Source organism: Triturus cristatus, chromosome 1_1 (genome assembly GCF_964204655.1).
Source record: "Triturus cristatus chromosome 1_1, aTriCri1.1, whole genome shotgun sequence".
Lineage (NCBI taxonomy): Eukaryota > Metazoa > Chordata > Amphibia > Caudata > Salamandridae > Triturus > Triturus cristatus.
This window is the reverse complement of record NC_140579.1, coordinates 26,740,963-27,317,678: the sequence shown is the minus strand read 5'-3', so window position 1 is coordinate 27,317,678 and position 576,716 is coordinate 26,740,963. Positions and strand designations below refer to the sequence as shown.

At 47.6% G+C, this 576,716-nt stretch overlaps 3 protein-coding genes and 1 pseudogene across 6 annotated transcripts in view; all 4 read left to right on the top strand.

The window, feature by feature from the left end:
• Positions 1-226,044, top strand: part of LOC146869214 (uncharacterized) — a 231,573-nt gene extending 5,529 nt beyond the window's left edge. Inside the window, exons 1-10 of one of the 2 annotated variants that reach the window (XM_085643637.1) lie at positions 1-301; positions 52,625-52,764; positions 69,318-69,483; positions 95,578-95,725; positions 129,831-129,963; positions 144,513-144,633; positions 144,735-144,822; positions 163,588-163,675; positions 187,714-187,816; positions 223,714-226,044. The exon at positions 1-301 is cut by the window's left edge and continues 9 nt beyond it. In XM_085643637.1, coding sequence (XP_085499763.1) covers positions 190-301; positions 52,625-52,764; positions 69,318-69,483; positions 95,578-95,725; positions 129,831-129,963; positions 144,513-144,633; positions 144,735-144,822; positions 163,588-163,675; positions 187,714-187,816; positions 223,714-223,778 — 1,164 coding nt within the window. In that variant the 5' untranslated portion in view covers positions 1-189 and the 3' untranslated portion in view covers positions 223,779-226,044. The remainder of the gene's footprint in view (positions 302-52,624; positions 52,765-69,317; positions 69,484-95,577; positions 95,726-129,830; positions 129,964-144,512; positions 144,634-144,734; positions 144,823-163,587; positions 163,676-187,713; positions 187,817-223,713) is intronic. The other variant, XM_085643563.1, reaches the window with a different exon arrangement.
• Positions 226,045-236,291: 10,247 nt separating this feature from the next.
• On the top strand, positions 236,292-237,316 carry LOC146869213 (uncharacterized). Its single transcript, XM_085632579.1, has 2 exons — positions 236,292-236,418; positions 236,802-237,316. Exons 1-2 carry the CDS (start codon positions 236,292-236,294, stop codon positions 237,314-237,316), a joined length of 642 nt encoding a protein of 213 aa, XP_085488705.1.
• Positions 237,317-282,728: 45,412 nt separating this feature from the next.
• On the top strand, positions 282,729-446,790 carry LOC146869212 (flotillin-1-like). Of its 2 annotated transcripts, none has more exons than XM_085643412.1 (13): positions 282,729-283,011; positions 327,914-327,975; positions 328,619-328,694; positions 335,431-335,521; positions 336,623-336,766; positions 340,225-340,344; positions 342,244-342,339; positions 346,709-346,861; positions 371,483-371,664; positions 410,629-410,674; positions 415,805-415,942; positions 417,008-417,172; positions 444,576-446,790. In XM_085643412.1, exons 2-13 carry the CDS (start codon positions 327,930-327,932, stop codon positions 444,606-444,608), a joined length of 1,290 nt encoding a protein of 429 aa, XP_085499538.1. In that variant the 5' UTR covers positions 282,729-283,011; positions 327,914-327,929; the 3' UTR covers positions 444,609-446,790. The 2 variants fall into 2 exon arrangements, with proteins under 2 accessions (XP_085499538.1, XP_085499567.1); XM_085643441.1 differs by having other exon boundaries at positions 282,956-283,098; positions 327,792-327,975.
• A 3,050-nt stretch (positions 446,791-449,840) lies between these two features.
• On the top strand, positions 449,841-547,580 carry LOC146869211 (flotillin-1-like; annotated as a pseudogene). Its single transcript, XR_014970332.1, has 7 exons — positions 449,841-449,983; positions 526,128-526,218; positions 541,252-541,395; positions 542,414-542,533; positions 544,835-544,930; positions 546,340-546,491; positions 547,374-547,580. The product of XR_014970332.1 is annotated as a flotillin-1-like (transcript).
• Positions 547,581-576,716: the final 29,136 nt, after the last annotated feature.

Sequence of the window (576,716 nt, the reverse complement as noted above, 5' to 3'; positions counted from 1 at the left end):
GCAGAGGAGCACCGATGAGGCAGGCGCAGAGGAGCACCGATGAGGCAGGCGCAGAGGAGCACCGATGGGGCAGGCGCAGAGGAGCACCGATGGGGCAGGCGCAGTGGAGCACCTATGAGGCAGGCGCAGAGGAGCACCGATGAGGCAGGCGCAGAGGAGCACCGATGAGGCAGGCGCAGAGGAGCACCGATGAGGCAGGCGCAGAGGAGCACCGATGAGGCAGGCGCAGAGGAGCACCGATGGGGCAGGCGCAGAGGAGCACCGATGGGGCAGGCGCAGAGGAGCACCGAGGCGGCGGCAGGTAAGTCGTTTTGATTTATTATTCCCCACTCTCCATCAAGTTTCATTGCCAGCAGCCGCCACTGCTATGTTTCAAAGTAGGAGTGGTGGTTTATAAAATAGGATGTTGCCACTTTGCAGAACCACCATAAAGAGATTAAAGCAGATGGGAATGCGACTAAGACATGGCTTTACTCCAAGAGGGTAGGCATGCAGAACATGTAAGTTAAGAAGAGGGTCTTTACAAAGAAATAAAGATGAAGAAGCAATCTACTTTTTAAGTCAAGGTCAGTTTTTTCACGCAGGTTTAAAGTAATATAATGGAGAGAGTGTTTTGGAGCTAACACACAGTCTCAGAGTGTAAAACAACATAAAAAAGCTCGGGACTGAATGAGACTTCTGTCTCATAAAGTATTTGATGCAGAAGATTATTTCAACTTGAGCTATCCTACTTCTGCAATTTATAAACGTTTTGTTGCAGAAGTTGCAGTAACACCTGTAAATGAGCGATAGATCTCTGCCAAAGTACCATTATCCTGCTGTGCTTTCCTACAGAGTCAGCTCTCTACACTCACCTGCAGCTCCTGGATTAAGTTGCTTTACCCCCCCTGCTGGGTGGGGACACTGGGCTGTCATATCAGTTCTGTCTGTCACCCCCTCCTCTTGGCAACCACAGCTATATATGCCAGAGAGAATATGGTGTGCAAGTGATAACGCAGGCATATCAGCTGCGGGCTTGGAAATAGCTGGTCCAACACTTGCCCTCACACTTATTTGAGCACAGCAAAGGTCAGTCAAAAGTTCTCTGAAACAAAACTTAGTCAAAAGGCTGTAAACCACTCTAAGAAGTAACACTAACATAACAACGCCTCAGATGAAATTGGAGGAACCCAAAACTGTCGTAACACTATATTTGGGATGTGCCTGTAGACACGGTCACACATCCCCTTTCACTGCTGGGGTGTTTGTTGCCACATCTATGGTGCAACCTTTGTTCAAAATGTATTACGCGTCATTGCATACAATCATGCAATATTTGGTTCATAAGTGAACTGGGATAGTTCTAACATTTGTAAATGTTTCGTATAGTAGATTAAATCACTCTATTGAGTGACTTTTATTAAAATGAATCATTAGTAAACGTAAACTAAAGACTGCGGAAAGAGCAGCATCTCACGCTCAGAATATGCTGATAACACGGCCACGAGTGGGCAAAACACAACTCATTGTTATTCACACTTTAAATTGCATACTTCCTATGGAGGGACTTTATTGTAGTTGAAACAGTGCATAGGTGAGGGTTTGTGTATAGTTCACACTCTGATCTCAAGTTTTTCCAGGTGCTCTCAAATGTGGCAGTCAGGAGAAGCACAAGGATTTGCCTAGAATTTCATGATTTAGGGGCATATTTACAAAGATGTGGCTTAGGGCAGTGGCGCAAGTCATTTTGCGGCGCTGCCCTACGCCAAGTCCAAAAGATAGAACTGCACCATATTTAAAAGATACAGTGACTTGCTGTCCTTTTAGCCAGCGCCGGCGCAGCCATGCGCCAACGCATGCACACTTGCACCATGGTGAAAGTGATAGAGATCAGGGTGTGTATAATATTCCCACTACCACGGACAGAGTAATCTCACAGTTACACGCACATGCATACATCATACGCTAGGGCCCATTTCACTACACTAACATACGTTCAAATACTCTACCAGCAATAAACCTGTGGAAGGAAAACTCCTAATCACCCTGCATCTATATCGAGGTCGATAAGACCTGGTTTTTGTGACTGTCCTTGAACATAATCTATACAACATATACAGCATAGATCAAAAATGTAAACCCAATAATTGACAAGAAAGAATATCCAACACCATGTTTAAAATTATATTGCTTTATCTAAAATTAGTCAAAGAAAATCAATCAGAGTAAATCATTTCTCATAGTTACCTATTCTAGCTAAATGTCAGAACGGGTCAGGACAAGTCTCTCGGTAAATGTCTCTCAAGACGAAGTCCCTTCAGCATCAATCCTCAGCAACGCAGATTCGGTACGCGGCAAAGGCAAAATGGCAAGTGGCAAAAAACCCTCTCTAGGCTAACATTTCTTATAGTTTCTAAACAATGGAAAGATACATTGGAAACATAGAAAAAAACTGTAATGTCCGCCGGACCTGCTGAGCAGAGCGAGAAGGAAAGGATGTAACATCGCTACATTTGAAAATCTCCGCTCAGGAAAAGTTCACATAATAAAGACAACGGAACAGGAACCAAGAAATAAAACATGTATCTTATTAGTTCTACTTCTCCTCGGCAATCGAGCCACAGTTCAGAGTTTTTCTCTAAGGCTCCTTTGTTTCCCAAGGCTGCCAAGGACATTTTCATTTCACTTGGAGATCTCCCAAAACTGCTGCTGTCCTCATGGAAAGTTTTCAAACAAGCAAGCAAGGACCATGGTCAGTTAGCTTCAGGACCATTTCCAGCAGGGGTCTCCCTCGTCACAGTTTTCATATTATAAATCACAGCCAGGCTCACAAATCGGCCATCTTTTCTAGGCCATCATAGGCCTCAATAGACCATCTTAATTAAAAGAAACAAAAACAACGTTACCACAGCATAGTGATTAAACAGTGTTAACCCCACTAATACCCTTATGTGTATGCATCTAACTAGCACTTGCAACATAGAAAAGCATTAATTCGGAAAGCATTTTGTGCTCAAAAATAAACAGCACATAGCAACGTTTAAACATGAAAACACGCACGTTATTTTTTAAAACAGCACATTTATGCACACCCACGTGTAACTCTTGTTAGGACAAACGGATTGATTAATATAAACGCACTTGCACAAGACAAATAATTAATTATTAATTATTAATAAATTAGTACAACGAATAGACATGCCAGAGCTCCAAAAGCCACTGAATTTTCAAACTGAAAACTCTGCTCCAGCAATCCCCCCTTTGGTGATTTTATCACCAAATAAACCCTAAAAAAAAAAAGTGAAAATTTAGTCCCATTTTAGGAGAAATCGGAAATGTCTTTTCCCCTTTACACAACATTACACACCAGTCACTCTTTCATCATCCCTTTTTGTCTCTAAGTAAACACTCTCCCTCAATTCTTCTAATTCAATTTCTTGGGGTTCTCTTTTCAACCTCTTGTTTTTCTTTTCTTTATTCAATTTCTTCCTCCCTCCCCTGTTTTTACAACACACACACACCAATCTTATTATCAATAGAGCAACAATTATTCAAGTTAAGGGAAACAATATTCTACCTATAATAGTACTACCTATTTTTGCAATAAAATCCTTAACAGCTATCATTTTATTAGCTATTTTAGTCCATAAATTCTCAGCTTCAAGTGGTACTAATTCTTCATGCAAATCAGTAATATTTTTGATATAGACCTTCAAGTCTTTGCTTTCGTCTGGAATGTAAGTGCAACAATGTTGAACTTTCAGCATTCCACAGACTCCACCCTCCTTGGCCAATAGAATATCAAGGGCAAGTCGATTTTGCATAGACATGGCACGTACGGCACTTAATTCCGTATTCACCAAAAGAAACCCTCCAGCGGTATTTGTCGATAAGCGATCAACCACTGTGGACAGTTTCCGAATTCCATAAGCATTCAAAGAAATTCCCACTGCTGGAATCAAAACCCCAAAAATATCACCCACTATTTCAGACCAAGTTTCTCTCTTAAAACGCATTAGTAAATTAATATGTTCTACATCTGTTATTTTATCTATATGAAAAATCTTTGGAAAAACCAGGCCCACATAACACGTGCCATACCAATGGTCAGGCAACTTGTAATAAGCCTTATTCCCACAAACATAATATACTCCTGGAAAAATTGTATCTTCTCCACCTCTGAAACCCCAACCTGTTGCAATGAAGTATGTATCATGGCACTCACTAGTCCCGACAAAATATGTATCATATTGGGATTTCCTTCTTGTAATACAAAGTTTACCCTTCTGTGGTGCATCTAGAGCTAAAGTTGGACTAGCCCCATTCTTCAACTCTTTTCCCATCTCAATGTCCCAAATTGTCTCACTCACTTTATATTTTCCTGCTTTCTCATGCATGTTCAATCTCCTTTCTTCTACCATATCCAGGAAAGCTTTCTCCTCTCCTTTCAAACTGCAAGTTAAATTATTCTTAAAAATGTAATCTAATGTTAATCCTTTTTCTTCAATAACAATCTCACCAAAAGTGTTAGCTTCTTTAGCTGGATTCAGCTCTTTGTTCATTGGCAAATGTCCAAAAATACTATCTCTGTTAGACATCTTATAATCTACTTTCCCTAACAAATAAAAAACACTACTTAAAATACTACAGGAAATACCATATGTAGCTGGTAAATGATGATAAGTAACACCCTCTGAAACGGATCCAGGTAATTGCATACAGACGTAGCAATCCCTTACTTCCATTGTTTTCACATATTCATATAACAGTTTTGAAAAAACATTACTAGAAAAGTTATTAATTGACCTATCTTTGTGTATGTAAGTATTACTAATTCTAATTGGAACTACTTTTTGCGAATTCTTCTCTTCATTTGTCACATTCTCTGTATGCATTTCAAACTCTACTTTAAAAGTAACTAATAAAACTAAAACACCCCATAGAAGCATTAATAATCCAGTACAGCAGCAGCACATCCTACACCACCTTTTAAAGAAGGCACATCTATTTCTATTATCCTCTATGTTAGCCATTTTACTACTTTAGTTTAGCCTCTACTACTCCACTACTGTTGGAACTTTTTCAATTCTTCAGCAATTCTTCAGCTTTCAGTTTTTCCAAATGATCTTTTCGTTCACTTAATCCAAGTGAATCCTTCCTTTATTCAGTTTGGATACTTGTCATTCTTCACTTCAATTTCTTCAACATCAAATTGTATTAGATCTCCAACATCAAAATCCTCAGTACTCGACTCTTCTCCAATGTCAGTCAAGAGTACTTTCAGAATTTCACCAGTATCTTCCTCAACCACTTCTCTCAAGATCTCTTCCGGGTTATCTCAGGTCACTGTTTCTTCTTTTCCTCCTTCAGACAGTGCCACATAAGACCATTCCGGTGATCTGTACTTTTGGTTGGGTCTTCTTACTCTTTTTATTTCTACTGGTTCGTTTGACTCCTTTGATTCTTCTCCTTCAGCTTTTGAACTTTGACTCGAAACTTCATTCACTTGTTCAGCTTTCGATGTACTTGCTCTTATTATTTTGTATCTCAGCCTCTTAACTCTGTTGTTAGGCCAACGATCTCCTCTTAACACCTTTTTCGGCTTTATTTCTTTATTACTTCTTTCTCCAATCCAAGTTCTCTTTCTCAGAACTCGACCCTCTGTTTGTTCATCCTCATCATCTGTTTCAAGTGCCTCTTGTTTCCGTTTTCCAGCAGCTTTCTTTTTTCCCACAGATTTTTTCACCACTGTTTGAGACTTCCCTACTCCTGTCCCTCCTCGGGTCTCCGACACGCAATCTTCTTGCTGTCTACTTGTCCCTTCACCTGGCTCATCAAGAATGTTCCCTACACCTCCGCGGGGGTCTTCCGCAATCTGTCCCTCTCTATCTTCTTCTGACCCTACTTCTTCAAGTATAATCTCAAGTGGTTCTTCAATCTCCTCCTCTTCTGATTCAGGAGTAGTCTCTGTGTGATTTCTTTTTTCTTTTCTTTTTCCTTCACTGCTGTTTGAAACTTCAGGCTCTCTTACAGAATCTGATCTCTTCTCTGATACTCGCAGTGGTTAATTCGAAGCTTTTCCTACTTCTTTCCCCACTGATTCTGTATCTTCATCATCACTGGAATCTGACTCTTCAAAATACTCTTTACCAGTCCCTTCTTTTGGGTTTGGAACTCTCAGAGTATGACTTGCATGTACCCAGTGCTTCACTCCAGCACACTTTACTGCAGTCGTCGTAGTCAGAATAACTTGTCTTGGCCTTCCCCACCTTGGAATCAAGCAATTTCTTCTTCTGTGAACTTTTATCCTCACCCAGTCTCCTGGACTCAGATCATGGGCTTGCTTCTTCTCAAGTGTGGTAGCTTCTTCTCCAACCTGGTGAAACACAGAATGAACTGCGTCAGCCAGGCCTTTACAGGAATCCAAAATCATGTAATCAGTTATTGTCACCAACTTATTGACAGGCACGAATGCATGGCGCATTGCACGTCCCATTATTATTTCGTGCGGACTCAAACCAGTAGTTCTATCTGGAGTAGATCTCATAGTCATCAGAACTAGAGGTAAAACATCTGGCCATTTCATGCCAGTGGCTAAGCACATTTTTCCAATCCTATTCTTGATTGTGCCATTAATCTGCTCAACCACACCAGAAGCCTCTGGCCGGTATGCACAATGTAGCTTCTGCTGTATTTTCAATGCTTCACAAATCAAACCCATAAGCTCATTTTGAAAGTGTCCACCTCTATCAGACTCAACTGTTACTGGAAACTCGTACCTAGGAATCAACTCCCTTAACAGTAACTTTGCCACTGTTAATCCATCATTTCTTCTAGTCGGGTAAGCTTCCACCCACCTTGAAAACAAACAGACTACCACTAAGACATACCTCAGTCTGTTTACTTGGGGCATTTCAATGAAATCAATCTGCATTCTTGTAAAAGGACCTCCTTCTCTGCCTATTGTCCCCAGACTCACCACTGTCTTTTTCCCAGTGTTAAATTGCTGACAAACTAAACACCTCTGACAGATGCTTTCTGCAATTGTCCTGAACTTTGCATTGTACCAGGTCTGCTTGAACGACCTAACCATCGCGTCACTCCCCAAATGTCCCTGGCCATGATACATCCTTGCCATTGACGACAAGATGGAGTTGGGCATTACTGGTCTGCCATCTCTGTAGACCCAAACATGGTCTGTCTCTCTTGGAGCACATCCTGCCTTAATCCAATCTTTTTTCTCTTCCTCTCCTGCCTCATCTTGCAACTGTTTCACTTCATCCCAGGTTTCTAAGACATTAGTAAACATCACAGAGAGTAAAGACATTTCCCCTTCTCTGTCCCTGTTGATGGACTGATTTGTTTTGGCACAGTATTGCGCAACATCGTTTGCATAACGGTTTCCGACCGTTATAAAATCCTCCCCTAGTCCATGGGCAGCACATTTTACAACTGCTAACTCCTTAGGCAGCTGTATCGCCTCAAGCAATTTACCAATCATTTCAGCATTCTTTATCGGAGTTCCACTCGATGTCAAGAAACCTCTTTGTAGCCAAAGCTGGCCAAAATCATGCACCACTCCAAATCCATACTGACTATCAGTCATTACAGTTGTCCTCAAATCTTTCCCAATTTCACAAGCTTTTGTCAATGCCACCAATTCAGCAACTTGCGCAGATTTCACTCCTTTCAATGGTGATGCTTCCATGACCTCTGAAACTTTGCATACCGCATATGCTGCACATAGCACACCATCATCATTTCTCAGGCATGATCCATCCACAAACAACACATGATCACTCTCATTCAAGGGTAGATCCCTTATGTCTGGTCTCGGTTTTGTACAGTACTCAAGCACATCCAAACAATCATGATCATCTTCCATCTTCACACCCACATTTTCAATATCTGGCAAAAGTGTCGCTGGATTCACATTTACACATCTCTCGAGAGTCACATTTGATGCTCCCAGAATCACTTTTTCATATTTAGTCAACCGACTATGTGACATGTACTGAGTTCTGCTTCTTGTCAAAAGAATTGCCACATTGTGAGGTACGAATACCCTTACAGGATATCCCATTATGATTCCCTCACTCTGTTCCAGACTTCTGCATGTTGCAGCCACAGATTTCAGACAACCTGGTAAACCCACAGCTACAGGGTCAAGTGTCGATGAGAAGTACGCAATAGGCCTTCTCAGTAATCCATGTTTCTGAATTAACACTGAAAGTGCACATCCATTTCTTTCACTGCAGTACAGCTCAAATTCTTTTTCGTAGTCAGGCATACCCAAAGCTGGAGCCTCACACATTTTATTTTTGAGCTCTTCAAATGCTGCCATTTGTTCTGCATCTAGATCCAATGGATCTGTCATTTCACTTTTTGTCAGTTTAATCAGTGGCTTTGCTATCAAGGAAAAATTAATTATCCACTGACGACAATAACCCACCATACCCAGGAACATTCTCACTTCTCTCTGGGTTTTTGGAGCTTTCATTTCTCTGATTATTCTGATCCTGTCATTAGTCACTTTTCTCAGACCCTTTTCAATATTGTGTCCAAGATAATGCACCTCTTTCTTGCAAAATTGCAATTTGGCTGGAGATACCTTTAACCCTCCATCTGCCAAATGATTCAGTAAAGCTATGGTATCTACTTCACAAGCTTCACGTGTCTTTGATGCCACCAGTAGGTCATCAATATACTGCACTAGCACTGAACTCTCGGGCATGATCAAACTTTCCAACGATTTCTTCAATAACTGATTGAATATCGAAGGACTCTCCGTATACCCCTGTGGGATTCGACACCATGCTAAAATACGCTGGCCAAACCTAAATGCAAAAATCGGCTGGCTATCATGATGCAATGGAATTGAAAAGAACGCATGACACAAATCAATCACTGTATACCACTCAGCATCATGTGGAATTTGATACAGAATCACTGATGGATTTGGCACAATAGGACAACATGCCACCACAATTTGATTAACTTTTCTCAAATCCTGTACGATCCTAAATTTCCCATTGGGCTTTTTTAGTCCCATTATCGGTGAATTACACGGACTACTCAGTAGTTCTCTCAGGACTCCTTGCTGAATCATTTTCTCAATTATAGGAGTTATCCCTTCAATTATTTCTGGTGTCATTTTGTATTGAGGAATGTTAGGATATGTGATTCCCTCTTTTACTGCAATTTTCACTGGATCTACATTATTCATCAATCCCACATCCTCTCCATTAAAATCCCAAACTGTCCTTTTCACTGTGTCTCTCAGCTCTCGAGGCAAATCCTCCGGATTAAACACAGCAAATGCACCAATTAACTCACTTTCTCTATTCTCTAGAGTCACTCGGTACAAAACATCTTCATCTGGTGTCTCAAAGGCTATTCCATCCGGTGTACAAAAAATTGTGCAGTTCATCTTGCACAACAAGTCCCTACCCAACAGGTTCACTGGACTCGTGTCACAGACAATGAATCTGTGCATGTCTGAAAATTTCCCTATCTGTACTCTTACAGGTTCAGTAAGACGTGTTCTGATTTGCGTATTGGCTACACCAACTACTTGGATTGCTTCATCCGAGAGAGGAAGATTTCTAACATCTGTTGACCTGACAGTTGATCTTGTCGCACCTGTGTCTACCAAAAAAGTAACACTCTCCTCATTTATTTTCCCATCCACAAATGGTCCTGCCTGGTCTATTTCTAGAGTTGCACCAAGTATGCACTCTTCTTCCTCTCCTCGGCACCGTCAATAATCACCCTCAGACTCACTCCCTTCACTCTTTAACAAGTACTGTTGTACTTTGTTAGAACGTCTTGGTTTGTTTACCTGCTCATCATTGTAGAATCCTGAATCCTGATTATACTTTTGTAACCCTCTATTCTGCGGCAAGGGCGGTTTTGGCTCTTGACTCTGCTGTCTCACAACTTTCTGTTGTTGATTATTTCCTTCGTTCTGCACCTGTTGATTTAAGGATTTATTCTCATTACTCACTAATGGTGGATTAGGACACTCCGATCTCCAATGCCCCAATTGGCCACAGTTGTGACAAGGAAACTTTTTCTTCGCTTCCTCAAGACTTCCTTTTCCTTTCCCTGCATATCTAGGTCTATTCCCTGCATTATTTCCTGGATTATTTGCCTGTTCCACTAACTGTGCTTCCTGTCTTTCCGCAACTTTCACTTGTGCCCACATTGCTTTCTCTTTCAGCTTTCTTTGTTTTGCTTCAATTTCATCACTGAAGTATTTTGCATGCCTCAGGATCTCATCTACTTTCTTACTCTGCCAATCCACTGTGTGCTCACGAATTCTCTCATCAATTTCAGGTCTAAGGCCATATACAAATCTGTATACAAAATGACTCAAATCTTTGTCACCCAGGTGTTCATCTCCACTGAATTGTTTAAATGCCAGTATCAGCCTCTCGTAAAAAGCATGAACTGATTCTTTCGCTTCCTGTTGTGTTCGATCTATCTTTACCCAGTCTGTCTCTTTTGCAGGTACTTTACTCTTCAGGTATACCATCACCTGATCATACTTTCTCATTACTTCTGGATCTGGTGCCCCTGTTCTTGGGTCTCTTGGATATTCCTCAGTTGGCCAACTCACAACTATTTTACACTCAGTCCACAAGTCTGCTGGAACAATTATATCAAACAGACTATTCAGGTCAACCCACAGCACTTTTGACAATTTCACAAACCTATCTACCTGCCTATACCACTCGACGGGCTTTTCTCTCAATCGAGGGAAATCATTCGTGAATGATAAAATATCCTGTCTGGTCCATGGAACATGTACATATCCTCCTCTAGGTATTTCTCTCATAGGATAATTATCCACTGGTTTCTCCTTTTCTCTCACTGGAAATGCTGAATAAGTTGTTCTATCTTCAGCCTCATCTCTTTTCTTGTACCACCTATCCTTCCACTTTTCTACATCACCCCATCTTCGCAATAATGCTACCATTTCCTTAATCTGTCCTGTTCTACCAGTAGCATTCAAATTTTCAATATCCTTCTCTGTAAAATCCATCCTGTAAGTTCTTTTTAAAGCTTTCACTTTATCAATGCCAACTCCCTGTTCATTTGCTATTGCTCTTAGCCTGTCATGTGTATTTCTTGCTCTCCAGGTAACACTTTTGCACATAAACATTAGTTCACCATCATGATGACTCTTCAGAATCTCTGTTGGAACTGTTCCTGTAACAAGCTCTTCTAGTTCTACACGTAACCTAGCTACATCAATTACTTGTGAATCTTTATCCTTTTTCTGTAGAACCTTCATCCAATCATTCAAATCATCAACTGTTATTTCAGCAGTTTTTCTCACTGGAACCACTCTCTTTTGCGGTTCTAAAATTGGCATCCCTGAACAACTAGCTTCACTAGCATCCAATATTTCACTACATGTGTCATGTCTTGATTGTCTCAGGTCACTTCTTTCTGCTCTTTTGCCTGAATCTCCTGAAGGACCAACTGAATTTGTCAGATTATTTCCAACATATGGAATCACCAGTCCATTCTCACCTGTCCTCTGTTTGTCAAACACAGGCATAACCAGACCTATTGTTACAGGCACCGTAACAGCTTCTAGATTCTTCGTTAACTCCCTAATTTTCTCTGTCAACTCTGTTGTAGTTCTGGCTAATTGTCTGGCATTCTCATCAAGGTAATGATCACTTCTTACCTCAGGTGTCTCATTTTCCGTCTCACTAACACAAACTGTATCCCTTATCGGAGAAACAACTGGTGTACTTTTATCCGGTTCTGGTCTATATGGAGGTGGTCTCTTGTAAATCATGTCATTCAAGACCTCATCCTCATACTCATTAACTCCATATTTTCTCATTTCTGACTCAGGAACCCTTTCTGCTCCTCCTTCAACTGTTCTCATCGGATATAATCCCTCTGACATACTAACATCTCGCCACCTTTTCATTCGATCATGATGAGTCTCACGATCATGTCTCCTCCCAAACATATACCTATAGTACCCTCCAGATCTCTGTTTTTCTCTCTCATGTACTTCCTCTTCCCATTCCACTAAAGCCTCGAACTGTGTAGGTCTCGGTTTCGGGTCAAGACATAGCATCTTTTCCCGTAAATTTCTCAACACGGCCAGATTAAATGAACCATGTTCTGGAAATGCTAGAACACCATCTTCTTTAGTATACCTAACCCAATTCTCCAACCATATACAGGTATGAAACCCATGTCTTGCAGCCATGAAGGATGCAGGTGTTTTCGGTGGAGGTAACAACTCGCCCTCTCTTGTTTTAACATCTTTATCCTTGCTAAACCACTTTTTAATTTTACCAAAAAATGTCTTCTTCTTTTTCTCTTCTTGGTAATACATTTTAGCGTTTACCAAAACTTTCTACTCTTTCCGTATTATAAATATACAATACGAATTTTTCAACCAATTGCAGCGCGATTCACACTAACGCACCAATCCTGGAACGTCTACGTCACTAAATAGCCCTTCCAATCCTTGCGCGGCTCACACTAACGCACCAATCCTAGCGCGAGCACTATTCTGATCTACCATCCAATCAGAGCGCGGTCTTTCTGACGTCAACAGTCGCTGCAGTCGCTTGTCTCCTGTCTTCTGTCACTCGTCTACCCCTCCTTTACAAAATCTTTTCAGTAGACTTCGTGTCAAAATTTCTACAAAATCTATTAGTTACAACATAAAAACATCTCCATTGTCTGCTTCGCTAACCACAGAATAGTAAAAGAGAGTCTATTTCATAAGAGACCTTTCATTGACACAGTAGCACTTCCTCTACTCTGCCCTACTAACATACATTCATTAACTGTTTCCTCTAGGACTTGTCCAAAGAGTCTTACAATCAACTAAATGTACAAACATTCACTCACATTCATACAAGGAAATATAGTACATACGCACAGAATCCTGCTTCCCGAGAACAGACAATCTGCTCCACTACAGAATTATAACATACACCAACTAAGCAAGCTTTCTTTGCCCAGTTCTTCAAACAAGCTCAGAGAATACCTATTACTCCTCCCGCGATAAGCTTTAACGGAAATCCTTACGGATCCCTGGGACTTAAGACCAGAGTTTCACAGATAACCTTCACTATCATACACACTCCATATATACCAGAAATATCTAATAGTAACATACGACGATGTCACTGATTCCGAACCCAGACAATGTGACGCGCAACTTCAATTGTCACACGTTATTCCTCACAATTCCGTCTTTCCCGAGAGCAGCATATACTTCCCTCTGCCCCACTACGGAACTGCTACAGCTTCCAAGTTCCAGAAGCACTACATATAACTCAACATACAACTCCAACATATAGTATTAGTACATATACCAACATGAACCAATAATCAATAATCAATAAACTAATGTACAAGCAATCTTATCAGATCAAGACAATCATCAAAAACCATCCTCTGCTACCAGGAAATTGATAGAGATCAGGGTGTGTATAATATTCCCACTACCACGGACAGAGTAATCTCACAGTTACACGCACATGCATACATCATACGCTAGGGCCCATTTCACTACACTAACATACGTTCAAATACTCTACCAGCAATAAACCTGTGGAAGGAAAACTCCTAATCACCCTGCATCTATATCGAGGTCGATAAGACCTGGTTTTTGTGACTGTCCTTAAACATAATCTATACAACATATACAGCAATAATCAAAAATGTAAACCCAATAATTGACAAGAAAGAATATCCAACACCATGTTTAAAATTATATTGCTTTATCTAAAATTAGTCAAAGAAAATCAATCAGAGTAAATCATTTCTCATAGTTACCTATTCTAGCTAAATGTCAGAACGGGTCAGGACAAGTCTCTCGGTAAATGTCTCTCAAGACGAAGTCCCTTCAGCATCAATCCTCAGCAACGCAGATTCGGTACGCGGCAAAGGCAAAATGGCAAGTGGCAAAAACCCTCTCTAGGCTAACATTTCTTATAGTTTCTAAACAATGGAAAGATACATTGGAAACAGAAAAAACTGTAATGTCCGCCGGACCTGCTGAGCAGAGCGAGAAGGAAAGGATGTAACATCGCTACATTTGAAAATCTCCGCTCAGGAAAAGTTCACATAATAAAGACTACGGAACAGGAACCAAGAAATAAAACATGTATCATATTAGTTCTACTTCTCCTCGGCAATCGAGCCACAGTTCAGAGTTTTTCTCTAAGGCTCCTTTGTTTCCCAAGGCTGCCAAGGACATTTTCATTTCACTTGGAGATCTCCCAAAACTGCTGCTGTCCTCATGGAAAGTTTTCAAACAAGCAAGCAAGGACCATGGTCAGTTAGCTTCAGGACCATTTCCAGCAGGGGTCTCCCTCGTCACAGTTTTCATATTATAAATCACAGCCAGGCTTACAAATCGGCCATCTTTTCTAGGCCATCATAGGCCTCAATAGACCATCTTAATTAAAAGAAACAAAAACAACGTTACCACAGCATAGTGATTAAACAGTGTTAACCCCACTAATACCCTTATGTGTATGCATCTAACTAGCACTTGCAACATAGAAAAGCATTAATTCGGAAAGCATTTTGTGCTAAAAAATAAACAGCACATAGCAACGTTTAAACATGAAAACACGCACGTTATTTTTTAAAACAGCACATTTATGCACACCCACGTGTAACTCTCTCTTGTTAGGACAAACGGATTGATTAATATAAACGCACTTGCACAAGACAAATAATTAATTATTAATTATTAATAAATTAGTACAACGAATAGACATGCCAGAGCTCCAAAAGCCACTGAATTTTCAAACTGAAAACTCTGCTCCAGCAAAAGGGTATCTGTGTTGTTGGAATGCTTGTGTTTGTGAAGGAAGGGGTACCTTCTTGTACAAAAATCAATCACAAGAGGCGTTTTCTTCGTTCTATGTGGAAAGAGGAAAAACAAGGAGAATTGTAAACATTTCTCCCCGCTACGCCTGCTCTGGGGAGACGTACGTTTTTGGTGCTGTCCTAGTTTCACGCTATTTTGTAAACCTGGGTCAGTTTCAAAATTCATAGGCGTTGCTTTTTTTAACACCCACAGCAACACCCATGGCACACCTCCCTGCCCCAATGTAAGTCAACATAGTGACTTGTGCTGCATAGCCCTACACCTTATATGCAAGGCCATGAAAAGCCACGCAGGGTGGTTTTCAGTGGCCTTGCAGATATGGGCCTGCTCTGTCCACCATCGGGGCATCAAAAAAGTGATGCTCTGGTGACACAAGGGGCTTATAAATATGCCCCCGGTCCAGTGGGAGCGGCAAAATGTGGCCTCATAAACTGTAATTCAGCCTCATCTCTCAAAGCGACATTAAGCATTTGAAACAGTGGGTAAAATGGATTTGCCTTATCAGACGTTTGCAATTAAACTTTAGATGTGGCTCTTTAGAACGAATGCCGCCCAAGCACAAAAGGTATCTCTACACAAAAAAGAAAAAGCAGAAGAATCTTAATTATCTTTTGCTAGTGCCAGATCCAGACCTTTCTTCTCCGCTGTATCATACAGAACAGACCGGCCCTGGGAAAAAGACGAAGAACTTGAACAGTCAGCTGTGACTAAAGCTGAGCGAAGCAAGTCGAATATGCCAAGAAGATGTCTGCTACTGGACAAATCCTATGTGTAATTGTCCCAGAAGCGAGACCTATTGGCTGTGCCAATGCTTGCTAGGGTTCTACTGTGGATCTTGTCCATTTCAAAGGGTACAAGAACAGAAAATTGGACATGAGTGAGATCTGTAGTCCTTCACACCCTCTACCCTGGACAGAGGGCACCACTTGCTTTGAGCGCTACAGGAAAGTAAGTGTCATTGAATAAAGGCCATTATATAAAAGGTTGTTGGTTGAAGGCCAGTCTGGGAGACAAGCTCCACCAAAAGAATTACAAATAGAGGTTAGCACTGAATAATGAAGGAAGTAGTCAAAGATTCTAATTGGTGTGCACATTTTCCATAGGAGATGGGTGGAGCCCATATTTCCCTATCTGCAGATTACAGACTTGGTTCACGTTTCTTCCATTTCTAGTATCCACACCTTTGGCAGTAAATGGCAGACAAATAGCGGGCAGAGTTATGCAAGAGGGCCACAACAGGGTGCCTGGAGCCCCTCTGCACTGAATATACCACTTATTTTTCTGGATTGCAAAGTGACAAGGAACGCACTCTACGCAGGAGCCCCGGCCAAACTCCTGAAACGGCTCCAACGCATCCAGAACGCCTCCGCACGCCTGATCCTCGACATCCCTCGCCGCAGCCACATCACGCCCCACTTGAGAGCCCTGCACTGACTCCCCATCAACAAGAGCATAACCTTCAAACTCCTCACCCACGCACACAAGGCACTCCACAACACCGGACCAGCGTACCTCAACAGCCGACTCAGCCTCTAGACCCCCACCTGCCAGCTCCGCTCCGCAGATCACACCCTCGCCACCCTCCCCCACATCCGAAGAGTGACCGCCGGCGGCGGATCATTCTCTTGCCACGCCGCCAAGACATGGAACACCCTCCCCATCCGCCTGCGGCAGACCGAAGACCTCCTAACCTTCAGGAGACTTCTCAAGACCAGGCTCTTCGAACAGTAGCAGCCTCCCCGCCCCCCCCCCCCCCCCAGTGCCTTGAGACCCTCACGGGTATGTAGTGTGCTTTATAAATGCTATGATTGATTGATTGATTGAGGAAACTCTGACTGCCCCACTTGTCTGGTCCGGTGACAGATCGCCTTTCAGTTGTCGAAATGTGGCAAACCAGAACTGTTGAAATAACCTAATATTTCTCAAACTGATCATCCTACCTGAAACCAACCAGAAATTATGCGTTCGTACAATTGTGAGTTTGACTTAGTAAAATAGGAAAACCTATACATTTCAAACTTGCTATGTAGTCTTGTAAAGCGTAGGAGGCATGAGGCAAAGAGTACCGTGCAGAGGTGGCTAGGTAGACAAACTCAGTAGCATGGAATTGCAATGCAGATTGAACTTGAATGTGGTTCTGCCTGCTGAGTGTTCAATTGAGTGGGTTCCTCCACTTCAAACCCCTGGAATAGTGTTTTTTCCGCCCGTACTCATTATTCATGAAAGAAAACTAGACACCTAAATGCGTGAGCTACACATTTTCAAATTTAATCACAATGACAGGAACTTGAATTATTCCGACATTTCATTATGGTATGTGACCAGCAGCAATCGCATTCAGGTATAGTAACAGAATTTAGTAACCAATATATCACCTCAAGCAAAATTGGGTTCTAAATTTTGTTTGCAAAAATACTTCCCCATTAGATTAATTATTCAATAAATCCACGCCCTGGGACTATTAAACAATATTTACAAATTTGTGTCAGATGATATTTTTTCTGGCAATAGTCTCACATTTCAGTGTATGCGACAGCCGGGCTGCTGAACTGGTGTAGGGCTTGTCTGCCACATAGACGCTTGCATCACAGGCCCCAAAGAACATCACCAAGGAAGAATGGCGTGGTTGGAAATTCTGCTTTGTTAATTACCTCCCGGCCTGGGAATGGCGCCCTCATTGGTGCATGCAGGTTGCAGGGCCGGGAACAGGCGCCATTTAGAAGTCCTCTACGCCCCTACCAGATGCACAGCTGTAAGCACCATTATGGCACTTATATTTTGTGGTCCTTTTTCATCACTTAGTCATCATAATTTATTTTCTCAACAATCTTTTTAAATTAAACTGTAAAGGTTCCATTTGTATGTCGAACCACACGCGGAATTATTTGCCATTTTTCCAAACTTCTTATGCTCCAAACGTGACCATCCGGACCTCAAAAAGGAACACAACCAATGCAACAATTCATCCAAGGCAGTGCTTTTATTAAAAAACCCAATGCATTTCGGGCAATCAAGTGCCCTTCTTCGGGGGTCACTGTAAATGACAATGGAAACAATGAATAACAATTACCATTTTAAATCCATAATTATAAAACTTGTTTCAATATAACATTAACATGTTCTTATGTTCTATATACCAATTACAGACCAGCCCTTGCCTGTGCACCCAGAGTGACTTCTCCATGTTTAGTAATTGAAAAATACCACCCTGACAATGCTCTATACTGAAAAGAGACATACCCTACTATTTTTCCCATAAACAACCCGACCTGCTGAACAGTCAACTTTCCCATCCTTTCCCACAAATTCCATGCGATATATCATCAATCTCCCTTCCTCCACGTCCCCCTCAAGCTCACTTTCTCCTTTATTTTATCTCACTTTCAACCTAACCCAAACACACTTTTTCCTTGAGGTTCCCCCCTCAACCCAATCCTTCGTTTCTACACTATTCCAGCCACCCTTCTCCCTTTCACTCGTTTTTTTAGAAAACACTTCAGTTCCTCCTCAACTTCCCTATTTCTACTGCATAGATCTTATCCACCTAATCTCCGTTCGTCCCACCATACCTCTGTCACTATTCACGCCTTCATCCCTCAGTTGAACTATACGACCCTTCTCTACCCGTACCTGCCGTGAGCTTTTAAAATTCATCCAGCCTCTGCTCCGTCCCAAACTGTCAGTACTCCCTGTGCCCCTCCCTTATTTAATCACGTGTGCACCTCTTTCCAACTTCCTAATAGGCTAATTACATTCATTTTCCCGCCGACAGCGCTCCATGCAAATAGGCCTGAGCACTGTCAACAACTACATCACCCATAATGCAGTGAACAAGCATAAACTCAGACTGAACTGTCATAATTGTATTTGCAATAACACATGAAAACTGAACATGGAATGAAAATCCTCGCCATCAAATAATGTTCATACTTGTCTTAACACAAGCATTTCTCTATAAATATCAACACCGGCTTGTAAGATGAATGAAGATGTTTCGCCGCGTATGGTATCCAATGTTCTGTCTCTACTTCTTATTCATTTTTAATCATTTTTGAACTGGTGGGTGCTACCCCGATGCAGGGCAATGGTTTATACAACTTCAGTTATGGATGCACACCTGTCTTTTTATATTCATCCAAACATTATCCTGTAATCCAAGAATGCGTGCAAACTGGCATGAGTGCCTATTGCCCAAACGGCACTAAAGTGAACACGGTCATGAAAGTGGGGCGTTCTCTACGCCCCTACCAGATGCACAGCTGTAAGCGCCATTATGGCAGTTATATTTTGTGGTCGTTTTTCATCACTTAGTCATCATAATTCATTTTCTCAATGTCGAACCACACGCGGAATTATTTGCCATTTTTCCAAACTTCTTATGCTCCAAACGTGACCATCCGGACCTCAAAAAGGAACACGACCAATGCAACAATTCATCCAAGGCTGTGCTTTTATGGAGCATAAGAAGTTTGGAAAAATGGCAAATAATTCTGCGTGTGGTTCGACATACAAATGGAACCTTTACAGTTTAATTTAAAAAGATTGTTGAGAAAATGAATTATGATGACTAAGTGATGAAAAAGGACCACAAAATATAACTGCCATAATGGCGCTTACAGCTGTGCATCTGGTAGGGGCGTAGAGAACGCCCCATGTTCACTTTGGTGCCGTTTGGGCAATAGGCACTCATGCCAGTTTGCACGCATTCTTGGATTACAGGATAATGTTTGGATGAATATAAAAAGACAGGTGTGCATCCCGAACTCCATAACTGAAGCCATTTAGAAGTCACCATAGTCTGAAAATATCATTAGAGACCCACACTTTGCTCGTGTTCCTGTGAGCAGCGAGCGCCTGCAGCCTTTCTGTGGTGGCGAGAAGGATGGCAGAGCCGAGATACCTCATGGGCTCTGTCCATACTTGCCCACAGGCCGCGACACATTGTTTCCCTCTCAGCTGCTGGAGGAAAGAGGCAATCTGCATAACATGAGGATGGGACGGCAGAAGCGTGAACGCATTTTCTTTCGTCCCACCTAGGGCGGGTGGGGGTCATTTTCCGTGCCACTCCAGAGAAAGATTGTCTAGGTCGCCACAAAATGGGGTTGATTTCAATTCGCAGATGCATCACTGCTGTCGTGGAATGCTAGAAAGCCGGAAATAAATATATGAAGGCATAGAGTGAGAAGAGGAGTGAATGAAGAAGGGGAACGTGCCAAGTTTGAAGGGAGAACTGATAAATGAGGGAGGAAAGAAGTGAGGAACGAAGCAAAAAAGACTGATGAAGAAGAAAGAAGGGGAGAGGAGAAAGGTAGTGGGAAGAAAGAGAAGGAAGGAAGTGGAAAGGAAGAGTGGAAGAAAGTATGCAAAGGAAGAGAGATGAGTGAGGAGGAAAGAAAGAAAGGATGTGATGAAGAAAGGAAGAAGGAAGGAGGAGAGTAATAACGAGGGGGTGGATGGAGGGAGTAAAGGAGGAAGATGAACAGAAGAAGAAGGGAAAAGGGGAGAGAAGTGTGAATGAAAGGGTGAAGAAGAGAAAAAGAGGCAGGAGAGACCGAAAAAAGCGTAATAAAAGCAACCTTGTGTTGGTTGGACGAGGAAGTGCTTCCTTTATTCTGCTCCAGGAGGATTTGAGTGACGCCCACTCAATGCATTGCGTTCTGAGTGAAAGACCCATATGAAACTGCTGACAGAGGGCTCAGTTGGGCCCAGAGGTGAACGTAGTTAGGGGATGTCTAAGAAGCTGCAGCACCTCGGGGGAGGTGGACGCCGCCACATGCACGAGTGTTAGAAAAGTGCAGACCGATTCCAAAAGGTCATCTCCTAGAGCAGCGCTAGGCTCGACCTAACAAAAAGGGGTCAATGAAAGATCCACACACTCTAAGCAGTAAGTAGTATGGGTGTGAGAAGTTGGCCTGATGTATGATGTCACTAGTTCTAGTGTACACCTTATATCAGTCCAAACAACCCTTATGGTGATTGTTTGTAAAGTCAACCTTATAGACCAGCTATCCTAGTGGTAGCATGGACAAGAGCAGTCTTAGGCTAAACTCTGAATGGCATGTGAAGCCAGCTGTGATACCATATATAATCCCTTGAATACCAAATGAAAGGACACCACAACAGATATATATCAAAATAAAGTGTATTTATTCTAGACAACCCTCAGCACTCTTTATGAGATTAGAGGTAAGTACAACACAGTCTTATTTAAGCATACATTAAGTCACACAGGTAAGTAATACAGTTAGGCCCTAGGGGCCACGCAAACCATATACTAAGTAAGTGGTATAAGGACCACTGTCACGAAAATAGGATAGGCCTAGGCCTCGGGAATCGCTGGGGCTACACTATACTACCAAAGGTTAGGAAGTGGGAGGCCCACGGGATTCAGGTGCAGAGTGGAAACACTCACGCGTAATGCATATAATCGATAGAAATAGTACAGTTTTGAATTAAATAGATTTAGGACACTTCCGGAGTAGCTAGGAAGACGAGACTGGAAAACTAGACACTAGGATAGTCACTACCCTGATGAGCACCGGAGTACCCAAGTTACCTAGCCCACAGGCTGCGGGTGCATAGGTGTGAAGTTGCGTCGGGTTTCGTCGTCGACTCCTATGGATGCCTGAAGAAAGATGCTGACAGGCAGTCAGTGAAGAGTGTCTGGTGGATCCCAAGGCTGGGATCAGGAAGAAAGGATACCTGCAAGCAGAGGGGACAGAGTCTAGGTCACTAGCCAGTGACCACGTGGAACCAGGAAGGAACCAGGCGATGTCGTGAAGATTGCAGGTGAAGGTGAAGCTTGTCGCTGCAGCCACGAGGACCAGGGAACGTCGAGGACGACCAGGACCAGGAGGCGAGCTGTCCCACGAAGGCTCTTGCTGTCGGCGGCGTCGAAGTTGGACTAGGACTCACCAAGCCTTGGCAAGCGGAACCCACGAAGAACGGAGGACTTGCTTCTGGTGCAGACCAGGAAGGCCTGGGGTGCTTCTCTTTTTCAAAGAAGCGGGAGCCAGTCTGGAGGAGCCAAACCAGCGCTGAAGATTGCAGGGTGCGTCGTCTCAAAGGCCACTAGCCAGCGGGCAAGCAACCGGACAGACGCGGCAAGCAGGAAAATGCAGAAGGGCCCCACGCAGGACTCGTGGAGTGTGGGGGGCTGATCTTCGGTGCAGATGGTGCTTGGGGTTGGGGCTTCTCAATCCCCGGTGCACAACTTCGAGGGTGCCTCAGAAGCTGCGCTTGAAGATACTAGCCACTTTTCCCAGGTAGCCGGTCCCACGTCTCTCGTCGCGTCCATGGATCTCAGCACGGCTGTGGATGTGGATCAGGGTCGGAGAAGTCTGGAAGTCAAGGCTCTGCAGTCGGTCCCTCGTAGAACTTTAGCAAAGCAAAGGGTAGTCTCTTGATGGTGCCTGTTTGCACAGGGTAGCCACTCCTTGGCCACAAGGGAGATTCTTCAGTCTTCTTCTTTCGTCGAATGTCGAAGGTCCAGAGTTTCTGTTCAAGTTGCAGGTTCAGGATAATCTGAAGTCTTGAGGCCCAACTCCCACTCTTATACTAATCTGGGGGGCTGGGATACCTGCTAGGTCACGCCTTATGGGTGGGACCTGGGAGGGGGGTGGTTACACCCCCTTCCCTTTGTCCAGTTTCGCGCCAGGACTGGGGCTGGAGTGCCCCAGCACCGGTTTGAACTGGACTATGCACGGGACACCTTGTGTGCCCCAGGCATGTCTGATTCTATTCATCCCTCCCTGCCCCAATACACTGAGGCCTGTCTGGGGTGGTGCTAGCACCTCCCAAGGCAGGAAACCTATTGTCCAAGCCTCCCTTGCCGAGATCACTCCCAGCAGCAGGAGGTCAGACTCGTGTCTGTGGCAGCAGCATCCATTTTGTGATGCTGGGGCTCTGGTTAACTTTACCGGGTAAGTAGGTTACAACATGTCTTCTCCCTCTAGCAGGGAGGGATAATATCCTCATCCCCAGAAATGGGATGGGGGTATTATTCCAAAGTGTTAGACACCTTACACGACATGTTTTGATAAAGCCAAACCATAGTTACCATAACCGTTTAAGATTATAAGGCACTTTAAGAGTATATGGTAGGCTATATCATAGAACAGCTATAAGGACATGGTTCCGAAAGCTGCAGACAGGCTCAGCTCATGCTAGAGCACCATCTCACATGTCACCAAGCACTCTGCCTCCAGGATTGTTAAGGCCTGCCATAGGAGTGGTTGATAGGTACACATGTGTCTATATGTAAGTTAGGTATAGGAATACTACACCTAAGCAAGGGGTGATTACACGACCTTGCCCCAGCTGAGTGATCAGCCAGTTGTGTCATAATGGAAGGCCAGGCCAGGGGTGGCATAATACATGCTGCAGCCCCTGGTAGGCCTAGGGTACACCTATGCCCTGGGTACCTAAGGTACACTGTACAGGGGCCAATAAGGTGATCCTATCCAATTGGGTTATGCACCTAAAGTACATAGTATTAATTTAGAGAGAGAACAGCAGGGCTGTGGGTCTGATTAGCAGGCCCACAGCCACATCTAAGTCGAAAACCAGAAAAGCAAAAGCAAAAAGTGGGGGTGAACATAGAAAGCAGACCCTACTCTCCTACACAGGGTAAAGGAGGTGAAAAGCATTAGTGTGGTAATTAGTGTGTCATCCATTGCAAGGATAAGTGGGGGGGGGGAAGGTAGGACAAAGGTGAAGGTTGCATTGGTAATTTGATGCTATGGGTAAGAGGTGTAAATTGGGGGCCACCGAGGATCGTGTCCTAGAGGAAGGAGCACACGGGATGACACCTGTGCAATTGGTGTGGTGCAATCTTCACAATGTAAGTAGAATAGTTACATAGAAGAACATAGTCCGTGGAAGGAAAAGTAGAGGAATTGGGAGTCAGGAGGAAGGCCTGTTATGACTGTGGCCTATGCTCACATGTGTCTGCTGGAAATGCGCAAAGATGTTTTCCGAAAAACTGTAAAATTCTCCAGCCTGATGCAGAGGAGGCCAATGGTACTCCCAAAGTGCAGGAACTGTTTGATGTGAAGATTTGTGGCTGCAGCACCTACACTATGCAAAACACGCAAGATAGATCCAGCAGACGCCAGAGGACTCTCTCGAGACGTTTGATGGTAGTAGCCATTTCAGATAATTTCTGGGTAGGCAGTCATAATAGTTAGCTGCTGTAGTCAGAAACCTGTTGCCAACAAATTGGAGTTCATCACAATTTCATCAAGAGTTGTTCAGGACCTTGTTCTCTGAGAGGGTTTTTGAAGAAACATTTGAAGCCAAAGATTTCAACTTTGATTTGCCCTGTAGTATTGAAGCCATCGTTTCAAGGACTACAAACTCTGTTGCACCACTTCATGGAGGAGCTAGTGAATCCTGTATAAAGGACTGACATTTTTTTTATATCACTTGAATTACATGTGGTTTTAAGGTATTGCCTGTGACGGGAAAGTGAATGTATATTGCTGGGAGGGAACGCACAATGCCCAAAAATATTAATTATTTTGCAGATGGTGAACCATGTGTATTGAGAATGATTCTAATCACAGATTTGAACTCATTAAAGACAGTTATTGATATAAGAACATGTATTACAATACAATTCAGGTTATTCTATGCAGTTATTGCAAAGCTTACTTATTATATCTTTCAGCTCTAGGGAGTCAAAAATATCAGCAATCACAGGGAATGGGTTATACATAGTTTGTCACAAGGTAAATCAGATGTCATAGTAGAAATAGTGAGCTGTAATATCCTTACCAAGGACTTAAAGAATTATTTCTTGTAGCTATCAACACTTCAGCTGTCCAGGGTGAGTGCAACAGTAAAAACAGACAAGGTTACGGTACACATTTTCTTTATTTCTCTTTACATGGTCGTCAGTAGGTTCACAGAATTGTGGATATTAGCACTGCTCTAAACTGATATCTTGATATGGAATGTGAATGTACGTGGGGGCAGATATTATATAGAGTATAATTAAACTGTGCTTAAAAAGAATAGGATCAGATTCTACTACAGCAAAACTAACTGCCTGGGACAAATTGCACCTTTATGGAGCGTTAGAAATATAAATGACCTGCACACTATGGATTCACACTAGGCTCCTAAGAAGTTGCTATTCTCATCCAAAAACTGTTCCATTCAAAGTCTTTAAAAATTGGGTAGATCAAAATGTGTTTGTGCAGGGCCGGTCGCGCCTGGGGCAACAATCTTTTTTGGCGCCCCCCAATAGCCTCCTTCTCCGCAGACTCCCTCCCTCCAGCAGAGCCCCTCATCTCTCCAAAGCCCCTCTCTCACATGCGTTTCATTTGATTTATGGTCTTACTCATACCAGTGTAGGGTGTCCTAGCACTTTACATCATACATACATTATGCAGAGACAATTAATCATATGTGTGTAAATCAGTCTATAGAAAATGCTGCCTAAGACAATGTATATTACAAGGTTTAGGAATCATATGCCATCCATACTAATAGCAGTATATATTTGGAGTGTTGGTGTGGAGAAGCAAAAAATCAGGATTTAAAACATACATTAGTGGTTTGGGTTGGCCTTACTAATAAGCTTATCTTTCAATCAAAATGAACCCTATTTAACAACTATATGATAAGGAAAGACTGGGAGGAAAATATAACGTTCTAACCTATACCATGCAGTTTGCATGCAGCTCCTTGATGACAGTTTATCGGTTTCTGTGCCACATTAGTATTGTAACTTATGAACTGCAAGTAACAAGAGAATTTCTGTGACAAAAGCAGTAACCCACCGAGCTATCCACATAAAATACAGTTCTATGATCTGCATGCCGCACGTCCTTTGCAGCAGCCAGATTAACCCGCTGCTCTACTTTATGATGAGTCAAAACTCCCACTAGACAAAACTCCGATCTCTCTCTAGCACGAACGTTAATCACCAGCATTATCTTAACATTTTTCTTGTTGCCCGAAAACTGGTGCACATACAAGAATCTCTGCAGCTTATATTTTCAAACCCATGTTATTTCTATACACAGCATCGCTCGGGGTCAGCGCCAGGTGCTGCTGCACCATTTACACTGTCCTAAAGCCGGCCCTGTGTGTGTGTGTGTGTGTGTAAATGGACTGTGGGCCAAAACCAATACAAAATATCAACTTTGTGTGTGCTTCGCAGGTCATAGAGGGGTGCATTGGGGAAGTTAGGAGAACTACTCCTCAAGACCTGGCAGAGCTCCACGTTATAGGGGGCAAACTTAATGACATCATGGGTAAAACTATAGACAGACCTTCCAATTTAAAGGCCTCTAGGACTTACAGAAATATGGCACAGCAAACATCCAATGGACAAACAATATTTCTTCTTGTGGGTTCATGGTACATTCTCTGGCTGGATTATGTCTTTGTTCCAAACTCACGTAGATGACACTGAGTATCTGGCTAGAGTTATGTTAGACCACTCTGCCCTATTGGTGATGCTGGGGACTAAACATATGGGATCTGAAGACAGGGAAACGGTGGCAGAAATACTTGAGGTCACAAGCAACACTTACATCAAGTTAGGCAAAGTGTGGGGGAAGGCAAATAGAAGGCAGTTCTGGGAGGAAAAGCTCGGTGAATAATAAGGTGGGTCGCCTCTTGCTAAGCTCAGCAAAAGTGAATAAGGTGGGTTGGTAACATTAAAACTAGAACAGGGTAACAGTTTACCACAAATAGACACATTGCACAGACATTTATAGGTTTCTATCAAGAGCTGAACATTAGAAAGAGAACATTAGAAAGAGAAGTAAAACCATTCCTGGAAAGCCCTGAATTAATACAAAGTTGATTCCTGGCTAACATAGAAGAGGATATTAAACTAGAGGAAATCATTAAAGTGATTGGCTTTGCCAACATCCAAAGTACCTGCCAGCGAAGTCGTTTAAATTGCTAACTTTACAGGTGAATCCACGCCTCCGACACCTGTACTAGGTGGCTAAGGAGGAGGGAAGACTGCCCCCAGACCTCCACCATGCCACCGGAGTAACTGCCCCACAGAAACTGAAATGTTCCAGCTTTACCTAAATTCCAGTATAAGTCTATTGCCAAAATTAGATCCAATGAGAAGGGAAGTGATACAATATATGCTAACATTAAGAATGAAAATAATACTGTTGAAGCTAAAACTGGACTGTACAGAATGTAATCAAAGGAAAACATTGTAAGGAAAGAGTAAAGGAGAGAGTAGAGTAAAAAGAGAGAGGAGAATATAGAAAAGAAGAGAGAGAAGAAAAGGAGAAATAATCTAAGTAATACATAATAAAAGAACTTCCCAAAAAAATATATAAATACATTATATAATAGAAGGATTCAGTGGTGAATTAATCATGGCAATAGCCTATGTAATATGTATTGGAGAAGATAGATAATTGAACCATATTACATGCCTGTAAAGTCAAATATCAAGTCAATGGTTCCCACGATGCTTCATGTTTGACTGATAACGATGCAGAAGGCAAATTGTAGCGATCCAATCAATGATTGTGACCTGTTAAATTCCACCACTGTTAAAGGGTGATATTGTCTGAAGATATCTAAATAGATGTAATTACCTAGTAACCAAACCCATCTACAGATCAACTAGTTTGTGAAGCATTTTATTCTGAGGCCATGCATTACTCACCCCCCAAGAAACAGACCTACAATGGAGAATGGAGTATGAACCTTCATGATGTCCCCTATTCTTGCCCATACCTTTTCCCAAACTTGAAACAGCTTAGGACATAAAAGCGAACATGTGAAGGTAGGTACTGGGATTGGTGTTGCAGCGCCAACAGGTATCCTGTTTGAGTAATTTGAGTTTAAATTAATGTGCTGGTGCTCTGATAGAGTGTGTTATAGAAGTAATGTAGCGTTTGAGGAAGATTGGCGGGACATGCAATAGAATGAATCTTTCCCCATATTTTCTGCCAAAGTGATATAGGTCAACTGTAAAGCAAAGCAAATTCCCATAAAACTTCTAGTCTGGATTTAGGTCAGTTAGATGGGAGTGTTATCAGTATTTTATAAATTAATACCGCTTTGGAAGAGGGGATGAAAGAGCCATGAAAAGTTGCAGACTTTGTCCAAGAATGGAAGTAGTAGGGCGCGAGACTAGAATGGGAAGAAACAGCGATTCCGAAAGCTGATATTGTTTGAGATGTTTCAGAGAAACTTTGAATGAAGAGAGGGTATCAACTGGAAATAGGGCATTGTTAGGGAGCAGTAATTGAGAGATTGTACACAAACCTTTGTTTAGCCAATTTATCCTCAAGAAAGATTTGCCATTTACTGCCATCTGTTTATTATACCAAATAGGACTTTTTAACACATTGCTCATATGATCCCCACCGAAACCAGAAGGACGGTCACCCAGGCCCTCGTCACCAGCCGACTGGACTACGGGAACGCCCTATACGCAGGAACCACAGCCAAACTTCAGAAACGTCTTCAGCGCATACAGAACGCCTCCGCACGACTCATCCTCGATATCCCTCGCCACTGCCACATATCCGTCCACCTGAGAAACCTGCACTGGCTCCACAACATGGGCCCCGAATACCTTAACCGTCTCTCGTTCTACACCCCCACCCGCCAGCTCCGCTCCACCAGCCTCGCCCTCGCCACCGTCCCACGGATTCGCAGAACCACCACCGGAGGAAGATCGTTCTCCTACCTGGCAGCCAAGACATGGAATTCCCTCCCCACACACCTACGACTGACGCAGGACCATCTCACCTTCAGGAAACACCTCAAGACCTGGTTATTTGAGCAATAGTGGCACCCCCCCCCCCCCTCCCTTCAGCGCCTTGAGACCCTCACGGGTGAGTAGCGCGCTCTACAAATTTATTGATTGATTCATTCATAAAGAAACACAAGCTACTAAGTAAGGCTTAAAAAGAGAACAGGAGTGTGAAACAACTACAGGAATGCAATACTATATGTGTATGAGAGAATTGAGAGATAAGGGCTAACTCCAACTTATGCCACAGTTTGGAATTTGAGTCTGTAGGGTCAAAATAACAACCTTGCTGTGTTTAATACCAAATGCTTAGTGATAAAAAAGGAAGTTGGGAAAATGTACCCCTCCTGAATATTTGTATAATTTTAGGCGCTGTAAGGAGATGCGAGATGGTTTCCCATTACACAAGATTCCAGATAAGAGCCTGTCAATCGTATCGCTATGAAATATTTCTGAGGCATTTTTATTGGTAACATCATGAGATAAAAATTGACAATAGGAAGTATCATCATTTTAATTGTATTAAGGTGGCCCCACCTTGACAAGAAGAGAGGTGACCAGCCTGCCTTAGTTTTGCAATTCTTTCAAGGAGAACAAGGAGAACATCCATAGAATGAAGTGTTTCTCTGAGATTGTTACAATACAAGATTCCTCGGCACTTGATCTTATCAGGATTCCATAAGAAGCCTGTTGCAGCAAATATGTTTTTTTATACAGAACTTATTCAAAGGCATCACTTCCGAGTTTTCTATATTAATTTTGTAACCAGACTTTTTGGAATATGTACTTAACTCTTCAAAGAAGTGAGGAAGAGAGGATTCTGGTTTGGAGATATAAAGGAGAATGTCATCCGCATATGCTGTAAATTTAATGTGTACGTTATTTAGCTGTAAACCAGAAAAGTCGTTAGAATGCTTCAATTTATATAGGAAAGGCTCAAGGGCTAGGATAAACAGTAAGGGTGATAAAGGACATCCCTACCTCTTACTTTTAAGAGGAAAGTATGCTGATTGTAAGCCATTGGCCAATACTGACGAGCAAGGGTAAGAATATAATAAAGAAATGAGTTGAAGAAATTGCGGGCCAAATCCATGCCAACGAAGCGCATTCATAAGAGATTGCCAATCCACCCGATCAAATGCCTTTTCAGCATCTAAAGCGACCGTCGCAAGGAAGTCTAAGTTTAGGTGCTTTACTGAGAATATTCAAAAAGACCTGCAAATTATTCACAATATACCTATTTTTAACCAAGTCTGATTGTTCACCATAAACTATGTCAGTCATATAGTCATTCAGTCTGAGGGCTAATGCTTCAGTGAAGATTTAGCAATCTGTATTTATTAGTGATATGGGATGGTAATTTTTGCTTTCGGATAAGTACCTATACTTTTTCAGAATAAGGCACATCATAGCTTCCGTTAAACAGTTGGAAGATTTTTTGAGAGAGAAAATGAGTAATTAGTTTAGCTAAGTTAGGGAAAAGCAATTTAGAGAATTGAAGATAAAATTTGACTGTGAACCCATGAGGGAAGTGGTGTGGCGCTGCGGCCAGGGCAACTGACTCCAGAATCTGGGGATCACGGTTCGATTCCCGGCGCCGGCGGCAGATTAGTCCAGCAACATGTGACTCTGGGCAATAGCTTGCTTAATCTTCCCGACAGGCCCCAGCGCCTAGAGACCCTTACGGGTGATTGTTCGCGCTTTACAAATGTGGATTATTATTATTATTATCCGGTCCGGGCACTTTACCCATTGAAAGATCTTTAACTGCTGAATATAGTTCTTCCACTTGCAATGGGTTCTAAAGAGGATCAAGATCAATTTGTGAGGACTTGTGTGTTGAAGTTTCTTCAGAAGGTAAAGATTCAGGGGTATGAAGGGTCTTATAGTACTTGGCAAAACAGCCAACAATGTCCAAACTGCGAGTGAAGTTGGTGCTGGATTGATTGATAATTGTTTTAATGGAAGATTTCTCCTTTCTGCGTTTTAGGTAATTAGTTATCAGGGAGCCAGTTTTATTTCTGCCCCCATAGTATCTGGCATTAATCTTAAGGAGAGTACTTTCTCCGTAGTTGATTTATTAAATTGAATCTTGGCTGCTATTAACATGTCTAAATCAGGTTTATTGTTCTTAGATGTATAATACTTGTGTTCTAGTTGCTTTATTTTGTTCAGAATGGAAGCAGATTCTTTCTTCAGAACTTTTCATTTGTTACAGACAAATCAAATGATAAAACCTCTGAAAGCAGCTTTAAAGGCATCCCAAACGAAATAAAGAGGTCCCTCCTTTATCACTAATCTCATAAGTAATGATGAAAGTTTTATCAGAAAGTAGATGATTATTAAACTTTCAGCTGGATATTGGTGAGATATCGCAAAGAATCAGTACAAACTGGGGGATGATCAGAGATCCAAATTGAGCCTATCTCTGAAAATACTAGATGCTGGGTAAGGTTTTTGCTAAGGAAGAATTCATCAGTTCTAGTCTGGGATCTATGGGGAGCTGAATAGAAGGAGAATTGTCGAATGTCCATAAAAACCGAAAGGGCATTTTGCATGATAGCATGCTTGAAAGCTTTGTAAGATTTATGCAAAAGAAACCTCGTAGGAGAGCGACGATCTAGGAAGAGATCAAGAATTTGTTTGCAATCACCACCAAGGATAAAGTTTTCAGTAAAATGTTGAGTGACCTTCTGGCAAAAACCCTTCACAAATTGTGATCAGGGTTAGAAGGACCTTAAACAATGAGAATCGTAAACAGGATACCGTTGATTTGAGTTGTACCACAACCCATCTACCCTCTTCATCATGCTCTCGGGTGACAAGTGAAATATCTAGACTCTTATGACAAAGAATAGCCACCCCCTTCTTATGTTGCACCAAGGGGTAAAAATATAATTCTCTCACCCATTGTGTTTTATGCTTGGCATTATCCATGTTGTTTAGGTGCATTTCCTGCAGTAATGCCAGTTAGCAATATAATCTAGATAAGTGAGACAGTACATGTTGGCATTTAACATTCCAAGCTGTTATTCTAATTGGCATTTGAGAAGAAGTCCTTAATTAACGTTGGGGAAATATATGAACTTCAAGATAGTGTTTAAAGGAAGTTTCAGCAGTGAAATTAGAGAGGAGAAAGGGGGACAGAGGAAAAGAGGAAGAGGAAATAAAAGTGGGAGAGATACCCCTGAAATATAAGGAAAATGTAGAGGCAACACAGGAGGAAATAGCCTTAGTTGCAATAATGACATAAAAAAAAAAAAGATACATCCCGATGGATGAAAATTGGTCGGAATACCTACAGAAAAGATGGAACCAGACTTGGCTCCAGCACTCTCGAAGGGTAACACAGCGAACATTTAAAACGCATAATAAAAAGCTGTTGGAGAGAAGACGCAGGTTTGCAAGGGCTTTAACACTTTAGACAATGTATTGAAAGGTGAAGTACAAGAGGATAAATAATGTGACAATAAACTTACCATGGAATAGGAGGGGTAGGGTGCTTTGGGGACAGCACAAACATTGATGTGAGAATCGCACTAGGACAGGAAACAGACGCCATATAATACTCTGGGCTGAAAAACAATGGAACAAAAGCTGATTAAACAGAGTAAAAAGTCCAAGTAAACACAATACCTAAATAAAAGAGAACATTATGTTAAACAAGGAGTGAAGCCAGCGGGTAAAATAACCGTGGTTTTGCTGCGCCACCAATTTCCATGTTCTCAAGACGATGCTGTTGAAGAAAGTCCTGCGGTTTAGCTGGGCCTACGAAGTTGTAAGAGAGTTTACTTATATGTGATTTTTTAAAAACAAGGATGAGCAGTTCCATATCTGATAATTATGGATTTTAATTGTGTATGAAGTTTAAGAAAACGTTTCGTCCTTGCATGAAAAAGATCCTGCGGCCAGACCATTCGTTAGGTCCGGCTTCCTTAGTCGCTGAGAGGATATTCATTAAATCGGTTTGCTGCAAGAAAAGGATAATGATGCCTCAAGGTCTTTGATGAGAAGCTGTGGCAGAAGGTTGGGAACGAGGTGGTGTGCACACTGAATGTTAAGCTCACTGTGGTCGGGTAGTTGAACAATGGCAGGGATGATCCTTTGCTAAAAGGAGATCATATTGGAGCCTTCTGAATTGTCTCGAATACCGTAAAGACATATGTTATTTCTGTGATTCCTATTGTCTAGGTCTTCGGTGGACCGATTAAGAAGCTCTGTTTTCTTTGTCTGCTGAAAAATCACAGTGAGCGAGTCTTCCACATCACTAATCCTCTGCTTGACAACTGTGATGCGTTGGTCATGAGAGGACCATTTCTCCTTAGTGCAAAGCAGGGAGGCGTAGGTTTCCACATAGAAGGGTTTTAAAGCTCTTAATTCTTCCATTACATCATTCAAGTTAAACAATGGGGGTGACTTAAAAGAAGAATTTGAGCCTTTCTTAAGTCGCTTAACTGGAATGGAAGATTTCTTAGGCAGTGCTCCAGATGCAGTGTTAGATCACCCCATCCCTAGGTGGCTGGAGCTCTCCATGAGAAAATGATAAGGTCTTAGGAACAAGATCCGGTTGGCAGCTTTTATTTTGTGAGATGCTCTTGATGGGATACGTGTGAGGTGTAACTCTTTCCTTCTGCCTCAAGGACCTACCTATAAAGAAAAAAGAAGATTCAAACTGCTAATGGATTAATTCCCATGGTGCAGCGAAGGCGGATGGTTAAACACATGTACATTGCTCCTATCAAAAAGTCAATGAGCCAAGAAATCAATTGCGACCTGAGTCCTTTAAGAAACCAACACACCTAAAGCCATCGTGGTGTAGCCCAATCCACTCAGACACACATGAGAGGGTATCCATCACTGTGCAGTGATCTCATGTAAAAGAAATCCAAGGAAAAACATACCACCCGTTGAAGAAATATATTGAGTCTTCTAATGTGTTATGAAACATTTTCGCTTTAGTCAGCAGGGGTGAAGAAATGATAAGCTCTAGCCGCAATGATGCATCTTGCAAATTCTCACTGGACTGCAGAATGGCACTGGCCCCTGAGGAGAGCTGCTCTGCAGAAGGAGTTTGGATTCAACATGGCGCATTAGTGGCTATAAAAAGGTTGTAAAAGGAGGTGCCTACCTTCTGAAACCAAATTCCAGCCCTCTGGACGAAGAACGTTGTCCTGATTGTTGTCTGGAGACGAACCGAGAGGGTTAAGGTCTGGCAGCCTTCTTGTGCGGTGCTCGCGACGCACCTCCAAATTGCTCTTTCATATTTAAATAAAACGCCTAGCAAGAATCCTAGCTAATGGGTCATTTCCAGAATAATACACCGAGGCCTCTCAGGCTTCATGCCCACCACATATGTAGTGCACAGGGAATCTCCCCACATGGTTCTCACTGCTGCACCCACGTCTGTAATACATCGAAGGGGGTAAAGGCATTTGTTATTGTGCATGTGCACTCTATGCACCAGTGCAATATGTATTACAAAAGGGTCACACAAGCATCTGTGGCCCCTTTCTGTAATACAAGAGTGCTCGCTGGGTTAGTGCAAAAAGCAGGTACAATCACCTATTGTACCCGGACCACTTTGTATAGCATGATCCCTGGACTGTGCTAGAGTGATTGTGGCATTTTTACAATGGTTTTATATCCGTGATGGGGCACCCAAGTGCTTTATGATTGGTCTAGCAAGGAGTTACTGTGTTGATTCTGGTTCAGAGATGGTTGAGGCGGTAACTAAGTGTGGGGCCTTTGAGGTGCCTGAGAACCAGAGATGCAGTTCCAGACATCATAACAGCAGACTGTAGGATCATAATATGTGGGTGGTATGTGAAAGGAGTGAGAGGAATGGATTTGCATGAAGCATACAAAAATCACAGTGTCCGGTAGTCATCAGGTTGTTGAAAGGTCTTCGGGAACAGTGAGATCTTTGTATGAGTTATTTGTATGATGCCATCCTCTCCAAGGTGAACGGAGAGCTGCACAAGGTCAAAGGGAAAGATACAGTCAACAAGTGTTTAGAGGTATCTTATTTGTGGACTTTTACTGCATCACGAAAGAGTGTGCCTTTAACATGTGCGTTGAAACCAATCGATGGCCTGGAGGGCAGTGCAGTGCATTTTGTAACAGATTCTTCTTTTGTTTTTAGGGCAGGGGTGATGTGGTCTCCTCTACTCAAATGTAGGACTTGTCTGGCACCTATGTTATAGGCTCATTGAAGCTTCCATGCAAGTTTTTTCGTAGTCTGATGTAGAGGTCTTTCAATTAGTCAAGGTGTGGGGACACGTTGTAGTATTCTCAGCATAAAAAAGAAACTCTTGTCATTTTGTTAACTAGGTTTTTGTCAGGAAGGTTAGGCTGGAGACCAGGCTGATGGTGAATGTATTGCTCATACTTCTCCAAGTGGGAATTGGTGTTTATACTGAGTTTAGTTTAGGTTGGTTCTTCAGCCACCATTGATCTTTTATTAATGTCACTAAGTCGGCCCTGCCAAGTATCACGCATCAGGCAATAGACTAACGCATTTCAGTGTTGTGGTCCGCATCACCGCACTGAAATGCAAAGTTACGCATAATAAGCATGGTGGTCTCATCAGCTGTCAAGCCGTACAGCCCTGCTAATCATGCACCCAATGGAATGCTAAACTTAACTAAAACTGGAGCAGTGCCAGCGCACTGTGCATGCTTCTCCCTGCAGGCTTTGGGGGCTCCGGCTGAGTTGCTCTGCAGCTCTACCTCAGCTGCTACAATGTAACAATCTATTGCAGGCAAAGCACATGATTAATTATACACATGGCTAACCGTGGCGTCAGAAGAGGCAGTCAGTGCCCAATGGCTACTACTGAGAGACATCAGCCAAGTAGTGACTGGTCAGGATCATGCGTTCTTTTGTGACAGAGACACTTTAATAGGCAGGTGACCCACAGAATGTCCTGTTGCCGCCTACGGCGGTGCGGTAGGTGGCTCAGTTACTGAGATAAATTTGTTGTGGGAGGCTGCAGTGGCAATTGGTGCTGCTCGCACCACCGTGGTAATTATTGTTTTAAAAATGTGATCTCCGTGGCAATGCTGGAGCCCAGAGCACACCACTGTGAGCCCTGAATCGTCATGCCTTGGCGGCCGGTTTGCGGCGGTCCAGGACCCAGCCACGGCGACAGCCGGCCCGTAACTGAATTGCAGCTTTTTGGACTTTGCCCTTTTAGCAGGGTCATCCCTGAACTTTTTGCCTTCCTCCTGTATTTTTCTCTGATCTGTGTTTGTTGGTTTTATGACTTTAGGCACTTTTTACCACTGCTGATCAGTGCTTAAGTGCATATGCTCTCCCTATTGTAAATTGATGTATCGATTAGTGACTCCATGATTGGGTTATTTGATTTACTTGTCAGACCCTGGTACAGTGCACCATGTGTGCCCTGGGCTTTGTAAATCAAATGCTGCTGGTGGGCTTGCAGCACTGGTTGTGCCACCCACAGAAGCAGCTTGTAAAGTGTGTCTCAGGCCTGCCATTGCAAAGTCTGTGTGTAGTCTAGTACTGCCATGCTGACTGGGTAAGTACACCCACTTTCCAGACCCTAAACCTTCCCTTTACTACATCTTAGCCACCCCTAAGGTAGACCCAAGGGCAGGGTGCATTGTAAGTATAAGGTAGGACTTGCCCTGGTGTGTGTGGCATGTCCTAATAGTGAATTACAGCCATTTTCGTTGTTCACTATTGCAAGGCTACCAGTTCTCATTGGCCAGTATGGGCTGTTTGATTATAACACCTTATAATCCTAACTGACCCAGGGAACACGGTAGGAATTCGAGTTTAGTATGCCTGAACTTAGAATGATAAAATACATCTTTTAGTGAAGTTGGTTTTAACATTCTTCGTTTGAAAATTCCACTTTTAGAAAGTAGGTCTTTTTCTTACCTAACCATCCAGCCTGCCTCTGCTAGCTTGTGTATTGTGTGTCTGGTTTTGTGAGTGACAGGGGCTGGTGGATTCCAGGAGACAGGGTGAGTCAGCACATGGCTGAATAGACCTATGCATGTAGAGTGGTGGGAGGAGTAGCACCTGGGTCTGAATAGGGCTGTGCCTGCCTTCCATAATGCTGGCTCTACCTCCTGTGGTGCGTCTGATTTCCCTGGCCCACCCTGCCAAAGGAAATAAGGAGTCCTGTAAACAAAGTGCTCCAGGACTGCACAAAACTGGTTTGGACTAGGTACAGGCCCCTCTGCCTTCAGAGGACAAAAGGATTTAGTAGTATAAATATGGGGACCCAGACCCCAAGACTTTAGATCACTTCTGGAACAACAAGACAAACCTCTGCCAAGAAGAAGAACCAAGGAAACTGTAGGAGTTAGACTGCCCCCCTGCCAGTGTGCTGTGTTGTTGGGTTGGCCTGCAGTGGGGTCTTCATTGCTAAGGAGAGGAGAAGGAACTTTTAAAGAACTTTCATCATCTTGCAGAATATTACTCCAAGGGCTTAAACTTCTGCTTGCCTCCTGCTGAAGTCTCAGGAACAAAAGACTTCACCACCAGCTCCCCTCTGAATCTCCTTGCTGGGAATTCTGTCTGCAGAAGCCTGCGTGTCGCTGGGAGCTGGAAGCGTGACTCAACGAGAAGAAGCGTGTCGCAGCTGTTGCCGTCGCATCGCCGGAGAAGCGAGTCACCGCCGCAGAGGTCGCCACCACATCACCAGAGAAGCGTGCCATCGTCAAAGCTGTTATCCAACGCATCACCGGAGAAGCGTGTCGCCGTCGCAGAGGTCGCGGTCGCATCACTAGAGAACGTGTCGCAAGGCCTGTCGCGGCTCCAAAGATACAGAGTTTGCCGCACGGCCGCCGGGCGTGCACGCACCGTCTTCACATCGTCACATCAAGGGTGCCATATTATCGCATCGAATTGTCGCATCGCATTGAGGCACCATCTTGTCGCATCGTAAGCGGAACGCATTACGAGAATCAACGTATCGCCTCGTCTCTGGTAAGGACCAGGACGCATCCCCTACTCTGCTCAAGCAATGAGGCGCGATGCATCGTCTCCCCCGAAGCAAGGAACCGACGCATCTCCATCCCTGCAAACCTTTTGTTTATTTTGCATTATGCATCCAGGTACTTTTGTGAGAAACATGTTGCATTTAACACCAACTTGGAGTAAGTTACTTCTACCATCTTTAAGTCTATTTTGAGTACAGTACTGTGGATTATTTTCGTTCATGGTCTTGTGTTAAGTCTATATAAAGAATACTTATTTTTATAAAACCTGTGTGGTGACCATCTATAGTGTTTTCACTGTATTACTGTATGTTTTCACAAATGCTTAACACACTCTGTTGGACTTGGCCCTTCTGGCAGGTTCACCCCTGAACTTTTTTGCTTTTTACTGGTGACTTGGTGTGGTGAGTTTTTGGTTTCTGCGCACTTTCCCTGTGTCCCAGGGTAAAGTGCGTGCGTGCTCTGAGTGCATGTGGTGAGATAGGCCTGCCCTCCCATAGGAATGCATGGGGAATGTATGTGTCCCTAGTAGATGCGTGGGGTGTGCAGGCCCGAGTTTGGTATGTGCGGACTCGTGGGAGTGAATGCTGCGCGATGATGTGTGCGGCGTGCGTGTACCTAGTGTGGAAGTGCCACTTCTAGAAGTGGGCACTTCTGTGTGCAGTGTGTCTGTCGCGTGATTGGCTGGTCATGTCATGTGACGGGCTAGGGATTCCCCAGAGTCAGGATGAGTCACCCAGTGGTGAATGGGGAGATCAGCAGCTAGATGGGTGGGAGGAGTACACCTGGGTCCTGAATAGGACAGGGTTTTCCACACACAATGCTGGCCCCGCCCCCTGTGGTGCGACTGACGACCCTAGCCCTGCCAGTGAATAGAGTGAGGGGCTGAGCACATCAAGGGTGCTCCCCAACCAGCTGCGACTGGTTTTCCCCCTCACCCTGAACCAAGAACAAAGACTTTTGCTGTATAAAAATGGGGCTGTGTCCCCACAGAAACTGTTCTTTGCCAGGATCCTGCCTGAGGGGGGCTGCTGCTGCTGCTGGACCAGAGGACCGCCACCTGGACTACCTCCCTGCCTGGAGGCCCAGTGAGCTGGCTCTGGGTCCAGCCTTGCCCCCCACCCCTGCCCTGCTGCATGCAGGGGAAAACTCTGCTGGACTTTGCTACTGGCACCCTTAACGCGCTGGGAGCGCTTTATTTGGATCTCTAAGCGCCTGGAAGCGCTGAACTGGCCTTGAGCGCTGGGAGCGCCCTCCCTTGCTTTCCTTAGCGCTTGGAGCGCGCTATTTCGAAAAGCCGGTGCCCACCCGGCGTGTGCCCCGTTCTCTGCAAATCCTAAAGTCCCCTGGCAGGTGCCCACCCTGCCAGGGACATTGCCGCAATATTGAGTGCCCACCTCGATTTATTGGACTATAATAGCGCCGGTGCACACCCGGCATTTGCCCCGTGAATCGCCCTCCGGCGCCCGACCAGGAAGTCAGGCGGGCCGGGGGCGGGCCTCCGGGACAACCGGAAAAGGAAGTAGGAGGGCGGGAGCCTACCCCGCCTCCCTCCGAAAGTCCGCGCTGGTCTATGCCCTCAAGACCCAGGCGGGAGCCTACCCCGCGCTGGGCCGGTCCGGAGCGAAGACGTGACCCCCGCGACCCAGGCTGGTCCGAACGCCGGAGAAGAAGGAAGGCCCCGAGGAGGATCCTCCCCACGCTCCCCTGAAGGAAGAAGGGACCGGGTGAAGAGGAATCCTTCCCCCAGAGGCCCGGTAAGTCCTGGCTCCAAGGAGAGGGGGGGCAGCGAGAGAGAGGCACCAGTGCCGGTGCCGACTTCCTGGGCGGCCCCGTCTAGCAGCGGGCCGCCCCAACGTCTGGGCACAGTGTTTTATGAGCCTGCGAGGCTCGCGAGTCCCTGAGAGGGACTCCAACGAAGGGGGCAGAGAGGTTAAAGAGCCTAGAGGGCTCCAACGTCCCCCAGATCGTTTGTTTGGAGCCTATTGTTTTCAGAGCCCACGAGGCTCCACCGAAGTCCGGGGCATCTCCTTGGCGACCACGAGCCCCGTGAGGCTCCAACGAAGGAGCGCATTATCGATCAGAGCCTGCGAGGCTCAGGGGCATTTCTTGTGTAGAGCCTGTGAGGCTCAGGGGGCCACAAGTGTTTTCTTAGAGCCCAGAGGGGCCCCACGTGACTGTGATCTGTGTTCAGAGGGCACAGTGGTGCCCACGTTCCTTTTCCCAGCTGCCCAGCACTTAGTGGGCAGCTGCAACGTTTAGGTTGTGACCTCTGCGTTTGGTTGTGCGCTTGGCTGGCGCAGCTGGCGCAGCCGTGCCCTAACTTCTCTGGACATAGGGCGTCCTAGCCCCGACCAGGCCAGTTGGCCCAGGGACTGCCACAGATAGTGGCTAATGTGAGTTTTGCGCCATTGTTCCTTTCCTGCACCTCTGAATGTGTTTATGCGTCATGTGCTTTGCTCTACACCTCTGAATGTGTTATTTTATGCATCATGTGTTTCCCTTGTTCTACACCTCTGAATGTGATGCATCATGTGTAATGTGCGTTTACCCCTACAGGTATTGTGATACTTAGGTGGTTGTTTTCTCCCTAGTACAGGTGGTACTAGTGAGGTCCTAGTTCCCTGCGTGATATATTCCTAAAGGTGGTTAGGGTTGCGTAGGTGGTACTTTCTGGTTATCAGGAGTTACTGATTGTGTGTTATATATGTTATTGTGTGCTATGTTCTAAAATATTATTCCTACGTTCTAAGTGCTATTTCTAAAGAGTGCTAATTCCTGACAGTGGTCCATGTGGCCCTGTCCCCTGTATATATAATCCCTTGTAAATTCTGCCCGTGCCTGTTGGCACATTGTGAAGTGTGTGTTTTTATCTAATGTGTTGTGTATAATACAAAGGTTATTTTTATATAATACCTTGTGTGGAGTTTCCTTTGTGGTGGGCCTTGGGTGTTGTTGCTGGGTGCGTGCGCAAACGCTTTACACATCGCCTCAGGGATAAGCCTGTCTGCTTGTGCCAAGCTACCAAGGGGGTGAGCAGGGGTTATCTTTGGCGTGTAACTTCCTTGCCCTGACTAGAGTGGTGGTTTCTGCCTGACTTTGGCGCAAGCCTTAGCCAACCAGAAATCCCATTTCTAACACACTCCCTCTGAGATAAGCCTGTCTGCTCGTGCCAAGCTACCAAGGAGGTGAGCAGGGATTATCCAGTAGTGTAATCCCCTTTCCCTGGCTTAAAAGCAAGGGTGCCTATTTGGTCAAAGGTACCTACCTCTGCCAAATAGAGACCCCTAGTTCTAACACAGCAGCTCCAAAAGTAAGTAGTCAGTGCCTGGACGAGTGAGGTATAAGTTCTCACCCTGCTTCTAATAAGAATGTGGTTTTCATTTAATTAAAATAGTAGCTAGTTAAGCGCTTAGCACGTGGGCTATCTTCAGGTGCCTGCCCTGCTGTCACTGAAGTTCTGCAGTCTTAAATGATCCTTGGCCTGTCAGTCTGGTGAGTCACTGACTGTATTTTAGCTGCCTGTGATGGCTCCAAGCCACACGACGGTCCAATTACTGAGTTCCAGCGCCAGGCTGGCAGCGGCATCACTAAATCATCAGCAGAGCCTGGTGTAGCTCTGTGACACACACCCTGCTGGTGGTGTGATCCGTGTTGCTGGCTGCAGGCTGGGCAGCAGCTGCAGTATCCGCCCGCCCTCCGTTACTGAGACCTGCAGCTATGCAGTCTGTCTTCAGTTAGTGCTCTTCCATTTCTGATAAGAGGGTAATTAAACCCAGATCCTTGTGACTGGGGGTTAATGTTTGCATTGTACAGCATTGTGAGAAAGTGCCATCTTTCTTGCATGGTATGCCCCCACTTTTTGCTGAATTGCTGAATGTACTTTGACTGAGTGCGCCCTGGACCCCTGCCAATCAGGTGCCCAGGGCCTATGTTCCTTCCCTAAAAACCTAAAACCCAAATTTGTAAACCCTGGCCACATTTCAGCCCCTCGTAAATGGTACCATAGATACCCAGGGCCTTGTGACCAGGGAAGGCCTCTAAGCGCTGCAGCACTCATTGTGCCACCCTTAGAGGCCCTGTACCCTAACACACACACACTGCCCTTGCAGGCTGAGTGTCTGGGTACAAGACAAAACAAAGAGTCGACATGGCACACATCCCTGTGTGCCATGCCCACCACCTACACTGCCCTGGCATACATCAGCCACCCCTCTAGCTGGGTGCCCTATGCCAGTGGTGTGGGCACAGGACCAGGAGCCCTGTGCCCCTACAGTACCCAGGTCCATTCCTGGGCACTGTAAGGGCAGTGCTGCCATTTAAGAGTACATGGTGCTGAGAGCTCGTCAAACACGAACTCCACAGCACCAGAATGGCAACACTGAAGACTGAGAAGTTTGGTATCAAACTTCTCAGCACATTAAACCCGCACTGATGCCAGTGTGGGATTTAATGTACCAAGCACCCCAGAGGGCATCTTAGCGATGCCCCCTGAAACCTAACCTACAATCCACGTCTGGTCTGAGAGGCTGCCTAGGCTGCCACACAGCAGACATGTTGCTGGACCCCTAGGTAGGAGAGCCCCTGCTCTCCTGGGCCTGCAACAATGCACATCCTGGGCGAGGTGCTAGATCTCCTCCCCCAGGATGGGCAGGGGGAAGCTTCAAAGGCATTCCGCCTCTGTGAGCTTCCCCAGGCCACTGCAACCCCCCACTCTGGCAGGAAGCTTGGCCGGAAACCCCAAATAAGGACAGGGGATGTGCCAGCCTGCCAACTCCACCCCTCAGGTGGGGGAGGTGAGGTGAAGCACATCTCTGGGCGCTCGCCATCTTGAAGATGGGAGGCCCTTCCCAATCAGGACTAGGCTACTGCCCCCCTCCCACAGGAGAGTGGAAGAATAGGGGGTGTGCCCACCCCAGGACAGGGACCCATTGGTCCCTGCCCTTTACCTACCTGTAACACCCCTAAATCTAGTATTTAGGGGCACCCTGAACCTTCCTTCCCCAGATTCCGAAATACAAAGAAGAGCAAGAAGAAAGAAGACCTGCCCTGCAGCTGCTAAGAAGAGGAAGACACCAACTGCTTTGGCCCCAGCCCTATTGGCATGTCGACCCTCGAACCTGCTCCTGCTACAACCCGGCACCTCTTGTGGCCAGCAACCTCACAAACCCCGGAGCACCTGGCTACCTTTTGGCTCTAAGCACCTGGGACTCCCATGAGTAGAGGCTCTACTCAAAATCTACTTCTAATTCCTGGCATCAGCCCGAAACCGCGAACCCTTCACACTCTGCACCCGCTAAGCCTGGCCTGTGCATTGAGTGAACAAAGACCACGAGGATGACCCCACGGTGACCGTGACCCCGAGTCCGGCACCCAAGGACTTCCCTCGACGCTCCTGATGACGCCTACAGCCTCAGATCCAGGTGCCCCCCCAACCGCGATCAACAGAGGGTAAGATTTCCCGACACCAAAAGGCACCCCGGCGCCCCGCGGCCCCCTGTGCCCAACTCCGGGGTACTTTCCTATCCTCCAACTACCCAACTTACCTCTCGAAGTGGTGGTGGCACCTGAAGAATCTTCGTCCCCAAGTTTGCAGTCTTTGTCTAAACCGGAGCTTTCCCATTGAAATCAATTGAGCGCCCGAAGGCTCAAAAGCACCCTGCACCCAGCCGCCCAAGTGACCCTGGCAGTGCAACCTCTACACCTATCTACTTCCCCATTTGCCCTGAGCAAGTGACCAGGAGCCCAGCTCCCACAGCCGCGTGGCCTGCTAGTCAGCAGTCACCAACCAAGGCCCCCCTGCCTCCCATAGGATAACATTTGGCCTAACTCTCTCTGCACCTGGTTGCCCCTGTGCCGCTGAGGGTGTAACAACTGTACCTACCTGACCCTGGGAGACCCCTGAGTCTATGCCCAGAACCTTAACTCTGCCAGTCGAGTACTTACCTTAAAGCCGATAACTCAATTTTCTCCATAGGGTAACGTTGACTAGTTTTTCCTGAAATTTCTTGTGAGGACTTTTCAAAACTTAAAATATTCACCAAAAATCAGCCGAGTAACGAAAACGAAAATACTCACCTGCTATTAGGTGAGCTCCCAGTGCTGGATCTTGGTACCCAGCACTGACTCTGAAAAATATTCACAACCGTACTTACCAGTAACCCAATTTTCTCCCATAGGAAACCATTGACTGTTTTTCCGTGAAATTTCTTCCAAGTGTCGATTTCTGCAAACTTAAAATATTCTTTAAAAATCGTATAAATTCTGAAAACGTAATTACTTACCTGTTTTGGATAAAGGTCCCAGTACTGAGTCTAGGCACCCAGTAATGGATTACAAAAGTAACGAGAACATACTATACCTGCAACTTGAATTTTCTTCCATAGGGAATCATTGACTGTTTTCTATGAAATATTTTCTGTCAACTTTTAAAATAGCAAAATATTGTCTAAAAATCATAACAGTAACTAAGTCGACTTTTATCACTTGATTCTAAGTACTGACCCAGGACTGAATCTAGGATCCAGTCCTGGAATCCCAAAAGTAATCCTAAAAGTAATCTGTTGCAGATAACTTGAAACTTCCATTGAACTCAATGCATGATTGTGTTTAAAATTGTGTTGCCTGTTGCAACCACTTGTAACTTTCTACAAAAGTCAATTGCATATTGCAAAACTATTTATATAAAGCATCTCATTCTGAGAAAGTATATTTTAATACCTATTGTTGGTTCTAAAATAAAACAAGCATATCTTTTTTATAAATAAACCATTGGCCTAGAGTTCAGTTATTGAGTATGTGAGACCATTTGCTGACTGAGTGTGTGCAACAAATGCTTTACACTGTCCTCTGATACTGCCTTACTGCTCGACCAAGCTACCACTTTAGAGAGTAAGGTTATATCTAACTTTAGCCTCTGCCAAACCTCTAGGGACTGTGGACTCTGTACACCCTGTACCTATTTGGGAACAGTATATACAGAGCCACTTTCTCACAAGCATTCCGTCCATCAATTGTTTCTTTTGCATTTCTCGCCCTAAGTGGGAAGGGTATGCCCAGACGTGGGTCTCGTGCTCACTACACCACTGGATTCAAGCTAGCCTGGCTGATGAGGGGTGATGCCCCGAAACCGGTCCCAGGATGCTTGTTTCCGGTCCAGCGAGGACCTGGCTTGGCAGTTAGGGCTGGACTGTTCCCATAAGAAACAGGGTGAAGACTGATTTGCACATGGCTGGGTCCAAACTGGGGTGGCATGGTGAGCAAAAGAATGATGTATTAAACCCAGATCCTTATTACTGGGGGTGAATGCTTGCATTGTTCAGCATTCCGTCCATCAATTGTTTCTTTTGCAGCTGGCTGCATGCTGGGCAGCAGCTGCAGTTCTCGCCTGCCCTCTGTCACTGAGACCTTCAGTCACGCAGTCTTTCTACTGTTCTTGCCCTTCCATTTCTCATGCTTTGCATCCGCTTTAAGCAGGGGAGGCTCCTCTGTTGGAACCGAGGAGCGTCGCCCCACTTAAATGCCCCTGAGATGAAAAATAAAATGGCAATGAAACTGCAGTACCTACCTGCCCTCTGTTACTGAGACCTACATTCCAATAAAGTTTGCCAACACGTGTTGTGTATTGTTTCTTGTGGTCAATGTTGGCCGCAATTTATTTTGTAGAACATGTATGAAATTTTTCTACCTTACTATGCCACGGTCATAACTAAATATGACCTGGCCATAAATCACATCACATGATGTCATAAATCATTTTTGACGAGCTCATAAATCCTAAACCTGGCAGTTCATTAATCCATCCATTTAGCAGTCATAAATCATTTTGGCAGGATCGTAAATCATGAGCAGGTCATAACTCACAACAGCTGACAGGTCATAAATCATTTTTTGCATATCACAATCACGTTCTGTTATCTGCTTGCCATACTTGTGACACCTGTTAGTTTGTTCAGGCCATCATACATAGCGTTTCCTGGGGGTCATAAAGTTCCCTGTTGGTTTTCACGCTGGTTGCGTGTGGTGGGGTAGCCGCTCCCTGGATTCAGGCCCCAACTCGCTACCTTTTTTTGTATAGTAAGTGCCCTGCCATTCGGCGGGCCTGGGCTGCGAGTGCTGTCTCTGCTTGCTCCCCACTTCCGGACTACTCACACTGACGTAAATCCCCAGGTCAGTGGACTTCCTCATGCCACCTTGACCACCTTGCCGCCGTGCTTCTTCAACCAAGAAATGTACACCTTCTTACCCTCTGCGCATGCCGCACAGCACTGCAACAAAGCTGTTGTTCAGTGTGGGTGGGTCTTGAAAGCTGCCCTGTGCACCGCCCCTCCAGCTTCCAAAGTGAGATGCGGTGGGGGAAGCGCTGCTTCCGGTGGTGTCCCCCTATTGGGTGGAGGTTCAAATCCTCACCATGCCACCTATTGGCCAGGTATTTTCGCGCCAGATTGGGCATAAACTCTTGACCGGGCAGGGGTAGTGGGGAGTCTTCCCCCACCCTCCATGTTGGGCATGCTGAGGTGGCCAAAATTTGCTTTTCCGTGTCCCCCGGCAGTAGATATGGCACCGGCCAGCGAGGCCACCTTTGGGGGTGGCCTCTGCTAAAACGTTTGCTGGAGGAAGAGAATTTTCTAGAGCAGCTGGGCCTGAACTTGCTGCTTCCATTTTGAAAGACACAGCAAGAACACCATGATGACCCATAGCCTGCTGAAGGTCAGTAGGCCAGCCAATCTCTATCCTCGATGATGGTGAGTGCTGCCGAACTGGCCTGTGTCCAGGGGCTGACTATTTTGGCAGGGACCACGTACTGAGGGCATACACCCCAACCCATGGCATCTATGTGCGACAAAGTTCCCCCGCACCCCTGTCTAATAGGTTCATTAAGGAGATAGGAGAGAGGAGAAGTGGGCATGGCGAAAAGAGCGATAATAGTAAAGCCCTAGCGAGGCCTCCTATTACCAGCTGGAAAATAGAGCAGCGCCTCCTTGATAACTGCGGAAGAGAGAGACGTTTGCGACTGGAACAAACCATGCAACTAGGCGTGTGGTGAGGGAATGTCCAACCACCCTTGAAAGCAGATGAGTTTTGGGAGAAGCAACCCCATCAATCTTGTATTCCAGCAGGGCAAGAACAGGCAAAATAGATTCCTAGACTCCTTTTGTCAACGGTCAAAGCCACTTCACTGCGGAGGAGACAGCAGTGGGCAAGTGAAGATGTATATGTCACAGCCACAGGCCACCCACTCCACAGCAGAGAGGTAGCGAGGATCAGGTTGGTCAGCATAGATAGACACTTCAGGAAAGCCGTTCCAGCACAGCCGTATCAATGCTCTGAGGGAGGGAGACAAAACAGATGCGAACACAGTCAACAGCAAGTCATCTGTTGAAAGGCAGCAGAATCCTTGCTGTCTATCACCGAAGAACACCTGCAGCCCATCATGAGTGTGCATGATCTATGCTGTCCTGAAGACCTGCAGCCCATCAGAAGTGTGCATGATCGATGCTGTCCTGAAGACCTGCCAAACACACATCACCGAAGAACACCTGCAACCCATCTGAAGTGTGCATGATTTATGCCTACAAGACCTGCAGCCCATCCGAAGTGTGCACGATCTATGCCTACCAGACCTGCAGCCCATCAGAAGTGTGCATGATCTATGCTGTCCTGAAGACCTGCAAACACACATCGCAGAAGAACACCTGCAGCCCATCTGAAGTGTGCATGATCTATGCCTACAAGACCTGCAGCCCATCCGAAGTGTGCACGATCTATGCCTACCAGACCTGCAGCCCATCAGAAGTGTGCATGATCTATGCTGGCCTGAAGACCTGCAAATGCATGATCTAGGCTGGCCTGAAGACCTGCAAACACACATCGCAGAAGAACACCTGCAGCCCATCAGAAGTGTGCATGATCTATGCTGTCCTGAAGACCTGCAAACACACATCGCAGAAGAACACCTGCAGTCCATCAGAAGTGTGCATGATCTATGCTGTCCTGAAGACCTGCAAACACACATCGCAGAAGAACACCTGCAGTCCATCAGAAGTGTGCAGGATCTATGCTGTCCTGAAGACCTGCAAACACACATCGCAGAAGAACACCTGCAGTCCATCAGAAGTGTGCATGATCTATGCTGTCCTGAAGACCTGCCAAACACACATCACCGAAGAACACCTGCAACCCATCTGAAGTGTGCATGATTTATGCCTACAAGACCTGCAGCCCATCCGAAGTGTGCACGATCTATGCCTACCAGACCTGCAGCCCATCAGAAGTGTGCATGATCTATGCTGTCCTGAAGACCTGCAAACACACATCGCAGAAGAACACCTGCAGCCCATCTGAAGTGTGCATGATCTATGCCTACAAGACCTGCAGCCCATCCGAAGTGTGCACGATCTATGCCTACCAGACCTGCAGCCCATCAGAAGTGTGCATGATCTATGCTGGCCTGAAGACCTGCAAATGCATGATCTAGGCTGGCCTGAAGACCTGCAAACACACATCGCAGAAGATCACCTGCAGCCCATCAGAAGTGTGCATGATCTATGCTGTCCTGAAGACCTGCAAACACACATCGCAGAAGAACACCTGCAGTCCATCAGAAGTGTGCATGATCTATGCTGTCCTGAAGACCTGCAAACACACATCGCAGAAGAACACCTGCAGTCCATCAGAAGTGTGCATGATCTATGCTGTCCTGAAGACCTGCAAACACACATCGCAGAAGAACACCTGCAGTCCATCAGAAGTGTGCATGATCTATGCTGTCCTGAAGACCTACCAAACACACATCACAGAAGAACACCTGCAGCCCATCAGAAGTGCGCATGATCTATGCTGTCCTGAAGACCTGCAAACACACATCGCAGAAGAAAACCTGCAACCCATCAGAAGTGTGCATGATCTATGCTGTCCTGAAGACCTGCAAACACACATCGCAGAAGAAAACCTGCAACCCATCAGAAGTGTGCATGATCTATGCTGTCCTGAAGACCTGCAAACACACATTGCAGAAGAACACCTGCAGCCCATCAGAAGTGTGCATGATCTATGATGTCCTGAAGACCTGCAAACACACATCACAGAAGAACACCTGCAGCCCATCAGAAGTGTGCATGATCTATGCTGTCCTGAAGACCTGCAGCCCATCAGAAGTGTGCATGATCGATGCTGTCCTGAAGACCTGCCAAACACACATCACTGAAGAACACCTGCAACCCATCAGAAGTGTGCATGATCTATGCCTACCAGACCTGCAGCCCATCAGAAGTGTGCACGATCTATGCCTACCAGACCTGCAGCCCATCAGAAGTGTGCATGATCTGTGCTGGCCTGAAGACCTGCAAACACACATCGCAGAAGAACACCTGCAGCCCATCAGAAGTGTGCATGATCTATGCTGTCCTGAAGACCTGCAAACACACATCGCAGAAGAACACCTGCAGTACATCAGAAGTGTGCATGATCTATGCTGTCCTGAAGACCTGCAAACACACATCGCAGAAGAACACCTGCAGCCCATCAGAATTGTGCATGATCTATGCTGTCCTGAAGACCTGCCAAACGCACATCACAGAAGAACACCTGCAGCCCATCAGAAGTGTGCATGATCTATGCTGTCCTGAAGACCTGCAAACACACATCGCAGAAGAAAACCTGCAACCCATCAGAAGTGTGCATGATCTATGATGTCCTGAAGACCTGAAAACACACATCACAGAAGAACACCTGCAGCCCATCAGAAGTGTGCATGATCTATGCTGTCCTGAAGACCTGCAGCCCATCAGAAGTGTGCATGATCGATGCTGTCCTGAAGACCTGCCAAACACACATCACTGAAGAACACCTGCAACCCATCAGAAGTGTGCATGATCTATGCCTACCAGACCTGCAGCCCATCAGAAGTGTGCACGATCTATGCCTACCAGACCTGCAGCCCATCAGAAGTGTGCATGATCTATGCTGGCATGAAGACCTGCAAATGCATGATCTAGGCTGGCCTGAAGACCTGCAAACACACATCGCAGAAGAACACCTGCAGCCCATCAGAAGTGTGCATGATCTATGCTGTCCTGAAGACCTGCAAACACACATCGCAGAAGAACACCTGCAGCCCATCAGAAGTGTGCATGATCTATGCTGTCCTGAAGACCTGCAAACACACATCGCAGAAGAACACCTGCAGTCCATCAGAAGTGTGCATGATCTATGCTGTCCTGAAGACCTGCAAACACACATCGCAGAAGAACACCTGCAGCCCATTAGAAGTGTGCATGATCTATGCTGTCCTGAAGACCTGCAAACACACATCGCAGAAGAACACCTGCACCCCATCAGAAGGGTGCATGATCTATGCTGTCCTGAAGACCTGCAAACACACATCGCAGAACACCTGCAGCCCATCAGAAGTGTGCATGGTCTATGCTGTCCTGAAGACCTGCCAAACACATCACAGAAGAACACCTGCAGCCCATCAGAAGTGTGCATGATCTATGCTGTCCTGAACACCTGCAAAACACACTGGTCAGATGGAGAGACATCTTTCACAGACTTCTGCAACCTGAAGTTCCCAGGCTGACACTAACATGCACACAATGCACTCAGGAACATAAGACATGGACTTTACTAGACACACCTCTCGAGCGATCACCTGTCCCATCGAAACCCCAGAGCTTGACTGGGTTATGCAAGTAAATGGAACAGTAGGTCAGTAATCAGCACCGCAGACCCATTGCCCCTAGCCTGAAGCTGTAGGAAAGGTTGAGTTAGGAACCAATGGATATGTTGAAATATTTGACAAATTCATGAGCTTCTCCTCACAGCGATTTCTTATGACTGTCTCTATTTTGCCAAGGACGTGTTGAGGTTTTTGCCTAGTACGTGTTGAGGTTTTTGCCTAGTACGTGTTGAGGTTTTTGCCTAGTGTGCGTTGAGGTTTTCCTTAGTACGTGTTGAGTTTTTTGCCTAGTGTGCATTGAGGTTTTCCTTAGTACGTGTTGAGGTTTTTGCCTAGTGTGCGTTGAGGTTTTCCTTAGTACGTGTTGAGGTTTTTGTGCCTAGTGTGCGTTGAGGTTTTCCTTAGTACGTGTTGAGGTTTTTGCCTAGTACGTGTTGAGGTTTTTGCCTAGTGTGCGTTGAGGTTTTCCTTAGTACGTGTTGAGGTTTTTGCCTAGTACGTTTTGAGGTTTTTGCCTAGTACGTGTTGAGGTTTTTGCCTAGTGTGCGTTGAGGTTTTCCTTAGTACGTGTTGAGGTTTTTGCCTAGTGTGCGTTGAGGTTTTCCTTAGTACGTGTTGAGGTTTTTGCCTAGTGTGCGTTGAGGTTTTCCTTAGTACGTGTTGAGGTTTTTGCCTAGTACGTGTTGAGGTTTTTGCCTAGTGTGCGTTGAGGTTTTCCTTAGTACGTGTTGAGGTTTTTGCCTAGTGTGCGTTGAGGTTTTCCTTAGTACGTGTTGAGGTTTTTGCCTAGTACGTGTTGAGGTTTTTGCCTAGTAAGTGTGCGTTGAGGTTTTCCTTAGTACGTGTTGAGGTTTTTGCCTAGTGTGCGTTGAGGTTTTCCTTAGTACGTGTTGAGGTTTTTGCCTAGTGTGCGTTGAGGTTTTCCTTAGTACGTGTTGAGGTTTTTGCCTAGTACGTGTTGAGGTTTTTGCCTAGTGTGCGTTGAGGTTTTCCTTAGTACGTGTTGAGGTTTTTGCCTAGTGTGCGTTGAGGTTTTCCTTAGTACGTGTTGAGGTTTTTGCCTAGTACGTGTTGAGGTTTTTGCCTAGTGTGCGTTGAGGTTTTCCTTAGTACATGTTGAGGTTTTTGCCTAGTGTGCGTTGAGGTTTTCCTTAGTACGTGTTGAGGTTTTTGCCTAGTACGTGTTGAGGTTTTTGCCTAGTAAGTGTGCGTTGAGGTTTTCCTTAGTACGTGTTGAGGTTTTTGCCTAGTGTGCGTTGAGGTTTTCCTTAGTACGTGTTGAGGTTTTTGCCTAGTGTGCGTTGAGGTTTTCCTTAGTACGTGTTGAGGTTTTTGCCTAGTACGTGTTGAGGTTTTTGCCTAGTGTGCGTTGAGGTTTTCCTTAGTACGTGTTGAGGTTTTTGCCTAGTGTGCGTTGAGGTTTTCCTTAGTACGTGTTGAGGTTTTTGCCTAGTACGTGTTGAGGTTTTTGCCTAGTGTGCGTTGAGGTTTTCCTTAGTACGTGTTGAGGTTTTTGCCTAGTGTGCGTTGAGGTTTTCCTTAGTACATGTTGAGGTTTTTGCCTGGTACGTGTTGAGGTTTTTGCCTAGTACGTGTTGAGGTTTTTGCCTAGTGTGCGTTGAGGTTTTCCTTAGTACGTGTTGAGGTTTTTGCCTAGTGTGCGTTGAGGTTTTCCTTAGTACGTGTTGAGGTTTTTGCCTAGTGTGCGTTGAGGTTTTCCTTAGTAGGTGTTGAGATTTTTGTCAAGTTGTGCTTGTTCTTAAGCCAGCGAGGCAGGATCTTTACAGATCGTCGCTATTTTAAGGATGGTGCTCATCGAGCAGTTCAAGTTTTTTAAAGTGTTTCAAGAATATCTCAAATGTCAAAGGAATTCATTACTAACAGGATGTGTGCAAACAGCATTGTTTTTCAACATGTGTAAATCAACTCTGGAGAACTCTAAGTATAGTGTGCACTGTTTTTACACAATTGTTATGATTAGATTCTTCTAAATAAGCACATTTACGGAAAGATTGTGTTCTGGGCATGCGCCACGAAAGCCAGACTAACATTTTGGAGTTGGTAAAATGTATAACTCCACTTGTTTTCAATTGATAAGCTGTATTAAAAGTTACCAGAAAGCCTATTGGTTCGTCACACAAACTGAACATGTTTTCGCCTTCTAAATGGTGTAGTTTGAATCTATATTGCAGAATTGACTATGCTTGTTTTGAGATCTTGTTCAAATGCCTTTTGTGTCAGTTCTGTGAGTCCCATCCTTAAATAGCGGATGTATTCTTCTCATCATTGATGTTATCTGCCTTTCACAATGCATGATAGTGATGTGGTATTGATGTCTGCTCCTCCAGGTGATGACGCCCTTGGTTTTTCTGAGGACGAAGAAGTGGACAGCAGCAATGGACAAAGGCAAGAATCCACTTCAGAAGATGAAGATGAAAGTGATAGTGATAGCGGTGAAAGACCCACAAACCAGGGAAGAAAACAGACGGTATGTGTTTGAGGTCTGCTGTGGTGACCCAATATCCTTCTGCCACTTCAGTGTCAAGGTAACAGAAAAGTCCAAGGTTAGCTCAGGGACTTGTGCTGACTAGAAACCTGGGAACTTAGCAGAGACAAAGCATTCCGTAACACTACTACTCCAGCCAGTGATTTCACTTTAAAAATATGGTACTTCATTCAGCGCACAGGTATATGCTATGCATGAAAGCATAAATTAACATATTAATAGGTTTTTTCAATAAACCATCCCTTCCTACTTTGATGAAGGCGTTTCACAAGTAAAATGTTAGGGGTATATTCACAAGAATGTGTCATAACTACTGCAAGAGTAGCGTAACACACCTTTCAATATCGCAGCCTATTGCGGGAAAATATCCCTGTGTCAATGTGGAATTCAGAACAAGGTGGTAGCATGAGATAGTCACCAGATAACGTGTCAAATGTCAGCGTGAAAATCAACGCCACGCCGCAAAAATGTGAAACGCGAATGCGAAAAATCATGCGATGAGGCCAATCGCGGTACAAAAAGTAGCGAAAACCAGCCACAATCCTGCTAATGTCTGGTGGGAAAATGCATCATAAATACCACAAAAACAACACACCAGAAACAAGCCAAAGCACGTTGCAACATGGATGCACCCGCAGGGGTCAACGCGAACCCCACAACCCCCACAGACCACCAGCAAGGAACAACGGGTCGGGGAAGGCCTAGTAGAAAAGGGAGAGGAAGAAAGGGTGCAGACCGCAAGAAAACAAGACCAGCGTCACGGAGGTGACAGAACACTACCAGCAACTGATCCACAACCAGACCACCTGGAATGCAGTCGGAGTGCCGAGGAGGCCAATCCCGGAGGCCAAGAGGTGCCGGCAGAACGTGACAACCTAAACCAGGTACAAACCCACTGCTAACAGGAAGGCAGCAACGGCGACAGGAGGAGGCAGTCCTGCGATACAGGAGGAGCTGGAGGAAATGGAGGCCACGCATCAGTGTGGAGACGGTGCAAGGAGGTGGGAGTACGGACACAGCTCGACAGGACCTGACACAACAACAACAGGGTGAGGATACAACAGAGACTGGGCACAATGGCACACATGCACACCATTGTGTAGCACACTGCACAACCACAATTACCCAGGGACATGTCCCCATCCCTGTGGCACTCTGCAGCACACACACATAGCAATCACAGCACATCCCATGACAATGTGGCACAAAGTGCAACACCCACACTGCAGAACAGGGGACACAACTGAGTCCGCCCATGCGCAGAAACAGAACAACCACATTGGACAGAGCAGGGAACTGTAAGATGCATATCTACGGCGACAACCTCACATCAGCCATGTAGGCCAAATGTCCACTGTCCAAACTCAAATGCCAGCACCACCCAAACAGTCACAATGTACATTGTCACACAGTCTTCCTGTCGACAAGAGCAAGTAGCCAACACATTGCCAACATGCATCTCCCCTTCACATTGCAGAGGGACAAACAACAGCTCCAGCAGAGACAACCCATCAGTGATGCCGGAGGCGAACACCACACCTTGGACACCGACGCACTACAACAGACCATGGACATCCCATACAACCCATCACCAGGACCAAGGTAGACACAGCCCCTGAAACAGACCACACAGCATGAAGCACCCACAATCACGGCTGGCTCAAAGCACTTCGCCGACCCACACATGCCACCCCAATGCCAGGTGTCAGAACGGCAAAAGGAGGTGCCCCAACAGGTGTGGGTGTGGCCGAACCCATGGAAGGCGAACTAGAACACATACGTGGGTGTCCAATACCCTTAAGGGACCACATACACCCCACAAAGGTGACCAACACTGCAATAGAGACACATGCAGATGCACATACCCAATACAGAACCACGCCCACGGGCAAGCACATATCAGTCACACACTTACGTTGGCTCTGCATACGACGGCACAGTCCAGTCCCCTTACGAACTGAGTGGGTGACGACAAAGCTACATTTTCAGGTTCTAGCCCGCTGCCTGCGGTGACATATCTGCATCCGCTGCACACAGCACAATGTAATGTCGTAGGGCCCCCATGCATACAACAAGAACACAGGGACACATGCAAATATCATGTTGAACTGGCTACGGGCACGTGCGCCCGGCCCCTTTATTGGCAGGGCCACATGTACAGTGACGCCTGTGCCTGGATGTGAGACTCCTCCGACTGTGGAGGTTGTTGGTTACCAGGGGCCAAAAGGTGCAGCCATGCCAGCAGCTTTGTGTGGGGTGGGATGTTGGTTGTCCGCTGTGTTGGTGACGTAGGCCTGTTAGGCGATGATGGTCAGGATGCGTAGGATGGTTGTCCCTTTCAGCCTATAGTGGACGGTGACGCTGCGTCTGTGGTGGTCTGGGGGGAGGGGTGATTCGGGTGTGGGTTGGGGTCCTGGGGTGGTGTCTGTGGGTGTTGTGGCCCTCTTGGGTGTCCGTGCTGCATGTTCAGTTGCTCATGGGCATCTGTTGTTCTTCATGTGTGGCTCTGGGCTGTGCTCCCTTTTGGGGTGCAGGCTGTGGTCGGACTTTACACCAGTTCAGGGCAGGTGTAGATTTCCTGGTGCTAACGCGCCTTATCGCCCGATTTGTGTTCTTATCGCCGATCTGGCTCGTCGTTGAGAATGTTGAGGTGTGATGTTGTCGCAGCTTTTGGCACGGGAACGCCCACTCTGCATCTCATTAGCGATAGTTGCGGGGGTCCTCTGTGGCGATGTTTTTTGCACCTGCTATCGCGGGTAAAGTGGTGCTGTGGGCTGTTACCACCAGCTTGTGAATGGGGAGGTAAATTTATCATGACTTTGGCTGCGATAAAGTGCCGTTAATTCGGCGATAGCTCCTTGTGAATATGCCCCTTAGTTTCTTCCTTCCTGAAATGCTGCTCACAAGCAGGCACAAAAAGACAAACACGAAACGGGGCTTTAAATCCAAATGCCTAAACAACTGCATGCAACATTACTGGCAACCCCACCAGACACTACCAGGCCAGGGAGGTTAACCAAGCAAACTCCAGGTCTTGTTGTGGGCAGCAGGGGCACACACTGAGATTTTCAGTGATGAGAGGGTCTCAACCGGGGTTCCTTTAGGACTTACCTTTTCACTGGGTCTTGTAGTGATGGTGTACAGATGGTTCCTTGGCTCCTCAGCACTTTGCTGAGCTGGCATGATCTTTTCTGGACCACTTTTCCTTCCTAGGCGTACAAGGCTGGGACCCCAATCCAGCACAGGTTTGCTTTCTCCTTGAAAGAAGGGTTGGGTAGCATTTCTAGTATAGTTCAGGACCCCAGATTCCAGGCACCGCCCCTAGTCACTAGGCAGCTGGCCCGAAGACTCTACACTGTTTGCAGTCTTATTTAGACATTTTATGAAGAGTGGGCTCAATAAGAGTTTCCCTCCTGCCCCATTCGTTCAGTAACAATTACTTTGTAACACATCGCTTTGCTACTTTGTTTCATGTCACGTGTATGAACTGTTTACAGACTTTTCTTTTAACAATGTTTCAAGTTGCGGTTCCCCATTACCCCCTCATGGGTCCTCCTCCTCCCAGTCCTTACTATGTGATGCAACCCTGCCTCACGACAGTCAATTAGCACGTTAGTGTCTCTCTTATTTCTATTATAAAAGCCCCTCCCACCCACCCACCGCCATGCCTGTTCTTTTACTGTCTGAGATGGCAGCCGGAGCATTGGTGTTTACTGTGTGGGTTTTCTTTCCTGCTGCTGCCGATCTGTTGGGGGTTCTACGGTGCGGTACATTTTTTTTTTCTTTCTATTTGCATACATCGCCTATGGCCATGCTGCTCTGTTGCACCTGATTGGCTCTGATCTCTGAGGTAGCGCAGGTTCAGGTTGGTTTGAACTTGGATTTCCGAGGGACTGAGTGCGCCGGCACCCCTCGCGGGCTGAATCCTGGGATATACTTGGTGCTGTAGGCTTAATGTGTGCACGCTGACCTTACACCATTCTGGTCAGTTGCGTACCTGCTCCGTTGCCCGAACGAGTTCCCTGTGCATGTGCATGGCTGGGGTGGGGAGCTTTCATTTGTGTTCTGGCTTTGGGTCAATCCGATGCTGGGTTTTTCTAGCAACATCTGGCTCCCGGGGCCGTTGTTTAGTGGGAGTTGCTGGACACTTTCTGGTTTCTGTGGCTTCCTGTGTGGTATTTGCTCTTCCTAATGCTTCTGCCATGGGGGTTGAGGATTCTTCTCCGGTGCCTGTGAAGTATTTGTCCAAACAGAATAATGTACAGGAGCTGCTGGAGGATGACCTGTTGCGGTTTTCCAGGTCTGATTTGCAGGATTTAATTAATTCTGATGTACAGACTCCTCAGCTTGTGCCTTCTGAGGATGATGAGGACATGGACAATTCCCTTAAGGGGAAGTAGATCCAGTGGAAGTCATTGACTGAAAAGGGGTTTTATTCCCAGTATAGTACCCCTGTGGTGGATGACCTGCCCTTTCATGATGTCATCAAAGACATTCTGGCTAAGAATGGCTTGAGGTCGACAAGCAGGGCATTCCTTGCTTTTTGGGAAAACGTTATCACCTGGCGGAAGTTGATACCCAGTTTCCTCAAGTTCCCAAAGTTAATTCTATTTTGTCCTCCATGGCGTCTTCTTCGTCTTTGTCCTTGGAGGATGTTTCCCTTGCTGATCCAGTTGAAAGGAAGGTGCAGTGTGCGCTGAAGTGTTCTGCTTCTCCTTTTGGGATTCGGTCTAGCACTTACTCGGCCTATGTCTCGCAGGTCCATAGCAAGGATTTCAAGGCTTTGTTTGACTGTCTTCAGGATCAGGGGGATCCCACTCCTGTCGTGGCGCAGATGGAGGTCTTGGCTCAGTTTCTGTCTGATGTGACTTTTAATTCCCTGTGGACCTTCTCCTCAGCTGCCGGGGCGGCGGTTGCTAGTCGGAGGTCTCTTTGGACCAAGCCTTGGTGTCTTGACGCTGCTTAGAAGTCCTTGATCCATAAACTGCCTTTTGTTGGTCTCCGGATTTTTGGGGACAATTTGAAAACAATGGTGCAGCCGTCTGCTGAAGAGAAGAAGTTGTTGAAGCACTTTCAGTCTGTGCCGGAGAAGAAATCCTTTTTCCAGAAGCAGGTGTTTCAGGGTGCTCTGTCTTCTTCTCAGCCCTGTCGTGGTCAGACCCGTGGTTGGGGGGGATGCGTTCCGTTATAAATCCCGGCCTTAGCAGCAGCAGCAGCCCCAGGGTGCTAGGCAAGAGTGGGCTTTCCTCCATTTGTTCCTGGATCGTTGGTCCAGTCTGATTTTCGACCAGTGGGTCCTGTTGGTCATCAATCTGGGTTACCGGATTCCATTCCAGGGGCCGCCCCCATTGGACTATTTTCGGGATACCCCATTGTCAAGAGACCTTGTGAAATGGTCTGCCATATTGTTGGCGTGGATCTCTTGCTGTTAAAGGGCGCTGTTGTCCTGGTTCTAGAGGCAGAGCGGGCCTGGGATTCTATTCGACTCTGTTCCTGGTCCCAAAATCCGACGGTTCCTTCTGCCCGATTCTGAATCTCAAGTCTTTAAACAAGTTGGCACGGTTGGATCATTTTTGGACGGTCACCTTGCAGTCTGTTATTCCTCTTATCCAGGAGAGCAAATTTTTGGCTTCTCTGGACTTAAAAGATGCCTATTTTCACGTTCCTGTCCATCCGGGAAGTCCGCGGTTCCTGAGGTTTGTAGGGGACGTGGTCCATTACCAGTTTTGGGTGTTGCCTTTCGGCCTCTCTACTGCTCCTCAGACTTTTACCAAAGTATTGGCTCCTGCTGTGGGGCTTTTGCGGATTCAGGGTTCCTCTGTGTTTCCCTATATTGATGATTGTCTGGTCTCTGCTTACTCCCTTTCTAAGGCTCTTCTGGCAGTGGAGGCAAAGATGGCCATGTTCCAGGATCGGGTTCAAGTTGAATTTGGCGAAGTCTCATCTAGTCCCTGTGCAAAGACTTAAGTTTATGGGGAACTTTTCGACACCATGTTGGGGGCGGTGTTTCTCCCTCCTGCCCTTCAGCTTCTTCTGAGGGACCTGCTGAGACTCCCATCTTGGCTTTGGTTGTGGGTCCAGGGTTGATGGCTGCAACACGGCTGCGGTTCCTTGGGCTCGCCTGCACCTCAAGCCCTTGGTGAATCATCTTTTGGCTCATTGGGTCCCCTCCCGTGCAGATTACGATGCTCTGGTTCCTCTTTCTCCTGTTCTGGTTCAGGATTTGGACTGTTTTCAGCTTCCTCCTCTTATCTTGTTGATGACGGACGCCAGTCTTTGGGGAATGGGGGGCCATGTTGGGGTCCTTGGAGGCCAAGGGTCAGTGGCTTTGGGCAGACAGTGCCTGCTCCTCGAATTGGCAGGAGTTGGTGGCCGTTTGGCAGGCGATGCTGTTCTTTCAGAGCTCTCTCCAAGGGGCGAATCTGTTGGTTCATACCAACAATCAGGTGGCTCATTGTTACTTGAGCCGCCGGGGGGTGGACCCAGTGCGCGTCTCTGAATCTGCTGGCTTACTTGATTTGTGCCTGGGTCGGAGTTTCACCTGTTTTGAGAGCTGTTTACATTCAGGGGCTCCTGAACCTTTATGCGGACAGCTTGTGCCACAACCTTCCATCCTCGGTTCTTTTCAATCTGTCTGTTCCTCTGTTCCGGGACCTTTGTCTTCAGATCGCGACTCCCTGGATTGATCTTTTTGCTTCTCCTCACAACTCTCATCTCCCATCGGTTCTGTTCCAAGGTGATTTGTCCTCACGCTTGGGTGGTGGATGCACTCTCAATTCCTTGGCCCTCTGGCCTTCTGTTTGCCCTCCCTCCAATTCCCCTCCTCCCAAGGGTTTTGCAGAAGAATCGAGGGAAGAGTGTGTCTGTGCTCTTGATTGCACCCTTTTGCTCCCGCCGCCTTAGGTTTTCACTGCTGATATAGCTGGCAGGAAGCAGGTTTGTTTGGCTTCCCTTGGTTCGGTCTCCTCTTCAGTTTACTCTCCTGTCTTTCCCCCGTCTTCGTTGCTTTAATCTGATGGCTTGGCTCTTGAACAGTTGACGTTGGAATCTCCGGGCTGATCTTCTTTGGTGACCCAGGACATTCAGCTTTCGTGTCGGCCTTCAACCATTAAGAACTATGGTAAGCATTGGGGCTGCTTTGTCTCCTGGTGCTCCTCTCATGGTGTGGATCCTGTGGTTGGGGCTCCGGCTTCTTGAGTTTCTTTGTGATGGGTTTTTGAAAGGCATTTCCCCATCTACTTTGTCCACTCAGTGGGCTGCGGTTCGGGCATGTATGGGTTCGGGGGCCTTCTTGAAGTGTGTTGCTCCTTTGGTGAGTCTGCTTCTGTGGAGTTTTTGGCTTCGTCATCCGGTCACTCCTGTGATTGCCCCTTTGTGGGATTTGTCGACTGTTTTGAGGGGTCTGCAGTTGCCCCCTTTTGAACCCTAGTTGGATGCAGGTTTGTTGTGGTTGTCTGCTAAGGTGGCTTTTCTGTTGGCCATCACCTCCGCTAGGTGGTTGGTTGAGTTGGGGGCTATGCTTGTTTCCTTTCATTATTTCAGCACGAGAGGGTTGTTTTGCGGTGTGACCTGGCCTTTCTCCCTAAGGTCTCTACCAAATTCTACTTGCAGCAGGAGGTGGTTCTTCCTGATTTGCCTAGTGTTGGTGATACGATTGTTCCTTCTACCTTGGATGTTCACAGGGCCCTTCAGGTTTACATCCAGCGTACTCTGGGTTTTCGTCTTTCTTCTGCCCTGATTGTCTCCTGTAGGGGTGTAGCCAAGGAGAAAAAGATTTCTACTTCCACCATCAGTTGGTGGGTGCGTTTGGCTGTCTGCCAGTCCTATAAGTCTGTGGGTCTGCCTCCTCCTTCTCTGGTGCAGGGTCGTTCAACAAGTTCTGTGTCTGCTTCCTTGGCTGAGGCAGCAGGGGTTTCTATCCAGGAAATGTGTAGTGCGACCACTTGGCAGTCCCATCATACGTTTGTCCGGCATTATCGCCTTGATGTTTTGCATGCCTCTTTGGACAATTTTGCTGTTGGTGTCTTGAACACTGCTGTACCTAGATCATTTGTTTGATTAAACGATTCGTATTTTTGTATGGATCCCTGGTGTCCTGCATTTTTTCTTCTTGGTTGTTCTGCTTGTGAGGTCCTCACATAGTAAGCACTGGGACGAGAAGGACCCATGAGGGGGTAATGTCTCGTTACTTACCTGTAATCTTCATTACCCCTATCAGGGTCCTCCTCGTCCCAGTCCTCTTCCCTCCCTCCTGCTGTGTTTGTGTCCGGACTTATTGATAACAGGCATGCCGGTGGGTGGGAGTGGCTTTTATAATACAAATAAAAGAAATACTAACGTGCTAATTGACTATCGTGAGGCAGGATTGCCTCACATAGTAAGGACTGGGACAAGGAGGACCCTGATTGGGGTAATGATGATTAGTGGTAAGTAACAAGACATTTCGTGCACTGCTGGTTCAGAAAAGGTTAAATAATTTTGTGCTTAACAATTAGCTCTATCTGTTATGCAATGTTAGAGATACTTTTCTTATGCCGCGTTACTGCTGGCTTTTTAGTCGCTTCTTGTGAACGGAGCTTGTTTGTCTCTGATTGCTCTCTGCCGTGGCTCTTGCTTTTTAGGCTAATTTTATTGATTGCCTAACTAGGTCTAGTAGCATGCTGGTAAATGCATTTGAATCACTTTCACTTACCGATTTCATAGTGCATTTTGGCTCTGTTTGTTATCCTGGGGACCATTTAATATATATATATATATTCACTGAAAATACCATAGGTTTTAGGGAAAGTTATAGTTAGTTGGACATTTCACTCGTACAAAACCAGGGAAATTCCCCCCGTTATAGTTAGTTCAGCTAACTATAACTCATGCTCCCGCAATGCGCTGCTGATGACGTCACATATTACATCACTCATGACATGGTCAGTGACATCACTGATGACATCTCAAATAGATTTGTGAACATCCTTCAAGGGGTTTCATGTTCCATTGAGCTCTCAAAGTTGTTTTCATCAATTTTGAAGGGCTGCAGGCCCTTACCAAGTGTTTGCCTAAAGTCACATTTTTCTTCATGGCAAATAACGGACTATCAAACCCACATTGGGAATTGGAGTTGAAATGGCAATTTTTGGTGATGTTATTTTTTTAATTGCTTGTCTGAGGACAATATGTGGATACATAGATCAGCGGTCAAGTGTTCTCTTCTCTATTTAGGATTTGCCGGCACAGCGCTTGCTCTGTGCTTGAGAAATCAATTGTTTTTAATATAAGCTTAAAAGGGAGTTACACCCCCCCCCCTCAATTTCCTAGCTTTTCATTGGTTCTTGTGCTTGCCACGTATTATTCCTCCATTTCTTTTGGCTGTAGCATATTTTCCGGGATTTATCAATGTTTGCTCCTCATCTGCTTATATTATCAGCTTCCCGTTGAAAAAATACTGTAAATATTTGCTTTGGTGGAAGAGAGGGGATGTTTAGTTAGACACCTTAAGTAAATATTGTCCGAGAAGTCCCTTCGGCATCTTTTCTTCGTATGGGTGCCCTTGTCTGCTACAACATACCCATTGTTCCCTTTCGTAAAAGGAAAAATATTTTCACATATGTAGCATTCTAGTACGAGTAGCACTTGTTAAGACTAGATGTGAGGGTTGGTACAGTTTTGTTTATATTTATGGAACACCGACTCAAATTAAACTGAGGTTGGGGGGAATGGGATAGGGCGCTTGTTTATTAACTCTTCCTGCAGCAGATGACAGTTTATGGGTTGCCTGACTTCTGGAGCTACGCGCCACCATGGATAAAAGCCCAGGTTGGAGGTTTACCTCAAATTGTAATTTCCGCTCAGTCTGCTGATTTTAGCAAATATTTTGATTTCTTGTTTAGACAAGAATGGCTTCTATTAGGAGCTTGACCTTGTTCTGCCCAAATGAGCCTTTTAGCTCTTGTTCTGCAGAAGATTGGATTTAACACCTTGAAGGTTGTGGAATGCTGTTAACAATCCAGTAAACCGAACAAGCAGGATTCCAAAGTAGCTGGCAGTAAATGGGACCCCTTAAAAGAAGGGTGGCTGACAATTTACAGCACCAAAACCGGAATTAAGTGTCAATGGAGGAATCAACTTTATCAAAGAAAAGGCAAAATATCCAGCACGTTCTGTGGCGATGTTATTTTTTCATTTTAGCACACATTAGTATAGTCTGGGTGAAGGTTTCACCAGGGGCGGCTGGTGACATTTGAAAGTGTGGGGGGGGGGCATAAAAGCTGTTGAGTGTTGCATCGCGTGCGAAGCGCGCGAGCATGACTGTCATAAAGAGGGCTCGGGGGAGGGAGTGCCCCCCCCCCCCCGTCGCTCCCATTAGAACATGTCCCTGTGTCTGGTATTTCAGGGGCTCTTATATTTCATCTCCCTGATTTATGGTGCGCCACTAGGCACCGGGATGTGATTGGAACAGGTGCGATTCTCTGACTTAACAGGTTCCAGAAATAGCTTTGAAAATATGAATAACAGTATAGATTGGTTATCAGATCAGACATGCCCTCCGCCCATTATTCCTCTTGAGGCCCCGCTGCAGCTTCAAGCTTGCCGTGTCTGACTGAATGTGTGTTTGTTTGTGGAGTGGCCTGCGCTGGCCGCTCAGATCTAGGCACGGCCCTTAACAAAGTACAGCATCTGAAATAATCCATTCATGATTTAACATAGAACATGCACGAACTATAAATATGCAACATAATATGAGCAGCTAGCTTTGTAGCTCTAAGTAAAATTAATCAGTGCTTCTAATTACATTTGCAGCTCAACAAACAGGCAAAAACATAATCTCAAAATTGGGAAGCCTTTCTGAAAAGTGCGCACTCTGGATAAAGTTACTCTGGTGGAAGCATGGGAGGCAGGGCATGTTCCTTCCACTATTTAAATATCCAGCTACATTTTAAAGAAAGTCCTTAGTTCTAATGAATGGACTTTATTAAAATTACTCATTCATTCAGACAGATTCTAGAAAAGAACATGGGCATATTGTTATAGCGATTTGTTCAAGATCACACAGTTAGGTTAGAGAAGCTGGGATCAGAACTGACTCCCCAGTCAGCAATTTAGCCACCCAGACAATCTCAAGCCCGGTTTAGTCCTCCCACTCAACGGGTCCTCTGCTGCAGGGAGGGCTGGGCAAAGAGACTCTGCAGGCATTAGCTGCGAACGAATCCAAAACCAGCTAATCGCATCATGGAATTAGCAAATAAATATCGCGTCAAACTGGCTATAGCTAGTTCCAAGTCATTATTTTACACGACCTTGTTAATTTAAGAAATGTTTTCCTATTGCCCGAGCCTTCCGCTGTGACTGCACACTGCACTGCAGTTATACTTTGCGCGCCAGTGCTTTCCCTCCTGAAGGACAAACATGAGCCAACACGAACCACGAGCAATAGCCCTCGCCCCCGGCCAACACATGCGCAGGAGGACTCGTCTCACTCTGACCTCGTCCTCACCCCATCCTTTACATTAAAAACCTAGAATTTTCACGAAGCAGTGAGCGCTGAGCAGAGCGCTTTAAAGCTGCTGCTCCACATGGTGTGCATTTCTCTCTCTTCTTCTCCTGGCCACTGGTAGGGCAACGCCCCTTTCGCCCATTAAAACCAGCCGCCACTGGGTTTCACCTTCCTAATACCAGTCCAACGCTTATATATAGCAGCCAGCAACTAATAGTTGACCTATTTACTTTTGCAAAGATTAAAAACAGCACAGTTCCACATCCATTGCTGTTTTTTCAATTAACTTTTTATCTCTTTGCACTAAACTTTTCACTGATAAAATTGCAAATTATGTAGCAGATGTCCAATCATGCGAAACGTGTGGTGACAATTGTTAGACCTGGTACCATTGGCGTGAGTCTCCCTTCCATTTTTTTACTGATTTCCTCCTCTGTTTTTGATATGTTTTACTGGTTTAGATACTTTGGGCACTGGGCCACTGCTATTCAGTGCCACAATGCAAGTGCTCCCTATGTTAAATTAATGTATTGATTAGTGACTCCATGATTGGATTATTTGATTTACTTGTCAACCCTTAGTATAGTGCACCATGGGTGCCTAGGGCCTGTAAATCAAATGCTGCTGGTGGGCTTGCAGCACTGATTGTGCCACCCACAGAAGCCACGTGTAAAGTATATCTCAGGCCTGCCATTGCAGAGCCTGAATGCAGTCTAGTACTGCCATGTCGACTTGGCAAGTGCACCCACTTGCCAGTCCCTAAACCTTCCCTTTTCTGCATATCATACACCCCTAAGGAAGGCACTAGGGCAGGGTGCATTGTATGTAAAAGGTAGGTCATGAACTGATGTGTTTGGCATGACCTGATAGTGAATGACAGCCTATTTCGTTTTTCACTATTGCAAGGCTACCTCTCCCCATAGGCCAGAATGGGCAGTTTGGTTATAACATCTTATAATCCTAACTGACCCAGGGAACATGGTAGAAATTCGAGTTTAGTATGCCTGAACTCAGAATGATAAAATACATCTTTCAGTGAAGTTAGTTTTAACATTCTGTGTTTGAAAATACCACTTTTAGAAAGTAGGTATTTTCTTTCCTAACCATCCAGCCTGCCTCTGCTAGCTTGTGTATTATATGTCTGGTTTTGTGAGTGGCAGGGACTGGGGGGCTTCAGGACACAGGGTGAGTAAGCACAGCACTGAATAGACCTATCTGCATGTAGAGTGGTGGGAGGAGTAGCACCTAGGCCTGAATAGGGCTGTGCCTGCCTTCCACAATGCTGGCTCCACCTCCAGGGGTGCGTCTGATGACCCTGGCCCACACTGACAAAGGAAGAAGGTGTGCTCTGGCAGAATGCACCCAGAACTGGTTTGGACTAGGTACAGGACCCTCTGCCTTCAGAGAACAAAGAGAATAGTAGTATAAATATGGGCCCCAGACCCCAGGACTTTAGATCACTTCTGGGAAATCAAGACAAACCTTGCCAAGGAGAAGAACCAAGGATGCTGCCGGAGTTTGAACTGCCCCTCTGCCAGTGTGCTGTATGCTGGGTTGGCCTGCAGTGGTTTCTTCATTGCCAAGGAAAGGAGAAGGAACTTTTAAGGAACTTTCATCATCTTGCAGAATATTTCTCCAAGGGCTTGAATTTGAGCTTGCCTCCTGCCTGAAGTCTCAGGGATACAAGACTTCACCCCTTCTGCTTGCCTGCATCTGGAACTCGCTGTTCTAGTTGCTACAGAAGGAATTTGCAACACGTCGCCGGCGAACGACGCCGTAATGTGCATCGGAGCTGTGAGCGCTGCTCCGACTTGCAACGTAGACCCGACGCCAGTCGCTGTGCCACATCGACGCCAGTGAGCGACATCGTAACCTGCCATAAGATTTGAGCGCTGTTCCGACTTGCGATGTAGGCCCGACTCCTGCTGCTGTGCCGCATCGACTCCGAAGCCGACATCCTCGCAGAGCTGATTGTCAACGTGGGTGGTCAAGAATTCATCGACATTGTGACATCGTATGGAACCATGGTTTCGGCGCCATCTTGACGTCATCCCCCTTTCCGGTAAGGAACAGACGCATCCCCTGCTTTGCGCAAGCATCGAGGATCCGATGCATCGCCTCCCCCGAAGCAAGGAACCGACGCCGCACCGTGCTAACGACGCCGCATCTCCGCGACGCCTTGAGCTGTCTTTGTTTTCGCTTTTCCAAGGTACTGTTCTGTGTGGGTCTGTTTTGACTCCGGGCCCAATGCCGCGCACCTCGCGGTCGGCACTGTACTTTGTGGTTTCTTTGACCTCGACGTCGTGATAACTCCCGTTGGGGATACCTGTTGCTAAAGACTGCTTTTAAGTGAATAGCCTATTTTTGAACTGCTTCTACCATCTTTAAGTCTATTTTGAGTACAGTATTGTGGATTTGTGTCGTTTGTGGTCTTGTGTTAAGTCTATATAAAGAATACTTATTTTTATGCAACCTGTATGGTGTCCATCTGTAGTGTTTTCACTGTATTACTGTATGTTTTCACAAATGCTTAACACACTGCCTCTGAGATAAGCCTGTCAGCTCGTGCCAAGCTACCGAGGGGGTGAGCAGGGGTTATCCAGGAGTGTAATCCCCCACCCCTGACTAGAAGCAAGGGTCACTATTTGGTCAAACCTTATGGCAGGTTACCTCTGCCAACTAGAGACCCCCATTTCTAACAACAAAAATGCGAGAAACCTTGCGGCCGTGGACTAGCGTAATACCATTGATTTTGACTAAATAGCAACCAACAAACTGTTCGCTCCTCAGCTATGGGGCTAAAAACCCAGATACAAAACACAATCTGTTGAATAAATTGGTGTAAATTAATCCAATAGATGTGTACTCAACCTTTGAATTGGAATGTCTGCCTTTAACACTGGAGAAGAAATGGATCTGCACACAGACGCTTCTCTTTTAATTGTAATCGTGTTGCTAGCCCAGTCTTCTTCAATCTGGGGCTACCCTGCAGTCATTCTAAGGTAACCCCTAGACTCAAGTATGGAGCCAACAGTAGTGATCTGTTCTGCTCTCTGTCACCCGCTGTTTTGTCTCTCCGAATGTACCTCAATTGGACTCATTCTTTACGTCATAGATTTGAGGTGCTAAAGCCTTATTAGGTTTCGCCTGCAGATTGCTTTCGCTGTGCTTGTGAAATCTATTGTTTTAAATGTAAACTTAAAAGGGGCCTACATCCCGCCCCCTCTCTTTCCTGGCTTTTCATTGGTTCCTGTGCTTGCAACTTTTTTCCTCCATTTCTTTAGCATGCATTTACCAATGCTCGTCCGCTTCTCTTATCAGTTTCCTGTAGCCGAAATACTGTGAACATTCGCTTTGGTGGAACTATTTTTTTAATTTAAATGTTGCCTCTTTCTGCTTTCTTTCGTCTTACAGCAGATTTATAAAGCGCAACTTATCACCGGGAGATATTAAGTGATTCTTCCAGGATCACAGAATGTTGCGCCGCTGCGACTCCACTCCTGTGGTACTCCCGAGCTCTTTCCTTCGTCCCGGATGGGAAAAACCGATGCATTACCAATGCTTGTTTTACAAGGAGGCACTCTCTTGATGTGTACCATGCTCTCTTGAGTGAGTGTTTAAGGAGTTTATGCGGCTACCCCTACACTTTTAATTGTTCTTGAATGATACAAAGCCGTCTTCTGTTGTTGCACAGTTCCTTCTTATCTTAAAAATAGGCCGTAGGGCAAGATTTCTTTTAAATTGCAGAGATTTTGAAGTTTAACACTTTATTTTTGTCTGTTGGCTTTCAGTGAAGTGTTTTAATTAGCTGCCCTTCTTCAGCCTTGATTTTTACATCTAAAAGCTTTTTTGATGTTTTGACATATTGAATTTGATGTCTGAACTCCTATCATTGAGCCACATATTCAATAGACCCAGAGTATCTTCATCTCCATTCCATACACACCAGATGTCACCAATATATAGGAGCCACTCTTTTATGCGTCCTGAGTAAGGATTGTTGTCATATACACATTTGTCTTCAAAAAGTGCCATATACAATAGTGCCATTTCAGGCACAAACGAACAACCCATGGCAGTCCCTTTTACCTGGAAGAAAAAAATCTTCTTCAAATTTAAAGTAGTTCCTTTTTAGTGCAAAGCCTGCCAACTTCAAAATGAATTTTGTGGGGACTCTATGCGTCCTTGGTCTTGTCTCCAAGGAAACTGAATAGCTTCTAGACCTTCATCCTGAGGGATATGTGTATACAAAGAGACCACATCCCAAATTATCTTCCACTGTGTAGCTGTATTAAATTGGTAACCTTTGACTTTGTTAATAAAATCCATAGTTTCTCTTAAGTATGATGGCACTTTGATGATACGTTGTTTTAAAAATCTGTCTACATATTGTGAGATTGGTTCCAACATTGAATCACACCCGAGACGATTGGTCGTCTTGGGGGATTGTATTAATCTTTGTGTATCTTTGGTAAGAAATAAATCACTGGGGTTCTCAGGTTTACCTTCTTCAGAAATTCAAATTCTTTAGGGCTAAAGTACTCATTATCAAATGCATCCTGTAAAATGTCACATTTCTTCCTGAATCATCTTAGTTGGATCTGTTGGTTTTCAACTGTAGAATTCCTGGTTTTGAATCGCTACTTCTCTTAGCTAGTAGCCACTAACAGTGTCTTCCACTTTGAAGATTCCTACTACATGAACAATAATCCACTATCAGTTGCTCCCCACTTAGCCAGGGTCACTCACACATCAATAATCCACTACCACTTTGGCCCTCTGCCTGGATATGATTTACCATCTAGCGCATTCATTTACAGTGGCTCCCAACTGTAATGTTCCCCACTAATACACCAATAACAGTAGTCCTCCCACACGCTTTAGCAAATCAATTGCTGTGACCCTCAGCATGTACATGTTCTATCAACTCGTTGATACTCCCATTCTAGTAACTTTCAACTTGGATATGTACTAATTATCCATCGATCACTGATAACTGTGGCTGTTAGCATCAGTATATTCCACTAATTTGAGTTTTTTGTTTTCACAGCCTTGCAAATACTACAACAAAGGATCTTGCTCGAAAGGGCAGAAGTGTGAATATCTGCATATTTGTCAGCACCATTTGCAAGGATACTGCAAATATGACTCAAGGTGTAAATATAACCATGGCCAGGTGGCTGCGCCTGCCAGCTCAGAGAGCGACGAGGATGAAGGTAAGACTTCCACCATAGTATCTTACTTTACACTGTACTTTTAGGCTGTGACGTCTGCATTTATAAATACATTTTGTTACAGACCACCACAGACAATGACAAAATAAATAATATATATTTTAAAAAAAATAACATTCAAATTTTCTGCTCTACATATTCACAAATATAGTAAAATAATAGAATTACATCTGAATGGAAGACACTTAATATGTCATTGTTGGCTATCCCAAATTGTGACTTTGTAGGACAGTGGTATTTATTTATCTTTTGCACTTTGTATGTAGTGCAACATTGGCACAGACCGTGTATTAGACTGCTGTACAGCATGTGCCTTTAGAGAGCACAAGGTGTTATAAAGAAACATAACTTTTTATATATATTAACCCTCTGTGTTGCAGCATAACCAGACAGGGAAACCCTCATGGCCTTGCCGTGATCACTGGTCAATTGTATCAAAATCTTCTAATGGATACTTCTAACCACAGATTCCCCACCTGTAGAGATTTTCGAGCAAGAGCTCCTGTCTGCTTTCAGATGACAGCCTATAGCCCTGCAGTGGCCTCCCAAAGCTCCAGAAGTGGAGAATTGGAGCTTCCTAAAGGCGCCACCCCTATGTGCTGCAGTCAGTTCCTTTTTTTCTTTCTGTACCCTTTGATGCAGATCCAGAGCTCCAGAGATCCAGTGTGTCGGTCTTCCAATGCCTTTAAATTGTTCTCGTCAGTATGCCAGGGAAAACGTGTTGCTCAAAAAAGACGGGATGCAAGCCATGTCATGACTGCAGGATACGAATGTCAGTTACAGGCTCCTTCAATATTTGTGGTGCCTTCGTCCAGTCTCAAGTCACATGAATAGTGCACCTTGATGCACTTAAGGCTATCAGAAAGCAAATAAAGCTACAGGTTGGAAAACATAAAAATATGTCTCTTATGAAACAGTGGTTCTGCTCCCAATCCAAGTCGGGAGCTGCTATTGCGAGACTGGCCACATTCTAAATCCCAGTCCCAGTGGAAGACCTGAGGTAAGTTGGAATCCAAAGCAAGTTACAAGCGCAAGAAGACCAAGCTGGATTCGACCCCGTGTAGTCAATCAAAATCTGGCGAGGAGACAGGGGCCACTCGCCTCCAAGGATTACTAACTCTGAGCCTGTTGGTTGCAGCACTGAGTTCCCCAGGCTGTCCTCGACCCAACAACAAATAGAGACTGTTAGAGATGGGGGTCTCTAGTGGGCAATGGCTGGCGCCAATGACCAAATAGGGACCCTTGCTTCTAAGTCCGAGTAAGGGGGATACAGCCTTTGATAACCCCTGCTCAACCCTGTGGTAAAGTAGCATGAGCAGACAGGCTTATCTCAGAGGCAGTGTGTGAAGCATTTATGACCAGACACAGTAACACAGTGAAAACACTACAAAGGGACACCACACAGGAATTAGAAAAATACGTTTTTTATATATAGTTAGCAAAAGACCCAAAACGACAAAAATCCACAATACAAGTGAATAGGAATATTGCTGCAAAGTCACTCAAAACGTGCAAAACGAGTTCCGCTCAAGGCAGGGGTCTATGTGACCCAATATGCACAATGTACCTGAGTTTAAAGGGGCAATGAAGCACAACCTCGCGAAGAAGCTGAAGAGATGAAATGCGGGCACTCAGCGGCAACAGCTCTCAGCTGCAGCGGTCCACACCACTGTGTGACGGAGACGACACTCAGGCGTGATGAAAAGGGCGGGCACTCAGCGGCACAGTGTGGAGCTTCGGAATGTCGCTCCCGACTGCAGCGGCCCACAGCGTGCGATTACGATGACTCTCGGATGGGGTGAAATTCGGGCACTCATCGGTAACAGCTCCCAGCTGCAGCGGCCCCCACGCGTTATGGCGATGATTCCTCGATGCGCTGTGGATGCGGCCACTCAGCGGCACAACGCGGAGCTTCGGGATGTTGCTCTCAGTGGCGGCGGCCCACAAGCAAGTGATAGCGATGAGTTATTGATGCGAAGGTGATGCGGGCAGTCAGCGGCACAACGCGGAGCTTCGGGATGTTGCTCTCAGCGGCGGCAGCCCACAAACGAGGGATAGCGATGGTTTCTTGATGCGAGAACAGGCTGGCGCTCAGCGGCAAAAGCTATCAGTTGCAGCGGCCCGCAAATGCGATCAAGACGATGCTCAGCCTGTGTTCTCTGGCAGTAACACAAAAGCCCAGGGATACTCAACAGAAGGCTCACCTGCAGATAGAATTCCTCCCAGAGGAATTCAGAAGGCTGGTGGGTGAAGTCTTGTGGTCCCGAGACTTCAGCAGGAGGCAAGCCCAATTCAAGCCCTTGGGTAATTGCTTCAGCAAGATTGATGAAAGCGCAAAGTCCTTTCCCCTCTCTTCAAGTCCAATGGAAACCATTGCAGGCCACCCCCAGAAAACAGCACACTGGCTCAGGGGCAGTAACAAACTCCTTCAGCTTCCCTGGTTACACGGACAGAGGTTCGTCTTGACATCCAGAAGTAATACAAATTGTAGGGGTTTCAGCACAGATATTTATACCCAAAAAGTCTTTGTTCTCAAAAGTCACAAGTCACTGAACCCAGCCAGAACCAGTTCTGTGCAGTCCTGGAGCACTCTGTTTACAAGGCTGCAGCCTTCCTTTCAGAAAGAGGGGGTCTGCCATCAGACGCACAGTAGGAGGTGGAGCCAGCATTCACCTTGCCAGGCACAGCCTTATTCAAGTCAAGGAGCTACCCCTCCCCATACTTCAAATGCAGATCCCTCTATTCAACCCAGGTCTGACTCACCCTGCCCTGTCCCTTCAAAACCAGGCAGCCAATACACATAGCAGCAGAGCACACTGGAAGGCTTGGGCAAGAAAATGCCTAATTTCTAAAAGTGTTATTTTCAAACACTGACTATAAAAATAATCTTCACTAAAAGATGTACTTTAATATTCTGAGTTCAGGCATACTAAATTCGACTTTCCTATCATGTTCCTTGGGTCTGTTAGGATTATAGGATGAAGTAATCAAACTGCCCATTCTGGCCTTTGGGAACAGATAGCCTTGCAATAGTGAAAAACGAAATTGGGTGTAATTCACTATCAGGACATGCTACACATACCACGGCTTGTCCTACCTTTCACATACAATGCACCCTACCATAGTGGTGACTTACATGATGCCAAGGGAAGGTTTAGGATCTGGGCAGTGGGTTCACTTCGCAGTCAAGATGGCAGTTCTGGACTGCGCACAGACTCTGCAATGGCAGGTCTGAGACATTTTACAAGCTGCGTCTGTGGGTGGCGCAATCAGAGAAGCAGGCCCACCAGCAGCATTTGGTCTACCAGCCCTGGTCACACACGGTGCCCTATACTAGGGACTAACAGGTAAATCAAATGAGCTAATTATGGGAATACCAATTCATACAGTCAATTCACAATAGGGAGCATTCACGCTGTGGCACTGAATGGGAGTGGCACAGCGCGCAGAGCATCTAACACCAACAAAAACAGAGGAGATACAATTGAAAAATGGAAGGGAGACCCACGCCAATGGTGCTAAGTCTAACAGAGACCTTCGAAGGTGCTCTGGTGCAGATGCTTAAGATGCTCCCAGCTCCCTCAGGAGTGCCTTTGGGCTCGATGTAGCAACAGGAGCCCCCAGTTACACTTCTGCCAACAGGCCCTTCTCCGGCACCGACTGCCCTCATGGGTACACAAAAGCATGAGTGGTGGATGCTCGAATTAATCTCGAGGCCACATCCCAGTCCATTCATTTTTTGTCAACAATGCCACCTCAGACCCATCCATATTCAAATTTTCATTGGTCCTGCTTCAGTAGGAACACTCCAGCCCGAACGGCCAGACCTGGTCCCCTCTGAAATAGAACACATGCAGATCCAGCCAGGTATCAGCCTATTTAAGCCTCTTCAATTGGGTACATCTTTCGTCCAGCGGCATGGGGAGCTTGAGACCTGCATCTGAGCATACCACATGTAAGATGTCGCACTGAGGAATATAAGAAAGTGATGGGTGGAATGCTTGAACCAGTCACCAACACAATGTTGATGCCGGTCCAGAAATCCATTCCCACCTGAGGGACCATTCAATTTCCTTCTGGGCCAGGGCTACTGCCAACTCAGCCAGCATCCATACCGGATCTGGTGCATATGCTGGTCTCTGATGCCGACCAATGTCGCTCTGCACCAGATCTATATCATGCTATGAAATCACTAAGGTGCGGCCAACTAGGACCGAACCTGACTCCCATGCTTTTTCATACCATCAATATTAACAGAGACTAGAACCCCTGCTCAGCTTTCATTTGGATGCTCTACAAGCCTTACAACGTGTTCCCCATGGTGGCGACAATGGCGAGTACAAACTGCTCCCTCCCCACTACACTGATGATGGGCTTTGTTTTAAATATGCAGAATCAAATGCAAGTGGGTTGGACACCTCTCCAGAGACTGAGCTTGACTGCACCTGGAAAGTACTTGCTTCGCATTTGTGGTGAACATAGCAGTGGAAGTCCTCGACTGCATCTGCCTGCTGCCAAATCGAAATCAAATTTACTGACAGGAATTATCTCACCAGGGCTGTTCTCCAGTAAGCCCCTATTGTACTTGAATGAGGCTCTCGTGGACACTTTTGATGTTCAATTTGGGAATTCAATTCTCGGGCCCTCCAATCAGTCGGCCTGTCACCGGACGAAAGAGAGTGGCCCCTTATAACGCAACTTTCCTCACGCATCACATCATGACAGAAAGTCTGGTGGTCAGGTGGCTACCAGTAAGGTGAAGCCTAAGGTCTTTCCTACTACCCTTGTCGCCAGAGAATCTAAGTGCATTGATGCCAGCCTAGCCTTGTGCTCACTAAATGCAGGTTGTCTGCTGGGCAGGTTTGCCCATTCTTTGTGTGATATGGTCATTCTTGCGGCTGCCCAGAGGACCTCATGGTGAATTTTGACCAGACCATTGAGGTTGAATAGGACACAGCAAAGTGCATTCTGGACTTGATTCCGCTCACTGTGTGAGTCGTGCTATGGGTCAGCGGCCCACCTGAATGCATGCAAATAGATTATCAGGGTATGTCCTGGCAGCCCTGCCATATGTGAGATTCATAAGCTGCTCATCAGGACTGTCGTAGACGTAGCAATAACCTGCCCATCCAGCACAGCCACGAACCCAGACTTTTCCCTGGTCCAAAACCCACATTGGTGGTCAAGGCTATACACAGCAGGGACAGCAGTCATCTACCTCCACTGCAGCAACAACCATGCTGCTCTGATTTGCCCTTCTAGAGAATTGACTAGTCTGTGGGGGACTGAATTACATTTTTCCTCCCCAGCTGGAAATCAATCAAGTTGGATCGATGAGTATTACAATTCATTAAAAAGGCCTATATCCTATGTTTTCTTTTGTCTCGCCATGTATCCCTTCTATATCCGGGCACGTCATACCAGGGCAATTCTCACCAGACAATGCCACAGTTTTAGTCTTCTGAGGTTGGGTATACATGTATTCCTGTAGTTCGATAACTGGCTGCTCAAGGCGGGCGTGATTCGTCCATTGGCGACCACCTCAGGATGATTGTCACCCTCTTGACATCATTGTATTGTATGTCTGCGAACCGATGCCTACATAGAGGATTCACTTTATAGATGGTCTCATGTACAGGGTAGCATTCAAGGCCTTTCCACCGCTATAACAAATCCAGGACAGTCAGAATATGTTCTCTATGTGTTGGACTCCATATTGGGCCTCAAGTGATGATGGATTTGAGGATTCTTGGACTTCCAGTCTTCTGCATTTTTCTAGTAACTTCTTGTCCCATGCGCCAGATGGCACATGCATGCCCTGCAGTTGTTTCTGTTGGCTCAGCTTCGGGGCTGTCTGTCTGACACTTTCTGCATCTTGGAGGAGACAGCCCAGCACCTTCAGCAGCAGGAAGTGTACACCAGCCTGACTTGTGGAAGGCCACTCTACATACCCTACCCAGAGCTCACAATTGTGGAGGATGTGAGTGGACTTCCTACAAAAGTGCAAGTTAGTACCTAGGTGCAGTTTATGAATACCGAAAAGTAATATACTCACTCAAAATTGGAAACTTACTCAAAAGGGTCAATCATCTTATTTAATGAGGCACAAAATAAGTGCATGTGACAAATTATAGAAAAAATTATATTGACTTTAATGTCCAATCATAATATCTGCAGCTGAACCCAGTTTTAATATCTTCAGTTGCTAGACTCAGGCTGCATATAGCTTATTGTTATCCTACCCAAATAAACTGTCATGGCTTTAAATCTACATATCGTGCAATTTTCTGTAAATTATTTAAATAATTTATTTTTCTGATTTTCTGATTAGATTTGGGAAAACCCAATATATTTATTGAGAGATACACTACTCAGAAAATCTCAATATTTAGTAACAGTTGTTAAATGAATACAAAGTCAATAAAGAATTATGGTCAAAAATATGAATTGGGATGTCTCACTTCTTAGAGTTTTACAATGGTCTGTGCACAAACATTTGTATCTGGGTCCAAGGTCCAGTCAGAGATGCATTACCAGACGCTTTGCAGACCTCTAAACCTTTGTAGTGTCAGAGCTGGCTACTCAGAGAAACAGGATGGCAACATATCAATTAATCACACTGCGGTTGGAGCTACCTTATTTTTGACGAAGGTTAAGATAAATATTCTTTGGTACACTGCCCCTAAGCCAGCAGGCACAGTAAGCCCCCTGCTAATAATTTTCCTTAACACCAGAAGCCCATGGTAGACCCGATGCAGCCCCCCTCGGATCTACTCACTCTCATGTGGAATAATGCCTTTTTTTAAACCAACCAAGCTGAAGCCCTCGTTTGTCGTCACTTCCCCCACAGTAGGTCTATAGTAGTTGTTTTCTGATAGTGTCTGTAAAGCAGCATGCATATGTGCGTTCTACATGCAAAGGATGTTGCATTACAACACACATGTTGATATTTTAACCACATTTCACATCATTTATCGCTGCATACTACTATTCGAGGAGGCGTGCCATATACAGACAATAGCCAATTGTCAATAGGGTACAGCTGAATCAAACAATAGTAAATGCAACTTTATAGCTATTGGCAGCCTTGGCGGGCCAGTGGCCCCAGTGAGGAAGGGGCTATGGTGTGTGTCGTCCTTATTGTGACAGGGGTGTAGGGTTGTACAGGAGCAGTGTTAGTGCGATGTAAACGTACCTAGAGCATGTGTGGGGAACCCCAGCACAACCCTGTGTGTATGTCACCCCAGATGTAGTTCAAAGCAGCGTTTATCCATGTTGGCCTCCACCGCGGACAGGGTCATTCATCCTAGGTCACTGATGGGGAAGACCCTGTAGCAGCTGGCAATGTTTGTGCAGTTATCGGTTTTATCAGGCATTCCAGCTTTTAGGACTCTCAGCAGAGGCCCAACGGAGCAGCAAGGGTGATGTCCAGGACGTGGCTGTGCATCACTTGGCAAGTATAAGGCCCAAGTTGATAAACGTGTTCATGTTTTTAGCTTTCCTCGTATGCACAGTGAGTCCCAATAGGCAGTGTGTAGCCTTCTTGGGTATCTGTCTACTCACTGTATCAGATATGTTTGTCAACATCCCGTCCCAGTATTGGCTAATAATCAATTAGCGCCACACCATGTGGCTTCCGAGCATCGTGGGCAGATGTGATTTGTCCCTTGGAAGATGCGGCCTATCCATTTCGGGATCAAATATGTGTGGTGCAAGTAATTCAATGTTTGAGGCATATGAGCTGCAGGTTGTACACTATGCATAGATCGCCACGTGGTGTTGGGCTCGGATGTTTGCATTTTGTTTTTGTGTTCGAAGAAGTCTTTGTAGTCACAAGGTTGGTGAATCCTCCTTCGGTCGACAATACGCATGGGCATCGGCTCCATCCTTAGATTGTTTTTTCTGCCATCGGGTTTGGATGTGACTTGCTGCACTCCGGTGTCGTTATCGAACCCCTTTTTCGACGCGCAATCACAAGCTAACCGACGGTATTGTCTCGATCGCGTTACTACGACGCACACTGGACAGAAAACCTCAAAAATCATAGACATCGGTGAACTTCGATGCGGGCCGTTGGTCCTACCCGCGCTGGCAGCGACAGATGTCGATGGAACGGACTCCCTTTAAAAAATTTCCCCAGTGTGGTGCTAAATTCTCACTCTCGGACCTCCATCCCGTCTGCAATCTGTGCCTCTCTCCAGAACATCGAGAGGACAACTGTGAAGCTTGCCTTTCCTTCAAATCCAAGAAGACTATCCAGGATCGACGAGCTCGGCGCCACAAGATGTCCCAAGGCACAGGTTCCATCCCAGACATCTTCCATCCAGGTCCCGACAGCCTTCCGGAACCAGAAGAAGAAGAGCATGTCTCGGTCTCCGAAGCAGATGACTCCGACGTTGAAGATGACATCACACCGGCGCAGCGGGACGTGAGTACCGAGACCCCGCCCCACCCAAGCCCATACCAAAGCCTCCGGTGACACCTTCGCCCCCAGGCTCAGGTCCACACCGACCAAAATCTTCGAGTGCCCCGCCTCCGGGCTTGGCGCCGATGGACAGAGAAAAGCCTTCCGGCTCGAGCCAACCACCCGGTCCCGAAAAACCACCTTCGGCACCGAAGGCTAAGTCACCTGAGATGCCGCGCCCTCCGTCGTTGGCACCGGAGAAACATTAGACGCCGAAACCGGCAAAAGACCCCTTGGCACTGAAACAGCCGGAAAAGAGCTCGGCACCAAAGCACACGGAAAAAGACTCGGCATCGAAAGAGCCTGTCAAGACCTTGGCAACAAAACAACCTGGTAAATTTTCGGCACCGAAGCATACATATAAGCCTTCGACACCGAAGCCGTCGGAGCCGAAAACATCCAAGGAAAAGCCTCCCAAATAAACACCTCCGGAGCCAAAACAACCCGCTCCAAAGGTCTCGGAACCGTGAAAGACTTCTATACAGGACATTGCCCCTAAGGAGTCAAAGCCAGTGTCTAAGGGAAAATCTTCAACGCCGAAGAAAACCTTCGATACCGAAGAACTTTTTCTCCCCGATCCAAAGCAGGCCACCATTTTAATTCATCCAAAGACTGGTCATATAGTTACTAAGCTACCTACAAAGAGGAAACCAGAGCAGTTACCACATGCACCAGTTCCTCTCAAAAAGATGCACATTGCTACTAACACTTCCCTACCACCTTCACCCCCCACCAGTCAACCCTATTTAAATTATCTCTCCACCACATTCGCCACAACCAGAGGATACTGATGAGGACCAGGGGGATGGGCAAGAAGACGAAGATGTAGTGCCACTGGACACTGATGATCCCCCACAGGAACCAGACCCATGGCATGATTATGATGCTGAGCCTGATCTTAACAATGATCCAGACTACTACCCCTCAAAACCATCTCCACCAGATTGCAATGTGGGTTTTGCCCAGCTAGTTAATAGGGCCGCAACATACCATGGAGTCAAACTACATTCTGACCCTGTAGAGGAGGACTTTCTGTTAGAGACCTTTGATCAACCACAAAAGTCTACACAGGTACTGCCAATGCTTAAAGATCTTAGACACGCTCCTGAGGTGTTCAAAGACCCAATTAGAGCAAGGGTTCTTAACCCCAGGGTAGACAAGAAATACAAGGCAGCTCCTTCCGACCCCATTTACATCAAGGGTCAACTCCCCTTAGATTCCCTCATCGTAGCCAATGCGCGCAAACAAGCAAACTCTCCGGGATCAGGTGACATACCACCTCCTGACAAGGAATATAAGTTATTGGACGCATCAGGCAAGAGCATGGCGTCTCAAGTTGCCAACTCATGGAAGATAGCAAATACACAAGCCCTTCTAGCAAGGTATGATAGGGCTCATTATGATGAGCTGGAAAAGCTCATTCAACACCTCCCATAGCAATACAAGGACAAAGCCAACAACCTTATACAGGAAGGCAAGTTAATAACGAATACTTCCATAAAGTGAGCCCTTGACGCAGCAGACACCGCGACCCGCGCAATAAACACCAGTGTTTTGCTGCGCAGACATGCCTGGCTAAGGGTGTCTGGCTTTAAACAGGAGGTACAAAACACCATCCTAAACCAGCCCTTTGATCAGCAACACCTTTTTGGTCTTGCAATGTACACATCTTTGGAAAAGATAAAGAAGGACATGGAGACTGCCAAGTCTATAGGAGCATTGCAATTACCCTCTAACAGAGGCTCCTTTCGGCGTTCCTTCTATAGAGCAGGATCCAAAATGAATACACCAGAGCACCCGTCCTCATCCTACCCAAGTCCCAACTAGGGTTCCTTTTCTAGAGGATACTACAGGGGAGGTTACAGGGGAAAAAACAACAAGGGCAGAGGCAGGGGTAATAACACCCGCAGCTCCCCTAGCACCAAACAGTGACTTTCCGGCGCTTCCCCCGATCATTCCACTCCTGTCGGGGGACGCTTCTCACAGTTCCTACTTGTCTGGGATTCCATCACAACAGACAGGTGGGTAAGACAAATTATCCAGTATGGTTATTGCCTGGAACTCACTTCTACCCCTCCCAACATTCCTCCCAAACAGCGTCCAACGTCATCAGAGCATCTAACGCTTCTCATACAAGAGGTTCTTGCACTGTTACAAAAACATGCAATAGAACCAGTTCCCTTGCCCCATCAAGGCACAGGGGTGTATTCCCTCTACTTTCTTTTTCCAAAAAAGGACAGCTCTCTCAGGCCAATATTGGACCTCCGAGCGCTATTTTTTTACATCCAATCAAACCACTTCCATATGGTCACCTTGCAACAGGTGCTTCCTCTACTTCAACAAGGCGACTTTCTCTCCACCCTAGATCTAAAGGACGCCTACTTTCACATTCCCATTCATCCCGCTCACAGGAAATATCTCAGGTTTGTGGTAGATGGCCAACACTACCAATTCAAAGTCCTACCATTCGGAGTTACCACGGCACCCAGAGTCTTAACCAAGTGCCTCACAGTGGTTGCAGCTCAATTAAAAAGACAACACATTCATGTCTTTCCTTATCTGGACGACTGGCTCATAAAAGCAAAGTCTCACAGCGGATGTGTTCAACACACACTCCGTACCATACAACTGCTTTACAGTCTGGGATTCACACTAAATCAGGGCAAATCCTATCAAAACACAATATCTGGGGGCTACAATAAATACCTCCCGAGCACTAGCATATCCCAACCCAGTTAGGATAACTGCTATGCAAATGTTAATTATAAAATTTCAGCCACAACACTCACTTCCAGCAAGAGTGTTCATGCCTCTTGCATTTTTCTCGTTCCTCATGCAAGATTACAAATGCGTCCATTACAGGAATGCATAGCATCTCAGTGGAACCAGGCTCAAGGTCAGCTAACAGATCTGGTGTTAGTGGACGACCGTACCCATCGTGTTTCTGCAATGGTGGAACACACAAAACCTTTCCAAAGGGCGTCCGTTCCTCGAGCCAGTTCCACAGATAGTGCTAACAGACGCATCGCTCACCGGCTGGGGATTGCACCTTCAAACCCATAACATTCAAGTTATCTGGACCCCCCAACAAAAACAATTCCACATCAACTACCTGGAATTGTTAGCAATATTCCTAGCACTGAAATCTTTTCAGCTGCACCTTCTAGGCAAAGCTGTCCTGATACGCACAGACAACACAACAGCAATGTATTACATACAGAAGCAAGGGGGACACACTGCCTACAGCTATTGCGCTTAGCGCAAAGCATATGGAGATGGGCCATTCCGCAAAACATATACCTCCTGGCAGAACACTTACCAGGGATACACAATCAGATTACGGATCTGCTCAGCCATCAAGCACAACAGATCCGCAAATGGTAACTTCATCCTCAAGCACTTCTCCCATTCTTTCAACAGTGGGGACACCCAGAGATAGATCTGTTTGCCACACACCAAAACGCAAAATGCCCAAACTTCGCATCCAGGTATCCACACCCATTGTCCAAAGACAATGCGCTATGGATGAATTGGTCAAACAAATTTGCTTACGCTTTTCCGCCTCTCCCACTCATTCCATTAGTGGTACGGAAACTCAAATAACATTCTCTCACAATGATCCTAGTTGCGCCAACATGGGCAAGGCAACCATGGTTCACAACTCTGCTAGAACTATCAGTAGCACCGCATCAAAAGCTACGTCTCTCACCCAAGCTTCTCACTCAGAACCATGGAGAGATAAGACAACCAGTTCCCAATCAACTCAACCTTGCGATCTGGCTCCTGAGGTCTTGGAGTCTGGCTACCTCAACCTCCCGCCAGACTGTATATGAATATTATCAAAGAGGCCGGATGCCCTACAACACGGGTATGCTATGCGGCCAAATGGAAAAGATTTGTCATTTACTGCACGCACAACAAGATCAATCCACTAGATGCTTCTATTCAGAACATTATCTGCTATCTATTGCATCTACAACAATGTAACCTAGCGTATACATCTATTAGGTTACATTTAGCCGCTATAGCAGCATACCTACAAAACAGACAACATTTGTCTTTGTTTAGAGTTCTGCCATCAAAGCTTTCATGGAAGGACTTAAAAGAATAATTCCACCAAGAGCCCCACCCTCTACAGTGTGGAACCTTAATATAGTCCTTACCCGACTCATGTGTCCTCCCTTTGAACCCCTCCACAAATGTGAGCTGCAATTTCTCACTTGGAAAGTAGCCTTTCTGATTGCTATCACATCTCTTAGAAGAGTAAGGGCCAGATGTAGGTAGTGAATTAGCGATCGCAAACCCCGAAATTCGCAGAATTTCCACTTTTGCGATCTCTAAAACCCCATGTGAAATGTTGAGGCAGAAACACCGAATCGCAAAATAAAGAATCGCTAAAACTAATGGAGAAAACTTAGCGATTCCTTGTTTAGCGAATATGCCACACCAACTCCCTATTTAGTGAATCGCTAAATAAGGAATCGCTAAATAAAGCCGCAGAACAATGTACATGAAATCGCTAATACCGATTCCATGAAAAATCACTAAATAAGAGTCGCAAATTACCACTAACTCAAAGCAGGTGGTAACCAGGTGCACCGCATATAAACAGCCCCAGAATGCATCTGTGTGGACACAATGGCGGCCCTCTATGTCATTGCAAGGCGGAAACGAATACAAGCTACAGCTCAAAGGATCTGGAGACGACAGGAACGCGTATACAGACTGCGCATCTCACTATTCCAACTCACTGAGGCAGAAATCCATGAGAGGTATAGGCTTCACCCAACCACCATCCTGGACATGATACGTGACCTGCACCCACTCCTGGAGCACCAGACACCAAGAGCGCACGCAATACCGCCACATGTAAAAGTCCTCTGTTGCATGCACCTACTAGCATCTGGCAGTTACCAGGGGGTAATAGCTTGGCTGGTGGGGTCTCACAGAGTTACCTGTTGTGCTTTTTCAACCAATTCCTGGATGCCATGATGCAAAGGATGCACCACTATATCCAGTTCCCCAGCACACAGGCAGAACTGCACATGACAAAGATGGACTTTCATCAGAAGGCCCAGTTCCCACATGTAATAGGGTGCATTGACGGGACACATATACCAATCTGCCCCCCCCTCTGCTACTGTGTTAATTATAAACAAGGGAACCCGTAAGGTAAGAAGGACCTTGGGTATTTGCTACTTCGAAAAACAATTGGTCCTTCAAACATACATTAGCGTAAGAGCAATGAATATAGACCAGAATCAGTACTATATTAAGTGAAAATGTCCAGCCGGACATATAGATTTAATATTTAACCGTGATAAATTGGAATTACACAGAGCATAATAGAGTGGAACACAGTCCTGTATCCTTCGACAGACAAAACATTAAGAGACAATCACAAATATTTAGACATTTTTCAGGCGAAACAACCAAGCTTAACGCCGATCCAGATAATAGGGGCAAGCTTTTTAGAAAGTAAACAGTGATGCACAACTTATAACACATGTGTTTAACGTGCATGCTGTTCAACAAGTCGACGACGTTTCGATCTATCACAAGATACATAGATCATCATCAGGACTAAACAATGACAAGCCTGAGAGCACACTGCCGGAATTATAAGTGCGTGTCGGAGACGAAGGGCTCTCCGGGGTTTGGGACTGCTAGTTGTGCATCCGAGAATAGGGGCACATTAGCGCGTCGGGTCCGTTAAAAGTGAAGTGGCGGCGCCGATAGTTAGTTGATCTAGGCGTCCGCGTAGGTATTGGGCCTCTTGCCGATCACAAGGGTAACCGATTAGTCAAAGGATCAGGATGAGCTGAATCGCTGGTCCTCTGCTACTGAGTACATCTACTGTAACCGCAAATCAACACATTCAATCAACGTACAGGTCATATGTGATGTGTCTCACATCATTACCGACATCATTGCGAAATTTCCAGGGAGCACGCATGATTCCTACATCTTCAGGAACAGTGGGATCTATACCCGTCTTGCTGGGGGTGAATGTGGAGAAGGATACCAGCTAGGTAAATCAATGGAACACACCCTGATGTATACCGTTGATGCATCTATTGCTGACGGCGAATAATCCTTCATTTTACACCTAGGTGATAGCGCATATGCGGTGCGAGCATTTATCCTGACTCCATACCTCAACCCATCTACCCCAAGTGAAAGGAGATTTAATGTTGCACATAAATCTATGCAGAATGTGGTGGAGCGTACATTTGGACTCCTGAAAAGCAGTTTCCGCTGCCTCCACAAAAGTGGAGGTGCATGGCCTCTGACCTGTTGGCCGCACAGTGCCTCAGCAACCCCAGCATGGCATAGATACTCCCCATGCAATGTTCACAATCCCATCATTATGTCAAATGGGTTACTTCACCCATCTCCCAATGTCAGGGGATGCCTGGTTTTATTTTCTGCACCCACGCGCAGCACTGCTGCGTTCACTAGGCATACTCTCCTTTCTAGAGGTCTGTCCTGCGGCTGGTCCATGCCTTCCACTGCGCCTCCTGGACTCCTGTAATGGAGGAGTGATACTGCTGTGGCTTGTTACCTCCTCACTTTCACCCCATCCCACGATCCTGTGGCAGCGATATGCGTGGTCTGCAGCACCTCCAAGGCACTGGTGACTGTGACCAATCCACTTGTGACGTCACAGCTGCACTTGGCCATCTCTAACTGCATGGCCACCGAGCGCCTGCGGAGGACATGGGTGGCATTGCATAGCCGCTCCACTGCCTTCATGTACCCATCCATTCTCTGTCTGTCCCTGCGCCTTGCCCCACGTTTGTTTTCCACCATGCTGCATAACAGTCTAACAGCCTCTGACATGTCACGCATGCCCTCAGCCACGGTGTTGTTGAGGCAGTATATGGCCTCCTTCATGTCACGCTTGTTTTTGTTGTTGGCCACCATCTGACGTTGCATTGCCCTCATTGTTTTGCCCTGCAGATGCTGCACCTTCAGCATCTTCCCCTCCAGACCTGCAAAGACACTGGACTCCTCTACCTGTGCATCAGGACTGTGTGCCTGTGGTCGGCGTCTTCAGGCATCTGGGTTGCCAAGTTCCATGGGGGACTGTGTTCCTGCTGTGTGTCCATCCTCTTCCTGCAGGGTCTGTTGGGCTCCCATGCTCTCCTCCTCTGAGCCCTCCATCTCCTGGAGGCTACCCACTGTATACCTCCTGGCTCTTGGTGGTGGTGGTGATGGTGATGGTGGTGTGACCTCAGCAGGTGACGGGACATCCTCATCCAGTGTTTTGGGCCCCCTGGGTGTCTCTTCTGTCTCCCCTTTTGCAGCCTGGCGCGATGGTTCGCCTGTGGCTACAGAATGTCCATTTACTCACTTGTCTAGCAGCACTCAGTGGCAGAACGAGCTCTTCACACGTTAGACGTTAAAAGAGCAATACTCTACTACATTGAAAGAACAAAATCTTTTAGGAAAACCAAACAACCTTTTGTGGCTTTCTCCCCACCGCATAAAGGCAATCCTATATCTAAAGCAGGAATTGCAAGGTGGATTGTAAAATGTATACAAATATGCTACATGAAAGCCAAACGCACTTTAACCATTCTCCCTAGAGCTCATTCTACACGCAAACTAGGGGCTTCTATGGCATTCTTAGGGAACATTCCCCTAGATGACATATGCAAAGCAGCAACTTGGGTTACACCACACACCTTCACAAAACACTATTGTGTAGATGTGCAGGCAAAACAACAAGCTAGTGTGGGATAGGCTGTATTAAGAACACTATTTCAAACTACTGCAACAGATACAGGTAGCCACTGCTAAGGAGGTAACTGCTGTATAGTCTATGCATAGTGTAGAATCTGCAGCTCATATGCCTCGAACGGAAAATGCTACTTACCAGTATGCATCTGTTCTTGGCATGTAGAGCTGCAGAGTTGTACACACCCACCCCCCTCCCCGGATACCTTTATCTGTTCCAGTGTTATCTTACTTAGATACATTACACATGGAAATCTTTCTATTTCTCACTACTCCATCTAACCCTGAGTGGCAAAAACAATCTAAGGATGGAGCAGATGCCCATGCGTATTGTCGACCGAAGGAGGAGTCACCAACCTCGTGACTACAAAGACTTCTTCGAAGACAAAAACAACATGCAAACATCTGAGCCCAACACCAGATGGCGATCTATGCATAGTGTACAACTCTGCAGCTCTACAGATGCATACTGGTAAGTAGCATTTTCCTTCACATATTTCAGTCATGAATCAATAGAAATGTGTGTTCGAGGCATATGAGCTGCAGATTATACACTGTGCATATATCGCCATCTGGTGTTGGGCCCGGATGTTTGCAGTTTGTTTTTGTTCTTGGACAGTCTTTGGAAGTCACGAGTTCGGTGACTCCTTCTGTCCGTACTGCGCATGGGCTTCGGCTCCATCCTCAGATTGTTTTTTTCCGCCATCAGGCTCGGATGTAATACTTCGTGCTCCGGTTCCGAACCTTTCCAGTTCGACCTTCGACTAAAAATCCTCGTTAATCGAGATTCTTCAGACCAAAATTATCTTCTTCATCTCTCTCGCCGGCACTACTTCGATTCCAGGCATCGGCGGCGGCCTTCTCGACTATCTCGACTCCGGTCTCGGCCGATGGAAAGGACTCCCTTTAAGAAGTGCCCTAAATGTGGGTCTAAGTTTCCCCACACCGATTTACATCTGGTGTGCAACCTCTGCCTCTCTCCCGAACACGAAGCTCGAGACTGTCCCACCTGCAAGTCTTTTCGATCGAAAAAGACCATTAGAGACCGAAGAGCTCGACGCAGCATGGCGCACTCCTCGACCTCGGCTCCACCTGACATCTTGGGGGACGACGTCGAAGCTCCGGGGCAGCAGCACACCAAACAGGAAGACGACCTCGTCAGTGCTTCCGAGGCCGACGACTCCGACGTCGAGGAGATCACACCGGCGCAGAGGGTCGTGAGTACTCTACCCCCTCCCACTCCCGCGCCCACACCCAAAAAGGCTTCGGTTACGCCTTCGCCTCCGAGCCTAGGCAAAACCAAACAAACCGCTTCCATCACCCCACCTTCGGGCCCGGTGAAAAAGCATCATAAGCCTTCCGGCGGCTCGGGCTCGAGCCAGCCTACCAGCAGTGCCGAAAAACACCCTTCGGCAACGAAGAAGACATTGACCACCACACCAAGCTCCGTTCCGAAGCCATCGGTGTCGAAACCTGGCCTCTCGGTGCCGACCAAACATAAATCCCTCGGCGCCGATACTCCCGTGCCGAAACTTGTCTCGGCACCGAACAAAAAATCGGAGGCCCCAAAGAAGCATTGCACTGATAAACCCAAAAAGCCGTCGGCCCCGAAAACATCGACGCCAACAGATCAATCGGTGCTGGAGGAACTATTCAGACCAGATCATTTACAAAAGACCTTAACAAAGGATGCAAAGACTGGACACTTGATTTTGTCTTCAAAGAAAAGACATTTGGACAAACCAGCTCCACCTCCACCTCCAAAAAGGAAGGACTGTGCTACATCCCCTTTCAGAGTACCTTCCCCACCTCCTCCACCTCCTCCACCCTCTCCACCTCCGCCCCCTCCACCTTCTCCACCCTTGCCTCATCGCTCTCCAACCCCGTCTCCAGACCATGATGAGCAAGGGGACTCATACTACTATCCAACAGATGCCCCACAAGACCCTACCCCTCCTGGAACCCCAGACCCATGGGATGATTACCACAACCCAGATGTCCCAGATGTACCTCAGGATGATCTTTATCCATCCAGGCCATCCCCACCAGAGGACTCCTTGGGGTTCCACCACTTGTTACAACGGGCGGCACATTATCATGGGGTGGAGTTACACGCTGATCCAGTTGAGGAAGACTTCCTACTTGATACCTTTGACATAGCAGATACATCTACTGCCATACTACCCATGCTTAAAGGGGTCATGCAACATGCAACAGAGGTTTTTAAAGACCCAGTCAGGGCTAGGGTTTTAAACCCCCGAATAGAAAAGAAATATAAGGCCGCCCCTACAGATCCTGCCTATATTAAAGGACCTGCACCCTTGGATTCACTAGTGATATCCACAGCTAGGAAGCGATCCAATTCTCAGTCATCAGGGGAGGCTCCACCACCTGATAAGGAGTCCAAGCTCCTAGATGCGTCAGGGAAACGCACTGCCTCACAAGCTGCCAATATATGGCGTATAGCCAACACACAAGCGCTGTTGGCAAGGTACGACAGAGCGCACTATGATGAGCTGAAGACTATCATGCAACATCTCCCAGAAAAATATAAAAATAGGGCTCATGAACTAATCAAAGAGGGAAAAACCATCACCAACACCTCTATAAAATGTGCACTGGACGCAGCAGACACAGCTTCCAGGGCCATAAACACCAGTGTTATGCTTCACCGCCACGCCTGGCTCAGAATTTCAGGTTTTAAGCCAGAGGTACAGGCCTCTATATTAAACCACCCTTTTGACCAGCAACATTTATTTGGCCCAAAAGTAGACGAAGCCCTCGAAACAATGAAAAAAGATACAGATACGGTGAAGTCTATGGGAGCACTGCAGTCCCACACTCCTAGACGCTCTTTTCGCCGCTCCTCCTTTCGAGGCACTGGTAGGGACTACTGATCCGATAGAGCCTCCACATCCTACAAGTCCCCTCCTCAGTCTACCTTTACCAAGGGTTATCAAAGAGGCGGATATAGAGGAAACAATAATAAGGGCAGAGGCAAAACCAACACCGCCCGCTCTGCCACACCGCCCACCCAATGACTTTCCCCCGCTCCCCCCAGACCATTCCACTCCGGTCGGGGGCAGACTACAAAACTTCTTTCACGTCTGGGAGACCATCACATCAGACAAGTGGGTGAACCAAATTATTCGTTCAGGGTATTGTCTCGAATTAACATCCACCCCCCCCAAACATTCCACCCAGGCACCGCACAATGTCGCAAGAACATGCCACATTGCTCAAACAAGAGGTAATCTCCCTCCTGCACAAACAGGCTATAGAGCAAGTCCCCATCAATCAACAAAATTTAGGGGTCTACTCCCTCTACTTTCTAATACCAAAAAGAGACGAGACTCTACGACCCATTCTAGATCTCCGTCCTCCAAATACATACATACATTCAGACCATTTTCACATGGTAACTCTCCAACAAGTTCTTCCACTCCTCTGTCAGAACGACCTTCTCACCATACTGGATTTGAAAGACGCATACTTTCATATTCCAATACACCCTTCTCACAGAAGGTACCTCAGATTTGTAGTGGACAACCAACATTATCAGTTCAAGGTTCTCCCCTTCGGGGTCACGACAGCTCCAAGGGTATTCACTAAATGCCTAGCAGTAGTGGCGGCACACCTCAGAAGAGAGCATATTCATGTCTTCCCCTATCTGGACGACTGGCTAATAAAAGCCACGTCCTACAACCAATGTGTGCAACATACCGCCACTACAATCCAGCTGCTTCACCAGCTAGGTTTCACGGTGAACCACCAAAAGTCCCAGCTGATATCGTCTCACACAAAGCAATACCTCGGTGCTACTATAGACACCTCAAAAGCCATAGCCTATCCCAACTCAGCCAGAATCGCAAGCATACAAGCCTTGCGTCAAAGATTCATTCCTCAGCACTCTCTCCCAGCAAGAGTGTTTATTAAGCTAATAGGGATGATGGCATCTTGCATTTTCATAGTGCCTCATGCAAGACTCCACATGCGTCCACTCCAAGAGTTCCTAGCACGCCAGTGGAACCAGGCCCAGGGTCAGCTGACGGATCTGGTGTTGGTAGACGGTTGCACCCATCGCTCTCTGCAATGGTGGAACACCACAAACCTTTCCAAAGGTCGACCGTTCCTGGACCCGGTTCCTCAGGTGATTCTAACAACGGACGCATCGCTCTCCGGTTGGGGAGCGCACCTCTTACACCTCACAGTGCAAGGTCTATGGACGCCACAACAAAAGTTACTCCACATCAACCATCTGGAGCTATTGGCGATCTTTCTAGCCCTGAAATCCTTTCAGAAACAAATCTCAGCCAAAGCAGTCCTCATTCGCACAGACAATATGACTGCAATGTACTGCATTCAAACACAGGGGGGGGACACACTCTCCACGGCTCTCCCGCTTAGCACAGAGTATATGGAGATGGGCAATTCCACAAAAAATCTTTCTCCTGGCACAGCACGTCCCAGGGATACAAAACACCATGGCAGATCTGCTCAGCAGACAAACGCAGCAAATGCACGAATGGGAACTTCATCCACACGTTCTTCACCCATTCTTTCACAAGTGGGTGCATCCTCAAATAGACCTCTTCGCCACCCACGAAAACAAAAAATGCCCAAGCTTCGCCGCCAGATACCCACACCCATTGTCCAAAGGCAATGCGATATGGATAAACTGGTCAGGCAAATTTGCATACGCCTTTCCGCCTCTCCCGCTAATTCCATTAGTGGTAAGGAAGCAACAACAGCACTCCCTCACACTCATTCTAGTAGCTCCAACATGGGCCAGGCAGCCGTGGTACACCACACTACTACAACTCTCAGTGGCACCACACCAAAAATTACACCTGTCTCCATCCCTCCTAACTCAGAACCATGGAGAGATCAGGCACCCGGACCCAGCTCAGCTCAACCTTGCGATCTGGCTCCTGAAGTCTTAGAATTTGGATACCTTAACCTTCCTCCTGATTGCATGAACATTATCAGGGAGGCCAGACGCCCTACCACTCGGGCATGTTATGCTGCAAAGTGGAAAAGATTTGTGATCTACTGCCGTAACAACACAATCAACCCTTTAGATGTATCCATACAGCACATCATATGTTACCTGCTCCATCTACAAAGGTGTAACCTAGCATACACATCCATCCGGTTACACCTCGCAGCAATTGCGGCTTACCTGCAAAACAGGCAGCATTTATCACTTTTCAGAGTACCTGCCATTAAAGCTTTCATGGAAGGCCTTAAAAGGGTAATCCCACACAGAGTACCACCCTCACCGGTATGGAATCTAAATGTAGTTCTTACAAGGCTGATGGGACCGCCTTTCGAACCACTGCATAAATGTGAGCTACAGTTCCTTACATGGAAAACAGCCTTTCTGGTAGCTATCACTTCCCTTAGAAGGTACAGTATGGTTAAGCCACTCCCTATGTACAACGCTAAGTTAGCATAACCGCGTCAGCTGATAGAAAGCCAGCTTACCGCTTCTGCTGCCTTTGCACGCGACACTGTTGTTACATGTTATTCATTTGAGAACTGCTGACTCGACTTTGCTTCACATTAGAACCGTCTGTTGTTTAACATCCTTAACAGTGAGCAGTGACCTTGGTCTGTACACCGTGTAAGAACAAGTCTGGGTCACTAGACGGTGCAGGTTGTTGTGTTCAGGTTGATCGTACCACTTCTTAGCCATAACATGCATGCAGCTGCCAATACCTGAAAGACGAGTCCTTTAATATTACAGAGCAGCATGTTTTTACATTTATTCGAAACGAAGAGCTGTTGCAGGAGAGAGCCTAGCTGATCCTGTGATGTGATTCCACTAAGTGGATCCATAAGGTATGGGGTCCCCCATGCAAGCCTAAGAGACCTTCTATTAGTCTAATAATAACCTATTAGTTGCTAGGGAAAGGAGGGTGGTTGTTTTCCACTGTCATTTGTATTATGATTGCTCCTTTCATTTTCTATGGTATTGTAACAATGCTGATGGTTCTGATCTTGACCATTTGTCTGCTTGTGTTAGCCAAAGTACTACATCTTAGGATGCGAGGTTTATAAAATAAACTCTTTAAACTTTACCGTGTCTTTGTTATTCTGTTGTGGACTGATATATAGATACAAACAGGTATTTCGGATTCCCACCACTCCTGAGAATATCTAAGTCGTTTGTTCTGGGTTGTCTATACATTGGGACCGCCGAGCTAAATCTCGGATAACGAATGGGACACTAAGCTAGTCGGATAAGGGGTTCTTGGTTCTGAGGGGAGTTTCTGGTACACCACAATTCTCTGAGGTCCTGGTTTCCTGCGCATAGTTCTGTGCATAAGCAGAATCCCCGCAACAAAGGGTTAGTGAAATACAAGCGTTCACTATACAAGAACCTTTTCTACAGATGCATCAGAACAAGGTTATACTTCGCACAAATCCAAAATTTCTGCCCAAAGTCATTTCCCCCTTTCATCTTAATCAATCGGTGGAATTACCGTTTTTTTTCTCGCAACATCAATCTTTTGCAGAAAGAGCTCTACATACACTTGATGTAAAAAGGGCCTTGCTTTATTATATACAAAGAACGCAATCTTTCAGAAAGACTAAACAGCTGTTTGTCTCGTTCTCTCCACCTCATAAAGGCAACCCCATCACAAAATCAGGGATAGCTAGGTGGATTGTAAAATGCATACAAATTTGCTACCACAAAGCAAAAAGAACATTATCTGTTCCACCTAAAGCCCACTCTACAAGATAGATAGGGGCTTCCATGGCTTTTCTAGGGAACATACCCTTAGATGACATCTGCAAAGCAGCCACATGGTCAACACCGCACACTTTCACAAAACATTACTGTGTAGATGTGCAAACCAGACAACAAGCTAGTGTGGGCCAGGCTGTACTAAAAACATTGTTTCAAACCACTGCAACGGATACCGGTGGTCGCCGCTAGGGTCGGGTACTGCTATATAATCTATGCACAGTGTATAATCTGCAGCTCATATGCCTCGAACGGAATATGCTACTTACCAGAATGCATCTGTTCTTGGCATGTAGAGCTGCAGATCTATACACGCCCACCCGCCTCCCCGGCTACCTGTGTCCGTTCCAGTCTATCTTATTTAGATATAACACACATGGGTTTCTTTACTGTTATCACTACGCTCCATCTTTCCCTGCTGGCGAAAAACAATCTGAGGATGGAGCCGAAGCCCATGCGCAGTACGGACCGAAGGAGGAGTCACCGAACTTGTGACTTCCAAAGACTGTCCAAGAACAAAAACAAACTGCAAACATCCGGGCCCAACACCAGATGGCGATATATATGCACAGTGTATAGATCTGCAGCTCTACATGCCAAGAACAGGTGCATACTGGTAAGTAGCATATTCCTTACCCGAGGTCAGGCCCTGCGGCTGTTGAGTATCTGAGGAGTTCTGCCGAGCATAGCCTTCCACCCAGGCCACAAGTCCTAAAAAATGAAGTGGGGGAACTAACCTAGTTAGACATTACAGCACGCAGCATCACAGCGTGTGCCATCACGGCGTGCGACATCACAGCGCACGACATCACGGCGCATGACATCACACATGGCATCACGGGAATTGACATCATAGAAAGTGACATCACAAGCCACGACTTTACAGGAAGTGGCATCACAAGTAATGACATCAGATCTAAAGCCCTCATATATTTTTTGCAGGTCTATCGTGTACGTTTGAGCGCATTTCAAGGATAATAGCACAGTGAGGTATGGAAGATGATATGTGACTTCTACACCTTGCGATTCCCCCAGCTTTGTGTAACACATCCAGTAGATTAATTCACAAACTTATATAATGTATGGTACATCTAATTTCCACTTGTTGATGTAAAGCGCTCTGACACCCTGCATTGGGATGAGAAGGGCTATACAAGACAAAATAGTGGTAGTTTAATTATTTCAATGCCTCCTCAGGTTTAGTAAGCTCTATATAAATGCAATTTGCTGTGTGTAAAAACTGGGAAACACATCTGACATTCTTACAGTGCATGCATGTCTCCTAAACAGGGACTGAACAAAGTGAAAAGCGGCCTCTCTTAAGTATGTGTGAAGAGCTAACAAGGTGTGAGCCTTTATTTCCCCTCTGTTTCATTTGCATCAGGTGTGAGGCTCCTGATTGCTCCCAGCCCAGAGACTGGAACAAAAAGAGGCCTGATGAACCCTCAAATTCGGTCTTTTTTATGGGCCCAGCCGGAGTATGAAATAAGAAAGCCCCGTCCCCGCCTGAACATTGTTGCTTGTTGCCAATGGAAAGCAGACAACTGAAAGTGTTCCGGTGTTTGGAAATTACACCGGGACGAGTTCAGCACATTATTCATTGGGACCCAAATACTTGGCAGGGTGGACGGCATTCACCCTGTATAAATAGTGGGTCTACCCTCGTCCTGGTGTAGGGAACCATGGAGGCTTGTCTCTGCCCACCTGGCCTGTCTGTGCCAGAGCAGGGCCTGCCATCCGAGGAGGTTTCAGCTGCATGGTGTGTTCTAGTCCAAGTTTGTTAGAGTCGCCGGGTAAGGGCAGTGCAGAAGAGAAAGTTACCCGGTGCCAAACCATTGGCTTCCACCAGATTTTTCGAATGGGCATAGCATGTTTTCTGTAAATAAATCTCCATGCGTGGATGCCTGCCTCCATCCAGGTGCGCATGCTATGCAGTGACCGTGGTTACTCCAGCCCCGTAGCGTCCCGCGCGGGAGTGTGGGTGCCTGTGGGGTGAAGCAGAAGCCCACGTTCTCCGTGCGCCACTACTTTTGGGAAATGTTCACTCTTTTCAAACATGTAATTCCCAGTCGTTGTTTCTCTGCTATCCAACCCATTTTCTGCCAATCCTTATGAGCTCCTAGACTGCAACAATGAGGCAGTAAAATAGCATTAAAGTTCTGAAAAAATAAGGGGCATATTTACAAAGTGGCGATAGAAAATTATCGCCGCTTTTGCGGCCGTTTTCGGCCGAAAAGCGGCGATAATTTTATCGCCTAATTAGCAAGGTCACGCTAACGCGTGAAACCTTGCATTAGCGCACGAAATCATAACGCCCAGCTTTGCATCTCTAATGAGATGCAAAGTGGGCGTTCCTGACCTGACATGACAGGAGAAATGTCGCTATGAAGCATAGTGGCAAGAAAAGTAGCGATAACCCCCGTTATCGCTACTTTCCTTACGCCTGCTTCAGGACTGACTTAGCCATGATATCCTATGGAAGGTGAATATCATGGCTAAGTTTGTGGGGCCCTATCAACAAGCTAACGCCACATTGTGTGAGATTATCGCTGGGTTTCCAGCGATAATCTCACGTTAGGCAGTTAGCGCTAGGAATTTTATCGCTTTTGAGATAAGCGTTGCTAATAGCACGCTATCTCAGCGATAAAAATCCACGATAGCCGGCGATAATTATCCTAGCGCTAAGTGCGCTTAGCGATAATTATCGCCGGTTGATGCTGACATGCCCCTAAATGCTTTCTCAAGGAAGTTGACAGTTAGGCATTCTCCTACTGTTGGTACACAGGCGATCAATCATCTGGAAAAGCAACAGACCAACAGCCCCGTTTTAAGAGGGCTATGGGGTGCCACCCCCTACCCTAAAGACAAAATAAAAATAGGACTAACCTACTGTGCATTTCTGACTGATGTCCAGCACTGCAGTTCACGAATTGCCCCTTACTGCAGGCTTTCAAGCATTCTGCATTGGAGCTCCCCTAATTAAGTGCCAAATTAAGTGTACCTTTCCCATTCTAATCACACAGTACAAGGGCCTAAGAGGAAAGAAAACATTTTAGGTCTTACAACTTTTCATTTTCACAAGTGACACTATGTTGCTCCTCTTTTTTATTGAAAGATCCCAGCGATGGACCCCAGGACGCAGACTACCATTGGCAGGTCCGCAGCGGCATGAGATGGCTGAACATTAACCACGACTGGGTCATTGAAGCGCAGTATTCCCAACCTGGCGTGATAGGAATGAAAATTTACAACACCAAGTTTGGGTAAGTGTTTATTTTATATCTAACATTTTATTTTAATGTACATTTCTGATGGCTGCATCTTTCTACCGATTTCTAATCTCATGAAAATCTCTGCAGATGTCAGACTTGTCTGGAAAACGTTTCCTCAGCAGTTGCCCTCCAGCACCTCCAGGTGGCGCCATGCAGCTCTGAGCTTGGGTCTTACTTGCGGATGTGACGACATTGGAGCATATTAGGCAGTACCCGGGGCACAGCAGTCAGTTTATGTACTATAGTGCCTCATTGACATGGGCCCGGAGATCTGTGAATGTTTCACCAACTAAAATCCTCTGTATTTTGACTGTGACTAGGTCAGATGGGTTCTCGAAAGATTTCAAGGTTTAAACCCTATTGCAGAAACCACAAAAAAAGTCCTTGTTGGACTCGCATGATATGTGTATGTGGCGTTTGGTCTTGGAACGCAATGCCGTGGTCCCCAATTCCTGTTCTTCTATTTCGCTGATAACCATAGCAAGAGATCCAGTAATTTTTGGCCACAACCCGTAAGTTAAGTCTCCTTAGATGGAACGATCTCCAAATACATCTTTCCAGAATAAAATAAAAAAGGGCCATAGGAAGGAGAAACCATCTGTTGGGACGGAAAAGTCCCCTGTATGGCAATGGACGTGTATCCCTGCCTCCTGCATGCTTGTGCACCATGATATAGGCCTGCCTCACAAATTGTAGTGTTGTTGGACCGGAAGGGGTGCCCAAAGCGCTACCCTCATAGTGGTGGAAGGCTACTGCCTTTACCAGGAGATAAGCAGCACGAGCACGGTAGTGGCAGCCTACCGTGTAGTGGTCAGTGGGAGTGAACAGGTCCTTTTTAGGTCGAGGCTAGAGAGCGCGTGCATTGTCAGGTGATCTGTTGTATGTACTTTGTAGGATCTGACTCCTCCCATGCTTTGGATTGACTTTTGTGTGTGTCCTTTAACAATCATAGCCTTCCAATGGCTAATGGTGTGTGTATGGCTCACCTTTTTTCAAAAGTTTACTCCCATGGAGTATTGCCACAGGAGAAAGCAGCGGGGCGCACAGTGGAGGCAGCTGCGGCAGCACACCCGCTTTGCTCTGACAGCTCTCTTCTCCAGGGGTATGTATTTGTGTGGTCGGAACACCAGTGCTCATTTGGGATTTGTGCCCTGTATTTACTTGTTACTGTGGCAATCACGCATTCAGTCTTTTCACAGTTTTAAAGCAGATGCCATTACCAGGCAGTGTTTGGTGTGCACACCTCGCTGCGAGATGCGTGAAACAGACTCTGCCTGTTATGACACTCCTCTCTCGCCGGTCCCCTGCGGGTGATATATTTATAACCGGAATGGTGCTGCCTGGGTCTTCCATGCTTTACAAATTCTCATCCATCTATCTGGCCCATAAAGTGCTCTCATTAGACACACTAACAAGCATGTTTTGCCCATGCAGACTGTCAGACCACCCTTCCCTTGCTGGGGGTTATTCATCTGTTATCCAACTCCTAGTAGATTGTGTATGAAACAATAACCTAAGAGGGTCAATGGGAGCATGCACTATGTACTCATTCACCCTTCCTTTAAGGACATGTATACCAGTGATTTACTCAGTGCAGGCACTCACTCACTCTGTGCAGACAAACTCCTACAAAATAGTTACAAAGAGTGGGTAAACTGGTCATGAGTTGATCAGCATGGCCATGAGGGTAATCAGACAGAGTATAAACCCGACTTAGGTGATTGAGCCTATCAAATTTGTTTTTCTTCTGAATAAGTGGACTGGCCTCTAATTATTAATGGAGAAAATCAGCATGGTGAATGTACACCGTTTTTTTAGGTCTTGCCTAGGCAGCACTTGCGCTGTCTCTTCGAGACATGATGTATGCAGGATATGAGCATGAAGCTACGCCCATGTTTTTATTTGGCTTCTGTCACTGTCCTTTGTAAGTGGTGGCTTTTCATTGGTCAATAGGCTTCCAGATTTGAGATGGAGATTAGAGATGAGTTGGTAGTTTCCTGAGTCCTCTGTGTCAGCATTTAGCTTTTTCAGCAGAGTCATCACAGGTGACCTTTTTTAATCTTTCACTAACTATGCCATGTGTTAAGCAAGCATTTATACAATTATTGCAGGCAATAATGTGTTTAAGTGATGTTTTGTGAAGCTAGGTGTGCAGGGGTCGACCGTGGTGGATGAGACTGAATGTGTTGAACAGCATCTCCTCAGATATTGTGGAAAAGGATTGCAATAGTGGAGTATCTATGAGTTAGTTATTCATCTTAGTTATTCATCTTATCAAGATATTATTGTGGTTGGTTGGCAGTCTTCTTTTTACTTACGTCTACTTTGTTGATATGAACTGTGATAGTTTATTGGCAAATTCTTGGGATGTGGAAATTGTACTTTCCATTTAAGTGGGAGCTGTGACTTCCCTATATATGTTTTAGACTACCCTGCATTTGCTATAACATGTTTTCTTTTAGCACTCCACTTCATTTTAATAGCACCTTGCATGTATTTTCCAAATGTTTTTGCCCTTGTGAAGACCTAATTTGTCTGACTTTTTTTCTTGTTAGTTTTTTGTATGGTGCCAGGATGTCAACCAATATAGTTAGCTCCCCTTTTTAGAATATTGTTATCTGGATCAGAGGTGCAGTATTGGAAACCCTTCACAAATGTGTGTGGTAAATATGATAACCTTCAAGGTTGCGGTACTGGACACAAATCACATAAACACTTTTCCTGCTTCTCAGAGGATTGCAGATGTTCTGGAGATGATTCAAATATTTTTATCTCAAGACACAGCTTGCATTAATACATGCCCTGCATCTGCTGTGTCTCAGGGCATCATGCATCTTGTTATTTCCACACACCTGATGGTGCATGAGGGTTCTTCTGTGGTGCCTCGGAAAACATGGACTCCAACATCAGGGGAGCCTTTCATGTCAGGTTCAGGAGTCAGTTAATCTCGACTTCTACTGGTATATGGACCCTTCCAACCTTGGTGGATTATCAGCTCAGCACTCTGCAGTGCGGGCTATCTTGTGCAAGTATGCGTTCTTGCTAGGCTCAGGTGCCTATCTGGACAACATGATGGCATTGGGTGCTATGTGTGTGTCAGAAATGTTCCTGCACACAGTTGAGGTGCGGGTTGTCTGTCTTGCCATGAAGACATTTCTGCCTACCATCTCATGGAGAACAAATCAACACCACCATTATCGACTCTATCAATTTTCCTGGTAGTGGTGAATCTTGCAGGTTTCCTCGGTGCGGAAAGGGTTGCTCCCAGTCACTTCTAACTGGAGGATCATAGGTCAGAACTACACCCCAAGCTGATGGTGGTGATAGCCTCTAGTTTGAGGTGTCCACACATGGATTTCATACCTGCATCCATTACAGGACGTGTCCTCAGTTTTGTACTATACAATTACACTTGAATGATTCCCTGTGGGATGCCTGCATGATCAATTAGTCTCAGAGCCTGCAGTATGGGTTCTCACAGATTTTGTTTCTTCCGGAGATTTTGTGGAAGGTGCAAGGGGATTTAATGTAGCTCATTCTGCTCCAAGTTGATCAACGAGAATCTCGTTTGACAATCTGTATGCACTCAACATTCAACCACCTCTTCCTCTCCCGCACACGGGGGGCTTTCTCTTGCACCAGGATGGTGAGGTGCTCTACCAAAATAACCAGGCGCTGTGGCTGCATGCTTGGAGATTGAGCGGTGCCAGCTACAGGCCTTTTGTCTCCCTGCTGAAGTTGTGGATGTCTTCTTGGCCGCTAGGAAACTATCCGTAATATCCATATAAGCAAGTTGCTGGAAAAATGTGTTCACTGGTGCTAGTCAGAAGATCTACATCATTTTCAATCCCATTTTTCTGACATTATGCTCTTTGATCTGTTTCTTGTCTAGCAGGATCCGGCAGTGTTGACAGTTAAATACTATTTGGCTGTTCGATCTGCCTTCATGTGTCTTCTAGACCAGCTGCCATTGGAAACATCACCACTAGTGCCTAATTTTCTGCAAGGTTTAATTTACTTGCTTCCTCCATTGTTTCTCAGTGGGATTTTAATATTGTGTAGACTTTTTTCATAGCATTGTCATTCGACTGATGCACTGTTGCTTAATTTAACCAGCCATTCTGAACACTGTGCCCTAAGTGCCTATAACTTCAGCCCGTAAGGTCAGAGAACTTCAAACCATCACAGTTTGTCAACCCTTGATGGTTTTCTTCCAAGATAAGTTGGTCTTTCGGATCTACGCAGCTTTCCTTCCCTAGGTGGTATCTGCCTTTCACATGGTGGAGTCGTGCAATCCTTCTTCCTAGCCCATCAAAAGAGGAGGAGGAGCTACATAGACTGGACCCAAGGTGAGCTGCGTCATTTTACATTGTCAGTGCTCAATAGGACAGGGTCTAAAGTGGATGATAAACTCTTGCTGGGATTTAAGGATTTGCTGGAGCTAAAAAGGTTCAAGTGAAAATTTCTTGTTGGGGCATTCTACATAAGTGACAATTTCCTGTTTGGACATCCTACATATCAAAATCTGCTATGTCTTACCTTGTCAAAAAAGATCTGTCCCAGAGCATTCATTCATGCCTATTCCACTAGCACCGTGGATGCTTTCTTGGTTCACACCAGAGGTTTTCTGATGGCTGACACCTGCCAGGCTCCCACGTTCTCATTCATGCATTACATCCTTGGGCAATCAGAAATTCTCCATTCCACCTCCTAATGAGGTACTGCTTTGTGGTTCTTTCATTACATGAGGAATCCATGGGAAGATGTAGTCAATCTGAAGAAAGAATTTCCTCCAGTTATGGTATTTCTAGTGGCTACATAATCTTCCTGTAGAATCGTTACCACCTGCCCGCCACACCTGAGGGGTAATACCTTCACTAGCAATGTAGACAAACATGTTATGTGCCCTCATTTGTGCTGGGTCTGATGCTGTTTCGGTTCCTTATCGCACACCTCCATGGGGTGGGATGACACCAGCATGAGGGTTAGGAACTTATATGTCACAGTCGGCAGGCTGACTCACGACGGAAGTGCTGCTACTGCTAGCGAAATGTGTTGGGAGAGTGAGGCACCTGGAAGGATATTCATAAAGTGAGGAATCTGCTTAAAAGCACTAGGAAGGAAAATAGTCTTACCAAAAGCAATGAACTGTTTCTTTAGATGCCTGAATTAACTTTGCAGCCTGCCCTACATTGTCTGATCGGTTTCTCCTTAATGTGGTATGCATTCTTGAAGCTATATCTTTGATTGGAGTGCAATTCAATTTAGAAAAACAGATCTATTCATGGTTTATCACTGCTCATGCCAATGAGAATATTGACCAGCATGAGCTTTTGGATTCAAGCAGGCTCACCTAGAACTAGAATAGAGCAGTCAGAGGAAGCGTACGCCTCATTAGGATATCCTCATAGAGAACAGGCGCTAAAAACATTTTGTAGCAAAGTCGGATAAGCACCTCCTCTACTTTGTTTTGAGTTCCGCATTTTTTGAATATTTTATACCTTGCAGTAAGCATGGAATTGAGCAGACTTATAGATACAATGTGCAGTTCTCTTCCTCCTTCCATAATCTTAGGGATTGTCTTCAAGGTGCACTGTCCAGTGGAGTACACGTGACAGAATTGTGCATGTGCACATTCATTTTTGGTTTATTTTTTTCTATTCATGGGAAAATATGCTTTCATGTGATCAAGCTATTTCCTCAAGACTCCCATGTAATATTGAGGGTTTTCCTGCATATCTCTGTCTTTTTCAAGAGTAGTTTTGTGGGATTTTCAAGGGTGAGAACCTTTGTTACTTTATGAGTGTTGACTGTGTTGGCTACCTCTCTATTACTTCTAATTTTCAGTAGACCAAATATCTGGGCCCCCTTCTTATGGTTGCCAGGAGTTGTGAATTTACATGCACAGTTTGATTCCAAATGCCTACGTCAGATTAAATTGTGCAAAATAATTGCGTATAAGGTCAATAATAAAAAACAAGCATTTGCAATGCAATAGGTCTCGCGTGTGCCAGAGTTAGAGCTATTGGTATTGTAAATGACAATGTGTTTTATCTATGTGTTTTGTAGTGGATTAGATGTATATGGTTTGGAGTGGAATTAAGTGGGTTGAATTGGAACGGTTAGTTGCGAAATAGTGTGTGGTAGAATTGTGTGATGTATTTGTGTTTTGGAATTATGCAATATGGTGAATAGATAGGTGTGAGCTGCATAGAATAGTTGGAAATAAAGATAGAGAGGAATAGGATGTTTGTGCACAAAGTGGGGAATGAAGTCTAGATAGAGGAGCAGAATTTGTGTGAGAAAAAGAGAACTAAGGGGAGAGCAGGCCAGAGATGCATAAATAGGGAGCGCCTGTGTAAGTCGAAGAGAGCTTAAGAAGGAGGAGAGTGTGGGTTTGAGGGATGGAAATGTTGATAGGGCACCGGAAGGAAATTGTGCTTGAAGACCTGAATTGAACTAATAGAGTGGCGGAAAGAGTGCGGGCGAGAGAGGTGTGAGAGTGTATGAGAGAGAGATGAGTACGTGGGGCACCCTGGGGAGGTGGGGGGCAAGAGATGGAATTTTGCACAGCATGAGGTGATAGAGGAAGGTAATTTGTTTGACTAGGTAGTATAAAGAGGAGGCTAGGAGTGTGAGGAAGGGATGAGAGGGGGTAGGGAAATTGTTAGATGAGAGGGGGTAGTTGCAGAGTGAGGTAGAGATGGGGCAGTGGGTGTGTGGTGGAGAGATGATCGGGTTGGTGGAAGTGCAAGTTTGAGATGTGTTTTGGAATTGTGTGGTGTGGGATTGTGTGGTATGATGTAGTTTTGAATTATGTGGAAAGTAAATAAATGGTATGAACTTCAGTGGAACTATGTAGAGTGTGAATTTGTGTGGGTGCATACACAAACATTACAGGGATGGGAGTCGGCTAGGGTTAAACCTTCAAAGTTTGAAAGTGCTTTGATACACAGCTGTCTGGGCAGAAATGGCCCTTGGCTCAACCTAGATTATTTCTACTACCACTTAACCCTCTGTTTGAGGAATATGAGCTGCAGAATTCACACTTTTGTATAGATCGCCATCTGGTGTTGGGCTCGGATGCTTGCACCTTGTTGTTGTCTTGGAAAAAGACTTTTGTAGTCACGACATAGGTGACTCCTCCCTTGGACGATAGTGCACATGGGCATCGATTTTATATGCCATTGCATTCAGATGTAACTTCATCGCTCCGGTTCGGTACCGTGTTTTCCAAACCTTTTCAACGTGCAAACCATCGCTAACTTGACGGTATTGTTTTCGTTTGCGTGCCTTTCGACGCGCTAACTCAAATACTCGATTCCGATCGTCGACGCGGGGCCTATCGACACCATTTGGGTCTTCAGCCAATAGAAGGGACTCCAGTCAAAAAATGCCCCCAGTGTGGAGCTAAATTCCCACACAGTGACCAACACAAGGTCTGCAACCTTTGTCTCTCGCCGGAACACGAAGAAAAAGATTGCCTAGTCTGGGCCTCCTACCGGTCCAAGAAGATTATCCGTGATCCGCCGGGCTCGACGACACGTTATGGCGCAACAGGCTGCAACAGTGTCAGAAGACATCTTCGATGAAGGCCCGACGTTTCAGAGGCAGAGGATTCGGAGGATCTCAACATTTTGTCCGAAGCAGATGACTCCGACTCCGATGACCAGATCACTCCAGGTCAACGAGTGAGTACAACTACCCCTGCCCCAACCCCACCCGAAAAGCAAAAGGCTCCAGTCAAGACTTCGCCTGAAGGCCTTAGTCGCGACCGAAAGAAAGCTTCAGGAGTCCTGCCTCTGGGCCCGGCTCCGAAGACAAAGACGAAGCCTTCCGGCGGCTCAGTACCAAGCAAGCCGCACGCCGGTGTCCCAAAAACACAGTCTGCGCTGAAATCAGGAACGCATCCTACTCCTGCTGTCTCCAAAAAGGCCTCGGCACCGAGCACTTCGGCACTGAAAGACCAAAAGGCTTCGGATCCGAACAAACCTCGAAAACCTTCGGATCAGAAAAAGATTTCCGACTCAACACCGAAGCCGAAGGACCCAAAAACCCCTTCTAAGGCTCCAGAGCAGAAATCCAAGCCGCGTTCGGAACCGAAAAAATCAGCACCGAAAGCAGACACCAATGAGGAAGAACAGTTTCTACCAGATCCTATCGGTCCGAAACAAAAGACATTGCTTGTGGACCCTATAACAGGCCATATTGTCAGTCTCCCAGCCAAGAGGAAATTGGACACCCCACACACTCCTGAGGTGCCTGTGAAGAAAAGGAACTTTGCAACTTCACCACTAAGACCCTCTTCTCCTGTTCTTCCTGTTTTCCTACTAGGCCTTCTTCTCCTATAAAGTCTCCCATACTTCCTCCATACTCACCACCACCACAGGATGATGATGACCTAGGGCATGGGGACCCACATAATGACCCTTTCAATGAGCCTGGTGATGACACTAGCATACCACAGGACACATGGGACGACTACGATACCCCTTGTAGATCCTCCAGACCTTCCTGATCCAGATGCATACCCCACAAGGCCATCTCCCCCAGATGGCACCTTTAGGTTTTGTCAGCTCATTGATAGGGCTGCCCAATATCATGGTGTCCAAATGCATTCAGACCCCACCGAGGAAGACTTCCTAGTAGATACTTTTGCACAGGCACAAAAGACAGTACAAACACTACCCAGGCTTAAAGGTGTCATTAAACATGCACCGGACGTCTTCAAAGACCCTGTCAGGACCAGGGTTTGCAATCCTCGGATTGATAAAAAATATAAACCGCCCCCAATGATCCCACCTACATTAGAGGTCAACTCTCTTTAGATTCACTGGTGGTGACCAATGCACGGAAGCGTGCCAACTCTCAAACCGTCTGGGGTGCTCCACCTCCAGACAAAGAGTCTAAGCTACAACACGCCTCAGGCAAACGGGTTGCTTCTCAGGCAGCTAATCACTGGAGAATAGCTAATGCACAAGCATTGCTTGCCAGGCATGATAGGGCTCACTATTACGAGCTTGAGGGCCTAATGCAGCATTTGCCTGACCAATACAAGGCCAAAGCCAATGATTTGATTCAGGAGGGCAAGTTAATCACCAACGCATCCATTAAATGTGCCCTCGATGCCGCAGACACTGCATCTAGATCAATTAACACTAGTTTGTTATTGCGAAGACACGCATGGTTACGCATTTCTGGTTTCATACAGGAAGTGTAGACTACTATCCTGAATCAGCCGTTCAATCAGGAACAACTTTTTGGCCCAGCTGTAGACGCAGCCTTAGACAAAATGAAGAAAGACACTGAGACTGCAAAATCTATTGGAGCATTACAGTCTCCATCAACACGAGGCTCCTTTCGTCGCTCCTTTTATAGGGGCGCATCCAAAAACATCAGCACAGACACTGCTTCCTCCTCCTATAAAAGTCCCACACAAACATCCCCAAAAAGGGATATTTCAGAGGTGGGTACAGGGGAAATAACAACAAAGGGAGAGGCTGAGTTAACAACACTCGCACATCTCCCACTAACAAACAGTGACTTCCCTCCACTCCCTCCAGACCATTCCACTCCGGTCGGAGTGAGACTCTCACAGTTCCTACCTGTCTGGAATTCCATCACTACAGACAGGTGGGTAAGACAAATTGTACAGTATGGTTACTGCCTGGAACTTTCTGCAACTCCCCCCAACATACCGCCCAAACAGCGTCTGATGTCCACGGAATATCTAACGCTTCTCAAACAGGAAGTTTTCTCACTGCTTCAAAAGCACGCAATAGAACCAGATCCCCTAGAGCATCAAGGGACGGGGGTTTACTCCCTGTACTTTCTAATCCCCAAGAAGGACGGTACCCTCAGACCAATACTGGACGTCAGACCTCTTAATTTCTACATACACTCGGATCACTTTCACATGATCACTCTCCAACAGGTCCTTCCACTGTTGCAACAAGGCGACTTCCTTGCCACATTAGATCTCAAAGATGCCTACTTCCATATTCCCACACACCCTGCTCACAGGAAATATCCAAGGTTCACAGTGGACGGCCAACACTATCAGTTCAAAGTTCTCCCATTCGGAGTGACCACAGGCCCCAGGGTCTTCACAAAGTGTCTTCCGGTAGTAGCTGCACACTTGCGAAGACAGCAGATTCATGTGTTTCCATATCTGGACGACTGGCTCATAAAAGCCAAGTCACACAGTCAGTGTGTTCACCACACTCACCAAACAACTCAGCTGCTACATGACTTGGGGTTCACAATAAACCACACCAAGTCACATCTACAGCCCTCCTACATACATCAATATCTAGGGGCCATGATAGACACTTCCAGAGCTCTAGCATACCCCAATTCAGTCAGGATAGCCAGTATGCAAACCCTCATCACAAAATTTTTATGCAGCTCCTAGGCATGATGGCATTTTGTATTTTTATAGTACCTCATGCAAGACTACAGATACGCCCCTTACAAGAATGCTTAGCACGTCAGTGGAACAAGGCTCAAGGTCAACTTACAGATCTGGTGTTGGTGGATAGCCGCACACATCGTTCTCTGCAGTGGTGGAACACACAAAGTCTTTCCAGAGGACGGCCGTTCCTAGAGCTTGTTCCACAGATAGTGCTAACAGCGGACACATCACTCACCAACTGGGGAGCCCATCTCCTAAACCACACAATCCAGAGCAGGTGGACCACTCAACAAAACGTGCTCCACATCAATCACCTAGAATTACTGGCAATATTTCTAGCGTTAAAGGGATTCCAAGCTCATCTCCTCAACAAGACTGTCCTAGCCCGCACAGACAATATGACAGCATAAGGAGGAACACATTATTTGCAGCTGTCTCATCTAGCGCAAAGCATATGGAGATGGGCCGTTCCGCAAAACATATATCTTCTGCCAAAACAGAATCAGATTGCGGATCTGCTAAGTCGTCAGACACTGCAGATACACAAATGGGAACTTCATCTTCAAGTTCTTCAACCATTTTTCCAAATGTGGGGCCAACCAGACATAGATCTGTTCGCAAAACACACGCAAACGCAAAATGTCCAACCTTCGCTGCCCGGTTTCCACACCAGTTGTCCAAAGGCAATGCAATATGAATGAACTGGTCAGGCAGATTTGCATACGTTTTTCCGCCACTCCCACTCATTCCACTAGTAGTACGCAAGCTCAAGCAACAGTATCTCAAGATGATCCTAGTTGCTCCCACATGGGCACGGCAACCATGGTTCACAACACTCCTCGAACTCTCGGTAGTTCCACACCAAAAGCTACGTCTCTCCCCAAAACTGCTGACGCAGAACCATGGAGAGATAAAGCACCTAGATCCAGCACAATTGAATCTAGCAATCTGGCTCCTGAAGTCCTAGAATTCGGTTACCTTAACCTCCCACCCCACTGTATGAACATTAGCAATGAGGCCAGACGTCCTACTACTAGAGCTTGCAATGCAGCCAAATGGAAGCGATTCGTCATTTACTTGAATAACAACAAAATTGACCCACTAGATGCTTCCATTCAAAACAACATCTGCTATTTACTGCATTTACAAAGATGTAATCTTGCATACTCATCCATAAGATTACATATGGCTGCCCTTGCCGCCCAACTACAAAACAGACAACTTTTGTCATTGTTTAGAGTACCCACCATCAAAGCCTTTCTGGAAGGCCTTAAGAGGATAATTCCACCCAGACTGCCACCCTCTCCGGTGTGGAACCTAAGCATTGTCCTTACTAGACTCATGGGTCCCCCATTTGAGCCATTACACAAATGCAAATTACCATTCCTCACATAGAAAGTAGCTTTCCTTGTCGCAATCACCTCTCTCAGGAGAGTAAGTGAGATCCAGGCTTTAACCATACAAGAACCATTCTTACAAATACATTGTAACAAGGTGGTTCTTAGAATAAATCCAAAATTCCTCCCCAAAGTAATTTCTGCTCTCCATCTTAATCATCTGTAGAGTTACCAGTGTTTTTCCAAAACCCAGATTCCGTAGCAGAGAGAGCTCTTCACAAACTTGACGTCAAAAGAGCTTTACTTTATTACATTGACAGGACTAAACCTTTTAGAAAGACAAACCAACTGTTTGTAGCTTTCTCTCCACCTCATAAAGGAAACCTCATCTCCAAAGCTGGGATCGCCAGGTGGATAGTAAAATGCATTCAAATATGCTATCAGAAGGCAAAACGCACTACCAATTCCCCCTAGAGCGCACTCAACACACAAACTAGTGGCTTCCATAGCATTCTTAGAGAACATTCCCTTAGATGCCATTTGTAAGGCAGCAGCATGGTCTACACCACACACCTTCACCAAACTCTATTGTGTTAACGTGCAGGCTAAGCAACAAGCTTCTGTAGGCCAGGCTGTTCTTAAAACACTGTTTCAAACGACTGCAATAGATACAGGTGACCCCCGCTAGGGAAGACACTGCTGTACAGTCTATGCATAGTGTACAATCTGCAGCTCATATGCCTCGAACGGAAAATGCTACTTAACAGTATGCATATGTTCTTGGCATGTAGAACTGCCGACTTGTACACGCCCACCCGCCTCCCCGGAACCTGTATCTGTTCCAGTATTATATTAATTAGATACATTCACATGGACATCTCTTACTTCTTACTGACTCCATCATTTCCCATCATGGCGAAAAACAATCTGAGGATGGAGTCGATGCCCATGCGCATTATCGTTCAAGGGAGGAGTCACCTATCTCGTGACTACAAAGACTCTTCCAAGACAACAACAAAGTGCAAGCATCCGAGCCCAACACCAGATGGCGATCTATGCATAGTGTACAACTCTGCAGCTCTACATGCCAAGGACAGATGCATACTGATAAGTAGAATTTTCCTTTTAAATCCGCATTAAAACAGGAACAGGACCAACATGTAGAAGGAGTATTAGGTGAGAAAGATGCAAATGTAGCAGGGGAAAGTAATAGGCATTGATCAACAAAATAAAGGGTCTGAGTGGTATTAGCAGCTCTTGATGTCTTGTGCATTTTAAGCCATAATTTATCCCAAATGGAATTTGGCCAGCATTGTACTTTTCCCCATGCCAATTCAGTCTATGACTTGAGTCTATCTGAGGGTAACAATAAACACTTATATATAGTAGATGCAGAGGGGGAAGTATCTAATATAGGAAAAAGAGTAGTGCATGCTATATGATGATTGGAGGTGTTTGGTAGCGTTAGGAGATATTGATTAATAGAAGGAAGCAGAAGGTTGTATTGTGAGTTGAAAGTAGTAGGCAATGAAAATTTTGTTTGAAGATCATAAAAGATAGGGGATAATCATTAGTCAAAAGTTGAGATATTCAAAGCAAGCCTTTAGATCTATAAGAGCTCCAATAAATGGCATGATTATTGATACGTAATGATTTATTGTGCCAAATGGGCTGTTGATGATGATAGGTAACAGAAGGATAAAAAGATGGTAAAAGAGGAGCTAAAAGCTTACGAGTATGGGAAATAATGGCAGAACGTAATAAAGAAATATTATTAGTGAAGGCAAGGATTTCCCGAAAGTCAAAAGAGGAGATGAAATGTCTCTATTTATCCATATTGGGGGATGTTGGCAAGGCTCAGAAAAGAGCCAACGGGTAGCTTGTTTTAGAGAAAAAGCAGAGTGATAAGTTTTGAAGTCAGGGAATTTAAGGCCACCATTAGTTTTGTCTTTTTTTAAGGAGGACAAGGCTATTCGAGAAGAAATTTGCTTAAAAGTGAATAAATTTTCTTCAAATAATATCCAGGAATGTGTATAGGGATCATGGAAATAATATATAAAATCAGAGGGCTGAGCATCATTTTAATCGAATCCATTCGTCCCCACCAAGAGAGGAAAACAGGATGCCAACGTTTAATAGTATCATTTAACATTTTGATAATATAATCAAAATTGCATTTTAAAATCTCCGGGATAGTCGGGGAGAACCACAAGCGCTAGTTTTTTAGTTTTGAGGGTTGCCAGGAATAAACAGTGTGATTAAAATAATGCCTGAGACATAGATCATTTAGAGGCAAGACTTCACATTTATCTGAATTAAGTCGACAACCCGATAGTTGAGAAAAGTATCAACTTGCCGGAGGAATGGAGGGAGAGATGTAGCTGGATTGGAACAATATAAAAGGATATCATCAGCGTAAACAGACATTTTAACCTGATATGAACCACATTGGAAACCAGAGATATGAGCATCCTGTCTAATTTTCGTTAGAAACGGTTCCAACGCTATTACAAACAATAAAGGTGATAAAGGACACCCTTGTCGTACTCCCCTAAGAAGAGAAAAATAATCCAAAACTTTACCATTAACGAAGATGGAGGCTCTAGGACCTGAATATAATAAGGAGATTAAAGTGATCAGTTTGGGAGGAAGACCTACCTATTTTAAAGCATGCATGAAACATAAAATCCCATCCAATCCTATCAAAAACGTTCTGTGCATCTAAAGCAATAGCAGCAATAGGATAATCTAAGGAAGAAACCTTGCCAAGGATATTGAAAAAAGACTCTAGAATTATCAGAGGCTAACCGACCATTTACAAAGCCGATTGCCCAGGTCCAATAAAGTCAGGTAGGATAGAGTCAATGCGTAGTGCCCGAATTTCGGCAACAATCTTGTAGTCTGTATTGACTAAGGAAAGGGGAAGGTAATTTTTACAGAAGGAAGGGTCCTTATTATCTTTTGGAAATAAACATATTTTGGCTTCTTGAAAAGTGCCTTGAGATGAACCGTTTGTAGTGAAAGAATTGAATACAAGTAAAAGATTTGGAAGAAGGAGATTAGCAAAGTGTTTATAGAACTCTACAGTGAACCCATCAGGTCCAGGTGCCTTCCCTCGCCGTAGAACCGAGACTGCATGGGTAATTTCCGCTAAGATTATATTGATTCTCAGCAAATCAAAATCAATATGGTGAGAGGAAGGGGAAATAATGGATTGAAAATAAGAGGATAAATCTGATTGAACTGGATGTGCTTCTGGAGTATACAAATTTCTATAAAAATAAACAAATTCATTTAAAATATCATTATCTTTAAAAAGTGGATTCCCAGCAGTGCTCTGCAAAGATTCTATTTTAGTTCTTTCTATCCGTATTTTTAAATAATTAGCTAGTAATTTCCCCCATCCTATTTTGACCTCCATAATAGCGAGTGCTGCTTTTCAAAAAGTAGGAAGAAGCGGCTTCTGTGGATTATCTGTTTAAAGAGAGTTTGACATCAATAAGGTTTTTCAACGAAGATTCATTGATGGAATGATGATAAGTGTATTCTAGCTGTTTAATTTTATTAAGTAATTGAGTAGTTTTTATATCAAAAGATGTTTTCTTTTGTGAAACAAAATTTATTATGAAACCTCTAGCGGCAGCCTTAAAAGAATCCCAAATCATTACAGGAGAGAAATCTAATGTTGAATTAATAGCAAAAAAATCAGAAGCAAAGAACTGAATTTGCCAGAGAATTTACGGTCTAAGAGTAGGGAATTGTTAAATCGCCACCTACATGCAGGTGGATCAAAGGGTATCAGATGAAAATCAACAAAGACGGGGGTGTATTCTAATATAAAAATAGACTGAAGGACATGTTGAGCTAAGGATTTACTTAAAAAGAGGTTATCAAAAAAAGAGGTTATCAATGGGATTGTGAATGGTGTGGGGCTGAATAAAAACTATACTCCCTAAGGTCCGGGTGATTTACAGCATATTATGAAGGTGAATGCATTTTAGTATGTACAAATTTAACTGATGAATGTGTATCTAATAAGGAGTCAGGAATTTAATTGCAGTCACCACCAACTACAATATAATCATCATCGTATTAAAGAAACTTTGACAGACATTTTTGTCCAAAATACATTATCAACAGAGACTGGGCCATATACATTAAAAATAACTAAGGGTATTTTATCAATAAGGAGTTTAACAATAACACAACGGCCCTCAGAGTCAGATTCTTGATGAATAACTGATACATGAAATTTTTTATGACAGAGTCAGAAAACCATGTTGGAGGCATATGAGCTGAAGGTAACACCTTCGCCTTCCAGCTCAGGTTGACACTGTAACAAAACTTCTGATGCACCGCCTTCGGGCTTGGCTCCGAAGTCCAAAGACAAGCCTTCAGGCAACTTGGGACTGAGTCAGCCATGCATCGGCATCGAACTACCATCCTCGGTACCGAAACCCAAACATTCGGCACTGAAACACCATCCGGATAAACTCTCGGAGCCGAAACCAGATCACAAATCTTCGGAGCTGAAAAAGAACAAATCTTCGGAGCCCAAAAAAGACAAATCCTCGGAGCCCAAAAAATCCTTGGAATCCACAGTTCCTCCGAAGCAAAAGGACACTAAGATCCCTCCTAAAGCTTCGGAATCAAGGCCAAAACAACCAAAATCATCAGTACCAATCAAGGATACTGGATTAGAAGACCTATTTCGACCAGATCCAGTGGACCCTAAACAAAAAACCCTTCATATTGACCGTAAAACTGGTAAAATCGAAACAATTCCATCAAAAAAGAGACCTTTGGACTCCCCAGAAGAACCCAAAGTACCCTTAAAGAAGAGAGACATGGGAACCTCTTCAGTCAGGCCTTTATCTCCAAATATCCCCACTTCACTACTTTCTCCAGCACACTCTCCAGTGCTTTTATATGCACCTACACCACAAGATGATGATGATGATCACCTTGGGGGTGGGGATGAAAACCCACAATAGGATAATGCAGATGACACTCCACCTGATCCTTGGGAGGATTGTGACAAGCCACCAGATGTACCAGATCTCCTCGATCCAGGATCCTACCTATCTAGGCCATCCACCCAGATGACAACATAGGCTTTGCACAGCTCATAAATAGAGCTGCACAATATCATGGGGGAGAATTACATTCAGACCCACAGGAAGAAGGTTTTTGGTAGAGGCTTTCACACAGTCACAAAATCAACAAGCATTCTATCTATGTTAAAGGGTATCATCAAACATGCACCTGACATTTTTAAAGATCACGTCAGGGCTAGAGTTCTAAACCCCAGAATCGAGAAAAAATATAAGCCAGCTCCCAACAACCCAGCTTATATTAAATTACAGCTCCCTCTAGATTCATTTGTTGTGTCAAATGCACGTAAACGTGCAAATTCCCAATTCAGGGGATGCCCCACCTCCAGATAAGAAGTCTAAATTACTGGACGCATCTGGCAAACGCATTGCCTCACAAGCAGCAAACCACTGGCGCATTGCCAGTACCCAAGCTTTACTGGCCAGGTATGATAGGGCTCATTACGATGACTTTGAAAAGCTTGTACAACAACTTCCCGATCAGTATAGGCTAATGACCTCATACAAGAGGGAAAATTAATCACAAACACTTCTATAAAGTGTGCTCTTGATGCAGCCGACACAGCATCACGTGTAGTTAACACAAGCATTCTAATATGCAGACACGCATGGCTACGCATATCTGGGTTTAAACAAGATGTGCAGCCCACAATTCTTGATCAACCCTTTGATCAAGAACACCTATTTGGACCCACTGTAAACACATCTTTGGAAAAAATGAAGAGGGACTCAGAAACAGCTAAGTCCATGGGAGCCCTACAAGTAACAACCAGTAGAGGTTCCTTTCATCGCTCCTTTTATAGGGGTGCCTCTAAATCTATTGGGACGGACAATACCTCATCCTCTTACAAAAATACTACTCAAACCTCTCCTAGCAGAGGCTATTTCAGAGGAGGTTATAGAGGCAACAACAACAAGGGTAGAGGCCGCGGAAATAATATCAGTGTGTGGGAATTTGGCACCACACAGGGGGCATTTTTGGAATGGAGTTCTTTCCCTTAGCTGTAGGGCCTTATGGCGCGGATAGGCCCAATGGCCCGCGTTGACGACCGGAATCGAAGGTGTTGAGATGTTGGATGTGGGTCGAGGAGAGTGATCGAAAACAATACTGTTGAGCGGTGAAGGATTTTGCGTCGAATGGTAATGGAATACGATGCCGACCCAGAGCGCAGCTGTTTACATTCGAACACGATGGTGGAAAAAAACAATCTGAAGATGGAGTTGATGCCCATGCGCACTATCACCATAAGGAGGAGTCACCTATCCCATGACTACAAAGACTTCTTTGACAAAAACAAGGTGCAACCATCCGAGCCCAACACCAGATAGCGATCTATGCTAAAGTATACAACTTTACAGCTCTACATGCTAAGAGAAGATGCATACTGATAAGTAGCATTTTCCTTTTCTTACCTAAAGCCGGAGAAGAAAACACATTGCCTACCCAGCATTTCTTTAATTTGGAAGCTTCAGCTTGAGAAAGTACCTTAGGGGCGGCTTATATGTAAGAAAAGGGAAGATTAAGGCCTGGCGAGTGGGTGCACTTGCCAAGTTGAGATGGCAGTTACAAACTGCGTTCAGACTTTGCAGTGGCAGGTCTGAGTTACCTTTACAGGGCTACTTCTGTGGGTAGCACAATCAGTGCTGCAGACCTACTAGTAGCATTTTATTTACAGGCCCTGGCACTCTCAGTGCACTGTACTAGGGACTTAATAGTAAATCAAGTATGCCAATCATGGAAACACCAATCCACAATAACAATTTACAACAGGAGAACTTGCACTTCAACACTGAACAGCAGTGCGAAAGTGTGCAGGAACACTAAACCCGCCAAAACAGAGTAAAACCCGGGAGGTCAAAAAGCAAAAAGACCGGGGAAACCTGCTAAAAGATGCCAAGTCTAACACATCTCCCCTCCAGCTACAAGTAGGGAGAACTCCCCAACCTCCTGAGAGTTCTCTTCACTAAGGTGGAAGAACCTGGACAGACCATCAGCATTGGTGTATTCTGTGCCACGGCGGTGTTCCATCGTAAAGTCCATTCCCTGTAGGGAGATGGACCACCTCAACAGATATGGGGGTTTGCTCCTCATTTGCATCAACCATTTGAGGGACCTGTGGTCTGTCTGAACTCGAAAGTGAGTCCCAAACAGGTAGGGTTTTACCTTCTTCAGTGCCCAGACCACAGCAAAAGCTTCTCTTTCTTTGGCACTCCATCCCTGTTCCCTGGGGAGTAGTCTTCTGCTAAGGAAGACTACAGGCTGGTCTAGTCCCTCTTTGTTCACTTGTGAGAGCACCGCTCCCACACCATGCTCTGAAGCGTCAGTCTGCACTACGAATTCCTTGGAGAAGTCGGGTGCCTTGAGCATGAGCGCTGTGCACATGGCTGCCTTTAGGGCATCAAAAGCTTTCTGCCTGGACTCAGTCCAGATCACCTTCTTGGGCTGCTTCCTGGAAGGCAGCTCTGTTAAGGGGGCAACAATGGTGCCATATCCCTTAACCTCTTAACCTCCTGTAGTAATCAGTGATACCTAAAAAGGCATGTCTGGGTCTTAGGGGGGGCTCCCAAGCCAGAATGGTGTCAATCTTGGGCTGTAGCGGCGCCACCTGGCCGCTTTCTACCTGGTGTCCCAAGTGCACCACCAGGCCCTGCCCGATCTGGCACTTACTGGCCTTGACCCTGAGGCCTGCTCTCTGCAGAGCCTTCAACACTTCCCAGAGGTACTGCAGGTGTTCTTCCCAGCTGGAACTGAACACTGTAATGTAATCCAGGTAGGCTGCACTGAAATCCTCCAGTCCAGCCAACACCTGGTTGACCAACCTCTGAAAGGTGGCAGGGGCATTCATCAATTCAAAGGGCATCTCCCGGAATTGGTAATGCCCCTCTGGGGTTGAGAATACAGACCTCTCCTTGGCTCCATCGGTTAAGGCAATCTGCCAGTACCCAGACGTCAAATCAAACGTGCTGAGGAACTTGGCAGCTCCTAACCGAGTAATGAGCTCTTGGGATGGGGTGTGCATCAGTCCTGTGATGGCATTGAGCCCACAGTAGGTCCACACGGAACCGCAGTTCTGGAGTGGCACCGAGTGCAGAAGCCTTTGGGACCAAGACCACTGGGCTGTCCCAAGGACTGTTGGAGGGCCCCATCATCCCTAATGCCAACATCTTAGAGACCTCGTTGATACTGGCCCTGACCCGGTCAGTCAACCTGTAAATCTTGTGGCAGGGAGCGGTTCACTCTCCTCTTCCACCCCATCATCTATCGCCAAGAGCATGCTCACTTCGGACTTCTCAAGGTGAGGCTTGAGGCTGTTCACATGGAGGACCCTCAAAGAGTTCCTGGGAGTCTGCAAATTCACCAGGTAGGTAATGTCACTTTTGCACTCCACCACCTCAAAAGGCCCAGTCCACTAGTCCTACAAGGTTCCACTGGGGCCATGACCCACACTTCCTGGCCAGTCAAACTCTAAAAGAGTGGCATTCTGGTCGTACAAGCGTTTCATCTCCTCCTGGCTTGCTTCCAGGTTCACCTGAGCGAGTTTCCTGAAGCGGACAGTTTGGTTCCTGAAGGCCAGCATGTTGCTAAATACATCCTGGGGAGATATCCTGGGAGCTGCCTCCCAGTCTTCCTTGACCAAACTAAGATTTCCTCTCACAGAGTGCCCTTACAGTAGCTCAAAGGGACTGAACCCTAGGATTTGCTCTTCAATTCCAGCTCCTAGAACCCACGCTCATGGTCTAATACCATCCTCTATGATTCCATCTTAATGCCTCTCATGCTCTATCTCATGCCTCCTAGCTCCCGTTCTGTCCTCCAGCTCTTCTGAGGACAAACCACAGCTACCTGGCCTGGAGGTACCCCCTCCAAACAGCACATCAACCCTAGGAGTAGGCTCCTCCGCCTCCCCACTAAGATCTCCAGACTGCCCACTGGCCTGTCTTGCTGCTACCCAGGCCCTCAGCAGCTTTTGTAGCTCCTCCTTCCTGGTGAGGCATCTGATTTGGACCTCTCGTTTTTACAAATAGCCTTCAACTCCTTGACATTGTAGGTATCCAACCTTTCCACCTCAAAGGAGGGATACAATTGATGATGCTGCTGTACCAGGTATGATGCAGTAGGAAGTTTAAGTTCCAAAACGATAGGATCACAAAACAGTATGTGGTACGTAATGGCCTGTGATATGGTAGTAGTGCACACCAGTCACTGTAAGTCAAGTGCAAACACAAGTCCTATCCCTGCGCTGACAACCAATGTTAGAAATGGGGGTCTCTAGTTGGCAGAGGTAGGTACCTTCATCCAAGTAGGAATCCTTCTTCCTGGTCACGATAGTGGAGATATACTTTTCAAATAACCACTGCTCACCCCCTTTGTAGCATGGCATGAACAGTCAGGCTTATTTCGAAGCAGTGTGTAAAGCATTTTCACATAACCAACAGTAATACAGTGAAGGCACTACAAAAGGAAACCACACCAGTTTAGAAAAATATCCAATATTTTTATATATCCAAAAATATATACTTTGCCAGATAACCTTCGAAATTTTCAGAAGTATCCCAAAAACACAGTTCTTGCGAGTTCATAGCTCCGTCCGGGGCTTCCACAATGCTGAAAACAACAGAGTCTTAACAGTTTCCGCCGACCGCATTGGTACGTGCCAGCAAAAGCGTGGACAGACTCGTGAAAAGTATCTTTCACGTTGGAGCTGGCACATTGGCACAAGCCGGTCGTGGCAATCGCGGTTGTGTTTCAAAATGGAAGCAGTGCAGGGTGCGGTGCCCTCATGATGTGGTGCAGGCTAGGCCTGGGCGGTAAATTCCGTCCCGTTCGCGGAATTTGCAGAATTTGGGTAATTTCGCGTTCCGCGGAGAACGCGAAATTGCCCAAAAAACTGCGTTCCGCGACTTCGCGAAATTTTTTGCTTGTTCGCGTTCTCAATATGCGTGTTCCTCGAGATATTTCACCCCGAGCACGCAAACAGCGATCGCGAACAGGAAAAAAGTATCGCGAACAAGCAATTCCGCGTGTTCGCGGAATTTCTGCGTGTTCGCGGAGATTTTTTATTGTTTCGCGGAGATTTGCGTAACGCGATTACGCAAATTCCGCCCACCCCTAGTGCAGGCAGCGGCTCGGTGACGATCATCCAGGCGGCGTCAGTGAGACCAAGGCTTATGATGCAGGGCGAGGTGCTGCTGGAAGGTTACGGTGCGACAAAGCTGGTTAGCAGGAGCTGGCATTGGTCAGCCAAGACTGCTTTGTGGGACAAGGCGGTGTACCGTGAAATTTACAAGCAGTGCCCCAGCCACGATGCGGTCAAGGGTGTCAAAGTGAGCAGCATCAATGACGTTGGTGAGACCAGGATGGCAAAGTGAAGCGAGGCGCTGCGGAGTGCGGTGCCCACAGGTCACAGTTCAAGCAGCGGCGCAGTGGCGCCGGTCTTTGTCACCCCCCACCTCCCCTGTGGATGTCTGAAGAGAATGCACATCCCAAGCCCCTATCACTCTAGAGTCAGACAGTCAATCCACAAGACCAGCAGGGGCACACAGAATGGTTAAGCAAGAAAATACCTAATTTATAAAAGTGGGATTTTCAAACACCGAACATAAAAATCATCTTTACTAAAAGATGCATTTGTACATTCTGAGGCCAGGCATACTAAACTCCATTTCCCTATCTGTCCCAATTGGAAGTTATGTTTATCAGATGTTATAAGCAAAACTCCCATTCTACCCTTAGGGACAGATATCCTTCCATGGTGAAAAAGGAACTGCACTGTAATTCACTACCAGGTCGTGCCAAAATCCACCAGTATATGTCCTACCGTTAACAGACACAGCACTTTGCCCATGCAACTGGAATCAAGCTATCCTGGCTGAAGAGGGGTGAAACCCCGAAACCGGTCCTAGGATGCATGTTTCCAGTCTAGGGAGGACCTGGCTTGTCAGTTCGGGCTGGACAGTTACTATGAGGCACAGGGTCAAGACTGATTTGCATATGGCTGGTTTCAAACTGGAATGGCATGGTGAGCAAAAAAACTATGGATTCAGGCCCAGATCCCTGTACTGTATTTATAAGATGTTATAAGCAAAACTCCCATTCTACCCTATGGAACAGATAACTTTCCATATTGAAAAACGAAATGCACTGTAATTCACTACCAGGACATGCCACACACACCAGTACATGTCCTACCTTCAACATACACATCACCCTGACCACCTTCTGTGCGGCTTACATGTAAGAAAAGGGAATATTTGGAATACCTTTAACTAAGATGCCCATGGCAAAATGTGCTAATCTTCATTTGCCAAATACTTTTGCTGCCCCAGAACCTGTGCCTGCTAGGATATGTCCTGTAGTTTGAAGAAAATAAAAACTTTTAAGGTGCACTCAGTGCACCTGAAATACCATGGTGGCGTGGTTATATTTCTGTGAACCATAAATGAAGATAGGATGCAAAATGTAAAGCTGCTTTCTGCACTAGACGGGGGAACGCAGCCAGTGTCGACGTAATATCATTACCACTGTTCAACCATTACAAAATGAGAGCTTGCATGGTAGCGTAAAAGTTAATTGGCTCGAGAATGGATTTGATTTACTCTCTAAGTAAAACCGGAAGCCTGCAAGATCAGGATTGTTTGCTAATTTGTGCTTGCAAATTGAGAAAGGTATACATTGTGAAACCCAGATATATCACTACAGTGAAAAGAAAATTACATTTGAAGATAGAAGAATAAGCCTTTGCTGCACAAGAAGCTAAGGATGTGAGCAGTTGCATCATTTTCTGCAGGGTTGAGTTTTAGGCAGCAGCAAGACATCCGATTGTAACAGTGAGACAGCCCTCAGTCACTGAACCTTCACAAGCGATGACGTCTGAAGATATATTTGAGGGTTGTGGCAGTATCAGTAAATGGAGATGACCATGGCCAACAACAGAGCCAGCAGTATTTCCATGTAGATAATCAATCCCATTGGAGCCAGAATGGAACTGTGAGGCACCGCACAAGGCATGCGCAGAGAGTTGAATGTGTCATACCCATGTGAACGACATGCCTCCATCAGCAGATGGATATAGACAACAGCCATGAGGGCCCCAAGGTGGAATGATGAAGGATCAAGAAATATAGGCAAATCCGCACCAACATAATCCCGAATGTACACTTCCCCACCCACCCCTGAAGCAGAGCGGTCTCAGTGTCCCACTAAGAGCCTATGGCCAGAGATTGATTGGACATGAGACAGTGCTTCAATGGAAGGGCTGTCCACTGCTCAAAGAGGCTGCTTTAGAACTATATCAAGGGTACCAGCCCGTAGAGTTAGAACTGAAGCTTTCAGAAGAGTCAGAACTTGTGCTTCCTGAAGGCAAGGAAAGGCAGGTGTCTTGGGTTGGAACCTAATGGTGATGTTAAATTACTACAAAATGAAGGAAGTTTCCCTTTTTTCAACATAAGGGTGCCGATTACGATCCGGTAAAAACCGGGTACGAACCGTCGGTCGGAGCGTTTTCTCCGTCCGACTCGTACCCGGTTGTACAACTTTACAAACATGGAATTACGATTCGCACGGAAACACTATTTCCGTACGAATCGTAAAAAACACCGACCGACGAAAATATACATACCAATGTGATCCGGGAATGCTGCGACGTGACGTCGGGACGCTTTCAGGCAGCGTTTCACGACCCAGGAAGTACGATTCGAACCGACAGCAGTCCGGACGGCAATATTTTCACGGCACCCAAAAAGTGCCGGAAAAGCGAAGTACGCCGCGAAACGACCAAAGTAGGTGGCCCGGTACGCGCCGTACCCCCCCCCCAGCCCCCGCATGTACACGCCGACCCCCCCAGCCCCCGTACGTTCGAGTCGTACCCCCGTGTATGTACACCCGTGTACGTGTCGAACCCCCCGTGTATGTACACCTGTGTACGTGTCAAACCCCCCCGTGTATGTACACCCGTGTACGTGTCGAACCCCCCGTGTATGTACACCTGTGTACGTGTAGAACCCCCCGTGTATGTACACCCGTTTACGTGTCAAACCCCTGTGTATATACACCCGTGTACGTGTCGAACCCCCGTGTATGTACACCCGTGTACGTTCGAGTCGTACCCCCACCCGTGTATGTACGGTGCGTACCCCCAGCGCGCCGTACATACACGGGTGGGGGTACGACTCGAACGTACACGGGTGTACATACACGGGTGTACATACACGGGGGGTTCGACACGTACACGGGTGTACATACACGGGGGGTACGACACGTACACGGCTGTACATACACGGGGGGGTTCGACACGTACACGGGTGTACATACACGGGGGTTCGACACGTACATGGGTGTACATACACGGGGGGTTCGACACGTACACGGGTGTACATACACGGGTGGGTTCGACACGTACACGGGTGTACATACACGGGGGGTTCGACACGTACACGGGTGTACATACACGGGGGGTTTGACACGTACACGGGTGTACATACACGGGGGTACGACACGTACACGGGTGTACATACACGGGGGGTTCGACACGTACACGGGTGTACATACACGGGGGGGTTCGACACGTACACGGGTGTACATACACGGGGGTACGACACGTACACGGGTGTACATACACAGGGGTTCGACACGTACACGGGTGTACATACACGGGGGGGTTCGACACGTACACGGGTGTACATACACGGGTGGGGGTACGACTCGAACGTATGGGGGCTGGGGGGGTACGACTCGAACGTACGGGGGCTGGGGGGGTACAACTCGAACGTGCGGGGGCTGGGGGGGTCGGCACGTACATGCGGGGGCTGGGGGGGTCGGCGCGTACATGCGGGGGCTGGGGCTGAGGGGGGCGGCGTGTACATGCGGGGGCTGGGGGGAGTGTCGGGCGCGTATGCGGGCACATGTCTCCATGGTTGCTATGGGAGTTCGGTGCGGACGGTGTTTTTACCATACGGTTGTAACATCGGACGCACGGGATGGATCGTAATTCCGCGGTCGGACTTCACTTTTCACATTTGTACGGTAAATCGTCCGAGGACGTGTCGGACACATTTTCCGACCCGAGGACGTGTGAGGAATTATTCCCAATGCGATTCGTATGGACTTTTTCCCATGCGAATCGTACTTGGCAGTTTGTACGGCACTTGTACGATTCGTACGGTAAAAAGACCGGATACGAGTCGTACAGGGAATTTTTTTACCGGATCGTGATCGGCACCATAGTGCGTGCCCTAAGTACAGCGCTGAAAATCCATGCGTCCAGTGCTAAATTTGTAAAAAAAACATAAGTGCCAGGACTCTTGTCAGGAATCCACTGCAGATTACACCAAACATTGTCACTGGAAAGTGCTGCCAATGATAGTAACAACACAACTACTAACCATCACACTCCTACAAGTAAGACTATTCCAGGCCCCCAAAGCTGTAAGAATGTCTTCTGCACAGGAAATAGTATTTTTTTTTTAAGTATGTTGAATCAATAATTAACTGTTGTCGTGGTCACCTCTAAATTAGTCAAACAGCGCCACCTTGTGGCAGACTGTCACAAGTGCCAGTGTTGACAATGAAGTGCCGGGGCTGAGCATCGGAAACCACCGGCTAAAATTAAGCACTGCATGCATGTTTGCTGCCTAGAGTGGGCTTTTACAACAAAGCGAGCTCTTACTGGACGTTGCAGTCAGAAGGATTAGCTCCCTGACAAAAAATGTGCATTCTCCAAGGGCATCAACAGCTGAACAATAAACAAGAGGACTGTGCATTACAGAGAATGATCCTTCTCTCACATAGAAACAGGAAAAGTAGGGGACTCTTTAGGCAGACATGATGTGGAGCACTCAGTGGATGCGGAGGATTTTTCCTCCTTCTTTTCCCTGCTAGCCAACTGGGCATGTCCTCTGTGATAGCAGAACTGCCTAGAATATAAAGTGACTGTCTGCTGTATTTTCACACCGAATGTCTACAGATCATTAACGTAGAATCCAAATGAGTGTCAGGAATCTCACGAAGACAGTAAAGTAAACGCACACCAAACAATGTCTCACTGTTTGACTAAAACCCTGCCCTGCGAAAAGGACCCAGGGAGAAATATACCGAAGCCTAGAGGACAGTCCATCGTGCACAGAGGAACTAAGTTAGACAAAATCCTAGGCGCCATTGAGGCTTCCTGAGGGGCCCTTCAGGCAAAAATAAATGCTGTGGTGGATAACTTGGGTCTCCTGTGCAAAGGCAAAAATCAGATGTCGGAGAAAGTGCCCATAAATGAACCAAGAATGGATGAACTGTCCCAAATTGTCGATTGTCTAGATTCACTGACAGACTGCACATGGTTTAGGATTAGGGATTTATAGAGCGCATGGCTCCCGCGGGCATCCCAGCACATATTAGCAATTAGAGCTGAAAGGCAGAACCTGAAGAATATTATTCGCATTAATGGGATACCTGAAAGGAAAGAAGTGAAGCTACTGATATGTTAGTATATTTAGAGACCTGGTTGAGTGGAGAAGAGGCTTTGCAGGCGTTGACTAAGTTCTTTGCTCTAAATAGAGATCACCGGATGTCTGCAACGATGCCCCCCATGGGCAACCTTCAGATCGGTGGCGGCGGGGCTCTTGCCTTATAAGGATCACAACATTGCTCTCCAGAAAGTCGAACTATCCAGTAACTATGTGATTAGGAAACAAAAGGAGGCTATCTTCCTGGGTTACATATTGGTAGTAGAGCGAAATGGAGTCACCATTGTCAAAGGGAAAAGGGTCTTCCATGACAATGAGGTTCAGTACAAGCTTCTATAGCAGGTGAAACTGAAAATGACACAATGAAGGGTATATTCCTAGGCAATCACATTAGATATAAATATCAGCCACTAGGTCAAGTGATATAAAACTGAAAACGTTAGAAAAACTGTTAATGAAAACCAGTGTACCATACAATAATGAAGGTTAAAACATTTTTTATTTATTATTGACAGTGTAAAATCATATTTTATGTTTAAATCAACGAAAAACTAAAACACAATTCAATTTCTAAAAATGTACATGAATTTTATAAAAGAACAAAACTTTAACCAAATATCAATAGGAGTACAGACACAATGACATAAAAAACCTATTCAATAAACACAATGTAAAATAATGAGAGTGAATCAGAATATGGACATTCAAAATATATGAAGTTGCGGCAATGGATTATCTTCGACGCGCGTTTCGGCGCAATGGCGCCTTCGTCAGGAAAGCCACACAATGTTTCCTGAAAATCAAAGGTACACTGGCTTAACATATAAAACAATATAATTTTATTGATGTCTGGATGACATAGTTGCCAAAGAGATTGGCTGTGGGGTTAAAATTAGCTCTTCCGGGTACAACAACTACGTACTGAAGTAGATGTGAAAAAATGAACCACATAGTAAAGAATAGATGATAGTGGTGACTGAATATAGAAGTGAAAAGTAAAAAATACTTTGAATAGAATGTCTAAGGTGAATAAAGTGGATTAACCATAATAGTGATGATAGGATTCCTATAAGACTTGCGACAGATTGACCTGTTTAGCAAAAAATAGTTTGAAGATCCCAAGAGTGAGTGGTGAGCACCATTGGTGCAAGAAGTGATAACCACAGACTGACCATCAAGGAAAAGAAGGAAAACTTACTCAAAAACACAGTGAGAATGAGAAGGTCGAAAGAGGTTGGGATTTAATACTTGCTGATAAAGTAGTCACTGAAAAATAATCTAGAGAATGGAAAACAGAGTTATTCAAGTTAGAGACTAATGAGATAGTAATTATGTTTTTAGGTCTGAGTCTAGAAATGTCGATGAATTACCTTTTAGATGATGCCAGACTGATGTTTTTTCCGAAGTCCCAGAAGCCTGGGACTGGTTGGAAGCTTATAACAAAGGCAGGACCCGGGGAATGGGGGAGCAGCGACAACAAACATTCATCAAAACACAAGGGGGTCTCACAAAACCTTTGCAGGGGCCCGAAGAACCTACAAGATCACAAGAAAGGGAAGGCAAAGCAGCTGCATGGCCTGCAGCTGTGGACTTGTGTGAGGTGGACACAATATTGGAAGGAGCAAACACAATGCCAGAGGACTCTGGAGAGGAAGAGGGAGTTGCCCTTCCTGTCATCACTCCTGGAGCAGCAGACGTTTGATAGAATCTGGTGCTTGGGGAATGTATGCCCTGCACGGCTAGACCATAACTGAGAAATTTATGAGAATGCCTGGGGTCTGGTTGGACAACGCGTGTAGAAAGGCACAGGGATTACGAATAGGAGTTTGAGAACATGGTTAGTGCATGATTGGAGTAGGCCTCTGCCACTGACAGAGCAAGGAAGGAATTTAACTAGGGTCTGGCGGGTGGGAGATCCTGTCAGGCCCCCCTTACTATTGTAATAGTGAAGAGTAGCAGAGTGCAATGAGTTTTGAGTTGGTGTTTATAAGGATGAAGGGCTGTTTGACCCTAACCTTGGAGACAGGGAGATGAAGAAAGTTGCAATTTATATATGCTTTGGTCACTGGCTCCACATAACTATATTTACCCGGTCCTCACACAGAAGGCAAAACCCAACCCTCTTGGAAGTACAGGAGCACCTGTTTTCCATATAGCAAAAAGGGGCAATAAGGCTGTGAAATTAGATATGGGCACCAAAAATATGCTCCTCTCAAATGGAATGTGAAAGGAATGGGTTTTGCTGTTAAATATTGTAAAGTGCATGCATATCTTCGAAGAAAGGGTATACAAATGGGAAACTTATTTCAATAATATAGAGGTTACTAAGTTGCAAAGAAGGTGGAGGGGACACATTCATGCAAGGGGATATTCCTCCCATGCCAGGAGGTGCTTCCAGGTGCTTCCAGGTGCTCTTTGTGGCCGCCTGTGTAAAAATACACAGAGAAGCCAGATATGTCTCAGATTAGGACAGAATAGATGGAAGGGCCATTACATGGGGTTGTATATATGCACATAATGTAGATCAGATGCTATCTTTTGTCACACGTGTTAAAATGTGCCCCTATAAACACATATGCATTTGGTATTGTGGGGGGTGAGGAGACACTAACAGCGTATTGGACATTGCGCTGGATCAATACTATCCACCACTCGTGAGTACTGGATCAATACTATCCACCACTCGTGAGTACTCGATCAATACTATCCCCCACTCGTGTGTACTCGATTGATACTATCCACCACTCGAGTACTCGATCAATACTATCCACCACTCGTGAGTACTAGATCAATACTATCCACCACTCGTGAGTACTCGATCAATACTATCTACCACCCGTGAGTCCTCTAGCAGCCAGTGGGGCTCAGACATTCTCACAATTACTGCAGCATTGGCAGCTAATTGATATATGGTAGAATGGTCATAGAGAGGATAGTCTATTTCTTTTACTCAGTACCATATCATTTGCATGTTCACCACACCAGGTTTTTGGCGTCTTGAGATATTTCCCCCAAACCTTAATGAAAATATCTGGGACGCACTATATCTGTTCAGAATTGATTACTGATGTACATGCGATGAAGGTCAGCTCGGCCACCAATACTCACATGGAGGCTGCAGGGAATGATGTTGGAAAAATGGGTGTTTTGAGATGAGCTGGGAAAGATAAGAAGCCATTATTTGAAGGATACCAAAGGCTCTTCTACATCTCTGTTAGTTGAGTGGAAGGCCTTTAAAAGAGCTGTATGGAGGCATTGCATCGGGGAGACAGCTGGGATTTGCAGAACATTGGAGAAGGAACTAGAGAGGTTGGACAAATCTCTGAGGGATCTTGAAAAGGCAGGCATTAACAACTTGAGCCTGAGAGATACATTGACAGTACAAAGGCAGTAATATGCTTCCCTGGTTGACAGAAGGAAACATCTAAATTATACAGACTACATCGCAAGACAGCAAAATGAGGGAAAGACTCTAAGCTTGGCTCATTAAATCAGAGAGCAGGGGCATTAGCATTACACATGATAGAGACATGGTTCCATCTGGAGTGCAGATAAACAAGGTGATCTTTGACAATTATAGTTTTTTATATGTGCAGCTTTCAGAAGCCCTGGAACCAGAAATGGACACCTACCTACGCAGATGCAAACTGAAAAGGGTGTCAAAAGAGATCAACCAACTGGGGGTACCAATCACAGAGATGGAAATTAAAGTAGCCGTAAAGGAAATGAAAGTAGGGAAAACCTCAGCCCCATATGGCCTTCCAATTGAGTTTTACCTCACTTATTTGCATTTACTTGTACCACACCTCGCTAAATCGTACACATCAGCGTGAGAACTGGGCTCATTGCTACCCACAAAGTGATAGGCTCTGATTGTATCCCTGCCGAACCCCATGGAGATTTGTTGGATAAATCATGTTCTTGGCCACTACTGGTGCTCAGTTCGGTATATAAGGTGTTGAGTAAGGTATTTGATGACCATCTATTGCCCTTGACGACCATATGATACACCCAACTCAGATTCAGGAGCACTTCAGTAACCATCAGGATGCTAATTTGTAAACTTGAGGACATATCAATTGAGGATCGATCTGGGGCAATACTCCTGTAAATCAACCTTGAGAATGCTTTTGACACTCTCAGTTGGAGGTTTTAGCAATCAGTTCTTAAACACATGAATATGGGCCCTGGCTGCACACAGTAGATTGAACTGTTTTACACAAAGTCAGCCGCACGAGTGGGAACTGGCAAACTGATATCAGCAGCCTGTGAAGTATTTCGAGGGACAATACAGGGTTGTCCACTTTGCCCAATGCTTTTTGCACTGGTTGTGGAACCATTTGTGTAGATGAGCTGGATGGAGCATGTCAGTAGGGGTATACCATTGACAGATGGATTATACCATTGACAATATACTGATAATTGTTTAGGAACTGCCATGTGCATCTTGAGAGGATGCTGCCCTTGTTGGAAGAAGTTGGGTAGCCCTCTGATCTGCACCAACTGGGGGAAGACGCTCATTTCTAGTAGACTCTGATCCAACAACTGAACCTAATGCACAGAAGGAATGGAGCACAGCGTGCGGTACGCATACTTTCCGGTACCTAGCAGTGATGGTATACCACATAGACATAGATTTGATGGATGATATTTTGGGTGCAGATCTATGTTCCTTGAACAGTAATATTGAATTCTCAAAAACATTCCTGATCTCAGTCATAGGCTGCATGGTTTTGTCAAAAATGATAAGGCTGCCCAGATTGTTATATTATTTTATTAATTTACCAATCTAGATTGCCCTCAAATTGTTTAGAGAACTGGAAACAATCCTGTATTCATTTATATGTAGGGTAGGAGACAAAGATCTGGCTATCCTGAAGGCGCCCAGTTCAGAGGGCGGGTTGGGCGCACCTGATCATGAAGCGTATTATTTGTCTTCTCAATTTCAGAGGTTGTACAATAGTTGCAGGGGCGTAATCTTCCAGAAATAACCACAAAGACCAGCAATAATCATCCCTGAGATCTCCTACCCTTCTTAGTGAGATGCAACTTAAAGCACCCGCTTTGGCTCACATTGGTAAGATTGTCAATCAGATGTTGGCAAAGATGTGCATCCAGAACCAAGACTATTCCTATGTATGCTCCCAGCATCCTCATGAGTGGACTGAAACAGGCTTGGACCTCGACACAGGTGGATTATCTCCAAAACTGGGATGAAGCAGGCCTAATGTCTATAGAGGACTGTTACAAAGATCAAAAACGTTTCACAGTGGAAGAGATGGTGAAGAACTAGGACTAATAACTGAAAAAAGTGATCAAGTGCCCACCTGTTTTTTTCTTCCGAATATTTCACCGTAGAATATTGTCTATAATTTGATCTGCCCTGGTACCACGCTCTTGTGAACGCATCAGAACTGGAGCGGGGTAACACTCCATTGCCAGACGCACAGCATAATCTGGGGCATCAAGCATACATACATCATCCTCAGTAGTTGGTCTTCTATACCCAATGCATTTCGGGCTTTCCATAGCCCTTCTTCAGGGGTTCACTACAAATGTAAAACAGTACCATTAGATCTGATATTCAGACCTCTGTGCATTCAAATTACCAAAATACTTCAAGAAATTCATGCCGTGTTTTACTGCTGACCCCATAGAGGGAAAACACTGGCTGAAGTACTGGAGTCAAAAGACCAAGGACCAAAATATCAAGAAGATAAGTGCATATAGGGAAGCATAGATTTAGTATTCTTTACACCACCGCACGAACAACGCGGTTCGAACCACAAATGTGTCTTTATAGCGCATTCCTTCACCACGCAAGCCGCTACAATGACTTGCCTTAAGGAAAGCGTTGATGGACGGATGTTGGACTTTAAGTCTAACACTTTCCCTACTGTTGCACAGACAGGAGTAGGAATAGTAAATTATACTATTCCAAAGTCCAGGACTTTCCCTAGGGTAAGTCGTTGTAACGACTTGCGTGGTAAGGGAATTCATTGTAATGACGCATATGTGGTTCAGACCACATTGTTAAGACATGCGTGATAAATGCCGGAATATGTCTCTTCACCCCGCATACTATTACCCCGCATGCTGTCACAACGCGGTCGTTTCAACGACCGTGTTGCGACAACGCATACCATTACCCCGGGGGGCGCTGGATGTTGGAATAGTAAAATTTACTATTCCACCTTCAGTCTGTGCGGACTGTAGGGAAGGTGTTGGATTTTAAATCCAACACCTTCTCCCCCCTCCGCAAGTCGTTGTAACGACTTGCGGGGTAATGGTATGCATTGTCACAACGCGGTCATTGTTACGACCGTGTCGTGACAGCATGCGGGGTTACGGATGCAGGGTGAAGGTCGTTCACCATATGCCTCCGTGGTTCTGACATACAACCATATATGGCGAGATATATATATATATATATATATATATATATATATATATATATATATCTCATCAAGGTACATATATACAGAGATAAATATAGATAGCCTATGCTACCTATATAAACTTGCCTTCATAATAGTTTATTCCTCAATATTTGTGCCACAATAATTTGGCCTTAACATATTCCAGTAGATATTTCCGTGGAATACCACTCCTAAAAAGACCCATAGTGTGGTGATAAAGGCAGGAGTTCCAGAAAAATACCTTCCTTCAAATGGGCTTTTTATACATATTAAAATGCATTTTTATTTCCTTGCTGCAGTGTTGATGTCCAGCAAAGCAAATGTCTTCCTGTGGCTCATTTCTTCCTGGAACTGTTTCAGAGCGCTGTCCATAGACTTCAAAAGGATGAGAGTTCGAGGGAAGGATGTGAAGGTGAGACGCTGGAGAGGAAGAAGTGACCGCTGGGTGTGGTACTGCCGGCTTGATGGCCACTGGTGTGCCTATGGAGAAAAGGTAAGTTAAGGCTGGTGTCTGCTATTGCAAATGCTTGCAAGGCCTAAAGGGAAAGCAGAAGATGTTGGACAATAATGCTTTGTTGGCCCTACCAGCTACATCTCCTCAAGAATCTGGCAATGATTATATATGGGATAAAGTACACCCTCTGTACTTGATAAGAATATTGCAACTCACTGAGGAGTTCCTTTATACTGTCATGTAACTCAGAGGTGATTTGCAATATCCTGATTATATACAGCAGGGGGAGGTTTATTTCATATAAAATGTAGTCGTTCCATCATCCTTTCCGCAAACCATCTAAGTCCTTGGTGTGTTGCTGTTTAATATGAAGGAGATACAATGTTTGCAGACATTATGAAGAATAAATGTGCATAATGAAATACACCCAGGAGATATTAGAATCAGTTTAATGAAAGTTAGACTTAAAAACGCTGTAGCTCAGAATCTGTAGAAACACGCTGATAGATTGTCTTTCTTAGAATAGCTTAAAGATGTGAGAATAAATATGTCCTTTCTAAAAATCACTGTTCATTTAGAAAAAAAAACAGAAGAAGGAAAAGCCAGGTTTCCTTTTCCGTATTTAAACTTGAAGTTTAATTATGCTCTGGAAACGGGGGTCTTTCACCCGTCCTGGTAGTTCTGGCAGTAGCTTTATGACGTCAGACCTCAAGTGTAATAACTTACTATATTTGAGCTGTTCCTTCATTACTTTATTGCAGGCGCCTAGAGACTTCATAGGTTGCCTATAATAAGTAATTTAGAGGCAGGCTTTCATACAGGTATTTCAGGCTTCCATGTATTATGCAATAATTATGACTAATATTTTAGCCACATATAAACATTTGCGTTACTGTTGCTTGAATAATAGGGCGTTATTTATTTTTTATTATCTATTGAGCTTCTTTATAAAGTGCAAACAATCTTAAATTGGCGTGATAATGCTGTTTCATAGAAAAGTCAAAAAAACTTATAGAAAAACAAAAATCTGAAGTACAATGGATATGTGCAGTGAAATATGAACACATTTATTTTGATGCAGAGGATGATTAATATTGTTAAATTCGAGCAAAGCAGAGCATTTCAGAGCAAAAATTAACGAGGTCATAAGCTTATAGGATCTATAGGCAAATACAGTATAAGGCAATTGAGATGAGGGCACCAAGGGAAGAAAAGGAGAATCAGACGAATGAACTATAGAAGCAGAGAGGAAAGGAGAAATTATACTAAGAGTTGGTGAAAAATAGAGGTTGCATAAGGTTTTGTTATCATAAAAGTAAAGTTATGTTATGTTAATGGCTCTTATATAGTGCACACTCACCATTGGCTTCTTGAGGCTCGGGGGACTTTCAACCAAATCAAGCAGACTTAAAAGAAGGCTTTTTGAAAAGCCACGTCTTTAGATTCTTTCTGAAGAGCATAAAGTTTTGTTCCATGAATAAATGTACAGAAAGGGATTTCCAGTTAGCCAGTGCTAAACGTGAGAGGCTGCATATTCTAAGTCGTTTTATCAGAAATCTTGGAATTTTCAAAAAATTGGCAGATAAGGAGCGAAACTCGCAGTCGGGGGACTACCTCTTAGTCGTTTAAGCTATAGTCTGGGGACCCACGGCCATTAATGTGCTTAAAAGTGAGACACCAAACTTTAAATTTGGCTTGATGCTCTACAGGAAGCCAGTGTAAGGATTTCAAGGCTAGATGGCACAGGAGCTTTCTGTGAAATTAAAGATGATGCAAGCTGATTGATTTTGAATTGCCTCTAGCCTGTGTATACGCGTACTGAGCACGCCAAGGTGGTATGATTTCGCATGTAATCCGTAATAGCCAAACATCTGTGCCTTGAGGTCAGGGGTAAGGCCCATCTCAGATGGCCTCTTCAGTGCTCTTCAGTATCACAATTTCAGTTTTATATGTGCTTAATTTTAAGAAATTTTTACCCACCCGCTGCCATATATATTGCATATTGTTCTAAACATTCTTCTTGTATGTGGTAGTGCCTTCTAATCTAAAGAAGACTTGGGAGTCATCTGCATAGTTGCTGAATCTGCAATCTTTCTTTCCCAACTCCTTGAGGAGGTCGGCAATCAAGGTGAACTGATTTAGCCTTAAAAGGGGCTAGATGGACTTGCGGAGGACTTTCCCAAGAAATTACTTTATCCTTCTAAGAGCTCAGCCCCTGCAGGCCGGCAGCCTCCTTACGGTTGACCAAGATGTTAGGGACAACCATGTCAAAGGGTCTAATAGGATCAACTCTGATCTACGCACGTCATCTAGTACAGAAAGCATGCGCAATTTGGTACTTTGCGCTGGCTGAAACCTGGCTTGAAGGGGATTAAGAGAGACAGTCTCCTATGGATGACATCACACTTCTTGGGCTAAAAAGGCTTTCAAAATTGTAGATGGATATCAGATAATAATTGTTCAAGATTGTGATCTCTTCCCCTTGTTTTATTTAGGAGCAGGATTACTACTACATTCTTTAAAGCTCTCGGAATGATCCCTGGAGAAATATTGATTCAAAAGTGTTAACATAGGACTCTGGATTTCCAGTAATAATGATTTGGAGACATGTGGGGGCAGAGGTCTTGAGGTGACCCCAATTTTACTTTAGATATCAGAGTACATCATCACTCTTTATTGATGAAAGTATATGTTTGAAAAACAGTGGGTGCTCATAGATGAAACAAGAACAGAGAACCCCCTGTTTTAAGAATCGAAGTGGATATTAGGAAGGCTTTCCTACACCTTCGTTATCTTGTTCATCTCCATAAGTTCTGAGAAAAGAGACATTTACCCAGGAAAGTCCTGATGAAGGTGGTGCATTATTTGGCAGTACACCGAAACGCGTCTACGCCTTTGTTGTTTTAAATTCGATGAACTATTAAGTCTGGAATATCCTATATGTTCATGACTTTATTGTAAATAGATTCAATCAAATTAATGTTTTTATGATTTTTTTAAAGATTTCACTTGTCGTTGGCTCTTGTTCTTTATATCTGTGACTTATTGTATATATATTTTATGAATTTGCATTTTTTAGCTTTCTGTGTCATTAATGAATTTTCAAACCAATGGGAAACAAATAAAAAAAAACATTTTAATGTTTTCATATGGTTTATTGTAAGTTTATAATTGTGATGGGTTCCCCTCTTGTTGATATATATTTGTGTGAATAATGTTCATTTTGGATAAATGACTGTGGTTTATATGGTAGTTGACTCCAAGGGAAAAATTCCTTTTTGCACTCAAGTTTGTATTTAGACATCCCTTTCTTAAAGATACTTTTCTTTGTCATTCAGTTGGTGCCATTTAATAAGATTATACCAACTAAAACCTGAGATTGCCACATCATGATTTGAATCTTGGACTAAAACATCCTTGCAGTAGGCAGTCAAACTACTACATTATGTTACCAAGTAGGCGGAATTAGATATACAGAGCTTATGACTGTGGTCTCTATAATCATCCTTCATTGATACTGTATTTACCAGCACCTGCGCTTTGTTTTCATGATAGCACAGATACTGCAGCACCAATCTCTTTATCAGCATGGAGCCAGCTACGAAAGAGGGCAAATAGCTTTGTGCACGCTTATGGAACCAGCTTGAATATGGAGAACTTTCTCTCTTAATTTACACTGTGGAAGCTTTCTATTGGACTGCTATGGTTCTCGATGTTGGGTGCCTAAGTTCCAATGAGACTACCATGCTAGAATCTTAGCTTGATGTCATCTCCAGGGCTTATAGAATTAAAGGGTGGCCCAACATATGTTACCCTGTCTTCATCTTCCCGGACAGCTCCTTTCCCAAATGACACAACTCATCCTTGCTTCTTTGAATATTTCTTCTTTTGGAGAATCCACCAGCCTTGAAACTTCCAAGTGTCCTTCTCCAGAGTCCCAGAATGCTCAGTGCACACCCATTCTCTCTCCAATGCCCCCTGGAAGTCCACTTCTAATCTGCATTGCACACTCTTATCAAGTCACCTTGCACCTCATCTCTGAGCTACCATTTGCTGCTTATCACCTCCTTTCAGAGCCTTCATCTTCCCACTGCATAAGGCAGAGTCTAAACTCCCCAGGCAGACTCGTGTGGTCGACCGGCCAACAGTCAGCGGAGCTTCATGTTGCCCCTAGTGGAACACACACAATGCCAGGGACCTGCAACAACAGGCAATGTGTTTGTTAATATTGGAAAATACAATATCAATGTACGTCATGATATATATACGCACAATAAACTTACATCGCTATTGTTGAATCCACTCGATAATACCTCATGAACCCCAAGTTAGAAATACGCCTTTCAACCTAAGCCTGAAGCAACTGCTGGACAGAACACAGGTGGGGTGGCACATAAACCGTAGACAAGCGCAGGAACAGGAAAAAATCAGAATGATCTCACAGATAGGCAGCGACACCACAATGGTCCGAGCAGATTGGCCCCAATAAAACACGTTTAGCCCGAGGGGCACGCATTCCCAAAACACCATAATGTCCAATGCTACACGAAGGCACCATTCAGAACACAGCATGCGCACTACACGTAGTGATTATGCGCTTCCCATGCCCGACATCTGGACATGTACCCACTGACCCACATAGTGGCCACGCAAGGTCAAGACCCACCTGTGCATCTTATCAGGTGGTCAATGTTATGGTTCTGTGACTAGGACTAGATTTCTTTCACCAAAGGAATGTGCAAATTGTTTTATGACAATTGATGTAATGTATAAAATGACAGCCGAAACCGATGTGTGTTGAGACAGTCTTTAGATCCCGACTCTGTTCCCTGCTCTCCTGGCCACTTCGTGTAATTAAACTAACTGCTCCTGTTTTGCCAAACGCCTCTTGTCTTTCATTTTCTCAAGGTAAATTCATATTCAAGCAACATGTTGTAGCTAGAGTAATTGTAGATCCCATGTCTGTAGGCAGTACCTTACACTCAAATGTTTCCCTGAGAAGCAGTGGTTTCCTCTAGTGTTACATCCTGGTGCAGTGTGTACAGCGCCCACAGTGCTCAGGTAGCAAATGGGCAGATTTAATGATATGTCAATGTCAAAGATTGTTTATTGTCTTCTGTAAAGTCATCAAAAATAGATGGTTACACAATTTACAGATATATGCCAAATAGATGACTATCTACCTCAGTAATATATTTGCTTCAGTTTCAATACATAAAATGCTACTTAAGAAATATAAAAAAAATACTACGGTACAAAACTTAATATAAGAGGACCTTAGGAGTGGACTGGATGGCCTCTTTGTGAAGCCGTTTGCGACAATTTTGCAGTGAATGTGACTGAGATGCGCTTGGTGAACTCACCAGAAGGTCTAAACATTTCTAGGTTGGGTTGTAAGAGCAGTCACAAATGAACATGGAGCTCATTAGAGGATCACTGATGTTCTTCTAGTGATGCACACCCACCTCTCCGTTGTGTCCAAGGCCTGGAGGTACAATCTTATTAGTCACCATTGACTTCTTCTTCAGCCACGGAAGGGTAGATTATTGCAGAGGGGAAACAGCTTCACAATGTAGAAACGAGGATAGTAACTCTTGCATTGAATGGAATACATGTCTAATAACTGTGTTTACTTGAGACGTCCTATACAGCACATACTTATTAATCTTCAGGGACTTCATGCAGATTGTTGCTATTTTGATGTGCATGGTCACGTTTCTGCTAAAGATACTCCGCTTTAATAGAGACCCGCACCTATGCGAGTGTTTCACTCATCTTGTATTGTGTTTCCTTAATTACGTTGTTCTTCGTATGCTCATGCTCATTACTTGTAACATGGAGATATATCAGTTGCTCAGTCTCACCTCCATGTAATGTGCGGCCTTATCGTCCATCAAGTGAGTCTGTGTCAATTTTTGGGCCTGTGTTGGTGTCCTGCTCGTTGTTTGCATCTTGTTGTCTGGATATTCCTCCAGAGACCCCCCACCTCTGTTATGATTTGCACTGCTGGTATTAATGTGCACTGTGGAATCTTCTCCATGTCATGGAATGGTGTGATGCATGAGATGATGCATCACTCATTCCAAGGGGAAGAGACAACGATTGAACAGTTGGTGCTGCTTCTCTGATCTCGCTGTGCCTGCCAATATACTACCACTTTATCTTCTAAGCGGATCAAGACTATTATTACACTGGCGACGAGTAGACTGTGCCTGATTGGGGACGGGTAACACGGCTAAGCATCAATTCCCCTATGACGATAACGTTCTTTCGAGATTTGGACTCCCAACATTTCTCCTTTAAATCTTGTCGGAAAAACAACGATCGAAGATCAACAGCGGACGATCACATTACTTCATGTGAGTGTACAAGACGAATTTATGAGTATTTCAAGCAATGTTAAATTGTACCGTTAGTCACGAGCTGGTCTTCGCGTCACGAGCTGGTCTTCGCGTGCTGCTGGTCTGCCTCGTTCACATTGTTCACGTCCTGAAACGCACGTTCCTGCGCGTCTCGTCACCATCCCGTAGCGTTACCCTGACAACGCTATAAACAAAGACACAAACGAAGCGGTTTTTTTTGTGAACAAAACTTTAAGCTGGAATGGCTACGGTAACAATACATAAGTAAATAAAGAATTGGAGGAGAATGCTTACATTGGCATTTTGGGCATTTTTAAGGCAAACAGATGCACAATAAATTTTGAGATAAATCTACAACAAGCCTTGGTATGGTTTGAAGTGTTTCTCTTCTGTTTTTGATCCAATAAGAATGGCATTAGCTTCGTCCTCTAAGATGTCACAGCCACCGCCTTTTTTGTCAGAAGAGGGTGATCCTATTCTTCCCTGGAAAAGGTGGAAAAACCTTTTTGACTCTTATATAGTGGCCATTGGTGGAGAAAAGTTTTCGGCTGTCAGGAAGCAAGCTATCCTTCTTCATAACTTGGGCGTGGAAGTAAGGAATGCCTATGACAGCATGGATATCATTCCTGTTGGTGAAGGTGATGGATCTCCCGGTGATGTATATGAGATGTCCTTGATTATGCTGGAGAAGTATTTTGGTCCCCGTATCAACGTGGTTCTGGAAAGACATAAGTTTTTTCACTAGGTTCCAGGGTCCTGTAGAGCGTGTAGGCAGCTATGTGGCAGCCTAAAAACTCTCGCGCGTACGTGTGAGTTTGGTGACCTTTCAGATTCGTTAGTGAGAGACCAATTAGTGAGGTGCACTAACAGTGTTCGTGTCCAAGAGAAGCTTCTATCGAAGAATCCTTCTTTAGTTGAAGCTGTGGCCATTGTGGAGGGTATGGAGAACACTTCCAAGTGGGTTAAAGAAATCAGGAAGAACAAAGAAGAAAAAGGTCAGAAACCTAGTGAAGTACATGTCATAGAAGAAGGTGAAAACTTCGAGACTTGCAATAGTTTGGCGAAGATTTCTGTCTCTAATAATAGCAAGACTGTTGAGAAGGACACACGTATGTGTGCTTCCCTGAAGGGTGTTCAAAGCAGGGTGGAACGTGACAGTCATCCCGCTGATGGGAGTAGTAATTCTTCTGACAAGGCCGCATCTACTGGTCTTAAACCTAAATGTATGAGGTGTAGAAGTTTTTCGCACTTCTCTAATTACCCGCACTGTTTTGCTAGGGAGGCGGTGTGTAATAAGAGTGGTGTTAAGGGGCATTGTGCTAGAGCCTGTAAAGCTTCTGACAAAGCTCGTATCCCACAGAAAAATGTGGAAATAGTACGCACCATCCTTTTGAGTGTTAGGGCTGATGATGGGAAGATATATGCTGACAGTATAACAATGCCTGAGTGTAAGTTTACGGTTGATGGGTTTTATTTTTCTGTTTTGGCTGATTCAGGTTCGCCTTTTACCATGATTGGTAATAAGCAGTGGGATGAGTGTGTGGGCCTCGACAATGTAATCTTGTCGAGACCAGATATCAATCCTGTCAGCTATGGGGGTTCCAAGATCAACGTCCTTGGTTATGTTCAAGCCTCCATCCAATTTAAGGATAGATGTACAATGGGTAAAGTCTATGTGGCTGAAAGAGGGAACAATTTGCTTGGATGGAGATATCAACATGACCTTGGCATCATGCTTAACCCTTGTGCTAAGGATCCCAAAGATCAAGTTATGTTGGTGGACTCTTGGGATTCAAGCTGTGAGTGTTTTGATAAGTTCCCAGAAGTCTTTTCGGATGCCTTAGGCTGTCTTAAGGGGTTTGAGCATCGCATTGTCCTTAAGGAGAGAGCCATCCCTTGTGTACACAAGGTAAGAAAGGTACCCAATATGATGGTTTAACCACTCAGGGTTGAGTTACAGAGATTGCTTAATTTGGGAGTTATTGAGGAGATCAAAGCTTCGGAGTGGCTTGCCCCCATTGTTCTTGCCCCTAAGGATGGGGGGGCAAGTGTCAGAATGTGTGTTGACTTGAGGGGTCTGGATGAGTGGATTTGGGTGGATCGTCAACCCTTACCCAATATATCTGAGTCTCTCAGTGTTCTTTCAGGAGCCAGGATTTTTAGCGTGTTGGATTTATCCTCGGCCTACCACCAAGTCATGTTGCACAAGGACTCAAGACACCTTACGTCTTTTGTGACGCCTTTGGGGGCTTACCGGTTTTTGCGAATGCCCTTTGGGTTGGCGTCTGCTGCAGCATGGTTCCAGAGGGTCATGAAAATGGTGTTAGGGAAAATACCTAATGTCATGTTCTTTCAAGATGATATCTTGGTATATGGGAAAGATGAAAGAGAACATTGTACAACCCTCTATACAGTGTTGGGAAAACTGAGGGATGCGGGACTCACAGTCAAGAGACAAAAGTGCCGTGTGGGGTTGAGTTCGGTAACATATTTAGGTCATGTGATCTCTGGAGAGGGCATACAACCCAAGTTGGAGCTAGCGGAGAGTGTAGTGAAAGCTCCTATTCCTCAAGATAAGGACCAGGTGAGGTCGTTTTTGGGACTCGCTGAGTTCTATTCTAAATTTATACATGGGTTTGCGAGTGTAGCTGAGCCTATCAGGGCTCTGCTTAAAAAGGGAACACAGTTTGCCTGGTCTGATGAGTGTCAGAAAGCTTTTGATTGTATAAAGGCTGGAATTGGTAAAATGCCCACTCTAGGACATTTTGATGTTAATCGCAAGACTATTCTGACAACAGATGCCAGTCTTAAAGGTTTTTACGGACTGTGCTCTCTCAGGTTGTGGATGGTGAAGACAGGGCAATTGCTTTTGCCTCTAGAGCTCTTAAGGATGCAGAAGCTAATTACTCATGTATTGAGAGAGAAGCCTTGAGTGTGTCCTGGGCTGTACAACATTTCAGATTTTACCTCTGGGGAATTCCTTTTGTGGTCCGAACAGATCATCGTCCTTTGGTGCAAGTTTTCTCATGCCGGCATAATGAAAACATTACACCCAGGCTCAAACGCTGGAGTGAGGGTCTCCAGGAGTTTAATTTTGTTGTTCGGTATATACCTGGTTTGAACAACAAATCTGCGGATTGCCTTTCTCGCTTGCCAGTCGGTTAAACTTCAGACTGCAGTGAGTTTGAGTGTGTGTCTTGGATTGCTGAGCCGGACTTTTCATCTGAGGAGTGGTTGGAGGGTGTAAGTAGTGACAAGGATTTTGTTCTTCTTAAAGAGTGGGTGAGTCATGGTTGGCCTGATTACAAGGACCTAGATCAAGATATGAAATCTTATGGGGCTGTGAAGGAGGAGTTGTCGTTTTGCTGTAATAATCTCTTGAGAGGGGATAGAGTGATTCCTCCTAGTATGTTCAGGGACAGGATAATCAACCTTGCTCATGAGGGACATTTGGGCAGGAGTCTGACGAAAGCCCGGGTGAGGGAAAAGTACTGGTGGCCTGGCATGGATCGGATGATTGAGGGTGTGGTTAAAGATTATTTGTCTTGTGCTTCCAACGACAAATCTCACATTCCCAGCAATGCTCCTTTGTCCCCTGTCGAAGTTCCTGACAGAGTGTGGTCGAAGTTGGGTCTGGACATTGTTGGGCCGTTTGAACTCTTACCCTCTTATGAAAGGTTTGTTCTGGTGCTTGTGGACTATACCTCTAAGTGGGTGGTCACTAAATGTGTGTCAGTGGCGAGCACAAGGACAGTAATAGATTTTCTTAAAGATGTCTTTGTTTCTGAAGGGGTTCCTATGTTTTTAGTCACTGATAATGGAGTCCAGTTTGTTTCCCAGGAAATGTGCAGTTTTCTTAAAGACTTTAACATTGTCCATCAGAAGACAGCCTTCTATTCACCTCAGGCCAATGGGTTAGCTGAAAGGATGAACAGGGTGGTCAAGGGTTGTGCTCAACGGGCTCTTGAATTGAAAATACCTTTTAGCACTGTTTTGAGAGATACTTGGTGGGCTCATCGCACCACACCGAATGCTGTTACTTTAAGGTCTTCTTTTGAAGTTTTAAGAGGGGGGAAAGCTTCTTCCAAACTGAATCCTAGTTGGCTGCCTTCTAGTTTTGGGAGGGGTATGTCTGCTGATACAGACGAGCTAGAATTTCTAATTATCAGGACAAGTACAAGTCAAGTTATGATTCCAGGATGAATGTTAAATACAGGAAATGGTGTGTTGGCAACCGAGTGCTGGTGAAGAATCCTAGACATACTTTCAAAGGTAGAACTGGTTTTCTGGGTCCCTTTACCATTGTAGCCATCAAGAAGAATGTGGTGAAGGTTAACACGGGCTGCTGGTGGAGTATGTCTAGATTAGTCAGACACACAAGTGATTTCCAGAATGTGGAGAGTTCTGGACCTTCTTTGCCGAGTGGAAATCATTCAAATGGGGAGGATATTGTTGACGGAAGAGAATCCAATCATTATCCTCCTAGGTGTAGGAGGGTGCCTGTTAAAATGAAGGACTATGTATTGTACTAGTGCTTGTATTTAATCTGTTATGTACTATGCTAGTGCTTTCATTTAGTGTGTATGAGTGTTCGATGCTGTATTTTATTTTTCTTACAAGTTGTCCTTTTGTGAGGGTGTTTTTATGCTTTCATGGGTATGAGTTTTTGTTAACATTTTATGCATTCTTTTCTTTGGTTGGGAAGGGGATGTGTTATGATTTGCACTGCTGGTATTAATGTGCACTGTGGAATCTTCTCCCTGTCATGGAATGGTGTGATGCATGAGATGATGCATCACTCATTCCAAGGGGAAGAGACAACGATTGAACGGTTGGTGCTGCTTCGCTGATCTCGCTGTGCCTGCCAATAAACTACCACTTTATCTTCTAAGCGGATCAAGACTATTATTACAACCACCCAGGTAGGTTGTGTAATGTGCAGCACACAAGGCTGTGAAGGAGAGCCTTGGAAGAAACGATAGGGTCACAAGTAAGGTTGGGTGGAACTCATGTGGTTTCACTCTGTGGAATTCCACGGCGTTACATAAAAACTCCACGAGATACCGCAGAGTTCCATGAATGGGTGGAATTTGGCACGTCACGCTGCTAACACCGATTTTTAGAAGCAGACGCTTGTTCTGTGCTGCAAAATTAGCGCAAACGGCACCACATGGTGCATTTTTGCTGCCAATCAAGTAAATTGTGTACTTGAGATGCAGCTTTATCATGCCAAGTGGTCGCGGCCCGCATTGAGAAAACCTCCGCAGGTGCCTTTCTAGCTCCAGAAAATCATTCTAGGGGATGCAAATTCTCACTCACCAACTTAACACTGACAGCCGCAAGAGAGAGAAAAATTCTGCAGATGTCAAAGTATTGCCAAAACTCTGCGTTACAAGTGAAGGGGCAAAGTTTGCAAACCCAGCCAGCGGAGCAGAATTTATTGCCCACCCCTAGTCACAAGAGCTAGAGAGGAACGAAAGCCATGCTTGAAGGAGCAATCCATACACAAACTCAGGAGGCACCGACCCGACCTCATGCTCACAAATTCTGGTAACCGGGTGCATCTTCATGGTAGTCGTTGCTCCAAACATTGTCATATGCATGATATAATAGAGGATCACAGGGAGTCACCGTGCTGGTCATATTTTATGTTTGTAAAGCACGAACGTATCACCCCCTTAACGTTTCAAGGCCCTAGGGTCCATTGTGGAGATTAACTGAGCTATTGCCCAGAGTCCCATGATGCTGAGCTGCTGTCAGTGCCATGGCTTGAACCGGGAATCCCGCGCTCCGGAGTCAGTCGCTCTGGCTACTGCACCACACCTCTTACCGCTGGTAAGGAAGACGCTCCTATTCTGAGTTAATAAAGAATGTTCATATCTAAAAGACTGATAGGTAGAATGGAGCCTTTGGATTCAATTCTTGTCCCTACATTTTCTACCCTTTTCTCATCACTGCCCAAGGTAACCTTCAAATGGGTCTGCTTCATCTACCCCAGTGACAACAAGCATTGGCAAAGGCAATAGGTCTCATCTATGTTAGAGCTATTGGCTTTGCCAAGGTCTTTTAGCTCTGTTGTATCGCATTGAGGCTGCTGTGCAGCATTTTTAAATGTTAGTGGCAAAGACTAAGGTGGTGTGGAGGACAGTGAACTAGAGTAGCGCAGGGCGGAGTAGAATAGTGTAGAATGGAGTTGAGTGATGTAGAGTGGTGGAGGGTGGAGTGGCATAGGGTGGATTGGCGTAGGGTAGACTGGCATAGATTGCAGTGGTGTACAGTAGAATAGAGTGGAGTGGCATGGAGTAGAGTGGTGTAGAGTAGAGCAGCATAGAGTGGCATGGACTGGAGTGGCACTGCGTAGAGTGGCATAGAGTGGAGTATTGTAGAGTGGCGTAGAGTGATGTAGAATGGAATGTAGTGGCATATAGTAGAGTGGCATAGAGTAAAGTGGCGTAGAGTAGAGCAGTGTAGAGTAGAATGGCATAGAATAGAGTGCAGTAGAGTTGCATTGTGTGGAGTGGTGTTGAATGACGTAGGGTGAAGTGGCGTAGAGTGTAGCGGCATAGACTGGAGTTGAGATGCATATAGAGGCATAGATTAGATTGGTATAGAGTGGAGTAGCATAGAGTGCCTTAAAGTTGAATGGTGTAGAGTGGCGTAGATGGGGTTGGTGTTGTGTGCAATAGTGTAGAGTGGCATTGAGAGGCATAGAGTAGAGTACCATAGAGTGGAGTGGTGTAGATTAGAGTACAGTGGTGTAGAGTGGCATAGAGTGGTGTGAAGCGCCCTCCCTGGCAGACTTCAGAAAGGAACTCAACACCTGGCTTTTCAACGGAGAGATGGCACCCACAGCCCATAGGGCTAACGGTTCTGCGGTATGCAAATGCTGATTGATTGGAGTAGCTTAGAGTGGCATTGTGTGGAGTGGAGTGGAATAAAGTAGACTGGTGTGGAGCAGGGCGGAGTGCTGTAGAGTGCCGTGGCATTGAGTGGCATAGAGTTGATTGGTGTACAGTAGAATGACGTGGCGTAGAGTGACATTGAATGGAGTGGAATGGCATGGAGTGGCGTAGAGTATAGTAGCAGAGGGTAGAGTGGCATTGAGCAGATTGTCGTGGTGTATATTGGCAGAAAGTGAAAAGGAGTGGCAAAGAGTAGAGTTACATAGAGTGGCGTGAATCGGTGAAGAGTAGAGTGGAGTGGCTTAGAGTTGAATGATGTGGAGTTGCATAGAGTGGTGTAGCGTTGAGTGCTGTAGTGTGGCATTGTGTGGAGTGGCATAGAGTGCCATAGAGCAAAGTGGCATGGAATGGAGTAGCGTAGAGTGTAGTTGCATAGAGTGGAGTGAGTGGCGTAGAGTGGAGTGGAGTGGAGTGGTGTGCAGTGGCATATATAGTGTAGCGGAGAGTGGCATAGTGTAGTACAGTTGTGGTTACAAGTAAATAAAGCATTGATAGAAATGGAAAATAGGGTGAAAGCAACATAAATGAGAAGTTGTAGGTATGCCTGTGTTAAAAAGTAGGAAAACACATTACACATCCAGGAATAATATTGAAACTCTTACAAATTAGAAAATAATTGTGTGTTTTAAAAAATGAGGAAGAACACGTACTTGGTGCATGCTCCCGGGAGGAGGTAACACAAGAAAGAAAGGGAATCCTACGGGAGTTAAGCAATTGAAAGACTGCAAATGAGAGTGACAGCGAAAACAATGGTATTCTGTTGGAGGGTTGTGAGCCCCTTGAATTGTAAACAATATGTTACACAGCAAATGTGCTGTGTAGGTGAGACCTACAAATGAGTTCCGCACACCCAGCCACTTCTTGCCGTCATCTTACAAAAACATTCAGCTGGATCCACCACGCCATCCCAGTCGAGTGCTACAGTGACAAAGTAGATGGATCACGCTCTCTAGGATCACCACACAAAACCAACCACCATGCCTGTAAAAAAAACAAAATAAAATCCTCTGTGAAGTCTTAAACAGGGAGCTTCAGGAGGTGTAGGTTGTAAACATGAGCTATATTGGACAAATATGTCCCCAAAAACTTGGTAAATGCCTGCAGAGTTTGCAGGTGGAGGGTTGGGTGTGCGTGTGAGTTTTAATGTAGAATGTTTCCGTGCAACGGCTGGTGCATGGACTTTTTCACAGTTTCGTTTATTTGCTATGTTCTTGTGGTTGGTGGGATCTGTTCCTTTTCCTGAGTATGTTTGTTTTTCCTGAAGGATTCCAAAGGAAAGTGTTCCAGCGTGGACAGCACTGCGCTCGAGAGGCAGTACCAGCACGACCCGAAGAGCTCATTCAAGTTCACTCTGGACGGGACGTCTTACCAGATCAACTTCAAAGGCAAGTGTGTTATGTTAGCCAATCTGCTTTTGTTGGAGCAGTATGTGTTTTATTTTCAAGGCCTATTTACCAAATCTGCCCATTAACCACCCTCCTTGCAGAAATGAAGCAGACTAACCTCACAAATTGTACTCACCGCAAGGTCCGTCGCCGACCCCTATTTGTGGGAGTGAAGCCTGACTCAGCCAGGTAGGTCTCTACATTGCTTGTAAAAGGTTTTGTTATGTTATGTAAATTGGTTTTATACAGCAAATTTTCACCAGCTGTTTTTTGGCGCTCTCCAATCTCAGACAAAAAAGCAGCTTCAATTAAAGGCTTTTTTAAGAGCCAGCTCATTTGGTTTTTCCTAAAAAGCGCAAAATTAAAATCTATGCGTAGATGTGAGGGCAGGGCGTTCCATAGGCTAGATGCTTGTATTGAGAAACTCCATCCTCCAACGTGTTTTTTCCTGATTCTAGGAATTCTCAGAAGATTGGCAGATAAGGAGCGAAATAACACATATTTCCCACTTTTGAGCCAATAACTGGGGTCTATGTTTTCTTTTCCAGTGGCCAGTTGAAATATAAATAACAAAACTGTCCATATTCTTTGATATTATCAGAATATGTGGGAAACAACAAAGGATACAGCCCAAACTTTTTTTCCAGAGAAAAAAGTGAAAAATTCCTATTTCGTGAGGGCATTGAAGCTTTTAGGGTGTTTTTGTTTCTTCACAGATCCATGTGGATGTTTTATTGGGTTTGTTGCTCAGGTGCTCGTTGTATCCGAGAGACAAAGGAGCAAGTTATCTGTGGGTCTTGTTCTGACCACCTGCCAAAAATGCTTAGGGTGACTTTTTCTCGTGAGTGAAACAAAGCAATGAAGTGCATGGAAGGAGACAAATATTGGAAGTTACACCCTTTTGATCAATAAGACAAAAAATATCATGAAACTGCTTCCAACCCGCTGAAGTAGAAAGTTAAGATAGTGATATGATTTATGTGCCCAGAGGCTCTATACGCAGAGACATCATCCTAAAACGTCTCAGCCCCATGCCATTGCATGTTATTGTGCTACAATACAGTTAAGCACATGCTGATGAGATCAAATGAACACAGAGCAGACATTTTGATGTTGCGGATGATACAAAAAGAAGTAAAATCACTGAAAGCTGGTATTTTTGTATTTTATCTGTACATACCGCTAAAAACAAATATAATTAGAAAGCACTTTTTAAGGTGTTCTAGAGGTGATCCATGACTAATACGTAAAGTAAACATATACAGAAATGGCATGTTACAAATAAATAAATCTATTTTTGTTTCCAGTCTGTTTAGTATTAGGTCCAGGCCTTTTCAGACTCTTTGAACAACAACTGTTGGACAGGCCTCACAGGCGGCTTGCTCCCTCCCCGCTCGACAGGGCCCGAACTCCGGCCCACCTGGCATATCCCCGCGGCAAGCACCTGTACTCCGTCTCCCGACGGACCCTCTGCCCTCGGACCCCTACTCATCACGGGGTCCAGCCCCACCGGCTTCCCCGGCCGGGTCAAGCCGCCATCTTGGGCCCTGCACCACGCGGCCGCATGGCCTCCCCTCGACCCTAACCCCGGGCCTGGCCGGCCCCGACATCCCGGCACCACCCTCCACCCAGGACGTGAGCGGACCACTTGGCAGGTCAATGGGAGAACGAAGTGTCAAGGGCTCTTCCCCCCGCCAGGTGCCGATCGCCTCCAGCTCCCCCAGGCGCTGGCTCCACCCCCTGCTGGGTGTCTGGACACCTTCATCCCGGACCCTCCGACCTCCAAGTGCGAGGGCCCGGACATCAAAGGGCACCAGCCCTATAACTGAGGCAGCTCCGGAGCAGGAAGGCAGTTGTATCCTGGAGTCGAGAGACACCGAGTGAACTCAACCCTGACGGTCTACTGGCGCTGCCGTAGCCCGCTCTTGTGAACCATCGTCCTGCCTACTGGCGCTGCCGCGGCCTTCTGCAACCTTCATCTTCCTGGGACCTGCTGGCGCTGCCGCGGCCCGTTGTAACGACCATCCTCACCGGGACCTGCTGGCGCTGCCGCGGACCGTTCATCTTCCTGGGACCTGCTGGCGCTGCCGCGGCCCGTTGTAACGACCATCCTCACCGGGACCTGCTGGCGCTGCCGCGGACCGTACATCTTCCGGGGACCTGCTGGCGCTGCCGCGGCCCGTTGTATCGACCATCCTTACCGGGACCTGCTGGCGCTGCCGCGGACCGTACCACCTCACCACCAAGCTCGAGGATTGTGAGCTCAGCATCATCTCATCCGAACTACCTGATTGGTAAATAGACTGACCCGCTACCCCCTTCCCTACCTTACGAGACTCTAATCGAGGGGACCCCTGAGTCCAGACCTCCTTGTACCATTCTACCGTATCGTAACTAAGTACCTATAAAGAACAGTGAACCTTATCCGTGTGTGATATCTGTCTGTGGGGGGGAAGTTACTTGTCTGTACGATCGCTGGAGACGGCTCTCCCCGGAGACCTCTCCCCCTGACCCCGGCCGGCCCTCCCGGTCCGTCTACCTTTTCTAACATTGGTGGCCAGCGGCGCGATCCGAATCACCGCGTAATCGTACAGAAAGTAGCTCACCCCACGACATAAGCACGATGTCGACCAAAGATAGCAGCTCCACCGAGAAATTCCAAATGGAGAAATTAGAAGAATACAACCACCGCGAACTGAGACAATTTTGCATAGAACTTGGCATTGCTGCCACCGCCCTGAGTACCAAGGATGATCTAAAGCGCGCTCTGGAGTCATGGACAGAAACGGGGGTCACAGGACCCTCCGACCAAACCAGCGTCACACCAGAGGGGAACGCCACGGCTCCCGAGGAGCGGGGAACGGGCCTCCCGCAAGAGGAGATCCGAGAAAGAGACAGAGTCAGATTACACGAGTTGGAGATGGCACGACTCAAGATGGATGGGGAACTCAAGTTAGCTGAACAGAAACTCAACCTCGAGCATATGCGGCTTCGAGAGGAACGAGAAGAAAAGCAGAGACAGAGAGAGCTGGAAGAGAAAAAAATAACGCTCGAGCACGAGCGCCGACTAGCGGAAATAGAACTGCGCAAACAGAATAAGGAACTGGGGGTGCCTGAGCGACCACACACCCCGGGGCCAAGTGAGAAAAAAGTTCACATCCCCAAGGATGTTGTCCGCGAATATGTCCGAGAAGACGACATACAACAGTGGTTTAAAGCCTATGAGATCGCAATGACCTCCCACCGGATCGACCGGAGTGATTGGGGAGCCGGACTTTGGGGGAGATTTATCAACGAGGGTCGCGATGCCCTGCTGCAGCTCCCCGATCACCAAATGTCGTCCTACGACCACATGAAGGCTGCCCTCCTCACCCGCTACGGCCTCACGCCCGAGATGTACCGCCAGAGGTTCAGAGATTGCACCAGGATCCCAGGTACAACTTGGGTAGAATACGTGAACTATTTCAGCCGGGCATTCGAAGGTTGGATCAAGGGAAGTCAGGTCACCACCTACGAACAACTCTTCAACCTTATGGTATGGGAGCACCTGTCAAACAACTGTTTCGTCGAGCTCAGGCAGCACCTACTCGACAGTAAGCTGACTGACCCCCGGCAGCTCGCCGCCGAAGCTGACCGGTGGGAAAGCACCCGAGTGGGCCGGAGAGGGCCCCACGACCAGAACAGAGGCAACCAAGGCCAGCACCGTCCTCGGGGAGGAGGAGGGGGCCAGGGGCGAGGGAGAGACGCCTTACCAGCAACACCCGTGGCCAGCACCCCGCCTCCGGCCGGCCGGGGCAACCCCCCCGTTGCGGCCTGGGTACCGAGCCAACGTCACGTGCCACCGGTGCCAGCGACTAGGCCACTACGCCAATGACCCGAACTGCCCGCTAAATCAAACACCCAAGCCCCGCCAGGTAGCGGCCTCTGCCCTAGGGGAAGAGCAATCATCGGAGGGACCCGAAGAGTACGAGCCGGCCCAGCAAGGGTGGGAACCGGCCGCCATGGTCCTGGCATGCCTAGGGGGAAGAGACATGGTTCCGCGGGCTCCCCTACCCGCCAACACCAGAAAATACGGTCAGTGGGTGACCATTAATGGACAGAGAGCCGAGGCCTTGCGTGACACCGGCGCCAGCGTGACGGCCGTCCGCTGTCATCTGGTGAAGCCCGAGCAGATCCTGCCGAACATTCTCTGCCCCGTCCGCTCGGCAGATAACTCTGAGAGTATGTGTAAGATGGCCTGCGTCCCGTTTGAATGGGGAGGGGTCTCCGGCCTACTGAAGGTGACGGTCCGGGACGATGCCCCCGTGGACTGCCTCCTGGGGAATGACCTCGAGAGTTCCCCGTGGGCCACCGTCGAGAAAAGAGAGCACCTGGGGATGCTGGGCCTCCCGGACTGGGCCTGCATAACCACCCGATCCATGGCCGCCCGTGCCACCCCCCGATCAGAAGAAACCGAATGGCCAGCACCTCCGCCCCCGGTTGCCCCCGTCGAGGACAACGGCGAGTCCGACCTCCCGGACCCGACTATCGAAGCAGACGCGCAACACCAGGACCTTCCGGATCTGGCTCAGTGGCGTCAAGAGGGGGGGCCCACCCAAGAACAGTTCCGCCAGGAACAAAAGACCTGTCCCTCCCTCGAGGGACTCCGCCAACAAGCCGATACCCAAAACGCCGGGGACACCACCGGAACCCACTGGGTCTACTGGGACAACGACCTGCTCTACAGCGAGCAAAGAATCGCCGAGCTGGGGGCCGGTCGAGTTCTGGTGGTACCGCTCCGCTTCCGAGACTTTCTGCTCAACCTGGCCCACGATGTCCCCCTGGCTGGACACCTGGGCCAGGACAAAACATACAGTCGCCTGGTGACCCACTTTTTCTGGCAGAAAATGAGGAATGACGTCGTGAACCACTGCCGATCTTGCCCCACGTGCCAAGCCAGCGGGAAGAGTGGTCGGAAGCTGAAGGCCCCTCTGCAACCCTTCCCTGTGGTCACCACCCCGTTCGAGAGGGTGGGGATAGACATTGTGGGGCCTCTGGACCCCCGCACGGCACAAGGACACAGGTTCATCTTGGTACTAGTGGACCATGCCACCCGCTACCCCGAGGCGGTGCCCCTACGGACAGTGACAGCTCCGGTGGTTGGCCGGGCCCTGATGGGGATCTTCTCCCGGGTAGGCTTCCCCCGAGAAGTCGTCAGCGACCGAGGTACGAATTTCATATCTAAATACATGAAGTCCCTCTGGCAACAATGCGGGGTCACCTACAGATTCACGACTCCCTATAACCCCCAAGGGAACGGACTAGTGGAGCGTTTTAACCGCACTCTCAAGGGGATGATTGGGGGATTGGAAGAGCCTCTCCGTCGCCAGTGGGATGTACTACTCCCGTGCCTCCTCTTCGCCTACCGAGAAGTCCCCCAGAAGTCCCTCGGCTTTAGCCCTTTCGAACTCCTGTACGGGCACCCTGTGCGAGGGCCCCTCAGCCTAGTCAAGGAAGGTTGGGAGATGGCCCCCTTAACGACCCCTCCCGACGTCTTCAAATACATCCTGGCCCTACGAAACCAGACCCGGCGCTTCAGGGAGATGGCCAAGGCGAACCTCGAGGCCAGCCAGGAGGACATGAAGAGGTGGTATGATCACAATGCCTCCTCCGTTGAATTCGAGCCTGGGCAGCAAGTATGGGTGATGTCCCCCACCGAACCATGTGCCCTGCAAGACAAGTGGACGGGGCCCTTCAAAGTGGTCGAGCGAAAAAGCCCCGTCACTTACCTCATCGACATGGGGTCCCCCCGGAACCCCCTGCGGGTCCTCCACACCAACCGGCTCAAACCACACTTTGTGCGCTCCGAACTAAGCCTCTTGATGGCGACAGACAGTGGTACAGAAGAAGACTCCGAGCCCCTCCCGGATCTCCTAAAGACTCAGGAGAAGGACGGCTCCGTGGATGGGGTCCGGCTCTCTGACGCCCTCACTTCGGAGCAACGCCAGGACTGCCGGGACCTCCTGCTGCAGTTCGCTGCCCTGTTCTCCCTCACCCCCGGGGTCACCCCTTGGTGTTTGCACGACGTAGACACCGGGGACAGTCCCCCTGTCCGGCACCGGGCCTACCGCGTACCAGATCGGGTACGGGCCTGCATACAGGAGGAAGTGGCCAAGATGCTCACGATCGGGGTCATCGAGCCCTCGGACAGTCCCTGGGCCAGTCCGGTTGTATTAGTTCCCAAGGCCGCTGCCCCCGGCACCGCCCCTGAACTGAGATTCTGCGTCGACTACCGGGGCTTGAACGCTGTCACCCGGACCGACGCTCATCCCATCCCCCGAGCAGACGAGCTGATCGACCGGCTGGGGGCCGCCCGCTACCTTAGTATCTTCGACCTAACGGCGGGCTACTGGCAGATCGGCCTCACACCCAGGGCTCAGGAACGGTCAGCCTTCTCCACCCCCGATGGCCACTATCAATTTAAGGTCATGCCCTTTGGCATGAAGAATGCCCCCGCCACGTTCCAACGTCTTGTGAACCAGGTCTTGGCGGGGCTCGAAGAATTCAGCGCTGCCTACCTGGACGATATCGCTGTATACAGCCGCCACTGGTCCGACCACCGCCGTCACCTCCAAGAGGTCCTCCAAGCCCTCCAGCGGGCCGGCCTCACCATTAAGGCCGGCAAGTGCCAAATTGGCCAAGGGTCTGTGACCTACCTTGGGCACCAAGTGGGAAGCGGGCTGGTGGCCCCACTACAACTTAAGATTGCCGCCATCCAGTCCTGGCAGCCCCCCGTCACCCAGACCGAGGTCCGAGCCTTCTTGGGGCTCACCGGCTACTACCGGCGGTTCGTGAAGGACTACGGCAGCATCGTGGGGCCCCTCACGGGTCTCACATCCAAGAATCAACCGAAGCGGGTCAACTGGACTCCTGATTGTCAAGCGGCCTTCGAGGAGCTGAAGGCCGCCCTGTGCACCGCCCCGGTGCTCCAGGCCCCCGATTACAGTCGGGAATTTGTGGTGCAGACCGACGCCTCCGACCACGGCATCGGAGCCGTCCTCTCTCAGTTGAACCCCGAAGGTCATGACCAGCCGGTGGCCTTCATCAGTCGACGTCTCCTGGCCCGAGAACAGCGTTGGAGCACCATCGAGAGGGAGGCATTTGCAGTAGTGTGGGCCCTCAAAAAGCTCCGACCCTATCTCTTCGGTACCCACTTCCGGGTACAAACCGACCATCGACCCCTGCAATGGCTGATGCAGATGCGGGGGGAGAACCCAAAACTCTTGCGCTGGTCCATTTCCCTGCAGGGAATAGACTTCACTGTGGAGCACCGACCAGGCCAAGACCACGCCAACGCGGATGGCCTGTCCCGCTTTTTCCGCCTCGACGAAGAGAGTCCCCAAGGAGATGGGTGACTCTCCCCGCCTTCAGCTGGGGGGGACGCATGTTGGACAGGCCTCACAGGCGGCTTGCTCCCTCCCCGCTCGACAGGGCCCGAACTCCGGCCCACCTGGCATATCCCCGCGGCAAGCACCTGTACTCCGTCTCCCGACGGACCCTCTGCCCTCGGACCCCTACTCATCACGGGGTCCAGCCCCACCGGCTTCCCCGGCCGGGTCAAGCCGCCATCTTGGGCCCTGCACCACGCGGCCGCATGGCCTCCCCTTGACCCTAACCCCGGGCCTGGCCGGCCCCGACATCCCGGCACCACCCTCCACCCAGGACGTGAGCGGACCACTTGGCAGGTCAATGGGAGAACGAAGTGTCAAGGGCTCTTCCCCCCGCCAGGTGCCGATCGCCTCCAGCTCCCCCAGGCGCTGGCTCCACCCCCTGCTGGGTGTCTGGACACCTTCATCCCGGACCCTCCGACCTCCAAGTGCGAGGGCCCGGACATCAAAGGGCACCAGCCCTATAACTGAGGCAGCTCCGGAGCAGGAAGGCAGTTGTATCCTGGAGTCGAGAGACACCGAGTGAACTCAACCCTGACGGTCTACTGGCGCTGCCGTAGCCCGCTCTTGTGAACCATCGTCCTGCCTGCTGGCGCTGCCGCGGCCTTCTGCAACCTTCATCTTCCTGGGACCTGCTGGCGCTGCCGCGGCCCGTTGTAACGACCATCCTCACTGGGACCTGCTGGCGCTGCCGCGGACCGTTCATCTTCCTGGGACCTGCTGGCGCTGCCGCGGCCCGTTGTAACGACCATCCTCACCGGGACCTGCTGGCGCTGCCGCGGACCGTACATCTTCCGGGGACCTGCTGGCGCTGCCGCGGCCCGTTGTATCGACCATCCTTACCGGGACCTGCTGGCGCTGCCGCGGACCGTACCACCTCACCACCAAGCTCGAGGATTGTGAGCTCAGCATCATCTCATCCGAACTACCTGATTGGTAAATAGACTGACCCGCTACCCCCTTCCCTACCTTACGAGACTCTAATCGAGGGGACCCCTGAGTCCAGACCTCCTTGTACCATTCTACCGTATCGTAACTAAGTACCTATAAAGAACAGTGAACCTTATCCGTGTGTGATATCTGTCTGTGGGGGGGAAGTTACTTGTCTGTACGATCGCTGGAGACGGCTCTCCCCGGAGACCTCTCCCCCTGACCCCGGCCGGCCCTCCCGGTCCGTCTACCTTTTCTAACAACAACTAATGGCCAGTAAATTTTCTCTTGAAAAGGGATCAACCCTAAGGTGACTCACCTGACAGCTGCACTCCACCAGTGCCTGAGGGTGTGTCTCCAAGCTGAGAGCTTCTCCGGCTAGCTTTGTGTACACAGCCTTGAGCTTCAACGTGCCTTGGTGCTTCGTAGGGGTGGAAGAGCTGCAATTTAAAGATGTGCTCGTTGCATGAAGAGCCACATGCAATTCTCCTCAGAGTTTCCCTTTCTGATTGGCCGCAGTTTGTGCTTCTTACAGGAGCCCCTGCATGCTGTTTTACGGGGGTCCATGTGAGCAGCAGTAATGCCTTCTTCAGGACAACCGGGCAGCAAAGCTGGTAAAATTAACAACATGGTGCCAGCCGCGCACGCCGACAACACTGTGAAGGCTGGTCGTCACACAGAGAGTGCACTGCATTGGAGGCCCCACTGTAGGATGCCAGGCCACACTCTCTGTGTGCCTGCGGCCAGTACCACAATAAGAACAAGCATTGGCATAGCTAATAGATCTCACCTTTGAGACCTTAAAAGTATTTAGTTATGCAGCACAGTATCCTTGGTGCAACCACAACAACTGTTGCGTGGCTAAACACTTTTAAGGTCCCAAAGGTGAGATCTATTGGCTATGCCAATGCTTGGTGTGGTTGTATGTGTGGTTGTGTGGGTGTGTGGTTGTGGGTGTGTGTGTCGATGTGTGGTTGTGTGTGTGGTTGTGTTTGTGTGTGGTTATGTGTGTGTGTGGTTGGGTGTGGGTGCAGTTGTGGGTGTGTGGTTGTGTGTGTGTGGGGGTGTGGGTGCGGTTGTGGGTGTGTGTGTGGATGTGTGGGTGTGGTTGGTTGTGTGGGTGGTTGTGTGTGTGGTTGTGTGTGTGGTTGTGTGCATGTGTGGTTGTGTGTGTGGTTGTCAGTGTGGTTGTATGTGTGGGTGTGTGTGTGGATGTGTGGGTGTGTGTGGTTGTGTGTGTGGTTGTGTGTGTGTGTGGTTATGTGTGTATGGTTGGGTATGGGAGCTGTTGTGGGTGTTTGGCTGTGTGTGGTTGTGTGTGTGTGGTTGTATGTGTGGATGGGTGTGCGTTGTGTGTGTGGTTGTGTGTGTTGTATGTGTGGCTGTGTGTGTGGTTGTATGTGTGTGGTTCTGTGGGTGTGTGGTTGTGGTTGTGTGTGTGGTTGTGTGTGGGTAGGGTGTGTGTGGTTGTGTGTGTGTGGTTGTGTGTGTGGTTGTGGTGTGTGGGTGTGGTTGTGTGTGTGTTTGTGTTTGTGATTGTGGGTGTGGTTGTGTGTGGGTGTGGTTGGGTGTGTGGCTGTGTGTGGTTGTGTGTGTTGTGTGTGTGGTTGTGGTTGTGTGTGTGGTTGTACATTTGGTTGTGCATGTGGTTGTGCATGTGGCTGTGTGTGTGTGGTTGTGTGTGGTTGTGGCTGTGTGGTTGTGTGTGGTTGTGGATGTGCGGTTGGGTGTGGTTGTGTGTATGGTTGTGGTTGTGTGTGGTTTTGTGTGTGTGTTTGTGTGTGGTTGTGGGTGTGGTTGTGTGTGTGGTTGTGTGTGTGTCATTGTGTGTGTGTGTGTGTGGTTGTGTGTGGGTGTGGTTGTGTGTGTGTGTGTGTGTGGTTGTGTGTGTGGCTGTGTGTGTGTGTGTGTGGTTGGGTGTGTGTGGTTGTGTGTGTGGTTGTGTGTGGGTGTGTGGGTGTGGATGTGTGGTTGGGTGTGCTTGGGTGTGGTTGTGTGTGGTTGTGGTTGTGTGTGTGTGGGTGTGGTTGTGTGTGGTTGGTTGTGGTTGTGTATGGGTGTGGTTGTGTGTGTGGTTAGGTGTGTGGTTGTCGGTGTGGTTGTGTGTGTGGGTGTGGTTGTGGGTGCGGTTGTGGATGTGTGGTTGGGTGTGGGTGCAGTTGTGGGTGTGTGGTTGGATGTGGGTGCGGTTGTGTGTGTGGTTGTGTGTGTGGTTGTGTGCGTGTGGTTGTATGTGTGGATGGGTGTGTGGTTGTGTGTGTTTTTGTGTGTTTGTGATTGTGGGTGTGGTGGTGTGTGGTTGTGTGTGGGTGTGTGGTTGTGTGTGTGTTGTGTGTGTGGTTGTGGTTGTGTGTGGTTATGTGTGTGTGGTTGTGTGTGTGGTTGTGCGTGTGGTTGTGTGTGTGGTTGTGTGTGGTTGTGGTTGTGTGGTTGTGGCTGTGTGTGTGTGTGTGTGCTTGTGTGGTTGGGTGTGGTTGTGTGTGTGGTTGTGCGTATGGTTGTGTGTGTGTTTGTGTGTGTGTTTGTGTGTGTGCTTGTGTGTGGTTGTGTGTGTGGTTGTGTGTGTCATTGTGTGTGTGTGGTTGTGTGTGTGGTTGTGGGTTTGGTTGGGAGTGTGGTTGTGTGTGGTTGTGTGTGTGTGTGGTTGTGTGTGTGCGGTTGTGTGTGGTTGTGTGTGTGTGTGGTTGTGTGTATGGTTGTGGTTGTGTGTGGTTGTGTGTGGGTGTGGTTGTGTGTGTGTGGTTGTGGGTGTGGTTGTGTGGTTGGGTATGGTTGTTGTGTGTGTGTGGTTGTGTGTGTGGTTGTGTGTGTGGTTGTGGGTGTGGTTGTGTGTATGTGGTTGTGGGTGTGGTTGTGTGTGTGGTTGTGTGTGTGTGGTTGTATGTGTGTGGTTGTGTGTGTGGTTGTATGTGTGGCTGTGTGTGTGTGTGGTTGTGTGTGTGTGTGTGGTTGTGTGTGGTGTGTGGTTGGGTGTGTGTGTGTGGTTGTGGTTGTGTGTGGTTGTAGGTGTGTGGGTGTGGATGTGTGGTTGGGTGTGCTTGGGTGTGGTTGTGTGTATGTGGTTGTGGTTGTGTGTGGGTGTGGTTGTGTGTGTGGTTGTGGGTGTGGTTGTGGGTGTGGGTATGGATGTGTGGATGTGTCGTTCGGTGTGGGTGCGGTTGTGGGTGTGTAGTTGGGTGTGGGTGCAGTTGTGTGTGTGGTTGTGTGTGTGGTTGTGTGTGTGTGGTTGTGTGTGTGTGGTTGTGTGTGTTATTGTGTGTTTGTGATTGTGGGTGTGGTTGTGTGTGGGTGTGGTTGGGTGTGTGGTTGTGTGTGGGTGTGGTTGGGTGTGTGGTTGTGTGTGTGTGGTTGTGTGTGTGGTTGTGGTTGTGTGCGTTGTGTGTGGTTGTGGTTGTGTGTGTGGTTGTGGGTGTGGTTGTGGTTGTGCGTGTGGTTGTGTGTGTGGTTGTGCGTGTGGTTGTGGTTGTGTGTGTGTGGTTTTGTGTGGTTGTGGCTGTGGCTGTGTGTGTGTGTGGTTGTGTGTATGGTTGTGGTTGTGTGTGGTTTTGTGTGTGTGTGTGCTTTTGTGTGGTTTTGGGTGTGGTTGTGTGTGTGGTTGTGTGTGTGTGGTTGTGTGTGTGTCATTGTGTGTGTGTGGTTGTGTGTTTGGTTGGGTGTGTGGTTGGGTGTGGTTGTGTGTGTACGGTTGGGTGTGGTTGTGTGTGTGGTTGTGTGTATGGTTGTGGTTGTGTGTGGTTGTGTGTATGGGTGTGGTTGTGTGTGTGTGTGGTTGTGTGTGTGTATGTGTGGTTGTGTGTGGTTGTGGGTGTGGTTGTGTGTGTGGGTTTGGTTGGGTGTGTGGTTGGGTGTGGTGTGTGTGTGTGGATGTGGTTATGTGTGCGGTTGAGTGTGGTTGTGTGTGTGTGTGGTTGTGTGTGTGGGTGTGGTTGTGTGTGGGGTTGTGTGTGTGGTTGTGTGTGGTTGTGGGTGTGTGTGGTTGTGTGTGTGTGGTTGTGGGTTTGGTTGTGTGGGTGTGGTTGTGTGTGTGTGGTTGTGTGTGTGTGTGTGTGTGGTTGTTTGTGTGGTTGTGTGTGTGTAGTTGTGTGTGTGTGGCTGTGTGTGTGTGGCTGTGTGTGTGGTTGTGTGTGTGGGTGTGGTTGTGTGTGTGTGTGGTTGTGGGTGGTTGGGTATGTGTGTGGTTGTGTGTGTGGTTGTGTGTGTGTGGTTGTGTGTGTGTGGTTGTTGTGTGTGGTTGTGGGTGTGGTTGTGTGTGTGCGTGTGGTTGTGTGTGTGGGTGGTTGTGTGTGTGGTTGTGTGCATGTGTGGTTGTATGTGTGTGTGTGTGGATGTGTGTGTGTGTGTGTGTGGTTGTGTGTGTGTGGTTATGTGTGTATGGTTGGGTGTGGGAGCGGTTGTGGGTGTGTGGTTGTGTGTGTGGTTGTGTGTATGGTTGTGTGTGTGTGGTTGTGTGGGGGTGTGTGTGTGGTTGTATGTGTGGCTGTGTGTGGTTGTGTGTGGTTGTGGTTGTGTGTGTGGTTGTGTGTGTCTGTGTGGTTGTGGGTGTGTGGATGTGTGCTTGGGTGTGGTTTGTGTGTGGGTGTGGTTGTGAGTGTGGTTGTGTGTTGTGTGTGGGTGTGGTTAGGTATGTGGTTGTGTGTGGTTGTGTGTGTGGTTGTGGGTGCAGTTGTGGGTGTGGGTGTGGTTGTGTGTGTGGTTGTGTGGTTGTATGTGTGGATGGGTGTGTGGTTGTGTGTGTTGTATGTGTGGCTGTGTGTGTGGTTGTATGTGTGTGGTTGTGTGGATGTGTGGTTGTGGATGTGTGGTTGTGGTTGTGTGTGGGTGTGGTGTGTGTGGTTGTGGTGTGTGGGTGTGGTTGTGGGTGTGTGTGTGTGTGTGTGGTTGGGTGTGTTTGTGATTGTGGGCGTGGTTATGTGTGGGCGTGGTTGGGTGTGTGGTTGTGTGTGTGTGGTTGTGGTTGTGTGTGTGTGGTTGTGTGTGTGGTTGTGTTTGTGTGTGTGTGGATGTGGTTGTGTGTGTGGTTGTGTGTTTGTGTGTATGGTTGTGGTTGTATGTGGTTGTGTGTGGGTGTGGTTGTGTGTGTGGTTGTGTGTGGTTATGTGTGGTTGTGGGTGTGGTTATGTGGTTGAGTATGGTTGTGTTTGCGTGTGTGTGGGTGTGGTTGTGTGTTATTGTGTGGTTGTGGATCTGATTGTGTGTGTGTGGTTGTGTGTGGTTGTTTGTGTGGTTGTGGGTGTGTGTGTGTGTGTGTGGTTGGGTGTGTTTGTGATTGTGGGTGTGGTTATGTGTGGGTGTGGTTGGGTGTGTGGTTGTGTGTGTGTGTGTGTGGTTGTGTATGTGTGGTTGTGTGTGTGGTTGTGGTTGTGTGTGTGTGGTTGTGGTTGTGTGTGTGGTTGTGTTTGTGTGGTTGTGGGTGTGGTTGTGTGTGTGGTTGTGCGTTTGGTTGTGCGTGTGGTTGTGTGTGTGGTTGTGTGTGGCTGTGGCTGTGTGGTTGTGTGTATGTGTGTGGTTGTGTATGTGTGGTTGGGTGTGGTTGTGTGTGTGGTTGTGTGTATGGTTGTGGGTGGTTTTGCGTTTGTGGTTTTGTGTGTGTGTGTGTGTGGTTGTATGTGTGGCTGTGTGTGGTTGTGTGTGGTTGTGTGTGGTTGTGGTTGTGTGTGTGGTTGTGTGTGTCTGTGTGGTTGTGGGTGTGTGGATGTGTGCTTGGGTGTGGTTTGTGTGTGGGTGTGTGGGTGTGGTTGTGGGTGTGGTTGTGTGTTGTGTGTGGGTGGGGTTGTGGGTGTGGTTAGGTGTGTGGTTGTGTGTGGTTGTGTGTGTGGTTGTGGGTGCAGTTGTGGGTGTGGGTGTAGTTGTGTGTGGTTGTGTGTGTGGTTGTGTGGTTGTATGTGTGGATGGGTGTGTGGTTGTGCTTGTGGTTGTGTGTGTTGTATGTGTGGCTGTGTGTGTGGTTGTGTGTGTGTGGTTGTGTGGATGTGTGGTTGTGTGGTTGTGGTTGTGTGTGGGTGTGGTGTGTGTGTGGTTGTGGTGTGTGGGTGTGGTGGTGTGTGTGTGTGTGTGGTTGGGTGTGTTTGTGATTGTGGGTGTGGTTATGTGTGGCTGTGGTTGGGTGTGTGTGGTTGTGTGTGTGGTTGTGTGTGTGGTTGTGGTTGTGTGTGTGTGGTTGTGGTTGTGTGTGTTGTTGTGTTTGTGTGTGTGTGGATGTGGTTGTGTGTGTGTGGTTGTGTGTTTGTGTGTATGGTTGTGGTTGTATGTGGTTGTGTGTGGGTGTGGTTGTGTGTGTGGTTGTGTGTGGTTATGTGGTTGTGTGTTATTGTGTGGTTGTGGGTGTGGTCGTGTGTGTGGTTGTGGGTCTGATTGTGTGTGTGTGGTTGTGTGTGGTTGTTTGTGTGGTTGTGTGTGGTTGTGTGTGTGTGGTTGTGTGTGGTTGTGTGTGTGAGTGTGGTTGTGTGTATGTATGGTTGTACGTGTGGTTGTGTGTGTGTGGTTGTGTGTGTGGTTGTGTGTGTGACAGTAATGCTAAAAGCATTTCAAAATTAAAGGAACACAAACATCGAGTTTGCGGAAAGAGAAAGCACATTGTAAGTCAAACGGGCCCAGCAAAGCATTAACACAACAACATCTTTGATGTTTGATGTTCTTTCAACGGGAACATCAAAGGGGTGTCACGAAAGTGATCGCGGGCGCTTAATGAGCATGATGAGGTTTGTCATATGGTGCCTCTGCCCCTAAGCGCGTGCCCGCGCACATGCACTGTAGCTCTAGGCTGGCCATGGTAGCATGTTTAGGTCTCGCGAGCCAAAGGCTCGAAGAGACATTTTATAACTGGGCTTTTCAAAGTGCTGCCGTGGCCTAAAGCTACAGTGCACGTGAACGTGCACGCGCGCAGCGCCATGTGTCTTTCCTCTGTAGCGATCGTAATCACGATCACTTTCACTTTCGCGGGCTCCTCTGTTGCTGGCATTCCCCCCTCCCTTCTCGCCCAGCCCTTCTTGTTTTAATTATACACCGTCCCATCCTTTTGCTTTTATCACATGGCGCTGTTATTTATTTTCTGTCTCTTGCGCAATACATGTTTTCTGTGCCCATCAGGCCTCGTTTTCTTTTATTATATATTGCACTTTTCATCATTATTTGCTCATACCCCGTAATCGCACATCGCCTACTGGTTTTATAATATTGCCGCCTCTTCTCTCACCTGCAAACGCCACAGCAACAACCAGTGTTGGACGATCGTTGCTGCTGCCGAGGACGCAGAGCGAGGGCGGGATGTTCATAATGGAAAGAGGACTAAGGAAGCCTCCTTTACATGGCGGCCATATTTGAGAGGGACTTCGTCCAACTAACAAGCACAGAGCTTCCACGTTTTTCCACATTCTGAACTCAATGGTTAGCCAGTCTACTAGAGTCTGGTTAACTTTAACACAGTACAGACATTTACTTAAGTATGCCATTTCCAAGAATATACTACATGCAAGGTAAAACGTTCAGTATTGCCGCATTCTCGTACATAAAATTACCACGTCTATTTTTCTGCTGTTTTACATGACTCATGGTCACATTCCTGTTTAGGCACGGGGTGGGGAGGTAAAGCGATTTTTTTCAGAACCACTGGATTTGGAGCCAATCCTAGTACTCCACTTCCAAAGTGGGCAGCTGTTATGTTCAAATTCGCACCTTCTGCTTTCTTCTTCCCTCCCTCCTTCTCTCTAAAGCCCACTCAATTTTCAATCCCTACCTTCTCCTTGCTCCCAGTCCCTGGCACAGCCATTATCAAGCTGTCTCATGCCGCAAACTTTGGATTTCGACTTATTTTTTTTATTTCTTAGTTTTGATTCTCTGTTTCATGGTTGCGTTTTTTCACTTAGTAAGCATGTTTATCTACAAAGATGCACGAGTATATTTTTCACGTTTTAAGCACGTGTTACTTTGAAGGGGTACTAGATTGACACCCCGATTTCGTATCATGGTTGATTGGCTTCTTTGTTTTGTGTAAAATAAGGTGGTTGTCATCTTTCAATAAAGTTGCATAGGCTTGTATGATCACTTTCCTTCCTTATAAAAGAAAATTCCCACACGTCTTGACGTGCACACGCCTTCCAGCGGTCACGTGGCTTTCTCGCGTACGGAACGTTTGAAGGCAAGAGCGGGGAGTTGTTTAGGAATTAAGCACTGCATTTCAGTTCCTCCGTTACGGCCTAGAGTTACACAGATTATTTACATAGACTTTCTCTTTGATAGAATCGGGACGTTAAATGACGATCTTCTGGTAAGCAGACGCTCGTTTAATTCCTGGTGTTCGGGGCCACGTATACATGCGCTCTCATGATACTCATTCCCATCTTTTACCTTCCGTAGATCGTGCTCTTTACTGATATAGTGGCAAGACTTCGGCATTAGAGAGATGCTGTTTTTGTTGTTTACGTTACTAATCACTTGGTAATCCGAGTTAGACTGCAAATTTACGCAGAGTGTTTTACTTGCAGAATTACAGTGCTTTAACCGCATTGGAGGTACTTCCTGGTCTAACCTTACCAAGGTTTTACACACACGGGTTGATATACCATTAGTTCGTCATTCAGTCTAACACCACACTTTCACCGGGTTTTAGCTATAGGGTGATCAAGTGGTAACACTTAAACAAGCATTTGCAAAGCAATAGATCTCGCTTTTATACGAGTTTGTGCTATTGGCATTGTAAATGACAGTGCCTTTTATTTATGTTGCCAAACTTAAATAAAAAGCATTGTCATTTACAATGCCAATAACTCAAACTCGTATAAATGCGAGACCTATTGCATTGCAAATGCTTGTTTTTAGCCCTCACTAAAAGTCTCGCCAGGTCAGCGCATGCGCTGGGTCAGGCGAGACCTAAAAAGGATGTTTAATTTGCCCAACGCTCAGTTAATAATTGTAGTTCACAGTTAAGTTCCTGCTGTGGGGCGCATTGTTAAAGTAATTCTGTCAAGTGCAGATGCATTCTGCATAAACCTTAGTATTTGCTGCCTAAAGACACCAGTGAAGGTAACAGAAAGGAAATGCTCGAAGACTGGAAGACGCACTGAACATGTGCGGCCCGTAACCTGCTTTCGAGAACAAGCACAAGTGTCTGTCAACATTTCTTCCATAGCCCTGAATCATGGAAAAAATAGCTAAAACAAGCCGTGGACACAAAATGACAATGACCTTGTTAAAAATGTCAGTAAAGAAGCAATAACTCAGCACACCTGGCTAGCGCTGCTTGTCTAATGGAGCGATGCTGCTCCTAATGTCTCGACTTTTGCCACACAGCACCAGTGGGGTGTCAGGAGGTGCTATAAATGCATGACTTATGCATTTCAGTGCGGTGATGTGGAGCACCGAACTGATTTGCATTAGTCTAACCCCTGATCCGTGGTACTTGGCAAGGCTGGAATAGCTAACCCTTCTACAGTGAAAATCCCCCTTTGGACCTTTTCACTGCAGGGACATGCTTAACATTAAACTATCATGCAAACTCCCTTTATAATATTCAAGAGGATGATTTAGACCTGTCAGAATGCATTTATCTTTTTATGTTCAAAATAGTTTATTAAATCTTTATTATAAACAAACAACAATACAAAAAATAGTAAGACTAGATATAAAACGTGAGGAAAAGGCTACAGTTTCCACAGGAGCAGGGAACGGGAAATCAGAGGATGAATAAGTAAACAAGCTTTGGCATAACCAGCAATACATTTAACAGTCTCTCGCTATCTGCGACACACAACGACTCTGAAGCAAACAAGCAAAAAATCTTAAAATTAGGGCAATACAAATTGCGGTGAAGATTCATTTTAAATGACCTCAGTAGTTCATCTCTTTTGAAGGTTCCCGATACATCCTTAGATGAAACCTAGGTAATAAACATGGAAACATTCCCTTTAGCGCTATAAAATTGTGGCGAGGTCATTTGGCTCAGGTGAAATCTTATGCATTTTGGTTTCCTTGGAATCGAGCTTTTGGGTGAAAACAAGAGGATTTGGATTCATGTGGTTGAAATGAAAACAAAATACCCTAAAAACATAAACCTCCCTTTGCTAGCAATGGCGAAAGGAAACATCAGCATGATACTTTTTTTAATCTAAATTTATGTTACTGTTCTCTAGCAGCTGCCCGGCCCTTCATTAATGTTCCTTCCAATGAGATAATATAGCATTTTGCTCTGTCTGTGTTGGGGGGAGTAAGGACGGTGTGGTGGTGGGTAGAGATAGGAGGACACAGGCCACATTGTGAATGTTTAGGAAATACTCTGCTCGTACAAGGGGGTTGTGGGTGAAACTCTGGTAGTAATAATGGTGTTGCGGGAGGGATGTATGTGATACTCTTGTGGGAGGAGGAGGGAGGTGTGGGTTTCCTTGCTTGCGTGTTCATATATCATTATGCGCAGAGAGAATTCAGTTTGTGGTCTACATTTTAGAGTCTCAAAAGCATAAAAGATTATTAGCCCCACTGGCATTAAAGCCGGTGCTGTACACAGAACATATTGATCCTTTTTATCAAAACAGCAAGGGTTCATGTTCATCCTGCTTAGAAACATATATATTTTCTACGCCTTTCTGTTTTTTCTTTCTTTTTGAAGTGTTCCGCTGCACAACCTGAATATTTCTGGAAAACCTGTTTGGCAGTTCTTGGGGGACACCGGGCAATGGCACAGTTTCGGGCAGCAGGTAATAATTCACTATCTACTGATAAAGTATATTGATTGTTAAAAATGGTTATAAAATAAACTTTCAATTGTGTATTCGTCTGGGAAGAAATATACTGTGGGCCATATTTACAAGGAAGTAACGCAGTGTGGTGCTGCGAGCCATTTGGCTGCACCGCACTGCGTTACTTCTGAAGCAAAGGAGTGCGTCATATTCAGAACAATATGACGTATCCCTGAGGTCTCACCAGCGCTGACACACAATTAGATGCTGTGCGCCAACACAGACACCACGGTGCAAGGGTGCCTGCATTGTGGGGATGATTGTTTTGTGCAGGAAGGGACACCTTCCTGCACAAAAACAATCACAAGAGGTGTTTTCCTCTTTTTATGCATGCTACAGAATGCAGCACGCATAGAAAGAGGAAAAAATGAGGAGAAATACAAGTATTTCTCCTCGTTGCGCCTCCTTACTCCTCCTCTGGAGAGGTGTAAGATTCTGACACATTCCCAGGTTTCCGAAACCTTGTAAATCTGGGAATGCTGTAGAATCCATGGGTGTTACGTGGGAACACCTAAAAGCCACTTAGGGTGGCTTTACGTGTCCCTGTATATATGGAGCACCACACAAAACGTGACTCACCAGCAGCACAAGGGGCTTGTAAATATGCTCGTATATGAGTAATTTGGGCCTCTGAATGTAACGGATATCTTGTCTGCCTTTTTACAAGTGCCCTTGAACAAATGCACTTGTAACAAGGCAGGCGGGATGTCCATCACGTAACCTGTCCGCTAACCTCTTGTTCATTTCACGCTGTTTGGGGGCGGGGACAACTTCTCTCCTCCCTAAGGCATTGTCACCCTTCTTTTGGAAAGCAACAAGACCATCGGAGCAAATTTGGCTAAATACCCACTTCCCATTTTTCTGTTTTGTACTGGAATCAGAACCATAAGGCACATGGTCTTAGAAACCTGTACATTCCTGAACCCTTTTCTAAACAAAGAAAACCTGTACAATGCTGCACCTCCCTTGCCTGTGGAAAGAGCCATCTATCAGTACTTTGCCTTTCCGAAATGTATCTGGCATAGAGAACTTTATTTTGTGTTGCACCAGCTTAAAAGGGTATTTCAGTTTTCAATATTTATCTTTACATTTCTGATTGCAATTGCACTATTGTAACAAAGACTGCCCATTGGCCATCAGGGGTGCGGAATTTAATAAAATATCTACTTGTCCGTGGGGCAGGTTGCTTCATAATTCTACTTGTCCTGTAACAAAATCCACTTGTCCCTTTGGTGCCAAGTGGTGCGGCGACAAATTATGGCAGCAATCTCATTATATAAGAGCTCCGGAATAGCCTCTCTGATCATGCCATAGTAGTGTTTGAATACCTGCAATCCCCTTATGTTGCCATGTTTCACAGATCTACATACTCCTTCATTTCCATTCCTTGTCACCCACCCATTATATCTTTCATTTGGCTACAGTCATCAAAGGAGGAATCTCATATTGGCCTGTATGTGCTTGAAACTCTTCTACCACCCCGGTTAACCTGCAGTATTGCAAACAAGACTATTCCGCTGCGGCGTTACAGTGATACATTCCCACGGTACTTCCTCCCACATCCCAACCTGATCTCCTAAAAGATCGTCAGTCTGTTACTCCCAACTAATGAACTCAACCTGGAGGCTACCCTAGCCATGGAGTATTCTACGTGATGCCTTATCAACAATGATATTAGTCTCCACCCCACATAGTCATTTCCTTTCTGTGCTGACCACTGACGTGACCTGTAAAGAAATGATCACTGCTGACATTTGGGGGGTACATGTTAATCAGGGACACCTGCGCCCTCCAGCTTGCCCTTCAGAATAGTAATTCTTTGATCAAATGCTGCTTTTGGGCTATTTACATTGCTACCCCATGTGTGTAGATGGTGAAGAATGCTGCACATTTGCTCTCCCTCCATCTCTTCAGCAATGTCTTCTGAATTTTTTCACTCCAGTGTATATCTCTTAGTACATTTGGTCTTCCGAGTTAACTAGATTTTTGATACCCTTCATGTTTCATAGAATTATATCATAGTGCTGCATAGCTCTGGTGAAGCATGAAGCTGCTACCTTCAGCTGTAGTCAGTAAATAAGTGTCTCAGACTTACTTCCAGTATGGCCAGGGACCCCCCTGTTCATCCTGAACTCCCCTTTCAACTTCCTCCTTTTATCCCTTTTTAGGTCTCGGGACCATCCGGTCGGCAGACCGGAAGTCCGGAGATTTAATGACTTGGGAGAAGAGGGGCTTGAACCCGCCCCTCTTCTGCCCTGTTCTCCATTGGCTGGCCTCGTAAATGCTGGCCAGCCATTGGAGAAGAGGTCCCGTCACTCCAATCATGCCGCGTCCTTTTCGGATCGGGGGGCGTGTTTTTTGCGAAAAGTCTCAGGGAGGAGACAACAGCAAAACACGCCCCCGAATCCGTAAAGGAGGCTGCCTTTCTCCGAGGCATTTCTGCTCTGCTCTGCCTCGGAGAAAGGCAGTGGTGTGCCTTTTGCTCTGCCTTGTTATATTTAACCCGGCAAAATGTTAAACACATGGTTCTCTTAGAAGAAGGAAAAACATTGCAACGCTCTCTATTTTTAACCACATGTGTTAAACAGTTTAATTTACTGGACGCGCTGCATTCTGGCGAGTTTTTGTTGCTGCTAATGTCACTTCGGAACATAGTGTAAACGTCTATATCACATGCGCGGAAGAACAGCCAAACAAGCCGTAACTAGATTAATGGAAAACACCGACGCATTGATTTAATCCAATTTTAAAATGGGAAAAATCACGCCGACGCGGTGTGGGAAACATCTGCTTTTTACACGGACAGTCTGGGTGAACTCTTTTAACACTGATGTTTTTATGTACACCATTTATGGAAGAGGTGCCAAATTCGAAAATAATTGATTTAAATGAATAGCAGGCGTTCATTGTGGGGGTTCCAACTGCACGGATGGGTTAGCAATTCTTTCGTGCCTTGCAAAGTCCTGGCGCCACCACACACCCAGCCCCCCACTCTTCGACACTTTCCTTGATCCGCGCCCCCCACCGCAGAGATGGTCCGCTCCCCGCTCCAGCAGGCACCTCCCCCACCCCGGCTCCCACCCGTTCAGCCGTTTCTGATCCAATTCACAACGCTCTCGCAGAGATGTTTAATCTTATTTAAACGCAGCCACGTTTTTCGAAGCGTAGAAATTTAAAATGAAGGTCTGCGATCCCGGGCGCGCAATTAAAGTTAACATTTCGCAGAGCGTGGTAAAGGAGCGAGTCAGACTGAGGGGGGAGGGGGGTTAGAGAAGGCCAAGTGTAAAATAAACATTATAATCTGCAAGGAGAAATGTTTGTTTTCTGGGACAATATGGGTTGCGAGAGGCAGAGCTGAGAGCCAGGCATGCGCTTGGAAGCATCAGAAATTCGCACGCGCTTTGACCTGCAGGGAAAGCCCTGCCAGGCTGGTGCGCCTACATGACACCCTGTTTTCATATAGCGCTTCATAGACGAGTGGATAATTACTACAGACGTGGTAAATCCTGTTCTCGCACATGCCGGAGCACCCGTTACATACTCGCTGCTTCCATAAATGTTTCATCCACTTAACATGTTGTTGCAGAAAGAGTCACCGACATTCTGTTACATTTCGGGGCAAAACTCGTAACGGGCGTTAGTCCTGGCATCCAATAAATCGAAAAAAACTTGATATTGGAATTTATGGATACAGTTATTAATGTCTCAAACACCGGACCACTCGTAGCGAGGACATTCGTGATTTAAATAGAAGAGGTTTCTATTTTCCAGTATCATGAGCCTCAATTTACAGGACATCGGGATGAAGAAAAGTTTAGTTGGCATTTTTGAGGCGCAAAATCACAAGTTAAGCTCACTGAAGATGTCAGCAGCGAGCGTTTAACTCGCATCGCCCTCTTGCAGACTGTAAGCACTGGTGCGGTGCTTGGCAAGGCCTGGCCAGCCACATATCAGGGCCTCGGCGTCCAGCAAGAGCAGAGTCCCTACTCGGAGGGGCCCCTCTGACGCCTGGCACGCCAGCCCTTTACCCAGGCAGGAGCCTGTCCGCACCCTGCCCATGCCAGAGCTCCCAGCGCGGCTCCAAAAACAGCAGCAGCCCGGCCAACAAGCATTTACAATGCAACGGTCTCGGCATTGTTAAAAAGTTAGAGCTGTTGCCATTGCTCATGACAATGCCGTTTCTTTAAATGTTTTAAAAACAAAAACATAAACAAAAATAATGTCATGAGCAATGCCAATAGCTCTAACTTTACCAATGCCGAGACCATTGCATTGTAAATGCTTGTTATTGAAACTGTTGGTCCTGGCCCTTTTAGTGGGGTAACCTCCCTATATTTTGTGCTTTTTGTTCCTGAACCCGTTTTTATTGGCACTAGGACTTAATTCACGTTACCACTGCTAACCAGTGTTAAATTGCTTGTGTTCTCTCCTTCAAGCATGGTAATAATTTACTGCACATAGGGGTATATTCACAAGAACGTGTGATAACTACCGCAAGAGTAGCGTAACGCAAGTTTCAATATCGCAGCCTATCGCGGGAAAATAACCCAGTGTCAACGTGGAATTCACAACACGGCGGTACCATGCAATAGTCATCAGATAACGCGTCAAATGTCAGCATGAAAATCAACACCACGCCGCAAAAGTGCGAAACGTGAATGCGAAAAAACATGCGATGGGGCCAATCGCAGTAAAGTAATCAGTGAACACCAGCCACAGGCCTGCAAATTTCACGCCTCTGGCGGGAAAATGCACCATAAAAGAAAGAAAAAAAACACACAAAAAACAATTCAAACTGCATCTCAACATGGGTGCACCCGGACCGAGTGCAGAGGACAAGCCAAACTCAACAAGCCCCACGGAGGACCAGCCAGGAACCCCGGGGAAGGGCAAGGACGAGAGGAAGAGGAAGACGGGGTTCAGTCCTCAGGAAGCCCGGATCATCGTCACGGTGGTGACGGAACACCATCAACAACTGTTCGGCACCTCCACTGCGACATTGGCAACCCAAACGGAAATATGGCAGGCCATCGTTCCCAACGTCAATGCAGTCGGAGTGTCGAAGAGGTCACTGGAGGAGGTCAACAGGCACTGGCATGAAGTGCACGGCCAAACCAAGGCGAAGCTCTCCGCCAACAGGAAGGCAGCAACGGCGACTGGAGGTGGGAGTCCTGCGACACAAGAGGAGGTGGATGAGCTGGAGCAAATGGTGGCCACAGTCAGCAGTGTGGAGACGGTGGCAGGATTGGGAGGCCTGGACACAGCACGATACAACATGACCCAACAGCAACAGGGTGAGTAACCACCAGGGACGGGGGGAGATGGGCACAATGGCACACATGCACAAATATGTGTAGCACACTGCACACCCACAATGATCTTGGAACATGTCCCTGATTGCTGTGGCACACTGCAACACACACAGAAACGCCAAGTAGGCCCCCATCCACAATGTGCACAGAGGGCCCCCCATATCACTAATTTCACAACCGACCCATGCACATGTGCTGAACCCAGCAAAGCAGCGGCTCTTTGACCCACACTGACTATGCAAGTAACACTGTATGCCTGATAGCATGGCAGCAGCAGAAAAAATGACATGGCGCACAACATGGAGGTAGCCCAGTGCGGATCACATCCGTAAAGGAGCAGGTCACACTCTGACATGTCCACGTGCACCCTCAACCCATGCCCTACGAAACACGCAGCAGACAAACAATGCACCAGGCCACAAAATCTGTCCGAGAGCACATATGACCCAAGTCATAAGCAAATCAGACCCGAAAAGCGCACAATTCAAAGGCATCCCGCCTCAAAGGGAGAAGGCTACACGAAATTAGAGCTGCAGGGGCAACTCCACCACAATGCAGCACACACACATAGCAATCACAGAACATCAGCAATGACGCCAATGTAGCACAAAGTGCAACACCAGCACCACCGGGCATAGCTCACAACAGGTTCCGCTCGTGCGTAGTAACTGTCCACTCACATCTGGCATTGCCTGACACTTTGTGATGATAATGTACGGGTACTACCACACATCCGTCATGTAGTCTAAAAACACACTGACTGCCATCAAATAGCCAGCTCCCCCAAAACAGTTACAATGTACATTGGCATGCAGTCTGAATGTAAACATCTGCAAATCATCAAAATACATGTGAAACTCTGTTAACCTGCATCTCCCCTTTACATTGCAGAGGGACAAACAACACCTCCTGCAGAGCACACCACACTTCCCATCATAGATGAGGAGGAGGACAAGGGTAACACTCTCTCTCACTCTTGCAACACCCTGTCTCATAAGCATAAGACAGAACAGGGTGTCCTTCTCCTCTGTATGGTGGAGCGTTGCCCGACTCATAAGCTAAAGACAGAACGGGACGCCTGCATGCACCAATGCAAATGACTATACTCGGCTCTTAAACTGAAGACGGAGCGGAGTAAGCATCTAGCCAAGATAGAGGAGGTAGGTGAAATACGTGTAATCCAACTCCTAAACTGAAGACAGAGTGGAACTACACCACCTAACCCTTGAGGAGAGAAAGAGAGGGCAAATACACCCCCTCCGGTATCTACAAGAAGATACGGAGCGGGGTAAACACACACACAATCACGTTCGTACCTGGTAACAAGAATGAAGGGGGAAGGGAGTCTAAACACACTCGCACTGAAAGGCTGGGTCGGAATACAGGGAAGACGAGAGGCGAGACCAGTCAGAAAGTTAGGGAAACCCGAAAAGCTGGCCAATCAGAGATGCCGGGGAACGGGACCGCGGGGGGTGTAAAGGATATAGGATAGCAGGATCACGGGGTAAAGGTAAGAAAATTCCCACCGGGAAGTTGTCTCAGGGAAACAAACAGGAATCCAGGAATCACAGCGGCTACATCCGTGCCGCTAAGCGAGGAACAAACACGGAATTGACCAAAGGGGCGTGGTTACATCAGGAATCAGTAAGCCAAGCAACGGCTTACGCGTCAGACGTTCCTTTTAAGATCGTAGGGATCGTCTGCAAATTCCGTCCTGTGAAGGGAGCGCAATGCTGAACACACACACACATGGAAACCCCACCTCATCTCCGTCTGCCCCTAACAATCTTGCCATTGCTGCCACTGAGCCTTTCCCAGATGACTGCAGCGGGAACATCGACACACACAGCTCCGACCCCTGTCCGTGGCACAGAGTGATGCTGCCCCATCACCTTCGCAGTCTGATGTGTCAGTGGCACACAGTGATGCAGCCATCACCCTGCCACACACACCGGCCACACCGGACATAGACCCCATATCAGGGGAGTGAGAAGGGAACGGGAACTACTGTGTGAGGAAGGAGGTAGTAGCATCCATCACCGCCATATGGCCTGTCCCTGCCTGGTTATGACCTATGCATCATGCCCTGGGAAATACCTCCTACTGACTCCCGGAACACTGCGACATTCACCCGGACCCCGACACAGACTGCCATTTCTTCACCGCTGTCCAATTACACGGCAATCCTGCTGCGAACTGCATTCTCCCTCTTTCTAATCACTGTGCAATCCCCAAAGGACTCTGGTTGGCCCACTACTGGGCTTCCATGTGATGTGGGCTTGGATGGCCATGTACAGCTCCAGCTCCGTCAATCACCTGAATGTGAATAAAACATTCTAAATCACACATATGTGTCATCACTATGTTCACTCACATATGTAAGTATGACTGGATGTAGGGACAATGATTGCACATGAAGGAACACCCTGGTAACTGACATCTATGCGCATGTCTATCCCTGAGACACATGGCCAATTGGATGACTGGGAAGGTGAGTACTAGCTGTGTCCCCATTGCACATCAACAACAATCTCACAACCCCCCCACGTAGGCACACGCCCATGTGTTGAATAGGGCTGTGTGTAGGAGTGACCAAAACAGTAGCAAGCCAGGAGTGGTGTCCTATACCATGTATGACAACAGAACTTTACGTCGCATACCTACTTACACACATCTGTGTGGACACATTCTGTTGTGATATATGACATGGCTCCACATGGTCAGAGGTAGGACACCATACTGACATTGCTGAAGTAATGTAAGTGCACATGTCGTCCAGCACCTATCCAAAAACAATGTCTGGCCCACAGAGGGGGAGCTTGCCAAAGGGACTCCCCCTCATTGCACATGCGTCAGTCAGTTCCTACCTGTGTAGTGACGATGCTCAATGTGCCACACAAGTGGACAATCTACACAACACACCTCACAGTCAGACACCAGTGGAGTGGCATAGACTTTATTGACATGTGCTTGTCAGTATGGATGAGGCAACTGCCACAACAGGCAGGGACATGCTTAAGGCACTTAAAAGCAGCATGGGTACATGTCAAGGTTCAAGAAATGTTGGGGCTGAAATGGAGAACATTCATTATGGTTGGCAACTCTCTCAGCCCACCTTGCCTTGCTGGATGAGTTATGTGTTGTTTTGCATCTGCCCATTGCCACGTGTGAGGGGTCACGACTCACTGCACATGGGATCTGCACAGTGCTCTGCCTCCGGTGTGCCCCGATTGTCTGCTCTGCTGACAGTGATCAGGTGTGGGGGGCCGCAAGGTTCACATGTCGTGCTACATGGCCATGTGTGTGCTCTCCCCCAGCAGTGTGTCTGAATTGGCAACATTAACAAACGACACTGTGTTGCTCCCACCATGGACCTGCATCACCTTGCACATGTGTGTGTACACACGCGTTGTTCCACGCACATGCATCCAGAGCCCGGACGAAGGCAGACATGTCCTCTGTTATGGTGGGATATGTGAGCAATCCCCATGATGCAACAGGTTGTTGGGACATGTGCTATGGGTGACAATTGGATGTGGCTGCAGGAACGTAGTTACTCGTCCATGAATGCCCGTGCAGCTTCATGTGCAATGTGTTCCAACAGTACATCGTTGTCGTGTTCAAGGAACACCAGGGTGAGCCAATCCATTAAGTGGTTCAGGCAGGTGTGCTCAGCCCACACCAATTCACCAATCCGCAACATAGCCCAATAGGGGAGCGCCTCGATGTGGTCACTACACACAAGGAATTGTGCAATCTCCCATGCACAACTACCAATACATACGCAGTATGTCAAGGCATCCCATGGCCGGCTGTCTCGGTTACACTCCTGTTTGTGATCCAACAGGGGGCGCAGACACAAGTCATAGTCCAATTCATCAACAGTTGTGTTGGATAGGCAGACATCCATGGGACACTTGAATGTGCATGTTCGGCAGTTGAACCAGGACTGGATGCAGGTGACGCAGGCAATGCGGAAGCTGTGCCGGTAACTGATCCGCAGCACTGCCATTGGCAGTGCACCCAGTAAATGCAGCATATGTGCGCGGCACTGTTCCACGTGACGGGGGTTGTGCATGTGCCCGGTATGGCTTTGCATTGCGTTGGTGCGTCTCGTGGAACCGGCACTCATCTGAACTGCGGAAGTTGCGGGGAGGATATGCCACAACTCTGAGCAATGATTTGTATGTGTGTACAACGTTGGGGAGAATGGGTTGCTGTTTCCATGAGTGTCAAGGGCATCCCATGCTGGGGCACCACAGGCAGGGGCTTCTATGTGTGTGGTGTGGATGAGTCGGATAGTTCATTTGCGGAATGCGTGGTGTGGGAGTTGTCCCCATCTGCCATGGCATCTCTCTCAGGGTGTTCCAGGCGCGTTCTGGACCAAGGTCAGAGGTGCAGGTGTCCTCCCGCCTTCTTCATTGGGACAATGGGGCTTTCATCCCTGATGTTTGTCTGACTACTACTTACTTACGTTTTTGGAATGTGATGTTGCTTTAGCGCTGAGATTGGGACACGGCCTTGGGCTCATGGTGCATGGATGGCGGTACACACACACATGTTGGAATGTGTAGCAAGGTGCCCGAGAGGCATTGCGCTGCTTGTGCAATCTCACTCTGTCTCTCTCCTTCGCTCTCTCCCTCTCTTTCCTTTTTTGGGCGCATGACACACCTTCTTCTCTTGGATTTGGTCTTCCAGGCTGTGTGCTACGGATTGTCTAGTGAGGACCCGCTAGGACTCATCTGAATGGTTGTTTTGGATTTTGTTGGTATGGTGTTTTGTGTTGGTGATTGCATTGCTGTATGACTGATTCTCCATTTTCTGGCCACGCATGTATGTTGATTTTCCTGCTTGTGCGACATTAGGCAAAATGTTTGTTTTGGGATTCGTGGTGTTGGTGTGCAGTTTCTTAGTCTGGGGTTGGGGGTGGGCTTGGGGGGGGGGGGAGTTGCAGGCATGGGTGTGTTTTAGCCCTCTTGGGTGTCCGTGCTGCATGTTTAGTTGCTGGTGGGCTTCTGTTGCCCTTCCAAGGTGGCCCTGGGCTGGTCTCCCTTTTGTGGTGCAGGCTGCCGTTCGACTTTACACCAGTTCAGAGCAGGTGTAAATATCCTGGTGCTAACGCGCCTTATCACGTGTTTTGTGTTCTTAGCGCCGATGTGGCTGGTCGTTGAGAATGTTGAGGTGTGATGTTGTCACTGCCTTTGGCACGGGAACTCCCACTCTGCATCTCATTAGCGATAGTTGCGGGGCTCCTCTGTGGCGATGTTTTTTGCGGCTGCTATCGCAGATAATCTGCTGCTGTGGGCTGTTACCACTAGCTTGTGAGGTAAACTTATCACGACTGCGGCTGCGATAAAGTGTCGTTAATTCGGCGATTGCTCCTTGTGAATATGCCCCTAAGTTGGCGCATTTAATTTACTTTTACCTAGTAAATGGTACTATCTGTACCTATGGCCTATAAATTGCATACTACAAGTGGGCGTGCAGCACTCTTAGTGCCACCCACTAAGTAGCACTGTAAAACATGTCTCAGGCCTGCTACTAAACCTTTTGCCAGTCCTAAACCTTCCTATTTAATACTTCTAAGTCACCCTTAATGTAGGCCCTATAGACTTTTAGGGCAGGGCACAAGGAGTCTCCCCAACACAAAGGCTGGCACCAGGTAAAAATATTAGACCTCCAGAGCCACTCATCAGAACACTACTGGACCTTTGGAAGTTGAAGAAGAGGGATTGCCCTGGTGCCAGAGGACTGACCTGTTTTTTAAAGTGTTCCGCTGCACAACCTGAATATTTCTGGAAAACTTGTTTGGCAGTTTTTGGGGGATACAAGGCAATGGCACAGTTTCAAGCAGCAGGTAATAATTCACTATCTACTGATAAAGTATATTGATTGTTAAAAATTGTTACAAAATAAACTTTCAATTGTGTATTCATCTGGGAAGAAATACACTATGGGACAAATTTACAAGAAAGTAACGCAGCATGGTGCTGCAAGCCATTTGGCTGTGCCGCACTGCTTTACTTCTGAAGCAAAGGAGTGCGTCATATTTACAACAATATGATGTATCCCTGAGGTCTCTCCAGTGCTGGCACACAATTGGATCCCGTGCTCCAACGCAGGCACCCTTGCACCGTGCAAGGTTGCCTGCATTGTGGAGATTATTGTTTTCTGGTGCCAGAGGACTGTCCTGCTACTTGCATGACTGCTTTGCAATCTCAGAAGGAAGATTGTACCTGCTTGCCTTCATCCTGGGCTACACAGTGACTCCAAGAGTCAGTTCAGCTATAGGGGCATACGCTTTAGAGGCCTCCCTGCAAGTGCCTAGCTGACCTAAGGCAACTGGACTTACCTGTGCCCTGTTGCTTGCCTCTGCTAAAAAGAGCCATGACCCCAACAGGTGCTCCCAGGTCCTGGAACCTTGGCAGGCATCTGAGAGTAGTCCTCCTTGCCTAATGGAGGGTTCTGTCAAATGTGGTGCAAAGCCTCACGAAATCCCGCAAAGCCTCACGAAATCCCGCAAAGCCTTGCTGCACAGTTGATAGCCTCATTGGAACCACCACCGAGTGACACGAAGCCTCTCAAAGCCTCACCTCAGAGCTGTCTCACCACCCGGCTGAAAGCTTCATCAGAACTGATGCCGTGTGACACGAAGCCCAGAAAAGCATCGCCACCCAGGGGAAATGATAATTGGAACCAAGGGTGAGCATCGCGAAGCCCCACACAGCTGAGTACTCGATTGGAAACCGTGGCGAGCAATGCAAATCCCAGTCGCAGTGCTGAAAACTCCATCGAACTTCCTCTGAGGGGCGCGAAGCCCCACAAAGTCTCGCCATACATCAAGTACATGAGGCATAACTCCCAGCGGCCAAACGCGGTCTTGTGCCTGGCCTATACTCCCATTGTGGTCGGTCTGAACTTATGACTTTGTGCCGGTCCTGCACGGCCAGATATCCACAGTTGGCGCTTTCTGCTTCTTAGCGCTATTTTTACTAAAAACTTAAAAATTCCATACCTCCATTTTTACTGATTTGAGTTTTGTCTTTCTGGTATCATTTTACTTATTAATGTATACTCTGTTTATCTAAATTGATTTGAGATTTTTCTTGTGTAGTATTTTCACTTTATTACTTTTTGTGTAAAGTATACATACCTCATATATTCCGTCTAAGTTAAGCCTGATTGCTTATGTGCCAATATATTAAAGTGTCGAGCACAGGTTATTTTAGTGACTTGTGGTGTTTACTCTGACAGTAACCAATTGCACCATCCACTTTATCTAATAATGCACTCCCGCCAACTTGGTGGAATAAAGCAACTCAACTACAACAATTTTTTTAAGAATATACTATAACTGCCATGTCCACACCTACCTCTCCTGACTTTCCCCATGAATTTGCTTACTGGTCTGCTCATTAAAATGTCTTGTGGGTGCAGGTGAGTAGCACCAGCTGGTACCATGCATTCAAGATATGCAGGTCTGCCATCCTACACCTCAGTCTTCAAACACTCTTATCAGTAGCAGCTCTGAGACACTCTCTGTATCCGCTTGTAATTGCCTTTTGCTACCCCATCGACACTGGCACTCCGATCCAGGGCCGCCTGCTGTGTTCCTCTTCCCCACCCCCACTATCACTATCTTTTTTTTTTTTTTTTTTTTTTTTTTTTAAAACCTTTATTTGTGCATAGTAAAAGAACAAATACGGGCCTACAACCATCCGGCCTATCACTATCTTTTTAATACCATTCTTAGGACCACCCACATTTTCTCTCTGGTCCTGTGTGTAACGCGCAGGCCCCACGATTTGGGTATGTTACGAGGAGAACATATGGAGATGAAGGGTATGCATGGATGAGTGTGTATACATGTGCATGGTTTTTAATAGTCCACACGATATTGCGAGGGGGTGCGCCATGTTCTGCAATGTGAGACTCTTTTCATTGGTGTAGGTAAACTGCAGATAGCCAGACTAACACGTAGATAGTGTTAGTATGCGAGTAAAATCACCACTTCACAATGTCTGTCACATATAAATAGTATGTCACAGAATAGCTAAGATGAGTGGCACAATGAGGGGATGATTCCTCCAACTAAAGCATGCACATAAATGTTGGCATGCAACTCATAATGTAACCACCATACACCTATTGGGTATTAAGCACTGAGTGTTTTTACTGAACCTTTTTATCTTATGTCTGTCCCTGATTTAATCTTTCAGATGGAAATTGGCAGAAAACAGACACTCTAAAATTTCACACACTGCGAGGAGAATCTACTCTGCCCTCGTATCACGGAGAGAATAGGGACCTCCCATCTTATATTACTCCTCACATAGGGGGTACTCCTTTTGCCCTGAAGAAAGTCCAGGACCTTTATGGCCATACAGGACTGAAACATGTCGGCACTAGGGTCTTAGGACCATAATACTCCAACGAGACCCGTTTTTTAGATTTTTATTGACCCAGACAGACCCAAGAATAAAGGGAAACCAGGGGTCTGAGGAGGTATTTTAATCTTTAACCCCCCCCTGGCCTTTATCTATCGAAAGAGCTCCCATCTGCCCCATCACCATCATCGTCATCCGGTACCTCTGGAACTGGGATCTATGGGGCCCTGGTGCGAACACAGATGTTGTGCAACACATAACATGCAACTATCATCTTGCACGCGACGTCCGGGCTGTACAGGAGCTTCCCACCTGTGCCCTCCAGGCATCTGAAACGTGACTTCGACACGCCAAATGTGCGTTCAACGATGCCCCTGGTGCTTATGTGGGCCACATTGTACTGCCTCTGGGCGGGTGTGTTCGGGTCCCGGATGGATGTCATCATCCAAGGGCAGAGTGCATATCCTTGATCACCTGTGACAGTGCAGGGAGAAAAGAGTCAATACTTTGTTCGGCAGAATGTGATGGCAGGCCCACCAATTCAGTGACGTGTGTGTGGGGTGAGTGTAAGCCAGCCCTCAGGGAGTAGCTGGTGCTGGCAACTACACCAACAGGAATCAGGCACACAGACATGCAATGTCAGAACTACAAGGGGGGATGACTCGAGTCGCACAGGGCTAGTGCCCCCGGATGCACAGCGGCAGACACGGGCTCCCCGCCATGGGACACTGACCTGTGGGAGACTGAGTTAGGGTCATGAGTGCAGACCAGTGCCTCACATGTGTCATGGCTGCATTTCGCATCTCCACACGTTCAGCTGTTGTGTGGCTGTGGTGCCATGAAATGTCTGTTTTGGGTGCAGGGGTAGCCTAGGATGACCATGGAGTGGTGTAGTCGTGTCTGGTAGGTGGTCTTGTAGTTTGACATGTCGAATGTGGTTTGGTCACTTGTGCATCCCCACAGTTGTGCTTTGTGCGTTGGTGGCTGTGGGATGTGTGGTGTGTTGATTTGGTACTTACAAACGAGCAGTCCCGTTCCATATGTTCCATCCTGGCTTGCGAAGGTTGATGATGGACTGTCGGAAGATGAAGGAATCATGCACACTGCCTGGGTAGTTGGCGATGACATTGGTGAAGAGTCCCCGGTTGTCCTCTATTGCCTGCACATTGATGGAATGCGTGTTCCTTCTGTTGCGGTAGTGGTGTGCAGTATCCGCAGGGGGCACAATTGGGACATGTGTGCAGTCGATTGCACCCAACACGACCGGGAATCCGGCTATGGCGTAGAAGCCTTGCTTAGTCTCCAGCTGTGCCTGCGCAGTGTTGGGGAAGTGAAGGTACTGGGGTATGAAGCTAATGATGGCATCCAGGACAGGTGTGATGAACTTTGATAGGGCTGGCTGTGAGACCCCTCTGACTCTGGCAGTTGTTGGTTGGAAGGTACCAGAGGCCAACAGGTGCAGCACAGCCAGCAGCTTTGTCTGCAGAGGGATCTTGGTTCTCCGCTGTGTTGGGACCGTCAGCCTGTGGGGGATGTGTGTCATGATGTGAAGAATGGTTGTCCTTTTGAGCCTGTAGTGGGCAATCATTTCCACGGGCGTTAGGTCTGTGAGAGTGGTGCGTTTTTGGTAGGTGCGCTGTCTTACTCTACGCTGCCTCTGTGGTGGTCTGGGGGGGCGGGTCTGGGTCCTGAGGGTGGTGGCGGTCCTGGGGGGTGGCGGTGGGTGTTGTGGCCCTGTTTGGGCTCCGAGCTGCATGAAGAGTAGCTCCATAGCGTTGTTTGTTCTTTGGGTGTGGCTGTGTGCAGGGCTCCGTTGCCTACTGCAGGTAGATGTCCGTCTTTACACCTGCTTGATGCAGGTGTTAAATACCTGCGGCTACCGCTGCTTATCACCTGTTTTTGGTTCGCTTCGCAGTTCTGTCAGTCCGTTGTGAAAGTGGTGTTGTTGTTTTTTCATGTGTTTTTGCTCGGGAACACCTAGTCTGCATCTCCTTAGGGTTAGTTGGTGGTGTCCGCTATGGTGTTAGATTTTGGGGCAGTTATCGCGGGTATACTGGCGTTGTCTGCAGTTTGCACCAGCTTGTGAACGAGGTTTTAATCTTTCTCCACTTTTGTTGCGTTAAGGTGGAGATAAATCGGAGTTGATTCCTTGTGAATATGCCCCTTTGTGTACTTAGAACTGGCCCACAGTTTTTGATTCGTTTGGTTGAGTGCCATTTAAAAATCCTTGCTTCTAAGTGGCTGTTTCCCTAATTGTGCTTCCTTTTTTCATTCCTTATTATCTCCCATGGAGCTTGCCCCCATTATTTGTAGGCTTTCTCAAAGAGCATTTCTTCCGAGTGGTCGTGTTTTGACAAACTACCAAGCTTTCTTGAAAACAGGGCTATAAATTGTTGTCTCATCTTGTCACATTTGCTGTTCTTTTATTTAAAGCTTGTTTTTAATGGTTTTCTGTTTAAGATGTCAGGCTGTTTACCAAATCAGATTCATTTCTCTAGTGATAAATGGAACTGTCAGAGTAGGGTGGCCAGATTTTCAGATCGAAAAACTGCGATGGGCACATACATAGAAATAGGACTAAATGCCCTATTGGGTCTCAGGGCATCATATTTAGATATATATATGAAAATTCACAGAGCGCCTCTTAAAATGGCAGCATCCCTTCCAATAATTGTTGTGAAAGGGAGGATCTCCAAGCAGTCTGAAGCAGAGACGTACACCGTGCAAAGGTTTACCGGGGCTTGAAGGGTGTGGGAGGCATGTTGGAGGGTCCTGTTGATTGATACATCTGTGTAGTATGCACTGTTGTGGTTGCCCGGCTCCGTAGCTGTCGCCCACCCTCCTTTTCAGTATATCATACATTGGGACATATTTGCAAGGAGCTATCGCCGAATTAACGGCACTTTATCGCAGCCAAAGTCGTGATAAATTTCCCTCCCCATTCACAAGCTGATGTTAACAGCTCACAGCACCAGTTTAACCGCGATAGCAGCCGCAAAAAATATCGCCACAGAGGCCCCTTGCAACTATCACTAATGATATGCAGAGTAGGCGTTCCCGTGCCAAAAGTCGCGATAACATAACACCTCAACATTCTCAACGACCAGCCACATCGGCGATAAGAACACAAAACAGGCGATAAGGCGCGTTAGCACCAGGAAATTTACACCTGCTCTGACCTGGTGTAAAGTCGGATGGCAGCCTGCACCACAAAAGGGAGCACAGCCCAGGGCTACATCAGAAGGGCAACAGATGCCATGGAGCTACTCATCATTTGGCCCGGACACCGAAGAGGGCCACAACACCCACCGCCACCACCCCCAGGACCACCCCTCCCTGGCACCCCCCTCTGACCAAAGACATGCCACATCAGCGACACCTGAACATGTACAAAATAATCCGCTTGATGTCGCACAATCACAACTGGTGACATGCATGTGTCGTCACAGAAATGAGCAGCACACATGCACTTACGAAACAACAAATGAAACTTTATTAAAATGAACACTGAAATGAAATGAAGACACATGGTGGCTCCCCTTAGGACAATCCGTAGGTCACAGTCTGCAAGACAAAAAACATGATGAGAAGGTGTGTCCTGCGCACATCAAAGGACAGAGAGAGAGCGAAGGAGAGAAAGAGAGAGGGAGAGAGAGAGAGGGAGAGAGAGAGAGAAGAAGAGGGAGAGAGAGAGAGAAGAAGAGAGAGAGTGAGGGAGAGAGAGAGAGAAGAGGGGGAGGGGGAGAGAGAGAGAGAGAGAGAGAGAGAAAAAGGGAGGGAGAGAGAGAAGAAGAGGGAGAGAGAGAGAGAGATAAGAAAAGAGAGAGTGAGGGAGAGAGAGAGAGAGAAGAGGGGGAGAGAGAGAAGAAGAGAGAGAGAGAGTGCCACCCCTGCGCACCCAGGCCACATTGCTCACCTGCTGCCATTGATGTGTCTCCAACCACTTGCCGGTATGTATAGCAGTACACCAGGTCACACATCTGAGTCAAAGCCGTCAACTGAAACAGAGTCTAGATACATGACTGGCACAGTACACACACTTGCACAAGACAACATCGCCTGCCCACCCATGCATACCCAGGCAGAGGCACCCCAATCCCTCCCACCGCCCATCGGAGCATGCCCGCACATGCACACCCAGGCCTCGCTGCTCACCTTCACCCACCGACTTGTAGACAGGAGGTCTCACCACGTGCTGCTGCAAGCCACAAGCCCGGGGCCCGCGGACATGGCACCCTCCACACCATGCAGCCACGCTCCGCAGGCCACTAGGTCTCACGTTTGGAGCTGAGTCTTGATTACTCCATGGCATAGGACATACCAGTGCACCCGGCACCATCGCAGGCTGCACACCCGTCCAGCCCAATGGGTGCCACTAACTCTTGGATCCCGGAAGCGATGCCACGTGGTGGTAGGACCGCGCTGCCCGCTGGCTCTGGCCTACACTGCGGTCCAGCAGGGCACACAAAACCTGAGCTGTCCGGACCGCCGCAACGGGGCATCATCGCAGGCTGCACACCCGCTCAGCAGCTTAAGGTGCCACTGACTCAGTGCACCCTAAGTCACCGTCCTGTGGTGGGGGAGGCCTGTGCTGTCCGCAAGGCCTTGTGTGCCACTAACCCTGTGCAACCCCAGTCGGCGCCACGTGGTGGTAGGCCCATGCCGTCCGCATGGCCTCAGGTGCCACTAACCCTGTGCGCAAAAACTCATGGGCCATTTATGATTGAGAACCGTGGAGCTTCAGTCATCCAGTCTCCACCGGAAGAGGGGAATGTGTCGTCGTCGGCCCCTTATATTGGCGGAGTCACATGGCCTGTGACGCCTGTGCTGGATGGATGTGGTGTGCGTGCAAACCTGCCCTCAGGGAGTGGCTGTGACATGCTGACAACTAGACCAGTGACCTGCACACCACCAGTGAGTACTCCTGCGACGAGTAGCAATGAGGGACCCCCCTCGGAGTATTAATAGAGTGGCCTGGCCTGCCGTACGCAGGGCTTGCAACAATGACTTGTGGGCTCTGGACGTGGTTCAGTCCATGTCCGGACAAGGAAGCGACTGATGCGTGTGTCCCTGTTGTAGTGTTCACAGGACCCGGTACACAAAATGCAATGTAGCACCCTCTGACGGGCATCCCACAGGATGAACATCATTGACGCAAGGGAAGTCACTGTCCCTCCATTCATCCACACATTCACACATGAATGATGAAAGACATGACACTGCAGTGCGTCACTGGATGCAGCTGGAGCGGTACAGGGCAATGCCGAGCACACTACACAGTGACATGCACAGTGGCCCTATCAGCACACCTTTGCTGTGAGGTAAAATGCCACAAAAATTGTTGTTTTTTGTTACTACCAGGGGGCTAATGACACTTGGCAGACAATGGGCTGGAGGAGGGTCACATAGCTTCCAAGGTTTAGATTGGTATGTGTGACATTTCAACGACTATGAGTGACAAAATCAAGCAATGAAGACGAGGGAAACATAAATACCATAAATTACACCCCTCCCTTCTCCTTTGGAATTCATGAGGGACTATTTTAAAACACTGACAAGTTTGCTGTCATTACACATTCAAATTGGTATCTCATCAATGCTTAATACAGGCAATGTATTTTAATCGCACTGCTGCCAGCATGCTTTTTAAAAACATTGTCAGAGTTGGAGTTAGAGATTCAAAAATATTTAGTTACTAAAGCTTGCTTTTATTTCCTCTGGAACTGTTAAGAGAGGTTTTAGCCTTTCCTAGACCCGCTCAATCACTAACCCTATTCACCAAGCAGAAAACCTAGTAAAACAGGTAATCTCATCCCTTTTGTGCCCGAACTATTATTGTTGTAAATGAACATCATGTCGGAAGGCATTAATTATCCGACCTGAGCAGCCGATGTGATGAGTGGTCTCTGTTTTTCAGCCGATGTGATGAGTGGTCTCTGTTTTTCAGCCGATGTGATGAGTGGTCTCTTTTTTTCAGCCGATGTGATGAGTGGTCTCTGTTTTTCAGCCGATGTGATGAGTGGTCTCTGTTTTCCAGCCGATGTGATGAGTGGTCTCTTTTTTTCAGCCGATGTGACGAGTGGTCTCTGTTTTTCAGCCGATGTGATGAGTGGTCTCTGTTTTTCAGCCGATGTGATGAGTGGTCTCTTTTTTTCAGCCGATGTGACGAGTGGTCTCTGTTTTTCAGCCGATGTGATGAGTGGTCTCTGTTTTTCAGCCGATGTGATGAGTGGTCTCTTTTTTTCAGCCGATGTCATGAGTGGTCTCTTTCTTTCAGCCGATGTGATGAGTGGTCTTTTTCTTTCAGCCGATGTGATGAGTGGTCTCTTTTTTTCAGCCGATGTGACGAGTGGTCTCTTTTTTTCAGCACGGCACTGGTGGCAGTCAGATCTTTGGAGACCCTGCCTCCTCAGCGATGACTGTGCACCTCGGCTCCTCTCCCAATGGTCACGCATGAGGACAGGTAGCAAACGAGAGGTATACACGCAGGGCTGCGGCAAACATGACTGCCAATCATCGCCTCACTAGTGACTTAAGTTCCTATCGGCAAATGGACACATTCACATGACACCAATGTCACGAGTCAGCCTCAGCACAGTTATGATCAACATGCAGCCATAGTACTGCAGCTGAGCCCCCCGGCCTGCGTGACCCATTGATCTGATTGAAAAGTTTCCAAGTGTATGACAGCCGGCAGCACTGCACGATCAGTGTGCAGTCACCCAGTGCACTCTGGCAGACCGGTGCGGTCCAGCTGCTCAGCGTGCCTCGGCGGTGCTATCATGTTTCTACTCTGCCTCAGCGCCGCCGGTGTCAAGAAGCACTATAAATGCTTGACAACGCATTTTAGTGTGGTGAGGCGGACCACCGCACTAAAAAAAACATTAGTTCACCCCTGATGTGTGGCACTTGTCAGAGCTCGGGTCAAGCAGTAGCTTTTGACACACCTCCCCACGCTCCTCCTCATCCTTGTTGCCTTTCTATGTTCATTTGCATAACTTTAGCCATAACTGTTTTTCCATTGCCATGGTTTATTTTAGGGTTGTAAATGTATCTTTACGGCTTTTAAAGCCTCCTTCTTGAGTGCACGTTCACAACTCTTTCTCGGCCCCTCATTGTCTTGTTTACCTTGTCTGCATTCTTGCCTTCTAATGGTGTATTTATGCGGCCCGGGTCAAGTCGTCTAATCTTTGTAGCCGTTGTCAAGGGAAATCCAAGTATGGCCGGACCGGGGTCCGATTTTGCCGCTCGCTACCTTGACTGGATGGACTAGAGGCGTACCACAGCTCATGCTTGCCAGCATCATACAAACGAAGGGCACTTCATAGCCAAAAACGAAATAATGCCCTACAAATTAAAGGGATATTTAATGGCCCTATGTTAGAGCACTATATTACATGTTTGCAATAGAGGTGCTTTTTCAACACAGAATGTTTTTTGTTTTTTATTATATTAGAGAACTTTTCTACTGAATGGATATTTAACACGCCTTTCCCTGAACCTGGTCCGCCTAGACTGATTCCTTAATGGATATCCAATCTGGATACTACTAATTACAAGGATCTTCAGAATTTCTTTGACACCCTTTTTTAGATTTGAATTTCGGGCAAGCTACGCTACTTTGAGAACTCGTGTTTCTACAGATTTAAGCCTTGAAGAAGTTACGGTTGTAACGAAACACGTGTCGGCTGCCATTTTCCTTCATCATCAATGATGTTACAAGAATGGGATCTTCATATACCAATTGTAGAATATAGAAATGTTTAAATGTGGACAATAGATGCATGTCTATACCAAGAACCAAACTGATTACATTCTACAAAGTGTAACATTGTCACAAACTATTAATTGGAATTAAAACTTCAACATCATTTCCTAAGACTGGTGGTTCCTGTGAGCTGTGTCACAATAAATGTATATGGGATTTATGAACCAAATATTGCTTAAGAATAGAGACAGAAACATTGAGAGTGCCTAGGTATAATTGTTGTATATGGCTGGTATGTGTTTGTTCTGTGTGCGCCTCCCCACTTCTGCTGTTGCTTCAAGTAGTTTGTGTGTGTGAGAGAGATTATTCTTGTTTTAAACAGTGTTCCATTTATTACCTTCTCGTCCATGTTTTGTTTGTAAATTTCCCTGAGCTCAATCTCTATGTTGTATTGTTTTCCTCCTCCTGTTAATTTAACCTCTAACTATATGCATAATAGCTCTCTTTCCTGTGTGGTTCTGTAGTTGTCCTTTTCTATACAAGCCGAAACATTTGCAGTCGTGTTTAGTTTTAACCGCGGTCTGACTTCGTTACATACTAGGTCCTCCTCCATAGAATCCAAAAGCCATATGCCCGTTGTTTACTGCTACAAAACATTCATGTTTTATGTAAAAGTCACAGACCTTCTCGTCCAATTCAAATGTTTCCTTCTCCAAACCATTCAATAATGCAGCTGATTGTTTCAAGTTCCTGTATTTATAAGTTCAAAACTGCCCCGATCTGCAAAGGTGAGCCACTTTGTCAGCTATTGGGGTCTCTAATAGGGGACACTTTTACTTTGGTGCCCATGCATATTTTTGATCCCCGTGCAAACCTCACAGTAGGCAGCCCGTTAGCTATGCCTTTGATAGCTACTGAACAGCAGGGCAGGTGGAGTATATCTGCTACTTGCTTCCGAATGGATGTTTGGACACATAACGAACTGTACAAGGGACATTCGATGTGTTCGCACTAGCATATTTAAGCTGGTTGTTGGTGTTTCATCGTTTCGATTGGGCCACGGAGGTACTGGTAAACAATGCGTGGCAGCAATCTCAAACAGCTCCCCTCTTGAGTTTTCCAGCAGGGAAAGGAACTCCTAATTTTCTCGCGCACATCTTCAATGTAACTTTACAGTATTTCTCCATTTTTGTGCATTTTAAATAGGTTTTTTGAGGCATTTTATTTCCTTGTTTTTTAAAAGAGCTTAATCAATGTTGTTGTTTAGTTTTTAATGCTTTAGGGCTTTGGGAATTTAATTTATCATGGTTAAATGTACCTCTGTCACAAAAACTTTTTTTCTTCATTATTGCGATAAAAGAATTTCCAGATATATAAGTTAAGACTACTGGTTGTATAAAAAAAACTTTATATAATTACTAAAGACTCTTTGTAAAATTTTGAAGAGACTTTATCACATTTTCATTAAATAGCATGGAAGCCATCCTTGGGTGTGTGTGGTTGTTCATCAGTGGCACGTGAAGTAACAGTAGATGTTGTAGCACCCAGGAAAATGTGCTGCATAGCTAAATACTTGTAAGGTCCCAAAGGCGAGACCTATTGGCTATGCCAATGGTCGTCATTATTAGAGTCCAGGTGCTGCCTGCTCAGCCCCTCCTACACGGAGTACAACTGGGCTGCGATTTCAGCTGGCACCTGGCCCAAGTGCAGAGCGTGGAAGAGGGGCTAGTTTTCTTGTCTGCTTGCAGTATTGAAAAACGATGTTAAGGGTTTTCACTACCACGGCAGGTAAGACTTAAAAGTACATGTCCAACATTTGAAATACACTGCACCCTGCCCACTGAGATGTTTAGAGCTTACCCTTGGGTGACTAGTATGTATTAAAAAGGCTGGGTTGGATCGGCCAAAAGGTTTATTTTGCCAGGTTGAAATGTTAGTGTAAAACTGCACTCACAGGCTGCAATGGCAGGCCTGAGACATGTTTAAAATGCTACGTAAGTGTGTGGCACAATCAGTGTAGCAGGCCCACTGGTAGCATTTAATTTAAAGACCCGTGGTACATGTAGTACCACTTTACTAGGAACTTACAAGTAAATGAAATGTGCCAATTAGGTGTAAGCCCATTTTACCATGTTTAAAGGAGAGAGGACAAGCACTTTAGCAGTGGTGCAGGGCATAGAGACCTGCGTAGAGTCCTAAAAGCCAATGAAAACGAGAAGGGCGAAGGCAAAATGTTTGGGGATGACCCTGTAGAAAGGGCCAAGTCCAACGATAGTCAAAGACAAATACACCACCAGAGCTTGAATCTGGGTGTGGGCGGAGGGTGGACTATTTACTGTGTAGTGATCTAGTGTTCACCAGTATGTTTGCAGTCTACTAGGCGCCGCTGTTTCCCGTTAAACTCATTTGAAGTAAGGACATGCTATACATTTGTATATTTGAAGGATGTCTCAAGTGCTAAAAGCTGTGCTCAAATGATGTCTCAAGTGCTAAAGGCTGTCCTCATAAACATAGGCAATGAACGGAAATACATCTGAAATGTTGCTGAAATGCCTGCATGAATAAACATTGTTTTATTTCTAAACACAGGGGCCAGCGTCCAGCAATTATCTTGAATCTGAGTATCTGAAGGCACCTCAGGGATCGATTACATATGCAATTGGCAAGCAGAACTACCAACTGGACTTTTCAGGTGACTTAGCCCCGCCTTTATTCATTTCATTTAAGCTAGGTGTGAGCAAACCTTTTTAAAGGGGCTTGCAAATCCCATTGGGCTCAACCACCAGATTCGGTGGAAGTTGTAAAGCCGAGTTTAATCTGGCTCTCCAAGCCTCTTGACGGGGTGATCTGGGAACATAGAGATTAACACAAGTGCTTTACTGCTGCAAGGTTTGGGTGGAGTTGAAAGCACAGGAATGGGACACATGCCTATAAGTAATCCCGCTGCTGCATTCTTCCCAGGTGGCTTTGGATTGGCTATCAGAAAATGAGGCAGAGATGGTCCGAAAGTGGATGCGGCTTTCAGAGAGTTGGGAGAAAGACTTTTGTTTTCGATCTTTGTTTTTGTAAAGGGATCATACGTTGTGCTGCTCTTCAGCGAGGCCCTTTGTTCTGATCTGTGTTTTCTGCGGGGTTTCTCGTGTTTGTTGGTGGAACGCCAGGCGGAGACGGGTGCTGTGATGCGCATCTCCAGGGAGCGCAGAGATCTTGGTGAGAGTGGAGCTGGGGCGCTGCCGCTCTCCTGCCTTGAATATGAACCATGCGCAGATCTTATGAACCTGTTCAAGCAGAACGAGAAGAGGCATCGGGGGCAGATTTGGGGGGAGCCGGCGCTGCTGGGGTTAATGACAGGGGTGCTGTTGTGGGGCTGGTGATGATGTGGTGGAACAGTTCGGGAAGGGTGGGAGACCATCTGCAGATGCAGCCAATACTGCATTGAGCAGAAAGCGCTGAACCTATGCAGGACACATTGGCTGCTTATGCTTAGGAACCCATGCAGGCAGGTAAGAGGAAGGGAAAATAACTAGTAGCAATACTACTGATAGGCTGTCCGTCCGAGAAGCGGCAATAGTTGTCCGACAGCGACAAGCCGTCCGATACCTATGGCTGGCTGCCTCGTTTTTGGCAAATCGACCAGCCAGGGAGCGGCGGAAGAGCTTGGCCACTGCTATGCAGTATGGTTTAGAGTGCCACCACCAGCTGTTTAAAGTGCTGTGAAAGCAATTGAAATTGTCACTAGTTTGCCAAGTAGGGTGTTGATTTTGTGTTTCTTATCTCCTTTTCTTGATAGAACCAACATTAAGCAAACAGAATCAAAATACAAAACAGCTTAAAAAAATAAGAAAAGTATCCTCAAAAACGATGGTACACTTTGTTCAATATTTTTTTTTTCCAGTCTAGGGGGTCTATTAGCATGGCGAACGGACTTTGTATGCCAGCCATTGCCCTGGGAAATGGGACCGCCCGCTATGTTTGCGGCGGTCCTGGATGTGCAATTTGGATGCGCCCGCCACACTGGCGGGCGCATTCCGCATTTTTTGCATTGAGGCAGGCGGTGCTGTCAGCAGCACCCGTCGCAATCCAAAAAAAGCACTTGTGCATTTGCATGCACAACGTGGCAGGCACCGCACGATACCTGCCACGTTGTGCATGCAAATGCAGGGGGGTACCATAGGTACCCCCCATATGCACGCCCCACCCCACCAACATTCTGGGGGCCCGCAATGGGCCCCCAACTGAGAAATCTGCATGCCTTTCTGAAAGGCTGATTCCTGCCTGCATTTTAATATGGATGGCGGTGTCTAGCAGACACCGCCACCATATTTAACCCTTTTCCGCCCGGTCGACTCGTCGACCGGGCGGAAAAGCGGCGGACGGTCTTCCCGTCCGCTGCCGTACCTCCAGCCATACAGATATGGTGGGTGGTAATTGGCATGCGGGCGGTGTTGTATGGCGGGCAGATCTCCACCGCCATTCGGGTGGTGGCGATCCGCCCGCCATACTAATAGACCCCTAAGTGTTTATGCAAGGAGGAGTTTAAAATAGATTAAAAAAACAAGTTATTTCCCCTCCATTTTCACTCTGTCCCGTGCAACAGTGTTCACCAGTCCTGTTGTGCATGGCACCACAGAGTTAGCTATATTCTTTCTGACAGCACTGAAGTCCACGCGGAGCCCCAGCTGTTCCCTCTTTGCAAAGGTTCCCTCAGCTGAAATGCTTCTCAGAGCAGACTCTTTCCACTCAAACCTGACTCCAGTCCACCTGGGCGCCCCCACCCCTAACAAGCAAACACGCCATAGAGAAACACCCTGACAGAAACAGCTCCACTCTGAGGGTATTGATCCAGATGTATCGATGAGCATAATCAAAATCACATTATACAATTATGTGAATTCTTCCCAGCACAATTATTTCTGAATACGAGGTAGCTAAGAGAGTTGGCAAGCCAGCATATTTATGTTTCAAAATAGCTCCTTCAAAATAATAATCTATCGTAATGTAGCACATTAACATAAACATCTTCCAGAATAACCACCTTTATAGCCTCATTTAGGGTGGATGGTTACTCCATCACAAACATGAGGGATATCCTGTCCAATATAATGCACTTCTAATAAGGCGGAATGGATATCTGTCATAAATCAGGCTACTAGTGTGTTCAGTGTTCTTTGATTTGGGTTTAGCACATGCAGATCCCTCTCTAAGCCCTTCAAAAGGTCTTCTACTGATTACAAAATAGCACCAATTCTGTATTAGTGCCAGAGGAGGAAGGAACAAGTTTGCCCTACATTTGTTCCCACCCCCAGCCCTGCTATAGATCTTTTGCTCACATTTCGCACAGTTGGTGACATTGAAGACCATGGACTGACTATTAGAGCCCATTGCCAGCAACTCGAGGCAGAGTGAGAATGTATTGAGTCATGGAGTGGTCCAGGCAAACACAAGGCTCCTCCAAAAGTATCGAATGGGCGATAGAAACTCTCCCCATCCCATCATTCTTGTGGTTGTGGGATTATTTATAGGTAACAGTAGAGACGTCTTAACCCTCATGGGCTGAAATTGCGACATTCACTGAGCCCCTCATGTCATTGAGCAGGATTCATTTTCTGCCAATCCTTTGTTCGATACCACAGCATTCCTGATCCCTCTTTACAGAAACAATGAAACATGCATGCAGGCACCCATAAACACATGCACACACACACACTCTTGCGCTTACACATATTTTTGATTCTGTCAGTGATCCTGTATTGTGGCAGATGCAGCAGCATCCCCACATAGCCTCCATCCACAGCATCAGTAAGAGACAGATGTAGACAGTTTGGTGCAAGTGTAACCCTTTTTTTAAATGTTTTATTTTTTATTACATTTTTATTAATTATTCAAACCAGAAATGACATAAGAACAAATAATGTTCCTTATATGGCGATACAGTGCAAAAGTGCAAGTGTAACCCTTGTGCATCAAAAACAGTGAACCGTGCATCTCTCGTTACATTTAAACCCCATGGTTCTTGCTGTGAAAACCCTGCCACTAAAAACTGTTTCTCAGCAACGCACTGCACGAAAGGCCAATATTAATATAGCAATAAAACATTTCCGCCACCTAGGAATTACTTCCATGGCACAACAGTCTGATGAAGCTTGGCCGTAGTCTGTGAAAGTCCCTGGCCCCTGTAGTGTCATGTGATCATGTGCAGTAGGACCCTTGAGGTAATCGGTGGACTCCTTACAAAGTTATGGAATCAGTTGGGACGTATCTGGGTGTCAATAAAGTTTATGATATAGTATATTCAGTTAACGGTTACTCGCTGTGTGGCGTGGTCATTGGCATACTCCATGAGTCATCTGGCGACGAGTGGCAGATACTTGCCCCGAAGGAACAATACTGCTCTCCCTGAGAGTGTACCAAGGTCCAGCAAACTGCTTGTGCATGCCATGTGTGCCCCAAGAAGTAGTGGACTCAAAGCTCCACTCTATCTCTTACAAGGCCCTCGAAGAAGGTGAAGGCCCTACAGAGGAGCACAATCAGAAAGCTCACCTGAAGCCCACTGGCAAGGCTGAAAGGAGAGATACTGTGTCGCAGCATAACACTGAGCCATTGTCCACACAAAGCAGAAACGCTAAAGGCAGCGACAACCAGGTACAAAGAGTACAAGTGCACTTACCAGTGCGATCGAATGAAGTGCCACCCGATCTTGGATCAGGCCTGGTTAGAGGCCGGTGCGTCCACCGTAGCCAGTGGTATCCAATCTGACCCAGTCGCAATCGTGAGATTTTACAATGGCTGCACAAAGGAGCGCTAAATACGGCACAGCTGCATTCCTGAAATTGCCACTTCCCTTCGATACCGCCAAAGCAGAATTCTGGCGCCAGATGGACTGCATGGACCGAACTGTATGATTACTTCATAGATGCTCTAGAAGAAGTAGATGACAGAAAGATCATCAAATACTTTAAATACCTTGCAGGTGATGGAGTGAAAGAAGTGAAAATGAAAGTATCGTATCATCAAATCAAAGAAATGCTGGAACCCAAGTTCAATCCAATGTCGATGTCAACTGATAAAGGTAAATTTTCAAACAGGGAAGACAGCAAGCTGATGATGCAATGGAATAGTTTTGCGAATGAATCGATACTCCCATCCAGCACTGCAAGTTAAGTGAATTAAATGACGAAGAAGCCATCCATCTCAGAGTCATCGATGTTTGCCTCTCCGATTCGTTCAGACGATGCATGCTGAGAGAGACAGTCTAGAAACATGGCTGTGAGAGCTGAGGATTGAGCAGATCAACAAGCTGCTGATATGGAAGCTTGAACAGCCCAGAATTAATCAGTGTTGATCATGAAAAGTAAGCAGAAACACAAAGTTGAGGCCCATAAGACGATGTCTCAGAAGAAAAAGAAATTGTGTTTCTAATGTGGATTCTCATTTAAACACAAAGATACGTGTTCTGCCATAGGACAGATATGCAAAGGCTGTGGGAAAGAAAACTATTTTCTAACGTTGTGCAAAGCAAAAGAGATACTAAGTGTGTCATGACGAGAAGAGAAAATGAGTACAGAAAGTTCAAAAGGCAACATCAATTGAGGCAAGTAGGGGCTGATAAAAGTCGATAGTCATCAAATTAATTTCTCAAAAGCTCTTCAACATCATTACTAAGTGACAGTGAAGAAGATGGATGTGCTATGGTGATGTTGACCGCAGAACGACGTGCCAATGTAGAATTGGCTGCTTGCAAAGAAGAACATAAGTCAAAGAGAGACCACCACGTAAAGCGACGAAACTCATTTGGGCAGTACCCCAAGATCATGCTAAAGGTGAATGGCTGCCCTACAACTTTTATTATTGAGAGTGGTGCATTGATCAATATCATGCTGGCCGAAAAATACAGCAAACTGTCTCCGACACCATGTCTAACGCAATCAAAAACAAAGTCGTGCACATGGGCTGCTTCGACGCCATTGCAGAGTTAAGGCTCATTCGCAGCGACCATGAGGCATAAGAAAACAACAGTACAGGCACCAATTAATGTCCTCCAAGGTGCTTCGTCAAGTGCATATCTATCTACTCAGGTTCAGCACTGCTTCTGACATGGGATTGATATCCATCAACTACAACCTCAATGCACATTCTGAAATAGTGCGTCAATTCCCATTGTAGTTTTATGGACTAGGGAAACTCAAGACAATGAAGGCGCAACTTCACATTAATGAGAACATTCATCCTGTTGCTCAGCGACTGTCAAATTGCTTTTCATTTACAGGAGGCCGTTAACAATTAATTAGAAACATTATTAAAGCATGACATCATTGCATTGAGTGCTCAACTGTTCCAACACCATGGGTTTCACCCATAGTGGTAGTGCCAAAAAAGGACAGTGGAGGTGCAGTGCACATTAGTGTTGGTATGCGCCAGGCCAACAAAGCAATTGAGAGAGAAGGGCATCCCGGTCCACACATAGCGAACATGGTTACACAGCTGAATGATGCCAAACTCTTCTCCCGTCTTGATTTGAACAACGGATACAATCAGCTTGAGCTGGAAGAGAACTGAAGGGATACATTACTCCTTTTCCAACTCATGTTGATTTGTTCAAATACAAAAGACTCGGCTTTCGTGTGTCGTCAGCTGCAGAATTCTTTCAGGATGTCATTCGCTGAATAATTCAACCTGTCACACATGTTTTTAAGTACAGTGATGATATACTAATGTTTGGGGCCACACGAAAGGAGCATGACAAAGCTCTTGCACAAGTATGCTGTCGGCTCTATGCTGTCGGCTCTATGCTGTCGGCTCTATGCTGTCGGCTCGCTGATGCAGGTCTCACTTTAAATGCAGAAAAGTGAGTTTCACAAAACCAAACTCAAATTCATTGGGCATATTTTCTCAAAAGGGGGAATGACTCCTGATCCTAAAAAAGTACAAGCATTCTCATCCACATGTCCCCCGCAAGATGTAACAATGCTGCAATCCTTCAGAGGCATGGTCAGCTACTGCTCCAGATACATTCATGACTTTGCCATGGTGAGTGTCCCATTAAGAGATTTGACAAAGAAGAATATGCGCTTCCGGGGTCTTCTGAACGTGGACAAAGTCTCAGGAGAATCAAACACGCAATTGAAATTTCAGCTGAAATGGTTTATTTTGATCCACAGTTACATTCTGAGATCATAGTAGACTCAAGCCCGGTGGGGTTGGGTTTGATCCTTGCTCAACACAATGGACATCAAATGCTCAGAGGCAAATTGTGACCTATGCTAGCAGAAGTCTATCTCACACTGAACATGCCTATCCTTAGCCAGAAAACAGGAGCCTGGTTGTACTATGGGCTTGTGAACATTTCCATGTGTTTCTGTTCGGAAAGCATTTCACCCTTGTCACTGACCATCAAGCACTGCACACAATATTCTAAAATTAAAAAGCCAAGATGCCCATTGCATCGAGAGTTGGGGGTTGCAATTGTTAGAGCATGATTACCCTATTGTGCATAAGCCGGGGAAACATCAAAACCCCACAGATTAATTCTCAAAAGTGTCATTACGGCACCAAAGTGCAATATCTAAAGAGGCTGAAGAGTTTATCAATTTCATAGTAAAGTCCACCACCCCTGCAGCTCTGTCCATTGAGCAGATCATTGCTGCTACCAACACAGACAGAGACAGGCTCACACTTAAGGATATCATTGCAGCGCAATCATGGAGAAAGGATACTTGACTTCTCACAGGAGACGTTGAACATCAAAGATCCAAAAATACACAGGAAGAACTTTCTGTCACTCAAGAAGGTATTGTACTAGGAGGTTAAAGAATTCTCATACCTGAGAGCTTGACGCAACAATTCTTTGAGCTGGGAGACGAAGGACATCGTGCCATTGTAGCCACCAAGAGAGCACTCAGAGACCAAGTGTGGTTTCCTCGCCTTGATGAACGAGTCAACACGTCTCACCTAACGAGTCCCACACACAACTTAGGCTCGACCCTAGATCTAATCATCTCCAGCCGCAACTTCATTTATCTCGAATCTATTCTCCCCTGTGACTGGTCGGACCACCACTATATCAACTTCCTTATTCTTGAAAGATGGAGTTCCAAAAGCTCTCAACCACTAAAACTTAAACAGTGGAAAAGATCGCTCCATAACTCAAACGTAAATGAGCTCATATCTCGTTGTAATCTCTCCCTACCGCCGCCTACAAACATGACCGACGTTCACGACCTCACTGTGCAATTAAACAACGCCATGTTGTCGGCCCTGAATGCAACGGTCAGTCAGAGAATGGAGAAGTGCTGTGCATTCATGGACTGAGCCTCTCTTGGCTCTTCCAGTTAAAAACCTCTGTCCTTGTGGCCTGCCTGCCAAAGAGCTGCAGCAACAAAATGACAGTTCTCCCCTCATACTGACAGTGGGAAAGTCGTCACTCATTTCCAATGCTTGTGTCCGCCATGTGAGGCAGGGCGGTCAGAATACAGAAAAAATGTAGAATGACCAAAGCATGCATGGAGAAAACTCTCGGCATGTTGGCCTGACCTAGCAGCACCTCTCTTCACGGCACCAATACCCATAGATCTTTCGCGAGAGAATGAATAACCCCCTGGATCTCTATGCATGCACGGCTCAATAAGACGAAAGACAGACAAACATATCTGAAGGTACATTGGGGACTCTGAGCCACCTGCCAAAGAGGCAACTGGAAGCTCACACCGTCACCGCCCACCACACTAGGCTATCTTTGCCCGAAAAATGAGCAATCATGCTGCGGGATGTCTGATGAATCTGTGTAAATATGTCCTTTTCTTCAAAACTTCACTCCTCATGGTGCTGGGTACATGTCTTAGTACAGAGTGACGGTCACATGCCAAGATTAGATTCAGGGTGCAGAGAGCACGGACAGGTATAGCATTGCACATCAGCTGAGGAACATTTACCTATCATGGCGACGGGTACAGTGTCACATAAAAGATGCTGTTCTTGTGATTCTTTCCTGAAATCTTTAGTGCATTCATACACTACACCAATTTTGTACCAGCATAAACGATAAAACCCAAACATCCTCATTAATTTTCAGCCCACAGACAACTATGTTAGAAGAGCACAAAGACTATAATATATACCCCTAATAAAGAATCACAAATATTGAATTCAATCAATTGCATCATAAACTTGATTAGTCTGGCGTACGCTGTGTAGTTTTAGCTTATATAACAAGCATTGGCATAGCCAATAGGTCTCGCCTTTGGGACCTTATAATGTTTATCCAGACCTATTGACTTTGCCAAAGATTTTAAGCTATGTTGTAGAGCAGTGTAGCTGCTGTGCAGCATGTTGAAAAGTTATAATAAAAAAGTGTTGTAAGCATTTTTGTTACCTTAAATATAACTAAAAAGACATTATGTACTACTGAACGACCCTATTAAAGAAATTAATAATATAAAATATCCTTACAATGCTGGCAACTTCTTCCTGCCTGTTCTGTTGCTTGTTTGTTTTAGCTTTTTTTGTTATTGGGGGTGTGGGGGATGTTGGGAAACAGTACCTGAATTACAACACGAGCAGCGGATGGACAATAGGGGAGAATCAACAGATGCCATGCTCCGAGGGCTGACTGAGGTGGTGCTCAATGATGCTGAGCTGGTGGTGTGCTGGTGCGGAGGAGATGCACTGGAGTAGAGTCGTTTGTCATAGGGGGAGTTGTTTAGAGTGGAGTAGTGTCGTAGAGGGCATAGCCAGGAGTGGAGTGTTGTGGCATGGAGTAGAGCATCATAAAATGGAGTGTCATAGAAAAGAGTGGACTAGAGTGAAGTGGCGTAAAGTGCACTGGTGCCGAATAGATTGGCGTAGAGGGCAGTGGTTTTGAGTGCAGTGGTGTAGAGTCATTGGCATATGGTGCAGTGACGTTGTGTAGCGAGTGCAGAATAGATTGCAGTGGTGTAGATTGCTGTGACAGAGTGGGGTGCCGCAAAGTGGAGTAGAGTGGTGTATAGTGCAGTAGCAAAGAGTAGATTGTTTCAGAGTAGAGTGAAGTTGCGTACAGTAGAGTGGAGTGGTGCAGGGTAGAGTGCAAATGTGTAGAGTGGCGTAGATTTGTGTAGAGGCAGTGGTGAGAATTGAAGTTGTGCAGAATAGATTAGAGTGGCATAGAGTGGAGTGATGTAGAGTTGAGGGGCATTGAGTGCAGTGGCGTTGAGCGCATTGGTGCAGAGTTGAGCAGTGCAGAGTAGAGTACAGTGCCATAGAGTGCAGTGGCATTGAGTAGATTGGCGTCGGGGAAGGCAGCATGTGTGAGCAGGCAGTACAGAGACAAGACAGGGAGTGTGAGGAATGGATGAGAGGGGTCAGTGGGAGATGAGAAGGCAGTGGTAATGGGAGGGAGAAATGAGAGGCACAGTGGGGACATGAGGGAGAAATGAGAGAGTTGGAAATGCAAGTTAGATAGACTTTTCTGGAAAACTGTGAGAGCATCATAAAAAGACATTAAACAGCACTTAAAAGGATCCTAAGTAGGAACAAGGCTTGGCGAGTTAAATGCCCACTGCTATCGTCTGCTATAGTCAGCTATGTCACAGTGCAAGAGCAAAACGAACCCAATGTTTCATCCTTCCCAGGTCAGTGAAAGTACCGTTAAATTGGGTAACAGAGACTGCTGTTCTTTAAAGTTTTTGGGAATAGCAAATCTCTGGTATAGGTGGTCTATAAAAAAGGTTGCTGTCATTAGGCACTCGGATAGGTGATGTAGCATCGGGCACCTTTTCGAATCATCCATCAGACCCCCTGGATCATCTCAGTGTGGTAATAAACCCCTGGTGATGAAGAGACATCTGCATCAATTGCAAGCCTGCTGCCAGGCTGGAGTTCTATAGGGCCCTTCAATGCAACAGCTATAAATGTAGATACAGAAGAACATGGGCGCATAATCCATGAATCTTCACTCTCACAAGAACTGAAGCAAATCAAGAGTGTGATGTTTGTGCATTTGTATAAGGAATGGAGGAAAGAGAGAGTTGAAGGAGAAAGGTGACGGGCAGACTTAAAAAGACTTGCACATTTCTGTACAGGGCAGATTGGCAACGTTCAACTGATACAGAACACAGAAGTCTCAAAGGTTACACAGGGGCAGATAATAAAAATCACCAATAAATATCGCATGTCACATCTGTTAATGATAGTCACTTGTGCCCTATTTATATAATTGCGGCCACTGAGGTTTTAACATTTTACGGCCTAGCAATGCTGAATCCATTTTGCTTATGGGGAAGTGTTGACAAATGCACAATTACAGAATATTTCTTCACTTCGCACATTTTGTTTCTTGTGTTACACAATGGGGTAAGACGGGGAAAAAAACAGTGAGAATACTGAGATCGAAGAGATGAGGATGGTTGACTTTTAATGGCAAAAGGGAAGTACAAAATAACTCTAATTACAGATTATTTGGTCAATCAAATTTATGTTTTTACGATAGTCCCACCCAGTTAGTATCTTATTTGGTGAAATGGAAGACAACATGCTATTAAACCACTTAGGGGTATATTCACAAGAATGTGTGATAACTACCACAAGAGTAGCGTAACGCAACTTTCAATATCGCAGCCCATCGCAGGAAAATAACCCAGTGTCAACGTGGAATTCACAACAAGGCGGTAGCATGTGATAGTCTGCTGAAAACGCGGCCAATGTCCGCAATACAATCACCCCAACGGAGATAAAAACACAAACCACAACACCAGAAAATCTGCGATGAGCCCTTCCGCGATGAGGAAAGCAGGGATAAGCAGCGCGAGGGCAGCAATACTCACACACAATGCGAGAACAAGCACAAGAACAGCATACGGAAAATGCCACTGAACAAAATACATCAATAGCGGAGTACCTTGGATGCACCCTGGCCAACTGCAGAGGACAACATGCACACCATAACATCCAAGCGCCGTGGAAGAACAGAACGGACAGGCACACCGCATGAAAGAGACCAGTGGCACACAAATCGGAGCCGCGGGAGCGACACACCCACCGTGCAGCATACGCACATAAGCAGAAGTGCACCTCGACAATGGTAACATCCCTGTACAAACAGCAACCCCTCCACAACTGAACACAGGACACAACTGGATCGGCAAATCACAACTGAAACCCCAGGGATAGGTAATATGATAATGCACAATCCCAACCTGTAACCTACAGATGTTTTATTCACACATGCAGTGCAATTGGACATCTGCTACTGTCCCATGATTGCCACGGACGGTCACAATGTGACGTGCTCATGAGAAGTAAGTGTCAATGATGGTGTTCCTAAGGGCCATTCCTGCCGCAGCTGCAGTGGGATGTGGGCCACCTGCCCCATCACCACCATCATCGTCCGGTACCTCTGGAACTGGGATCCATGGGGCACTGGTGGGAACGCAGATGTTGTGCAACACACAACATGCAACAATCATCTTGCACACGACATCCAGGTTGTACAGGAGCTTCCCACCTGTGCTGTCCAGGCACCTGAAACGTGACTTTGACACGCCAAACTATGCCCCTGGTGCATATGTGGGCCGCATTGTACTGCCTCTAGGCGGGTGTGTTCGGGTCCGGAGGGGTGTCATCATCCAAGGGCAGAGTGCATATCCTTGATCACCTGTGACAGTGCAGGGAGAAAAGAGTCAATACTTGGTTAAGGCAGGATGTGATGGCAGGCACACCAATACAGTGATGCCTGTGCTGGCTGTGTGTGGGGTGAGTGTAAGCCAGCCCTCAGGGAGTAGCTGGTGCTGGCAACTACATCAACAGTCATCAGGCACTCGGACATGCAATGTCAGAACCACAAGGGCTCAAGTCGCACAAGGCCAGTGACCCCGGATGCACAGCGGCGGACACGGGTCCACCACCACGGGAGGCTGACCTCCAGGAGAATGCGGTAGGGTCATGAGGGCAGAGCAGGGCCTCACGTGTGTCATGGCTGCATTCCGCGTCCCCACACGTCCAGCCGTTGTGTGGCTGTGATGCCATGAAATGTCTGTATTGGGTGCAGGGGTAGCCCAGGATGACCATGGAGTGGTGTAGTCGTGTCTGGTAGGTGGTCGTGTAGTCTGACTTGTCGAATGTGGCTTGGTCACGTGTGCATCCCCACAGATGTTATATGTGCGTTGGTGGCTTTGGGATGTGTGGTGTGTTGCTTTGGTACTTACCAACGAGCAGTCCCATTCCATATGTGCCATCCTGGAAGCGCTGGTTGATGATGGACTGTCTGAAGATGAAGGAATCGTGCACACTGCTGGGATAGTTGGCGACGACATTGGTGAAGAGTCCCCGGTGGCGCACTATTGCCTGCACATAGATGGAATGCGTGTGCTTTCTGTTGCTGTAGTTTTGTGCAGTATCCGCAGGGGGCACAAATGGGACATGTGTGCAGTTGATTGCCCCCAACACGGCCGGGAATCCGGCTATGGCGTAGAAGCCTTGCTTTGTCTCCAACTGTTCCTGCGCAGTGTTGGGGAAGTGTAGGTACTGGGGTATGATGTTGAGGATGACATCTAGGACAGGTGTGATGAACTTTGATAGGGCTGGCTCTGAGACCCCTCCGACTCTGGCAGTTGTTGGTTGGAATGTCCCAGAGGCCAACAGGTGCAGCACAGCCAGCAGCTCTGTGTGCGGAGGGATGTTGGTTGTCCGCTGTTTTGGGACCGTCAGCCTGTGGGCGATGTGGGTCATGATGCGGAGAATGGTTGTCCTTTCGAGCCTGTAGTGGGCAATGACTTCCGCCGGCGGTAGGTCTGTGAGAGTGGTGCATTTTCGGTAGGTCTGCTGTCACACTCTACGCTGACTCTGTGGTGGTCTGGGGGGGGGGTGCGGGTGCGGGCCATGGGGTGGTGGCGGTTCTGGAGGTGGTGGCGGTGGGTGTTGTGGCCCTGTTGGGGCTCCGAGCTTCATGATGAGTAGCTCCATGGTGTTGTTTGTTCTTAGGGTATGGCTGTGTGCGGGGCTCTGTTGCCTACTGCAGATAGGCATCTGTCTTTGCACCTGCTTGAGGCAGGTGTTAAATACCTTCAGCCAATGCGGCTTATCGCCTGTTTTCAGTTTGCTTCGCTGTTCTGTCAGTTCGTTGTGAAAGTGGTGTTGTGGTTTTTTCTTGTGTTTTTGCACGGTAACGCCTACTCTTCATCTCATTAGATTTAGTTGGTGGTGTCGGCCATGGTGTTAGATTTTGGGCCAGTTATCGCAGGAATACTGGCGTTGTCTGCAGTTTGCACCTGCTTGTGAATGGGGTGTTAAATCTATCTCCACTTTTGTTGCGTTAAGGTGGTGATAAATCGGAGTTCAGTACTTGTGAATATGGCCCTTAGTTTTATAGCGCCTCACTCTGCTTGATGTTGGCTGTCTGGTACGCTATTACACCAGGAACCGAGCTTTGTGCAAATCAATCAATGCTGCAGCAGCATGCTCTTCGCAGTGCAGTCAGCCAAGCAGCAATACAAAAATAATTTAAAAATATGTACATACATAATAAAGCTTCTAGAGCATGCTGCTGAGAGGCGTGCCTACCTTGTAGGTGTGCTCTCTCCTCATAGCTCCCTACGCGTACTTCCCCACCCTTCCTGCCGGGGTGTAATTCAGTCAGCAACCACATACTGTGTATGTAGTGGTGATGTCACTCAATTAGCATAAGGTGTTGTTGAGGAAACCCAGAAGGTACCAAACTGAATTACGAGCAGGGGGAAGAGGTGGCAAAAAGAAATAGGAATCCACCCTGACAGCTGCAGGCATATGTTTTACAAGGTCAGTCTCACACAGAGTTCTGTTATTAAACCGTTCGCTGCTAGGCCCCCCCCCCCCCCACCGTGCTAAGCCTTTTTTGGGCTATTTGGGGTAGTTCGTGCTTAGGCCCCTGTAACTTTTTGACCACATAAGGTATCCACACCAAATTTGCGTCCTTTTCTTCCAACATCATGGGGATTCTAAAGGTACCCAAGGTTTGGGGATTCCCCTGGAGGGGACCCAGAAATTAGCCAAAATACAGTTAAATTTAGTTTTTGGGGGAAAAATGGGGTAAAAAGGGCTACAAATGAAAGTGTCTGGGTTTTTCCCTGCAGATGGTATCAAAACAGGGTTTGTGGGGCTGAAATCACCATTTTCCCAGCTTTTAGGGAATGACAGACTTTTGTCAGAAAACACAGTTTTGGCATTTTTCTGGGACATAGCCTATTTTTGCAATTTTTTGTGCTTTCAACCTCCTTCCAGTTAATGGGAGAAATGGGTATGAAAGCAATAATGGATCCTGGAAAGCTATACATTTTAGAAAAGTAAACAAAATTCTGAATTTAGCAAGGGGTCATTTGTGTAGATCCATCAAGGTTTCTTTATAGAAACTAACAGTTAAATATAGGAAAAATTGAAAATTAGTTGAAAAAAAACAGCCTTTTGTGTCAACGTTTTCAATTATAACTTCTTCTAATTATGACAGCTCTTTGAAAGCAATATACCGTTACATCCGCTGGACATTACTGGTTGTGGGGATATATAGGACTTGTAGGTTCACCAAGAACCCGACGAACCCAGAGTCAAAAACTGAGCAGCAATGTGCAATTGCTTTTTATTATGTACCGGGTATATATCAATTATTCTGGAAAAATGTATACATGGAAAAATCGGTATGAAAGACACCTATGTATTTCTGAAATGGGAACAAATTATAGAGTTTAGAAACAGTAGATATTTGCACATTTTCGAAATTCGGAATACTCATATTAGCATGAGAATTATCGGTCATTTTTCAAAATGACTTCTTTTTAACACAATGTCTTTCATTTGGAAGGCAGAAATGCATCGAAAGTCAAAAGGTAATAACAGTTGCTTTAGAAATCTGAATTACCCTAAGTCTCCTGATAAAAATGGTACCTCACTTGTGTGGGTCGGCCTAGTGCCCGCGACAGGAAACGGTGCAAAACGCAACATGGAGACACCTCAATTTCGCAGTGAAAAATGACCCTTTTTTGGCAAAGTGTCTAGCTGTAGTTTTTTAACCATAGCTCTGCCGGCACCTAGGGAAACCTAGCAAACCTATACAGTTTTTAAAACTACACCCCCAGGGGAATCCAGTATGGGGTGACTTGACTGCCTCCCACCAGGTTCTGTTACCCAGAATCCCTTGCAAAGCAAAGAAAGTGTAAAAAAAAAAAAAACATTTTCCCCATTTTTCTGTGGTGGAAAGTTCTGGAATCTGCGTGGATCCACAAATTTCCACCCACCCCGCGTTCCCCAAAGTCTTCCGGGAAAAATGGTACCTCACTTGTGTGGGTCGGCCTTGTGCCCAGGACAGGAAACGGCGCAAAACGCAACGTGGACGCACCTCAGTTTCGCAGTGAAAAATTACCCTTTTTGGGCAAAGTGCCTAGCTGTAGTTTTTGAACCATAGCTCTGCCGGCACCTAGGGAAACCTAGCAAACATATACAGTTTTGAAAACTAGACACCCAGGGGAATCCAGGATGGGGTGAATTGACTGCCTCCCACCAGGTTCTGTTACCCAGAATCCCTTGCAAACCTAATAAATTGGAAAAAAACCAAAACTTTTCCCACATTTCTGTGGTGGAAAGTTCTGAAATCTGCGTGGATCCACAAATTTCCACCCACCCGCGTTCCCCAAAGGCTTCTGAGGAAAATGGTACCTCACTTGTGTGGGTCGGCCTAGTGCCCGCGACAGGAAACGTCACAAAACACCTCGATTTCACAGTGAAAAATGACCCTTTTTTGTTAAAGTGCCTAGCTGGAGTTTTTGAACCCTAGCTCTGCCGGCAACTAGGGAAACCTACCAAACACACACATTTCTGAAAACTAGACACCCAGGGGATTCCAGGGAGGTATGTCTTGGGTGGATCCTCCAAGGTTTCCTTACCCAGAATCCCCTGCAAACCTCACTTTTAGCTGAAAAAAACACATTTTTCACACATTTTTGTGTGGGAAAGTTGTGGCATCACCAGGCTGACACAAATTTCCTACCACCCAGCATTCCCCCGGGTCTCCCGATAAAAACAGTGCTTCACTCGTGTGGGAGGCCCAAGTACTCGCGACAGGCAAGGGCACAAACCGTAGTGAGACAACATCAAAATTGCCCATCACAAAATGACCTGGTTTTGCAAGGGGGGTACCCTGGGTTTTTGGCCCGGTGCTCGGCGGCCACCTAGGGAAACCTACCAAACCCACACTGTTCTGAAAACTAGACACCCGGGGGATTCCAGGGAGGTATGGCTTGCATGGATCCCCCAACGTTTCCTTACCCAGAATCCCCTGCAAACCTCGATTTTAGCTGAAAGAAAATCACGTTTTCACACATTTCTGTGTGGGAAAGTTGTGGCATCACTGGGCTGTCACAAATTTCCTACCACACAGCGTTCCCCCGGGTCTACCAATATAAACGGTGCCTCACTCGTGTGGGAAGCGTTACAACAAACAAATGATGGACGGAATGCTGACAATGCAGACATTCTCCCCCAGTTAAGAGATCTGGGTTAAATCCATCGTTCTTTTGCCCACTACGCCACCCCAGTTTAGACATGGCCATATGCAAATCAGTCTTGACCCTGTGCCTCATGGGAACAGTCCAGCCCCAACTTCCAAGTCATGTCTTCCCTGGACCGGAATCAAGGATCCTAGGACCGGTTTCTGGCTATCAGCCGTCATCAGCCAGGATAGCTTGACTCCAGTGGCGTAGTGAGCACGGGTCCCACGTCTGGGAATACCCATCCCACTTAGGGCGAAAAGCGTTACAACAAACAAATGATGGACGGAATGCTGACAATGCAGACATTCTCCCCCAGTCAAGAGATCTGGGTTAAATCCATCGTTCTTTTGCCCACTACGCCACCCCAGTTTAGACATGGCCGTATGCAAATCAGTCTTGACCCTGTGCCTCATGGGAACAGTCCAGCCCGAACTGCCAAGCCATGCCTTCCCTGGACCGGAATCAAGCATCCTAGGACCGGTTTCTGGCTATCAGCCGTCATCAGCCAGGATAGCTTGACTCCAGTGGCGCAGTGAGCACGGGTCCCACGTCTGGGAATACCCATCCCACTTAGGGCGAAAAGCGTTACAACAAACAAATGATGGACGGAATGCTGACAATGCAGACATTCTCCCCCAGTCAAGAGATCTGGGTTAAATCCATCGTTCTTTTGCCCACTACGCCACCCCAGTTTTGACATGGCCATATGCAAATCAGTCTCAACCCTGTGCCTCATGGGAACAGTCCAGCCCGAACTGCCAAGCCATGTCTTCCCTGGACCGGAATCAAGCATCCTAGGACCGGTTTCTGGCTATCAGCCAGGATAGCTTGACTCCAGTGGCATAGTGAGCACGGGTCCCACGTCTGGGAATACCCATCTCACTTAGGGCGAAAAGCGTTACAACAAACAAATGATGGACGGAATGCTGACAATGCAGACATTCTCCCCCAGTCAAGAGATCTGGGTTAAATCCATCTTTCTTTTGCCCACTACGCCACCCCAGTTTAGACATGGCCATATGCAAATCAGTCTTGACCCTGTGCCTCATGGGAACAGTCCAGCCCGAACTGCCAAGCCATGTCTTCCCTGGACCGGAATCAAGCATCCTAGGACCGGTTTCTGGCTATCAGCCGTCATCAGCCAGGAAAGCTTGACTCCAGTGGCATAGTGAGCACGGGTCCCACGTCTGGGAAAACCCATCCCACTTAGGGCGAAAAGCGTCTTGACCCTGTGGGGAACAGTCCAGCCCAAACTGCCAAGCCATGTCTTCCCAGGCTTGGCAGTTCGGTCTGGACTGTTCCCATGAGGCACAGGGTCAAGACTGATTTGCATATGGCTGGGTTCAAACTGGAATGGCATGGTGAGCAAAAAAACGATGGATTTAGGCCCAGATCTCTGTACTGGGGTGAATGTATGACATTGTTCTGCATTCTGTCCATCAATTGTTGTTTTTGCATTTGTCACCCCGAGTGGGACGGGTATGCTCAGACGTGAGTCCCGTGCTCTCCATGCCACTGGAATCAAGCTATCCTGGCTGGAGAGGGGTGAAACTCCGAAACCGGTCCTAGGATGCTTGTTTCCAGTCCAGGGTAGACCAGGCTTGGCAGTTCGGTCTGGACTGTTCCCATGAGGCACAGGGTCAAGACTGATTTGCATATGGCTGGGTTCAAACTGGAATGGCATGTTGAGCAAAAAAACGATGGATTTAGGCCCAGATCTCTGTACTGGGATGAATGTATGACATTGTTCTGCATTCTGTCCATCAATTGTTGTTTTTGCATTTGTCACCCCGAGTGGGACGGGTATGCTCAGACGTGAGTCCCGTGCTCTCCATGCTACTGGAATCAAGCTATCCTGGCTTAAGAGGGGTGAAACCCCGAAACCGGTCCTAGGATGCTTGTTTCCAGTCCAGGGAGGACCAGGCTTGGCAGTTCGGTCTGGACTGTTCCCATGAGGCACAGGGTCAAGACCGATTTGCATATGGCTGGGTTCAAACTGGAATGGCATGGTGAGCAAAAAAACTATGGATTTAGGCCCATATCTCTGTACTGGGGTGAATATATGACATTGTTCTGCATTCTGTCCATCAATTGTTGTTTTTGCATTTGTCACCCCGAGTGGGACGGGTATGCTCAGACGTGAGTCCCGTGCTCTCCATGCCACTGGAATCAAGCTATCCTGCTGAAGAGGGGTGAAACCCCGAAACCGGTCCTAGGATGCTTGTTTCCAGTCCAGAGAGGACCAGGCTTGGCAGTTCGGTCTGGACTGTTCCCATGAGGCACAGGGTCAAGACTGATTTGCATATGGCTGGGTTCAAACTGGAATGGCATGGTGAGCAAAAAAACGATGGATTTAGGCCCAGATCTCTGTACTGGGGTGAATGTATGACATTGTTCTGCATTCTGTCCATCAATTGTTGTTTTTGCATTTGTCACCCCGAGTGGGACGGGAATGCTCAGACGTGAGTCCCGTGCTCTCCATGCTACTGGAATCAAGCTATCCTGGCTGAAGAGGGGTGAAACCCCGAAACCGGTCCCAGGATGCTTGTTTCCAGTCCAGGGAGGACCAGGCTTGGCAGTTCGGTCTGGACTGTTCCCATGAGGCACAGGGTCAAGACTGATTTGCATATGGCTGGGTTCAAACTGGAATGGCATGGTGAGCAAAAAAACGATGGATTTAGGCCCAGATCTCTATACTGGGGTGAATGTATGACATTGTTCTGCATTCTGTCCATCAATTGTTGTTTTTGCATTTGTCACCCCGAGTGGGACGGGTATGCTCAGACGTGAGTCCCGTGCTCTCCATGCCACTGGAATCAAGCTATCCTGGCTGAAGAGGGGTGAAACCCCGAAACCGGTCCCAGGATGCTTGTTTCCAGTCCAGGGAGGACCAGGCTTGGAAGTTCGGTCTGGACTGTTCCCATGAGGCACAGGGTCAAGACTGATTTGCATACGGCTGGGTTCAAACTGGAATGGCATGGTGAGCAAAAAAACGATGGATTTAGGCCCAGATCTCTGTACTGGGGTGAATGTATGACATTGTTCTGCATTCTGTCCATCAATTGTTGTTTTTGCATTTGTCACCCCGAGTGGGACGGGTATGCTCAGTTGTGAGTCCCGTGCTCTCCATGCCACTGGAATCAAGCTATCCTGGCTGAAGAGGGGTGAAACCCCGAAACCGGTCCTAGGATGCTTGTTTCCAGTCCAGGGAGGACCAGGCTTGGCAGTTCGGTCTGGACTGTTACCATGAGGCACAGGGTCAAGACTGATTTGCATATGGCTGGGTTCAAACTGGAATGGCATGGTGAGAAAAAAAACGATGGATTTAGGCCCAGATCTCTGTACTGGGGTGAATGTATGACATTGTTCTGCATTCTGTCCATCAATTGTTGTTTTTGCATTTGTCACCCCGAGTGGGACGGGTATGCTCAGACGTGAGTCCCGTGCTCTCCATGCCACTGGAATCAAGCTATCCTGGCTGAAGAGGGGTGAAACCCCGAAACCGGTCCTAGGATGCGTGTTTCCAGTCCAGGGAGGACCAGGCTTGGCAGTTCGGTCTGGACTGTTCCCATGAGGCACAGGGTCAAGACTGATTTGCATATGGCTGGGTTCAAACTGGAATGGCATGGTGAGCAAAAAAACGATGGATTTAGGCCCAGATCTCTGTACTGGGGTGAATGTATGACATTGTTCTGCATTCTGTCCATCAATTGTTGTTTTTGCATTTGTCACCCCGAGTGGGACGGGTATGCTCAGACGTGAGTCCCGTGCTCTCCATGCCACTGGAATCAAGCTATCCTGGCTGAAGAGGGGTGAAACCCCGAAACCGGTCCCAGGATGCTTGTTTCCAGTCCAGGGAGGACCAGGCTTGGCAGTTCGGTCTGGACTGTTCCCATGAGGCACAGGGTCAAGACTGATTTGCATATGGCTGGGTTCAAACTGGAATGGCATGGTGAGCAAAAAAACGATGGATTTAGGCCCAGATCTCTGTACTGGGGTGAATGTATGACATTGTTCTGCATTCTGTCCATCAATTGTTGTTTTTGCATTTGTCACCCCGAGTGGGACGGGTATGCTCAGACGTGAGTCCCGTGCTCTCCATGCTACTGGAATCAAGCTATCCTGGCTGAAGAGGGGTGAAACCCCGAAACCGGTCCTAGGATGCTTGTTTCCAGTCCAGGGAGGACCAGGCTTGGCAGTTCGGTCTGGACTGTTCCCATGAGGCACAGGGTCAAGACTGATTTGCATATGGCTGGGTTCAAACTGGAATGGCATGGTGAGCAAAAAAACGATGGATTTAGGCACAGATCTCTGGACTGGGGTGAATGTATGACATTGTTCTGCATTCTGTCCATCAATTGTTGTTTTTGCATTTGTCACCCTGAGTGGGACGGGTATGCTCAGACGTGAGTCCCGTGCTCTCCATGCCACTGGAATCAAGCTATCCTGGCTGAAGAGGGGTGAAACCCCGAAACCGGTCCTAGGATGCTTGTTTCCAGTCCAGGGAGGACCAGGCTTGGCAGTTCGGTCTGGACTGTTCCCATGAGGCACAGGGTCAAGACTGATTTGCATATGGCTGGGTACAAACTGGAATGGCATGGTGAGCAAAAAAACGATGGATTTAGGCCCAGATCTCTGTACTGGGGTGAATGTATGACATTGTTCTGCATTCTGTCCATCAATTGTTGTTTTTGCATTTGTCACCCCGAGTGGGACGGGTATGCTCAGACGTGAGTCCCGTGCTCTCCATGCCACTGGAATCAAGCTATCCTGGCTGAAGAGGGGTGAAACCCCGAAACCGGTCCTAGGATGCTTGTTTCCAGTCGAGGGAGGACCAGGCTTGGCAGTTCGGTCTGGACTGTTCCCATGAGGCACAGGGTCAAGACTGATTTGCATATGGCTGGGTTCAAACTAAAATGGCATGGTGAACAAAAAAACGATGGATTTAGGCCCAGATCTCTGTACTGGGGTGAATGTATGACATTGTTCTGCATTCTGTCCATCAATTGTTGTTTTTGCATTTGTCACTCGTGTGGGAGGCACAAGTACCCGCGACAGGCAAGGGCCCAATGCGTATTGAGGCGACATCAAAATTGCCTATCACAAAACAACCTGGTTTTGCAAGGGGGGTCACCTGGGTTTTTGGCCTGGTGCTCGGCGGCCACCTAGGGAAACCTACCAAACCCACACATTTATGAAAACTAGACACCCAGGGGATTCCAGGGAGGTATGGCTTGCATGGATCCTCCAACGTTTCCTTACCCAGAATCCCCTGCAAACCTCAATTTTAGCTGAAAAAATCACTTTTTTCGCACATTTTTTATGTGGGAAAGTTGTGGTCACGTCAGAAAGGCTGTAATGGGGGCGGGGGCATTGGCGTGCCCGTTTCGGGCAGCCACCACCCTAAATAAAATTCCGTCCCCCCGAAGATTAGGGGCCAATGTCCCATTTGCACCCCGGGGGAGGGGGGGGGCAGAAAGGCTGTAATGGTGGCAGGTGGGTGGGGACATTGGCCCCCACCCTAAAAAAAACTTCAAAAACAAATCCCTGGTGTTTAGTGGGCTTTCTGCCCCCCTGAAGGGGCAGATTAGGGGCCAATGCCCCATCTGCAGAAAGACTGTAGTGGGGCCCCACCCTAAAAAAAACTGTAGTGATTGCGGGAGGGGATGGGGGCATGAGCATGCCCGTTTTGGGCAGCCCCCACCTTTATTTTTATTTCTAAAAAAAATCCCTGGTGTCTAGTGGGCTACTGCCCCCATCTGCCCCCCAGGGGGGCAAAAACACTGAATTATGCTAAAATGAATTGGGGGGAGCAAAGGCCCTTGCCCAAGGGGCCGCTCCCCACTCCCTGGTGTCTAATGGGTGGATCCCTGCTTGGGGATCGCCCTCCTGTGGTGATCCCCAAGCAGGGATCCACTGGAGAGGGGTATCATTGGAAAGGGGAGATTCTCCCCTTTCCAACGATACCTCTCCCATCTTTCTACGTGCTCAGGGTCTGAGATAACCCCCTGAGCACGTAGAAAGGGAAACTGAAATGAGCCTCTAGGCTCATTTCAGTTTCGGTTTCACTGAAATGACGTCAGCGCGACATGCGCGCCGATCGTCATTTCAGGGAAACCATGGGGGGTGGGGGGGCGGGGCCTCGGGAGCTGGTGAAGCTCTTCCCCCAGCTCCCGAGGGTCTTTTGGCAAAAAGGGAATCCCTCTGGTGGCCGGATTTCCAGTGCGATGTTCCATGACGAGCTGAACTCGTCATGAGCACATGAACACTGTGTGCCATGACGAGTCCAGCTCGTCATGAGCATGCAAGGGGTTAAAGGTACCTAGGACTTCCCCCACTCAAAGGGAACTTGGGCCGCCTGCAGTGGCTCTCTGAGTTGTCAGCGGCAACTACAGGGTAAAATGCATTGGGGATCACCTGCTCTTCAGATACCAGCCGACAACTGACAGCTGTCACACTGGCTCCGGTGTCTCTCAGAGCCTCCACCCTTTGACCATTGATGGTCACCCACTGCCTGTATTTCTTAGTGTTATCAGGCAGCTGGGTCCTGGGGACCACCTCACAGTCTCCTAAAGAGACTAGGGACATCTCTGCGGGATCCCACCCACATTGGACACCCATCTCCTCTCCCAGGGCTACACTAGCCATCTGCCGGGGCGGTGCACCAGTGGGTGCTGTTTTACCTTTGTTGGGGCACTGAGGCTCCCAGTAGAAGTGGCCCACCTGACCACAACTAAAACATCTCTTGGGACCCCTCTGAACAGGATTATCTGTCAGGGCCCCTGGCTTCTTTTAAGGGGGAGGCTGGGAACCCTTTCCTTGGTTCCCTTAGTGTTACTTTGGGGACCTTTCTGGAACTCCCTCTGTTTACCCTTGTCCTCCCCACTCTTCTGCTGGGGACCCTGCCCACCGTTGGAGAAGTCTCCCACATGACCCTTGTGGACCTGGGTACAAACCCAGCGGTCTGCCTCCTCAGCAAGCTTCCGAGAGATAGTCAGCCTACTATCAATCAGGTGCTGGCATAGCTCTGGAAAACAATTACTGGACAAGTGCTCCCATGCAATCAAATCATAGAGCGCTTCAAAGTCATTCACTTTGCTACCCTTCACCCAACCATCCAATGCTCTGCAAAAAAAAGACACATATTCCACCCAAGTACTTGACTCCTGTTTCTTACAATTTCTAAACCTTTGTCTATACGGCTCTGGGGTCAACCCATACCTGGTCCTTAAGGCTTCCTTCATGTGGACATAGGAATAGTGATCAGAGGGCAAGTGTAGCAAGGTGTCCCGCCCATCACTGAGGAACCGCCCCCACAAACCTGCTCCCCAATCCTTCTCAGGGACCCTGTGGGAGGTCATGTCTACCTCATAGGCCTTAAAACATTGCCCAATATCTTCATGCTTGTGGAACTCCTTAATTACACCTTTGGGGATGAATACTCTTGTTTCTACAGGCATGGATGGTGTGCTGCCACCAGAGGGAGTAATTTCTAAACTCTTGGCTTTCAACTCCAACTCCCACAACATCCTTTCATGCTCTAAATGCATTCTCTTCTCTTCCAAGGCTAACTTCTTATTCTCTAATTCTATCTGAGCACCCAGCTTGAACTTTGCTAGCTCCAACTTATGCATTCCATCTCTCTCCCTGTCCTCCAGCTCTTCTGGGGACAGGCCCTTCGAAGAAACATTGCTGCCTGCCCTGGAAGGTACTTTCTCCCCGGTCAGACCCAAGGGCCCATCCAGCTGCCCATCTGTATTCTCTGCCTAATCCCTAGGCTCTTCAGGATGCTCAGTATATTTCTAGATTCCAATCAGGCCCTCAGCGCCTTTTGGAACTCTTCCTTCTTAGTGATGCCTTTCACAGGGATTTTAAATCTTTTACAGAAGGTTTTGAGCTGTGGCACAGTGTAGGTATCAACCCTCTCTTCTTCAAATTGTAGATCCATAGATGCGTTGGATGCTGCTTTGGTCATGGTAACAAGAATTGGCAGTTCTTAGCAAAAATAGAAGTCCCAAGGAAAAAACAATCTACCACAATGTATGTGGTCACGTTGTGGTCTGCACTCACTGGTAGTGTACACCAATCACTGTATGTGAGTCACAAATGCAAGTCCAAACCCACTGCTGCCACCAATGTTAGAAATGGGGGTCTCTAGTTGGCAATGGCTTGCACCTTTGTCCAAATAGGGACCCTTGCTTCTATTCAGAAAAAGGGGGATACACTCCTAAAATAACCCCTGCCCACCCTCTTGGTAGCAGACAGGCTTATCTTAGAGGCAGTGAGTAAAGCATTTGTGAACACATACAGTAATACAGTGAAGACACTACAAATGGACACCACACCAGTTTAGAACAAGCATTTGCAATGCAATAGGTCTCGCATTTACAAGATTTTGACCTATTGACATAGTAAATGACAATGCCTTTTATTTATGTTTTGTTTTTACAAACCATACATAAAAGGCATTGTCATTTACAATGCCAATAACTTAAACTCGCGTAAATGCGAGACCTATAGGATTGCAAAGGCTTGTTAAGTCTCGGAAGCAAGAAAATACATCTTTCAGCCTTTAACTTGCAGGATACAAGGACACGTTAGCAGCAGGCACAGACTGCAACCCAATGAGCTATCGTACTCCGATGTATCAAATTAGACCACTTCCTCAAGCTGTCCTATGTGTAGAATTAAGTCAGTGATTGCTGTTCTGCCTGTGCTTAGGTAAACGCAAGTCTGCTTTTGAGCTACAGCGAGAACCAGAATGTGAATTTTAAAGAAAATAGAAAAGACACGGGTGAGGAATGCAGGATATGAGCTAACTCTGAACCATGCAGCAGTACGCAGCGCAGCCTCTCTCAAGGTTTAACAATCATCGTTAAATGTGATCTGCATTAGCAACACTGACGGTATGACATCATTGTCAGATAGAGCTTCAGCAGTGCTTAATTTGTTATAAAAATAAGTGTCAGGGCCCTTGTCAGGAGGCCACTACAGCTTTGACCACCCTTTGCTCCTGCCAGCGCAGCCAATAATAGTACCAACACAAATACTAGCTGTCACACTCCTGAACGTGTGACAAGTCAGACTTTTGATAAACATAAAACAAGAATAATAACTGCTGCCTAAGCTATTCGTATAGCTTTGGTGGCAGGTATTAATAATTGTATTGTATATTGAATCCTTAAACAACTGCTGTTGTGCTCATCAATAAATTAGACAAACAGTCCCACCATGTTCCAGGCTGTCATAAGTGCCGGTGTTGACAATAAAGTGCCAGTGCCAGCACTGGAAATCACTGGCTCAAATTAGGCTCCCTGCTGCAATAGATGTATACACAGGTGATCAAAGTTTGTGTCCATGTCCTTTCCCAGAGGTGTTTTACCAGGTATGTACCTAAAACATTACAAGAGGTAACTTCCAAAGCCAATTTCCAAGAACTAGGGTGATGGGAATGGCTTGTAAGCCGAATGCAAGCTTTGATGGAGAAAGATGCTTTACTAGTTAACCTGCAGACAGAATTCCAACAAGCATTTGCAATGCAATAGGTCTTGCATTTGCAAGAGTTGGACCTATTGGCGTTGTGAATGACAATGTCTTTTACCAATGCAGTTTAGCACTGAAGCACTTATAAAAACAGCCATTTTTGGTGCAAGATAGCAGGGCTAAGCACCAATGGAAGTTGTGAGTGGGAGCTTCAGAAACTCCAATACCTGCATTTTGAAAGTGGTATGAGGGGGGCAGAGCGCCGAAAATTTCGGGACCTATGCACTGTGCCTAGGAGAATGAATGTGGGTGCGTGCCCTGCTGACCTCATTGACATCACTCATGAGCAGGCACCATAAACAGAGACCCATGAGGATGGGCATACATCAAGAAGGGATGGTGATAATCCCAGGCACCTGGGCAATGTGTGCTATAAGTATATAGGTGCTACTAACAGTAACACTTTTTTGTTATTACAGAACATTTTAACATTTTCAAAGCAAACACTTCCGCATTTGATTAGAGGAGACATTAATGTGCTACCCGAAGGTGCTCTGTTATTTCTGCCAGTATAAAGGGAATCATATTTGCGATGGAGTGGTGCTACCAGCAGGGAGTGTTTTCTATGGCCATGAAATCTGCAGATCAAACAAAATAGTTTTTTTTTTTTAAATATAGTGCCGAATGTCTTCAGTTGCACATCGCACTGCCTTCTGCCTGAGTATAGGACTGCCGTCTAAACTTGGCTTTGATGGGCAGTCTGTACCTCCTGTATTTTGTTGAACGGATAGGCTGGATAGTAAGCGCTATAATTACTGTGCGCTTGCTTTTGACTGAGAGGAAATGACACCTCATCCCCCTGCAGCGGAGTTAGAAGAAGCACTGTACAAATCATTTCCAACCATTTCCTGGTGCCCGCTAGATGGCAGTACGCCACAGTTTATGAGGCGTGCGTTCTGCCCTCCCATTCAGCAAAGCTGATCTGGTAGAGGCATTCTGAAAGGCGATCGCGCTTTGCATCCCTATGAGAGAGTGTGTATGTACACGTGGGATTTTACGGCTGCAAACATGCTTTGGCAGGGGAACCCTAACTAAATGTGAAGCTCACAGTCCAATTGCTCACAAAACTCAAAACAGTTCTTTTTTTAACGTGAGGCATGCATGCATACATTCAATCATCATGGCATCCTTTCTTGTGTTTTGCCATGAAACGAAGCATGGCGCTTCAGACGCTATCATGGAGACAGGCACTCCTGTAGGAAAGGGAATGCTGCTTCTACTCCGCCCGCTACGGACGCCCCGTTAGTGGAAGTGCATCTTTTTATCAAACGTGAAGCACTCGGCTTTAGATGGAAAAACAACACATATTTTATTGCTGAAAAACCATAATTTAGAAACAAAGAACCGTGTTCGTATCAATCAGCGCAAAAATCCAATTCTACTCAGTGCTAATAAACCATCAGTTAGTTGGCGAAAACAGAGCGTCTGCGTTATGCAAGCAGGCGATGCCACCCAGGCACGATAGATGTCAGTACGCTTCTTTATGCATGAATTCATTACCAAAACCAAACAAACAACAAGGAGCGAGGGGCAAGAACCAGGTGCCATGGAAAAACAAAAACAAAGTAGTGCTTACATTAGAAGATGGCGCCCTGCAGCGCAAGTTAACAGTAGTAGAGCGATGCTGCTTCCGCCAGAAACTGAAGAAAACGGAAATGACGCGACGGACCACCAGCCAACAAAGAGCGCGTTAAGAAGAGGGATGACAGATTTCACCAATGGTAAGTGACTAAGCAAAGAGAAATGCAATGGGTGGAGTTAAACTAGCAATGCTTATTACTTAATGCCTCGTAGAGGCAGCGCATGCGCTGCCCTCTGCGAGACCTAAAAATAAGTAATCTTTACTAGACTTAGCACAAGATCAAACGACAAAAATCCACAATACACTATCCAGAATATGACTTTAGGATGGTAGAAATACTTAGTTCAATGTAGATGGTAAATGCAACACTTTACTCTCAAAGTACCATGGATGCCTCACGCAAAACAAACAAAAGGGTCGCAGGTAAAGTGATGCGTCGGGTCCTTGCTTCGGGGGAGGTGATGCATCCGTTCCTTACTGCAGCAAAGGGAAGGTGATGCGTCGGTTCCTACCGGAGTGGAGGTGATGCGTCGGTTTCTTACTGCGTTCCGGGTTACGATGCGACAAGATGGCGCCTCGATGCGACGGGACAATCCGGTGCGATGCGAAAAAATGGCATCTTTGATGCGATGCGACAACTTGGATGCGATGCGTGCACGCCCGACGGCCGTGTGGTGAAATCAATGAACTTTGGAGCCGCGACAGGCCCTGCGATATGCTTCTCCGGTGATGCGACGGCAGCCTCGGCGGCGGCACGCTTCTCCGCTGATGCAACACGCTTCCTCTGCGATGTGATGGCTAACAGCTGCGGCGGCAATACGCTTTTACAGATATGCGATGGCACGCTTCTTCCTCGTTATGTCGCGCTTTCAGCTCCCAGCGACACGCAGTCTCCAGAGGGCTCAAAACAACAGCAGGCACCTCACTGCAAGTAGGATTCCCAGCAAGGGAAATCAGGGAGAGCTGGTGGTGAAGTCTTTGTGTCCCTGAGACTTCAGACCAGGAGGGAAGCTCAGCTTCAAGCCCTTGGAGATCTTCCTCAAGATAGTAAAAGTACACACAAAAGTTCCTTTTCTCCTTTCCTTGGCAATAAGTAACCACTGCAGGCCAACTCCAAACAGCAAACAGCACAGGGGCAGTCTCCTCCTTCAGCTTCCTTGGTTTCTCTCCTTGGCAAAGGGTTCGTCTTGATTCCCAGAAGTGACTAAAGTTCTGGGGTCTGGTCTCCAATATTTATACTGCAAAATCCTTTGTTCTCTGAAGGCAGAGAGTGTCTGTGCCCAGCCAAAACCAGTACTGTCCTCCCTGGTGCAGCTTCCTGGCAGGAGGTGGAGACAGCATTGTTGAAAGCAGACCTGGCCCAGGTAGCTGAAAGGAAGTCTCCTCCCCATACTGTCTATTCTATGAAGGCTCAGGCAAGTGAAAGGAAATCTCTTCCTTCTACTCTCTATTCAATGCAGGTCCTATTCAGCCCAGCCGTGACCCTTCAGACTGCTGGAGCTAACGCCCTCTCCAGCCTCCTATCACTCACAGACCAGACATGGAATACACAAACCTAGCAGAGGCATACTGGATGGTTAGGCAAGAAAATACCTACTTTCTAAAAGTGGTATTTTCAAACACAGAATGTAAAAAAGATGTATTTTAATATACTGAGTTCAAGCATACTAAATTTGTGTTTGTACCTTGTTCTCTGGGTCAGTTAGGATTATAAGATGTTATAATCAAACTGCCCATTCTGGCCTATGGGTACAGGTAGCCTTGCAATAGTGAAAAACGAAATTGGCTGTAGTTCACTATCAGGACATGCCGCTCACTTCAGGGCATGTCCTACCTTTTACATACAACGCACCCTGCCCTTGGGCCCACCTTAGGGGTGACTGACATGTAAAAAAGGGAAGGTTTTGGGACTGGCAAGTGGGTGCACTTGCAAGTCGACATGGCAGTCCCAGACTGCACACAGGGTCTGCAATGGCAGGCCTGAGCTACATTTTACAAGCAGCTTCTGTGGGTGGCACAACCAGTGCTGCAAGGACGTGAATATAGGCCCAACCCCCTATTTATATAAAAATTAGCAAGCCGACTAGCAGCATTTGATTTACAGGCCCTGGGCACACATGGAAAAACAACAGTTGATGGACAGAATGCAGAACAATGTCATACATTCACCCCAGTACAGAGATCTGGGCCTAAATCCATTTTTTTTGCTCACCATGCCATTCCAGTTTGAACCCAGGCATATGCAAATCAGTCTTGACCCTGTGCCTCATGGGAACAGTCCAGCCCGAACTGCCAAGCCAGGTCCTCCCTGGACTGGAACCAAGCATCCTAGGACCGGTTTCGGGGTTTCACCCCTCTTCAGTCAGGATAGCTTGATTCCAGTGGCATGGAGAGCACAGAACTCACGTCTGAGCATGCCTGTCCCACTTGGGGTGACAAATGCAAAAACAACAGTTGATGGACAGAATGCAGAACAATGTCATACATTCACCCCAGTACAGAGATCTGGGCCTAAATCCATCGTTTTTTGCTCACCATGCCATTCCAGTTTGAACCCAGCCATATGCAAATCAGTCTTGACCCTGTGCCTCATGGGAACAGTCCAGCCCGAACTGCCAAGCCTGGTCCTCCCTGGACTGGAACCAAGCATCCTAGGACCGGTTTCGGGGTTTCACCCCTCTTCAGCCAGGATAGCTTGATTACAGGGTCAAGACTGATTTTCATATGGCCAGGTCTAAACTGGGGAGGCATGGTGAGCAAAAGAATGATGGATTTAACCTAGATCTCTTGACTGGGGGTAAATGTTTTGATTTGTCCTGCATTCCGTCCATCAATTGTGTGTCTTTTGCTTCCTCGCCCTAAGTGTGCCGGGTATGCCCAGACGTGGGTCCCGGGCTCACTGTGCCACTGGAATCAAGCTATCCTGGCTAAAGAGGGGTGAAACCCCGAAACTGGTCCTAGGATGCTTGTTTCCGGTCCAGGGTGGACCTGGCTTGGCAGTTCGGGCTGGACTGTTCCCATGAGGCACAGGGCAAGACTGATTTGAATATGGCCAGGTCTAAACTGGGGTGGCATGGTAAGCAAAAGAATGATGGATTTAACCAAGATCTCTTGACTGGGGGTGAATGTTTTGATTTGTTTTGCATTCCGTCCATCAATTGTGTGTCTTTTGCTTCTGGGCACACATGGTGCACTGTACTAGTGTCTGACAAGTAAATCAAATAGCCAATCATGGAGTCACTAATCCCTTACAACAATTACAATAGGGAGCACTTGCACGTTGGCACTGAATAGCAGTGGCAAAGTGCCCACAGCATCTAGACCAGCAAAAACATAGCAAAAACACAGGACGCAACAGAAAAAAATGGAAGGGAGACACACACCAATGGTGCCAGGTCTAACATTTGTGCTATCAAGAGATCTTTATATGTTGGACTAGGATTGAATTACATGGCAAATTCAAACTTTCTAATTTCTTTTTTAATTTTTGTGAGGAAATTAAAGAGCTTTATGAAAACCCATGTGGGTTTCTGCACTCCACGAGAACTTTATTCAAAAGCTAACATGCTAAAAAGAACTGAGAATCTTCATGCAACGGTATTGACAAGAACTCTTAGCTCAAGTCGATGACTGTGTACCATACTGCTTCTGATGAAATCTGTACCAATATTACTGCTGGATTCAGTACCATTGGACTACAAGGAACCACTATCTTGTGTTTCTTTCGGATATCTTGAAAAGTTCTCCATTTGCCAGTCAGCGTTTTAATTCCCATCACCCGAGAATTGCAAGAACTACCAAGCTCTTCTCAAAGAATGCCCTGTTCAATCATTTCCTCAATTAATGGTTTCATTACCTCTCCAGCCTCTTTAGTTGGTCTGTATTGTCTAGTGCTGGAACATATTGCATCTGATTTCATCTTAATATTGGTTGTCCAGTTGCTATTTTGATTGTTATTTCCGGTAAAATCTCATTCCTCTTCCCTGACATTATGTCTTAAATCCAGAGATAGGTCTTCCTTTGTCAAAACTGGGCACACCTCTACTCTTGTGTCTTCTGAACCTAACTTAAAAAAAAAAGAATCTTCATTGTGCATTTCTACTGCAACACCATCTGGTGTGCAATAAATAACACAATTCATTTTGCAAAGAAGATCCCTTCAAACACGTTCACTGGACTTGAATCAGACAAAATAAACTGTTTATTTTCCATTTGTCCTAATTTGACTGGAACATTTGCTGAAACCTTATTAACCTGTTTATTAGTAATTCCTACAAGTTGGACTTCTCTTCCAGAAAGGGGGAGATTTGGGAGCCAAAGAATGAACTGAAGAATGGGTAGCCCCAGTATCAATCAGTAATGAAATGGAATGGACATTGAGTTCTCGGTCAACATGTGGGCCACTTTGGTCCACCTACAGGACTGCTCCAAGTAAGCAATCCTCCTACCCCACAGGCACCATCATTGTGAACTGTTTCCGGCTGTTTGATCAGTAAGAATTGTAGCATTTTTGCTGATAACCCGTATAAATGACTCGGGGTGAGTGTCTGAAAAGTTTCAGCACTCCGTCCATCATCTCCTTGTGTTTGCCTTGTTCGCCCTTAGTTGGCAGGATATGCCCAGACGTGGGTCCCTTGCTCACTTTACCACTGGATTTAAGCTAGCCTGGCTGATGAAGAGTGTTACCCAGAAACCGGTCCCAGGATGCTTGATTCCGGTTCAGGGAAGATCTGGCTTGGCAGTTCGGGCTGGACTGTTGCCATGAGGCACAGGGTCAAGACTGATTTGCATATAGCTCGGTCTGAACTGAGGTGGCAAAGTGAGCTAAAGAATGATGATGGATTCAACCCAGATCTGTGACTGGGGGTGAGCGTCTGAAAATTATCAGCAGTCTGTCCATCATCTCCTTGTATTTGCTTTGTTCGCCCTTAGTTGGCAGGGTATGCCCAGACGTGGGTCCCTTACTTACTTTGCCACTGGATTCAAGCTAGCCTGGCTGATGAAGAGTGTTACCCAGAAACCGGTCCCAGGATGCTTGTTTCCGGTTCAGGGAAGACCTGGCTTGGCAGTTCGGGCTGGACTGTTCTCATGAGGCACAGGGTCAAGACTGATTTGCATATAGCTGGGTCTGAACTGAGCTGACAAAGTGAGCTTAAGAATGATGATGGATTCAACCCAGATCTGTGACTGGGGGTGAGTGTCTGAAAATTTTCAGCATTCCGTCCATCATGTCCTTGTGTTTGCTTAGCCCGTATAATTTGGCATTTTATTTTTAAAGTTTTGTTGCTTTACTGGGGCTGTTGGAGTTGACAATTTTTTTCTGATTCTGCATGTTCTGCATATTCAACATTACATTATTTCTGTGCACAAATTGATTTTGTCCCAATGTTTCTTAAACCCTGTCTGGATTCTGTCTGTAATTCCTCTTCCAATGCTCAATTTGCCTGCAATAATAACCGGCTGTACGTTTCAACATTTCCAATCGTGTCACTTGCTGTACTGCCTTGTACCAATTGATTCATCCCATTCCACAAAAAAATCATATTTGAGCCCATTTGATTCTATTTCAACTTGTTTCGTTTGGGCAATCATCAGCTTTTCTTGCAATTTCTTTTATTTCTTTTCAAGGTTATCACTACTATTCTTTGCCAATTTCAAAATCTCATCAATGCCCTTTGTCACTCTGTTACATTTGTTTGCTAATTTCTGACCGCAGCCCATTCATAAAAGCAGGTACAAAACCTCCAACAGCATCTCGCTCTGGATTTTTGACTCTGCCATGTTTTTCAAATACTAGCATCAGTTTCTCATAATAAAAATGCACTGACTTTAGGCTCTTGTGTTGTTCTCAGAAACTTTTCCCAATTTATATCCCTCTCCGGAATTCAATTTTCAAACGTACAATCACTGCCTTGTATTACTTCAGCTACGTCTGCAGATTGTTCATTATTTGGACCAAATCTAGCTGGTTCTTGTGCTAGCCATCCAGTAGCCACCTTGCACTCCAACCACAAATGTCCAGGAATAACAATCTCTAATAACTTGCTGTACACTCTCATTCTAGAACAGCAGCTCTAGATCACCAGCCCACACCTGTCTGAGACGGATGAAGAGAGTCTGGAGCTGAAGGATTAAAACACTGAATTAGGTATCATCAGCATATATTGCTGCAGTGCTTAGACATCCAACAGTAAAGCACAGCAATGAAGCAAGTCTTTACAACAATTAAGCGAGTGCTAATGATCATTCCAGAGCATGACTATGTGATATGTTGCTATGTAATCTTATGTGTATTTTTAGACTTCACATTCACCCACGAGGTCTGGCGCTGAATGTGTGTGCCTAGCCCTACGTATGGTAGGTTGGTTATTAGAAAAGCCAGGTCTTCAGCTTCTTGCAAAATTCAAGAAGAGAAGAGGAGGCTCTGATGTGAAGGAGAGGCCGATCCACGCTTTAGGAACGATGTTTGAGAGTGCTTGTCCCCCGGATCTGGTTCTGTGTGTACGTGGGATGTTGGCGAGTAGGACTCCTGTGATACTGAGATGTCTGAATTGCTAGTGGAAGGAGATACGACTTCGGGTGGGTGGGGCCTGAGTTGTGAATTGTCTTCAATGCGTGTGTAAGGAGTTTGAATTGCACACAATTGTGTATTGGAAGCCAGCATAGTTCCCTGCGGTGTGGTTCAATATGAGCTCTGTGTGGGAGGTTGAGGATGAGTCTGGCTGCTGAGTTCTGGATGGTCTAAGGTCTTCTAGTGAGTTGCTTGCCGATACCGGTGTAGAGGGTGTTCCTATAGTCCAACTTGCTGGTGATTAAGGCTAGAGTTACAGTTATTCATGTGTTGCTTGGTAACCGTTTGAAGATCTTCGTCAGCATCTTCAGGGCGTGGAAGCAGGATGCAGTAATGGCATTGACTTGTGCAGTCAAGTCCAGTTTGCTCTTGGTGGTCCAGGTATGCTGGTCCTGCGCTGTGGAGGGCTTACAAGATGCCATTGTACCCTGAATGAGGCAGTGCAGGCAGGCTGCACTGCACAGATGATAGGGTGTGAAGCCAGGCTGACGTCTGAAGTGGGTTGAGGGGTACTGCTAAATGGCTGCAGAGTAACAGAGATGTGTTGTACGAGAAGTGGTATTATACAGCAAGGTTCTAGTGCCTAGTGGATGAGAGGTTGCTGTTTCCTGTCTGTATACATAAAATGTGGGAGAGGATACCAAAAATTGGTATGTCTGGTCCACTGACTGCCTGATTAGAAGTGTAAATCGATATGGGGACTCTCTAAATAACCTCTGTTTACATTTTGTGTTTGAAACTATGGCATGTTTGTATGGTGCTCCAGTATCCAGAGGTTACTTCAGAGGATAGATACGGTGCCCTTAAGGTCACAGAATATAACTGTCGCACGGCAGGGGAGGGAATGCTGCTGCCACTTTCATCCGCCCAGAGTTTTGGTGAAGTTCACCAGTCTGTGCAACCAGACTGCAGAAGTGTGCAGAGTATGGGGCAGCCCAGGTGGGATGTGGGTGACAGGAAGTGTGGGAATGTTGCAGGATCATGAGGGTCTGTGTATCCGGGTTTCAAGTCAGCCGATGGCCACTCATTTTACTGCAGCATGCCAGCAGTGGGGGTTTTCACCATGTGCCCATTAGTATCCCAAATCTCAGAAGTCTTCACCATCTTGTTTCCTTAAGATATTGCTAGCAAGCACCCCATTATCTTTGCAAGTCAGCCAGCTTCACTGTGGCCCAACCCTCTGCAGGACCGGAAGGCAAAGAGCCTTTCATCCTGTGCAAATGGCTTCACATGTGCTCCTGTTGAAGTGGCAAACGCCCTACCTGGGCAGTGACGACTGATCAAGTACAGCTTGACCACGTACTCGGGTGGCTTGATGTCTACACTAATTTTGTGTGTGTCTCGTGCATCCTTTTTCTACCTCACTGAATGTAAATAACAATAATCCTTTCATTGATTTCTCGTTTCAGCCATGACCCAAACTAACCTCACGACTCAGAAAGTCCGCCGGGTTCAACGAACAACAGCCCCTTAGAAGAGCAACAAAGCCAAAGGAACCCGGCCATGCTATCAAGCCAAGAGTTCACTGGATGAAATACATTCAACGCACCTCCATTGCTGCTGCATGTTTACACGCTATGCGGCTTGTGGCTCAGCCTGCACTCCTCCTGTACCGCACTGCCAAAGGTTCACCCTGACTCACATCCATCAGACTCGGCTTGTGGCTCAGCCTGCACTCCTCCTGTACCGCACTGCCAAGGGTTTACCCTGACTCACATTCATCAGACTCGGCTTGTGGCTCAGCCTGCCCTCCTGTACCGCACTGCCACGGGTTTACCCTGACTCACATTCATCAGACTCGGCTTGTGGCTCCGCCTGCACTCCTCCTGTACCGCACTGCCGAGGGTTTACCCTGACTCACATTCATCAGACTCGGCTTGTGGCTCAGCCTGCACTCCTCCTGTACCGCACTGCCACGGGTTTACCCTGACTCACATTCATCAGACTCAGCTTGTGGCTCCGCCTGCACTCCTCCTGTACCGCACTGCCGAGGGTTTACCCTGACTCACATTCATCAGACTCGGCTTGTGGCTCAGCCTGCACTCCTCCTGTGCCGCACTGCCAGGGGTTTACCCTGACTCACATTCATCAGACTCGGCTTGTGGCTCAGCCTGCACGCCTCCTGTACCGCACTGCCGAGGGTTTACCCTGACTCACATTCATCAGACTCGGCTTGTGGCTCAGCCTGCACTCCTCCTGTACCGCACTGCCAAGGGTTCACCCTGACTCACATTTATCAGACTCGGCTTGCCATCTGCCATTGGTTTGGAGTCTAAAGCAGATTCTAAGGAAAGGCGAGTTGGGATCACCTCTTATATATTCTATAGCCTAATGCAAGAAAAATTCCATTCTCACCAGGCCAACTCTGCAATAACACAGAGGCCATGCCATCTTTCCACTGCCAATCCATACCACTCTACCAAACCTATCCTTGAACGTGCGTGCCGCATACTGATGACCATAGCTTTACAAGGCATGCTGTATGCTACTAACAACAGCATTTCAGCAGTGCCAAATCGACACCTCTGCTGCCAGCTGACCACTGCATGACTTTTAATGTACATTTATACTGCCATGGGTGGCAACCTCCAAGGCATTGCTTCCTCCCAGGCATGCTCATGTAGGGTTTAAATGTTACATTCTAACTGTTTATGAAATTATGTTCATCCTTGAATTAGGACATAATAAAGTAAACAGTAGCACGATTGTCTACAACAAAAATGTAACGTGAATATCCCGCTTAGTCGATAACTCTGGTTCTTCTTTAAGTCACAATATGAAGTATTGTAAAACCTCACTGACAGTGCTCGGCACCTTAAACCGACGGCCTTCCGTAGCAGCATGAAGGCCCAGCCAGTATACTCCCTTTTCCACTTGTGTATTGTATTTACTCAGACTCCAGAGCAGACAATCAGTGTGCTTGAATGCGGTGATGTGAATGATTTCCTAATCTTTGATTTTTGATGAAATTCTTGTGTTTGTTGCATTTTCTGTGAACTAGTGGACCCGCATGCAGTCTGCTGTGGACCCTCTTACAGTCTGCTGCGGACCCTCATACAGTCTGCTGCGGACCCTCATACAGTCTACTGCGGACCCTCCCACAGTATTCTGCAGACCCTCATGCAGTCTGCTGCGGACCCTCATGCAGTATGCCGCAGATCCCCAAAGAGGGCTTTCCCACACTTTTGTAAAATTCCCTTTGCCCCCTAGGCATAGAAGGCTAGACATTGTTTGCCTGCAGTTCCTGAGGCACTTTAGCAATGAGATCTACTCAGTGCAAGAGGAGTGACCAACTGAGTGCATACCTCCTGCAGCTGCAGAGTGCACCGGTGCTTCCCTTCAGAGTCTAAACTGCCAGTGTCTTCTTAAATGAAAGGGCTTTCCTCTGGATTTGAGCTGACTGCCAAACAATTACTCCTTAATTTACCAGAAGAAAGATAATGCAATTCTATGTTTCTGTTGCGAATAAATGTGCTAATCTGTACCTATGGAAATGGAAACTTCATGGAAAGTTTGAGTTGTTATATGAGCAGCACAAATGCTGTAATTGTTTCTATGTCTGCATCATGGAAAGACATGGAGAGAAGTTGTCAGACTGCCTCAGGTCCCACATGTGTCTTCCAGTAGAGTACAAACGTTGTGTTAACACACTTGCACTATAATGATTTTTGCTTAATGCCTACTGTTTACAGGGAGATTATTAAAAGCTTGGGCATACATGCCCTCAATTATACTAATAATATATGTTTGCCTGTTTTTATTCTGCGAGTACCAGTGTTTTCTAAATATGTTATTTACAGCAGTGACATGCCCGTAAATTATGGAAAAGCATAAACTCTAATACCACCATGTCTCTGAATGAAATCAGTAATGTGAAATGGCAATGTTCTGTCCACCTTTCCTCCGACTGACGCGATGTCTTTAGACATGAGCAAGACAGTAGAACATAGATTGCACAGCAAAAGTTAAAGGTTTGAGTGAGCTGCATGCACCACTATGCACCGTCTGGCTCCCACTTCCCAGTCTTTTTCTTGTGTTTGAGTCATTTGTACGTGGCCCAAATTCATGCTTATAGGGATTCCTTGGCAGATTACCCAGCTTTTTACTACTCTTCCCTTTGCTAGTTCTCCTGAGGATCAGATTCGGGTGATTCTGTTTAAAGGTCCTTCTCCAAAGTGAATGGACACATTTTGTGTTTACAGTGCCTTTGCCCAAGTGCTTCTACAGTGATTGAATGGTTTGTGAGACTCCTACCGGGTGCTTTAAAATTAGCTTCATTGGTAGTCTTCAATTTTTCAGAGTTGACACTTGAATATTCATGAATACCTGTGTTCTCAGAGTACTGGTCCTTTAATCTGTCTGACACCCTGGATTGTGCAGCCAGTACTGTGTAAAAGATCCTGGATGTTGTTTGCCTAATACCGGAGCCCCCATCTTTCTTGTAATTTGAAGTCAACAGATTCAGAACTATAATGCTCTATTACCTAAATAAATAATTTCTCATACATGTCCTAGATGTACTGTTGGACTTGGCATCTTTTGGCGTGTTACCCCTGAGTTATTTGCTTTCTGGCCCTGTTTGTGCTGGCTTAGTGTTTCTGCACACTTTTCTCACTGCTAATCAGTGGGAAAGTACAAGTGCTCCTGTTGTAAAATGTGTTATGGATTGGTGTTCGCATGATTGGCCTATTTAATTTATGTGTCCGTCCCTAGTAAAGTGCAGTGCATGTTCCAGGGCCTGTGAATCAAATGCCATTGGTGGGCTGCAGCACAGGATTGTGCCACCCACATGAACTGTAAAAGGTAACACAGAGTTTGTAACTGCCATGTCGACTTGGCCAGTGCACACACTTGCCAGTCCCTCACCTTCCCTTTTATTACATGTCAGCCACCCCTAGGGTAGGACCAAGGTACCCCTGTGGGCCAGGTGCAGTGTATGTGAAAGGTAGGACATGCCCTGGTGTGTGTGGCATGTCCTGATAGCGAACTACGGGCAATTTTGTTTTTTGCTATTGCAAGGCTACCTGTTCCCCATAGGAGAGAATGGGGAGTCTGTTTATAACATCTTATAAACGTAACTGGCCCAGGGAATTAGGTAGGGAAATAAAGTTTAGTATGCCTGAACTCAGAATCTAAAGATGCATCTTTTAGTGAAGGTGATTTTTACATTCTGTGTTTGAAAATACCACTTTTAGAAAGTAGGTATTTCTTGCTCAGTCCTGCCGTGTGCCTCTTCTGGAATGTGGATTGCCTATCTGGGTTTTGGATGACAGAAGGCTGGGGAGCAGGAGTGGCTCCAGATAGTCTAGGTGGGTCAAGAAAGGGGTGAATAGACCTGGGCTGCAATTGGGAGAAGGGGGAGGAGATTTCCTTGCACCTCAAAGGCCCTGGTCTGCCTCTGACCATGCCGTCTCCACCTCCTGCCAGAAAGTCACACCAGAGAAGGCAGAACTGGTTCTGGCTGGGCACAGACACTCTCTGCCTTAGAGATCAAAGGATTTGGGCATATAAATGTTGGGGCCCAGACCCCTGACTTTTAGAACTCTTTTGGATCAAGAAGACTGCCAAGAAGAAGAGCTGGAGAAGCTGTGAGGAGGGACTACCACTTTGCTGTGTGCTTTGCTGTGTTGGCCTGTAGTGGCTGCTTCTGTCTTGGGCAGTGAAAGGACTGGACTGAACTTTCTGCAATCTACTTTTGTGAGTTTCTCCAAGGGCTTGAGGCAGAGCTTGCCCCCTGTTCAAGAAGTCTCAGGAACAGCAAAGACTTCAAGCTCTTCTGCCCTCAGCACTGGGAACTGTGTGTTGTGTGCTGTAACAGAGGGAAAATCAACCTGACACCGTCTACGACGCTGCTGTTGACTCTGGGTCCGGAAGGCACTGTAGAAGGCACCGCCGCAATGCTGCACCACGACCCTGGTCTCACTGATGATGCCTGCTGATGCCGCCTCCGAGCCGCAGCTCGCATCGCGAGCTGTGGGCACTGCACTCCGCACTGCCTCACTTCGCGACGACGCCTTGGTATCTCCGAGGACGACACTCCACGCCGAAATCTATGCTGCTGCTTGCACCGTGGTTTGAGGGCACCACTCAAAGTTACACGGCGCACCGCCCCCATCCCTATGCATTGTAATGGAATGCTTTGTAATGACATGCGATGTAATGCCTGCGTTGTAGTGACATGCGTTGTAGTGACATGCATTGTAAAAGATGTGATGTAATGACTGCGTTGTAAATGTAGTGCGATGTAATGACTGTGTTTTAAAGGTTGTTTCCCTCTGCATACTGCTCCAGAGAGAGATCCAAGGGTTTTACTAGAAATAATTGGATCCTTAGGACTGATCTCCGAATTTTCATTTATGCTCGTCACTTCATCCTCTTCTCTCAAGAATCCTTCAAGAGAATCACTCTGGGCCTCCTAATGAGTTCAAATGGTTGGCAGTTTGTAGTCATCAGAAGGGAAATTAATGTTACAGCTTGGTCTGACCACAATATATGAGTCAGTTCGTCAGTTCCTGAGGATTGTGGCGAATGGTAAATACTCAATACATATTAGAACATTGGAATGTTGGGGTAGACAATGGAGTGCTCCCTGTTTCTACGGGCCGGTAAAGGCCCGCAGAGCAACATTCCAATGTTTTACAAAGGCCTCTTGGAGATCGAGGGGATTTAAATCCCCTCGAGCTTCGAGGCGCCTTTGTTTAATTTGTTAGAACATTCTGCCCTCTAGTGGCAGAATGTTCTAATAGCCTTATAGCACTTCGTACCAGGGCTATACCGGTTATTAAAGTCCCGCTGCCTTGTTATGTCCCTCACCTTCGGCTCGGGCCTTTAACGCTGCAGCGGGCCTTTAATAGCCGGTATAGCCCGCTACGGCAGGCTATAAGGCTATATTAGAATATTGCAAGGTTGAGCACTGCATTCAGTACAATGGAGTGCTACAGGCTTCTAATGGCAGGTAAAAGCCTGGAGCATCAGCATTCTAATGTGTGTTCACAGCTGTTGCTGTGAACAAAGGCTTCACTGAGCCAGGGATTTCAACCCCCTCGGGCGCTGTAATGCCTTTGTTTTACAAATTAGAACATTCTGCCCTCTAGGGGTGGAATGTTCTAATAGCCATTGACAACTAATATCAAGGCCTGGGATAACCCAACCCTGCGCAATGCACAGCCTAAGTCCCTAAGGTTTCAAGTATCTGCACATTTGATACATTTTGGTTAATAAGTTTAAAGAGAATAAGACACAAATGAGGAGCGAAAATTTGTATTGCTCGTAATTATAATAGTACAGTGTGAATAACAGCAACTTAAGTCAGTCCATATGGACTGGAAATGAACATGTACCAATTTCTGTTATATAATGCAGTGTTTTCCAAAAACGTGATACAAATATAACAAAGAATTACAAAATAAATCCCAATCGATTTCGGGTTAAATTAACCCTTCTTCAGGGGTGCTTCATGACAACAGAGTGGTGGAGGCAGTGTACAGATATCCTCCGAGTGGAACTACAGCAAAACATAAGAATGTAAGAAAATTTCAGGAGTTGTAGGTACATATGGTCATTCAATAGGATTTCGACATCACTATGAACGAAAAAAAAGTGCTCCCAAAATAGCGAGTACACCAAGCGTAATGTAATGGTGTTTATGTGAGACAGATAACCTCACAATAACTCAACAGGTGAAAGGCTATGAGAGGTAATCAGAAATAATACCAGGAAGGGGCCCGTTCATCACCCAGTGTGTGAAAGCCAAAGCTGCATAAAGAATCTTACCCTGGCAAAGGTAAGTCTTTGCAACGATGTGTCTCTAAAAAAACGAGAAGTACAACAAACGTATAAATCCCAACACATGCAGGTCTGGTATGAGTAAACAAAACGCTCAAGTGTGTAGGGCCATGGCTTACCAGGATTCGTAACGTGATGTCCCGTCGCTGCAAAAAAAGGCAGAGCTAGACGTCAGCTGTCTGGCCTCTGTACAAAGTGTTACGAGAAAAATAAAAGGGAACGCCAGAAAAACTAGCGAACAGGGAACGCTCACCTCTAAGTGTCTGCAACTATTTTCCTCTACTCCAAACTCTCGCCGCCCGGAACGTGCGTGATGACGACGCTTTTAAAGGAAAACAGTGTAGGGGTTCTGCTCGTCCCAATAACTAGCCAGGCCTTAGAAATGATTTAAATAACTTTATTTGCACCCGAGCGCCGGGACGCGTACCTTCTACCGCGTTGCCTCGCGACGATCTGGCGCTCCTCCGCGCCCCTTCCCGGCATGCCCCTCGCGCTCAATAACAACTAGAGCGCATCATCACATATCTCCCCCCTTTAGACCCACCAACAACAGGGCCAACATGAGCATAAACTTATACAGTCTTACTTGATGCGTGTGTCAAAGTCTTCAAACCTCTTTGGCACCTTGATCAGCCTGTCCAGTCTTGTTCGGGTCTGAATAGGGACATAGGCGGCACTCTGGTCCCGTGCCAGGAGTTCATCTCCTACTTTAGCTCCCCCTTGCAGCGTACACGGATTGGTCGCTTCAACACCTCCGCTCTCTCCTGGGGCGTCTGGATCTTCCCTACTTCTCTTGAGAATGACAGTCACTTGCTCTGTGATCTCCTGTCCAGAGCAGACCTGGCATAAGGTTCTACAACTTGCAACGGCGGACTGAATTTACTGTCTTCTTTCCTTTTCAGAATAGCTTGTTTCTCTAACCCACTCTCCCCTTTCTATGTTTACTTCCTTGACATTACGTCTTTTGTTGTAGTACTCGGTGTACAAGGCTTGCGCCCTGTCTATGTTGCGTCGTACCACCGCTGGCGACCACCTGCTTTGTACTAGCAGTTGTTTCCATGCCAGATTGTCCTTCGTAAAAGGATCACGCCCACGGAGGATTTTGAACGGGCTGTATCCAGTGTTAGTCGGGGTGATTCTATAGGCCCACAGCATGCGTTGGAGTTCTTTTTCCCAGTTTAGTCCTGCGCTTATCGCTGCTTGTACTGACCCCATAATAACTCGGTTGAACCTCTCCGCTAGTCCATTCCCCGCCGGGTGGTAGACAGGAGTGTGTTTGACCTCTATTCCATTTCGGTCCATGAATGCGTTCCACATTGCTGACACAAATTGTGGTCCATTGTCGCAGGTAATCACCTTTGGGATTCCTTCCCTCAGATTCATCAATAAGGGTTGTTTGGACTGGTACAAGGTGCCCACTATAACTAGTGGACTACATATACCAGGCCAACTTCTCACATTTTGATTCTGTGCATTGAGAAACCACTAACTGGTTTCACGGTGCCTGCATGTGTTTCCTTTATGGTGTTTAAGTTGATTTTATTGAATTTCTCAGCCAAAACCTGCCTTTTCTTTGCAGAAAAGAACAGACCTTCTGACCTTGCAGGGGTCTGCAGAGGAGGAACGGAGTGGGGTGGCTAGCTTCCTAGGAGGCCTGTTGGAGATAAGAATGGAATGTCTTGCAGTGAATCTTCAAAGGGACTGGCAGAGCTGGGATCTGAGAGGTGGAAAGCTATATTATTCTTAGGTCTTGCATGAGGTAGCACATGCGTTATCACTGCCAATGATCTTTTGCTTCTTAAAATATCCTCTAGAAAGGGGCGTTTAACCTGCCCATTACTTACCATTGGTTGACTTCATTGTCACACTTATTTTCTTCCTTTTCATTGGTGAATGCATGTCAGCGCATGTCGGCTTCTCTTGATATCTGTGTGTTTTTTGTTTCCCTAAAGCATGGGCCAGGAACTGATTGATTTCTTGATTAGTATTCTTTTTGTGCTGCTTTCTCTCAGAATCTGGTACCTTTTTTTGGCTTTCCCTAGCAGGGCAACTTCAGAGTTGAAGTTTGCGCTTCCTGGTATTTCAAAGAACCCAGCACAAACAGCTATCAATAATGATACTTTGTCGCATGTGACCAATTTTCAAAACCTACATTTTGGCTGCCTGTCACTTTTATTGATGATGAACCCGTAAACATACTCCCTTCGTTTAACGTTTAATAATGTTGCCATATAGAATGAGTTTTTCAGAATTAACATTAGGTGCTGTTACAATTACTTGTTTGCTGGTCACTTATTTTATAATTTAGCAGATGTTTAATCATCAAAAAACACACAGTGTTTTCAAAAGATTTATGTTACTCACTCACCTCCCTTCACTTCTACCTACCTCCTCTAAACCCTAAAATCACCCATAATTTGAATTTACCTCTACCCACTCCTAAACCCCCAAATTACCCACCTTCCTTTACCACAGCCTAAACTTGAACCCTAAAATTACCCTTATCTCCCTTTACCTCTACCAATTCCTGAACAGAAAATCACTTTAAAATGTATTTAAATTAAAAAACATACCTATATGGTAAAGGTACTACGTGATAAATGCGGTTTCCACTCAGACAGGACGCATTAGCGCCCCTTCTTTAAACATTCTCTTCCCGTGCCCCTAAATGTTTTGGGGGTTGCTTCACACCCTTCGGTACGTTTGGTGGATCCCTCCACTCCTTTGACAGTTCTCTCCCCTCTCTGCCCCCCAATGCCCTATACTTTAGGTCTCGCCTGGGACAGCACATGAGCTGTCTTTTGCAAGACATTTTGTTTACTTGCAGGGGGCTTAGAACCCGCCCATTGCTTACCATTGGTTGCCTTCATCATCATGCTAATTTCTTTACTCCCCTTTGATCGGTGAGTGCTGGCTCCACTTCCTCCTCTTCTGATTATGCACACACTGAAGTATGGCCCAAGTTCTGGTTCTCTTGCCCAGTGCCCTTCCACTGCTTGCCCCTTTCAGCAGTATTTTTTTGTCTTTTAATTGCACTCCTTCTCCCTCCTTATTGTTGCTTGTCCCGCCCCCCAACCCTAACCACGTTGTTGCTTGTCCGGTCTGCCGCAGCCTTCTCCTACATTGCTGCTTACCATGTCTGACTCCCTCCCCCTTTGTTGTGTGTCCTCTCCCTTCTGGCCAGAAAAAAAGCACCCAAAAGTCAAGCCAACAGATTTCAGACGCTACAAAAATGCAGGCGGTGCTGCGCTCCCTGCTCCGCATGGCCTTTTTTGAGCAGTCTTCATGGTGGCCCCACTCAGCGAACTTCAGCTCGGAGGTAAATATCTTGCATAAGAAAGACCTTACATTTGAGAATGCTTGCTTCACTCTGTCCTCCCCTGAAGCCTAAGGTCAGAGGTTACAAATACGGTTATTGGAGACCCACTTTGGTATTCAATGGGAGGAAACCAATGCGAATAGGCTAAAATAAGGCAGCCCGGATTTTGTACGTTAGTAGTATAAACATTCAAAAATCTTGAACTGACCTCTGAGATACGAAGATCTTGGCAGTAAGGGAGAGACTGTCGTACGCTGTAGGTGTGGGGAATTACAGTAGGGCACACCCTCCCCACCACTAGGAGCTATATCTGTTGGTGTTTCAGTGAAAAGCTTTGGATCGCACTAGAGACAGGCGAGCTGCTGCCTGCCCCTTGTTAGGGAGCCTTGAAAACACAGGGACCCTCTAAAGTGGGGGTGAAGGTTTTGTGGGGCTGGATAGCTTCTAAGACCAGACCTGAACACAATTGGGAGTCTGAAGAGACAAACCGAGAGAACAATATAGGATTACGTGGTGCAGGATTTAGGAGCAGATCCAGTCAGCTTGTGGGAGTGTGACCCACCACGACCAACAAGACATGTGCTTTAAACTACAAGAGGTTCAGCGTCGAGACTGATCCCCTGTTTGGCTCAACCAGACGACCATCAAAGAGCACCCAAGAACTCTTCTTTTGAAGCGCACCAGTTGCAACTGGCCTGGCATGCCGCACCAGACTCGGTGTGGATTTGTTTTATGGACTGGAAACTGAGTGACAAATCTACCTTACACTCACTATGAACTGGTATCCTGAAAGAGGACTCTAGCAAGGGTTTTGGAGTCAACACCAAGGGCTGGGCTGGGATCATAGAATAGTTGGAGAGGGTACTATTGAATGGCTTAGGCAGACGCCTGAGAGACTGTTTGATATGGAGACGCAAGCCAGAGACATCCCTACAGTAACTGCCTGTCTGTACAAGACGAATAGCCCTTACCAAGCCTCGCTGGCCTGACTGAAGGCTAGCCTGGAGCTGGGAATGGTCCTGTGTAACGGAGGGAGACGCCGCCAGCCGCCACTTGTGAGTACTGGGAAGGAACCTTCATTGACTGTCCATGCAGAAAGAAGGAGCCACGTGGAATGGAACTGTCTCTTTAAGAAGCTGTAACTTTGCAGTGACTGATCCAACTTTTGTCATTTTGGCCTTATTTTAATCATAAAACATTTTTGATTTTTCTAAAATAGTCTTGGAGCATTAATGAGTGGCTTTGTGATCCACTTGTTGTGGTAAGAGGGCTAACCCTAACCACGGTTGCCACCTAGACCGTTTTATGCCGCTATGAACGTCATTTTAATGTCTTACCAGTAAAACAAAAAAGTTGAAAAATCACCTGAAGACGGTATTTTTTCCACTCTTCAGTAAACCCTTTAAACAGCAAATGTAAGAATAAGACATGTTAAAATGTGTTCTACAGCTGCCCTAACGACCCCTGGCTGATAATTAAGGTAAACCAAGACAGAAAGGCCATGTTAAGAATAAATACAGATGGTTTCATACAAAGTTCTACTAAAGAATCATCTCATATGCCAACAGGTTAGAAGAGGAAAGTAGGAGAGTTAAAATAAATATATAATCGGGAGAATGCATTTCCCCCTTTGACTTTCATTGAAGAAGAGATAATTTCAGGCCAGAGATAGTCAACATAAAGCCATCTTTGGCTCGGAGAATCAGGAATCTCCTGCCGGAATCGGGTCTCTTGGCCTTCTGCAGGAGAGATGGCCGGTATTTTTTTGCTGGGAAAGGTGGCGACAATGCCCTTCTCTGGAGCTGCCTTCCCTCTCGGTCCTGCACTACTAAGGGATAGACCAGTGCGTCCTGGAGAAACAGCCTTTGCCCGACTAGGAGTCAGTTTGCACAGCGGTGGTAGGATGTGCTCCACTGAGCTTCCTACAGTGTCCTATTAATGTTTACACTGAGTTCTGAGTGTCTGACCTCACATCAACTCCCCTGTAAGCCTTGGATCACCCTACTACCAGTTACCCTGCTTTCGGTCACTTTTTCCATGTGCCTGAGAAGTCCCTCTCCTGCTCGCTGGTTCTTGCATTAGGGTTCTGTTGAGCGGTTCAATAGGATTATTTTGGGTCTGAGGTTCATTCGGATTATTTTGGGACTGAGGCAGATTCAAGGGATTCTGTGTCAGGAAACGGAGGCTTCTGATTATGCTTCTCTTTCTTTACTGAAGCCAAAACAGCTGCCAATAAACTTTAAACTACATAACCCATGATACTTAGTATGACATCACCCCACCAATCAGAGTACCCCCATAGGGTATATAACATTAGATCACCAAAGTCTGTCCTCTTTCTTTGCTGCTGCAACAGTGAGCTAAGTATTTTTTATATTTCGTTTCATGCAACATGTTAATGTATGAGTCATACTTTTATGTTGGAATGTAAATGGTATTCGCCGCAATCGCATCTCGGCGATTCAAATGCTTTGTTAGCGGTTTGTATTTTTCTTTTGAAACTGTGGAGCGGGACAGACGTGTGTCTTGCACGCTTGAGGAAGCAGTCCTGTATCACTGCCATTTACTCGCGCATGCGCGAGCAGCCGATCGGAGTAAACTGCTTTCCGATTGGCTCCTCGCATCAGCTCTAGTGGTTTCCTCTCTTTCTCAGTCCCTGGAATGCCAGTAGGGCTCTGCCCTAGGAGAGTGTAAAGGGGTGGCTCCCTCCACTGGAAAAGCAGTATTTTAAATCAGGCTAACTCTGATCCAAAGACTTGCTGTTCTTCTTTAAGCCTGCGGACTGGTGGCTCTAGGCCGGAGATAGTATGGAATTAAGATTTAGTGGCTATTTCCCCCTGGGTTGCTCTCCCCCTGAACCTCCCCCAACCTCCTGTAGTTAAGATGGCGTACATCTCTGAGGAGGTTGATGAATATGCAGATTATGATGATTATGCTGAATTTGAAGAGGTGCCTTATAAGCACCAAATGGAGGAGCAGCTAGTAGAGGCCCTGGATTGTCATGCTCAGAGTTCATTAAACAGGGCTTTGATTAGGGCATTACAACCCTTCACTAAACCCTTAAAAAATTATGGGAGAAGAGTCTTGGGTGCCTCATTGGGCGAATCCTCATCTAAGTCTGGGAGGGCGAGTGGACAGACCTTTGCACCCGGGAGAGACCTTCATTTACCTCCTCAGCAGAGATGTTATCCCAGGTGGCATCGTCGGTCTTTAAGGACCACAGATATGGCAGTCCCTTCCCTTCTGGCCCATCAAACAGTTCTTCCCTTTCTAACCCAGGGGGAGTGGAGGAGTCGTCTCCTGCTGCACAAGACACATCAGATTCTGACCGGGACACTGAGATACAGCGTAAAGCGGTATAACGCAGACGTAAGACTTACCATGTGAGTACAGAGGCTCCAAATAAAAACCTCTTATTTTACCCAAAGAATATTACCCACCCAAGATTGACAGAATGGGTGCCTTGCGTGGAGATGGAGCATTATGTCCAAGATAACATTAGACAAGGATTTGAGCGCGAAGTGCGCACAACTCTAAAATCAGAATGCCCTAGACCCTCCTTGTTAGGGAAAGTAACAGACACCAAAGAATTAGATCCCAACATGGCGACCTTCCTTAAGAAGTTTGCGAAGGATCCCAAGAAGGGATTGAGTAGGGCATGGAGGGGATGCCAAAACAAATTACTAGATGTATCAGGACCCATTACCAAGATCCTGGATCTAGCGGTCAGACCTAAGGACACTAATTCAACTCTTGACCCGACTGAGATTTTCGAGTGGGCTCAGAGAGCCTTGTGTCTTTTAGGGAACGCAAATTGCGCCCTGCCCACCGAGCGCAGATTGTTTCTGATGAGAATCGAACCGCAGCTGGCCGACATGACCACCACGGAGGCAGGCACAACTGGCTAACGACCTGTTATTCGACGAAAAAATTGTCAAGGAGCTCGGAAAATATGTGGCTATCTTTTCGGCTCTGGATAAGGCCCAATCTTCAATTAAAAAGTTTTCCACAGTGGCCTTTTTACCAGGGCCGGACGCTTCAGGGGTCGAGTTACCGGCTGAGGATATTATCAAGCCGCAAGAGTTTTCGAGAATTGAGGTTGTGGCGATGCCACCCTATCAAATTTCTATCCCACCCGCAAAAGAGGCAAACAAAACCGAGGTGGTTACAGAGGACAAAACAATACCAGCAACCCCTCCCATGCAAGTATGCCTTTTACAGGCTGGGGAGGTGTTGGTGGGAGGATGAATTGGGTTGTTCCTTCACACGTGGGCGAGACTAACCCAAGACCCTTGGATACTTCAGACAGTACAGGGCTTTCAGATAGAGTTCTACTCCTCCCTACAACAGAATTGCAGACCTCAACCTCTAAATTTCTCCCTAACAGAGAGTTATTTTATAGACAAGGAAGTGAGGTCACTAATGAGAAAAGGGGCAATTGCAGAGACAACTCCTCACCCCCACAGGTTTGCCAGTATGATATTTTTAGTACCAAAGAAAGATCTGAAAGAAGTGACCCACTTGGGGCCACCCAGGTCATTGATGACCACCTCTCAGCCTTCTGTACCAAATGAAGAGTCGGTCAGACAGTTGAGAATATGAACCAATATCTGTTTATTCATATACACTCAGAGTGGAGCCCCAACTGTCCAGTCCATGTAAGTGCTACAGAGGGAACTAAAGAAGAGCAAGCATAGAAATACAATATGTACATTTCATGGCTCGGCAAAGACACGCCCACAATGGAATTTTCCAGGCAGATGCAGCTGGACAGTAAAATACTGAAAAAAGTTTCAGTTCTTGTATCTTGCACAGTTCAAGGTCGTTTAAAAAAAGAAGGCATACACTTACTGAGGGACCTATTTTGAAAAAAAATACTGGACGGTGCGTCTCGATCTAAAAGACGCTTATTTGGCGGTACCGATTTTCCCACCCCACCGGAGATTCCTGCAATTTTGGTGGAGACACCGATGGTTTGAATTTACCGCCATGCCCTTCGGGCTATCGTCCACCCTTTGCTGTTTCACCAAACTGCTCAAACTGGTGGTGCAGTATCTGAGAGAGGGAGGGTTGCGATTGATCATATATCTGGACGACGTCCTGATCATGGCTCAGGGTGTGGAAACACTTTACTACATTTATCTTGGACGATCCAACTCCTGCAGGACTTGGGGTTCGTCATCAACTCGGACAAGTCGATCCTGATTCCTTCACAATCAATGGAGTTTCTAAGGTTTCAGGCAGATTCAGTGCTGACACAATTGTTGCTTCCTCTAAAAAAGAGGATTTCTATTAAGAAGGAGTTGAGGAGAGCACTTGCCTCTCCGACTATACCCTTCAGGATTCTGGCGCTATTGGTAGGCCTGTTGGCTTCTTCTATTAAGGCGATTTTGCCGGGTCCACTGCATTCAAGAGCGCTCCAACGACTGAACATCATGTATTTGCGCAAGGGTTTAGGTTATGTAGAACACATTCTGCTATCCACAGAGGTCAGCGCAGAGATGTCCTGGCAGTTGGAACGCATGGATGCATGGAATGCAAGGCCATTTTCGCATCAGTCCCAGAGGTGGTAATAGAGTCAGAAGCCAGCAAATGGGGTTGGGTAGCCCGATGTGGTTCAGTGGAGACGGGAGGCAGATGGTCCCCAGAGGAACTGAAACTACACATACATTGTCTGGAATTACTAGCGGAATTGTTTGCGATCTGGACCCTTTCCCCACAGAAAGCAAGTTGTATCCTTCTGCGGATGGACAATGACTCAGCTGTCAAACATAAATCATTTGGGTGGCTCAAGGTCTCGGCTATTGGTGGAGATAGCCAAAGATTTCTGGCATTACTGCCTGCAACATCACATCACAGTAACCGCGGAGTATGTTCTGGGCAGCTCCAATGTGGTGGCAGACTGGAACTCTCGATTTCAAGCGACTGGAGACTGCACCCCAGAATGTTCCAGCATAGGAATCAGAAGTGGGGCTCATGCAAGATAGATCTCTTTGCATTCAGGCTGAACACTCAGTTACCTCAGTTTTACAGTTGGCGACCGTACCCACAGGTGCTCAACTCGGATGTATTCCTTCAATCATGGACGACGGGCACGCATTATGCCTTTCCCCTATTCTTCATGATTCAGAGAGTGTTGGTACAGATCTGCAGGCAGGGAGCGGACTTAATATTGATATCCCCTTGTTGGAGGGCTGTTCTGCTTGGGTTTTCGGATCAGATAGAACCCGCTCATCAGAGCCTCACTAACCCAGCCAGAACGTTACCCCCTCCCTCGAACCTATTTACAATAATGCAACCACATATATCTACCACCTAAGGACAGGGGATTCCTACTATACATACCAAGACCTCTTATAATCGGCGGCCTCGCGATCCCATACGGATCCAGACCTCTCTGCCCATACGACAGTATCACAAGTGGCGGCCTCGCGATCCCACACGAATCCAGACCTCTCTACCCGGACGGCAGTCTCAGCACAATCGGCGGCATCGCGATCCCCTACGAATCCAGACCTCTCTGCCCATACGACAGTATCACAAGTGGCGGCCTCGCGATTCCACACGAATCCAGACCTCTCTACCCAGACGGCAGTCTCAGCACAAGTGGCGGCCTCGCGATTCCATACGAATCCAGACCTCTCTACCCAGACGGCAGTCTCAGCACAATCGGCGGCCTCGCGATCCCCTACGAATCCAGACCTCTCTGCCCATACGACAGTATCACAAGTGGCGGCCTCGCGATCCCACACGAATCCAGACCTCTCTGCCCATACGACAGTATCACAAGTGGCGGCCTCGCGATCCCCTACGAATCCAGACCTCTCTGCCCATACGACAGTATCACAAGTGGCGGCCTCGCGATCCCACACGAATCCAGACCTCTCTACCCAGACGGCAGTCTCAGCACAAGTGGCGGCCTCGCGATTCCATACGAATCCAGACCTCTCTACCCAGACGGCAGTTTCAGCACAATCGGCGGCCTCGCGATCCCCTACGAATCCAGACCTCTCTGCCCATACGACAGTATCACAAGTGGCGGCCTCGCGATCCCCTACGAATCCAGACCTCTGCCCATACGACAGTATCACAAGTGGCGGCCTCGCGATCCCACACGAATCCAGACCTCTCTACCCAGACGGCAGTCTCAGCACAAGTGGCGGCCTCGCGATTCCATACGAATCCAGACCTCTCTACCCAGACGGCAGTCTCATACGACAGTTCATCCTATGATCACCATAACATACAAAAAGGGAATCAGTCTCACTATTCATCAGATCACACAAGGATTGCCAGTTCGAGCATAGCCTGTTCTCAGGTTCGAGGGGCTCCTCTTTCCCTTATTCAGTTACCACTTACCTGATCAGGGTTAACATCTGTTCATGTAGCCGCAGCTGACTAGAAGAATAGGCTACCCTCTTATACAAGAACACGCAGCACATGTTGGTTCACTACAAACTGGGTACTTTATTACTCATTACATACACAATCACATAAATGTATAAATGTATGTGTATGTAAATGTATGGATACTTGTATAGCGCACGACTACCCGGAGGCCTCTCGGCGCTTGTATGAATACCGCTGTGGAACCCATCCTGGCTTTTCCCTGTGAGGCGTCCACTCCTGGGCACCCCCAAGGTGAAGGCCAGGCATCCTTAGCGTTGTGGGGGCCGTTGTGGAGATTAAGCAAGCTATTGCCCAGAGTTGCAGAGTGGGACTCCATGATTAGAATGGCACCGAGGCGAGAATTATCAGGTCCGTGGAATTTTTGAGCCCAAGACCCGCCAAGGCATGGAATTGAACCCTGGTCCCAGGCTAGACCTCTGCATCAGGGTCTGCCGCTCTAATCATTGAGCCACACTTCTCCACATAACATTACGATATAACACATAACCTGCAAAGAAAAGTGAAAGATTAAGTTGTACACTCTAATAAGAAAGGGTCGACATCACCTTAGTAGTATGTAGCCTGCACTCAGTGGTCATCTAGGTTCCCTTCTCGTCTGTGCCTCGGCTCGCCTGGAATCACCCTTCTCCGAGTCACTGGGACCTCTTCCTTATCGGCTACTCTCTCCTCTCTGGCTATTCTGCTAGGAGAGCATCTGTCTCTCGGTTCTTCTCCGCCTTCAAGATGGCGTCTGTCTTCCCTGGAATAAGTAATAGCTTTACTGCTAACGGCTAGATGCCGCCTACGGACTGAACATGTAACTGTCTCAGACTTTCACTAATATAGAGGTGCGTTTCTTCATGGAAAATTCCGGCCCGTAACCTGCCGCCCACCAAATTCTTGTACCTCCCCGTACCAAGGACACGTTCCCAGCCGGCCGGCCTGATGTAGTGTCTTCGGCATGAAGAAAAATACAATCCTTCGATAAGGGCCGGCCTGAACCGGTTCTCTCCAAGCGAATAACACCTCATAACTAAAACATTACATTTGACCTAGAAGCATCCCAAGCTGCCGGAGCAGAAAGAAAGATGGAGTCTCTCCCGTTTGAGGCCTACCAGGCCTGAATTCAGCACGGTGTCCATGAAATACCCTCACTACAGGACAGGTTATCCCTAATACTAACGAATCTATCCCCTAGGCTATGTGTGCAAGCCCTGATCTATGGGGAAGAGCACAGAATCATGTCGAAGTGCCTAGTAAATAGGCTCCATTCACTACTCTAACCCTTAGACTTGAATGATAAGAGACTGAAGTCACATTCCATCATTGTTCCTCACAAGAAGGCCGGGAAAATCGAGCAGAACATTTCACCCTTGACTTCAGTCTATTATACATTCATTAAACAGAACTAATATCCGTGGAAGAATAATATGAAACAAGACTAACTGATCTATGTCTAGTACCAGGTGTGCAGAATTGAAGTAGTGAAGGAATACACTGAATAAAGCAACAGATAGAAATCAAAATGCCGATAGCAATCAGAATACCTCCTAATATCTGACGTAACATATGCAAATCAGGTAACCAATTAAAGAGCCAGTCAAACCAGCCCTGGTCAATGTGTTTTCTAACTTCTTCTGTCAAGTCATGTAGTTTATCAATGTGAGCTTGAATGGATTTCGTATGATCCGACAAGTTAAAACAACAAAGACCCTCAAAATCAGAACAATCGTGTCCATGTTTAAGCAAAAGATAATCAATGGCCGCTCGATTTTGCAAGATAGCCCTACGTTCACCCTGGGCGTCTAATAGCATGTCAGACAGGACTGTAGAAGTATGATTGATGGATTTTACCATCCAGCAGGCCATTTTCCCAATAGATTTGGCATTATAAACTGCCAAGGCAGGAACACCAACAATTGAAACAGCCAGGCTAAGGTATTCAGACTTGGAATATAAATGCAAAGATGAGTCACAGTCCTCCTGTAACCTCACTGTATCTCGAATCACACGAGAGTTGGCATTCGGATGTGGAGAAAACATTAACAAGCTCAGTCTAGTAATGGCACAAGGGCCTCCAGAAATATTTGCGGGAATATATGGCCAGGAAGTATTACCACATGAGAAAAGCCATCCGGCAGGTAGTAACATCGTGCGATAATGACTGGGGGTAACTACCAAACTCTTGCAAGTCATGTTATTCTGAACAGAAGTACATGTTTTCGGTGTCCTTTGAAGGCACAAAGTTCGTTCATGAGCGGTGAATGAAGTGGCACCTTTCAATCTTAAACGCATACATTCAGAAATCGCACTAGGATCACAAGTAAGGAAAAAACACAAATCACCTTGTGTGATATTATAGGTAACTATTTGGGACTGGATGGGGGGTATCGGGTCTGACAGTACAGTACACAAGGGGCAATACTCATGGGCAGCGAAATCGCCCAGAAGAACATTGGGGCGAGCATTTGATATATTAAAAATATGAGTCAAAGTCTCCAATGAAGCAGGGACAGCAACTAAACAAGTCGCTAGAATGTCCGTCACCGATCTCATCGGTGTCAAGCAGAAATGAGGGGCTTTAGTCACTTGTTTTGCTAATGTAATCCAAAAGTTCGACGACGAATCCCACGCAGCGAAGGAACGCGACACTCGGGTTCTCAACTCAGCCCGGGTTGATGGGATCCCTCCTCTCTCGTCGTACCAGCCCAAAAGGAGTCCAACGCCGACACATCCTGCAGCAACAGTCCAAAGAATGATCTGAAAGAGAATCAAATACAGGCATTATTCATTCTCGTAAGTAACATTTGTCAGCCGGGACTGCTTCCCAGCTATCTTTCCCTGGTCTCATAACTAAAATGGTGTTGTCTTGACCGGTTGCAATGACTTCTGCTTGTTCAGGGGGATTCTTAGGCGACTGCACCCAAACTCTGGCCCCAGGATTATCTGTGGAGCCAAAACCTTTCTGGCCTCGTACAGTTAGCAACGTTGGGGCAGTGCCTTTTGTGATCTCACCACTGAAAACAGGCATTATTAGCAATTGAGCCACTCGGTCAGTTTGATGTATCAGTAAGTCAACCTCACTGCTATTCAGCAGGAGCACCTTAATCTCTCCCTGATAATCACTATCAATGATTCCTCCAAGCACCTGAATGCCTTTTACAGCCAGCCCCGATCTAGGGGCGATTAATCCGAAATTTCCAGTTGGTATATGAACACCAACACCAGTTTCAATGATGACTCGATCCTTACTTTTTATAACGGTGTCATCCATGGCATGCAAGTCTAAACCTGCCGACCCTGGGGTCGCTCTACATGGAGCAAAAGCTCCGGGAGTAATCTCCCAGTACATCACAGTCTCTCTGATTTCATTGGGCTTAGCATCAACATTCGGAGGAAACAAACGCATAAGTGGGGATTCAGCATTTAGAAAAGGACGGTTATTCAAAATCAATAACGCTTGAGGCAAAAAGTCTTGCCAATTCTTATACTTGTCATCTGTTAATTTACGTAATTGGTCTTTTAGCAGGCCATTCAACCTCTCCACAAGACCCGAGGCCTGTGGATAATATGGTATATGAAACACCCATTCAATATTGTTTTCCACACAGAATTCCTGTACCAATCTTCCACGAAAATGGGATGCATTATCAGATTGAATTTGGAATGGCACACCATAATACATCATAATCAATTCCAATGTTTTAATAGTATTCAATTGGGTAGCTTGCTTACAGGGAAGGGCCACCAACAGGCCACTGTATGTATCAACAATAGTGCAAACATATTGACAATTCCTACTCATAGGAAGTGGACCAATGTAATCAATCTGCCAAATTTGAGCGGGCAATTTTCCGCGATGTAAATGACCTTTAACAATTTGGGGCACTTTGCGCTGCCTGATATGCTGACAAATGGGACAATGTAGAATAACATTTTTAATTAAATCTAGGGGAATATAAATTCCTCGATCAGCAGCCCACCTGCTAGTGGCTTTCTCTCCAAAGTGTCCTGCTTTCTGGTGGGCCCATTTCGCCAATCCCGCAATATCAGAATCTTGCCTGTCCACCACTGCCTCAGCAATTTTAGATTTCTCATCTGCAATGTTATGAAAGAATTTGTCAAGAGAGTCTATCGGGGTATGAGCATCCACATGGAAGATTGTAACAGTACTCTGTGGGAGCATTTCCCAAATCTCCTGCCATAATTCTTTTCCCCACAGTTCTTTTGAATGGATTTTCCAACTATGGGAATGCCAAGTCGGTAACCAAACTGCCAATCCATTGGCAGTAGACCAAGAATCGGTGAAAATATGACATGTGCCAGGTAACTCTTGTTTCAGAACTTGATAAACAGCATAGAGTTCAGCAAATTGACTGCTCTTACCCTCACCAGTTGTACTCAGCAATTTTTGTGTGATCGGATTATAGGACACCGCCTTCCAATGCCGCTTCGTCCCTATGAACCTTGCTGAACCATCCGTAAACCAGACATGGTTTCTGTCCTCTGCGGACAAATCATCAAAAGGTCTACCCCACTTAACAGGAGACTCCTGTACTAAAGGTACGGAACATTCACTCTCAGTCTCAGTTGATGGCGCCCGTGCCACCTGCTCATGCAAAGATGCAACTCCTTTTTGTCCCACACGTGCCCTGTCTTGTATATACCATTTCCATTTAATCACACTCGCCTCTTGAGCGTGTCCAATTCGGTGAGTTTTCGGCGAACTCATAACCCACTGCATGATAGGAATTTCAGGTCGCAAAACTATATCATGTCCCAAAGTCAATTGCTCGGTATCCACCAGAGCCCAATAACATGCAAGTAACTGTTTCTCAAAAGGTGTATAACGCTCACCAGCATCAGGTAACTTTTTGGTCCAGAAACCTAACGGTACTCTACTCCTGCCTTGTTTCTGCCACAAACTCCAATTCGCATAAAGGCCTTGTACAGACACATTCAAGTCCACATCACCATCACATACAGGCCATAAATCCAGAGCATGCTGAATTGCTTCTTTTGCCAGACTGAACGCATCTTGCTGTGGTTTATCCCATTCAAATGCATTCTTTTTACGAGTGACCTGGTACAAAGGGGCCAATATTTGACTTAAATGAGGAATATGCTGGCGCCAAAAACCAAACAAGCCAATGAAGCTTTGGGCTTCTTTCCTATTCCTCGGAACTGCAAAATCAAGAATGTTCTGTTTAACCTGAGGGATCACTTCTCGGTGCCCCTCATGCCAATTAATGCCCAAAAATTTCACAGCCTGGGACGGACCTTGTAATTTATCCGGGTTGATTTCCCAACCTTTCTCACGCAAGCACTCAATGACTCTATCTAATTGGGTCTGAACTTCCTCTTGTGATTCGCCTTGGATCAAAATATCATCAATATAGTGACATATCTGAATTTGCGGATGAACCGGTACCTCAGCCAAATGCTCTGCCACCAGCCGGTGACATATCGTAGGACTATGCACATAGCCCTGGGGAAGACTTCTAAACGTCATCTGACGCCCGTTCCACGTAAAACTGAATTGTTCCTGACACTCAGGGGCAATCGGAATCGAAAAGAAAGCATTAGCAATATCAATGGACGCATACCATGTACCTGGATGTTTTTGGATTCTTTCAATTAGGGTAATAACATCCGGTACTGCAACAGTCAAAGAGGGTGTGTGTCTATTCAATTCTCGATAATCAACAGTCATGCGCCAAGAATTATCACTCTTACGTACAGGCCAAACAGGATTATTCCAAGCAGAAGTAACTGGGGTTATAACTCCTGCATCCACCAACTCCTGAATAGTGGTACTAATCTCTTCATGACCACCTGGAATACGATACTGCTTCTGACGAACCACTTTTGTCGCCTGGGGAACTTTTATGGGGGGCATTCTTAAACGACCAACCCGTACAGGCCTGGACGATATATAATGTTTAGTTCCAAATTGGTAACATCCATCATCTAAGTGCAAAGTCATTCCTTTCAAAATATCAATTCCAATTATGAATTCTAAGAGTGGCACCACTAATACAGAGTATTCTTTTCTAGGAATTCTACCTATTCTCATTTCAAGTAAAGTTTGAACTGCGGGAGTTTCCTTTCCACCTAATCCGGTAATTGTAAAAGGCTGACCTTTAAACTTCTTTGATTTTCCATGAATAAGAGTGGCCTCCGCTCCTGTATCTACCAATGCTCGGGCCCTTTGGATATTACGATGTCTCCAATAAATATCACTATCTACATAGGGTCTATTATCTCTGTGAGCCCATCTGTGTACTGGAGCTTGACCTATTTCCTAGTCATCTTTACTGCGTTCTGTGTACCAGGATAAATCAGGATAAAGACTCTCACGTTTCCCAGGTATCGATACCTCCTGTTCATATCCATCTCCATTACGAAATGGATTCCTGTTCTCTGCATTGTACTGCGGGTTTCGATCGGCCAATATGTGTCGATCCTCTCTCCTTCTCAACTCAGGGGATTTATCCCTATCATCTCTACGTCTGCTGTTAACATAATCATCTCTCCCCCTCTCTCTTTCCCCCTCTCTCTCCCTGTCTCTCTCACGACGGGGGGACAAATCACGTACATAACGTCGATCATCACGACGATCAGAGCGCCCACGGCGGTCGTCATCACCGCTACCGTCAGAAAAACCACGATCACACTCAGTTGTCCGAACACGCCGGGCACCCTCCTTTCGATCCAAGCCACGTTTGCGAAACATTTCCCACAAACGAGAAGTAGTCTCACCATCAATGTCCTCCTTCCGCACACCATCGGCCATAAGACCAAAAAACATATCACGTCTAGTAAGGTTATTGTCACCAGGAGTACGAGTGTCAGGCCGGGACTGCCGTTCAGGTTTAAACCACTCACCCAACTCACCGAGTTGGCGTACCGATTCCAGCACAACAGATAACATGTTACCAGTCTGATTAATCAATAAAGTCATCATGACCTGCTTATAAGCAACAGGGGAAGAACGAATAATACGATTCCGCACAGAAGATGTCAAGAAACCATCAAGCAACCTGTCAGCAGTATTTAGAAAAATAGCCGTTTTCATCACCTCCTCTTTGAGACGTTGTGCAGCATCGCGCAAAGTATACCACGGTTTGTCATTCACAGGCCAGTCAGACTCAGTAGGATATTTTTGATTACAACCCTCAGTCGCCAATTGAAGCAAAGAAATTTGACCACCAGCATTAAAGTTACGAAAATGATCCTGTACAGTAGAATCCGAACTCAAGGAACAAAACTTCAAACAATCGCCAGTATCCAACATAATGCCAGCAGCGCCCAGTTCATAAAGGCGCACCATCCATGTGAGTAAGGTCTCACCAGCTCGCTGCCGAAATCGCTGCAAAATATCACTAATTTCTTGTTGAGTAAAATCCTCCAAAGAGTCTAAAGCAATACCATTCGGAGCACCGGGAGCCTGCTGCAACTTCCGCCGAAAAACTGGATGCACCGAGACCGCGGGACGAGCATCACAAGGAGCTCGACCAGTACACGTAGAGGAACAATCAGTGGAAGAAGCATCAACCCCCCTCGAAGGACGAGCGCAATCACGGGGTGCACCATCAGAGGCGCAAGAAGCAGACTTACAATCACGGCCGGAGCGAGAGGACTCGCGCTTGGCAGACTCCTCACCCGAGGAAGGAGAATCACCGAAGTTCCAGATATTACCATCCCATTCATCAGGATTCCAATCCAGTCCGGCTTTCGCCACGACCAGACGCACCTTTCGCGTCGAAACCCGACCACGCCGATTTTTGTATTTATAACGAGCAATTCGCACAGCCGCCCTTTCGGCAATAGTTTGGTACGTCTCAAGTTTGTCAGCAAGCAACTTATTTTGACACCGCAACAAAGTATGAGCATGCTGAATCTCAACAAAGTTCGCTTCCAAATCCTTATGCAAGTTCTGTAACTTCAACAACCTCTCATGCAGAATCCTGTACGCAGACAGAACAATCCAACCTCTGCGCCCCAAAACGGGAAGCTCATCACCCTTAGATACCGGCGCCTTCTGTAAACAAGTAATCACATTAGCCGGCTCCGCCAGCTCCAAAAAAGAATTCCAATTCTCACTCAAACCAGTAGAATCAGCCCACTCACGGGCTAAGGCTTCATAAGGCGTTGAATCCCAACCGGGAATATCAACGGGCAACTTAAAAGTAGATTTCGATTTTCTAGAAAACATCTCGGAAAAGAAAGAAAAAGAGAAAAAGAAAAAGAAGAAAGAGAAAAGAAAACTACACACAGGTATATACAAATAATATACAAACAAAACCACGCACGCGCCGAAAGCAAACACGATACAACCACAACGCACACAGGTTTCGTAAACGGTTCGTGACGCCAAATGTTCTGCTTGGGTTTTCGGATCAGATAGAACCCGCTCATCATAGCCTCACTAACCCAGCCAGAACGTTACCCCCTCCCTCGAACCTATTTACAATAATGCAACCACATATATCTACCACCTAAGGACAGGGGATTCCTACTATACATACCAAGACCTCTTATAATCGGCGGCCTCGCGATCCCATACGGATCCAGACCTCTCTGCCCATACGACAGTATCACAAGTGGCGGCCTCGCGATCCCACACGAATCCAGACCTCTCTACCCAGACGGCAGTCTCAGCACAATCGGCGGCCTCGCGATCCCCTACGAATCCAGACCTCTCTGCCCATACGACAGTATCACAAGTGGCGGCCTCGCGATTCCACACGAATCCAGACCTCTCTACCCAGACGGCAGTCTCAGCACAAGTGGCGGCCTCGGGATTCCATACGAATCCAGACCTCTCTACCCAGACGGCAGTCTCAGCACAATCGGCGGCCTCGCGATCCCCTACGAATCCAGACCTCTCTGCCCATACGACAGTATCACAAGTGGCGGTGTCGTAATTGGCCCGTCCGTGTTAGCGATTAGCTGAACCTACACGTTGTCCTCCTTAACTTGGCTGTATATGATAAACGCCATTTTGAATACTGTGGCGGCCATCTTAGATCCTGAGCGGCCTCGTGGCCGACGTGCCCTTTAGTCCTTTGTTCATTCCACTGACCACTCACATCTGCCCAGCAACAGGATATTTTTAGTACTGGTCAAGCCACACATGCGCAGTTCTCACTGACCCGTATACCTTCAGGAATGTGCCGCTAACTGACCAGCGGGTTTGAAACCCTCCAATGAGCTGGCAGTATTCCAAAACATGACTATGTATGTCTCTAAAACTGCGTCTTAACTTGTACCGCCTATCTTTTATTGCCCCAAAATTGTATATAAACGGGGTCACACCGGTGTTCGGTGTGATACCTTTTGCAATACCGAAGGGTGCTGTTTGAGTGTACCACCACCCCATGGGGTCTTAATAAACTTGTTCTTTGCCTTTTACAGCTTCCGTGCCAACAGTTCTTTTGTGTATGGGGGTAATCTCTGGAGCGTGTAGGCCTTGGGAACCCCGAAATACTTCAATTGGCGACCACGAAGGGACTCATCGGCGACTCGGATGCCCGAAGGAGAGGTCGTGACGAAGGCTTGGAAACTCGCCATGGACGCGCACTGCCACGAGTGACCCGAGTCTTGGCTGCCAAGGTGTTTTTTCCTTTCCTTCCGATCTGACCTTCCAGGTGGCGCCGGTCTCCGACTGAGTTTTCGAGTGTCCGCTTCACTGAGAAAGTGCCGTTTGGCTGATTTGGCTTACAAGACCTTGGCAGTTGGAATCTGGACTTTTGAGAATTGGTAAGCTTTGTGTTCGGTAAGGTAGTCTTCGGACGCTTACTGATGTCCTGAGATTTGTGTTCGGTAAGGTAGTCTTCGGACGCTTACTGAAGTCTTGAGATTTGTGATCGGTGAGGCAGTCTTCGGACGCTCGCCGAATTTTGTGAACTTTGATCTGAGTTAGCTAACATTTTGAATTTGTGATCTTTGAACTTATATGTGTAGTGCACTTCACATAGGCAGGCATGTAGAGATGTTTCTCTAACCTTGTTTTTTCATTTGAGCGGCACAATCGTGTGAAGAACTGTAAGTGCCATTTGGTCTGGTGTCACGCTTTTGTGATACTTTTCGAACATGCCTGTTTTCAGCAAGCTCCGGGGAATGTGTTGCTTAGGAGATGATGCATCAATTAGGTTAGCGGAATCACAGCCGGCTCCCCCAGAGGGAACACCAAATAGGGACATGTATATCAAGCACGGCCTTCCACCTATTATGTACAGTAAATTATGGCATAAGTACACTAAGGCCGATTCCGAATTGCAATGGCCCCTACACGGGTCATACGATTTGAGTAAAATCCAATTTGTCGAGCAATGTATGTTTCAACGTAGGTCTAGACAAAATATGTTTGATTGTGTACGAATGTGGGAGAAAGCGGCGCGTGAACGAATGAAGCGTGAGGTTGCCTTGGCGGATAAAGAGCAGCGTAAGGCTGCTCGGGATAAGGCTTTACAGCTCGAGGAGAAGGAGGCGCAGGAGAAGAAAGAGAGGGAGGAACGGGAACGTAAATTGCAAATGACTGGGCAGTTTCCTATTCGCCGACCGCTTTATCCTGTCCTTAATAATGAAATTGATGATTTTTCTTTGTTAGATCGGTCACCGCCTCCGTACGTTTCACCGACGGCTCCGGCTGCGGATTCCGAGGATGATGGGCAGATTCAAGTGAGCCAGAAAGGGGTATCGGCTCTCAGGTTTACTGCGGAGAGGTCCGCTCATTTGCGCGGTTGGGCTCGTAAAGTGAATAAGCATTGTGTTACTCAGGAACAGGTGGTAGCGGAGAAACAGGGGTGGTCGGATCTTGAATTAATGTATTTCTTGTCCATTTTAGCGGATGAAGTTGTAAATGCATATCGTGAAGTTTCTGAAACGTTAGAACCTAAAGCTTTGTCGGTATATCGTGAGAATTTAGCTAAAGGTGATTTTGATCTTACAGATGTGGATGACCTGTTCAAACATTTGATCGCGCTGCGGGATGAGACGACGTGTTTGCGCCAGGAACTGAAACGGAGGAAAAAGGAATCCGAGCCGGGAAACGACGGGGCGGTTAAGGAGTGTTCTCTTCGTGGTTCAGATAAGAGCTCTGCGTTGCATGTTATGCCTATGCGTGAAGCCGCGCCTTTGTATGTTCCACCAAAAGGGGAAGGTACGGATGATGATAAATTGTCAAAGGATGCGAAGGGATATTTTGTGTATAATTGGGTATATACACCATGGAATAGAGCAGATGTCATGGCACTTAAAAACTCTTTACCTGATCTCCGAAAGAACCCAGCGGCATTCTATGAGGGGGTAGAGGGGGCTATATCGTCTTGTGTGATGACTCTTGTAGATATAGATTTGTTTTTCGGGTTAATTTTACCACCTGATATGTGGAGGCAAATTCGTAAAACTAATGATGAAACGATTTTGGGGGGGACCTGGAAAGAGATAAATGCTGCAGATTTAGATAGAGAACCAGCATGTAAGCCTTGTCAGCTAATTCTAGATCTTCCGGCAGCTATTTTGCATAAATTGAAAACGCTTGTTCCTGCCAAAAAGATAGATTGGACCATGTTAACGTCGTGCAAGCAGAAACCAGATGAAACAGTCTCAGATTTCTTTACTCGCTTTGAGGAGGCATTTCATGATTACAGTGGTCAATCTTTAACTGACGATACGGGTCGGCATTTGTTTGTAGATAAGTATGTGGCTAATCTCCTACCAGAGATTGCAAAGCGATTGAAGTCGAGTGAGAGCTCCTGGGCCACGGCGACCCCTGCGTCCTTATTAACTATGGCTCAGTACTATGAGCGGCAGGAAGTGGAGGCTAAAGAAAATGTAGAGAAAAAGACGAAGGAATTGAAAACGAAGGTGATGTTGGCACAGGTTCGGGGAACACAGAGTAGAGGGAATGATAGAGGTAGACGAGGTGGAGGAAATGCGTCGTATGGTCGTACGGACATTGCGGAGGATCAGTGTGCTTATTGTAAGGAGTTTGGGCATTGGGCCGATGATTGTCCGGTACTTCGTGAACAGCGTAGTCAGCGTGGTCGAGGCAGTGGAAGGTCAAGAGGAGGTTATACTGGAGCGAGAGGTGGCGGAGGTGATCGTAGACAGGTTGAGGAGAGGGGCCGTGGTCAGGACGAACGAAATACGTTTGATAGACGGAATCAATATCAGATTTTGGAAGGAGAGAATGTGGAACATCAGGATTATGTGCATGCATAGGATCGCGTAGGATGGGGTAAGGAATCAGTCGAAGTGCCAGTAGATCAGCAAGGTCCATATGTAACAGCGGGTATTTTGGGTTCTACTGATCAGTTTCTAGTCGACACAGGAGCTACTCGTAGCGCTTTGTCGAAAAACTTGGTTCCGAGGGCTCCCCTGTCTGGCGAAATGGTTACGTGTGTAGGGTTTGATGGCACACCCTCCCCCAGCCCATTGTCCAAGCCCCTTGCACTATGTATTGACAAGTACTTTAGTTTTGGCCAATTTTTGTTATCGCCCCATACCCCAGATAATATCTTGGGCATTGATTTACTCAAATATTTTCGAGCAACAATACGCTGCGCTCCGGAAGGAGTGCGGGTTATTCTGAATGACAACTACCCTGATCCTGATGACTGCCCTACACGTGACAGATTTTGTGTCATTTTAGATATCCCCGCTTTGGCCTCTCTGCCGCACACGTTGTGGGCGACATCAGATACGGATGTGGGAGAGATGCGTATCCCACCAATACATATCACTGTTAAGGAGGGGGCCCCTCTACCACGAGTGCCACAGTATAAGATCTCGAAGGAAGGTGAAATTGCACTAACACATATTGTTCAGGATTTGATTTCTGCGGGGGTAGTGGAGGAGGTCCCTTATAATGTCTGTAACAGCCCTATTCTACCAATTCTTAAGAGAGATTCAGATGGCAAGATCTATCGATTTATTATTGATTTGCGTGAAATAAATAAAATTGTCATTCCCCAATACCCAGTGGTGTCTGATATCACGACTTTGCTTACTTTGGTTCCACCGACAGCCACCACTTTTAGCGTTATCGATCTAAAGAATGCGTTCTTTTCTATCCCTGTTCACCCAGATAGCAGATATCTGTTTGGTTTTACGCTCAATAATAAATCGTATAGATTTTGTCGTGTTCCCCAAGGTTATACTGAGAGCCCTAGCATCTACAGCCAGGCTTTGAAACGACAACTAGATTCCTTCGAATTGCAGTCTGGCGTTGCGCTCATCCAGTATGTGGATGACCTTTTGCTTGCTGCTGACTCCTATTCACAATGTGAACAGAGCACGCTTGCGTTGCTGTCCTTTTTGGCACAAAACAATCACAAGGTCTCTAAGAAAAAGCTTCAATACTGTAGACCCCAGGTGACCTACCTCGGTCATCTGTTGTCTAAGGAGGGGAGGGCATTAACATCTGATCGAATTCAGGCGATTTTAGATACACCAGTCCCCCGCACGCAGAGAGATGTGCGTGCCTTTATAGGGTTGACATCTTTTTGTAGACAATGGATCATGGGTTTCTCACATATCATAAAACCTCTGCTAGCATTATTGTCCAAAACTACACCAATGCCTCTTGAATGGACAGACGAATGTCAGAAAGCCTTTGAACAGTTGAGACAGGCCCTTTGTTCTGCACCCGTGTTAGGAACACCAGACTACACGAAACTTTTCACATTGTACGTGCACGAGAATGATGGGTGCGCGTTGTCAGTGTTAGTGCAGTTACACGGGGATAAGCAGAGACCATGTGCATACTTCTCTGCCATTTTGGATCCTGTAGCACGAGGGCTGCCTGGGTGTTTTCGAGCAGTAGCGGCAACAGCAGTAGCCATACGACAGAGTGAGGGCATAGTGTTATCACACAAATTGCTGGTGTTGGTTCCTCACGCAGTAGACGCCCTGTTAAATCAAACAAAGACCCAATACCTCACGAGTGCACGACTTACAGGATATGAGCTGACACTTTTAGCGCCGCACATAACATTGAAGAGATGCGCTACTTTGAACCCTGCGACTTTATTGCCCTATCCGGGCGAAGAGGGTCAGGAAGAAAAACATCATGATTGTGTTTTCCTGACTGAGGAACAGACAAAGGGTCGGGTTGACTTACAGGATGTGCCACTTCCAGATGTGGATGGGGAACTGTGGGTTGATGGATCGTGTTTGAGGCTGCCAGATGGCACGACTTCCGCAGCATATGCGATCACGACTCTTAAGACGGTGGTAGAAACAGCTAGAATACCACAAAAATCGGCTCAGGCAGCAGAGCTGATAGCTTTAACAAGAGCCTGCGAATTGAGTGCTGGCCTATGTGTGAACATATACACAGACAGCCGGTACGCCTTTGGAGTGGCCCATGACTTCGGGCTTCTTTGGAGGGAACGCGGGTTTCTGACGTCACATGGGGAGCACATTATGCACGGAGAGTTAGTGCGTGATCTCCTAAATGCGCTGCTTGGCCCTAAAAAAGTAGCGATAGTGAAGTGCAGTGCCCATAAGAAAATTACGGATAAGGTGGGCCAAGGAAATGCCTTTGCAGACAGCATAGCAAGGCAAACGGCTATGTCCCAAACTAGCTCCCCCATGTACGTGGTACAATCGCAGGCTGAACGATGGAGTGATGCTAGAGTAGAGATACGGGATATACAAAATTCAGCTACAGAATCTGAGCTTGCGGCTTGGGCAGTAGATGGGGTGCTAGATGATGAGGGATGTTGGAGAAGCAAAGACATGGAGAAGTGGAAATTGCCTGCGGCTTACTTACAGGCGATGGTCCAGATGACGCATGGACTGGCGCATGTCGGAGCTCTTGCAATAACTCAGCTTTTAACACGAGTTTGGGAACATCCCGAGATTGCGAACACTGCAAAGAGAGTAGTGCAGACCTGCCTGGTATGTTTGCAACACAATCCTGGAAAGGGGGCCTATACTCCGAAAGGAGGGTTCGTTCCACCTTCTGCACCGTTTGAAGTCCTTCAAATGGATTATATCCAACTCGAGCGCTGCAATAACCTGAAGTACGTTTTAGTGGTGGTGTGTGCCTTTAGCAAATGGGTTGAGGCCTACCCCACGAAAGACAATACGGCTTTGACAACAGCTAAGGTGTTGCTTAAGGAATTCTTTCCTCGCTTTGGAGTTTGCAAATTTTTGTGGAGCGATAATGGGCCCCATTTTGTCGGAAAGATTGTGGAGTATGTACTGAAGGGGTTGGGGATTCAGCAAAAGTTCCACGCTGTATTCCACCCTCAGTCAGCAGGTTTGGTCGAGCGGTATAATGCAACGTTGAAGCTTAAGCTGGCCAAAATTGTGGCGTCTACATCATTGAAATGGCCAGATGCGTTGCCGCTAGCACTACTGTCTCTTAGATCAGTGCCCCATTCACGAACTGGCCTTACACCTTATGAGGTGGTGTTTGGCCGCCCCATGAATATTTGGGGAGTGCCCAAGCCGCGATTAATACATGATGTGCCTTGTGTTATGATGAATGATTATTTGGCACGATTAACAAATGATTTGCTCTCCATTCACCAACAGGTTCGAGAAGCGCTCCCTGATAACTCTACTGGAGAGGGCCACGATCTTCGTCCTGGGGATCGTGTGATGATCCGTTCGTTTGAAAGAGCAAGCAGTCTGGAGCCCAGGTGGAAGGGCCCCGAGCAGGTCCTTCTGGCAACCCGCACCGCAGTACGAGTGACCAACAGGAAGCGGTGGGTGCATTCGACTCACTGTCGCCGAGTCTCTCCGGATCTGGTGACTCCTGCTGTGCTTACTGATTATAAAGAGATCTTGGAGAAAGAAAAGAGCCCAGCTGTGACGTCGGCCGAAGTAGAGGGAGCCTTCCCGGACCAAGCTGCTGCTGGGAGAGAGCGCTACAATCTACGACCGCGATAAAGAAGATTTTTCCCTTTTTGAACTGGTTGGTAACCGCTCCAGGTTTGTGAAACGGAAACCGGGAATTCCAAGGGGGGGGGATCAGTTCTGCCAGAGTAGCGACACCCGTCTTGGCCCGGAGAAGAAAACAACGGCTACCTCGGAGTTCAGCACCGCATTTTTCTTTTTTTCAGGTATACACGTACGTGTATCAGAGACTATTTGTGAGAAACTGTGAACGATTTGTTTTCTTTGAGACTTTGCACAAAACTTTTTTGAACTATGGCATCGATGGCATCGCGAGATAAGAAAATACTGGGTACCTTTCTTTTTGTTTTTACGATTGTGGTGATAGCTGTTATTGCCTGGGTAGTCGAACTTGTGGTGCCTGTACGTGAACATTTGCTGCCGACTACCCCGGCACCGCCTGAACATTTTCACTTTACCTTGCCTTTTCATGAAGAACGCCACCGTCAAACGTATTTAAATAACAGCTTCATTCAGATTCTTCACCACACACATAATATGACCAATACCTCTAATTGCTGGGTGTGTGGAATGTTGCCTGGGCACCAGAAGAGAGGGGGCACCCCACTTATTCCACTCCCGTTTTCGCATAATGGGTCTTGCAATGCCTGGTACACCCTCCTCTTTACCTTGAGATGGCCAACCAAAGGGGGGGTGCTTTTCCGCCTAAATAAAGAATGTCCCCATGACAAGGATGGGTTTCCACGGGCTGAGGGTACACGTTTTGAATGGGAAGAGTATAAGCCCGACAATGTGTCTGCTCCACGAATATACAGCAATCAGAGAAATGTGAATGTATCAAGTGCTCATGTTATAAATGTCATTGCTACAAAAGCTGATTTATGTATCCGAAATAAGGGCACGATTGCAGTGGGGAGAAGTGAATGTAATGTTACTCTCACGTTCGATAGCCCGAATGGCATTTCATTTGTTGCATCCAGAAACACCTACTTCATCTGTGGAACGAAGGGGTACCATCAGCTTCCAGTGGGGTGGTTGGGCACATGTTATGTATCGTTTGTGCTACCTCCTGTATTCATTGCCCCACCGATGTATCACAATGACTATACTCTGTACCATGACTTTGTTTTGAACAGGGTTAAGCGAACTGTTGCACTAGAGGACATTGATCAAACGGACACTGCGTTGCAACAATATGTGGATTTCAATCTGGGACTATTCTCCTTTGTGGGGGCCGCACTGAACAGTCGGAAGATCAGACGCCTGACACGTGTTGTTGAGGCTGTTGCAAATGACACTGCTATTGCCCTGGGGAATATTACCGAAGAACTGCAGATTTCCAGAATTGACACCCTCCAAAACCGGATGGTGCTGGATGTTGTTTTGGCTGATCGTGGGGGGGCATGTAGGATCATTGGAAGCAGCTGTTGCGTTTACGTGCCTGATAATTCTCCATCTGTGTATGATGCGATTTCAAAGCTGCATAAAATAGCTGCCGAAATACAACCGGACAATGGAACTTGGACACTTTCTGGATGGTTCTGGTCCATGATTGCAACTTGGGGCTGGAAACTATTGACAATTTTCTGTATACTTGTGGGAGCAATGTTTTTTATCTGTTTGTGTATCCAATGTGGTCCTGCATTATGTTCAATGTGCCTATCGGCCTGTTTGCCATCGAGACGAGCTCTTGTCCACGATAAAATGATGCTACATAAGGAGGTGACACAAATTATGTTAATTGACATTGAGGACGAACATCCAGACTATGTTCATTATGAGGTAGATTCAGCTAAACGCTAAAAGGGTCGTCTGTCGTAATTGGCCCGTCCGTGTTAGCGATTAGCTGAACCTACACGTTGTCCTCCTTAACTTGGCTGTATATGATAAACGCCATTTTGAATACTGTGGCGGCCATCTTAGATCCTGAGCGGCCTCGTGGCCGACGTGCCCTTTAGTCCTTTGTTCATTCCACTGACCACTCACATCTGCCCAGCAACAGGATATTTTTAGTACTGGTCAAGCCACACATGCGCAGTTCTCACTGACCCGTATACCTTCAGGAATGTGCCGCTAACTGACCAGCGGGTTTGAAACCCTCCAATGAGCTGGCAGTATTCCAAAACATGACTATGTATGTCTCTAAAACTGCGTCTTAACTTGTACCGCCTATCTTTTATTGCCCCAAAATTGTATATAAACGGGGTCACACCGGTGTTCGGTGTGATACCTTTTGCAATACCGAAGGGTGCTGTTTGAGTGTACCACCACCCCATGGGGTCTTAATAAACTTGTTCTTTGCCTTTTACAGCTTCCGTGCCAACAGTTCTTTTGTGTATGGGGGTAATCTCTGGAGCGTGTAGGCCTTGGGAACCCCGAAATACTTCAGCGGCCTCGCGATCCCACACGAATCCAGACCTCTCTGCCCATACGACAGTATCACAAGTGGCGGCCTCGCGATCCCCTACGAATCCAGACCTCTCTGCCCATACGACAGTATCACAAGTGGCGGCCTCGCGATCCCACACGAATCCAGACCTCTCTACCCAGACGGCAGTCTCAGCACAAGTGGCGGCCTCGCGATTCCATACGAATCCAGACCTCTCTACCCAGACGGCAGTTTCAGCACAATCGGCGGCCTCGCGATCCCCTACGAATCCAGACCTCTCTGCCCATACGACAGTATCACAAGTGGCGGCCTCGCGATCCCCTACGAATCCAGACCTCTCTGCCCATACGACAGTATCACAAGTGGCGGCCTCGCGATCCCACACGAATCCAGACCTCTCTACCCAGACGGCAGTCTCAGCACAAGTGGCGGCCTCGCGATTCCATACGAATCCAGACCTCTCTACCCAGACGGCAGTCTCATACGACAGTTCATCCTATGATCACCATAACATACAAAAAGGGAATCAGTCTCACTATTCATCAGATCACACAAGGATTGCCAGTTCGAGCATAGCCTGTTCTCAGGTTTGAGGGGCTCCTCTTTCCCTTATTCAGTTACCACTTACCCGATCAGGGTTACCATCTGTTCCTGTAGCCGCAGCTGACTAGAAGAATAGGCTACCCTCTCATACAAGAACACGCAGCACATGTTGGTTCACTACAAACTGGGTACTTTATTACTCATTACATACACAATCACATAACATTACGATATAACACATAACCTGCAAAGAAAAATGAAAGATTAAGTTGTACACTCTAATAAGAAAGGGTCGACATCACCTTAGTAGTATGTAGCCTGCACTCAGTGGTCATCTAGGTTCCCTTCTCGTCTTTGCCTCGGCTCGCCTGGAATCACCCTTCTCCGAGTCACTGGGACCTCTTCCTTATCGGCTACTCTCTCCTCTCTGGCTATTCTGCTAGGAGAGCATCCGTCTCTCGGTTCTTCTCCGCCTTCAAGATGGCGTCTGTCTTCCCTGGAATAAGTAATAGCTTTACTGCTAACGGCTAGATGCCGCCTACGGACTGAACATGTAACTGCCTCAGACTTTCACTAATATAGAGGTGCGTTTCCTCATGGAAAATTCCGGCCCGTAACCTGCCGCCCACCAAATTCTTGTACCTCCCCGTACCAAGGACACGTTCCCAGCCGGCCGGCCTGATGTAGTGTCTTCGGCATGAAGAAAAATACAATCCTTCGATAAGGGCCGGCCTGAACCGGTTCTCTCCAAGCGAATAACACCTCATAACTAAAACATTACATTTGACCTAGAAGCATCCCAAGCTGCCGGAGCAGAAAGAAAGATGGAGTCTCTCCCGTTTGAGGCCTACCAGGCCTGAATTCAGCACGGCTCCATGAAATACCCTCACTACAGGACAGGTTATCCCTAATACTAACGAATCTATCCCCTAGGCTATGTGTGCAAGCCCTGATCTATGGGGAAGAGCACAGAATCATGTCGAAGTGCCTAGTAAAAAGGCTCCATTCACTACTCTAACCCTTAGACTTGAATGATAAGAGACTGAAGTCACATTCCATCATTGTTCCTCACAAGAAGGCCGGGAAAATCGAGCAGAACAAGGGCACAGTCATTGTTCCCGGTGGCGTTAACCTTGACGTGTGCTCCTCCAGTGCGTCCACTCTCGTTCCAAGAGATCCTTCTGGACCTGATCAGACGTCCTCACCCATTGGTAATGCAGGGTCAATTATCCCTCATGGCATGGATACTTTCAGGAGACGGTGGCAAATGCCAGGAATTTGTTTTTCCTGTCGCAATCTTGGGCACCCAAAACGCTCAAGCGTTACGAATCAGCTTGGCATAGATGGGACAGGGGGATCTGGTGGGATCCGGTATACATATGATTGTTAATTTCCTATCTGAGACAGCTAAGCAAGGATGGCATATCGATAATTAATCATTTCTGTTCCGTAATTTCAGCGTGTCATCCCCAAGTGGACGGTAAGCCAGTGGGGGAATACCCTTTAGTCTGAAAATTACTGAGAGGCATTAGATTGGTGAATCCACTAAAACCCAGATATTCCACGTTGTGGGATGTGGATGTGGTGCTTTGCTTTATCAGAAATTGGCCAGCGAATGAGGGTCTTTCTTGTAAGGAGTTGTCAGCGAAGCTTACTCTATTATTATGTCTAATTTCCTGTAGGCGAGTCTCAGATGTGCGAGCCTTGGATTTGGCAGGTAGAGCATTTTCTCCTTTGGGGTTTCCTTTACAATTTCGAAAATAACTAAGACTGATTCCAAATGTGTGACTTATCCTGCTTTTCCACTTCACAGCAAGTTGTGTGGTGCAATGTTTGAAGTGTTACAAGGACTGTACTCTTGAGTTTAGAAATGATGTAGCAGATCAATTGTTAATTTCATTGCAGAAACCTTTTCGCACAGTATCGTCAGCAACTTTAGCCAGATGGGTTACTTGGTTGTTAAGTCAAGCTGGTATTGATATATCTATCTTTGGTACTTACTCTGTGAGGGTGGCTATGGCTTCTAAGGCCTTTGTAACTGGTTCTCGATTGGAGGACATCATGACTGTGGCGGATTGGTCTTCTGATTCAACATTTAAAATGTTTTATCAAAAACCAATTGTTGATGTAGTGTCTCAGGTAATTGCACAACTTTAAACTAGCATAATCAGAAGCCTCCGTTTCCTGACATAGAATATAAACAATTCTAGCTGACATGTCAAAAAACTTCGATTCTATTAAGGACATTGAGGCGAGGATTATCCCACCCAGAGAGAGTTTACATATTGAATTGTAATATTCATTATTGATTGTTATAGTAATGTATTGTAAGATGCCCACCCGTTGATGCAAATGTCTGGTTAGAAAAGAAATATTATGGCTTGTGTTTCTTCCCAGTTACGGAGAAAGACTTGAAGGGCTTAAAGGACGGGACGTCTGGATTCAGTCAAGACGAGACGTTTTCCGCGGTTGGAAGTTCTAGTGACAAGGATCTGTTGGAAGACCAGAAGTTATGAAATTCTAATTGTGGGTGTGAACTGTTCGCAAAGAAAAATAATGGACTTTGGTGCTCTAATGTTATATACCCAATGAGGGGCACTCTGATTGGTGGAGTGGTGTCATACTAAGTGTGAGACGTTGGCCTGGTATATGCTGTCCACTACTTATAGGGGGCACCTTGCACCAGTCCAAACAACCCTTATTGATGATTATGTTAAAGATAACCTTTATTAAACGCTATCCTAGTGGTAGCTATGGAGAGCAGCCTTCAGGCTAAGTCTCGAAGGAATGTAAAGCAGCTTGGTTTACCAGATTATAACCTCCTAAATTACCAAATGAAAGGAGAACCACACAAGGTATATATAAAATATATGTATTTATTACTAAACACTCTCTACTAACCTCTTTATGAGATTGGAGAACAAGATACACAATATTAAAGCACTAGAACGACAGTAAATAGCACAATACACAGTGGGCCCCAGGGGGAGACCAAACCATATGCTAAGAAAGTGGTATAACAACCACAACTTGACTAGACACAGTGCCTAGAGCACGTAGAATCACTACGACCCCAAGGAACCACCCAAGGTAGTGACACAGGGGACCCACGGGAGACGCATGCAGTGTGAGAACACAGGTGCAAGCTGCGTACAATCCTATGGGAAAGTCGTGGTTGGAATTTTAAAGATTAAGGACACTTAGGAGAGGACTTCAAGCAAACCCTTTGGAACATAGAAGGCTCTAAGGCCAGCACCCGTGAGAGTACCGAGGTACCCATGTTACCTATCCCAGGAGAGCCGGGTGCATAGGGGTCAAGTGGTGTCGAAAACGCTTGTTAATTTCAATCGCGTAATGCGAAGAAGTGCTGCTGCCGGGAAGATGAGAAGTGTCTGGTGTGATCCAAGCCTGGACCGGAGGTGAGAAGAACTTGAAAGCAGAGGGGACAGAGTCTGGGTCACTTCACAGTGACCAGGGGCACAATAGAAGAATGCCCACCAATGTCGGATGTTTCAGGTGAGATGAGGTGAAGCTTGACTGCAGCCACGGGGACCAGGAGAAGTCTCCCCAAGTGATGGAGAGTCAGGGCACATCTGGAGCAACCAGGAAAGCCCACTTAAAGTCAAAGTTCCCTTCTCAGGGACCTACAGGTCGACGGACCAGGGATCGCGAAGGGACCTCGAGCTGAATCACAAAATACCAGCCCAGGGAACACTCGTGGAGTGTAGACCTGAAATCTTCAATGGAAATACTGCTCAGGGTCTGTACTACAAGTAGCCCAAAGCACAGCCTCAGGGATCGCCAAAAAGCATATGCTGCTCCAAATGTACACGGTGCCCAGGGGTTCGGGTTGCACGGTCCCCACAAGGGATGTGGATCTCAGAATTGCTGAGAGCACGGAGCAACCTCAGAGACCATGGGAACCCACCTCCTGTGTTGCAGAAATCTTCGGAGTCCTTCAGGAGCTGCATAGATGCAAACTAGTCAGATGCGTTTCAGGTGCCTGCCTTGCAGGGGAGTAACTCCTTTACTCCAAGGGAGATTCTTCAGTCATCCAGCGTCCAGCGTAGTGTAGATAGTCGAAGTACTTGGTTTCTGTAGCAGAGTTTTGTCCAGGTAAATCCAAAGTCCTGTAGCCAGGGGTTCCTAATTTATACCCAAGGAAGGTGTGGGACAAACTCTGGGGACCCACCTATGGGAGGGTCAGGACAGAGGGGTGGCTACACGCATGTCCCTGGTCCAGTTTCGCACCAGAGCAGGAGCAAATGGCTCCTGCAACCTGTTGAGCTGGACTATGCACAGGGACACCAAATGTGCCCTCAGTGCAGACATCAAAGCACTCTGAGTGCACCCACCCAGCCCCAATACACTAAAGCCTGTTTGGGAGGTGGTTACACCTCCCTGTGACAGGAAACCTATTGTCCAGCCTCCCCTGCTGGAGTTTTGTCCATCAGCAGGAGGGCAGACTCGTGTCTGTGGCTGGCAGCATCCATTTTGTGATGCCAGGGTCTGTGACGCTGGCACCGGGTGTACCGGTGCTGTCATGTTTCTCCCTCTAGTAGGGTGGAATCATACCTACCACACCAGTTACTGGTGTGGAGGTGTGATTCCAAGGTGTTTGACACCAAACACAACATGTTTCCATGCAGCCGTTTTAAAGTTAGCATTTACCACGAGGTTATAATGCACTTAAGTATATATGATTGGCTGCATCACAAACAACCCTGGAATATAGGTTCCAAAGGCTGCAGAGGGGCTCTGCTCATGCATGGGCACCCTCTTACATAAAACCCAGCACCCTGCCTTCCGGATTGAATAGGCCTGCCATAGGGGTGACTGATGTGCAGTGATAAGGCTAGCTATAGTGAACCTATATCTAAGTAAGGGGTGCATGCACCATTTTACACATGCTGCTGCAGCAGACCTATTGTGTCATTTTGAATGGTCTCCCAGGGGTGGCATAATACATGCTGCAGCCCCTGAGAGGCCTCTGGGGTACCTATGCCCTTGGTACATAGTATACAATATACTAGGGACTGATAAGGGTACCCCAGAATCCAATCTGAAGTGTACCTAAAGTACATGAACAACCAATTTAGGGAGAAAGCAGATAGACTGGGGTCCTGATTAGCAGGATCCCAGTCGGACTAAGTCGAAAACCAGCAAAACACCAGGAAAAAAGTGGGGGTAACCATGCAGTCAGATTCCACTTTCCTACACCAAGCATCACAGGTTATGTAGTTTAAAGTTTTTATTTTTTACAGTTTTATATAGCGCAAACTTGACCCGAATCGGGTATCAGAGCACTTTACATAGCACCAGTTGCATTACATTAGGACACATTCATTTTTGTTAGGCATGGGGAGATTAAGTGATTTGCCCGGAATCACAGGATGTTCAGCATCATTGCCGAGACTCGAACCCAGTTCCCCAGATTCGAGGTCAACCGCCCAGGCCGTTAGGCCAACTCCTCTCCCCTCAATGCTTGTTACTATGGGCTCTATTTTCCAAATTCCCTCATCCTGTGCTGTGAATCATTAAGAGAAGAACACATGAGAATTTCCAAGTAGTTGGTCCTCCTTTTTGTCACTTTAGCTTCTATTCCCAGAGAACTCATCCATCTTCTAATCCCAGAGCTTTCTACCAGATTTCTGACTTGTGTAATAATCGAGGAGTTCAGTGTCATTGCCGAGACTCGAACCCTGTTCCCCAGATTCGAGGTCGACTGCCCTAGCCGTTAGGCCAACTCCTCTTCCTATTATTGACTGCTGTTTTGGCTTCAGTAAAGAAAGAGAAGCATAATCCTCGCCTCCATGCCCTTAATAGAATTGAAAATTCTTAACGCTTCAGCAGGTTTGGGATACGGCCCTTTCAGGCTGGTACTGAAAGCTTCCGGTTCACGTGACAACCATACAGCGCCTCCTGGTGGGAGTAATGACTGCACGGCGCTGTCTGGCGTTAATGGTTACTCTGAAGCACTTCAAAGATACTGAGCTGCAAATAAGCTCCTGTTTGGTAGACTGCCTGTGAGCCCCCCAAAAAGAAGAATACTCTTTTCTGAAGAAGCAAAAACATTTAGGAGTTTTCCAGGAAGTATTTGACTGCTCAAATAAGTGCGATGTGAGTAAAGTGACCTGCAACCTAAACGTGAATATACTGGACTGCATCTCCCACAACGCACTGCGGAATGCAGGTGCAGCACGAGGTGAAAAATGAATTATCCCATTTCTATTTCTCTCATAGATGTTAAAATGAGGCACATGCAGCCGTGTGACACACGCAATGCATTTGTGCTGTTTTCGTTTTTTAACTAGCCGCTTCCGCCCCAGCTTGTGTTTCTGCCAGCTGCACCCCTGCCCAGTGTCTCCTGTCCCTCTGCCTTCTTTGATTCCGCTTCCAGTGCCTCTGCCTGCTAACTCATGTCTGCCTACTGCGCCTCTCCTAATATGCTGTGCCTGCTCATGCACTTCGCCTGCTGTTCCTCTCCTGCCCCCTGCCTGCTGTGCCCTCCTGCCCCCTGTGCCCTCCTGCCCCTGCCTGCTGTTCCTCTCCTGCCCCCTGTGTCTGCTGTGCCTCTCCTGCCCCCTGCTTGCTGTGCCTCTCCTGCCCCCTGCTTGCTGTGCCTCTCCTGCCCCCTGCCTGCTGTGCCTCTCTTGCCCCTGCCTGCTGTGCTCTCCTGCCCGGTCTGCTGTGCCTCTCCTGCCCGGTCTGCTGTGCCTCTCTTGCCCCTGCCTGTTCTGCGTCTCCTGCCCCCTGCCTGCTGTGCCTCTCCTGCCCCTTACCTGCTCTGCTTTTCTGCCCCTTACCTGCTCTGCTCTCCTGTCCCTGTCTGATGTGCCTCTCCTGCCCCTGCCTGCTGTGTCTCTCCTCCCCTGCCTGCTGTTCCTCTCCTGCCCCCTGTTCCTCTCCTGCCCCTGCCTCTCCTGCCCCCTGTGTCTGCTGTGCCTCTCCTGCCTGCTGTCCTCTCCTGCTTTTGCCTGCTGTGCCTCTCTTGCCCATGCCTGTTGTGCCTCTCCTGCCCCTGCCTGTTGTGCCTCTTCTGTCCCTGCCTGCTGTGCCTCTCCTGTCCCCTGCCTGCTGTGCCTCTCCTGCCCCTGTCTGCTGTGCTCTCCTGCCCCTGTCTGCTGTGCCTCTCCTGCCCCTGCGTGTTGTGCCTCTCCTGCACCGTTTCTGCTGTGCCTCTTCTGCCCCTGCCTGCTGTCTCCTGCCCTGCATGTGCCTCTCCTGCTCCTGTCTGCTGTGCTCTCCTGCCCCTATCTGCTGTGCCTCTCTTGCCCCTGCCTGCTGTGCCTCTCTTGCCCCTGCCTGTTGTGCCTCTCTTGCCCCTGCCTGTTGTGCCTCTCCTGGCCCTGTCTCCTGCCCTGCATGTGCCTCTCCTGCACCTGCCCGCTGTCCTCTCCTGCCCCGTGTCTGCTGTGCTTCTCCTGTCCCTGCCTGCTGTCTCTTGCCCTGCATGAGATAGGGTGACCAACTAGCATTGGTGCAAATTCAGGACGGTGAGTGTAAAAATTCAGGACAAAGGGTCAAAATTCAGGAAACAAATTCAGGACATGAGGTCGAAATTCAAGACAAAACTTCAGGACAATAGGTACGTTTTACAGACACATCAGAGGAGGTCGAGCAATAGTATATAAGTAAGCCCAGCCATATCCAAACATATTCAACCATTTGTAAACCTATCCATCATGTATCCTTCCATCTATAATTTCACCCTTTCACCCTATCCATCTGTACACTTATCCATCCACTATTCTACCCATCCAGCCATTCACTCATCCATCCAGCCATTTACCCTTTCACCCATCCAGCCATCCTTTAACTTACTCATCCATCCACCCAGTCACTCATCCTTCCACCCATCCACCCTTTCAGTCATCCATCCATCCTCCATTTCTCTCTCCATCGACCCTTTCACTTAGCCATCCTTCCTTCCATCCATCCACCCATCCATCTACTCATGAATTCATCCATTGACCCCATCACTCATCCATCCTTTCTCTCATCCATCTATCCTTTCACTCCTCTATTCATCCTTTTGTCCATATACCCTCCCTTTCACTCACTCATCCATCCCTACATCCACCCTTTCACTCATCCATCCATCCATTCACCCTTGCACTTATCAATTCATCAATCCAGCCATCATTTCACTCATCCATCCACTCATTCATCATCCACCTTTTCACTCATCCATCCTTTCACTCATCCATCCTTTCACTCATTCATCCACCCTTTTACCCATCCAGCTACCCTTCCACCCAGCTATTTATATTTTCTCTCATCCATCCTTCCACTCACTCATCAATCCACTCATCCTCTCATTATCCATCTATTCAATCTTTCATTCATCCATTCACCCTTTCACTAATTCATCCAGCCATCCACCCATCCCTTCACTTACTCACTCGCCCAGCTTTTCATATTAATTTTGAGCTGAGCCTTTTCGAGAAAAGGCCCATCAAGAACTTCACCCTCGCTGCAGGAGCCATTCCAGGACTGGGACAGAAGCCACCCAGGGCGGAGACAGGATGCACCTCAGGGGGGGAGAGGAGCCATCGGAGGAGGGGTGGGAGCCATCACAGGAGGGGGAACAGGATCCACCAGGGTGGGCATAGGGGTGGGTTTGCAGTATTCTAGTATCATCTTGGTCTCTGCCAGGGTGGAGTAGGGCTCCTCACCCCCTCCTGGACAAGACAACGAGAAGACAGGCTCTCTTTCCAAAATGTTAGTTTTGCCACCCCCCACTGTGATGTACAGTACTTAAAGGAGATACTCCAAGAGAACTGATTTAACTGATTGTCCTCCATACTTTGTTAATCAGTGTGGGTGCGATTGTACCATTTCTTTATTTTATTACATTATAGACTGCATGTTTGAAGAACCGAGGTTTGCTTAGAATTTAGTTACAGTAATTAAGCTCTGTGCAGAGAACCACGTGCTGCCTCGGTGAACCGAGGTTTGCTTAGAATTTAGTTACTTATAAGAAACAAGGTCCCATTCAATTACGGATGGGTATAGTATCACAATTTTCCAATCAAAAATTGGATTACATGCTTTATTCAATCGAAAAATGATTTGGATATAATACAATTACTACGAAACAAAAAATATATACGTGGTGAAATAAGTGAGCAGCCCGTGAGTTGGTAAAAGGAAATCAGCCGATTTCCTAACCGCAAGCAAGTGACTTAAAATGTGACTTTTTGTGTTTGTGAAATAAAGATTATTGAAAGTCACAATTGATTAGCATCTCGTACTCAAATAAAAATTACAATGTATAATCAAGAGTTTAGAGATGTGAGTCGACGACGTTTCGATCCCCAAAGAAGTGCTGGGATCTCTTCAGGACTAACCGATGGATAGAATGCCTGGGAAAGTATGCCTGGGTAGGTAAGGGGGGAGGGAAGAAAAGGGGCGAAAAGGAAAAAGGAAAGGGTTATTAAAAATAGTAGAAAATGAATAAAAATCGATTGCATGGCAGGGAGCATTGGGCAATTCCAGGGTAAGGAAGGTTAATACGTTGATGTGCTGGAGAGGGAGAGGAGTGAACATGCTGGGAGTGGATAAATCACAACCAATTAGGGGGGGGGGAAGGGGGATGTTGAGAGAGGTATGGTATAGAAAACGGATAGGTAAAAGGAGCAGGAGGGTGAAGGGAGGAGTGAATCGAAAAATAGAGGGAATAAATAGGAGGACATTTAAGAAGGACAGAATTGGTAGGGAGGATGAGCTGTGAAAAAGGAGTGGGGTAGTGCCTGAGGGGAAGAATGAACGGTGGACAGTAGGGGGAGAACTTACTGTATGTGGACAGCAGGAAGGGGAGAAGATGAGCGAGAATCACTCTGCTCAGGTACGGTAGTCAGAACCAACCAGACTGTAGGTAGCGTGTAATTGCGTGCGAAAGCGGTAAGCAACTCCGGTAGGAGGGAGGGATGAGATAAAGGTCCCCAGCACAGCAGAAATTATCTATGTGGGCGGGAAAATAAGGGGGTTAAGTGTGATGGACTGTGGCAAGCCAGCACAAGGGACGGTGGGAAAAGGGAGGTAAAAATTACCTGGAAATAAGGACAAGAGGCTCTTAGGTCCATCGTGGTCAAGGGAGACGGCGGAGAATTCGCGAATGGTCTCTTCGACCGAAGTCGCCGGGGTGCCGAAGTAGGTTACTTCGGCGAGGTAAGGTCCGGACGGCGGAAGGTCAGCCGTAATCAGCAGGATAAGTAGAAAATCTGGAGGCGGGAGAAGGGAGTTAAGGCTGGTGGTTGCCGGGCGGTGCCAAAAAACGGGCCGATGGGAGTAGGGGCAGTGAACAATTACCTGTAGATGGGTCAGCTAAGGCTCCGTAGCGAGGGTGATGCTCGCGTTGAAAAATCCCGGGTCTGCAGCAAGTGCCGGACCGGAAGGGGCGGGCAATAAGAAGTCTCCTACGTAGGGGAGGGTGTGGGATTACAAAGGGGGCGTGTCTCAAGTGACTAGAGATGTGGAAAGGGAGAAGGGGCCCGAGACGGGGAAGGGGCGACGTGGCCATGTTGGATGGGGGAAGGGGGGAACAGGGAATCAAGGGGTACAAGCGAGTAGAGATGACACAATAGGAGTGAAAGGGAATTACATGTAAAAAGAAAGGGAGGGAGCCAGGAGCAGGATGTGAAGAACAGGGAAGGGTGATAGAGAATCGGGAGAGAATAGTATAAGGTAAATGAGGGGGAGAGTTAAGTAAGATAGAAACAGCACGGAGTGTGATGATAGCGTTACAACTGGAGAGAGTGAGGACGGGATACGGGCAGATTGGTACTGGAGTCAATTATGAATTGGCCAATCGTACTCCAATGTGAGGATTAGGGAGGGTAGAGGGGATGCAAGGGGGGGCCATCCAGTAAGATGTGGAGAGAGATAGAGGGGGAGAAAAATGGTAAGGAGGCAAGATATAGTGAATAAATCAGCACTAGTGGCAAGGGGAAAGGGAAGGTCTAGAAAATTGATTGCTGACCGCAAAAGTTCACCTGTCCCCAACTGGTTGCTGGTTTGCACATTGTGGTCTCCTTCTAGGGTGCATTACTTCGCCCCACTGACCAGACAGTTTCATAGTTCTATTCGACTGATCCCTGGCGAACATAGTAATGGTGTCACAACAGGTTTGAAGGAATAAGTGTATGGTGCCCGTTATTAGACACTGTGCCCTTTTGTGATGTGACAACTTACGCAGCCTACCCTGCTTGCTGAACCTTTGACTGTTCACAGATGCCCGGTCCCTGCTATCCACCTGTGACCCTTGATACTAAAACCAGTAATGGTGTCAGACTACAAGATTCTGTGTCACTTGTTTCACTGTGGTCCCTTTTGTGGATCAGCTGGGACCCTTCTGCATCTCTGCAAATGCTGTGTTGCGCACTACGGCCCTTTAGTGCCCTTGCCCGCCCCTCAAAGACACCTGACAGCCTGATGCCCTCGCCGCTGTGGTGAAGGGATTTGGGCCCAGCACACCCAGTCTGTGCTTCTAACATTTATCCTCCCTAGAGGCGCCAGTTGGTGTGAGTGGCTATCCCTGTCCTGGCAAGGCATGTCAATGGCCATTCCCCCCTTTTGATGACTATCCTGCCATGGGATATGTGACATAAGCACGGGTGTCCTCGTGTACCTGCCGTGTAAGAGGGGGAACAACATGAACGAATACTTGGCCCTTTTGAGCAGTGTGAACGACAGAACAATCCTTCATTCATTGTAGCCAAATATGCTCTGACCCCATGTTCCCCTCAGCTTATTGCACCGCAACCCACAAGTTAGCTGGCAGGATCTGGAAATGCCTGGCTCCCTAGCTATAGGGCGGGTCTTATTGTCTGTCCTGGATGGTCTCAAGAATCCATCTCTTGGTGCAAGCTTGCAACCCTTTACATATCACATAAGTTGGACAAGCCCACTGCCTGGCCGCAAGCATAGCTAACGTTACCAACATTGGCGTTATGCCGTCCCTATGCTCTAGGCAGAGCAGCCCTGTCTGGCGGTGTGTGTACTGAAGGAGATGTGTCCTGGAAGAACCATTGATAACATTTCAAATGTCACTACCTCGCAGTACTTGGAGTGTTATAACAGGACCAACCCGTCACTCTGGCATTCCTCCCTTACTCAGGCACGTTGAAATAACGGAATTCAGTGAAAATATGTAAGCTATCTCCCTAGGCGTGCCCTCCCTTTAACACAGGCTTTTCCTCTTTAGGCATGTCACTAATTGTCTCAATAAGCGTTTAAGGCCAGTTAAAGTTCTGCTTAGGCAACATCCCTTCTAACACACCGTGTTGAGTAACTACTCATGTTTATCTCCTGTACAAGACGTCCCTGTTTGCCTGGCCCTCGTTGGACCCCGGGAAGCTTTTAACAAGCACCCTATGCAAATGTATATACATGTTGCGCAACTAGGGGAACTATTACTTCCTCCCTACGTACTTCCAGGCATGTAAATAATGCCAGAGGTATCCCTACTTTAGTTCCTGAATAACCACTAAATAAATACTGTCTGGTTAAATGCTTACCGGTGCACCTAGCCCAGGGCCCCCACTGCGTATCAACCCCTGTTGTTGAGTTTCGACTGTTGTTTTTGCCTGCCCACATCAGGACCCTGTAAGTAAAACCAGCCACACCAATCGCCTACATGGCCATTACGTGCCAACATGTGTCCAAAGAGATTAAGCAAGTTGGAGGCTTCGTTGTCTCATCCAGACCCGAAGTGGAGCCAGAACTGAACGGTCCTAGTGGGGTCAGACTGTAGGAGGTATGTGTGGCTAATGCAGGCCCAATATCGGTGCAAAATGATAATGCATCACCCTAGTGCCAATGGGCCTGAGTATAACAAACTGGCGATGCTGTGATACAACTTATGTAAATGTCTCAGCGTGGGCCAGAATGTAGGCGGTATATATGTGGCTTATACAGGCCCAACTAATCTGCAAGGCAATTCCAGCTTGCTCAGGCAATGTGCTGAATATTGCCTGGTAGTTAGCCGCTATGTCATTGCTTCCCTGTATTTACTACAAATTGAGCACTACACCTACAACAAGCCCATCTGTTGGCTTAGTCAATGCTTCTTAGTTGCATAAGATGATTAAGCTACAATTATAGCTTCCTTGCATAGCCAAATGAGAGCTCGCCACCCCCATCCATGGCTGCCACGGTTTCAACTGCTCTGCGTGACATTTCCACCATGTCGGTGCACTATGAGTGACATTTAAAAGACTATGAATGACCCTTACTTGCCAGCGATCAAATGATGGAGATGGGGGGAGTCATACAGATCTCAGTAATTACGCCCATTTGAACCGGCCCATTATGGCTTTGGTGTAGTAGTGTACTGAAAATGCAACGATTCTGAACATGTGGCACATGTGCTTGCGCAGAACACCGTCCCTTATCAAATTGGTGCTAACCAAGCATTTTTTTTTTTATTATTATTAACCTGTAACCTTAACTCTTCCCGAGGTGTGCATGAAAGAGCTGGACTGTATCAAATTCAAGGCTGTTCCAAACCGGGGCCCCCAAATAAGTTTCTGCCCTGCCTCAAAGCTGTAAAATATTTGCAATATTGCACAGTCCCTTATCAAATTGGCGCCAACCAAGTACAAGTCTCTTTTTATTCTTCTCAACCTGTGAGAGCAAAACTAACACCAACGGTCGCACTACTGACCCACAGCACTCAGATTACCGAGCCCAGTACGCCTCACTGCAAAGCTTCACCATGCTCCGCTTGATCCATGTGTTCCAGCCTAACACATCGCTAAAAGGTTCTTTTAGATGCAAACAGAACCTCCTATATGCTAGTTGGTAGAGACACCTAATATTTCATAACTATCAGTGAGCTGCTGCTGTGTTACCGTATTGCAAACATGTCACCTTCCTTGAAAATTGAATGGAAACACATTTCAAAATTGGAAGGGTATGCCCGTGCACCATCAGTAACTCTTCCCGAAGTGGGCAAGAAAGAGCTTGACTGTATCAAATTCAAAGCTGTTCCCACAGGGGCCCCCAAATAAGTTTCTGCCAAGGGCAACTGAAGATGGCTGTGCATAGCCAACAGAGAGGAAGTAATAATCAATGTGCGCCCAGCCAACACCAGTCACCTCTGCATCGCCAGCCGACCCTCAGCATATGTTACGATAACTTAACCTCAAACTTACTCACCAAACACGCACGCAGCTATGATAAAATACTGCAACACTGATGCCTTTGGGTCAAATCTGCGCATTATAACATTGCCGATAACCAACCCCATGGACGTAACCCCGGTGCAAGGCCCCTGGCCACTGCCTGTTGCAAAATTGTGTACAGCGTGTCGGCTTTGATTAGCTTATTTGTTGCGGTCTGCTTTCAGTGATCGGATCCCTATGCACGCTGCTCACAGGATCTGAGGGGCCTATCCCCTAAGCCCACCAATATCGGGTGGGACTGTGGGAAATAGAAGAAATGCGAGCGTCGGACACAAGCTACAAGCTTAGGCCCAAGTACTTGGTTACACTCTTTGGTGGCAGAAAAGTCAGAGTGTCTTCAAGTACACAAACAACCAACACAAACAGTGCCACGCCGCGGCAACAGACACCGGCGCCCGTTGCCAAGCGCTAGAAACCATCGGCCCAGCTTAAGCGCTGCGAAAACCGGCGAGGCAAAATGAATCTTCGTCTATCCTTGCTACAATGCGAATTCCAGAGGGGGACACTGACCACAGCTAGGCCCATGCCACCCAAAAGATTAAGAGGGAAGGTCAATTGACTGAGTCAGCAACAGGGACGTCCACTGCCGAATTCCACTGTGATCTCTGATATAGATAGTACATTACCCAGCACACGACGTTGCAGCTGCACTGGTCGCGACTGACCATGGATACTCTAATACAGTTTACCAGTGTGCAGCCTCCCATGTACCCCTCTCAAGAGGGTGCAGCTGCGCTATATGCCCCAAAAGTACAATTACTGTCTGGCCATCATGGGCCGCAGGGACCTACAACGCTAGATATTCTGGAGAAGGCCCGCATCCCAGGCCGCGCTTACCCAGGAGTAAAGTGGGAAAGCCAGCACAGAGGCAGAGGTGCCTCGGGCGCCCGTCGGCCACACGAGCGGCAGGGGTTTACCGAAGTGTGCTATGAAGGATATAACTTGTGGTTCGCCCCGAGTCGAAAGAAGCTGATGCCCGAGACCTGAAACCCGTTCCCTCTGCTCCTGTGGACCCACTAAAGTGACTCTGGCCATGGGGTCAAAAACCGCAGCCGGACGGGAGTGCAAGCTCCTGACACCTACGTGGGCCGCGGAAGAGCCTGGTAAGCTTCCCCCCCGGGAAATTGCGACCCTATAATACAAAAATATCTCGGATTCCAAAATCCGCTAAAATTTTAAATTCGCAAATCTAGGGACAACCCCCCCTAAAACACAGCGTCGCCTGCCTAGAGGTCCTATTTTGCCCGCATAAATAGGCCCTAAACTCGTTGCAGAGGCTGCAGCATCCTGGTGTTTCCATTCAGGCCTCCCATCCACGTACTAACCAGGCCTGACCCTGCTTAACTTCCAAGCTGGACCATGAACGTCCAAATCCCAGCGGTCCCGACCACATGTGAGAGGCTGCCTGACTGGCACTAACCATGATCCACAACAAGGACAACAAGCGCAGGGGGCCCGAAGAGAAACTCTGGTTCTTTTGCATCTTTAACATAGCGCTAACTCGACCCGAAGGTAATGGAGCGCTGCACATGCGCACCGTATTTACATTACATATTCAGGCACAAGGAGATATAGTGATTTGCCATAATCACAGGATGTGGACGCGAGCTCGAGGATCGAACCCTGGTTTACAGGCCCAAAGTCGGCAGCGCAGCCGACGGACCACATCTCCTCCCCTCAGGCCTCGCCGATTACCCGAGCTGCTAGCGTTAAAACGTGCCACTCCGATTGATAGCTAAAAGCGGTGTGTGAAATACAGTCGTACGCACAACATAAATCAACGTTACAGCATCGTGCCAGATGAGCGTCAATAGAGACAGTATTTCAAGACGCCACGCACTCTCGCAGCCAAACAGGCATCGCCGTGGCAAAACTTCATACCGCCTGACTAAAACATATTCAAGGGCGGCCCCCCGCCCCCCCCCCCCAGATAACCAACTAGTTTTCCCTGAATCACAGGATTACTCGGTAATATAAAGGTCTATGTAAAGATGAGACGTCAGAAGGGTTTAGCAGTAAGTAGGTTTATTCTCTACAGGACGACACACTCAACCGGAGGCTAAGTGCAACACCTAACATATGATGATACTTCCAACTGTCACCAACTGTAACCTTAGAACGTCCAGCTGTCAACATTCCAGCTGGTGGCTGCCGCGCGCAGGAGGGAGGGGCGCGCGGTGGAAGTAGGCAAACATGGTGCAATTGGATTGAGCAATCAACTTAACACATCTCCTTCTCTTGGAAAGTGAAGATCTAAGTGAGGAAAAACATAAATAACAGTAGTGGAACAAGTAAGACTATTCACAAATAAAATCCTTATATTTGCTGGTTTTTACCACACTGCGCCCACATCTACTTGTGGTGGCCTCCTCTTCCAAATTGTCCTTTTCCCACCCCGGTTCTTGATTAGGGTCCTGCCTGTCACTTGACCCCAAGGAACCTCTAGTGGTACTGGTCATTGGAACACACATTTCTCCACCTGGCTCAACAACCTCCAGTTCCCTCTCCATCTCGGTATCACTACCTTGTCCAATGGATGCCTCAGATTCGCTTGTACTCAGTTCTCTGTTAACTCCTATGGTTTCGATAACCTCACTTTTCTGACTGTCTCCACTGTTTTGTCTCACATGTTGTTGTAACCTGTGATCTCCTTCTTCTTCCGAATCTGATGAATCTAGTAGTATTCAACCCTGCTTGTCATGCCTTATTCTGTCCTCATCCGTTCTTTTTAGTTCATGTCCCGATGTGTTTCTTTGTTCACTCTCCTTTCTTTTACAAACAGACAATGCGGAGGCATGCCATACTTTTCCATCACTGAGAAGTGCTGAATTGCAAAACACTTTTTCCACTATTAACGGATTCGAGTATCTGCTTTGTCCTTTAACAACATTGCCACTTCTTCTTACTCTCACCATATCACCTTCTTCCAGGTTGATGTTCTTGCAGTTATATTTACTGTCAAATTTACCTTTACTCTGGTCTTTCGCCTCTTGTATCCTCTTTCTCACTTTTTCTACTGACCATTCTGATTTCCTTGCGCTTCTGAGCCATCCGATATTATCCTTAGATATGGGAGTTCTTCCTCTCATAATCTCAAACGGGCTTACCATGGTTTTTTCTCCTGGAGTTATCCTGTAACCCCATACCATTTTGTCCACTTCTTTTCTCCAGCACTTTCTATTGTTGTTTGCCAACTGGATGATGCCTTTTTTCACCCTATTAAACCTCTCTACAGCTCCATTACCAGCTGGGTGGTAGATGCTTGTAGTTTTGTGTTTTATGCCTTTCCTGTCCATAAACTTCTTGAAAATGTCAGATGTGAACTGACTACCGTTATCACTGACAATAGTTTTTGGTATGCCTTCTCTATTAAATATTCTGTCCAAAAATGTGACAATGTCAGAAGCATCCACCTTCCTACAAACCTTTATTTCCGGCCATTTAGAGAAATGGTCCACTAAAACCATTACATACATCTGTTCCTCTTGCCATCTTACCGGACCCATAATATCAATTCCAACTCTCTCCCACGCCATGTTAGGACACTCTAACGGTTGGAGTGGAGGTCTTAGGGTGGTTTGGGTTTTATCTGAATTCTCACATGGTATACAGTTTCTCACCGCTCTCTCAATTTGAATGTCGCATCCAGGCCACCAATACCAGCTCTTTATTCTTTGTTTTGTTTTATTTATGCCTAGATGACCCTCGTGGCATATGTCAATAAGTCTCTCTCTTAAGGTTGTAGGGGGTATCACTTTACCTTGTCTTAAAATCAAATCATTTTCCACAGATAGCTCATTCCTTAATTCCCAGTAGGCTCGCAATTCCTTTCTCATGACCCCCTTCTTGGGCCATCCTACTACGATGAGTCTTCTAACTTCGCCTAAGGTTCCATCTTTTTCATATTCTTCCTTCCATAGTTATACTTGGAAACTCTTCATTTACGCTTGCGACACATAGTTCTTCCTCCTTCTCTGCCTTTTCCACATTCTGCAAGGGTAACCTACTAAGAAAATCTGCAACGACGTTCTTAGTTCCTGGCAAGTACTGCACTTCGTAGTTGTAATCCAATAGTTTTATAGACAATCTTGCCAACCTAGGTGACGCATTGAATAAACCCTTTACAGTGAGTACTTTTGTCAAAGGTTTGTGGTCACTACGTAAAATGATTCTTTTCCCCCATATGTACTGTCTGTAATGTTCCAGTCCCCACGCACATGCTAGTGCCTCACGCTCTATGACGGAGTACTTTTCTTCCGTTGGCGTCAAAGATCTGGAGGCAAAAGCGAAAGTGACTGCTTTACCATCGCACTCCACTTGGGTTAGTACCGCCCCAATGCCCTTACCACTTGCATTGGTGGTGACTACACATTTAAGATCGTTGTCAAAACCTTTAAGGGGTGGAGCGTCACAGATCTCTTTTTTTAGGTTTTTGAAACTGTCTCCACAGTCTTGTGACCACTCGAATTTGTTCTTATTCTTTAGAAGGGTTCTAATACAGTAAGTTTTCATTGAAAAGTTTCTTACAAACTTGGAATAGTATTCCACCAGACCCAAAAACGCTCTGAGTTCCTCCTTATTCTGTGGCACTGGAACGTCTTTGATGGCCTTTATCAACTCCTTCTTGGGTTTTACACCATCCTTAGTGATTTCATGTCCTAGGTAAGTGACAGAATCATTGCTGAACCTGCACTTTTTGTATTCTGCCGTCAACCCACCTTTCTCCAAAGTTTTTAGTACCTGTACCAGCCGTTTGTCGTGCTCTGTTTGGTCTTTTCCCATTATGAGAATGTCATCTTGGAAGATGAGTAAGTTCTTTATTCCCTTGAATATCTCATGCATCAGTCTTTGGAACAGTGCTGCTGCAGATGCTAGTCCGAAAGGTACCCTTTTAAACCTGAAGCACCCAAAAGGTGTAAAAAAGGTGGTAAGGTGTCTGCTCTCGGGTTCTAGAGGTACCTGGTGGTATGCAGCAGCTAAGTCAATTGTAGAAAATACAGTCATATCCTTAGTAAGAGACAACATCTCATTTATTCTTGGCAAAGGGAATTGATCGATTAGAATGTTTTTATTGAGGTCGCGCAAATCTATGCATAATCTCAACTTTCCGTTGGCCCTCCTTGCGACCACCAGAGGTGCGACCCACTCTGACGATTCTAATGTTTCAATTATTTCTGCATCAAGTAGCTTATTTAATTCGGATTTCACTTCTTCCCTCAGAGACAACGGAATTTGTCTCACCTTATGTAAACAAGGTACTGCACCCTCCTTGAGCTTGATTACGTGTTGGAACCCTTTTAGTTTACCTATTTTCCCATTAAAAACTTTTGGAAACTTGTTTACCAAATCACAGTCCTCCTGTTGTGTCACCAGGACAGGTTCAACACTGTTAGGATTGAGAGTTATTCCGAGTTTGCCTTGGTCCTTCCAACCAAGTACTGATGGGCCAGTGACAGCTACATACAATTTGCTGCTAGTTTCCCTTTCTTTGAATGTAAATTTTAGTTCCTTGAACCCCATAAGTTCAATTGGTTCGCCCGTGAATGTCTTGAGAGTGATATCCGGTTTCTCTAATTGTCTTCCCACCTTGCCTCTGAATTTCTCTTTCCAAACTTCACGGTTAACTATTGTGCATGGTGATCCGGAGTCAGCTACAATATTAATACTCACGCCTCCAATTTCCACCAAGCACGTGAGTTTTTTCTTCCTGCACTTCTCCTCATCCTCCTTAGTAGTCTCCTCATTTATCTCTAGCATACATAAGTTGTACACTGATTCGTCCAAGGATTCTTGCTCGGACTCTCTCTCTTCTTCGTCTTCTACGAATTTCACCTTCTCTTTAACTTTTCTTTTGCATGCTCTCTGGAAATGGCCAATGATTCCACACTGGGTACATTTATTGTTCCTTGCTGGACATTTCCAATCATTTGCTAAATGTTTCCCGCTACCACATCGGTAACACCTCAACTGTTCATATTGACCTGCATTACCTTTGAATTTAGGTGTATCCTTCACTTTGTTCTTAGAATATGTCTTGCTTCCACTTATCTTTGCCACAACACTTATTTCTTCCGATTTATTTTTCCCTTCATTGATTACCTCCTTTGCACATCTACCTGTCAACTCCGCTTTTTTTACAATTTCTATGACTTGTTGAAGTGTTTTTTCTCCTTTAGCTCATAATGCATCTTGTATGTTTGAATTCGCAGCACACATCACAATCTGATCTCTAATTAAATCATCATGCATATTTTCAAACTTGCATGAAAGTGCCAAGTTCTTAAGCGCCGACACATAATCATCAATACTTTCTTCTTTTCCTTGTTTTCTTCTGTAGAACTTATATCTGTGTACCGCAACCCATACTGTTGGTTTATAGTATCCATCTAGGTCCTCCATTGCCTCATCGTAAACTTTTCTCTCACCTCCTGCCCTTACTTTCTTAGTAATATTGTTATACACCGTCAAACCTCCTGCACCCAAACAATGTAGCAACATTTTTTTCTTTTCCTCCTGTTTGAGTGGTTCATCCTCTTTGTCAAAAGTGGAAATGTAATTGCAAAAATATTCTTTCCAATTTTCCCATTTCACACTTGGTACACCTGTACCCTTTAGAAATGCTTCTGGTGGCTGTAGGTTATACATGTTGCCTGATGCCATACTTCAGTGTTTTATATTCCTTTATTTCCTCTTTTAAGTCTATACGATTTTTTCCTGAATATTTAATTCTCCTTAAAATACCTTCTATCGCACCAAAATTGCAATATTTTTATGAGAATTTCTTCCTTATGTCATCTTTAACCTCACCTGTTGATCTTCCTCTCATCCGTAGAAAATTCGTTTTCCTTAAAATCCTAGTCACTCGTGCTTAGCCTATTTCCACTTGTAATTCCCAGCTCCTCCGTATCGGTATGTGAAGTACGCTTTGTTTACACTCTACTTCCTCAAAAATGGCGGCACGCAAACTTCCTTTACGTGACTAATTGTAAAAAACTAGACCGCCTACTCAACTTCCGGTGATTCGATTGTTACGATCACGTCACGACGTTCTAACTTGAACGCCCCTGTTCTGAGGTGAATTTCCACAAGCCGTCTTCCTTTATCGTATTTGGGTCCCCTGAGAGAGCCAGAAGGCTGCACAATTATGGGTGAGTCAGAAAGCAATTCTTACTTCTTTTCGTTGTTCCTCACGCAATATTCTTTCTCTTCTTTTTATTTTTTCCTTTTACCAGGTCATCTGTTACTCTTTCTGCCGTATGAAAAGTCTATTTCTGTACACATGCGATAGTTCCTTTTTCCGTCGCACGTATAGTAAGTTTCTTTTATTTCTTTTTTCCTGCTTAGATTCTGGTTACGGCGTTTACTTATTCATTTTCCAGTATTCACAGCGTAACTCTGTTGTCAATCTCACAGTCTTTACTCACGTTTCTTAATTTCCCTTCACAGTTTCAAATATATCTTAGTCCTCCGTCAACTTTTATTTCCTTGTATGTGCCGCTAATGTACACACATTATCCGCCGCACACTCTTCTGTTCTTGTCTCTTCAAGTTACGTAATTTCCTTTTCTTTTAGTATACTTCCCTCAAATATGCCATGCACATCTTCATGTGGGTTCTTCCGTGCGTCGTCCAACCATACCTTGTCGCCAAATTGTAAAGATGAGACGTCAGAAGGGTTTAGCAGCAAGTAGGTTTATTCTCTACAGGACGACACACTCAACCGGAGGCTAAGTGCAACACCTAACATATGATGATACTTCCAACTGTCACCAACTGTAACCTTAGAACGTCCAGCTGTCAACATTCCAGCTGGTGGCTGCCGCGCGCAGGAGGGAGGGGCGCGCGGTGGAAGGAGGCAAACATGGTGCAATTGAATTGAGCAATCAACTTAACAGTCTACTCTACCAAATAGGATCGTGTCTGCAGGAAGTGTCCAAATAGTTTGCCCAGAATCCCGGGAAGTGGACGCGACCACAAGGCTCGAACCCTGGTTCCAGCACCAAGTCGGCGGCGCATCCACCTCGAGCACCCGGCGCGTGGGGCAGCATCCCCAGACGTAGCAGCGCCCGCCCCGACTAGTAACACCTCCGGGGCCAAACACAATCAGCGCACCGGACTTGTGGCCATAATATTAATATAGCATCTTGAAAAAAAAATGGATTGCCCAGAAACACAGGATGTGGACGCGACCACGAGGCTCGACCCTGGTCCCAGCACCAAGTCAGCAGCGCATCCACCCTCTCCCGTGGGAAGGTGAGCCCGAGCTGCGGAGCACACCGCATACCTCCACCTCAGTGGCCCTTACACAGCCCGCGCAGTGCTGGCCCTGAACGGAGGGGTGCCGCTGCCGTAGCCCTCCCGGAGCGGTCCCTCCCCCCCCCTCACTGGCGGCCCGCCGCCAACCCGTAGCCGGGTAGAGCAACCCAGCCTCAGGGGAGGTGGGGGGGGGGGGGGGGGGAGGATCACTCACCGCAAAAGGGCAGCTCCGAGGACACGACCGAGTCGGCTTCGGGGTGAGGGGACAAAGAGGCCAGGCGGGGGAGGACTAAATACCTCTCCCTGAACCTCCCCTCAGCCGGAAGTGACGCGCGGGACCCCAGCAGGGGTCTCAGGCCCAAAGACTAGGCTGCCCAGGGTGCCATCTTGTGGCACTAAAGGGGCCGCCCTCTTATGAGGGTCCCCTGCGGGGACTGTGTCGGTCAGCCGGCATTACGGACTGTCCGTGAAATTTACGGACGGTTGGTCACGCTATGTGCCTCTCCTGCTCCTGTCCCTCTCCCCTCCTGCCCCCTGCGTCAGTTGTGCCTCCCCTGCTCGCAAGATGGCGCCTGCGGGATTCGTCCTCCGGGGCAGTGTCCTGGGTGGGGCAGAGATGTGTGTCTCAATGAGGATACGCGGCCTCGGGCGGGGAGGGGCATGCTGGAGGGGGCAGGCTAGACAGGGCGGGACTGATGGAGGACCCTGGCCACCCTGGGTCGGGAGAGGCTGGGAAGACCCCTGCCAGCCTCCCTGCCTAAGCAGGAAGAGGCCAGCCTGCCTGGAAGGGGAGGAGAGGGAGAGGCTAGGGAGGGGGGCGGAGGAAAGAGGGAGAAGGGGGAGGAAGGGCAGCCGTGGAGAGTACGGGAGGGGTGCTGGGGGGCTGGCACTAGGAGCCGCTTCCTGTTGCTGTTTGTTGCTGCTTTCCTGCTGCTGTTTGTTGCTGCATCAGAGGAAGGTGAGGGCTGCCAAACCGGGGGCGCGGGGGGTGGGGGGCTCAGGGGTATCAGGGCCAGGCAACCGGTGTTCTGGGCAGTACGGGGCAGTAGAGATGCGCGATAGTGCCGTGCTGCTTAGTAGGAACCGAGGGGGGCAAGGGCGATGTGTGATTCTTCGGGCAGTAAAGCTTTGGTGTTTTTTTGGGCAGTAAAAAGATACTGTATAAAATAAAGGGGCACTTGCTTTGAGGTATTAAGAGGCGGTGTGAGGTGCTGATGGGCTTTGGCCGGAGGCTGGGGCATGGCAGGAGGGAGAGAGGGTGGGGCAGTAGATTTAGGCATAAGACTCGCATAGAGGGGGCTGGGGCAGAAGCGCAGACTTGGGCAGAAGGGTGGGCGGGGTAGTGGCATGGGCTGGGTTGCTGGGGCAGTACAGGTGGCCTAAAACTTGCACGGAGAGGGCGGGGCAGTACAGCGCCGCATGCAGCAGGCGGGGTTTCGGGTACCACATGTTATTATTGTTCCTGCCCCGTGGGGCTCGGCACACCCCGGCCTGCATACTCTGCTTGTGATCTGCGTGTGCACACGCCAAGGGGCATGTACGAGTCAGCTGTTATTGTGTAAACACATGATTGGCAGAGATGGAAATAACTGTAAACAGGCCTTGTGTGTGCACACAACCGTTAGAGAGATGCAGTGTGTACGTGTTTACACCCCCCAGAAGGAGGCGGGCTCTGTGAGTGCATACACCCCAGAGGCAGGGTCTGTGAGTGCATACACCCCAGAGACAGGCAGGGTCTGTGTGTGCCTCCGAGAAATAGGCGAGCTGTGTGTGAGTACTTACAACCAGGAGACTAGCGGGGTCTGTATTAACAGGCTCTGTGTGTACCTCATAGAAAGAGGTGGGTGTGTGAGGACTTACAACCAGGAGACAGGCGGAGTCTGTATGTACCTCTTAGGAAGAGCTGGGCTGTGTGAGTACTTGCACCCAAGAGACAAATAGGGTCTTTGTATGCCTCCTAGAAAGAGGTGGGCTGTGTGAGTACATACACCCAGGAGTCCAGCAAGATGTGTGTGTATACACCTCCTAGGAAGAGGTGCGCTGTGTGAGTACATACACCCAGGAGTGCAGCAAGATGTGTGTGTATACACCTCCTAGGAAGAGGCGGACTGTGTGAGTACATACACCCAGGAATCCAGCAAGATGTGTGTGTATACACCTCCTAGGAAGAGGTGCGCTTTGTGAGTACATACACCCAGTAGTGCAGCAAGATGTGTGTGTTTACAGCTCCTAGGAAGAGGCGGGCTGTGTGAGTACATACACCCAGGAATCCAGCAAGATGTGTGTGTATACACCTCCTAGCAAGAGGTGCGCTTTGTGAGTACATACACCCAGGAGTGCAGCAGCATGTGTGTGTTTACACCTCCTAGGAAGAGGCGGGCTGTGTGAGTACATACACCCAGGAATCCAGCAAGATGTGTGTGTATACACCTCCTAGGAAGAGGCGGGCTGTGTGAGTACATACACCAGGAGTGCGACAAGGTATATGTGTGTGTTTACAGCTCCTAGGAAGAGGTGGACTGTGTGAGGACATACACCCAGGAGTCCAGCAAGATGTGTGTGTATACATCTCCTAGGAAGAGGTGCGCTGTGTGAGTACATACACCAAGGAGTGCACCAGGGTGTGTGTGTGCACACCTAGGAAGAGGTGGGCTGTGTGAGTATTTACACCCAAGAGACAAGCAAGTTGTGTGTGTATCCACTTCCTAGAAAGAAGTGGGCTGTGTGAGTGCAGACACCCATGAAAGCAGCAGCATGTGTGTGTATACACCTCCCAGAAAGAGGTGGGCTGTGTGAGTACACCCACCCAGGAGTGCAGCAATGGGTGTGTGTTTTTATACGCACCCTAGAAAGGGGGGAGCTCTGTGAGTGCATACACCCATGAAAGCAGCAGCATGTGTGTGTATACACCTCCTAGAAAGAGGTGGGCTGTGTGAGTACATACACCCAGGAGTGCAGCAAGGGGTGTGTGTTTTTATACACACCCTAGAAAGGGGGGAGCTCTGTGAGTGCATACACCCATGAACGCAGCAATATGTGTGTGTTCAACTAGAAAGAAGCGGACTGTGCTGAGTACCATACACTGAAGACAGAAGGTGTGTGTGTGTGTTGTGTGTGTGCACAGAGCTGCCAGGTCATGTCCTCCCTGGACCGGAAAACAAGCAATCCAGGACCGGTTTTGGGGTAACACCCCTCATCAGCCAGGTTAGCTTGAATCCAGTGGCAAAGTGAGGAAGGGACCCACGTCTGGGCATACCCTGCCAATTTAGGGCGAAAAAAGAAAACATAAGGAGATGATGGACGGAGCGCTGGAGCTTTTCAGACACTCGCCCACAGTCACAGATCTGGGTTTAATCCATCGTTCTTTTGCTCATTATGCCAGCCCAGTTTAGACCTAGCCATATGCAAATCAATCTTGACCCTGTTCCTCATGGGAACAGTCCAGCCTGAGCTGCCAAGCCAGGTCCTCCCTGGACCGGAAACAAGCATCCTGGGACTGGTTTTAAAGTATCACCCCTCATCAGCCAGGCTAGGTTGAACCCAGTGGCACAGTGAGCACGGGACCCACTTCTGGGCATACCTAGCGCCTTTAGGACAAATATAGCAAGACAAAAAGCTGATGGACAGAATGCTGAACAATGTCAATCATTAACTGTGTCAACCATCACATATGTGGGTTAAATCCATTTTATTTTTTCTCATCTTGCCATCCCCGTTTGGACCCAGCCATATACAAATCAGTCGATGGATTTAACCCAGATTTGTGACTGGGGGTGACTGTTCAAACATTTTCAGCATTCCGTCCGTTATCTTTTTGTTTTGCTGTGGGACTACATACACCTATAGAGCAGCAGGTGTCTGAGTGTGTACCCTATAGAGAAAATCAGGCTGTGTGAGTACATACACCCACATACACCCAGGAAAGCAGCAGTGCCTGGAAAGAAAGCTTTGTGAGTACATACATGAGACACAAGCAGTATATGTGTACCTGCTACAAAGATAGGGGCTGTATGAGTACGTACACCCAGGAGAGAAGCTGTGTGTGTATGTGTTTGTGTATGTACACCTGCTGAAAAGAAGCTGGCCCTCCAGCCCTCTTGAAGCAAAGCTCATGACAGGCAGCCTGGGCAAAGGTGCCATTTCTGCAGTCTGTCGTTCCCTAGGGATCAATAACCCGGATCTCTTCCCGCATCTCCACTGTAAAAGGGAGGACGAGGACTGGAAAGATGCTTGTCTAGCCCCTAGGGAACTAGCCATTTCCTCAAAATTGCTAATGGTCCAAGTCAACTACCTTGACGCCCAGTTGGTATTTTGTAAAAAAAAAAAAAAGGGCTGGGGCTCTCATCAGGAGGTAGCTTTGACCAGACCCTTTCTCATGTAAGCCCTGCCTAACACAGAAGCAACAAACCCCACAACAGGGGAGATGTGGCCTAATGTCCAGAGCTTCTAACTTCAGAACTGGGGAACCAGGTTCGAGTCTGGGCAGCTCAACATTCTGTCATTCTGGGTGAATCCCTTAATCTCCCTGTGCTCACCAAAAATGAAAGTGTATTTAACTGGTGCTTAAGCGCTGGTGTTTGATTATGTGCCGGTGCACAGCACCGAAAACCACTGGCTCATATTAAGCACTGTTCAGGCCACATACTTGTCCCCACGGCACCTGCAGCGGATGGGCGGGAAGGGGCTAACCGTGCACACTACCAAGCCCCAAGCGTCTTTTTTTAGGTCGAGCATGAGCCAGCACGCATGCGCTGCTCTGAGAGACTTATTGTAGACGAGTAGCGACTAGAAGCCCGTCCACTCTGCCCAAGTTTGCCATTGGCTTTTGTCATTGTCTGTCCTAAATGCTGACTTCTGATTCATCAATAGGCTTGTTAGTCCCTTTTTAGTACCGCCTCCTCTTAATTTGTCACCTCCCTTGGCGACTGGCTCCTTTGCTTGGAGTGCTACACCGCACGTGCTATTTAGACTGTGAGCACTATTTTTTTTTTTTAATCTTTTTATTAACCATAGTAATCAAATATACAAGGCATATTGTAATACATTCTTGTCAAACAGTTACAACGGAATCAATCAGGTAAGTATTACAGGATACAATCACAGGTGATTTGGTCATGCCAACAGTAAATCATCTTGAGCCGGGATTAATGGTGGGGTGCAAATGTTACCTCTATATTTATTCCAATCGTTCCAGATGCGGGACAAGCTCTATTTTCTTAAATGAGGTTCTCCTACTGCCTTCTCTACCCCCCCCTCCTGTAATTCGTGCTTTCTTCCACTGCCCGCACTCCCGTTGTCCGTGCCTTCTCGGCCCAGCCCACCCGTTGTTCGTGCCTTCCCACCCTGCCCCCCTCCCTCCGTCCTGTTGTCCGTGATGACTACCGTTTGCAATGCAATAGGTCTCGCGTAAATGCGAGTCCTATTGCAATGCAAATGCTTGTTTTCCTATGGCGTGGTCTTTTCCGCATCATACACCCTTCTGGAGTAGAGTGATTCGGAGATCTCTGAGGTCCTCGGTCACCATGTTGAGTTGGGTCCCAGGGAGGCGTTACTGGGACCGTGCTGAGAGGATATTTATTGGGGTGGCACCCTTGGTGGCCACAAGAAACATTGCTCACTGCTGGAGGTGCAGGGAGACCCCCTCCTCTGGGGTGTGGCAGATTGGCGTAGATTGGTGGGCGCAACAAGAACTACCGTTTTATGAGGCCCGTGGCTACCCTAAGAAACACTCGAAAATATGGGTGGGGGGTGCACCCATCATGGACTGCCGCTGTAAAGATATAGGGGGTGATTAGCATAGTGTGCAGATCGCCACCGCCTGTATGGCGGTGGCTATCCACCTGCCAAAAGTCACCGCCCCCACCCATTTCCCCCCCCCACCATATTACTATGGCGGGGGGGACCACAGCGGACGGGAACACCGTCCGCCGGTTTTCCGCCAGTAGGCAATCCGCCCGATTGCTTACCGGGCGGAAAAGCACATCAATATGGTGGCGTTGCCTTGCAGGCACCGCCATATATATTACTATAATGGCGGAGAAGTGCCTTTCGATGGCGGAGACTCCGCCATGGAAAGGCATGCTGTTTTTTCTTTGGGGACCCCTTGCGGGCACCCAGGGTGTTGAGGGGGTGTTTTATTGCACATAGGGGTACCTATGGTGCCCCCCTGCATTTGCATGCACAAGGTGGCAGGCACCGCCTGCCACAATGCAATGTATGCGGGATCCTAATTGCCGGTGCGGGACCGCCGCACCACTGGCGGCCGGTCCTAGCACTGCTAGGGTGGCGGGCGGACGTAAGTCCGCCCACCATTCTAATCGGCCCCATAGTTTGGTTGAAGGACTGTTTGTATTCAACAATCGAATTCAGGAAGATGATATTATGTGGTTGCACTATGTGTACCACTTAATTTAATAAAAGGTTATTAAAGAAAAGGAAGAAGCTGGCTGCGTGGGTACACACACCCCAGAGTGCTTAGCAGGGTATTTATTAGTGACTTCCAAGGAAAGCAAGCATGTTTGTGTGCACACCCCCAGAGAGTCTTTGGTGCAATCATGCCAGACATACAGGCTCTCTGCACGTGATCAAGACAGAACTTCCCGTCTGTATACATTACATGGAAATATCTACCTGCGTAGGCCCTTTGTAGTGTGAGGCAAACTCAGTTTGCACACGTTTGTGGCAGATAACCCTTTGTATGTGTACACATCCATGGGAGAGAAAGCCTTGTGTGTGTGTGTACATTGTTAGGAAAGAGACTACATTCTGTCTGTGTGTACTGCACAGACTCCTGTGTGGGTAAAAGGTTCTTAGAAAGACAGTCTACCATGTGTGTATTTTTAGGAGAGAAACACCCTACTTTGTGTGGCTTCACGGTCTTAGGAAATAAAAAACAGCCCACTGTGTATTTGTGAACACAGTCTTGTGAGAGTGGCGGCAAGTGTGTGTATACATTCATAAGTAAGAGATCGCCTACTGTATGTGAATGTGTGTGTATATACACATTTGTAGGAGAGAGACCTCCTCCTGCGTATGTATAGATAGATAGTGATCCGGCGCACTTTCCTGTTCCTGTATGCTCTGGTGTAGCGTCTAGGTCCCCTGTTTCCTCTTCTGCTCTCCAGTACATCCAGCCCTCTGTGTGGATAGATAGATAGATAACGAGTAATGGGGTGCATGTGGTACTCTGGACCATGTGATATGGTGCAGTGATGTTGTGACATCCTATACCACAAGCCTGAAGGCTGCATGGTTTCTAAATGTCATTAGAACACGAGGATGCAATGTGGGACCATATTACACAAGTTACTGGTTGTGTCTTTATATTGCATCTTTGTCTTGGGGTAGTTAACTTGAAAAGGGGGCTGATTTTCTTTTAGAAAAGAGAAATGTGTATTGTAACTAGTACGTAAATTGTTGCATGAGCGCTTTCATAGGAGGGGGATGGGTATAATTCGCAGGAGGATAATGGTTGCAGGGTTAATATGTTCAGTAATGTTACAGTCATATTAATGGTTGCAGAGTTAATATGTTCAATCATATCAATGGTCGTGGGGTTATGTTCAGTCATGTTCCAGTCATATCAATGGTCATGGGGTTAATATGTTCAGTCATGTTACAGTTGTATTAATGGTCGCGGGGTGGTATGTTCAGTCATGCTACAGTCATAATTATGGTCGCGGGGTTAACATGTTCAGTCATGTTACAGTCGTATTAATGGTTGCGGGGTTAATATGTTCAGTCATGTTACAGTCGTGTTAATGGTTGCTGGGTGGGTATTTTGGTTCATATTATTCACTCATATTAATGGTTGCCGGGGTGGTATGTTCTGTCATGTTATGCAGTCGTAATAATGGTCATGGGGTTGGTAAGTTTTGTCATGTTGCACACTTGTATTGATGGTCGCTGACTTGGTATGTTCTGTCATGTTGTATATAGTGCAGTGTTTACTTTTTCCACTACTTGCTGGTGCTGTTCTGTGTCAGAGCAGGGAACTGGGTTGTCCAACTGCGGGTGTGGCCACAGGCAGGTTTCCAGATCAGTCATGTGTCCTCTCCGTGGCTGTGTGCTCTTACCCTGGGGTTCAGTGCTGAAGGCCATGGTACTTGTGTTGAGTACACGGGAGGGTGGATTGTGGTGTTCGTGTCATTGGTCGGCTCGCACGTCCTGGATGGGGTGTGCCTGGATGGGGTATGCACTTCTTTGCTTCATGTGGCTTCTTCCGTCTCCCCGTCTTTCCACATTAGTTCTCAGGGTGTCCATGCCACCAGCATGTTCTCTGGTGGTTGTGGCGTGGGCAAGCCCAAGTGTGTCTTCACAGGGTGTGTGGTCTACCTCAAAGCCTAGTCCAACAAATTGGTGGCCCTTTGGGTGAGTGTTGCACAGGGTCAGAGTGAGGCCAAGATTGGGACCAGCACTTCACAAAGTGCCCATGTTCATGGATCCCAACCAGTCACAAAACATTGCTTAACTAGTGCCAGGGGCTAATTTGTGGAGAAATTTGGGAAAATTAAGATTTTTTTAACGCTTGTAACAAAACACATGTATACACAGAGGGCACCTTTAGCCCAAGGGGGTGTCTTGAGCTCCTAATATATAAACAAATGTTTATTGTTATCCAACTCACCTGCACTTCTCTATAGTCCATGTTTACTTCCATGCGGGGTCATCTACATGAAGTGTAAAGATATCCACTGCTGCACGCTTTCACAGAAATCTAGTGGGAAGCCGAGAGAAGGCGCTAGATAGGGGTCTCTGGGACTAGAACACACACAGTCAAAAAACCTATAATTTCAGTATAGAGCAAGATCAGCTCTGAGATCCGTGTGCATTCTTCTGCCGCAGATTTACAACAATGAGCTTTTACAGAGTAAAACCTGCTATGATAGACAATAAAAATATACGTTTTGCATATATAATTTGTTTAAAAATCTTACAAATCGCAAGGAAAAAATAAATGCTGCCTCGTCACCAAGTCTGATCTTTGACGTGAAAGAGTAGCTTTTGAGGAATATCTTCGTGGGCATCTCTGTGGGACCGGAGTGTCCTTCGATGCGAGTGGTTCGTAAATTCCTGATACAATCCCCTTGTCCAGATCCACGAGGAAAGGTCTCTGATATGAGTACAGAACCCATGTACCAGTGACGAGAGAAAATAATGTCTACTTACTTTCCACCCATGGAAAAAATCTCCTAAACCCTTAATATAAATATAATTTAGGGCCCTACCTCAATGGAATATGTGGTCCAAAATATTCTCTGAGTAATCTCTGTAGGCTTGATTGGATTTGAAGGAATGGCTCTGAAGTGTTTGTCCTAGGGGCTTAGTTTAGAGATGGAGGTTTTCTGGCGCCAGGCCGGCCTGTGGACGGTGAGCTTCTGGTTCACCCTGTGGCAGATTTAACCAGATGCAGTGATATACCAAGATAGAAATGTAACAACCTGCTCTGAATAACTTTGCATACAATATTTGCAGGTTTATAGTCTTGCACAAGGCGGAAAGATTCTCCTTCCAGATCAGCTATGCCCTGGACTCCTCGATTATTACACAAGTCAGAAATCTGGTAGAAAGCTCTGGGATTAGAAGATGGATGAGTTCTCTGGGAATAGAAGCTAAAGTGACAAAAAGGAGGAGGAACAACTAGGAAATTCTTCTCTTAGTGATTCAAGGAATAGGATGGGGGAATTCGGAAAATAGAGGCCGTAGTAACAAAGAGTAACCAGCATTGAGGGGAGAGGAGTTGGCCTAGCGGCTAGGGCGGTCGACCTCGAATCTGGGGAACTGGGTTCTAGTCTCGGTAATGACGCTGAACATCCTGTGATTCTGGGCAAATCACTTAATCTCCCCGTGCCTAACTAAAATGAATGTATCCTAATGTAACGCAACTGGTGCTATGTAAAGCGCTATATAAAACATTATAAAAAAAAAAAATTGGCATAGCCAATAGGTCTCGCCTTTGGGACGTTATAAGTGTTTAGTTTTCCAGCACAATATCCTTGGTGCAACAACATCAAGTGTTGCATGGCTAAACACTTATAAGGTGCCAAAGGCGGGACCTATTTGCTATGCCCATGCTTGTTTTGAGTGAGTGGCTCGTGCAGGTATGCCACTGTGAGGTAGAGATGCTGCGAGTGCTTTTACAGGAGCCCCTGTGACACTGCGCCTCTTCAAAATGTATCTTGGGTCTGGTGTAATACTTCTAGTCCCTATTCCCTTCTTCTCGCACCCCATGCATCCTTAAATTTCTCATGTACAGCCGGAGTTGACACTCCTATTACCCCTGCCCTCCAGTGACACTTTACCTTTTACGGGTGGTGGTGGACGTGGTGGTGGACGTGGTGGTGGTGGTGGTGGATGTGGTGGTGGTGGATGTGGTGGTAGTGGATGTGGTGGGGGATGTGGTGGTGGGGGACGTGGTGGTGGATGTGTTGGTGGTGGTGGATGTGGTGGTGGATGTGTTGGTGGTGGACGAGGTGGTGGATGAGGTGGTGGACGTGGTGGTGGTGGACATGGTGGTGGTGGATGTGGTGATGGTGGACATGGTGGTGGATGTGGTGATGGTGGATGTGGTGGTGTTGGACGTGATGGATGTGGTGGTGTTGGATGTGATGGTGGATGTGGTGGACGTGACGGTGGACGTGGTGGTGGACGTGGTGGTGGTGGACATGGTGGTGGTGTTGGCAGTGGACGTGGTGGTGGTGTTGGCAGTGGACGTGGTGGACATGGTGGTGGTGTTGGCAGGGAGGACGTGGTGGTAGTGGATGTGGTGGTAGTGGACGTGGTGGTGGATGTGGTGGTGGTGGTTGTGGACATGGTGTTGGACGTGGTGGTGGTGGTGGATGTGGTGGTGGTGGTGGATGTGGTGGTGGTGGACATGGTGCTGGTGGACGTGGTGGTGGTGGTGGACGTGGTGGTGGATGTGGTGGTGGTGGACGTGGTGGTGGTGGATGTGGTGGTGGTGGATGTGGTGGTGGACGTGGTGGTGATGGATGTGGTGGTGGACATGCTGGTGGACGTGGTGTTGGTGGTGGCTGTGGTGTTGGTGGTGGTGGACGTGGTGGTAGTGGTGGACGTGGTGGTAGTGGTGGACATGGTGGTAGACGTGGATGTGGTGGTGGGCGTGGTGGTGGACGTGGTTGTGGACGTGGTGGTGATGGATGTGGTGGTGGACATGGTGGTGGACGTGGTGGTAGTGGACGTGGTGGTGGACATGGATATGGTGGAGGTGGATGTGGTGGTGATGGACATGGCGGTGGACGCGATGGTGGCGGTGGACGTGGTGGTGGCGGTGGACGTGGTGGTGGCGGTGGACGTGGTGGTGGCGGTGGACGTGGTGGAGGTGTTGGATGTGGTGGATGTGGTGGTGGTGGTGGACGTGATGGTAGTCGACGTGGTGGACATGGTGGTGGACGTGGTGTTGGACGACTATTTGGTAGGAGGGTGCTGGCAGAATGCGGAAGGAGAGGAGGATCTCGTAGGGTGCACATGGGAGAGCAGAAAGAGGCTGAATATTATCCGGGTTCTCAGTTCTAACATATGTATTCAAAGTATTGGTTTCTAAAGGCATTTGATTCTTGCTGAGAAAAGAAACTTAATCGGCCCTTCAAACACTAAAATTAATTTCTGTTTGCAGGGTCATATACTCATTCGTCCTAGTCAAGCGTGTGTCCGTGCACTATAAAATATAATGCTTTGGACTTTTTATCGTATTACTGCTTGCAGGGAGCTATCAGAGGAGGAAAGGGTAACCTCCGCCATTTAGCGATATCTCTTATAGCCAGCTGAAAATATAAGTTAATATAGTGCGGAAGAGCGCAAAATAAAATATAAAAAATATACAGAGCCAATCGCAGCACGGGAGGGGCAAAGATCAAAACGGCAGAAGGGGGTAGAGGTGCTGTTGCAGGTCACCGCAGCTCCGTTCGCGCTGGCAGGCGCTTAACGGAGACACTACAGTTCCCGGCAGCCTCGACGCGCTGCGGGACGTCGGACGTCTACCGCCGCATCACACGTGATGCGGAAGCAGCAGCATAAGGAGAGGCAGCAGGAAGAAACGCTGCCGATTATTCCTTTGAATACAGGCTTCCATGGACTTCGTTTTGGCTCCGGAGGTCCGGTAAGGGTGTCAGTGGCACCAGTCGTTCTTTAAAGCACTTTGCCCCTTGGTAAGTTCCTTTGTTCAGTCCTGCCGTTGCATGAGGATAGACGTGCGCAGTGCAAGTTTGGTTCTCGCTCATTAGAACGGTACTCTCCCGCATTCACCTTCTAGGCAGTGAGATTGCGGGGTGCTTTCCCTACGTTGGCGAACTCTCCCCAGACTACATAACAGAGTTCATGCGAGGGAAAATTACCAGTAAGACCTAGATAAAGAGGGGATGCCCTCAGTACGCCTTTTTGTTTATTTTTCATTACCAGAGGGAAGAGTGACGTAACTCTACTGGATATTGCTAGAGTTGGAATGGTTGCGGTTGGCAACATATCACCTTGATCAGTGAGTGCATTGATGAACTACGTACCTGCTATTGCGACGATTGTAATTGGCATACTATTTCCTGTGTCAGTGTGTGCATTGATGAACTAAGTACCAGCTATTGCGACCACTGTATTTGGCAGACTCTTACATTGAGCAGTGGGTGCTTTGGGATACTACGTACCTGCTATTTTGACACTCCTATTCAACCACCTGTGTGTGTGCTATTCTTTCGTTTCCACAGGGGTGCCTAACAGAGCCAAAGTTTCCTGCACACACTGATCCTATCGTGGGCCCTTATAGGTCTACTCTGCACCCCTGTTGGCGGGTCTTCGTTATTTTTCTTTATAGGTTAGTAGGGTAGAGATAAGGGAGGAGGAAGAGAGAGACTGCAAGAGTGTGGGAGGGGTGGTTCTGTTAATAACCCGTGTTCCTCTTTTGTGTCTCCTACAGGTCTCCCTCCCTGCTGTCCCCTTCCTTTCCTTCCCCTGCTTAACCACCCTTTCGTCTGCGTAAAATTTATGTCCAGACTTGGGGAGGTTGAGAGGTGGACCCCTTAGAGCATCAATTCGATTCTGAGGATACGTTCAGGCCTGGGACAGAATAATAGGCCCACGCATAGATTTATCCTCCCGGTCGAGTTGGTTCTACGATGGCCACATTAGATGACAACATGGCGGCCCTAGCTTCCGTGCAGGTGGAACTCACAGCTTCACGGAGTGAAACCGCAGCGTTACAAGCGAGAGTAGATAGAATGCAGCGTAACCCGTTTGATTACGGCCATCCTCCACCACCCGCTGCCAGTTCTATGGTGGTGGAAATTCCTACCCCTATCCCTCTCGGATTACCGGTTGAGGGAACGCAGGGGAGAAAACAAGAAAAAGGACCGCTATCCTGTTCGCTTTGAACAAACAAAAGCCTTTTGAGTCGGGGCCGTCGTCTCCGAAACCGATGGAAATCGAAACGATGAGAGCCCCATTGACCACGGAGGAGAGAGACCATCGGAGGAAGAACGGACTATGTCTCTACTGTGGGAAGAAGGGCCATTTCCTGAAGGAGTGTCTGGTAAAACCCAAGAACAGTCGCACCCGTACAGGGCCTTCCCTGTGGAATACTCCAAAGGCATTAACGGAAAACTGAGGAGCTCGACACCTATTGAAGGGGAGTCTTCGAGTGCAATGTGTATCCCTTCTCTCAAGAATAAGCCAGATGCCAAGAAGAACCATTTCTTCATAACAATAAGACTGCACCTCCCCAAAGAACCCTGTACCGCTCGTGCCATGGTGGATTCGGGAGCCACAGGGTGTTTTATGGACAGAACTGAAGCACTCCGGTTAGGGGTCCCACTAGTTTCTAAGGCAACTCCGGAGGTGGTATTAGCCGTTGATGGCAAACCCCTGGAATCAGGCCCCATCTGTCAAGTCACCGAATCCTGTATTGTCGAGTGCCTACCAGGACACCAAGAACTGCTGTCTTTTCAAATCATTCACGCCCCCTTATACAGAGTGATTTTGGGATTACCCGGGTTCTCCATTCACAACCCGGGAATAGACTGGAGTCAGAGAACAATGACCTTAAATTCTGAGTTTTGCAAAACCCATTGTTGGAGGGTCCCCAATCCCAGCACGGAGAAAAGTCTTCACATCGCCACTGCTGCAGATCCCCAAATCCCTTTAGTTGGTAATCCGGGTGCAGTGCTTAATTTGTAAAATAAGTGCCAGTCACCCCTCCGAGCCCCCTGACCAGGAGGCCATTGCAGCTTGCGCCACCCATCGCCCCTATCATCGCTGCCATAACCACTCCTAAGCATCTCTTTCGCCTTGAAGTGTGACCGCTCAGATGAGTCCAGGTCCCCAAACCTGAAGGAAGGGCTGTGGAGGCAGGTGTTGGTAATCTCTTCCACTGCCTCTCATTCCCCAATTCTCTTGTTTCTCTGTGCTTTCTCTGATTGCACGTGACCCCCATCAGAGCATCAATCAATATGAGTATACAAAGGAAGATTTGGTCCTTAACGTTTCGATCCTTTTAAAAATATGAAAAGTCACTGGTCCTCACCAGGACGGACTGTTCATCCTTAGTTATTTCTTCTGTAGTACTGGTGACTAATGAAATCGGTTGCCAGCCACATATAGTGAACCAGCAGTGTCCACTCTGCTTCTACCTGCTAAAGTCGCTCACATAAGTCCTATGTGAGGGCATATATTTATATATGTTAACTGAAAAAAACCAAAGGTTACATGGACGTTACTATTTGGGGCAGATTTCACTCGTACAAAACCAGTGAAATTCAGCCGTTATAGTTACCAAAGCTAATTATAGCTCGCACCCCCGCAATGCACTGCTCATGAGCTTGCATATTGCATCACTCATGACATGGTCAGTGACATCACTCATGACATAATCCAGTGAGTGTTTCTTAAACGTTTTTGAGTGTTAAACATATATACTAAGATACTACAAAAGATAAATGAGTATTATTTCTGTATTACTAATGAGAGATTCTATTTGTAACACATATTATGTGAGTGGCTGTATGACTGTGTATTCATGTGTGAGTAGATCTATGAGTGGCTCTATGGCTGTATAAGTGGTTGAATGGGTGTGTGAGTGGGTGCATAGGTGGCTTATGGGTCAGTGAGTGACTGGGAGAGTGAGTGAATGTGAGAGTGGCTATATGGGTGAGTGTACGCTTGTGTCAGTGACTGTATAGGTGAGTGCCTACATGTGATAGTATCTGTTTGAGTATTGAATGGGTGTGTGGGAATCTGTTTAGGTGAGTGAGCAGGTGTGGCTGTATGGGTGTATGAGTGGGTATGTATGTGTCCGTATTTCTGTATGACTGGATGTGTGAGTGACTGAGTAGCTGTTTGACTGTGTATCCATGTGTGAGTAGATCTGAGTGGCAGTATGGGGGAGTGAGTGGCTGTATGGGGGAGTGAGTGGCTGTATGGGTGAGTGAGTGGCTATGTGGGTGGGTGAGTGAGTGGATGTGTCAGTAGGGCATGAGTGAGTGGGTATGTGAGAGGATGTATAGGTGAGTGATGAGGTGTGTCATTGGCTGTATAGGGGAGTAAGTGTGTGCATAAGTGGTGTATGGGTGACTATGGGAGAGTGAGGGAAGGTGAGAGTGGCTATATGGGTGAGTGTATGCTTGTGTCAGTGACTGTGTAAGTGAGTAACTACATGTGATAGTATTTGTTTGAGTAAGTGAATGGGTGTGTGACTATAGGTGAGTGAGTAGGTGTGTGAGTGGATGTATGAGTATATGAGTGGGGTATGTAAGTGTCTGTGTTTCTGTATGACTGGATGTGTGGGTGGCTGTGTGACTGTATCCATGTGCAAGTAGGTGTGAGTGGCTATGGGTATGTGAGTGTTTGTATGAGTGAGCATGTGGCTGTATGGGTGAGTGGGTAGATGTCAGTGGTATGTGAGTGGTTCTATAGATTATGTTTTCAGTGTTGTCATCATTGATGTTAATGACCATGAGTAGTGCAATATGTGAGGCCATAAGCAGTGCATTGCGGGGGCGTAATTTATAGTGAGCTATGCTCACTATAACTGCTGAATTTCAATGGTTTTGTACTAGTGAAAAGTGAGCCACGCTGCCCCCCTCCCAGTATTATGTATTATTTAAGCCCCTTGGAGGCGGTGGTCCCTGGGGTCCAGGGAGGCCTTGCGGCCACTTGCCTATTCATTTTGTTGCACTGGGGAGGTGGTTCCTGGGGCTTCTTAGAAACCCAGGGAGGGGGTCTGTGCGGCCTCCCTCCCATCATACAAAACAAATCCCCTGTGGCTTGATGGTCCCCGGGGGTTCGATGTGGCCCCCTTCTCATTATTTGAAACAAAGCCTCGGGAGGTGGTGGTTCCCTGTGCTCAACGAGCCTTAGGAGTGGGGCCACCATGTGCCCCTCCTTTTTTTGTTTTAAACAACAATATAAAAAGCCCCCGGGGCCTGTCTACCCCGGGTCTCTATTCAAAACAAGCACAACAGCCTGAGCTTTTTATTTTTTTTATTTTTTAAATATATATATTTTTGCTGCAAATTCCCATTTCCTTTGTGTTTCCGCAGCTATTTGTTTTTCTAAGTGCTTTTTTGTTGATGTGGGGTCCCTCTGGGATCCCACAACCAGAGCTAAGGGATCAGGGTAATCCTACCCTGCCCCCTATTCTTATTTAAATCATTTTTTGTTGAAGTCAGCTGAAGCATAGTCCCAAGATGGCTGCCAACACTTCCTGATCGAAGTGTTGGCAGCCAATCGATTTCAGCACAGAGACTATCGAATCCTCTGAGGTTCCACGTCCCTATATATACAAACTTGGATTTCTTTTAATAAGTCAAAAAATTCTGAATGGATCTACACCAAATAGAAACTAGCATTGGTAAATGCATTAGGTTTTGCCTATGTGATTAATAATAATTTTTTTGTTGTAAGTTGTGGCTTGCTGAGTTGTAAAATATTAGTTACAGAAAGTCTATTAAGTGTTAAGACTGGTTTATGTGCAAAAACACAATGTATTGTACTGTTACTAGTGGTATAGTGTGAGTAAGCAATAGCACAATATTGAAAAATAAAAAGAAAGAGGGAAATATAATTAATTGATGTAATAGCAATATTATGTGTTTAGAGGAGTTCCGACAACTTTTGGGCCTGGTGCCACTGCACCTGCTGCACCTTTCAAAGCATGCCCCTGGTGCCTGCAAGATAACTGCATTTGTGACAGCCTGTTTAGTAGTAAAATATAGCAATATTTGGTGTTTTGAGGGGTTCCTAGAGCTTTGGGTCCCGCACTTGCTGCACCATTGAAATAATGACCCTAGTGTCTGCATGGTAACTATGCTTGTGACTGTTTATTTGGTGGTTAAGTATAGCAATATGTGGTCTTTAGAGGAGTTCAGCTTTTGGCCCCGATGCCACTTCACCTGCAACACCATTGTAGTCATGGCCCTAGTGCCTGCTAAATAACTGCACTTGTGGCTGCCTGTTTAGTAGTGAAGTTTAGCAATATTCTGCATTTAGTGAGGTCCCTAGAGATTTTGGCCCGGGCGCCACTGCACCTACTGCACCACTCAAATAATGACCCTGTTGCCTTCAAGGTAACTGCACTTGTGGCTGCCTGTTTATTAGTAAAATATAGCATAGCTCTTGTATATTAACTTTATTTTTTACGTGCAATGTTTATTACAACATTTAGAATTGGATCATAATTCCCAAATAGATTAAGTTGAAAAAATCCATCCAATAAGGCCTACAAAGTGCAAAGAAAGGCACTGAGGCATGAATAGGAAATGCCACAAACGTTCTAAGGCTAAAGCATCTGCGTTACACAACTAAGTGATAAAAAGCAAGCATTCCAGCAAACTGTTTGAAGCGGTCTGCCTTTTCCGTAGGAAGAGATTTTATCTGGACAGTGAATGGCACTTAGAGTGTGAACAGCTTCAGTAAAAGTATCTTAAATGTATGCAGCCAAGGAAAGTTAACAAAAAAAAAGTTTGACGCGAAAGCGAATGAACACAGTAATTCCGTGTTGGGAACTGATAAGAGCCCCCTTTTAAGATATATTAAATACAAGAGATTTCACAAGCACAGCACAAGCGATGTGTTTGCAAAACCTAAAAAGAGTTCTTTCTGGTGTGTGTGAGGTACCCTGGGACAGGTCCACTGCTGCTGCTGCTGCTGATGTGCCTGGTGGGTGTTACGTACCCTGGGACAGGTACACTGCTGCTGATGTGTGGCAGCGTGCCTGGAGGGTGTGACGTACCCTGGGACAGGTACACTTGCTGATGTGTGCCTGGTGGGTGTGACGTACCCCTGGATAAGTACACTGCTGCTGGTGTGTGCCCGCGTGTCTGGAGAGTGTGACGTACCCTGGGACAGGTCCACTGCTGCTGCTGCTGCTGATGTGCCTGGTGGGTGTTACGTACCCTGGGACAGGTACACTGCAACTTCTGTGTGCCTGGTGTGTGTGACGTACCCTGGGACAGGTATACTGCTGCTGATGTGTGGCAGCGTGCCTGGTGGGTGTGACGTACTCTGGGACAGGTACACTTGCTGATGTGTGCCTGGTGGGTGTGACGTACCCCTGGATAAGTACACTGCTGCTGATGTGTAGCTGCGTGCCTGGTGGGTGTGATGTACCCCGGAACAAGTACACTGCTGCTGTGTGGCTGCGTGCCTGGTGGGTGGGATGTATCCAGGGACAGATTCACTGCTGCTGATGTGTGCTCGCGTGCCTGGTGAATGTGAAGTAACCTGATACAGGTACACAGCTGCTGGTGTGTGCCCGCGTGTCTGGAGAGTGTGACGTACCCTGGGACAATTACACTACTGCTGATGTGTGCCCACATGCCTGGTGCGTGACACGTACCCTGGTGCAGGTACACAGCTGCTGATGTGTGGCCACGTGCCTGGTGGGTGTGACATTCCCTCGGACAGGTACACTGCTGCTGCTGTGTGCATGGTGGGTGGGACGTACCCTGGTACAGATCTACTGCTGCTGATGTGTGCCCACGTGCCTGGTGCGTGTGATGTACCCTGGGGCAGATACACTGCTGCTGCTGTGTTCCTGTGTGCCTGATGGGTGTGACGTACCCTGGGGCAGATACACTGCTGCTGATGTGTGCCCGCATGCCTGGTGGGTGTGACGCACCCTGGGACAGGTACACTGCTGCTGATGTGTGCCCGCGTGCCTGGTGGTTGTGACGTACCCTTGGACAGGTACACTGCTGCTGATGTGTGCCCGCGTGCCTGGTGGGTGTGACGCATCCTGGGACAGATACACTGCTGCTGTGTGCCTGGTGCGTGTGACGTACCCTGAGACACGTACACTGCTGCTTCTGTGTTCCTGCGTGCCTGATGGGTGTGACGTACCCTAGGGCAGATACACTGATGCTGATGTGTGCCCGCGTGCCTGGTGGGTGTGACGTACCCTTGGACAGGTACACTGCTGCTGATGTGTGCCTGCGTGCCTGGTTGGTGTGACGCATCCTGGGACAGATACACTGCTGCTGTGTGCCCGCGTGCCTGGTGGGTGTGACGTACCCTGAGACACGTACACTGCTGCTGCTGTGTTCCTGTGTGCCTGGTGGGTGTGACGTACCCTGGGGCAGATACACTGCTGCTGATGTGTGCCGCGTGCCTGGTGGGTGTGACGTACCCTAGTGCAGATACACTGATGCTGATGTGTGCCGCGTGCCTGGTGGGTGTGACGCACCCTGGGACAGGTACACTGCTGATATGTGTCTGCTGGGTGTGACGTACTGTGGGGTATGTACAATGCTGCTGATGTGTGCCTGGTGGGTGTGACGTACCCTGGGACAGGTACAGAGCTGCTGATGTGTGCCCGCGTGCCTGGTGGGTGAGATGTACCCTGTGACAGGTACCCTACTGCTGACGTAAATTAAATGAAATCCAGCATTTATAAAGCGCACAGCTACCTCCAAAGAGGTGTCCCTGTGCTGGGAGCCGTCAGGAAGATTAGGCAAGCTATTGTCCAGAGTCACATGGTGCTGGGCTTACCTGCCACCGGCCCCGGGGATCGAACCGTGAGCCCCCGTGGTCTGGAGTCAGGCACCCTGGCCGCTGCTCCACACCAGGCACACATCCGCAGCAATGTACCTGTCGCAGGGTACATCACACCCACCAGCACACACTGCTGCTGGTGTGTGCCCACGTGCCTGGTGGGTGTGACGTACCCTGGGGCAGGTACACTGCTGCTGGTGTGTGCCGGTGGGTGTGATGTACCCTGCGACAGGTACACTGCTGCTGTTGTGTGCCCGTGTGCCTGGTGGGTGTGACGTACCCTGGGGCAGGTACACTGCTGCTGATGTTTGCCTGCAGGGTGTGACTTACCCCGGGACAGGTACACGGCTGCTGTGTCCGCCAGTATGCCTGGTGGGTGTGATGTACCCTGGAACAGTTACACTGCTGCTAATGTGAGCCTGGTGGGTGTGATGTACCCAGGTCAGGGACTGCTGATGTGTGCGTACAGGGTGTGACGTACCCCGGGACAGGTACACTGCTGCTGGTGTGTTCCTGGTGGGTGTGATGTCCCCAGGGACAGGTACACTCAGTGCTTTAAATGGGCCGGTACTCACCGGTACTGAGGTACCGTGGCGCCAAAGCAGAGCAACGTGTGACCCAGGCGCGCAACGCCCATTGGACTCAAAGGTCTTCGCCACCCCCCCCCACCCCCTCCTCGTGTGTTGCAGCCCGGGATGAGACAGTTTCCCCGGGTACAAACACAGCCGCACCCGAGTACTTCACAGGTCTTTAAAAGACCTTTTGCTCGTTAACGAGACTTTGATGTTTTTCACCCCTTAGAGCCCCTGCACCTCCACTCTAACTTTTGCTTGAAGAATCAGACCCCCACCCCACAAGGAATTTGACTCTAGTTGTGCCTCAGGTGTGACCCCCCCCCCCTCCCCCCCGCCAGGAAGCTATGCGGCGGGAAGAAAGGGAAGCTCTTTAAAAATCCCAATTTGCTCTGGCTTTCCCTTTCTTCTGTGCGAAAAGACGGAGAGGATAGCATAGCGGCTGGCGGGTGAAAAAGGGGACAACTGAGGAGAGCTTTCAGAAATGAAGGGGTATAAGCACAGTCAGCTAAATAAATCGAGGGGTTATCTGAAAAAGAAGAAAGGGGCAAGCAAACGATATTTGAGAATACACTGCGGGCGTGGGGCAATGCCTGGGTTTAAAATAAAGCACCTGATGGATGAGATGGGGATCATCTGATGAGAGTCGGGGGTGGGTAGGTGTCCCAAGAAAGCCAAGGCTTTCGAGAATGACACAGGTCGGTGGAAGGGGCCTGTTGTGTGAGGACAGAGCGACAGCTACAGTGGCAGAGACTGGTATTTTAAATGGGGAAGGGGTATCCCAGAAAAGCAAGAGAAGGAATTTGATGAGATGAACGAGGGAACATTTTAAGATGAAAGGTGGCGTGACCACCTGAAAAAAGAGAAAATGTAAAGAGACAAATGGGGATCGGAGGGGACATGGGGCTAAGTAAGTAAGGGCTAGGGACATCAGAGGGTAGAGGTAGGAGAGTATCTCGTCATCCAAAAGAGTGTTATCCAAAGCGGGGGCGGCAGCTGAATAGAAAAATAATTTTGAGGGGACAGTGGTATTTTTAAGTCGTGTTTTTTATTATTTTTTAGCAGCTAATATGCTAATATAAAGTTTACCATAATGTGACTCATTTTTTTGTAACAAAGTTAAACAATGAAAGGCGCAACAAACAATCACAAGAATTCAGATCGTATACTTGGAGGAAGAATGGATTTATCAAAATACTTAAACACAGTATATACCTTACTAGGGCACACTGGAAGGGGAAGAATAATGTGCACGGAGTTAAAAATGCGCATTTACCACAAAACACTGAATGTAGCTAACAATATAAGCATTCAAACACGACTAAGACATGACATCCCATGGCTTGGTGAACGTTTCTCATTCATTTCTATGATGTAAGATCACACTTTGAATTGCTTCCAGAATGCTTGTCTGATATCAAGCATTTTTCAGAAACGAGGCCTATTCCAGATTGTCAAGTACGCTTTTTTGCTGTCATACACATGCTCAGTCACACTTTTTGGTATTTCTTTGTTGTTTAAACCCGATAAGTGCTACTCTCCAAACAAAAGCGCTTCAACACCCCATCAGGGGTAACAAGTGCTATATAAATGCAAACCTTTTTCCCTCTTCTATCTCTCTGCTATCCTTCTGAATCCAAATAACTGACTAACCTATCCACCACTCAAATTACTTTCAGATTTTCACTATACTAATTCAACACTAATCCTTCTTGGGTTCCGGAGTAGTGCGCTACTCGCCGAAAAAGCGCTTCGACGCCTCGTCAGGGGTAGTAAGCGCTATATAAATGCAATTACAATACAATACAATACCTTCAGTGTGGGTGGATTTGGCCAACTTCTACAAGCCCTTGATGGGAAGTGTTACAGTGGTTAAGGTGTTTTCATGGGTTTCTGAATATTGTTAAGGAGGCTAATGGGCAGAGAGTTGCCTCCATTCAGGTGGGTGAGGACCAGGGCTTCGACTGGCACCGACATCTGGAAGGAAGGATGTCTGGAGGCAGAGCTCTTACCATACTGGGACAGGCCCATATCCAGTTACCTGCCACAGAAGCAGAAATTACTAGATTCCCCAAACAGTGAATGTTACTGACATCCTACAATAATCACAAACGGGGAAATTCTGTTTTATTTCTGCATGTCAAATACTCTCTGCCTTCGGGGAGGGACACTTACATCCAGCCCTTCACCTCCTTTTATAGCGAACTGATGCAAATTCCCATAACTTTCTGGGGAAAATAACTGCAGTTTTCAGCTAAATAAAGTAAAACCATCTATTTTTTGTGTGGTTTATCTTTCATTTACTGCCTTCTTCTGGATGCACACCCAGCACTCCCGCTTGGGAGTTCTGCACCCACAGAGTGCCACTAGTGTGTTGTGACAAAAGTATAATATGAAAATGGATTTCCATCCATGTAAAATTAGTGAATTGGCAAAGTTGTACACAGACTACTGTAAATATTGTACCAAGAATGTAGTTGTCTTTTCAGATGTGGCCAGAGGCCTAGACCCCTCAGGCCAGGCATGGAGCTTAAGAACCACCCACACTACTACATGCCAGGACACATATCCCCGCACTGGACGGAGGGATCAGGCAGAGAAGTCAAAAGAAGGAAGGATCATGGTTAGCCGGGGAATCGCAGGCATGTGTTTCCTGCTGCAATGCTGTGGAGGCATCCATAAGTGTGCGGCTGTGAGCAGTACAGAGATATGAACGAGAAGTGCCACATGTCTGCCCCTCCCAATGCCCCTCCCAATTTCCACTACAGCAGCTTAGAAATCTGTAGGGTTCTACTGCGCTATGAGGTGCACCAGACTGGTCATCACCAGTTGACACAACAGCTGGCTGTATCTGGTATTCATGAAAAAAGTGAGCCACGTAGTAGGAGTGGGAGCACCAGGGAACCCAAAGCACCCAAGGGAGGAAGCCAAGCCTTGGACTTGAGGAGGAGGAGCAGGCCCAAGGGAAGCTTTGAGCATTAAACACATGTGGGTACAGGGTGCCTCCCATATCAGAAACCGTGGCTACAGCAGGCCTGCTGACCACCATCATCAGTGACACTGTGGTCATATGTACATGGTTATATGTGCCTCCACCCCTTTACTAGCCCCTCAGAATTTTGGACTAGATTTTGCTGGGTGGCACAGTATCTGAAAGTGAACAAAAGGGTGAAATATTATTGCTCTGTAACCCAGATAACTTTCTTCTCCCAGGATCACTAGCATGACAACTGATGGCTTCCATTCACCCGATGCGAGTCAGAGTTGCATTTTAGGATGTAGTCTTTTTTCCTTTAATTAATTTTCAGTAAAACAAGTCTCTACACCTTTTAATGTTTTGTTTAATATACAGGTGCCTCTGACAAAAAGGAAAACGTGATAGTTACCTTTCAATAGTCTGTCAACTAGTACAACTTAATACATGCAAGGGCATCAACAATAAATTGCAGAGGGAAGTAATTTGTCATCATTCAAAAATTCTTGAGCCCTTCAAATGTTTTTCATTAGACCCACCCTTAGTCCCGCCTCTAGCCCCGCTTCCTTGCCACGCCCCCAGCTCGATCTGATGAGTACCTGCACTTTTTTTCCCCATTTAAAGCACTGGGTACACTCATTGCTTAAATGGAAAAATTGAAGCGCAGGTACTCTGTACCAGAGTACCTGCTTGTTTCTGAGAAGTGCCGGTATTCTCCAATTAAAAGTATTGCATTTCTCTGGAGAAGTGCCGGTACTCTCCCTCTTAAAATAAAAAAGTGCCAGTACTTCGTATCGGACAGTACCGGCCCATTTAAAGCACTGGGTACATTGCTGCTGGTGTGTGCCCGGTGGGTGTGATGTGCCCTGGGACAAGTACACTTCTGCTGATCTTGATCTGTGTCTGCAGGGTATGACGTATCCCGGAACAGGAAAACTGCTGCTGATCTGTGTCTGCAGGGTGTGACGTACCCTGGGACAGGTACACTGCTGCTGGTGTGTTCCTGCACTGTGTGATGTACCCTGGGGCAGGTACACTGCTGCTGGAGTGTGCCTGCAGGGTGTGACGTACCCTGGGACAGGTACCCTACTGCTAACGTGAACCCACGTGCCTGGTGGGTGTGACGTACCCCGGGACAGGGACACTGCTGCTGCTGGGTTTATGGTGGGTGTGACGTGCCTGCAGCAGTGTACTTGTCCCAGGGCACATCACATCCACCGGGCACTGGCTGCACTTTTCTCACCTAAATGCACTGAGCTCTCTTGCTTGGCGTGCCCCCATACCATGCCATGATTTGCTCGAAACCCACTCGATTTCTGTTCATTCGCCCCCAACACACAAACAAAACATTTACAGTCTACATCTTCTGTCAGCACTCGCATCTACCACCTTACAATGCACAAAGCACTTTCTTTCTGCAAACTTGCACCATGACCCTCCTACAGCCTAGTATATACCATGGCATAGCGCTTATCATCTCTGCTAACGCACCAAGTTAGAGTATCAAACTCTGATTTTGCGATTCTCAAATTGCGATTTTTGTGCGAATCGCTATTTGAGAATCGCAAAACGCTATGTATGTAGGATTTGCAAAAATTTTGCGAATCCTACATATTTCTTAATTGCGAATTGCGATTCGCAAATATGGAATACCTCCCCATTCATTCCTATGGGCCTAAATGGGAAGACATTCTCAATTTGCGATTCTCAATTAGAGAATCGCAAATTGAGAATGCAATGTCAAGGGTGCCAGGGTGTCAAAAGGACACCCTGTTGCACCCCTAAAAAGGGCATGTATGTGCGCCACATGGCACTTTGAAAAATGCGAAAAAGTGCATTTTTCAGAGAAATCGCAAATTACCACCAACTTGAAGTTGGTGGTAATTTGCGATTCCTTACGGCCAAATTGCACTTTTTCTGTGCTTCTTACATTGCATTTAAGGAATAGCAATTTGCGATTCCTTAAATGCAATTGCTAAATAGGGATTCCTTATTTTACGAGGCACTTTTTCTTTCATACATACCACTGAGCCCAAATGCGATCGCAAACGCCGAAATTCTGTGAATTTCGGCGTTTGTGATCGCAATTTGGAATGATACATATGACCCCAAGCATTTTCTTTTGAGAACAGGCAATGATCGCCTAGCGACATGTGCGGATTCCGTTCCTTATAAAAGGATGTTTCAGGGGGCCCTTTCTGTAATGGGGGGCAGGTGTTAACAGTATAGCTCTGTCTCCCTTTGTATATCGGCACGGCCGGCATGTGCACGCAGTGTTTTTCTCAGCCAGACGGGAGCGTTGCATCGTGTTGGGAAACTGCCTAGCCGAAATTCAGCAGCTGGAGCCTTAACCCAATCCGTCTCCTAGATATGGTTGTTGACAGGGCCGGCTCTAGGGCGGTGCGATCGGTTCGACCGCACCTGGCGTTGACTTGGGGGTGGGGGCGTCATTTTTGAAAATATGTATTAGCATCTTAAAAGCACCTGCTGCCTCTTCCTGGCCTCCAGCAACTTTCAGACATCAATTAAAATATCAAGAGAAGTCAGGGAGATTAATCCTCTTCCTGGAAGAGACTGGAGGTTTGTCTAGTGAAAGTTTTGACTCATCCTAAGAAAGCTTAGAGGGTTAAAATGCCTGCTGCTAAGAACGTGTACCATGGAGATAACAAATTGCATATAATGTAAATGGGTCAGTGGGTTGCCGCTTCTGTAAGAGAGTTCCTTTTGTTATTTATCGCTTTTATGTCAAAATCCAAATATAGAACATTGAGCTATTAACGGTCATCCTAGAGCTGCATGCAAACTGCAAGGTATATGTTGGAGCTATATGTGTTTTTTGCCCAGTCTTTCATTATCCTAATCTTGTGAAAAGGGTTCATTTGGGTAGAAAACATTTCTTATGATGAAAGGGAACCCCTAACAATGATGTTACGTTTTAAATTCTGAATTTGTGCCTTTCCTGAATAAGAACTTTAACTATATTGCCTACCAGTATCGTTGACATGCCACTCCTACACTACACCTTGTAGTACTGTCTGATGTAACATTTCCTATACACTGATTTACACACATATGATTGTCTGTGCAATGTGTGTGTGGTGTAAAGTGCTCTGACACCTTACACTGGTATGAGTGGCGCTATAAAACGAAATGGATCTGAGAGACAGTGTTTATGGAGACTTGAGGGGCACTGTTAAAGGGTGCTAGTGAGGGAATGCGTGGCAAAGGTGGTCATGAGGGGGCGCCAACTAACATTGTCGCACTGGGCGCCACCAGCGCTAAGCTTCAGGAGACCATATGCGCCGATTGTCATCCAAGGGTGTGATCCTTGACAGCAGAGCTTTGTCGTTCAGTGAGGAGAGCTTCTTCGCTGCTGAATTAATGGCTCTATTAAAGACCCACGCCCGCAGCAATAAACAAGGTAAGCATTGGGATTTTAGTGAATGTATCAGTGTTTTTGACAAACCCAGTTTGGGTCACCGGAACCAGAGAGGCTTCTGCTGCCCAATCAATTCGCTCCACCAGCCAAAGCTTGGCGAAGTATTTTGCCTCTCCGTCTAACGAAGCAATTAGCCGGTAATTTGATGGTAATGGTTTCTTCTCAGCTTTGTCGATCGGGGCTATGATCGACTCCCGCCAGCTTTCAGGGACAGCCTGGTAGGAAAAAGCATAGTTGTAAAGGTGGCACAGGTGTTCAGCCCAATATTGAGGTTCGCCTTAAAACAGTATGTCGAAGACCATTGGGGCATATCCACGATGCCCAGAAACAATTATTTATTTCACATCATCCATCGGATTCGTGAGATTGCTCAGCCTCCAAGTTTGGTGACTTTCTTACGCGATTCGCCTGTACCATCTCCATGCACACCCTTGGCCACCAGAACCACTACATTCTTTTTCACTTCTGTAATTTTGGAAGGTCCCTTGTAACTGGATCTCCCATTAGGAACTTAACCCTGTCTTTACAAATACCAGGTCGCCCACACTCCACTTCCTCCTAGCCACACAACACAATATTCCCCTTGATAATTTGTCACTACTTGCATTTTTTGTGTTTTTTTGTTTTATATAGCGCAAACTAGACCCGATCCATCTGGTATCAGAGCGCTTTACATGAGCACCAGTTTTGTTAAAGAAGGACACATTCATTTTTGTTAGGCATCGGGAGATTACGTGATTTGCCCAGAATCACAGGATGTTGAACGTCTTTGTCGAGACTCTAACCCGGTTCCCCAGCTTCGAGGTCGAATGCTCTAGCCTTAAGGCTACATCCACTCCCCTCTCACCACCAACTTCTTTTGACCATCCACCCAAAGAGGATTGAGTTTAGTTCCCGCCAGCCTCCCCCTTAAGCACTAAAAAGGAGAAATTGTAGTGCTGGTTCGGGGTTGTACACTGAGCCCATGATTTGTCACCCAAAATCACCCAGAGGGACATCCGTCTTTCAGTTGCTACTTGCGCACACCCCTTCACCCGCCGATTCATCCTTTCCACAAGACCATTTGCTTGTGGTGAGTAAAAATCAGTGGATTAATGTTCAATGGAAAAATCTGTCAGAAAATGTGTCCTGTCATCTGAGACCATTTGAACGCCATTGTCTGTAACAGGCCTACTTGGAAAACATCCTCACAGAGCAAGAGGAAGGGTGAACCAGTAGGTCTGGTGCCTGAAATAATGGCCCAACCAACCAAGAGAAAAGGTAAGAAGACTGGGGAACCAGCATCTGGACAGCAGACCACTCAGGACCCCTCTCCATAGGGAGAGGACTTGGATACCCTTGAGGGAACTGAGCCCATGGAGATTGACCCTTACCAGGTTGAACTCTTGGGCCCAGGGGGACCCTCTACGGAAGAGCTGTGCCAGGGTCAGCGAGACTGTCCCACTCTTGAAAGCCTGAGGCAGCAAGCTGCTTCAGAAGCAAAGGGAGATATCAGTGGCACCCACAGAGCTTATTGGGAAGAGGGATTACTGTATTCTGAGGCAAGAAACCCCACTCCTGGAACCACCAGGAGGGTGGTAGTGCCACAGAAGTACAGGGAGTTCCTCCTAACTTTGGCTCATGACATCCCCCTAGCTGGACATCTGGGGCAATCCAAAACTTGGAAAAGGCTAGTTAGTCACTTTTTTTGGCCCCAGATGCACCAAAAGGTGAAGGAGTTTGTCAGCTCCTGTGTTACCTGACAAGCCAGTGGCAAGACAGGTGGCCACCCAAAGGCCCCCCTAATCCCACTACCACAATGTCCACACCTACCCTTTGAAAGGGTAGGTGTGGACATTGTGGGTCCACTTGAACCTCGCACAGCCTCAGGGAACAAATTCATTCTAGTAGTAGTGGATCATGCTACTAGGTACCCTGAGGCAATTTCACTTAGGACTACTACAGCTCCAGCTGTAGCCAAGGCCCTCCTGGGTGTCTTCACCAGGGTAGGGTTTCCTAAGGAGGTGGTTTCAGACAGAGGTTCCAACTTCATGTCTGCTTACCTGACACACATGTGGAAGGGGTGTGGAGTGCAGTACAAGTTTACTACACCCTACCATCCACAAACCAATGGCCTTGTTGAGAGATTCAACAAGACATTGAAAGGCATGATCATGGGACTCCCTGAAAAACTCAAAAGGAGATGGGATGTCCTGTTACCATGCCTGTTTTTCGCTTACAGAGAAGTGCCACAGAAGGGAGTAGGTTTCTCACCCTTTGAACTTCTGTTTGGTCATCCTGTGGAGGGGCCACTTTGTCTTGTAAAAGAGGGCTGGGAGAGGCCTCTCCAAGAGCCCAAGCAAGACATAGTCGACTATGTGCTTGGCCTAAGGTCCAGAATGGCGGAGTACATGGAAAAAGCATCCAAAAATCTTGAGGCCAGCCAGGAGCTTCAGAAGCACTGGTATGACCAAAAAGCTGCACTGGTTGAATTTCAACCTGGCCAACAGGTGTGGGTTTTGGAGCCAGTGGCACCAAGGGCACTCCAAGATAGATGGAGTGGCCCTTACCCTATCCTAGAAAAAAAGAGTGAGGTCATCTACTTAGTTGACCTGGGCACTAGCAGGACACCCAAAAGGGTTATCCATGTAAACCGCCTTAAACTCTATAATGACAGGGCTGACATCACCATGCTGATGGTGACTGATGAGGAGCAGGAAGCAGCGAGTGAACCTCTCACTGATCTCCTCTCCTACAGCCCACAAGATGGGTCAGTGGATGGTGTAGTCTTTTCAGACACCGTCTCTGCCCAACAGTTGACTGACTGCAGTATGCTAGCCTCTTTTCCCTGACCCCTGGTCTGACAAACTGGTGTACCCATAATGTGGACACTGGTGACAGTGCACCTGTCAAAAACAAGATCTATCGTTAGTCAGACCAATTCAAGTAAAGCATCAAAGCTGAAGTCAGCAAGATGCTGGAGTTAGGGGTCATTGAACCCTCTGAGAGCCCCTGGGCTAGCCAGTGGTTCTGGTCCCCAAACCTCATCAACAGGGTGGAAAGAGAGAGATGAGGTTCTGTGTGGACTACAGAGGTTCAACTCTGTCACCAAGACAGGTGCTCACCCTATTCCAAGAGCAGATGAACTGATGGATAAATTGGGAGAAGCCAAATTCCTCCGTACCTTTGACTTAACTGCAGGGTACTGGCAGATTGGCATGGTCCCAGGAGCAAAAGAGAAAACAGCATTCTCTACACCTGATGGGCATTATCAGTTTACTGTGATGCCTTTTGGGTTAAAGAATGCCCCTGCCACCTACCAGAGGTTTGTGAACCATGTCCTGGCTGGGTTGGAATCCTTTAGTGCAGTTTATCTTGATGATATTGCTGTCTTTAGCTCCACCTGGCAGGATCACCTGATCCACCTTGGGAAGGCTTTAGAGGCTCTGCAAAATGCAGGCCTCACTATCAAGGCATCCAAATGCCAGATAGGGCAGGGCACTGGTATACTTGGGCCACCTTGTAGGTGGAAGCCAGGTACAACCCTTACAACCCAAGATCCAGGCCATCCTGGACTGGGTAGCTCAGACAACCCAGACCCAAGTCAGGGCATTCCTTGGCTTGACTGGGTACTACAGGAGGTTTTTGAAGGGATATGGGTCCATTGTGACTCCCCTCACAGAACTCACCTCCAAGAAGATGCCCAAGAAGGTTAACTGGACAGTTGGTTGCCAAAAGGCTTTTGACAACCTGAAAGAAGCAATGTGCTCCGCACCAATTCTAAAAGCTCCAGATTATGCCAAGCAGTTCATAGTGCAGACTGATGCCTCTGAGCTAGGGATAGGAGTGGTCCTATCCCAGACCAATGATGAAGGCCAAGACCAACCTGTTGCTCTTATAGGCAGGAAGCTACTCCCCAGAGAGCAGCGTTGGAGTGCCATTGAGAGGGAGGCCTTTGCTGTGGTTTGGTCCCTGAAGAAGTTAAGGCCATACTTGTTTGGTACTCACTTCCTGGTTCAAACTGACCACAGACCTCTCAGATGGCTAATGCAGATGAAAGGGGAAAATCCAAAACTCCTAAGATGGTCCATCTCCCTACAGGAAATGGACTTTGAAGTGGAACACAGACCAGGGACTGCCCATGCCAACGCAGATGGACTTTCCAGGTTCTTCCACTTAGACAATGAAGACTCCATAGGGCAAGGTTAGTCTCATCACCTTTCGTTTGGGGGGGGGGGGGGGGGGGAGGTTGTGTGAGAAAGTGTCATCTTTCTTGCATGGTATGCCCCCACTTTTTGCTGAATTGCTGAATGTACTTTGACTGAGTGTGCCCTGGACTCCTGCCAATCAGGTGCCCAGGGCCTATGTTCCTTCCCTAAAACCCAAATTGGCAAACCCTGGCCACATGTCAGCCCCTGGTAAATGGTACCCTAGGTACCCAGGGCCTTGTGACCAGGGAAGGCCTCTACGGGCTGCAGCACTTATTGTGCCACCCTTAGAGGCCCCGTACCCTAACAAAAAACACACTGCCCTTGCAGGCTCAGTGTCTGGGTACAAGACAAAAAAAAAGTCGACATGGCACACATCCCTGTGTGCCATGCCCACAACCTACACTGGCCTGGCATACATCAGCCACCCCTCTAGCTGGGTGCCCTATGCCAGTGGTGTGGGCACTGGTTCATGAGCCCTGTGCCCCTACAGAACCCAGGTTCATTCCTGGGCACTGTAAGTGCAGTGCTGCCATTTGAGTATATGGTGTTGGGAGCTCATCAAACACGAACTCCACAGCACCATAATGGCAACACTGAAGACTGAGAAGTTTGGTTTCAAACTTCTTAGCACATTAAAACTGCAATGATGCCAGTGTGGGATTTAATGTTCAAAGCACTACAGAGGGCATCTTAGAGATGCCCCCAGAAACCTAACCTACAATCCACGTCTTGTCTGAGGGGCTGCCTAGGCTGCCACACAGCAGACATGTTGCTGGACCCCTGGGTGGAGAGCCCCTGCTCTCCTGGGCTTGCAACAATGCACATCCTGGGCGAGGTGCTAGGTCTCCTCCCCCAGGATGGGCAGGGGGAAGCTTCAAAGGCATGCCGCCTTTGTGAGCTTCTCCAGGCCACTTGCTGTACTCAGCAACTGGCCCCCACCGGTTCTGACCCCCATTCTGGCGGGAAGACTGGCCGGAAACTCCAAGTAAGGACAGGAGATGTGCCAGCCCTGCCAACCCCACCCCTCAGGTAGGGGAGGCGAGGTGAAGCACATCTCCGGGCCCTCGCCATCTTGAAGATGGGTAGTCCTACCCAATCAGGACTAGGCCACTGCCCCCCTCCCACAGGAGAGTGGCAGGATAGGGGGTGTACCCACCCCAGGACAGGGACCCAGTGGTCCCTGCCCTTTACCTACCTGTAACGCCCCAAAATCTTTTATTTAGGGGCACCCTGAACCTTCTTTCCTTAGATTCCAGATTCTAAAACAGCAAATAAGATCAAGAAGAAAGAAGACCTGCCGTGCAGCTGCTAAGAAGAGGAAGACACCAACTGCTTTGGCCCCAGCCCTACCGGCCTGTCGACCCTTGAACCTGCTCCTGCTAAATCCAGGCAACTCCTGTGGCCAGCAACCTCACAAACCCCGGAGGACCTGGCTACCTTGTGGCTCTGAGCACCTGGGACTCCCACAAGCAGTGGCTCTGCTCAAAGCAAGTATCTAACCCCTGACATCAGCCCGGAACCGCGAACAGTGCGCACACTGCACCCGCAAAGCCTGACCTGTGCCGGAGTGGACAAAGACCCCGAGGACGTCCCCCGGGCGACTGTGACCCCGAATCCGGCACCCAAGGACCCGCCTTGACGCTCCTGACGTCGCTTGCAGCCTCAGAACCAAGGACCCCCCCCAACCGCGATCAACAGAGGGTAAGATTTCCTGACACCAAGAGGCACCCCTGCACCCGGAGCCCTGCGGCCCCCTGTGTCTGACTCCTGGGTACCTACATATCCTCCAACTACCCAACTTACCTCTCGAAGTAGTGGTGGCACCTGAAGAATCTTCGTCCCAGAGCTTGCAGCCTTTGTTTGTCCTTGAGCTTTTCCATAGCAATCCATTTAGCGCCTGAAGGCTCAAAAGCACCATGCACCCAGCCGCCTGAGTGGCCCTGGCAGTGCAACTTCTCCTCCTACCTATTTCCCCATTTGCCCTGAGCAAGTGACCAGGAGCCCAGCTCCCACAGCCGCGTGGCCTGCTAGTCAGCAGCCACCAACCAAGGGCCACCTGCCTTCCATAGGATAACATTGGGCCTAGCTCACTCTGCACCTGACTGCCCCAGTGCCGCTGAGGGTGTAACAACTGTACTTACCTGACCCTGGGAGACCCCTGAGTCTATGCCCAGAACCTTAACTCTGCCAGTCGAGTACTTACCCAAAAGCCGATAACTCACTTTTCTTCCATAGGGTAACATTGACTGGTTTCTTCTGAAATTTCTTCGAAGTATGGAGTTTCTAAACTTTAAAATATTCACCTAAAATCAACCGAGTCACGAAAACGGAAATACTCACCTGCTATTAGGAGAGATCCCAGTGCTGGATCTTGGTGCCCAGCACTGACCCTGAAGAGTACTTACGACCGTACTTACCACTAACTCAATTTTCTCCCATAGGAAACCATTGACTGTTTTTCTGTGAAATTTCTTCTATCGATTTTTGCAAATTACAAATATTCTTTAAAAATCGTACCAACTGTGAAAACGTAATTACTTACCTGTTTTAGATAGATGCCCCAGTACTGGGCCTAGGAGCCCAGCCCTGGATTACGAAAGTAACGAGAACATACCTTACCCGTAACTTGAATTTTCTTCCATAAACTGTTTTTCTTTGAAATTTCTTCTAACTGTCGATTTTGCAAACTTATAAATATTCCTTAAAAATCGCCTGTGTAACTTAAACGCAGTTTCTCAACTGCTTACAGGTGATACACTAGTGCTGGATCCAGGATCCAACACTGATCTAGAAAAAGTAACCATAACCCCACTTACCTGCTAAGTGAATTCCTTCCATAGGATAACATTGGTAATTTGATTTGAAAAAGTTTCTGTCAACTTTTAAAATAGCAAAATATTGCTTAAAAATCACAACAGTAACTAAAACGGATTTACTCACTTGTTTCCAAGAACTGTCTCAGGACTGAATCTAGGATCCAGTCCTGGAGTTAGAAAAGTAAACCTGAAAGTAATCAATTGCACATAACTTAAAATTCCCATTGAGCTCAATGTTTTATTGTGTTTGAAATTGTGTTGCCTATTGCAACAAACTGTAACTATTACCTGCAAAAGTCAATTGCCTATTGCAAAGTATTTAACTAAAGCATCTTATTCTGAGAAAGTATATTTTGATACCTATTGTTGGTTCTAAAATAAAACAACCATATATTTTTTATACAAACCATTGGCCTAGATTTCAGTTCTTGAGTGTGTGAGACCATTTGCTGACTGAGTGTGTACAACAGATGCTTTACACTGTCTTCTGATACTGCCTTACTGCTCGACCAAGCTACCACTTTAGAGAGTAAGGTTATATCTAACTTTAACCTCTGGGGACAGTGAACTCTGTACACACTGTACCTATTTGGGAACAGTATATACAGAGCCACTTTCTTACAATGAGTGAAGCATGTATTTTTACAGTGTTATATATGTCTGAGGCGTATCACCAAATTAAACTCCATGATTCATCTAAACATCTTACTTCGTTTGCCACACCGCTGGGGGCATTCAGATATAAAAGGATGTCTTTCGGGTTGGCCTTGGCTTTTACAGTTTTTCAAAGAGCCATGGAGAATATCTTTGGTGATATGAAGCAGTTCTGGTGTTTCCAAGACGATATTCCGATTGCTGGAAAGAACACGCATGATCATGATAGTCTGTTTGAGGAAGTAATGAAGAGATTAGAAAAGTACAATTTAACCATAAAAAAGGAAAAGTGTCAGTTAAAGAAAAAACTGGTGAACTATTTGGGGCATGAAATGAGCTCAGAAGGTATAAGACCTAAGAAGGACATTGTAAAAGCTGTGACTATGGCACCTGAACCATCCAACAAAGATAAACTTCGCTCTTTTTTTAGGTTTGGCCGAATATTGTGCTAAGTATTTGAGAAGTTTTTCAGAGATTGTTGAATTTCTGAGAGTTATAATGAAAAAAGATGTCCGGTTTGTGTGGGATGATGGACGCAAAGGAGCGTTTGAATGCATCAAGAAAGTGATTTCTGATGCACCCACTCTAGGGCGATTTTGAGATTAATGGGAAAACCTACCTTACCACTGATGCTAGCGGGGTGGGTATTGGAGCCATGCTATCGCAAATATTAAATGGTGAAGAACGGATTGTGGGGTTCGCTTCCAGAAGATTACAAGGTGCTGAGAGGTCATACTCCGTTATTGAAAGAGAAGCTTTAGCTTGCTTCTAGGCGATGAATCACTTCAAATTTTATCTGTGGGGTTTACCGTTTGTAATTCGTACTGACCATAAGCCCGTAACATTTATTTTTAAGGGAGGGAGAGGAATAGAAGGGAACATGACTCCACGGATTTCAAGATGGTTCCTTTCAGTAATGGAATTTAATTTCGTAGTTGAGTATGTCCAGGGAAAGAGAAATGTGGTTGCTGATTATCTTTCAAGGATGCCCTTGGAAGACGATTGTGAGAATATTTGTACTGATATCGTCAGTGATGTCAAAGGAGAAATGGCGTTATCTCCTGAAGAGTGGGAAAATGCCAAAGACAATGATTCGGTATTACTAAAAGTTGAACAAAAAATCATCCAGGGATGGGAAAGTAACGACGCTAAGGATGAGGAGTTAGGTGAGTTTTATAAGATAAAAGACGAGCTGAGTATAAGTGATGGTAAAGTTCAAAGGAGGTAGCAATTTATACTTCCTAAAGGGATACGTAGACGTGTCCTTGACATTATCCATGAAGGATATCCTGGGCGAAGCATGTCAAAGCGCAGACTCCGGGAATCATTTTGGGGGCCAAAAATGGACAGTTACGTAGAGGATTTAGTAAAAAATAAAAAAAAATGTGCTAATAGCGATACGTCTAAGATAATACGTGAACCGCCTTTGGCCGGTAGTATATTTCCATCGAGGCCATGGGAAAGGTTTGCTATTGATTTCATCGGTCCAGTTGCGAGATTGGGTCACAGAAATAGGTTTATTCTTGTGTTGGTGGATTACCACTCTAAGGGGTTCACTGTGGAAACAATGGGTGAAATAAACACTTCTAATGTTATAAGATTCTTAGAAAAAGTTTTTCTAGAAGAAGTTTGCCTGCCTCCATTGTATCCGATAATGGGGTACAGTTAATTTCTAAGGAAATGGTAGACTATCTTAAAAAGGTGGGCATTTCTCATGAGAGAGTGGCTTTTTTTAGAGCGCAAGCTAATGGCTTAGTAGAAAGAGTGAATCGGATTGTGATGGACAACATTTAATTGTCACTTGGCAATGGGTTGTCTTGGAAACAAGAAATAGAAAAGATGATGTGGACACACAGGGTTACCCCACATTCCACCACAGGAGTGTCTACATTTGTGTCTCTTAAATGAAGAGAATCTGGGAAGGAGTGTCCCATATGGTTGTGTAAGAAAGAGAAAATTTGAATTGACTTAGAGAGAGAGTGGAGAGGGAACAGAAAAGAATGGTGACCAATTACAACTTAAGAAAAAGAGTTTAAAAAGTGTGGGTTAAAGAAGGTGACTGGGTTGTTGTTCGAAAGAATGAATGGGTTCGGAAGGGTGAGAGCAAGTATGTAGGACCTTTTTTTGTTAAAGAAGTCAAAAATAATGTTGTGCAATTAGTGGATGGATCCACCTGGAGTTTGGGAAATATTTGCAAAGTATGTAAACCACAATGATTATTTGAACCTGTTATTATAATATACTTTCTATTATATCTTATGGAATGTTCAATCTTTAAGCTAAAATGTAATTTTGTTATATTGCATTTTCTTGTCTTCGCCTGTCGTTATTGGTTTTCATGTCTTCTCTGTTGTTTTATTGCATAACGGGGGAGATGTGTACAGATCTAGTGATGTCATGTTGCTTAGCTATTATTGAAATTCTTAGTGTGAGAATTCTATCTGTGAACAGTTAAAGGAGAGCTCAGAGTTGTAGATGCTGCTTCACGCTGGGATGCTATGGAAAATAAAGTCATTTTCATAACCTTCAGGACTCATCTTTTCACAAACCCAGTCCAAGCGTCCTCATTTTCTATTTACCCACCCGACTCATGGCCCCACTGGGCCACTTAACATAGGTTGCCTCGGGACCCACCCCTCCCAGACACGTCCCTGTTTATAAGAACCTTGTTTCACAAGTCCTACACACATAATACCGGCCGTTTCACATGGGGCCTCCATCATGCCGATTTATCAAAAAGTTTTCCAGAGCCTCTTTTAATAGTCCTTGTCCACATATTTACCATTCCAATATGGCGCCCCATGCTGGGAACCGGACCGGAACTAGTCATACCAGACCCGGTAAGGTAACACAATGTGGTAGCACTGTACTTAAGGCCGCAGCCCTTGAGGTCGGTTGCTGATGCCGATTAGAAAGATTGACGAACCCTAGGCATTATGCCCGTGACTTTTGAGGTAAGCACGCTACTGGGGACCTGGTTCACGAACCAAATCCGATGCAGCCCGACCCTATTACCTCCTTCAGCAACTAGATGCTGATTTTTAGGTCTTGCTGAACCCAGCGCATGCACTGGCTCGGAGAGACATTTTGTATATGAGTTTTCAAAGTGCTGCTGGCTGGCCTAGCGCTTGCGTTCACGCGATCGTGCACGCGCGAACCGCCAGCCTTCAGCAGCACTTTGAAAACTGTGCTTTAGCACGTCCTCGTGATCACTTTCGCTTTCAGAGCGATCGCGATGACTTTCGCTTTTACGGCAGCAGGGCGTTACTTTTACTGCCACGCGGCCAATGCTTGTTTTCATAATGCAGCTTATTTTAGTGTCGACTGATAAGCTCAAAATACGCTTATAGCTCAAAACAAATAACTTGTGTTTACTAACTTAGGATATACAAGATTAACAGACCCCCTTTGCCCTCAGTCAGCAACAAAACAACCCACCATAACAGGAATGCGCATGAGAATAAATCACAAATGGCTGCATTTCCTCCTCATTTGCGATATTTTTCAATATTCTGTATTTTGTGATAATAAAATATTTAATTTAAGTACAACGCATTTTTTGCTCGCTAGATAAAATTGACATTTGCACGCATTCCATTTTTTCCCCCTTAAAAATATACAGTGTGACAGACTTGCACAACTCTTGTGCACTTTTTTGCAAATCGCAGGGACGTTTCTCCTCCAACAAGAAAAATATTTGCTTTCAAAATGCAGCACTTTTCAAATCGCTAGCCCTGTCTTTATTTCAACAAGCAGCACTTGTCAAAACTAATAGTTTTATTCCTATGGACTATGCCATGAATATCTCAAGGGCGGAGAGCTATTCCTTGAGTCCGTTGGCGCTAAATAAACAACGCAGGTGTCGGGCTGTGTCTCCCTTTTCCTCCTGCTGAACACAAACATGGTGAGGAGGATGAGCTGAATTTGAAAAGGAATGCTCTGTGCTCGAGGACCTTCTACTTTCCGAACATGCACTAAGCGCGCGGTTGGCTCTGTGACTCCCTTGTGCTCACACCAGGCGCTTCTGTTTTTAGGTCTCGCTAGCATAAGGCTGCGCGCATGCGCAGTCTCGCTGGCGAGATTTAGTGTTGACAGGGTATTTTCAGTAAGGGGCATTAAGCCCCGCCCCTCTTTCCCATTGGCCGGCGTCACCGTTTTTGGTAAACGGCGGCCAGCCATTGGGAAAGAGGTACCGGTGACGTTTTCGCTTGGCTTTTCAAGCCGTCCCATTTGGACGGCCTCGCCTGCTTTGCGTTGGTCGCAAAAGGTTTCTTATCATTATGGGGCCAAACACATGGCCACATAAAGACAAGAAACCTTTTGGCAGACGTGGCCACGGCAGAAAAAGCCAAACGAAAACGTCATGGCGAGCGCTTGTGTTTATATGCGTTCGAGCCATGCTGTGCATTCTACATTCCAGGTTGTAAATTGTAAAGTTTGCCACACGTGCTGCTGCTACAGAGTGTGAGGTGAGGGGGGGCAGGGAGCAGTGGGCCTTGGGAGGGATGAGGTGCCGTTGCCCAGGGGAGAGGGTGGGAGAGATATGTGGGGCAGCTGGCGGGGTTAATATTACCAACTGACATGGTAATAAACGGCAAGAACTTTATGGGGCATTAATAAAGTGCTAAGGGAAATAGTTGCAGGATATTTCTGAGTATTGGTGTATTCGCCTAGCTCACTTTTCACCGATTGTGGCTCGTGTGGCGAGGTCCCCGCCCGAGGGTGGATTTCCTCCTCAAGGCACATTTGTGGGGATGGGTGTGTTGGTGATGGAGCCACCAGGTGGCTGGGGTCTGTGGAGGTCGGCGTGGGCTGCTTGGTTGCCGATCTAGGTTTGATGCGGTGTTGGAATGCCCGCGGTGACTGGCGTTGTGGTCGCCTAGACTTTCGTGATGGGTGCAAGAAATTAAAGGACGGAGTAAAATTCGGGGGGGGGGGGGGGTAACCATGGGAGCGGGCGGAGTTTGAGGGGAAGGGCGGGCGACACGGGTGTTTATTTTAGGCGTTTTTATATAACGCAGACTTTACCCGAAGGGGTCAGGGTGCCATCGGACGGAGTGGCAAAGGTGTTGTTCTGGGGTGTGGGCGGAGTGGGATGGTTGGGTGAAGGAAGCGGGGGCGATCGCCTGAGGGTAGGAGGGGGGGCGTTGTGGGTTTTGGGGGTCGGAGTGCTGCGTGGGAGGATGCGGGATGGGGCGTGAAGGGGAGGTGGGCGTTCTTCGGCGGGTCGGGTATGCGCAACGGCTGGGAGGAGGCTTGGCGGCGGTTTGAGCACCATTCAGAGAGGATGGATGTTTTTGCCAGGCTGGGCTCGGCCTGCTGGCATGTGGCTAGCTGTGGAGGATAAGGGGCAGTACGGAGGATTTGATTTGGGACGGCCGGAGTGTCGGCGCTGGTTTGGATGGGTGGGTGATGTGTGAAAGTCGCATGGCGCTGGGGGGTTGGTTGCAGGAGTAGCGGTTGGGAGGGGGGACTGTTTCTCGGAGGGCTGCAGACTCACTGTGGAGGTTGCGAAAGGAGAATCTGAATGTTATTAAGCAGGCAATAATAGGCGGGATCGGGACCCCAGGTGGGGCCAAGGGCCTTGTGGGCGGGACTGTCCACTTTGGGCCGGTGGGACGGGGTGCGGTTTTCGGTGTGGACAGGCAGCTGGTGGTCCTGGGCAGGTTGTTAGATGTCCGGGGAGGCGGACTTTGTCCGGGTGTGGTGCAGCGGGTGGTCCTGGGACAGACTGATGCACATTGAGTGGGGTTGGAGGGGGACAAAGGTGCGCCGGGGCGAGGGTTGGGGGCAGGGGGCACTGGGGAGAGGCAGCGTCGGGTCTCATTACATGTTGAAGGGAGGTGCCATGGGCACAGACAAGGTGTACAGCACCTGGAGGCTAATTACATCTGGGTTTCTCCCCTCCCGTTATCCTCATTTCTCTTCGGCCTCAGGTGGAAGGGGTGGGGTGGTCTTCCGAGGAATCCCTCGGCATTCCTGCCACATCTGGAAGTGGAGGAGTATGGGGGTTTGCAGTGCCAGGCACTGGTGGGTGCTACACCCATGGCTGGGGAGTGCATCGTTTAGGCCCCGGTGACTAGGGGTGAAGCACTGTCCGTCTTCCTGCTGGGGGGCATTGTACTGTGAAGTTATGGAGCACAATGTTGGGTGTGAATGGGCAGTCAATTATTCGAATTCTGCATGATTTAAAACACATTCACGTGGACAAATATGCCCTGGTGACAGCACAATGGGCATGCAGCTCTATCGTGACTTGTTGTCTAACATGGGGAGGTTCATAGAGTCACTAGAGGATTATGAGGAATCTGCTGTGAAAGTGATGGAAGAACACTGATGTGGAATCCCACACTCCTGTGGTGTTTAGGTCCTATGATGAGTGCGCACGGACCCAGATACAGCTAACATTTAAAAAGCTTCTGGCAGGCATCTGTGAAGGCCATAACCCCCCCCCCCCCCCTTGCCCCCCCCCTCCCCCCCCACCCACCCCTGGGGATTGTAAACATCAAGGGGCCTTCATGTCAAGCTCAAAGACCTCATAATAAATCTGGTCTTACCTCCGAGGAAACTCATTCCTTAGCTGCCCTCTAGGCAGGGACAGGAAGGCAGGATTACGGTTCCTGCAACAAACAAGCATTTGCAATGCAATGGGCCTCGCATTTACTCGAGTTTAAAGTATTGGCATTGTAAATAACAATGCCGTTTATTTATCTTTTAAAAAGAAAAAGAAAAGGCATTGCCATTTGCAATGTTAATAGATCAAACTCGTGTAAATGCGAGCCCTATTGCATTTTTAATGCTTGTTATGTTCCTGCATTCGTGCGTGGCGTAGTGACAAGCACGTGTCTACTTGTGGTGGTTAATGGCTGATAAATAATTCCAATGAAGGTGCCTAATAATTTGAACGGATTGACCGATAGGGAGGCGCTTCTGTTAACGAATCTGATCTGCAGATCCTATTTATACCTGCACGCCCCCCACCACTTACTGCACAATAGTGATTCATGTGTTGGAATAACTGAACTTGTACTTACCTCCTTTTTGTGGTTAGAAGCCCAATTGCCGCAAAACCTGGTAACACGAGGCACTTGCTAGAACAACGCATTGTTGGTTCGCTAGATGAAATGCACAAGCTGTGGAGCTCAAAACAGCACAGCCATTCCAAGAGGCGCTGGCTCCACCTCCGAGAATAGTAATTCACAGTTCACATTGCATAATTTATGTCGCTTACTGAGTCTGGCATTGTGCTTTGGTAGCTGCGTTGGTACTGGTTGGTGCTGGCATGGTTCGTTCAGTGTCCTCCACGCTGCATTACCACCGACAAAAAGTGGGCTTTGACTTTATTATTTTCAGTTTGGTCAAATGCAAAATTCATGTCCCACTCTACAACTTTCACAGCCCAAAACTGCTTCCCGCTCTATGCAGGGTCAAGGTTAAATCATGGTTAAAGGAAATCCCGTTGGTATCCAATCAAAAATGTCCTGCATTCGCCCTGCAGCACATAGTATTGTGTTCATCTTGGGAACTATGGGTGTGTGTTAGGAGGCTTCAAGTTTGAGACCTAAGGCTCATCAAAATCGGAGTCCTACATACAGAATCTACACTATACAATAGACCGCATTATTATCTAGCAATGCTAACTTGACAGAAACCTATAGAAAATAGATGTATGTAGAAGGAGAACTACATATTCTTCGATACGTTTTTAAACCACGTTTCAGCCCTTTAGCTTAGCCCTGCTACTTTAATACTATTTATGTTTGTATGCTTTTTATGCTGCCGTGCTGTTCTCGTTGCTGACGTGGATATTTTTAAATTTTCAGCACCTTGAATAAAAGCGCCACATAATCTAGGATTTTTATCGCTTTTGAGATAAGTGTTGCTAATAGCACGCTATCTAATTCAATTCTCTTCCGGTTCGCTCAGATTTATCCATGACAGAGACAGAAGTGACTCTGCATTCTCGTTCGTATTTTGCACAGCTGGTTTCACCATGAAACTGTACTTGCATTTGATTTGTTGGCGTGCAGAAGCTCTGCAGAAGCACAGCCTTTTCGCTGCTTAGTATCACATCATCCCATGTCAATTTTCTGCTTTCACTCAATGAGCGCAAACATTTCCGGTATTCTCTTCTCCATTATTGAAGCAGACGTATGACCCAAACTACATATGATCCATTAAAAAACTGGGAGAACAGCAATTCTTTTTCCAAGAATAAGATACAAAAGTGGACACTTTGGGGCATATCAGCAACAACCGGCGATAACTATCGCTAAGCGCACTTAGCGCTAGGATAATTATCGCCGGCTAACGTGGATTTTTATCGCTGAGATAGCGTGCCATTAGCAACACTTATCTCAAAAGCGATAAAAATCCTAGCGCTAACTGCCTAACGTGAGATTTTCGCTGGAAACCCAGTGATAATCTCACGTAGTGTGGCGTTAGCTTGCTGATAGGGACTCACAAACTTAGCCATGATATCCACCTTCCATAGGATATCATGGCTAAGTCAGTCCTGAAGCAGGCGTAAGGAAAGTAGCGATAACAGGGGTTATCGCTACTTTTCCTGCCGCTATGCTTCATAGCGTGGGGCTTGATGATAGGAGAAATGTCGCTGAGCGACATTTCCCCTGTCATGTCAGGTCAGGAACGCCCACTTTGCATCTCATTAGAGATGCACAGCTGGGCGTTAAGATTTCATGCGCTAAAGCAAGGTTTCATGCGTTAGCGTGATCTTGCTAATCAGGCGATACAATTATCGCCACTTTTCGGCCACAAAACTGGCGATAATTTTCTATCGCCGCCTTGTAGATATCCCCTAAATGACGAGTGAACATAAAGGTACCACAATAGGGAGCAAACTTAGACAAGCATTGGCATAGTCAATAGGTTTTACCTTTGGGAGCTTATAAGTGTTTAGCCGCGCAACAGTTGATGTTGTTGCACCAAGGATATTGTGCTGCATAACTAAATACTTATAAGTTCCCAAATGCGAGACCTATTGGCTATGCCAATGCTTGTTGCTATTATTTCCCCCACCCCCTGCTAGAATGTCGATATACGAGTGAACTGAACAGGACAACACAGGTCCCTAACAGAATCAACGACGGTAAGCGTGAACATGCCGCACGCTACCAGGCAAATATGTTAGGCCATTCGGTCCGCCCCCAACTATCTATGTGTACTTTCTCGCCGCGACCTTTCAGAGCACGGTTTAGGACTAGTCCCAGTCAAATCTACCCTGCACAACCCTCCTTCCCTCCTACCCCCAAGCATATTCCCATAAGGGCACCCCGCACACCCCTTATACCGAAGGGTGCAAGCCCGCATAGCTCACGGGACTTACAGGCCATGTTGATCTTTTGTAGTTTCATTTTCCGTGTCCTCCATACTGACCCTCGATGTCTATCCCTTCCTCTCGACTTTTTCTCCTTCCGTTCCCCCTCCCCTGGCCCTCTTTTCCTCATTTCTGATCTTTTCCTTTCTACCAATTGCCCTTATATCATATCTTCATTACCATACAATATGACTGATTTTATAATGCATATGGGAATATATGAATATTGCTGCATGGTTAGAAACTTATATCATTGACTTATCATTATACACTTGCTTTGCATATGTATGTGTTGATATCTTGGCTCTTTTCGTTCCCTCCTCTTTTCTACTTGTGCCTTCCCTTTCTCCCCACTTCCTGCTTTCTGCCTCCTTCCCTTCCTACATGACTATCCCACTCTTTTTCTTTCCTATGTCTTACCCATATTTCCTAAATATCCTTTTCCATGTTTTGTCAAATCATCAAATAGATATGGAATAGATGCACTACGTATGCCTACAAATGTATATTTATGCCATATTGTCATATGCCTTCACCAATGCGTTCATTGACAATTTCCGCACTCTGCACGTTTTCGGTTGCGTTTTTGCCTTTATTTTGCTTCTGTGTGGCTTTTTGTCTTGGGCCCTCTTGTCCATTTTAATGTTCATATGTACAGCCCTGAGGAACCCCCAGGCCGGATGGCCATGTAAAGGGTGCGAAACACGTGTTGGCTGTTACTCCTTTCCTGTAATTTGACTTGGAGACCCTGAAGCGAGTCATAACACTTTAATATAAATATCACTACTTATCATACCGGGTACTGGAATTTTCTCCGAGCAAAACGGCAATATTTACTTGTCCTGACTCTTGGAACATTCTGGTACTGGTAGGAGAGTGCAGGACAAGGTAGTGTCAGAGAGCGAGAGAGAGAGACGGGGGTGTCATTCCAAACTCAGAATATGGTGGAAGGAACAACCAAATCTGATCGCGTGATTTCAGTTCTAAAAGAACCGGAGTATGTCATGGGATGAACCTAACTGTTGTATGTTGATATCCAAGCCTATTGTAAACTAAGAATAGAGATGACATTTCTTGTTATTTCGTGTTCTATAATTTTAGATGTTGTTTTTGTTTGGTAAGGGGGTGTGTAGTGTCTGCCTGTCCTTTATCCACACTCGTGCGCGTGTATTTTGTTTGTTCTCATGGTACCTGTGATAGATTGATGGTTGGCTGGGATTCTAACCTGGTGGTAGTTGCTGTTCGGGAGCCGTGATGTGAGACTGCTTTCCGGGGTAACCTGTGTCTTCCATCTTTACCACAGGTCCTTGCACGTATGGGGGTGCAAGCGCTCCATTGGCTGGTTTTCATCTGTGAGTTCACAATCGGCTAGCAGGGGGCTACATAGTCACACCTGACAGGGTCTGATGAGTGCCCAGAAGCCCACCCCCAGTGCTACCACCACAACCAGTGCACCCCTATAGGATAGGTCTTACATCCATACATAGCTGCCCCTGTGTGGGGTTCACATACACACGTCACTCTGCTCTTGGGGTTAAGGATCAGAGTCCACAGATTCCCTTGAAAGCCCAGAAGGGCAGAGGCTCTGTGATGTCCAGCTATTCCTCCTCTTAACTTTTGTGTCCAGTGGTCTCGTAGTTTGATGCGAGGGGAGGCCGTGCTGTCTCCTTCCCCTCTCCTTCCTTTGGCAGTGTTACTCCTGATTCATAGTCCGTTCCCAGTGACTTGAGATTAATAAAACTTCTCAATACTGGCTTCTTCTCCTAGTGTCCTTCCTGGTTTGCAGAGCCTCCAGGCTAATGTGATTTGTGCTAGCACCAAAAAACCTGTGCTAAATATGAGAGCGCTAGAAAGACTGCTACCTAACCATCTCATCCTTTTCTTTCCAGGATCCCCCTTGGCAGGATGGCGTTTTACACATGTGGGCCCAACGAGGCCATGGTGGTGTCCGGTGAGAGCTCCTTTCCAAAGCTGCTTCAGGAGAGGGTGAAAAATGGGGTCGGAGTCATGCACACCACTCTAGTCTTGACCCTTGTCATGATGGTTGTTTGTGGCTGTGTGCTGTTGTGCATTCATGTATGCTGCTGTGCTTAAAATTGTTGACTTCCTTCTGATAGGTAGGTCCTTAAACTCCTAAAAAGATTTCCATAGACTGTAGGGTAGCTAGACATCTTAAGATAAAGAAAGGCCACCGTCACAGTATCTGTACCCTACCCTGGGAGGGGCAGGTGATCAAGGCTGGGGTCTTTAAATGTGGTTTGCACCCAGAATTCCATGCGCACCTGTGAGGAACCATCCGGTTGGTACCTCCGGCCCATGTGTTTGTGGCATCCTCGGAGGAATGCTCTGGTTCAGCCACCAGATGCTGGTGCCATTGGTAAGAATATTCCATAATGGGGGAGGAGCCATCTCTTCTCTCCTAGAGGACCAAGCCCTCTCCTCCAACCATGCCCATGGAAGAGGGGAGGTTTGGGGGGCAGAAGGTGCTTCTTTGAGATCTCAGCAGCAGTTCTTCTCCTGCTTTGAGTAAAATGCTGGTCTTGCAGACGTGTGTTCCATCTGCTGGGTCTTACGCCCTTTGGGTTTTCTTGCAGGGCTCTGTCGCAGTCCACCCGTGATGGTTGCTGGAGGAAGCGTGTTCGTTCTTCCGTGTGTCCAGCAGATTCAGAGGTAGGTACCCGCTCTGTAGCTGTAAGACCAGGCTTCCCTTATGTCTTTGCAATTACTTTTCGATTACTCTTATTTCAAGTTTGCGGCTGCTGCCTACCGAAGGCATCTGAAGCGCACACTGTTTTCACTGTGCGAGGTGGTACTAATTGTGGACGATTGTCTGGATATAGAGGGCAGTGGGATTGTCTTTCGATTCTTTCTCGATAATCCAAATCAATTCTCTGAAAGGGATAAGGTCTACTTTACCGCAAGGCTTGCCGAAGTGACTGAGATCTCTTGCAGCAATAACCACTAAGTAAAAGGGGTACCCCTAAAATGATACAGGTAGAGCAGTAGGGGGAAAAACCAGTAGTGCAAAAAGTTTGTTCTACCTTTCTAAATAATATGAACGCTAATCAGTCGTTACATCACAAGGTCACTCAGGCTAGACCAGAAAGGGGGAATACAGGAAAAATAAACAAACAAATTATAATAACAACATTTATTTTTGTCTTAATTGATGTATACAAAAAAGTGATTCAATATCAAAATTCAAATGAAATATATACAAAGTAAAAAATAGCCCCATCAGAATGCTATTTTGAATGGACCACCTAACCTATCTCATTCATACAAAACATACATACAAAAGATCCATTCACTGCCTGATTCTATGCAACACATTCATCACCAAAGCATTCAGTCTAAATCAAAAGGATCGTCCCGACCCAAGGTTGGTTCATGTAGTTTCCATTCAAGAGGGCCTCAGGAGTTTTCTTTTTTTCAGTGTATTTTCCTGTCTGTGGCTGGATCGTTTGTCAGCAGGGTCTTTAGAGTATCTGGGTGCTAAAGGCTTTGTCTTGCCCTGGCGTGTTGTTATTGGGGTCTGGATGTCCACACAAAAAATTCCTGAAGTTGTTCAGAAGGGTGTTGAAGTCTCGAACGTGGAGTTCATAGGGTGAAAGATATGTTCAAGAATGAGAGATGTGTTCAAGAATTAGGTTCTCTATGGAAAAGTCTTTAAAGGATCTAAAGGTTTGGTCTTTTCTTTTGGGTTGACCTTGGTTTGTGGGTAGGACAATGAGCAGGGAAATAGAGATGACAAAGTGGTCGGTCCAGTTCAGGGGGATTTTGTTGGTTTGCATTGGATTATTGGTGATGTTGAGAAGACAAGGTTGAGGATGTGGCATTTGGAGTGTGTTGGTTGTGTAACATGCTGTACCACGTTGAGTGTATTGATGAGGCGGAAGAATACTCATATATTTATTTCAGCTTGTGTTGTCTTGTACGCTGACTTCACCTAAGAGGCTGATATGAGTGTGTCAAATGGACAAGGTAGCAAGGAGACCTAAGAATTCATCAATAAAGCCCTTGTTTGGCCTGGGAGGCCTGTAGGTGAGATGGAAGGTGGTTGTCCTTGATGCAGAGAGTGGGAAATGGCATGTCAGCAGCTCCATGGAGTTGACGTACAAGCTTGATTGGGGTGCAGGAGGACTGCCCATGCCTCCTCTTTCACTACTGCCCATGCACCCTCTCTATCACTACTGCCCGTGCCCCCTCTATCAGTACTGCTCATGTCCCCCTCTATCTCTGTTGCCAATGGCCCTCGCTATACCTACTTATCTTACCCCTCTCTAGCCTTACTTCCATGCCCCCCTTTCTAACCCTACCTCTTAAGCTCATTTCTCCAACTCTACATGCACTGCGGTCCCCAGCTATGTTTCCTATCTCTCTCTCCCCTCTAGCCATAATTCCCCTTCCATTTTGCAATAGCCCTGCTTCCAGTGCCATACTTCCCATGCCTTCCGGCTACCTGTGTGCCCACCCCTACTTCCCATGCCCCCTCTAACCACACTTTCCATAACCATCTCTCAAGCATACTTCCAGTCCCCTCTCTAGATCTGCTTCCTGTTGCCCCAGTCATACTTTTCATCCCGCCCTTCCTACCGCTGATTCTCTGCCCTCTTTCTACCCCTATTTGCCATCCATGGGTCTCCTTCCTAAGCCTTTTTCTCTAGTCTTCTTCATGTCTCCATCTCTAGACATACTTTCTCTCCCCTCTAACCCTTCTACCAATACTGTACTTCCAATGCCCACCCCTCCTGCCCTGTTTCCAATCCCCCTCCCTTTAGCCCTCCATCCAAGACCTTTCTCTGGAGCCTCCCTCTAGTCTTACTTCCCAGGCCACTCTATAGCTTTACTTCCCATTATCCTCTTGATTCAGGACAAAACACTTAGTCACTGCCATCTGAGTCCTCAGACTGCCATCTGCGTACAGTCACACTGCCGTGTGCGTACAGTCACACTGCCATCGGCTAACAGTCCTAGTCATCTGCTTAGTCACTGACTTCTGCATACAACCACCTGCCTGCCGACTACCGTACAGCCACACTGCCTTCTGCGTACAGTCCTTGCCTGCCCTCTGCGTACAGTCCCTGGCTGCCTTCTGCGTACAGTCCCTGCCTGCCTTCTGCGTACAGTCCCTGCCTGCCTTCTGCGTACAGTCACACTGCCTTCTGTATAGTCACACTGCCTTCTGTATAGTCACACTGCCTTCTGTACACAGTCACACTGCCTTCCGATTAGTCACACTACCGTCTGATTACAGTCACACTGCTGTCTGCGTGCAGTCACACTGCTGTCTGCGTGCAGTCACACTGCTGTCTGCGTGCAGTCACACTGCCGTCTGCGTGCAGTCACACTGCCGTCTGCGTGCAGTCATACTGCCGTCTGCGTGCAGTCACAGTGCCGTCTGCGTACAGTCACACTGCCATCAGCTAACAGTCCTAGTCATCTGCTTAGTCACTGACTTCTGCATACAACCCCTGCCTGCCGACTACCGTACAGCCACGCTGCCTTCTGCGTACAGTCCCTGCCTGCCTTCTGCGTACAGTCCCTGCCTGCCTTCTGCGTACAGTCACACTGCCTTCTGTATAGTCACACTGCCTTCTGTATAGTCACACTGCCTTCTGTATAGTCACACTGCCTTCTGTATAGTCACACTGCCTTCTGTATACAGTCACACTGCCTTCTGATTAGTCACACTACCGTCTGATTACAGTCACACTGCTGTCTGCGTGCAGTCACACTGCCGTCTGCGTGCAGTCACACTGCCGTCTGCGTGCAGTCACACTGCCGTCTGCGTGCAGTCACACTGCCGTCTGCGTGCAGTCACAGTGCCGTCTGCGTGCAGTCACAGTGCCGTCTGCGTGCAGTCACAGTGCCGTCTGCGTGCAGTCACAGTGCCGTCTGCGTGCAGTCACAGTGCCGTCTGCGTGCAGTCACACTGCCGTCTGCGTACAGTCACACTGCCATCTGCTAACAATCCTAGTCATCTGCTTGAAATGAAATGAAATACCATTATTTGTAAAGCGCACAGCTACCTCCGAAGTGGTGTCCCGGCGCTGGGGGCCGTCGGGAAGCTTAAGCAAGCTATTGCCCAGAGTCACATGGTGCTGGGCTAACCTGCCGCTGGCACCGGGTATCGAACATGAACCCCGTAGTCCAGAGTTAGGCACCATGGCCACTGCGCCACACCTCTTCTACTTAGTCACGTACAGTCACACTGCCGTCTGATTACAAACACACTGCCGTCTGCGTACAGTCACACTGCCGTCTGCGTACAGTCACACTGCCATCTGCATACGTTCACACTGCCGTCTGATTACCGTCACACTGCCGTCTGATTACCGTCACACTGCCGTCTGATTACCGTCACACTGCCGTCTGATTACCGTCACACTGCCGTCTGATTACAGTCACACTGCCATCTGATTACAGTCACACTACCGTCTGATGACGCCGTCTGCGTACATTCACACTGCCGTCTGCGTACATTCACAATGCCGTCTGCGTACATTCACACTGCCGTCTGATTACCGTCACACTGCCGTCTGCTTACCGTCACACTGCCGTCTGCTTACCGTCACACTACCGTCTGATTTCTGATTTCAGTCACACTGCCATCTGATTACAGTCACACTACCGTCTGATGACACCGTCTGATTACAGTTACACTGCCATCTGATTAGTCACACTGCCGTCTGCGTACATTCACACTGCCGTCTGCGTACATTCACACTGCCGTCTGATTACCGTCACACTGCCGTCTGATTACCGTCACACTACCGTCTGATTACAGTCACACTACAGTCTGATGACACCGTGATTACAATTATACAATGGCAATCCCTTCACCAATACACAATGGTACAATGCTATTGCACAATATCACACCAAAAACAATTCGATGTCCCAATGTTTATCACATTTATTCTAAAAAGCATACATGTATCACATTTAAAATCAATTGTACATTTCCCCAAAACATGTTAAAAACATATTGACCACATCATTACAAAATAGTAAATTCATATACAAATCACAACCTGTTATGAGCCCGCATAACAGTAAACTAAAAAAGACAGTGCACTTTGTCATATGTTACACATCCTATATGGCCATCAATTTATCTCCGCAGTTTGTGATATATTAGACACAATTATATCTCCAAAAAGCTACGGTGGTCCCTTGGATTGTGTTTTTCAATTGCGTCGACACGTTTCGATGGTATCTCTTATAAGGCCATCTTTTTCAAGACAATTCATAGGCTTAAATTCTTGTTTGTTTAATTCGAACCTTTGTATCTCCACTCTGTTAGCCTGAACATTGCTCCATGTTTTTCTTATTAAATCACGTCCTTTAATGCTGTATGTTGTCGTCCGTGATGTACAGGATTAAGGAATGCTTATTGCATTAACGTGAAATCGCTTCCTTGGCTTTTTGAAAAAAAGGGGTGAATCGCTCGATTTGCACTTTCATAAGGCGGCGGGGGTCCGTTACAGTCCTCCCTTGTTTGGCACCACCTTACGGCCTGTGTTTTCTGGCGTCGATGCGGAAGTACTCCTGCTGCGTCTTCCCTCATCTACCGTCTGATTACAGTCACACTGCCGTCTGATTACAGTCACACTGCCGTCTGATTACAGTCACACTGCCGTCTGATTACAGTCACACTGCCGTCTGATTACAGTCACACGGCAGTCTGAATACAGTCACACTGCCGTCTGCGTACATTCACACTGCCGTCTGCATACATTCACACTGCCGTCTGCATACACTCACAATGCCGTCTGCTTACAGTCACACTGCTGTCTGCGTACAGTCACACTGCCGTCTGATTACCGTCACACTACTGTCTGATGACACCGTCTGATTAGTCACACTGCCATCTGATTACAGTCACACTACCGTCTGATTACAGTCACACTGCCGTCTGATTACAGTCACACTGCCGTCTGATTACAGTCACACTGCCGTCTGATTACAGTCACACTGCCGTCTGATTACAGTCACACTGCCGTCTGATTACAGTCACACTGCCATCTGATTACAGTCACACTACCGTCTGATGACACCGTCTGATTACAGTCACACTGCCATCTGATTACAGTCACACTGCCATCTGATTACATTCACACTGCCGTCTGATTACAGTCACACTGTCGTCTGATTACAGTCACACTGCCGTCTGAATACAGTCACACGGCAGTCTGCGTACATTCACACTGCCGTCTGCGTACATTCACGCTGCCGTCTGCGTACATTCACGCTGCCGTCTGCGTACAGTCATGCTGCCGTCTGCGTACAGTCACACTGCCGTCTGCGTAATCACACTGCCGTCTGCCTACTGTCACACTGCCGTCTGCCTACAGTCACACTGCCGTCTGCCTACAGTCACACTGCCGTCTGCCTACAGTCACACTGCCGTCTGCCTACAGTCACACTGCCGTCTGCCTACAGTCACACTGCCGTCTGCCTACAGTCACACTGCCGTCTGCCTACAGTCACACTGCCGTCTACTTACAGTCACAATGCCGCCGTTTGCATACATTCACACTGCCGTCTGCGTACATTCACACATTCCGTCTGATTACAGTCACACTGCCCTCTGATTACAGTCACACTGCTGCCATCTGCATACAGTCACACTGCCGTTGATTACAATCACACTGCCGTCTGCGTACAGTCACACTACCGTCTGCGTACATTCACACTGCCGTCTGCGTACATTCACACTGCCGTCTGCGTACATTCACACTGCCGTCTGCGTACATTCACACTGCCGTCTGCGTACATTCACACTGCCGTCTGCGTACATTCACACTGCCGTCTGCGTACATTCACACTGCCGTCTGATTACAGTCACACTGCCGTCTGATTACAGTCACACTGCCGTCTGATTACAGTCACACTGCCGTCTGATTGCAGTCACACTGCCTCTGATTAGTCACACTGCCTCTGATTAGTCACACTGCCTCTGATTACAGTCACACTGCCGCCTGATTACAGTCACACTGCCGCCTGATTACAGTCACACTGTCGTCTGATTACAGTCACACTGCCGTCTGATTACAGTCACACTGCCGCCTGATTAGTCACACCGCCGCCTGCGTACAGTTACCCTGCCGCCTGCGGACAGTTACCCTGCAGCCTGCCTACAGTCACACTGCCGTCTGCCTACAGTCACACTGCCGTCTGCCTACAGTCACAATGCTGTCTGTGTACAGTCACACTGCCGTCTGATTACAGTCACACTGCATCTGTGTATAAGGTAGTGTGTTCTAAACAGACTGATCCAACAGGCACATAGGGCAGGCCCCGCTCCTCACTTAGTGCTTAGATAAAGTTCCGGCCAGTGGTATGACACATTGTGCCCTGCACCTTATTTTAACCATGCCTTCTCTGTGCCCCCTTCCAGGATCTCCCTCAACACCCTGACTCTGAACGTCAAGAGCGAGAAGGTGTACACGCGGCACGGGGTCCCCATCTCCGTCACTGGCATAGCCCAGGTAAGGCACTTGTGGACCAGGCCCAAGTGTTCGGGTCAACTAGGGCTACATGGGGCGCAGAGCGAGCAGAGAGGCATTGGTTCAGGCTCTGATGCTCGCAGCCAGGCTATCTGTCTCTCATGTTATAAAGATCTTACAAGCCCAGACAGCAGAGCTATCTCTCATGTTATGAGATCTTACAATCCCAGGCAGCTGAACTATCTGACAGGTTGCAAACATCTTACAAGCCCAGACAACCCAGCAATCTCTCATGTTATGAAGATCTTACAGGCCCAGACAGCAGAGCTATTACAGGTTACAAACATTTTACAGGCGCAAGCAGCAGAGATATCACTCCTGTTACATTGATCCAACAGGCTCTGACAGTGGAGTTATCACTGAGGTGACACAGTATTTACAGGCACAGACAGTTGAGTTATTCCTCAGGTTAACGTTCACCTATGGAGGCGGGTGGTAATTTATAATCCATAGATATTATCCCTATATTTGGATTTAACTCCACTCAAATTGACAGGATCACTCCTGTGTGATTTTATACAAAATTCATCTTTATTAAACCGACTTCGGTAACCCCAGTTTGTTCTTGTACAATTCAAGTAAAAAGGGGGGCAAGGCTGCCTTGGTAGGTCAAGTCTCTGTAAGATCTTGGGCACGCTGGTAAAAGTTCTACTCTGGAATAAGATGGCAAAACATATAAATAAAAGAGAAGGATTGGCTAATGACTCATTCCTCATGTTATACAGAGCCTAAAGGATAAAACATCCAAGAGTGACCTCAGATTAATAAAGTCTCTCATGTCCAGGTAAACGGTATCCCAGATCTCCTACACTTAGATTTAAGATATCACACGCTCTTTCAGATTACACAGATATTATGTAGACACCACAAGAATGCCTCTGGCTACGCAGACCTTAGGACTCGAACAACTGAACTATCCATAATGGTTTTCAGATTTTAGAAGCTTGGACAGCAGAGCTACCCCTCAAATTTTACACACTCAAGCTTCTGGTTTTTGCTCCACATCTAACTTCTTACCACCTTCTCTCCTTCCTCCCTCCCCCTTCCCCCTTCCTTACCCCTATGGCTCCTGCTCCTTCACAGGTGAAGATCCAAGGGCAGAATAAAGAGATGCTGGCTGCCGCCTGTCAGATGTTCCTGGGGAAGTCAGAGAACGAGGTAACCCACATCTCGCTGGAGACGCTGGAAGGCCACCAAAGAGCCATCATGGCCCACATGACTGTCGAGGTAAGGCCTTCTGTGGCTACTTGTGAGGCGTCCCACCCACTCTGGCCATCTCCTCCACCTGATCTGTTTCATGGTCCATAGCAGGCGGCGTGCGGCGGAACCACCTCTCTGGTGGTGGCCAACCATGCAGACCGTGTCTTCCTGTTTTACCTCTTATCATGGGGTGTCTCCAAGGCTTGTATGTCCCACCATCAACGACCGTAGAGTGAGAGCGCAGAGGCGGCTCTGGAATGGGGCACAGCTCGGTCGGTGTAGGTTTCAGGGCTGTTGATGTGAGTTTGTGACTAAGGCCCTTTAGAGCACGGATAGCCACTTGCCACTGAGAACACGGGAGTCGATTACCACGAAAGAGCAGCTGCGTGATGATCATACAAACAGATGAGTGTGGATTCATGAGCATCGATCGATCAATCAAACATTTGTAAAGCGCGGCACATCACCTGTGAGGATCTCGAGTCAATGGAGCTGTAGGCTGCTGAGTGGTGGTTTGTTCATTCAAACATCCAGGTCTTGAGTTCTTCCCTTAATTGCGGGAGCAACAGTACGGTCCTGTTGTGCAGGGGGAGATTGTTCCACGCCTTGGCTGCCAGGTCCGAAAAATAGCGTGCTCCCCTGTTAGTTTGGCGGATCCGGGGGTGTCTGAGGGAGAAGAGGAGGATCGAGGGTGTCTTGTTGGTTGGTGAAGGTCAGACGTTTGTTGATGTTTGGTGGTCCTTCATTGTGCAGGACTTTGTAAGCGTGGGTCAGCATCTTTAACTGTTATCTCTTCTGAATCAGGAGCCAGTGAAGTTTCCTGAGATGGGGTGTGATGTGGATCCTTCTGGGGAGGTCGAGGATGAGTGTTGCCACTACATTCAGTATTGTCTGGAGTCTCTTTAGGCGGCGTGCAGTGATTCCTATGTAGAGTGTGTTCCGTTAGTCCAGTCCGCTGGTGATGAGCGCCTGCGTGACTGCCTTCCTGGTGTTCACTGGGATCCACCTGAAGTTCTTGTGGAGCTTCCGAAGGGTGTGGAAGCAGGCTGATGAGACTGCTCCTACTTGTTTTCTACCATTTAGGAGCCGGTGGCACCTGTTGACTGTCGAGCAGGAGTCTGGCTTCCAGCGCTGCTGTCCTACCATCTCTTCCTGTCCCATGGTGTAAGGTCACAGTAGATCCCATGTGGCGCGAGAGCTCTGTGGTCACTCTGCCCCCGGAGAGACTTTTTTAAGAACACTGTTGTTTTTTTTTTAAACATGTTTTTATTGACATTTTGTATTTACTGTGACATTTTGCAACATGTGACAGGGTATCCATCAACATATCCTGAACTTCAGAATAAATGCATTGTTCGTCGTGCAGCTATTAGTCCAATGCCTTGCCTGTGTGGACGTGATCCTGTGTAACATTTCTGAACAGAACTGGGTTGGATTCGAACCGGGGAGGGAGAGGGGGAGTCCATGGAGTTTTTGGGTACTGGCGTCGTCGGTGGTCGCGGGGTGACATATGCCCTGGTGGACTGTGGGTCCACGTACTTCTAGGGGCCGGCAGCCGGGGGGATGGATGGGATTGTGGTTGGCCCGGCCTCCAGGTCCGATCGTTCAGTGGGACGTATAGCATAGTGCTGAGAAACTAATGGCTGCCTTTATTTGTTATGTGAGGGGGACTGGCGTCCGTGATCTCCGTCTGCGGCTGTGTGTCGTGCGGTGTGTCAGAGCCGCCTTCCTTTAAGAACACTCTGGTGACAACTTGTTTCAGTGTCTGGAAAGTTTACCAAGAATGAGGGCGAACGTACACCAGCTAGGAGTGAGAGTCATTTTGAGTAGCGTGTAAAAAAGGACGGATTAGGAACAAGATGATAGCACTGTGGATAACACATCGGTAAGAGCATGGAAGCTAGGACCAGATGCTAGAGAGCTGTGGCAATCTGTGGGAGCAAGTGTCGGGCTGTCATGAGAGCGCTGACTCAGTAGCGGTCGTTGTGCGAGAGGAAGCACACAGCTTGTTGCATCATCTCTAGAAGGCTTGGATTTCAGTGCAGTGGGAGCTTTAAGCACAACTGTACAAGTAAAAGTAAACAAGGGTCCTCAAAGCCTTCATATGTGTCATATCATTGCAGTTTACATACAAAGACTTTGAAAGGGGACTGCTGGTGTTTACCATTTATGCCCCCTTACCCTTGACTCCGCATCCGTGGGTTTGGTCAGCCTCTTAAATCCAAATCCACCAATGAGGTTAAGATGTCTCTGGCCAAGTGCTTCATCTTGGCGGTGGAGCCTCAGTCACTCCGCGTCAATGAGCCCGTCCATTGGTACCAGCAGACTTGGGACAAGGATGTTTTTACTTATACTATTAAAAAAAAAAAAAAAATGTCCTACTGTAGATTGAATTAAGGTGTACTACAAAAAAGTACATCACAGTTGGCCGCAGTTGCACTGCAAAGCTGAATGCACAAGACAGCGCCTAGAAGCTATACAGACTGATGATGTCTGAGAAGTACTGGGTGGAATAGTAAATGGGCTGCAGCAGACTGTGCCATAAATGATGTTAGACTGGTTATGCTTCAGCTTAGATTCCTGATTTGTGTGCTCTCTTTCATGCATTTTAACTGAGGTCTTGCTGGTGTCTATTCAGAGTCTGGTCCCTACTGTTACTTCTGAAGTTTCTCCGGTACTGGATGCTGTTTCTCAAACCTTGATTCATCCGGCTTCTGGGACAAACAGTAATCCTGACTCTGAAGACGGGTTTGAGGAGAAGTGCTTTTTCTCCAAACCACCAGAAGAACTGCTTGGTATCCCAGCAAAGGAGAGTAGATCTTAAGCCAGTCTTTCTTGATGGTCACAGGACTTCCTTTGGACTATCTTTACTTCTTCCACTGTGAGGAACAGTGGTGCCGTGATAGGATCATACGTGACAAGGTTCATCGTCACCGTGTCCTTTAGGTTTAGACAGTAGGGCACTGGTTACTCCCCATTGTAAAACAAAGGGAATTGGAGACCGTCCCATTGGATCACTTCTAGCAACGTTTCATCAAGTAATGACAAACCTTGTGTGATACTGAGCGTAGAAAATAACTTACTGCAAGTGCTTGTTAATAAGTGCATCAGGAATGGTAGAAAGAAATCTCAAACCCCTCATGCCACCATTTCCTAAAATGTTCTAAAGGGCCTGGTTGGGGTAGCTATGTGCATCTCCTTCCATGTGGGAAGGTGGGCTGGAAATGTAAGCAGAATAACTCTGGGTCATAGATCAGTAGGTTCTTCGAACCTAGAAGCCAAGACTGTGCGGGTCACTGTGACCTTCCAGGCCACTCATGTCTGATAGTCTCCTGCAAACATCTCCCCCTGTGAGCTTGTTAATGCTAATGTTAACCCGTTGACATGACATCCTCTCTGTCCATCCCCCGTCTTCTGTAAATGTGTTTTGTCCTTCTTCCCTGTTGGTTTTGTTCCCTCACCTTTTCTTGCTTCTCTCTTTCCAGGAGATCTACAAGGACCGGCAGAAGTTCTCGGAGCAGGTTTTCAAGGTGGCGTCTTCGGACCTGGTGAACATGGGCATCAGCGTGGTCAGCTACACTCTGAAGGACATTCACGATGACCAGGTAGGGACGTGGCATCTTTGCCTACAGTGGGAAGAGGGTCTCTAGAGGTGGGCACTGCACTGCCACCAGTGTAGATCATGCTGGTGTTTCCTATTGCAATAACCTGTAACCAGTATTCACAAAAGTCAATTGCATATTGCAAAAGTATTTACCTAAAGCATCTCATTCTGAGAAAGTATATTTTAATACCTATTGTTGGTTCTAAAATAAAACAGACATATATTTTTTATATAAACCATTGGCCTAGAGTTCAGTTATTGAGTGTGTGAGACCATTTGCTGACTGAGTGTGTACAACAAATGCTTTACACTGTCCTCTGATACTGCCTTACTGCTCGACCAAGCTACCACTTTAGAGAGTAAGGTTATATCTAACTTTAGCCTCTGCCAAGCCTCTGGGAACTGTGGACTGTGCACACTGTACCTATTTGGGAACAGTATATACAGAGCCACTTTCTCACAATGTGTGCCAAGCAATGGGTTGTTTTCCTAGTGTCTCTGTGGTCAGATATCTGCTCGCATGCTTGGAGAGGAGCGATAGTTAGCGTGAGTGCGGCCTTGCCATACCCATAGGTTTGGTTCTAGATCTTGGAGGACAGCATGCAGTTTCCTGTTCCAGTCACACCCTTCTTGTGATGCTGAATGGTTATGTTTGTTGGGTTGGTTAGGAAAGCTCCCCCCCCCCTATTCCCCCCCCCAATATCTGTTTCCTCCCATCAACTGTGGGGTAGACTGTATAATATTACAGCATAAAGGATCCCCGCCCAGTGGTATGAGAATTTCATCTTCTGTTCTGGTTTCATCTTCGGATCCTGCCCAGCCGACAGCAGGGGCCCTACTATAGGTCTGCCCTACTAGAAAACAGGGAGTGAAGGAAAGAGCAGGGCCCCTTGCATGCACCCTACATCTGTGTGGATTACCTGCCCCAGCCCTTCTCACACTTAAAATGTTTGTATCACGCTGGTGAGCTGCCAATGCAACCCTCTCCTCCTTCCAGGAGATATATTCCAGTTCCCCAATGTGACCAAGTGAAAGAACCATCATTGTGATCAGTTTATCTTTTCCAATGCCTTCTTTCTAACAAGATGAAAGCACCAGGGATGGAACTCCAGCTTCGGTGCAGCTGAGACCCCCTGTCTGTTATTACACAGACCACCAGTTTCTTCAGGCGTAATCAATTTTCCATAATCCACCCGGCGATGGATGCCATGTCTGTAAACTTGGTGCCAGGAATGTGTCTCTCACACAAGACAGTTTATTTATTTTGCCTGATTTTACCACCTTCTTGTGTTCCAAGTGGTCTTGGGGGACTCTCAGCTTTGGTGGGAGAGGGTGATCATTTTGCTGTCTGTTTGGAGAAGGAGGTTCCACTGAAGCATAATGTTTTGTAGTGTTGGATCAACAGTAGGGTGTTTTGGGTCTAGAGTGAAGAGTTAAATTGTGGGAGAATATTGCGAGTTTTACTGGGATGAAGTTTGGAGCGCAGCTGTAGGTGGGCAGGTAGGTGATGCATAGTGGCTTGAAGAGCAGAATCTGGCAACGAGTAGCCAGTGAAGGTCTATGGTATTGTGATCCCGCAGGCAGATATGTAGTAGATATGGCTACCGCATTTTGGATTCTTTGATGTAGGAAGAGTGGGTCACCTAGTTGGAGGCCGGGTGTGATGGTACTAGGTAGATAGTAGAATGGAGCTTCTGTGGGAACTATAGGTGTAGGAAGATGCAATGAAGAGTTTGTACGGTGTAGAAGGCACTTCTTATAACTTGGTTCACTTCAGGGACTACTTCTCACTTGCTAATCCTATATTTGCTAATTTCCTGCCCCACACCCCTCTCTACTAGGATTGCTTGAACTCTCTCAGCTGCTGTTTACGCATTCCTTCTTTTCGCCATTCTCTTAGGATTACCTGCACTCGCTGGGAAAAGCCAGGACGGCACAAGTTCAGAAAGATGCCAGAATGGGAGAAGCAGAAGCGAAACGTGATGCAGGCATTAAGGTGAGACCATCTGGGTGCCGTGGTAATTGAGTATAGGCACATCTGTGTCTAGATATATTGATCTTTGAAAATAGGACACATCTCCCTCAGACCTTCTTACCTGCCTCCCACAGCGCCATCACCACATCTTTTTTCATCTAATTTTGTAATATCGTCAGATGTCTGCGATCTGTGAGCTTAGCCTTCGTTTTAACCTTGGCTCGCTTACTTTCTCCATTCCATGGTGACATTATGGAATTCTAGATGATGTTCTGAAGGTTATGACTACCCTACAATGACCCCGGAGAGAAAGCGCACACATCGTTTGCACAGACATGATCACAGTTAAAAAGAAAGCACAGGAGCATAATACTTGTTAGTCTAACCTGAGGACATACCCTGTTTTGAGTAAAATTAGGACTTAATCCAGATGTATTCCTTTTCCACTTCTGCCAAACAATTCTGATATACTGGTAATTGGAATGTGTGCCTTCTAAGAGCTGTACCAGGTGCTCTAGGAACTGTCCTAGGTGCCTTGAGCTACAGTGTCAAAGAGCTGGACCCAAGCCACTCACTCTACCGCCTCCTTTTTGCTTCTTCCCACTGACAGTCTTGTGTATATACAGTTTCTAGTGTTGACCACTCTTGAGAGAACCCTCTTCTGCTCATGGTTGGGTTGGTCCCTTGTAGGAAAGTAGGTTTCTGTTGCAGTAACTCTCCCACTTTTTGCCAGACTACTGATGCACTTTTTCTTGGTGTGCCCTGGGTTCCTGCCAATCAGGTTCCCAGGGCCTGTGTTCTTTCCCCAAAAACAAACCCAATTGGCATCTCTGGCCACATGTCAGCCACTGGTAAATTGTACAACAGGTACCCAGGGCACTGTGACCAGAGTAGGTCTCTAAGGGCTGCAGCACTTATTGTGCCACCCTTAGAGGCCCTGTACCCTGACACTCACACACAGCCTTTGCAGACTGAGTGCCTTGGTGCAGACAAAAGTGAAGAGTCGACATGGCACATATCCCTGTGTGCCATGCCCACAAACCACTGCCCTGGCATACATCAGTCACCCCACTAGCTGGGTGCCCTATGCCAGTGGTGAGGGTACAGGTGCATGAGCCCTGTACCCCTACAGTGACCAAGTCCATTCCTGGGCACTGAAGTGCAGTGCTGCCATTAAGAGTATATGGTGCTGGGAGTTTGTCATTACGAACTCCACAGCATCATAATGGCTACACTGAAGACTGGGAAATTTAGTATCAAACTTTTCAGCACATTAAACCCACACTGATGCCAGTGTGGGATTTAACGTAAAATGCACAACAGAGGGCATCTTAGAGATGCCCCCAGAAATTCGACCAACTACTAGTGACCTGACTGAGTGGCTGCTTAGGCTGCCACCACCAGACATGTTTCTGGACCCCTGGGTCGAGAGCTCACTGCTCTGAGGCCTGAAACAATGCACATCCTGGGACGAGGTGCCAAGCCTCCTCCCCCAGGATGGGCAGGTTTCACGAAGGAGAGACTTCAAAGGCATGCCGCCTTTGTGAGCCTCTCCAGACCAATTGCTACTTTCAGCAACTGGTCCCCACTGGTGCTACCCCCACTTTGGGCGGGAGAATCGGTGGGAAAACAGGTGAAGAAAAGAGGTGTGCCCACCTCTGCCAACTCCACCCGTCAGGTGGGGGAGGCGAGGTGAAGCACAACCTCGAGGCCCCGCCATCTTGAGGTTGGGGGATCCAGCCAACCAGGGACAGGCTCCTGCCCCCATCCCACTGGAGAGTGGCAGAATAGGGGGTGTACCGACCCCAGGGAAGGGACCCATTCGTCCCTGCCCTTAACCTACCTGTAACGCTCCTAAATTTAGTATTTAGGGGCCCCCTGAACCTTCCTTCTTCAGATCCAGCAGCCACAAGAAAAAGAAGAGAAGAAGGACGAGAAACCGTGCAGAGCTAATAAGAGGACGACGCCCACTGACTTGGCCCCAGCCCTACAGGCCTGTCTCCCCTCGAACCTGCTCCTGCAAAACCCTGGCGTGTTCAGCGGACAGCAACCTCAAAAACTCCAGAGGACCTGCCTGCCTTCACTTTCCAAGCTGTTTCTCCCATGAACACCGTACGTGTTTGAACTGCAGCTTCTGGTGCCAGCCAGGAACCGCGAATCCAGCCCACACTGCACCCGCCGAACCCGGCCCGAGCTAGAGTGGAAAAATACCACGAGGAGGTCCCCCCGGCGATCCTGACCCGAGATCTGGCGACTCCTGACCTGCCTCAAGTCTCCAGACGACTCCTGCAGCCTCAATCCAGAGGACCCCCCCTACCGTGACCAGAGCGGGTAAGAAAATACGACGTCCCAAGGCACCCCTGCACCCGACGCCCCACGGCCTTGTGTGCCCAACCCAGCGTTGCCTAACCAACCCTCAACATCCCAACTTACCCTTCGAAGTGGTGGTCACTCCTGGAAGATCCTCGTCCCTGAGCCTGCAGTGTTTCTTTGTCCCGGAGAATCTCCATTGAAATCAACAGGGCTCCAGACCTCAAAACAGCACCCTGCACCAGGCCGCCCTAGTGCTGCTGAGGGTGCCCCCTTGGTGCTAACTTGGTCCCCAACTTTCTCTGAGCTTAACCCTAGGAGCTTTACTCCCACAACCCCGTGGCCTGCTTACCAGCAGCCGCCAACCAGAGCCCCCCTATCCTCCATTGGATAACATTGGGCCTCAACACTCTACACCCGGCCGCCCGAGTGCTGTCTGAGTGCCGCTGAGGGTGCAACAACAGTGCATCACTGAACCTGGGAGACCCCTGAGTCTAACCCCAGGACCCTAACTCCAAAGACCGATTACCTACCTGGAAACAGATAACCTCTTTTTCCTCATAGAATAACATTGACACCTTTTCTCCCAAAAAGTTTGTAAGTGTCGACTTTTGAAAACTGAGAATATTCCTTAACCCCTTCGCTGCGGCGCGAATTCCGCCGCAGCGCTGGGGGGGTTTGGGGGCAGCACGGTGGCGCGGTGCTCATGACGGAACCGCGCCGTCATGAGTCACGGGCGAGCTGTGCTCATGACGGCGTGGTTCCGTCACGTCTCCGCCCACTCTCTAATTCGCCCGCACAGGCGGGGAATTCGAGCCGCGTGGGAGGAGCGGCCGCTCCATGACGGAACCACGCCGTCATGAGCACACGGTGCCCGTGGCTCATGACGGCGTGGTTCCGTCAAGGGCACACAAGGGGTTAAAAATCACCCGATTAACAAAAACGCATTTTCTCAACTGTTTTCAGGAAATGTCCCAGTGCTGAATCTAGGATCCAGCTCTGTGTTAGCAAAAGTAATCTGAAAAGTAATTAATTGCATTTTACTTAAAAAGCCCATCCATTTGAATGTACTATACCTGCAAAGTATTGCAGACTGCTTACTTAAACTGTAACAAAAATCAGTACAAGTTATACTGCAATTTTGAACTGTGTTCATACAAGTAATCTACTACTGCAAAGTATTTTTATGCTTACATGTGCCAGGCTTGCTTGGTTCTAGAAATAAAACAGTATATTTTTTATACAAAAACAATTGGCCTGGAGTTCAGTTCTTGAGTGTGTGAATTCATTTGCTGACTGTGTACATCAACTGTTTAACACTGTCCTCTGATACTGCCTTACTGCTCGACCAAGCTACCACTTTAGAGAGTAAGGTTTTATCCAACTTTAACCTCTGCCAAACCTCTGGAGACCCTTGGACTCAATACACACTGTACCTCATTTTGGTGCAGTATATATAGAGCCAGTTTCTTACATCCCTCTTCTAATCTCTGCTCTCCTACTTCCCTCTTCAGGAAGCAAGTCCCTCTTCTAATCTATGTCCTTCTCCTTGCCTCTTCAGGAAGCAAGTCCCTCTTCTAATCTCTGCCCACCTCCTTGCCTCTTCAGAAATCAAGTCCCTCTTCTAATCTCTGCCCTCCTCCTTGCCTCTTCAGGAAGTCAAGTCCCTCTTCTAATCTCTGTCCTCATCCAGGCCTCTTCAGGAAGTCAATTCCCTCTTCTAATCGCTGCCCTCCTCCTTGCCTCTTCAGGAAGCAAGAACCTCTTCTAATCTCTGCCCTCCTCCTTGCCTCTTTAGGAAGGAAGTCCCTCTTCTAATCTCTGCCTTCCTCTTTGCCTCTTCAGGAAGGAACTGCGTCTTCTAATCTCTGCCCTTCTCCTTGTCCCTTCAGGAAGCAAGTCCCTCTTCTAATCTCTGCCCTCCTCCTTGCCTTTTCAGGAAGCAACTCCCTCTTCTAACCTCTGCCCTCCTCCTTGCCTCTTCAGGAAGCAAGTCCCTCTTCTAATCTCTGCCCTCCTCCTTGCCCCTTCAGGAAGCAAGTCCCTCTTCCAATCTCTACCCTCCTCCTTGCCTCTTCAGGAAGCAAGAGCCATGCAGGAGAAGGTGTCCGCTCAGTACATCAGCGAGATCGAGATGGCGAAGGCCCAGCGGGACTTTGAGTTGAAGAAAGCAACCTATGACATCGAGGTGAACACTAGGAAGGCAGAGTCAGACCTGGCCTACCAGCTGCAGGTGAGTTACCTAGGCAGGAATCAAGGGCGAAGCTGAGAATCTGTGATTGATGCCAAGGATGAAGCACCGTGGTGGGGGGAGAAGTCACCGGTGTGTTTTGTTTTGGGGCTCTAAGTCAAATGTGTTGTCAGTCCCTGTGTGAGAAAGCGTTCTTGGAAATCCCTGTGTGCCTTGCGGCCCTCAGCTCAGTATTATCACACTACAGCCAGTAATGAGGAAGATAGCTCTTTGGAAACCTGTGCTTGACTTCAGTCTAGCAGTGACACAAGTCTAGCACTTCCCAATTTAATAGCAATTTAACAATTTGTAGGTCCACAGTTTAACACTAGACTTGTGTGGCTGGCGATACAGATGCTCTGCATTCTTCCGCCATCTAATGTTAGGTCCAGATCTGTGCAAGATGTTTTGCAGCATGAATCCTTTTCTGGGTTCATATGCTGTGCATTTTTCCGCCATCTAGTGGTCGGGTCTGGAATGGTCTTTGTGTTTTTTTGTTTTTTTTTTGCTTGGGGCGGCGTCTTAACACCATTTGTTGCTAGGTCTATCCCTTGTGTGTCGTCAGACTGCGCACCGGAAGTTCCTGTGTGGTAGCCATCTTCAGATTCTTTTTTCTGTTGTTGGGTCTGGAAGCAAATGGAGACACTCTGAAGTTTTGGATGAAATCCACGAAAGAATAAAGGAATTTGAGTGAAAAAAACATTGTTCATCGACTGAGAAGACACCGTAGAAGGATAAAGACCTCCGGGCACCTTTTCGTCGGGCAACCCCGACGGAGCAACGACGGAAATGGGTCAAAAGAGGGCGAGGTAGGGGCCATGAAAATGCCCCTTTTAAATTCTCACCAAAGTGCCACCACAAGTTTGCACAGTGCGATTCACACAACGTTTGTAACCTCCGCCAGCCGAGGGATCACAAGGTTAAAAGAGTGTGAGGCCTACGCAGTGTTCATGTTGAAGACACTCAAGGTATGCCGAAAGCAGAGGGAGGACCATCAAGCAGTCATGGTCCAAAGCCAGAAACAACCATTGCTGAGGGACTTCGGCCTCTCAAGCAATGAGGATGACCAGGGAGTGCCCACAGAATCGACACAGGGGTCAGACATCGAGATCCTCGAAGGGGACGTCGAGAAGAGGCGTACTGCGAAGAAGGCGAATAAAGACAGAGAAGAAAACAGACAAGGTAAGAAACCATCAACTGTCGAAAACCAAGGGCCACAAAAAGAAGGCACAAAAGCAGCCCAGGCGTCGAACAAAATGACGACCAAGGGTTAGCCGCGACCAAGAGAACCCCACGGTTCCCACACCAGGGCTACTGACGAGGGAAGATCGTCGAAACCGACGGAGGCAAGCGCCGAATGAGAGCCCGCGAAGGAAAAGCCCACACACTCTGAGCCAGAAACCACCACACCCAAGAAGAGGATCTCCCCGGCCTCAGACGCCGAAAGGGGCCTCGAGGTGTAGAAAAAGAAGAGACGCCTCGAAGCGGAAATGGCAGCACTCAACGGAAGGAGGAGTTCAACGAGGCACTGAAGGAATTTTGAAGAAGAGAAAGATATCATCAAAGCTCTGGCATCCCCCTAACTGCACAAAGAAAATGTCGAAGAGGAGCTCGACGCTCCAGAAGAGGTGGAAGCCTTAGGGACTTTCAAGGAAGAATGGAACGATCTTGACACAGAAAGCCCAGAAGAGGAGGTCTGCAACTATCGCTTCGCCTCCAGACGACATAGCCTTCTACAACAGCCTCCTGAAGAGAGCCGCTGATACCTTCAAGGTCCCCCCTTAGAGGAGGAGAAAGGAGACTCCTGCTTCCTCCTAGAGACATTGGTATCATTCACCAAGGGGACACAATACTTTCCAATGCTACCAAGCTTTCTGGATCGGGGCAAGGATTGCTTCAAGGAGCCTGCCTCAGCAAAGGGGGTAACCCAACGGTTGAGGAAAAAATACAAACCCTCCACAAAGGATGCTAAATACATTCAGGAGAACAAAGTGTCAGACTCCATCGTTGTCACCACAGCAAGAAGAAGGAGCAACATTCACTACTCCACTGGCCCACCTCCAGAGAGAGAAAGCAAAATAATGGACATGGTGTTGAGAAAGATGGAGAGGGAAGCAGCAACACAATTGCGCATTGCAAACTCCAATGCCCGCCTGAACAGGTATGGCCACCAACAATGGAATGACATTGAAGAACTGATGAACAACCTCCCAGAAGAGGATAAAAAGAGAGCAAAATCCATCATAAAAGAGGGAAAGAACATAGCAAATGCCTGCCTGAAATCAGCCCTTGACGTAGCTGATACAGCCATCAGACAAATGTGCACATGCACAACGTTAAGAAGGTACGTCTGGCTCCGAATAGGCTTCAGGCAAGAGGTCCAAACCTCAATTATTAAAAAACCCTTCACAGGAGATGCCCTGTTTGGAAGTGAGGTGGATGAATCCCTACAACAAATAAAGAAGGACAATGAGATGGCCAGGGCTATGGGAGCCCTGCAACAGAGGGGCACCTTCAAGGGGGGAGGTTTAAACCTCAGAAGACCTACAGGAAGGGAAGTCTTCTCTACAGGCCAACAAAATCAAACTCAAGGCGGCGGACAACAATCAAACCAGCAGTCAGGATACCAAGCCTGGCAACAGCAACCATGGCAGCCCTTTCAGGGCAGAGAAAGAGCCAAGGGACAACCCTCGAGAGAGAGGGGGAGGAGCAAACTCCAAGTGTCTTGCCCACAACAAAAGACCCCCACACACCACCGGTGGGAGGCAGAGTAGCGTATCACCTACTTCAACGGAAAAATATCACCACAGGCAGTTTCATTTTAAACGTGGCACGTCACAGCTATTGTATGGAACTAACAAACAAACCCCCATCAAATCCACCAAGAAAGCAGAAGGTCCAAGGAACAGAACTTTTACAATTGAGACAAGAAATAATGGAGCTCTTACAAGAACAAGCAGTAGAGAAGCACTTCAAAGGAAACTATTCACCTTACTTCTTGGTACCAAAGCAAGATCTCACGCTAAGACCCATCTTAGACCTCAGATTCATAAACAAATTCATTTGCACGCAGCATTTCAAAATGTCAACACTACAGGAAGTAATCCAACATCTGGAAAAAGGGGATTTTATGGCAACAATAGATCTAAAGGACGCCTATCTACACATCCCCATTGTGAGAAAGAGCCCTCTTTCTGCATGATTGACCCCACTTTTTGCTGAATTGCTGAAGTACTTTGACTCCTGTGAACACCGGATTTGTTCATCTCCAACCTCTGGCCTTAGCCAGAAACCACAAATCCACACCACTCTGCACCCGCCAGCCAAGACCTGAGCTCTAGTGAGCAAACACCACGAGGAAGTCACCCCGGCAATCCTGACCTGAGATCCGGTGACCCCTGACCTGCCTCAAGCCTCCTGCCAACGCCTGCAGTCTAAATCGAGAAGGCCCCCCTAACCGCAACCAGGAGCTGGTAAGAAGATCCAACCCCAAAAGGCACCCCTGCACCCAACGACCCACGTACTTGTGTGCCCAAACCGATGGTGCCTAACCAATGTCCAACTTACCTCTTGAAGTGGTGGTTGCACCCATAAGACCTTCGTCCCCAAGCCTGCAGTGTTTTTGCAAACTGGAGGTTCTCCATTGAAAACAGGGCGCCCGACGTCGAAACAGCCCCCTGCACCCGGCCGCCCTAGTGCCATTGAAGGTTCACCTTTGGTGCTAATTTGCTTCCCCATTTGCCCTGAGCTGAAGTCCAGGAGCTTTGCTCCCACAACCAAGTGGCCTGCTTGCCAGCAGCCACCAACCCGAGGCCCCCTATCCCCATTGGATAACATTGGGCCTCATCACTCTGCACCCAGCCGCCCTAGTGCCACTGAGTGTAACTAGAGTGCATCCTTGACCCTGGGGGACCCCTGAGTGCAACCCCAGAACCTCAACTCCCACTACCAAATACTTACCTCAAAACTGATAACACTATGTTCGAGGAATATGAGCTGCAGATTGTACACTGTGCATAGATTGCCATCTGGTGTTGGGCTTGGGTGTTTGCATGTTGTTTTTGTCTTCGAAGAAGTGTTGTAGTCACAAGACTGGTGACTCCTCCTTCGGTCGACAGTGCGCATGGGCATCGGCTCCATCGTTAGATTGTTTTTTCCCGCCATCGGGTCCGGATGTGACTTGCTGTGCTCCAGGTCTGTGTCGTTATCGAACCCCCTTTTGACGCGCAATCACAGTTAACAGACGATATTGTCTCGATCGTGTGCCTTTCAACGCGCACCCTCGACAACTTTCAAATAAACTTCGACGCCTACGGTCTTTGACGTGGACCGCTGGGCCTACCCGTGCTGGTAAAGATGGAAGTCGATGGAACGCACCCTTTAAGAAATGTCCCCAGTGTGGTACTAAATTCCCACACTCTGACCTGCATCCTGTCTGTAATCTGTGCCTCTCTCCAGAACATCGAGAGGACGATTGCGAGACTTGTCTATCCTTCAAATCCAATAACACCATCCGGGATCGTCTAGCTCGACGCCACGAGATGTCTCGAGGCACAGGTCCATTCCGGACATCTTCCACCCAAGTCATGATAGCCTTCCGGAGCCAGAACAGGAAGAACAGGTCCCAGACTCTGAAGCAGACGTCTCTGACGCCAAAGATATCATCCCGCTCAAAGGAACGTGAGTACCGAGACCCCTGCCCCTCCCAAGTCCATGACAAAGGCTCCTGTGACACCTTCGCCTCCGGGCTCAGGTCCACACCGTACAAAAACTTTGAGCACCCGCCGCCGAAGGACAAAGAAAAGCCTGCCGGCTGGAGCCAACACCCCGGTCCCGAAAAGTAATCTTCGGCACCGACAGCTCAGTCGTCCGAGATGCCGCGCCCTCCTCCGTCGGCACCGGATAAACATTCGGCACCAAAACCAACAAAAGATCCCTCGGCACCGAAGCAACCGGAAAAAATTTCGGCACCGAAGCAGCCGGATAAGGCACCGGCACCAAAGCAGCCGGATAAGACCTCGGCACCGAAGCACGCAGAAAAGACTTAAGGCACCAAAAACTTCGGAGCCGAAAACATTAAAGGACAAATCTCCCATAACTAAGCCTCCTAAACAAACGCCTCCGGAGCCGAAACAACCCGCACCGAAGGCCTTGGAACCAGGGAAAGCTTCTGTACCGGACACTGTCACTAAACAGCCAAGAACAGTTTCCAAGGAGAAATCTTCTACACCGAAGAAAACTATCGATTCCGAAGACCTTTTTTTCCCCAATCTGTAACAAACTACCATCTTAATTCACCCAAAGACTGGTCATGTAGTTACCAAGCTACCTACAAAGAGGAAACTAGAACATTTGCCACATGCTCCAGTTCCTCCAAAGAAATTACACATAGCTACTAATACTTTACCACCACCTTCACCTCGTCCACAAATTAACCCTAATTTACTCATTTCTCCAGCACAGTCTCCACAACCAGAGGATAGTGACAATGCACAGGAGGATGGGCAAGAAGATGAAGACATAGTACCATTAGACACTGAGGATCCTGATGACCCACCACAGGATCCAGACCCATGGCATGACTAGAATACTGATCCTGATCTAACTAATGATCCGGATTTCTATCCCTCAAAACCATCTCCGCCAGATGACCATGTGGGTTTTGCTCAACTAATCAATAGGGCTGCAACATACCATGGAGTCAAACTACTCTCAGATCCTAGAGAAGAGTAATTTCTGCTAGAGACCTTTGATCAACCACAGAAATCTACTCCTGTCTTGCCCATGCTAAAAGGTCTTCTTAGACACGCTCCTGAGGTGTTCAAGACCCAGTTAGAGCTCGGGTTCTTAACCCCAGGATAGATTTTTAAAAAAGTACAAGGCAGCTCCCACTGACCCCATATACATCAATGGTCAAATTCCTTTAGATTCACTGGTTGTAGCCAATGCACGTAAGAGGGCAAACTCTCTGGGGTCAGGTGACACACCACCTCCTGACAAAGAATCTAAATTATTAGAAGCATCAGGCAAACGTATGGCGTTTCAAGCCGCAAACTCCTGGAAAATAGCCAACACACAAGCCCTTCTGGCAAGATATGATAGGGCCCATTAGGATGAGCTGGAAAAGCTCATTCAACACCTACCTCAACAATATAAGGACAAAGCCAATGACCCTATACGGGAAGGCAAACTAATAACTAATACATCCATCAAATGCGCGCTCGACGCAGCAGACACTGCGTCCCGCGCAGTAAATACCAGTGTATTGCTACGCAGACACGCCTGGCTCAGGGTATCTGGTTTTAAATAAGAGGTACAAAATACCATCCTTAATCAGCCCTTTGACCAGGAGCACCTCTTTGGCCCTGCAGTGGACACATCTTTAGAAAAGATAAAAAAGGACACTGCCAAGTCTATAGGAGCCCTACAGTCACCCTCTACTAGAGGCTCCTTTTGCCGTTCCTTCTATAGAGCAGGCTCCAAGACAAATAACACCAGAACACCTGTCCTCATCCTACAAAAGTCCCAACCAGGGCTCCATTTCCAGAGGATACACTAGAGGAGGTTACAGGGGGAACAACAACAAGGGTAGAGGCAGGGGTAACAACACCCGCAACTCCCCTAATACCAAACAGTGAATTCCCTGCGCTTCCCCCCCAATCATCTCACTCCTGTCGGGGTCGCCTCTCACAGTTCCTACCTGTCTGGAATTCCATCACAACAGACAAGTGGGTAAGACAAATTATCCAGTATGGTTATTGCCTGAAACTCACTTCTACTCCTCCCAACATTCGTCCCAAACAGCGTCCAATGTCATCAGAACACCTGACGCTCCTCAAACAGTTGGTTCTAGCAATGTTACAAAAACATGCAATAGAGCCAGTTCCCTTGCCTCATCAAGGGACAGGGGTCTATTCCCTCTATTTTCTAATCCCAAAAAAGGACGGCTCTCTCAGGCCAATACTGGACCTCAGACCGCTCAACTTTTACATCCAATCAGACCACTTCCACATGATCACTTTACAACAAGTGCTTCCACTACTACAGCAAGGCGACTTTCTCTCCACTCTAGATCTAAAGGACGCCTACTTCCACATTCCCATTCATCCCGCTCACAGGAAATATCTCAGATTTGTGGTAGATGGTCAACACTACCAGTTCAAAGTCCTCCCATTCGGAGCCACCACAGCACCCAGAGTTTTCACCAAGGGCCTTGCAGGGGTTGCAGCCCATTTGAGAAGACAGCAGATTCATGTCTTCCCTTACCTGGACGATTGGCTCATAAAAGCAAAATCCCACAACAGCTGTGTTCAACACACACTCCGTACAATACAATTGCTTCACAGTCTGGGATTCACAATAAATCTGGGCAAATCCCATCTCCAACCGTCCAGAATACAACAATATCTAGGAGCTACAGTAAATACTTCCACAGCCCTAGCATATGCCAATCCAGTCGGGATAAGTGCTATTCAAACGCTAGTTCAAAGATTTTAGCCACAGCACTCACAACCAGCACGAGTGTTCATGCACCGAATAGGGATGATGGCCTCTTGCATTTTTCTCGATCCTCATGCAAGACTTCAAATGCATCCATTACAAGAGTGTTTAGCACGTCAATGGAACCAGGCTCAAGGTCAGCTAACAGATCTGGTGTTGGTAGACGACCGCACCCATCGCTCTCTGCAGTAGTGGACCACACAAAATCTTTCCAAAGGGCGGTCGTTCCTCGAGCCAGTCCCACAGATAGTGCTAACAACAGACGCATCGCTCACCGGCTGTGGAGCACATCTTCAAACCCATACCATTCAAGGTGTCTGGACCCCCCCCCCCCCCAACAAAAACAATTTCACATCAACTACCTGGAATTGTTAGCAATCTTCCTAGCGTTGAAATCTTTTCAACTGCACCTGCTAGGCAAAGCTGTCCTGATCCTTACAGACAACATGACAGCAATGTATTACATACAGAAGCAACGGGGGACACACTCCCTACAGTTATCATACCTAGCGCAGAGCATGTGGAGATGGGCCATTCCGCAAAAGATATATCTCCTTGCAGAACATCCTCTGGGGGTACACAATCAGATTGCGGGTCTGCTCAGCTTCCAGGCACAACAGATACACAAATGGCAAATTCATCCTCAAGATCTTCTTCCATTCTTTCGCATGTGGGGACACCCAGAAATAGATCTGTTCGCCACACACCAAAACGCAAAATGCCCAAGCTTCGCATCCAGTTATCCACACCCATTGTCCAAAGGCAATGCGCTATGGATGCATTGGTCAGGCAACTTTGCTTACGCTTTTCCGCCGCTCCCACTCCTTCCGTTAGTGGTGAGGAAACTCAAACAACATTCCCTCACAATGATCCTAGTTGCTCCAACATGGGCAAGACAACCATGGCTCACAACTCTATTGGATCTATCAGTAGTACCACATCAAAAGCTTCACCTCTCACCCAAGCTTCTTACTCAGAACCATGGAGAGATAAGGCACCCAGATCCCAATCAACTCAACCTTGCGATCGGGCTCCTGAAATCTTAGAGTTTGGCTTCCTTAATCTCCCGCCAGACTGTATGAACATTATCAAAGAAGCTAGATGCCCTACCACAAGGGCATGCTATGCAGCAAAATGGAAGAGAATCATCATTTATTGCACGCACAACAATATCAACCCACTAGATGCTTCCATTCAGAACATCATCTGTTACCTCTTGCATCTACAACAATGTAACCTAGCATATACATCTATAAGGTTGCATCTAGCCGCCATAGCAGCCTACCTACAAAAAAGACAACATTTGTCCTTGTTTAGAGTTCCTGCTATCAAATCTTTTATGGAAGGAATTAAAAGAATAATTCCACCAAGACCCCCACCCTTTCCAGTGTGAAACCCTTATTAGTCCTTACCCGACTGATGGGTCCTCCCTTTGAACCTCTCCACAAATGTGAACTACAGTTCCTCACTTGGAAAGTAGCCTTTTTGGGTGCTATCCCATCGCTCAGAAGAGTGAGTGAACTCCAGGCATTAACCATACAAGAACCATATTTACAAATCCATCATAATAAAGTGGTTCTTAGAACAAACCCAATTTTTTTTACCCAAAGTAGTATCTGCCCTCCATCTCAACCAGTATTTTTTCCTCAACCAGACTCAGTGGCAGAAAGAGCTCACTCCACACACCTTAGATGTTAAAAGAGCAATACTCTACTACATTGAAAGAACAAAATACTTTTGGAAAACCAAACAACTTTTTGTGGCTTTCTTTCCACCTCATAAGGAAAATCCTATTTCCAAAACAGGAATTGCAAGGTGGATTGTAAAATGCATACAAATATGCTATACCAAAGCCAAGCGAACATTAACCATTCCCCTAGAGCTCATTCTACACGCAAACTAGGGGCTTCTATGGCATTCTTAGGGCACATTCCCCTAGTTGACATCTGCAAAGCAGCAACGTGGGCTACACCACACACCTTCAGAAGACACTATTGTGTAGATGTGCAGGCAAAATAACAAGCTAGTGTGGGCCAGGCTGTATTAAGGACACTTTTTCAAACCACTACAACAGATACAGGTAGTCACCGCTAAGGAGGTAACTTCTGTATAGTGTATGAAAAAGTATACATTCTGCAGCTCATATGCCTTGAACGGAAAATGCTACTTACCAGTATGCATCTGTTCAAGGCATGTAGAGCTGCAGATTCGCATACGCCCACCCGCCTCTCCAGATACCTCTATCTGTTCACTACACATGGATATCTCTTTCTACTTCTTACTACTCCATTGTAACCCTTCGTGGCAAAAACAATCTAAGGATGAAGTCGATGCCCATGCGCACTATTGTCCTAGGGAGGAGTCACCTACCTTGTGACCACAAAGACTTCTTCCAAGACAAAAACAAACTGCAAACATCCGAGCCCAACACCAGATGGCGATCTATGCAAAAGTATACAAATCTGCAGCTCTACATGCCAAGAACAGATGCATACTGGTAAGTAGCATTTTCCTTTCAAACACAAAATGTAAAATTCTCCTTCACTAAAAGATGCATCTTTAGATTCTGAGTTCAGGCATACTAAACTTTATTTTCTTACCCAATTCCCCGGGACAGTTCTGTTTATAAGAAATTATAAACAAACTTCCCATTCTGTCCTATGGGGACCAGGTAGCCTTGCAGTAGCGAAAAAGGAAATGGGCTGTAATTCGCTACCAGGACATGCCACACACAACAGGGCATGTCCTACCTTTCACATACACCGCGCCAGGCCCACAGGGGTACCTTGGGCCTACATTAGGGGTGGCGGACATGTAAGAAAAGGGAAGGTGGGGTACGGACAAGTGTGGGCACTTGCCAGTTGACATGGCGGTACCAGACCGCACACGGGCTCTGCGATGGCAGGCCCGAGTTACCTTTTACGGGCCATTCGTGTGGGTGCCACAATCCAGTGCTGCAGCCCATCAACGGCATTTGATTCACAGGCCCTGGCACACGCAGTGCACTTTACTAGGGACTGACACATGAATCAAACAGGCCAATCATGGAAACACCAATCCATAACACATTTTACCACAGGAGCACTTGCACTTTACCACTGATCAGCAGTAAGAAAAGTGCGCAGAAACACTACGGCAGCAAAAACAGAGTCAAAACCGGGAGGTCAGAAAGCAAAAAATCAGGGGAAACACGCCAAAAGATGCCAAGTCTAACACAGCGCCAGTCATCAAAAGATTCCTTGAGGAGTCCAATAGGAATTCACCACAAAGGAAGGCTCCAGCCCCAATGTGGAGCTTAAACACAGTCTTAACGCAGCTAATGTCAGGATCATTCGAGCCCATGCACAAAGCAGAACTCAAATACATCACCATAAAGACTGCTTTCTTAATAGCCATAACATCTCCACGACGAGTAAGCGAACTACAAGCGTTAACGTTTGAGCAACCGTACATGCAGGACAAGGTTATCCTAAGGACCAACCCTCAATTCCTATCTAAGGTAGTGAGCAAATTCCACATGAACCAAAGCATTCAGCTAGCAGTCTTCTTCAAAGACCCGCAAACACTACTAGAAAGAAGCCTTCATACCTTGGACTCAAGAAGGGCTTTACTATACTATCTACAGGAGACAAAATAATTCCGTAAAGGCAAACAATTGATCGTTTCTCGCTCAAGGCCCAACAAGGGAGCACCAGTGACAAAGGGGAGAATTGCACGTTGCATTGTAGAGGCAATTCAAGTAAGCTATGCCTCAGCAGGAACACACCCAAAAGCACACGCAACAAGGATAAAAGGGGCAACCCTGGCCTTCACGACCAATAGACACTATTTGCTGCGGCAACATGGGCATACCCACACACATTACCAAACATTACAGCGTGGATATACAGATGACTAAAGAAGCTCAAGTGGGACAAAAGGTACTTCAACACTTGTTCGCAAGGTCTTTCTCATCTTACCACAACCACCCCCAAGGAGGGGGAAACCACTACATATTCTGATGCACAGGATGTGAATCCAGGAAAGGATTCATGCTGCAAAACTAAACGGTTACTTACCAGTAGGAGTAGGTTTGCAGTTTGAGTTTTCTGGATTCACATGCGACCCACCCACCTCCCCTCAGAAGAGGAATGCTAACAGGTGGGTCAAACGATCATGTAAACCAAAGATCAAACGTTTAAAGACAACAGGATTTAAGACATAGCCTAGAGAAAAAATGAGAAAAAAGAATCTGAAGATGGCTACCACGCACAGGAACTTCTGGGGCGCAGTCTGACGTCACACCAGTGATGGACCTAGCACCAAATGGTGGTAAACGATGCCCCAAGCAATAAAAAACAAAAAAGAAAGACTATTCCGGACCCAACCACTAGATGGTGGACTAATGCACAGCATTTTTATCTAGAAAACTCTTCAAGCTGCAAAACTTCTCCTACTGGTACGTAGCCATTTTGTTTTTCTTCAAATAAGTCTTCAGAGTCACAAGACAAAGTGACTCTTCCTTGGTGATAATGTGCATGGGCTTCGATTTCATTGTTAGATTGTTTTCTTTCCACCGTCTGGTTTGGAGATCAGCACAAGTTAATGGGACAATTGGTATCCAAAAGGAAAGAAAGGATTGTCATCACGTGTATTTTGATCTATACAATCTGTTTTGTTGCTTCTTCGGGGCTAAGAAGATATATACTTGAATAATTCAATGTGACAGGTCAAAGTTCATGGTTCAAATTAAATATTCATCAAGCGTTTCTGAGATCTGTGAGCAGGATAGAATATTTTAAAAGAAGATGGTGTCTATACTAAGTGTTTCTACAACCTAAGGGGAGGGACGAGAGCGTGATTACGGTGGTCCACTCGGTGTGTCCATTTGAGTGAAACTTGAGTTGGCATTTACAATTCTTCCCTTTAGTGTATCACATGTCCCATGACCTTCAATTCTTGTCCAATAAACCCATGCAAAGAGACAGCTTTATGAAATACTTTTAAGTCTGGTATTAAATTGTGGACCTCAAAATTGTCAGATATATAATATCACGTCTGCGCTGGTCATTGAATGACAAGTTGTGATTCCCTTTGCACTTAGTGACATTCCAACTTTCATCAACTTCCGTGTATTGTTCGGTGCATGAGAAAGTGCATGTGACTCCCTACGTGCTGCTCTATGAATCTATAATCAAGGAGAATGGATCACTTGTACCTGTTACCAGGGTTCATGTGGTTCTTGCTGTCATTCGGTAAAAAAACCCTCTTTCACGTAAGGTAGGTCAGAGGGCGGTATATCTTGGTTCTCCGCCTTTTACTTAAATACGTGACACCATCATCATGGGGTTTCTTTCATGCTTCCTCCACCCGGAGGGAACCACTGGCATATAATGAGTCCACTGCACTGTTAGTCCAAGTGATCGGTCAACATGTTTCAGCCCCTAAGATGCCCCGAAGGGTCAGGGGGCTTTCGTCAGGACCTAGAATAGAGTTATGTGGGATGGAGATGGAAATTGTCCAAGACCAAAATTGGAGTTCAAGTTAAGTTTTGCTGAACCTCAGGTAAGGTAGTACCTTCGAAATCCTTAATTCAAGGCTTCGGCAGGGGACGGAGGTGCGAGGTTACTGCGGGTTCGGCAGTTTACATAACTTGTGCTGGCGCTGCCTTCCTGTTCACTCGGGAACTTAACTTGAACTCCAATTTTGGTTTTGGACACTTTCCATCTCCATCCCACATAACACTCTATTCTAGGTCCTGACGAAAGCCCTCCGACCCTTCGGGGGATCTTAGTGGCTGAAACATGTCGACCGATCACTTGGACTAACAGTGCAGTGGACTCATTATATGCCCAACTTTGCACACCATCGTTTTTTAGGTCTCGCTGAGACAGCGAAAGCTGTCTCTTTGAGACATTTTGTAAGTGGGCTTTCAAAAGTGCTACCCACATGGTTTTGCTGGCCTAGAGCTTGAGTGCACGATGGCGTGCACGTGCACAGCTGCTCCTTGCATTCCCCCCTCCCTTCTCACCCAGCCCTTTGATGCTCTGCTCGATTACTTTCACTTTCGCCGCTTTGATGTTTGATCGCAAACGCGATCACTTCCGCTTGGCATAGCCTGTACTATGTTTTTCTCTCTGGTCTCACATGTGCTATTCCCTCTCCATTTTTCTCTCTTTCCTCACACATGCCATTCCCTCTGTATTTGTGTCTCTTCCCTCACATGTACTCTTCCCTCTGCATTTTTTCTCTATGCTCTCACATGTGCTCTTCGCTCAGTATTTTTTTCTCTGCCCTCGCATGTGTTCTTCTCTCTATATTTTTCTCTCTGCTCTCACATGCTCTCTTCCCTCTATGTTTTTATCTCCGGTCTAACATGTGCCCTACCCTCTGTATTTTTCGCTTTGCTCTCACATGAGCTCTTCCCTCTCTATTTTTCTCTCCTCCCTCACATGGACTCTTCCCTCTGTATTTTTCTCTCTGCCCTCACGTGCTTTTCCCTCTGTATTTTTCTCTCTGCTGTCACATGTGCTCTTCCCTCTATATTTTTCTCTCTTCCCTCACATGTGCTCTTCTCTCTTTATTTGTCTATCTCCCCCGCCTGGAATGCGCTCCCCCGCCCCATTAAATCATCATAGACGCAGGATCCTCTGTGTCAGAGAGCCAATCAAGGCTTTAAGACACGAACATCGGCATCGGGAAACATCTGATTGTTGAATGTCTTTGAGAGGTGACATTCTTGATGTTAGCTTAGCAATGTTTAAAGTGAGGCTGCCTGTAAATTAGAGCATCGTTATGCGGTTAGTCACAACATGTTTTGAGGAAATGAGATTGCCTATGAACGTCAGTGAATAGTGGAACAAGTCTGAAAAGTGTTTAACTTCCGAAAAAGAAAATTTATTTTAAATGTTTGCAAACTGTGCACGTAGCATTACCCGTGCGGGGGGCCATCTGTCTCCTAGTCATGCGTTATGAGCCACTTTGCACTCAGTCTGTCATGGCTTGAGTGACAATTTTATGGACTTAGCAGACTCCTCACGTTTCATTACGCCACTAGCATGGCGCCCTTTACTGTGTTCACTAAGAGCCCTTCAAATCGTTACTGCTTCCATGTAGCAGGAGACATCACTCGCTAGAATGGAACACACGTGCAGAGACGTTTTAATGCATGGGCAAAGTGGGCTCTGGCCCTGGGCCCCAGCCTTTCAGGGGGCCCCCTGACAGAGTCAGCTCTGTTCTCCAGAGTTTTGCCCTAATGACCTTAAATATTTCTCAAACAGATTGTTTTAAATACTGTTTTCCTTTAATTTATTTTTATGTACCTGATGTGTGAGAGTCTAGTACAGCCATTTTCCAGAGAAATGTTTGTTTCATGCAATATACATAAAAGAATTTTCTTTAAGATCAAAACAAGGCCTTGCATATAAGAAATGGGAGGGCGTCACAGAGATTATTTGCAGTAATATTGGTGAGCTGCTGCTGTGTTACAATATTGAAAACACACATAACTATCCCTGAGTATTAGATGTAAACACATTTAGGACCTTATTTATGAGAAGTGACGCATCGCTGTGTGAAAACAGGAATGCGCCACTTCTTAGCGCGCCCTCCATGCAACATGATGGATGCGTCATATTTACTGTATGACGCATCCTGTCGCAAGGAGATACAGATACAGCAGTATTTCTGACGTATTTGTAGGCGCACAAGTGATGCATTGCTGGGGTATGTCTGAAAATAGACGCATCTCCAGTAATGTGTCCTTTCACATGGGGCAAGCCCCATGTGAAAGGCCCTGCATCAGTCTTACACCTGCTGTGAGGCAGGTGTAAGATATTGACACAATGGCGTCCTAGAAGTGGCGCACTGAGTTCTCAAAGATTTCAATGCGCCACTTCTACGAGGCTTTTTGCGGGGCAACACCCACCCTGCATACATTATACCTGGTGCAGGTATAATGTGGTGCAGGGGTTTACAAAGTGACGCATCTGCCTAGATGCGTCACTTTGTAAATAGGGCGCAACATGGCACATTTGTTTACGCTGACGGTGCGTCACAAAACATGACGCACTGGCGGCATAAAAGGCCCTTAGAATTTGAACGAGTGTTCCTTTGCACTATCAGGGACCTAATGAAATGAAATAGTGTATTTATCAAAGAGCGCAGCTACTCAGACTAGAGTGTCCTGGCACGTGACAGCGGGAGGAAAACGTGTATAAAGGTTCTTCCTGAAAGAGCGTAGGTCTGTGGGTAGTCTCAGAGACTCAGGGAGGCTATTCCACAATTTTGCGCCTAGAAAGCAGAGGGATCTGCCTCAAGTGCAGGCAGGGCATATTTTAGGCACGATGGCCAGGTTGGCATTGGAAGATCTTAGGAGTCTAGATGTTGTGCAGCGATTAACTCACTTATTTAGGTAGCCGGCTTCTAAGCCGTGGAAAGCTTTAAAGAAGATGGTCATCGCTTTGAAGTCGATCCGTTCTTTTATGCGGAGCCAGTGTAGAGACTTAAGAATAGGGTTCATACTAGATCTGGGTTTAGGTCTCAGGATGGTTCTGGCCGCCGCGTTTTGTACGACTTGTAGGCGCTGGATAAGGGATTTGGGAAGACCGAAGTACAAGCTGTTGACATAGTCAAGCTTTTATGTCACCAGAGCCTGCACCGCGATCTTCCTGCTCTCAAGCGGTAACAGTGGCAGGAATTTTTTTAGCATCCAGAGTATGCCAAAGTAGAAACAGAGGCGGGGGTTTTGGATGTATTTCACGAGTTCTATGAGACTTTATATAAAAGTGAAGAGTATGATATACAAGCTTGGGAGGCTCTCGCCCTGCGTTTTTGTGATAACAACTTAAATAAAGAAGAGTCTGATCTCCTCGAAACTCCTATAACTGTGGAGGAGATAGAGCGGGCCATTAATAGCTTGGCGGCGGGAAAGGCAGCTGGGCCGGATAAGCTCCCACTGGAAATATATAAAAGCTTCTTCGATTGTTTGAAATATGATATGCGGGCTACGCTCAGACAGGCACAGATAGGTTCCCCCCCTCGGTCATGGGATGAGGCGAGCATTATTGTCTTTAAAAAAAAGACAAACCGGCGGAGAATCCAGCCTCATATCGCCCTATATCTCTATTAAATACCGACAGTAAGATCTATTCGAAGATCCTCGCAACTCGGTTAGCCGAAGTTATAATCCCATTGGTATCCATCAGACAACATGGCTTTATCCCTCAGAGAGGGACGATTAACCATATCAATAGGGTGGTGACACTAATGGATATGGTTAATATCACGGGAGACGCCTTCAGCCTCATTTTACTTGATGCCGAAAAGGCTTTTGACCGGGTTGCATGGGGATTTTTGTGGGCAGTACTACAACGACGGGGGTTCCAGCCTAGCTTTATTCAAGCCATACAAGCGCTTTATTCCCAACCTATAGCAAGAATTTGTACTATGGGTTTAGAATCTAGCTGGGTGCATATCACTCGTGGAACAAGGCAGGGATGTCCCTGTTCCCCTTTGTTGTTTTCGTTATATATTGATCCATTTATAAAAATGCTGGAAGCCAGCAGTAGGATTGAACCGGTGATATTGCAACAAGAATATTATCGGGTACTGGCCTATGCAGATGACTTGGCCATTGTAAATCCTAATCCCTCTACTGCCTTGCCAGAAATAGAGTTTTTGGCGTCACAATTTGGAGCAGTCTCTGGTTATAAACTTAACGCTGCCAAGACTCAAATATTATGCGTTAATAAAACAACAAGCACGGATCAAAGGGTAATGAACGAAGTGACTTATTTAGGGATTAAATTGCGCGCCTGTCTAAAATCATTGGTTGAGGCTAATTGGTCATGTCTTTTAAGTGAAGTAAAGAAACAGCTAGACAGATGTGAATGTCTACATCTATCTATGGTTGGGCGCTGTAATGTCCTTAAAATGTTAATTCTACCTAAAATACTCTATTTCCTGAGAGCTGTTCCATTGGAGATATCTCGGGCCAATCTTGCGCGGTTACAATCTCTGTGTACCAGATTTGTATGGGCACAGGGGAAAGCGCGGAGAGCTCTGCGATTTATGATTTTACCGCGTAAACAAGGGGGTTGGGCTGTCCCTGATTTTACTCTTTATTACTTTGTATGTCCTTACAGCGTATGAATATTTTATTGACAGGGATAGAAGTGAGCAGCCCAGCAGAAGCTCCTTCTATTTTTCAAATGTTATTGGGCAGTGAAGCTAATAATCGCCTATTTCTCAATGTAGATATGAATTATTATAAGAGGACTCGGTTTAAGGTGTTGATAGCAGCTTTTAAGGTATGGAGGTCTGTCAAAAAATATTACAATATGGGGAAGATATCCGGATATACTCCCTTATCTGCTTTAGAACTTATCCCACTGATATTTGGGGATCGAATAGTTGATAAGTGGCGGGATAAAGGCGTTCAAAGAATTGGAGATCTATACTCTAATGGGGATTTGATATCTTTTGAAACGTTAGTGCAGAAATTTCAAATTCGTCGTTCTGATCTCTACAAATATCTTCAAATTCGGGACTATTTGTTTAAACATCACTGGAATATAGATACAAATCCAGTAATTGAAGCCGTGGGGAAGAATTCTCGTATTGGATATTTGTATTCGCTATTATTAAATACCTTGGGTAATGATTTAGAGATTCATAATTTAAAATGGGACTGTCGGCTGGGTCGGGTAGGGACCTGGATCGAAACCTCTATTGAAACGGCTGGGAGATTATTTTTGGCCGCTAATTTACGTGCACAACATTACAAAACCATTTTTAATTTATATTATACACCAGTTAAAATGCTTAATTGGGGTGGGGGTAATGATGGGAAATGTTTTCGTTGTGGGTCTGATGAGGCTGATATATTACATATTTTTTATTCGTGCACGTACTTAAACTGTTTCTTTGGCCAAATTGAGAAATTCTTGGAGGAGATATTGGGTGGAATGGTACGATTGTCCAATGCGCATGTATTGTTGGGGATAGATGAAGAAAACGGGAGGGATTCAGTGATGTGTAAACATAAGTATCTGATATTCATGGCTACTTCCGTAATAAGATTATGTATAGCCTCAATGTGGTTACAGAGGGATGCACCATCTTTTGAACTCTGGTGGGCTAGATTTTTGGCATCCTTTAACATTGAGTATAGTTTATACGCTTTGAAAGGCACGCGGAAAAAGAAACTTGGCCAGGAAATATGGGGACCAGTGGTGACTTATATGAGCCTGTAAATTTCAACCTTATGTGTAAAAATCTCCTGTTTAGTCTTGTAAATTTTGTTTCTGCTGCTGTGTATTAATTGGGAAACTTTACCGCTGACGTGTATACTTTGTTTGTCATAAGCGTGTTCTCCTTTGTTTATTGTTTTAATTTTATCTTTTCTCCTTTCTGTACGTTCATGGATTACCAATAAAATCATTTAAAAAAAAAAAAAAAAAAACAGAGTATGCCAAAGCAAGCGCCAGTTAGATTTTGGATTTGAAAGCGCATGGAGAGGGTCTTGTCTATGACAATTCCTAAGTTTTTGACTTTCTCCTTTTCCGTGGGCGGGGGCGGCGGATCTTTTGGCCACCAATTGCTCCTGTCAGGTGTTTCTGGATTACTAAAGAAAACAACTTCAGTTTTGTCTGGATTGCACTTCAGCTGATAGATTGTAAGCCAGTTAAAAACCTTTGTGAGGCAAGACCTAATCATTGCCCCGTCAAAGTCGGTTCCTTTTTCACACGTAAAAATCAGCTGAGTGTCATCAGCATAGGAAACAATTTTGGCGCCCTCTTCCTCTACCAGATATGCACGGGGATAGATATATAATAAAAAGGGTAGGACTGAGAATGGAGCCCTGAGGGACACCTACATTCATGGCCGGAACTGGGGATGAGAAAGGGGGGAGCCAGATGTCCTGATATCTATTTGCCAAGAAGGATGACATCCATGTTCAGGCAGTCCCCCCAGGCCAATGTTAGCAAGTCTCTCCAGGAGCCTCTCATGTGGGACCGTATCGAAGGCAGCCGACAGATCGAGCAGTATCAATACGTCCTTGCCTCCCTCGTCCAGCTTACCCTTGAGAAATTCAGTCACTTCCAGCAGAGAAGATTCCGTACTGTAGCTAGCCCTAAAACCGGATTGGGACTCATGAAGGAGCTTCCCATTTTCAATGTGTTTTTGGAGGGCCTTGTTGACATGCTTCTCTAATACTTTGGAGAGGGCCGGAAGAAGGGAGATTGGCCTGTAGTTGGCAGGGTCCTTCGGTGTGGCGTTAGCCTTTTTTAGCAGTGGAAGAATCTTAGCATTCTTCCATAATTTCAGCATGTTGTCTGAGGAGAGGGAAGCATTAAAGAGCTGATTTACCGTGGGGTTTATGGTGGGAGCTAATAGGTTTAGGATATTCGCTGGACATGGGACGGTAGGCGAGCCAGACTTAATGCTTTGGAGAAGGGTCAGTGACTCTTCAAGCTGAAACTCAGGGAAAGCTAGTAAAGATGGAGGATCCAAGAGGTGAAATTTGCTGTTAGAACTAAGGTAGAGGGTCAGTTCTTCCTCTGAGATGTTAGAGAAGGCTTGTTGGATCACGGACATCTTTTTGTGGAACATTTGAGCTATTTGCTTAGACCATTCTTCCTTGCATGGCCCTTCCTTTGTGCCGACTTTCGGGGAGGTAAAGGATTTGACCATGCTAAAGATTTCTTTACTCTTATTTTGGGCATTTTTGACCTTGGTTTGAAAGAAGTTTTTCTTGTCTGCCTTCACGAGAATGTAATTAGCTTTTAAGTTGTCTTTATACACCTTCCTGTCCTCAGGTAGATAGGATTTACGCAATTTCGTTCCATTTTTCTACAATCTCTTTAGCTAGATCTGAGGGAATCGTTAAATCATGGAGCTGGTGGGGGCGAACTCTTTGAGGAGCGCGAAACAACCAGTACCGCTGCATCAGTGTTGGTTCGGAGCCATGAATCTATTGAGAGGGCGTCCGAGTCGGGGCAGCCAGACAGCTCTGGTGAGGAATGACCGAGGGCGTCTGCGAACATCGGGATGGATATTTTATGGTACGTCCTGTAATTAGGGACCCTCTGCCCTGCGTTAGCCCGAGGGGCTGTGGCAGGGTTGGGAATGACGAATTTTAATAGGAGGTGGTCAGAACAGTTAATGGGAAGATGTAGGCTTACTGATATGTCAAAGTTGTGAAAGATTTGATCTAGGGTATGACCCATCTCATGGGTGGCCGAAGAAATAGATGGAAACATGTTGCAGGCCTGCAGAGTCTCCAACAAGGAAATTGTTTGAGGGTCTTTTCCATTGTCCATATGTATATTGAAATCTCCCAGAATAAGGCAGTTGTTGTATTTTAATGCCAGGGAGGTGGTGGCTGTATTAAGCGTACTAATAAAATTTTCAATGGCACTGGGAGGTCTGTAAATCAGAAAACCAGCTAAGCTATGATGGGGGGGATAAGGGACAGCGGAAGCCTAAGGACTCTGCACCCTCGATGTTTTCCATCAGGAAGAGCAGTCTAGTTTTTGATTGTAAATTTTGGTGACACCACCCCCTTCCCACTCGGCCGGTCCCTCCTAAGGATTTTATAACCTGTAGGGATTGCCGAGGTGATAGTAGGGTTGGAGGATTCAGACAGCCAGGTCTCAGTGAGAAATAAAAGATCAGGCTGTTCGTCTAATAGTAGGCCATAAATGTGTGGTTCATGCTTTTGCATAGAGCGACAATTTAAAAGGATGGCCTTTAAGTCCTCTGTTTTCTTATTGTTTTTACACTTATTGTTGCGTGGGAGGGTCTTGGGTGTGAGTTTCCTGGGCTGGAGGAGAGACAAGTTGCACTTATTGCATCAAAAGTCTACCTCCAGGCTCGGATCAGCCGCTGTACACTGACATAATGGTAGCCGCCTAAGGCTAAGCAGTTTTTCCCTATTGTAATATAGTGGAAGAAACTCACCGGAGGGGAACTGGGCAGCATGGCCGGCGCTGGACGCCTCCGGAACGCCTCCAGGAGCAGACGGGCTTGCCTTTGGTGTGCCTTCGGCACGCCCGCTGCGCGCGTCCGTTTGCATCGGGAATATATAGGCTAATACCAATGATGCAAACTGGATCGCTAACGCAGCTGAGGAAGTGGAAACTGAGTGGGCAGTAGTGTGTAGCCCGATAGTAGCCCCAGCCCTCCGCACAATCGGCGTATCAGCCGCGGCCGACCAGGACTGGAGGAAAAGCGAGATGCGAATCGAAGCAGCTAAGGAGGTGTAGGCAAGCAGAATCAAGTAAAGTGCAAGTGCGCGTAGGTAGGAGAAATTGTTAAAAAGCACAGAGTAATTAAGCCACTCATATACAATGTAAAAAATATTAAAAACATAGTAGCATGGCAGGAAACACTAAATCCTACCACTGTCAGCTGCGTGCGTCTGTTTGCATCGGGAATATATAGGCAAATGCCTATGATGAAAACTGGATCACTAACACAGCTGAGGAAGCGGAAACTGTGTGGGAAACAGGGGCTCAAATTGGAACATAAATTCAAAGTTGTTCTGAACAGGGTCCCCCAAAATATGTTTGGCCCAGGGCCCCCAAAATCCTTAAGATGTCCCTGCACACGTGTGTCCATTTGAGAGTCCCAGAATCCCCTCTGCCCCCAAAAATAGTAGGGAGGTGGGTTCCCTGCCAATTCATCTTTAATTATCAGTCAAATAGTAGCCCGTAGCATGGCGCAGAGGGCCTTTCTGCCTTTTATGCCCTCTGAAGGTTTAACGACTGAAGGTACTGGTAAGCCTCATTCACTAGTGCACATGAGCCATAGAAGAGGCCCCCTCGCCCTGCAGGTTTAGAAAAACACGGACCTGCCTTTTCCATAACTTTCCCCTCATTTCGAACCTTCATTAGAGTTGGCACTCGCAGTGTAAACGTAGTAAGTCAAGCTCATTTTCACAAGAAAAGTTAATGAAATGCATTAATCTTTATGTAATGTGTTTATCATTTTACTCGTATGGAGTGAAGTCGAGCCACCCTGTACTCCACCCACACATCTGTGGGCCAGGCAGCTCCACTTCCGCTCCTCACTGTTTACTTCCGGCTGGCTCCGGAGACCCGTCCCAAGCTCGGAGGTCGGATCCTGAGTTAGCTATTTCACTTCGGGCTGTTTTCATACTTGGAGACTCCTCTCTGTTGTTGACCAGTGATGTGCGCATTCCTTTTCGTTGCTGAACAAACAGAGCAGAGCATTCTGTTTCTGGAGTTGCTCATTTTATCACTTTAATGACAGCACGTTAATGGAAAGAATGCATGGTTTCTTTAATAAATGAACACTGTCATTTCCTTTCATTGTTGTATAAAACGACACAGATTACCTTTTTATAATTGAATACAAACTGTACGTTTACTTTACTTTGCTGGTTAAGACCATGCAGGTTTCTTTTTTAATGGCTGAGAAAGAGTACACATTTTTTGATGAGTTTAATTTTTGAAGTTTTACATAGCGTATACTCGACCCGAAGGTATCGGAGCGTTGTGTTTACATGAGCACCAGTTGCTTTAGTGAAAGACACATTTATTTTTAGGCACGGTAAAATTAAGTGATTTGCTCAGAATACGGGATGCTGAACCTCCCACCTAAACACCAACCCGGTTCCCCAGCTTCAAAGTCTGCTGCTCTAGCCGTTACACCACATCCTTTGTTGTCTAGATGATACAGCTATTGGCAAAGCCAATAGAGCCTCTGCAAAATCTATTGTTTTTTTCAATGTTGCACAGCAGCGCTGGCTGCTGTACAACATAGGTTAACATTTTAAAAAAAGCTATGATGTGGACAGCGATGACCGCGCCATAGTGGTTTTATATGTAACTTTAAGACATGCTGCACAGCATCTATCGCTGCTCTGTATCAAACCTAAAAACAATGATAAAAACAAGCATTGGCATAGCCAATAGGTCTCGCCTTTGGGACCTTATAAGTGTTTAGCCATGCAACGGTTGATGTTGTTGCACCAAGGATATTATGCTGCATAACTAAATACTTATAAGGTCCCAAAGGCGAAACCTATTGGCGATGCCAAAGCTTGTATTCTCTTCCCATGCTCCAGACTAAATAAAATAGGGTCTAGGCAACATGAGGAACCCTCTTTTTTAACAATTTGTCACTCTACACGAGCACCATTCACATTTTTATTCTCATTTCTGATCACTACTGTAATATCCAGTGGTTCCCTCCGGGTGGAGGAAGCATGAAAGAAACCCCATGATGATGCTGTCACGTATTTAAATAAAAGGCGGAGAACCAAGATATAACGCCCTTTGACCTGCCTTACGTGAATGAGGGTTTTTTTACCGAATGACGGAAAGAACCACATGAACCCAGGTAACAGGTACAAGTGATCCATTCTCCTTGATTATAGATAACCAGTTGGAAGCCGAATGGATCGTCGCTTCTTCTACCTCGCTCCACATTGATTTGAATACTGCTCTATGAATCTCCATGCTCTAATATTTACGACAACATTGTTATATCACTGTTTGAAACTAGTCCCTAAAAGAGCTGCTTTTTGAGTCGCGTCTGTGTTACAGTCCAAGGGCCCGCTTTAGATCTTGGCGGACGGGTCACTCCATGTGAACGGTGAAGGATATCCCGTCTGCTGAAATATAAATGCCATAGGATAGAATGGGATTTATATTTCAGCGGACGGGATATCCATCACCGTTGTGACAGAGTAACCCGTCCGCTGACCTCTAAATCAGGCCCCAAGTGTATTAAATGTGGATGCTGCGTGCAGGAGGTGGATGCTGCGTGCAGGAGGTGGATGCTGCGTGCAGGAGGTGGATGCTGCGTGCAGGAGGTGGATGCTGCGTGCAGGAGGTGGATGCTGCGTGCAGGAGGTGGATGCTGCGTGCAGGAGGTGGATGCTGCGTGCAGGAGGTGGATGCTGCGTGAAGGAGGTGGATGCTGCGTGAAGGAGGGGTATGCTGATGCGCAGACTGCATTCATGGGTTCTCCTTGTCATGTGTGTGATTGGTGGTGTTGTGTGGTTCCTATCCCGCTTCTCCCTGCTGTGAGAGGAGAGCAACATGAGTGGGTAGAGTGAGGCTGAAGGTGATCTTCGACCCCACCTGACTCCTCCTGTCAATGCACCCGCAGGTGGCGAAGACGAAGCAGAAGATCGAGGAGCAGAAGATGCAGGTCCAGGTAGTGGAGCGCACGCAGCAGATCCAGCTGCAGGAGCAGGAGATCACCCGCAAGGAGAAGGAGCTGGAGGCGCGCATCATGAAGCCGGCTGAGGCCGAACGCTTTCGGCTGGAGAAGCTGGCTGAAGCTGAGAGGTAGAGACGGGAGGGAGGAGAGGTGGGTGAGGGGAGGCATAGCCTCAGAACAGAAGATGGGCCAGGAGTTTGAATCAGAGGTAGGTCTTTGGGGCAGTGGTTTCCAACAAACCAAACTCGACTATGACAAATGTTTCAACTACTTTCTGCTGCATCCCCCACCCTTCCTTCAGAGCACAAATTCTTGAGCGGGCAGCCAACAAGCCGCTCCTTGCGCATCTTGACCATGCAGGCACCCCAGTCCACCTAGTCTATGATGTGCCTACTTCCCAGCACTGGCTTTGACCTGTCAGTTGCCTTTGACACCAGTGGCAAATTAGCTCCACTAGAAACTCTCTTGTCCCGTATGGGCCACTGCCATTACTACTCGATACCCATCATGGTGTGCTCAACCAGTTAGCGCAATCGACGTTAGTTCTGCCAGGGCACCAGTCCAACCTAGGCATCTTCCTTTCAACTCAGCCTCAACCAAGAAAGTGTCTTCATTAATGGTGGCTATGTTCTGGCTTAGGACCAGGCTTGGCTCAACAGCGTGAGCCTGCTTACCTCCTCATAGACACTAATAGCCTTTCACAAAGCCTGTCCATCAAACATCAAGTGAAGAGGAGCTCAGACAGATGATTTCAGTTTGGACTACTGTGAAACACCAAGCCTTTCATCACCACTCCAAAGCAACTTACGGCCCATGACCATGGCTGTCCTTTTCGCACCTTGACATGACCAACGCACTTCCAGCTAGCATTTCTGGAGCGTTGTTAGCATAAGGTGCCACCCAACACAATTGCACCATACTACAGGCAAAATCAACATTTCTAGATGCAGCTGCACCACCCACTGCACCATCCTTACAAGAATACAAATCATAGGTAAGCATGCAAAAGTAGGCCTTCTTATCTTCTACTCGGAACATTGAACTCTGGGCAGAGGTCGGGCAGACAAGATGGCCCCCATAATAGCAATAAAAGAAACACTGCTTTAAGAGAACCATGGGCAGTTTATTTGCACACATACACTATTACTCTCTCCCTTTTTTCTCTCCACCTTTCTCTTAGTCTCTCAGTATTGTATACGACACACTTGCATACTCTGGTAATTGGAAGAGAGAGTGCATTCTTGGAATGTAATCAATAATCATCCTCTACAGGCTGTTCTATAATCAGGAGATCAAGGAAGTGTATACTGCACACAAATAGCGAGGCCGTCCCAAGGACACTCATAGAAGGTGTGTGGTGATGTGACTCAAACACTGTCAACATTCTGTGATGTCATATGGAATACTAAGTCAGGATTCTGTGAATGTGTAAAGTAGCGGTTATGGGCTGTGTGCTGGAGGCGGTTAGCACGGCTCCCTTCTTCACCCAATAAATCCTCCTGCTCATCTACTCTACAATCTAGTCTACGCCTCGTTACTTCACTGGTGACAGAGACGGGATGCGAATCTACACGGAGATTACTGCAAAGCTTCACAACATGAAAATGAACCTTTCATGAAGCGAGATCTTTTCAGCTTCATGGGTCTTCCCTTGCCTCTCACTGTGTGATTCTGAGCAGAGATGTCACCGAGACTGTTTGCTTTGGACTGTACTTGAGTAGCCTTTGCGCTTTGCTCTTACCTCGAGGCACGTCTTTATATTTTGGGCTAATTAAGGGAGCCGTGCCTGCATTCATATTTTTCAGGGAGACACTTTAAACATTTTTTTTTTACTGTCGGAACAGTTTCGCGCTACATGGCAATGGACTTTAAGGCCAAACAAATGAGTATCATTTGAAATTGAGCAACGTGCGAGTTTTATTTGAATCTAAACAGCGCGCGCGCTCTCCCAGACTCAATACAAGAGAGTTTCCTACCTCGGGATGTGAGATTCCATTCCTTTTGAGTCCGCTGCGAGCAAACACTTCACTCGCTACGCTGACGCACACAGCATTCGTGCATCAACACGTTTGAAAGAGTCCAACCAGTCTCTTAAAACGCAACAACCCGCGCACTGCACTGATGCTCACAGCATTCGTGCTTAACATCGAGGAAGCATTTGTGTTGCCATAACAACAGGTCCTCTCTGCAAATAGACCACGGCGAAGATAAAACTCTGATCTCACGCAGCCAAGCAATTAACGCGCTGTTTCTTTCTACGCTGATACACACAGCCACTGTGTATCAACCAGGAAACTAAAAATTTTGGGCCTCATTTAATTTATCCATGTTGATACACACAGCTAGTTCAATTTTATAAGAAAACATAACATAAAATAATATACAGTAAACGCAGTAAAATTGTACAATCTTCAGACTCATTCATCTCTGCGTACAGGTGTCTTACAAGCAACAGTACTCTTTATTCAAAGATTCATTTGGAGAATTCTGTTCTGGAACCACAACATTTAAGTGTACAACTTCATGCTACACTGCCAATTTGTGGACAATTAATTTTTTTTATCATCTATCGTCAGGTATCCACAGTTTATCAATTTCTTTTTGTTATCATTTCTTCAGTTTTGATCACTCATATTTTTCAAAAATGCAGAGTGTCACATCACCAGCACCTTTTCTACAAGAACCGCGGGAGCCACAACTTGAATGGAAGTTATGGATCAGGTCGTTCAAGGCATATTTAGGTGCAATTGATGGTCAAAGATATAGACCAAAAAGGAAGAAAAATCTGATGTATTCTCATCTGGGTGTCGAAGGACAAAATGTTTTTGACCATCTTCCTCCTTTTGAGCCACCCGATGGTCAAGTTCCAGATGAATTTGAAACAGCTGGTTCGAGGCATATGAGCTGCAGATTACACACTTTTGCATAGATCGCCATCTGGTGTTGGGCCCGGATGTTTGCAGTTTGTTTTTCCTCTTGGAAAGTCTTTGGAAGTCACGAGGTCGGTGACTCCTCCTTTGGTTCGTATTGCGCATGGGCTTCGGCTCCATCCTCAGATTGTTTTTTTCCGCCATCGGGCTCGGATGTAATATTTGCGCTCCGGTTTCGAACTTTCCAGTTCAACGGTCGACGCAAAATCCTCGCTTATCGGTATTCTTCAGATACCAGATCTCCTCAATCATCGACACTTCTTCGATTCCAGTCGTCGACTGCGGCCTTCGGGCCTATCCCGACTCCGGTCTCGGCTGATGGAAAGAACTCCATTCAAGAAGTGCCCTCGATGTGGGTCCAAATTCCCCCACACCGATCTTCATGAGGTGTGCAACCTCTGCCTCTCCCCAGAACACGAGGCTCGAGACTGTCCCGCCTGCAAGTCTTTTAGATCCAAAAAGACTATTCGAGATCGAAGGGCCAGACGCAACATGGCGCACTCCTCGACCTCCGCTCCAGTCGACATCTTCGGGGACGACGTCGAAGCTCCGGGACAGCAGCACACCGAAGAAGAAGACGACCTCGTCAGTGCTTCCGAAGCCGACCACTCAGATGTGGAGGACATCACCCCGGCGCAGAGGGTCGTGAGTAATATACCCCCTCCCACACCCATGCCGACACCCAAAAAGGCTTTGGTCACGCCTTCGCCTCCGGGCCTAGGCAGAACCAAAGACACTGCTTCTGCCACCCCACCTTCGGGCCCGGTGAAGAAGCCTAATAAGCCTTCCGGCGGCTCGGGCTCGAGCCAGCCTGCCAGCGGTGCCGAAAAACACCCTTCGGCACCGAAGAAGAGATCGGCCTCTACCTCCACACCGAGCTCCGCACCTAAGCCCTCGGTGTCGAAACACGGCCTCTCGGTGCCCACCAAGCATCATAAAGCCCTCGGCACCGACACTCCTGTGCCGAAGCCTATCTCGGCACCGAACAAAAAATCGGAGGTTCCAAAAAAGCACGGCACAGACAAGCCTAAAAAGCCGTCGGCGCCGACCGAACAACCAGTGTCACAAGAACTATTCACACCGGATCCTTTGCAAAAGACACTTACCAAGGATCCAAAAACTGGACATTTGGCACTGTCTTTAAAAAAGAGACATTTGGACAAACCAGCTCCACCTCCACCTCCAAAGAGGAAGGACTGTGCTACCTCCCCTTTCAGAGTACCTTCCCCACATCCTCCACCCTCTCCACCTCCGCCCCCTCCACCTTCTCCACCCCTGCCTCATCGCTCTCCGCCCCGTCTCCAGACCATGATGATCAGGGGGACCCATACTACGACCAAGCAGATGTGCCACAAGACCCCACCCCTACAGGATCCCCAGACCCATGGGATGATTATAACAATCCAGACATCCCAGATGTCCCACAGGATGACCTTTATCCATCTAGGCCATCCCCACCAGAAGACTGCTTAGGTTTTCACCACCTACTTCAGAGGGCGGCACATTATCACGGGGTAGAGCTACATACTGACCCAGTAGAGGAAGATTTCCTCCTAGACACCTTTGATACTGAACATAGGTCTACTGCAATACTACCTATGCTCAAAGGGGTAATAAAACACGCACCAGAGGTTTTTAAAGACCCAGTCAGGGCTAGGGTCCTAAACCCACGCATAGAGAAGAAGTATAAAGCTGCCCCCACAGATCCTGCCTACATCAGAGGGCCAGCACCACTGGATTCTCTAGTGGTATCCACAGCTAGAAAAAGATCAAATTCCCAGCGCGTCAGGCGAGGCACCACCCTCTGACAAAGAGTCCAAGCTCCTGGACGCGTCAGGAAAACGCACTGCGTAACAGGCAGCCACTATATGGCATATCGCCAACACCCAAGCGCTATTGGCCAGATACGACAGAGTGCATTATGATGAGCTAGAAACCATCATGCACCATCTTCCAGAAAAATACAAAAATAGGGCTAATGAATTAATTCAAGAGGGAAAAATCATAACTAATACCTCTATACGCTGTGCCTTAGACGCGTCAGACACAGCCTCCAGGGCCATCAACACTAGTGTCCTCCTCCGCCGCCACGCTTGGCTCAGAGTTTCAGGCTTTAAACCTGAGGTACAAGCCTCCATATTAAACCATCCATTTGATCAACAACATTTATTTGGTCCAAAGGTAGATGAGGCCCTCGAGAAGATGAAGAAAGACACAGATACGGCGAAATCTATGGGAGCCCTACAGTCACACCCTCCTAGGCGCTCCTTTCGCCGCTCTTCCTTTCGGGGCACAGGCAGAGGCTACTCCTCAGATAGCGCGTCCACGTCCTACAAATCCCCTCCTCAGTCCACCTTCACAAGGGGTTATCAAAGAGGCGGCTATAGAGGCAACAACAATAAAGGCAGAGGCAAAACAAATACCGCCCGCTCTGCCACACCGCCTACCCAATGACTTCCCCCTGCTCCCTACAGACCATTCCACTCCGGTCGGGGGCAGGCTACAAAATGTTCTTCACGTCTGGGAGACCATCACCTCAGACAGATGGGTGACCCAAATTATTCGTTCAGGATACTGTCTAGAATTAACATCTACCCCCCAAACATTCCACCCAGGCAACGCCCAATGTCACAAGAACATGCCACGATACTAAAACAGGAGGTAGTCTCCCTCCTGCAAAAACAGGCCATAGAACAAGTCCCCGCCAATCAGCAAAATGTAGGGGTCTACTCCCTGTACTTTCTGATACCAAAAAGAGACGAGACTCTACGACCTATTTTAGATCTCAGGCCTCTAAACGCTTATATACATTTGGACCATTTCCACATGGTACCCCTTCAACAGGGTCTTCCGCTCCTCTCCCAGAACGACTTTCTCACCACACTGGACTTGAAAGACGCATACTTTCATATTCCGGTACACCATGCTCACAGAAAGTACCTCAGATTTGTAGTGGACGGGCAACACTACCAGTTCAATGTGCTCCCGTTCGGGGTCACAACAGCACCAAGGGTATTCACCAAGTGCCTAGCAGTAGTGGCGGCACACCTCAGAAGACAGCTTATTCACGTCTTCCCATATTTGGATGACTGGCTAATAAAAGCCACGTCCTACAACCAATGTGTACACCACACCGCCACTACAATCCAACTACTTCACCAGCTAGGTTTCACGGTGAACCACCAAAAGTCCCAGCTCATACCATCCCACACAAAGCAATACCTCGGTGCCACCATAGACACCTCAAAAGCCATAGCCTATTCCAATCCTGCCAGGATTGCAAGCATCCAGGCTTTGCGTCAAAAATTCATACCTCAACACTCCCTCCCAGCAAGAGTGTTTATGCAACTAATAGGGATGATGGCCTCTTGCATTTTCATAGTACCTCATGCAAGACTCCAGATGTGTCCACTCCAGGAGTGCTTAGCACGCCAGTGGAACCAGGCCCAGGGGCAACTGACAGATCTGGTGTTGGTAGACGGTCGCACCCATCGCTCTCTGCAGTGGTGGAACACCATAAATCTTTCCAAAGGTCGACCGTTCCTGGACCCGGTTCCACAAGTAATCCTAACAACAGACGCATCGCTCTCCGGCTGGGGAGCTCATCTGTTACACCTCACAGTGCAGGGCACATAGACGCCGCAACAAAAGTTACTCCACATCAACCATCTGGAGTTATTGGCAATCTTTCTAGCCTTAAAATCCTTTCAGACGCAGATTTCAGGCAAGGCAGTCCTCATTCGCACAGACAATATGACTGCCATGTACTACATTCAAAAACAGGGGGGCACACACTCTCCACAGCTCTCTCAACTAGCACAAAGCATGTGGAGATGGGCAATTCCACACAAAATCTTTCTCCTAGCCCAACATGTCCCAGGAGTCCAAAACACCATGGCAGATCTGCTCAGCAGGCAAACGCAGCAGATCCACGAGTGGGAACTTCACCCACAGGTTCTTCACCCGTTCTTTCAAAAGTGGGGGTATCCTCAGATAGACCTCTTCGCCACCCACAAAAACAAAAAATGCCCAAGCTTCGCCGCCAGATACCCACACCCATTGTCCAAAGGCAATGCGATATGGATGAACTGGTCGGGCAAATTTGCGTACGCCTTTCCACCTCTTCCACTAATTCCATTAGTGGTGCGAAAGATACAATAGCATTCCCTCACACTGATCCTAGTAGCTCCAACATGGGCCAGACAACCGTGGTACACCACGCTGCTGGATCTCTCGGTAGTGCCACACCAAAAGTTACACACCTCTCACCATGCCTCCTAACCCAGAACAATGGAGAGATCGGGCACCCGGATCCAGCTCAGCTCAACCTTGCGATCTGGCTCCTGAGATCCTAGAATTCGGATACCTTAACCTTCCCCCTGATTGCATGAATATTATCAGAGAAGCTAGACGCCCTACTACTAGGGCCTGCTACACTGCAAAGTGGAAAAGATTTGTTGTTTACTGCCATAACAACACAATCAACCCTCTAGATGTCTCTATACAGCACATCATATGTTACTTGCTCCATCTACAAAGGTGTAATCTAGCATATACATCCATTCAGTTACACCTCACAGCAATTGCTGCTTACCTACAAAACAGACAGCACCTATCACTTTTCAGGGTGCCTGCCATCAAAGCCTTCCTGGAAGGCCTCAAAAGGGTAATTCCACCCAGAGTACCACACTCACCTGTGTGGAACTTAAATATAGTTCTCACAAGGCTAATGGGATCGCCTTTCGAACCCTTGCATAAATGTGAACTGCAATTTCTCACATGGAAAACAGCTTTTCTGGTGGCCATCACTTCCCTTAGAAGGGTCAGTGAGATAAAAGTACTCACTATACAGGAACCTTTTCTCCAAATGCACCAGAACAAGGTTGTCCTTCGCACCAACCCAAAATTCCTACCCAAAGTCATTTCCCACTTCCATCTAAACCAATCTGTAGAATTACTGGGTTTTTTCTCGCAACCTCAAACTGTTGCAGAAAGGGCTCTGCACACACTAGATGTTAAAAGGGCCTTACTTTACTATATCCAAAGAACACAACCTTTCAGAAAGACCAAACAACTATTTGTCTCTTTCTCTCCACCACATAAAGGCAACCCCATCTCTAAATCAGGTATAGCTAGGTGGATTGTAAAATGCATACAGATTTGCTACCACAAAGCAAAAAGAACGCTATCTGTTCCCCCTATAGCCCACTCTACACGGAAGATAGGGGCTTCAATGGCTTTTATAGGGAATATCCCATTAGATAATATCTGCAAAGCAGCGACATGGTCAACATCGCACACTTTCACAAAACATTACTGTGTAGATGTGCAAACCAAGCAACAAGCTAGTGTGGGCCAGGCTGTACTAAAAACACTATTCCAAACCACTGCAACGGATGCCGGTGGTCGCCGCTAGGGTTGGGTACTGCTATGTAGTCTATGCAAAAGTGTGTAATCTGCAGCTCATATGCCTCGAACGGAATATGCTACTTACCAGTATGCATCTGTTCTTGGCATGTAGAGCTGCAGATCTACACACGCCCACCCGCCTCCCCGGCTACCTGTATCCGTTTCAGTCTATCTTATTTAGATACAACACACATGGGTTTCTTTACTATTATTACTACGCTCCATCTTTCCCTGCTGGCGAAAAACACTCTGAGGATGGAGCCGAAGCCCCTGCGCAATACGAACCAAAGGAGGAGTCACCGACCTCGTGACTTCCAAAGACTTTCCAAGAGGAAAAACAAACTGCAAACATCCGGGCCCAACACCAGATGGCGATCTATGCAAAAGTGTGTAGATCTGCAGCTCTACATGCCAAGAACAGATGCATACTGGTAAGTAGCATATTCCTTTTGCAATTAGATAAATGCTTTACTAAAACTAAAAACATTGTTGTACATGGGTACAATTTTTTCACTAGGACACAAAAACCAAATGAAAGTATAAACACGTTTATCACTGCGCTAAAAGTCCTAGCTGCTAAATGCGAATTTGAGAACTTTACATCTCAACTTGTTAGGGATCAACTTGTTGCACGATGTTATTGTAAAAAAAGTACAACAAAGATTGCTTACCTGTAAAGATCCAACCTTAGATGAAGCTGTTGATATTGCAAAAAGTATCAAAGGTTCAATGGATGATGCTAAACAACTTGAATCTGCTCTATCTAAATACTACAATCTCTGGTGCTATTCCTACTAAACCTTTTCTCTCTTCTTCCCCTTTTTCTAACTTTTCTAGAGGGTTTGCTACTGCTCATAGGAGGGGAAGAAATTACAGGACATACAGAGGTGGAAAAACTTTCACACCTAGTACAACCACAAAGTAAATTGTTACAGATGTGGATCTAACATGCATGTATCCTCCTTTAAAAACTGCCCAGCTTTGAGTCAACAATGTGGTCACTGTGGCAAAATAGGCCACTTTGCGAAAGTTTGCATGATTGGAAACAGAAAGAATGTGAGTTGTGTACTCGATGATTCTGGTGATCAATCTGTAGAGCGAGATGCTAACGATGTCACCAACTAGGAATATGTGGTTGTGGTTAGAAGTTGTTCAGAGAAAAGCACAATACAACATATTCCTGATCCCGAAGTTGATGTAACAATCGATAACAACCATATCCAACTTCTTGTTGACACTGGAGCACGTAACACTATTGTCTCTCACGATAGGTACATGAAATTTAGATCTACCAAAAATGTACTTCCACCCGACATACTCACTGTAGCTTTTGAGGGAAGTAAGCTAGATTTACTTGGATATTTCTGGGCCAATATAAGTGTATTTGGAAAGACATTAATGGAAAAGTATATGTTGCCAGACGTGGGATCAATGTTCTTGGTCTTGTACACCAAGCTGAGTTTGGACTCCCTATTAAACCTGGTTTGTCCAACCCAGTTTTTATTGATCACCAACTCAATGTCATTAATTCTAATTCTAACAATAGTATTAATTCTCTATCAGATTCCCAACATATTTCTCACTGGGAGCATAAATACAGTAACGTTTTTGAGGATCGTCTTGGGAAAATTACGAACTTTCAACATTTTATTAAAACAAAGGAAAATGTTACTCCCATTAAACATAAGCTAAGGAATGTTCCCTTGTCCATTAGAGGTGATCTCTCCAAACATCTTGAATCATTATGTAACCAGGGCATAATTGAGAAAGTCGAGTCCACTCTTTGGCTTTGTCCCATTATTTTAGCCAAGAAAAGGTCCGGGGACTTGAGGATGTGTGTGGACTTGAGGTGTCTTAATGAAGCCATATGGGTTGATGGGTTTCCCCTACCACGCATTGAAGATCTTATTGCCAAAGTGGGTTCCTCTTCATGGTACACCAAACTTGATCTTAAAGCAGCCTATCACCAAGTCGAACTGCATCATCAGTCCCGACACCTCACAGCCTTTGTCACTCCTGATGGAGTATTTCAATTTTGTCATCTTCCTTTTGGTCTTGCCTCCGCTGCCGCCATATTCCAGAGGTTAATGACTGAAATGTTCCATCACAATCAAAATGTTGTTGTTTTTCAGGACGATATTTTAATATTTACTCGTAGTGAAACTGAGCATGATCTTGTTCTTGATCAAGTATTCAATATTCTAGCAAATAGAGGAGTCACCCTGCAAAAAAACAAATGTACTTTTAAAGTCATAGAAATTGAGTATCTTGGTCACGTTATCTCTGAAAATGGTATCAGACCCAGACCAGGCCTTATAAAGAGCAACTGATGTCCTTTCTCGGGCTATGTGAATTTTATTCAAAATTTATGAAGGATTTCGCCAAGACAACAGAGTGTTTCAGGGAATTATTAAAGAAGGGATCAATCTTTGTTTGGTCTGAGGAATGCCAAAAAGGATTCCAATCTATCAAGGACCATATAGTTCAAGCCCCTGCATTACAAGCTTTTGTTGAAGGAAAGCAAACTATTGTCACCGTAGACGCTTCAGAGTATGGCTTGGGCGCTGTTCTTTCACAATGCTCAAATGGAAAAGAAAATACTGTTGGGTTGGCATCCAGGACGCTGCGTCCTGTCGATAGAAAATACTCTGTAATCGAAAAAGAAATCCTAGCTTGTGTTTGGAGCATCAAAAAATTCAAGCAATATGTCTGGGGGAGATCTTTCATCCTCAAAACGGATCATCGTCCCCTAGTGGACATTCTTTCAGGAAAGAAAGTCCAGCGCACTACGGCCCGCATAGCACGCTTATCCACAAAGTTATTTGAATATAGTTTCACCGTAGAATATATTCCTGGCGGATAGAACTGCAGAGCAGATTGCTTATCCAGATTTCCCATTCCGGACACAGACGAGCAAGATTGGGAAAGTGAAGTAGAGGAATGTTTTATCTCTGTCATCAATCGAGACAACTTATCGTTTGCAGAACATGATTGGATTACACAAAGCAACAAAGATCCTATTCTCAAAGAGGTATTCTCTTTGATTGAGAAAGGTTGGCCAAAGGAGAAATGTCTTTCACATGATCTTCAGATGTCCTGGAAAGTTAATGATGAGCTTTCTGTAAAAAATGGAAAAGTCGTCAGAGGTGACAAACTTATTCCTCCCTCTTGCTACCGTGAGAAGATCATTCTAGCTGCGCATTCAGGTCATCTTCGTGCAACCATTACAAAGAGGAAAGTCAGAAATTATTTTTGGTGGCCCAGAATGGACACACAAGTCGATGAGTTAGTTAAGCAATGCTCACGCTGTTATGCCAGCGACAAAGTACTTGTACTTGAAGGTACAGTTGCTTCTCCTGTACCATCTCCTAACAGAACGTGGCAAAAACTTGGCATGGATTTTCTTGGACCTTTTCATGTTCTTCCTTCTAATTCTAAGTATTTCTTGGTTCTCATTGACCATTTATCCAGGTGGGTAGAGGTTGAACCCATTTCTACACCTGATTCAAGAAGTGTCATCAATTGTTTAGATACTATTTTTCATAGAGAAGGGTATCCAGATGAAATCCTCACCGACAATGGAGTTCAATTCGTTTCTCATGAAATGACCTCATTTTTACATTCTTGCAATACCAAACATACAAGGACTCCGCTCTACCACCCACAAAGTAATGGGAAAACTGAAAGATTCAACAGGGTAGTTGTAGAATGTGTGCAAGCAGCCTTTAGATCTAGGTCTTGTGTTTTTCAGGCTGTAAAAGACCTTGTGTGGTCATTCCGCACTTCACCTCATGTGGCTACTAAATTTTCACCTTTTGAAATCATGAGAGGTAGAAAAGCTCCCTCCCAAGTCTATCCTTTTTGGATGGTCAAATCATTTCATCTTGGTTGTGACATGAGATGTATGTGGGAATCTGCTAGGAAGACCTCGAATGAAGTTTCCTTGAAATCTCATAAATTCACTACGAAAAGCACACACAAACTCTGTATAGGAGACTGGGTCAGAATCAGAAATCCAGTCTCAGTTAAAAAAGGTTGATCAAAGTTTCTCGACCCACAACAGATTATTGACATGCGTAAAAACGCTGTTAAATTGTCTAATGGGAATTGATGGCGCACTTCTCGTGTTGCAAAAGATCCCTCTCCTCCTTCTATTCCGCATGAAGCTATCAAAATCAATCCAAAGACTTCAAGGGAGGATGGTGTTAGGAAAAGCACTAGAACTTGTGTTAGACCACAAAGATTGCAACATTATATCTGAGTTTATTGTACTTATGTTTGAATTTATTCTTTCTACGCTCTTACTAAATTCTTCTTCCACCTTTTCTCTACTTACTCTCTTTTCTCTCTTTACTACCTTATCTTCTTCTTGTTTTTACTTTATCTTATTTTATCAAAAGGGGGAGGTGTGGTGATGTGACTCAAACACTGTCAACATTCTGTGATGTCATATGGAATACTAAGTCAGGATTCTGTGAATGTGTAAAGTAGCGGTTATGGGCTGTGTGCTGGAGGCGGTTAGCACGGCTCCCTTCTTCTCCCAATAAATCCTCCTGCTCATCTACTCTACTATCTAGTCTACGCCTCGTTACTTCAAGGTGTTTTGAACCCAGCGTGTCAGGAGTGAAGCCCAGTCTAGGTAACACCACATTTCATGTAACTAAACAATTATTTGCAGCCAGTCAATTTGCAGGGGGCAAAACCGGGTCCCGGATATATTTGCAGTGGCAAGAATATTGAGAGACCGGTTCCGTTACAGAACTGAAAGGGAGAAGTGAAGGGAAGAGGGGCGCTGTGATGATAGAGCACATACTTTTTCTGAGACCTCAGTCGTTGACAGCTCCTCTGACAAAGAGAGTTCAGAAGAATCTCAGTTCAGCATGTGGATATACGGAGTTAAGGGAGACCATGTGTCCATGTCTCCAGGCTGTAATTATGTCTGTTAACAGAGAAGGTTGAGGGTCAAAGGCGGGGTCATCTTTGCAGGTACACTTTGATTGGGCTATCACTTAGTGTCTTTGACAGTCTGTCGAACATTTTACAGGTTGTCCATTGTTATTAACTTATAATGCACACAAATCTCCCCGGAAGGCTTATCTCGGCGCAACAACGTTATAAGCAAAGTACAGACTGATCAAGCCTGAAATAACCATGATGTTTTGAGAAGTTCCCTAAAGTTAAAGTAAACTTCACATTGGAGTATGTGACGTGTTTGTTCCCCAGAAATGGAGCCAAGTAAGAAAAAGATCTGTCCCCAGAAGGAGATTTGGAGATGCGTGGAACTGAAAGCAAGGCTTTGTCACTGGATCTCAAAGCTCTGCAAGGACGATAGTAGGTGAGCGTAGCTGAAAGATAGCTCGGGCCTTGCAAGGACTTGTAACTCAGGCTGCATCCTTCAAGACGATTCTTTTGCGACTCGGTAACCAGTGAAGCAAGCACAGCAGAGGGGAAGAGGCCTTCCTAGCTGGAAGATTATAAATGAGACGCACTGCCGTATTTTGAACTACTTGGAATTTGCTTAATCCATCATCATCATCTTGTGATGGACATGATGCCGTACTTCATCCAGGTGTGGACTTGGCTAGGTTATGGAGAGCAGAAGGCCGGTTTGCAACTTAAAGACCAACAGCAGTTCAGCTGGTGACTTACCGGCCGTGCTTTTGAGGGGTGCTGCAGTAGTCAATTGACATGGCATAAAACACTCTACAATTCATTCCACCAGATGCCATGATGCAAACCATTTCAAGTCCTTGCTGTTGAAGGGTGGTCTGTAATCAAACCTGATTGTTGAAGGAATGTCAGAAGTTGAGAATATATTCTTTATAGACAGAAGCACCATGCTAGGAACAGCCATGACTTAAGGGAAACTGGAGAATTAATCTGTCACGACAAGAAGATCTTTACCCAAGCTGACTCGGCTAAAGATTGCCCGCAGCAGCTGCGACATTGACTCAAGAAGGTCAACTAGGCAATGCACAGCTCTAGAAAAAAAGAATGGTACCAAGCTCCTTCTCCAACAGGTTAGCTAGAAACAGAAGTCTTGTCTTCTGTCTGAAGAGTGTCTTGTTAGCTGCCATGTTTTGATAACCTTCTTCATTTGTGAACTCCACAACTCGTTTACTCAAGTGTTTGGAAATATCAAGGCTTTCCTGTGAGAGGCAAGTAGTTAGTGGAAACTACAGTATTGAGTCATTTTATTCCTTCTAGATGTACTACCACTGGGTGCTAATCAGCTCGTCCTTTGCTCAAATTGTAGGATCCTCGAGAGGTATCAATGAACTCCACTTTGCTCAGGGCCAGAGGGCGAGCATACCGTTTCTGAAGTATTGTTGCGCAACTGCAAGTTTCATTTTACCTTATGCAGTAACTGGCCATGCCCAGAGTATCCCCAAAGCATTGTCTGGACCAGGCACCGAGGTGAGAGCTTCAACCTTGTCAGGGTCGGATGCTTGTGGAGAACAATTGTGCATAAAACTTGAGCATTAGTTTGCCAATGTCCCTTCCATCCTTGTGCATCATAAGGGTGCTGAATACAGCTTACCAGCGTGCTATCATCATCTTCAATGCTTATGTGGAACGCCTCTGATGGAATCGCTTGATCACTTCTTGGAAAACCTCTGCTGCGGAGGGCACCCCAAAGCAGAGTCATCTGTATGTAAAGGGCCCATGTGTGTGGCAAATGTGTCAATGCAGCAGAGGGAATCTTCCAGCTAATCGCAGACTTTGTCAACTCATGAATCATGTCCTCCTTGTGGGGGCCTCTCGCTGTATGGCCTGATTTGTGTGGGTCTCCTCCACACATGTGCATATCTGTGCTTGTGTTTGGGTTGTTTTGGCACTGGAACGATGTGCGAAACCGAAGATTTAGGCGCAAAATGTCTCCATTGCCCGTGTAGATCACCTGGGTCTACCTTTCAAACCACCACTTCTGTGATCTGCAGTTCTTGTCTTGAAATGTTGCCACCTTAATAGAAATTACCTCCCTCAGAAGCATCGTTGTTACAGGCTTTAACCATAGAGGAACCTTTTATTCAGGTCCGAAGGGACAGGGTAGCCCATAAAACCAATCCCAGATTTTTACCAAAAGTCGTCTCACCATTTTATATTATTCTAACCATTGAGATGCCCATCGTCTTCCTTCACCCAGACTCGGGGGCTGGACCGGCTCTACACACATTAGATATTAAAAGAGTGTTGCTGTGTTCCTGTATTACTGCAAAAGGACTAAGTTATTTCATAAGACAAACAACGCTTTATGGCTTTAATATAAACCTCACATGGGACATCCCATCTGCAAGTCCAGTATTGCGAGATGGATTGTTAAATTAACACAATCCTGTCATGCTGAAGCCAAGCACACACTGTCTGTGCTTCGTAGAGCACATTCCGCACTCAAGAAGGGTATCATCCCTTTAGCAGACACCTGTAAAGCTTCTACCTAGTTAACATCACATACCAAACACTACTGTATGGACATTGAAGCTCATCAAAAGGCTTTAGTTGTACAGACTGTGTTAGAAACTTTGTTCCAAACATCTGCATCCTCTGCTCAGTACCCATCGGTTTGGGGAGAATCTGCTTTACCATCTATGCAGAGCATGTGCATCTACAGCGACTCGTGCTACAAATGGAAAATGTTGAAACCAGCATGTTCGAGGCATATGAGCTGCAGATCACACACTGTGCATAGATCGCCATCTGGTGTTGGGCCCGGATGTTTGCACTTTGTTGTTGTATTGGAATAATTATTTGGAAGTCACGAGATAGGTGACTCCTCCTTTGGACAATAGTGCGCATGGGCATCGAATCCATCTTCAGATTGTTTATTTCCGCCATCGGGCTCGGATGTGTTCGTCGCACCCCATTCGGTGCCGTTACCGTTCTACCTTTCGACGCGCTATCCTTCACCCTTTCTTTGGTATTGTTTCGATCGCGTTTCCCATTCGATGCGCATCTCTCCAAACTTGAATTCTTAGATTCCGGTTGTCGACGCAGGCCTTCGGGCCTAGCTGCGCCATTAGGCCTTTGGCTCATGGAAAGGACTCCTTTCAAAAAGTGTCCTCAATGTGGATCCAAGTTTCCACACGCTGATCTTCACAAGGTGTGTAACCTCTGCCTTTTGCCCGAGCACGAGGCCAAAGACTGTCCAGCTTGTGCCTCTTTCAGCTCCAAGAAAACAATTCGGGATCGTCGAGCTTGAAGAAGCATGGCTCGATCTTCAACATCGATACCGGACGATATCTTCCAAGAAGGCATCAATGTACCGGAGCAGTAGCAGATTGAAGAGGGCAACATTAGCGCCTCCGACGTCGAAGACATCAATTCATGGCAGCGGGTCGTAAGTACTGACATCGACCCCTCCCCCGCACCCATTCACAAGAAGGCTTCGGTCACACCTTCACCTTCGGGCCTAGGTGCACACCAGGACAAAACCTCCCACGCCCTGCCTTCGTGCTCGGCAAAGAAGTCGATACATAATCCTTCAGGCCACTCGGGATAGAGGCAGCCTACCGTCGGTACCGAAAACTCATCCCCGGCACCAAAGAAGAGACCACTGTCTTCATCCGCACCGACACTTGGTTCCACATAGGCGCCTTCGGCACCGAAATCCGATGGTACGGACGTCTCGGCTCCGAAAAAATCATAGATACCAGCCAAACAACCAGTTGCAAAGACTGACGCTCAATCTTCCAAAAAACACATCAGAACCAAACAAGCAACCGGCTCCGAAGACCACTGGCGCCCAACCTTCGGATCCGAAAAAATCAACGGAACCAAAGAAACAGTCGGTTCCCAAGAACCCAACAGAACCCAGGAAAACTCCTGATTCCAAGTCTAAGGAGCAGAAAACCACTCCAAAACTTGTGCCACACAAACAATCCGACCCGAAAAAATCGGCACCGAAACAACACACTCCTTGGACAAACCTGTACCAGCTCCACGCCCAAAGAAGAGAGACATTGCCGCTTCTCCTTTGAGAATTCCTTCTCCACCTCCTCCTCCACACCACATCTCTCCTATCCCATCTCCAGTACCCTCACAATCTCCTCCACCACAGGATGATGAGGACATCTCCGGGGAGGAAGGGGATAATGACCCTTTAGGGGATCCTAGTCACCCTAATACCCCAGAGGACCCATGGGAAGATTATGGCACACCCGATGTCCCTAATGCACCACAAGATGATATCTACCCATCTAGACCATCCCCTCCAGAGGACACTATAGGGTTCACTCAGCTCATACACAGAGCTGCAGAATACCACAGTGTGAATTTGCACACAGACCCTGTAGAAGAGGATTTCCATATTGACACTTTTGCACCATCTCAAAGGTCCACTTCCATTCTCCCAATGCCAAAAGGGGTAATCAAACACGCTCCTGAAGTGTAAGGGCCAGATCGTGTAAGGGCCAGAGCCATTAACCCAGGGTAGAAAAGAAGTACAAGTCTGCCCCAGCTGACCCTGTTTACACTAAAGGGCAACTACCCTTGGATTCCTTAGTAGTCTCCAACGCCAGGAAAAGGGCTAACTCCCAAACCAGAGGCGATGCTCCACGTCCTGATAAGGAGTCAAAATTGTTGGACGCATCTGTTAAAAAGAACAGCGTCCCAAGCAGCCAACATATGGAGAATTGCCAACACACAGGCTTTGCTGGCTAGGTATGATAGGGCACACTATGACGAGCTAGAGACCCTACTACAACACCTTCCAGATCAATATTAAACAAGAGCCAATAATCTCATCCAGGAAGGCAAACTCATAACTAATACCTCCATTTGTGCGCTCTGGATGCCGCAGACACAGCATCCTTGTGAGAAAGTGCCATCTTTCTTGCATGGTATGCCCCCACTTTTTGCTGAATTGCTGAATGTACATTGACTGAGTGTGCCCTGGACTCCTGCCAATCAGGTGCCCAGGGCCTATGTTCCTTCCCTAAAAACACACACACTCCAAATTGGCAATCCCTGGCCACATGTCAGCCCCTGGTAAATGGTACCCTAGGTACCCAGGGCCTTGTGACCAGGGAAGGCCTCTTAGGGCTGCAGCACTCATTGTGCCACCCTTAGAGGCCCTGTACCCTTACACATACACACTGCCCTTGCAGGCTGGGTGTCTGGGTGCAGGACAAAACAAAGAGTCGACATGGCACACATCTCTGTGTGCCATGCCCATCGCCTACACTGCCAAGCCATATATCAGCCACCCCTCTAGCTGGGTGCCCTATGCCAATGGTGTGGGCACAGGAGCAGGAGCCCTGTGCCCCTACTGTACCCAGGTCCATTCCTGGGCACTGTAAGTGCAGTGCTGCCATTTAAGAGCACATGTTGCTGGGAGCTCGTCAAACACGAACTCCACAGCACCATAATGGCAACACTGAAGACTGGTAAGTTTGGTATCAAACTTCTCAGCACATTAAACCCACACTGATGCCAGTGTGGGAGTTAATGTACCAAGCACCCCAGAGGGCATCTCAGAGATGCCCCCTTACAACTAACCTACAATCCACGTCTGCTCTGCCTAGGCTGCCCCACAGCAGACATGTTGCTGGACCCCTGGGTGGGAGAGCCCCTACTCTCCTGGGCCTGCAACAATGCACATCCTGGGAGAGGTGATAAATCTCCTCCCCCAGGATGAGCAAAGGGAAGCTTCAAAGGCATGCCGCCTCTGAGAGTTTCCCCAGGCCACTGCAACCCCCCACTCTGGCGGGAAGCTTGGCCGGAAACCCCAAACAAGGACAGGGGCCAGCCTGCCCACCCCACCCCTCAGGTGGGGGAGGCGAGGTGAAGCACATCTCCGGGCTCTCGCCATCTTGAAGATTCAACCGAACCCTAAAGGGCATGATTATGGGTCTTGAGGAACCCATGAGGCGTAAGTGGGACGTCCTCTTACCATGCCTTCTCTTTGCGTACCGTGAGGTGCCACAGAAGTCTCTGGGGTTCAGTCCCTTTGAGCTTTTGTATGGCCACCCAGTACGAAGACCTCTTAGTCTGGTCAAGGAAGGCTGGGAGCAATCTCCCAGGAAACCTCCCCAGAATGTATATAGTTACATGCTGGTCTTCAGGAACCAGACTAGGCGTTTCAGGCAACTTGCTGAGGCATATCTGGAAGCCAGCCAGGAGGAAATGAAGTGGTGGTACGACCAGAATGCCACTCTGGTTGAGCTTCAACCTGGTCAAAAGGTATGGTCCTGGCCCCTGTGGAGCCTTGTGCACTCCAAGACAAGTGGACCGGACCCTTTGAGATTGTGGAGCGCAAGAGTTCTGTCACCTATTTGGTGGACTTGCTTTCTCCCAGGAACCCCTTGAGGGTCCTACATGTCAATCGACTAAAGCCCCAATTGGAGAGGTCCGAAGTGGGCATGCTCTTGGCCACAGATGATGGGACGGAAGAGGAGTCCGAGCCTCTTCCTGACCTCTTGGTAGCCTCAGAGCAAGCCGGGTCAGTGGATGGAGTTAACCTCTCACCCACCCTGACCCCTGAGCAACAGGATGACTGCCGCCAGCTGCTGGGGCAGTTTCCTGACCTGTTCTCCCTGGTATCACAGATTGGTGCGTTCATGATGTGGATACAGGAGACAGCTTACCTGTTAAGCACAAAGCTTACAGAGTAACTGACTGGGTCAGAGCCTGCATTAAAGAGGAGGTCTCAAAGATGCTTGCTCTAGGGGTGGTTGAGTCCTCCAGCAGTCCTTGGGCCAGCCCAGTGGTCTTGGTCCCAAAGGCTGAAGCGCCGGGTGCCACACCCGAACTCCGGTTCTGTGTGGACTACAGAGGACTCAACTCAGTCACGAAGACTGACGCGCACCCCATCCCCAGAGCTGATGAGCTCATCGATCGGTTAGGGGCTGCACGGTACCTCAGCACGTTTGATTTGACGTCTGGGTACTGGCAGATCGCCTTAACTGATGGGGCCAAAGAGAGGTCCGCATTCTCCACACCAGATGGGCATTTCCAGTTCCGGGTTATGCCATTTGGGATGAAGAATGCCCCTGCCACCTTCCAGAGGTAGGTCAACCAGGTGTTGGCTGGGCTGACCGAGTTCAGCGCCGCCTACCTGGACGACATCGCAGTGTTCAGTGGCACATGGAAAGACCACCTGCACCACCTCTGGGAAGTGTTGATGGCACTGCGCAAGGCAGGCCTCATGATCAAGGCAAGCAAGTGTCAGATCGGGCAGGGTTCAGTGGTGTACTTGGGACACCAAGTGGGGAGCGGCCAGGTGGCGCCCCTCCAACCCAAGATTGAAACCATCCTGGCTTGGGAGCCCCCAAAGACCCAGACAGAGGTGAGGGCCTTTTTAGGACTCACAGGGTACTACAGGAGGTTTGTCAAGGGGTATGGCAGCATTGTTGCCCCCTTGACAGAGCTGACTTCGAAGAAGCAGCCCAGGAAAGTGATCTGGACTGACGCCTGTCAGAAAGCTTTTGACACCCTGAAGACTACCATGTGCACGGCGCCCGTGCTCTTGGCTCCTGACTTCTCCAAAGAATTCCTAGTGCAGACAGACGCATCAGAGCATGGTGTAGGGGCTGTTCTCTCACAGATGACTGAGGAGGGCTGGGACCAACCTGTAGCCTTCATTAGTAGGAGGTTACTTCCACGGGAACAAAGGTGGAGTGCAATCGAGCGAGAAGCATTTGCTGTGGTCTGGGAGCTGAAGAAGCTAAGACCCTACTTGTTTGGGTCTCACTTCCGGGTTCAGACCGACCACAGGCCCCTCAGATGGTTGATGCAAATGAGGGGTGAGAACCCAAAACTGTTGAGGTGGTCCATCTCCCTACAGGGTATGGACTTTACGGTGGAGCATCGCCCTGGCACAGATCACGCCAATGCTGACGGTCTGTCCAGGTTTTTCCACCGTAGTGAAGAGGAACTCCCTGGGGTAGGGTAGTTCCCCCCACATTTCAAATGGAGGGGACACGTGTTAGACCTGGCACCTTGGCGTGAGTTTCCCTTCCACTTTTTGCTGATGTGCCTCATGTGTTTTGTTGGTGTTAGCTGCTCAGGGCACTGTGCCACTGCCAATCAGTGCCACAGTGCAAGTGCTCCCTTTGAAAAGTGTATACATTGATTGGTGTCCATGATTGGCTTATTTGGTTTACTATCAGCCCCTAGTAAAGTGCACCAGGAGTGCCAGGGCTTGTAAATACAAATGCTGCTGGTGGGCTTGCAGCACTGGTTGTGCCACCCACAGAAGCGGCCTAGTAAAATGTGCCTAAGGTCTGCCATTGCAGAGCCTGTGTGCAGTCTGGTACTGTCATGCTGACGGCGCAAGTGCACCTACTTGCCAGTCCCTAAACCTTCCCTTAACTACATATTAGTCACCCCTCTGGTAGGCCCAAGGGCAGGGTGCATTGTAGGCATAAGGTAGGACATGCCCTGATGTGTGTGGCATGTCTTAATAGTGAATTACAGCCATTTTCGTTTTTCACTATTGAAGGCTACCTGCTCTCCATAGGCCATAATGGGCTGCTGGAATTATTACACACTATAATCCCAGCGGACTCAGAGAGCATGGTAGAAAGTCAAGTTTAGTATGCCTGAACTCAGAATAATAAAATACTTCTTTTAGTAAAGTTTATTTTAATATCCTGTGTTTGTATATACTACTTTTAGAAAGTTAGTATTTACTGACCTGGCCATTTCAGTCCGCCTCTGCTGTGTGTGTGTGTGTCCTGCCTAGTAACAGTGAGGAGCAGGGCTGGGGAATTCCAGGAGACAGGCTGGCTGCCAGGTGGTGGGTAGAGAGATTACACCAGGATGGGTGGGAGGAGTGCACCCTGACTCTTGAATAGACCTGTGCTCTGCCACCACAATGCCGGCTCCGCCCCGCGACTGATGTCTCTGCCCTGCTGCTGAAAGGAAAGAGCAGAGTCACCACAACAAAGTGCTCCAGAACCGGACTGAGCCAGGCCCAGGCCCCCTGGCGCTAAAGAACAAAAGAAACTTGGTATAAAAGAAGGAGCCCTGCTCCTAAGAAATCAGATCCTGTTTGCGCAAAGAAGAAACTCTGCCTGAAGAGAAGGACCTAGGAATGCTGCATGGAGGAGTACTGTCTCTAAGCCTGAGAGACTGGCCTGTGGTGGGTGCCTTGCTGCTGGAAGGAGAGGAAGAAAAGACTGAGAAAGACTTTGTTTTTAAGGCACAAGTTGAATTCAATCTCCAAGGGCTTGCTTGTGAACTTGCCCCCTGAACTGCGCCCCAGGAACAGTGGGCGCTACCTTTCCCTGGAAGAAGAGGAAGCTGCTGTGGGTGGTTCTGTGACGCTGACCCCAGAGAACCTGTGTGCCCCCATCTCGCTGAGCAACGCGGCTTCTGGCTGCCCGTGCTGCTGTGAGCACCGTGAAGACCAGCCCGCCTGGCCTGGCCTGACCAAAGTAAACAGCTGCCCCCTCGAGCCGGAGCTCGCAACGTGAAGTGAGACTGTCCAGGCTCCAAGCGCCGAGCCTCTGCGACCCCTGGCCGTGGAGATCACTGTGAGGACCGACGACGCCCTGGTTCGCCGTCTGGATGAAGCCGACAGCGCTGCGACGCGCTAAAAATCACCCCCGAGCTGCCCCTCCTGCTTCTGACCTCCGAGGCGTCCTGTGAAGCCTTGACTTAGAGGAAAGGGTCCCTGCTTGTCGCAAGTACATACCTGCGCCAACCAGAGACCCCGGATTCTAACAGTTCTTAACACAGAACAATGGAGGGATCAAATACCCAGATCCAGCACAGCTCAACCTAGCGATCGGGCTCCTGAAGTCCTAGAATTTGGTTACCTCAATCTTCCACCTGATTGTATGAACGTTATCAAAAAGGCTAGGCGCCCCAACATTAGAGCCTGCTATGCAGCCAAGCGGAAAAGATTTGTTATATACTGTAACAACACCACCATTAATCCTTTAGATGCCTCCACTCAACACATCATATGTTACCTGCTGCATCTTCAAAGATGTAATCTAGCACACACATCGATTAGATTACATCTTGCTGCCATAGCAGCTTACCCACAAAACAGACAACATCTGTCATTGTTCAGGGTAGCTGCCATTAAACCATTTATGGAAGGCCTCAAAAGAATAATTCCTCCCAGGGTACCACCCTCGCCAGTGTGGCATCTAAACATCGTCCTTACAAGACTAATGGGTCCTCCATTCGAACCTCTGCATAATAATGCGAGCTACAGTTTCTTACATGGAAAGTCGCTTTCCTTGTGGCCATTACATCTCTCAGAAGAGTCAGTGAGCTACAGGCACTAACTATTCAAGAACCATTTTTACAACTCCATCATAACAAAGTGGTTCTCAGGACAAATCCCAATATCCTTATTGACGTTATTTCTCCCTTCCATCTGAATCAATCTGTTGAGTTGCCAGTGTTCTTCTCGCAACCACAAACAGAAGCAGAAAGAGCTCTTCATACACTAGATGTAAAAAGAGCACTCCTTTACTATATTGACAGAACAAAACCCTATTGCAAAACAAAACAACTGTTTGTATCCTTCTCACCACCACATAAAGGCAATCCCATATCAAAGTCTGGAATTGCAAGGTGGATTGTCAAATGTATACAAATTTGCTATCACAAAGCAAAACGTACACCGTCTGTTCCCCCTAAAGCCCTCTCTACCCGCAAAATAGGGGCTTCAATGACATTTTTAGGGAACATTCCCTTAGATTATATCTGCAAAGCGGCTACATGGTCCAAACTGCACACATTCACAAAACACTATTGTGTAGATGTGCAGGCAAAGCCACAAGCTAGTGTGGGCCAGACTGTACTCAAAACACTATTTCAAACTACTGCAACAGATACGGGTGGTCGCCGCTAAGGAGGAGTACTGCTATGCAGTCTATGCACAGTGTGTCATCTGCAGCTAATATGCCTCGAACGGAAACTGCTACTTACCAGTAGGCAGCTGTTCTTTGCATGTAGAGCTGCAGATTCACACACGCCCACCCACCTCCCCGGCTACCTTTATCTGTTCCAGTATTATCTTAATTAGATTCAACATACATGGACATCTATTTCTGTTTCTCACAAAACGCCATCATTCACCCTTCTTGGCGAAAAACAATCTGAAGATGGAGTCGATGCCCATGCGCACTATTGTCCAAAGGAGGAGTCAATCTTGTGACTTCCAAAGACTTATTCCAATATAACAACAAAGTGCAAACATCCGGGCCCAACACCAGATGGCGATCTAAACTCAGTGTGTGAATCTGCAGCTCTACACGCCAAGAACAGATGCATACTGGTAAGTAGCATTTTCCTTACTTTTTGTCCTCTAACCATCTTTTCATGGTATTGTTGTGGTGTAGATTCACGTGTCCACCTTCCTCCATGGACGCCAGCAATGATCCCAGATGTTGTGATCTTGCCTTCAATGCACACAATGCACAGTACCCTTGTTATGGAGAGTACACTCCACTTACACTGCTCACCCGCTGAGAGGAAAAAAGTTGGAGATGTCTGAACCCATCTGTTAGACCCGGCATCCTGGGCACCAGGGCACTCAGGGGTTACTGCCCTCCAATCGCATCAAGTGAAGTGTTCCCCGCTGGTGCCCCTGGGGCCTCAGTACTAGTGGACCCAAAACTGGAAAACCAAGTACTCCTCTCCAGCACTTGACTCTCTCAGGGTAGCGAGACAGAGCAGTCTTAAGCTTACTCTAGGAGGAGATTTGGGGTTAGACATTCAGAATACAGTGCACACTGTGCTAACAGCTGATAAAATTAATGTCCAGTCAGTGCTAACTTTTTATAAAAGAAAAGTACTGTAATACATACAAGAATTATACTACCCAAGAAAGATTATGGCGAAAACATTATGATGCACCAGAAAAGGATAAGTATAAAGCTATGCTCTCAGATTTTTTAAAAGAAGTTGATTTCCGAGAAAAGTCAATACTATACATCACAAATAGAAAAAGCTGGTAATTCCAGCAAAGAACTCTTTCAAACTGTGATGCACTCGCTCACACTTTTAAATCTAAGGAGGATCAAATTTTTAACCATTTTGCCCATTCTAATTCACACACTAAATTAGTGCAAGATGACACTCCCAAACCGTTTTTTCTTAATTGTACTCCCACATCGGCAACTCAAATAGCTAAACTTATTTCCATGGCCAAATCAGGATCACCAGAAGATCCTTGTCCCTCTAGAATTTTACATAGTATTAGTCAATTCATGGGACCTTATTTGTCTACACTATTTAACCAGATGATCTCACAAGGATCCTTTCCCACTGGGTGGAAACAGGCTTGTATTTTGCCTCTTTTACAAAAGGTAATTTGAATTCGACCGACCCTGCCAATTATCGACCTATCGAAAGAATTCCTCTGCCTGCAAAGATAATTGAGAAAATCATAAATACAGAACTCTCTACGTTTATCGCAGACAGTGAGGTTGTAGATCATAGCCAGTTCGGTTTTAGAACCAATCAACTGAAACGGTGTTGATTAAAACTACGGAAGAGATCATGCTCTCCTGGTCCAACGATTAAAAACAATAGGGATAGGAGGAGAAGCCCTCTCCCTACTGACATCCTTTTTTATCAGAAAGATCCCAAACTGTCCACCTAGGCTAATTCAAGTCGGCACCTTTTTCACTGCCGTGCGGGGTCCCTCGGGGATCCTTGTTGAGCCCTACGCTTTTTAACATTTATGTGGCCGAATTGGCACCACTGATCAGAAGTTTTAATTTGATTCCTACCTCCTACGCCGACGATACCCAGTTAGTCATTTCGACAGTAGATAAGGATATCAATCATTCTCTAATGCTTCATGATTGTATGATTAAGGTAAGTAGCTGGATGAGCAATCACTGCTTGAAATTAAATTCAAGCAAGACGGAGGTGATCATGTTTGGTAATCTCTTTCCACCGTGGTCCCCTAAATGGTGGCCAGATAATCTCGGCCCCCCTCCTACACCTGTAACCAAGGCTAAAAACCTTGGAGTCATTGTAGATGACAAATTGAGCCTGAAGTCTCAAGTATTCAAGGTGGTGTCCCCCGCCTACTTCATGATTGAAACCTTAAGAAAAATATTTCCTTTCATTCCCTCAAAATCAAGAGAGATGGTTGTGACCTCTCTAGTCTTATCAAAAGTTGACTATTGCAATGGGCTATATATCCATATTCAATCCACTCTCCTTAGAAAGTTGCAAAGGGTACAAAATGCCGCTGCAAGACTCATATTGGACATGCCTAAGCACCAGTCAGTTAGGAAAGGGATTCAAGACCTGCATTGGCTGCCAGTGGGTAAAATCTAAGGCGCTTTGTATCGCCTACATGGCTCTCCACAAGGAAGGTCCGAAATTCTTATGGGACCTTTTTAAATGGTATTCCCCCAGTTGACCGCTACGATCGGCAAATATGAATCTGATGCCTACTGTCAGAATCAAAAAAAGTAACTGGGGTGGAAGGAGTTTCAGCTGTAATACTATAAAGGAATGGAACTCCCTCCCACTATATCTTAGGAAAGTTCAGAAAGCAACTAAAGACATGGCTCTTTTAGGATCAGTTGTCTGAAACACAGCATGGAGAACTGGGAGGCGCAAGACACCTTAGGGTATAAGTGCGCTATACAAGTCATAATAACATAACATAAAACTAGGATAAACAGTGAAAAACAGATGTCTCTACAACCCTCTGGGCCAGAGCTCTGACCCCCAGCAGTATTATAGCATCTAGACGCCAAGTAAAAACACAGTTAACATGAAGACACACAATTAGCATTGCGTCTTACAGACCATGTTGCACAGAGTTGCTCTCATTCATGATACGAATCTTTGGATTGAAAGGATATAGTTTCAGCATATGATGTGAATTCAAAGGTTCTTGATCAGCCCCTTAACCCCCACCCAAAGCAACAGAAGTGCCCTCCCGTCCGGAGCGAGGACACCGCCCTAGTGGCGTCAGGAATATGACCACAGGCGCCTGATGTCTTGGCACAGTTTACTGGAGTCCCACTAGTGCAGAAGCCACTGGCTAGCTACAGGAGGGTTTTGCTGGACAGAGTGCCAGTTCACCCTGATACCCGCAGATATCACAAAAAGAAAGGTGGGGGGGCCTGTTTCACCGGCCTCTATTCCCCAGCCACGGCTTGTACAGGCTCCCACAGCGCAGGAGAGGGGTCTGGGCAAAGCGATCTCACCTTCAAGGACTGGGATGAATCTGCCCCTTCTCTGGCTCCCTTGATGTGCTGCAAGATTCCTTTCCTCCTCTGCATCTGTCTACAGTTTACATGTTCAAAGCGCCCGCTAAACAAGTCTCACAGAAACAGCTGGTCCTCTCCCATGCTGCTGATGCCCTGGATCCTCATCGAACTCTTGGCAGCAGAATCCGTCAGTCATAGAGAAAACTTCCTCAAATTCCAGACGCAGTAAGCAAGTTTCTTATCTTTCCGTCACCCGCGGGTCGCGTTTGGCTTCCTTTGGACGGACCTGGTGTGAGCCGCCTCTTCGGTCATGGACCAGTCATGAACAACAGCTGACTACTCAGGCCAGACTTTTATCACCTCAGATTGATCGGCTGAGCCAATCAAAGGGTCTGCTACTTTTGAATCTTGATTACACCTCCAATCACAATGCCTTCATGGTGTGTTCAATGCGTGACCAAAGCATGCACGGATGACCTACTGTCTTCCCTTGTACCATCCCGTGATGTTCCCTAAAGAGGAATTTTAATTAACTCCAGAACAGGAGGCACTGACTAGTGGGGGAAGATCCACTTAGCAGAGTTAGTGCAGCTAAACCCAGATAAGAGCTGTGTCTCTACCCCAGCCCACCAGGCCTCTCCAAGGAATTGGGATGGGCACGGGGGAGCTGGGATGTCCAGCAGAACAGCTTGCATTACACACAATGGCTCAACTCACCATACTTCCCCAGTACACCCACTGGCTCTCAAACACAAGTCAGGTAGACAAAGGGAACAGGACCTCAGACAAGGGAGAGGCTGCACAGAATTGATCAGGAGGGTGGCTAGTGACCCACCCCTCCTGAGTATAGATTTACTGCTGACACTATCAGACTAGCCTGGGTAGAGAGGCCAGAAGCCACTCTCTGAAAAATAGGGATGCACTAGGCATGCCCCCTCGACCGCCGAGCCAATCTCTAGGGTCTCAATCCATGTAAACAGGGAGACCCTCAGTGGACATGTAGGATTGTCATGCTCACTGAGATAAAGATCTAGAAATCATACAGTAGCTTTTGAGGGACATGCCTGGAGATCAGCATAAGGCAGGGGAAGCACTCTCTCCGAGACATGAAGTAGACTTCTCGTCCCAACACCATCACTACACGGTAGGAGTATTTGCATCATGGGAATCTACAGCAGTACACAGTACGAACAGATGGCTCCAAAGTACCATTTTCCTTTCACAACATTACCATCCAGTATTAGTTCAGTAAGGTTGTTATCATTGTCTGCGTCAGAGTGAACTGTTCCCACCGACAACACTTTCATGACCATCTGGGCATGTGGATTTCTCAAAATAGCTCCCCCCCCCCCCCCCCCCCCGGCTTGATCCCTGGATCTGTGACTTAAAATGTGTTTAGGCATCAAACACACAAAAGGTGATGGGGGGGGTGGGGGAATGCTTGCAATAACCATTGGCAAACGCTAGAGGTAGCCTTCCAACTCCTTGTTCTTTTGCCACCTCACATTAGATTAGATTAGATTGAAAGCCTATCTGCAAACATTAACACAAGTGACAACAATACACTTCACTGTCATCTCCTATACCATCCCCTCGGCAACACCACCACATTCACCGAACATCTGTCCGACCTAATTGCTCACTGCTCACTCGCCAACAACCTAATTCTGGGCAACATGAACCTACACTGGAATGAAAAAAACAACCCGCTAATACAAAACCTGAATGATCTACTACTCAGTAACAACTTTAACCAGCACTGCTCAGATAAAACCCATAACAAAGGAACAATCCTCAACGCCATTATCGCCCAACGCGACATAATCACAATCGACCACATCCTTCCCGTTGACTGGTCCGACTACCACCTAATCCTATTCCACATCACTCAACCAATCACATATCAACCTCCCAACCAAGACCCCCCCCAAATGGACGAGAAATCGAGCACAGATCACCACGGCCGACCTAGAGGAAAGGGTCGGCTCGCTCCTGCCTATCTCCATATATGATCTCTCCACAACGGAACTCACCTTTCACTATAACTCAACTATGACATCCATCCTGGACCAATTAGCCCCCCTGAAACAAAAAAAAAAACAAGGAACATTCCATCCAGATCCTGGTTCAACACAGACATCAACGCCGAAAGAAGACAACTAAGAGCCACAGAACGACTATGGAGGAACAACCCTTCTACTAGCCTTTACGAACAACTCAAAGCAACCCAAAGGAAATACAAAAAAACACATCCGCAACGAAAAAAACACCTTCTTCTGTACCGCCCTAGACAACCCAAGAAACAGGCCTAAAGAACTCTTCAACATCATCAGGCAACAAACTTCCAAGCCCTCCGCTACCCCAGGTCAGGCCTCCGAAGACCTGTGCGACAACTTCGACAACTTCTTCAAAGACAAGATCACCAAGATTGAGCGTTCACTAGACATCAACCTCAATCCCTCCTGCACACACCCAACCCCAGAGACCGAAACCAGCACACCCAAGCACCCCATGAAAGCCTGGAAATTCTTCAACCCCATACCTGAGGATGAGATTCTTAAACTGATCTCCACCTCCAAACCCGCATCTCACATCCTAGATCCGATACCCACCCAATTGACCAAAAAGCTGAAACTCTCCTTAGCCCCGTTCAGGTGCAACATCATAAACCGCTCCCTAAAAACTGGCATCATACCAGACTGCCTCAAAATCGGCCAAGTCACGCCACTACTGAAAAAAACGGGCCTGGACACCAACGATCTGAATAACTTCAGACCCATTTCCAATCTCCTCCTTTTATCCAAAATCCTCAGTGTATTCTCCTACAACTGATTCAGCATATAGACAGCATCAACCTGCTAGACCCCACCAATCGGGCTGCAGAAAAAACTGTAGCACCGAAACCTCGATCCTGAACATCGTGGACGACATCAGCAAGTCTTTAGATACCGACCAATGCTGCCTACTCATCCTCCTGGACCTATCGGCAGCCTTTGACACGGTTTATCACAATCTACTCATCAAGGCTCTCCAAGATAGAGTAGGCGCAGACGAGGTGGTCCTACACTGGTCTCCCTCTTACACAACCGCTCCCAAAGGGTAAAAATCAAAACCTTTACATCCGACCTACACTCCGTCTGCAGAGGTGTCCCCCCAAGGCTCAGTGCTTGCCCCTCAACTGTTCAACATATACATGGAACCCCCACCTCCCTAATCATAAAGCCAACAACCATTTCCACCTCTATGCAGACGACAGATCTATCTGGAAACCTCCTCCATTGAAGACATTCAGAGACTTAATGACACTCTTAAAGAAGTCCAACACTGGCTAAAGACAAAACAGAAATCACCCTCATCTCCAACAAAGAAGAAAACCCTCAAATCGTGGAATGGCTACAAGCAATCAACGCTCTCAACGGTAATCTCACTTTGGCCAACTCTATAACATCATTCGGAATCACACTAGACCCAAAACTCGACATGGCCAAACACATTAAGAACTCCGCAAAGAGCGCCTTCCTCAATCTGGAGCTACTCAATAAAATAAAACCCTTCATCCCACCCAAGGACCTCAAACAAGGCACCCAATGACTGGTGCTATCTAGACTCTACTATGGGAATGCAGTCCTCACCGGTACAGCAAAATCCCACCTAGCTCCCCTCAAAACAACTCTTAATGCAGCTGCCAAAATGGTCACCGAAGTTAAGAAATACGATCACATTTCACCCACACTCTGAGAACTAAAATGGCTCCCAGTAGAAATGCGAGCCAGCTTCAGAACTGCCTGCCTCACGCACAAAGCCCTGCATACAAGGAAACCCGACTACCTGGCCTCCAAACTCAAGAAGGCCAGTCAGGCAAGGAAGCTCAGCACCCTACTTCTCATCCCTATGAAAACACGCAAAGAAAATACCTCTGCACGATCCCTCGCTGGAAACACACCCAAAATCTGGAACTCCATCCCAGCTGATATCAGGACTATCCCTTCCTTTGTAACGTTTTTAAAAAACGTCTTCCTCAACCGTGCCTTCCCAAACCGATAGCCGCCGACGAAGCATACAAGCTAGCACTCTGCAGCACCCTGACACTTTGTCACTAAGACCTCCCTCCCCCAGCACCCAACTACCCTCCTCATCACCCCCTCTCTGAAAGAGGTTCAGCCAATGACAACATGCCTGCATCAAGGTTTCTCAGGACTCCCCTACCTTAATGGTGCACTGCACGCTGGGACTTCCAAATCAATATGTATACTAATGCCTTATTGTGTGATTCCTGCATTATAACTGTTGTAAAGCGCTCCATTACCCTCGGGTCTGGCCAGCGCTATATAAAACTCCTTAATAAATAATTAGACCCAGCCATATGCCAATCAGTCCTGGTCCTCCTCCAATAGTTCAGTTCCAAGCTCTTTATTTCGACCACCTAGGCCTTAAAAGTAAAATTTATCACACTGGTGACATATGTCTAAAATAGTATCAATACATCCAAATAGTACCTAAAAATATAAAAAATGTAAATATATATAATTATACACACGTACTTAAAATAAGACATATAATTGAAAATGAAATGTTGAAAGGATTCCCCCAATACGGTCCAGATGGGACACACAGAAATACAAGTCAGTGAGGTAGAGAGCGACCTAGGACTTTTTTGCGTGGCACCCACTTTGCACCCAAACATTTTGCAATAGAGATAACCATTGGCATGGAAGAGTCTGATCTAAAGATACGGAGGGCGTCCTGGTAGATCCATACACCTATTGGCCTACAAATCGATGCCAACCAATTGTGGCGAGGGGATAAGTAGCCTGGGCAAGCAAACATAACATGTACTACACATTTTTCTTTGGGAGGTCACATATAGGACAAGTGCTACCTCCTTCGCGCTTCCAGCCAAATGTAAATGACCTGAGGGGTTCATGTGCCTATATGAACTGAAAATAAAGTTTTCGGTGCAGTGGAACAGTCCCTACATCCCAGAATAATTCCCGCCCCCAGCATGACTTAATTTCCATGCAATCAATTGTAAGCTTGGCAGCAGCTGACTTCCGAACATCCTCAGCCTCCACAAATGACTGATATTTCATTTTCATTTCAGTCTTAGATGGAAAGGCATATGTATTCTGTTGGTCTCACAAATCAGGGAGTCCTGACAAATACAGGGATGACTTCATGTTTGAGAGCCATGGAATTGAATTGGTCAGCCTTCGTAATGTTCTTAAAACTGTCTGCATATTGAGCGAGCTCAGGAGTGATCCACAGGCGCCTCTGGTACAATAAGGGCCACAGGCGAATTTTATGTGTGACCCTAGTAACTCCTACAGCACAGAACAGTGGGTATAACGGAGTGTTGGCTGGGAGGGGAATCGGGTTCCTAATGAACTTGTTCTCAGATTTTACGATGTCATCGTGTTTGAAGAACCCCCACAGCTCAGCCCCATACAAGGCTGACCCCCAAACCCTTGGCTTCGTAGATATTAAGTGCAGGAGAAATGCGTTTAGTGTAGATGTCGAAAACTCTAAGTATTGCACCAGGGATCTGTTTTAGCCTGGTGGTGGCCTTGCAAATGTGCGGCTGCCGAGACATACCCTCTGCTATGGTAACCCCCAAATAAACAAATGAGTCAACTTGTTCTACGGGGGATCCTCCCAAGACTAGTTTGCTCTTGAAAGATTTATGCTGCTTAAAGGACATCACCTTAGAATTTGAAGTGTTAATTTCCAGGCCCCGATCCACACAGAATAAAAATCATGGGTGGGTCATACCCAGGTCAGCCAAAATACTCCACAATTTTGGTCTTAAAATCAAATCGAAAGACGATTTTGGGTCGACAAACGCTACGTAAAAACTGCCGCCACGGATCAATACAGTTCTCCAGTATACTACCATAAATCGAAAGGCCTGCTCGTTAGTTGATACCCTGGTGCGGAAGCCTGCTTGAAAGGGGCTAAGGATGTTATACTAGTCTATCCAATTTAGTGGATACCAATCAAAAATCTTCTGAATGCAATCTTTAAGCCTTATTGGCCAATAGAAACAGTCTGAGACTGCCAGGTCAGTTTCTTCCTGAACCGGAACAAAAGCAACCCACGGCCGGTTTTGGCCTGTTTGGGCCTCCTTGGTCAGGTGTAGCTTTGCTCCAGTCGCACAGTTACGGGGGATTGCACCCGGAAGTTCTGGATGGACTGTTCCCATGATGAGCAGGGTCAGAACTCATTTGCATAAGACAGGCCTTTGTCTAGATTGGCACAGTGGGTGAAAAACAATGGATTGGAATGCTACCCCAAGCAATTGCCAGTGGTTAGACTGTTTGCAGCGTCCTCCCATCACCTTTCTGTGTCTTAGGAAACACCGTAAGTGGCCAAGCGTTCGCCCAGACGTGGGTCCCTTGCTCACGGATCAATATGAGCTTTACTTTATTGACAAGCCCTTATTAGGCTGGAACCATTGTGGGGTAGCTTGTTGGATCTTTTAAAGGTTGGAATATTTGCAGGCATTCATCCTATCACCTTTTCTGTGAATTGTGTGTTTAGGCTTGTCAGGCTTCAGATGTGACACCATTTGTCTGGAGGAGCCAGAGTATCTCAGTGCACCTTTAGTTGTGTGCGACTTCCACATTCGTAACACTTGCGGTCAGTGGCAGCGTATGTACCAGTGTGCAGGAGGCTGTAACTGCAGTGTGTGCAGTCTTACGGTAGAGCGCTTTGTGGCATGAGTGTCTTGGAGGTGACTGAAGAGTGTTGCCTGCACCTTCCTCCCTCCATCTCCAGGCTGTAACCCTGCTTGAAGTCCAGCAGGGTGGGCAGCCATTGCCGTTTCAAGGGTCCCAGCCGACATGTGTGTTGACTCATGCTTTTTCTGATCTTAGTTCACCTCACCATGAACACATGTGGATGTTTATTAATTTTTTTATTTAAGACGTTTTATATAGCGCTGGCTTCACCCTTGGGTATCAGAGCGCTTTACATTGGGAAGACGATGGCACATGGGTTACAAAAACAAATGGCATAGAAAAGAAACATAGAGATATGATAGGCTTAAGCAACAAAGTAAAGAACATATCTTGATTATGATACAAAGTGAAAGGATGAAGCTATTTTCTAAGCAACATAGAAATAAAAAAATTCAAATTATTAAATAGTAAAAGGAACTAGTCTCATTGTCGAAACAAAGTGAAAGGATTGAGCTATTTACAAGGCCGTATATGGGTAACATAGTTACAAATAATTAAGCAGTAAAAAGGAACTAGACTTTTGAATGAAATGGAAGGGTTAGACGAGAGTGGAGGGAGGGGTGGCTAAATTTAAGGAGAGGGGTAAACCAAGGGGGACGCAAGAGGTGTGGCAGGGTAAGGTGGCGGGCTATTAAGTGTTGGTGGAGTGCAGGAGAGGTGGAAGAAAGGGGGGCAGGATTGGGGATTCAAGACGGAAAGAGACTGAACAGCAAGGTAAGGGGTTCCATGAAAAGGTTGAAAAGAGCAGGAGAGAGGATTTATCCTTGGGGGACACCAAGGGAGACTGGAGTGGGGCTAGATAGGCAGTTGTGGATTTTTACTTGTTGGGTTCTGTGTTGGAAATAGGATTTGAACCAATTGAGGACGGTGCCATTAAGACCAAATCGAGATTTAGGTGTAGAGAGTAAAGTTGAATGGATAACTGTGTCAAATGCTGCTGAGAGGTCCAGGAGAATGAGTAGGCAGGCCTCGCCATTGTCAAGGGCAAGGTGGATGTTATCAACTATATTTAGCAATGCAGTTTCAGTGCTGCAGCCTTTACGGAAGCCGGATTGTAGGGGGTCAAGTAGGTTGTAGGTTTCAATGAGTTTATCCAGTTGCTGAAGGGCACATTTTTCAAGGGCTTTAGAGAGAAAGGGGAGGTTTGAGATGGGGCGTAGGTTGTTTGGGTCAGTTGGGTCGGCCTTAGGGTTTTTTGGAATGGATGTGATTTGTCAGAGTTGGAGGGAGACCGGGACACACCCCGATGAAAGGGAGGGAAGATGGGAGAGGGTCTTTAGTGTGGGAAGATGGTTTTAGTTTGGACAGGATGTTACAGACTTCAAGTTCAGAGACGGAGTGGAAATTCAGCCCGGAGGAGTTATTTTTGAGTTGAGTGTTGGGGGGGCAGGGGGGAGGAGTTCAGACGGGGTTAAAGAAGGTAGGGGTGGGGAGGATAGAGGGGGTGTGAGCAGAGGGGAAGGTGCTGAAGTGGCGTCAGGGGAACCAAGAGGGTTGGGGGGGGATTTGGGTTAGAGTGAAAGATTGGTCAATTTTTACAATTTTTTTCAGAAAAAAAGTTAGGTATTTCTTTGCATTTGCTAGTGGTGGCCGTCATGCTAGGTGGGGCAGGGGATGTTTGATTTCTAATAATGTTGAACAGTTCTCTGGGTCTGTTTTTTGCTCGAGAGAGCTGTGATCAAAAGAATAAAGCCTTTTCGGTGAAGATGTGTTTCTTGTACACGGATCTAGCGGTTCGGGGGAGGACCAGATTGGGGGGGGTGGGGAGGGTGTTGTCTGAAGGTTCTTTCTGCCAGTCTAAGCGCCCGTCTTTCATTATTGAGGTCTGGATTACACCAAGTTTTGGAAGGAATATTTTTAAGAGTTTTTAGTTTGGTTGGTGCAAGTTGATATAGAACCTCAGAGATAGATTTATTGTAGTGCTCAGTGAGATCATTTGTATTGAGAGAGGGAGGAGAGCCTCCAGTAAACCTGGGGGGATACTTTTAAGGTTTCTGGTTAATATTGTTGTTTTGTTGATTTTAGAAGGGGCAGGCTGGGCTAAGGGTGAGACCGAGAACAGTATGAGGTGGTGGTCAGACCAGTCAATAGGGATAATGTTGGAAAGAGATGCCAGATTACTGTTAGCAATGATGGCGTCAAGGGTAGCCCCTTAAGAATGGGTTGGGGTAAGGCAGAGTTGCTTGAGGTCATTTATCTCAAGGAGGTTATTGAGAAGTTTGATGGTTGGGTCGTCTGGCAAGTTCCAGTGAAGGTTGAAGTCTCCTAGAAAGAGGTTTTTAGAGTTCGAAAGGGACAATTGTGAAAGAAGTTCAGATATTTCCTCAGCGAATGAAGGGAAGAGGTAGATGTTGTGTAGATGTATTGGGGGGGCGCCTTGCATTTTAAGTTCTGCTCCAAGGTATTCAAAAGTTTTGAAGTCATTTTTTTGGGCTAGGGATAGCTGGAGTTCATTTTTAAAGATTATTGCTAGACCTCCTCCTATTCTTTTAGGTCTGTCTTTTCTAAGGATAGAATAACCGGGGGGGAGAGAGTAAGTCTAGGATGGGTGTGGAGTGATCCTTGAGCCAAGTTTCCGTGAGGAAGGCAAGGTATAGATCTTCACCAAGGATGGTTTCGGAAATTTCTGAGGCATGACGAACCGCTGAGCGGCAGTTCACAAGCATGCATGTCAGGGGCTTTGGGTTAGTTATGGGGGGTGGCACGAGTGGATAGCGGTAAGTTGCGGGGGGGTCTGGGCGAGCAAGGAGAGGAGAGACTTCTGCTGGTCCCGTTAATGACAGGTATGGAGGAATGAGGAAGGGCCGCAACCTTGCGGGGGGCCTTAGGAGAGTAGGAATTGCAGAGGTTGGAGGTGGAGTAGTCATTCAAGGTGTGACAAGGTCTCTGAGAGCAATTTTGAAGTGGTGTGGTTTTACTGAGTTTGGGATTAATTAGTTTTGGGGAGCCACTGCGTGGCGAAGTGGGCCAAGAGGGGCGGGCTATCAGTTTGGAGGATTTGGAGTTAGTGAAATCCTCTCTAAGACTGACTAATTCGGATAGGAGGGAGGCAATGTTGCGATCAATACTGCAAAGTGTCTGGGTTAAAAGAGAGAGTTGGGGCACATTGGGTGAGGCGGGGGGTGAGGTATGTTCTAAGTTGGTTGGAGAAGGAGGTCTAGCGTTCGTCGAGGGTGATAAGTCTGGATGGGGGTGAGTGAAGTCTTGTAGCAGTGGGCGAAAGGGAGGATGTGGGGGGGAGAAAGGGGGGCTCCGGTCGCCAGAGGGGGATGGGGAGTGGGGGAGGACTGGGTCGTACTGGAGGTAGTTTGGGCAGGGGGAGGGTGGAGGTTTCGGAATTGATCTGGGTTGGAGGTCTGTTGTTCTGGGAGGGAGGGAAGCCTGTGAGATGGCAGGTTCTGGCAGACATTGTGGGGAGGGGAGTGGGGGTGGATTGGATATTAGTGGAGGTAGTTGTTTGGGATAGACCAGGGTTGGTTCGGGTGGGGGTTAGTCGTTCAGAGAGGGTGAGAGGTCTATGGGGTGACAAGTGGGGCATTGCGGCAGTGGGAGTGAGGTGCTCCTGGCGGGTGGAGAGAGGGAAGATATGGCCGTGTGTGGGAGGGACGGGCATGGAGAGAAAAATGGGATAGTTAAAGGGGTAGAGGACGTGATAAGGGGAGCAGAGTGGGTGTACGTGGTTAGTGGAGAGGCAGCATTGGTATTGGGGTCATGGGGTGAGTTCAGGTAGGGGGGTAGGGTCAGAGAGGGTAGTGATGGGACAGGCGGGGGGAAATTTGGGGGGAAGGAGAAGGGTTAGGAGTGGTTTGGGGGGAGAGGGGAGAGGAGTAGGTAGGGACATTTGGTCGGACAGAGTGCTGAAATGCTGTTCAAAGATATTAAGGTGGTGTTCAGAGGCTTGGATGAGGATATTTCCAGTTTTGAAGATGGGGATGTCAATTTCACCGTGAAAGGTGGAGGATGGAGTAGTAGAGAGTTTGAAACCGTAGGGAATATTGTTAGAAGTAGCAATTGGGAGATGGCGAAGGAAAGTGCTCTTCCATTTAAGGGGCGTTTAGAGTAGAAAATGTAGCTAGTTTTTATGGGGGACATGAGGCTGAGGTAGTTGTGTACAATTAGGGTTTCAGGATGTCGGCTAAGTACTTTATGTTTAAAGTTTTTCTTGGCGTTTTTAGAGAGATTGGAAGGGTAGGTAATGGACCATGAGTTAGGGCCATGCCTGGTGAGGGGGGGTGTTAAGGGGTGATGTAGTGGGGCAGGTTCAGAACGCGGGAGAGGGACTAAGGGGGGACATGATGGACAAACTGGTTGGTGGAGGGCGGGGAAAAAAAGGGGGGAAGGAATAGCACAGCCGCTTCTCCTATATAGGGATGGTGTCTCTCCAGCCACTTAGAAAGTCTCCTGTGCATTCCTATCTAGGACAGCCAACACACCAAGACACCACTTTTCCAGTCCTAGAATTTATTTGACCAAATCAGTGTATTCTGGATTTTGGCGGCGGGTCTGATCTATTGAGCCAGCTGAACTTACACATCCACATTTGGTTAGGAAAAAAGGAAAGCCCTTGACTGGACATGTAGCCATCTGGTCATACTGCACATCCCCCCCGGCCCCCGCTGCCACCCCCTGAAGCAGACTTCATCCCTCTATTTCTCTTTTTCTCTGTGTGCCCCGCCATTTTTCTCTCCCATCCGTGTGTTGGCTTTTTAAGTCACCCTGCACTTGGATATTCTCCAGCCTGCCTCCCTGCACTCTTTCCCTTAAACCTCTGACAGGGTTGTCTCTGAACACCTTCCCTGTGCACTTTCTCTGCCTTGTGCTCTCTCTCCAGAAGACTGATGTTCACTTGCATTCTCATCTCTCCTGTCCAGACTGCAGCTGATCATGCAGGCAGAAGCAGAAGCGGAGTCGATCAAGGTAAGTTGTCACTTCTGTAGGCCAAGCTTCTAGTTCCACTCATTCTGTGGTCTCCCTGCAGGTCTGCCTGGTTCCTCTGTGATTGGCGCACCTTGAGGACCAAACTGAAATCATTCTTCATGTCTACTCTCTTCTGACTCCTGACATCCAGTTTGCTGCATGCACCTTTGACCCCCTGACTCCATGTGTTCTCTCCTGTCCGCCTCAGCTCCCTGGTGCTGCATGCTTTTTGCAGACTTCACTGAGCCATGACAAAGTGTGCTCCCTGCATCCCGCTGTCCTGCCATGACAAAGTGTGCTCCGTGCATCCCGATGTCCTGCCTGCTGCACCCTCCCTGCGGATTCTAGTGCCTCCTGGTTCATGTGTTGTCCCTGCTGGCCTCACTGGCTCCCAGGGTGCTCTGTGCAGCCTTGTATCCCACTGTCCCCAGACACCCTGCATGCTGGACACTCCCTGCAGATTTTAGTTACTCCTGGTTCATGTGTGCTACTGCTGGCTTCACTGACTCCCAGGGTGCTCTGTGCAGTCTTGTATCCCACTGTCCCCTGTCTCCCTGCATACTCCGTTGTCTCCTGATTTCATCTGTAGTCCCTGCTGGCCACGCCTGTTCCCTGCTTGCCGCATTCTGGTCCCGTGCTTGCCTTCCTAACTCCTGGCATCAGGTGTTGTCCCTGCTCCTTTAAACTCTATGAATGCTTCGCCCTCCCTGCTCGCTTCACGCTCTCTGCATGCTAAGCTCTTCCTGCTCCTTCACACTGTACATGGTACGCTCTCCCTGCTCTTTCACGCTCTCTGCATGCTGCGCTCTCCCTGCTCTTTCACACTCTCTGCATGCTAAGCTCTCCCTGCTTCCTTCACACAGTGCATGCTGTGCCCTCCCTGCTCTTTCACATTCTGTGCATGCTGTGCCCTCCCTGCTTCGCACTGTGTGCATGCCACACTCTCCCTGCTCCTTTACACTGTGCATTCTGCGCTCTCCCTGCTCCTTCACACTCTGTGCATGCTATGCTCTCCCCGCTCCTTCACACTGTGCATGCTGCGCTCTCCCTGCTCTTTCACGCTCTCTGCATGCAGTGCCCTTCCTGCTCTTTCACACTCTGTGCATGCTGTGCCCTCCCTGCTCGCTTCGCACTGTGTGCATACTGCGGTCTTCCTGCTGTTTCACACTCTGTGCATGCTGCGCTTTCCCTGCTCTTTCACGCTCTCTGCATGCTGTGCCCTCCCAGCTCTTTCACACTCTGCATGCTATGCCCTCCCTGCTTGCTTTGCACTGTGTGCATGCCACACTCTCCTTGCTCTTTCACACACTGCATGCTGCGCTTTCCCAGCTCCTTTAAACTCTGTGCATGCTGTGCTCTCCCTGCTCTTTCACGCTCTCTGTATGCTAAGCTCTCCCTGCTCCTTCACACTGTGCATGTTACGCTCTCCCTGCTCCTTCACACTCTCTGCATGCTGTGCTCTCCCTGCTCTTTCACGCTATCTGCATGCTGCGCTCTCCCTGCTCCTTCACACTGTGCATGTTACGCTCTCCCTGCTCCTTCACACTCTGTGCATGCTGTGCTCTCCCTGCTCTTTCACACTCTCTGCATGCTGCGCTCTCCCTGCTCCTTCACACTGTGCATGTTACGCTCTCCCTGCTCCTTCACACTCTCTGCATGCTGTGCTCTCCCTGCTCTTTCATGCTATCTGCATGCTGCGCTCTCCCTGCTCCTTCACACTGTGCATGTTACGCTCTCCCTGCTCCTTCACACTCTGTGCATGCTGTGCTCTCCCTGCTCTTTCACACTCTCTGCATGCTGTGCTATCCGTGCTCTTTCACACTCTCTACATGCTGTGCTCTCCCTGCTCTTTCACGCTATCTGCATGCTGCGCTCTCCCTGCTCTTTCACACACTCTGCATGCTATGCTCTCCCTGCTCCTTCACACTGTGCATGCTGTGCCCTCCCTGCTTTATCACACTCTGCATGCTATGTCCTCCCTGCTCTTTCACACTCTCTGCATGCTGTGCCCTCCCTGCTCTTTTACATTCTGTGCCCTCCCTGCTCGCTTCGCACTATGTGCATGCCGGGCATTCCCTGCTCCTTCACACTCAGTGCATGCTATGCTCTCCCTGCTCCTTCACACTGTGCATGCTGCGCTCTCCCTGCTCTTTCTCACACTCTGCATGCTGTGCCCTCACTGCTCTTTCACACTCTGTGCATGCTGTGCCCTCCGTGCTTGCTTAGCACTGTGTGCATGCCGCACTCTCCCTGCTTCTTCACACACTGCATGAGGCGCTCTCCCTGCTTCTCCACACTCTGTGCATGCTATGCCCTCCCTGCTCTTTCACGCTCTCTGCATGCTGCACTCTCCCTCTTTCACGCTCTCTGCATGCTGTGCCCTCCCTGCTCTTTCACACTCTATGCATGCTGCGCCCTCCCTGCTTGCTTCACGCTCCCTGCATGCTGCACCCTCTCTGCTCGCGTCACGGTCTCTGCATGCTGTGCCCCCCTGCTCCTTCACACTCTGTGCATGCCGCGCTCCCCCTGCTCGCTTCACACACTCTGCATGCTGGGCTCTCCCTGCTCGCTTCACGGTCTCTGCATGCTGCGCCCTCCCTGCTCGCTTCACGCTCTCTGCATGCTGCGCTCTCCCTGCTCTTTCACGCTCTCTGCATACTCTGCCCTCCCTGCTCGCTTCGCACTCTGTGCATGCTGTGCCCTCCCTGCTCCTCCACGCTCCGGGTCGTGCTGTGCCCTCCCTGCTCCTTTAAACTCTATGCATGCTGCACTCTTCCTGCTCCTTCACGCTCTGTGCATGCTGTGCCCTTCCTGCTTGCTTCACACTGTGCATGCCACGCTCTCCCTGCTCCTTCAAACTCTAAGCATGCTGCACTCTCCCTGCTCCTTCACGCTCTGTGCATGCCGCGCTCTCCCTGCTCCTTCATGCTCTGTGCATGCCGCGCTTTCCCTGCTCCTTCGCACTCTGTGAATCATGCACTCTCTCTGCCCCTTCACGCTGTCTGCATGCTGTGCTCTCCCGGCTCCTTCCCACTCTGTGCATGCTGCGCCCTCCCTACTCCTTCACAGATTGTGCAAGCCGTGCCCTCTCTGCTCCTTCACGCTCCTTGCATGCTGCGCCCTCCTTGCTCCTTCATACTCTGTTCATGCTGAACCCTCCCTGCTCGCTTCACAATGTGTGCATGCTGCGCTCTCCCTGCTCCTTCACATTCTGTGCATGTTGCGCCATCCCTGCTCCATCACACTCTGTCCATGCCTTGCTCTACCTGCTCCTTCACACTCTGTGCATGCCGCGCTCTCCCTGCTCCATCACACACTGTGCATGCCGCTCTCTCCCTGCTCTTTCACATTCTGTGCATGCCGTGCCCTCCCTGCTCCTTTGCACTCTGTGCATGCTGCGCTCTCCCTGCTCCATCACGCTGTGTGCATGCTGCACCCTCCCTGCCCCTTCACACACTGTGCCTGCCGCGCCCTCCCTGCTCCTTCCACTCTGTGCATTTTGCCCCCTCCCTGCTACTTCTCACTCTGTGGATGCTGCGCTATCCCTGCTCCACCACACTGTGCATGCCGTGCCCTCCCTGCTTCTTCACACTCTGTGCATGGCGTGCACTTCCTGCTCTTTCACACACTCTGCATGCCACGCTCTCCCTGCTCCTTCACACACTGCATGCTGCGCCCTCCCTGCTCCTCCACGCACTGTGCGGGCTGTGCCCTCCCTGCTCCTTTAAACTCTATGCATGCTGCGCTCTTCCTACTCCTTCACGCTCTGTGCATGCTGTGCCCTTCCTGCTCGCTTCACACTGTGCATGCCACGCTCTCCCTGCTCCTTCAAACTCTGTCCATGCTGCACTCGCCCTACTCCTTCAAACTCTATGCATGCTGCGCTCTTCCTACTCCTTCACGCTCTGTGCATGCTGTGCCCTTCCTGCTCGCTTCACACTGTGCATGCCACGCTCTCCCTGCTCCTTCATGCTCTGTGCATCCCGCGCTCTCCCTGCTCCTTCGCACTCTGTGAATCATGCACTCTCTTTGCCCCTTCACGCTCTCTTCATGCTCTGCTCTCCTTGCTCCTTCACACTCTGTTCATGCTGCGCTCTCCCTGCTCCTTCACACTCTGTGCATGCCACGCTCTCCCTGCTCCTTTGCACTCTGTGCATGCTGCGCTCTCCCTGCTCCTTCACACTCTGTGCATGCCACGCTCTCCCTGCTCCTTCACACTCTGTGCATGCCGTGCCCTCCCTGCTCCTTTGCACTCTGTGCATGCCGCGCTCTCCCTGCTCCTTCACACTCTGTGCATGCCGTGCCCTCCCTGCTCCTTTGCACTCTGTGCATGCTGCGCTCTCCCTGCTCCTTCACACTCTGTGCATGTTGCGCCATCCCTGCTCCATCACACTCTGTCCATGCCTTGCTCTACCTGCTCTTTCACACTCAGTGCATGCCGCGCTCTCCCTGCTCTTTCACACTCTGTGCATGCCGCGCTCCCCCTGCTCCTTCACACTCTGTGCATGCCGCGCTCCCCCTGCTCCTTCACACTCTGTGCATGCCGCGCTCCCTTTGCTCCTTCACACTCTGTGCATGCCGTGCCCTCCCTGCTCCTTTGCACCCCGTGCATGCTGCGCTCTCCCTGCTCCTTCACACTCTGTGCATACTGCGCTCTCCCTGCTCCTTTGCACTCCGTGCATGCCGCGCTCCCCCTGCTCCTTCACACTCCGTGCATGCCGCGCTCCCCCTGCTCCTTCACACTCTGTTCATGCGGCGCCCTCCCTGCTCGCTTCACAATGTGTGCATGCTGCGCTCTCCCTGCTCCTTCACACTCTGTGCATGCCGCGCTCCCCCTGCTCCTTCACACTCTGTGCATGCCGTGCCCTCCCTGCTCCATTGCACCCCGTGCATGCTGCGCTCTCCCTGCTCCATCACGCTGTGTGCATGCTGCGCTGTCCCTGCTCCATCATGCTGTATGCATGCTGCGCCCTCCTTGCTCCTTCACACTCTGTGCATACCACGCTCTCCCTGCTCCTTCACACACTGTGCATGCTGCGCTCTTCCTGCTTGCTTCACACTCTGTGCACGCTGCACCCTCCCTACAGGCTGTTCTGCAAGATGCACTGACACTATCACTTCTCCCTCCAGGTGAAGGGTGAGGCCAAAGCATTTGCCATTGAAGCGAAGGCCCGAGCTGATGCCGAGCAGATGGCGAAGAAAGGAGAGGCCTTCCAGCAGTACACGGATGTGGCCATGTTGGACATGCTGCTCGAGAAGCTTCCTCTGGTGAGAGGCCAAGACGCTGAAGGGGCGAGCGGGGTGTCCTGCAGCTCCGTTGGCTGAGCTGTAGCTATACTGATGCACGGGGATTGCTGGACTAGGATCCATGCCCAGCACTGAGCGCGCACGAGTCCATGCCCAGCACTGAGCGCGCACGAGTCCATGCCCAGCACTGAGCGCGCACGAGTCCATGCCCAGCACTGAGCGCGCACGAGTCCATGCCCAGCACTGAGCGCACACGAGTCCATGCCCAGCAGTGACCTCGCACGAGTCCATGCCCAGCAGTGACCTCGCACGAGTCCATGCCCAGCAGTGACTGCGCACCTCAGTTCAGGCCTTTCACACATTTGTAGGTGCATGGGTTAGAATCTGGATGCAGGGCCAGTTGCAATGAACACCTGATTTTAAATATAAAAAAAGTGCTTGTCCGCCAGGGAGAATGAAATACTGTAGTTCTATATCTGGCATCATCTCGTGGCATGATCATAGAAGCTGCCTTATTATTAATAAAGAAGATGGCTTCTGGGTCTGGTGGCTTAGGGGTCTAATGCGTCCACTGTAGGGTTCTGTGTTTGACCTCATGGTCATAGGTACAAATCCCTGTGGGTCCACTCATCCTTCTGGGTTCGATAAAATGAGTACCATTGAGTTGGATTACAATAAACATCTGTTATTCAGTGCCGAGATACCCTTCTGGGTGAGCATGCACTTTACAAATACACGTTATGTGATATGTTTAGGAATCTTTGCATACATTTTGCAGGAGGAGCACAGGGCCCTGACCCGCACAGCACCTGGCTCATAATTTCCCATCAGACTTTCCCGCCTCCTACGAGGTACATCATACAGAACTCGCTAATACCACTTAATTCTGACCCGCTGTGCACCCCTGCTATTCCAGTACAAGTGCCTCCACAGAGCCCTAACAATATTCCTAAATCCTACTCTGCACACTCCTGCGAGTTCAGTACTGGAACCCTACACCTGCACGGCCTCTGACGTAGCTTCACCGGTCGTTGCTCTGTTTGTGCAGGTGTGCATTGTCTAATTCTTCTTCTCTGGTGTTTCCAGATGGCAGAGGAGATCAGTAAACCATTGACCCAAGTCAAGAAGGTGAAGATGGTGTCGAGCGGCAACGGCGAAGTGGGAGCCGCCAAGCTTGCTGGAGAAGTGCTGGAGATTCTCAACCGGCTGCCAGACACTGTGGAGAAGTTGACCGGAATCAGCATTAATCAGGTGTGTATCGATCAATAGTGGTATCCGACCCGGGCAGTGGCTAGCTGTCAATCTGTTGTGTATGGGCGCAGACCAGCACCGAGCCTGCTGTGCATTGACAAAGTTCACTCACAGTCTTGCTTGGCAGGCAGAATCTGGATGCGTCCTTTGATATGGGTGCATCATGCTTGTGGCCAGAGACCAGAGCGCAACACGATGCACAGGCAGCATAGAACCACTATCTAATTTGTTCTTAAGTTTGTGTGAAAAGATGGAGGGTGACTCAGTGTACCCTTGAGGTAGTAGAATCCATGTAAATTGGGGCCTGCCTAAAGAGAATCTAAAAGGGAACTGACTGTCAGGATGTATGGGGTAAAGAAGACAGAACGTAGATCAACAACAGTAAACCAGATGGAGGTAGGAGGAACTAATGACAGAATCATAGCAGGGTTTGCCACAACAGGACAACTTGGCAACACAAAAGCATTAACAGCACGTAAGTCTGCACAGATCGCCATGTATCTTTACCAGCCTTTCTGATAGGCAGGATTGGGGCGTTACAGTTGCTTACATTGAGTAACGGAATCGTTCACTTTACAAGAGCAGCGTTAACTGGGCGGATTTCTGCTTTCGCCACAGGATGCAGTTGACATTGTGGTAGACTAGGCAACGTCTTCATTTTGTTCAATCTAATTTTGACAGGATCTGCAGTTAAAATGCAACCCACATACTGCGCTGGGACTACAAAAGAGGGTGGAACTTGCGCCATAGTTTCGGGAGATGTACTCATACTATCAAGAGCAAACCATCCTGGTGAAGCAGTACTTGAAGCTTTTGAATCTAACCCTACTAGTAAAGAGTACCGTTGTTGCAGTACACAGCACAGTTCAGTTTACAAAGGAGCTCCCTCAAAGCAGGTTTGCTGGAGGGGTGGGACTAAAGTGGAAGGCGTGTTGTCTGTAACCAGAGTCAAAGAAGTAGACACAGGGCTGAGAACATGTTAGAAATGCAAATGCACCAATCAAATGGCCCGAAAGAGGAAAAGCGGAAAACCCAGAGTTTTGTTAATCGCATAGACTGGCACTGGAACCAGTAAGGTAGGAAGAGGGCTTTGTGTTGATAACACTTAGTTCATACAGCCCTTTCTCATCTGATGGGACTAAAGCGGGCACAGGGCTCCCCCGGGGCTCCCAAAAATGACAGATGAAAAGATTCAATTTTTAGTGACATTGTTTTAGAGTCAGCAGGTTATTTCTTGCACTCAACCCACTACACATTGATAAGCAACAGAAAACAATTAAGAAATATTTTTTGCCATCCAGTCCAAATCGTTTTTAATTGCTCTTGAACCTTTGGTAATAACCCTTGAACAAAAGCACCAATCACTTCATGAGCTGTTTCTGCAGTATTTCCAGTACCAGTGACAAGCAAATACATCTGTCAAATGATGGGATCAATCAAGGGGATTTTCCCCTTTGTTCTGTTTACGATGGTTCAATCCCTTTTAGTAGGACAGACTACACTGAGCACATTCACACAGCATCTCTAGCAGTAATCAAAGCAGCACTGTCCAAAGCAATTGTGTGTCCAGTTGACTTTTGGTACCGACTGGACTTTAACTTTTCTCTTCCCCAGACACAATAACATGTAACTATTGAGTCACATCAGCCCAGTTAGGGTTATAACATTCCAAAATCAATTGGTATTCTTCTCTGAATTTCTGTGGGTTTTCTTGTGTTTTGGAACATTGACGATGGTGTCCGAAAGATCAGATGTGGGCCATGGGATGTCAATGGGGATCCGAACCGCCCCTAATCCGGGAGCCGGGCATTATCATAAAGGCAAAAGGGCACTGGGCTGAAGGTGGGTAAGGTCGTTGGAATCATCGCAATCCTCATTAGTGGGAGGTGAAGCCCTTCTTTCGCCTCCTTGCACACCTTAGCGCCTCTCTGGCTCCTCATCCACCTGTCGGTGTCAAACTATCCTGGGTTGTAGTTACAATGTGTGCCTGACTGTCTCGTGCATGCGTTTCGGATTGGTTGGACAGTGATCTAGACCACTATAAAGGTGGAGAGAGAGTGGCAAATATTGATTTGTTGCCTCATACTCTTGTCTGGCTCTCCCGCTTGTCATACTGCTGTCAGTCGCACTGACACTCGCTTGCACACCATCCGCCCACCCTTCCACAGGAACAGTACCTTGTTCAGGTGCAACCCATGGAACACCCCATGCATCTCATGTCAGAATTGGAAAACTCCGTACCCCTGATATGTCCTCCTCCATTTCTTCAAGGATATTAGTCATTTTGGCAATTAAGTGTGCAGGAGGTGGTGCAGTAGGGGTACGAGCTTCCAATCAGTCCCTCGGAATGCTCATTTGGGGTCTTCAGTTTCTCTTGGATGTCTTCAAAACCCCACATTTGAGATTCCTGCCAGCTTATTATGGCTTTCTTCATGGTTTGCTTTTAGGCTTTCTTGGGTTATTCAGATATTGTCTATCAAAGGTACCTTCTTCTAGAAGGGACTTTCTTTTATCACCATCAGTGCTTGTCATCCAGTTTTCTGAATCTGTGCGCGTTTTCTCAAGTTACTGTTTGTCCATAACATGGACGTGTGGCCCTCTAGGAAGGACTTTACTCAGTTTTGATACTTTGGGTCCCATTTTCATTTACTACTCCCACATTCACATCCAAGGAAGAGCTTGGATAGTCTGAGGCCTTGAGCCACAGTTCATCTCTGTGGTGGAGGTCAGAAGGTGCACTCACGCTTGCTCCTGGCCACCATGTAATAAAACACCTCTAGTCACAACTTGCAGAAGGTCCGAGCGGCTGAACCAGAGTACGTCTTTCAGCACATTCATCCAGTAGGGTGTGCACTGAGAGCTGGGAAATCACTGCAGCTTTCTACTCTAATATTACAGTTAGAAGGTGGTTCTGACCATCTGAGCTGCCCAGATTTTTTGCTTTTTGAACACCTAATTGTTGAGCTTTTACTGTGGCGGAGCCTCGTAAGTTGGGACTCACCCACAGTGAACTCATGATGAAATAGACTGCATGGGGATTTTACCTGTGTCCCCCTGGTGAGACTAGGCCACTGCGCTGCAGCTGGAGTAAGGTGTTCCGGGCTGGTTACATGCAGACACGTGTGTACATGCAGGTGCACAAGTGTAAGGGCTGCGCAGGGGAGATTCCTGGCGTGCGCAGCCCAGGAGCTGCTACAAAGTGAATGGTGTGGCAGGACTTCTGCAGAGCTGGGTGGTGACATGGAATAGGCTTTATACCATGGGAAGAAACATAGAAGTGAATGTCAGTGTGCTTTAATGTTTTCACTGAAAGACTGCTTATTATTCCCCTATGAGGATGGGGACCACATGGGATAGTTTCACTTTCCTAGGGCCTACAAATTCCAGACATGCACTTAAGTCCACTGTAACGTAGGTGAGAAGAAGTATTCTGCAGAGTCCAAAGTCATATTTGTAATGCATTTGGGTCATCCAGAAATGTCATGTTCCTCTGAGTCAGCTCATAACCAGAGCCTGGCTGGGGCTGACCCTGCCAAGCTGGATTAATGACCTCCCTCCCCAAGCTGTAGAATCAGAGGCCTAGCCCTGCACGACAAGCATTCCAAAGGCAAAGACCTCCTCCTCAAGAAGAGACGATGGGTGGAGCTACAGGCTAATCCATCAGCAGCTGTCACCTGGTGCCAGGCACCTACCTGCTCTGGAGAGAAGGCAGAAAGGGGCAGGGGCTTTTCAGAAACCCATGTGGCATAAGACCCCAGGATGCCGCCATTTTGAACAAACCCAGAGGCCTGGGCAGGAAGGAGGGAGCAGGGGCAGAGAAGTGATGTCACTGTTTGATAGGGCAAACAGAGACTTCCTGCCAGCCCCCTCCAAATTCTTTAAAAGAGTTTGCACAGGAAGAGGAGCGCTCTCTGGGGTGTGGTCTGGTGAAGACAACTGGTGCTGGAGCCTGGCACTATGGGCAGCTGGAAGGAAGAACCTCCAGACTGGCCCAGGACCCTGACTTGCGCCACAAGGGGAGACCAGGACCAGGACCAGTGAGCAGAAGCCTGGGCCTCTGCGCAAGGAGAAGAGAGCCCCAGGAGCAGAGCCAGGTGAAAGGCTGGTGCAGGGAGCCAGTGAAGACAGCTCACTGCTGAATCCACCCTCCGTGAGACCAGAAGGGTGAAGGAAAGTGCTCCCAGTTGCTCGGGTGCGCCGCCAGGAGCAAGAAGAGGCCAAAATCATGAAGATCGGTCCCCTGGGAGTTGAGATATGCCCCCCAGAAGGTAGGTGACCTTTGACCTCTGGCTGAGCGACAACGAAGCGCGTGGGGCTCCGCCGCCAGTCCAGGATATGCCCCCGGGGTGGGTCACGTCCCTGGGGCTGCCCCCAACAGGAGATAAGTCGGGGAGCGTCGGAATGGTGACAAGGGGCCCAGGATCCCAACTCCGGGCCCCACTGAAGGCAGGGAGCACTTTCGCGCCCCCCGCAAAGACGAAAGTCGGGGAGTGCCATTGTGGTGCCCGTGAAGGGGCCCAACCGGGGTGCCAGGAGCCCATCCTGACCCCCGGCGACGACGGAGGGCTGGGAGTGCCGTTGCGCCCCCCGCCACGATGTCTCTGGGACCCGGGATCCCAACTCTGGGCCCGACGCTCAGAAGCGAAGCCGGGGAGCGCCGGCGCCCTCCCCGTGAAGGTGTCCCTGGGGGGCCCGGGAACCCATCCCCGTGCCCCGAGGTAAAGGCGAGGCGAGGGAGTGCCGTCGCACTCCTCCTCAGTATCGGGAAGGCGGGAGGAGTGCTGTCGCACTCCCCGGAGACCCGCTGGAGCGGGGAAGCAGACTTGTGTCTGCCCGCCGGAGCGGGCAGACCAGAACAGGTAAGCCGGCTCCCATGGCAGCACGTGAGGGTGCTGGCCTGACGGGGAGCCGGTGGTAGCCACCGGGCGTGGGCTCTCAGAGTGGCTGCCCAGCGAGCCAGGAGATGCAGGGTGCCCGAGTGGGACCGGGCCCCCGTGGAAGAAAAGAAGGAGCGGCCAGGGATGAGCTCCCCGAGCCGCGGATCAACTCACCTGTTCATGCACGGGGTCTGGGTGGGACCGGACACCAAACGATGGGCAGACGCCGAAGGAGCAGCCGGGGGTGGGCTCCCAGAGCTGCTGTAACAGCTGGGGGTCCGGGTGGGACCGCCCCCAATCGCTACAATAGGGTGTTTGGTTCCCAGGGAAGGACAAATGTGACATGTTATTTGTGCAGGCCTCGCAGATACTGCCTCGTTTTCCAACATTACAGATATCCACCACACCTCTACCTCCTACATCCTAGGACTCTGTCTCCCCACTCTCACCTTCTCCTATCCAACCAATTTATCTTCCCACCTGCCCAGTTGACAAATTAAGAAGTTTATGTAATGAAATAGTACCTAATAAGTAATCCATAATCTTTCAGCTACTCACATTTTCAATCGAATCACTCTTTATAATCTGACCTCATCAGTGAGCCAAACACTCGACTGTCCTCCACCCAAGCACCCCACGCAAGCACCCCACGGAAAAACCTCTGTCACCCAGCCACCACCAATGGCCATCTTTAATCCTAGCACATCATAGCAAGAATCTGATTGTAGGATTGGTTGCAGATAGATATTTTTGAAGTTAGGATTTAAGGAATAATTTATCGTTTTGCAGCTGGCATTCTTTATTATCCATTCATTCTTACATACCTTCAGGTAGCAGTTCAAAGTTCTGCCTTTCGGAGTCACTACGGTTCCTCTGAAGTTCACGGTGTGACTGGTGCTGGTGGTGGTGCATCTGCTCAGAAACACCAGTCACGTTTTTTGTTTGTATATGACTGACTGATTATGAGAGGCTGCAAAGATCAATGCCTATCACTGACTCAAACACACTCAAACAGTGTTGCTCCTACTCCACAGCCTAGTATTAGCAATCTTTTACAAAAAATCACGCCTTCACCCCAGTAAGCCCAACCCTTATCATTCCTAAATGGTATCATGGTAAAAGCCTACGCCAGCCAAGAGAAGTGTAGGAAGCTGGCTCTTTATGAGATATATTAATAAGTTGATATACTGGGTAAAGAGTCCAGGGGTTCCCTTACGAGTGGACAAGGGCTTGCTATGCAATCCCAAAGTGCTCTATTATGGTGTAGTGTGGTCGAGCAGCCTTCGGCTCAACACAGAGGAGTGCAAGACATTTGCAAATAAACACAGTGATTAATAAATGAAACACTTGATTGGAGAAGGAGATCCACTCCAATTTATAAAAATAACAAGTATATTTATATATGTTTAGGCATCGGAGAAAAAACATTCAGGTAAGTACGTTTTTAAATATAAATTCTTTTCACTTTAAAAAGTGGACACTACTGTTTGAGTTCTGCAATGTTATCCTATGAAAGACAGAACAAGTTCTGCAAACAGGTTTAGTACATTGACTTACAAGACCAATCTCCAGGAGTTAGGGTGAGTGATGGGCAAGGTCCAAGGGACCACCAACAGTACGGCACCAGAGCAGCCGGGCGCAGGGTGCAAATCAGCATCGGGAGCCCAATGCGTCAAAAGTTACCCCAGAGTCTGCTGGACCACGGGGGAGTCATCTGGGTGCATCTTGGTTGCCCAGAAGGTAAATTACCACCAAAATGAGAGAACTGGGTGCATCTTGGTTGCCCAGAAGGTAAGTTACCACCAAAATGAGAGAACTGCTGAAACTACTACCGGGCAACTGGTAACCCATTGGCAAGTGGACTTCTTCCAAGTTCGAGAGGACTTTGATTAATATTGGCACTCCCCCCTCCTCGTGTGGCCAGGATAGCCTCACTGAGGCGTAGCCACAGGAACAGCCCTGTCGATCGCACAGCATCCTGTATCCCTTGTATCAGGACCACTCCATAGAAGTCAATGGCAAAGAGCCACTGACGCTGGAACTGGACTGAAAACTGCTTTTATTATTTAAGTAACTGTATCTGTGGACCTTGCTGGTACCCCAGACTGGCTCACTGCCAGAGTTGGTCTCCTAAAGTTTACTCTTACGTAACCACATTGATACTCACCAAAGTTTTGAATTTGCCAATGCTTGCTCATGGTGAAGTAAAAAGTTGTGATTTACTATACCTGGTAAATTCTGCATCTTAGAAACCCTCTGGTGAATCTTTTATATTTTGGTGTCAAAAACTTTGGAAAAATCGAATCCATATTTATAAATTGGCATTGAATTCCTTGAGTGTCTCGGTTATTTCTTCTTTAATTGTTTTGGTGCTGTTTACATGATTTACACGTGTTTCTTTGCTTAAGTCTGCCTGCTAAGAGCCACAGTGTGGCATCTTAGAGTTCTATGCCTGTTGCCAAGTGCTTTAGAACGTGATGATGTGAATAGGCTGTTCTGGACTGAGAGCCTAGCTGTGAAACCTGAGACAGCTTGCTGTACCTGCTGCTTCTGGATGGGATCCTTTCTTGTCAATAAACCTACTTTCTACATCAATTTGGAGTGACCCAGTTCTTACATTTGGCGACAGAGGATGGCTCTGGAAGGATCTCAACACTAATTCAAGAAGGACTTTAAGGAGAACAATATTTGAATCTGACCTTCTACAAACCTAAGGTACTGTTTATTTAAATAATTTTGCCTTATGGATTCTCAAAGAGAAGGAAGCTCCCTATCTTGACTTTAGAAGCTTCTGGGCGTGTTGTCTGCACTTCAGTACATTCCTTAGTCTTTGGAAACTGTGCACACTTTGTCAGTTTGAAACTGTGCACACAGTGCCAGTTGGTGTGCTAATTCGCCTATTTGATCGTTTCCGCTTTGCACTGGGATCAGTGATTTGTCCGTTATCACGGAGGAGTGCCCTTCCTGAATCTGTTGTGGACTACATCACGAAATCGTTAGAAAAAGGAGGAAGGGAACGGCTCTGTTTACTTTTAAATATGTCTTTCCTACCTTAGAACTCGAGTACTCAGCGTGCTCGAGCAGCGTTCTCCACTGCCTCCGTTGTTTGCTGGCATCGCCGCGCTCGAGCGGCGTTTTCTCCAGCCTCCATTGTTTACTGCCATCGCGCTCCTTCCGCCTTCGTTCCGCGGAAGTCACGTCATCCTGCTACGAAGCGTCCTGTTACCATGGTTTTGTTCACGCTGTGCATGCATTCCGCGTCAGCGTGACTACCATCTTGGAAACTGCTAAGCAACGCGGCGAATTTCTTCTACTCGGCTGATTTGATGATATTTACAGGAAAAGTGACACACGCTCGGAGAAATATTGGAGCGGTTACACGTGTCTTTCTTCACTACGCCTTCTTCTTCAACGGGTATCTCCTCGTGTATCACATCAGTGATACACACACTTTGAAATGGTGCAGCTTTACACCTTTTGCCAGTGACACGCTCACTATTTCATCTCAAGCCAGTGAGTGTGGCAATTATAGAGAATTATATAAGAAACTGTAACACTTGCCTCTACAAGCCACAGTGTGTTTCAACAGTGACACACACACTTATTCGGTTACAATTGTATTACAATTGGAAATACTTTGTTTAATACTACGTAATTATTTCTATTTAAATGCAAAATTGTGCATATAGTGGTGACATTTTCATTTACAGCCAGTAGGTTTAAATAAAAAAAAAAAAACATACATTCTAAAATCCCAGCAGTTCTATTATACACATAATATGCAACTTAATTTAAAAAAAGGGAGTGTGAGGAAAACTAAACCTGTTAATTATTTCTGTTACATTATAAAACAGTATGCAGAATGTAACTGCACCTCCGTTTCTTTTGTCATCACCTGGTGATCCACCCATTAGATGGCAGAAATGGCGGAAGGTGTTTGAGAGGTACGCTAGAGTATGTGGCTCTTCTTCAAGTGCAGAGAGGAAGACAGCGGTGCTGCTTCATTGTTTGGGCTCGGAAGGTCAAGACGTTTTTGATCACCTTCGTGACCTTCAAGATCGTGACCTTAATGAATATGAGATATGCATAGCAAAATTTGACAAACACTACTTACCTAAGGTCCGTACTATCCTCGAGAGGTACCATTTTGGTCGCAGGTCTCAATTAGAGAATGAAAGTATTGAGAATTATGTAACATTGAGAAAGGGACTGATTGTCGTAGAAAACTAGCCTCCTCGTGTAAGTTTGGTGCCACTCTTGATGAGCGAATACGAGACCAATTTATGTTAGGCTGCAATATTGCGCGTGTTAGAGAAGAGTTGTGGCAGAAAGATGAACCGACCCTAGACGATGTTATAGTCATTGCTAAAAGGATTGAACATTCAATAAAATGTGTAGATGTTATTAAGAAAAATGGTGAAGTTAAAGATAAAAGCTCGGTCCAAGCAGTTAAAAGTAACACAAAGGAGAATATGGACCATAAAGAGGTCAAGAAGAAAGGAGTGTTTAATGAAGCACAAAGCAAATTCAATTTGTCTCTTGTTAAATGTTTTCGCTGTGGGAAAATGGGTCACTTTGCTAATGATAAGCAATGTCCTGGTTGGAAGGCCACCTGCAGCAAATGTAAGAGGAAGGGACATTAATCTATAGCATGTAAAGGTAAAAATTACAAAGGGAAGATTAATGAAGTATATTATAATGTTGATGATGATTATGTAAATTTAGAAGAGGTGGACTGTGGTCGAATTCAGGTTCAAGTCATACAAAATGGTGAAAGTAAAAATTGTCCTACAGATGAAATCCTTGTTGAAGGAAAACCAACAAAAGTGCTATTTGACTCTGGTGCCAAAATCACCATAATATCGAAGGCATTTTATCTTAAGGAAATGAAAGGTTTTTTTGTTTTGTAGTACTTTATTCGACATTAACAAGAAATGTCATAAAAGTTCATCACAATGTATATAAAAACAGTTTAAAACATACCATACTACAGCAAACGACTTCAATTCATATAAAGTTAAAAAGAATAAAAAGAGTCATATATACCCAAATTATATAACATAAAGTGGCCAATGGACTCTGTGGGCGAAGCACAACCAGGGCAACCTGTTGGATGGGTATTTACCTTGTTCCAACTAGATTGGAAATCGTAAAGACCATACCGGAGCTTGAGGTATAATGATCTGTCATGCGGTGATTCAATAAAATCCAGAAAAAACTCCAGTTTGGGAGCTGGTTTCATATCTAAAAAACGCACAGTAAGGACACCATCCTGGCTTCTTAAGTTTTCGGCCATAACACAATCCCAATAGATTTTTTTTAACGTTAGTTTGGGGGGAGGGGCCTGAGTCGCCCAGGCTTCTTCCAAACCAATCTTCTGCAGTTGTTTTTTCAGGTTTATTACCCATGGGATCTTGTGGTCTGCGCCCAGGTTTAATAATTCATCTAGGGCTGAGGCATAGTGGTGTAGTTCGGGGGACCTTCTAATCCTCGACCAGAATAAAATAGGTCGCAACCTAGCCACATCGCTGATGTTAAATCTGCCAAAGTCGCTACGGAGTGGAGCTAGTGGGGTAGACAGGGGAAGAGAAACTAGGTCTCTAAAGAACTTGTTCTCAGATCTAATTAACTCTGTCAAGTTTTCAAAGCCCCACAGTTCCGCCCCGTAGAGGGCTGATGACAGTGCCTTCACCTCGTAAACCTTAACGGCCGCCGCTATTGGCCTGCTGTGTGAGAGCCTCTGATGTTTCAATATTGCCCCTGTAGCTCTTTTATGGGCAAGGAGCATTTTAGAAAGATGGGGGGCCCATTTGAGCTTGTTGTTGACCCTCACTCCAAGGTAATCAAAAGCGTCCACTAACTCAAGTGTGGTGCCGTTGAGGTGGATGTTATTCCTAAAATTTTTTGAGGGAGAAAGCGTCATCAGCTTAGTTTTTGATGTATTTATTTTCAGCCCCCTGGTGTCACAAAATTGGGAAAAGCGAGACAGCAGTGTTTGTAAGCCCATAGGGCTTTTCGAAATCAAGAGAGTATCATCAGCAAAGAGCAGGGTAGATATTTTTTCCCCGCACAGGGTTGGAGCATCGACCCTGTCGCCTCTCAAATGGTCTGCCACACCATTTATATAGAGAGAGAACAGGGTCGGGGCCAAAACACAACCCTGCCGCACTCCTTTCTCGACTGAGATACTCTCTGTAAATTGTCCCTGCAGACCCCACCTGACTTTGGCGAAATTGTCTGCGTGGAGGCGTTTAAGGAGGTTCAGGGTTAGGGGAGGGATTCCCAGATCAAGTAATACCTGCCACAGCTGTGATCGTGGGACCAGGTCGAAGGCTGTTTTTAAATCAATAAACGCCAAATAAAGGCTGCCTTTTTCGATGGCCACAGATTTCCAATAGATGGTGCAAAATCTGAAGACCTGGTCAATGGTGCCTACTCCCTCCCTGAAACCCGCCTGCAGATGACTCAAGATATCCTCCTCGGCTATCCAGACCTTAATCCTGGTTAGGAGGACTCTGCCAACCACTTTTTGAATTACATCGATTAGACTAATCGGTCTGTAGTTGGCAGGGTCCCCTCTATCACCTTTCTTGTATATGGCCACCACCTCCGCCCCCTTCCAGGAGTCCGGAATTGGACATCCTAGTGCTAAACTTTTAAGAAAGCGCAGGATAAATTCGGCCCAGAGATCTTTTTCGTGAAGCAGTAAGTCACCTGGGAGACCATCAGGGCCAGCTGCTTTACCCGGGGCAATCATGTTTATTGCAGAAATAACCTCAGTCAGAGCAAAATCGGGCTCCTGCTCAGAGGCTTCTAAGTACTCTGATTCTGGCTCCAACTCCCCGCGGCCCACTCTGTCACAAGATGAGTAGAGGTTTGAAAAGTGTAAATACCATTGGGATCCCGTTATATGGCTTGGTATTGGATCAGCCCCGCCCCTCATACCAGTGTTTACGAGATTCCAAAAGAGGGATGAGTCTTTTTGTAGGGCTGCAGCCTTTAAGTCTTGCCAGTGGGATTCATCCCACAAGCGCTTTGCCAACCTTATGGTGTTATAGTACATTTTCCGGGCGTTAATAATGAGTGGTTGGTCCTTGGATTTAATGGCTAAGGATAGCGACTGTCTCATGGCCCTACAGTCTTGTGAGAACCAAGGGTTTTCTGATTTTGGAGGGTGCTGCTTTGAATCCCCCTTCACCTGTGTCACAAAAAAATTTCCAACCCTTCCTATCGTTTGTTGATAGTTTTCTAGGAAGTCATCAGTAGGGAGGGTCTTCGAGTGGCAACTGGTGAGTAGGTCCATTGCTGCAATACCATCTGTGACTATGGATCTGATTTTACCCAAATGAAAGGTAAAACTAAGGTTTTTCGTACAGACATTAGACCATTTGCTTATGGCGGTGAACCAATACATTTATTTGGTTATTTCTGGGGTCTGATAGATTACAAGAACAGGTTAACAAATGCCAAAGTGTATATTTCACAGAAAGGTGATAGCATATTAAGTTGTTTTCACCAAAAAGATCTGGGTGTAATATTAGATCCAAATGCCTCACCGTCCATTATTCTGAAAGAAAATTTTCATTCTAAGTCTATCTCTACCATTCATCAAGTTTCAGATAGAGAATTCTCACACATTCTGAGAGAAAAATTTCCAAATGTCTTTTGTGCTAATCTAGGTTGCCTCAAGGGCTACATTCATCACATTCGCTTAATTGATGATGCCAAACCTGTATTCTGTAAAGTACGCAATGTCCCTGTTGTAGTCAGAGAAAAAGTTAAAACTGAATTGGAGCGACTCAAAGGAGAAGGAGTTATTGAAGAAGTTGAGGCAACTCAATGGCTTGCTCCGGTTGTGGCCGCCCAAAAATCCGATGGGTCTCTCCGTCTATGTGTGGACCTTAAAGAATTGAATAAGAATGTGGTTGTTGATTGTTTTCCTTTACTAAAAATAGCTGACATGTTAATGTTATTAAAAGGGGCAAGGGTGTTCAGCACAAAAGATTTGAGGTCGGCATATCATCAGATCAGATTAGATGAGGAGTCCAAAGATTTAACTGCTTTTGTTACTCCTTATGGAACGTACCGATTTCTTAGACTTCCTTTTGACTTAGTATCAGCCGCTTCAGTTTTTCAGAGGGCTTTGGAAAACGTTTTGAAAGGACTATGTGGTGTTAGAATATATCAAGATGACATATTGATCTTTGGTGTGGGCAATAAGGAGCATGGTGCGAGACTCTTAGAAGCTCTGAATAGACTTAGTGAATTTAAATTGACTGTCAAGATTGAAAAATGCAAGTTTAGAAGAAGTTCCATTGATTATCTTGGTCACACTATTTCAGAGGGTGGCGTCTTGCCGAAAGAAAGTTTGATCACCACTATACAGAAAATGGTCTTTCCCACAAATAAGGAAGAATTAATGAGCTTTTTAGGAATGGCAGAGTATTACAGTAAATTTGTTCAGAATTTTGCCTCTTTGTGTGTTAATACGAGAGCTTTATTGCGCAAGGGTTGTGAGTTTGTTTGGGACGAGTCTTGCGAAAAAGAGTTTTGTTTCCTTAAAGAAAAGTTAAACTCCGCCCCTAAGTTAAGCAGTTTTGACCCAGAGAAGAAATCCATTATTATAACTGATGCCAGTCTGAAAGGCCTGGGCGCAGTCCTTCTTCAAAGAAGTGATGGCAAGGATGATGTTATTCTATTCTTGTCTAGAAGTTTGAGGGGTGCTGAACTGAGGTACTCTGTAGTGGAAAGAGAAGCCCTAGCGATTTATTGGTCTGTGAAGAAACTTAAAATCTGTTGTGGGGAAGTGTCTTTGAGGTCAGGACTGATCACAAGCCGTTATGTGAGATTTTTTTAAAAAAAGGGGATTGATGCCGTCTCTAGTAGAATCACTAAATGGGTCGTGGGTCTACAAGATTACAATTTTGACATCAAGTACCTACCTGGTGTAGAGAACAAAGTGGCTGATGCCTTATCTCGTCTTGTCCTTAAAGAGGATATAGGAGTTGAAAATGAGCACGAGCAAGATGAGGAACTAGTTTGTGCTGTTGAAGAAAATATCATTGACAAGGCAAGATGGGAAGAAGCCTTGCACGCTGACATTGATTTAATGAAAGTATTGGAGTGTATTAACGTAGGCTGGAGGGTTAAACCCAAAGATAATGAAATTTTAGAGAAATTTTGGCATGTCAAAGATCAACTGTCTGAACAGAATGGTCTACTTGTTAGGGGTATGAGACTTGTTCCCCCAAATTGTATCAGGGAAGAGCTTATCTCTCTGGCACACATAGGCATTTAGGGATTTCTAAGACAAAGGAAAGACTGAGATTACCTTATTGGTGGCCTGGGATGGATTTACAGATAGAGAGGAAAATTAGGGACTGTGTTGATTGTGCATTGAGTGAAAGAGTAGCTAAACCCAAGGTGCAGCCCATGATCATAAGGGATCGTCCTGATGGACCCTGGAAAGAAGTAGACTTGGACATTGTTGGTCCCATTTGCTCATCTGGTACAGACTGGTATATACTAGTTCTTGTTGGTTTTTTTTCAAGGTGGCCAGAAATAGCCATCGCTCGTGGAATTGAAACAAAACATGTCATTTTGTTCCTAGAAAAGATTATCGCCAGGTAAGGAATACCCTGCAGCATTCTTACGGACAACGGTGTCCAATTAGTTTCTAGGGAAATGGAAGAGTTCTTGTCCAGACATGGCATTAGACACAAAAAATCCTCGCTATATCACCCAGAGACAAATGGAATGGTCAAGAGGTTTAATCGTGTGCTCAAAAAAAACATTGAAATGGCTAAGTCGTCTGGTTTAGATTGGCGTCCTGAAGTTTGGAGGAAGGTTGAGGTTTACAGATTATCTCCACATGCTGTGACCAAGAGAACGCCTTTTGAGCTCTTTAGAGGTAGGTGTGCCAACACTATAGTTACCCCTCCATGGGTTAATGACATGCAACCGGACCGATTTCTTGAAAATGAAAAAAGTAACTGGAAGTTGGCAGAGTAAAAAAAAAATTGAACATAGAAAAAGGGTTCATGATTTAAGAAAAAGTGTTAAGAAAACAGTGGTCAAGGTTGGAGATTGGATTCTCATAAAAAAGCCTTCCAACAAAAGGTCTTCTACTGCATTTTTGAAACCAATTGAAGTTATTAAGACTTTCAACAATGCTGTTAAGACTGCTGATCACCGGATCTGGAATTGGTGGTTAGGAAAGAATTTGTTGCTGATTCTAACAAGTTTTCTAGCGTGTCACCTTCAACCCAAAATGCTCCCAATGTCATTCGAAAGTCTTCCAGAGTATCTTATTCTCCACGTTATTTAAAAGATTTTGTTAAATAGTGATGATGACTGTAGGAAGGTGGAATCTGACTATATGGTTGCCCCCGACTTTTTGCCTGGTATTTGGATGGATTTTTGACTAGTCTGGCTGGGATCCTGCTATCCAGGACCCCAGCCTATCTGCTTCCTCCCTAAAACTGATGTGAGTACCCTAGGTACATTCCAATTAGATGCTGAGGACACCCTACCAGACCCTTGTAGATGGTACCCTAGGTACCCAGGGCATGGGTCCCTCAGAGGCCTACCAGGGCTGCAGCACTTATTGTGTACAGCCATACCAAATGACACCACCAGACCACTACTGTAGTCTGGGTAAGGTGGTGCTTGCACCCCCTTACAGGGATACAGGTACCCTGTATCCCACCTATGTACAACACATATATTCTCATTGGTCACCCTCAAGCAGGCCTTGCTAATCCTACAAGGCAGGGTGCTGGGATATGTGTGAGGGGGGACCCCTACCTGAGTAGGGCCCCTCTGCAACCCTCGTAAAAATCATTTCTGGGTTGTTTTTAGTGTAGCCATACCATATACTCTTAACCGCATTATAAGTATATCGCGATAGCGTGATAACTTGAGAATGGCTACACAGAACCATATCGTGTTTGGTGTCAAACATGTAGGAATCATACCCCCAGTCCAGCTATGGGCATGAGGGCATGATTCCCCCCTGCTAGAGGGGCGATATGGGAAAAGCGGCAGAATTTAGACACCAATTTAAAAGTGCACACGTATCACAAAATGGATGCTACTCGCTACCCACACGACTCTGGCTGCCTGTTGTTGGGCAAAACCCCAGCCTCGGCAGCTGGACAATAGGGATCCTGTTGCAGGGAGGCGCCAGCACCTTCCCAGACAGGCTATGTGGATTGGAACTGGGTGCGTGCACCATAGGATGCCTTTCAGAGTTGCACGTAGGCTGCTACAGCGCCTACATTCGGCATACACCGCCTGGAACCGGTTCAGGGGCATCCTGCCCCTCGCCCAGGCGGGAAACACACAAAGGGGAGAGGGTGTAGCCATTCTTTCCCGCCTCAACTCCCATTGGTGGACACTGATCTGGACACTCCCCTAATCTTGTGGATAAAGGTGAATAACGTCCCCAGAGAATCAGATTAATTTTGGACTTCACAGACTTGACCTCGACGAGCTGCTGCCCAGCTAACTGAAGAAATCTCCCTTGGGGTAAAGGAGTTACCCCCCTGCTTGGCAGGCACCTGAAACACTGCAAGTGACCCGGTTGGAACTTCGCTGCTCCTTCGGACATCGACGACTCCTCTCAACCTTGAGGTGGGTTTCCTAGCATCCCAGAGGCCAGTGAGCGTGCCCAGCAAGTCTGAGCACCGTGGACCGCGTGGGTGCTGAGATCCCCGATACCCCAGGACACCGGCCACCTCTTGCATAGCACACGACCCTGACCAGTGGGGAAGTTGTGCTTTGGCCCAATATTGAGCCAACCTCTCAGCAGCAACTGTGCCAAAGATCAGCACCCTAGCTCACTCTGGTGGCCCGTGGGCACCCTTTTACGCACTCCAAATTGCTGCCTTCCGCGGTCCCTTGTCTCTCGACTTGTGGGCCCTGGCGGAGGACAATCCTTACTTTTAAGAGTTCCCCTGGTTGCTCCAGGCCTGCTCTACAGTCTCCTCGAAGGAGACCTCTCACAGACCGCGTAGGTCTGCACCAGTAGCTGATTTGTTCATCTTGCGTGGGTTGCGGTTGCCAAGGCTTAGTGGATCCAATCCGGACACTAACACTGCAGCGACCCTCATCCGGCGTGGGGCAGTCGCCCTCCAGAAGCTGGCCTTCCTTGAAGCCTCCCGGAGCCCGTGGCTGCAGATCTAAGCTACACCTTTTCCACTTGAAGTTCCCGACATTGAAGGGCTCTTTTCCTTGAGCTCCCTCGTCACTGTGCCGTGACCCAGACTCTGTCCCCTCTGCTTTCAGGTTCTTCTCTACAAGATCTACAACTTCAATCTTCACGGCATCATCGACGCTTTTGGCTAGCAGCAGTTTTGTACATTTTCCCATTGAAAATCAGCCCGCGACCCGACATCGAAAACGACCTATGCACCCGGCTTCCCTGGGGCAGGTAACAGTGGTACCTCGGTACTCCCGTAGTAGGGGGCTCCTCAAAAGCTTAACTCTACGTTTTTAACTTTGAACTCCTGCTAGAAGTGTCTTTAATCTGTTTAAATCAAACCGCGACATTCTCCATAGGCTTTAATAGAGATCCCGATAGCAGCTATTTCCACTGCACGCGCCTCCCGTGGGTCCCCTTCCTCATAACCTGGGGTGGATTCTTAAGGGGCCAGTGATCCTAAATGCCCTAGGCATTGTCTGTAGAATTGTCGTGGTTCTTATACCACTTTTTTAATATATGGTTTAGTCCCCCCCCCCCGGGGCCCTGTGATTCCAGTGCTATTTATTGTATCTATAAATGCTTGTTTGAATTGTAACTTTACCTCTAGCCTCATAAAGAGATTTGTGGGATTCTGTTTATTTTACATTATATATATATATATATATTCACTTAAAAAACCATAGGTTTCACACATGTTCTAGTTAGCTGGACATTTCACTCGTACAAAACCAATGAAATTCCCCCGTTATAGTTAGTAAATGGAACTATAACTCACGCGACCGCAATCCAGTGCTGATGACGTCAGATATTACATCACTGTATTTAGACACTTATTTACCCATTTTTCCTTCCTTTAACCTTTAGCTATACATATTTAATAAATATTTATTTTACAGAAAGACACATATGTCATCAGTGATGTAATATCTGACGTCATCAGCACTGGATTGCGGTCGCGTGAGTTATAGTTCCCTTTACTAACTATAACGGGGGAATTTCATTGGTTTTGTATGACTGAAATGTCCAGCTAACTAGAACATGTGTGAAACGTATTGTTTTTTAAGTGAATTTGCAAGGTTTTTTAAATGCTAATTCCTAACTATAACGTGTGTGAAACCTATGGTTTTTTCAGTGAATTTTTACGGTTTTTTAAATGCTAAGTTATGTATTTATTAATTAATTTATTGTTTTTAAGGTTTTTCACCGTGCGCGCAACGTGCGCGCACCGTGCGCTTAGCGAACCGCGCGCGCTCGGTGGGCGCACCGTGCGCCCACGTTTCGCATTTCTTGCCATGTGTGCACGGTGCGCGCACTCTGCGATTTTTAAAAAAAATAAAAAACTTTTTTTGGGCCCTTCGGGGTCCTCCTGTGACCCCCTGACCAAGGCTAGGGGGTCAGGAACTGTCAACCCTGCCCCCTTTTCACGTTCGCCACCTTCCTTTTCCACTCTCGCACTGAAAACAAACAAAATGGCGGCCGACACTTCCTGATTTCGACCGATTCGAACGTTGACTGACATGTAACAACCAATCAGAATTACGCTCGCACACGTTAGGGTGCGCGCACGGTGCGCGGCTATAGATATGTATATGCTTTTAAATGCTATTTTCTCAGGAAATACTGAACAGATTTACACCAGACCTGCAAAAAGCACATCCCTGACCTGAGGACTACCTCTTTGCCAAATTTCCTAACTATAACTATCTACTGGCGACCGCTAGTAGATAATATATATATATATATAAATAAATAAATATTTTACCTACTGGCGGTTGCCAGTAGGTAGTTATAGTTAGGACCTATTTTCCATAGGAAATCCGCAACATTCTATTCCCAATAACTTTGGCGCCGATTGACGAATCTTCACAAAATTTTCAAAACTTTTGGGACGAGAAAAAAGGGGGGTCCCAAAACGTGTTTTCCCCCATGCAGTTTCCCATAGGACCTTTAGCCACAGCTACAGCCCGAACTTCTGAACGGAATTATGCCAAATTTGGCATAGAGGTAGTCCTCAGTTAAGACTTGTGCCTTTTGCTTAAATGGTGTAAATCCGTTCAGTAGTTCCTGAGAAAATGACATTTAAAAGTACATATATATCTATGGCCTCGGAGGATCCGCGTACTGTAAGAGCACCCAGCGTGCACCCTGCCGTGCACGAGATGCTCTCTAATTGGCTGTCAACACTCCAAATCAGGAAGTGTTGGCAGCCATCTTGTGCCTCGGTAAAATGTGTGCAGGGTGCGCGGATCTTGCCGATGGAAAAAAAAAAAACCGAAGCGCGGACTCCCGCGCTATATTACTTATTAGCCCCCGGGGGGGCCAAATCACTAGAAATTCACATTGAGCTCAATGGTGTATTGTGTTTGAAATGGTGTTGCCCATTGCAACAACTGTAACTACTGTACTTAAGTCTATTACCTATTTGCAAAGTATTTAAACTAAAGTAATTCATTCTGAGAAAGTATATTTTGTAATGTAATGTATAATGTAATTATAATGTAATTTAAAAAATAAAATATCGAAAAATAGTTTTTAAAAAATGGAGGAAATCAGTATCAAAAAAATCAATGTAACAATTAATACATTTAAAAATTATCATTTACAAAACCTTTGAAATTCACTGAAAAAAAACATAGGTTTCAGGCACGTTATTGTTAGGAATTAGCATTTAAAAAACCTTAGAAATTCACTGAATAACCCATAGGTTTCAGGTGCATTATAGTTAGTTGGACATTTCTCTCGTACAAAACCATTGAAATTCCCCCGTTCTAGTTAGTTCAGCTAACTATGACTCGCGTGCCCGCAATGCATGATGACGTCACATATTACATCCCTCATGACATGGTCAGTGACATCACTCATGACATCACTGATGACATCTCAAATGACATCATCCTTGTGATAGAGTGGCAGACCTCCTCTCACCATAATGGCAACCTTTGATACACACACTCAAAAATAGAAACTAACATTTTCAAATGAATGGACATAGCAATACCACTTACAACACACCAATTCAGTAATTCCAAGATCTACACACATATCCACTCATTCACCAACAGTCCTATACAGTCACTTATACATGTACTCACTCATCATATGTACTTATACCCCTATACATCCTGTTACACAGTGACACTCATCCATAGAGTTACTTAGACACATAGTCACACATGCAAACAAAGCATCAAACATCCATTAAATTGCATATATACAGTTATACACACACCGCCACACTTACTGCTACAGAAACTTACACATACTAACTCTCTTAAGCAATCACTTATAGAAACACAGACTAATTTATACAGGAACTCTTCCAATCTCTCACTCTCACATATACTCACTTATATACACCAATAGTCACAGATACTAGTTTAAAACATACGTAGTTACTCATAAAGACATTATTGAGACAGTCATTCACTCACTAACACACCCATACACACACACATCCACCCATACAGTGCTGCACACATGCTGTCTTCAACACATACAAACAGTGAGTCACTCATTCATGCATCTATGCGCTAAGTAATGCCCACCGAACCATACAGACACTCAGACCCTCATATTGATACTCAAAAAACCAACTAATAACCTAGATAGACACTCATGTAGCTACTCACCAACCCATGAGACTGATACAGATATTAACATATTTAAGGATTACTTACTAACCCATGTATTCACTAAGATACACTTAATCAGTCAGTTATACAATCAATTTTACAAAAAAAATCATCCATTTAGACACTTATATACTCATTTATTCTTCCATCGACCTTGAGATATACATATATAAAACATATTTAATTTTCAGAAAAAAACACATTCAGTGGATGATGTCATTTGAGATGTCATGAGTGATGTCAGGAATGATGTCACTGACCATGTCATGAGTGATGTAATATGTGGCGTCATCAGCAGTACATTGCGGGCACGCGAGTTATAGTTAGCTGAACTAACTATAACGGGGGAATTTCAATAGTTTTGTACGAGAGAAATGTCCAACTAACTATAACGCACCTGAAACCTACAGGTTATAGTTAGGTGGACATTTCCCTCGTAAAAAAACAATGAAATTCCCCCGTTATAGTTAGTTCATTGGTTTTTTACGAGGGAAATGTCCACCTAACTATAACCTGTGTGAAACCTATGGTTTTTTAAGTGAATTTGCAAGGTTTTTTAAATGCTAATTCCTAACTATAACGTGTGTGAAACCTATGGTTTTTTAAGTGAATTTGTACGTTTTTTTTAAATGCCAAGTTATGCATTTATTAATATTTTTTTTTCAGGTTTTTCACCGTGCGCGCACCGTGCGGTGCGCGCACCCTGCGAATAAAAAAAAAAAAATAATAATAATTTTCACCCTTGGGGGTCCTTCTGTGACCCCCTGACAAAGGCTAGGGGGTCAGGAACTCTCTTCCCTGCCCCCTTTTCACGTTCTCCACCTTTGTTTTTCACTGCCTCAGACTGCGAGAGACAAAATGGCGGCCGACACTTCCTGATTTCGACCGATTCGAATGTTTACTGACATCTAACAACTAATCAGAATTGTGCTCGGGCACGGTGCGCGCGCATAGATATTTATATGGTTTTAAATGCTATTTTCTCTGGAAATACTGAACAGATTTACACCAGACCTGCAAAAGGCTCTTCCCTGACCTGAGGACTACCTCTCTGCCAAATTTCAAGTAATTCTGTTCAGCCGTTCGGGCTGTACCTTCGACTAAAGGTCCTATGGAAAAATGCGTGGGGAAAGCACGTTTTGGGACACCCCTTTTTTCTCGGCCCCCGCTTGACGAATCACCCCTAGACTTTTAGGGTAGGAGCTGAACGGAGCGCCCCATTAGTTTTGAAAATTTCGCGAGGATTCGTCAACCGGCGCCAAAGTTATTCAAAATAGAATTTTGAGATTTCCTATGGAAACACGATCCTAACTATAACTATCTACTGGCGACCGCCAGTAGATTATATATATATATATATATTCACTGAAAAAACCATAGGTTTCACACATGTTATAGTTAGCGGAAATTTTACTGATAAAAAACCAATGAAATTCCCCCATTATAGTTAGTGCAGGCAACTATAACTCACGCGACCGCAATCCTCTGCTGATGCTAATACTGTATTTAGACACTTATTTGCCCATGTCTTCTTCCATACATTTTTAGCTATACATATATTACAAATATTTTTTTTTCATAAAGACACATATGTCATCAGCAGAAGATTGCGGTCGCGTGAGTTATAGTTGCCTGCACTAACTATAACGGGGGAATTTCATTGGTTTTTTATCAGTAAAATTTCCGCTAACTATAACATGTGTGAAACCTATGGTTTTTTCAGTGAATTTGCAAGGTTTTTTAAATGCTAATTCCTAACTATAACGTGTGTGAAACCTATGGTTTTTTCAGTGAATTTGTACGGTTTTTTAAATGGCGTTAAGTTACTTTACGCCATTCGTGGCGTGCGCGCCCACTTAACGCAGTTCGTTCCGTGCGCGCACAGTGAGCACGCGGTGCGCTTCGCGCACCGCGCGCCCACTTTACGCAGTTAGTGCCGTGCACGCACGGTGGGCACGCGGTGCGCTACGCGTGCCCACGTTACGCTAGATGGGCCATGTACGCACGATGCGCTTCGCGCACCGTGCGCACATGGAGGACATATGATGCACTTCGTTTTGAAAGGTAATATTTTAATTTTTCGTATATTTTATAAGCCATGCACAAATGGTGCCCTTCGGGCACCATTTGCACACGGGGTGGAGAGAGTGTGGATAATTTTTTTTGGTATTATTTTTTTTTAAAATATTTTAGTTTATCTCATCTCTAATAAGCCAGGCACAATTGGTGCCCTGCGGGCACCAATGGCACACGGGGTGGAGAGAGTGTGGATAATTTTTTTTTTTTTTTAATTTTTTACCGTACGCGTACGGCAAGCGTAATCGGCAAAATTACCGAAAAAATAAAAATTCAGTTTTTGGCCTTGGGGGATCTTTGGGGACTCCCTCAACATGGCTATGTGTGTGGGAGCTGTCTAAACAGCCCCTTTTCATGTTTTTGGGCTTTATATTTTAGAAATCACTCTCAGTGCGAGAGAGAAAATGGCGGCCGCCGCTTCCTGGTTTCGGCCGATTCGAATGTTTACTAAGATCTAAGAGCCAATCAGAATCGCGCTCGCGCACGCCACCGTACGCGTACGGTAAGCGTACCGTAAGCGCACCATAAGCTGGCTCAGATATATATATATTGATTTAAAGGCTATTTTCTCAGAATCTACTGAACAGATTTACACCAAACCTACAAAAGGCACTTCCTTGACCTGAGGACTACCTCTCTGCCAAATTTCTAGTAATTCTGTTCAGCCGTTCGGGCTGTAGCCCTGTCTAAAGGTCCTATGGAAAAATGCATGGGAAAAACGCGTTTTGGGACCCCCCTTTTATCTCAGCCCCCGCTTGACGAATCCCCCCGAGACTTTCAGGGTAGGAGCGGAGCGTAGCGCCCCACCTATTTTGAAAAATTCGCGAGGATTCGTCGACCGGCGCCAAAGTTATTCAAAATAGAATGTTGCAGATTTCCTATGGAAACGTGGTCCTAACTATAACTACCTACTGGCGACCGCCAGTAGGTAATATATATATATATATATATATATAATCTCATGTCATAACATAAAAAAGTTTCATCTTGTAGCATTTGGCCCAACTCAGGATAATTTTTGACTATGTCCAACAGCATTAACGCAGCTATAAAACAGGACATATGCGAAATGAGTAATATATATCCCGAAGTTGAATACTTTCCCAATAGGCCATGTCTCTTTTTTTTGTATATAATAATTTTATTGGATTTTAGCACATCTGATTCTATTATACAAAGCAATGCATTTATGCAGATATAATATGTCTCACTAGAATTGTGGGTCTATTTTGTATATAAGTCTTTGTCATATGTTTAGAAAAATATTTATATTTATATATCTATTTATTTATTTATATATTTATAGCATTGTACATGTTTACATGATGAATTTTATTTACATGATATACTCTGATTGTTGTGGAAACAGTAATACCAATAGTACACAGAGTTACGAATGTTTTTTATGTCTATGGTTTTTGAATGGCATCACATGATGCATCACATGATTGGGGAGGAGGCATTTGAAAATACAAAAGTGAAAGGGGACTAAAGTTCTTCCATATGTGATCAAGGGCACGGAGGTGCTCGAAACGCGTCATATAACGGCTTGAAAGAATAAAAACAACCTATTTTGCCACGTATTTTGGAGTCCGGGTCTCTCTTATCGCTGCAAAGGAAGTGCAAGCTTTGGGAGATCAAGTACACTTCTCATATATATATATATATATATATATATATATATATATATATCCTCCCTTAGTTGGCAATGCACATGGGCACTGATCTACATGTTAGATTGGTTTTGCAGCATGAATCCTTTTCTGGATTCACATGCTGTGCATTATTACGCCATCTAGTGGTCGGGTCTGGAATTGTCATTGTGGGGTTTTTTTTCTCTTTGGGGTGTCGTCGACAACCATTTGGTGCTAGGTCCATCCCTTGTGTGATGTCAGACAGCGCCTCAGAAGTTCTTGTGCGTGGTAACCATCTTCGGATTCTTTTTTCCTCAATTTAAGATTATTGGGTTCTTAGTTTAACATGCGCTCCTCATGCTCTCGTTCAGGCCCATCTGGATAATTCGACTCCGACACCCAGAGGAAAAATAGCCTTCATCGCCTGTGTTCCTCAGTGACTTTTTGCCCAGACATAGACTAAAATCAACTTCTGTCGAGGCCTTGAGCCTCTCGTCATCATAGACTTCCTCTGCAACTTCTTCGCAGAGAATACACACAGGGCAATGGAATGGACCCCATCCATAACTGTCCCCTTTGCCATGTGACCAGGCACAAGCTGTTTAATCTCTGCCTCTCTCCCGAAACAACAACACCACTTGAGCAGTTTGGCTTACCTTCCGCTCGAAAAAACTCTTCGTTACCTATGAGATGGAGAGAGAAGGTGTGCACATCAGAGGAAGCAGCGACCAACCTTCAACAACATCTTCAGATTACACCCCTCGCTTAACGCAGAGAAGATTGAAGAAGACAGCTGTTTGTTCATCCTGCCTCATCATCCGTCGCTTAGCCCTAAAGTGACCTCTTCCAACTACAACCCAGAGGAAAGTGACCAGGAGGCTCCTCTGGCCTCCACAGCCTCCTGTCCCTGAACAAAGACCTCAGCTAGGACCGTGAGCAAGGTCAGCACCGAAACATGCACCAGGCCTCCAAAAAGGCCTTCAAGTTGTGGAAGAGCACTGCCCCAAAGGAGTCTGGCATCAAGCCCATCAACCAAAAGGCAGCCTTTAGACCTCCACCTTCCTCGAGCTCTGAGCAGCACCGACCAACGGTTTCTGACCGTACTACCCTCCCATCCATCTACACCGAACTCTCGTGGCCATCGAGCACGAAAATACTTCACAGATCTTTAAGGATGAAGACCCTTTCGATGCTGGCATCTAGTCTAGACCCAGCTTCAAAAGCGTCTTTGACGCTAAAAACGCCATTGTCATCAAACTCCTTCAGGTCCAAAGACTCCATCAGCGTCAAAGGCACCATTGGCATCAAGGCCCCCTTCAACAGTTGTCTCTAACAACTCGGAGCAGCCCATTTTTCAGCTGCTCCCCCAGACGGGACCGGTCTCCACAACACTGCATCTCAAGCACACAGAGGCTTTGCCTCCAAAGAGAAAGTTGACCTTCGAGTAAGAGCTTGCTTTGGACCCACCCCTACACTTTACTATGGCTACATTTAGTAGTTACAGCTGCTTACATGCAAAATAGTGAACATTCCTCCCTGTTGCACATATCTGTTGTTAAAGTGTTCATTGAAGGCCGTAAAAGGGTCATCCTACCCAGGGTTTCCCCTGCTCCAGCATAAAATCTTATCATAGTCCTCACCAAAATCATGGTATCTCCCTTTGACTCTTGCCCTCTCCAGTCCCTTTCCTGGAAAGAAGCCTTTCTGGTGGATGTAAGTCTCCTAGATGTATTAGTGAGTTACAGGCCCTCGCGCTCTAAGAACCCTTCATTTCGGTTAATAAAAATAGGCAGTACTCATAACTCACCCAAAGTTCCATCCAGAGATGTTTTCCCCTTTTCATGTCGACCATACCATAGAGCTCCCAGTCTTCTTCCTTCAAACAGACTCTGCAGCAGGGAAAGCCCTACAAAGCTTAGATATAAAACCCGCTGTCATGTATTACCGGCTCTTCAGCAAACAGTCTAATTGTTTATGGACTTTGCTAAACCTCTCAAGGGCCTCTCTATATCCAAAGCCGGCATCATCAGACGGATAGTCAGATGCATCCAGACATGTTATCACAAAGTTAAGAGTCCTCCCTGCTACACCAAGGGTGTACTCTACACGAAAGAAGGTAGCAACCATGGCTTTCTTGGGAAATATTCCCTTAGCTGACATATGTAAAGCTACCACTTGATCGACCCCACACACCTCCGCTTAGTATTATGGTGTGGATATCTTAGCAAGGCAACAAGCTATGGTCGGCCGCTTGGAGGGGATACTGCTTTACAGCCAATGCAGAGCATGTGTACCTACAGCATCGCATGCTTAAAACGGAAAATGTCACTTTCCCTGTAAGCATATGTTCATAGCCTGTTGTGCTGTAGATTCACATGTGCTCATCCTGCTTCCCAGAAGAGTGCCGCTTTGATCACAGATCTCTTCCTTTATGAGCTAGCTTCATTTTACAATTCTCATGTGCACCATACTGTGTTTACTCATCACTCCATACTACTCACACCCGCTGTGCGACAACAATCTAATATGGATTTCGGTGCCTATGCACATTGCCAACTAAGAGAGGATTCACTATGTACCTGGTGACTCAAAAGATTTTTTTTAAAAACACAACTTGAAAACGTCCGAGCCCAACATTAGATGGCAGGAGTACGCAGAACATGTGAATCTACAGCACTACACACAACAAACGGATGCTTACAGTGTAAGTTGCACGTTACATCCAAGCCATCCTTTTTGTTTTCTTTGTCATTGTGTTAACATTCCTTCTGTGTTTTGTCTTTTGTAAATACTTGCACAAACTCCTCTTTCAGCAGGGCTTTTGGTTGGCTTTCTGCTCTACATCATGGGATGTGTTGCCTTGTTTAGATGTCCCTGTTTCCTTTCCATGCTCCTCCTCATAGGGCCAGGGACGTTGTCTGCAGAATATCATTTTGTGATCTAATGTTCTTGTATTCTCCCATCTCTCTCTCTCTGCAGTGCTCTCAGATGAAGCCTGGAAGGATGGCCTAACGAAGGAGGGGTCAGCGGCGTCTCCGTGGTGCCTTTATGCATGTAAAACCCCTCAACCCCCTTCACACTTACTTCACTTACCTTGTCTCCTTCCTCATGTCCACTCCCACCACATGTATGTGCACCCCAAAGTACTAGTTCCTTACTGTGCACCCCTCAGGCCTCTGGAGTCTGTCCTCATCAGACTGGTCGCAGATGGACGCTACCACTCATGCGAGGTGCACGGTTTTACTGCATCTCCTGAGTTCCCCCTCTTCACCCACTTGCAAAGGTGGTTTAACCCTTTCTGGTCTACCCTACCTCAGCTAAACCTGGAGAAAACTGCTGCAAACCCTTGTGGCCTCTGTTTTCTGAAGACCCCAATCTGTCTGTTCCTAAAGACTTCCCCTTCACTCTGTCCCAGAACTGGGGTGGGTGGCAGGATTGCCTTTTTTTCAAACTGTACATGGTGTGCTAACCATTAGGGTATTAAATGCCTCCATCTGCTGTGACTGCTAATGGACTCGGGAGTGCACGGGGTGTAGGAACAAGAAGGAATGACGAATCCCACACAATGTCTGCCCTAAAACTTGTTGCTTCTTGCCATTTTAAGGCTTGCCTACCCAGAAGCCTGTGGCAGGGACCAAGACGGAGAAAACTGGGCATGCTTCATTACTGGGACCCATGCCGCCTTGGGGGAGCACTGAAAGGATCTGATGGTGCTGGATGGGGCTGTCACCCTTCAAGACCACAATGACCCTCCCAGCAAGTCTAGTTACCGTTATAACTGGCCCATGGCGACCCTTCCCACAATCCCAAGCATCGCCTATCAGCCCCCTCTGTGAACAATAATTACAATGTGAATCTGTGCTTTTATTATTTCTGATGGTTTTTTTTCACTACTTCCGCCTTTTGTGCCATACAATTTAGCTGACAGATCAAAAGAAGGCTGGGATATTTCTGACTTGCTTACTGTTATGTCCTTGCCCCCATATCATACACACCCCTCCAGGCCCCTCTCCCCAACCAAGGTTTTGGGCTTCATGGATTGTAAAAGCTGCAGCCTGCATTCCTACTTTGCCTTCTCATTTAATTGGCTGATTTTGGGCGCTGACTACTCATATCCATGCCCCCCTAATAAGCCTTTCAGCCAGGGGTAAATCACAAGCCACCCCATTTCTACCCACCCTTTTCCATCTAGCTCAAGGCCTGGGTGGAGGGACTTCTCCACATCCTCCTCCTGCCTGACACCTTGTGGCCCGGGGTGTGCTTGTCACTGCTGGAATCTCTACCTGCCTTATACGGAGCATCCACCAGAGGGCGCCGCTGCCTTCCTGGTTATGAAGCTGGAAGGAGCCTTCTTTTTAAAGGAACATTACATGTATCAATGCCTTTAATATTATTGTATATGACTATACTTTGTGTTGAGATTATTGTTGTACAACATAATGCATAGTGTCCTAGATTTACAGAGTTTAATATAGAGAGATGAAAAACCAGAATTCTCGAAATGTTGACTGCGTGCCCGAGGATCTGCCCTTTCTCTGCCCTCTAGAATTCACGTCTGAGTTTGAGCCTTTTGCTGACACTTCGGAGAAGAGGTGTACAGAACGGTGGGAAAGGTGGGACTGTGGTGCAGGACTGTACTATCGCAACGGGGTAAGGGGCTGTAACTCTGTGCTGGGACTATTCATGAACTCTGAACCCTAGTGGGAGTGGTGGGAGGAGTGGGGCTACACACCCGAAGGGTATGTAGGACAGACTGGGTGTGTGGAGAAGTGAGGCCTTTTATAGTAGGGAGGCAAGCTTGCCCTGAGGGAGGTGGGATAAGATCTAATTAATGTAGTTCAACGGAGGGTTGGTGGGGTTGGGTTTTGTAAGATTGACTAGTCGGACTGGGGGGCGGTGTAAGATGCATTGGAGGGACCGGAATGTAATATGAATTAGTGGCTGTTCTCCACCAACACTGGCCTCAGTTTTGCCACGTCCCTCAGGAGCACCAGTCCTTGCTTGGCTGTACAAGATGGCAGTCCCTTCATCATTTATCCCAGGTTCTTCATTGCTCTCCACCAAATAGATTTACAGCCTTCCTCCTTTCTCCACTCTCCACCTCTCCAGGGCAGCCCTCCTCCTTGGTCTGCGCCATACATTTGATGTCATCACATGTGTCTTGTGAAATAAATATGTATGATATGAATCTGAATTTTCTTGAAGATCTGTGCACTTTCTATCGCTTGTCATTCATTTCTGAGGACATCACCAGTGAATTGGAGAGAAAATCTTGTAGTGTGGTTGGAGATATATATGTGTGTGTGTGTTTGTAGCATGTGTGGTTTTATTTTAGTTTCAGTTAGTTTTATTATAAGAGATGCAAGGCTAATATGAATCACAGGTGCATTTTGTAAATAAATGTTTGAGGCATTTGTGGCTGTAGATACACATGCTGTGCATACTCATGCCATCTAGTGTGCATACTCCTGCTATCTAACATTGGCCCAGGATGTGTGCAAGTTGTTTTTCTTCGAAGAATTCTTCTCTGATCACGCGGTACTGTGACTCCACCCCGTGCTTGTAATGCGCATAGCCATCTGTTCTATTGTTTTATTTCCACTGCCAGGTTCAGACGTGTGCGCCGGGATGACACCATTGCGGTGTTCTTTCCGTTCTTCACAATTCCTCTCCCTCCATTTGTACTGTATTCAATTGCGTTTCCCCTTAGTCGTATCGGGTGGATGCCTACAGTTTCATCCGGGACTGTTCTCCAGTCGACTCCAGCCCACGGACGAGCTTCGCCCATCCGAGTCTCTTTCCCTTCCATTCGGTCCACTCTCAATATGCCTCGCCTTTGACTGAACAGACGCCTTTTCGATACTGCCTTCCGTGTTATGAAATACCCCTGAGCCTACCTCCACCAGGTCTGTTATCTTTGCCCGCATCCTCTTATGACGCATGTAGGTCTTTCGGGTCGAAAAAGACTCCTTGAGACCGCCGAGATGTTGCAGCAAAGATACCCCAGACCTCTTCAGCACCAAGGACCTCAGGGGGAACATCATCCTGAGCCTTTGGCCCCTGACAGGAGGCTTTCTATCCCAAAGAGAGTTCTACCTCCAACCTTGAGATTTAAGACTTCGAAGTCTTCCCGCCCGTTCAACAGGTCGGGCGTACAGCTCCTTCTAACCCTACTCGACACCGCTCCGAGCTTCCACCCCAGAAGGGGCGTTCAGTAGCTCTGGACCCACAGAGGCAGGCTTCTGGACAACCACTGCCTTCAGGCCATGGTCGGCACCGACAGTCGATTTCATACACTACACCCAGCTTCGGCTCAGTGCCAAAGAAAATGTTAAGCCAACTTCCTCAGCGCCGCTCGGTCACGGCTCAGCGAGGACCCAAAGCCGTCGGTGTCGAAACCCAGGTTGGCACTGGTGCCGACTGGAAAATCAGCCATCGAACCAGTCCTCCAGAAGCTGGAAGATGAACTTGATGATTGCCAGAGACAGATAAGTTATCCATCCCCAGATGGGACGAATCCTCACGCAACCTCCGGTGCCAGGCACTCGACCTTCTAAGAGATAGGTCAGCTTAGAGGAAGCTCTGGAGCCCCCTCCACCACCAAAGCAACAGAAGAAGCATGACAAAGAGGCCAGTCCTCTTCCTGATCCTGGACTGCCACCCCCTCTCCTACCTCACACATCACCATCACTGTCCCCACCTCTTTCTCTGCCTGACCCACTTTTGTACACCCCACAGGGGTCACCACTTTCCAACATAGGTCAACATGGAGGGGGGGGGATCGATACGACATGCCCCCACAGGGAGACCCAGGGGATTTGTCTGACGTTGATTGACCTGCGGCTATGGATCCCGACCATTATCCTGCCTGACAATACCACTGTAGGGCTGCTGCTTGCCATAACGTGGAAATGCATAGAGAGCCTGTTGAAAAGGATTTCCTCTTTGAAACTCTCTCCTCGGCCCATCACTCCATCTAGGATGTAGCAACAAGTCCACAAATTAGAACTCAACCCGGCAGTCCTCTGGTGCTTTAAACGCTGGGGGGTTTGCAGCATGAATCTTTTCTGGATTTACATGCTGTGCATTATTCTGCCATCTAGTGGCTGGGTCTGGAATTTAAGTAATTCTTCTGGTTTTAAAAAAAAAATTGTTTTTGGGTGGGTGTCGACAAACCACCATTTGGTGTCCTTCTGTTTTGTTGACGTGCTTCCTCCGGAAGCTCCCACCTTTGGTCGCCATCTTCAGATTCTTTTTTTCCGCCGTTGGGTCTGGATTGTCACAGAAGGAGCTCCAAGGATTTGGAGAGAAGAATCCACGAAAATTGAAAAAATTAGTTCAATAGGTCAGCGATAACTACATTCAACGTTCCGGTCGTTGATTCAAGCATTCGGAGTACGCAGAAAGGTGAAAACAACAAAACTTCGACGAACAACCAGAGAATGCACATGCAGGGGTACCTACAGTCGACGTTCCGGTCGTCGATTCAAGCATTCGGAGTACGCCGAAAGGTGAAAACAACAAAACTTCGACAAACAACCGGAGAATGCACATGCAGGGGGCTCCCTTCAGGAAGTAATGGACAAGAGGCCGTTCAAGTTCTGCAAGAATTGCCACCACAAGTACGCGCAGAAAGATCAGCATCCAGTTTGCAACCTTTGCCTTACGCTCGATTACCAAAGTCAAGACTCCAGCGCATGCTCGGCCTTCACCCTGAAGATGTTGAGAGTGAGAGAAAGGCAGAGAAGGGCCAACTACAACATGCAGGGTTCAGGGCCCTCCCTCATCGCTTCGAGACCTGGGCCTCTCCAGCAAAGAAGAGGACAATGTCACAGAAGGGCCTGAAGTTGACGAGGACCCCGACGTCCAGGTCGTAATGATCGAGAAGAAGACTTCTAAGGAGGTAAGAAATACGTCCGCCCCGAAAAAAGTTGAAGAGTCACGAAAAACGGACTAAAAAACCTCGAGAGGAGCATCGGCGTCGAAGCAATCGACGATGCAGAAGCATCCAAAGATAGGCAGCCCGTCGGATACTTAGACAAGGACTCCAGAATGGCAAAGACCCTCGAAAAATCGAAGACGTCGAAAGACGGACACAATAAAGACGCTTTGACGTCAACAAAGGAGAGGTGGAAACAGGCTTCTGTGACCACGTCGGCAAGCGCGAAAAGGAAGACTGAAACTCTCGGCATCTAAACACAAGCAGCCGAGGTAGAAAAGTAAAGAAAGGACCTCGAAGCCGTAATGGCGAGTATACTACAGCGCAAAAAAGAATTCGCCGACAGCTTGAAGCAATTCGAGATTCCGCCTAAGGCTTCTACAGACACAGACAAGGTCGTCGAGGAGCTACAGCCTCCAACGACACCCAAACCGCTCGACGAGCAAGAGTAGGAGATTACTTCTTCGATGAAGAAAGGGACGCGGATGAGCACACATATGTGGAGTCGGCGGCCTTGGAGACTCAGGACCTCCAATGGCAAGATCGACGTAGAATCACCAGGAGAGGCAATTGATACATATCCCTCGAGACCCTCACCACCTGATGACATTGTAATTGTCACGTCCCGGCGCACTTTGGGGCGGGAATCACACAGGAGGTGAGCGGGAGCGAGAATGCCGGGACATTGGTGGGATGGACTACAATTCCCAGAAGTCAAGTGAGGGGCGTCTCCTACCGTCCCTCGGACTTCCTTCTTAAGCTCCGCCCTGGGACAGCTCGGGGCTTGTCAATCCAGTTTCTTCGAGCTACCGTGTTTGACCTGCCGTCCTAGAGTCACGCTCCTCGTGTCCCGCTGACATCCTGCTAACCCGTCTTATTCCCGGAGCAGCCCAGCTGAGCCCCGTACCAGAGTTATTTCCGCACGCGCTGAGGCGCGCAACTTTGTATCATTTCATCCTGCTCCGACAGGGTGTTCCCCGGCGTGCCGCTTGAAAGGCACACGCGCAACATTGTATCGTTGCACCCTTGTTCGACAGGGTGTTCCCCGGCGTGCCGCTTGAAAGGCACACGCGCAACATTGTATCGTTGCACCCTGGTTCGACAGGGTGTTCCCCGGCGAGCCGCTTGAAAGGCTCGGATCCCGTTTTTGTTATTTACTTTGCTTTCACTCGCCACAGTAACAGGAACTTCTCCATTGGGACTCGCTATTGGGTGAGACGGCTGTCTCTCTCTCTTTTGGATTTCTGTCTACTTCGACACGTAAGCGGATCTCTCTCCTAGATGTTCCTGCTCTAGGGAACCACAGTCCATCAGAGCTAAGTACTTTCCTTACATGTATTTCAGAAGGAGTCTAGTTCGCATGTCATGAGATGTGAAGAGGGACACGCTTCTTGAGGTGGTTAGATTAGCCCTGGACTAAGAGAAACCTGTATCCGGCACTTGTAAGTGGGGGGGTTGTGGTCAGTAACCTTAGACTCCATTCTTCCTGACTGCTGGTAATGCATAGAGTGTGTTCTCTTTATTTCTCACTGCAGGGACCACGGGGTGTATACAGTGGAAGTCCCAGAGCCTAACTGAAGTCTGTTACCTGTCCACTGCAGTGAATTGCTGGTTTACCTTTCTTGTTTCTTTTTTCCCTTCCCCTGATGGGGAGTGGTCCGGCGAGGGTACTATTTATATACTCCCGGGCGGCTCCGCAGTGGGGGCAGGGTTCCCTATCATCTTTCATCGCTCCTGCTGTATCCGGCTTGAAGGTTAGTGGCAATCTGCTAACAGTCTGACAGTAATGTACAATCAGGTGATTAAAAATGCTGCAGAAACTTATGGAGTGCATTTGAAAGAGTCCTGCTTTCTGTTGGAAACCTTGATGCCAATGCAATCAAGAAGCCAATTCCTTCCAATGCTACCAAGTGTGCTAGATCAAGGAAAGGAAGCATTTAAGGAGCCTGCTACATGCAAGGCGGTCACACCGAGAGGTGAGAAGAAATACATACATTCCTTAAAAGGTCCTAACTACATCAAAGGGTCAATAGCGGCTGACTCTATTATCACTTCCACAGCCAGAAAAAGAGCAAATGTGCCAACCACTGCTGGCCCACCCCCAGACAAAGAAAGCAAGAGAATAAACCTAGAAGGTAGAAAGGTCGAGAGAAGTGCTGCAAACCAATGGTGCATAGCTAACTCGAATGCGTTGCTGAACCATCATGCATACCAACATTGGGAAGAGGTAGGGGGTCTGCTGAAACACCTACCGGAGCAGTTCCAAAAGAGAGCTACCCACTTAGTGGAAAGTGGGAAAAATATTGCAAATACATATTTAAAATCTGCTCTGGATGCTGCAGAAACATCCAGTAGACAAATGATGATCGGCATCACAGAGAGAAGACATGCTTGGCTAAGAATCTCAGGTTTCAAGTCTGAAGTCCAAAGCAACATAATAAATTCACCATTCATTGGAGAACAATTATTCGGGAGCGTGATGGAAGACAAGCTAAATCAATTGAAAAAAGAGAACGACACAGCAAGGTCGATGGGCGCTCTACAATTCAGAGGCATGTGTAGGGGCACTCCATCCAGGAGACCAAAAGGTAGAGGTGGCCACCAACCAACTAACTCGCACCAAGCATAGCAACAAACATACCAAAGAAGAAGCCAAACTCTACGGCTGGGCCAACAACAAAACTAGCAGTACCAGCAGGGAAGACAGTCCTTTTGTGGCCGCCCACGGGGAAGGGGCTAACAACAGCAAAGAGGTGGTCCACAAACTACTACCAAGTGACTGCGCTCCAAAAAGGGCACACTTAAAGAAAACATCACAAAGTGTACCCACAGCATTACAGCCTGCACAAGCTCAACAGCCGGTATGCGATCAGTTCAATCAACACGCAACACCAGTGAGAGGCAGACTAAAATGTTTCCTCCAAGTATGGAAGATAATAACGACGGGCAAATGGGTGTTAAACATAATACAATAAGGTTACTGCATAGAGCTAACCAAACAACCACCCAGCAAAAGACCATAACCAAAGATACATTCACAAATGGAATTATCTCAACTACAGGAAGAAGTGCAAGAACTTCAAACACAACAGGCAATAGAACAGGTGTCTCACAAGGCAAGGAACAAAGGCAGTCACTCAACATACTTACTAATTCAAAAGGTAGATGGGACACTATGCCCAATATTAGACATAAGGTTCCTAAACAAGTACATAAAGACACAAAGGTTCAAGATGACAACGCTGCAGGAGGTGATTCAACAATTGCAGCAAGAAGATTACATGGCAACTATAGATTTAAAGGACCCCTACATGCATATCCCTAAGAACGAAAGACAGAAACACCTATTAAGGTTCGTTGTCAACAAAACACACTATCAGTTCAAGGTGCTAGCATTCGGACTCAAATCAGCACCAGGAGTGTTCACAAAATGCCTAGCAACAGTAGCTGCACACCTAAAAAGACGGGGAATACATGTCTATCCATATCTAGACAACTGGTTAGTAAGAGCAAGCTCATACCGTCGCTGCAAACAGCATATACAACAGGTGATACAAACACTAGTTCAGCTGGGGTTTTTAATTCATTGTAAAAAAACATTGCCAGAACAAGTAAAGGTGTTCCTGAGCGCAAACTTAAACACAGTGTCTGGGAAGGCATTCCCAAGCAGCAAAAGAACATTAGCCTTGCTGAAGGAGACTCATCTCTACCTGAGGCATCATCTGACAGTGAGGACAGTGGGAAGGATACTGGGAATTATGGCATCATGCATTCATTTAATTTCCAACATCCGTCTACACGAGACCTTTTCAAGAATGGCTCCAACAACAATGGTGACAGTCAACAGGGGGGATCTAGGTGTTACACAAAGAATTCACCAGGGGATGGCATGGTGGAACAAGACAAACATATCACGGGGCACAGCTTTCACACAACCAACCCCAACAGTGACCATAACAACGGATGCTTCCCAAAACGGGTGGGGAGCACACATGAACAATCTCAAGGTGCGAGGATTGTGGACGCACCAGGAGTCAGTGAAACACATCAACTTTTTGAGTTGAAAAAAGTGTTATTAGCTTTGAATGCATTTCAAAAACAAATCAACAACAAGAACGAATTGATTCAAACAGACAACACAATGACTATGTTTTATATAAACAAACAGGGGGGAACTCAGTCTCTAGCCCTCTCTACTCTAGCCCAAGTAATTTGGAAATGGGCAATCCAAAAGAACATAGACATAGTAGCAATACACTTACCAGGGAAGGACAATATCGAAGCGGACGGACTGAGCAGACAAACGTCATCATCCCACGAGTGGGAAATGAATCAATAGGAACTCAAAAAGATCTTCAAAAAATGAGGGACTCCACAAATAGACTTATTTGCAACACCCCACAATGCAAAATGCTCAAACTTCGCATCCAGGCAACCGTGCAATCAGTCCCTGGGGAATGCCCTATGGATCGACTGGTCAGGGATATTTGCTTGCGCTTTTCCCTCGATCCCACTACTCCACAATGTAATCCTCAAATGCAAAATCAGTCACATGACAATGATTCTCATTGCACCACAGTGAGTCTAGCAAACTTGGCTCTCAGAGATAATGGAAATATCTCAGGGAACAATGCACAAACTACCAAGAAGGCAAGACCTATTAACATTACAAAACGGAAGGGTACCACACCCAGAACCAGAAAGCTTAAGCTTAGCAGCATGGCTCCTGAGGACTTAGAATTTGCGATCCTCAAACTACCCAAGAGTACAATGGCTTTTCTCAGGGAAGGAAGATAACCAACAACAAGAAATGTTATTCATCAAAATGGAAAAGATCCACGCAGTGGTGCCTTAAGAAACCGCTCACAGACAAAATTACTAAAGAAAGAACAGTTCTAAAGTACTTGACTTATTTGCTGCACAATAACCTAAGCTGCACTTCCCTAAAGGTGCACTTAGTGGCAATTGTAGCATACACAAGAAGAGAAACAGGGAGCAGTTTCTTCACTTCTCATGTGGTCAAAAGATTCCCAGAAGGAGCAAAAAGAATAGCACCACCAAAAATGGTGCCAGCACCCACATGAAATCTAAACATTGTTCTAACACCATTTGAACCGCTACATAAAGCAATGCCACTGCCACAAATGCTCACTCTAAAGACAGCTTTCTTAGTGGCAATCACATCTCTATGCAGAGTTGGTGAATAACAGACTCTAACATTACAGGAACCCTACTTCCAAATACATAGTGACAGTGATCATGAGAACAGATCCACATTTCATGCCAAAGGTTGTATCACAATTCCACATAAATCAAACTGTACAAATTCCAAGTTTCGTTCAAAAGCCAAAGACAAAAGCAGAAAGAACTATGCATAAACTGGATGCTAGAAGAGCAGTCATGTACTAGGTTGAAAGAACCTTGGAGTACAGAAAGACAGAACGATTCTTTGTCTCCTTTGCTAAACGATTTTTAGGAAGACCAGTAATCAAAAATAACATCGCCAGATGGATTGCACAAGCCTTTTCAATTATGTCACAAACAAGCAGGTGAAGCATTACAAGGAGCGCAAAGGGCTCACTCAACAAAAAAGAAGGCAGCTACAATCGCATTTCGGGCAAATACTCCAATGCAGGACATTTGAATGGCAGCAACCTGGTCTTCCATACACACATTTACAAAGCATTACTGTGTGGACATCCAAATGAATAAGGAAGCACAAGTGGGACAAAAGGTCTTGCATCATCTATTCACTAACCAACGCTCATCTTCCACTCAGCCACCACTGGACTAGCAAACCGCTACAAAATCTATGCAGTAGCGAACCCACCCTCCTCCACCAGAAAGATGAGACAGAAGGAAATATATTTTTAAAAAAGAACAATAAAACAAAAAAAATCAGAAGATGGCCACCAAAGTCGATGTCACAGAAGGACACCAAATGGTGGTATGTCGACGCCCACCAACAACAAAAAAAACACACAAAAACAGACTACAATTCCGGACGGAATGATGCATAGCATGTGAATCCAGAAAATTCTTCAAGCTGCAAAAGTATACCGACAGGTAAGAAACTATTCGTTTCCAGACATGGACCTCTTCAACACTGCAGAAAATGCATGATTCCAAAACTTCACCTCCTGTTATTAACCCCAATGTACCCCAATATATGCCTAGGTAGTTATGCAACATTTACCTACATATGTCCTACCATATCTACAGAACGGATTGGTGCTGACCTTTTACCTAGTTAGGTGCTACACGACTGTCAAGTGGTTTACTCCGAAAAACTAGCCTGCCTCGTGTATTATGCACGAGGATTCTCCGTATCACAGCAGGATTACCATCTTCTGCATAATAACTCTGCATATGCGTCACCTCTATCGTCATCCTTGCCCGACATGCCCACAGTACACTTTTAGGTAGAACCCCTGAGGGTACCTTTTGGGTATTTAAGCACTACATCTTCGCTGGGCAAACCAGAGGAGAAAGACTTAAACGCTGACGCGAGATGCTGAGATCCCAGCACGCAGTGGTCTGACATCCCTTGTGGTGTGTCCATCTCGAGACCAAGACGGGGTCCTTCGCTCTCCCACATCAGGTAATGGGGTTGGCTCTATCATAAGGGGATTCTTGGCTATACACCTTCAAACATGCTAGGTGCACTTAGATACATCTAGTTAGGGTTTGCATCGTAGGAGTAAACATTATTACTGTTATGTATATATATGCCTGCATATATATTCATTGTCTTAGCACTATGGTAAAATTCTACCTTTTTTTACTCTATTGTTGCTCGTAACCGTATATATCTGTTTATGTCGAATGGTTGTTGCAGCACACGTATTTTATACCAGAATGACACTTGTTCAATAAATACTTATTGAAAACGTCCCCACCGTTTAATCTGTGTACCTCTCTGAGACAAAGTGAGCATAAGAGACTGACAGAAAAGTACTGTACTGTTTCCACGATCCCTGAGGGGTCTGGGTTGTCATGTTCGATAGTTGCCAGGAACTATTTGCTCCTCGGTAAGAGGGGCTCATTGTGGCACTGTGAGCAATCCGGTCTGCAGACTGACATATCCTTCGGGGGTGCCTGTAATCAGTCTGGACACCAATCTCTTAGTTTATGTTGTCTAAACGCACAGATCCTATATAGATTTGTAGGAACTACTTGACATGGCGCCGCCAATGTTGGTTTGGTTCTTATTTAACGGTCAAATCTGAGTAGTTCAGTTGTGCTTTCCCAGAGACCCTTACTCACATTTACCCTGAGACGTCTGTTGTGGGAAGGGAAAAATCCGCCACAGCTGAGTAGGTATATCCTATGTGTTGGCTGTAGATATATTCAAGCTTGAAGGATAATAATTACCTACATTGTGCATAAAACCTTATCTCAATTTCCTTGACACTTCAACAATGTCTGTTGAAGAAAACGCAGCATTACATGCAAATGCAGCGGGGGAAGGAGAGCAAGAAGGTGCTATAAACATTTCAGAAAAGGTCAGTAATGCACTTACTTTAAAACTAGCAGAGTTTGGAGTCTCCGCACTAGGTAGGACTGTAACGTTCGTGATTGAGGCACACAAGTCATTCAGGTCAGAGGTATTCTATTCATGGGTTAAATTCCCACCTGCAGACGCACGCACAAATATATTTCATTCTTACATCCCAGATGAAACATCTGAAGAATATTGTCCATATGAGGACATTGAAATTCCGCTCAGTTACCAGGAGCATGTAAACTGGTGTTCGAGGCATATGAGCTGCAGATCACACACTATGCATAGATCGCCATCTGGTGTTGGGCCCGGATGTTTGCACTTGTTTTTGTCCTGAAAAAGTCTTTGGAAGTCACGAGATAGGTGACTCCTCCTTTGGATAACAGCACGCACGGGCATCGGCTCCATCTTCAGATTGTTTTTTCTGCCATTGGGCTCGGATGTGTTTCTCGCGCTCCAGTTCGGAACCGTCACCAATTCCACTCTCGACGCGCAATCCTTCACCCTTCTCCGGTATTGTTTTCGATCGCGATCCCTAGTCGTCGCGCATCTCTTCAACATCGAAGTCCTTGGTTCCGGTCGTCGGCGAAGGCCTTCGGGCCTACTTGGGCCTTGGTATTTGGCTCATGGAAAGGACGCCATTCAAGAAATGTCCTCATTGTGGGTCAAAATTTCCCCACACCGATCTGCATGAGGTGTGCAACCTCTGCCTGTCACCGGAGCACGTGGCCTGAGACTGTGCAGCTTGTGCCTCTTTCCGCTCCAAGAAGACCATTAGAGATCGTCGAGCTAGGACAACAATGGCTCCCTCATCAGCACCCATCCCCTTCCAGGAGGGCGTCGATGTACCAGAACAAGAGTGGATCAAAAAAGGCCCCATCAGCGCCTCCGAAGCTGATGACTCCGACCTCGAGGACATCACTCCTGGGCAGCGGGTCGTAAGTAAAGACGTCGACTCTGACCCCTTCCCTACACCATCGAAAAAGGCTTCGGTCACACTTTCACCTTCGGGCCCAGGTGCACACCGAGAGACTGCTTCCCATTCCCCGCCCTCGGGCCCGTCAAAGAAGACTACTAAGCCTTCAGGCAACTTGGGCTCGAGTCAGTCTGCCATCGGTACCGAGCGGTCACCGGCACCGAAAATGAAACCGTCCTCCTCCTCCATGCCAATCGCTGCCTCCACATCCAAGCACTCAGCACCGAAATCTATGGGCACCGCCCCATTGACTCAGAAAAAACTCTCGGATCTGAGCAAAAAGCCGATTCCTAAAGCTTCGGATTCACACCCTTCGGAACCGAAAAAACACCTGGTTCCACAAGCGGCCACAGAGACTGTTAAACATCACAGTTCCAAGCCAAAGGAGCACAAAACCATTCCAGAGCCGGTGCCCCGCAAGTCTGCCGATCCAAAACGGTCGACACCGAAAGACCAGCCTCTATCAGAAGAGCTATTTAGACCAGACTCTAAACAGAAAACTCTTCTAAAAGACCCGAAAACTGGTCAGCTGACTTTGAGTACAAAGAAGAGACCATTGAATACGCCTGTACCGGCTCCACCACCTAAAAAAAGGGACATTGCCACATCTCCCCTCAGGGTCCCTTCTCCACCTTCTCCTCCACCTCCTCCCCCCACACCATTCTCCTACACCATCTCCACCACCAATGGATGATGATGACACCTCTGATGACACAGGAGGGGGTGCGGATGATGAGCCGCTAGGGGTCCACCTTAATCCCCAGACCCCGGGGGTGATTACAGTTCAACAGATGTCCCTAATGTTCTACAGGATGACATCTACCCCTCTAGGCCTTCCCCTCTGGAGGATACAATGGGTTTTATCAGCTCCTCCACAGAGCTGCCCAATACCATGGGGTGGACTTACATACTGGCCCTGTGGAAGACGATTTCCTTATGGACACCTTTGAAAGGTCCACCACTATTCTGCCCATGCTAAAAGGAGACACCAAGCATGCACCTGAGGTATTTAAAGATCCTGTTAGGGCTAGGGTTATTAACCCCAGAATCGAGAAAAAGTACAAGGCTGCCCCAGCAGTCCCAGCTTGCATTAAGGGCCCGTACCACTAGACTCCCTTGTAGTCTGCTAGAAAGAGGGTCAACTCTCAGAGATCAGGGGACGCTCCACCCCCCATAAAGAGTCCAAACTCTTGGACGCCTCTGGCAAAAGAACTGTATCACAGGCAGCTAACATATGGCGTATCGCCAACACTCAAGCACTGTTAGCCAGGTACGATAGGGCACATTACGACCAGCTGGAAACCCTATTGCAACACCTCCCCGACAAATATAAGGACAAGGCCAATCACCTTATACAGGAGGGGAAACTCATTACCAACACCTCCATTTGTTGCGCGCTGGATGTGGCAGATACCGCCTCCAGAGCTGTCAACACAAGTGTTCTTCTGCGTAGACATGCCTGGCTATGCATTTCAGGTTTTAAACCTGAAGTACAAAGTTCCATCTTAAACCAAACATTCGATCAGCAACGCCTATTTGGCCCTAAAGTAGATTCATCCCTTGAAAAGATGAAGAAAGACACGGACACAGCTAAATCAATGGGAGCCTTGCAATCGCAAGCTCCCAGATGTTCCTTTCGTTGTTCCTCTTGCAAGGGCACCTCCAGAGGCTACTCCTCTGACAACCCCTCCACCTCTTATAAGACTCCCACCCAGTCTACATTCACCATAGGTTACCAGAGAGGAGGCTACAGAGGTAACAATAACAAAGGTAGTGGCAAGACCAACAACACCCGCTCTGCGTCCACCCCTGCCCAATGACTTCCCACCGTTCCCCTGGCCCATTCCACTCCAGTCGGGGAAAGATTACAACAGTTCCTGCCTGTTTGGAGCAACATCACCACAGACAGGTGGGTGAGACAAATCGTTCAATCAGGTTACTGTCTAGAACTCACCTCTACTCCCCCAAACATACCACCCAAACAGCACCCAATGTCGTTAGAACATTTATCACTGCTCTAGCAGGAAGTCATCTCCCTCCTACAAAAGAGTGCAATAGAACCAGTTCCTCTGCACCAACAAAACACAGGAGTTTACTCTCTCTACTTTCTCATACCAAAAAAGGACGGCTCTCTGAGACCTATTCTCGACCTCAGATCCCTAAACCTCTACATACACTCGGAACATTTTCACATGGTCACACTTCAGCAGGTCCTTCCTCTTTCACAAGGCAACTTCCTCGCCACTCTAGATCTCAAGGACGCCTACTTCCATATTCCCATTCACACATCTCACAGGAAATATCTCAGGTTTGTAGTGAACGGTCAACACTGCCAATTCAGAGTACTCCCTTTCGGAGTCACCACAGCACCCTGGGTATTCACCAAGTTCCTGGCAGTAGTGGCAGCTCATCTAAGAAGACAACACATTCACGTCTTCCCATATTTGGACGACTGGCTCATAAAAGCCAGCTCACACAATCAGTGTGTACATCACACTCACGCCACTATTCAACTGCTCCACGACTTGGGGTTTACAGTAAACCACGCAAAGTCTCATCTACAACCGTCCCACATACAACAGTACCTAGGTGCCACAATAGACACCTCAAAAGCCAATTCATAGGGTTGATGGCCTCTTGCATATTCAAGTGCCTCACGCAAGACTCCAGATGCGTCCTCTCCAAGAGTGCCTAGCAAGCCAATGGAACCCGGCTCAAGGTCTGTTAACAGATCTGGTGTTGGTAGACGGTCGCACTCATTGCTCTCTGCAGTGGTGGAACACCCAAAACCTTTCCAAAGGGCGACCGTTCCTAGAGCCAGTTCCACAGATCGTCCTGACAGCGGACGCATTGCTCTCCGGCTGGGGAGCTCATCTTTTACATCACACCATGCAGGGCAGGTGGACTCCTCAACAGAAATTACTCCACTTCAACCACCTGGAGTTACTAGCCATATTCCTAGCCCTAAAGGCATTCCAGAAGCAAATATCAGGCAAGGCTGTCCTAGTCCGTACAGACAACAGGACAGCCATGTACTACATGCAGAAACAAGGCGGGACACATTCTCTACAGCTCTCTCAACTAGCGTAAAGCATTTGGAGATGGGCTATACCGCAGAACATTTTTCTCCTAGCCCAACATGTCCCGGGAGTCCAAAACAACATAGCAGATTTGGTAAGCTGGCAAACGCAACAGATTTACGAGTGGGAACTTCTTCCGCAAGTTCTTCAACCATTTTTTCAAATGTGGGGCCAACCACACATAGACCTCTTCGCCACACACTAAAACGCCAAATGCCCAAGCTTCGCCGCCAGATTTCCATACCCATTGTCCAAAGGCAATGCGATATGGATGAATTGGTCAGGCAGATTTGCGTACGCTTTTCCGCCTCTCCCACTCATGCCACTGGTGGTGCGAAAGCTACAGCAACACTCACTGACTCTCATTCTAGTTGCTCCAACTTGGCCCAGACAACCGTGGTACACCACGTTACTGGAATTCTCTGAAGTTCCGCACCAAAAACTGCACCTTTCCCCACGCCTATTAACCCAGATCCGTGGAGAGATCTCACACCCGGACCCAGCTCAGCTCAACCTTGCGATCTGGCTCCTGAGGTCTTAGAATTCGGTTACCTTAACCTTCCCCCCTGACTGTATGAACGTTATTAAAGAGGCTAGACATCCCACCACTAGAGCCTGCTATGCAGCCAAGTGGAAAAGATTTGTTATATATTGTCATAACACCATCACCCCCCTAGATGTGTCTATCCAACACATCATAGATTACCTTCTACATCTCCAAAGGTGTAACTTAGCATATACATCTATTAGGTTGCACCTCACTGCCATAGCGGCTTATTTACAAAATAGGCAACACTTATCTCTTTTCAGAGTACCTGCCATCAAAGCATTTATGGAAGGCCTCAAAAGAATAATTCCTCCCAGAGTACCAACCTCACCTGTGTGGAATTTAAACATAGTTCTCACAAGACTCATGGGTCCTCTCTTTGAACCTCTACATAAATGCGAGCTACAGTTTTTAACATGGAAGGTTGCTTTTTTAGTGGCCATCACTAGAAGAGTTAGTGAGCTCCAAGCACTAACCATTCAGGAACCTTTCTTACAAATACATCATAATAAGGTTGTTCTCTGAACTAATCCTAAATTCCTCCCTAAGGTTATTTCTCTCTTCCACCTTAATCAGTCTGTAGAGTTGCCAGTGTTCTTCTCGCAGCCACAAACAGTCGCAGAAAGAGCTCTTCACACTCTAAATGTCAAAAGAGCACTGCTTTATTACATTGAGAGAACAAAACCTTTTTGCAAGACAAAACAACTTTTCGTGTCCTTCTCACCACCACATAAAGGCAACCCCATCTCCAAATCTGGAATAGCAAGGTGGATTGTAAAATGCATACAGATCTGCTATCACAAAGCAAAAAGAACATTATCAGTTCCCCCTAAAATCCACTCTACCCGAAAGATAGGGGCTTTAATGGCATTTTTAGGGAACATTCCCTTACATGATATCTGCAAAGCAGCTACATGGTCTAAACCGCGCACATTCACAAAGCACTATTGCGTAAATATGCAAACAAAACAGCAAGCTAATGTGGGCCAGGCTGTACTCAAAACATTATTTCAAACTACTGCAACAGATACTGGTGGTCGCCGCTAAGGAAGGGTACTGCTATACAATCTATGCATAGTGTGTGATCTGCAGCTCATATGCCTCGAACGGAAAATGCTACTTACCAGTATGCATCTGTTCTTGGCATGTAGAGCTGCAGATCCACATACGCCCACCCACCTCCCTGGCTACCTTTATCTGTTCCAATTTCATCTAATTTAGATACAGCATACATGGGCGTCTTACCTGTTTCTCACAAAACTCCATCATTTCCCTGCTGGCGAAAAACAATCTGAAGATGGAGTCGATGCACATGCGCACTATCATCCAAAGGAGGAGTCACCTATCTCATGACTTCCAAAGACTTTTCCAAGATAAAAACAAGTGCAAACATCCGGGCCCAACACCAGATGACGATCTATGCATAGTGTGTGGATCTGCAGCTCTACATGCCAGGAACAGATGCATACTGGTGAGTAGCATTTTCCTTAAAGGCATCCTCCCACATACCACAGAAAAAGTGAGACTCAGTCTGCTCAGCAGAGATGGAGCGACTTGGCCGGTCCTAGCGGCTTACACACCACATCCAGGCGTTGACACATTGCTAATAGCAGACTTATGTCAACTTCACAAAGAAATAATACAACTTTACAGAAATCTGACACAGTTCATCATGAGAACGCTCACACTTCAACCAACTAAAATTATCCCAGCAAATCAACTACAAGGAACTGCAACTAAAATTACCTCACAAACACTGAACGATGTTATGGGGAGAATGCCCACTAAACGTGAGCAAATGCCCTTCTGGATAGCACAGAAAGTAGAGGCAGTGTTTCCACACACAGGCCCACAAGAAAAACACAGAATACTGACAATATGCTTGTGTTAGACCCGGCCTCGTGGCATGGCCATCCCTGTCCCCGCACCAATTAACCTGACCCATGCACCTCACGCAGCCCCCGAGCACACGGCCTAGCCGATCCATCCCACCAGAACACACACACACCCGACCCGGACTTCCCCGTACGTGGCCTTCCTCCTTTCGGCCACACCGGGCCCGCGTGCCCACTTCATGCACCATGATGGCCGCCCGGCCCCAGCGCGACCCTGGCCTAGAGGCGCCACTCCGGCTGGGGGACATCGCGCTCCCATTGGGATGAGAGAGGGAGGAGCAGTTTCCATCGCACCTCTGAGCTCCCCTGGGAAGGTGGGTTTCGATCGGCCCGCCGGCCTCCCCGAGGGCTGGCTCCACGCCTGCTGGGTGTCTGGGACTCCTCCCGACCCGGCCCTGAAAGGATCAAAAGACAATGGCAGGAAACCCCGACAAGCGACCCCCAGGTGACAAGACCCCTGCCTGCACAGACTCCGGACATCAAAGAGGAGTCGTCCTATAACAAGGGGTGCTCTGGGACTATCCGGCAGATTCGCCTTTGGAAACACCTGAGCCCTGCTGAGTGACTCGCGGCTCCCTGAAGATCGTAAGACCTCCGAACCTGTGCTTGAGCCCTGCTGAGTGACTTGCGGCTCCCCGAAAAGATCGTAAGACCTCCGAACCTGTGCTTGAGCCCTGCTGAGTGACTCGCGGCTCCCCGAAAAGATCGCAAGACCTCCGAACTTGTGCTTGAGCCCTGCTGAGTGACTCGCGGCTCCCACAGACTCTCTTGGTCCCGCCGGACCCCGACGACGACAAGCGTATCCCCCAGCTCGAGGATTGTGAGCTGTGCGCCGGGTACGCCCCTGCATTTTATCCATATCCCCAAAGACTGTCCCGCTACCTCCTACCCCCCCCGAGACTCTGTGAGCCCGTGCTCTACTTGTATATATTTGCCTTGCTGATCATAAAGATCCTACGACTCCGATCTGATAAAGATTTGTTCTTAAGAACTCACGGTGTGGTGTCTCTTTGTCGTGTGGTGCCGAGTGTACGATCCTAGATACGAGATTCCTCCCCTGAGGAGTCTCCCGCCAGTGCCCGACTACGATACCTTGAGGGTTGACCTCAGGCTAGTCAGTGCCCCCTCCGGGCCACTCCGGGCCACTCTGAGGTCGCCTTCTAACATTGGTGGCAAGCGACGGGATTCGGGCCCATAATCTAGAGATCGTACCGTGAACGGCTGACGCACTACCGACAAAGATGGCAGAAGGAAACGCCGTGGATCTCACAGAAAACGACACCAGTACCGTGTTCCAGGCGGAACAACTGGAGGAGTACACACACAGAGAACCGAAGAAATTCTGCAAAGAACTCAAAATCGCTACCACTGGTCTCAACACCAAAGAAGATATGCAGAAGGCACTGAAAGCTTGGGTGGATTCTGGAGCCCACCGCCCAGAAGGAGCGGTGGAGCCCCACGACGAAGCTGGGCCCTCCCAAGGAGAACGCAGCAGCAACCAGGTGCGAAGCTTCGTACCAGACGGGGGCCTATCCCCGGAGGAACTCGCAGACAGAGAAAGAAGTCGCCATCACGAACTCGAATTAGCCAAACTCAAAATCGAGGGCGAGTTGAAATTAGCCGAGAAAAAGCTAGCAGTGGAACAGATGCGAGTGCAAGGAGAACTAGAAGAGAAGAAACTCCAACGGGAACACGAAGGAAGGTGACTTCAACTGGAGCACGAACGCAGCTTGAAGGAAATGGAGCTAAAAGCAAAAAGCGAAGAAGCGCGGCCCCCGGGAAACCGAGAGGCGGCCTCCCCGGCGGAGCAGAAGGTCCACATCCCCAAGGATGTGGTCAAAGAATATTACAAAAACGATGACATTCAACAGTGGTTCAGGGCATACGAGGTCGCCATGACCTCCCATCGGGTCCCGCAGAAGGATTGGGGGGCCGGGTAGTGGGGACGATTTCTGAGCGAAGGGAGAGACACCCTGCTCGACCTACCAACCTCCATGCAGACCTCCTGCAACCACATGAAAGAGGCCCTCCTCACAAGGTACGGCCTCACCCCGGAGATGTACCGCCAGCGGTTCCGGGACTGCAGGAAGATCCCGGGCACCACCTGGGTGGAGTATGTAAACTTCTTCAGCCGCGCATTCGATGGGTGGATCAAGGGCAGCAAGGTAACCACCCTAGAAGAACTAACCGACCTTATGTTGTGGGAACACCTGGCTGCGAACTGCTTTGTGGAACTGCGCCAGCATCTTCTCGACAGCAAGCTCACGGATCCGAGAAAGCTGGCTGTCGAGGCGGGTCGCTGGACCAACACCCGGGTCTCCCGGGGCCCTGTAGGAGAGTACCCCCGAGCCAGTCAGGGACCACCCCGCCAGAGAGGGGGGGGGAACCAGGGAGGGCAGAGAGAGTCCCAGTCCAGTCCCCCGAAAACCCAACCTCCGCCTTTCCCGGCACCCCCACAAGCGGTATCCGGCCCCCCCCCCCTGAGACGGGGGCACCGGGTGACCATCACTTGTTTCCGTTGTCAGAAGCCCGGGCATTACGCCAACGACCCTGAATGCCCCATGGCCCCACACATCACACAGGCAGCACCCCCCGCTAGACAGATAGCCAATGTAGCACTGGGGGAGGTGGTTGAGGAGACCGTAGAGTGGGAACCCGCAGCCATGGCCCTAGTATCATTAGGAGATAGAGAAATGGTCCCTGGAAGCCTCCTGCCCTCCAACACGAAGAAATATGGGCAGCTCGTAACGATCAATGGCCACCAAGTAGAGGCCCTTCGTGACACCGGGGCCAGCATCACCGGTGTCCTCAGTCATTTGGTCAACGAAGACCAGGTTCTCCCCAATGTCTTTTGCCCGGTAATTTCCGCTGACAATGCGGAAAGTCTGTGTAAGGTAGCCCTGGTGCCTTTTGAGTGGGGAGGGGTGGTCGGTAAACTGAAAGTCGCAGTTGGAACCTCCCAGCCAGTCGACTGTCTCCTGGGGAACGACCTGGAAAGTTCCCCCTGGAAACCAGTCGAGCGCAAGACCCACCTAGGGATGATGGGTCTCCCTGAGTGGGTGTGCGCCACCACCCGATCCATGGCAGCCCGAATGACCCCCCTTGGGGGAGTCGACGGTGCCCCGACCACTGAAGACAGGATGGTCCCCGCCGAAGGTCCCCACATCCCCCCACAAGGAGGGTCGGTCGCCAGTGACGAACCCCCACCTTCCGACTCCGCACAGGTCACCGAGTTAGGCGATCTGCCCGAGTTGGCCCAGTGGCGCCACGAGGGGGGCTCCTCCCGAGAGGAGTTCTGCCGGGAGCAGGCTACCTGTCCTTCCCTGGTCGGGCCCCGGCAACAAGCAGAGGCCCAGGCCGCGGGTGACCAAACTGAAACGCACCGGGTGTATTGGGAGAATGACCTTTTGTACAGCGAACAGAAGTCGGTGGAGCTAGGATCCGCCCGGGTGCTGGTGGTACCCCTACGCTTCCGAGACCTCCTCCTGGGCTTGCCCCACGACGTCCCCCTCGCAGGCCACTTGGGCCAGGACAAAACCTACAGTCGCCTCGTGACTCACTTCTACTGGCCCAGAATGAAAGCGGATGTAGAAGCCCACTGCAAGTCCTGTCCCACGTGCCAGGCTAGTGGGAAGAGCGGAGGAAAGCGCAAGGCTCCCCTCCAACCCTTCCCTGTCGTCAGTACCCCTTTTGAACGGGTCGGGATCGACATCGTGGGGCCCCTGGACCCCCCAACCTCCCAAGGGCACCGCTTTATCCTCGTCCTGGTGGATCATGCCACCCGATACCCTGAAGCCATACCCCTGCGCACCGTCACAGCCCCCGTGGTGGGCCGGGCATTGATGGGAATCTTTTCCCGTATGGGTTTTCCCCGCGAGGTCGTGAGCGATCGCGGTACGAGGATGTATGACGTTACAACGCATGCCATTACAACGCCTACCTTTACAACGCATTTTTTACAACGCAAACACTATTACAACACAATATTTTACAACGAATACTGTTACAACGCAAAACTAAGTAAAATACTTAAAAGTGCTTTTACAACGCATACAATTACAACGCATACCATTACAACGCCAAAATATATATATTTTTTTTTAAAAGTACAATAAAATCTGGCACGGGATGCAGGGAAATTAGGGGTTTTAGGGTGGGGAAGTGTATTAAAATGTGGAGAAAAACTGTACGTAAATTAACTGAAATGCATTACAAAATTAATACTCGAGTATTAAAATTAATACTCGAGTATTAAAATTAATACTTCTTTTTCACCAAAAAATCCGGTATACCAAATGTAAACGTTTTACACAAATAAAGAATAATTAATCCACAGTTCATATACATGCAAATCATGATTATATCAGAAAACAAGTAAACGGATTTAAACACATACACATAGTCGCCATTTTAACCATCCCACTTCTAAAACTTGTCCTACAACACTTTCTATGACAACAATAGCAAAATACATGTTCCAAAATGGATGCCAAAACGGAGCAAATAAATGAAAACAACACATCTTTTAAAGCTTTTTTAAATTATCTTTTTCCACAGCAAATAAAAGTATACTAAAAAACACAACGAACGCTGTTTTTTAAAAAATTAATAATGACACTGACTAAAACTTATAAATACCAGCAAGACACCATTTTGCAATCAGTTGATTATCAACTACCAGAGAGACCAGACGCAAAAACCTGACCCTCTGACACCTAGACTGTGACCTAGACTGAGAGAACACTGCAATCCTTTGGAGAAGCATTCTTTCTTTCATACAAGTAAGTCACTATTATATTTTAACACCATATTTTGTCCAAAATCATTTCTTATTTCCAACCAAACAGTGTATCAAAAATAATTTTAATATTTTATAAAATGTACTCAAACTTTTTTTTTTCTTTTAATTAACTGTAATATATACGAACTTATAACATCTTATTTTTGTTCCTAGATCAAAAATTTGGTTTTCTAGCAAAAGCAACATATCGTTTGCCAAATTTTTCTTCATCTCAACCTACTCGACTCACCTTTCTTAATGTGAAGGTAAATTATTTAATACTTCGTAGAACTTTATTTTTTTAAATTTAGAACATTTACTTTACCATTAGCAAAAGTGTTTGATGGTGTAGAGGTAAAAAATAATTTATTAACTCATTGAAGTTGCATCATAAAAGAAAGTGTGTGATGGTGCTGAGGTAACAATTACTAATATTACTTCAGTTAGGTGCAGCAGTAGGAAAAGTGTGGGATGGTGTAGGAGTAACAAATACTTTTCTAACTCCAGTTGTTCTAATGTTTTTTTTCTTACATTTTCACAGACAATCGTTTACAACTTTGTCGAAAAAACCTGAATAACAAAGAACCAAAAAGTACAGCCAGCAGGCCAAACCATAGCAGAAGCCAAACCAAGAAAGAAACACCAACATCAAAAGGTATTTTAAATGAACACTGTTATAAATCAAACAATATAATAGTTAAACCTTTATTTAATAATTAATATAAAATTCCACAATTCAGAAAATATGAGTTGTATTTGGAATAAATATTACTATTGTAACTCAAGGAAGGTGCAGCAGTAGGGATAGTGTGGGATGGTGTAGGGGTATAATTTACTATTCTAACTCCAGGAAGGTGCAGCAGTAGGGAAAGTGTTGGATGGTGTAGGGGTATAATTTACTATTCTAACTCCAGGAAGGTGCAGCAGTAGGGAAAGTGTTGGATGGTGTAGGGGTATAATTTACTATTCTAACTCCAGGAAGGTGAAGCAGTAGGGAAAGTGTTGGATGGTGTAGGGGTATAATTTACTATTCTAACTCCAGGAAGGTGCAGCAGTAGGGAAAGTGTTGGATGGTGTAGGGGTATAATTTACTATTCTAACTCCAGGAAGGTGCAGCAGTAGGGAAAGTGTTGGATGGTGTAGGGGTATAATTTACTATTCTAACTCCAGGAAGGTGCAGCAGTAGGGAAAGTGTTGGATGGTGTAGGGTATAATTTACTATTATAACTCCAGGAAGGTGCAGCAGTAGGGAAAGTGTTGGATGGTGTAGGGGTAAAAATGTACTATTCTAACTCCAGGAAGGTGCAGCAGTAGGGAAAGTGTTGGATGGTGTAGGGGTATAATTTACTATTCTAACTCCAGGAAGGTGCAGCAGTAGGGAAAGTGTTGGATGGTGTAGGGGTTAAAATTTACTATTCTAACTCCAGGAAGGTCCAGCAGTAGGGAAAGTGTTGGATGGTGTAGGGGTATAATTTACTATTCTAACTCCAGGAAGGTGCAGCAGTAGGGAAAGTGTTGGATGGTGTAGGGGTTAAAATTTACTATTCTAACTCCAGGAAGGTGCAGCAGTAGGGAAAGTGTTGGATGGTGTAGGGGTATAATTTACTATTCTAACTCCAGGAAGGTGCAGCAGTAGGGAAAGTGTTGGATGGTGTAGGGTTATAATTTACTATTCTAACTCCAGGAAGGTGCAGCAGTAGGGAAAGTGTTGGATGGTGTAGGGGTATAATTTACTATTCTAACTCCAGGAAGGTGCAGCAGTAGGGAAAGTGTTGGATGGTGTAGGGGTATAATTTACTATTCTAACTCCAGGAAGGTGCAGCAGTAGGGAAAGTGTTGGATGGTGTAGGGGTAAAAATGTACTATTCTAACTCCAGGAAGGTGCAGCAGTAGGGAAAGTGTTGGATGGTGTAGGGGTATAATTTACTATTCTAACTCCAGGAAGGTGCAGCAGTAGGGAAAGTGTGGGATGGTGTAGGAGTAACAAATACTTTTCTAACTCCAGTTGTTCTAATGTTTTTTTTCTTACATTTTCACAGACAATCGTTTACAAGTTTGTTGAAAAAACCTGAAAAACAAAGAACCAAAAAGTACAGCCAGCAGGCCAAACCATAGCAGAAGCCAAACCAAGAAAGAAACACCAACAACAAAAGGTATTTTAAATTAACACTGTTATAAATCAAACAATATAATAGTTAAACCTTTATTTAATAATTAATATAAAATTCCACAATTCAGAAACTATGAGTTGTATTTGGAATAAATATTACTATTGTAACTCAAGGAAGGTGCAGCAGTAGGGAAAGTGTGGGATGGTGTAGGGGTATAATTTACTAATCTAACTCCTTGAAGGTGCAGCAGTAGGGAAAGTGTTGGATGGTGTAGGGGTATAAATGTACTATTCTAACTCCAGGAAGGTGCAGCAGTAGGGAAAGTGTTGGATGGTGTAGGGGTATAATTTACTATTCTAACACCAGGAAGGTGCAGCAGTAGGGAAAGTGTTGGATGGTGTAGGGGTATAATTTACTATTCTACCTCCAGGAAGGTGCAGCAGTAGGGAAAGTGTTGGATGGTGTAGGGGTAAAATTTACTATTCTAACTCCAGGAAGGTGCAACAGTAGGGAAAGTGTTAGATGGTGTAGGGGTAACATTAGAGCTAGTGTATTTACTGTTACATCCTAATTTTTTTTTCTTCTCTTCTCTTCACAGATAATGTCTACTCTTGAAGCAGCTAAATATATAAAATCCAGGAAAGGGAAAATTTATTAAACCATGCAGGATACATATATAGTAAGGAAAGAATAAGTTTTCCTAGAAATCATTGGAGGTGTGTGCAATACTACACTACCCATTGCAGTGGCAGAGCGGTTACACTTGATAATTTAGTTGTAAAAACAACAGAACATAACCACTCTGCCTCTGCAATGGAGGTAGAAATAAGAGAAACTGTTAATGAAATGAAAGCTATTGCAAGCACCTCCAATGATTCTACAGGATCCATTTTAAGAGAGGTTGCACAGCATGTCCCCAGTCATGTTGCTAGTAACATGCCTATAATTCCTAATTTGAGAAGAATTATTCAAAGACAAAAGCAGGCAAGTAACATACAATTATCTACCCCACATACTTTTTCTGATATTAGAATTCCTCATGATCTTTCTATTTCTTTTTCTGATGAACCTTTCCTTCTGCATGATAACGAAAACCCTCAAAAACGAATTCTTATTTTTAGTACCCCACGTAACCTAGCAAAGTTAGAAAATAGTGAAAGTTGGATGATGGATGGGACGTTTAAAAGTACACCCCATCCTTTCACTCAAATTTACACTATAAATGCAAAAATTAACAATAATGTAATCCCCTTAGTATATAGTTTGCTACCTGATAAGACTTCTGCAACATACTCTGAACTTTTATCAGTTATTAAAAGTAAAACTTCTCAAAGTCCTAGGAAAATAATAATAGATTTTGAATTGAGCATGATCAATGTGATCACTAAAACGTACACGGATACCCAAATTCAAGGATGTTTTTTCCATTTTTCCCAGGCATTTTGGCGTAAATTACAAAAAACATCCCTAGTTGCAGAATACTGTCGAGATAGCAAACTACAGTTTGAATTAAAAAAATTAACAGCACTTTGTTTTGTTCCTCCGGATAGTGTGGACGAGTACTACACTGCAATTACAGAATCAGTTTTTTTACAAGTAATGAAGAGAAATTGGCACCCATACTAAATTATTTCGAGGACACATGGATTGGGCACCTAAGCAGATCGGGTCGCAGGAGGAAGCCACGATTCCATGTGGAGTGGTGGAACTGTTACACGAGCTGTTTAGAGGGAGAAGCAAAAACAAATAATGCCATAGAGGGATGGCATAACTCCTTCAACCATACAATTGGCAAACCTCATCCTAATTTCTACTCTTTCTTGGAAACTTTGAAGAAGGAGCAAAGTTTTCAAGAAATGAGACTTGCCCAAACACTTGCAGGTAGTCTAAACCCACGAGTTACTGTCAAAACAAAGGAAATGTCTGAGAGACTATTGGCTATATTACAACAATTTTCGTTGTGTGTGGCTCTAGACTACCTGGAAAATCTTGCTAACATTCTTTCTTTTTAAAAATAGTCATCTACTTACTTTCCTGCTTTGTTTCAAATTTAAATTCCCTTTAATTACAATTGGCATACAATTATTTTTTAAACATTTTTTCTAAATTACTAGTCGGGTCTCCTAATATTTTTTTTTTTCTTCAAATCTTCATTTTTTTCCAAACAACCAATGTCTCCAAAACAACTTTACCATAATATTTGTTCAACTTTCCAAAGATCAATGTAATGATAATAATTATTCGAAAACTTCCAAACTAACTACCACCCAAAAGATGCAAAAAAACTCTACCTATTCAAATTTTCCAAAGTCAATCCTTGTTCAGAAATGCACATTGCTGTATAAACACCAAATACATTTCAAGCATTTTTTCCTAAAATTATTAATACGCAAAAATTTTTTTTTTTAAATGAAGATATAAATCATTGGTATTCTTACCGAAGTTTTGAAATTAACATTTTTAATTGTAACTTTAATTACTGTTACAGTTAATTACTTTTTTTTTTCAACAAATAAATTTTCGCGACCCGACATAGACATACACTAATGACATGAACGTGGACATGCTATTTTACATTCTAAACATCAATTAGTTATTCTGCAACCTCTCCTTATTCTTTCTTTACTATATGTGTATATTTTTTTAACTTTATAACAATAAATAAATGTGAAAAAGTTTCCTACCTGGACGCAGATCAGCTTCCTGCTGTTTCCTCCTCCGATGCTCTCCAAAATGGCGCCTTACGTTTACGTTCACGTCATGACGTCATCGCGTGCATCAATGTTAAAAAAGGACTATTTTATTTAGTATTTCAATTAATATATGTTTATAATTATTAATAAATAATGTATATTTTTTTAAAATATGTAAATTATGTTATAAAAATGAATAAAACAAAATTGTTTTTTCTATGTTTTTTCAAATAAAGAAATATTTTATACACATTAATTGTTTAATGTTATTTTTTATTAATTTGTTATTTAAACATGTTAAATATATATTTTAATATGTAAATTTACTAAATGTGTTCCTTACCTCGAGTCTAATTTCTTTTCCCTTTCAAACTTGCTTTTTCTTCTCTTTTCACTCCTTCCTTTCTTGTTCCGCGGGTTGTATCTTCGTAAGCTGCCAAAATAAATGAAGGACAATTTATCACATAGACTTCAATACAAAAGTGTGGGAATTTTTTTTAAAGTAAGTTCTATTTTCTTTTTTCTTTTTTGTTTTGGTATAATCTAAAGTTAAATTATTATTAAATTACTCTATTAATATTTTAAATATTTTATAAATTATTTTAATATTTTTTTTAAAGTTTTTTTTATTATTTTTAATTTTTTTTATAATCTTTTATGTATGAATGTCTTTTCTCAATATAACTTTTTTTTAATAGTTATTTATTCTTTAATATTTAACATTTTCTTTTTTACAATTTAAATACTCCAAAAGTACACATTCTTTTTTTCTTTAATTAATATTATTTACTTTTAAAATAAGTTAAAAATACTCAAGTATTAATCTTTTATAATACTACACATTTTTTATTCTTTATTTATTTTTTTGTACTCCTAAATTACTCTTTCATATTTTTAAAATACTTATGTATTAATCTTTTACAAAACTTATTTATACTGAAAAATTAATCTCATATTTTTAAAATACTCAAGTATTAATCTTTTATAATACTACTCATTTATTATTATTATTTTATTTATTTATTTATACTCATAATATTCTTTAAATACTTAAGTATTAATCTTTTATAATACTACTCATATATTATATTATTTTTTATTTATTTATACTGAAAAATTACTCTTTCATATTTTAAAAATACTTTAGTATTAACGTTTTACAATAATATTCATATATTATTATTTTTCTCATTAATTTATTTATTTGTACTCTAAAATTACTCTTTCTGTTTTTTATAATATAGTATTTATGATAAATACTAACATATTAAATAATTAAAAATATTAATAAAAATGCGTTGTAATGGTATATGCGTTGTAACAGTACTTACCATATAATAGCATGCGTTGTAAATGCATGCGTTGTAAAAGCTTTTGCGTTGTAAAAAATGTGTTGTAATAGCATTGTGTTGTAAAAGTTGCGTTGTAAAGGTTGTTTCCCCGGTACGAACTTCATCTCCAGATACATGACGTCCCTGTGGCAACAATGTGGAGTGTCCTATAAGTTCACCACCCCGTACCACCCCCAAGGAAACGGCCTGGAAGAGCCCCTCCGGCGTAAGTGGGACGTCCTGCTCCCCTGCCTCCTGTTCGCCTACCGGGAAGTTCCCCAGAAATCCTTGGGGTTCAGCCCCTTTGAGTTACTCTACGGGCACCCCGTCCGGGGGCCCCTCAGCCTGGTCAAGGAAGGGTGGGAGGCGGCGCCCCGAGGCCACCCCCGAGATGTGTTCCGATACGTCCTGACCCTCCGAAACCAGACTAGGAAGTTCCGAGAGATGGCCGAGGCCAACCTGGAGGCGAGCCAGGAAGAGATGAAGCGCTGGTACGACCAGAATGCCACTCTGGTCGAGTTCCAGCCGGGCCAGCAGGTATGGGTCATGGCCCCCATGAAACCCTGCGCCCTCCAGGATAAATGGACCGGGCCCTTCAAAGTGATTGAGCGGAAGAGCCAGGTCACGTACTTGGTGGACGTCCAGTCACCACGGTACCCCCTCCGGGTCCTCCACGTGAACCGCCTCAGGCCTCACTTTGTGCGGACGGAGCTGAGCCTCCTGCTGGCCACCGATGACGGGCCGAGGAGGAGTCGGATCCCCTCCCTGATCTCCTGTGCACCAAAGAGAAGGACGGCTCCGTAGAGGGAGTGAACCTCTCCCCATCCCTCACTTCCCTGCAACGTGAGGATTGCCGCCAGCTCCTAGGGCAGTTTTCCGACCTATTCTCCCTGGTCCCCCAAGTCACCGACTGGTGTATCCATGACGTGGACACCGGAGACAGCCCACCGGTGAAACACCGTGCCTACCGAGTCCCTGATCGGGTCCGGTCCTGCATTCAAGCCGAGGTCTCGAAGATGTTGACCTTAGGAGTGATCGAACCCTCAGACAGTCCCTGGGCCAGCCCCGTGGTCCTGGTCTCGAAAGCAGCTGCCCCTGGTGTCGCCCCAGAACTCCGCTTCTGCGTGGACTACCGGGGACTCAATGAAGTCACCCGAGCCGATGCCCACCCCATTCCCCGGGCCGACTAGCTCATTGACCGACTCGGGGCTGCTCGGTTCCTCAGCACCTTCGATCTCACCTGCGGCTACTGGCAAATTGCGCTCACAGAAGGAGCCAAGGAGCGGTCCGCCTTCTCCACCCCGGATGGGCACTATCGCTTTCGCGTGATGCCCTTCGGGATGAAAAATGCTCCGGCCACCTTCCAGCGACTGGTAAATAGAGTCCTGGCCGGGCTGGAAAAATTCAGCGCTGCCTATCTAGACGATATCGCAGTTTTCAGTTCCGAATGGAGTGAGCACCTCCAGCACCTCCGGAGGGTGCTAACCGCCCTGCGCCAGGCAGGCCTCACCGTGAAAGCCAGCAAGTGCCAGATTGGGCAAGGTTCGGTAGTCTACCTGGGGCACCAGGTCGGAAGCGGCCAGGTCGCCCCTCTACAGCCCAAGATCGACGCCATCCTAGCCTGGGAACCCCCCACTACCCAAACGGAGGTCCGAGCCTTTCTGGGCCTCACGGGCTACTACCGGAGATTCATCCGGGGGTACGACAGCCTAGTCGGTCCCCTCACGGAACTCACGTCCAAGAAACAACCCAAGAAAGTGCAGTGGACCCCTGCCTGCCAAGAGGCGTTCGATGCCCTGAAAGCGGCCATGTGCACAGCCCCCGTCCTTCAGGCCCCCGACTACTCCAAGGAGTTTGTGGTACAAACGGACGCCTCCGAGCATGGAATTGGGGCCGTCCTGTCCCAGGTGAATGACCAAGGCCTAGACCAGCCTGTAGCCTTCCTCAGCCGAAGGCTGTTGCCCAGAGAACAGAGATGGAGCACCATCGAGCGCGAGGCGTTTGCCGTAGTCTGGGCCCTCAAGAAGTTACGCCCCTATCTGTTCGGCACCCATTTCAAAGTCCAAACCGACCATCGCCCCTTGCGATGGCTCATGCAGATGCGAGGAGAAAACCCCAAACTACTGCGGTGGTCAATCTCCCTCCAGGGGATGGATTTCACCATGGAACATCGCCCTGGTACTGACCACGCCAACGCCGATGGCCTCTCCCGGTTCTTCCGCCTCAGCGAAGAGAACTCCCAAGAGGATGGGTAGTTCTCTCCGGCTTTCAGCTGGGGGGGACGGGTGTTAGACCCGGCCTCGTGGCATGGCCATCCCTGTCCCCGCACCACATAACCTGACCCATGCACCTCATGCAGCCCCCGAGCACACGGCCTAGCCGATCCTTTCCACCAGAACACACAGGCACCCGACCCGGACTTCCCCGTCCGTGGCCTTCCTCCTTTCGGCCACACCGGGCCCGCGTGCCCACTTCATGCACCATGATGGCCGCCCGGCCCCAGCGCGACCCTGGCCTAGAGGCGCCACTCCGGCTGGGAGACATCGCGCTCCCATTGGGATGAGAGAGGGAGGAGCAGTTTCCATCGCACCTCTGAGCTCCCCTGGGAAGGTGGGTTTCGATCGGCCCGCCGGCCTCCCCGAGGGCTGGCTCCACGCCTGCTGGGTGTCTGGGACTCCTCCCGACCCGGCCCTGAAAGGATCAAAAGACAATGGCAGGAAACCCCGACAAGCGACCCCCAGGTGACAAGACCCATGCCTGCACAGACTCCGGACATCAAAGAGGAGTCGACCTATAACAAGGGGTGCTCTGGGACTATCTGGCAGATTCGCCTTTGGAAACACCTGAGCTCTGCTGAGTGACTCGCGGCTCCCTGAAGATCGTAAGACCTCCGAACCTGTGCTTGAGCCCTGCTGAGTGACTCACGGCTCCCCGAAAAGATCGTAAGACCTCTGAACCTGTGCTTGAGCCCTGCTGAGTGACTCGCGGCTCCCCGAAAAGATCGTAAGACCTCCGAACTTGTGCTTGAGCCCTGCTGAGTTACTCGCAGCTCCCACAGACTCTCTTGGTCCCGCCGGACCCCGACGATGACAAGCGTATCCCCCAGCTCGAGGATTGTGAGCTGTGCGCCGGTTACGCCCCTGCATTTGATCCATATCCCCAAAGACTGTCCCGCTACCTCCTACCCCCCCCGAGACTCTGTGAGCCCGTGCTCTACTTGTATATATTTGCCTTGCTGATCATAAAGATCCTACGACTCCGATCTGATAAAGATTTGTTCTTAAGAACTCACGGTGTGGTGTCTCTTTGTCGTGAGGTGCCGAGTGTATGATCCTAGATACGAGATTCCTCCCCTGAGGAGTCTCCCGCCAGTGCCCGGCTACGATACCTTGAGGGTTGACCTCAGGCTAGTCAGTGCCCCCTCCGGGCCACTCTGAGGTCGCCTTCTAACAACTTGCCAATGGGAATAGCTCCCCGGATAGAGGATTGTACTACTTGGGGTACAGTTTTTGCTGACATCTATACCAGAACTCATGGTATCCCTTCAATAGCAGTGATACCAGAATTATTGAGACAAATACAGACAGTGTGGAGCAGAACCTGCTTTAAACTCTGGGATGAAATGATTAGGCAATTTTTCCCAGGTATCTACTATTATGTTAGCAAACATAAAAGGGGAGGGAGCTGCAGTGGTTATATGCCAACACTTGAAGGAATACACTCCTACACAACAGGAGCAAGAATTACCAAAAATTATCGAAGATACATACGCCAAATTCGATAAATATAATTAGGGAGCCAGAGCTATGAAACCACAAGTAATGTGTAGTCCTGAAAAGGATAACATCAAGCAAGCACCCAATTCTTCAAAGAAGAAATGGGGTAATAAAAAATAAAAAAATAGATCACAATCAAGGGGTGGGTCTCCTCAGCAGGAGCCCTCCAAAAGGATGTATGACCTTAGAAATCGTGATAACATTAAAAAACCTGACGGGTATCAGGATACTGATACGCGTTCCTCTTGTTCCTAAGAGGGTTCATCAAAAAACTTAGAGAGGGAAGGACAGTCAGAACACAGATCAGAAGAGCGAACAAAGTCCAGAGACACACATCGCAGTTCAAACTTTATTATCAAAAAAGAAGATAAACCAAAATCAAAACATCAATTTAAGAAAAAGAAGGTAGCAGGCCTTAAAATAAGAAATGCACAGGTCACGGTGCAAGCAGTGGCTCTGTGGCGTCGGTCGTCGTCGGTGAGACCAGGGTTGCGGTGCAAGATGCGGCGGTGCCCTCTGTGGTGCCTTCAGGTCACGGCTGCTTTCTCTCCTCTGCTGCAACTGAAACCTCGGGTCCAGAGACGGCGCCCAAAGGTGTGTGAAGCCTTTGCTGTGCCAGAGACTTCGAGAACAGGAGGCAAGCAAGATTTCAAGCCCTTGGAGAACTCAGCAACAAGTAATGAAAGTTCAGTCCAGTCCTTTCACTGCCCAAGGCAGAAGCAGCAACTGCAGGTCAACTCAACAAAGCAACAGCAACGGGGCAGTACTCTTGGCAGCTCTTCTTCTTGGCAGGTTCCTTAATTCCAGTGAGTGTCTAAAGTTCTGGGGTTTGGGCCCCAATATTTATACGGCAAAATGTCTTTGATCTCTTTGTGTAGCGGGCGTCTGTGCCCAGCCTGAACCAGTTCAGACTTCTCCAGCCAATTTTCCTAGCAGGAGGTGGCAACAGCATTGTCCCAGGCAGAGCAGGCCCATTCAGGTGCAAGGAATTCTCCTCCCATTCTTTTAAACACAAGCCCAGGTCTATTCAGCCCAGCCCTGACTCACCCAGGTAAGGCAGGACATGCCTCGACCCCCTCAGTGGATCTCTATAGAGAATGCACATTCCCAGCCCTGTGTCACCCCAAAGCCAAACAGTCAATCCACAACCCAGGAGAGGCACACGGGATGGCTAAGCAAGAAAATACATACGTTCGAGGCATGTGAGCTGTAGATCACATGCTATGCAAAGATCGCCATCTGGTGTTTGGCCCGGACGTTTGCACTTTGTTTTTGTTCGAAGAAGTCTTTCCAGTCATGAGGTAGGTGACTCCTCCTTTCGGTGATAGTGAGCATGGGCATCAATTCCATTGTTATATTGTTTTTTTCCGCCATATGTTCCGGACGTGAATTGCTATGCTCCGGCTCGACACTGTTTCCCGGGATCCCCCTCAGTGCGCAATCCACTACCCTCGACTGTATTGTTTCTCGATCGCTTATTCCTCCTTTCGCATATCAAATCTATTTCACAACCTCGATCGGAAAACCTCGTTTGAGGCCCTTAGGCCTAGTCACGTCAACTGAATTCACAATAGATACAAGGGACTCATTCCAATTCTGCCCTAGGTGCCACTTCAAGGCCCCCACACAGATCTTCACGATGTGTGCAATTTGTGTTTTTCGCCTGAACACAACGAAGACAACTGCGAAGCCTGACGATCCTTCCGAACAAAAAAGATGCTCCATGTCCGCCGGGTTCGACGTCACAAGATATATCAACTGAAAGACTACAAGGACTCCGCCCCAGACCTGTTCGGAGAAGATGTCGACCAGGAGATCCTCGAAGAACATGGAGCTGAGGCAGAGAAGGAACAACACATTGACTTGTCCGAGGAAGACTCCAACATCGAGGAAGAAATCAAACCCGGTCAGTGTACCGTGAGTAAAGATACTCCTCTGCCCCAAAAACTTCCTTCTAAAAAGGGTCCGGTCCATCCTCCACTTTCGGGCCAAGGTCGGCACCGAGATAAAGTTTCCAATGCCCCGCCTTCGGGCTTGGCACCGAAACAACTAGTAAAGCCTGCCGGCTCGGGACAGAGTCGACCTTCTTCAGGGCCTGAACCCAAGACCTGATGGCTATGGGGATCTAGATGGTGACACACACTGGGATGTACCACAAGATGATGCTCCAGACCCCTGGGTAGATTATAACATGGATCCTAATAACAACAATGATCTACATCTATACCCATCTAGGCCTTCTCTTCCATATGATAATGTGGGGTGTATGGAATTGCTTAATAGAGCTGCACAGTATCATGGACTGCAACTCCATAAGAAGCCTCTTGAGGAAGATTTCCTATTTGAGACACTAAGTGCATCACAAAAAACTACACATACACTACTGTAGTGAAGATTACTATCTCCCTATGTACAATGCTAAGTTAGCACAACCGCGTTAGATGTTAGAAAGCCATCTTGCCGCTTTTACTGCTTTTGCACGCGACACTGTTGTTACATGTTATTAATTGAGAAGTGCTTACTCGACTTTGCTTCACATGAGAACTGTCTGTTGTTTAACATCCGTAACAGTGAGCAGCGACCTTGGTCTGTACATTGTGTAAAGAAACAGTCTGGGTCACTAGACGGTGCATGTTGTTGGGTACAGGTTGATCGTCCCACTATTTTAGCCAAAACATGCACGCAGCTGCAGATACCTGAAAGACCAGTGCTTTTAATATTACAGTGCAGCATGTTTTAGATTCATTCGGAAGAAGAGCGTTCCCAGGAGAGAGCCTAGCTGATCCTGTGATGTGATTCCACTAAGCTGATCTATACGGTATGGGGTTCCCCATTCAAGCCTAGAGACCTTCTATTAGTCTAATAATAACCCTTTTAGTTTACTAGCGAAAGGAAGGTGGCTGATTTCCACTGTCATTTTATTATGATTGCTCCTTTCATTCTGTATGGTATTGTAACAATGCTGATGGTTCTGATCTTAACCATTTGTCTGCTTATGTTTGCCAAAGTACTGCATCTTAGGACGCGAGGTTTATAAAATAAACTCTTTAAACTTTACCGTGTCTTTGTTATTCCGTTGTGGACTGATATGAGAATAATTACGAACAGGTATTTCTGATTCCCACCATTCCTGAGAATATCCTAAGTCGCTTGTTCTGGGTTGTCTATACATTGAGACCGCCGAGCTAAATCTCGGATAACGAATGGGACACTGATGCTGGTCGGATAAGGGGTTCTGGGTTCTGAGGGGAGTTTTTGGTACACCACAATTCTCTGAGGTCCTGGTTTCCTGCGCATAGTTCTGTGCATAAGCAGAATCCCTGCAACACTACCTATGCTCAAGGGTATGTTAAAAAATGCGGATGAGGTGTTTATAGATCTAGTGCATGCTAGGATACTCACACCTAGAGTGGACAAAAAATACAAGGTGGCTCCTACAGAGCCAATTTTTATTAGAGGTCAGGTTTCACTAGATTCGTTAGTGGTTTCAAATGCTCGGAAACGGGCAAATTCTCAGTCAACGAGAGATGCTCTGCCTCCCAACAAGGAATCTAAATTAATAGATGCCTCAGGCAAGAGGGTAGCAGCACAAGCAGCCTATCACTGGCGCATAGTTAACACACAAGAACTCTTGGCAAGATATGACAGAGCTCACTATGATGAGCTAGAGCAACCGATGCAATATCTGCCTGATGAACATAAATCCAAGGCTCATGACCTCATTCAGGAAGGGAAACCTATTTCTAATACATCAATCAGGTGTGCTCTAGATACAGTAGACGCTGCCTTACGTGCTATTAACACCAGCATTCTTCTCAGACGCCACGCGTGGCTTAGAGTGTCAGGTTTTAAACCAGAAGTTCCAACATCCATTTTAAATGCATCTTTTGATAAGGAGCATTTATTTGGTCCTATGGTGGACACTTCATTTAAAAAATGAAGGACACTGAAGTAGCCAAATCTATGGGAGTGCTACAAACACCATCCAATCGTGGATCATTTCGCCGATCCTTTTAAAGGGGAGGCTCACAGTCCATTTCTACTGAAGGGACCACTACCTCATATAGAGACAATATTCAGGCACCCTCTACCAGAGGTTATTTTCAAGGTGGATTTTGTGGAAACAATGGCAAAGGAAGAGGGAAAGGTAATACACCCCGTACTTCCCCAGCCACAAACAAGCAGTGACTTGTTTCCCCTTTCCCCCCGATCATCCCACACCTGTCGGGGGACGTCTCTCTCAATTTTTCCCTGTCTGGAATTCAATCACATCAGACAAATGAGTTTTACAAATGATCCAATCTGGTTACTGCCTGGAGCTTACAACCAACCCTCCATACATTCTACCACGAACACACAAACTATCTCCAGAACATTTACACCTACTCAAACAAGGAGTACAATCTCTTCTGGAAAAAGGAGCTATAGAACCCGTCCCACTACAGTATCCGGTGACAGGGGTGTACTCTCTTTATTTTCTACTTCCCAAAAAGGATGGTTCTCTGAGGCTTATATTAGACCTCAGAGAATTTTACAACACGGGGACTTTGTCCACTCTGGAATTAAAGGATGCATACTTCCATATTCCAATACATCACGCTCATCGCAAATACCTCAGGTCTGTAATAGCGGGGCAACATTATCAATTCCAGGTTCTTCCTTTCGGAGCAACTACTGCTCCCAGAGTATTTACCAAATGCCTAGCAGTAGTCACTGCGCATCTGCAAAGACAGCATGTTCACGTCTTCCCATATTTAGACGACTGGCTTATCAAAGCCAGCACTCTCTCGAAGTGCCTACAACACACTCAAACAACAGTACGCATATTGCACAACCTCGGATTTACAGTCAATCTGGCAAAATACCATCTTCAGCCCTCCAATACACAAGCCTATCTAGGGGCGACTAGATGCGCAAAAAGCTCTAGCCTATCCCAATCCAAACACATTTCACAATATTCAGGCTCTCATTTCCAAATTTCAACCCAATCACTCATTACCAGCTCGGGTATTCATGCAACTACTAGGAATGATGGCATCTTGCATCATAATAGTTCCTTATGCAAGACTGCAAATGCGTCCCCTTTAAGAATGGTTAGCATGTCTGTGGAATCAGTCTCACGGTCTATTAACAGGTCTGGTGTTGGTGGACGGCCACACTCATCGCTCTCTACAGTGGTGGAATCCACACAACCTTACAAAAGGGCGGCCTTTCAATCAATCAATCAATCAGGGGTTTGTGAAGCGCGCTACTCACCCGTGAGGGTCTCAAGGCTCGGGGGAGGTGTTTGAGGGTGGTCCTTTCATCGACCCGATTCCACAGACCGTGCCAACAGCAGATGCATCGCTCTCTGGCTGGGGAGCTCATCTCCAAACTCACACAATTCAAGGATTGTGGAGTCCAAAGGGAAAGCTTCTCCATATAAATTATCTGGAACTGTTAACGCTATTTTTAGCGCTCAAAGCCTTCCAAACTCACCTTCTAGGCAAAGCTTTCCTGGTACACACAGACAACATGACAGCAATGTATTACATACAGAAACAGGGAGGAACACATACTCTCCAGCTGTCACACCTTGCACAAGACATTTGGAAATGGACCATTCATCACAAGATTTATCTCCTAGCGTAACATCTCCCTGAAGTGGACAATCAGATTGCAGATCTCCTCAGCAGACAGAGACGGCAAATTCACGAATGGGAACTTCACCCTCAAGTTCTCCTCCCCATCTTTCAGATGTAACGCTTTCCAGACATAGATCAAAGTTGGGGAGTCCCTCACATAGACCTGTTCGCCACACACCAAAACGCAAAATGCCCAAACTTTGCCTCCAGGTTTCCACACCTGTTATCCAAGGGCAATGCTCTATGGTTGAATTGGTCAGGGATATTTGCTTACGCTTTTCCGCCTCCCACTCATTCCACTAGTGGTGTGGAAGCGCAGTCAAACATCCCTCACACTAATACTAGTAGCTCCCACTTGGGCTTGCCAACCCTGGTTCACTACCCTCTTAGAACTATCAGTAGTTCCTCATCAAAAACTACATCTCACATCCAGTCTCCTCACGCAGAGCCATGGAGAGATAAGGCATCCAGATCCAAAACCTCTCAATCTTGCGATCTGGCACCTGAAGTCATAGAGTTTGGCTATCTAAATCTTCCACCAGACTGTATGTATATTATTAAAGAGGCTAGAACACCTACTACAAGAGCTTGTTATGCAGCAAAATGGAAGCGGTTTGTTATTTATTGTAATAACAACCACGTCAATCCACTTGATGCTTCTACTCAAAATATCATTTATTTGCTACATTTACAACTTTCAAATTTAGCGTATACGTCTATACGCTTACATCTCGCTGCAACAGCTGTTTATCTTCAAAACAGACAACACCTGTCCCATTTCAGAGTGCCCGTTATTAAAGCTTTCATGGAAGGACTCAAAAGAGTTTTCATCCAAGACTTCCACCGGCCCCAGCGTGGAATCTTAATATTCTCCTTACCGGGCTAATGGGTCCACCATTTGAGCCTTTACATAAATGTGAACTACAGTTTCTCACTTGGAAACTAGCTTTCCTCATTGCTATCATTTCACTCAGGAGAGTGAGTGAGCTTCAGGCATTAACCATAGAAGAACCATTTCTACAAGTACACCTAAACAAAGTGGTTCTTCGTACTAATCCTAAATTCTTACCTAGAGTAGTTTCTGCCTTCCACATCAACCAATCTGTTGAGCTGCCTGTGTTCTTTCCTCAACCAGATTCTGTGGCAGAATGTGCTCTACACACTTTAGATGTAAAAAGAGCATTGATGTATCACATAGAAAGAACAAATCTTTTCGTAACACTAAACAACTCTTTGTGGCTTTTGCTCCACCACACAAAGGCAATCCCATTTCTAAATCCGGTATTGCACGATGGATAGTTAAAAGTATTCAGATATTTTATGCAAAAGCTAAGAGAACTTTACCAATTCCCCCTAGAGTGCATTCCACTCGCAAACTAAGGGCTTCTATGGCTTTCTTAGGCAATATTCCTATAGATGATATCTGGAAAGCTGCAACATGGTCTACACAATACACATTCACAAAACATTATTATGTAGATGTGTTAGCCAGACAACAAGCTAAAGTGGGTCAGGCAGTTTTACGTACACTACTGCAACAGCTATAGGTTAGCCCCCGCTTTCGTAGATTACTGCTGTATAGTAAATGTTGTAAATGTTGTAGACTTGTAAAGCGCACAGCTGCCCCAGCAACGGGGCGTCCCGGCGCTGTAGACCGCTGGGGAACCCGTCCTGGCTATCCCTGTGAGATGGTCCCTTTCTGGGTATCTCCAAGGTGAAACCAGGCATCCCTGGCGTCTGTGGGGGGCCGTTGTAGAGATGAGGCAAGCTAATGCCCAGAGTTGCCGAGTGTGTTCCTGGTTAGAGTAGGTACCGAGGCGAGAATTATCGAGACCGTTTTGACCCTGGTCCACGACCCTGCCGCGTCGGGAATTGAACCCTGGTCCCTGGCTGATTCTCTGCTTACGGGTCTGCCGCCTCTAACCAGTGAGCCACACCTCTATATTCATAGACTGTGCGCAGGGGGCAAGTACAACTGTGTGCAGGGGCAGCGTGACTGCATGGGGGCAGCATGACTGTGTATAGGGGCAGCGTGACTGTGCATAGGGGCAGCGTGACTGTGCATAGGGGCAGCGTGACTGTGCATAGGGGCAGCGTGACTGTGCATAGGGGCAGTGTGACTGTGCATAGGGGCAGCGTGACTGTGCATAGGGGCAGCGTGACTGTGCATAGGGGCAGCGTGACTGTGCGCAGGGGGCAGCGCGACTGTGCGCAGGGGGCAGCGCGACTGTGCGCAGGGGGCAGCGCGACTGTGCGCAGGGGGCAGCGTGACTGTGCGCAGGGGGCAAGTGCGACTGTGTGCAGGGGACAAGCTTGATGGTGCACAGGGGGCAGTGCGACTGTGCGCAGGGGGCAGCGCGACTGTGCGCAGGGGGCAGCACGACTGTGCGCAGGGGCAGCGCGACTGTGCGCAGGGGGCAGCGCGACTGTGCGCAGGGGGCAAGTACAACTGTGTGCAGGGGCAGCGTGACTGCATGGGGGCAGCATGACTGTGCATAGGGGCAGCGTGACTGTGCATAGGGGCAGCGTGACTGTGCATAGGGGCAGCGTGACTGTGCATAGGGGCAGCGTGACTGTGCATAGGGGCAGCGTGACTGTGCGCAGGGGGCAGCGCGACTGTGCGCAGGGGGCAAGTGCGACTGTGTGCAGGGGACAAGCTTGATGGTGCGCAGGGGGCAGTGCGATTGTGTGCAGGGGGCAGCGTGACTGTGCATGGGGGCAGCATGACTACGCAGGGGGCAGCGTAACTGTACGCAGGGGGCAGCGTGAATGTACAGAGTGGGCAGCGTGAATGTGCGCAGGGGGCAGCGTGAATGTACAGAGTGGGCAGCGTGATTGTGCGCAGGGGGCAGCGTGACTGAGCGCAGGGGGCAGCGTGACTGTGCTCAGGGGCAGCGTGACTGTGCTCAGGGGGCAGCGCGACTGTGCGCAGGGGGCAGCACGACTGTGCGCAGGGGGCAGCGCGACTGTGCGCAGGGGGCAGCGCGACTGTGCGCAGGGGGCAGCGTGACTGTGCTCAGGGGGCAGCGTGACTGTGCTCAGGGGGCAGCGTGACTGTGCTCAGGGGGCAGCGCGACTGTGCTCAGGAGGCAGCGTGTTGGAAAGGCGTTCGCCGGAGGGCGGTTCGATACACGTCTTGCCCACCCCTTTGACCCACCTCTCCCAATTACGCCGAACCAGGCGCGTACACCCTGAGATGCACTACGAACAGAGGGACACCACACGTATTCTTTGTAGGACGATAAGTTCTTTTATCGATGATTTCAAGGGATCTTTATGACCCAAAAGGCAAATAGTACAGCAGTGGCACAACGTACCACAAGTCAGTCGTGGGGAATGGGGGTAGCGGGACAGTCTTTCAAGATAGTGTCTCTGCGAAATACCCTGCGGAAGCTCACAATCCTCGAGCTGGAGGGTGTCGTGTCTCTGGGCGATCTCTTCCCGAGTCGTCCTCAAGGGGAGCGCCGCGAGTCTCTCAGCAGGCACAGGTGGTCGGAGTTCAGGAGCCGCGATTCCGTCAGCAGGGCTCAGATGGTTTAATAGCTGGGGGCCGCGAGTCACTCAGCAGGCCTAGGTGGTTCAGTGCTCGGGAGCCGCGACCTCGTCCGCAGGGCTCAGATGGTTCAACAGCAAGAGGCCGCGAGTCACTCAGGAGGCCCAGGTGAATGCAGCGTTCAAGAGCCGCGACGACGTCCGCATGCTCAGATGGTTCCAGGTCTGCTCTCCTTTGTTTCTCCGGCACCCCTTGTTATACTCCGCTGGTCCTTTGAAGTCCGGAGGGCTCGCAGAGGGGGGACTGGGGTGACGGAGGGGGTTCGGCGGGATTTCCTGCCGCTCACTTCTTTGGTCCTTTCAGGTGGGTCTGGGAGGGACCCCAGACGCTCGGTAGGGGAGGCGCCTGCTCCCCAGGGGCCTGGTGGCCGATTGAATCCTCCCGGGGAAGGCGACCCGGGGTGTGACTGGGCTGGCGCCTCTGGGTCTGGTTCGAGGGCTCCCGCTTCCTTGGTTGGACATGCGTGGTAGGGTGGTGAGTTGGTCAGGCCTCTGGCCGGCCCGCGGATCGGGGGTGACTGGGGCGGCCGGAGTCGGGGATGTCGTGTCTTGAGGGTGGTTGCAGGTTGGCTGGATGATGGAGAGGGCCACGCCGTGAGGCCGGTCTCACACGCGTCCCCCCCCAGCTGAAAGGCGTGGAGAACTACCCATCCACTGGGGGGTTCTCCTCGCCGAAGCGGAAGAACCGGGACAGGCCATCGGCGTTGGCATGATCCGTCCCGGGGCGATGTTCGACAGTGAAATCCATCCCTTGGAGGGAGATGGACCATCGTAGTAGCTTGGGGTTCTCCCCCCTCATCCGCATTAGCCATTGCAAGGGCCGGTGGTCCGTCTGTACTCGAAAATGGGTTCCGAACAAGTAGGGCCGCAGTTTCTTGAGGGCCCAGACTACGGCAAAGGCCTCTCGCTCTATAGTACTCCAACGCTGCTCTCTCTGCAGCAGCCTTCGGCTGATGAAGGCTATGGGCTGATCAATGCCCTTGTCGTCGAACTGCGAGAGCACGGCCCCGATGCCATGTTCGGATGCGTCGGTCTGGACCACGAACTCTTGGGAGTAGTCGGGGGCCTTGAGTACGGGAGCGGTGCACATGGCGGTTTTCAAGGCGTCGAACGCCTGCTGGCACTGGGGGGGTCCACTGCACCTTCTGCGGAAGCTTTTTGGAGGTCAACTCTGTGAGGGGCCCTGCGATACTACCATAATTTTTAATGAACCTCCGGTAGTACCCCGTAAGGCCCAGGAAGGCCCGAACCTCTGTCTGCGTGGTGGGGGGCTCCCAGGACTTGATGGCATCGATCTTCGGCTGGAGAGGGGCGACCTGGCCGCTGCCCACCTGATGCCCCAGGTAGACCACGGAGCCTTGTCCGAGCTGGCATTTGCTGGCTTTCACTGTCAGGCCCGCTTGGCGCAGGGCCATTAGTACTTGTCGGAGGTGCTGGAGATGCTCGTGCCATTGAGAGCTGAATACGGCGATGTCGTCAAGGTACGCTGCGCTGAACTCCTCGAGTCCGGCCAGGACCTTGTTCACCAACCGCTGGAACGTGGCTGGGGCGTTTTTCATTCCGAACGGCATGACCCTGAAGCGGTAGTGGCCATCTGGCGTGGAGAAGGCAGAGCGCTCTTTCGCCCCTTCCGTGAGAGCGATCTGCCAGTACCCGCAGGTCAGGTCGAAAGTGCTGAGGAACTGGGCGGCCCCCAGGCGGTCGATGAGCTCGTCGGCTCGGGGAATAGGGTGAGCGTCTGCGCGGGTGACCGCGTTGAGCCCCCGATAGTCTACACAGAATCTTAGTTCGGGGGCGACCCCTGGGGAGGCCGCCTTCGGGACCAGAACCACCGGGCTGGCCCAGGGGCTGTCGGAGGGCTCGATGACCCCTAGGTTGAGCATTTTCTGTACCTCGGTCTTGATGCAGGTGCGGACCCGGTCAGGCACCCGGTAGGCTCGGTGTCTCACAGGCGGGCAGTCGCCGGTGTCCACGTCGTGGACACACCAGTCGGTCACCCTTGGAATGAGGGAGAAGAGGTCTGCGAATTGTCCGAGCAGCTGGCGGCAGTCGTCGGCCTGCTGGGGAGTGAGGGTGGCCGACAGTTTCACACCCTCCACGGAACCGTCCAGTTCTTTCGTGCACAGGAGATCGGGCAGGGGTTCAGTGTCTTCTTCTGCCCCCTCATCGGTGGCCAGTAGCAAACTCAATTCTGTCCTTACGAAGTGGGGCTTGAGACGGTTTACGTGGAGGACCCGGAGGGGGTTCCGTGGGGACTGTACGTCGACCAGATAAGTGACCTGGCTCTTCCGTTCGACCACCTTGAATGGACCAGTCCATTTGTCTTGTAGGGCGCAGGGTTTCACCGGAGCCATGACCCAAACCTGCTGGCCTGGCTGGAACTCGACCAAGGTTGCGTTCTGGTCATACCAGCGCTTCATTTCTTCTTGGCTGGCCTCGAGGTTAGCCTCTGCAAGTTCTCTAAACTCCCTCGTCTGGTTGCGGAGCGCCAGGATGTAGCAGAACACATCCGGGGGTGTCCCCCGGGGGCTTGTCTCCCAGCCCTCTTTGACCAGGCTCAGGGGCCCTCGAACGGGATGTCCGTACAGCAGTTCGAAGGGGCTGAACCCCAGAGACTTTTGGGGAACCTCCCGGTACGCGAACAGGAGGCAACGGAGGAGGACGTCCCATTTCCGGCGCAGGGGCTCTTCGAGGCCCAGGATCATTCCCTTCAGAGTTCGGTTGAAGCGTTCCACCAGGCCGTTGCCCTGGGGGTGGTAGGGGGTCGTGAACTTATACGTGACTCCGCACTGCTGCCACAGGGACTTCATGTAGCGGGATATAAAGTTCGTACCGCGATCACTCACAACCTCGCGGGGAAATCCGACACGGGAGAAGATCCCCATGAGAGCCCGGCCCACCACGGGAGCCGTCACGGTGCGGAGGGGGATGGCCTCGGGGTAGTGGGTGGCATGGTCCACCAGGACAAGGATGAATCGGTGGCCCTGGGCGGTCTTCGGATCCAGGGGTCCCACGATGTCGATGCCGACCCGCTCGAACGGGGTACCCACAACGGGGAACGGTTGTAAGGGGGCTTTGCGTTTTCCGCCACTCTTCCCACTGCCCTGGCACGTGAGGCAGGACTTGCAGTGTGCTTCTACATTCGCCCGCATCTTGGGCCAATAGAAGTGGGTCACCAATCGCTGGTATGTCTTGTCTTGGCGTAAGTGTCCTGCCAAGGGTACATCGTGGGCCAGGCCCAGGAGGAGGCTCCGGAACCGCAGGGGTACCACCAGTACTCGTGCTGCGCCTAGCTCGGCGAACTTTTGCTCGCTGTAGAGGAGGCCATTGTCCCAATAGACCCAATGGGTTCCGGTTTGGTCACCGGCGACCTGGGCTTCGGCTTGTTGTCTAAGTCCCTCGAGGGAGGGGCAAGTGGTCTGTTCCTGGCAGAACTCTTCGCGGGAGGGCCCCCCTTCGCAGTGCCACTGGGCCAACTCGGGCAGTTCTTCGAGTTCCATCGGGGCCTCTGGGGCGGAAGGTTCCGGTCCTTCCCCTGGGTTAGTGTCTCCTTCTTCCTCGGAAGGAGGGTTGTCTGCTTCTGGTAGGGGGTCCCTGCTCTCGGGGAAAGTGTTCGGTAAGACGGCTTCACCGCCCTTGGAGGGGGCCACTCGTGCGGTCATGGAGCGCGTGGTGGCGCAGACCCATTCTGGTAGGCCCATCATCTCCAGGTGGGCTCTTCGTTCTACCTGCCCCCACGGGGAACTCTCCAGGTCGTTGCCCAGGAGGCAGTCTACGGGCTGCGAGGTCCGGACCGCTACCTTCAATTCTCCGGAGACCCCTCCCCACTCGAAGGGCACCAGGGCCATCTGGCAGAGGCTCTCAGAATTGTCGGAGGATACGACCGGACAGAGGGCCCCGGCTAGGATCTGGTCTTCGGAAATTAGGCTGCGGTGGACCGCGGTGACACTCGCCCCGGTGGCCGTTGATGGTCACCCGCTGTCGGTACTTTTCTGTGTTGGCGGGCAAGGGTGTCCCGGGGACCATTTCTCGATCACCAAGGGAGACCAGGGCCATGGCCGCCGGTTCCCATTCCTCGGAGTCTTCCATTTCTTCCCCCAGAGCCACGGAGGCCATCTGCCGGGTCGTGGGGTTGGTCGTTGTGGTTCGCTGATACTGGGGACACTGGGGGTCATTGGCGTAGTGTCCGGGCTGCTGGCAGCGGAAGCAGGTGATCCTAGCTCGTGGACCTGGTCGTCCTGGGGCTCCGGTGCTGGCTGGAGACTGGGCTGAACCCGCCGCTGGTGGGCTGCTGGGGGGGCTGGTGGAGGACCCCCCGGCAAAGTCTCTTGGTCGGCCGTGGTTCCCTCCGCCCCTCTGGCGGGGGGGACCCTGACTGTTGCGGCCGTAGTCCCCCACGGGGCCCCGGGTGGCCCGGGTGTTCACCCAACGATCAGCCTCAGCGGCCAGCTTCCGAGGGTCGGTGAGTTTACTGTCTAGGAGATGCTGGCGCAGTTCTATAAAGCAATTGGCCGCTAAATGTTCCCAGGCGATCAGATCGAACAGTTCTTCGAAGGTGGAGACCTTGCTGCCCTTGATCCACCCGTCCAAGGCTCGGCTGTAAAAGTTCACGTATTCGACCCACGTGGTGCCCGGTATCTTTTTGCAATCTCGGAACCGTTGTCGGTACATTTCGGGGGTGAGTCCGTACCGGCCCACGAGGGCTTCCTTCATGTGGCTGTAGGAGTTCATGACCGCGGAGGGCAGATCGAGCAGAGTGTCCCTTCCTTCGCTTAAGAACCGGCCCCATAGGCCAGCCCCCCAATCCTTCTGCGGGACTCGGTGAGAGGTCATGGCGACTTCGTAGGCCTTAAACCACTGCTGGATATCATCGTTCTTATAATACTCCTTGACCACATCCTTGGGGATGTGAACTTTGGTTTCCCCGGCGGGAGCGGGCTGTGGATTCCCGGGCGGCTGTGACTTTGTGTCTAGCCCGCCACTCAATCTCCTTCAGGCCGCGTTCATGTTCTAGCTGGAGTTTCTTTTCGTCGTGCTCCCTTTGGAGTCTCTTCTCTTCGAGTTCCCCTTGTAGCCGTAACTGCTCGACGGCTAACTTCTTCTCTGCCAGTTTTATCTCTCCCTCGATTTTTAGTTTTGCCAGTTCCAGTTCGTGGTTGCGGCTTCTCTCTCGGTCCGCTAGTTCCTCGGAGGACAGGTTCCCCTCTGGCCCGTTGTTTCTCGCCGGGGTGCTTGTTTGTTCATGGGTAGAGTCTCCTTCCGTTTGGGTCGGGGGCGGCCCCGTCTCGACCCAGGCTTTCAGTACTTTCTGGAAGTCTTCCTTTGTGCTTAGTCCGGTGGTAGCGATGCCAAGGTCTTTGCAAAACTGTTTTAGTTCTCTATGCTTGTAATAGTCCAATTGATCCTCTCGGAACGGTGAGCTTATTTCGGTACCTGCGGCACCCAGGGGGGTTTCTCCTTCCATCTCTGTTTGGTAGTGCGTCAGTCGTTCACTGCACGCTCTCTTTCGGTGTCGGCTCGGATCCCGTCGTCTGCCACCAAATGTTGGAAAGGCGTTCGCCGGAAGGGGGTTCGATACATGTCTTGCCCACCCCTTTGACCCACCTCTCCCAAGTAAGCCGAACCAGGCGCGCACACCCTGAACTGCACTGTGAACAGAGGGACACCACACGTATTCTTTGTAGGACGATAAGTTCTTTTATCGATGATTTCAAGGGATCTTTATGACCCAAAAGGCAAATAGTACAGCAGTGGCACAACGTACCACAAGTCAGTCGTGGGGAATGGGGGTAGCGGGACAGTCTTTCAAGATAGTGTCTCTGCGAAATACCCTGCGGAAGCTCACAATCCTCGAGCTGGAGGGTGTCGTGTCTCTGGGCGATCTCTTCCCGAGTCGTCCTCAAGGGGAGCGCCGCGAGTCTCTCAGCAGGCACAGGTGGTCGGAGTTCAGGAGCCGCGATTCCGTCAGCAGGGCTCAGATGGTTTAATAGCTGGGGGCCGCGAGTCACTCAGCAGGCCTAGGTGGTTCAGTGCTCGGGAGCCGCGACCTCGTCCGCAGGGCTCAGATGGTTCAACAGCAAGAGGCCGCGAGTCACTCAGCAGGCCCAGGTGAATGCAGCGTTCAAGAGCCGCGACGACGTCCGCATGCTCAGATGGTTCCAGGTCTTCTCTCCTTTGTTTCTCCGGCACCCCTTGTTATACTCCGCTGGTCCTTTGAAGTCCGGAGGGCTCGCAGAGGGGGGACTGGGGTGACGGAGGGGGTTCGGCGGGATTTCCTGCCGCTCACTTCTTTGGTCCTTTCAGGTGGGTCTGGGAGGGACCCCAGACGCTCGGTAGGGGAGGCGCCTGCTCCCCAGGGGCCTGGTGGCCGATTGAATCCTCCCGGGGAAGGCGACCCGGGGTGTGACTGGGCTGGCGCCTCTGGGTCTGGTTCGAGGGCTCCCGCTTCCTTGGTTGGACATGCGTGGTAGGGTGGTGAGTTGGTCAGGCCTCTGGCCGACCCGCGGATCGGGGGTGACTGGGGCGGCCGGAGTCGGGGATGTCGTGTCTTGAGGGTGGTTGCAGGTTGGCTGGATGATGGAGAGGGCCAAGCCGTGAGGCCGGTCTCACACACTGCCCCTGCATACAGTCGCGCTTGCCCCCTGCGCACAATCACACTGCCCCATGTGCACAGTCGTGCTGCCCCCTGCATACAGTCATGCTGCCCCCTGCACACAATCACGCTGCCCCCTGTGCACAGTCACACTTCCCCCTGCGCTCAGTAACGCTGCCCCTGCACACAGTCACGCTGCCCCCTGCGCACAGTTGTACTGCCCCCTGTGCACCATCAAGCTTGTCCCCTGCACACAGTCGCACTTGCCCCCTGCGCACAGTCATGCTGCCCCCTGCGCACAGTCGTGCTGCCCCCTGCGCACAGTCTCGCTGCCCCCTGCGCACAGTCGTGCTGCCCCCTGACCACAGTCTCACTGCCCCCTGACCACAGTCTCGCGGCCCCCTGCGCACAGCCGCGCGGCCCCCTGCGCACAGCCGCGCGGCCCCCTGCGCACAGCCGCGCGGCCCCCTGCGCACAGCCGCGCGGCCCCCTGCGCACAGCCGCGCGGCCCCCTGCGCACAGCCACACTGCCCCCTGCACACAGTTGCGCTTGCCCCCTGCGCACAATCACACTGCCCCCTGCGCTCAGTCACGCTGCCCCCTGCGCTCAGTCACGCTGCCCCCTGCGCTCAGTCACGCTGCACCCTGCACTCAGTCACGCTGCCGCCTGCGTACAGTCACACTGCCCCTGCACACAGTTGCGCTTGCCCCCTGCGCACAATCACACTGCCCCATGTGCACAGTCGTGCTGCCCCCTGCATACAGTTGTACTGCCCCCTGTGCACCATCAAGCTTGTCCCCTGCACACAGTCGCACTTGCCCCCTGCACTCAATCGCACTGCCCCATGTGCACAGTCATGCTGCCCCTTGCATACAGTCATGCTGCCCCCTGCACACAATCACGCTGCCCCCTGCGCACAGTCACGCTGCCCCCTGCGCTCAGTCACGCTGCCCCCATGCACAGTCACGCTGCCCCCATGCACAGTCACGCTTCCCCCATGCACAGTCACGCTTCCCCCATGCACAGTCACGCTTCCCCCATGCACAGTCACGCTGCCCCCATGCACAGTCACGCTTCCCCCATGCACAGTCACGCTGCCCCCTGCACACAGTCACGCTGCCCCCTGCACACAATCACGCTGCCCCTTGCGCAGTCGCACTGCCCCCTGCACACCATCAAGCTTGTCCCCTGCACACAGTTGCACTTGCCCCCTGCGCACAGTCGCGCTGCCCCCTGCGCACAGTCGCGCTGCCCCCTACGCACAATCACGCTGCCCTCTGCGCTCAGTCACGCTGCCCTCTGCGCTCAGTCACGCTGCCCTCTGCGCTCAGTCACTCTGCCCTCTGCGCACAGTCACGCTGCTCAACGCGTACAGTCATGCTGCCCCCTGCGTACGGTCATGCTGCCCCTGCACACAGTCGCGCTTGACCCCTGCGCACAGTCACGCTGCCCCCTGCGCACAATCACGCTGCCCCCTGTGTACAGTCACGCTGCACGCAGTCGTGCTGCCCCCTGCGTACAGTTACCCTGCGCTCAGTCGCACTGCCCCCTGCCCACAATCACGCTGCCTGCTACGTACAGTCACGCTGCCCCTGCACAGAATCTCGCTGCCCCCTGCACACAGTCACGCTGCCCCATGTGTACAGTCACACTGCCCCCTGCGTACAGCCACGCTGCCCCCTGCACACAATCACGCTGCCCAACGCGTAGTCACGCTGCCCCCTGTACACAGTCACACTGCCCCCTGCGCACAATCACGCTGACCCCTGCGTACAGTCACGCTGCCCCCTGCGCACAATCACGCTGCCCCCTGCGTACAGTCATGCTGCTGTGAGACCGGCCTCACGGCGTAGGCCCTCCCGATCATCCAGCCAACCTTCAACCACCCCAAGACACGGCATCTCCGACTCCGGCCGCCCCAGCCACACAGACCCGAGGGCCGGCCAGAGCCCCCGCCAGACTCGACACCCTACCACGCATGTCCGACCAAGGGAGCGGGAACCCCCCGAGCCAGACCAAGAGGCGCCAGCCCAGTCACACCTCGGATCGCCTTCCCCCGGGAGGGCTCGATCGGCCACCAGGCCCCTGCGGCGCAGGCGCCTCGCCTGCCGAGCGTCTGGGGTCCCTCCCAGACCCACCTGAAAAGACCAAAGGAACGAGCGGCAGGAAATCCCGCCGAACCCCCTCAGTCACCAAGGCCCCTCTCTGCGAGGACTCCGGACTTCAAAGGGCATGGGGAGTATAATAAGGGGTGCCGGAGGGACGAATGGCAGAGAAGACCTGGAACCATCGGAGCCCTGCTGACGCTGTCGCGGCTCCCGAACACCGAACCACCTGGGCCTGCTGAGTGACTCGCGGCCTCCAGCCATTGAACCATCTGAGCCCTGCTGACGCGTTCGCGGCTCCCGAACTCCGAACCACCTGTGCCTGCTGAGTGACTCGCGGCCCCCGACCATTGAACCACCTGAGCCCTGCTGACGAGGTCGCGGCTCCCGAACTCTGAACTACCTGTGCCTGCTGAGTGACTCGCGGCTCTCCCGTCGAGGAAGATTGGCAAGAGATCGCCAAGAGAAACGACACCCTCCAGCTCGAGGATTGTGAGCTGTCCGCAGGGTACTTTGCAGAGACACTACATTCAAAGACTGTCCCGCTACCCCCATTCCCCTACCACCGATTTGTAGTCTCTTGTGGCACGGATGTACTACTTGCAACTTGGATCATAAAGATCCCTTGAAACCTTCGATAAAAGAACCTATCGTCTTACGAAGAAATCCGTGTGGTGTCCCTCTGTTCGTAGTGTAAGCTCAGGGTGTGCGCGCCTGGTTCGGCCTACTTGGGAGAGGTGGGTCAAAGGGGTGGGCAAGACGTGTATCGAACCCCTCTCCGGCGAACGCCTTTCCAACATTTGGTGGCAGACGACGGGATCCGAGCCGACACCGAAAGAGAGCGTGCAGTGAACGACTGACGCACTACCAAACAGAGATGGAAGGAGAAACCTCCCTGGGTGCCGCAGGTACCGAAATGAGCTTGACGTTCCGAGAGGATCAATTGGACTATTATACGCATAGAGAATTAAAACAATTTTGCAAAGACCTTGGAATCGCTACCACCGGATTAAGCACAAAGGAAGACTTCCAGAAAGTATTGAAGACCTGGGTCGAGACAGGGGCGTCCCCGACCCAAACAGACGGAGATTCCGCCCATGAACCACGAAGCATCCCGGTGAGAAACAGCGGGCCAGAGGGGAACCTGTCCCCCGAGGAACTAGCAGACCGAGAGAGAAGCCGCAACCACGAACTTGAACTGGCCAAGCTGAAAATCGAGGGGGAAATAAAACTGGCCGAGAAAAAGTTAGCCGTCGAGCAGTTACGGCTACAAGGGGAACTCGAGGAAAAGAGACGCCAAAGAGAGCACGAAGAAAAGAAACTCCAGCTGGAACATGAACGCAGCCTAAAAGAGATTGAGTTAAGGGCTAAAAGTGAAGAGTCACGACCCTCCGGGAATCTACCATCCGCTCCCACCGTGGAAGCCAAAGTCCACATCCCCAAGGATGTGGTAAAGGAGTATTACAAAAACGACGATATCCAGCAGTGGTTTAAGGCCTACGAAGTCGCCATGACCTCTCACCGAGTCCCGCAGAAGGATTGGGGGGCTGGGCTATGGGGCCGGTTCTTAAGCGAAGGAAGAGATACCCTGCTAGATCTGCCCTCCACGGTCATGAACTCCTACAGCCACATGAAAGAAGCCCTCGTGGGCCGATATGGACTCACCCCCGAAATGTACCGGCAACGGTTCCGAGATTGCAAAAAGATACCGGGCACCACATGGGTAGAATACGTGAACTTTTACAGCCGGGCCTTGGACGGGTGGGTCAAGGGCAGCAAGGTCTCCACCTTCGAAGAGCTGTTTGATCTGATAGCCTGGGAACATTTAGCGGCCAATTGCTTTGTAGAACTGCGCCAACATCTCCTGGACAGTAAACTCACCGACCCTCGAAAGCTGGCCGCCGAGGCTGACCGTTGGGTGAACACCCGGGCCACCCGAGGCCCCGTGGGAGACTACGGTCGCCACAGTCAAGGACCCCCCCGCCAGAGGGGTGGAGGAAACCAAGGCCGACCGAGAGACTTCCAAGGGGGGCCCCCGCACAGCCCTCCCAGCAGCCCACCGGCGGCAGGTCCAGCCCCGTCCCCAGCCAGCACCGGAGCCCCGGGGCGGCTAGGGCCCCGAACCAGGACCACCTGCTTCCGCTGCCAACAGCCCGGACACTACGCCAATGACCCCCAGTGTCCCCTGTATCAACGACCCGCAACGACCAACCCTCCGGCCCGGCAGATGGCCTCCGTGGCCCTAGGGGAAGAGATAGAGGACTCCGAAGAGTGGGAACCAGCTGCCATGGCCCTGGTCTCCCTTGGGGATCGAGAAATGGTCCCCGGAACACCCTTGCCCGCCAACACGAAGAAGTACCGACAGCAGGTGACCATCAACGGCCACCGAGTCGAGGGCCTCCGCGATACCGGGGCGAGTGTCACCGCGGTCCACCGCAACCTAATCTCTGAAGACCAGATCCTACCCGATGCCCTCTGTCCGGTCATATCCTCTGACAATTCCGAGAGCCTCTGCCAGATGGCTCTGGTGCCTTTCGAGTGGGGAGGAGTCTCCGGGGAATTAAAGGTAGCCGTCCGAACATCCCAGCCCGTAGACTGCCTCCTGGGCAACGACCTTGAGAGTTCCCCGTGGGGGCAAGTAGAACGAAGAGCCCATCTCGAGATGATGGGCCTACCCGAATGGGTCTGCGCCACCACGCGCTCCATGACCGCGCGATTGCCTCTCTCCGAGGGCGTTGAGGCCCTCCCACTGAACACTGTCCCCGAGAAACGGGACACCCTACCAGAAACGGACAGCCCTCCTCCGGAAGGAGAAGAAGACACTAACCCGGGCGAGGGGTCGGAACCTTCCGCCCCTGAGGCACTGACTGAGCTCGGAGAACTGCCCGAGATGGCCCAGTGGCGCTGTGAGGGAGGTCCCTCCCGTGAAGAGTTCTGCCAAGAACAGGCCACCTGCCCTTCCCTCGTGGGACTCCGACAGCAAGCCGAAGCCCAGACCGCCGGTGACCGGTCCGGAACCCACTGGGTATATTGGGACAATGGCCTCCTATACAGCGAACAAAAGTCAGCCGAGCTAGGCACAGCCCGAGTACTGGTAGTACCCCTGCGCTTCCGAAGCCTCCTCCTGGGCCTGACCCACGATGTACCCTTGGCAGGACACTTAGGCCAAGACAAAACATATCAGCGATTAGTTACCCACTTCTATTGGCCCAAGATGCGAGCAAATGTAGAGGTCCACTGTAAATCCTGCCTCACGTGCCAGGGCAGTGGGAAAAGTGGCGGAAAGCGCAAGGCTCCATTACAACCCTTTCCCGTTGTGAGTACCCCGTTTGAGCGGGTTGGCATCGACATCGTGGGACCCCTGGATCCGAAGACCGCCCAGGGCCACAGATTTATCCTCGTCCTGGTGGACCATGCCACCCGCTACCCCGAGGCCATTCCCCTCCGCACCGTGACGGCTCCAGTGGTGGGCCAGGCTCTCATGGGGATCTTCTCCCGTGTAGGATTCCCTCGCGAGGTTGTGAGTGATCGCGGCACTAACTTCATATCCCGCTACATGAAGTCCCTGTGGCAGCAGTGCGGAGTAACATATAAGTTCACGACCCCCTACCACCCCCAGGGCAACGGCCTGGTGGAACGCTTTAACAGAACCCTGAAGGGGATGATCCTGGGCCTCGAGGAGCCCCTGCGCCGAAGATGGGACGTCCTCCTCCCTTGCCTCCTGTTCGCGTACCGGGAAGTTCCCCAAAAGTCCCTGGGGTTCAGCCCATTCGAACTACTATACGGACACCCCGTCCGGGGGCCCCTGAGCCTGGTCAAAGAGGGCTGGGAGACAAGCCCCCGGGGGACCCCCCCTGATGTGTTCCGATACATCCTGGCGCTCCGCAACCAGACCCGGAAGTTCAGAGAACTCGCAGAAGCTAACCTCGAGGCCAGTCAAGAAGAAATGAAGCGCTGGTATGACCAGAACGCAACTCTGGTCGAGTTACAGCCGGGCCAGCAGGTTTGGGTCATGGCCCCGGTGAAACCCTGCGCCCTACAAGACAAATGGACTGGCCACTTCAAGGTGATCGAGCGGAAGAGTCAGGTCACGTACCTGATCGATGTGCAGTCCCCGCGGAACTCCCTCCGGGTTCTCCACGTGAACCGTCTCAAGCCCCACTTTGTGAGAACGGAGTTGAGTTTGCTCCTGGCCACCGACGATGGGGCGGAAGAAGACACTGAACCCCTGCCCGACCCCCTGTGCGCTAAAGAAATAGATGGTTCCGTGGAGGGAGTGAAACTGTCGACCACCCTCACCCCCCAACAGTCCGACGACTGTCGCCAGCTGCTCAGACAATTCGCAGACCTCTTCTCCCTAATCCCAAGGGTCACCGACTGGTGTGTCCACGACGTGGACACCGGCGACAGCCCACCTGTGAGACACCGAGCCTACCGGGTGCCTGACCGGGTCCGCACCTGCATCAAGACCGAAGTACAGAAGATGTTGACCCTTGGAGTGATCGAACCCTCCGATAGCGCCTGGGCCAGCCCGGTAGTCCTGGTCCCGAAAGCGGCCGCCCCTGGGGTCGCCCCCGAACTAAGATTCTGTGTGGACTACCGGGGGCTCAATGTGGTCACCCGAGCGGACGCCCATCCTATCCCCCGCGCCGACGAGCTCATCGACCGCCTTGGGGCCGCTCGTTTCTTCAGCACCTTCGACCTGACCTGCGGTTACTGGCAGATTGCGCTCACGGAGGGAGCAAAGGAACGCTCCGCCTTCTCCACACCCGATGGACACTACCGCTTCAGGGTCATGCCGTTCGGAATGAAAAATGCCCCGGCCACCTTCCAGCGGTTGGTAAATAACGTCTTGGCCGGACTCGAGTAGTTCAGCGCAGCGTACCTTGACGACATAGCCGTATTCAGCTCTCAATGGCACGAGCATCTCCAGCACCTCCGGCAAGTTCTGCTGGCCCTGCGCCAAGCCGGCCTAACCGTGAAGGCCAGCAAATGTCAGCTCGGGCAAGGCTCCGTGGTCTATCTGGGGCATCAGGTGGGCAGCGGGCAGGTCGCCCCCCTCCAACCAAAGATCGACGCCATCAAGTCCTGGGAGCCCCCCACCACTCCGACGGAAGTCCGGGCCTTCCTGGCCCTCACAGGATACTACCGGAGGTTCATTAAAAACTATGGTAGCCTCGCAGGGCCCCTCACGGAGTTGACCTCCAAAAAGCTCCCGAAGAAGGTGCAGTGGACCCCCCCGTGCCAGCAAGCGTTCGACGCCTTGAAAACCGCCATGTGCACCGCCCCAGTACTCAAGGCCCCCGACTACTCCCAAGAGTTTGTGATCCAGACCGACGCATCCGAACACGGCATCGGGGCCGTCCTCTCGCAGTTCAACGACAAGGGCATAGATCAGCCTATAGCCTTCATCAGCCGAAGGCTGCTGCCTCGAGAACAGCGATGGAGTACCATAGAACAAGAGACCTTCGCCGTAGTCTGGGCCCTCAAGAAACTACGGCCCTACTTGTTCGGAACCCACTTCCCAGTGCAGACGGACCACCGGCCCTTGCGGTGGCTGATGCAGATGAGGGGAGAGAACCCCAAGCTATTACGATGGTCAATCTACCTCCAAGGGATGGACTTCACTGTCGAGCATCGCCCCGGGACGGATCATGCCAACGCCGACGGCCTGTCCCGATTCTTCCGCTTCAGCGAGGAGAACCCCCCAGTGGATGGGTAGTTCTCCACGCCTTTCAGCTGGGGGGGGACGCGTGTGAGACCGGCCTCACGGCGTAGGCCCTCCCGATCATCCAGCCAACCTGCAACCACCCCAAGACACGGCATCTCCGACTCCGGCCGCCCCAGCCACACAGACCCGAGGGCCGGCCAGAGCCCCCGCCAGACTCGACACCCTACCACGCATGTCCGACCAAGGGAGCGGGAACCCCCCGAGCCAGACCAAGAGGCGCCAGCCCAGTCACACCTCGGATCGCCTTCCCCCGGGAGGGCTCGATCGGCCAGCAGGCCCCTGTGGAGCAGGCGCCTCGCCTGCCGAGCGTCTGGGGTCCCTCCCAGACCCACCTGAAAAGACCAAAGGAACGAGCGGCAGGAAATCCCGCCGAACCCCCTCAGTCACCAAGGCCCCTCTCTGCGAGGACTCCGGACTTCAAAGGGCATGGGGAGTATAATAAGGGGTGCCGGAGGGACGAATGGCAGAGAAGACCTGGAACCATCGGAGCCCTGCTGACGCTGTCGCGGCTCCCGAACACCGAACCACCTGGGCCTGCTGAGTGACTCGCGGCCTCCAGCCATTGAACCATCTGAGCCCTGCTGACGCGGTCGCGGCTCCCGAACTCCGAACCACCTGTGCCTGCTGAGTGACTCGCGGCCCCCGACCATTGAACCACCTGAGCCCTGCTGACGAGGTCGCGGCTCCCGAACTCTGAACTACCTGTGCCTGCTGAGTGACTCGCGGCTCTCCCCTCGAGGAAGATTGGCAAGAGATCGCCAAGAGAAACGACACCCTCCAGCTCGAGGATTGTGAGCTGTCCGCAGGGTACTTTGCAGAGACACTACATTCAAAGACTGTCCCGCTACCCCCATTCCCCTACCACCGATTTGTAGTCTCTTGTGGCACGGATGTACTACTTGCAACTTGGATCATAAAGATCCCTTGAAACCTTCGATAAAAGAACCTATCGTCTTACGAAGAAATCCGTGTGGTGTCCCTCTGTTCGTAGTGTAAGCTCAGGGTGTGCGCGCCTGGTTCGGCCTACTTGGGAGAGGTGGGTCAAAGGGGTGGGCAAGACGTGTATCGAACCCCTCTCCGGCGAACGCCTTTCCAACAGCTGCCCCCTGCGTACAGATACGCTGCCCCTGCACACAGTCGCACTTGCCCCCTGCACACAGTCGTGCTTGCCCCCTGCGCACAGTCACACTGCCCCATGTGCACAGTCACGCTGCCCCCTGCATACAGTCACGCTGCCCCCTGCATACAGTCACGCTGCCCCCTGCATACAGTCACGCTGCCCCCTGCATACAGTCACGCTGCCCCCTGCGTACAGTCACGCTGCCCCCTGCGTACAGTCACGCTGCCCCCTGCGTACAGTCACGCTGCCCCCTGCGTACAGTCACGCTGCCCCCTGCGTACAGTCCCGCTGCCCCCTGCATACAGTCATGCTGCCCCCTGTGTACAGTTACGATGCACGCAGTCGTGCTGCCCCCTGCGTACAGTCATCCTGCGCTCAGTCGCACTGCCCCCTGCCCACAGTCACGCTGCCCCCTGCGTACAGTCACGCTGCCCCCTGCGTACAGTCACGCTGTGTTAGACGGACCGGGAGGGTCGGCCGAGGACAAGGGGAGAGGTCTCCGGGGAGAGCCGTCTCCAGCGATCGTACAGATAAATAACTTCCCCCCCACAGACAGACACCACACAAGGATAGGATTTAACGTTCTTTATAGGTGATTTCTTAAGGTACGATGAAATGGTACAAGGAGGTCTGGACTCAGGGGTCCCCTCGATTCAAGTCTCTCAAGATGGGGAAAAGGGGGTAGCGGGTCAGTCTGGTTATCAGTCTGGTAGTTGCGGTGGTATGGTGGATAGCTCACAATCCTCGAGCTTGGTGTTCTAGCTGGGACGGGCCGCGGCAGCGCCAGCAGGTCATGGTGAAGATGGTCGATACACGGTCCGCGGCAGCGCCAGCAGGTCCCGGGAAGAGGGTCGATACACGGTCCGCGGCAGCGCCAGCAGGTCCCGGTGAAGATGGTCGTTACAACGGACCGCGGCAGCGCCAGCAGGTCCCGACGAGGATGGATGTTGCAGAAGGCCGCGGCAGCGCCAGCAGGCAGGACGATAGTTCACAAGGGAGGGCTACGGCAGCGCCAGTAGTCCGTCAAGGCTGAGTTCTCTCGGTGTCTCTCGACTCCAGGATACAACTACCGTCCTGCTCCGGAGCTGCCCTAGTTATAGGTCTGGCGCCCTTTGATGTCCGGACCCTCGCACTTGGAGGTCGGAGGGTCCGGGATGAAGGTGTCCAGACACCCAGCAGGGGGTGGAGCCAGCGCCTGGGGGAGCTGGAGGTGATCGGCACATGGCAGGGGAGAGCCCTTGACGCTTCGTTCTCCCATTGACCTGCCAAGTGGTCCGCTCACCTCCTGGGTGGATGGTGGTGCCGGGATGTCGGGGCCGGCCCGGCCCAGGGTTAGGGTCGGGTGGAGGCCACGCGGCCTCGTGGCGCAGGGCCCAAGATGGCGGCTTGATCCGGCCGGGGGAGCCGGTGGTGGCTCGGTCCCGTGATACATGGAGGTCCGGGGGCAGGAGTTCCGTCGGGAGACGGGGTGCGGGTGATTCTTGTGGGTCACGCCTGGCGGGCCGGGGCTCGGGCCCTGCCATGCGGGGAGGGAGCACGCCCTTCAGGTGGCCTGTCCAACATGCGTCCCCCCCAGCTGAAGGCGGGGAGAGTCACCCATCTTCCTGGGGACTCTCCTCGTCGAGGCGGAAAAAGCGTGACAGGCCATCTGCGTTGGCGTGGTCTTGGCCCGGTCGATGTTCCACGGTGAAGTCCATTCCCTGCAGGGAGATGGACCAGCGCAATAGTTTTGGGTTCTCCCCCCGCATCTGCATCAGCCACTGCAGGGGTCGATGGTCGGTTTGTACCCGGAAGTGGGTACCGAAGAGATAGGGCCGGAGCTTTTTGAGGGCCCACACCACTGCGAAGGCCTCCCTCTCGATTGTGCTCCAGCGCTGTTCTCGGGCCAGGAGACGTCTGCTGATGAAGGCCACCGGCTGGTCATGACCCTCGGGGTTCAGTTGGGAAAGAACCGCTCTGATGCCGTGATCGGAGGCGTCCGTCTGTACAATGAATTCCCGACTGTAATCGGGGGCCTGGAGCACAGGGGCGGTGCACAGGGCGGCCTTCAGCTTTTCGAAGGCCGCTTGACAGTCGGGGGTCCAGTTGATCTGCTTCGGCTGGTTTTTGGACGTGAGACCCGTGAGGGGCCCCACAATGCTGCCGTAGTCCCTCACGAACCGCCGGTAGTAGCCGGTGAGCCCCAAGAAGGCTCGGACCTCGGTCTGGGTGACGGGGGGCTGCCAGGACTGGATGGCAGCAATTTTAAGTTGCAGCGGGGCCACCAGCCCGCTTCCCACCTGGTGCCCGAGGTAGGTCACGGACCCTTGACCAATTTGGCATTTGCCGGCCTTAATCGTGAGGCCGGCCCGCTGGAGGGCCTGCAGGACCTCTTGGAGGTGGAGGAGGTGGTCGGACCAGTGGCGGCTGTACACAGCGATATCGTCCAGGTAGGCGGCGCTGACCTCTTCGAGCCCCACCAAGACCTGGTTCACTAGACGTTGAAAAGTAGCGGGGGCATTCTTCATGCCGAAGGGCATGACCTTGAAGTGGTAGTGGCCATCGGGAGTAGAGAAGGCGGACCGTTCCTGAGCCCGGGGTGTGAGACCGATCTGCCAGTAGCCCGCTGTTAGGTCGAAGATGCTGAGGTAGCGGGCGGCCCCCAGCCGGTCGATCAATTCATCCGCTCGGGGGATAGGATGAGCGTCGGTCCGGGTGACAGTGTTCAAGCCCCGGTAGTCGACGCAGAATCTTAGTTCAGGTGTGGTGCCGGGGGCGGCGGCTTTGGGGACCAGTACAACCGGGCTGGCCCAGGGGCTGTCCGAGGGCTCGATGACCCCGATCGTGAGCATTTTGGCCACTTCCTCCTGGATGCAGGCCCGTACCCGATCTGGCACGCGGTAGGCCCGGTGTCGGATAGGGGGACTGTCCCCGGTGTCCACGTCGTGCAAGCACCAAGGGGTGATCCCGGGGGTGAGGGAGAACAGTGTAGCGAACCGCAGCAGGAGGTCCCGGCAGCCCTGGCGTTGCTCTGGGGTGAGGGCATCGGAGAGCCGGACCCCGTCCACGGAACCGTCGTTCTCCTGAGTCTTCAGGAGATCCGGGAGGGGTTGGGAGTCCTCCTCCGCCCCACTGTCCGTAGCCATCAGGAGGCTGAGTTCTGAGCGCACAAAGTGTGGTTTGAGTCTGTTGGTGTGGAGGACCCGGAGGGGGTTCCGGGGGGTCCCCATGTCGATGAGGTAAGTGTTAGAAAAGGTAGACGGACCGGGAGGGCCGGCCGGGGTCAGGGGGAGAGGTCTCCGGGGAGAGCCGTCTCCAGTGATCGTACAGACAAGTAACTTCCCCCCCACAGACAGATATCACACACGGATAAGGTTCAGTGTTCTTTATAAGCACTTATTTAAGGTACGGTTGAATGGTACAAGGAGGTCTGGACTCAGGGGTCCCCTCGATTAGAGTCTCGCAAGGTAGGGAAGGGGGTAGCGGGACAGTCTATTTACCAATCAGGTAGTTCGGATGAGAGGATGATGAGCTCACAATCCTCGAGCTTGGTGGTTAGGTGGTACGGTCCGCGGCAGCGCCAGCAGGTCCCGGTGCGGATGGTCGTTACAACGGGCAGCGCCAGCAGGTCCCAGGAAGATGAAGGTTGCAGAAGGCCGCGGCAGCGCCAGCAGGTCCCGGTGAGGATGGTCGTTACAACGGGCCGCGGCAGCGCCAGCAGGTCCCAGGAAGATGAATGTTGCAGAAGGCCGCGGCAGCGCCAGCAGGTCCCGGTGAGGATGATCGTTACAACGGGCCGCGGCAGCGCCAGCAGGTCCCAGGAGGATGAATGTTGCAGAAGGCCGCGGCAGCGCCAGCAGGCAGGACGATGGTTCACAAGAGCGGCTACGGCAGCGCCAGTAGACCGTCAAGGTTGAGTTCACTCGGTGTCTCTCGACTCCAGGATACAACTGCCTTCCTGCTCCGGAGCTGCCTCAGTTATAGGGCTGGTGCCCTTTGATGTCCGGACCCTCGCACTTGGAGGTCGGAGGGTCCGGGATGAAGGTGTCCAGACACCCAGCAGGGGGTGGAGCCAGTGCCTGGGGGAGCTGGGGGCGATCGGCACCTGGCGGGGGAGAGCCCTTGGTACTTCTTTTTCCCATTGACCTGCCAAGTGGTCCGCTCACCTCCTGGGTGGATGGTGGTGCCGGGATGTCGGGGCCGGCCAGGCCCGGGGTTAGGGTCGAGGTGAGGCCATGCGGCCGCGTGGTGCAGGGCCCAAGAGGGCGGCTTGACCCGGCCGGGGAAGCCGGTGGGGCTGGACCCCGTGATGAGTAGGGGTCCGAGGGCAGAGGGTCCGTCGGAAGACGGAGTACGGGTGCTTGTCACGGGGGTATGCCAGGTGGGCCGGAGTTCGGGCCCTGTCGTGCGGGGAGGGAGCAAACCGTCTGTGAGGCCTGTCCAACATGCGTCCCCCCCAGCTGAAGGCGGGGAGAGTCACCCATCTCCTTGGGGACTCTCTTCGTCGAGGCGGAAAAAGCGGGACAGGCCATCCGCGTTGGCGTGGTCTTGGCCTGGTCGGTGCTCCACGGTGAAGTCCATTCCCTGCAGGGAAATGGACCAGCGCAAGAGTTTTGGGTTCTCCCCCCGCATCTGCATCAGCCATTGCAGGGGTCGATGGTCGGTTTGTACCCGGAAGTGGGTACCGAAGAGATAGGGTCGGAGCTTTTTGAGGGCCCACACTACTGCAAATGCCTCCCTCTCGATGGTGCTCCAACGCTGTTCTCGGGCCAGGAGACGTCGACTGATGAAGGCCACTGGCTGGTCATGACCTTCGGGGTTCAACTGAGAGAGGACGGCTCCGATGCCGTGGTCGGAGGCGTCGGTCTGCACCACAAATTCCCGACTGTAATCGGGGGCCTGGAGCACCGGGGCGGTGCACAGGGCGGCCTTCAGCTTCTCGAAGGCCGCTTGACAATCAGGAGTCCAGTTGACCCGCTTCGGTTGGTTCTTGGATGTGAGACCCGTGAGGGGCCCCACGATGCTGCCGTAGTCCTTCACGAACCGCCGGTAGTAGCCGGTGAGCCCCAAGAAGGCTCGGACCTCGGTCTGGGTGACGGGGGGCTGCCAGGACTGGATGGCCGCAATCTTAAGTTGTAGTGGGGCCACTAGCCCGCTTCCCACTTGGTGCCCAAGGTAGGTCACAGACCCTTGGCCAATTTGGCACTTGCCGGCCTTAATGGTGAGGCCGGCCCGCTGGAGGGCTTGTAGGACCTCTTGGAGGTGACGGAGGTGGTCGGACCAGTGGCGGCTGTATACAGCGATATCGTCCAGGTAGGCAGCGCTGAATTCTTCGAGCCCCGCCAAGACCTGGTTCACAAGGCGTTGGAACGTGGCGGGGGCATTCTTCATGCCAAAGGGCATGACCTTAAATTGATAGTGGCCATCGGGGGTGGAGAAGGCTGACCGTTCCTGAGCCCTGGGTGTGAGGCCGATCTGCCAGTAGCCCGCCGTTAGATCGAAGATACTAAGGTAGCGGGCGGCCCCCAGCCGGTCGATCAGCTCGTCTGCTCGGGGGATGGGATGAGCGTCGGTCCGGGTGACAGCGTTCACGCCCCGGTAGTCGACGCAGAATCTTAGTTCAGGTGCGGTGCCGGGGGCAGCGGCCTTGGGAACTAATACAACCGGACTGGCCCAGGGACTGTCCGAGGGCTCGATGACCCCGATCGTGAGCATCTTGGCCACTTCCGCCTGTATGCAGGCCCGTACCCGATCTGGTACGCGGTAGGCCCGGTGCCGGACAGGGGGACTGTCCCCGGTGTCTACGTCGTGCAAACACCACGGGGTGACCCCGGGGGTGAGGGAGAACAGGGCAGCGAACTGCAGCAGGAGGTCCCGGCAGTCCTGGCGTTGCTCCGAGGTGAGGGCGTCAGAGAGCCGGACCCCGTCCACGGAGCCGTCCTTCCCCTGAGTCTTCAGGAGATCCGGGAGGGGCTCGGAGTCTTCTTCTGTACCACTGTCTGTAGCCATCAAGAGGCTTAGTTCGGAGCGCAAAAAGTGTGGTTTGAGCCGGTTGGTGTGGAGGACCCGAAGGGGGTTCCGGGGGGACCTCATGTCGATGAGGTAAGTGACGGGGCTTTTACGCTCGACCACTTTGAAGGGCCCCGTCCACTTATCTTGCAGGGCACATGGTTCGGTGGGGGACATCACCCATACTTGCTGCCCAGGCTCGAATTCAACGGAGGAGGCATTGTGATCATACCACCTCTTCATGTCCTCCTGGCTGGCCTCGAGGTTCGCCTTGGCCATCTCCCTGAAGCGCCGGGTCTGGTTTCGTAAGGCCAGGATGTATTTGAAGACGTCTGGAGGGGTCGTTAAGGGGGCCATCTCCCAACCTTCCTTGACTAGGCTGAGGGGCCCTCGCACAGGGTGTCCGTACAGGAGTTCGAAGGGGCTAAAACCGAGGGACTTCTGGGGAACTTCCCGGTAGGCGAAGAGGAGGCACGGGAGCAGTACATCCCACTGGCGACGGAGAGGCTCTTCCAATCCCCCAATCATCCCCTTGAGGGTGCGGTTAAAACGCTCCACTAGTCCGTTCCCTTGGGGGTGATAGGGGGTCGTGAATCTGTAGGTGACCCCGCATTGTTGCCAGAGGGACTTCATGTATTTAGATATGAAATTCGTACCTCGGTCGCTGACGACTTCTCGGGGGAAGCCTACCCGGGAGAAGATCCCCATCAGGGCCCGGCCAACCACCGGAGCTGTCACTGTCCGTAGGGGTACCGCCTCGGGGTAGCGGGTGGCATGGTCCACTAGTACCAAGATGAACCTGTGTCCTTGTGCCGTGCGGGGGTCCAAAGGCCCCACAATGTCTATCCCCACCCTCTCGAACGGGGTGGCGACCACCGGGAAGGGTTGCAGAGGGGCCTTCAGCTTCCGACCACTCTTCCCGCTGGCTTGGCATGTGGGGCAAGATCGGCAGTGGTTCAGGACGTCATTCCTCATTTTCGGCCAGAAAAAGTGGGTCACCAGGCGACTGTACGTTTTGTCCTGGCCCAGGTGTCCAGCCAGGGGGACATCGTGGGCTAAGTTGAGCAGAAAGTCTCGGAAGCGGAGCGGTACCACCAGAACTCGACCGGCCCCCAGCTCGGCGATTCTTTGCTCGCTGTAGAGCAGGTCGTTATCCCAGTAGACCCAGTGGGTTCCGGTGGTGTCCCCGGCGTTTTGGGTACTGGCTTGTTGGCGGAGTCCCTCGAGGGAGGGACAGGTCTTTTGTTCCTGGCGGAACTGTTCTTGGGTGGGCCCCCCTTCTTGACGCCACTGAGCCAGATCCGGAAGGTCCTGGTGTTGCGCGTCTTCTTCGGTAGTCGGGTCCGGGAGGTCGGACTCGCCGTTGTCCTCTACGGGGGCAACCGGGGGCGGAGGTGCTGGCCATTCGGTTTCTTCGGATCGGGGGGCGGCACGGGCGGCCATGGATCGGGTGGTTATGCAGGCCCAGTCCGGGAGGCCCAGCATCCCCAGGTGCTCTCTTTTCTCGACGGTGGCCCACGGGGAACTCTCGAGGTCATTCCCCAGGAGGCAGTCCACGGGGGCATCGTCCCGGACCGTCACCTTCAGTAGGCCGGAGACCCCCCCCCATTCAAACGGGACGCAGGCCATCTTACACATACTCTCAGAGTTATCTGCCGAGCGGACGGGGCAGAGAATGTTCGGCAGGATCTGCTCGGGCTTCACCAGATGACAGCGGACGGCTGTTACGCTGGCGCCGGTGTCACGCAAGGCCTCGGCTCTCTGTCCATTAATGGTCACCCACTGACCGTATTTTCTGGTGTTGGCGGGTAGGGGAGCCCGCGGAACCATGTCTCTTCCCCCTAAGCATGCCAGGACCATGGCGGCCGGTTCCCACCCTTGCTGGGCCGGCTCGTACTCTTCGGGTCCCTCCGATGATTGCTCTTCCCCTAGGGCAGCGGCAGCTACCTGGCGGGGCTTGGGTGTTTGGTTTAGCGGGCAGTTCGGGTCGTTGGCGTAGTGGCCTAGTCGCTGGCACCGGTGGCACGTGACGTTGGCTCGGTACCCAGGCCGCAACGGGGGGTTGCCCCGGCCGGCCGGAGGCGGGGTGCTGGCCACGGGTGTTGCTGGTAAGGCGTCTCTCCCTCGCCCCGGGCCCCCTCCTCCTCCCCGAGGACGGTGCTGGCCTTGGTTGCTTCTGTTCTGGTCGTGTGGCCCTCTCCGGCCCACTCGGGTGCTTTCCCACCGGTCAGCTTCGGCGGCGAGCTGCCGGGGGTCAGTCAGCTTGCTGTCGAGTAGGTGCTGCCTGAGCTCGACGAAACAGTTGTTTGACAGGTGCTCCCATACCATAAGGTTGAAGAGTTGTTCGTAGGTGGTGACCTGACTTCCCTTGATCCAACCCTCGAAGGCCCGGCTGAAATAGTTCACGTATTCCACCCAAGTTGTACCTGGGATCCGGGTGCAATCTCTGAACCTCTGGCGGTACATCTCGGGCATGAGGCCGTAGCGGGTGAGGAGGGCAGCCTTCATGTGGTCGTAGGACGACATTTGGTGATCGGGGAGCTGCAGCAGGGCATCGCGACCCTCGTTGATAAATCTCCCCCAAAGTCCGGCTCCCCAATCACTCCGGTCGATCCGGTGGGAGGTCATGGCGATCTCATAGGCTTTAAACCACTGTTGTATGTCGTCTTCTCGGACATATTCGCGGACAACATCCTTGGGGATGTGAACTTTTTTCTCACTTGGCCCCGGGGTGTGTGGTCGCTCAGGCACCCCCAGTTCCTTATTCTGTTTGCGCAGTTCTATTTCCGCTAGTCGGCGCTCGTGCTCGAGCGTTATTTTTTTCTCTTCCAGCTCTCTCTGTCTCTGCTTTTCTTCTCGTTCCTCTCGAAGCCGCATATGCTCGAGGTTGAGTTTCTGTTCAGCTAACTTGAGTTCCCCATCCATCTTGAGTCGTGCCATCTCCAACTCGTGTAATCTGACTCTGTCTCTTTCTCGGATCTCCTCCTGTGGGAGGCCCGTTCCCCGCTCCTCGGGAGCCGTGGCGTTCTCCTCTGGTGTGACGCTGTTTTGGTCGGAGGGTCCTGTGACCCCAGTTTCTGTCCATGACTCAAGAGCGCGCTTTAGATCATCCTTGGTACTCAGGCCGGTGGTAGCAATGCCAAGTTCTATGCAAAATTGTCTCAGTTCGCGGTGGTTGTATTCTTCTAATTTCTCCATTTGGAATTTCTCGGTGGAGCTGCTATCTTTGGTCGACATCGTGCTTATGTCGTGGGGTGAGCTACTCTCTGTACGATTACGCGTTGATTCGGATCGCGCCGCTGGCCACCAATGTTAGAAAAGGTAGACGGACCGGGAGGGCCGGCCGGGGTCAGGGGGAGAGGTCTCCGGGGAGAGCCGTCTCCAGTGATCGTACAGACAAGTAACTTCCCCCCCACAGACAGATATCACACACGGATAAGGTTCAGTGTTCTTTATAAGCACTTATTTAAGGTACGGTTGAATGGTACAAGGAGGTCTGGACTCAGGGGTCCCCTCGATTAGAGTCTCGCAAGGTAGGGAAGGGGGTAGCGGGACAGTCTATTTACCAATCAGGTAGTTCGGATGAGAGGATGATGAGCTCACAATCCTCGAGCTTGGTGGTTAGGTGGTACGGTCCGCGGCAGCGCCAGCAGGTCCCGGTGCGGATGGTCGTTACAACGGGCCGCGGCAGCGCCAGCAGGTCCCAGGAAGATGAAGGTTGCAGAAGGCCGCGGCAGCGCCAGCAGGTCCCGGTGAGGATGGTCGTTACAACGGGCCGCGGCAGCGCCAGCAGGTCCCAGGAAGATGAATGTTGCAGAAGGCCGCGGCAGCGCCAGCAGGTCCCGGTGAGGATGATCGTTACAACGGGCCGCGGCAGCGCCAGCAGGTCCCAGGAGGATGAATGTTGCAGAAGGCCGCGGCAGCGCCAGCAGGCAGGACGATGGTTCACAAGAGCGGCTACGGCAGCGCCAGTAGACCGTCAAGGTTGAGTTCACTCGGTGTCTCTCGACTCCAGGATACAACTGCCTTCCTGCTCCGGAGCTGCCTCAGTTATAGGGCTGGTGCCCTTTGATGTCCGGACCCTCGCACTTGGAGGTCGGAGGGTCCGGGATGAAGGTGTCCAGACACCCAGCAGGGGGTGGAGCCAGTGCCTGGGGGAGCTGGGGGCGATCGGCACCTGGCGGGGGAGAGCCCTTGGTACTTCTTTTTCCCATTGACCTGCCAAGTGGTCCGCTCACCTCCTGGGTGGATGGTGGTGCCGGGATGTCGGGGCCGGCCAGGCCCGGGGTTAGGGTCGAGGTGAGGCCATGCGGCCGCGTGGTGCAGGGCCCAAGAGGGCGGCTTGACCCGGCCGGGGAAGCCGGTGGGGCTGGACCCCGTGATGAGTAGGGGTCCGAGGGCAGAGGGTCCGTCGGAAGACGGAGTACGGGTGCTTGTCGCGGGGGTATGCCAGGTGGGCTGGAGTTCGGGCCCTGTCGTGCGGGGAGGGAGCAAACCGTCTGTGAGGCCTGTCCAACAGTAAGTGACGGGGCTTTTGCGCTCGACCACTTTGAAGGGCCCCGTCCATTTATCTTGCAAGGCACATGGTTCGGTGGGGGACATCACCCACACTTGTTGACCAGGTTCGAACTCGACGGAGGAGGCATTGTGATCGTACCATTTTTTCATGTCCTCCTGACTGGCCTTGAGGTTCGCCTTGGCCATCTCCCTGAAGCGCCGGGTCTGATTGCGTAGGGCCAGGAGGTACTTGAAGATGTCTGGAGGGGTCTTTAGGGGGGCCATCTCCCAACCTTCTTTGACGAGGCTGAGGGGCCCTCGCACAGGGTGCCCGTACAGGAGTTCGAAAGGGCTAAAGCCGAGGGACTTCTGGGGAACTTCTCGATAGGCGAAGAGGAGGCACGGGAGTAGTACATCCCACTGGCGACGGAGGGGTTCTTCTAATCCCCCAATCATCCCCTTGAGGGTGCGGTTGAATCGCTCCACTAGTCCGTTCCCCTGGGGGTGATAGGGGGTCGTGAATCGGTAGGTGACCCCGCACTGTTGCCAGAGGGACTTCATATATTTTGAGATAAAGTTCGTGCCTCGGTCGCTGACGACTTCCCGGGGAAAGCCCACCCGGGAGAAGATCCCCATTAGGGCCCGGCCAACCACCGGAGCTGTTACAGTTCGTAGGGGTACCGCCTCGGGGTAGCGGGTGGCGTGGTCCACCAGTACCAGGATGAACCTATGTCCTTGTGCCGTGCGGGGGTCCAGGGGCCCCACAATGTCTATTCCTACCCTCTCGAACGGGGTGGTGACCACTGGGAAGGGTTGCAGAGGGGCTTTCAGCTTACGGCCGCTCTTCCCACTGGCCTGGCACGCGGGGCAGGACCGGCAGTGGTTAAGGACGTCGTTCCGCATCTTCGGCCAAAAAAAGTGAGTCACGAGGCGACTGTAGGTTTTGTCCTGGCCCAGGTGTCCAGCCAGGGGGACATCGTGGGCCAGAGTTAGTAGGAAGTCTCTGAAGCGGAGAGGTACCACCAGCACTCGACTGGCCCCTAGCTCTGCGATTCTTTGTTCGCTGTATAGCAGGTCGTTATCCCAATAGACCCAATGAGTTCCGGTGGAGTCCCCTGCGCTCTGGGCGCTGGCTTGCTGGCGGAGTCCCTCGAGGGAGGGGCAGGTCTTTTGCTCCTGGCGGAACTGTTCTTGGGTGGGCCCCCCTTCTTGACGCCACTGAGCCAGGCCGGGAAGGTCCTGTGGTTGCGCGACCCCTTCGGCCGTTGGTTCTGGGGGGTTGGCCTCGTCGTTGTCCTCTACTGGGGCGACCGGGGGTGGAGGTGCTGGCCATTCTGGTTCTTCTGATCGGGGGACGGCACGGGCGGCCATGGACCGGGTGGTTACGCAGGCCCAGTCCGGGAGGCCCAGCATCCCCAGGTGCTCTCTTCTTTCGACGGTGGCCCACGGGGAACTCTCAAGGTCATTCCCCAGGAGGCAGTCCACGGGGGCATCATCCCGGACCGTCACTTTCAACAGGCCGGAGACCCCTCCCCATTCGAAGGGGACGCAGGCCATTTGACACAGACTTTCGGAATTGTCGGCTGAGCGGACGGGGCAGAGAATGTTCGGTAGGATCTGCTCGGGCTTCACCAGGTGACAGCGGACGGCCGTCACACTGGCGCCTGTGTCACGTAAGGCCTCGGCCCGACGCCCATTAATGGTCACCCACTGGCCGTATTTCCGGGTGTTGGCGGGTAGGGGAGCCCGCGGGACCATGTCTTTTCCCCCTAGGCACGCTAGAACCATGGCGGCCGGTTCCCACTCTTGCTGGGCCGGCTCATATTCTTCCTGTTCCTCTGATAGTCGTTCTTCCCCCAGGGCGGCGGCAGCTACCTGGCGGGGCTTTGGTGTTTGGTTCTGCGGGCAGCTCGGGTCATTGGCGTAGTGGCCGACTCGCTGGCATCGGTGGCACGTGACGTTGGCTCGGAACCCCGGGCGCATCGGGGGGTTGCCCCGGCCGGCCGGGGGCGGGGTGCTGGCCACGGGGGTTGCCGGGATGGTGTCTCTCCCCCGCCCCTGGCCTCCTCCTCCTCCCCGGGGACGGTGCTGGCCTTGGTTGTTTCGGTTTTGCTCGTGTGGTCCTCTCCGGCCCACTCGGGTGCTTTCCCATCGGTCAGCTTCGGCGGCGAGTTGCCGGGGGTCAGTCAATTTACTGTCGAGGAGGTGCTGCCTGAGCTCGACGAAACAGTTGTTCGACAGGTGCTCCCATACCATAAGGTTAAAGAGTTGTTCGTAGGTCGTTACATGGCTCCCCTTGATCCAACCCTCGAAGGCTCGGCTGAAATAGTTGACGTACTCCACCCAAGTTGTACCCGGGATCCGGGTGCAGTCTCTGAACCTCTGGCGGTACATCTCGGGTGTGAGGCCGTAGCGGGTGAGGAGGGCAGCCTTCATGTGGTCGTAGGACGACATCTGGTGATCTGGGAGCTGCAATAGGGCATCGCGGCCTTCGTTGACGAACCTCCCCCATAGTCCGGCTCCCCAATCACTCCGGTCGATCCGGTGGGAGGTCATGGCGATCTCGTAGGCTTTGAACCACTGTTGTATGTCGTCTTCTCGGACATACTCTCGGACAACATCCTTGGGGATGTGGACTTTTTTCTCGGTTGCTCCCGGGGTGTGCGGTCGCTCAGGCACCCCCGGTTCTTTATTCTGTTTCCGAAGTTCTATTTCCGCCAGTTTGCGCTCGTGTTCAAGTGTTATTCTTTTTTCCTCGAGCTCTCTTTGTCTCTGTTTTTCTTCTCGCTCTTCTCGGAGCCGCAGATGTTCTAGATTTAGTTTCTGCTCGGCTAACTTTAGTTCACCGTCCATCTTGAGTCGTGCCATTTCTAACTCATGTAATCTGGTTCTTTCTCTTTCTTGGATCTCCTCCTGCGAGAGGCCAGTTCTCCGCTCCTCGGGAGCCGTGGCGTTCCCCTCTGGTGCGACACTGTTTTGGTCGGGGGATCCGGTGACCCCAGTTTCTGCCCACGACTCAAGGGCGTGCTTCAAATCGTCTTTGGTACTCAGGCCGGTGGTAGCAATGCCTAGTTCCATGCAGAATTGTTTAAGTTCGCGGTGGCTATATTCTTCCAACTTATCCATTTGGAACTTTTCAGTGGAACCGCTATCTTTGGCTGACATCGTGGTTTTGTCGTGGGGTGAGCTACTCTCTGTACGATTACGCGTTGATTCGGATCGCGCCGCTGGCCACCAATGTTAGACGGACCGGGAGGGTCAGCCGAGGACAAGGGGAGAGGTCTCCGGGGAGAGCCGTCTCCAGCGATCGTACAGATAAATAACTTCCCCCCCACAGACAGACACCACACAAGGATAGGATTTAACGTTCTTTATAGGTGATTTCTTAAGGTACGATGAAATGGTACAAGGAGGTCTGGACTCAGGGGTCCCCTCGATTCAAGTCTCTCAAGATGGGGAAAAGGGGGTAGCGGGCCAGTCTGGTTATCAGTCTGGTAGTTGCGGTGGTATGGTGGATAGCTCACAATCCTCGAGCTTGGTGTTCTAGCTGGGACGGGCCGCGGCAGCGCCAGCAGGTCCCGGTGAAGATGGACGATACACGGTCCGCGGCAGCGCCAGCAGGTCCCGGGAAGAGGGTCGATACACGGTCCGCGGCAGCGCCAGCAGGTCCCGGTGAAGATGGTCGTTACAACGGACCGCGGCAGCGCCAGCAGGTCCCGACGAGGATGGATGTTGCAGAAGGCTGCGGCAGCGCCAGCAGGCAGGACGATAGTTCACAAGGTAGGGCTACGGCAGCGCCAGTAGTCCGTCAAGGCTGAGTTCTCTCGGTGTCTCTCGACTCCAGGATACAACTACCGTCCTGCTCCGGAGCTGCCCTAGTTATAGGTCTGGCGCCCTTTGATGTCCGGACCCTCGCACTTGGAGGTCGGAGGGTCCGGGATGAAGGTGTCCAGACACCCAGCAGGGGGTGGAGCCAGCGCCTGGGGGAGCTGGAGGTGATCGGCACATGGCGGGGGAGAGCCCTTGACGCTTCGTTCTCCCATTGACCTGCCAAGTGGTCCGCTCACCTCCTGGGTGGATGGTGGTGCCGGGATGTCGGGGCCGGCCCGGCCCAGGGTTAGGGTCGGGTGGAGGCCACGCGGCCTCGTGGCGCAGGGCCCAAGATGGCGGCTTGATCCGGCCGGGGGAGCCGGTGGTGGCTCGGTCCCGTGATACATGGAGGTCCGGGGCCAGGAGTTCCGTCGGGAGACGGGGTGCGGGTGATTCTTGTGGGTCACGCCTGGCGGGCCGGGGCTCGGGCCCTGCCATGCGGGGAGGGAGCACGCCCTTCGGGTGGCCTGTCCAACACGCTGCCCCCTGCGTACAGTCACGCTGCCCCCTGCACACAGTCACGCTGCCCCCTGCACACAGTCACGCTGCCCCCTGCACACAGTCACGCTGCCCCATGCGTACAGTCACACTGCCCCCTGCGTACAGCCACACTGCCCCCTGCGCACAGTCGCACTGCCCCCTGCCCAAAATCATACTGCCCCATGCGTACAGTCACACTGCCCCTGCACACAATCACGCTGCCCCTGCACACAATCACGCTGCCCCCTGCGCACAGTCACGCTGCCCCCTGCGCACAGTCACGCTGCCCCCTGCGCACAGTCACGCTGCCCCCTGCGCACAGTCACGCTGCCCCCTGCACACAGTCACGCTGCCCCCTGCACACAGTTGTGCTTGCCCCCTGCGCATGGTCACGCTGCCCCCTGCACACAGTCGCGCTGCCCTCTGCGTACAGTTATGCTGCCCCCTGCACACAATCACGCTGCCCCCTGTGCACAGTCACACTGCCCCTGCGTACAATCACGCTGCCCCTGCCCACAGTCACGCTGCCCCATCCACTGTCATGCTGCCCCCTGCACACAATCACGCTGCCCCCTGCGCACAATCACGCTGCCCCCTGCGCACAGTTGTACTGCCCCTGTGCACCATCAAGCTTGTCCCCTGCACACAGTCGCACTTGCCCCCTGCGCACAGTCGCGCTGCCCCCTGCGCACAGTCGCGCTGCCCCCTGCGCACAGTCGCGCTACCCCCTGCGCACAGTCGCACGGCCCCCTACGCACAGTCACGCTGCCCCCTGCGCACAATCACGCTGCCCCCTGCGCACAATCACGCTGCCCCCTGCGCACAATCGTGCTGCCCCCTGAGCACAGCCATGCTGCCCTCTGCGCACAATCACGCTGCCCAACACGTACAGTCATGCTGCCCCCTGCGTAGTCATGCTGCCCCTGCACACAGTCGCGCTTGACCCCTGCGCACAGTCACACTGTCCCCTGCGCACAATCACACTGCCCCCTGTGTACAGTCACGCTGCACGCAGTCGCGCTGCCCCCTGCGTACAGCTACCCTGCGCTCAGTCGCACTGCCCCCTGCCCACAATCACGCTGCCCGCTGCGTACAGTCACGCTGCCCCTGCACACAATCACGCTGCCCCCTGCACACAGTCACGCTGCCCCCTGCGTACAGCCACGCTGCCCCCTGCGTGCAGCCACGCTGCCCCCTGCGTGCAGTCACGCTGCCCCCTGCACACAATCACGCTGCCCAACGCGTACAGTCACGCTGCCCCCTGTGCAAGTCACACTGCCCCCTGCGCACAATCACGCTGGCCCCTGCGTGTACAGTCACACTGCCCCCTGCGCACAATCACGCTGCCCCCTGCGTACAGTCATGCTGCCCCCTGCGTACAGTCATGCTGCCCCCTGGGTACAGGCACGCTGCCCCTGCACACAGTCGCACTTGCCCCCTGCACACAGTCGTGCTTGCTCCCTGCGCACAGTCACACTGCCCCATGTGCACAGTCACGCTGCCCCCTGCATACAGTCACGCTGCCCCTGCATACAGTCACGCTGCCCCTGCATACAGTCACGCTGCCCCCTGCATACAGTCACGCTGCCCCCTGCATACAGTCACGCTGCCCCCTGCATACAGTCACGCTGCCCCCTGCGTACAGTCACGCTGCCCCCTGCACACAGTTGTGCTGCCCCCTGCATACAGTCATGCTGCCCCCTGTGTACAGTTACGATGCACGCAGTCGCGCTGCCCCCTGCGTACAGTTACCCTGCGCTCAGTCGCACTGCCCCCTGCCCACAATCACACTGCCCCCTGCGTACAGTCACGCTGCCCCCTGCGTACAGTCACGCTGCCCCCTGCGTACAGTCACGCTGCCCCCTGCGTACAGTCACGCTGCCCCATGCGTGCAGTCACGCTGCCCCATGCGTGCAGTCACGCTGCCCCATGCGTGCAGTCACGCTGCCCCATGCGTGCAGTCACGCTGCCCCATGCGTGCAGTCACGCTGCCCCCTGCGTACAGCGACACTGCCCCCTGCGCACAGTCGCAATGCCCCCTGCCCACAATCATGCTGCCCCATGCGTACTGTCACGTTGCCCCTGCACACAATCACGCTGCCCCATGCGTACAGTCACGCTGCCCCATGCGTACAGTCACGCTGCCCCCTGCGTACAGCCTCGCTGCCCCCTGCGCACAGTCACCCTGCCCCCTGCACACAGTCACCCTGCCCCCTGCACACAGTCACCCTGCCCCCTGCACACAGTCACCCTGCCCCCTGCACACAGTCACCCTGCCCCCTGCACACAGTCTTGCTTGCCCCCTGCGCATGGTCACGCTGCCCCCTGCGTACAATCATGCTGCCCCCTGCGTACAGTCATGCTGCCCCCTGCGTACAGTCATGCTGCCCCCTGCACACAGTCACGCTGCCTGCTGCGCACAGTCACGCTGCCCCCTGCGCACATTCACGCTGCCTCCTGCGTACAGTAGCGCTGCCCCCTGGGCACAATCACGCTGTCTCCTGTGTATAGTCGTGCCGCCCCCTGCGCACAATCACGCTGCCTTCTGCGTACAGTCACACTGCCTCCTGCATACATTAACGCTGCCTCCTGCGTATAGTCACGCTGCCCCCTGCACACAGTCGCGCTTGCCCCCTGCACATGGTCACACTGCCCGCTGCGTACAGTCACGCTGCCTCCTGCATACAGTCACGCTGCCCCCTGCGTTCAGTCACTCTTGCCCCTGCGCACAGTCACGCTGTGTCCTGCATACAGTCAAGCTGCCTCCTGCGTACAGTCAAGCTGCCTCCTGCGTACAGTCAAGCTGCCCCCTGCGTTCAGTCACGCTGCCCCCTGCGTTCAGTCACGCTGCCCCCTGCGTTCAGTCACGCTGCCCCCTGCGTTCAGTCACGCTGCCCCCTGCGTTCAGTCACGCTGCCCCCTGCGTACAGTCACACTGCCCCTGCGTACAATCACGCTGCGCCCTGCGTACAGTCACGCTGCCCCCTGCGTACAGTCACGCTGCCCCCTGCGCATGGGCGTCCGCAGGGGGGGGCAAGGAGGGGCGCTTGCCCCCCCCTGAAGTGCTCCTCCTTGCCCCCCCCTGCGGCCACCCATGCTTTTACGGACGCCTTTTGTCTGTAATTACGGGCCCGGCAGGGAGCAGAGGTGTTCCCTGCCAGAGGCCTCAGCTCCCTGATGGGGCGCCTCGCACTCCTCCTCGCAGCCCCACCCGCCCATTGTCATTCTGTCTGGGGCTGATTATCACAAACAGAATGACAATGGCCTGTTTGAGCTGCGCGCCACAAGCAGGAGTGGTTAGGTCTGGACACAAAGACCTCCTTTTAACACTCTGTAGCTTGAGAGCAAGGGGTCTTCTGAATGAAGGTCTAGGGGGAGTCGATGCATTATTGTCCCAAGTCTAAAATTGAGGTTGCAGCATAGCCAGGATTTCAGATCCCACCAAAACGTACACAGACTCGTGTCAATAACATATCTATCTGCCAGTATGCACCCTATCATGTCTGGCAGGACGTCCCGACCCTGTGTTTCACTACCTCATATCCCTCTGCACCCCACTCCCCAAGCTCACTGCCTCATATCCCCCTGTACCCCACTCCTCGTGCTCAGGGCCGGCTCTAGGACGGTGCGACCGGTGCCACCGCACCGGCTGCTGACTTCGTGTAGGGGGCCCTAACATGATGATTTTAAAAGCACCTGCTTCTTTCCTGGACTCCTACAAATTTTCAGCCACCAATAAAAATGTCTAAATGACTGCAGTGATTAATGCACTTCCTTAGAGAGAGAGAGGGAGGGAGAGATCAAAGTTTTGTGTAATGGAAGTTTCTACTCATCCTAAGGTAGCGCAGAGGGTTACTATGCTTGCTGCAAAGAACGTGCAGCTCACAAAGTGCGTATAATGTAATGTAAATGGGTCAGTGGGTCACACTTGTCAGAGAGACCATATTGTTGATAACTCTTTATGAGTTAAAATCCTAATGTGGAACAGTGAGCAAGTAACTTATCAAAGATGCATGCAAACTGGGCTAGAGCGTTCTGATTTCCCCCAGTTTTTCATTATCCTAATGTGGCAAAATGGGTTAATTTGGGTAGAAATCAATTCTTATTAATAAAGAGAACCCCCCATCCATGGTGCTAGGTTTTAAATTCTAGGTTTCTGATTCTCCTGACCAAGCACTCTTAAACTATCCTGCCTACCTGTATGGATGACATGTGACTCCTACACCTTCTTGTCCTCTCTCTTATGTAACATTTCCTATGCACTGATTTACACACTTAGGATTGATTGTCTCTATGTAATCTGTGTGATGTAAAGTGTTCTGACACCTTACAATGATAGGAGCGGCACTATAAAATGAATTAAATGCACCTGAGACTGAATGGTTACGGAGGCTTGAGGGGCGCTGTCAAAGGATGGTTATGAAGAACCTGTAGTGGAGGTGGTCATTGGGGGTGTCAAAAAGCATTGTCGCACTTGGCGCCACGAGCGCTAAAGCCGGCCCTGCCTGCGCTCACTGCCTTATATCCCTCTGTAACCCACACCTCGCGCTAACTGCCATGACATATCCCTCTGTACCCCACACCTTGCGCTAACTGCCACAACATGTCCCTCTGTACCCCGCACTTCGCACTCACTGCCACATATGCCTCTGTATCCCATTCCTCACACTCCCTGCCTGATCGCTCATTTTACCCTGCCATTCATCTTCTACGTGTTCTCTCCCCTTCCACTCGTTCTACCTCTGTTCACCCCTTTACTTCTTTTTGTACCTTACTTCTTTCTCAATATCTACTTCTTTTCCTCTTCAGTAACATCTGTGACACATCTCTGCACTTCCTTTATATCAACGCACCCCTCTACCTCACCTGTCTACCTCAGTCTTTATTATTCCCTCTTCCTCAGCTGTCTCTACCTGTCTCTGACACACCTCTCCCTCTCTCTACCTGGCCCTCTCACGTTCTACGGCTGCGTTATTGTGCCCTCTCCATCTTTGATTTACCTGTCTCTGCTCCTGAATCTTTTTCTTCTACACCTCACTTCTTTGTCTACCCTTCACCCCTCGCTACCCTTCTGTTTGCCTCACTACGGTCTTTACCCGACCCACCTTCAGTGCCTCTTCCCATTTCGCCTCACTCCCTCACAGCGCTCTCCTAGCATGCATCTGTTTCTCCCCTCACCACCATGCCTGCCTCTGCCCCGCCTTACCTTTCTAACCAGCCTAACTTTCTACCTTCCTGTTATTCCTGGTAGTGAACCTTTCATTTCACCCCTCCGGTTGTATTACCTACGCATTCAAATTGAGTAGGTCATTGCAGTGCTCCCAACCCGACATCGAGACCCAGTCCCCTAGCCTCTCAACATGCCCAGATATAACAACAAGCATTGGCATAGCCAATTGATCTCGTCTTTGGGACCTGCTGCAGAACTAAATACTTATACTGCCGGCATCATACTTACCCAGCGCCAAGACGCCTTGGCAAAAGTGCGCTATATAAGTTCTTCAGTCAGTGAGTCAGTCATAAGGTCCCAAAGGCGAGACCTATTGGCTATGCCAATTCTTGTTTTTCTCACATTGGCCTGAACATTACCCGATCCTGATTGTCTGCCATTTTAGCCCCGCCCCTATTGATTAACATAAGCCACGCCCCTTCATTTGCCAGGTTCGCCCCCCCCTGGAAAAATTTCTGCGGATGCCCATGCCCCTGCGTACAGTCACATTGCCATCAGCATAGTCACACTGCTTCCTGCGTACAGTCATAATTCCGCCTGCGTACTGTCACTCTGCCACCTGCGTACAGTCACACTGCCACCTGCGTACAGTCACACTGCCACCTGCATACAGTCACACTGCTTCCTGCATACAGTCACACTGCCACCCGCATACAGTCCCACTGCCTCCTGCGTAGTCACGCTGCCACCTGCATACATTCATATTGCTGCCTGCGTACAGTCACGCTGCCTCCTACGTACAGTCACACTGCTTCCTGCGTACAGTCATAATTCCACCTGCGTACAGTCACACTGCCACCTGCATACAGTCACACTGCTTCCTGCATACAGTCACCCTGCTTCCTGCATACAGTCACACTGCCACCCGCATACAGTCACACTGCCACCTGCATACATTCATATTGCTGCCTGCGTACAGTCACGCTGCCTCCTACGTACTGTCACGCTGCCTCCTACGTACAGTCACGCTGCCTCCTACGTACAGTCACGCTTCCACCTGCATGCAATCATATTGACATCAGCATACAGTCACACTGCTTCCTGCGTACAGTCACGCTGCTCACGGCTTACAGTCTCACTGCCCCTGGCTTACAGTCACTCTGCCCCCATGCATACAGTCACTCTGCCCCCATGCATACAGTCACTCTGCCCCCATGCATACAGTCACTCTGCCCCCATGCATACAGTCACGCTGCCCCCGGCTGACAGTCACGCTGCCCCCGGCTGACAGTCACGCTGCCCCCGGCTGACAGTCACGCTGCCCCCGGCTGACAGTCACACTGCCCCCAGCTTACAGGCACACTGCCCCCAGCTTACAGATACACTGCCCCTGAATTACAGTCATGCTGCCCCCTGCGTACAGTCGTGGTGTCCCCTGCGTACAGTCGTGGTGTCCCCTGCGTACAGTCACGGTGTCCCCAGCGTACAGTCATGCTGCCCCCTAGACACAGTCACGCTGCCCCTGCTCACAGTTACGCTGCCCCATGCGTAGAGTAATGCTGCCCCCTGCATACAATCATGCTGCCCCCTACGTACAGTCACGCTGCCCCCTGCGTACAGTCTTGCTGCCCCCTGTTGCAAGGATTCTGCACATTCGCAGAACTATGCACGGGATTATGGGACCTTGGTGCATAGGGACTGTGCCTTCCTACTACCTTAGTACCCACAAGCCCAGGACCGACTAGCTAAAGTGTCTCACTCGCTCTCCTACTCACAAACGGAGTAACAAATGATTGGACACCTCAAAACACAACACTCCCTGATCTCTCGGGAATCACAGACACAAGACACACCTTTTCGCTCACTTACTCGTACTCGTCCACAATAAGATCAAACAGAATCACGAAGATAGTTTAAAACTTTTATTTTAACTAACGTGCTCTTAAATGCAGTATACGTGCCACAACAAGCAGAAAGATACTTATTACCAATATAGTTAGCATTGCAGTAAGGCCATATATCATAAAGGGAGACATATTTTTTTAAAGACGGTGGAGACAGTTCTACAGTGCCTAAACTCCCTCCCTCGTTTTAGTACGTAGAATTATTATTATATAATAGAAGATCTCCGGGTTTTGTCAGCAGACCCCATACCTCAGGACATAGATCATATTTCTACGGGGAACAACCTTTACAACGCAACTTTTACACCGCACTACCATTACAACGAAACTTTTACAACGCATGCGATGTTACAACGCATGCTTTTACAACGCAAGTCTTTACATCGACTTGCACTAGATGGCGTGCTAACATTAGAAATAGTGTAGTTTACTATCCAAACACCTTCCCTACTGCAACGTGGACTGGAGTTAGAATAGTAAATTACACATTTCTAATGTCAGCACGCCATCTAGTGTATGTCGATGTAAAGACTTGCGTTGTAAAAGCATGCGTTGTAACATCGCATGCGTTGTAAAACTTTCGTTGTAACAGCATGCGTTGTAAAAGCATGCGTTGTAACGTCATACATCCTATTTCTACATCACAGGTGCTTGTCGCTCTTCTCCATGGAAAGATCCCTCTCCAAGTGTGTGTCACCTAAATACGCGTTCCAATAATATCAAAGCCTATAGCAGCTGCCCCGGTATGTTATGTCTATGCGCTAGGGCCTGATCAGAACAGAATAACAAGAGACGTTGTTTATTGACCTTGCTCACAGTGTTCAGACTAAACTCCGGGAAAAAACAGAGACGAGCACAGTGAAGTGTTCTCATGTGAAAGGTAAACACGGAGACGTGCAAAACAAAAGCATGTAGTGTTGTGCGCAAAAGCAGCAGCATGGCTACCGGGCTCATGCTAACGTAACAATACCTTTAATGCCCCTATCAACCATATGACACCCCTGCGTACAGTCATGCTGCCCCCTGCGTACAGTCAAGCTGCCCCCTGCGTACAGTCATATTACCAACCACGTTTATATGTCAGTGCCATCTGGCTGTCTCTGAGTACCCAACGATGGAGCGGTGTGTTCAAAACAGACTAATCCAACAGGCACATAGGGCAGGCCCGCACTTCACTTAGTGCTTAGATACAGTTCCGGCCAGTGGTATGACGCATTGTGCCCTGAGCCTTATTTTAACCATGCCTTCTCTGTACTCCCATCCAGGATCTCCCTCCACATCCTGACCCTGAACGTCAAGAGCGAGAAGGTGTACACGCGGCAAGGGGTCCCCATCTCCGTCACTGGCATAGCCCAGGTAAGGCACTTGTGGACCAGGGCCAAGTGTTCGGGTCATCCGGGACTACATGGGGCACAGACCGAGCAGAGAGGCAGCGGTTCGGTATTGGTTCAGGATCTGATGCTCGCAGCCAGGTTAGCGCTCTCTCATGTTATAAAGATCTCACACGCCCAGACAGCAGAGCTATCTCTCATGTTATAGAGATCCTGGAAGCCCAGACAGCCGAGTTATTGCCCATATTATAGAGATCTTAGAAGCCCAGACAGCAGAGCTATCTCTCATTTTATGGAGATTTTACAAGCTGAGACACCAGAGCTATGCCTCATGCTATAGAGCTATTTCAAGTCCAGGCAGCTGAGCTGTCTTACAGACACTGGCAGCACAGCTATCACTCAGGTCACACTGATCACACGGGATCTGAAAGCACAGGCATCACTCAGGTTACACAGAATTTACAGGAGCAGCCTGAGGTGTTATCATTTAAGTTCTAAAGATCCTGATGGAGTGGATAGTACACAATTTTGTATACCCCCAATTCTGCGTGTTCATACTAATTAGAATAATCTATTAATTATAATACTATTAATGTGTTTGTGTGGAATTTAATCAACATTACTAAAGTATGAAACATACGTGGGATTGCATTTTGCATGGCTAAAATAATTTGTAATTAACCTCTGTACGCATACTAATATTAGAAAATTAGAATATCGCATGATGTATGTTGCTTTGTAACGTTATCGTATGTTGCACCAGATGACATGACTGGGTGAATATGAACGCTTTAAATGTCACCATATGCTAGATAATTACAAGCACATAGGGGAATTAGTGAGGGTTTAACATTTTAGTCGTTATTTCTATGTTTTAATTACTTTTTGTGTTTGTTTTGCTTAAGTTATCTGTTGGGCCTAAAAGCAAGATGGCCGACTGACACGCACAACGCGACAGCCACCATTCCACGAGGTTCCAGACCAAGTGCGCATGTGCCAAACCGCACATACCAGTAGCCTCGAGATGACCCCACACTCTCTGTACCCAAGCAAGGTCATGACGGAACGCCTGCCAAGAGTTCTGACAATAGACATTTATAAAAACCGGATGGGACATGTAGGATGACCTAATATTCCGAACTGTGTGAAACCTCACCGGATGATCCCAATTGACCAATGGGATGAGCCCAAATTCTTTATTTTGTATCTCTTGAACCTTATTTCCCTTATAAAATGACATTAGAATAGAGAGGTTTTGGCTACGCTACTCTTTTTCGTACTTCCTTTTGCTGACGGAGACGACGGTGACGTGACGGCTGTGTTCCTTAATCTTTGACAGACTGAATTGTTGCCCAATTTCCTGATGAACTATAGATGATTGATAATTTATGGGCACTGATCGATATTTGCACGTCTCTGGTCCTTGACCCGATCTTTGGGACTGTAGCGTGCTGACGTCTAAAATTGATGACTTAGAGGACGACCGATAGCCAGAATAGGTAAATATGGTGTTCTGTGATTTGCGTAATGATTAATACATTTATTAGATGTAACTAAATTCTTGCATTATTTAGATAAACTGAACTATTGATTAACCAGAAAATGTGGTTGTTTATTGAAAGGGAGTAGATTAGGAATTTTGGGTATGCTTTAGCTGGACTAAGTCATTAAACTCAAAACAACTAATTTGATCTATCGATTACGTGAAAGGAGTTTCTTAATGTTAGGGTTTATGATGTGTAGTGATAAGGGTATTAGGATTTAGAAGTGTAAATAATTTTTCCTCTATAGGTTATAAGGTATTCTTTTCAAGTCAGCGCTTGGAAACAGTTATTCTTCCTGTAAGTGCAGGCCAGTGAGAAGCTTAGTGTGAATGTTGGTGTTATGGGCCCCACCAATGATTGTATGCGTGAATGTGTTAATGTGATATTTGGTCTGTGACGAAGGGAGGATATACGATGTCTTGATTCCCGTTACCCAGGTTTTCCGCTGCATCAGTTTTTCTGGTAGCAGGATGATGGTTATTATTGTTTGGTTTGGTGATTATGGCTTGTACATTGCTTATTGATTATTGAATATTGATTGGTATTGGTTTATGTATTAACCCTCTATGTGGAATTGCGTCAGGTTCTATGTTGTTTGCACGACTTCTGGGATGTAGGAAGTCGGAAGTTTGTAACAATTCCGTAGTAGAGCAGAGGTAAGCGCTGCTCTCGGGAAAGATGGAATTGTTGTTGCCCTGTAGGTACACAGGGGAAACGTGTAACAAGTGAAGTTGCACGACTCATTGTCTGGGTTTGGTTCGGTGACATTGTCGTGTGTTGCCATTGGAAATATCTCCAGTATGAAAGAAGTGTATGGTAGCGAAGGTCATCTGTGAAATTTTGGTCTTGGGTACCAGGAGTCCAGAAGGTACTCTGATAACGCTTATCACTGGAAAGGTAATAGGTGTTCCCTTAGCTTGCTAAAAGGATAAAGTAGAGGGAAGTGCTACTTTATTAACGTGTGTTATAATTCTGTAGTAGGACAGACTGTTCGCTGTTCTCGGGAAAGACAGAATTCTGTGTGAATGTACTACATCTTTCCGTATGAAAGTGCGTGAATGAAATAGCATTCAGGTTAATTGTGAAACTCTGGTTTTATTTCTCAGGAGCATTGGGTCTCCAACAAGGTGTCTTAGTTCTGGAGAAACGGTTAACTGATGCTTGTTAGAAGGGTAAGGTAGAGGGATGTGCTACTTTATCAATGGAAGTAATGATTCCGTAGTAGGGCAGAGGTAAGCGCGGCTCTCGGGATAGACGGAATTCTTGTGAGAAAGGTCATTGACTATTCTTTGGTTAGCGAAGCGGACAATGGTGGCGTTTTTATGTCGTTACTAACAGATTTGTGAGTTTGAAGAACGTAAAAAGCTTACCGAGAGAATTTTTGTAAAGGAGGGGTCAACAGGAGCAGGAGCTGTGGCAGCGGCTGCTGACGTCAGAAAGACCGCGCTGGGATTGGCCAGTCAGCTAGAGACGTAGACGCTCCTGATTGGTGTGTTAGTGTACGCTGCGTTAGGAGTGGAGAATTACAGGGTGACGTAGACGCTTCGGATTGGTGCGTTAGTGTGAGTCACGCTGGGATTGGAGAATTGCAGAAGTGACATAGACGCTCCGCATTGGTGCGTTAGTGTGAGTCGCACTATGATTGGTTAAAAACAACAGTACAGTCGTAAGGAGAGACTAGCGATACACGAAAGACAAAATAATATATTACGATCCACCTGAAAAGGAGAAAAAGTCCTGGTTTGGGAAAATCAAGAAATGGTTTAAAAAGGGCAAACCGATTGTGACTAGGGAAGGACAGTTGCTTCCTCCACCGAAAACGCCTGCATCCTTCATGGTTGCAAAATACGGATATCATACTTGTATTTGGTTAGACAATTGGGTAAAATACACTAAGGATGATGGAGTCTTGGCATTTCCAGAGCATGGTTCGTTTAATTTAGCAGTTTTGAGAAATTTGAGAGAAAGAATGATGAACCTAGAACCAAGACCTACACTGACACAGTTTGAAGCATTGACCGAATGGGAAGATGAAATGCATGACAGAGAGAGACAGAGGAGTGGCGGAAGATATAAGTACATGTTTGACAGATATGGGCATGACACTCATGATGATAGAATGAGAAGGTGGAGGAATGCGAGTATGACCGAAGGTCTGTTTCCCGTAAGAACTACTGAAGAAGTTGGAGGTAGAAAATGCACAGAAAAGAGACATAATGTTGAATCAAGAGGGTATGGAGTGAATGAATCAGAGGATGATGTTCTTGATGACATGTTTTATAAAAATCCACCTCCGTATCAACCAGAATCAGAAATGTTGACACCAAGTGTCCCAATGAGAGAAACTTTACGAATCATTAAGTCAGAACCAGTGTCTCAAGAATTAGAGAAAAATAATCCCATTAGAGAGGTAGAGAGAAAGTCAGATAGTAAGGTAAATGGTGAAAATTCGGCAGAATTAGCGAAAACAACTTTAGAATTAACTAAAAAAATCAGAGAATTAACTAAAAATTTAGAAGCTGTAACTGTTCCAGTGACTATAGGCCCTGTGATGCCTATTTTTTATAAACAGAAAGATAGCTAACATTGTTTAACAGTTCCATATTATAGCAATAAACAGACTGAGAAGCCAAAGCAGAGTCAAAATGAAAATCCATGAAGACAGACAATGAGTATGATCGAACCAAATGTTTCGAATAACCCATTTATAGGCCCAAACGTATCAGAAAGACATACAGTGACAATGGAGCCAATATTAGAGACACAAAAGGATTCAGAACTAAGTAATGTAGAGAAACCAGTAGGTCCATCTTCAGAAGAATTGAGTGAATGGTTGAGAAGCTTGCAGAGAAAAGGCAAAGAATCCCACTCAATAGATGTGGCCAAATTACGAATGGTGCTGGAAGAGTTAATAGTAGGAACTATCCCCACAGAGAAGTAAAAAACTTATCAGGATGAGGAGTTACTATTTTTGTGTAAAAGTGTAACGTGGAGAGCAAAACATTTACATGAAAGATTAGAAGAAGTAGCAAATGAAATGGGTATAGATATTGAAAAGGTGAAGGCTTTACAAAAACCATATCGAATAGATTTCACTGAAAAAGATATTGAAAATTTGAACACCACAGGACGGATAAGTCAGATTAAGGAGATAATTATTTTGTTGAGAAAATGGGGAGATGTAGATAAATGGAGAAGCAGGTGGTACCGAAAACGAGATGATGCCTCAGATAAAACATTTGCAGCATTCCCGGTAAGAGAAAAGGAAAAGGTAGTAACAGAAAGCCCCATGAGAGAAATTCCAGGAGGAGGATATGTACAGGTTCCATGGACTAGACAAGATATTTTGTCATTTACAAATGATTTCCCTCGACTACGCGAAAAGCCTGTCGAGTGGTATATGCAAGTGGACAGATTTGTGAAATTGTCTAAAGTATTGTGGATTGATCTGAATAGCCTGTTTGACATAATAGTGCCAGCAGATTTATGGACAGAGTGCAAATTAATGATTAATTGGCCTAAACAAGAATACCCTAGGGATCCAAAGACGGGAGCCCCAGACCCCGAGGTAATGAAGAAATATGAACAGGTTATTGCCTTTCTGAAAAATAAAGTACCTCCTAAAGAGACCGATTGGGTGAAAATTGACAGAACTCATCAGGAAAGTAAAGAGTCAGTACATGCATATTACGAAAGGCTGATTTTGGCCTTTAAACAGTTCAGTGGTGATGAAAATTTGAGTGAAAAGGATTTGAGTCATTTTGTATACAGATTTGTATATGGTCTACGTCCAGAGATTAGTGCGATGATCAAACAACATACTGTAGATTGGCAAAATAAGAAAATAGATGAAGTATTGAGACATACGAAATATTTCAGTGATGAGATTGAAGCAAAACAGCGAAAATTAAAAGAGAAGGCTATGTGGGCACAAGTAAAAGTAGCAGAGAGGCAGGAAGCTCAGTTAGCGGAACAAGCGAATAATACAGGCCTCAGACAAAAATTAACTCCTGGGAAAGGTAAGGGAAATTTTAATATAGAAGAAGCTAAAAAGAAATTCCCGTGTCATAATGGCGGTAGAGTAGGGCATTGGAAATCCGAGTGTAAATTTCCCCCAAGTACTAACAATGAAAATGCATCATTGAATCCACAGGTGTAGAATGAGGTGAGTGGTCAACCGCAGCGACAGCAGCAGGTTGTTACCCAACAGAATCAGGTGCCAAAACCGCCTTTTCCACAGAGCAAAAACTCACAGAAATACAGTAATGAGACCGGATTCTACAACGAAGAACAGGTAACTAAGCTGCCGCGCCCTAGCGCTGTTTCGCAGTATTGGCTCCAACGCGATGAGAGCGATTCTGAAGAAGGTTATTGACGGTGCCGAAGGGAGGAAGAAGAGTGCTATTTGGCGCAACTCTAGAGGTAGACCAGACAAGCCCATTTGTGGATGGGAAGATAAATGACAAAAGTATTACTTTCCTAGTCGATACTGGTGCTACTCGATCAACTGTTAGGTCAGCTGATGGTAAGAATCTTCCTCTCTCGGATGAAACGATCCAAGTAGTTGATGTATCCAACAGACAGATTAAGACTTACCTTACAGAACCAGTGAAAGTTAGCATAGGGAACTTTTCAGAAATGCACCGCTTTGTCATGTGCGATACAAGTCCTGTGAATTTGTTAAGTAGGGATTTGCTGTGTAAAATGAATTGCACTATATTCTGTACCCCTGATGGGATAGCTTTTGAAACTCCTGATGAAGACGTGTTGTATAAAATGACTATGGCAAACAGTTGAGAATGAGGTTACTGAAGCCTATGATGTATTTAACCCTGATGAATTACCTAAAGAATTGAAACAGACCGTGAAAGCAGAAGTTTGGGATTTCACAGGAGAGGATGTGGAACTAATGAGAAATGTAGATCCAGTCAAAATAACAGTGAAAGAAGGAGTAAGCTATCCAAATGTCCCTCAATATAAATTGACCCCTGAAATAATTGAAGGAGTTACTCCTGTGATTGAAAAGATGATAAAACAAGGCATTCTGAGAAAGATAATGAGTAGTCCATGTAATTCACCGATTATGGGACTGAAAAAGCCTAATGGAAAGTTCAGGATAGTGTAAGATTTGAGAAAGATAAACAAAATTGTTGTATCTTGCTGTCCCATTGTACCAAATCCATCTGTGGTTTTGTATCAGATTCCCCATGATGCAGAATGGTATATGGTGATTGATCTATGCCATGCTTTCTTTTCCATCCCATTGCACCATGACAGCCAGCAGATTTTTGCGTTTCGTTTTGGCGAACAAATTTTGGCTTGGTGCCGAATTCCACAAGGGTATACAGAAAGCCCCTCAATATTTAATCAGATATTGAAGAAATCCATAGAGAATTTAGAAATGCCCAAGAATTCAGTGTTAGTTCAATACATCGACAACCTTCTTGTGGCGTCGAAAACCCGTGAAGCATGTGAAATAGACACCATAGCCTTGCTGAATCATCTGGATGATGGAGGACTTAAAGTGTCACCATCAAAATTATAATTTTGCAAGAAAGAAGTACAATATTTAGGCCATAAAATTGAAAAAGGACTGAGAAAGATAACAATAGACAGAATCAGGATCATGAAAGGAATGAGAGCCCCCATGACCCAAAGAGAGGTGAGACTGTTTCTTGGAATGGTTGGAAACTGTCGTCAATGGATTAGCAACTTCTCTTTGATTGCAAAGCCTCTGGTACGTTTGACAAGAAGTGATGTGAAAGATCCCATTGATTTGAACAAGGAGGAATTGGCAGCTTTTAAGCGTTTGAGAGATGGGTTGTGTGAAGCACCTGCCTTAGGTATGCCTGATTATGAAAAGGAGTTTGAGTTGTATTGCAGTGAGAGAAATGGATGTGCACTTTCTGTTCTAATACAGAAGCATGGGAAACTGAGGAGACCAATTGCATACTTCTCATCAATGCTGGACCCAGTAGCTGTAGCCTTACCTGGGTGCTTGAAAGCAGTGGCTGCTACCTGTCGAAGTTTGGAACAGAGTGAAGGAATTGTGATGGGATATCCTGTGAAAGTGTTTGTACATCATGATGTGGCAATACTTTTAACAAGGACTCGCACTCAGTATATAACACATAGTCGGCTGACTAAGTATGAGAAAGTCATATTAGGTGCAACGAATGTAAGTCTTGTGAGATGCCTGAATGTGAACCCTTCAACATTACTGCCTGATGCTGAGAATGTGGAAGTCAGAGATGAAGCAGATCATGATTGTTTGGATGTACTCGATTTCTGTACCAAACCACGACCTGACATAAAAGATGTACCATTACCAGAGAGTGATTTCGTGATGTTTGTAGATGGGTCTTGTTTGAGAACAGATGATGGAATGTTGAGTGCAGCATATGCAGAATGCACGGTTGCAGCAGGAATGGAAGCATCCTACCTGAAAGGAGTAAAATCGGCCCAAGTAGCTGAACTTGTTGCTTTGACTAGAGCATGTAAGATTGGGAAGAGTGTGAGAGTGACTGTGATAACTGGCAGCCAGTACGGATTCGGAGTTGTACACGACTTCGGTCAAATATGGCTGCAGAGAGGGTTTTTGACATCAAGTGGAACTCCCATTAGGAATGCTGAGGTGGTTGGAAAATTGCTTGAGGCGATACAGCTGCCTAGGCAATTGGCTGTTGTGAAGTGTGCTGCCCACAGTCAGAGTGGTGATTACATCGCCATTGGCAATAAGTACGCTAACGATATGGCTCAATACTGCGCACGTAATCAGAATTCAATAAACAGGGCAAAGGAGAAAGAGGTGATTTCTTGCTCTTTGATGTTTACTAACACTCTAGGTACCTGGCAGGAAGTGAGGCAATTACAGGAAGAAGCAGGAGATGAGAAAATTAAGCAGTGGGTAAAAGCAGGATGTGCACCAAGAGAGAAGGAGCATGTGTGGGTCTATCGGGATGGAAGACCAGTTAAGCCTGATAGCATGATGTCTGCCATGGCACGGATGTATCATGGTCAGGGACATATAGGGAGAGATGCTATAATCAGGTCATTTAAGCAGACATGGTACAATGCAAAATTCAGACTTGTAGCAGAAAGCCTAATATGTCAGCAATACAACCCTGGAAGAAAGACAATGGTGAGCCTAGGAACAATAGGTCGAGAAGGAGGGCCTTTTACCAGAATGCAAGTGGATTTCATTGAGATGCCTCCCTGTAACAGGTTGAGGTATGTTCTAGTTATGGTCTGTTTGTTCTCTAGATGGGTGGAAGCATTCCCTACAAGGAGAAATGATGGAATAACAGTGGCAAAATTACTTTTGAGGGAATTTATCCCTAGATTCGGATTCCCAGTAACCATTGAATCAGACCGAGGAAGACATTTCCATAATGAGATCATAAAATTGATTTGTGAAGCATTGAATGTACAGCAAAAACTACATTGTGCTTGCCGCCCAGAGGCTTCTGGTGTGGTGGAACAGATGAATGGTACTATCAAAAACAGGATCGGGAAAATGTGTCTAGCCACAGGTATGAAATGGCCTGATGTCTTGCCTCTGGTACTCATGACTATTAGATTAATTCCAGACAGGACTACAGGGTTGAGCCCCCATGAAATCATCATGGGTAGGGCGATGCGATATGTGCTCATACCAGTCAACAAGCTGATGCCTATAACTGATGACATGGTGTTGGATTACTGTAAAAGCCTTGCTGACGCAGTTCATTCTGTGTTTCATCAGGTTGGAGCGGATGCCACCACCCTTGAAAAGAAGCAAGCCCATGATCTGAGACCAGGGGACTGGGTAAAAATAAAAGTACACAGAAGAAGAAACTGTTTGGTTCCAAGGTGGGGAAAACCACGACAAGTTATCTTGACTACAACGGCTGTGAAGTGTGCTGGACTGAAAAACTGGATTCATGCAAGTCACACATTGAGAATTCCAAATCCAGTGGACAGCACAGAAAAGGAGTATTTTGACGAATCAGAATCCAGTACTGAATCAGATGACGAAGAGACAAAATCAAAAGAAAACCCTGAAAGGGGGGAATCCGAGCCAAGTCTAACTTTCGTTCCCAGAAGTATTTCCCTGAGAAGAAGGTTACAGATTTCTGATACTAGCTCAGACTCCGAGATTGAACAAGAAACTCAATGTTCTAGAAAAAGACAAGGAAAAGACAAAGAAAAAGACAGTGAAGAGACAATTAAAGAAATTGCTGAAAGAAAAGTTCTGAATGAAAGATTGAGAGAAATTCCACCTGAAATAACTCATTTAGATGGACAGGTGCCAGATACAGAGAGAGAGGGAAAGATTTCTGCGGAAGACCCCCGAGGAGGTGTAGGGAACTCCAACATCCAGTTAGAAGTAGGGACAAGTAGTCAGCAGGAAGATTGCGCGCCGAAGATTCGAGGAGGGACAGAAGTAGGGAAAACAAAAGAAGTGGTGGAAAAAGAGTTGTTGAAAGTAAAAAGCAAGTTGAAACAGAATCAGAGGAAAGGGAAGACGAGGTACCTGAAGGTCGAGTTCTAAGAAAGAGAGCTTGGAGAACTGAAAAGAATGATAAAGGTAGTAAACTGAAAAGAGCAGCAAAAGACAACGTTTGGCTGAATAAAATAAAAAGACTGAGATATCGACTGACATGAGTAAATTCACCAAGAGCTGAACAGGTGAATGAAGTAACGAGTCAGGAGAGATCAAAAGACGAAGAAAAGGTTGTAATTAAAGAAAGCAAAAGAACGAGGAAACCTAACCGGAAGTATAAGTCGCCAGAATGGACGTATGTGGCACTGCCTGAAGTAAAAGAAGAGGCAGATAGCCAAGGAAATCCAGAGGTGACTGTACTGGAAGTGGTTGAGGAGGACGAAGAATCGGAAATCCTGAGAGTTATCTTGTCCGATATTGGAGAAGAAGTGGATGTTCAGGACATTCTGTATTCAGATCACGAAGGAAAGGTGAAAGATGATGAGATGCCAAACTGAATGAGATAAAGAAGCTGCTAATGGAAAAACAATAAAATACGGTGAAAAAGACAAAAACTGGTAGAACCAAGTAGGTGCTTAGAGCCTAGGGTTAGGAAAACTAGTTGTGAAGTAGAAGAGGCTAAGTCAAAAGACACTGTCCATTTTAACAAAAATGGCAAACACAGATAGTAGAAAAAGTAGATGTACATTTCTGAAAAGATGGTGTAAAATGTGTTGTTGTTGTACAGGATTACTAATGCTTCTATGGAGTATACTTGCTCTCATGATCTAATTTAAGGTTACTATAGATACAATAGAAGGACATAGTGAAAACAAATCTAATATAGAAAAGATTCAAAGGGTAGATCCGACTAGAATAGATAGAAGCTATTTACATAAAGATAGGTCTATAACTGATTTTTCTAATAATGTATTTTCGAAATTATTGTATGAATATGTAAAGACAATGGACATAAGGGACTGCTACGTTTGTATGCAGTTACCTGCATCTGTATCGGAGGGAGTGACTTATCACCACCTTCCAGTAACTTATGGAATAACATGTAGCGTAATAGCTAGTTTATTTTATCAAACAGGGAAGTTAGAGTATTATTTTTCAGACGTTGATAACATATTCTCACAAGTACCATCAATGAACAAGCTAAACAAGGTAAAACCTGCAAAGGTATTAGGTGAATTTTTCTTAGAAACTAAAGAACTAACATTAGAATATATATTTAAAAACAATTTGACTTATAGTTTAAAGAAAGAAGAAAAGACATTCTTGGATATGGTTGAAGAAAGGAGATTGAAAATGCAAAGAAAGACATCTGAAGGAAAAGTTGAGAAGACAGTCTGGGATATAGAAATGGAAAAACACTTGAAAGGAGAAGCTTGTCCAACTATGGCTTTAGATTGGCCTCAGAAAGTGAAATTGTGTATTAGAAGGAATCAAACTGCATATGACAATTATTTTGCAGGTAATAGTGAGTGCCATGATACATACCGAATCATGGGTGGATGGGGATTTAAAGGTGGAAAAGATCCAGTTTTTCCTGGATTATACTTTATTTGCGGGAACAAGGCGTATTATCGTTTGCCAGACTATTGGTATGACACATGTTATGTAGGCCTGGTTTTCCCGAAGATTTTTCAAATGGAAAGAGGAGAAGATGGTGTACATAATTTAGGTTGTTATTTAGCACGTAGGAAGAGAGAATCTTGGTCAGAAATTGTGGGTGATATCTTTGGAGCATTGATACCAGCAGTGGGAATATCTTTGAATGCAAACAAAATTAGAATGTTTTCAACAGTAGTGGATCGCTTGTCAACAAGCAACGCTGGAGGATTTTTATTGGTAAACACTGAAATGGTTGCCATGCGTGCCATGGTAATGCAAAATCGACTTGCCCTTGATATATTATTGGCAAAGGAGGGTGGAGTCTGTGGAATGCTGAACGTTCAACATTGTTGTACTTACATTCCAGATGAAAGTAAAGATTTAAAAATCTATATTAAAAATATAGCTGAACTGCTTGACGAAATTGCACCACTGGAGGTTGAAGGTGATTAGGAAAAGATTGGAAAGAAAATATCTGCTATTAAGAATTTCTTAGTAAACCTAGGTAGTACCTTTTCAGGTAAAATCTTATTTCCATTAACATGTGTGATTTTCATAGTATTAATAATAAGATTAGGGTGTATCTGTCGTAAAAAGAATAAAAATCAGAAAAAGAGAAAATTTGAGGAGAAAAGATAAGAAACAAGAGAGGGAATTTGAAGAAATAGAATTAGAAGAAGTCAAGGAGAACATGTATAAAACAGCGAAAAGAGAAGAGACTGGGGAAACTGAGTTATGAATTAAAGCAAGAACTCACTTCCATTCCATAAAAAGAAATACAAAATTTTGATGGTGTGGTGATATAATCACCAAAGGGGGGATTGATGGAGCGGGTAGTACAACATTTTGTATACCCCCCCATTCTGCATGTTCATACTAATTAGAATAATCTATTAATTATAATACTATTAATGTGTTTGTGTGGACTTTAATCAACATTACTAAAGTATGAAACATACATGGGATTGCATTTTGCATGGCTAAAATAATTTGTAATTAACCTCTGTACGCATAATAATATTAGAAAATTAGAATATCGCACGATATATGTTGCTTCGTGACGTTATCGTATGTTGCACCAGATGACATCACTGGGTGAATATGAACGCTTTAAATGTCGCCATATGCTAGATAATTACAAGCACATAGGGGAATTAGTGAGGGTTTAACATTTTATTTGTTATTTCTATGTTTTAATTCCTTTTTGTGTTTGTTTTGCTTAAGTTATCCTTTGTGCCTAAAAGCAAGATGGCCAACTGACACACATGATGCGACGGCCACCATTCCACGAGGTTCCAGACCAAGTGCGCATGTGCCAAACCTCACGTACCAGTAGCCTCGAGATGACCCCACACTCTCTGTACCCAAGCAAGGTCACAACGGGACGCCTGCCAAGAGTTCTGACAATAGACATTTATAAAAACCAAATGGGACATGTAGGATGACCTAATATTCCGAACTGTGTGACACGTCACCGGATGATCCCAATTGAATGAACCCAAATTCTTTATTTTGCATCTCTTGAACCTTAATTCCCTTATAAAATGACGTTAGAATAGAGAGGTTTTGGTACGCTACTCTTTCTCGTACTGCCTTTTGCTGATGGAGACGACGGTGACGTGACGGCTGAGTTCCTGAATCTTTGACAGACTGAATTGCTGCCCAATTTCCTGATGAACTATGGACGATTGATAATTTATGGGCACTGATCGATATTTGCACGTCTCTGGTCCTTGACCCGATCTTTGGGACTGTAGCGTGCTGACGACTAAAATTGATGACTTAGATTACGGCCGATAGCCAGAATAGGTAAATATGGTGTTCTGTGATTTGTGTAATGATTAATAAATTTATTAGATGTAACTAAATTCTTGCTTTATTTAGATAAACAAAACTATTGATTAACCAGAAAATGTGTTTGGTTGGTTATTGAAAGGGAGTAGATTAGGAATTTTGGGTATGCTTTAGCTGGACTAAATCATTAAACTCAAAACAACTAATTTGATCCATCGATTACGTGAAAGGAGTTTCTTAATGTTAGGGTTTATGATATGTAGTGATAAGGGTATTAGGATTTAGAAGTGTAAATAATTTTCCCTCTATAGGTTATAAAGTATTCTTTTCATGTCAGCGCTTGGAAACAGTTATTCCTCCTGTAAGTGCAGGCCAGTGAGAAACTTAGTGTGAATGTTGGTGTTATGGGCCCCACCAATGATTGTATGAGTGAATGTGTTAATGTGATATTTGGTCTGTGACGAAGGGAGGATATACGATGTCTTGATTCCCTTTACCCAGGTTTTCCGCTGCATCAATCCCAAAGTATAAAATATCAAAACTTGAATTCAGATTAAGAAAGACCTTCATGTTCAGGTAAAAGGTATCCTACAGGTTATCCAGATCTTATACACTTGGGACCCGATTCACAAAGGTAAACTTAGACCAAAAGTCTTACTTTAGACCTGAAGTCTAACTTTAAACCTGAAGTTATAAGTTTAGATGTGAAGTCTAACTTAGACCAAAAGTCTAACTTTAATACTTTTCGGTATTTACAAAGGTAAGTTACTAAAAGTAATAGTAAAGTTACTTACTACTTGTCAAAATTACTAGTAGTACAGTAACTTGTAGTAACTTACCTTTGTGAATTCTGAAAAGTAGTTAAGTTAAGTTAAACTTTTGGTCTAAGTTTAAACTTTTGGTCTGAACTTAGACTTTAGGTGTACTGTAAGACTTTTGGTCTAACTTTACCTTTGTGAATTGGGCCCTTAAATTTCAGTTATCACAGGCGTCTTTCAGATTACCAGATATTATTTAGACAGCAAAGTATCCCTCAGGCTACATAGACTTTAGGAATCGAACAACTGAACTACCCATACAGTTATTCAGATTTTAGGAGCTCGGACAGCAGAGCTATCCCCCAGATTACTCAGATTTTATATCCTTGGACTTCTGCCAGCAGAGCTATCCCGCGGATTACTCAGCTTTTACCTGCTCAGGCTTCTGACAGCAGACCTGTCCCTCAGTTTCCCTAGCTCAACACACAGTAATTATCCCTCAGGCAACACACATCCTTCTCTGACGACTCGATTGCGACACTCGCAGCCCTGCGGTCTCTGATTCAACAGGCAGGTCACCAAGGAGGACAGATTATTTGGTGCTGTTGCGTGGGCCCCCCACATGTTCCTTCTGGCCAGTGTTGCCCACCTCCCTCCAAGCAATCCTTCTTCTGCGGATCCCAGGGTGCCTTGCTGCGTTAATAGGCACCAGCGACTTCTACGTTTATGCCTACTGAACTAACATGGCTTTCGCGTCCGCTCTTTGTTGCCGTTGATGCCACTTGATGTTTGGTCTTTGCTCCACATCTAAATTCTCATTACCTTCTTTCCTTCCTCCCACCCCCTTCCTTACCCCTATGGAACCTGCTCCTTCACAGGTGAAGATCCAAGGGCAGAATAAAGAGATGCTGGCGGCCGCCTGTCAGATGTTCCTCGGGAAGTCATTGAACGAGGTAGCCCACATCTCGCTGGAGACGCTGGAGGGCCACCAAAGAGCCATCATGGCCCACATGACCGTCGAGGTAAGGCCTTCTGTGGCTGCTTGTGAGGCGTCCCACCCACTCTGTCCATCTCCTCCACCTGCTCTGTTTCATGGTCCATAGCAGGCCCTGTGCGGTGGAACCACCTCTCTGTTTTACTTCTTATCATTGGGTGTCTCCAAGGCTTGTATGTCCCATCATCAACGACCGTAAAGTGGGAGCGCAGAGGCGGCTCTGGAACGGGGCACAGCTCGGTCGGTGTAGGTTTCAGGGCTGTTGATGTGAGGGATCTAGAGGTGCATAGCCTCTTGCCACTGAGAACACGGGACTCGATTACCACGAAGGAGCAGTTGCGTGATGATCATACAAACAGATGAGTGTGGATTCACAAGCATCAATCGATCAATCAAACATTTGTAAAGTGCGGCACATCACGCGTGAGGATCTCGAGTCAGTGGAGCTGTAGGCTGCTGTGTGGTGGTTTGTTCATTCAAACATCAAGGTCTTGAGTTCTTTCCTGAATTGCTGGAGCGACGGTGCAGTTCTGATGTGCAGGGGGAGGTTATTCCACTCCTTGGCTACCAGGTGCGAGAAGGAGCGTCCTCCGTGTTGGTTTGGCAGATCCACGGGTATCTGCGAGGGAGAAAAGAGCTTACTGCAAGTGCATGTTAATAAGTGCATCAGGAATGGTTAAAAGAAATCTCAAACCCCTCACGCTACCATTTCCCCAAATTTTCTAAAGGGCCTGGTTGGGATAGCCATTTGTATTCTCTTCCATGTGGGAGGGTGGGTTGGAAATATAAGCAGAATAACTCTGGTTCATAGATCAGTAGGTTCTTCGAACCTAGAAGCCGAGACTGTGTGGGTCACTGTGGGCTTCCAGACCACTCATGTCTGCTAGTCTCCTGCAAACATCTCCCCCGTGAGCTTAGCCTGGTCTCTAACCTTAACCCATTGACATGACATCCTCTCTGTCCATCCCCCGTCTTCTGTAAATGTGCTTCATCCTTCTTCCCTGTTGGTTTTGTTCCCTCACCTTTTCTTGGTCCTCTCTCTCCAGGAGATCTACCAGGACCGGCAGAAGTTCTCGGAGCAGGTTTTCAATGTGGCATCATCGGACCTGGGGAACATGGGCATCAGCGTGGTCAGCTACACTCTGAAGGACATTCACGATGACCAGGTAGGGAGGTGGCATCTTTGCCTACAGTGGGAAGAGGGTGTCTAGTAATGGACACTGCCCAGCCATCAGTGTAGATCATGCTGGAGGCACCTGATAAGAGGTTCTTGGGAGGCAGAGGGCGAGTGTTCTTCATACCCATATTACCTGCACACGCTCAGGGACATATACATATTACCTTTCCCCACCTCTCTCGTGATTATCTGTGTTATATTTTACTTATATTTCTATCTCTCTTCATACCCATGCCAAGGCACTCAAGCGATTTGTGGGCAGGAAGTATTCTGCTCTGTAGTTTGTGCTTGGTTGGAAGTGTGGAGGCTGGCAGTGTGGGTTCTGTGGTAAGCTTTTTGTGTTGTGTGTGATGGCCGGAATGGGGCTCTTACCTTGTCATTTGTTGCTGCGTTGAGCGTGTACTACATCAAAGAGGAGGATGGAGGGTTCAAGTTTTCTATTAATGCTGTGTTTAGCTGGAAGGATGCAGTTTGCTAGTCTGGCCTGTGTGTGACATGTTTCAATGCCATGTGTACCAAGCAATGGGTTATTTTCCTAGTGTCTCTGTGGTCACATATCTGCTCGAATGCTTGGAGAGGAGCGATAGTTAGTGAGAGTGTGACCATGCCATACCCTCCTTTTGGGAAGTTTTGGTTCTAGATCTTGGAGGACAGCATGCAGTTTCCTGTTCCAGTCACACCCTTCTTGTGATGCTGAATGGTTATGATTGTTGGGTTGGTTAGGAAAGTTCTCCGGCCCCTCTTCCCCACCTCAATATCTATTTCCTTCCATCAACTGTGGGGTAGACAGAATAATATTATGGCATAAAGGATCTCCTCCCAGTGGTATAAGATGTTCATCTTCTGTTCTGGTTTCATCTTCGGATCCTGCTCAGCAGACAGTGGGGGCCCTACTATAGGTCTTCCCTACCAAAAAACAGGGAGTGAAGGAAAGAGCAGGGCCCCTTGCATGCACCCTACATCTGTGTGGATTACTTGCCCCAGCCCCTCTAACACTTAGAATGTTTGTATCACGCTGGTGAGCTGACAATCCAACCCTCTCCTCCTTCCAGGAGATGTATTCCAGTTCCCCCAATGTGACCAAGTGAAAGAACCATCATTGTGATCTCCAGTCCGTAGTCTCCGCTCTTTTTCCGCATGTCTAGCAAAAGTACCTAGATTTAACAGGGCCAGACTAGGAAGTAGATCTTTTTGTTATGCTGCCGCAAAACTCTGGAATAAGCTTCCACCCACAATCAGACAATGTAGTACTTTGTCGCAGTTTAGGAAAAGGATCAAAACATGGCTGTTTCCTAGAGATTGATCCTACCACTCCTGAGTACCGCTCTTCCTAGGCTCCACTATACTTTCTTCCCTCCCGTTTTGTGTTGGTATGTGTTCACGTATCTTTAGCGCCGAGGTACCCGTGGGGTGTTTGTCGCGCTCTACAAATACTGTATACAATACAATACAATCTGTTTATCTTTTCCAATGCCTTCTTTCTAACAAGATGAAAGCACCAGGGATGGAACTCCAGCTTCGGTGCAGCTGGGACCCCCTGTCTGTTATTACACAGACCACCAGTTTCTTCAGGCGTAATCAATTTTCCATAATCCACCCGGTGATGGATGCCATGTCTGTAAACTTGGTGCCAGGAATGTGTCTCTCACACAAGACAGTTTATTTATTTTGCCTGATTTTACCACCTTCTTGTGTTCCAAGTGGTCTTGGGGGACTCTCAGCTTTGGTGGGAGAGGTTGATCATTTTGCTGTCTATTTGGAGAAGGAGGTTCCACTGAAGCATAATGTTTTGTAGTGTTGGATCAATAGTAGGGTGCTTTGGGTCTAGAGTGAAGAGTTCAATTGTGGGAGAATTTTGCGAGTTTTACTGGGATGAAGTTTGGAGCGCAGCTGTAGGTGGGCAGGTAGGTGATGCATAGTGGCTTGAAGAGCAGCATCCGGCAACGAGTAGCCAGTGAAGGTCTATGGTATTGTGATCACACAGGCAGATATGTAGTAGATATGGCTACCGCATTTTGGATTCTTTGATATAGGAAGAGTGGGGCTGGGTGTGATGGTACTAGGTAGATGGTTGAATGAAGCTTCTGTGGGAACCATAGGTGTAGGAAGATGCATTGAAGAGTTGGTCCAGTGTAGAAGGCACTTCTTATAACTTGGTTCACTTCAGGGACTACTTCTCACTTGCCAATCCTATATTTGCTCATTTCCTGCCCCACAACCCTCTCTCCGAGGATTGCTTGAACTCTCTCAGCTGCTGTTTACGTATTCCTTCTTTTTGCCATTCTCTAAGGATTACCTGCACTCGCTGGGAAAAGCCAGGACGGCACAAGTTCAGAAAGATGCCAGAATGGGAGAAGCAGAAGCAAAACGTGATGCAGGCATTAAGGTGAGACCATCTGGGTGCCGTGGAAATTGAGCGTGGGCAAACCTGTGTCTAGATATATTGATCTTTGAAAATAGCAGGACACATCTCCCTCAGACCATCTTACCTGCCTCCCACAGCGCCATCACCACTTCTTTTTTCGTCTAATTTTGTAATATCGTCTGATGTCTGCGATCTGTGAGCTAAGCCTTCTTTTTAACCCTGGCTCGCTTACTTCCTCCATTCCATGGTGACATTACGGATTTCTAAATGATGTTCTGAAGTTACTGACTACCCTAAAATGACCCCGGAGAGAAAGCGCACACATGGTTCACAGAGACATGATCTCAGTAAAAAAGAAAGCACAGGAGCATAATACTTGTCAGTCTAACCTGAGGACATACCCTGTTTTGAATAAAATTAGGACGCAATCCAGATGTATCCCTTTTTGAACTTCTGACAAGCAATTCTGATATACAGATAATTTGAATGTGTGCATTCTAGGAGTTGTACTAGGTGCTCTAGCAAATGTCTTAGGTGCTTTGAGCTACAGTGTCAAAGAGCTGGACCCAAGCCACTCACCCTACTGCCTCCTTTTTGCTTCTTCCCACTGACAGTCCTGTGTCTACACAGTTTCTAGTGTTGACCACTCTTGAGACAAACCTTTTCTGCTCATGGTTGGGTTGGTCCCTCTTCTAATCTCCGCTCTCCTCCTTCCCTTTTCAGGAAGCAGGTCCCTCTTCTAATCTCTGCCCTCCTCCTTGCCTCTTCAGGAAGCAAGTCCCTCTTCTAATCTCTGCCCTTTTCCTTGCCTCTTCAGAAAGCAAGTCCCTCTTCTAATCTCTGCCCTCCTCCTTGCTTCCTCAGGAAGTAAAGCCCTTCTTCCAATCTCTGCCCTCCTCCTTGCCTCTTCAGGAAGTCAATTCCCTCTTGTAATCTCTGCCCTCCTCCTGGCCTCTTCAGGAAGTCAATTCCCTCTTCTAATCTCTGTCCTCCTTGCCTCTTCTGGAAGCAAGTCCCTCTTCTAATCTCTGCCCTCCTCCTTGCCTCTTAAGGAAGGTAGTCCCTCTTCTAATCTCTGCCCTCCTCCTTGCTTCTTCAGAAAGCAAGTCCCTCTTCTAATCTTTGCCCGCCTCCTTGCCTCTTCAGGAAATCAAGTCCCTCTTCTAATCTCTGCCTGCCTCCTTTTCTCTTCACGAAGTCAAGTCCCTCTTCTAATCTCTGCTCTCCTCCTTGCCTCTTCAGGAAGCAAGTCCCTCTTCTAATCTCTGCCTTCCTCCTTGCCTCTTCAGGAAGCAAGACCGTCTTCTAATCTCTGCCCTCCTACTTCCCTCTTCAGGGAGCAAGTCCCTCTTCTAATCTCTGCCCTCCTCCTTGCCTCTTCAGGAAACAAGTCCCTCTTCTACTCTCTGCCCTCCTCCTTGCCTCTTCAGGAAGCAAGGGCCATGCAGGAGAAGGTGTCGGCACAGTACATCAACGAGACCGAGGTGGCGAAGGCCCAACGGACTTTGAGTTGAAGAAAGCATCCTATGACATCGAGGTGAACACTAGGAAGGCAGAGTCAGACCTGGCCTACCAGCTGCAGGTGAGGAACCTTGGCAGGAATCAAGGGAGAGGCTGAGAATATGTGATTGAAGCCAAGGATGAAGCACCGCGGTGGGGGGAGAAGGCTGGAGCCCCCGGAATGTTTTGTTTTGGGGCTGTAAGTCAAATGTTATCAATCCCTGTGTGAGAAAGCGTTCATGGAAATCCCTGTGTGCCTTGTGACCCTCAGCTCAGTATTATCACACTACAGCCAGTAATGAGGAAGATAGCTCTTTGGAAACCTGTGCTTGACTTCAGTCTAGCAGTGACACAAGTCTAACGCTTCCCAATCTAATAGTAATTTGACAATATGTAGGTCCACAGTTTAACACCAGACTCAAAAGTATTTCTTAAAATGATTTAAAATTAGTGTTCAAGGCTTGTGTGGCTAGCCATCTAATGTTGGGTCCAGATCTGTGCAAGATGTTTTGCAGCATGAATCCTTTTCTGGATTCATATGCTGTGCATTTTTCCGCAAACTAGTGGTCGGGTCTGGAATAGTCTTTGTTTCTTTGGGTTTTTTTTGTTGCTTTTTTTGATTGGGGCAGCGTCGACCACCATTTGGTGCTAGGTCCATCCCTTGTGTGTCGTCAGACTGTGCCCCGGAAGTTCCTGTGTGTGGTAGCCATCTTCAGATTTTTTTTTTCCATTGTTGGGTCTGGAAGCAAAGCAAGATACTCTGAAGTTTTGGATGAAATCCACAAAAGAATCAAGAAATGTGAGTGAAAAAAACATGAATCATTGACTGAGAAGACACTGGATATGGAGAAAGACCTCTGGACACCATTCCGTAGGGAGACCCCAACGGAGCAACAACGCAGATGGATCAAAACCGGCGCAGTAGTGGCCATGGAAAATACCTCTTTCCAAATTCTGCCCAAAGTGCCACCACAAGTTTGCACAGTGCGATCCACACAACGTTTGTAACCTCTGCCAGCTGAGGGATCACAAGGATAAAGACTGCGAGGGCTTACGCAGTGTTCATGTCGAAGACACTCAAGGTACGCCGAAAGCAGAGGGAGGACCATTACGAAGTCATGGTCCAAAGCCAGAAACAACCATCGCTGAGGGACTTCAGCCTCTTAAGTGATGAGGATGATCAGGGAGTGCCCGCAGAATCGACATACAGGAGTCACACATCGAGATCCTCGAAGGGGACACCGAGAAGAGGCGTACCATGAAGAAGGCAACAAAAGACACAGAAAAGAAAACAGACAAGGTAGGAAACCGTCAACCGTCGGAAATCAAGGGCCATGAAAAGAAGGCACAAAAATCAGCCCAGGTGTAAGAAGATGGCCTGATATATGCTGTCCACTAGTTCTAGTGGGCACCTTGTATCAGTCCAAACAACCCTTTATGGTGATAGGTTAAAGACAACCTTTATTGAAAGCTATCCTAATGGTAGCTATGGAGAGCAGCCTTCAGGCTAAGTCTTGAAGGAATGTAAAGCAGCTTGTTTTACCAGTCTATAATCTCTTGAATGATCAAATGAAAGGACAACCACACCAGGTATATATTTAAAATATATGTATTTAGGTTAACACACACCCCTCTAGTCTCTTTATGAGATTGGAGTTCGAAGTACTTAAGTTACAAGATAGCAATCATCAGTAATAGCACAAATACACGTTTGGGCCCTAGGGGTGTACCAAACCATATACCAAAAAAGTGGTATAAGAACCACGACTTAACTAGACACAAGGCCTAGAGCCTGTAGAATCGCTGGCCCCCAAGGAACCACCCAAGGTAGTGACACAGGGGACCCACGGGGACTGTATGCAGTGTGAGAACACAACCGTGGGTTCCCGTTATCTTTTATGGGCAATGTCGCGGTTGGAAATTTAAAGATTAGGGACACTTCTAATCGAGTCAGGACCAAACCCTTTTGGACTTAAGAAGTTCTAGGGCCAGCACCCACGTGAGCAACAGTTTACTCGAGTTACCTCACCCAGGGAAGCCGGGTGCATAGGTGTCTTTTGCTGTCGGGTCGGGTCATCGATTTCAATAGAAGCCTGCAAAGAACTGCTGCTGCCGTGAAGAGGAGAAGTGTCCAAAGAGATCCAAGCCCGGATCTAGGATGGAAGGAACCTGAAAGCAGAGGGGACAGAGACTGAGTCACTTGCCAGTGACCGAGAGCAGGATGGGCCAATGCCCACAGATGTTGGGTGCTTCAGGTGAGTTGATGGGTGTCTTGACTCTTCAGCCACAAGGTCCAGGAGGCGTTGACAAAGTCCATGAGCCGGATTCGAGCTGTCCCATGAAGTCTGTCGAGGGGTCACGGTTCCACATCACCCACGATAGCCATGGGCCTCAGCTTTGCTGTGGACTCAGGGTAGCCTTGGGGAGGTCTGGAAATCCACCTCTGGTGATGCAAACACTTCAGCGTCCGGCGGGAGCTTCAGCGATGCAGACCGGTCAGTTGCTTCTTTGGTGCCTGCCAAGCAGGGGAGTCATTCCTTGACCCCAAGGGAAATTTCTTAATTCTTCTAGTTAAAGTAGAATTTCGAAGGTCCAGGATATATGTTGGAGTTTCGTCCAGGGTAATCTAAAGTCCTAGGGACTGGATTCCTATACTTATAGTAAGTTTAGGGGATGGACTACCTCTAAGGCCCCACCTATGGGCGGGCTTGGAAAGAGGGGTGGTTACACCCATTTCCTTTGTCCAGTTTCACGCCAGAGCAGGGGTAGGTAGCCCCTGCAACCGGTTTGAAGTGGACTATGCACAGGGACACCAAGTGTGCCCCCAGTGCAGGACTTCAAAGCATCAGAGAGTGCTCCCGCCCAGCCCCAATACACATCTGCCTGTCCGGGGAGGAGGCTACATCTCCCTTCGACAGGAAACCTATTGTCCAGGCCTGCCCTGCCGGAGTTTCGGTCAGCAGCAGGAGACCAGACCCGTGTCTGTGGCAGAGGCATCCATTTTGTGATGCCAGGGCTCAGGAAAGTCCTACCGGGTTTAGCCAGTGTGAACATGTCTCTCCCTCTAGAAGCGTGGAATGCTACCCCCGCCGCCAGAATTAGCGGGGGGGGTTTGCATTCCAAAGCATTTGACACCAAACACGACATGTTTTGATGCAGCCATTCCAAAGTTAGCATTTACCTCGAGGTTATAATGCACTTAAGAGTATATGGTATGGCTGTATCACAGAACAGCCATAAGGAAGTTTTTCCGAAAGCTGCAGAGGGGCTCAGCTCATGCTTGGGCACCCTGTCACACTAAACCAAGCACTCTGCTTTCAGGATTGTCAAGGCCTGCCATAGAAGTGGCTTATAGGTTTATATGTGTCTGTATAATGGTAGTGATATAGGTAGCCTATACCACAGTAAGGGGTGCAAGCACGCCCTTACCCAGGGGTGGCATAATGCATGCTTCAGCCCCTGGTAGGCCTCTGAGGTACCTATGCCCTAGGTACATAGTATACTAGGGGCTTATAAGGCACTCCAGAATCCAATTAGATATGTACCTAATGTACATGCAAACCATTTTAGAGAGGAAGCAGCTAGGCTGTGGTCCTGATTAGCAGGGCCACAGCCAGACTAAGGTCGAAAAACAGTGAAACACCAGCAAAAAGTGGGGGTACCCATGTGAAGCAGATCCTACTCTCCTACACTATCGAGGAAAACGACGACCGAGTGTCGACTCCGACTAAGAGAACCCCACGGATCCCACACCAGGGTTACCGACAAGGGAAGATCATCAAAACCGACGGAGGCAAGCCCTGAACAAGAGGCCACGAAGGAAAAGCCCACACACTCGGAGCCAGAAACCACCACACCCAAGTAGAGGATCTCACCGGCCTCAGATGCCGAAAGGGGCCTCGAGGTGGAGAAAAAGAAGAGACTCCTCCAAGCGGAAATGGTGGCACTCCTTCAAAGGAAGAAGGAGTTCAACGAGGCACTGAATAAATTTAGAATTCCCGCTAAATTCGCCAGTGCCGCCAAAAACGCCAAAGAAGAGAAAGATATCCTCAAAGCTCCGGCAACCCCCGAACCGCTCAAAGAAAATGTCAAAGAGGAGCTCGACGCTCTAGAAGAGGTGGAAGCTTCGGGGACTTTCGAGGAAGAATGGAACCACCTTGACACAGAAAACCCAGAAGAGGAGTGAAGAACCAGGGCCTTATGGGCCTGGCAGCGCAGGGCACGCATTAATCTCCGGAGTTCACCTGCTTTGTTGAACAGAGACACAGGACACTCTGTTGAGCGTAGAAGATCAGGTTTATTAGCTGCAGATAAGTACAGTTGTCCCAGAAGTACACTCGGTATGTTCTTAGGAGACTGCCACTTTACTCCGTGGCGCACAATCTTATATAGCACATAGATTCACCTAGAACACTCCCAATGCATACATGGTTAGCCAATGAGAAGAGTTTGAAAACAAGATATAACCAATGAGAAAAGTTTGAAAACAAGATATCAAGTAACCCAAATAAACCTCTCTTCCAACTGTTTTTGTCACCCCTCCCCACAAGTAAATGAGTGGTAGTGTCTATAACTCAACTTGCAGGAGGCAGGACACATTTGTATGCTTTGGAGGACAGTTGTGAAATGAGAGAATACAAGTAGAGAATAGCGAAGGCCAGAAGATAAGATAAAGTCAGGAAAGAATGGTGCGAACCAACAGACTGTCGAGACAGGGTTTAGTCAAACCAGACGAGGATTAGTGGACTCAGCCAGTCCCTGACATCAGTTTCGTAAACAGAGTCAGGAGGTTATTTTGACACGTCGCAGTGAGATCAGCAGAAAAAACTTTGTTCATTGTGCTGCCTGAGTGAGGGCAACAAAATGGAAACAGAATACAGAATGGAGTTAAAACTGAATTACCTCAGACCCTCCTTTTGCCATTAATCAGGCAAATCCTAATTCATTGCTAGGTGAGCATTTTCCATTCTACACATTTCATTTAAGCAGGTATATGTAAGCTATCAACAGGGATACAAAGAGAACAAAGCATCGGGTCATAATTAACATTCAGATAGCAGAAGAAAGGGGGAACAACATTTACAATGCAACTTTTACAACGCACTACACTTACAACACATTTTTTACAACGCAACATCCATTACAACGCATTCCATTACATAGCATGACACTACAACGCATTTTTAAAAACTACCTTTACAACGCATTCCATTACATCGCATACTACCTTTACAACGCATACCATTACAACGCATAATATTACACTACACTATCCAACACTTACCCTACTGTTGCACCCCCTGGAGTTAGAATAGTAATTTTTACCCCTATACTATCCAACACTTTCCCTACTGTTGCACCCCCTGGAGTTAGAATAGTAATTTTTACCCCTATACTATCCAACACTTACCCTACTGTTGCACCCCCTGGAGTTAGAATAGTAATTTTTACCCCTATACTATCCAACACTTTCCCTACTGTTGCACCCCCTGGAGTTAGAATAGTAATTTTTACCCCTATACTATCCAACACTTACCCTACTGTTGCACCCCCTGGAGTTAGAATAGCAATTTTTACCCCTATACTATCCAACACTTACCCTACTGTTGCACCCCCTGGAGATAGAATAGTAATTTTTACCCCTATACTATCCAACACTTACCCTACTGTTGCACCCCCTGGAGTTAGAATAGTAATTTTTACCCCTATACTATCCAACACTTTCCCTACTGTTGCACCCCCTGGAGTTAGAGTAGTAATTTTTACCCCTATACTATCCAACACTTTCCCTACTGTTGCACCCCCTGGAGTTAGAAAAGTAATTTTTACCCCTATACTATCTAATACTTACCTTAAATGCAATTTAATATTATGCGTTGTAATGGTATGCGTTGTAAAGGTAGTATGCGATGTAATGGAATGTGTTGTAAAGGTAGTTTTTAAAAATGCGTTGTAGTGTCATGCTATTTAATGGAATGCGTTGTAATGGATGTTGCGTTGTAAAAAATGCGTTGTAAGTGCATGCGTTGTAAAAGTGTGCGTTGTAACGACATACATCCAGAAGAAAGTAATGACCACTATTTACAAACAGGATTATCATTTTTTCACAACCCTAGGCAAAAGCAAATTCTAAAATTATTTAGCAAACCTTTTCAGGGCTCCTATGCATTTCAGTGACTATTGTATACTCAGATGAAACAGTGGTGATCCTTATCAATGCTCTCAGGTGAAATGGAGATACTCTTCAACAGAGGATAGACTTCATTCTGCTTTTACTAAACAGAATACTACTCTAAAACAATGCCAGCAAAACAATAAGAATCAGTCTCCTAACACCCATTCTATGCAATTGCACGGGAACCGCTTGTGCAACCATAACTATGCCCAAAGTCCGTTCTAAGCCTCTCTGGTAGGCTTCTATCGTCCATCAAATCTGCTTCTGTTGTTTTCTTCCGCATTGGGCCTCTTCATTCAGGCCTTCCATGAAAATAGTGCTTCTCAGTATCCGTTGGAGTGCCCTCCTGGCAAACACTCACAGCTCACTCGAAAGTCTCAATGTCTCAAGGCAGTGCACCAATATATTTCCTCGGCGGCAGGCACTACAGATATTGTGTCCTTCGTTGGTCATGGGCACAGATCATCTCGTGCAGACCCAAGTACTATTAATCGAAAAGAGCAACAGACTTTCACGCTCAGCAACACTTTCAGGCTCCAACACTCGCTATTCAGTGTCAGAGGATGTTTGGGCTGCTCTTTCATTTAATTTTCCTTTCATCATGTAGTGCCTTAGATCCTCCGGTGCACTGCCCTTCCGTTGGAGCAAAGAAAAGAGAGGGGGTGGCCAAAACTCAGGCCAGGGGGCTCAAGGGACTGCACACTGTCAGAGGTTACCAGCACATGACAGGTAGAAAACTGAATCCTCAAACCAGCCCTGCCATCAACAACAGGGATCCTTCTCTTTCGCTCTTTTACACTGAAACTCTGGTTTTGGGATGTCCAACGCCGTCTGATGGAGCAAGTACGATGCTTTGGAGATACCATTGATGGCGCGCTGGCGATCGCTGTCCAGCCTTGCTACTTTCTGGGTGCTGGGACTGTAGAGCCAAGACGTCCGCCTTTCATCTGTAGCTGTCACTGATGGGAATTAGGCTTAAATCAGTGTTCTGCAGGTTATTATGACTTAATTCCCGCAGAATCTAGTGACATAGGAAATGTGACACAGTTGTTAGTTTCCTTCAGTTTAGTATAAAAACAGTTCATTGTATTTAACAATGGGACTGCAAGCAGGTGGCCTGCAATCTGCAAGGGAGTAACCATACGCCATGGGACAACTCTGGTCTAGAATACACTGTCATTCTCCTTTTTTTCTTTCTTTTTTTTTTTTTATTATCAAAAAGAAGAAGGTATTATGATTATACATTACACATCACAGTAGATTGCTTATAGCATAATATAACAAAAAAAAAAAGAAATTGAAAGCTAAGCAGATAGATCAACTTAAACATGAAATCATTATTGCTGAATTCAATAAACACAAAGAATGCCTCAGCGTCTTACTAATCTAAAACCCCCCATATAGCTCTATATTTTAGGAGAGCCCGAGCTCCCCTGTTCTTAGCCAAAGCTTTCTCCCTTTCCCCAATTTCTTTAAGAACAGACCACCATTCCATCTCTGTGGGAGATTTAGTCGATATCCATGCCCTAGCAATTACTAAGCGTGCCGTAACAATCATTATAGACAGTAAAGAAGAATACTTTTGTGCACATGCTTCCTTATACCCTAACATCCGTTCAGTTATCGACAATCTTATATCAATAATTAATCTTTCTGACATTGTCGCGATAATTTTATCCCAAAACTCTTTCAACCTGGGGCATAGCACAAACATATGAATAATATTCGCTGCATATTGACCGCATTTAGGGCAATTCTGACGCGATCTTTGCTGGGATATAGAGTTTAAATCTCCAGTTGAAGCCCATTGAGCAGTCTTTTCCGGTGTGTAATAGAGACAACATAGAGTCTGAAATTGCTGAAGCTTAAGATTAGTAGAATGAACTGAGCGAGAGATATAGTCAAAAGCTTGCGTTAGCCTGTCTCTTGTTATAGTCTCACCCAGTTTCTCGCTCCATTTAAGAGCTAGTTTTTCACATCCATCCCCTCTATTTTCACAGAGGATCCGATATGCTCTGCTAATAGTAGCCTTTAAATTCTGGCCATATATAAGTTCCCACATATTAGCCTCCTTAATCAATCCTATTCCCAGATTCCTAACCAGGTGGTCTTTAATTTGTAAATACTTTAAAAAAAAAAAAGGTTTTAGGAATCTTAAATATTAGAGAAAGATTCTCGAACGACTTTAGGCCATTGCAGTCAAATAATTGCCCCACTGATTGTATCCCATATTTAGCCCACTGAAGAGTGGTCCTGTCATGGTAAATACCAGGAAACATTGGATTACCCCATAAGGGAAGTCTACTATGAATTACAGAAAGAGAAAGTCTAGATTCAAAATTCTTCCAAATATATACAAGGTCTCGTATTGTCTTAAACTTGACACGCTTGAAATAATTAGGGTCATGAATGCGATAAAGAAATAGCTTGCTATCGGCACCAAGGATCAGCCAATGTTGGACCAATTCAGGGTGTAGGAGACTCCGTAGACGGTCCACAAAAGCAGAGAGTTAATAAAATTTCATATCAGGTAAATCTAATCCTCCCTGATTATAGGGTAGTTTCATTAGTGCTGTAGCCCTTCCTGCTTTCCGGTATCCCAAAAATAAAACTACTAAAGATTCCATCTAGTTTTTTTAAAAAAAAGCATTCAGAATACGTAATGGGATTGATCTAAACATATACAGAAATTTAGGAAGAATATTCATTTTAATGATATTGCATCTGCCCAAGATACTCAGAGGTAGTTTATGCCATATTTTTTTATTGTTTTTCTACTTTATTTAATAAAGAGACATAATTCAATAGATGTATTAATTTTATATTGGCAGAGATTTGAACTCCTAAAGAAGTAGCCTTCTCACACACTCAAAAATTGTAGGATCGTCGGTGTTGGGGCCATAGACAACACAAAAAACATAAACACCGTTAATTTCTATTTGTGCAATAGCCCATCTCCCTCTTTGGTCTTCTAGAACTTTATGGACTTGACAAGAAAGTGCTTTTGAAATACAGATAGCTGTTCCCCTAATTGATATGCCTTGAGAAGTACATACGACTACCTCTAAGCCGAAATATTCAAGAAGTCGGTGATCCTTATAGGCTAAATGCGTTTCTGTTAATAATACGACCTGAGGCTTATAACTCTTAAGTTCTTCATGAACCAATTGTCTTTTAGATCTTGCATTTAAGCCTGCAACGTTCCAGGCTAAACATCTAATTAATGCCATATCTGCTTGAAGAAAACGCTGTTAAAAACAAGCATTTGCAATGCAATAGGTCTCGCATTTGCGAGAGTTTGAGCTATTGGCAATGTACATGTGTTTTGAAAACCTGCAAGCGATGTGTAAACATGCACTTTGTACTTATAGTTCTTGTTTACGAGAAGCAAGGCTGACAGTAAAAGAGGCGCAGTTACTGCCAGCCTTGCTTCTATTAAGCAACTACTATAAGCACAAAGTGCATATTTACGGACTGCTTGTAGGTTTTGAAAACAAATAAATAAAAGACATTGTCATTTACAATGCCAATAGCTTAATCACTAGCAAATTCGAGACCTATTGCTTTGGAACATGCCTTGCAATTTAGGGGTTAACTAGGGCCTACCATTTCTAAAAGACAACTGCCTTTCTTAAAGGTGAGGAGGGCTGCAGTTTGCCTACAAGCAGCTTACCGTGGCTAGGCTGTCTGTAGCAAAAGCAACATACTGCTGCTGCGGTGCTTTAGTACTCCTACAGGAAGGTACTGGCTCAAAAACTGTTTGCTTGCCCTTAATAAAGACGCATGCATTTTTCCCATATTAAACAAAAATGTCAGGGGGCTAGTCCTGCTTACCCTACTGCCGCTTTGGTGAGGGAATGTTGCATAATGGCCATAGCTGTCGACATGGGAACTGGGGAACCAGACTGAGCCTCGGCATTGCCTCAATATGCTGTGAGTCTGTGCAAATCACTTAATTTCCCTGGAATTATGCGGCATAGACAACTCGGGTTGCAGTGTTTTAGTGACTTTCGATCTGTTTAAGTGTGAATTATTTTTTTATTTAGATTTGCAAATTACTAGGAAGATGATAAATTATGTGGCACGTGCGGAAACTCGATAATGACACAGAAAAGACCACAGCCACAGAGCAGCATAATTCCAGTGGCCCTGCGTTTAAACCATCATTACCTAATAAATTAGTCCTTACTTCACTTGCTACAGTGTTAAGTGCCATGGGCCATACAAATGGCAAAATTCTGCTATACAAAAGCACTTAACATACGTGCACTAATTCAGGTTTTTCTTGTCAAAAGCAATATGAGGTGCACATCTCAATTCGCTCCATAAGCGTCTCTCTCTGATAGTGGTCGCTACAAAAGACCCAATTCAATAGAACTCATTGAGTCGACCTTGCAAGGATGAAAGTCTAGGATGACCCTGCTGAGAGAGTCAAACTTCTGACCTTCAAATTACACGCAGATCTCTGCAACAGGCACACGAACCCACGGAGGAAATCTGGTGAGTACCTCCTGCACACTGATGGCGCTTGGTCCCTGGCCCGTCCTGTGACGCAAGGTCACAGGCTGAGAGAGAACATCAGGAGTGCACTGAGAGCAGGTAAAGTGACACCTGTAGCTCTGTGTGTGTGTGCGCTAGTGCCTGTGTGGGCCTGTATATGTTGTGCTGACTTCAAAGAGAACGCTTTCCGCTTATGAGTGCATTTTTATCGCGGTCTGCATCACTTTCACTGCTTTTTCTTCACACTTACCTCCCACCCAGCACCTTGGGTCTCACTGTCTTCGCTTTGAAAGCATTACGCTTTTTTCTCTCTCTCATGTGTCTCATTCTCACAGCTTTCTCCTCTAGTATTCAATAACCCGTTTTTTATTTTTATTTATGGCTCTTTGTCATAGTTTCGTTTTGACAGTAAAATTCTACACAGAGCTCAAACATCTGGCTGCAAAGCGCTCAAAGCTGCCCAAACGGATAATAATAGCAGCACATCAACACTCTAGTGGGGGTGCTCAGGGAAACAAAAGAGGAAGGGGTTTAGGGTGGGTGCATAGTGGGAGTGTATCTCAGTGAGCGATACAAAGGCAAACAACCCTAAAAAATGCTGGTTGTTTAGTGAGAGAGGATCATGTGGTATACTATTCCGACCTGCGGCCTTTGGAATTGGGGAACTGGGTTCGATTCGAGGCTGGCCCCGTCCATACAAAAAAAACATCAACGCAGAGACATGCCCGCCTGAAAAATGTAAATAAAAGAATAACGAAAGCTGTAAACAAATGCCTCAAGTTTATTAGCAATACAGGCAATCAGAAGTGTGAACCCGTACAGACGACATTTCAAACACACGTACAGAACAAAATAAACCAGAGACAGCTGACGCTGTGAACAGGAAGATGGTGCATTAAGCGCTTCTTAGGATATAAGCGAAAGAGAAAGCTACCAGTGCAGCGCCCATCTGAGATAGAAAACCGCTCCATTCTGGCAATGGGTTAACACGTACAGGAAGAAAAGACCACATCAAAGAAAACAAGGCGCGAGGGGCGGGTGGTGATGAGGGGGGGCGACAACACCGAGGAAAACGGCCGTACAACACTGAGCGGCCGTGCATATTAAACGTATGCGTGAACCAGGCGCCATGGCAAAAAAACAACAAAGTAGTCCGTAAGTTAAAAGATACAGCCCTGCAGTGTAACTTAACTGTAGTTGGTCGGTGCTGCTTCCTTCAAAAACGGAAGTGATGTATCGCATCCACAGCCAACCATAAGCCTGCTAACAAAAGCAATGCCACAGTTAACCAATGGCAAGCAGCAGGAGAAATTACCCTCAATATTGTATTTACTACAGGTCTTGCGACAGCGCATGCGCTGTCTAGGCTCGACCTAAAAATAAAGAACGAATTCAATGTAGATTCGCTATTTTTACTGCTATTACTCCCCCATAACCATATCAAAACAATCAAAGAAAATACCCTTCTTTTTGATTTTTTTCCCCCCTGTTTTTAACCCCCACCCAACACTCAACCACATTGCCCTGTCTTCTTTAAAACCATACTTTCTAACTTCCTTAGAAGGAATCATCCCCCCCTAACTAGCTGCCGTTGGTACACCCCTACACTTTACTATGGCTACATTTAGTAGTTACAGCTGCTTACATGCAAAATAGTGAACATTCCTCCCTGTTGCACACATCTGTTGTTAAAGTGTTCATTGAAGGCCGTAAAAGGGTCATCCTTCCCAGGGTTCCCCCTGCCCCAGCATGGAATCTTATCATAGTCCTCACCAAAATCATTGTATCTCCCTTTGAGTCCTTACACTCTTGCCCTCTCCAGTCCCTTTTCTGGAAAGTAGCATTTCTGGTGGCCGTAAGTCTCCTAGATGTATTAGTGAGTTACAGGCCCTCGCGCTCCAAGAACACTTCATTCAGGTTCACAAAAATAGGCAGTACTCATAACTCACCCAAAGTTCCATCCAAAGGTGTTTTCCCCTTTTCATGTCGACCATACCATAGAGCTCCCAGTCTTCTTCCTTCAACCAGACTCTGCAGCAGAGAAAGCCCTACAAAGCTTAGATATCAAACCTGCTGCCATGTATTACCGGCTCTTCGCAAACAGTCTAATTGTTGATAGCCTTTGCTAGACCTCTCAAGGGCCTCTCTGTATCCAAAGCCGGCATCACCAGACGGATAGTCAGATGCCTTCAGACATGTTATCACAAAGTTAAGAGTCCTCCCTGCTACACCCATTGTGCACACTGCACGAAAGAAGGTAGCAACCATGGCTTTCTTGGGAAATGTTCCCTTAGCTGACATATGTAAAGCTGCCACTTGGTCAACCCCACACACCTCCGCTTAGTATTATGGTGTGGATATCTTAGCAAGGCAACAAGCTATTGTCGGCCGCTTGGAGGGGATACTGCTTTACAGCCAATGCAGAGCATGTGTACCTACAGCATCGCATGCTTAAAACGGAAAATGTCACTTTCCCTGTAAGCATATGTTCATAGCCTGTTGTGCTGTAGATTCACATGTGCTCATCCTGCTTCCCAGAAGAGTGCCGCTTTGATCACAGATCTCTTCCTTTATGAACTAGCTTCATTTTACAATTCTCATGTGCACCATACTGTGTTTACTCATCACTCCATACTACTCACACCCGCTGTGCGAAAACAATCTAATATGGATTTCAGTGCCTATGCAGATTGCCAACTAAGAGAGGATTCACTATGTACCTGGTGACTCAAAAGATTTTTTTTTAAAACACAACTTGAAAACGTCCGAGCCCAACATTAGATGCAGGAGTACGCAGAACATGTGAATCTACAGCACTACACACAGCAAACGGATGCTTACAGTGTAAGTTGTACGTTCCATCCAAGCCATCCTTTTTGTTTTCTTTGTCATTGTGTTAACATTCCTTCTGTGTTTTGTCTTTTGTAAATACTTGCACAAACTCCTCTTTCAGCAGGGCTTTTGGTTGGCTTTCTGCTCTACATCATGGGATGTGTTGCCTTGTTTAGATGTCCCTGTTTCCTTTCCGTGCTCCTCCTCATAGGGCCAGGGACGTTGTCTGCAGAATATCATTTTGTGATCTAATGTTCTTGTATTCTCCCATCTCTCTCTCTGCAGTGCTCTCAGATGAAGCCTGGAAGGATGGCCTAACGAAGGAGGGGTCAGCGGCGTCTCCGTGGTGCCTTTATGCATGTAAAACCCCTCAACCCCCTTCACACTTACTTCACTTACCTTGTCTCCTTCCTCATGTCCACTCCCACCCCATGTATGTGCACCCCAAAGTACTAGTTCCTTACTGTGCACCCCTCAGGCCTCTGGAGTCTGTCCTCATCAGACTGGTCGCAGATGGTCACTACCACTCATGCGGGGTGCACGGTTTTAGCGCATCTCCTGAGTTCCCCCTCTTCACCCACTTGCAAAGGTGGTTTAACCCTTGCTGGACTACCCTACCTCAGTTAAACCTGGTGCAAGCTGCTGCAAACCCTTGTGGCCTCTTTTTTCTGAAGACCACAATCTGTCTGTTCCTAAAGACTTCCCCTTCTCTCTGTCCCAGAACTGGGGTGGGCGGCAGGATTTCCTTTTTTTCAAACTATACATAGTGTGCTAACCATTTGGGTATTAAATGCCTCCATCTGCTGTGGCTGCCAATGGACTCGGGAGTGCAGGGGTGTAGGAACAAGAAGGAATGACGAATCCCACACAGTGTCTGCCCCAAAAACGCATTACTTCTCGCCATTTTAAGGCTCATCTACCCAGAAGCCTGTGGCAGGGACCAAGACTGAGAAAACTGGGCATGCTTCATCACTGGGACCCATGCCGCCTTGGGGGGGGGGGGGGGATGATCTGATGGTGCTGGATGGGGCTGTCACCCTTCAGGACCACAGGACCCTCCCCGCAAGTCTAGTTACTACCATAACTGGCCCATGGCGACCCTTTCCACAAGCTCAAGCATCCCCTATCAGCCCCCTCTGTGAACAAAAGCAACCACTGTGTACAGGCACACCTCCGCACCCACTGCCCTAAGGTCACATGGCACCCACTGCCCTAAGGTCACATGACACCTAGCACGCCCTCCCTTATTACAAGGTGAATTTGTGCTTTTATTATTCTGATGTTTTTTTTCCACTAATTCTGCCATTGGAGCCATACAATTTAGCTGACGGATCAAAAGAAGGCTGGAATATTTCTGACTTGCTTGCTGTTATGACCTCACCCTAATATCATACACACACCTCCAGGCCTTCTCATCAACCAAGGTTTGGGCTTCATGGATTGTAAAAGCTGCAGACTGCATTTCTACTTTGCCTTCTCATTTAATTGGCTGATTTGGGGCGCTGACCACTCCTAGTTTGAGCCTTTTGCTGACACTTCGGAGAAGAGGGGTACAGAACGGTGGGAAAGGTGGGACTGCATGTGGTGCAGGACTGTACTATGGCAATGGGGTAAGGGGCAGTAACTCTGTGCTGGGACTATGCATGAACTCTGAACCCAGGTGGGAGTGGTGTGAGGTGTGGGCTACACACCCGAAGGGTAGCAAGGACAGACTGGGTGTGTGGAGGAGTGAGGCTCGTATAGTAGGGAGGGAATCTTGCACTGAGGGAGGTGGGATAAGATCTAATTCATGTAGTTCAGAGAAGGGTTGGTGGGGTTGGGTTGCGTAAGATGGACTAGTGGGACTGGGAGGGTGTAAGATGCATTGGAGGGGCCGGAGTGCAAGATGAATCAGTGGCTGTGCCCCAGTCACTCAGGAGCACCCGCCCTTGCTTGGCTGTACAAGATGGCGGTCCCTTCATCGTTTGTCCCAGGTTCTTCATTGCTCTCCACCAAATAGATTTACAGCCTGCATCCTTTCTCCACTCTCCACCTCTCCAGGGCAGCCCTCCTTCTTGTTGTGTGCCATGCATTTGATGTCATCACATGTGTCTTGTGAAATAAATATGTATGATATGAATCGTCTTACATTTTCTTGAAGATCTGTGCACTAGTACCGCCAGGGGCACCCCACTGTCCCCCCTCCCCCAAAATGCATGCCCAAATAACACACACACAGACTGTTGAGTTGGGTAAAATTTGCTGCAGGTTTATTACATATTACAATATGTAATGGGTGGGTTATTTTACGGGCGATCCAAGGGCAGGCAACCAACTGGGCCGCCTGCCCGCCTGATGAGCCGGGCAGCGCGGGAGCGAACCCCGTCTTTGCTGCCATCCAGGTGATTCTTTTCTAGGATCACGTGCCGTTGGTAACTTCTACTCACGCCCCCCCTCTCGGGGCGGAGCGTCGCATAGCAAACCCCCCGGTTGTTCAGGCCCACAACCGCCCGCAGGACTAGTGGGGCGCCGACACGGCTTCTGGGACCCTCCCCTGAGGCTCCTCGGTTTTGGCTCAGGCACCCCCTATGGTGCCGCGCAGAGGTACCCTTTGTACCGGCCTGCTTCCAGATCGCCCTGTAACTCCGCCTGCAACGAAAAAAAGAAACATTACAACGCTCTGAAAACCCCCCCCACCCGACCCCTACGCCGGGTAAGCGGTAGGGAGGGATGCGGCGTGGTGGGCGACAAAGAGGTCGCCAGGAGGGTGGGGGAAGGCTAAATAGCCTCCCCTTCCCCATAGGGGCCAGGAAGTGATGCGCTTGTGCGTCATATCCAGCCAGCACGAGGAGAGGGGGACACCGGTCGGCGTCCCCGCCCCCTCCCCTTGGGAGGGGGTGGGGAGGGGTGACCGGTGCCCAGTCGGCACTAGGGCGCCGACCGCTGTAGTGGCCCCCTGCGGGGGCCGCGGTCGGTGGCATAGTACCACCAGGGGCACCTCACTGTCCCCCCTCCCCCAAAATGCATGCCCAAATAACACACACACAGACTGTTGAGTTGGGTAAAATTTGCTGCAGGTTTATTACATATTGCAATATGTAATGGGTGGGTTATCTTACGCGCGATCCAAGGGCAGGCAACCAACTGGGCCGTCTGCCCGCCTGATGAGCCCGGCAGCGCGGGAGCGAACCCCATCTTTGCTGCCATCCAGGTGATTCTTTTCTAGGATCACGTGCCGTTGGTAACTTCTACTCACGCCCCCCTCTCGGGGCGGAGCGTCGCATAGCAAACCCCCCGGTTGTTAAGGCCCACAACCGCCCGCAGGACTAGTGGGGCACCGACACGGCTTCCGGGACCCTCCCCTGAGGCTCCTCGGTTTTGGCTCAGACAGCCCCTATGGTGCCGCGCAGAGGTACCCTTTGTACCAGCCTGCTTCCAGATCGCCCTATAACTCCGCCACAGCCCTGGAGGCGGCTCACCGTCGCCGCCAGGGCCCCCCACCAGAACAGCTGCAGCCTCTTCTGTCTTGAGCTTCCTGCAAAATTAGATGCAGAGAATCATCCCAACTGGTTATGGATGGCCCCATCTGTATCCCAAAGCCCTTGACGCTAGCCTGGGTCAGATAGTGTCTGATGAAACCAAAGGCCCGTTAAGCCTGAGAAGTTGTGCCAAGAACTATTCACTCTCCTGCGGGAATGTTCCACTGCATCACATGCCTCTGCCCCTTACCAACTGTGGACGGTGCGAATGCATACACCAAGGCTCACATTGCCCCATCTATTTGCTGATCTCACCTAGCTGCCGTCTTTTTAGCACCGTGTGTGCCTGAACACCTACGTGCCCCATCTATGGGACAGCAGCCCCCATGCTAGGTGACTGCTCCCCCGCCCGCCTGCCTCCTTTGGCTATCAAGGCGAGAAGGATTATACTTCACCTTTGAACAGTCCCTTTGTTTGCTAAATCCTGACGTACAGGAGTGCTCATGACCGGACGTGCGTGGCAATGGACAAGGGGCCCTCCTGCCCTTGCCATGTATCCCTTATTCCTTATGGGAAGTATGCCCGCTCAGTTCCCTCTGTGGTGAAACCCCCTAGGCATACCACCTTAGAGAATCTCTCTGATTTGAGCAGTGCGCACTGTCTACAGTATGGTCCAAACATTATGGTTTGACTACGTACTACTTCCCCCATCCTAGAATACTCCCCGATATGGGGGCGGCAGGGGGGGGGGGGTGCCTCCTGTCAACCCGGGGCATCCCTAGCGGTGACAAATTACCTGCTACATTGAAGTTTAGCTTTGGTTACACACTGGACGTGCCAAATGTTCTATTGCCATGGTGTCCCATTGTGTTTGAAACACCTTGCTACCCCAGTTATTGGGACGGCAGCACACTATGTTGGCTGACCGCCTCCCCCCAAAGCGTGGCACAAATGTCAGTGTCCCAAGTTCCCAGTTTACTGCTGGCTGCAGTACACTCTCAGTGGATCCGCTGGGAGATACCACAAACCGCAATGGTCCTCCGAACATTAAGAAGCGCCCCATTCTCACCTGGGCGTACCTCTAAATGCTGGTGGTTTCATACCGCTGTGAAGCCAGAGACGCAACCCTTGACCCTGTTTACTGGTTTTTGCTACTCGGCACCCTTAAGGTCGAAGCTCTGTGTTTGCACAGCGCGCGTGCTCCCAAAGTACGATGTCGCTGAAGGGGCGGAGGCTGTTACCCACTTGCTGTTACTTATCTATCAGCGTTTCCCAGCGCCTCTCTTTGGGCTGTAACTACCAGGGTGAGAATGCAATTATACTTCCCACTGAAGGGCTGCTGACCAGTGGCAGTGCAGGCAGGCCCTGGGCATGAAAACTGATCTTGAGTACGTCCCTTACCCAGCCTATGTGTCCCATAACCCTTTTGCTACAGTATCCCAACATGCCAAGAAGTTAGCCCGTACTTGGATGAGAGGACAGGGAGTAACACACTCGGCCCTTGTTCTGAAATAGGGAAGCTAACCTCCTAGCCTGGCGAATGACAGCACCCCTGCATGAAAGCTCCTGTGCTAGTGGGAACAATACCTTCACCTTTCCACTTCTGACTAATTGAATACCTTTCCCCGGTGGTATCTGGAGCTGACTAACATAAGGTGCTTTCTTTACCTGCCTCCGCATAATCTGCGGTCATGTGACCTGGCTGGTGGGGAGCTATCTCCGAACCTCAGAAATTGAAAACCCTGGAGCTGCAGCCATGGAAGCTTATTAACCGAAGACCAATGGACCGGGGCAGCTCCGGGAGTTCGTACTCGCAAAGCTGGGACACCGACACCTTTAGGGTATCGGGGATGTTCAAATTGGTCCCTCAATATCCTTCGTGAATGCCTTAACCTATGCTGCCTGGGTCTGATTAGACCACCCTTTGAATTACCCCTTTCGTGGATAGCCCCTAATTGTATGTAGCAAACCGCTGGTTATCCAACTCCGATTGCTCGCAAAGGACGCCGTCCTTTATCCGCTGGTGCTGACCAAGAGCTGGTTTCAGTTCGATCCTCTCCCTGTGGGAGCAAACGAACGTCAATGGTCACGATACCGACCCACAGCGCTTCGCTTAACGACCCTGGTATGCCTACCTGCCCAGCTACCCCCTGCGCTGCTTAGGTCATGTGTTCCACACTTACCATCACTAGCCGGTTTCACTGGTAAACAGAACCTCCTGTATGCTAAGAGGGAGGGTACCTGTTATTTCTGTCCTAATAGTGAGCTGCTGCTGTGTAACCATGTTGAAAACGCGCCACGCCCATGTACTGTCAGTACCTTCCCTTGAGTGGGCATAAAACGGGGGTGCTGGGCTTTATCAAAACCAACGCTGCTCCAGCTGCTAATACTACCGCCTCTGCTGTAGTACGCAAGTGGCATTCCTCCTCTCACCTTAAAATGCCATGGGAAGCGCACCTGAGCCAAAGTAGCTGCTTTTAGTCCCCCATTGCGACTGGCCAGTGCAAAATTGCAGCGTGCGTTAGGGTCCCTGACAAGAACCATAAAAGCCCTTGCATTTTATCGTTAGCATGTGTCCACTGTGTGCTGGCACTGCCTTTCCTGTGGGCAGCTGTGTCACTGGATCTTAGTATGCCCGCGGGGCTGGACTACGCCTATTTGTTTATTTAAATTCTTTATAGAGTTTTTATATGGCGCGAGCTGCGACCCTAGACATCGGGACACCGAGCACTTTACATGAGCACCAATTGCGTAACCCGGGGACCCTACATCTTGTAAGGCACCGGGATGTTAAGTAATTTGCACAGGATTCCAGGCTGTTGGGCATCGTTTCAGAGACTACAACAATGTCGCGATGCCCTCGGGTGGGCTGGAGCGCAATAGCGCAACATAGCTGTCCCGCGGTGGGCTCCATGCCTTCATGGAAGCATGTAAACAGATTCAACATAAACCTAGAACCTCCAGCGCTGCCAAGCATCGGGGCAGCCATGGAAAGTATAAATTGGGCAATGTGCAAGTAGCCGGCAGCCGAGGAGGTTGTTTGAGGATTCGTCCCATCTGAGGATGGATAACTTATCTGTCTCTGGCGAGCATCAAGTTCATCGTGCAGCTTCTGGAGGACTGGTTCGATGGCTTATTTTCTAGTTGGCACCAGCGCCAACCTGGGTTTCGACACCGACGGTTTTGGATACAACGGTTGGGTCCTCGCCGAGCCGAGAGCGAGCGGCGCTGAGGAAGTTGGCTGTAACATTTTCTTTGGCACTGAGCCGAAGCTGGGTGTGGTGTCTGAAATCGACTGTCAGCGCCGACCATGGCCTGAAGGAAGTTGTTGTCCAGAAGCCTGACTCTGTGGGTCCAGAGCTGCTGAACGCCCCTTCTGGGGTGGAAGCTCGGAGCGGTGTTGAGAAGGAGGGTTAGAAGGAGCTGTATTCACGACCTGTTGAGCAGGCGGGAAGACTTTGAAGTCTTCAATCTCAAGGTTGGAGGTGGAACTCTTTGGGAAAGAAAGCCTCCTGTCAGGGGCCGAAGGTTCAGGATGATGTTGCCCCTCAAGGTCCTGGGTGCCAAAGAGGTCTGGGGTATCTTTGCTGCAACATCTCTGCGTCCTCAAGGAGTATTTCTCAACCTACTTGCTTCATAAGAGGCCTAGTCATGCTCGGGTGAGAGGCAAAGATTACAGACCTGGTGGAGGTAGGCTCAGAGGTATTTCACATGACACAGAAGGCAGTATCGAAATGGCATCCGTTCAATCACAGGCGAGGCATATTGAGAGCGGACCGAATAGAAGGGAAAGAGGCTCGGATTGGCAAAGCTTCAACGGGGGCTGGAGTCGACTGGAGAACAGTCGTGGATGAAACTGTAGGCGTCCACGCGATACGACCGAAGGGGAAACGCAATCTAATACAGTACCAACGGAGGGAGAGGAATCGTGAAAAACAAAAAGAACAGCAGAATGGTGTCATTCCTGAGCACACGTCTGGTGGTGGGAATAAAACAATCTAACAGTAGAACAGATAGCTATGTGTACTGCAAGCAAGGGGTGGAGTCACAGAACCTCGTGATTAGAGAAGAATTATTCGAAGAAAAACAACTTGCACACATCCTGGGCCAACATTAGATAGCAGGAGTATGTACACTAGATGGCATGAGTATGCACAGCATGTGTATCTACAGCCACAAATGCCTCAAACATTTATTTACAAAATGCACCTGTGATTCATATTAGTCTTGTATCTCTTATAATAAAACTAACTAAAACCAAAATAAAACCACACATGCTACAAACACACACACATATATCTCCAACCACACTACAAGATGTTCTCTCTAATTCACTGGTAATATCCTCAGAAAAGAATGCTAAGCGATAGAAATGCGGGGACGCCGACCGGTTTCCCCCTCTCCTCGTGCTGGCTGGATATGACGCACAAGCGCGTACAACAAGGACCCCCTGTTAGTTCCAATTCCTAGGACAGATATATTGATGACATCTTTTTTATCTGGACTGGTGGGGAAGACACTCTACCTGAATTTATCCAATGGCTAAATCTAACAGACCCTCATTTAAAATTCACTGCCAACAGCAGCAACATCCAAGTTGAATTCCTCGATATTAATATCATCAACCGAACAGGACAACTAGAAGTAGACCTTCATGTAAAACCTACTGCAAGAAATACATTGCTACACTTTCAAAGTTACCATCCTCGCAGCCAGAAACAAAGCATTCCATTCTCACAATTCTTGCGAGTAAGAAGGAATTGCTCCAGTCTTCTAGATTTTGATAGACAGGCTACCACCATGAAAGCTAAATTCCTCGAAAGAGGTTATCCGCACAGACTCATAAGAGAATCTTACAAGAGAGCGAGATTCTACGATCGTGATAGCCCTCTTATCAAAAAACATAAACCGGAAAATCAACAATTGGTATGTGTCACAAAACACTCAACTCTCAATGCCAAAGTGAAACACATCAATCACTCAAATTGGCACATCTGGACCCACAGAGTCAGGCTTCTGGACAACAACTTCCTTCAGGCCATGGTCGGCGCTGACAGTCGATTTCAGACACCACACCCAGCTTCGGCTCAGTGCCAAAGAAAATGTTACAGCCAACTTCCTCAGCGCCGCTCGCTCTCGGCTCGGCTCGGACCCAACCGTTGTATCCAAAACCGTCGGTGTCGAAACCCAGGTTGGCGCTGGTGCCAACTAGAAAATAAGCCATCGAACCAGTCCTCCAGAAGCTGCACGATGAACTTGATGCTCGCCAGAGACAGATAAGTTATCCATCCTCAGATGGGACGAATCCTCAAACAACCTCTGGTGCCAGGCACTCAACCTTCTAAGAGATAGGTCAGCTTAGAGGAAGCTCTGGAGCCCCCTCCACCACCAAAGCAACGGAAGAAGCATGACAAAGCGGCCAGTCCTCTTCCTGATCCTGGGCTGCCACCCCCATCTCCTACCTCACCCACCACCCTCACTGTCCCCACCTTCAGGGGCGTAACACAGGCCCCCGCATCCCCCGCGGTGCGGGGAGGCCCCTGAGCTGCAGGGGGCCCCCTCGGCACAGTACTTATACCCGAGTGCTCCAGAATAAATCTGGAGCGGGGGCCCCTCTGTGTATATTGCTGGGGGGCCCCTTGAACTTTCGTTACGCCACTGCCCACCTTTCTTAGCCTGACCCACTTTCGCACGCCACACAGTGATCACCACATTCCGAAATAGGTGAACATGGTGGGGGGATCGATACAACATGCCCCCACAGGGAGACCCAGGGGATTTTTCTGACGTTGATTGACCTGCGGATATGGATCCCGACCATTTTCCTGCATGCCCCTCCCTACCTAACGACACCACTGTAGGGCTGCTGCTTGCCATAACTTCGTATTGCATAAAGAGCCTGTTGAAGAGTATTTCCTCTTTGAAACTCTGTCCTGGGACCATCACTCCATGTAGGATGTAGCAACAAGTCCACAAGTTAGAACTCCACCGGGAGTCCTCCTCTGGTGCTTTCAACGCTGGGGGTTTCTGGATATGGACCTCTTCATCACTGCAGAAAACGCATGATGCCCAAACTTCACCTCCTGTTATGAGCCCCAATGTTCCCCAATATATGCCTAGGTAGTTGCACGACATTTTACCTACATCTGTCCTACCATTGTTCTACATAATAACTTGGCGCTGACCTTTTACCTAGTTAGGTGCTACATGACTGTTGTGTGGTTTTCTCAGAAAAACTAGCCTCATGTATTATGCATGAGGATTCTCAGTATCACAGCAGAATTACCATCTTCTGCATTATAACTCTGTATAAGGGTCACCTCTATCGTCAACCTTGGCCGACATGCCCATTGTACACTTTTAGGTAGAACCCCTGAGGGTACCTTCTGGGTATATAAGCACTACATCTTCGCTGGGCATTCAAGAGGAGAAGAAGACTTTCATGCTGACTGAGATGCTGAGATCCCAGCATGCAGACACTCCAGCACGCAGTGGTCTGACATTCCTTGTGGTGTGTGAAACCCAAGACCAAGACAGGGTCCTTCGCTCTCCCACATCAGGTAGTGGGGTTGGCTCTATCCTAAGGGGATTCTTGGCTATACACCTACATTAATGCTAGGTGCACTTAGGTACATCTAGTTAGGGTTTGCATCGTAGGAGTACGCATTATTACTGTTATGTATATATATGCCTGCATATATTCATTGTCTTGGTAGAAATCTACCTTTTCTTTACCCTATTGGTGCTCATAACCGTATATATCTGTTTATGTCTAATAGTTGTTGCAGCACATGTATTTTATTCTAGAATAACGCTGGTTCAATAAATACTTCATGAAAACGTCCCCACCATTTATTCTGTGTACCTCTCTGAGAAAAAGTGAGCACAAGAGACTGAGAGAAAAATACTGTACTGTTTCCACGATTCCTGAGGGGTCAGGGTTGTCATGTTCGATAGTTGCCAGGAACGAATTGCTCCTTGTTAAGAGGGGCTCATAGGGGCACTGTGAGCTAGCTGGTCGACATACTAACATATCCTTCGGGGGTGCCTGTAATCAGTCTGGACACCAATCCCTTAGTTTTTGTTGTCTAAACGCGCAGATCCTATATAGATTTGTAGGAACTACACGACATGGCACCACCAGCGTTAGTTTGGTTCCTATTTAACGTTCATATCTGAGTAGTTCAGTCGTGCTTTCTCAGAGACCCTTACTCACATTCACCCAGAGACGTCTGGTGTGGGAAGGAAAGAATCCGCCACAGCTGAGTAGGTATATCCGATGTATTGGCTGTAGGTATATTCAAGCTTGAAGGATCATAGTTCCCTACATTGTGCATAAAAACCTTATCTCAATTTCCTTGACACTCTTTTCAACAATATCTGTTGAAGAAAACTCAGCAGCATTACATGGGAATGTAGCAGGGGAAGGAGAGCAAGAAGGTGCTATAAACATTTCAGAAAATGTCAGGAATACACTTACTTTAAAATTAGCAGAGTTTGGAGTCTCAGCACTAGGGGGGACTGTAACATTCGTGATCGAGGCACACGAGTCATTCAGGGCGGAGGCATTCTATTCATGGGTTAAATTCCCACCTGCAGATGCACGCACAAATACATTTCATTCTTACATCCCGGATGAAACGCCTGAAGAATATTGTCCAATCGAGGACATTGAAGTTCCACTCAGTTACCAGGAGCATATAAACTGGTTTAGAGGCGCCCTCCCACACACCACAGAAAAAGTGAGACTCGGTCTGCTCAGCAGAGACTGAGCGACTTGGCCGGTCCTAGTGGCTTACAAACCTCATCCAGACGATGACACATTGCCAATAGCAGACTTGTGTCCATTTCACAAAGAAATAATAAAACTTTACAGAAATCTGGCACAGTTCGTTATGAGAACACACACACTTTAACCAACTAAAATTACCCCAGCAGGTCAACTACGAGGAACTGCAACAAAAATTACCTCACAAACACTGAAGGCTGTTATGGGAAAAATGCCCACTTAACATGAGCAAATGCCCTTCTGGATAGCATAGAAAATAGCACAGTTAGAGGCATTGTTTACACACACAGGCCCACAAGACAAATACAGAATACTGACGATATCCTTGCCAATGGGAATAGCTGCCCCGATAGAGGATTGTACCACTTGGGTTACAGTTTTCGCTGCCATCTATACCAGAACTCATGGTATCCCATTATACAAGTAAGGAATTGCACAAACTGAACCCTGGAGAAAGGCTGCCTCAGTGTCCCAGGTTGTCTATGGGAACATCAGTGACATCATAAAGGGCTCTTTGTGCGTCTGTTGTCGGACACCTCACCCGGTTATTCTTAACTTGCCAATCAATAGCCGGAAGACCCCACTGGAAGACACAATGGTTCATGACAAGGGAGGTCCGTTGAAAAGCATTTTATTCAATGCTAGATCGCTAGTGAAGCATAGCTTGGAATGTGCCCTCTTATTGGGGGATAACAATGTAAAACTGGCTTTTATTACTGAGACGTGGACCGATAGTACTTCTGGCCCCGACTTGGTTAAGGCAACACCGCCAGGTTTCCATTGCTATACACTTGACCGGCCACATAAAAAGGGGGGAGGGCTTGCTATTATCTATCATGAGTCACTTACCCCCAATTTTGTCCGGTCTCTAATCCGGCGTGTGAGGCTTTAGTTTTTAACATATATTCTGCAACTTATAAACCCTTCAAAGGTATACTAATATACCAGCCACCTGGTTCTAAAAGTGGGTTCTTAGACTCCCTGGGCTCACTGCTAGAAGAAGGGCTGTGTTTAGAGTCCTTCTCGATGTTGGGAGACTTCAACTTCCATCTTGAAACTTTTAGTGATCCCGACACGTCCAGGTTGGAACAAATCATGGGCACAGGAGGCCTCAAACAACTGGTGATGCCTCCTACACATGAAAAAGGTCATACCCTAGATGGTATATATTCAAACATCACACTTGCTGGTTCCGGTTTTAAAGACAGTCCATTGTTCCAGGGTCCTGGCAACTTTCCCAGGATGTCCTTGGTGGGTACAGTTTGGCTAGGGTCAAGACGAGGCCACTGTTGCTGGCGTTGGCGCAGACGCACTTCACCCAAAACCTCGTGGTGTGGTGTCTGTCACGTCGCGTGTAAGAAGCGGCCATTTTGTGGCAGGCCCAAATTGTCAACTTAAGCAAAACAAACATAAAACATAATTAATACATGGAAATAGCCAATAAAATGTTAAACCCTCACTAATTCCCCTATGTGTATGTAATTATCTATTATAATAGCAACATTCAAAGCGTTTATACTCACTATTTAATGCAACTTACAATTTACGTCACAAAAGCAACATATAACATGCAATATTCTAATTTTCTAATATTAGTATGCGTACATATTTTAGTTCACGAATTTTATTGGCCATGCAAATGCAAATCCCATGTGAAATTCATGTATTAATAGGGTTGGTTAATACTTCACATCAAACATTAATATGGTTATAATTAATTAATTATTCTTATTAGTATGCACATGCAAATTGGGGGGGTATACAACATTTTGTACTACCCGCTCCATCAATCATCAATCCCCCCTTTGGTGATTATATCACCACAACATCAAAATTTTGTATTTCTTTACGGAACTTCAAAGTAATTTCTTGCTTTTATTCATAATTCAGTTTCCCCTGTTTCTTCTCTTTTTGCTGATTCATACATACTCTCTTTGAACTCTTCCAATTCTATCTCATCAAATTCTCTTTTTTGTTTCTTACCTCTTCTCCTTTAAATTTTCTCCTTTTAACTTTTTCTTATTTTTATTCTTTTTACGACAAATACTTCCTAGTCTAATTGCTAATACTATGAAAATTACACGTTAAAGGAAATAATATTTTACCTAAAAATGTACTACCTAGCTTTACTATGAAATCTTTAATAGCTGATATTTTCTTTCCAATCCTTTCCCAAACACCTTCAACGTCCAGTGGTGCAATTTCGTCATGCAATTCTGTAATATTTCTAATATAAATTTTCAGATCTTTACTTTCGTCAGGAATGTAAGTACAACAATGTTGAACTTTCAGCACTCCACAGACTCCACCCTCTTTTGCCAATAATATATCAAGAGCAAGTCGATTTTGCATTACCATAGCACGCATGGCAACCATTTCAGTATTTACTAATAAGAATCCTCCAGCGGTGCTTGTTGACAAGCGATCCACTACTGTTGACAATTTTCTGATTTTGTTTGCATTCAGAGATATTCCCATTGCGGGTATCAATGCTCCAAAAATGTCACCCACCATTTCTGTCCAAGTTTCTCTCCTACTACGTACTAAATAATTACCTAAACTATGTACACCATTTTCTCCTCTTTCCATATGAAAAATCTTCGGAAAAACCAGGCCTACTTAACATGTCACGGAAGTCATGGAACTCCTAGCGGGGTAAAAGTTGCAACTTTCCGCCCCTTATGGAGGTCAAAATTTTAAATTCATCAAAATAATTTAAAAAGTATATAGGTGTAATTGGAATGACCTGTATGCTATATAAGTGCATTTGCACTGTTCTGTGCACCTCCAAAATTAATTTCTAACACTTTTGAAGTCTCCATGAAGCAAAAAGTGACTAAGTCCAAAGACATCATTGGTGCATAAAAGTGTTCAAAAACGGTCAAAAATGCATAAAAATGAAAAAAACAAAGTGCTACAGTGGCCCAATAGCAAGCTAAACACACAATGAATGACACAGAATGAATAGTTTTACAAATTAATTGGAAAATGCTATTTTAAATTTCAGGGGGACGAGGTTACGGAAGTCATGGAACTCCGAGCGGGGTAAAAGTTCAACCTTTCCCCTCTTATGGAGGTCAAAATTTTTATATATCAAAATCATTTTAAAACTATATAGGTGCAATTGCAGTGTCTTGGATACATCCCACATGAATTTTAAACACATTAGGAGTATCTTTGATCAAAATAATCATCAAATTCCCAAAGCTCCACCAGTAGTTCAAAGTGCTCCAAAATGCTCAAAAATGGTGGAAAATGAAAAAAATACATCATTTCTGAGGCTTTATAATATTCCTTAGATAATGTATATCTTCAATTAGTTTTAAATCCCTTTATTAAAAAGTTTCTCTTTTGTGCTCCACTGGTGCAACGCCTCACGTCTGAGAAGCTGCACCAGTGGAGCAGAAGCTACACTGGTGCAGCCGAAGCTGCACTGGTGTAACAGGAGTGAAGCTCAACAGGGCTTCTTTCCCCGCTGATTCTGCCAAGCCCGTTCCCTTGGCTGTGGTTTCGCTAGATAGTAGGTAGGGACAGTGGGAATCTCGTTCATCCATTCATGCGCGTCACTAATTAGATGACGAGGCATTTGGCTATCTGTACCACCTTGCGGTGGCTCATTCTGTGTTATTATGCTGCCCATCAGCGTCAAATCGGGTTTGCTTCCAACAATACAACAATTGTTCGCTCCGGAGTACAGCCACACTTTAAGCTGTCCTCACTGGAACTGGGGTCACGTATAGGCCAGAGATAGTACACCCTGCAGTACTATTCCAACAATATAAAATTGTCTACGAACAGTCCTGATTAGCAGGACATCAATAATCAATGCAATAAGTAGTGACTATGTGTATGTAGTTATTTGAGACCTATTTTATTCAAGACATTTCAATAATCATGATGTACACATTTGTATCTAAATCATTATAATATAATCACACAACTATAAAAATGCACATCTATAAATTGCACATCTAGTTTGAAAATACATTTCTATAAACTTCACATCTATAAAATCCACATCTATACTAATTCTTGTGTCAACTATTAACTATTACGTGACTGTTGAACCATATGTAAATATTAGTGAATCCACATTTAGGCTAATACTTTTGTAAAAGTGACATGTGTGCTGTACAATAGTGTACATCTCAGTGTTTGACCTGAAATTTAATTGTCCATGAATACTTGGCACATTTTTAGAGTGTCCATTAATGTAGTCAGGCAAACATTCTTCTTGAATGGGAACGACATTTGCAGACCAAGATCAGCCAGAGCAACATCATTACATTGAGGCGAAATACCCCGACATCCTACAATAAAGCCATGAAATTTTACAGTTTTACAGTTGGTAAGATCTTTGATTTGCTGTGATAGATCTTGATAGTATTTAACTTTACTCTCATATGCTAATTCAAGGGAATTCTGTGAGTTTATATAACGAATTGAAACATCAACCACTACAGCAATACCATTTTTGGTGAACACTACATCTGGTTTTCTTAGTTCACCTTGACTATTTTTGACATGAGGTTCCCTGTATGTCATCCACCCACACCTTTTTGCTCTATCAAATAGCAATTCCAACACTTTGTTATGCCTTTTTATTCTTATGTCCTTGGTTTTAGGACATGCACCTGAAATATGTGAAATTGTTTCACACACATCTTTACAGTATCTACAAGTAGCAAATGTACGATTTCATCCCCTAGTGATGGTTTCTCTAGTATACAGGACATTTGCTCTCAACATCAGCGCAGCTATGTATTGATTTTCTTTTATTTTATTATGTTTGCTGATCCAAAAATTTGAGGTTGGATTACTTGCTAAGTATTTTATACCATCACCTTGGACAGGGGGATTTGCCCATTTCTCAAATTCCTCTTTCCTCCAATCATATGTTGCTACCAAATTCAATTCATGACTCAGAAATCTACTGTCTAAAATGTTGAGTTTGTGTGTTTTAATGATACTATCAATTTTTTCATTGATTACTTCTCCTGCATACATGAATGAATGAGCTATGTACAGATCTGGAGCTTCCCTGAGATACAATAAGTTATTAACTTTGTTCAGACCAATTGTCGTAGATAACTTTGGAATACTGAGGCCCCCAAAGGATCTTTTCGAATACAGGAGACCATCACATGTGTATGCAGGTAGGTGTAGAAAATGTTTGACATACTTTCTAATTGTTTGAACCAGAATGTTTAAAGTTTTCACTTCTGTTCCTCTCATTTCCAGTTTAAATGACAGTTTAGGGATCAAGTATTGACACAATATTTCTATTTTCTGTGTGGGCTTAAGTGGTAAATTGTCAAGTTTTTGAGCCCAGTCAACAAGAATCTCATTAATTTTGTTGTTGCTTGAATGGCCAGTGTGTGGATCAAAGTTCAGTCCGAGGTATCTCTCACTTTCTCCTGGATGGATGTTTTCAATGTTTTGTTTTTCAAATTGCCATGGTTTACAGTTGTTGACCAGGATCTTATCTTTATGGTGACTTATATAGAATCCATGTGTTTTTTTCACATTAAGTTTTAATCCTGTTGTTTTACT

Bases quoted from the DNA above. Each gene is read 5' to 3' on its own strand.
- LOC146869213 (XM_085632579.1), top strand. From the start codon at position 236,292: ATGGCGTACATCTCTGAGGAGGTTGATGAATATGCAGATTATGATGAT. The intron at 236,419-236,801 runs GTTCATTAAACA...ATGTGAGTACAG, and splicing joins CCTGGATTGTCATGCTCAGA to AGGCTCCAAATAAAAACCTC.
- LOC146869212 (XM_085643412.1), top strand. From the start codon at position 327,930: ATGGCGTTTTACACATGTGGGCCCAACGAGGCCATGGTGGTGTCCG. The intron at 346,862-371,482 runs GTGAGTTACCTA...ATGCACCCGCAG, and splicing joins ACCTGGCCTACCAGCTGCAG to GTGGCGAAGACGAAGCAGAA. The intron at 410,675-415,804 runs GTAAGTTGTCAC...TTCTCCCTCCAG, and splicing joins CAGAAGCGGAGTCGATCAAG to GTGAAGGGTGAGGCCAAAGC.